Source organism: Gobius niger (assembly GCF_951799975.1).
Source record: "Gobius niger genome assembly, chromosome: 10".
Taxonomy (NCBI): Eukaryota; Metazoa; Chordata; class Actinopteri; order Gobiiformes; family Gobiidae; genus Gobius; species Gobius niger.
Window position 1 is genome coordinate 19,864,286 of NC_136861.1, and position 458,919 is coordinate 20,323,204.

At 40.6% G+C, this 458,919-nt stretch overlaps 17 protein-coding genes and 3 long non-coding RNA genes across 24 annotated transcripts; 7 read left to right on the plus strand and 13 right to left on the minus strand.

Moving 5' to 3' along the window:
* Positions 1-2,158: 2,158 nt before the first annotated feature.
* On the plus strand, positions 2,159-6,855 carry lpar2a (lysophosphatidic acid receptor 2a). Its single transcript, XM_079564190.1, has 4 exons — positions 2,159-2,296; positions 2,553-3,299; positions 3,606-3,868; positions 6,638-6,855. Exons 2-4 carry the CDS (start codon positions 2,555-2,557, stop codon positions 6,722-6,724), a joined length of 1,095 nt encoding a protein of 364 aa, XP_079420316.1. The 5' UTR covers positions 2,159-2,296; positions 2,553-2,554; the 3' UTR covers positions 6,725-6,855.
* A 168-nt stretch (positions 6,856-7,023) lies between these two features.
* pbx4 (pre-B-cell leukemia transcription factor 4) lies at positions 7,024-32,777 on the minus strand. 2 transcript variants are annotated; one of them, XM_079564192.1, is made up of 9 exons: positions 32,053-32,777; positions 26,621-26,694; positions 13,599-13,843; positions 13,289-13,479; positions 13,034-13,169; positions 12,675-12,831; positions 11,770-11,873; positions 10,996-11,082; positions 7,024-9,689 (listed from the first exon to the last, which is right to left on the minus strand). In XM_079564192.1, exons 1-9 carry the CDS (start codon positions 32,232-32,234, stop codon positions 9,600-9,602), a joined length of 1,266 nt encoding a protein of 421 aa, XP_079420318.1. In that variant the 5' UTR covers positions 32,235-32,777; the 3' UTR covers positions 7,024-9,599. The 2 variants fall into 2 exon arrangements, with proteins under 2 accessions (XP_079420318.1, XP_079420317.1); XM_079564191.1 differs by lacking the exon at positions 11,770-11,873 and having other exon boundaries at positions 7,053-9,689; positions 32,053-32,775.
* Positions 32,778-35,481: 2,704 nt separating this feature from the next.
* On the minus strand, positions 35,482-37,461 carry dsn1 (DSN1 component of MIS12 kinetochore complex; the record flags this gene model as incomplete). The annotated part of the gene is made up of 10 exons (XM_079564810.1): positions 35,482-35,653; positions 35,753-35,840; positions 35,941-36,088; positions 36,164-36,292; positions 36,367-36,454; positions 36,519-36,591; positions 36,767-36,840; positions 36,958-37,204; positions 37,285-37,321; positions 37,427-37,461. The coding sequence occupies 10 exons, from the start codon at positions 37,459-37,461 to the stop codon at positions 35,571-35,573; spliced, it is 1,002 nt and encodes a 333-aa protein (XP_079420936.1). The 3' UTR covers positions 35,482-35,570.
* A 358-nt stretch (positions 37,462-37,819) lies between these two features.
* On the minus strand, positions 37,820-45,702 carry atp13a1 (ATPase 13A1). Its single transcript, XM_079564066.1, has 25 exons — positions 45,201-45,702; positions 44,416-44,505; positions 44,028-44,291; positions 43,789-43,944; positions 43,634-43,703; positions 43,435-43,541; positions 43,123-43,252; positions 42,655-42,710; positions 42,404-42,530; positions 42,182-42,319; positions 41,976-42,096; positions 41,733-41,890; positions 41,469-41,644; positions 41,287-41,397; positions 41,090-41,215; positions 40,890-40,998; positions 40,607-40,800; positions 40,426-40,522; positions 40,154-40,338; positions 39,696-39,810; positions 39,415-39,611; positions 39,194-39,336; positions 39,009-39,120; positions 38,793-38,936; positions 37,820-38,688 (listed from the first exon to the last, which is right to left on the minus strand). The coding sequence occupies exons 1-25, from the start codon at positions 45,555-45,557 to the stop codon at positions 38,578-38,580; spliced, it is 3,594 nt and encodes a 1,197-aa protein (XP_079420192.1). The 5' UTR covers positions 45,558-45,702; the 3' UTR covers positions 37,820-38,577.
* A 1,637-nt stretch (positions 45,703-47,339) lies between these two features.
* lmx1al (LIM homeobox transcription factor 1, alpha-like) lies at positions 47,340-68,826 on the minus strand. Its single transcript, XM_079563982.1, has 9 exons — positions 68,573-68,826; positions 67,211-67,299; positions 66,556-66,739; positions 52,190-52,422; positions 51,191-51,354; positions 50,717-50,794; positions 50,509-50,629; positions 50,282-50,431; positions 47,340-49,142 (listed from the first exon to the last, which is right to left on the minus strand). The coding sequence occupies exons 1-9, from the start codon at positions 68,692-68,694 to the stop codon at positions 48,985-48,987; spliced, it is 1,299 nt and encodes a 432-aa protein (XP_079420108.1). The 5' UTR covers positions 68,695-68,826; the 3' UTR covers positions 47,340-48,984.
* Positions 68,827-69,505: 679 nt separating this feature from the next.
* Positions 69,506-82,964, minus strand: gmip (GEM interacting protein). The gene is given in 22 exon segments (XM_079564217.1): positions 69,506-70,359; positions 70,925-71,027; positions 72,272-72,596; positions 72,836-73,035; positions 73,897-74,034; positions 74,823-74,999; positions 75,091-75,211; positions 75,213-75,227; positions 75,302-75,386; positions 75,894-75,956; positions 76,069-76,160; positions 76,239-76,429; positions 77,370-77,507; positions 77,591-77,752; positions 77,869-77,949; positions 78,032-78,139; positions 78,236-78,300; positions 79,376-79,501; positions 81,027-81,084; positions 81,178-81,256; positions 81,851-81,941; positions 82,758-82,964. Coding segments are annotated over 22 exon segments (2,997 nt in total). The 5' UTR covers positions 82,804-82,964; the 3' UTR covers positions 69,506-69,826.
* Positions 82,965-83,734: 770 nt separating this feature from the next.
* On the plus strand, positions 83,735-89,020 carry LOC306969212 (NACHT, LRR and PYD domains-containing protein 3-like; the record flags this gene model as incomplete). The annotated part of the gene is made up of 7 exons (XM_079564811.1): positions 83,735-83,816; positions 84,910-86,647; positions 86,755-86,922; positions 87,072-87,239; positions 87,564-87,734; positions 87,866-87,918; positions 88,229-89,020. The coding sequence occupies 7 exons, from the start codon at positions 83,735-83,737 to the stop codon at positions 88,876-88,878; spliced, it is 3,030 nt and encodes a 1,009-aa protein (XP_079420937.1). The 3' UTR covers positions 88,879-89,020.
* Positions 89,021-89,763: 743 nt separating this feature from the next.
* Positions 89,764-95,452, minus strand: colgalt1a (collagen beta(1-O)galactosyltransferase 1a). Its single transcript, XM_079564945.1, has 12 exons — positions 95,088-95,452; positions 93,817-93,927; positions 93,607-93,727; positions 92,821-92,955; positions 92,541-92,745; positions 92,329-92,448; positions 91,844-91,920; positions 91,600-91,706; positions 91,166-91,298; positions 90,963-91,090; positions 90,336-90,542; positions 89,764-90,258 (listed from the first exon to the last, which is right to left on the minus strand). Exons 1-12 carry the CDS (start codon positions 95,399-95,401, stop codon positions 89,991-89,993), a joined length of 1,926 nt encoding a protein of 641 aa, XP_079421071.1. The 5' UTR covers positions 95,402-95,452; the 3' UTR covers positions 89,764-89,990.
* A 2,724-nt stretch (positions 95,453-98,176) lies between these two features.
* Positions 98,177-100,497, minus strand: pgls (6-phosphogluconolactonase). The gene is made up of 6 exons (XM_079564687.1): positions 100,396-100,497; positions 99,838-100,113; positions 99,616-99,723; positions 99,429-99,530; positions 98,435-98,575; positions 98,177-98,330 (listed from the first exon to the last, which is right to left on the minus strand). Exons 2-6 carry the CDS (start codon positions 100,099-100,101, stop codon positions 98,184-98,186), a joined length of 762 nt encoding a protein of 253 aa, XP_079420813.1. The 5' UTR covers positions 100,102-100,113; positions 100,396-100,497; the 3' UTR covers positions 98,177-98,183.
* Positions 100,498-100,686: 189 nt separating this feature from the next.
* LOC306969213 (uncharacterized protein) lies at positions 100,687-373,904 on the plus strand. Its single transcript, XM_079564812.1, has 5 exons — positions 100,687-101,140; positions 101,200-101,291; positions 101,375-101,464; positions 101,759-102,453; positions 373,890-373,904. Exons 1-4 carry the CDS (start codon positions 100,851-100,853, stop codon positions 102,436-102,438), a joined length of 1,152 nt encoding a protein of 383 aa, XP_079420938.1. The 5' UTR covers positions 100,687-100,850; the 3' UTR covers positions 102,439-102,453; positions 373,890-373,904.
* ogfod2 (2-oxoglutarate and iron-dependent oxygenase domain containing 2) lies at positions 102,917-104,896 on the plus strand (the record flags this gene model as incomplete). 2 transcript variants are annotated; one of them, XM_079564286.1, is made up of 7 exons in its annotated part: positions 102,917-103,110; positions 103,193-103,249; positions 103,657-103,767; positions 103,841-103,937; positions 104,108-104,232; positions 104,303-104,560; positions 104,630-104,896. In XM_079564286.1, the coding sequence occupies exons 1-7, from the start codon at positions 102,976-102,978 to the stop codon at positions 104,894-104,896; spliced, it is 1,050 nt and encodes a 349-aa protein (XP_079420412.1). In that variant the 5' UTR covers positions 102,917-102,975. The 2 variants fall into 2 exon arrangements, with proteins under 2 accessions (XP_079420412.1, XP_079420413.1); XM_079564287.1 differs by having other exon boundaries at positions 103,868-103,937.
* On the plus strand, positions 109,949-113,642 carry vac14 (vac14 homolog). The gene has a single exon (XM_079564277.1). The coding sequence runs from the start codon at positions 110,764-110,766 to the stop codon at positions 113,101-113,103; it is 2,340 nt and encodes a 779-aa protein (XP_079420403.1). The 5' UTR covers positions 109,949-110,763; the 3' UTR covers positions 113,104-113,642.
* Positions 117,199-120,745, plus strand: trim35-13 (tripartite motif containing 35-13; the record flags this gene model as incomplete). The annotated part of the gene is made up of 6 exons (XM_079564813.1): positions 117,199-117,697; positions 118,595-118,690; positions 118,760-118,990; positions 119,074-119,096; positions 119,163-119,281; positions 120,207-120,745. The coding sequence occupies exons 1-6, from the start codon at positions 117,296-117,298 to the stop codon at positions 120,743-120,745; spliced, it is 1,410 nt and encodes a 469-aa protein (XP_079420939.1). The 5' UTR covers positions 117,199-117,295.
* Positions 120,862-125,020, minus strand: slc27a1a (solute carrier family 27 member 1a). The gene is made up of 12 exons (XM_079564101.1): positions 124,828-125,020; positions 123,926-124,320; positions 123,584-123,751; positions 123,346-123,415; positions 123,177-123,268; positions 122,995-123,104; positions 122,701-122,910; positions 122,503-122,629; positions 122,291-122,428; positions 122,048-122,212; positions 121,823-121,969; positions 120,862-121,761 (listed from the first exon to the last, which is right to left on the minus strand). Exons 1-12 carry the CDS (start codon positions 124,992-124,994, stop codon positions 121,604-121,606), a joined length of 1,947 nt encoding a protein of 648 aa, XP_079420227.1. The 5' UTR covers positions 124,995-125,020; the 3' UTR covers positions 120,862-121,603.
* ptger1c (prostaglandin E receptor 1c (subtype EP1)) lies at positions 125,872-128,154 on the minus strand (the record flags this gene model as incomplete). The annotated part of the gene is made up of 2 exons (XM_079564814.1): positions 125,872-126,090; positions 127,285-128,154. Coding segments are annotated over 2 exons (1,089 nt in total), but the record flags the coding sequence as incomplete, so codon positions are not given.
* On the minus strand, positions 130,250-139,020 carry adgre5a (adhesion G protein-coupled receptor E5a). Its single transcript, XM_079564974.1, has 16 exons — positions 138,826-139,020; positions 136,490-136,642; positions 135,691-135,813; positions 135,577-135,620; positions 135,398-135,502; positions 133,881-134,034; positions 133,644-133,766; positions 133,383-133,573; positions 133,142-133,303; positions 132,865-133,059; positions 131,605-131,822; positions 131,439-131,499; positions 131,270-131,361; positions 130,992-131,160; positions 130,815-130,910; positions 130,250-130,745 (listed from the first exon to the last, which is right to left on the minus strand). Exons 1-16 carry the CDS (start codon positions 138,854-138,856, stop codon positions 130,704-130,706), a joined length of 1,959 nt encoding a protein of 652 aa, XP_079421100.1. The 5' UTR covers positions 138,857-139,020; the 3' UTR covers positions 130,250-130,703.
* Positions 289,308-431,493, plus strand: adgrl1a (adhesion G protein-coupled receptor L1a). Of its 3 annotated transcripts, none has more exons than XM_079564273.1 (26): positions 289,308-290,156; positions 349,532-349,707; positions 369,406-369,619; positions 371,452-371,561; positions 383,082-383,096; positions 395,704-395,911; positions 396,751-397,015; positions 399,115-399,442; positions 401,288-401,581; positions 406,384-406,487; positions 408,747-408,932; positions 409,126-409,164; positions 411,831-412,011; positions 412,670-412,792; positions 413,565-413,770; positions 414,377-414,550; positions 415,410-415,619; positions 417,794-418,014; positions 418,277-418,343; positions 418,842-418,933; positions 419,547-419,715; positions 420,825-420,980; positions 423,545-423,641; positions 427,944-428,066; positions 429,397-429,445; positions 429,536-429,732. In XM_079564273.1, the coding sequence occupies exons 2-26, from the start codon at positions 349,638-349,640 to the stop codon at positions 429,594-429,596; spliced, it is 3,762 nt and encodes a 1,253-aa protein (XP_079420399.1). In that variant the 5' UTR covers positions 289,308-290,156; positions 349,532-349,637; the 3' UTR covers positions 429,597-429,732. The 3 variants fall into 3 exon arrangements, with proteins under 3 accessions (XP_079420399.1, XP_079420397.1, XP_079420398.1); XM_079564271.1 differs by having other exon boundaries at positions 289,309-290,156; positions 429,397-429,414; positions 429,536-431,493; XM_079564272.1 differs by lacking the exon at positions 383,082-383,096 and having other exon boundaries at positions 289,309-290,156; positions 429,397-429,414; positions 429,536-431,493.
* Positions 431,494-438,528: 7,035 nt separating this feature from the next.
* LOC306968793 lies at positions 438,529-441,446 on the minus strand. Its single transcript, XR_013793282.1, has 4 exons — positions 441,392-441,446; positions 440,545-440,634; positions 440,182-440,269; positions 438,529-438,708 (listed from the first exon to the last, which is right to left on the minus strand). It is a non-coding gene; the product is annotated as an uncharacterized lncRNA (long non-coding RNA).
* A 188-nt stretch (positions 441,447-441,634) lies between these two features.
* On the minus strand, positions 441,635-442,554 carry LOC306969091. Its single transcript, XR_013793302.1, has 3 exons — positions 442,464-442,554; positions 442,296-442,403; positions 441,635-441,734 (listed from the first exon to the last, which is right to left on the minus strand). It is a non-coding gene; the product is annotated as an uncharacterized lncRNA (long non-coding RNA).
* Positions 442,555-442,649: 95 nt separating this feature from the next.
* Positions 442,650-443,453, minus strand: LOC306969090. Its single transcript, XR_013793301.1, has 4 exons — positions 443,357-443,453; positions 443,112-443,227; positions 442,902-443,027; positions 442,650-442,817 (listed from the first exon to the last, which is right to left on the minus strand). It is a non-coding gene; the product is annotated as an uncharacterized lncRNA (long non-coding RNA).
* Between the last annotated feature and the right edge of the window lie 15,466 nt (positions 443,454-458,919).

The window sequence follows — 458,919 nt, forward strand, 5'->3', positions numbered from 1 at the left end:
CAGTTCAGCCTGGAGTTTGCTTTATTCAGGTATTTTATTTTGTGTTACATTTGTTCTGTTTTGGGGTTTTGTTCAAACATTTCCTCGATTTATTATTTGGTATGTGAGTGGTCTTTCGAGGTCTCTGATTCAGTCTGTTATGATTATTGATTAAACTCATCTCTTTTATAGAAAATAAAAAAATAAACTCAATTATGTGTTTTGTCTCTTTTGGGGGGCTGAAGTATCGATAATCTCAAGCTAAATTTAAAGATGATCAACTGTAGACTTGTATATCGTGGGACTATTAAGGTTTATGTGCTCAAATACAGTAAGAGCACATCGCTTTAACATTCAGTGTTTCTGTCCTATATTATCCCAGGGACTGTGTGTAATGGTAATGGTCAATTTTCTAGCAACTATGGGCTTTTGGGGGATACACAGTTTGTAGGTGGATCACAACACTTCACTCTCCATATTCTGGCCATATTCGTGGTCATACCGTCTTTGCTATGCCCAATCCTGTCAGACCTTGGAAGCTAAGCAAGGAAGGGCCTGGCAGGACTGGTTGCCTCAGAGGGGCCGATGGCGCAGACTGGTTGCCTCGCTACCGTCAGTCTACCCCAGGGCAGCTGTGGCTGCAATAGTAGCATACCACAATCGAGTATGGAGTGAACGAATATTGCAATGTAAAGCGTCTTTGAGTGTCCTGAAAAGCGCTATATAAAACCAATGTATTATATTCCCCAAAAATGTGTCCCTGAGAGGTTAATTGAATTATCAAGGCGTGATGGCATTTCAGTGTATTTAAGTAAAGATTATATACTTATATCTATAAGGACATTTTGACAAAAGTAGCATTTTTCTTTTTAATATTGATTAACCTTACACATGATGTTGGAGACACTCAAGTAATTTCAAGTGTGTTTAGTAGGTAAAGGTAATTACTAAATGTTTGCCTATTTTACTTTGAAAAATAATATTGGATGATGATGATGATTATTATTATTATCATCATTATTATTATTATGTAAGCAGAGTTGTCACCATAAACGTCTTAATTGTACAGTCTGTGATTGTCAATGAGTAGAAAGTGGTTTGATATCCCTGGATTAAGTCTTTGCCGCCTCCCAGTGGGTATATTGGAAAAGTACAACTATTTTTAATTCCAGAAATGCGGCGATCGCTACGTGACTACAGGTCCTACTGTATGAGGCAAATGACCCATTTGTACAAGCAAAGTATTAGTTTAACCTCTTAACCCCCACCTGAACCGGCTTTTCCCAAATCTAAAAGCTTCTTGAAAAAAGCGTCAAAATAGCGATGAAAAAGAGGATGAAAATGCAAAAAGAAAAAAAAAGTGACAAAAATGTGACAATGTGTAAAAGCAGCAGCGAAAGAGCGACAAAAATGTGCCAGATTTGCATTGATTGAAGCCACTGTCTCTTAACCTCTTAACCCCAGTTCGGCTTTACCCAAATCTTTAAGAAGATTACAATTGGACGAAGACGGGGATGAAAATTCATCAAAACAGCAACAAAAACGTGGCAAGAAAGCAACAGAAAAGTGACAAAAATGTGTAACGAAAAAGTGAAGAAGAAAAAAAAGCGATGACAATGTGGCAATAATGTGATGACAACCCAACCAAAGCAACGACAAAGCGAGGAAAAAGATCCATTTAGATGAGTTTTGTAGGTCTTAGCTTTCAAATGAGGCGTTACTCTGGTCTATAGGCTGTGATCATATGGATTTGGGTAAAGCTGAACTGGAGAAAATGTGGTTGGTTCAGGTGGGGGTATAGTCCTTACCCCTTCGTCCAGAGCCTCAGCCTGAGAGTCTTTATATGGTGGACACATAACCACACATAAAGGCCACAATAACGGACTTTAGTCCTACAATAAAGGACAATAAAGGCCTTTATTGTCCTGTTCAACGATAAAGGACTTTTACCTCAGATATTACATTTTTCTCCTACTTAATATCTTAATATTTTTAATGCTTTGAATAATTTTAACTGTTCGTAATATAGATATAATATAATGGTGAGACCAGATTGCAATCCGCGCTGCTTGAAAGCCGCTCCAGACCCGAGGCTGTGGTTTCCTGATTTTCCGGCGCGCCCCTGGAGGCAGCAGGAGAAGTGCAGCTGATGAGGTGAAACACTTTACTGTCTATGGGTGAGACTGTGGGTGAAACCACTCGGACCAGCGCCACGTAACTCAGCGCGCGTAATAAAGAAAGTTAAGATACTACGAGGAAAATAGCTGTGCTGGTTTTCTCACCGACCCGTGTGGATGGAGCAAGACTTTCAAACCCGGTAATATTCATTTTAAACACATTTAAGGCTCTTTGAGTTTGTGTATCTCAGTACAGAGGGCGACACCCAGTCAGGTGCACATGTTTTTTTGTTTTTCCTCCTAATGGGCATTTTGACCGTGTTGTTGATACAAGTTTGGTTGGTTTCTAAGGTGAGCTAAACTAATTATATAGTATACAAGAGAAACAACAGGTCTTTTCAAGTCACCTCTGGATAGCTTTACCCTTTTGTAAATGGATATTTGGGTGTGTTTTAGGTATGGCCTCAGAGACCAGTGACTGGCCCATCTGCAACACCAGCCATAACGTGACCTTCTTCTACAACTTGGTGGGAAAGAAGATCAGCGCAGGATGGACCCCTCGAGACTCTGTGGTGCTTGGACTCGGACTCACAGTTTGTCTCATCGTTGTATTGGCCAACCTCATGGTGATGATAGCCATCTTCATGAACCGCCGCTTTCACTTTCCCATATACTACCTGCTGAGTAACATGGCAGCTGCAGACACGTTTGCTGGTATAGCCTATGCCAACCTGATGCTGAACACTGGCCCCTGGACCAGCCGGCTCACTAAAGAGCAGTGGTACATCCGGGGAGCTCTGATAGACATCAGCCTCACTGCCTCTGTGGCTAACCTCCTGGCTGTGGCAGTGGAGCGGCATCAGACCATCATGACCATGCAGCTGCACAGTAAAATGTCCAAGCGCAGGGTGCTCCTGCTCATCGTGGGCATCTGGGTAGTGAGCATTTTTATGGGACTGGTCCCTTCTACATTTTGGAACTGTGAGTGTGACTTGAATGACTGCTCCACTGTGGCGCCACTCTACAGTCGGCGGTTCCTCATTTTTTGGGCAGTTCTCAACTTGCTCACCTTCTTCATCATGGTGGCTATGTACGCACGTATCCTCTATTACGTCCGAAGCAGATACTCATCTCCACACACCTCTGAGATGCATCATAGCCAGGCAGTTATCAACCTGATGAAAACCATCTTAATGGTCCTGGGTAACTATTTGATCTGAAATGATGCCGCGCACTAACAATTTATATTCAAATGGGTGTCATATTTTCTATATTTGTCACTGGGACATTTGTCACAATGAAACCTCCCACTTCCTCTACAAACCAGTTTTTCAGCATACGTGTGCTCTTGTGAACTTGCCTGAGTGACGTCTGATTTTGAATTTTACATAATCACAACAGGTTACTAACATGACTAAAGCTGTATTTTTCCACCCACATAAACTGGTTGTGTTTGCTGTTGTCCTAAATGCTCAGAGCTCTCCTATTTACCAGCGTCTGTTTGTGCAGGTGCTTTTGTGATCTGTTGGACTCCCGGACTTGTGACCCTGCTGCTGGATGGGCTTCTGGGTAAAGACAGTAATGCCAACATCTACGAGAAATTCTGCCTAGTCATAGCCGAGTGCAACTCACTGGTCAATCCAATCATTTATACCTTGCGAGATGAAGAGATGAGGAGGACTTTTAAATCCATCCTGTGCTGTCGGTGTCGTGGATATCCCGGCCAGCAGAGGGCGCTCTCTCCTGTTGCAGTAGACTCGCCGATTGCAGAGGTAGTTTGAATCAGGACAAACCACACAAAAGCTTCACTTCATTGTATTGTTTCCTACAATTTCTCACATTTCCTGTTCCCATGTCACGCATTGCCACAATTTTACAGAAGTTGGAGGCTTAACTTTGCTATATAGATGTCTACAGAGGCTTTGTGGTCGTGAGGGTCTGAATACTTTTTATTATTATTTTTAGTTCACTTGGCCAGGACAGTGTGTGCTAATATTAATACGCTTCTCCTGCCTTCAAGTGCATATGACAGGTTTTATTTAGATGGATGACATTAGTTGCATAATTATCAATTTATTTCAGTGAAGCAGCAATTTTAATGAAGAAATGTTGGGCAGAAAAGTTGTTTTTATCTGAATTTTTAAGCTGCTGACAGGAAGTGACATATATAGAGGTAAAGTTTGATAGCAGTTTGGCTCATTCATTTCCCATCGACTTAACATGGTCGCCACGGCAACAGTTTGTGATAAACATCACAAAAAATGGCCAAAGTAAAGAAAGTTGGGTACAATCTTTAGCAAAATCTTAAATATAATTGTGTTAACTATGTTTTAATAAAAATGGCGTCTAATGTGTCATATGCACTTTAATTCCTGTACTCTAGTAGTTGCATTGGTCATAGCTGGATTCGAACCACCGACCTTAAAACTAAATGTGGAGGGCAGATGATTATTCTCTATTACTGAGCCTATTCACATGAAACGAAAGTATAACACCTTCGCAGACAACAGTGAGATTCATCATGGTTCAATCTCACTGATGATTGCTGTCAGTTAAAGGGACTATACGGAGTTTAAAAATGTTAAAATTTAGTATTTTCCTCCACCTACATGTTCCAGCCGTGTCCTAATGTGTAGAATGAGCACCTGTTCACCATAACCGCCTCTAAAATCCTGCACTGTCACTCAAAAAGTTTTTAATTTGGGTCCGAAGTGTCGTCATGCACAAGCTTAATATAGAAGGTGCAGTTACACGCAAGACCTGAGGTGGCAGTAGTGAGTATAAAATTACCAACTTGCATCTAGTCACTTTAATCTCTTAGCACAGCACATTTTTTCCCAGTCTGGCATTACCCAAATCTAAAAGCTTCTCGACTGGAGTTTACAGACTATAGGTGATTGTGACTTTTTGTCGCGTTGTCGCCGTGTTTATGTCACATTTTTGTTGCGTTTTTCTCTTTTTTTGTTGTGCTTAGTTTAATTAGAGATCATTTCATTTATGCTTTAGTAATGCATTTGAGTGACATGTTGTTTTTCTGCCATGTGCGATTATCGCGTCCAGTGGTTCTCAACGGGTTTGGCGTCAGGACCTAGCATCATCCTGCCATGACCCAAATAAGGCTGGAACTTGTAAACTATACAAAATACATACATATATAAAATATAAAATAATTTTCCTCACAATTTGTTGTTGAAAAAACTCGGGGAGTGATTCTATACCTTCTGTTCATACATTTCAAAATAAATGGGAAAGGCTCAAGACTCACTGAAAAGTTGCGCGACCCACCTGTTGAAAACCACTAGTCCAATTTAGGTCTATTTTACAATCGCTAAAAACTTCAATAGATCTAAGTCTGGCGTTACTTGGAACGTCTAATAAGCTGGTACTTGGCGAAATTTGAGAACAGATGACCCTTATTAAACGTATAGAACTGTGGTCTTTTCTAAGTTAACAGAGTTTAGTCAGGATTTAGTATTTAGCACTAAACATCATTGGTGCAGTTAAAGGCGCTTTACCTGATTTTACTTCTAGAAATGGAATGACAATTATTTAGTATATTGTAAACTCAAAACAGCGTGTGCCAAATTATAAAAAATGTGTACTAATTTCATGAACTTTCAGGCCAATTTTTCTAGCATTTTTGTGAACGTGACCCTGCAAGTTGTGAAATGTGCCGATAAATTTGTCCCTGTAAAGAATTTGGATGCTACAAATATATTAGGAAAGTAATAAATGAGTTTGGACCACAACTAATATTTTAATGTGGCTTCCCCTTTCATTGTTTGCAATGAAAAAAAAATCAGGTGTAGGGCCTTTAATTCTTTTAAAGGGATATTTTCAGGAAGTTTGACATTGGTCCTAATTTCCTAGTTATCCAGAGTGTTGTTGATTTCTGGAGATATATTTTTTTAAATCATGCAGTCCTTATATTTGAAGAGTAACTAGTAGCCTGCATTAAAAACCTCTTCATAATCATCGGGTAGTCCTCCAAACATTGCCATATCTGATTTGTAGAAAGCTCCTTTGTGAATTCCACGTGTAGTAATGCCGGCCACAGGTAAACAAACTGGTAACCAACAGATCACTCCACTGCTGCGTAGCCTACAACCAGGAAGCTGATGCTGCTGATATATAAGCTTTTTTAAATGCAAAATGGTTATATTTAAAAAGTTAAATCAGTCAACACAGATATTTCTCGGTTGTCTGGTGTTAAGTGATTTGCCTCAGGTGCACTGTGCTTGGGTCAGACTGTTTTTAATGCAGGCTACTAGTTACCATAGACATGCACTAGCCTAGCACCACTAAACTCTTCAAATATAAGGACTGCATGAATTAAAAAAAAGAAAAATCTCCAGAAATCAACAACACTCAGGATAACTAGGAAACGAGGCCCTGTAATATCCTTTTAAAGCAGACGTCAAGTCCTGTTTAAGCATGAGATAAACCGTCCTGAACCCCAGGATGAGAAACACTGTACAAGATTATCACAACTTTTTATACGTCAAATGTGTTTATCCAAATGCACTTTTCTCTCATTGCAGGAAATCCTTGGCTGTCTGCACAAGACAGAAGAGGCTCGCCATGCGCCTCAGAATACAAATAACTATACGGCAATGCTCGAGGCATAACTGCTGCCGTCAAGTTAAGCAACACTTGAGTATGTCCTGTCTGACTTCCACTTAAAACTGGTGTGTGTGTGTGTGTGTGTGTATAAGTTAACCTATAAAAACTCCTCAAAAAGAGAATCTGTGATGAGGTTTTTGTAAGATGGACATTATTCATCAATTGGTGCAGTGTCTCCTTTTATTACATTTGACTATCACAAGAGCATTTGTGACAACTTATAAAACACTCCTAAATTTCGAACTCAAATACTGAAAAAACACACTAAATCATTTATTAATTTTCTAATAAGAACACTACAATTTGTCATATTCTTCCTTTTGTTTTACTCTTTCTAGAACAATTCTAAAGTTGAGGTATAAAAGGAGCTCGTACAGACGCACAGGTCTGAAAAAAGTGGGGTTATATACAAGAAAAATGACTGACAGAGGTAGACAGAGGGATAAATACAAGGAAAAGAGGGGAGATACAAAGATACTAAAACAAAAAATCAAAAAAGGTTTTAACGCCTTGGTGCTGGGGAAAAGCCAGATCAGACTTGGGGAAATTTGTTGCATAAACTCTATATGCTACATTGACGCTTGTTTTTGCCCCAAGTGACGGCGGCCGTTACAAAGTGGTATCGTAAAGTCAGCCTTCAAAACGGGAGGTGGCCACTTTTGAAGTATTAAACAATGTCAGTGAGTCGGCGTTAACCCCTCGATGAAAAGCGGCGCTTCCTTTTCCGCAGCACCAAACAGTAAACCCCACTTTGCACCCAGTTATGTAACAAAATACCTAAATAAAATGATAGTTATTGTGAGTGTTACACAAAGCCAAATAAAACTGGCATTTTAACCAAACAAACATTTATAAAAGAAAATAAAAAATACTGAAACCTTACACAAACTGTACAGTGACATCCATTATAACAGGTAGAAAAGGGGGAGCATAATTTGGTGCGGTGAAAAGATTAAGATAAATGAACTGTGTTGAGTAAAACATACCAACGTACGGCCTCGAGATCTGCTCTGTAACACAAACGTCTCAAGTAAAATCTTCATAAGGCTTTCCCTTAACTATCAAAATCTTATTATTGACTTTAACGATGTATAAAATAGTTCCTAAGAATTGAAGTGTTGCAGGTTTGTCTTAAACATGAGTTAGAGCGACACCCGCTCAGCACTGCCTGTTTTTGGTAAAGAGGGGGAGAGAGAGAGGAGCCCTTTCCCAAATCGGCCATTCAAACGAAAAAACTTTATTTTTCTCCATAAACGTATTGGATAAAGAAGGGGGAAACGAGTTATCTTATGGAGTAGGTGCCCCGCTGACAATCAAATTACATGTGTGTGATATAATGGCACTACTCCGGCCGCCCATAATCCCCAAGAGATCCCACAAAAAACAAAAAAAAACAAAGAAAAAAGCCTTATCAAATCGAGGCGTGAAGACAGCACACAGAAAGACACGATACAAACATAATTGCCCCCTCTCCTCGAACTGAAAAAAGTGACAGCAGAGAGAGAAGCGTTATTACATTGCTGAATGTGGCATTTTTGGTTTACAACAGAAGGTTGTAGTGTGTTGTGGTTCGGATGGGAAGGAGATCGAACCCTGCCCACTTTGTCATTGGTGGAAGCACCCAGTGTTTTTAATGCTTACAAAGATCTGAGGGCACCACCAGTTCGACTATGACGTCCCCCAACACTGTACACATGCCCACGGACACACACACATCGTAGCTATACATGGTTTTTCCATTTTTGGTCTGACTGTAATAATTATACCCTTTTTATTTTTTATTAATAAAAATGAAGCTAAGAACGTAATGAAAAAACGATATCACATCTAGTCCTACATGCATGGAAGACTGTCACTTTCTAAATTCATGTCACATTTGTTCCAACAACACATCAGTGCCCCACAGTCTTCTTCGCGTTCACTCCTCTCCCCACATCACGGAGATGCTTTTTATTGAGCTCATTTTTGGTGGTGGCTGGTGCATTCTTGGTGAAACAGCATTAGAAAATCGCCTACAATCAAATAAACTAGTGGACAGAAAAGCATGAATCTACCGACACCCTCTATTTGTTAGAAACGAATAGCGCTATTACTGTAGTTACATCCACTCAAGCCGCTCGTGTCCTAATCCCTCCAAGTTTGGTTTGCACTGATCACCTGCTGTAGTTTGGAACCGTGATCCCCCCCCCCCTTCGACTACCCCTTTATATACTCTGGGACACACCCGTTTACGAGGATGCTAACTTTTGTGCTTGACACACTTCGCCCGCTACTAAAAACCATAGCAAATAATCTGTGTTTGTGTCACGTGGAAAGCAGTTTGCGCAAAGGTAGAAAGGTATACAGCAGTGTCTTGTGTCGCGATGGCAGAGGTGACGTCGGAAAGGAATGCGCTTTTGTTGACAACTACCGGGGTAGCACTTTGGTACGAGCAAGGTGAGCAGAGCCCCCTGGTGGTGGCGAGCTGTATCAAGAGTTTGGCTGTCAAACGCCAAGGCTTGGAGAGATACAGGCAGTCACACAGTTTTCCAAAGCAAAAGTGGAGAGGTCCCGTTGGAGAAGCTCTTTGTTCAAAAGGTTAACGTGCACATACGGATAATGTACAGACGTCTCAGGTTTGAAATTCCAAAAAGAAGTCCTTGAAAAGAAGAAATGACGGTTCGGCTTCAGCGTCCCGTTTTTGCTCCATACCACACTTATGTTTGAGCGTCTCACAGCACATTTCAGCACCACGATCCCACGCCGACCGCTTCGCTTTGTCCTGTCTTTACGTACGTCGTTGATGAGCGGAGTTTGAGAGTTCAGGCGGATGTGAAGTGAAGACGTTTGGAAGTCGGGCGGACCACAGTTGGAATGGAGAAATGGCGAACAGAGCCACAGTCAGTTGGAGGTGTCCGAGTGGTCGCTGCTGGGGGGACCAGGAGGAGAGGGGACTAAGGGAGTATTGGTGGTGTCCTGCCAGCTGTTAGCCTGCACCCAAACAGAGCAGAATGCACGTTTACAACATCATTATTTATATTGCAGATATACATAAATGAGTCTCCTATTAATCTCCAGGCTGGGTTAGGAATAGGGAAACATCTTGATCTGAAAATACTAAATTGTCAGTAAAGTCTCACCCAATTGTAGCCAGTATTTCCAATGTGAGGACTGAACCGGTGCTCACTAAATCAGATCTACATAATGACTGACTTATTAGACTATGACTAAAGCTTTACAAAGACATTCTTCAGAGAGATTACACTTCACTGTTTGGTTAAATGTGTAACTCAATCACAGCATGCCCGAAGCTAACCAAACTAATGCTTTGGTTGGTAAAAGTAGACGTCTGTGGTACAGGTACTTACCTGGTTAAATAAAGGTCAGTGTTGATTTAGTTAATTTCATCAAACAAAATATTAGGAAGGTCATAATTTTAGTCAAAGTCATATTTTGGCTGACTACAATCGGACTATAACTAAATAAAACATTTTTTATGAGACTAAAACTATGACTAAAATATCCAGATATTTTTGTCAACTAAATTCTGACTAAATAAAAGTGAAAAGTAGAGACTAAAATCATCCAAACTTCTGAAAGAGCCTCATATCATTCACTGACCAAACAGCAGCTATGTGCTCCTAAGTTATAAGTTAAGTTACACTTTATTCATCTCAGTAGAGAAATTTGTCTATTTGTTTTCTCCATCCTCAATGTCACTGGGCGACCTGTAGGAGCAGTGAGCTGCCAGCGTGGGCTGGTGCTCAGGGACCCGTCTCCATGATGTGGAGCCAGGCTGGTGGTCAAACACCTGCCTGGATAATTAACCTATTACACACATTTTTACCACTAACCTATGCAGACACGGGGAGAACATGCAAACTCCCACAGAAAGGCCCCGTCCAGGTGGGAATCAAACCCGGGACGTTCTAGCTGTGAGGCACGAGCACTAACTGCTGCGCCGCCGTGCTGTTCATGTGGGAGAAGCTCCATGAAGCTGAGGACCTTGATTAAATAGGATTATAAAAAATATTATCAATGCAAAGTTGACTAAATTTGTCTTAAATTAAACTAAAAATAGACTTAAATTGAGGAAAAATATTTGACTAAATCTCGACATTTTTCTCAAAAGCCTAAAGACTATAATATGTTGACAAAATGAACACTGAAGTCCACCACTAATTCATATTTTACGTTACCAACCACTAAACCACAGTGCTCCCCCGTTCAACATCAACCGTAACTAGATATAAATATAATGCATGTAAAGATATGCACATAAAAGGTCACAACTTACATCCAGGCGATGAGGGGTATAGAGGGCACTTCCTGACAGCTCTTCATAACCGGCCGTCAGGTGTGTAGCAGGGTGCAGGGTATCCACCTACCACAGGCCAAAATGAAAAGAATCATCATCAGAACAGTGTGATTAAAACGTTTTTCCTCACTGTAAATGACAAAAATAAACAGATTTATGTTGATTCACTAAAATCACACCAACACTTCAGCTACGTCTGATTCTACAGGATGACTATTAGGGACTGCGGGAGCTACGGCTGCACAATATACGTTTAGCACAATGCAAGAGCCACATCAGAGCTAGATCCCAAAACGCATAGGAACTTAAAGATGTGGAGCTTTATGCACGGGTTTCCAAATTTAGTTACATTTAAGCCTTGCTGTGGGCCTGAATTAGTAGATTTTAAAGTCTTTACAATATTATTTGAAAAAAAGATGTTTATTGCAGCAAAAGATTCAAGGCAGTTATCGATTATGTATTTCCTCATACGGTGCAGTCTTAGCAGGAACATAAGGGGAGCTAATCTCTAAATACAAATTGTGGATTTCAAGTGTTATTTCTTCGCAGTTTCAGACATATTCCAAAGTACAAAAACACAAGACAAGTGCACGTAAACATGGGTGGTCTTTGGGATCGAGGGGGTCGTAGGGGTCAAATGTAAAACGGGCTGGAACTAGGAAGGATTGAGTCTACGGGTGGGTGTCCGGGAGGCTGGGTGGCTTTGGGTTAGAGGCATTGAGGTCAACTGTGCAGCTGTTCCTCAGTGCATACTTGCGGCTGTAGAGAGGGGGCGATGTTGAGGGCCTCCCCATTGAGGGATCGCAGGCCAAGGTAGGTGTCCCCTGTGTGGGACAAACTGAACGACCCCGGTGACCCTGCGGGCAATATATAGCAAAGGAGGCGATCAGCTGCGAAAACCAAGCGCCGGGGTCAGACAATAACGTCACTTGTGGTCGTGAGAGTCACCGCTGGACATGAAGACAAACCAAAAAAGAACTAACAAATAGGACACGCATTTAAGAGTGAGAGAAAAAGATGCTTTACAGGCTTGTCCTGGTGAGATACTACTTTGCATTTAAACCTATAATAAAAAGTGACAAAAAAGGATGTTATTCACAGGTGACAAATCTTGAATTTATGACCGTGCCATTGTCTGCTCGTAATCGTGTCAGGGTACACTGGGCAGAACAGTCTGGCTGCAGCGGAGGACATGAGGTTACCCTTGTTGGAAGAGTAAAAGGCGGTACAAACCAAGGACAAGATCATTGGCGCACTTTTGTCAGTCAGCGCGCAATGCCGGACATGATTTGAAATTGTAACAGCGGTGAAATAACAGACATTACATCCAAACCAGTTCTGTTATGAGTCGGGCTGCACGATACAGGGGTTTGCCACATTATTGTTATCTTTAACAATATATAATCTATATATATACCATGGTTGGTATATATAGAATCTTTGAGGTCTTCCATGTGACTTAAAAAATGCATTGCTAAATCCTAACCCAATCACAATTTTCCTTGCGTACTTCCATTTGAGCCTGGTTAAGTATGATATCATTATCACATTAGTCAAGACCATTATCAACAATCTAAATGTCACTCCTTTTATTGTGCAGCCCTCGTTAGCAGCCTGAGTTATTCAACAACACTGCACATCGATAAAGGGGAACTGACCTGAGTTGGGTGTTGCAGGAGAGTTGGCCTGGCTGGCTTGTGCTGACACATTGGCAGCGTCTACTGCCGTTTTAACTGCGTAAAGGTTTGCTTCCTCCTGGAATTTACCAATGTTCTTCTTGTAGCGTATTCTCTTGTTGCCAAACCAATTAGAGACCTTAGGGGCAAATACAAGTCAGATTTTCAATAAAGCCTGATTTATGCATTCATCACCTCATATTTAGTTTCGTTCTGCACAGCTTTTTATGGTTTAGAGATTTAGAACAGCCGTAAAACTCAATTGGTGCGATGCACATTAGTGATTGTTACATAACAGCCAGAATTGTAATACATCCGGCATAGATCTGATGGTACCTCACCTGAGACACAGTGATTCCACACTTTTTGGCCAGTTCCTCCTTAGCCTCCTCACTGGGGTAAGGATTAGACAAGTGGGAGTAGAAATACTCGTTCAGCACCTCTGTGGCTTGTTTGTTAAAGTTGCGCCGCTTACGCCTGACACAGACACAAGAGATAATGAGTAGCATGCCTCAAATACTTATGTCTGACTCAACAATGGTCAAGAAAACTTCTGTTATCGACAGTAAGTCGTCTCTATCACCATCGGGACAAACCTGGCGTCGAGGAAGCGAGAGCGCAGGATCATGACGGCTTCACAGGTGCTCTGCTTGAGCTGCATCTGGATGGAGCTGAACTTGCGATGGATGATGGCCACCATTCGCTCGATTTCTTTTGGAGAGATGGGTCTTGTGCGAGACTGCTCTCTCAGCAGGTTCATTACATGGTTGGTGAATTCACTGCATGCCTGCAAAAAGCAAGGACGCAAAAAAGTTACAAATAAATGTGCAACGTGCTAATGTTTCCACTCAGTAGGGTCTTGCTTCTGCAGGACGGTACAACAAAGTTGCAAAAGTTCTCTGGCACCTGCTCGTATTTCTCCAGCTCAGAGTGGTAGATCTGGCGGATCTGTGCGAGCTTGGCTCTGTAGTCCGAGTGCTCAATGCTGCTGTCCGTGGGCGAGCCTCCAGCCGCCGCTGCAGCTGCGGCGGCTGCAGCTGAGCCTCCGCCCTTCTCTGGCCCCGACACGCCCTCTGCCAGCAGCATGTTGTCCAGCCTCATGATCTGCGGATCTGGGGGGTCCTCCTCCTGCACGCCTCGTATACTCAGCACTGGAACACAACCAGAAACAACAATTTAGTCATTAAAAACAAAGACGAAACACACTAGTTTGGAAGTAACTAACGGGTAAAGAAACGGATGAAGTGTGTTTTTTGTTATGTTATGTGTGGCAAAGAAAAATGCTTTATCACTGGCCAAATTCGACGATGTGCTGGCCTGTCAAAAGCCAGTCAAGTCGGTCCCCTGAGTCATTGTTTGAGCGGCTGGCTGAATTTTCAATGAGCCTGAACTTCCTCCACATCGACAGCAGAGGGCACTGTGGCCCCTCTGTGGCAGCCTGCCAAAGATAAGGGCATGAGGCATGGGACCAGTAATGGGAGTGCATGTGCTGTCACTATGAGCCCCAGTGGCCATAAGTATAGTTATCAGTGCAGCTCTCCACCACTGTATTATAGCAGAACCTCTGTCAGCCCGCAGCCATGCCCCCATCTCTCTCACACAACCCCGGCCAAAAACTCAGCATCACAAACAGCTGTCTTTTTATGACCGGAGGGGTAACTGAAATTAAATTAAACCGATTTTAAGAAAATAACCCGTGTGCATTAAACTGTGGATTTGCTTTAGAACACACGATTCACCATAATCTGCTATTGTCTATGGAAAAGGAGATCAGCGGTGGAGGTAATGATGTGCTATTACTGAGGCTTGCCTCAAGTTGTATTCCGTTTTTGTTGTGGAAAAAACAAATTGATTGTACAGAATTGAAAGGCTGAGTGAAAGTTTCCAGGCTGGGTCACAGTGGTTATGGCTGTAACAGATGAGCCATCTATAGAGCAGATGCATTTCAAAACCAAAACTAAAATCCTTTGTGTTTGTACTTTATATGTTCGTTTTTCTTGTAACATCTTACTCTTAATGTCTGATTGTGAGGAGAAGTTGGTGTTTTTAGTCCTCACAGATGACTAACCGCACTGTACAGACAACAGATGTGAACTAAATGAGGACAGAAATGTTTCCGAGGACAAAATAGAGTTGTTGTTTTTTTCCTTTTGATAAATGAGTCTGTTCCACCATTTTAAACCTCTTTTAGCAAAGTGTCCAACTTTCCCTCCATTGCCCCCTCCTGTTTTCTTGTTCCTTCTTGCCGTTTCTTTGGCTGTGCTTTGGTCTCCTCTGTCTGCGAGCACATTCCTGCTCTGCTGCTCCCCCATCTCAGGGCTCAGGAATGCAGCAGACCCAGCCGCCTGAACTAATGACCCTGATTCGCCCATCTCTTTCCCTCCTCTTTTTCTTTGCTTTGGGCCATTCACTTCAGCGCACGGGCAGATAACCTATAGCCCGTTCACCGATTCACTGATCACAGATATGATTCCTGTACCTGTTGAATAGAGCTCTCTAAAGCACTGAATGTGGGATCTGCTCATTAACCGAGTATCACAACTGTCTCAATTATTAAGACTCAAGAAATGATCCCCTCAACGCACAAGTCCAAACCTTTGCTCCAGTGGTTACCAAACTTTTCACAAAAGTACCATCAAAAAGACAACCAAGAGGAGGAAAAAGGCGGCCTGAAGAGGAGTCTGGATAATCACCTGAAAGCAGCCCGTACCACAGTTTGAGACACATTGCTTTAGTCTACTTCTTCTAGCCTGTTAGTCATCCACAGCGGTACATTTTAGAGGCGCAACATTAGTCATTTGACAGCATTATGCCTCCACTGTGGCACACCATTTACCTACAACATCTTTTCCGAGTTTAATACACTTGGCTGTGAACAGTAAAGTGGGCAACTGTGGCTCTTAAAGCTCCTCACCTCTCCCCGGCTCCTCCTCCCTTTTGCCCCCGCTGCTCATTATGGCCCCCAGCTGTAGCCTAATGCCCCTACATTCTCCTAATTACTCCAATTAAGCCGTGATTATCCACAATTGCTCTCAGGCACAGTCTAGTGGCCTTGTGGTGGTACAGCAGCTGTTAAAATGAGATCTAATAGCGCGGCGATTATGTTTAGCATCATCCCAGGTCAAATCGAGACTCTGGTTAGAGCGCCGCCATTTTGGAGGAATATTTAATTACGATTTTGGCAATTGCAATTACGTTTGCGGTTTGTATTCAGTTGTTTGGGTCCAGGGCCATAAGCATTTGAGAGAAGACTGAAAAACAAACTGCTCAACTAAGACTTTTCAGAGCATGTTTGTATAGTCTACACTAGTGGTTCCCAAACCACGGATCCGGGAACCCCTGGGGTACTTGAACACTTACCGGGGGTACTTCAGTTTAAACTGAATTTCAATATTACCTAGAATGTTTGACTTTGAGAGGTTTTGGCTACTAAATATGGAATAATCTAAGTTTAGTTAACCACTAAACATTGTGGCAGGATGTTCCAGATAAGGGGTACTCGGAGAATAAACGAACGACTCATGGGGTACGCAAGACAAAGAAGGTTATGGGAACCACATACACAACAGGGTTTGCAAGTTAACACATAAGACATCATACATTTTATATTATGATGCATCTTACAGAACATTGAACCTTCTTTGAGGTGTTGTTCAAGTACATAAAAGGGTGGCGCGTTTATGAGTTTTGTTTATGATTCAGGAAAGAACTTAAAGCAGTACTAAGTAACTAATGCCCCTAGAGGCCATCAGCGCCACTGCAGGTGTTGTAGCATGTTGCGATTTTTTTACTTATTGTCTGTGAGAGTAAATACTACACTGATAAAAAAGACAAAGGGAGAAAGGGATATTGTACATCCAATTACACAATGGACATAATTTTTTCACTCAAACTTGGCTGTAAATACTATTGAAGTGGTGCTAGCCCGCAGTTAGCTTTGCCCGTTAGCCTGTTAGCTTCTTCTTTGTGATTTCATTAGTGCGTATTGGTGGCTGCGACCCAGTGGCAGTTAAGTTGCAATTGTGATTTTCTGGCCTGAGACACCAGAGGGAGATGAAAGACCCCCAAATATTACCACTAAAACTTGTACTACCCATAGAGGGACTACAGAAAGGATTTATTAATCAAGCTACTTAGTACTGCTTTAAATTGCAGTTTCTTATCATTTTTATAAGTTGTATTGTAGCATATTATCCAACATCTGCATACGTGATTGTGAGTCCTAGGAATTCATACATTATTGCGATAACAGGCAATTTACACCCCTAGGTTATACTGTTGTGCGTTAAGGGTTTGTTAATGTCGATTGCCTAATTATTCTGCAGTCTTCACAATATACCAATTGCAACACATTTTTTATTTTTCAATCCCACTACTACTATTAATTGTCCACACCACGATGCAAGCTTCAATTTATCCACAGTAAGAAATCTCCGCCTGTAGATAGCGTTTATCCTGGGGAGTCTCCTCTTGCATTATCAGGAATACTAATGTAAAACAGCAAAGGGCCCTCAGCCTCTTGCTCCTTGGGCCGAAGAAATCACAGGATTTGGCGTGTTAGCACCGGAGCTGGGCCGCGTGGCATTGAGAGACGGAGCAGAGCGAGCAACACATACTATGAAATATTCAGGGTATCCAGCTGGGCTTTCGCTGCATACATAATCATTCTCATTTCAAGCTGAAATAGTGCGCGCGCGGTGCCCAGAGACAACGCAGGCACACACAAAAAAAAAAAAATGAAGCGGTGCAAGTGAGGGCGAGCCATCCTAACCAACAGAGCAGAGCTGTACATTAACTGCAATGCCTTCCGCACATAGGGATAGATAAGACTTAAACGCAGTCAGTATATCATTGCTCAGCTCATAGCACAAGCTTTATCCTTGTCTGTCTTTTTTCGCTCTCTCGCATCCCCCCCTTTTTTTTTTCACCCCCCCTCTCTCCGCTCCCCTCAACGCAGTGCCCCTTCCCCCCTCTCTCTATCCCTCTTCTCCTTCTCCCTCTTTTCAGCGCACCCCCAACGCCGCCACCGCCACCACTCCTCTGTTCTCCATTTCAGTCGAGTTCTCCATGTGAGCGGCAATTTCTCATGCTGTCAGGCCCCCCTCTTCCTCTCCTCTCTGTAGACAGACAGGATTAGCATTTTAATTGCATCAGCTCCCTTGGGTATTCTCAGCCTTTCACTGGGGGGAGAGAGAGAAAGAGGCGGAAAAAGGTAAGGAGAGAAAGAGGGTGGAAGGAGAGCCAAGGAGAATTGGAAAAAAAAAAGGGAAAAAAAAGGGAGTCACAAGAGAAGATATGCAGGAGAGAGAGAGAGAGAGGGGCTACGGGAATATACAGACTTGCCAGAAGAGAGACGCAGCCAAACACTGTAAAGATAGCGCTATGGAAACATCACTTTTTCCCTTTCATTACAGACAGGGAGTTCAGATAAAGAAACTGGGCCCCTGTTAAAAAAAACGGAAAAAAAAAAACCTTTCACAATAAAACATACGCCACATGGAGATGCAAATGGAGTGAACAAAACAAGCAAAAAATTCAAACCCACCTCCTGAGACACAATAGGTAAACCAGTGTGAACACGCTCAAATTATAAATGTTTTTTTTTGTGGTGGAGTGTGCCTTGGCAGCAAAAGCAGAAATTTGCCTGGGCCAGAAACACCTACTTTCATTGTTTTAAATTTAAAAGCTACGAGAAGGAGAACAAGGCGTACGCGACACTGATTAAATATGATTACGTAAGTTGTTTTGAGATTAATTCAGTTTCAATAGAGACAACTTTTTTTTGGGAGCATAATGAAACTCTTTGAGTAACGTCCTTTGAAGATTTTAAGTTGCAACTTTGTGATTGAATTTGGACTGTTTTGAAGATTAGGATCGGGTTCACTGCACATTTTTAAACATATAACATCTGAGTAAAGATTAAAAGTTGATCAGCTGTAGAATTTTTTTTAGAGTGCATTAAGCCAGACAATGTTATTGCTTGAAAAGGATAAATAATTGCAGCCTTTGTGATTGGCCATGTATCAGTTATTAAAACAAACGCGTGTTATAAATAATTGACAATATTGTAAGTTCATAAAAGAGTCAGACTGCCTCTAAACTAGGTCCATATATTTGACATTCATGAAGCCTGTGAGTGACTTTAACATGCTGGTGAAATATGGCAGGCAAAAGGAAGATGAATCAAATGTTGCCTTGGGCGTCCAATATTCAAACTGGACAGCTGGCATTAAAAATGAATAATTTCCCCAATGGGCTTTTAGCCAAATAAATTTCAGAAGGCGGATTCCTTCTGACAATAGCGGATATAAACAGGTTTCCCCATTTCTTTTCTCTCGTGTTTTTTTTTTGGTTTTTTACAAGCCCTATTTTGTGGAGTACAGTCAACTTAATGAGCCCGATCCATATGTTCATTGCTACTTTAAGAAGCTCACGCTAATCAGCATCTGTTTAGGTAGTTGAACGGAGGAGTCCTGTTGCACACACAGCCCCCCCCCCTCTCCCCGCAGAGGGAGAGAGAGAAAGAGAGAGAGAAAAGAGGGGGTAGGAAGAGAGAAAGAGGGATAGGCATTTGGGGTAAGCACTGTGCGCTCGGATTAAAGGTGCAAATTAAAGGAAGAACTCGCACCTTGGGCAAACACAACACATCATTAATCAGGACTTAATTAACTAAAGAGGGGGGGACTCAGGGGCTCGAGTGGAGACAAGGACCCCCCCTTTACCACAGTCCCGCACCAAACATACACCCCGATTTAACGACCGATGAATCAATTTGAGTTGTCACGACGCCTGCTCAAACATGAGACTACACAGGCGAGATATTTTTGACAAGATTATCATTTTCAGCAACAAAATACTGAGCCAGAGGAACTACACATAAAATATTTACTTTTTGATAACGATCTCGCATCTCAAAGCGGTTGGGCTTTTCGTTTCTTACTTTTTCCAAGTGAACAGTGCTTTGTATAGACTTTTTTTGGAGTTGGAATCTCTGCCACATGCACTTCCTGGCACATGATTTGGCATTTATCCAGACTTCTTGGAACCATCACAAAGAAGTAAAGCTTGTAGACTTCCATGATAAGCTTCTGTATGACATTAGTCAAATTCCTTTAATTGTAGTGAGCGCAGAAAGTGGGACTGTTAAAGTAGGTCCCGGAAAACAACTTTGTAAACCAGCTGCTTAAATCGAGACGGCGACGCATTCGTGAAACAACATGCACCTGTGCCCGGACCTATAAAACACACGCCGCGTGTAGTTCCGCAAAACATGGAAAAATTGAAATGTCACAGGAGGAAGACGAGGATGACGAAGAGCACCTAAGCAGGAGGCTTGTTACAGCGCGGCTCGGATCTTCCCCCAGTCAAGTCTCATCAGGCCAGCTGCCTCCTGCGCTCATTAGCACAGACTCTTAAGGAGCTCCTAAAGACTTTGTGAAAAATGAACGCTCATTTGAGAGGTCGTTAATTTGCACTGTTATGCAAATTAGGTGGCAATTAAGCGATAGATCAGAAGAGCAGTGCCCATTTATAACAAGTGAACAAGCATTATGACACAGTCAGATGGTGCCAGAGAAACCAGGGTACACAGAGGGGCACGGTGGTACCTGGTCCTTGGTGGCCAACGTAATCACTGACCTGAAGGGGCTGCTGGTCAGGAAGACATTCGGGAGGTCTCATGATAAAGGATAAAGATCGATTACATAATTGCAGTACATAATAAATGAATAAGCAATAGAATCTTTTAACGTGTTTTGTGACATTTAGCGTGTCATATCATTATTAGAGCATGAAAGGCAGTTTGGCGCTCCAGAGAGTTTTGAGGCTATTTACAGCCACAGCTGATAGCACCAGCATTGATGTTTCAATCTGTGTATTAATGTCACAGGGCGAAAAATACAAACACAGTCTGGGACAACAATGCGCGCCAATGGAGAGGGGTGGAAGGCACCTATCAATTGTAATTAATCCTTAATTAGTCAGGATTAGGCGCGAGGCCCCGGCATTCTCCACCCACCATCAAAATAATGCAATCCAGCTGAGACCGCATTTACATATCTTTAATTAGAAAGACACAGGCCTCCTTTAAGAGCAAAGAATCAAAACATGGCACAGATCGTCCTGCTGAGAGGGAGGGCAGATGAGATGAAAGGTGAGAGTTCGCCCTGTGGGTGATCCTGGGCCTGCACTGATAATAAAAGGTCACTGTGTGTTTGCCGCCGACCTCCATCATGGATACAAAGTCAGCCAAAGACGGTCACAGACGATACTTTAAACCATTTTAACAAACTGACACTTAAATTGGGTGGAGAAATTGTCCCATCTTAAAATATACGCAAGCTTTTCACCTGTCAATATCCACATGTCAGCATCCTTCAGGAATAATACCACATGGGGAAATCAGTTGGCCACACACTATTAGTCCTGTGCTGGAGGTTGGGGTGCACGGCGAGATGGGGGTGGAAGTGGAGAGGGGGTTGTCTGTCAGGGCCAGGGGTCTGTGTGATATTAGCCGTCTGCCAATCTGGCTTGGGGAATGGACACCGAGTAATTACTCCTGCTCTTACTGCCTCATCAATCTCCCTGTATCACTCCTGCACCCCCCAACACACACTCACTATCTCTCCCCCGTCTCTTCTGCAGCGGAGAGGAAAAAAACATTGAGTGGCATGACAGCACAAAACACAGCCCTGAAAAGTCAATGAGATAATCCAGCATCGCAGCCACAAACTGTAATAAACAGATTAGATTAGCATAAAAACCAAGACAAACAAGACAAACAATGCCACTCTATTAATGTATACTAAGTCCTAATATGTGATTTATGACTATGTGAATTTCCATACTTTGCAAATTTGCCTGTGATAAATTACCTTTTTTGGTTTCCTAAAACCCAACAATGGTGAGCATTGTAGCCTTAAGTAAAGAACCATTTTCTGCAAATGCCACTGTTTTACATTATACGTATGTGATCTAGTGGAAGGTTCTGCCAGGAAATAAAATACTGACAGTATTTCCTGTATTTTTAGAGTACATTCAAAAAGGCATTTGATCTCTTATTTACATTATGATATTTCTTGGGGGCCAGAGGTTCTGTGCTGGAGGGCCGGATTTGGCCCCTGGGCCTGACACATTGCTTATCCATGACCTGGTGAGAAGTACCAGGGGCCACAATATATCGGCAAATGATGAACTTCATTAGAAGACAAAATGTACTGTATCTCCAGAAGGCACAATACTAGGGCCCGACCCATATGGATTTCTGGGGTCCGATACACATATGAAGGGAGTTGGCATGGCGATAACCGATATATAGGCTGATATTTTAAGTAATTTAAATTGATGTTTTTACCTTTAAACATTTATTACTATAGTAAAAGGTTTCAATCATACCCACAGTATGTCGTGAATGAATAAAGACTACAGTGTAGCGCTTTGAAAAACTTGGTAATACAGGCGTGTAAAGTCACTATAGGAATATATCTAATGAAGGTCGACAGATGTGGGTTTTTCTGAGGCCGATACTGATTTGCACCGCTGATATTTTTAAAAATGTCTTGTTTATAATCCTGTGTATGAAGCTTCTAAATGTGTCAGTGTTGAACTGTGACAGCAGGGGGCGCTGTATATTCATGTAGGTTCTTCAGAGGGAGCTTGTTTAAGACAAAAATCAGTAGATTCCAAAACAAAAACGTTAAGTTATACGCAAAAGTCTACAACACAAAACACGTAAAATAGGTGAGGAAAACTGGTGAGCGATTTTCACCGCGATATTTCTCCGCTCCCCTGAGGCCGAGGAAGTTGTGGGACGGCCCAAAAAACGGGAAGTTTCTATCACTTTCAGTTCCAGAGATATCGGCTGAAAGCCAATATTGAAAATCCCCAATTATCAGGCCCTACACAATGTCACAAAATCACTGAAGTCTATGATTGACATTTACACATTTAGTCAGAAATGTGCAAAAGTTATTTTTAGTTAAGAGTTTCTTATTTTGTTATATTACTAGCTTTGTCTTGTTAAGTCAAAACTGATTTAGCATCTGTTTTGACACAACTTGATGAAACAACAAATTGCCTCTCACAGCCCAAACCGGAACAGGAGTAATATTTACAAGTTTCCTGGTGGTTCCTGAGACCAAGCTAAAAAGATGTACTTGGCCAATACAAATGAGAGATAAAAACAGCTGGATTTGCTCAAAGAAACTGTCTTTTATAGAAATATATCAACAATTGTGCTACATTCTGAAGGCTAATTGCAGTTGAGGTACCAAACATATTGTAAACCTGGTATTGCATTGGTTAATAACGGTGTACCTGGCCCTGTGTGTTTGCCACTCAACTGTAAATGCTTAGCTGTCAGCGCTAATAAAGCTTATAAAAGTGTAAACAGATAATTGATGTTTGGATAATTCGGAAAGGTTAACTTTGATCTCGGCTGTGAATAAACACGTCACGGATATGCGGGGAAATAACAGTCTTCATTTGGTGTTGTTTATCACACACTATAATTGAGGTAACATGTAACTGATGCCAATTGGTGCCTTTTCTTGTTGTAGTGCAAACACCAGGACGCAGCCAAGAGGTTGTTTGTGTAATTTTTCCCAATTACAGCAACATGAAGGTCGTCTAAAATGGGGAAGATGCCGCTGTATTACTCAATATTAGCTTACTTTGACTAAATGCATTGACCATCGCACAATCCTGTATTAAGTTTACGGAGTTGGGAGCATAATGCTATTCATCCATCTTGTCAGAGCTGTAATAGGACGTGATGATAGCCTGTCAGTGAGATCGTTGCCAACATACAAGCTGTATTGGCGCCTACTCCGGTGCCCATTGTGAGAATCGGTCTAGTTGTTCTGCTGTATTTTTGTTTCATTTAATTTCAAATGCCACGAGCAAAGCATTATCACACTCTATGATAGACTTTTAAAAGAAGTGTAGCACGTACTCTCGCCGCGGTTTGAAAGGAATTGGAATGACAACGCGGCCCAGACTGATTTAAGTATAGCATATTGAGGACAAGAACACAAGTAACTCTCAGCATATGTGGACAAAGGATACTGAATTTTCACTGGCACTAATTAACACTTGATTGGGGACATTGTGGGGCGTTTTTAGGTTTACTGAAGACTGGTTTACCAAAACAAAACAAAAAGTCAGCATACAAAGCTTCTTGGAAATTGTTTTGGTCATTTGCAATTGTTTCCAGCAAAATCATTTATATCTGGGGACAAATAAAGATAATGTTTATGATCTTTTCAGTCCTACATATTCCACATTTCTTTTATTTTTTGACGGCTTTCTTCCTAGTAGTGCAATTTGATTTGTCCTATTTAAGTATATGTGTGGACATCTGTGGGCAAAACACTGTGCATCCAATTATGAAGCATGTACATCAATTTCATGAACTTGTAACCCAGTTTTCTAGTATTTTTGTGATAGTGACCCTGAAAAGTGACCCTGCAAGTTGTGAAACGTGCACATAAACCCGTCCTGTTGAAGAAATGGGACGCTGCAAACATGTGAAGTAAGTTAGGAATTGAGTTTGGACCTAAAGTGACATGCATAAGGGCCTTTAAGACATGTATGACGGAAACGGTGGTCAGCTGTCCGACAAGGTGCTAGCTGTTTAAGGTTAGCCTTTTTACCAACTAATCTGCATAATCCTGTAGTTGTTTATCAGACAGCTTATCAAGATGACTGGCAAGTGACAAGGTGTGAACTCGCTCAGGTTTAACTAAAGGGATAAAGGAGGCGGGGATTTAAACCCCTGTACCGTCTCTGAAAACATACACAAGCTAAAGTTAGGCACTGCTGAAGGTGATAAAAAGCCGCCCGACTGACTGATCTATACTGCTTCTATAAAAAGGCGAGATGACATGTCCGAAAACATGGACAGAACTGTATGAAAAACTTTTTTGTGTGCAGCTGCAAATGACTTGTGGGAGATTTTTTTTTGGCGTAAGCTGTCCCACTGCACCAACCGCTATTTTTACTGCAAATACTCAGGAGACGCGGGGAGAACAGAACTGCCTCTCAACTTTGATCGTCCCTCGTTGCGCTCAAAAGTACTTAAGGTCTGTTTTGGAGTTAATAAAACATTAATGTAATTTCGAGCAGATGGAAATCATGTTTAGCGCCAGCGCTGAGGACAACACAGGCCTTGTTTGTAAAATTGAAGAAGAAGGAGGGAGGGAGGGAGTGAGGGGGGGGTATACTGGCATTTCTGAAGAACATTTCCTTTACAATGAAAACAATCTAACCAACTGCAGCACTCAGAGGAATCTACCTCCCCATCCCCCACACAGCCCTGCTCCTCACCCTCCCTCCCCCCCTCCCAGAACCATTACATTACCATATCAAAGCCCCGAGTTCAGAGCAAGTCTTCTCTTTCAAGAATGGGAGCGAGGCACGGAGCGGAGGGAGAAGGGGGGGGGGGTTTGGAGCGGGGAGAGAGGACACGAAGTAGAGACCCAAGCAAGACTTTGGGCTTTTATCCTTTTTGCAATGTGCAGTGTGTATTTGGGGAACAGTGCAGGCGCTGGTGAATGTTTATTAGTGGAAGATACTACAAGACTACTGATCGGGTCGTGTCGATGCTGCGCTGATTCGCATTCCAGTGGGACAGAAGGGGCCTACAGGGGGTCTGAGGGAGCTCCTCTGAAATGCCTAAGCAGGTACACGCTGCAGATGGCCAGTGCAGTACAATCAGATAGCTCTATATCCCCCACCGGGCTGTACAATATGAAGGGGGGGGGGGGGGGGGGGGGGGATTTTGATTTGTGACTTTGGTTTGGAAATCTAGATTCAGTTCAAAAGACATTTTAAAACATGAGTAAAGTAAAAAAAAAAAAAAAAAAAACACCATGAGGACAAGAAGATATTCACTGTTTGCAAGGAGTACAGTAACTGCCAAATAGTTGCGACCTATAGTATTGCAAATTTTGTTGTGCTTCGTTAACCCAACCTCAAACCGTGCCATTTTTCAAGCGCGCCTCCCCACTGTACAGAGTATGGACATTTTCTCTGGTTTGCTGGGAGACTAAATGTGAAAATCAAAGTGAATGGCATTAGGGTAAATAAGACCACTGGTTGCCTGGGAAACAGTGTACCCTGCCCCACTCACTCAAGCCTAGCCTTTACTTTTCTCCAATCACTGGAGAGCTATAATACATTATTGACAGAGGGCCACAACAACAGGCAGGCAGTGCAGCATTTTCAAATTGTGTTTGAACAAGACGGGCTTGGTATTAGAGGAGATACACAGGGCTGGTGATTGAGAGAACGCGCAATGTACCGACGAACACAAGGCTAAAAGAGAGACTTGCACAAGCGCGAGGACTCAAAAGGCTGCCCCATTCCCACTACCATAACCATCAATCTGCCAACCGTCCCGCGCCTCCTTTGAAATACTCCGCGTTCTGGCAGAAAGCTGACTGGAATAACTAACAAGGAGGCAAATAAGACGCTTGTTTACCCTGAATTATTTAACGAGTGGAGGCAAGCGATTGAATAAAAGAAATGCAGCATGGCTTTTGTTTTTGTCCAATATACTGAAGTGACACCACTACTTTACAACACAAAGCAGCAGCCACTCTGGATCGCAAGGGACGCAGGTAAAGACTGCCTATAGAGCTGCAGCTGCTGTAAATCCAATATGATTTACAGTGTGTAACAACTTGTAGCTTCTGCCTCAAGTTTCAAACGACCAGATCTGCTAAAATTAGTTTCACGTGGACAGTGTAAAATCTGGACAGTGGGCATTCATAGTTTTTTTTGTAGTTTGCCAACAACAACAAGAAACACTTACCATTTCCAGTAATGAAATCTCTTCTTTGGGGCAACAATGCAACCCATTTCTTTGCTAAGTTTCCAATCTGTGTCTAGTGCAAACCACAAAAGGACCAAGTGCAGTGTGAACTCACCAGTCTTCTCTTTGATCTCGCAGAGTACACTGAAGAGGGCTGGCTTCATCCTGTGACAGTTCAAGGCATGCTTCCTGTAAAAGAAATGGAGGAATGAGAAGAGCAGAGACAGAGAAGGATTACAATATAGAAGGCACTTTCTTAAGTCTAAGTCCTCTCATAGAGCAATGTGGTAGTGTGGATGGAAGCAACTCGGGGTGAATGATATGGCAGAACTGTTATGTCACCATTTTCTAAGTCACCACAGGCTTTACAGTCTTAAAGAGATCACTACAGGTATCTGGTAGGGACAGTCCATGCTAATGAACACAGATGAGATGCATGTAATCATCCGCTAATTTCAATTTGTTGTCCTGCATTCGCACTCGCAGTCGCACTCTGCTTTGCAAGTTTACAGCACTAGGTATTCCCACATGATCTCGCATCCTGGCGCGAACCAGGCCCGACACGGTTTCACTTCTTAGAACATACATCACAGGAACAGGGTGGTATTATAGCCTGTAGAGTTCACTCTTCACTGTGATTGGTTGGATGCAAAATGTTTTCAGATGCATTAAAATCATCTTCAAACTGTAAATTTAAAGTAAGTTCCAGATCCTATAAGAGTAGGAAAAGCAGTTTATCCATCGTTAATGAGGAGCGGGGAGAGCAAGACCACCACCACAGAACATCCAGGACTAATATGGACAATTGTTGTGGATTGGACAGGATTAAAATGGATCTTTTTTTGACCGAATGCGAACACATCTGAGCAAGGAGTGTTGAGAAAACTAACTTGTGTTGATGCTACGCTACTTGGGCTTTTTTCTGTTTTGTTGGCTTTCAGCTCCTAAGGCTACACGTAAACAACCTGTCAGTCACTACTGTAACAGGAATATAATGGCAGTATTACGTTTACTGTCCCCTTTTAGGTGATTGGATGCATTTTTTAGCATAATTAGCCGCAGTTGTTCACAATGTTCCTCTGAACAAGCAATAATAGTTGAAAACAATGCCATCCAAAAATATCTGACTAGTTTTTGAAGTTTCATACTTTGAGAAGAGGACCAGCAATGTTTATAAACCCAACTCCAAAATGTTCCGGTTGCCCTAAGTTTAATGTAAATGTTTTACTTATATGAAAAGTTTACATATGATTGAAAAATCGCTATTCACCTTATTCCGCCCCGCCCACTTTTGCCACTTTTTGCGTCGTCTCGGCGCCTCTTTTTCCTGACACTTCCGGTCGGGCGCGAAGCCCGTTCATTTTAACGGAGAACGAGGGAAAATATTCTCTGCTCAAATCTGATGTTTAGTCGATTGATTTGTGTAAAATGTCCGATGTTCATTTGCACCAACATGTCAACACTGCACCGTTTCTCCGTGCGGCCTGAAAACGGCTTTGTTTTCGTGTAGTGACTGATTTTATGCGGACTTCTCCAGCCCCATGTTAACACATAGGAGAAAAGGGGCGGGCACAATTCATGGCGGCGCCCACGCGAACGTCCGGAATAAGGTGAATAGTAATGAATGTTTAGCTATACGTTTGTTAACGTGACGTCACGACTTCCACTTCCAGGTACTAGCAGACCGGCAAATATGTGAGAAAAAAAACATTAAAAACTCTTAAAAAAACAAGCATCAATATTTCTGAAACTCAACGGAGAGTTATTGAACCTACTGATTTCTCAGACTCATTAGCCAAAAAATGCCGCATCTAATATTTACTAAAGTCACAACTTCCGGGGCTAACGTTGCTGCTCGTTAGCATTTATCGCCGCTAACCCGGAAGTACTGATTTTGGTCAACATTACTCTTATAGCAGTAGGTACAGCATTTTTAGCTAATGGGCCTGATAATAAGTATGTTCAGTAACTCTCTGTTGAGTTTCAAAAATATTGATTGTGGTATTAGAGTTTTTTGTAGTGTCTCGGGACCTGGAAGTAGACCTGTGACGTCACCACTTAACAAATGTATAGGCTTTTTTTTTTTTAAGTCCTGGGCAGGAGTTATTTCACTTTTTAATCTGTTTTACCTGAAGCTACTTCCAACTCAATTGTTTAGCGTTACTATGGAAACAGCTGGAGTGGAGTGATACAGAACGTGATTTAACTGTTTTTAACTGTTGCCGGACTAGGTGTACATTATCACTTTTAACGGGACACCCTCCGGCCAATCTGATTAGAGTATTCACCCGGACCATGGTATAACATCGTATAAACAAGTTACTAAACTTTCCAAACCCTTTCAGAGCAGCCAGGCCCGAAACAAAACGTCTTTGCTCAGGCAGTAGCGGCTAGTATCCCTCATTCTCCTGTGATGACCTGCCAAAAGCTGCTGCTGTCATAATGATGCTTTGCACTATGGGACAGGTAATGATGCCAAACCTCAAGGTCATCATTACTGGGCACCACATTCCACAGCTAATACATGCTAATTTAATTTATTCCCCTCTAGTAGAAACATTCTCTCCCCTCAAGTAACTGCTGTGCCTGTTGAGGGGGATTAGGTTGTCATGTTAATTTGATAAGAAACATCCAGTTTATTGCTTTATTCAAATAATGAAAAAATATATCTGGCAACACAGAATAAAAATAGAGTAGGATACTTGAGGGATACTGTCACATGTCATTAGTTATGTTAAGTCATGTTCATATTCACAAAGCATTTGTTTTTTGTTTGAGCGAATGAGCCGGAGCATACGAGATCCGGTGCTGAATTCTTTGCTGAAAGTTGATTAGCAGTTCCTCCTCACAGCAAAGCCCCCCCTCTGTGGGGTTGTCTGATCCACCTCAGTGCAAGTCCAGCTTCAGAGCATATGGTAACAGAGAGACAAGACGGAGCAGAAAGGTGTCCAGGGGTTCCACTCATGTTCTGGAAATGAAGTATCTTACAACATCCCAGTTTATTTTTGTGTGTGTGTGTGTGTGTAGAAGACTCCAGGATCAGAGCGAGGGAGGGTGAACTACAAAACTGCATCTTGTTTTCTGAATTGTCAGCAGTACAGTAGACCTTGAAAGTGTCAAGTGTTTCATAACTCAAAACTCTAGTAACTTTCCAAGGGGCATTAGCCCACTGTTGACAATGACATTAATCTCATTATGTAACGACACATGCACATGGGATTCAGTATAACTTGTTAGTGTAATTGATACGTTAAATCAAGGGTGGGAGAGCTTACTCGGTGAAGTGGCGGGCTGCATTTTTTTCCTAGGTAAAAGGTGGAGGGCCGAGCCTCTTGTCGTGACTCAAAAATCAAGCACCAGCACCATGTACAAAATACCATGGCACTTAACAGAGTCGTGCGTCCCCCCCTATGAAGTAACTGACCGTATTTCGCAATATTTGGAGTAGGACTGAACGATATTGAAGTAACTTGCGATATGGCTGTGCAATTGCAATATTGCGATAACAATATGATTGCGATATTTCACTAAACCATTTCAACACGATACGTTCCATTCTAATTAAACACAAATTGTAACTAGCTTTTCAGCAAATTGTGTCTAAAACAGACCACATCAAGACAAAAAAAGGGTCGATCTCAATCAGGTTTTAAACTTTAATGATGTTGCGATATATTGTGGCTTCTTGCAATATCGCATCGCCCAATATAGATACAGACAGCATCGCGTCATAGAAGGGGGCGTGGCTTTGTCAAGGGGGAAAATAGAATCTCTTGGGAAACACAATTTTTCACTCATTTTAGCCATTTTCTGGTGGAATATAAACTTATTTATCACACATAAAGAAGGTCAAGTGTAAATCGGGCCCATATAGATATTTTCTCACAGCAGATTGTTCAGTAGAAGTGGAAAAAAAGGCAGTCGTAGCTAGCGTTAGCTAACCATTAGCATCAGCTCGATTCTAACATGCATATATGAGATATTTATGGGCTGTTGAACCACTTTGCTCCTCTCCATGTCTTTGTATCTTTATTTAGCAGAAAACTACATTCATATTTCAGCATTTGTTGCAAAGTAGTTTTTGAATAATTAGAGAAAGTTTGGATTGTTTTCCCCTTTAACCGTTTTCAAATATGACCATATATGGGCGATTCCAAAGATGCCGTCTGTATCTATCGCGATACGATATTTCCTACGATATATTGTGCAGCCCTAATTTGGAGTGTGTACCATATGGATTGTGCTTTGATCTATATTATGTGCAGTAATTCTCAAAATCATCTATGCTGGCGGCCCCTGGGTTTGTCGTTGCTTCCCCTGCTGTAAAAGTTGTACAGATTTCCCTGATCACACACACACACATACGCAAGAAAAACAAAAAACTCACGTTAGTTTTGACTGTGGCATAAAATTGTCCAGAAAACGAGTTGGTGCAACATTAAGACATAATTAAGAGATCAAAGTTGGGCTGAGAATGTAATATCCAGTGTTCATAGGCTGCCAGTGTAGCATCATCCCTCCCCCTCACCACCATCTCATTAATAGAAACTCGATTTGCGGACAGCTGCACTCGCGTACACATTATAGGAGAATTGATTGCACCCAGCACACAATGAAAAGGATGAACACCAGGGAGGGAGGGAGTGAAAGAGGAGTGAATTAATTAAGAGAACCAGGTGGTCAAATGTTGGGTGGAAAATCACTAGCTAATGACACATCACACTGTGGCCGCAGTCTTGCGCTGGACAGTTGTCTATTGTTGAAATACTGACGCTTCATCCCAAACTGACCTTATGCTCTGTGAGCCACATGGCAAATGAGTGCAGGTCATTTGCACACCGCGGCGCAAACTACGTAATAATTATTCGCAGAAATGTCCTCTAACGCAAAGGCTGAGGTTCAAGTCATGAGTGATTGTCGTCGTCACAAACACCAGTGATGAAAGTGAACACGAAGCAGGAGTTCACCATAACATCTGAATTCGTACAACTCATGATTTGAATAACAAAGAGCGGCGTTATTGACACTTATGGAAGAATACGCACTGATTTACCTATGGCACTGATGTCAATAAGCTGCACTGGGTTATTCATTTTCTCCACTACTACTACTACTAAACCTATAACATGCAGTCTTAATATTAAAAACATTATTGTGCACAGTCAGAAAGCAAAAAGTTAAAGCACGTTAAATGTTGTGACTTTGGTCTATTTGCACACACTACAAAGTGAAGTGGTTCAATGTTCAAAACTTTTTTTTCTCAAACAAAACAGTTGAAGCTATAATTCAGAAGAACTTTGGCAAATATGAAGCCATGTGAACTAACAAAGAGTCTTTTACAAAGTGCACTGTTATGTTGCACTTCAGGTTGTTCACTCAACATTCTGGTTTCACAAGGAAATGCAAGGATCAAGTATATAATAATAATAATACAAACACAATGAAGCATAACCATGCGTGAACCGAGGATGTAGAAAAATACAACTCGCATAACCATGGCACTTTACCCCTTGCTTTCTGTCGTAAGTAGAAAATGGCTCTTCTTACCTGGCCTGCGCTTCGTCCAGGCTTTCGTCCGTGATAGCCATTATTTGCTGTAGGATATCTCCAATGTCTTGCTGAGGCTGCCCAAGAGCCTGTTTTCTGACCGCGTCAGGGTCGCCGACATCGGCTTGTGCTAGTCCACTGAGTCCGGTCAATCCCGACAGCATTCTGGTCGGGTCATCCATACTTTCAAAGAAAACTCGCCGTTTTCCTCAGTCGAAGAAAAAAAACGCAAATAGCTAGCTTGTGTGCTAGCCAGCAAAGTATTTTGTACCACCAATCATACAAGACTAGCTAATCACGTTTCCTCGCAAATATAGGCGACAAAACGAAGAAAATAGCTATAGTAAAACCAATCGTGTTAAGTCTTTACATTCGCCTGTGATTACCTTATCAGAGCAACCAGGCTAATGCAAGCTAACACCGAGCAGGAGCGGCTAGGCTGGGTGAGTAGCTCTAGCCCAGCAGTAGAAAGGCAGCAGCAGGGACGCACATGCACGGACTGTGAAAGCTCGCCAACAGCGCCGCGCACATTTTCAGAAACAAATTGAAGACAGAAAACGCTGTCGATAAATACACTCCTGTAATAGCACGAGAAGACACGAATCGTGTAAAAAATAACGAGTTTTCGGGCCGCTTAGCCCCAACAAAGACGCTCCTACCAAAACAGACTACGGTTTGCCATTGTTGTTGATGTCGCGGGAGTATGTGGGATGTACTGAGCTGCGTTGACCATTGAACTCATCGCAGCACAGAGCGCAGGTCTGCGGGTGGGTGGACCATCAAGATGACTGGGCCTTTAGTAACAATATTCAGCCTCCTCCTAAATAAAATATAAAGACACTTATAAGACACTTATAGCAGTTAGATATACATAATCCTAGTTTATTTTCCAATATCACCACAACATCAGGTGAGCCCCTCCTGCACTGCTTTTATTGGTAACACCTCCCTGCGTCACCAGTTCTTTCTTTCATAGTAATAGCTACCAGTGGGCTTTTTAATATTGCAATGTTTTAAATTGTTATTGTCAGCTACTTGTTTATGTTTTTGATGTTACACAAATACAAGTTTATAACTAACAGAAGCATACAGTGGCCTGGATTAGTTAACTCTCATTACAGACACTAATGATCTGATGCTTAAACTAACTTGGCCCATGGTATTATAAAGTCATTAGTTTGTAATCCCTTTATGGCACCACTAACATAGATAATGTCATGAGATGGCAATAAAGTTTACCTCATTCATTGACTCATACAAGGTGTGAGACCATGTTTCACAATTTATTTATTATATCAAGCAAGACTGCCATAGCCTTTAAATATTCACTTGTTCAGATGTGATACTGCTACTGGAATTAAAATGTGAAAAGCCTATTCAAATAAATGAATTATCTGGTCTAGAATCCAGATCCCTCTTAAAGGAGAGACGTTTGGCCCTATGTTGTGCTCTCAATCCCTTATGAATGAAACATCCCATCAGTTTTCAGTATGAAAATGTTGACAGCACAGATTGAAAACAAGTGTCCTTGTTTTTTGCAAACTGGGCAATTCTGCAGTAGTTTATCACTCAGATCGGAGAGACAGCTTTCCAAGACGAATGGCTGGATGGATGGATGTGGAGGAGAGCTGCAGCCCAGCGTTCCTGCACTGAGGAGAGATGATGGGTGTGCATGAGGGAGTAGGACCAAACTGGCACTGGTTTATGCTGACTCTCCTCACATCCATCTACAACAATCTGGAGCTAATCAATCTAAAGTTAGGGACAACAGGAATAAAGTGTAGCTACAGTAAACCCAAACAGTAATTGTTCCCTGCATGTCTATAAAAGGGTCTGTAGTTGTTAGCGAGGGTCATATATTTCCCACTCCTACCCTTTTTATTGCTGCAAACACATCAAATAAATAAGCCATTTGCATGACACCAAGCCAAATGCATCAATTTCTGTCAACAGGGCACACTGTGGCACATGTAAAAGCCATTAAAGGCAGCCCTTTCTTATACAATTTAATGCAAACCTGCTTGTTTCCTCAAGGGCATTATAAAGTCAAGAGTTCTTCCTAAAAGTGAAACGGTCTAACATTGGTTTAGAAAACTTCTTAAAAGGCTTCCATTGTCAGTGATTCATTTAAGGCTCATCTCTGTGAAAGTTCTTTTCATTTGGATGCGCGGGCTGCCCTCCTCTCACCTCACGAGCATCAAGCCTCATTTTCATCTAAATAAGAATCGATCTCTCCTGCTGGGCTCCATCCTCCCTTTGCTCACAACTCGCATGGTCATAACCCCACTTGTCTCCCCTTTGCTGGTCCCTGTAGCCTCTAGCCACTGCCTTGAATGAAACAAGAAAAAATATCCAACCTGGAAAGCATGGCGGGACAGTAAATTAACAGTGTATCGCCAACACACACTGATTTGTTAATTAATTTCTTCTCAGGCTAATTCAGGTTTGGTCATTTTCAGTTTGACTTATTACTCTAAAGCTTCTTACAAGAGTCAAATCAATATTTTGTTTCCCCCCCATTTTTACTGCAATCCCCACACGCATGCCTCTCACTTTATATTTACCTGGTTATTAAGTAGCCCTACAAAACTAGAGGTTGTAATGTAATACTGACACTGACATGATCACACGCAGCTGTAAAACACCAGGGGGAACAAATGGTGTCTTAATACATATGAGTGAATGGCTCCACAAAAGAGACAGAAATGATAGCAAACAAAGCTTTTGAGTGACTGGTACAATGTCAAAGCTTCGTTCTGCATCAGTGCCTCAGCCAAACGCGAGATGGGGGTGAGTCACAGTGGGGGGAGGGGCCTGCTCCTCAATGGTCAGGGGACACCGATGGAGTGAAATAGATGAGACGCAAAACAGCGAATGTGAGTGGAGATGAGCGCGCGCGACAGATAATTAAACCAGAGCAAAACACATGCAGAGTACTGTATGTAGCTAGTGGCAAAAATTTACATAAAATCACATCTGACGCCAAGCTGAGTCGCAGGATTGGAATAAAGTGAACGCCGAGATGGTTCCCAATTAACTTTATTATAAAAGCAATGATCAAGGCGTATGAGATCTGGAAATTACATTAAATATATTGTAATAGTCTAATCGTTGGCCTCCCTCCTCACACTTTTACATTTATGATTATATGTCTATACTACAGCTTAAAACCTGATTTAGCAATAAGCATAACTTTGCTACTCGGGTTAATGGATCTATATTTGGAAAGATTTTTTAAAAAAATAGAAGAAAGAAAAACATTACTGCCACTCAGCCTGCCACTGAACACGTGTCATTATTTATATGGCTAACCACCGCCACCTGCTGTTAAAACACTTGTATTACAGCACAAAGCACAGAGCACCATCTATTAAAAAGATATTTTATTCTACCATGTAATCTTATATTTCAGTCGCCTTCAAAAACAAAAGCCAGTGAAGAGATATGGTGAATATATAGAAGGTCGCACTGATATCACTGAAGCATAGAGTTGTGGTCCATTGGTTATCGATAAGTGGCTATTGCGCCGCAGAGGCCAAAGGTTGTGTGAATAGGTTCTTCACCAAGTCAGACGGAAGCTCCGGCAACCCCGACTCTGCAGCTGTAACAACATATTAACAATAATCAATTGCATGGTACAATGTAATTGCATGGTACAATACACATTTACAAACACTATTTAAATGTATATGTTGTTTACCTAGTTGACCACTGGTTTCTTTCACCACTAACTTTGACTGGTCTCGGATAGAAAGAAGATTTTTAACCATTTTGCACTGAGTGTCCATCTACATAAAAACACACACACACACACACATGAATGTAAAGCTGAAATTCAGATGTGCCATCCAATAATTTCTAACACCATCTTAAATCTTAAGTACTTACAATAAGAGCCATTGTCTGAAGCACTGGTTGCTGTCTGCTGAGGACAAGGCGATAGTTGGGTTTGCTCTGGATAACTTGATATTGAGAGGACTGAGCCAGCGCTGTAGAGTCTGGAGTGATACTGCTTTGTTGGCCTTTTTCTACTTCCCTAAAACAATGTACAACAAAAATGCATTTCATTCTTTTAAACTTTTAATGAAAGTCTTGCACCATAGAATTTTACCTGTCCAACTCTTGAGCTTTATCCCTGTGTTTGTTCAGCAATCTTTCCCAAGACTCACTTTCCACCTCAAGTCTGTTAATAGCCGTCTTAATGTTTTCCATTGCCATCTGAACTGACGGATCACCCAAACTAAAAATAAAATAAAATAAACATTATTACAAAGAAGTGTATTGTTATCTAATACATTGAACATGTGAATGTACCTAGCTGCATTGCCATTAGTCTGAGATCCTTGATATTCACTCTGTATACTTTGAGAAAGCTTATCCCATTCTTTGAGCATTTGCTGAACTGCAGACACAACAAATAAATAACTGGCTTCAACAATATTTACAGTAAAAGCATTAATACAAACCTTTAACTTTAAAAGACTCCATGGAGGAGTTCTTTGCTGTTTGAAGAGAAGATTCAGTTCTATCGATTGCCATCTAGATGACAAAAATAAATATTTGCGTCAAAAAGGGCAGAAAAGACAACTAGACACTGTAAGTGATCAGCCAGGTGGAAGACCTTCAGTGATTTTGCATATTGTGTAACCTAATAATGCAATAACAATCATTTGTAAATATTACAGTGCAGCCCAGAGTGTCTCTTTGTACTTACCTTCATTGAAGCCACCATCAACTTTTCCAGTCTTTCTTGCTTTGACAAAGACGTGCTTATGTTTCTGCAAAGAACTGCACAAAAAGACACATTTTCTATTTAACAAGACTGCACATCATGAAGAAATATTGACAGATATAGGTTGAATATTTGTACTATTATCTGGCATAAATCCAAAGGATATTACTTACCCTGATAAGGGTTGAAGAGCGCAGGGAGAGAGCGCCGGCCTAATGTGGCCCTTCTCCAGGATTTGCGTCTGTCTGGGGGACTGCTGGGGCATGTTTGCTGCTCTGTGTCCTCGGAGTCCAGTTCTTGTTTATCCGCCTCTGGTCGTCTGTCGGTCTCTGAGGATGGGATCTCAGTGCGCGGAGATTTGGCAGAAGGAGCTATGTTTTCGGAGGAAAATCTTTTAACTGACCGCGTGGAAGATTTGACCTAAACAAGGAATCCATAGTAAAAGCTATTATCAAAGTATTATTAGCTGCTAACGATCATGATGGATGTTGTGGTCGTACCTCCTCATTTTGCAGTCTTTCAACTACGACACTTTCACTGATGAAAACAGAGACAGACAGTGGAATCTATCGCTTTAGTTGACGGCAGAATGTAATAGTTATCAAAGCGATTCATCAATCGTTTTTTAGCTAAAATACAAACCTGTTCGCTGCAGTTTCCGAGTTTACCTCCGCCATTTCTGTTTTAAATATTGACGTCACAGCGCGCCTAACAGACCAGTTCACAGTGTTGCATCATGGGAAATGTAGTTCCTAGAGATTTAAGTGTATTCCAAGTTATTATGTCTATGGTTTTCCATGATATATATAGGCAAACATGAGCCATTCTCACGGGAAATGAGGCTAATGTCCATCGACATGAGCAAGGTAAAGACATACAGCTAATGAAGTTAATATAAAATGCAAGATTGCGATCAGAATCAGCAAATCCACCGCCAGATGCCGCCAAATACCCACACAGTACGTGTTTAACAAATCCATTTTTTATTTTTATGTAAAAATAAAAATGCAAACATTTAGGGGAAAAGACAGATTCCCCCAATTATTTAGTAACTTCCTTAATTGCTTCCACTATAAGTACACATACACATTTTGGCTCTATGTTGCTTCAGCAAACAAACAACCCAAGTAGTGTTTTTGTAACGAACAATTTAAACATACAGTACAGATTTATAATTTTCAAATATTTATTTTGAATGAACATTCTGTAAAAATGTTCGTTTGAGGTATTATTTGTCAATTTGTCTTAAATTTTTCTTTCTATTACTTTAAAAATTGTTTTACCTGTTTATTAGAAAAGGCAGGCGGTTGCTTCCTGTCTGCACTTTCATGGTTAACTTAATTGTACAAAAAATACCTAAAAGACTAATGTCCAGAGGCCTTTTTACTGTACAAGTCTGTTTAAGAAGTTTTTACATTTTACAAAAAAACAAGGAAGCAGAGAGATCAGTAAAATCAAAAACACTTTGCAGTTCATTTGGAGAACTCCTTTGTGCAACCAGTGTTGTATTCTACCTGGCACCCAACACTCAATACTGCAGTCTTCTTGACCATGTAGAGCAGAAGGTGGACAGAGCAAGAAAGAAATATATAAAATTAAGTTATAATTAACCATTAAACATATGATATACACAGAAATCATAAAGAGGAGCCAGAATATAAGAGATGGAAACGCTGTGCAACGTTGCTGTGAGTGTCACAGCTGTGTGTCATCGTCAGGAAATCCAAAAACAGTATAGGTTTCTCCTCTTACAGTCTAGTTAGTAAGGAGAACAGTTGCTGTTGGCACAAAGTTCAAGAAGGCAGTCTGAGAGTTCCTTTTCCCAAGAGGAACTGAAGCACACGGTCAACCAACAGAGCAGCAACAAAGTCCACAATCAGAACCTGGGCAATGATGAACTTGAACTGCAGTGGGGGGAAAAAAACAAAAAAGATTACTTTATCTTACCATTTATACATAAAGCATAAGGTAAATGCAAAAATGATGGTGAAGAAGCACTGCTACAGACCTCTGTTGGTATATCCACAAGAGCAAACTGTTCATTAAATTCAGGCGAGGATCCAGTCAGAAGTCCCACGATGGCCAAACCCGACAGAGCAATACTCCAAAGCAAAGGTCGGTTCTCACTAAGAGACTCCATGAAAGGATGCCCCTGTCAGAGGAAGGGCATGTTAATCTTGTTATGGGTGATGATAACAAAAAGTATTCAGTACCTAAAACTGACCTTGTAATTTATAGCGAAGGTAGCCATCTGCATGGCCATGGACATTATGTAGACAGTGCTGTTTATTAGACTGGGCTCAAACTCTTTGTAGAGATCAACAAACTGGTCCGCTCTAAAAAGAATAACAGTGATGAGCAATGCACAAAAGTCGTTAATTAAATAGCTTTTTATCTTATTGTTTTTACCTGGGGGGACTCCTGGTCTGTGCTTCTTTGTACAAATAAACAAGACTACAAAAATGAACGGCAAACTGCAGTAACACAGTCAACACTGTGTACAAGTTGAATATGTTGGGCAAAGGACGCTCTCGAGATAATGTCTTCAGAGGCTGTAACGATACAAAATTATATACGCTTAACTATGCACGCTATATAATACAAAACAACTCAAATAATATTTTTTTTACCTTTGATCTTGAAATAAAAAGAAAGCATCCAGCTAACAACAAACCCTGAAGAGTTGCTTGGAAATCACTAAACTTGACCCCTTCAAGGTAGAGCACTGACTGACTGTAAGCCAGCACCAAGGCATTCAGAGCAAGGATCTTGAACATCTGTAGAGTTGTCACTAATGTGCAACGTCCTTGCTTTATAACATGGCAAACTGTAAATTAAAAAATAAAGACGTTGAGCTACACCACCAAATAATCTTATGGTTAGATACTAAGGTATAAAACAGAACACTTACTGCACTGAATAGATGAAAGTTTTGAAGTAAAAGGAGCAGCGATGGAGGCATCTCCTAGTTTCACTACTTGCACCTGATCCTCTTCAAGTTCTCTCAGGACTTGGCTGATTCTCTCCTGTTAAAGGTATAGCAATGAAACATCATTATCATTTTATTACTTCATCAAGACTTAGAAGCCATCCATGTCATGTGAACAAGAAGTATTCACATATTATGTTTAAACAAACCTAAAAGAATTGCTTCTGTATAAGATTAAACTCTACTCTAGAGGCAGTTAGCGCTAGGCAAGGCAAGTCAAGTTTATTGTTTATTTGTCTTTCATATAATATTGTAGGGTAACTAAGTGACTTTTATTTATCACTAAAGAAATGTATATGATTTCAGTATTCATTGGCTACCTTAAAAAATAGAAACAATTAAAGGATGTCTGAAAACTTTATGAAACCACATGCATGTACCTTTTGAGCTGCCAACTGTTCTTCTCTCTGTGCCATGATTCTCTGTCGGGCCGCTCTGGAGCTGACTTTACCTCCTGAACTCACAGAGGGCAAAGGTCTGGTTTCTATTGGTGGTATGTCCTTTTCCCTCACCCTTTTCTTTCTGTCAGGTATGCGCTCTGGTGCATTTGCCAACAGTGCAACACCTAAGATAAAACCCAAACAAATATTGTAAGTGCCACATAATTTATGGAGAGAGGGTTTTGAATAATTTACTCTTTTTGTGATTATACCTATGTGAGCATGTTTTAGTGCTCCAACATCATTAGTGCCATCTCCACACATTAGCGTCACATAGCCAAGTCCCTTAAGGCTAGTAATCACAAATTCCTACCAAACAAAATAGCAAGTGTACACATCAATGTATGAAATTGACAAGAAAAGAAAAGAAAAGGCTTCAATTTAAAAGCATACCTTCTGTTTGGGACTGACACGTGCAAACACTTTTATATGAGGCAAGAGGGTGTGTAGTAAACGAGTCTCGTAGCTCAGTCTGGTCAGACCTTCCCCAGTTACACACAGATCAAACTTTTCCAATAGTGTCGAAACTGAAGGAGGGGGCATTGGTATACATACTGTGCCATCAATGGATTCCCACTGCCAGTTAGCTAAAGAAATAAGATGGTACAAGATGTGAGCTACTACAGTTGTGTTTTGTAATTCAAATAGGAAAGAGGGATAAAAATCAAACTTATACTTTGTTCAGGGATCTGTTGTAGCACGAGGGTGTGTTCTTTCTGAATGAAGTGCAGCTCTCTCGCAACATGACATGCAGTTAAGGGATTATCCCCAGTTATCATCACCACCTGACAAGTTAACAAAAAGGAATTATTTATACGTGTTAATCAGGAACATTCTGGTCGTATCTGGGGAAAAACTACTCAGAAGGTGACTTACATGATGAGAAGCCTCCTGGATTTCTCTAATAACGGCTTTACTGTCAGTCTTGAGTGGACACGACACAACCATAAATCCAGCAAAATGTAGATTACACTCCAGAGCATCACGTCCCATTTCTCGGACCTGTCACACACGTTTACATCATTTCAATGATCTACAAAATAAAAATGGTTGTACGAGGTTAAACTAAAAACCTGCTGATGAGTGAGGTGTCCCATCTCTTTGTATCCCAGGGCAAGGACTCTTGCTCCTTCTCTTGACATTTCTTTGTGGACTTCATCATAGGTTTCTGGACACTGTGAAAACTGCAGTCCCAACATATAAAGATGATTTTATTACTTACAGAAGTAAAGAAATAATGTATAAAAGGCATTACCATTGGTCTGAGGGTCTCTGGAGCTCCTTTGACAGTGGAGATATAGCACAACTCTGTGGAACCCAGTTTCTCATAGGACGCCAGGACTGACATTCTCTTCAGCGCGCTGGCAAAGTGGAAGCGCTGGTGAATCTTCAGTCCTTGTGTTTTAATTCCACGAGCAAATACTTTTTCATCTACAAAAATAAAAAGGAAAGAAAAACATGCATTCATTCATTTGAAAAATCCCCCAAAATTTGAGGATGCACAAATGTATTTTAATACCTTTAGTGAGAGTCCAGTCAGCAGCAGTCAGCATGGCCTTCTCCAGTGGATCTCCAACCAATTGACCATCATCCAGAGTGACCAGCGAATGGCACGTGGCCACCACTCTGTGAGTTTCAACAGGAATCTCTGACACTGGCATCACCTCTTTTCCCTCTCTGTCACAGAGATAAATCATAAGCATTTCTATTACTACAATTAGGTCTATATTGAATGAAAACGTTATGTCGATGTCGAAGTTACCTGAGCCCTGCTACACCTCGTACCACCAGACTGTCACTGGTTAGTGTTCCCGTTTTATCAAAACAGCAAACTTCAACTTTCCCTGCAAATGGTATCCTGAATGGCTCTGTACAAAACACATCTAAAAAGGATGAATAAAACAAAATATTATGGAGAAATATAAACTTAACTTCCAATACAAGTGTTCAGAGCAGAAGTAAACCTACAAAGTTTAGCCAGAGCTATCAGAGACGTGTTCACTGCCAAGGACAGCTCAATGGGGAGTTCAGGTGGAACCACTGAAGTGAGGATCAGTGTGCATTCCAAAAACAGTTTGTAACGGTTCCTGCTGGCATCCTTGGTGCCTAAAACGTAACAGTATCAAACATGTAATACTTCTGGGCTGTTTTGACTATGGCATTGGCTGACGGTGTTTACGTGACTCTTACCTTCAACCCACACATACAGAGCTGCAGCAATGGCAAACACCAGCAGAAAAAGGATGAAGATGAAAGTCTCCAGGTTGTTTGCGGTCACCCTTTTCACCCCAAACAGAATGGTCCGTAAAAGTTTACCCTGAAGGCAAGGCAAGGTATGTTTATTTATAATGCGCATTTCGCACACAAAACAATGGGAGACATGTTCAAAACAAATGCAACTACTAACCCATTGTTAATTAACTGTAAACAACATGTTTCACCTGTGATGTGTAAAATCCAGTTCTCAGCACATAGGCCACACATCCATTGTCAACAGCTGAAAGTAAACAGACACATTTACAATTAATACTCAATCTCAACAACAGAGCTAACTATCAAAAACCCAGCCCCAAACCCTCCCTGGACCCAGATGTAATAATAACATTCAATTTCCCCAAACCTTTTGGTCAAAAAGGACTATAAAAATATTCTAATCATTACGGTGTGTTTTATGTTCATGGCTGACCAATAGCTGAGTAGTTCCCTGCATTATTCTAAAGTCAATTTTATTACAATGAGAGGAAACAGATACTTTAGAAAATACAAACTACTGCTAAGGGTTTATACTTTAATATGCCGGAAACTGCGCATGACACAGGTTGGGATAAAGTATGCAAATTGTGTCCAAGCCTTTAGCTGTATTGAATAGAAAAGACCTTAATCACCACGCAGATCTACTTTATGCTTACGTTTGAGTCCCGCAGTAGCTTTCATAGGTGGGCTATGCTGCACCACTTTTGTTCCTCCAGAGATCACATGAAGCCGAGAGTCCGTTTGAAGATCTATGATTCGCTCCGGGTCCAAGTCCTCCACTGGCTCCTGCAAACACAAAAAGTATAATTTAAGTTCATAAGGGCTGTACACACACAAACCAAACTGCTTTTAAAACAAGAAAGACAAATTGCAATGTGAATATTTGTCAGAAAACATTTGCCGTAACACACATTTTCCAAAATTGTGCAGCCCTACAATACATATTCACTGTATTGAGTGCGTCTTACCTTCATCTGTGGCACTGATTCTCCTGTTAACATAGCCTCATCCACAATGCACCGGCCTCTCAAAAGCAGAACATCACAGGGAACCAAGTTGTCCTGAGGCGACCGTCCTGCATATTACAGAAATATACCGTTTACATAAGTTCAAAGGGCTGACACTCTTTTGGTGTGAAATACAGTATCTCTAATGTTGGACACTGACCTATAGACACTATATCACCAGGGACAAGGTCATCACTGGAAATAGGTCTCCACTTCCTATTACGATAAACCTTTAAGAAATAAAAATGGCTTACTGTGCATACTGAAAACACCACAGTCGCCATTCAATCTCCGCATATACAAATTGGTTAATACCTGGATCATGTAGGGCTTGTTCCCCATCCGTCGTATCTCAGACATATTTCTCATTTGCTGCTGAACCAAAGAAGCCTCAAATGCCACCAACATGAACAAAGTGAAAACGCTGTAGTACCAGTACTCATCCAGACACCAAAGCCCCACACAAAACACCTAAAGATAAGAAGAAAAAAAACATTATCAGAAGTATTTCAATGAAGACATTATTTCACATGGATCAGCTGATAAAGATGTACCTGAAAAACAAAGAACGGGGCAGTTGCTCTTTCTTTAAACAGCTCCAGAAAATCTGGAACCATCATTTCAGCCCTGTTGGTGCCATAACGCTTCTCTGCCGCACGGAGATCAGTCTCTTCTTGGTACCCTCGCCAGGACTGAAAGTAGCCCATAGGATGGTCGATAGGAAATGCTATTGGGAGAAAGCATTTCTTCTCTTTGTGGTCAAATGTGTAGCAGATTTTTTGAAACTCAAATGCAAGAATTTCTTCCCCATTATCATCCTGTAGGAAGAAAGAATTATGGTTTAAATACATATAACTATATGTTTATTGAAAACAGTTTAATGCTTAATGGACTTGTTCAGGTGCTATGTAGACATGAGAAACATTCTAATTTGAAACTGACCTGGTCCCTCTGCAGTGCCACAAGCTCAGCTGAGCCATTGTTGGGAGTGGGTATGACCTTTGCAAGTGTAGCCTTTTTATGGTCTGGTTCCTGTAGTGATAAAACAGGTGGCATAGTTCACACATTCTGGCCAGTCGCTGTAAGTTATGCCAAGCCTTTACACAGCTGGGATCAGATCAAATGAGTTACTGAGACCTCCGTGTACCTGGCCCCTCATCATGCTCAATTTTATATAAAAAATATGTCAATCGTTTGTGATGTTATCGTTTTTCAGACATTCATGATTGTTTTATTGGTCAGATCTGTGGTTACTCTGCCCCTTATACAGCTAAAAAAAAAACTGGTAAACATGGGGTCACCCACTTGACCGGCTACATCTGTGCCGTTTTGTGCTTTTAAGATTCCCGCTGGGCTGGTTCGTTTTTTTAAACTATAACAAACTTTAGAGCCTGGAGCATCAACGCTTGTCCTCCTCTGATGCGCGCGCACGGGTCAGTGGCGCACGGGAACACACAATGCAAAAAAGAATCATGAATATCTCAAAAACGAAAATAGCACCAAGGAAGATTTTTACAGCACACACGTAGCACAAACGATTGACATGTGTTTTTAAATATAAATTTACGTTTAATGGGGGGGGGCAACGTCTCACAGCTGTTACACCGGCATGTGCACAACCTATGATTTCTTAACAGATGTAAAATGTACAACACACTTGGCAATGCAGTGACAGCACTGTTCATTGTTCACAACAATACTGAGATGTTAATTCTATGATGTTTTACCTTTGAACATGTGAGCCAACAGTGCGCGTGCACGGACCAATAACCAGACAGCGCGGTGAGGACGTGCGCAATCCCGATGGCCGCTAACGCAAGGAGGCCTGCCTCCGGATATTCGTTGGCCCCGTACACTCCTAACCACACGTACAGCCAACCGGGATACAGAATCGCCAGAAACGGCAGCACTGTGCCATGCAGGAACCGGGGCCTTCGCGTGTACAGGGTTACCGAGCTGACCAGCTCGTCCCCAACGGTGGCGCTGTCATGCTGGTTGTGGTTCAGAGAGGGGGCCATTTGCACCTCACCCGGTTCCAGGAGCCCATCTGAATCGGATCTTCCGTCTTTCTTAGTGTCGTTCATCGTTCTTCACGCACTCCCCGGCCCCCTCTATCCTCCACCACCGCACCGGCTCCTGTAGGCTTTAAAAACACCACAAAATAAGCGGTGCCAGGTCGAGCTTTCAGATTCCCTTCACTGAATCGCTCTGTCTGTGATGGAGGCTTCCGCATACGTCAGCACGTAATGGACGCAATCCGTGAATCAATCATGTTGACACATTTTGTTCGTTTTGTGTGAACATTTTGTATAAAGTGGACTATTAAACATATTATATATACAAATATGCACTATTTATTGGATACTTGAATAATTATATTGTTGTGCATCCTGTAATACCTCACTGGGTGGGTGCTTGTGAGACCGACACACTGTGAACCAATCATATTGGAAAACGTCTTGTGTCAACCAATCCACGGGAAAAGTGTTTGAGTGGTAGTAAAACATACGGAAACACACCATACCCTCGCATGCTGCTGAAGGACACTACTGTTATATCTTGATGTATCATATTTGTTTGGATTTTCAGAAACGTGGAACATGTAAGCATCAGCAGTATGATAACACATAGCCATCTTTTATCCAGTTATGTGGATTTGCATGAATAATCACTTGAGATGTACTGATACTCTTTTTTTCCCCACAGGCAGGCTGCTTTTGATATCACAGCTAAACATTGCCATAAAGAAATGGAGGCGTTTGGGTCGTGTGTGGCATCAAATCCATCATCTTGGCAGCAAACTTGCCATGAGCTGAAGATGAAGGTTGCACATTGCACATCTTCACAGTAAGACCATGTTTCTTGGACTTGCATAACTAGCACATAACAATCTCATAGTCATGCTGAATTAATATTATTACTATTCTTTTGTCTTCAGCCCAGTAATCCAAAAAATCCGACAAAGCTGCTCACAGGAATTTGTGGATTTTGAAAAGTGTCTCAGTGAAAATCAAGACAGCCCTACCTCTTGCTCTCCTCATATGGCACGATTTGCAGCATGTGCAGAGACAGTGGACCTCAGTCAAATAGGTAAAATGTTCAGTGAGGGCTTTTTTCCCCCGCCATTTATGCTATTAGATTCAGTTCTAGACAAACTTGTGATTGTCGGGCCTAAACGTAACACCAATCAATATCTTAGTGTAAAGAAAAGCTAAGTGATATTAAAGTGCATGTGACAGGTTTTAATGCTTTTGAAAATATTACTTATTTACAAGGATAACATCAGTTGCATAATTATCATTTTATTGCTGCTGACAGGAAGTGACATAGAAGAAGGTAACGTTCCATAACCGTTTGACTCATTTCCCATTGACTTAACATGGTTGGCACGGCAACAGTTTAAAATTGTTTGCCTTCATCTATGCCACTTCCTGTCAGTGTCCAATAAGGAAGTGAAACTATAAACATCACATAAATGGCCGAACTAAAGAAAACTGGGTACAATCTTTAGCTAATATATTAAATATAATTGTGTTATGTTTTAGCAAAAATTGTGTCGAATGTGTCATGCACTTTAAAGGATTGTTAATTTTGCTTTTAGATGTCAAGAAGGGACATAATTTTATTATTTTTATAAATGCTGCTACTTTTACAAGCTTTTTGGTTAAGGTAGCCAAAACGTCAAAAGCTTAGGGGTTTACCTACCCCATTGGAACAGCTCTGACTATAGCAAATAGTTCAAAACAAAGTTATTGTATCTAAAGGCTTTATCACATTATTTGCCATTTCTGATCGAGGCAATGTATAAATATGTGTGTGTGTCTTCTTGATTTCAGATACCAGTGCCATACCCCAGCCGTCATAGTAAACAGCTTCTTGTTTTCGACTCTTTGGCTTCCACACACCACCACTCGGCCTTTTCTTATGGAAGTAAAAAAGGACATTTTTCATCACTGTCAAAAATTTGACTATTTATGGGCAATTCTAACAAGCGAATAATAAATTGTGAGACTCCAGATATTTCTTCAGAGCAGCCTTGGTGAAATGTTAATCTGGAATGTATGGCTCCCACGCACAGGCTCTTGGCAATTCATTGACAAAGAAACAGGGAGTTTGAGAAGAAGAGGGTCAGAGGAGAGGAGGCTGTGGACACCTAATGGGTAGCAGCGCTGTGAGAGACAGAGGGAGGATGGTGAGTCATGTGCCCTGTGACCACTGAGCAGAACAACTCTAGGTTCACTTATCAAAGCAGAGTGCAGTGTGTGATACAGTGAGGTCTGTCAAGGACAAAATGATACAGGCTTGATGTTTAAGGCAAAATAATATGCACACACGCTGAAAAGATGACACCGCACATTGTATTAAGGATACGCCAACATTACATTCAAAGCACATTGTTTGTCGCTGAACAAACTAAGAGGAAATTTAGAGCTCAGAATCACACAAATCACATTCACAGAAATTCACGGTAAAAATATAGCTTAAAAGTTGAACATAACATCAGTTAAAATGTCACAAGCTTTAGCCAGTTACTGATGTCTAAATGAGACAAATATCTTGCTATTCCTATATTACTCTGCACCACGCAGTCCACTGAACAAGGTCCAGCAAAGGTGCAGTTTTTAAGACCTACGCGGTGACACATAAATATCATGCTACTGATTAAATAGCTGTTTATTACAGAAAGTACAAAATATCTAGCTAACAACAGTTAACTACGACAAATAATAGTCATTACACAGTGATACATTTACATTTGTGCACATCCTATGTTTTAGAGATTTAAGATCCATTGGGTCAGTTTCGGTGTCTTTTAAGACTACATAAATAAGAAAGGGAAAGGCTAAAGTAACAACCCTGTTTCCACATAAGGCGTTTTATATAACCCTGTTTGAACATATATGTTTTTCATTGTTTGGCACATATATTTTTCTAAATGTCACACGTAGATGGGTATTTTAATAGTGTATTATGCTGTACTTGTAGTCGGTGGGCAGGCCATCACATTATCCTGAGTGTGGGCTCAGGCAACAACAATACACAAACCTGAGAGCAAAACTGTACACTAGTCCATATACAGCCATGAGTCACCTGCAGTCCTTCACACTCAATAGTAAGTCACCAGTTCTGTGATATTTTAGGAATTGCTAATTTCATCAAGCTATTCACTGTGACTGTGGCCTTTTACTTTTTGCTAGGATTATGAAGCGTAATTCACTTGTATGCCTTGCACTCTATGCACCATGGGTCTATTTTGTCATTTCCTAAAACGGCACAATATTCAAACTGAGGTCTTTACATGTTTATATTTCCAGCATATGATAAATAGGAAAGACAGTGTGAGAGTCTAATGCATGGGTACGTCATGACCATGCAAGTCATTTTGGCCACTGATGTATAGAAATGTCGTTGTGGAGAGTGTTCCCGCAGCCGTGTCAAAGTGGTGGGAAAACCCGATAGCTGCTTCTCTGAGGTGGAGAGTGGAGGTTGGGGGCAGTGAGTTTATAAGGGTCAGGAGGTGAAGTAGGAGTTCTGCATGGAGTAGAGGCGGTCGATGGGGTTTCCCACGCGGCCCGACAGGAGTCCACCGTCGGCCGTCGCTAGGAGGCAGTCGCCGAGGTGACCGAGGCTTCCGTCGCTGTCCAGGTCATGAAACACTGTCTCCGAGTCTGCAGTGAGGAAATGACTGTTGTGAATGTGTTTGATGTTTTTACCTCAGACACGCACAGTAAAAGTAGGGTTTCCACATGGCATTAAAAAGCCTTATAAGTCATTGAATTGATTATGCCAAAATGAAGGCCTTTAAAGTCTTTAAAAGGCACTCAATTGGATTCAAACAGGCATTAAATCTAATGTTCTAACTGTTTCTAAACTATTTTAATGCAGGCATTCGTCAAAAAATACAAAAAACATGGTCTAAAGCAAACTGCTGCAGTTGTGGCTGAAACTGTACACACATCCTTTTCTCAAAAGTTGCCCGTTGTTGGTTTGGTGTTGAACCAACATTTCCCTTCATTCCCCTCTTATTAAATAAAATATGCAGAGATTTATTTATTTTTGCATTTGTGGGCTTAAACATATAGTATGTTGGAATTAAAATGGTATTGAAATGCATTAAATTTGACTTGCTGCCACCTGTAGAAACCCTAAAAAGATTGTTGCAGAAAATGTATTATCAAATGTAGACAACCCTGCAGTGCCTCCAATGCCCTCCAGGGGGCCTCGAACCCTGCTTTGAGACGTTGTGTATGCACATCTACAATGATGTACATTCAATACTCTGCGTTAAGCACTGTTCCAGGGTTTTACTAGTAGTTATATTAAACTTGTTAACATTTACTCCTTCAGTATATTGACTGTGTGATGATTTGGTGAAAAAAGCTCATGTAATTATGAATGATTTGTATATTTTGTGAGCTTGCAGGCTAGTTTTTGGTAGCATTACTGTATCCGTACTCTGAAAAGTGACCCCGAAAGGTTTGAAATGTGCTAAACTCATTCCTATTACAAATTGGGATGCTGTAAATGGAATGTTTGGAATGAGTTTGGACACAAACTTAGTCCATTTACAAGACTTGACTTGATATCAACAATAAGAACAATACACAAGTTTACATGTTTTGTACATAAATAAATAGTTTAAACTTTCATTGCTGTAAACATTAAAAAAAGGTTTTTTTAATGTGAATTATATTATTACTGCAATCATTATTCCTTCATTGTTCCCTCAATGCTTTCAATGCATTATATACACTTTGTCATTTGTGACTAACTGAGTTCCCCGAATAATTAACTTCCCTCGTCTTACCGTAGGAATGGAGCTGCTCGCTGCCCAGCTGAGGGGGTGTAAGACCATGTCGAAAGGACTCCCCTCCATAGATATCCAGTGCAAGTAGCTGTTGACGTGGCAAGGAAGGATACCCCAGGATACCGTCCATCCCGTGGGTACTAGAGCCGTCTTTGTTGAGACAAGAATCCCCTTCAGTCAAACTAAATTAAACAGTATCTTTTTGCTTTGACATTTGAAATTCTTACCCTCGCTGTCATCGTTGCTCTGACGCCCCCCTCGGCTCGGCCCTCTCCTGCTCCCACCCAGCTGCTCCTGCTCTTGCTGCTGCTGCTGCTGTTGCTGCTGTCTACGGGCAATTTTCTTCATCTGTGGCACACAAGCACAAACATAATGACACCAGCCCCTGTGCAGGTGACCTTTAATGTTGTTTGTTAAGAAAGTGTGAAGTCCAACCTTGGCTCTTTGGTTTTGGAACCAGACTTGCACCACACGTACCGTCAGCCCAGTCTCAGCTGCCAGAGTCTCTCTCACCTGAAGGTTTGTGCATCATTAAGTAAGTATATTAAGACACACCATTATGCATATAAACATGACATATATTAGCAACGGTGACATTTAATAATATTATGACCTCCTATGCAGTCTTGTAAATAACAAAATACCACCAGGGCTGGTTCATCTTTCATTCTTAAAACACTTTGAGTTGCTGCCCAATGTATATTGACGGCCAAATAATGTCCTGTGGTTTCAGAGACACTCTGACCTTGTAAATAGCCAATTTGTGCCGTGTCACATTTTTTGAATACTTGCACTTCCTTAAAGTACAATTCACAAGCCAAAATGATCAAGTGTATAATTGTAATTATATGTTATGTCTGATTGTTGGTGAATGTCCTTGTGCATTCAGGATTGTGTAATTGGACCAACCTTGCGACAGGGTTTAGCCGACACCTCGAACGATGCCTTGAAAGCCCGACGCTGCTGTGTGGTCAGGATAGTGCGTGGCCTTTTGGATCGCTTGTGTTCCTTGCCTTCGTCACCTCCTTTCCCTCCGCCAGAGCCGCCTCCTCCATCCTCATCCTCACTCTTCACTGATCAAGGTCAACAGGAAAAACAATGAGCTCTTATGAGATATAGGGGTTTCCATAGAGATCATAGAAAACATTAGAAAAGGCCCAAGGGCTGGGCAGGAGGAGTAAAATGTCCGGTCACAGGGCTGACTATTGCCAAGATCACTCCTGTGTGCGGATTTGGTTCAGTACTCTGAGCTACATCGGCACTGGTCAGCAAAAACATTTTGGAACTAATTCAGGTGTTGACTTTCTAAACAAAAGATTTTGTGAAATGTATTTTTATGATTTTCTATTTTTTTGCACTTTCTTTTTAGATGAGAAACAAAGTCATGTGAAGTTGAGGAAAGTTTCTTTTCAGTATTTATCATTGGTGGTTATGTCCATGCAAAGAAGTTTCTATTTTGATTTTCTACGACTGATACTTGGGAGGAAGCTCTTTCTTTAATATGTATATATACACACTACCACTCAAAAGCACAACAGTTTTCAGCAGTGCTAACATAATTGCACCAGGGTTTTCTAATCATCAATTACCCTTTAACATGATTAGCTAACACAATATACGATTAGAACACTGATGGTTGCTAGAAATCCGCCTCTGCATTCCATTAAAAATCGCCCATTTCACAACATAAACAATGTCAAGACTGAATTTCTAATTAATTTAATGTTATTCTCATTGGACAAAGCAGTGCTTTTCTTTTAAAAAATAAGGATATTTCAAGTAACCCCAAACCTTTGAGCAGTAGTGTATATTTGGTAAACATTGCCTTGTCTCACTTGAGTACAATTTCATGTTATGTTTCATGTTTCCTTCTATCCATCTGAATCTATGTTAATATCCTTGTTGTACCTGATTCAGTCGGAGTGGGACTGATGGCAGCGAGCATCTCTCGCTCCTTCTCGTAGTCCATGCGGCAGAGCAGTTGGCCCTCCTTCAGCACGAACTCGTCGCCCCTCTGAAGCCGCCGCTCGCACTCACAGCAGCTGAAGCATCCCAAGTGGTAAACTTGTCCCAGCACACGCATGATCAGCTCCGAGCGTCCAATCACCTGCAGGCATGCGCTGCACTTCCTCACAAACAACCTGGAGGTGAGCACACAGATAGTCATTAGCAACCATGAAATAATAGGTGTTAACAATAACTCTTGCCAACTAGCCAAATGCTGGTAGATTTCTAAGCTTCCGAGATCAGACGAGAGCAGGCGTGCTCAGGGTAGTATGGCATATGCTTTACTTTATTGTCCCATAGGGAAATTTGTCCGCTGCGGTTTCACCCAATCATTCAGGAGGTGTGTGTAACTGCAGTCTAGCGGGGGGCCGAGGACCCATCTCTAGCGCCAGGTTCATAATAAGGAGCACCTAACTGGAGATACTGTAGTTAGTTAATTTTTTACTCTTTCTAAACATCAGCTCTTGATACATTTTGTCGACATAAATTAATCATGATTCATGATCAGACTAAAAGATGGCATAATTAGCTTGGCTAGTTCCATTTGAAAAAGACAAGCCTTGCAACAGATAGGCATCAATTATTTCTTTTATACTTTTTATTAATATATGATATGTTCCAGCATGACATCCATTAATATCATAAAGAGGGGGGTGACATCCAAAAAATAAACATAAGTAACCAAAACACCCCCATCTATGCTCTTTTCACCTAACAGATAATCACTAACTTTGCCTGACCCGATATTTTAATCTAAACATTTTCAAGATTTTGAGGTGATCATCAAGAAGTGCACTGTAACTGAAGCTTTGATACATTCATTCACTGTCAGCTCTGATCGCTGCACAGAGATTTGCATAGTCTCTTAATTAAAGGTCGTATGAACATTACCCAATCCACAAAGCAACAAGGTGAACATCTGCTAAGAGGGATTAAAATAGATGGCATTTCAGTTTTTATTCTCTTTTCCCACAATAGGGGGCAGTAGTTAGCTGCTGATATTACTGCTGCTGTCTCCTGCTTCTGATTCTTTGTATTTGACCAATCTTTCCCACTAATTTAACATAAAGACCAATTATTATTGGTTCTCAATTCTGTATAGAGCTTTTCCACTTCCTTTATGTACTTAAAAGGCTTTACAGGAAACACTCACCCATTCACACTCTCAGTCATACACAAATGTACACAGACACTGGAGGAAAGGTGCCTCACCTGCGGGAGCCGGGATTCGAACCGCCTGAGAAACCACCTACTGTAGCCCCATAATAACTATATATATAACTATATATAATACCTATTCTTTTGGGATTTTTTTTCTAATCGCAGAATTTCTTTTTTTTCATTGTCAAAAAGCCAATGCTTTGATCCGTTTTATGGATAACATCTCTGTAATTACTGGGCCTATCCACATTCAACAAAACCTGGCATAAAGTTAAATGTTTGCAAAAATGAACATAAACAAGCCAGTGGTTCTCAAACGTTTTACTCCAAGTACCACCCAAAGAAAAACAGCTCTCAGATTACCACCTGTTCTAAACCAATGCCAGGCCAATCAGGTCTAAAATAGGACTAAACCATGAGTAAAGTATTTCTAACAGTGAAGACACCAAAACCTTGAAAATTACTATAGGGTTCAACTTAAGTTATTCTGTATAGAACAAAGAATACAGCCGGTTGCCCAATAGGTGTCCAATATTTAGAAATAGTACACAATGCCATTGGGAATGGGGATCAAAATAGGTTGAAACATGTTGGCTTGTCAATTCGAATGAAGATTTTAATTCACACATTTTTTGTTTTTTTTCGTGTTCTGATAAAAAAAAAGAAAAGAAAAGTGAAGCAGCCATAGAGTTATCCAGGTCCAGAGCCGCCCACAGATTTCTGCGCAGACTGAGGAGGCACAAGCGATTCTATTTTTTCTTTTTTTTTTTGTTGATACAATTTTTGGATTAAAATGTAACTTATCACCTCTGTTAAATCTCTAAACAGTTCTTTTTGGTTGGTATACAATATAGTTTTCAATGTTTGTAATCATTTAAGGAGAGAAGAAAGTATTTCTTGTAATACCACTTTAATCTACATCTTAATTTTGAGATTGTGAAGTAGGAAATTGGACGAAGAGGGCCACCATAGCCAACATTTATGTGCTGTGCTACTTACAAAATCTCTTGTGAAGAATTTGGATGTTAGAAGTGCTGTAGGAAAGCAAGGAACAACTAACATGTGCCCCCTCTTTCATTGTTTGCTATTAAAAAAAAGGATCAAGTATAGTTCTTATAATGGGACCCTTTAGGCCAATACCCTTCATCACTAATTTTGACATCAAATTCTCTCTCCCTATGTTTCCTTTTATTTTTGGTTGCATTCGCCACAGCTGAATTCCTACAAGATCCCGGTTCTTGCGTTTTAGTGCTAACCCCCTCCCTGCTCATGCCGATTCTGCCAGAATTCCCAGTTTCCTTCTTGCCCTCTCAGCCTGCCTCCCCAGTTCACTGAAACTAATAAAGACGGGATTAATTAGATTGTTGTTTAAACAGTGCGATGGCCAGACAGACGCTGTAAACTCATAACCAGGGATTGGGGATAGCATGGGGTTAATCTCTCCCCTCTCACTTATGCACACTAAAACACACATGCACCGGGATATTTGCACACACACCCACCCACAGTGTCGCAGTATATTTCCTACCTACTCTGGCGTTACCTGTAGAGTCCAAAAACAACAAACAATAAATTAATAAAACAAATATTTAAAAGCAGTTTATCATGATTTTTTTGCATGGGTGATGGCAGAAGAAAAGGCTATAAAAATAAACTCTGGATTAGCAGAAGTGTCGATGCTCCCTTACTGGGTGATAGGAAGGTGTAGCTGCCCAAATCTGGAGTGTAAAAAGGAGCCAGGTCTGCACATAAGAGCCCCTAATCTGTGATTCTGTCCCAAACGCAGCTGCTACGGCTAATCTTCCTCAATCCATCTGCCAAACGCTGCCTAAATTCCCCAAATGACAGTGTCGCTAAGTTAAGATCACAGCACAAAAGTCGCCATAAGCAGCCATTCATATATCGACCAGCGATACTGTGGTACATTGTCTTGAGGAGCACAGATCATATCGGAAATGTCCCTTTGAGTTTGGAATGGTTGAAAAGAGATGTTATTTGAAATGGCTGAGATAAATATCCTATTTTACAATAATAATCCACACGATCTGAAGGAATATATTACAATCCATCTTATAATTTTTTTTCTATTCGAAAATTTGGAAACCTTTTTTTTTCTCCTTTTTTGTTTTACAAGAAATACACAGTTTTATTTAGTATTTCTTTCCATGATATTATTTAATTCACTTTTTTTTTTCTTCAAAATAATAGTCATGTTAGATTAATGGGTCATCAAAAATTATATGTTGTGATATTATATGAAAAACCTACTGTACGTTTCGTTAAATTTAAACAAACGGAGTCAAAACAAGATTTAAAAAAAGGGACCAGGACAAGGCAACCAAGGAACTAAATTAGGAAAGTAATGACAAAGAACCTTTGCAGATTGTTTAAGTTACGATGCCTGTTTTATTTGGCTGTGTAAATCTCAATCACATGAAAGATCTCAGTGATTTTCCAATACTGTATTGTGGCCTCTTGTGATATGGATATTGTATCACATAATATTGCAATGTGTTGGGCAAATGACTTTAAAATTGTAATACATTCTATATTAGTAGTTACAGATTTAAAAATGTAATATTTTTGTATCACATATTACTGTTTCAAAAATGTAGCTGAGTTACACTACTTTGAGTTACTTTTGAGTTACTTTTGGCAAAATATAAACTGAAAATAGTAATAAAGCCACTGAGCAAAAGTGCAGTTAAAGATTTCCTTTTCCTTCGCTTTCCCCCATTCTCTCATGTTTTGTTTTGTCCAACTGGATTTGGCATGATGCATTTTACTGGGGGGAGTTTGGCATTTTTACGTTCGTACATTTGTAACTCAAGTTGAAATGTGATGACTAATATGTTCCCGTATTTTGTGTAATATGTTATATTCCTTAGTTACTGAAAAAAGTTATACATTTTTGTAGCTCGTTACTTTTGTAATACGATACCGCCAACATTGGCCGTTGCGCTACTTGTAATGGTTAATTTATGACCGCATTTTGTGTAAGTAATATGTTATATTTCTTAATTATGACAAAAATGTTTTTGTAACTTTTTTGTAACAAAAACTAAGAAAATATATTTTAAAAATACGTGAATACCTTGGTACATAAAGTAACCCTATTTATTTGCTAAATAACCTAAAATACATTGTCAAATTCCTGTGCATTTCCTATAAAATGAAGACAAGCTCCAGACGCAACAGTGTCCTCACAGCGGTGCTTGACATAAGAGCGATGATGTGAGTGGTTAAGTTCAATAGTCTCTGATCATGGTGTACACAGCACGGCAGGAATTTACTCAACACAGCAAATGAAGGCAACTTGGGGCAACTAGCACAGAGGGGGGTCTGTAAGTAGATCAGCCTAATCCCTCTAATAGAAGTATCATTCACACTGGTCTTTACCCCTGCATCACTTCCATTACATCGCTATACGAGGCTTCCGCACAAGTGATTTCACGCCCAATAATGGCTGTTGTTTTTTTAACTTTAAAACATATTCAATGTAATGCATTTATTTTACTTATGGTATACAGAGTTTGCAAGACCCCATTGTGCTCAAAAAGTAATGTTTTCCAAAGTTAAGCTTGGAATTCCCAGAGAATATGAGCTCTAAGAATGACAGACCTTTGCCATGGTATATGCATGAATTAATGGGCTACTCTGGCCTTTTTACCTGCCCCTCTACATCGCTCCCCTCACTTCTTCATTAAGCTGTCTAATAAAACTGAAATGACGAAAAATATCTTGACACTTTGTGCTCAATGCTACCTTTACAGTAAGGCTGCACAATATGAGAGAAATAGGCAACATTCAATATAGTTTTGAATATTGCATTAACAACATCATTGCGACATTTTCAATCATTTCAGTAGAGGATGTTGCATTAAAATTTCATCAATATGTGCATATTTTTTCAAAATAGATAGAAACAAGGCATAAACATCTAACAAAATTAAGAAATCATGTCTAAAACCTGAACTTCAGCGCATTTTACCATGCATTATTATTATTATTATTATTGTTATTTTTATTATTAATATTATCTACCTTGGCTCCTGCAGTATAGATGTTGCATCACCTAATACTGCTAGGACAGCAATTTGCTGATTTTGCCCAAGTGTTTATAACCAACACGGCTCTTGCGTTTGTTTCTGCTGGTTACTCTATATGAATGTTACCAATTATCGTGATAAACTGCGAGAGAGTAGGATTGAGCAGAGCCCTGAGAACTTGTGAACTTGTGCCTGTGGATTTGGAGGGGTTAGGGGGCACACATAATTACAAGCGCTCTGATTATGAGCTCAAATGTGGAGATGGGAGCGAATGGATGTGCGTTATGTATGGTGTGAGCGCTGGGTGTAAAGTATCATCCCTTTCTTTGTGTTTTATTGTAGATTGGAGGCATACAAACAATAACAGAATCTTGATTATCTCCTAAGATGTGTCATGTGGCTTTGTTTTGCTGCAAGCTTTGACAACTACAACGTCGCCTGGACTGCAATACAATCTTTGCATAAATATGTATGCATCTCACAGTGATTGCATTTGTTATGCTCGTTCATAATTGATAAATATTTATACAGAAACCGCTCTGATCAGCCTGAGAGCTGCCTCCTGTTGCAGTGCAAGCAATTCAGCATGAACACATTCAGGTCAGACGGTCCTAAATTAGATGAATTTACAACTTTGTTTACAAGTATACATTTTAAAGTAATTGTCTTCTTCTTGTAGCCTCGATGTACAGAGGAAGAATCATGCCTTGGTAGGAAAAGGACTGAGATAAACTAGTGTTGTTTCAGCTGAATGAAGGCATTTTAATTTTTACTCATAAAATAGGTATATGACTTATGTTGAAACGGGACAGGAGGAGATAGAACCCTCTTTTCAGCGTCTCACAGTCCACGTATGTGGAGTTTGTTTAAAAAGCAGAATCTAGGGTCTTCACTGAAACATCGTTAGTTCATGGCTGATATGAACTGTGTGTTGTTTTTGCTGAGAGGCTGAAGTCCGAAAAAACAAACTTGCTGCAGAGTTAATATTGCTCTAAACAGTGCAGACATACAGCACATGGGCCTATAGTTGGTAAAATTGTGAGATTTTATGTTTTTCCAGAAGCTGCGCATTTGAATTAAACAAGTATCTGTGATCTGTGAAACAAATTCTTAAGACTGACAAAAATGTGGATTCCTTCAGTGGTCCAGAAAGACCAAACCTTTCACGTGAATCTTTCAGAAAATGAAAGTGCATTATAGAGTTTTGTAAAGATTAATTCTAAAAAAAACTAATGATATGCATCACACTTAGGCACTTTTCTGCTAAGTATCAGTTTCTTAGATATATTTGTGCAGACTGCGTGTGCGCGTGAGCACACACTTTTAGGCGGATATTGCATTGTGAAGCAAAATGGCTCAGAGCCAGGGTTCAGTAATCACATCATCTCCTTTTATTAAATCTCCCTGCACTGCTTCTGTGTTATTAAAATCTCCCAGCATTCCCCACGATACTCGCAACCCCTGCCGCCACTCACTCACACTCACACATCTGATAGGTATATTTATGTATATTTATATTTATATAGTATAGTCACGCCGGCTGTATACAGTCACATGTAAACACTGATATTCAGAGTTTGTGTACACACAGATAAGGTGTCTCATGCAAACATCAATAACTCTGGCAGATGCTGTCTGTCATTTGTGCCTCAGATTCATCCATGCATCGATAAACTAATAAAATCAAAGTCCTCTTGTTCGGTGCACACTCTTAAATTTGCAAAGCGCTGCAATCGTGTAATAAGCGCTGGCGTGTGCAGTGAATACTTCAACTCTTACCCTGCAGCCAGTCTCAGAGTTATACAGCAACACAACATGCATCTGTAAACCTCTGTCTCTATACGAACTCACACTTTTGCTGCTGTACCTGTCCAAAATGACTAAAATGACTACAATGCTCAAAGAAACGTATGGCTCTTGTAATGTGGCTGTCAATGCGGGCTATACACCTGATACTAAGAATAAATGCTATGTTTGAGGCGACGGCGGTGTGTGCGCGGGACCTGGTATGTGTGTGTGTTAGTTTAGATAAAACAGTTAATCCCCAGGCCACCAGAACGCAATATCCTGTCTGCGCGTTTCTCATTTCCTGTCTGTCTCTGGCGGAGCGGGGCGCGGAGGGGAGGGGCCGGCGGGGGACAGCGGGACCCGTTGCCCCAGAAACAGCAGATACAGCCGGTCGATTTGAGGAAAAAGTCTCGGCCGATCTCGCTATCTCTCCCTCTCCGGCGCGACCCCCTTTTCTCTCTCACTTTTTCTTTCTGCTTTTATTATCTCAGATTTAATAAAGGCGAGGCGAGCAGCTTGTTCTGCCATGAAACATTTATTAGCTGTCTGTTATAAAATTGTTGTGGGGGTGGTAAGATGATGGGGTCTCATCTCACATTATGCAAATACAGTGGCAACCAATACCCCCCCCCAACACAAAACTATACCCCCTTATAAAAGTCTTAACTCCAGCTTCTTTATCCTCTTCTCAACCAGCTCCGTCCATCACTCGGATCTCACATCGATCTCCTGCCTTTTCTGTCACAAACGCTGTATTATTCCACGGCGCTCGATCAAATACAATATTCCCAATCCGCTGTGGTATCAGACATGTCGAGCCGTCATCAGTGCAGCTACAGGTTTCCGGAGCCTTGAGACAAGTGTCGGCCAATTCGTTTTGTGGAGTTTTACAGCACTGAGTGGAGAAATAAATCACAACCACTATGTAAAGCATCTGACAACTCATTACGTTAAACCGCACAAAGATTAAAGTCTGAAAAGTTTAACGCCTCACTCTTTTAGTTCGGTTCAGTCCTATAAGCTTTATTGTCAATTCTACTACATGTAAAGCTCATGCAGTGAATTGAAATTACACTACTCTCAAACCATTAGTGCAAAACAAACAACACCTGCTACCACGTATCAAAAGTAAGTGAAAGGGGGCAGCAGAGGGAGGAAAAGGGGAATATTTGGCTTCCAGAGAATCGGATTCCTTCAGTGTGTTAGATCTGGTACAGTCTCCTTTTTGGCATTTCTCTAAAATATTTATTTAAGATCAAATAAAGGAAGAGCAAAAATTTTTGCATAGAAATTCAACCATTGATTGACTCTGTGCATAATGTTCAATAAGTAACAATCCTGTTGTCCAGATAGGGATTCTCTTTATGCCACTAGGGATGCACCAATCCAATACTGGTATCGGATATCGGAGCCGATACTGAAAGAAAATACGATATTGGGTATCGGCTAGAAATACCCAATACTTAATCGATACCAGTTTTGGCTGTCAACGGCTTATTTTTATTTTTTTTACCACCTAAATCTAAGTGAATGTGGGCATGCTGCATTTCTGATCACTGTGGTTAGCATCAGTAGGGGTCAGCCCTATGTTCCTCGGTGCCTATGTTCCCCGGTACCTATGTTCCCCGGTACGAATGTTCCCCCACTACTATTGATTAAGATTAGGCACCAGCCCACTATCCTTAAGGTTAGTGGCTAAGGAAGGGTCAGGGTTAAGTTGACTGATACATTGATGACGTTTTACTCATGACTTGTGATCGGTTTATGCAACAACTCCCCTACGAATAAAAAATCGCACCCAGGGAACATAGGACCCGGGGAACATAGGTAAGCACCTCATCAGTATGCTAAATCTAGCATGCTAGGGAAAATTAATCAAGGCTGGGACAGAAACTAGCATAGAAATACCTAAAGTAGCCGAATACATCGACCTTTGCTGAAGCCAAGTGTTTGTATTTTAGTTAAGAAATAACTGATCTAACATAGTAATGACCAAATCATGTGAGTTGTTTACATTGTTCAAGTATAAGCCATTTCATTTGTCTAAGTTTTTGTTAAGCGCTTGGCTTACGCGGAAGAGGACACTCTTTGTTTAATGTTTTTCCGACGTCTGCCTGCATTTTTGTGTCTTATAAGCCCATGCGGGCTGGGCACCTTTGGGTGCAAGACACCAAATAAGAAATAAACTAAACTAAACTACTACTAAACTACATTAATGTAACCTAAAGTCCAGAGATCTTTGTTAAATGTTGATCCAAGAGTTTATCAACAGTTATAATTGATCATGACAATAAAATATGACTTTATTGATCTTAAATTGGAGAAAATAGTCAATTAAATGTTTCACTCAGAAAGCCACTTTTAAGAAAGTCTCTCTGCTTGTAGAAAAAGAATTGTCCTTCTTTGCGTGTGTCTCATTGCGACAGCCCAACTTAATGATAGGGTTTATACATCATGATACACATGAGGTGCACAATAATATTAAAATGGAGGGTAAAAGCTGCTGCAACAGCACACACGGCTACTGTGGGCCAACCGGACCAGCATGTTATCTGTGCGTGGAAAACCAAAGCACCAATAGAAAAGCAAGGGAGAGCACGCAAACTACAGTACACAGAAGCAAGCTTCATAGTTCTGACCTGAGAAGATGCTTCAGCGACATTGAAGGATGGGTTAGACACAGAGGAAAAACTTTCTTGTGGGGACAATAAGGTGTACTTTAACTTAACGTACATTCACTTCTGAAACTCATGCCGAAGCCTCTCGCTGCGAGGCCTATTGCTACCATACCATGGCGTAGTCAACAGAAGGTCACAGAGACAAACACCCACCTCTTTTCTATGAGAGATCTTTATTTGAATCAGACTTGCCCATAGGAGTAAAACCACAATCTCCTTACAAAAAAAAGACAGGAAGGCTAATACAAATGGACCCTAAAACTCGTCATTTTCTCAGCCACAACCACAATAGGTCACCCCATTCTCCTCAAACCGATTACTCTAATTTCGCAAGGGGCATCCCATTCCTCAGTTCTACTTTATCCTGCGTTAGGTGTAAATAATATGTCTCCTGACTATGTTTCTTGCCTTCTACAGACAAACACATGTTCCCCCTTTAAAACGCTGTTACATAATTCTTCTTAATAGTATTTCCCAGTAGCTCCTTTGTCAAAGCTGTCATCACAAGAGCGCAGCGGGGGACTGGATAATTAGCAGGGCGCCCAATCAGCCTGCAGATCCCGACGCCTTCAAGAGACACTGGGAGGCACCGGTGGGCACGAGGGGGTGTGGTGGGAGTGCGATTAAGAGAAAACAAGGGATAAAGAGACCGATAAACTGTTTGGTGTCATCACTGCTATCAATCTCAACAAGAGGGAAATGAGGTTTAGAATAGAGAAATATTATTACAAAGCAGACAGTGATAAACGAGCCACTGGATAGAAGGACAAAGTGGAGAAATGGAAGGGGGGGGGGGCAGAAATATTATACTATAGCCTTTTACATAGAGCCATGAAAAATAATGTACGGTATGTTTGTGGATTCAAAGTATACAGTATTGTATGCAATTATTTACTATTTGTGATTAAAAAAGAAAGGCTCTAGATATTTTTTTTTTCTTTTTGTTTTGTCTGTCAAAATATTGTAAGGACAAAAAGACCTTGGTGCGCTGTGCTTCTAATGCTAAAGCCTTTCTCGCGATTGTGGACCAACAAGCTAATTAACTTATGATTTGTTTGGAGTGCAGGGGCTCAAACGTGGCAAATGGTGGGTGATCAGAATTACACGGTGTGTTTTCTAACCCGCTCACAGAAAGTGTGTAGAAATACTATGTAACTCGAGTATGTTTTTCTCAGGCTAGCCGTGTTGTTATAACTAATATTTAACAGTGGGAGACTCTCAACGTGTACTTTGTCTATCTTCGGAAATGGGGTTTAGGGCCAAGATGTAGTGCTGGTGTCCTCCACCCCACAGAGTCCGCTCCTAAAGCCCAGGTTTACAGCAGATCCAGACCCCAGTGATCTTTTTTTCTCTGGACTGAAGTGGCTCTTTATGGGACTTATGGAGAGATGGCAGTCTCCAGTGCTGTCCGCTCTGCTCAGCTCAGGATTGTTGACTGGGGAGGAACTGGCTTTCGACTGCCAGGTTCAGGGCTTGACACTGGCTTCTTTGCTCACTGGCTGCTGGGGCAAGCACTCGCCACTCAGGATTTTTTCTAGCGATATGTTGTTTTAAAGCAATTCACATAGGGTGACCACCTGTCCCTCTTTTGATTGTACTCCACGTATTCAAATGTTTGCCCTAGGCCCCTTGTGCAATGTTCTTAACTAGCTATAGCTGGTGATTTACACACAGCCCCACACACCATAGGCCTTGCTGAAATGTCCATACAACAAATCAGAATAAACAAGTACTGTATTTTCTGGACTATAAGTCGCACTTTTTTCATAGTTTGGCTGGGGGTGTGACATATATTCAGGTGTGACTTATATATCTAAATATATAATTTCACATGTTTGTTATTTTCACACTGACAGCCGCTAGGGGGGGCTCTTGGCTTGTGTACCAGTATCTGCTACTCCTGAAAATGAAAAAAAAAAAAAAAAAGGTAATCAGGCTGCGGAAAGAAAGTTTGGAGTGAGCCGAGAAACTTGTGAGGGACTGGCGAAAAGTGGGGGTTACTCTTTCTGTAACGGAGAAAACAAACAAAGCTGGATGACCGCAGCTAGAGGAACGAGTTCACAAATGGGTGCTTGAACAACTTGCTGCTGGGAGAGGCTTGTCAACGGTGCACCGGGGTGGCTGGTGCAATTTATACTCCGCAGTGACTTATAGTCCGTAAAATATGGTATGCATTAATAAGGCATATTATTTAGTAGATAAGCAATTCCTAGCTTTGGTTTTACATTGGATTAGTATAAAGTTAGCACTAATTCAGTAGTGATGTGCATATGGGCACCATTCCTGATGCATCTTTATTTATCCAGGCTTGGTATGGTCACTAAACAGACTCTTAATAACATTTTAAGAACATAAGACAATAAGTACCTTTGTCTTGTTAATCCTGCTTTATTTACTTACAAGGTACTGCAAATTTATAAAGTTAAGATTTTGTCTAAAGACAGATTTTGTTCAAAGCAATAACTGGCGAGTTGACGTGCAATTGGCAGTTCTTTCGATAGTCAGTTGTTTCATTGTCATGTTTATTCAAAATGGTAAACTTTTAATTAGTTTTTGCAATGAATAAAGTCGTTTGTGGAGGCTTAATCTGCTAATATCCAGATTATTTACTTTGAAAACTTCCTTCTCTATTTTTATTCAGATTTTCATTAAATGCTATCCTTGCAATCCCTCATGAGGATAGTGAGCGGCGACTTTCACTGTCTATTGTAATAATGCTTTTGTCTTGAACATCTGGTCTACAATCGAACGCACTGTCAGAAAATGTCTTGAGGTTTCAAAACAAAAATAAGTCCTTATGCACTTGAGTTTATTGTGTCTAAATCCCTCATTTCCATAACAGATTGAGACCAGGAGACTGCCATATTGCCATGTTTTCCTTTTTATATATATATATATATTGAAATACTGGTTATTTTAAATGCATCACCTTTTGTTTTTATGATTCTCAGAATCGAAGATGGGAGCAAGCCGCACTGACTTTTTAGCAAGTTCAATTTATTCATTTATGGTAATTTTGCCTAAACTGTTGCCCCAGGCTCACACATATATATGAAATGGGGGATGGGTCAAGTCTGAATCAAAAACAGAGAAGGGGGAGCATTTTATTTTTAGCATCAACAGCTGTTAAGAGTTCATCTGGACCGGATTTTTCCTGATAAATATTACAACTGAGGTTTGTAATATATGTCTTAATTTAAAATGCATATTTTAAAATACATCCAGGAAAGTAAGAAACTGAAATGTAAGTGCTAAACTAAAACAACACACACATCACATTATACATTTTCACATTATACAACAACTCTTTTGACGGTTATCCAGATTATTATTACGTAGGACTGCATGACATTTCCAGACACGCTCTTATATCCAGAGTCATGTACAGGGTTGCCTTCAAATTTCCCATTTAATTGAATAGTTGAGCCGTGTGTCTTTGCAAAAAAAAAGTTAATGCAATTTTTCGTTTCCCACACCTACTGCAAAAGCTATTTGTTGTATTGCAGTTGTCATGTTTTGTTATTGTTTTCTTAGCAATTTCATAGCAACATTTTGCAATGAATATCCTTCCAAAGCACACCGCAACATAAGCGCACCTGGCTGAATAACGCCACACGTTCTCAGGATTCCTTCACATACATTATTGGCCACATGTTACACTGTGCACACCTGCTCTATGGAGGGGTTGACAGGGGCCGATGGAAAACAAGGAGACATTGTTGCTGCTCTGCTGAAGGTCACCAGCGCTGCTCTGTGCCAACAACACTGGCACGGACTTACACAACAAGGCACTTCTCCATGTATGTTAAAACCAAATAAGCATTACTGGGAATGGGTATCCTGCTCTAGAAATGAATCTCTATTTAGATCAGTATGAGAAAATATACTCTTCATGTCAATCACTAAAAATGAGGCCAGCGGTAAGCCATTTGGTTCCCACTCATATTTCTTGATAAACGTCACAATAGCTCTCTCTCCGTGGCCAGCGCTCGCCTCTCTCCTCCAGATGTCAGTACAGTGGGAGAGCCGGAGCCGCTGGAAGCCGTCTGACACATTTCAAAACAAGGATAACAAGCTGTCTTTCCTGCCCCGCCTACTGGCCACAAGTAGCTAATGGGTGGTGGTATTGGGGCCATGTACTGTAATGTGAACATCTTTTTGAATAAATAGTCCACCGATAGACTGGGGAGGTGTAATGGGGGGAGAAAAAAAAACGTGGAGAAAAACTAAATAAAATAGACTAATTCAATTATTAACATGACCATCAGCCGCAACGTGTTGTGTCGTGGGTTCGAGTTTCGGCCACACTGAACTTCTGAATGTTTCTCCAGACTCACAAAAATAAGCCCTAATAAAATGGTATTGTCTAAAAACAGCTGAACATATATTATTTTTGTCTTGGCAACATTAAATGGAACATTTAGTCAACATTCGTTATGACACAAAAATACATGTTGGGGCCTCTGAGTAGCCCACATTCACAGCCTACATATGCGGAACACTTCCACTGCACTATATGTATGGGTATTTCAGTCATAATGTTAACATTATGTCATAATGTCTCAACCTATGTGTATGCGAGGATCCTTACTTCTCATAGTCGTGTTTGCAGTACAGGAGCCGGTCTCTGCAGTAACAGGTGCCGCTGAGCGCGCTCAGACACACGGCGCATTTTACGCACGTCTCGTGCCAGGAGCGCTCGTTTACGCGCAGCAAGAAGCGATCGGCGATGGGTGACTCGCAGCCCGCGCACAGCTCTCCTCCACCTCTGAACTCTGGACCAACACAAAGATCCACATGAGGACAATAATTCACAAAAGTCTTATGACTTTTGTTTGCTTTGCTTGAAAACAATCTTGCCTTGGTAAGAAAACAATTAGCCATACAGTTAGTCACTTTCTCGCTCAATTTTTTTTGTTGCTATTACAAATTGCACACCGATTACATTTTCACGGAACAAATAATATTTCATTGCCTATGAACTAGGCTGTATTTATGTAACCTATTATATTTTGTTTCTTTCTTAAAACGTAATTATTTTTTTTACAGGCCGAGCCGGAGTTGTTTTATTAGGCTAAACTTTTGTCTTGCTTTCTGTATTTGGCGCTTATAGCACACTACTTCCTCTGGGGTTGTCAGTTATAGTAATGGCCTAAATAAATATATGATGGTTTGTATTATTACAGTGGGAAATACTTCTTCAGCATTTGGGTAAATGCTAGGCCTCGCGCCGCGCGCAAACTCACCAAAAGGCGTTGAGGACGGAGGCTGCTGCAAACAGGACTGCTGGCTCTCCTCTGTTTTCATCCCTTCTCTGCGGCCTTCAGTGTGATCGCTACGGCAAGCACCAGTGTTTGATTTAGGCAACATGAAGAAAAATACGTCCCAACCAGACATATGAAATAGAAAGTAGACTGAATTCAAACAGAAACACTCACACACAAACTAAATAGGCTACAGACAATGCTGTGGGGATAACAAATGAACGGCACAACCTTTTCAGGAATTGATATTAATGGCAACATAGGCCTAAATTAAAACAGACCAATTATATAAAAAATATAGCCTAATGTTTATGTGAAAATAGCATAATTAGATCTATGGGGCGAAATCCGACTTAAGGCCTGTAGCTTACCCATTGGTGTACGCAAAATGTATTAATATTTGTTTTTGTTTATTTCACGGAACCCTCGTATCGAGAAACTAGCAAACAGTGACAAGGCTATTAGGCCTATAGCATAATAGTCTAGTTTTGTCTTCTTTCATTAAAATAGGCTGCATTTAGGACAAATAGCCATAGCTCTTCGGGCCATATGGGAAATCCCCTGGAAAATTTCAAAGGATAAAAATAGTTTGCAAAATAGGACTACATGTTTGAACTGTAATTTAAAACGGGCCTAATTAGATTCGGTAAAGATTTAGTGCATGCAAAGACATTATACCAAACAGTGGCCAAATCATTATTTAAGTAATATTTTGCGCCTTCTCAAATTTTGACGAAATTTTGACGAGGCGACATTTTTGTACTCTTTTGGAAATATTGAAAATTACGCTTTTAATGTTGGTTGATTAATAGCAGATACAACGTATAGGCTATCTATTATAGGAAAGTAATGCGATATGTAAATGTGCTTTAATCTGATTTGGCGTTTTCCCTAATTGATGCTTGAATATATTACTGCCAATTGCTGTGTAATTGATCAATAATATGAAGACTGAAACCTGACACTGCGCTAAATGTGTCTTGTCAAAAATAATCTCTGTGAAATGGCCTTGACTAGTCCACGTTAAATAAATGTTTACAAACATTAGCTACAAATAAGCCATAATTCAAGAGTAACGAGCGATACTGAGTCGCACAAAACCTGTTGGCCAGAAAAAGGAAACACTCGCTTATTCGACTGTTTGCCGTGGCAATGGGGCGCAACAGCTGATTTAAATGTTTTTAAATATCTTAGAAGTATCACGAAATTGAGGGAACAGACAGGGAAAATAAACACATGCTATGTTATCTCTTTTTTAAACGTCTGCATTTTTACTCCACAAACTCTCTTTTTACTGCTAACCTAAGCTCAAATGCAGCGCCAACAACAAGCCTCCAGTCCTACCTTGACGTGAAGCACACTCCTGCAGAGATTTCCGTGGGCAGCATGAAAAACTGGAGCAAACTTTGGTCGAGGAAAATTCTTGCTTTGAGCTTGTGCCTCACAGCCCAGAGTGCATGGTTCATGCGCGCAAAAGTCCAAACGGCATGATGACCCGAAATAATGCCGTCCTATTGTCTCTACTGTCTCTCTGTAGCCTTATGTGCGCTCTCACTTGTTCTGTGCGTGAAGGGAGGCTCAGAGGGAGGGAGCGGGAGACGGATGGACATGAAGGGGAGAGAGAGGAAAAGGAGGTGTGGAAGATGACAGAGGAAAATCAGCGAGGATGAAGGCAGCGCATTGATAACGCACATGGACGGTTTGGTGCGTATTGTTTGCGCAGGTTAGACGCGTGACTTCAAAGGGCGAGAGGACTTGACCGTGACTTAAAGAATCACTCAGATCCTTCGAAGTGAAGAAGACATTTTGGAATCGTGTTTCTGTGCAAAGTTGCATAGTACTTGACATTTTTACAGGAAAGAAAATTAAACAAAGAAGCTGATAAGAGCTTCATTAGGCTATTTAATCGGCCACAAATATTAACGGAACACTATCTCGTTGTCTTCTCATTCACAACTAAAGTGTCCTCATTATGATAAAGTGAAAGTTCAAAGTGCATTTTTGCAACATGAATCTGAAATGAGTAATAAAACCTCAATAATTTCAAGGTCTTCTATTTGCCATTCAAGTTGGGAGAAGAGCTCCCTCTTGTGGCAAGACAATCCAACCGCATGTAAATACCAAAAAAAGAACAACAAAACAACGTAATATTCAATAGGTTAAATTTGTATGCACTTTTAGTGCAGAAACAAAAATCCTTAGTTGCAGACATGGTCTTTATGAAACATCACGATGTTTATTTACAGAATGCAACAGTATGAACAATCAATTGCAGCGGTTTTGAGAAGGTTTGACTATGAAAAATGTAACTTGCTATCTCTATGGCCATCACTATTCAAACATATTTGCTGAAATGTATACTGAAACTGACTGTACACTGCGTTGGCTATGATACAGTTGGATCAACCCCAGATCTAATTCAATAAGAGGATTAGTAGCTATAAAGGTGTGACTTCTAGAAAGCATTCAGCCTGAACTTTTCAACTGTGTTCCATTGAAGAGAAAGTACACTAAATGTTTACCACTGGGGAAAGGTCCATGTTTACCCATTTAAACACAAAGAATGAGCTAGTGCAGTTTGTTTACAAGTATGATTATTCATACAAAGAGTTGCTCATCTTTGCTCGAGTGACTGCGCCTTAGCTTGAGTCCTGAGAGGATTTTTTGAGCAGGTGAGGTCACAATGTGCTCCACAGAGGGATGAGATTTTGGTGAGTGACCCATGTCATGCCTTCTATCCATGGGCAGCTTTAAGTTCCTGCTGGGGGCAGGTTTGGGTCCTGAGTCCAAAGCAAGCATGCACTCTACCACTTCTCGAGGGCTTACCAGGGCATCCAGTTTACTCTCTGCTCCTATGACACTCCGCCGTGAGTGACTAGACTTTTCTGTTTTGGGAGGTCTTTGAGTCCATGGATCTGGGGATGAGCTGCGGCTGCTGTCCGCGCTGCCTGGACAGCTCCTGGAAGTAGCCAGTTCTTGTTTCGGGACAGGGTTGGAGCGTCTGGGTGCAGTGTTGTGATGCCGATGGTACTTGACAGGTTGCCTGGTGAAACGATAGTGCGGTTGGCTTGAAAATATTGGCTGTGCCGGGTCTTCTTCTGTGACGTTGGCTCCCTCCTTCAAAGCCAAGACTGGGCAAGAAAATAATATTACAATTAAAGCTGTAGCTATAGTACCATGTGTTTTTTTCCTATTTATTTCCCATGCCCCGAATCTATGTGTTGCAGCTGTTAAAGTAAAGTAGTAGAAAAGGAGTAGAAAGACTTTAATATAATATTACTATAGTAGAAATAAAACGTAGCGTATGATAAAAACTACTCCAAGAAGTACAGTTACTTTCAGTAGGCCAGAGAGAGGTTAACAACTTGTTTGTGACCAGGCACAGCAGGTCTTGGCCTAAAGATCTGAAACTGGCCTCACCTGCTAAAAACAACATACTTAGCCATTGTAGCTCGAGAAGCCAAAGCCAAACATGGAGCAAACCAGGCTACCAGCAAAAGCTAGCCAGGAAGTCGGCTAAACCTGGGTGTGTGAAATGTAGCGAGTGTTAGAAAAAAGAAAGAAGTGCAGGAAGCGCTGGCAAGTGCAAAACGTTTCTGGGGCAAAGAGAAGACTGGCCTACATTTTGTTTAAACCAAACAGCCCATACACATCACTGAGACCAAATCTACTTTCACAGTACAGAGCCCCGCCTACCTGCTCTGTCATTGACTTCAGGGCTGAGCTGGTCCACTGCCTCATTGGATGAAGATTTGTCAGATATATAACCCTCGCTTGACTCTCTCTTGAATTTGCGAGTCTGTTGAAATGACATGGGTTCATTATGTAATTTTCTAAAAGAACTACTTGCCTGCTATAGCCCTGCAGTGGTCTGTGCTAGGATGTCATACACATGTAATACATATGTAATAAACATATAACAGAGATAAAGTACAGTGGGTTCAGGAAGTATTCATTACCTCTGTATTTATTCCTATGTCAAAATGCTTAAATCTGCTACTACAAATATTTGTGCAAGCAGATGTTTCCATTGTAGATAAACTGTACTGGGTCGTTTTAGCATTGTGTTGATGTTTCACCTCCAAAGGCTTTGTCAGCAGTAATGATCCTTGAGCAGCAGACTTTATTCATATACAGTAGATCTCGTAGGGAGGGGTTAACCATGTTGTCTCTATCTTTATTCTGAAAAGCTACTCTCAACTTGTACAATGGCCTTTATTGTCTAGCGACTATCAGTATCAACAACTGCATTTACCTTTTTATTGACCTGGTATCTGCTTGTCAACTGTCTATGTCAATGTGCAATGATGTTTTGCCTTGAAGAGGAGAAGGCTACAGTAAATAGAGGGCAAATGGTTTCAGAGGAGCCCTGAAAGCAGTACTCCAGTTTCCCCGACCTCCAAAAACATGCTGGTCTGGTTGGCCCACAATGGCGGCGCGCTCAGGTGCAGCCGCTCAGGACTAACCTAACACCTGAACGTAATTTCATGAAACTGTACAATGGCAAATAAAACACTTAACACTATCTTGGCCCCTCAGGTCTATAAAATATTCATAAAAATGCTGCTGCTGCTAAAAGATTGTTACTCTCTGAAAAATTCTCTCTTCTTTTTAGTAGCGTTAGTAAACAGTACATGCCTGCAAATATGGAGGGAGGGCCATTTCAACAAGGAGTATAGATCACAGTGATGAGTGTTGATGTACACTATGTCACTGTTGTCCAGGATCGGCATAACTTAAGTTTTGACCAAGAGGTGTGAGATGAGAAGTACACAACACGAAAACACCTCAGTACAGATAACAGCAAGAGAAACCTTTGTCAACAATGATACAAAACAAATTATGTCTGTAATTGTTCTGGGTGTTAGCCAATAGAAAATACATGTATATTATTTTGATATCAGACTGCTACAGAGCAAAATAGAGATATGAAGAAACTTCCTGAACCCATTGTGTATTGAGAAAAGCAGAAGCAGAAAGCAGCGTTAAGGCAAGTTATATTAAAAATTGTAATCCAATCCACATATGAAGATCATTACTCACCTCTAAAGAGTGTTGCCGCTCTCTTGAAGAGGGCTCCAGCTCTGAAGTAAACTCCTCTTGCTCTTCCTCTAAAGGACAAGGGGCTCGAGGGGGAGTTTGCGGCAGTGGAGCGCTGGGGACCGGAGGAAGGGGTGTGCAGGAGCGATCTTGAAGCCCGAAAACCTGGCTGTGATGTGAGATGAGGAACTCGATGAGAAAGGCCTGGTAGCTGGTCTCCTGCAGTGCAAGCATGGTGTCCGTGTCCACTGGGGGGCGCAGTAGTGTAGGCCCAAAAATGATGCCCAAATTACTGGCAATCATTAGGTTTTCCGTGCACTCTGAAACTCTGTGGAGAGAGAGGACAAGTGAGAGAGAGACAAAACATTGAGGTTTGTGCTGTGTGAATAAGAAATGGAAAGCTTAGCATAACCTTACAAGACATAGCCTAATCTAGAGGACCAGGCTAAACCAGGACTAAGCCAGAACTAAACCAGCCATTAACAGACTGAGCAGGAATCTACACTACAGTTTGAGGGTGCTCGTTTTGAATGACTATTATGTGAAAATGCAGGGGAGGGTTCTCACTTTTGCAGGTGGTGCATCAAGTGCTGCAGAGTGCTGTAGCAGTAAGGAGGAAGTTTGCGTAAAATGATCTGCAGGCCATTGATAACGTCCATGATCTCGTTAGTGTCCGGAGGTTGCTGCCGTTCACTCAGATGCTGAATACTCTTCCCCGCATCGATGAAGTCATTGTACAGATCAAAAGTGAGTAGAGGCTCTGGAAGCTGTGACAAACACAGGACGTGAGGACGAGTAATTACATTCAAGGGGAGGCAAAGCACAAAACACAATAACTCAGGACACATGACGCCGACTGTCACGTTTTTTGGCTTATTAGGAAGTAGAAAAGGTTAAGTTGCATTTTGAGAACTTGTTTTTGACTTGATGTTGTTTCTGCCAAAGTGGTCCAAGAAATATTTGTGAGCAGGTGATGCACATGGGAAGTGAATGCAAAACTTACTTATTGTTGCTCAAATAGCTGAAGAATGCTTAGCTCGGGTAAAAATACTAAACAGGCATATTGTCACAAATAAATGGTGTAACTCAAGGGTAGGGCTGAAAGATATATCGTTATCGTATTGATATCGAGATATTAACATTCAAGATATTAATATCGAAAAAGCAAGATATAAACTATATAGATTTTCATTATTAAAACTGCACTCTTTATTATTATGTTTTTTTTTCATTTTTCTGAAAAATGCTTGGTTTTCACCTAACCCATAGTTATAGTTATCGTATCGATATCGAGATATCTGGCATGAAGTTGCATTCTGTTCATATTGAGATATGAAATTTTGTCCATATCGTTCAGCCCTACTCAAGGGGTGCTCAAACTGTGGCTAGTTTCTGTTGACCGTGAACTGATACTATGCAATAAGTCATAGACCAAAATAGCCTCCATAACAAACTATTGGTGTGAGACAGACTATTTAAATTATTATTGCAATGAACTCTGATCCAATAGGAATTTCCAAATTCTTCAACTTCAACCATATCATCAACAAAAGCTCCAGTCTGCTGACTTCGTATAGTCCTCAATGTTAGGACGTGACGTAGATGATAAAATATAAAGTTTGAAGTACCTCTTTGAAAAAGTGTTTTAGGATAGAAGTGATATCGTGTGGCGACGGTTCAGTGAGATCCACCAGCTCCTTCTGCTCCTCAAACGCCTGACACAGCCTCTGAATTCGAGGCTTAGATCCGCTCACACGGTACACCCCCTAAATCACACACACACGAGACAGGCTCAAATGAAAGCAAACAGTCAAGATTAGGTCTGTCAATCGATTACTTTTTTGAATCACGATTAATCACACTTGTGAAAATTGATTAATCGCAATTAGTTTAGTTTTTCTCTAATAATTATATTTATTTTTAATACTTCAAGCATTTGATTATTGATTGCACATTTCATTAACCAAATATTCACAGTTTCATAATTATGGAAAAAGCCCAACAGCTTATAACCAGGATCTCTACAGCCCAAGGCTTGATATTTAAGACACATTTTTTTTGGTGCTGAACATTTTGGACAGAATCTGCAAACTTTTAGGTTCATAAAGGAGAGTATAAGTACAAAATTAAAATATTTTTTGTTGAAATTGCCTTTTTGATGCATAAGTAGCTCTTTGTTGCTTTTGTTTCATAAAAGTACCTCATCGTGTGAAAAGATTGGAGACTCCTGGCTTTCAACATGTAGTCAATAAGTGCTGTGCTTTATCTTTCACGTCATGTGTGTGCTCAGATACAGAAGCGTGTTGGGTCAAAACATATGATGCGATTAATCGTGATTAATTTAATTCATCGCGACCAGCTATGTTTTTTATTAATGCGATTTTGACAGCCCTAGTTGAAATAAGCTTGAACTAGAAAAAAAAAAAGATATCAACTATCCATATTCTAGAAAATTTAAGACTGATGTTCTGACGAAGGACCTTAGTGATCTTATTGTTTTCTACCACTCTTTTTGTCTGTTCATTCTGGGATACAATTTGATCTTGCTTTTTACCTGGACTGTGAGGGCACGGCTCTCAATTTCATGGGTGCAGCGCAGCACCACGAAGGGGATCTCGTCTGGCTTGTCCCGGGGCAGTAGCGACAGGTCTACTCCAAAAATCGAGCCCTTTGCATGCTCACACTCCAGCTGGCACACCTCCATGCACTTTCTATGCAAGGCCAAACCGCACTAAAGAATACAATATGAAATTTGTGAGTTAAAACAGACACTATGCAGTAAAACATTTGTCAGTATCGAACACTGCTTATAACACATGTACCTCTTCACATTCAACTCCATTCACGACAATGTAGTTATCACACTGTTTGCACTTGTTCATTTTGCTTTTCATCTTTCGGAGTCGGTGGGTCAGTGCAGCTCGGGAAAGTGGCCGTGGTTTGTGGTCGTTGGGGCACTCTTTTGAAAATAATTAGGATGAGACACAAAAGTATTTGAGGGATGCCGATTAAAATGCCTAGGAGTGCAAATACAAACCTGGTTCGGACGGCAGGTCCAGATCGTCTGACGAAACTGTTAAAGTAGACGCCGTTTTGGGCAGCCGACGGTTATTGTGAGCTGAAACAAAAATGTTAATTAAATGTTGTATAGCATTTTACGACACTGCGGAACATTCCAGGTGTTGCTACGTCGCGAGAGCATCTAAACTGTCGTAAACTTATAACAAAAAACAAACAATAGCATCTGGAAGAGCAGCTAAAGTGTTGACGCTCATGTATGCAAAGCAATGCAGCAACATCGCCATGGAGACAAGAAGGAAAAAGTATGTGAACCCTTTGGAATTTCTCCTGTGAATGTTTACATGTTATGGCCAATAGAAACATGACAGCATGTTATTGTTTGGGTGGTATTAGTTCAAGCAGACACTGTTTATCATTCTTGTGATTTTAATAAAGACCAGACCAGATTTTATGACCAATTTAGGCAGAAATGTAAGAAATTCCCAAGGGTTCACATACTTTTTTCTCCCACCTGTGAGCTGGGTGAAATGTTACGCATGGCTTTAATTGTATCCCGTAAAATTCATGTATTAGCTAAGCAGTAATTATTTAGAGAGAGGTTTACCAGGGCTGGACAGGGACTCCAAACTCCCTCCAAAACTGTCACAATCACTATAACCCGATCTCCCTATGGCACAGCAAAACAATTCAGAAAGTAAGTTACATTGTCATACGAACCAACTTCAGTGTAATTTAATGTTTCTCTGTAAATTGCTTTCATGCACTGCTGAACAGCTTACTTCCATCACTAAAACGCCTGGACGGACTATCATCTGTGGAAGGGTAGGGGTCCACCACGGTCGAGAGGGGATTGCTGGGTTTCCGTTTGTTCCTTTTTACAAAATACAAACGTTACAAAGCGTATTCATATGGGTTTGATAGAGCATTGCAAGGTTCACGGTAGGTATACCCTTTTCCCAGAGAGACGTATTCCTGAAAGGTGAAGTTATGAGTTGGCTGCTCTTGCCGCGGTTTGCTGAGAATATACAGAAGGTAGGGCTCTCCAGGCTCCAGGGACCGAGATGTTAACTCCAGGTTGTGATAGCCCAGTGGGACCGGCTCTGTCTGCTGGCGCTGGTAGTAAAACATGTTCACTGTGGCCTGCGGGATGGGGCATAAGCATTTTCCACAAATCAATCTCAAATCTAAATATAAAGGCTAAAGGCTCAATATAATGTAATGTAATCTACACTCTGGCTTTTTGTAGGGTACAATTTTTACCAATACATTACTTTCCATCATGTGATCCTTCGTTGTTATGACGGCCGTTTTGTATACCGAAGTAGAATTATGCAGTACTACACCATGTAACAGTCTCGACTTAGGATATCAATGAAAGACAACTGACTGACAGTGGCATTTTAATTTACTCGTAATCATTGCTCAAGAAGATAACAGTAAAAAGCCCCAGAGATGCATGTTTATGTGAAGAAACAAGTTAGTCAGTATTTAAGCTGCTCAAGACGCATGCTACCGGTTAGCATTAAGCTTCAACAGCTCAGCTCTGAACTCTCCAAGAGAAAGCCCTGAACCACACTCCAAACATCTAGCCTTGGATACAACATGTGAAAGAGGTCAGAGCTGAGCTGTGACTGTAGTATTTCCTCAGTGTCCATAGGTGTGAGCCACACATTTGTTTATCGTGTTGAAGCCAGTTGATTGCCAGTTGCTAACTGGTAGCATGCTAACGTCTTGAGCAGCTTAAACAATGACTCAGACTGAGACTGTTGACAAACTAAAAATCACAGAGAAAGGTTTTCTGTTTCCTCTTTGATGTGTTAATTTAGTCTGAGGAGTGAAGCAGTTCTTTAGTAAATCCTGCTGTCAATCAGTTGTCTTTCATTTTCATCAGTAGAGATATTGTTACATGTTGTAGTACTGCATAATACTACTTCGGTATTCAAAATGGAAATATGCGTGATGTAATTGGAAACGCACGTCTACAAGAGAAACTAATATGGTTGTAGTATCTGACTGCAATGTTGTATAATGGTCTGAAAATGTTCTAAACCCACTGTATGATGTAGCTTTATGAATTTACCTCCTTTAGCACAGTGTCGCCCTGACAGATGAGTTTCCTTATGTGTGAAATGATCCTCTCTTTGACCTTCACCAGCTCCTCCTGCTGGATCCTGGCGTCATGCACACACTGACGGTAAAAAATCTCTGCCTCTCCGACCTTACGAAACAGAGCCTTTAAATGACAATTGCACTGCACAATATTGAGAAGTAAAACCTTTCTTTAAAAGAGGCGCGCATTACCTTAGTCTGCGCTTCATCCTTGGATTTCCTCCTCTTGTCCAGTGTTTTAAGGCCAGTGGAGTCGTCTGTGGCTTTAGCACTGACAGCTTTGGCCTTTTCCAGGTCATCGCAGCGCTGGTAGTACTGCTGCCTGGCCTTTTTAAGAGCCGTCAATGCGTCATTCTGATAACGACAAAGTTATATATGAAAAAAATGTGGACAGTGATAATTGTTTTATTTGTTTACTTCTATGTTTAGCTGCGTCAGGCCAAATTATTGCATTTGAATTTGATATTTACCATCTTGCGTTGCTCTCTCGCCCACTGCTCCTTGAACTCCCGACGCCACTTGTCAATCTCATTTCTTTTTGAGGACAAAGCCTGTCGGACAGAAACAAAAATTACCAACTTTAATCTGTGAAGGCTGGCATTTTTGTAGCGTTTTTGTTGAGACTAAGCGTGCCTGGTAACAGCGGTGTTGTATCAAGTCGGACATCTTCCTTGCCGTGAGACTATTTTTGATGTCCTGGTCAAAGGCCATTGTGAAGATGTATTGTAGGGGCATCATCTCCTTCAGCCAGCAATTATATATTAATATCAAATAAAGGCCTTTTGACACACATTATGACTTGAATCTTTCACATTATGAATCTTTTTGTACCTGTACCTGCTGTGCTGCTGTGGCTCTTGCTCCTTCAGCTGCCTTTATAACATTCTTTGCAAATTCTTGTTCTGAAAATGAACAAATAAAATAACCACATTGATAAATGTGCCAATAATTTCTAACCTTTCATGTTCCAACTGAACTTACCTGAAATGTTAGAATTATGCAAATCAATCTAGAGGTGACGGTGATGTCACAATAACACCAATTTCTATTTTCAAACCATATGCAAATGTTCAACCACTGTGAAGATCTCTCATTGCAAATTTACCTCAAACTAGCAAAGTGGAACTATAGTATTTCAAGCACACAAAATGGTTAATATATTGTTAATGCTGTGCAGCCCAAGTAGCTTCTATGTTTGGCATCTTGGTCGAAGCACAGGGCATAAAAAGCCAGTCTTAGCCAGGAGTAAAGCAAACAAATAAAGACAGAAATAATGTAATCAGCATATACACTGCAAATGAGAACTACTGTGCTCCACTTTAAAGATGACATGCTTAAATACTTTGGTGTAATGGAGGTCCTGGTCTGCAAATCTGACTACTCTTCTCACAAATTAGGTTTCCAACTACTACAGGCAATCTAAATACTTTGAGACACTGGCACAGGACAATAGGGGAAAACGTCTTCATTGTAATCAACAAAGGAAGCGCTAATGCATGCCAAACTCCTCCCCTCAGGAGGGTCTTATTATCCCAGTTTTCTGATGAGTGCAATTTAGGAATTGAGAAAGTTTCCTAGATGAGAGGTGAAATGACTACTTCATAAAGCATGACTACTTTATGAAAACCTTTCAAGTACGCTTGGTAATAGAGAGGTTACGCAGCAATTAGCGCAGGGCGATATGGCCTATAATCTATATCATGATATAAAAAAGAAATATCACGCCAACAATATATTTGACGATATAATTGACAACGGACAAATTACTTCAAAATTATATTTTATTCCTTTTTTAACAGCATACTAATTTCCTCACAAATATGATCTACTCAAGCAGTTTACATCCTTCATTTCATTTTACTTTTTAAGCACCTGTCGCGTGTTCTACAGTCAACAATATAAAAAAAAATATATTGGGATATGGCCCACACCTAACAGCAATACACACAAAACCCCTGTCAAAGGCACTTCACTCACCCAGGCTGATCCTCTTCTCCATCCAGTTGAGGAGGTCCTTGGCATAGCGGCACCACATTTTGGCATATTGCAGGGCGGTCTCCACTCCATCCTCGCAGCGACACAGCACCAGGTCTGCCTCCTGGGCTGAGAGAGAGAATATAATATCAGCATCACTGTAGGCTCTGAGCTTTGGGGAACCCAGGGGGGGGTGTAGCCAATTAAATTATTGACCAGTGTCACGAATCAAGCAAGCTACAGACACACACAATTTTGTAGTATATAGTCAATAATGAGGAAAAACGTCAAGAGAAATGTGTCCACAAACCTAAAACAGGAAACAGATCCTTCAAATGGCAAGTCATGGCTGGTCCACAGTTCAAATCCAGTAAATCCCCCAATGTGCCAGTTGCATATCTTCTTGCAAACAAATGTGAAATTCTATCCTTGTCTTCTTATATTCTGTCAAAACCTGGTTGATAGTTGTGATCTATATTACGAGCCGAAAGCTTGTTAACTTCCCGTGTTCCTCTTCCTCCATGGGCCCCTCCCTTTTTCACCTGTTCTCTTGTTTTCAGTAACAAAGAGTCAAACTGTGAGCCGATATGATCTTCACAGGGGATTTTCTTTTATGTGACAGGCTAGTTCAAGCTTCATGTTGTACATATATTAATAGTTCAACACTGCAAGTAGTACTCCCAATCTATCATTTTCTTATCTCTAGTTGTTCTGTACTTCTGCTAACAATCAGTACACTGTCTATGTCCAAGTATAGTTTAGCTGATCAAGCAGGCAGGCAAAGAGGATGTAACAACTTCCCTGTTTAAGTCATCCAGACATGCACATTTTCTCCTCCTTTACCAAAACAGTTTCCACACACACAAAAAAGCAAGTTCATCCACTTCCAAATGAATAGATGACTGAAAGTATAATAATCCTCAAAGTCCATCAGTGCAGATTAGATTCCAGAGTGACCTCCTTTGGTCTTTTCGGATGTCTAAAGTTTCAGAATTCCCTGTATCACGAGAGTCAGTGTCGCCTCGCAGCCATGGGTTCATGCACTGCCATCGGGGATTATCAGACCAGACCAGATTGAGACAGGCAGGCTTTAGCAGCGAGTAAAGGTTTACCCCCTGCTGTGTGACTGCGTGAGGTGAGCTGGGTTTAAGACTGATATACCCAAGCTCACAGAAGGCATGAGACGATGTGTGGATTTGAAGGCACGACTCTATTGTCAACTCACAGAAGACTGAAATGTAGTTTAATCAAAATAATGAGGGATTATTCTGATTTGTTTTGAAATTCCCACTGATCATTGTCCCTAATTATGAATCCTCTCTCTCTCAGACCTGCATAGTCCAGTGGTAAAATGCAACACATTTTGCTGTACAGATTCTTTCAATTTATTTTTTCTTCTTGACTCATGCCTGAGGTAAAAAACGCAGAGCAGCTGTCACCTCTTTAAATCCTTGGCTCTTAGCCTAATCTGGTTATGGCGGGGCAATTACAAATGACAGTAATTATTCTAAAACGTCTCAAAAGGAAGAGAGTAAATTGCAAATTATTCCAAGACGCCATCATGGAGAAGAATTTATGCTAGGTAGGATAGGATGTCAAATAGTACTGATAGTGATAAATAATAATAAAAATCACTTAGCATATTGATGCTTACCTGTGGTATTCTGGTCTGCTTCTGGCTCATCATCGTCATTTTGTGGATCTTCATTTGGCTAAGAGAAAACAGGAAACTCATTCACAAAATGAATAATCAAAACAACACAATGTCTCATTCCCTCTATAATAAAAACAAATTCATTTCTTACAGGCTCCACATTAGACTCTGTTGGCTCAGCACTTTCGACACTTGGTGAATCAATATCAGCCAGAAGATACTCCCCTGCACTGATCGCAGACAGAACACAGTATTACTGTACAGCGGCATAAATGCAAAGAGAGGAAAGTGCTACTTCTGTAAAAAAAAGGTTTTGTCTTTTATTATCTAAGTTTATTTGAATAGTTTCATAAGATCACATTATACAGCAACATTTTGGCCGAAGCTAATTATCAATGTCTGTGGTTGGGCCTTTACACAACAATTCAATATTTCAGAGTTAAAACACACACATCATAATAACAGTGCAACATAATATAAACACTGCAGAAGGTTTAAAATGTAGCTTAGAGTGATAAGTCTACAGTACATTGTGATCTTATGTGTAAAGTTTAATTACATTCTACTATAAAAACAACTTTACTGTCTATCAATACTAATATTTTTACGGCCTAGTACCACACATAAAAAATGACTAGTGTGACCATAACACTCACTTTTACTCATTTGTGTAAAGGTCTAAAATGAGTAGGCCTATTTTTTTTATTTTTTTTTAAATGGACGACTAATAGGGACTTTCCTCCTCTACAATGTCACTATTGATGTAACTGCGCAGTAGGTGAATAATGCATCAACAAAAGTAGGATATAGTTACTTATACTTACGTGCTGAACAGTGATAATTCAAAGTTATCAAAGTCACGGAGAATCTCACTGTATCTCTTGGTGTCAGATTTACGGAACACTTTCTTCACCTCTGAAAATACAAAAGCAAAACATTAAAAGAATATTGCACACGTTTCCATCTTAATCACGTTCCTACAGTACATTGGGGCAGTGGTTGGCGAGAGGTAATGTCAATGGGCTTAACGAGGGGTCAATTTGTCATGGGGCTAACATTTAATATCATAAAATTACATTATTTAGCACAGTTGTTGGCTTGCAGGACCATTTTTAGTGGTAAAAGGCCGTTATATGTAACATCATCAACATATTCACTTAACATCCAACTATTAACTGTCCAGACCTATAACTCTGCCCAAAACATCAATGCTGTGTGGTAACTCAGTAATATAATGTCATACTGTATCAATAAAAAAGTAATTAGCAACCATTGGATTATGTGGTGTTTCAGTGGATCCTGTTACTGTGCTTCTGGTTGAAATGCAAGCGACAAAAGCTAAAAGGCAATCTCACTCCTCTCTCTGCTTCTCTCTATTTGGTAAACCACATCCTGTTCACAGTTTGTGTCACATCCCATAAAGAGCACAAAGCACTTGCCCTGCCATATTTTCACAAGGACTAAATTACACAAAAATAGCAGTACAGTAAATGATTTGCAATATGTATGGAATTATATATGTTGTTATTGAACTACGCTGATGAAATCTGGGATGTACAGGCTATTGCAACACAGCTTTATAAAAGAAGAGTTCACAAACACGAACATTCACAAATGCATAAAAACGTCCAACTTTGATTAAGTAAAAATCAAAGGTATTGAATGTAAAAGACTAATGTGTGCTGAAGGTATAGGCATGAAAGATCACACATTAAAGTTAATGCAGCCTACCTGTTGTTTGTGAGACATCACTGCTTGGCCCTTGATCTTCTTCCATTCCGACAAAGTGAACAGAGGCTCAACCAACTCTACAGACACTCCATTTTCCTTTGGTTCAGTCTTCATGAATCATCAGATGAGGTGACTGCCATCTGCATGGTCCTACATTGCAGATGTGAGGGGGCTGCTGTTGTTTCCCTGTGGCCTACAGCTTTCTGGTGGTTGGCCAATGCTTTGCAGCAACAGAAGAGGAAGTGCATCTTCAAGTGAACTGTGGTGGCCCCACCTATACTCATTCTGAAAATGTGTAATGTGGCCTGTTAGATAGTCTTTTCAAAAGTATAAGTATTTAGGTTGACTCCGTTTTACAGAATCATTGACATGCTTGAGTACTGATATATTGCCTAACTATCACAAAAAGTGTTATTTGTTAATAGCTTCTGGCAAAAGCAGTTCTCCAGTGACATCTTCTGTTGTGAAGTTGTACAGCAGCGAGAGCTACACCTTCAATATCAGAAGAAACTAATTTATTGTGGTGTATTATACAACAAAAATGACAGTAGGCCTATGCGTTAAACAAAATATATGCCTACTTGTGTTACCATGACAGAAGTAGTCTAGCAAAATAGAAAGTATATAGTAACAAAAACAGAAGTGTTTGACTTTGCCATTAATCCAAAGAGAGAACCTATTTTATAATGTAAACACGTCACTCTATCTTGAGATTTGTTAGTTTATTTGTACTAGTGCCAAAAAACAACAGAAAGAAGAGAAAGTGGCCACAGCACATGGACACGCCCACTTTTGGCTCCGTCTCTTCCTCCTTTCCCTGCTCTGCCACAGCAACTGTAAAGCTCGTAACTACTGAGTTTCGAGCAGATGAATTACTGTTATGGACCACGACATTAGTTTATTGACTCCACTTTACCCTTGATGCCTGTCAACTTAAGAATACGTGATATGAGGCAGAGCTAACGCAGGTAACGGGGATGAGTCTGACACACGGGACTGGGGAGGACTCGGCCTCGGACAACAACAGTGCCAGGAACGAAGCTGTTCTTCCCGGAGAGGGTGAGGCCATCAGAACCTGCAGAAATATGGATGGATATGGACTCTCATTGTGTTCGTTTGTTCTCATTTGTGTTAAATGTCTTTCATTGCATCCGTCCGGAGTTCTCTGTTCGATATTCTAACTTTATTAAACAATAAAAAATGGATAAGATGTACTCCTGTCACAGATTTAGTGTCCCAACCCTTCCCTAATAGGAAGCTGCAGGCCCGGAGCCGAGTCAGATCCACGACGGTGAGGCGGATTCACTGTGATAGTGCGCCCTCTGCTGCTAGGAGCTGATCCACGACGGTATTATTTTATGTTGTACAATTAATTTTAGAGTTAATTTAGGGTAATTAGGAAAAGGGTTATGGTTAGGTTATGGTTGTTAGGATTAGGATTAGGATTAGAATTAGGTGAGGATTAGGGTTAGGTTAGGTTAGGGTCGTTTAGGAACAAAAATAACAAGCAATTTCTATGCTGAGGTTATGTTATCTTTATCAATCAACAGAAGCATATAGTTACACTTTCCAAATTTGTTCATAAGATTTTTGTTTTGTTTTAATGAAAACATTGAACTCATTCAGTTACTAGCTGCTCATGTGCGGTAAGTAGATCAACATATCAACATCAATCTTCCTAAATGCTGATTGGGCTGGATCCGTCCTATCCATCAGAGGGCACACTATCACGGTGGATTCGCTTCATGGTAGACCTGTCTTGGGTATGCAGCTTTCCCCTACTCACCCTCGAAGGATTGGGTCAAATCATCACAATGTTAGAATTGGTATTCTGTTTCTTTAAAATATTAAAGCCTCATGAGAGGTATCCAGGACAATATGGCTGTGCATTTTGGCAAAATATTGAGAGACTTGGCAGCAAAGCTAAGAAAGTGACCCTGCCCACCAGGCTCTAACCTACAAAGTTGCAAACAAAATCCTGTTGATTTGAGATTATGGCATATCACAGAATTTTAAATTAACATCAGAGAATTTGTGAGAAAAGAAAGCTTGTGCCTTCAGTTTGCTGTGCTATGGTTTAGAAAAGTAATTTGTTGTATTAAATAGTGTAATAGGCTATATGTAATCCCTATATCTTCTCTTATGATCACAGAAAATGTTGCAGTTTGTCAGGATGGCCTCAAATCCAGGCTTAGGAAGAAGTTTCTCCAGGAGGGAACAGAAGCATCAAGTCAAGAGAATGTTTTTTATGTGCAATCCACCGGGCTGAGCGTGACAGAGGACTCACTGGAGCCTGAACCCAGAAATACAACCATCTCATGTGAAAACATCTTCAAGGGCCAAACCAAGAGAGGAGATCCAATCAGGACAGTGTTGACGAAGGGAGTGGGTGGCATCGGGAAAACTGTGTTGACTCAGAAGTTCAGTCTGGACTGGGCTGAAGGCAGGACCAACCAGGACATTCAGCTGCTGTTCCTCTGCCCTTTCAGAGAGCTCATTGTGCTCAGACAGACTTACAGCTTGGTGGACCTGTTGCACCAGGTCTTCAGCGAATCTGAAGGAATTCTCAACTTGGAACACCTCAGAGTACTCTTCATCTTTGACGGTTTGGACGAGAGAAATTCTCCTTTGGACTTCACCCAAACCAGAGTCTTGACTGATCCCACAGAACCTGCCTCTGTGGATGTGCTTCTGGTAAACCTCATCAGGGGGAGTCTGCTTCCCTCTGCCCGCCTCTGGATAACCACGCGACCTGCAGCAGCCAATCGGATCCCGGCTGAATGTATCTCCATGGTTACAGAGATGCAAGGGTTCACGGACGCACATAAGGAGCAGTACTTCAGGAAGAGATTCAGTGACGTGCAGCAGGCGACAGCTGTCATCTCCCACATCAGGACGTCCTACAGCCTACACAGCATGTCACATATCCCGGCTGTCTGTGAGATCATCTCCACAGTCCTGCACAAAGTGATGGAGACCAGAGGTATGGAGCAGCTGCCTCAGACCCTAACCCAGATCTGCATTCACATACTGTTGGTTCAGATGGACAACCTCAAATACAAAGACCTGTCTGAGAATGCTCCTCCATGGAAAAGAGCCAGACGGGCGGTGGCGTCTGTGGCAGGTCTCGGAAGTCAGGCCTTTGAGCATCTACAGGAGGGACAATGGATCTTCTATAAGTTCGAAATGTCGCCGAATCTGAATCGCGCAATTTTGACAAATCTTAGGTCTGAAATGTTCCCACAGATCTTCAGAGAGGAGCTAGTCCCTGCACCTTTGTCCCGGTTCCCTGACAAAGCCTACTTCTTCATTCAATGTTTCCAGGAGTTTCTTGCTGCTTTTTACATCCATTTGACTTTCCAAAATTATAGATTCAATTTGCTTTCCAGAAGCCAACCAAGTCTCATAAAAATCATATTTAACCGCAAACCTAAACTTAAACATCTTCTCCGGTCTGCTGTTGATCAGATCTTAAATAGCCCAGACCAAAACACAGACCTCTTCCTTTGCTTCGTTCTGGGTCTGTCGCTACCCGCCAATCAGAGTCTATTACAAGGCCTGCAGACTCAAACAGGGAGTAGCTCATTGGTCAATCAGGAGATCATTAAGTACATAAGCAAAAAACTCAACGAATGTCTGCCTTTAGAGAGACGCAAGAGCATGTTTTATTGTCTGAATGAAATTAATGATCAAAGACTGTTGTTGGAGGAGGTGCAGAAGAGCATGGGAGAGGAGCGTCTCTCTAAAAACATGTCTCCTGCTCACTGGTCGACTCTGGCCTTCCTCATACTGACCTCAGACGTGGAAGAGTTTAATCTGAGGAACTACTGTCCATCTGAAGACGCTCTCCTGAATCTGCTGGTGGTCGTCAAATCCTACAACAGAGTCATGTGAGTTCAAACATCGTATAACTCATGGGTTCCCATTTTGTCACCTTTCCATTACCTAAATAAACCCCTGTAATTATGCAATATGAATGATTTTCCTCTCCTTCCAGTCTGTCCCACTGTAACTTGTCCAAAAAGAGCTGTGGTCCTCTGTCTTCAGTCCTCTGCTCCTCCACTCTGAGACACTTGGATCTCAGCAACAACAATCTCCATGATTCAGGAGTGAAAAAACTGTGTTCGGGTCTGAAGAGCGCCCCATGTCGACTGGAAACCCTCATGTGAGTCATAGTGCAGCTGGAGAAAAGTAAATTAGCTTCCGCCATCTTGAAAAGAACTAGTGTTTATGTTTGTTTTGCCAGATTGATGTGTATTGTGATTTGTTAAGTGTCAGATGATGAAGCAGGAAATAACAAAGCTCGCTCTTCAGTTTGTCCTGCTGTAGCCTGTCCCAGGGCAGCTGTGGTCCTCTGTCCTCGGTCCTCTGCTCTTCTGGTCTGAGACACCTGGACCTCAGTAACAACGGCCTCCAAGATTCAGGCTTGAAGCTGATGTGTTCTGGACTGAAGAGCACCCCCTGCATACTCGAGATCCTTAGGTGAGACTGCTCCCATATGGGCTTCTGTCTACCTGACGCTAAGGCTCTGCAATATATAGACAAATTATCATCATCGCATGAAGTCAAGGTACAGTACATGTATAAGATGGTCCGTCTGTTCGAGATTCACAATTTTTTTTCTAACACAGCCTAAAACTAAAACACAAGGTAACTTTAAAGGAACATACTGTGTTGAAATAGTGCAGTAAAATGACGCAATAATGTTATTGTAATATTTAAAATAAAATTATAATTATTGCAATATTTAAAATTAGGATTGAAGTTTTAAGCCTCGTGAAGGATTATGGTCATGTGTGTCTCTAGGCTGTCAGGATGTCAGGTCTCAGTGGAAGGAGGGACTGCTCTTGTTTTAGCTCTAAACTTGAACCTGGTTCATTTGAGAGAGTTAGACTTGCGCTACAATCACCTTGGACCCTCGGTACAGCACCTGACTGCTCTGCGGGATGACCCTCAGTGTCCCCTGGACACTCTCAGGTGAGGACCTCATGCCCCTGGGTAATCTGTTTTTGAAGAGTGATGTCATAGCTAAGTAATACTAGTCTTTCAACATTATATTTTTCAAAGCAGGATTTTTAGAGAAATTTAGAGAAATCTCCTTCTTTCAGGCTGGATCCTGCTGGGCAGCGATGGATGGCACCGGGATCAAGTTTAAGGAAGTGTAAGTCTGCAAATTAGTTTTTTGTTCATGTATTTCAGTTGTTTATTTCACAAAAGCTCAAATATAGATCAAGTATCGCTGTTCTCTTCTATTGGCACTTTCGGTATTGAGCAAAACGCACCAAATTTCATATACATACCAATATAATCTTTTATATTGGACAAATGTATCAAAGTAGTGGAAAAATAAGAAACTGTAATATATAAATAAAAGCTAAAACGAGTTGTTTGCCTTAATGCCCGGCAAAAGTGCATTATGTCACCTCTTAACTAAGTATGCGTGTAGCTCATTAGCGTTTTGTGTCCCTCAGATTCCTGTGAATTCTCTCTTGATCCGAACACACTCCACTGTAAACTCTGTCTGCTCGGGCACAACCGGCGAGTGACCTACGTGTTTGACAAGGATCTGGAGGACCAGGGGTACCCGCAGCATCAAGACAGATTTACAGGGTGGCCCCAGGTCCTGAGCTCCACTGGTCTGACCGGGCGCTGTTACTGGGAGGCGGAGTGGAGCGGGAGGTGTGGGGTTGCTATAGCGATGAGTTACAGAGGAATCGTACGAACAGGAAGCAGAGAGGACTGCGAGTTTGGGTGCAATGATCAGTCCTGGTGCCTAAGGAATATCAACGGACAGTTCTCCGTTTGTCACAACAGAAGAGTGACACCGGTCCAGTCCTCCTTTGACCCAAGAGGAGTGGGGGTGTTCTCCGGGCATGTGGGGGTATACCTGGACTCTGAGTCTGGATCTCTGTCATTCTATGAGGTCCAAGCCGGTAAACTGTACCACCTGTATACCTTTACCTCCACGTTCACTGAGCCTCTGTTCCCGGGGTTTGGTCTGGGCTACGGCCTCTTGTATTACGGGGACTCAGTGTCTCTGGTTCGAATCGCTCCTGCAGTGGACAGTTTTAAGGCTTGTCTTAAAACCCACTCTCGTTATTTTCCTTTTAACACCAAGTGAATTGCAAGTGTGTTTATTGTTTATTGTTTTAATGACTGTTTTTATTGCATTGCTCTTGTTTGACTTTATATAAATGACTGGTGGAGCTTGTTATTTTATAAGATGGTATTTTTGTGCTATACACTGTCCCCTTGTAGATCACTCACTTTATTTTGACACTTTAAAAAGTAAACCTCACTTTTGTTGTCTTGTAAACATAAAAAATACTCAAACAATAAATAAGTGCATGTACGTGGCTGTTTCTTGGAGAGACCGGCATTGTCAGTCCATTGTAGGGTTTAGTGTAATATAAAATTTGGGACTTTGCTAAGTTTAAACTCCGCTGTGGCTGTGGACGGTTTTTGGCGACTGAAATTAACAGCTCAAAATAAACACATTTGGGTGGACTGGATACAATTACAACATGAGATCTAGCCACATGAGAGCAGAGTGACAGTTTCACTGCCAAGCCTCCTACGATTTTCTAAGTGTTCACACTCATCAAGTTGTGGCGTCTGGCGTGTGCAGACTCGTGTGGCCTTATTTTGAAGGGACTTAAAAAGGGATTCACAACCACACTCCCTCCCATCCATACAGTTTTAAACAGTGCACTGTGGTTTATCGCACATGTAATCAGGTCATCAGCTGAATGTTGCCAGCAGACAGTAACATGAACTGGCTACATCAGAAAATCTGAAAGTACTGCTGCAGATACTGACATATTTTTTAATGAATTCCATTTTTCTGGCTTTACAGGACAAAGATCAGTTAAGCAAAAAGGAGGGTGAAAAGTGGGGAGTTAAATAATGATGCCCTAATAACAAAAATGTAGAGGATTTATTCAAGACAGATAAACCAATACATACAGTTGATTGTAAACGATACAAATTAACATTTCAATTGAGCGTTAATCATAAAAGGCTGAAATGTAAATCAGTGAAGCTCATCAAAGTACACGGCCATTTCTGTATGACAGATATAAATTGTGTACTGCAAATGCCATTTAGAATGACAAGTCTAGTATTTTTATAATACTAATAAGTCACATTTAAAATTGATCTGACGTCCATGCTGTGTTGCAATGAAAACTCGTTAAAATTTTGCGTTGGCACCTCTTCACGGTTCACATGCACTCATAGCTCGTCCCGGGCCGTGCTGTCCAAAGATGACTGTAGCACGTCTGAGTTTTGAGCCTCTGTGCTGATCTCCTCCTGTTCCCCTGTCTTTCCTGCGCGGGCCCTGTCCCAGTCTGTCCGAACTTTCTCATTGTCCCAAACGGTGGAGGTTTCGGTGTCGCTGACGTAGCCATCCTCGCCGGTGTAGTGCGTTGGATACACCAAAAGAGGCTCTGCAGAAAAAGCCTGAAGATCTCTGGTCTCGAACTGCTCCATGTAATCAGACCTGCGTGCCACAAATCAAAATGAACGTACATAAACACATCAGTGAAGCTGGCATAAAAATGAGTTAGTTGCACTTACACGGGATGTTTATTAAACATGATAGGTAGAAACTCATCGACAGGCAACATTTTTGAAAGTGGATCTGCTTTTAGAAGTTTCCTAGCTCCTTGTAAAGACATCATGTAGCCCAGCGTCCAATAGGAGTAGTCCGCCTCCACAAGGTTATGTATATTAGGCACCGCTTTCTCCCTGTGATCGATTTGCATCCGCTTCCGGCCAATGTAACTACAAGATGGACAAAACGGAGGATTGTGAAACATTAAAATATTTACAATTAAAAAACATTAAAAGGTTGATTGTATCTCCATCCTTTACTGCATTATGTTGTCACTTGATTTGTTTAAGCCCTTTGTCATGCAGAGGTTTTACATTGTAGCAAAGGTTTTCAAAGTCATCAATTGATTTGGACTAGGTTGTCTTCGCTTATTCTCAGAGGCTTCTTTACCCTCACTTGTTCATTTTTGTCACCGTACTCCACATGTAATACTGAAACCAATGTTGAGTGGATTTGACTTGGAGTGGCTTCACATTTTTATTGCAATGAGATGGAATGATCATTGAAAAACGCAGAGAAGAGAATGCATGTGCCTGTCTGTTTTTGCAAATAAACTCTTCAGTCTATGAGTTCAAACAGCATAAGCTTACATGAGGTCCCAGTCCAGGCCTTCTTTCTCCACTTCACTCATTAGGTTCATGAGTCGCCTTTTAAAGAACACCTCAAAACGCAGGTCATCCTCGATCACCAAAGACGTCTCAAGACCCCGCTCCACAATCTACACAAGTCACACACATCTGTTTTATAAACCGTGGTTACACTCCGAACTGGTGAATGCATCAAGCCCACAGACCTCCTTCCAGATGTTGTAGTGAGAGAGGAAGCACCCGAGCTCTCCCTTTGTCAGCGGGCGCCCATGATAGGGGTCATTGTACCCAGGCATCATGTGGATCCCCAGTGCATGGATTTCACTGGTATTCATTGCCCTAAAAACATATTGGGACATTGTTATAAAACAGCTAATGTTTTTAGAGTTACAGTATATTCCTGGCTTTTCACCGAAGCAAGAATTAGACGTATAATCCCCTGCTTTAAAATATGTGCATGTTTTTTTATCCCTTGTTCAGTAAACCCATCACCAGCCACCAGTCAGGCAATAAATAATTCACAAATTGATTTGAAAACCAAATGTTCATCTTCAAGACATGTCTTTGTTTATTTGGGACCAGGACACATAAAGGTACCCTGGCTTGTAATACTAGTGGCCTTAAAAGTTTAAACACTTACTTTCCATCAACGGCTGCAATGACTTTACAGTCAATCTCTTGAAGCTGCAATGTCCTCAGCATGCGATCTCTGCGATCTGTACGCCTCTTTAAGTTTATCATAAAAACCTACATGGAAGGAATATAGAAGTCAGTATTATTACAATACTTTTCATTGCGAGCTGCAGCACTAAGTACAGATGGAGAAAAAAAAAAAAAAAAAGTGCCATTTTGCAAATTCCATCTTCCCACTTCCCTATACTCACCTCGTCAAAGCCCATTTTATCTCGTCCTTTAGCGGGAGCTGGTAAGTACTTGGACAGCATCACAGGAGGGTTTCGCACTGAGTGAGAGGGAAGATGGATGCAGAAATGGTCTAAATGCACTGAATGACTACGCATAACGTTATCACAGGAAAAAGCAGCAGAAAGAAGATGCACCAATCCTATAATGACCATTGCTATGATGACAAGTTCATGTGTGGATATGCTTTGTTAACAGTGTGTAAATACAACACTGAAAGGAGAAGACCAGTCATTTGTTCAAGTTTGACAAGAGCAAGGGGGTGGTCACAGTGTGCAGAGGTCAGCAGATTTGAAGAATATGACACGTGATGCCCCAGGGTAGCAAAGTCAGGCTAATGTTCATTGCACCAAGCTAGTGATTAACTACATGGTCAAAACGTTACTCCCACATGGTCTACAAAAGCTAGACAGAGATAGAAACAGAATCTTTTATCTGAAATCCTTACCATTTATTTCCAAAACAGTGTGCAGGAAACTGTCGGCTTCATCTTGCAAACTATTGTGGGATCTCAAAGGCACCGGGAAGAAACCATACGTTTCTTTGTTACAGACAAACATCTGAACATCTAAAGGAGGAAAGTAGATCATTTTGAGTAGATTTCACAATTCGCTGATGTAATGTCTTTAGTTGTGAAGTTGCATGGTAGAGAGAGCACACCTGCCATCCGAGCAGAATAGGCAAACACAATTATGTCGTCGAAGGCCCAGCTGTACTCTGGGTGTGGTGGATGAAACACCAGCTGTCTGGATGCTTCTTTCCTCAAGTCTATTAAAAAGGTGGAGTGAACCATTGGCACTGCAAAACAGCCCTTTCGCACCTGCTTCCTCATGGGCAGGTAGGCCGGGGTACGTTTATAATAACCCTGAAAATCCAGTTGATTAACAATCGAGTTTACTATGAATTCACACCAATTCAAGGGCACATGCTGTGATTTTACCTGCGAGGTCATTCCGCACCAGAAGTTTGAGTAGGCCGCACGGGACTCGAGCATTGGAGCCACAATAGTCTTGTTCTCCTTCATGAGCTTCCACAGGACATTGGGATTTGTGAGGAGGTTATCACAGTCCACCAACTTCAAAAATAAATTGTTTTTGTGAGCAGAAGTTTGTCAAGTAAATAAAAAGCGACTATTTTCTCTACATACTTGCTTAAGGTGTGCAATCATGTAAACCTTGAGATTAAAGCAGTACAAAGTAACTTGTTTATCTTAATAAATCCTTTTCGTAGTCCCTCTGGGGTAATACAAGTGTTAATGGGATGATTGGGGGGTCTTTCATATCTCCCTGGTGTCTCTGGCTAGAAAACCACAATTGCAACTTTCCCTGCACCGGGTCGGAGGCCCCAATACACACTATCACAAAGAAGAAGCTAACAGGCTAACGGGCAAAGCTAACTGCGAGTTAGTGCCACTTAAACAGTATTTACAACCAAGTATAATTGAATGTACAATATCCCTCTCTCCCTTTGTCTTTTCTGTCAGCGTAGTATTTACTCTCACGGACAATTAATTAGTAAAAAACCGCAACATGCTACGACACCTGCAGTGGCGCTTATGGCCTCTAGGGGCATGAGTTACTTAGTACTGCTTTAACAACCTTCTATGTGTAAACAACTGAAGAATTTTATGCTAAATTCTCAAAGGTCAGTGAAGAGATTTTTCTTTTATTTGCCAAACTGTATCGACTACACTGTCTTTCGAGTACAATAAGTACTTTTGACTTACTAAAAAGTAGTCGGCCCACATCTCCCGCGCCGACTCCAGTGCCACCTGTCTGAGCTTCATTACATGTTCATACCGCTGGTCTGTCCACTGCTTTGGTCCATCGTCTTCATCTTCATAAAATCTACAGAGACAACATGGATTTTGCATTGAAATTATTGACTTTATACCCCAAGGTTTGTGAAACGAAAGATATGATTAACTGTTACTAACTGGGGCTCTTCTTTGGGTCTCCATTCAACATAATGATACAGGTTTTGAACTTTGGTAAGCCATTCACGTAAAATTTCTGTCGTGTTGTCTTCATTGTGATCCGTCGCCACCCTGGAAAATATTACAGACATCGAATTTTATATTATCATTGTAAATTACATAGAAAGGACTGAGAAGGAAAGTCAGTGCTTCTTGTGAGTTCATGCGGAGTTAAAACCTGATATTGTGGCTTGGACAACAATAGCCCTGTGTGTGCACTTTCTACAAGCTCATTGTCTTTTTCTCTGGGAACTGGAACAAAGTGTTAATGAAACTCCAGTAGAAGAAAAGACCTGTACAGCTACAGCACGTGACTTGACTCTTCAGCACGATCATAAATTATATATAATATGAGCCAACACTGAAACAGCACTGTCTGCACTCAGCACCGTATACTCCAGCCAAGTGAAAGTGTAGTGAAAGATTTTGCATGCCTTTGCGAGAAAACAGCGCCTTCTTGCTAAAACATCCCTGTCCTCTCTCTCCATCTTGTCTGCAGAAATCCACATCCCCTTCTTGTTGATCTCAAATAAATATTAGCATAGAACTTACTTTGGCTTGCTCTGTGCGGGTGTGTATATTTATAGCAACTTAATGAGCATATGCCTCTTCTGCAAGGCCTTCAAAGCTGAAAAAGATGCTTAATTGTGACTGTATAAGATTTAAGTGACAGTTTGTTCATATTTGGATCCAGCGTTTGGTTTACAGGAAAAGCTGCACAGAAACCTCATGTGTACTGTTTATAACATTGCACTGGTGTTTGCATATTCCCAATGGCTGAAACCACAGTAAACACAGGCTTAGAATGGGATTGAATGTAGAACACATTTTTTTCTAGCTCCTAATAAACTACTAGGCCTACCTAACAAATACTATATTCCTCTGTAAAGTGCATTCATTCACAGGGATGTAGAAGATAATGTTAGTGTGGGTTCCCTGGTGGTTGTTGAAGAGGGAATGGGATGGCACTGGGATTTCATGACCTGTTCAGACATGATCCCATTTGTTAATGTTTCCAAGTTGCTGTCACAGACCCTCGTGGGCTCGTCTCCTCCCCTCCTCCACGTATACAGATGAAGACACTACACCTCTGTCTGCTTACTACCCCTTTTCGGACTCAGAAAGTTGCACTCTCTGGCTACACTTTGGACACGCTGTGCGCAACAAACATTATCATCAAGATTTCTTCCCCAGTACAAGAATAGCTTTAAATACATCTTCCACTTACTCACCACATTGCCATTCTGTCTTTGGGATAGTTAAGGCGCTCAATGGTGCCAAGGAAATAGGGCAGTGAGTGCTCGGAGTTCCTGCAGATGAGGGCGACCAGGACCCGGGGAGCCAGCAGCCGAGACTCGGGGCTCCATCGCTCCTCGGAGAAGTATCCACGGGCAGGAGCGCAGCATGACAGGGTCAGGGGGAGCAGCCAGGCGAGACCGTGCATGGCAAAGGAATATAACAAAACAAACCCCTGAAACCGTGAATAAACAAGACAAGCTAGGGCGAAAACGGACCCGCTTCGCAAAACGCGGTCATCACAGCGCATAAAAGCTTTGCCGCACCTCCTTAAAAAGTGACAACAGTGCGCAATGGAGCCTTAAAGGGGCGGGCTGCGGTTAAAGGGGATGGGGCCCCTGGCTTGATTTTTTGATTGATGGGATTTTTTTTAACTTCAGTGATGGAATATGGGCACGTTTTGTTCTTTTAACCACCACATGAACCGACCACATTTTCTCACTTTTTAGGCTTTACCCAAATCTAAAAGCTTCTTGAAAAAAAAAAGCGTCAAAAATGTGACAAAAAGTAATTAAACGTAACAAAAAAGTGACAAAACACAATCAAAAAGTGACAAAAAAAACAGCAATAAAGTAACAAAAAACAAATAAAGACCAACGAAAGAGCAACAAAAATGTGACAAAAATGCAACGGCAACAACACAAGGATAAAGATCAGTTTATATCAATTTTATAGCTTTCAAATAGGGGTGGTAACCTCTGGGAACTACATCATGATTTAAAAAAAAAATGCTACTTTTAAACTTTATTTTACCATACTACATATGGTAAAATATGTACTACATATTATTCATCATCTACAATGCTTTTCATGTGCTTTGTAGACCTTTTCTATAATGATCCCTGATTTACACACTAAAAATGGGTCTATAGATCGGTCATTACATTTAAATAAACAAGAAACTACAGTACTATTGCTAAAGGATATAATCAACCCCAAATCAATCTTATTTATAAATATCCATCCATCCATCCATCCATTTTCTTCCGCTTTATCCGGGGCCGGGTCGCGGGGGCAGCAGTCTCAGCAGAGATGCCCAAACTTCCCGATCCACACACACCTCCTCCAGCTGTTCTGGGGGGACCCCGAGGCGACACCAGGCCAGCTCGGAGACATAGTCCCACCAGCGTGTCCTGGGCCTTCCACGAGGCCTTGTCCCACTAGGACATGCCTGGAACACCTCCCGCGGGAGGCGACCAGGAGGCATCCGGAACAGATGCCCTAGCCACCTCAGCTGGCTCCTTTCGACGTGAAGGAGCAGCGACCCTACTCCGAGCTCCTCCCGGGTAACTGAGGTCCTCACCCGATCTCGGAGGGTGCGCCCAGCCACCCTGCGAAGGAAACTCATTTCGGCCGCTTGTATTCGCGATCTTGTCCTTTCGGTCATTACCCAAATCTCATGACCATAGGTGAGGGTGGGAACGTAGATCGATCGGTAAATCGAGAGCTTTGCCCCCCGACTCAGCTTCCTCTTCACCACGACAGACCGATACAGCGACCGCATCACTGCTGATGCCGCACCGATCCGTCTATCGATCTCACGCTCCATCCATTTATAAATATAAAAACTATTATTAAAATGTATTTGTGTGACAGTGTTTGGTTCAAGTGCTTAAAACTGCATTGTTTCCGCCTGCTGTCCTGAATTCTTGATTATTATTGGGCTCTTGACTGTGAAAACAGTGGAGCACTGCTGCCTCATTATTATGCATGATGTGTCGCTCATTAATGTGAATGACGTCTTCAAAAGTATCGATATCGTCCCGCAAAATATCGCGATATATCAGATAATCAATATAATGTCACACTCTTACTTTCAAATGAGGTGTTACCCTGGCCTATAGGCTATAAGCTCCAGTCGAGAAGCTTTTAGATTTGAGTAAATCTAAACTGGAGAAAATGTGCTCAGTTAAGGCATGTAGTAAGAGATTAATAGAATTAATGGTGCTCATAGCTTACACACATTAACATTAACAACATTTTACTTCTTTTTTATGTATTTACAACTCTATGGTACACATTAAAGTTACTGAAGAACAGAAGTGATAGAATAGCCAAAAATATTTAGTTAAGTAATAGTACTTTTTTTACACACATTAAAGATAGAAAGTGAAATGTAGCGAAATGAAAACAATATTTGTCCTCTTTTAGTGTATTGTAAGCCTATACATTTGTGGGAAGAACACTGTGCATCTAATTATATAGCATTTGTATCAATGTCATTTAGTTGTTGGTGAGCATTTCTGTGAAAATAACCCCAAAAAATGACCCTGCAAATGTGCCTTTAAACTCGTCTCTGTGAAGAATTGGGAGGCAACAAATATGTTAAGAAAGTTAAGAATGAGCTTGGACCGCAACTAACATTTTAAATTAGTGGCTTCCTCTTACTGTTTGTATTCAAATAATCAGGTATAGGGCCTGAAATGAGGTGTATTTGCCGAAAATACTGCTTTTACTTTTTCAACACAGTGGGTGTTTAAAAAGAAGTGCAAGAGCAGAGCACGTTTTAATTGTGGTCACAAAGCTCCCACTTGCGTCAGTTTAACAACCACTTGCACCATGACTGTAAGCCTGCACTGCTAATACTGACATTTTTTATTATAGTATGTTTATTTGATTGTTTATTGTTTTTGCCCCTTACATATTTAGTCACTGTATATAAGACACCTCAATTTACTATTTAATTGTTTGCACATTTCCTGTCCATTCTGCACAACCTGAGTGTTTTTTCTTGAGAGCTGAATGTAACAAGTGAATTTCTCCATTGTGAGATCAATAAAGGCTTGGCTATGTAAACCTTGAGATTGACGCAAGAAAATGTATTTGAATAACTGCCCACTTCTAAAGTATCTGAAAATAACCAAAAGCAATACAGTTTCAGATAATACCAAAAATGTTATATTTCAAGACATTTTAATAATTTTATTTGTGATTATTTTCTCTATGAACAACATTTTAACATTGTAGGAATGTCTATGTCTTAGGTTTTTCTGTTCCCCAGGCTAGAGTCAGGGATTGACTGCTTAGAGGCGCTATAGTTTGGCCCCTGAACCAGGTCTTTCCACTGGTATAGTTAAAGAGGCAGCAGCGGGGTCATCAACAAGCCAGAACAGTTCACCGTTCCGTGGGACGACGCGAGCAGCAGGCAGCGCTGGACCGTCTCTGCCCTCTAGCACTTCCTGCAAGAACATGGAAAGGTTTCAGCCAGAATCGTGTCAGCAAACACCTCCTGTGGCTGTGAGAAAATATCACAGCAGGCAAAATTTACTGTTCAAAGTGTTACCTTTAAAATGGGTGCTTTGCTTCCCCCTGTGGACACAAAAGCCACACATCGCGCCGCGTTCACAGTCGGAAAGGTCATAGTTACTCGCTGTGGTGGTGGTTTGGGAGAGTCGCTGATGGGGGCCACGGTCTTTTCTGTTTCCTAAATTAGGACACAGCCAAACATCATCTGTCACATTTAATGAGAAGAGTCACCGAAAGTGAGAACCGCAAACAAAAACTGCACTGTAACTGCAAACCATGAGAATTACCATGACATGTAACAAGCCTCGGCAGTCACTGACCACAGGATTCAACATGCGCTGGATCTATAAAAACCTATTCATACAAGGAGGGAGTGTCTGGCAGTGTACGGAAAATATACATTTGTGAAATAGGGGACAGAAGACCACATCAAAGGTAAAGCCCGAACCCCCACTTGGCGCTGATTAGTAGGTCAGACCTATAGCTGAACAACATGCTTCATTTTCCTTGACTAAAATCACCATGTTTCTATATTTCATCCCCCAAAATGTACAGATCTGTTCGCAAATTTGAGAGGCTCTGTCATTAAACATGTGTGATGTGTTTGCGGACCAGAACACGGGCCCTAAACAAGAACCAACAAATCCAGTGGGACAATATGCAGCAAAGAAAGGTTAAAAAGCTGAAGTTAAATCACTTCACTTCTAGGGTTTCCAAGTCTACAAAACAATTCACTGAGAAAATGCAAAACACACACATCTAAATGTCTTAAATACATAATAATAATAATAATAATAATAATACATTTTATTTGTATAGCGCTTTTCAAGACACTCAAAGACGCTTTACAGAAAACAAGAATAAAATCACACATAAAATGGAATGTGTGATGTGATACTTGTATTAGTTAGGCAGCCCACCTGCTTTGACTGGGGGTAATTTACAGTATCGTCAACAAAGTAATGCTGAACTGAAGTGTGAAACAAAACTCTTGAAACAGATAAAATATGTGTTTGATAGTAAATAAATACCTCTAAAAGTGGGTGATCTGGGAAGAGGGAGCATGTGTGTCCATCGGGTCCCATGCCAAGCAGTAACAAGTCAAAAACTGGGAAGGGCTCTCCTGGAAAGGCCTGAAGAATGCAATATCACAAACTGTATTAAAGTGTGAAATGCAGAACTTTATTACAATGAAGTGCAGGCTACAGATAACCTTACATTTTTCAGTTTATTGCAGTAATCCTCAGCACATTCGCCAACAGGTAAAGATGGGTCTATAGCCAGGACACCACTGTCTGGGATATTGACCTTAGAAAATAACTGATTCTGAAACAACAACAAAAACATATCAAATGTGAAGCGCTTTGGGTGACTTCCATTAAAAAAAGAGCTTTAATTGTTAACTCCTTTGCATTTCAACACTCTCCAGAACTGGCTTACCTTATACAACCCATAGGTGCTCTCTGAGTCATCAAAGGGGACCAGCCTTTCATCGCAAAACGCAAAAAGCCACTTGCTGCAGTCTACTTGAGGCAGGCCGAGAAGCTCTTTGCTCAGCATGGACACCAAACTCCCTCCAGACAGACCCAGAGTGAACCTGCCACGAGAGGAGATGGCTTTTTCGGCCCGGGACGTCACCAGGAGGGCCAACGCGGGGCCGAGCTCTGCTGAGGACGGGAACGCCACCACCCTTCTACCTGCCATTGTGACTGTGATCTGGAGGATGGAGGTTAGAGGTTAGAGTGAAGATTGAGAAATAAGGAAGTCTGTTACAACAGGTTTCTACACAGTCTTTATGCAAGTCAAATGCCTGAATCCAAAACAATAGTTAAAATAGTACATTTTTAATATGTTCATCTGATCATAAAATTCAAAACAAACACGCGTTGCTTGACAAACACGATGAATCTACTTTATGACACACTAAGACCACCTTTACTCGTGGCTATTATGCAAATGACACCATGTTGGTATGTGGATATTTGGACAGAAAAGTACCTGAATAACTCAAACGTGGGTTTAGAGTTTCAGACTTGGACCCAATGGGATTATTTTATTTGTCGGCTAACTTAATCCAATTCCCCACTTCCTGAAAGAAGCTTGGTCCAACCAATCACAAATAGCGTTTGTCAAGGTGCATGATGGTTGGTAAAAAATATTTAATTTGAGGGTCAATAAGTGCCGTTAAACGAGACTATTAAATGTCTATAGAAAGCAAGTGTTAAAAACTAATGTAATATTTTGGACAATATGGTTTCAAGATTGTCCAAACTCGCGCAGCGCGCTATGCCTCCTCCTGGCCGACATGTGGAAGTCGCGGGTTAAAAATACAGAGACTCATGTCACATGAACTCGCAGTTGCCTCTGCATATATTTTGTATTTTGCTGCTAAAGCCTAGCCTTATTGAGTTTATTAAGATTGGTAGTGTTTCAGTTGTCCTACAACGCAAGCCATGTCGACAGTCTTCTCTTTCCAGAATCAGCTGTCCTCAATCATGGACGCGTTATCCAAGACCGCAGTGTTGGAAATAAGCAAACTGGTGGAGATCGAGTCCAAGATGCTTAAAATAGAAATAAACCGAGGACGGAATGAAATCGCTTCACTCACAGAGAAACTTCAGCTGATGGAGAAACTACTTTACATGGCGCAGGGGAACAGACAGGAGCCCATTTCAGCGATAAGGGACGTTTCAGACAGAGGTCTGGTGATACAGCCTGACAAGAAACGATCAACCATTAACAGGTGGGCTAACCTTTTCATGCATGTGCTACGATAATTATAATATAACTACTTTTGTATAGTTCACATCATCCTGGGGAGAGTCCAAGAGAGACCATCACCTCCTCCACAGACACCAATCTGCAATCAAAGAAAGAGCACGCTCAATCTGCAAGTGATCTTTTTTCACTATACTTCTTAATTGTACTTAATAGAGACTCTGATATTGTATTGCTTTGCTTTAGATTCCTCTCCCAGTGAAGGAGCAGCCTGAATTGATTGTCATCAAGGAGGAGCCATATGATGTGGAGTGTGGAATCTCTGATGATAATAATGGAAGTGAAAACCGTGAGTTCTGGTTTGCATTAGCTCCCAGTCGTTTCTCAGGGAAACCGTATAGAGAAGAAGCTTCGTGGATGAGAGGCGTAATATGCTCAATTCACAATTGAACCTAATTCAGATGAACACTCTTTGAAAACTTGTGAGTAGTTCTTTGTCTGCAGGATACTAGACAGAGTATGGAGTGAATTAATAATGCAAATGAAATTGTAAAGCGACTTTGAGCATCTACACATATGAATAGGATGATTATTATATATGTCAAATTGATTCGAATTATAATCATGTTTCTGCTCTGTTTAGCAAATCCAGTGGTTCCAGACGTACAGGGGAGTTCAGATGTAGCTCAGTGCTCCAGCCAGGACAGACCCGTCGCAGATCGCCAGCCGCCTCGCTTCACTGACAGCTTTATTAACGTGAACAATCAGTCACCTCATGTTGGAAATGAAATTGTGTGGAATTTACAACTTTCCTCTACCCGCACCAACCTGGAAAATGAAAGAACATTGGGCCAGAATGCAGTTCCTTCCAGCAATAATATGTTAAAGAATGTAAAGATCCACAATTTAAGAAACTCATCTACCAAAAAGTTCTGCTGTCTGCAGTGTGGCAAGAGCTTTAGATGTTTCAGCCAGCTCGAAATACACCAGAGGAGTCACACTGGAGAGAAGCCGTTCAGGTGCACACTGTGTGGAAAGAAATATGCTCAAAAGGGCCACCTGTACACCCACCAGCGCACTCACACAGGAGAGAAGCCCTACCGCTGTCCCATCTGTGGGAAAGGCTTCATTCAGAAGTGCACTCTGGACATGCACCAGCGCACGCACACAGGAGAAAAGCCTTTTGTTTGTGTCAAATGTGGAAAAGGTTTTACCAAAAATTGTAATCTGAAAAAACACCTCACAGTTCATTTGGATGCTTCTTTGCACATTTATGACTCCACACCAACATTCAGCGGCTCATTTATCAACAGGACTACTTAGAACCATCTGAGAACAGTATACCTTTTGAAATGTAATTTTGATGTGAATAATAAAGTTTATGTGTTTCCATCCTGTTGACCTATTACCTCTTGGCACCACCATATAAAACTTAAAAGGTAATTGTTGTATGTTGTGCTCGCAGTGGGTTAAAAACAAACATTTTCGTGACATCTTGAGTTGCCATATATGTCATTCATCATTTCAGCTTTATTTTTTTATGTTTACGTAGCCTATTTTGGCCACCAGATGGCAGTGCAGTATTTAAGTGCCGGTGATATCCCGAAAAAATATAATTGTATGACCTTTACTGTATAAACGCATAAACACATATACATGATTTTTAACTCTTACCATGTTTAAAGTGGAAGAGTGTATGTGTAGGTGAGATAAAAAAGAAAGAACCACAAAAAGTGAGAGGGAGAATGTGGTGTAATAAAAACAGACTTATTCTGAAAAGGCCAAACCGGAAGTGGATGAATTGACGTTTGTTGTGTTTGCAGCGAGTTGCTTGTTTTCTTCGCGTTTTGTTGTCAAGTAATGAAGAGTGAAAAGGACGAGTCCCCAAAATATTACTACTGTGCGTGTTTTACCACTGACAACATTTTTCTGGACGAGTACAAGCTCCATGTCCGTTTCGCGTCTGAGCAGCAGTTCAGGAAGGACTTCAGTCCTGTGAGTCTCAGTCTAGTCTCTCATGTTTTATTACTGGGGAAACAAATATTGTGTTAATGGATTGTTTAACTCATTTTGGCAGGTGCTTCAGAACCTCGGATGTGTGACTGAAGAGCAGTTTCAGGATGTCCTAACCAAGGTGTAGGATTTGAAATAACCTGCCCCATAACAAAAATAAACACTATTAACCTATTAAATATTGTAACAACCACTCAATATTTACAGCATCAATCAATTATTTCATGTGATGTGAATTGAGAATTATTTTAACAGCCCTGGAAAAATTGCTGCAAATATTGTGTTAAGCTATCCAAAGGTTGGCGGTTCTATCCCTCTACTCTGACCAGATATCTTTGTGTTCTTGGGGAAGACACTTCCTTGCCTATGCATGAATGTGGCGTGTGAGTGTGAGAAGAGAGAAATACATATTCAGAAATTGTAAATCAACTTCAAGTGGCTGGTTGATCTTAATTAGTCTAATGCATAAGAACAGTAGGAACAATAAAATATTGGGACCAGAGAATTGAAATGTTTTGGTCATTTCAGATTAATCATGAAGTGGACAGACGGAAGTGTTTAGGTCGAACATCTGTTGAACGAGCTGCTGCTATAAGAGACATTTACCAACCGCTACACCCTCATGTATACCACCTTCAGGTAATCACTCCTTCACGCCTTTTGAAGTTATATATTAATGTTGTTTTATTGTTGTGAATTTAATATTTCACAGGAAACTTTTCTTGCACCCACATTTAAGCACATTGTGGAGTACTGCAGTGGCCCTAATGCGAGTAAAGAGGGTCTTCTTCAACTTTTAGATGTGCCAGGTAAAAGCATTTTTTGATGATTCTGTTAAAAAGACAATCATATACCAAAATAGATTTTATTTGTGTGTGTGTGTGTATAATGTATTAGTAAATTAACATCTTGACATTGTGTTCTTATCGTAAACTCTAGTTAAAATTGTTTATTTCTCTCATTATCATTATTGTCAAAGCTCCAGAGGTGTATCGCTTCCCTGTATTTGAGAGATGGTTCTGTGAGGAGCTTCTTCAGGAGCTAGAGCACTTTGAGCAGTCTGCAGCCCCCAAAGGAAGACCCAACACCATGAACCACTATGGGGTAATTCATGTCTTTGTACAAGGCACTTTGCTCATTGGAAGCAAATCTAAACACGATTTCCTTCACACAGATCCTCTTGAATGAACTAAATTTTGACCAGGGTTTCATCACACCTTTTCGCGAGAGATATCTGCACCCAATCACAGCCCTCCTCTACCCAGACTGGGGTGGACACTGTCTGGACACCCAAAAGGCCTTTGTGGTGAAATATGACATGAATGAGGATCTGGACTTGAGTTATCATTATGACAATGCTGAAATCACGATCAATGTCTCTCTGGGTAAAGACTTCACAGAAGGCAACCTTTATTTTGGTGACATGAGACAGGTTTGTTTAATTGTGCATATCTATTACTGTTCTTTTTCATGTCTAATGCATTACTGCTGTCCTCTGCAGGTTCCTCTCAGTGAGTCAGAATGTACAGAGGTTCAGCACAAAGTGACTGAAGGCCTCCTGCACAGGGGCCAGCACATGCATGGAGCTTTGCCCATTGCCTCAGGGCAACGCTGGAACCTCATAATTTGGATGAGAGCTTCTCAAGTGCGCAACCAACTGTGTCCAATGTGCCAACGGAAGCCATCATTGCTAGAAGGAGAGGGATATGCTGATGGTTTCACCTGCCAGAATGACTCCCTTGTTAATGCTTCATGTTCTTTGGCATAAAACCCATCTAATTCATGCTGGTGAGCCCCTTTTCACTTGTTCATTTTTGTAAGAAGCGTTTTCACAGAACTCACAACTTTGGTGACATAAATCCCAGGAGCACTTAATGATGCAGATAATTGTAAATGAAAGTAATGAGTCTCTGTAATGTTGTGTTTACTCGATGTGATATTTTTGATCCATTGAGCGTGATGAAAGAATGTGTCGGCGACTTTCTAATAACTGATTTAATAAAATAAAATGAAAATAAAGAAATTGTTTCTGTTTTTGTTTCTCACTAACATCTGTAAGCTGTCGAGTGTCTACATGTTTATTCAGGCATAAATCAAGTCTTCTGAATGCATTTGGGCCAGTAAACATTAGTTGCGTGGCTGTTATAGACAACGTGGACACGTGGACAACACTGCCCCCTCTGGCCAAATGCGACACAGATTTCCCCACAATCCCTTTCGGCACGGTGAGTGGGCGCATATAATTTATTCAGCTTCGACGTCTATGTGGAGCCAATCTTGCTATAATTTGGGTCTCTTGCCTCGCCGTCGAGATGATGTGCAACAGCACAACTCGAAGTTTTCGTACGCAGTTAGCTGTTATCTGGGAAAAGCTAACAAAAGCGGCATTGGTGGAAATAAGCAACATTGCCGATGAATGTTCCGCCGTCCTTCACACCGAGATATCTCTGCACAAGACTGAAAATGAGGCGCTGAAGAAGAGGTGCTACTCTCTGGAGGTCCAGCTGAGAGCGGCCAGAGAGGCTCATACCTATCCCGTACATGGCAACAGTATCGGCCACCGGCATCTAGGTCAACGTGGGCAGATGTGCGGTCAGTGTCCTGTCAGCTCTCATTTGGACTATTATCATTAACTTAACTCTAGTCCTTAATTTAAGCACTGATGATGGGTCATCAATTAACTGAAAATTATGCAATACCTTTTAGATCAACAACAACACCAGTCTCCAGAGATTGAGGGAGTGTTTGGAAAGGACTGGTGCATGGACCTTTGGAGAGACGATAAAGCTTTACCTCAAGATAAAGGGATGGTTGACGCTGCTGCTATGACCAGCCTTCAGGCACAAGTAAGAAACTTGCTAATTATATACTGTCATTCTAGTGTTGGTAATTTTACTTTTGACTTATTCTTTTACACAGACTATAGACTTAATTGATAGAACCCCAGACCTCATATTTGTCAAAGAGGAGATCTACGATGATCACCCCATTGGACATCAAATGACACTTCCCGAAACTCAAGCTGGTAAGAAATGGGTAAACGTTTAGTTCAGTACCCTTCACTATTTCAACAACCTAACCTTGCTTTGTTTACCTTACAGGTGTTGGGATTTTTGAGAACAACATGCTTCACAGATCTGTTGAGCAGCAGCTCCAATCTGAGATAAATAACTTTCAGTTAATGACTGCTAGTCATAATCCAAGCCAGCAGTGCTCCCAGCAAACACTAACCACAGAGAACCTCATAGAGGAAGCTACAATTGACAGTCTAGTTACCACCTCTAATGTCCCTACAGTGTCTTCTTATGCACATAATGTAGACATGAATTCAGCCAAAGAAGTAACCTTTCCACATAAAGTCATGAAACCTAACAAACGCTTTGAGTGTTTGTTTTGTGGCAAAATATTTAACTACTTGAGCAGTTTAAAAGTTCATATAAGAAGACACTCAGGAGAAAAGCCTTATAACTGCACAGTTTGTGGGAAACGTTTTGCTCAGAAAACATACTTAAAGCTGCATCAGCGTGTGCATTCAGGAGAGAAGCCGTACTGCTGTCCTGACTGTGGCAAAAGTTTTTCCCAGAAAAGTTCTCTGAACATACATCTGCGCACACACACAGGGGAAAAGCCGTACAGCTGTGCGGATTGTGGGAAAAGTTATGCTTACAAGTATGGCCTAAATCACCACCAGTGTTTCAATCTACCTGATAAAGCTTATTAGGCTTCGCCATAATACCAGGTAAACTGAGGACTCATGCATACTGTACAGATACATTTATATTCATGCACGAGTGATGGTGTAGAGACATTTACAAATGTTTAAAAATTGATAAGATGGAAGGGTTTACTCCATGCTTTTTGTTTTGATGAAGACCAGGACAGACCAAATGACACTTGTGCTGTAATGACCTCATCAATGCCGTTCATATATGCCTTTAAGGCCAGTACTGTTTTTGTGTAAAAATATTTTTGGACAGACTCCATTTGCACAAATCTAGCATAAACTACCTCTCACAACATCTTACTACTCACATTGCCTGTACATCATACCTCATTCTTTAACAAAGCAGGAAGTAGCAGCGTAATAGTGACAAATGTTACGTTTATTTTTGACAGATATTCACTCATGTATAAGCAGATCGATAGCATGTGCAAGCAAGCCATGCATATATTTTTGTAAATGTGTTAAAATGGTTGTATTGTCTTCCTTTTTTCTATAATGCAAGTTCCCAAAAGATGCATTCAGTTCAAGTCTTTCACACTGTTTTGATGGCAGGATTGACTCTTTTCCTGCATGTTAATAAAAAAATATTGTACTCTCACATATACCATTTTACATGACAGGAGAAAAGAAACTTGTTATATAAAATGTTTTATTGGCTAATAAAACAAAGACATTTCATAATATTGTACAAACGACATGAACATTGAAAACCAAAACCAATAAAAACTCACAAATGAGCCTTTTGCTACATCTGTAGTTGGTTATTCATGACATACTGTTACAAACAAGACATTTACCATCAACTAATGGGAAGAAATTGACTTGGATTTTATCATTCACTCACTGACAGGTTCTTGATAAGCAATTTGTCATGGGAGCCTTCCTGGAGAGAATTTCTGTGAGACATTAGATGGTGATTGAGGTTTACTTTTTGTGTAAATGTTTTTCCACACCACATGCACTGAAAGGGCCTTTCACCGGTGTGGATGCGCAGGTGACATTTCAGATTCCCTTTCTGCGTGAACCCTTTGCCACATACCCTGCACCTGTAGGGCTTCTCCCCAGTGTGAACCACATAATGGATTCTCAGGGCTGAGGGGTTGGCGAATACTTTCCCACAAAGCTCACAGGACTTACTGACTTTGTGTGACGCCACTGGAGGAACGCATATGTGTGTGTCCAGCTGTCCGTCAGGGAACTCCTGCTTACAGATGTTGCAGAAATTGGACTTGTGCGACTTCATATGATGTGTGAGTGTGCCCTTGTGGAAGAATGATCTATTGCAAATATGACAAGTAAAACTGCCTTGATTTGAATCCATCGCTGTACAAACAATGTCAAAGTCATCAAAGGTATCGAGGGAATACTCGTCCAGATCATTAATATTGTCCGAGTTTGTTGAAAGACTTTGCTGAATGTTTTGGCTTGCTTCCTGTTGACTCACATCTACAAACTGTACATCATCATCGTCGTCATATTCCTCCTCCTCTTCATCATCGTCGTCAATAGGAATGGTATATGTGCTGAAGTCATCAACTGTGTCTTTAGATTCTTCGGAGTGCATGGGAGCGTCTTCCAAAATACTTGAACTATTTTCTTTATCAACTGTATGGTGAGCACTGGCCTCAGTAACGGCAGTATTCTCTGACAGCTGGTTTGTTTCTGCAGCCAAGTCTTCATCTTCATCTACAACTTAAACACAAACAAATTAAAATCTCTACTCCAGCCTCATATGTGAAATGTAAATTACAGAATATTCCCAAATTTTAAACTTGCCTTTTGCTTCAAGAGCATCTATTTGGGAGCTGGTGGATGCCTCTGCATAATCTTCCTTTTTAAACCGTCTTTCTTTATTTATTGAAGTACTCTAAAAACATGGACTACCGGTTAGATGTAATTATTCACAACAGTGTACAAATGTCTAAAAAATATTAAAATACATTGGATGCAGTACTACAGGGGTAGGCAAGTTTGCGTCGTGGAGGGACGATTTTCATCATTGCCAAAACACCCAAGGGCCGAACCTCAACATTGTAGCCCAAAGTAAAGAACTATTTTCTGCAAATGCCAATGTTTTACATCAGTGGTTTTGGGACCCACCATTACCCTCGGATGACAAGCCGAGGACCCAAATAAAGCTGTAATTTGTCATATATCGTGTAAAATATTGTATTTTCCACACAAGTTTTTGTTGAACAAGCAGTAGATTATCAAAACAACCCAATAACATTCATTTCAACGGACACAGTTAGTGTTTCCATGCAGTTTCAGATGGACAATATTGAATAAAAGTTCCCTATAGACTCGCGACCCACTGAAAAATGGTTCAATGACCCACTTTAGGGTCCCGACCCACCAGTAGAGAATCACTGTTTAACATTATATGACCAAGCGGGATGTTCTGACAGGACATTTTTAAAATACTGACACTATTTCTCGCATTTTTGAACTACATTTTTAGACTACAGGTCTTTGATCTTTTATTTGCATAATAATATTTCTCAATCTTGGGGGCCAGAGGTTCTGTGCTGGACGGCCGGATTTGGCCCCTGGGCCTGACGTTGCCTACCCCTGCAGTACTATAACAATTTTACCTGCAAATAACAAAACAAAGCATTGTTCCTTATATGATAAACAAATACTGATGCCAGTTAAATTTTATAAAGGCCTACATTACTTTCATTAAAAAATATATACAGTGTGGAAAAAAAGTATTTGGTCAGTTTCACATAGACATTCTATTGGATTTTGGCCAAATTCTTTTTTCCCCCACTGTCTATATTAATTTTAAAGGTCCATTATGCAACATTTTATGCTAAAACAAAAACGTGTAGATTAGTGTGTATTGGACTTTCCAGTGACCTAGTGTTGGTGGCCTCTCGGATGCTCCAGGATCTCTGGTAGGTTTTCTAGGGGGGAACATATGCGTTACCATGGTGACGGTTCAATAAGCAATGAAAACCTACCTGGAACCCTAAAGAAATTGGTCTTGGAGCGTCTTAGGGGCCACTGGGATGGAAAGTAAAGGCACCACACAACACATAGTTGCATAATGCACCTTTAACGATAGTTTAATAGTTTCAGTTTCACCTCATCAGATGCACCTGTGGAGACAGCCACTTTGCCCAGCGCAGACGGATCCCTGTCTTTCCACAGATCTTTACACCAGTCTTTGCCAAAAATCCTCTCTATGGTTGGTTGGCTATTATCTGCAAATAGTCATAGAAGAGAAACACAAAATAGGGCAAGAAAAAAATAGTAATGCAGATTATTATAGCGACAGCGGTGAAAGTACCATAACGGTCCTCTCCCTTCTTACTACTGCAGTCGGTCTGCACTCCCACAGTCCGATGACTTTGACACGACTTGGTTTTCACAATAGTCAATTCACATTGTAAGTTGTTCACTTTTTCTGACAAAGCAGAGTTGGCAAAAAGAAGTCGAGAGCACTCGAGTCTGAGCTCTGCAGTGTCTTCATCAACGAGTTTGCAGACCTGATTAAGTGCAGTTTTTGCCATTGTTTCCATAATGGAGGAAAGCTGGGCGTGAATCGAGAGACGAATCGCCATTTCAGAAGCAGAGTGCTCTATTTTCTGGGGCACATAAGAGAGGCAAACTGTCAAAAGTCAACGCCTGTCGTTGAAATAAAGACACTCGTGTGCTGTTCTGGTTGCTAACGAGGCTAATTTCAACAAATGCTACAAACAAACTGGGAACCAAATAAATGTAGCAAACGTGACGTATTTCCGGCGGAAGTAACCGGTCAGCTGCGCTGTATTACAGAAAGCTTCCTCTTTTTGCTAGTGCAAGCGGCGTGTTTTCTGCAATTGAAGCTTGTAAATGTAGTCGGTATTATCGCTGATCACTGAAGTGATAATTACTCCTGGCTTGGTTCGCTTTCAGCTTTTAACATGAATACGGAGAAGGACTTTTCGCCTCTCACGCCCAACATCGTCAGAGCTCTGAATGACAAACTGTACGAGAAAAGGAAAGTAGCCGCTTTGGAAATAGAAAAGCTCGTGCGTGAGTTTGTGGCTCAGAACAACTCTACTCAGATAAGACATGTGATACAAATTCTGGCCTCGGAGTTTGCGCTCTCCCAGCACCCTCACAGCCGTAAAGGGGGTCTCATTGGACTGGCAGCTTGCTCCATCGCCCTGGGTAAGGACTCTGGTCTGTATCTGAAGGAGCTAATCGAGCCTGTACTCACGTGCTTTAACGACTCTGACAGCCGCCTACGCTATTATGCATGTGAGGCTCTCTATAACATTGTGAAAGTTGCCCGAGGAGCCGTGCTTCCTCACTTCAACCTGCTTTTTGACGGGCTTAGTAAACTGGCAGCCGACCCAGATCCTAATGTGAAGAGTGGCTCAGAACTACTGGACAGACTGCTGAAAGATATAGTAACTGAGAGTAACAAATTTGACCTTGTGGCATTTGTTCCTCTGCTCAGAGAGAGAATCTACTCAAATAATCAATATGCCAGACAATTTATTATTTCTTGGATTCATGTCCTGGAGTGTGTGCCAGATATTCACCTTCTAGATTATCTTCCTGAAATCCTGGACGGGCTTTTTCAGATTTTGGGAGACAACAGCAAAGAGATTCGTCGGACATGTGAGGTGGTGCTGGGGGAATTTCTGAAGGAGATTAAAAAGACCCCCTCCAGTGTGAAGTTTGCAGAAATGGCCAACATCCTTGTAATCCACTGCCAGGTCGCAGATGAGAGCAAACTCACCAACGATCTCATTCAGCTGACCGCTATGACCTGGATGAGGGAGTTCATCCAGCTGGCAGGCCGGGTGATGCTGCCTTACTCTTCTGGCATTTTGACCGCAGTGCTGCCCTGCCTCTCCTATGATGACAGGAAGAAGAACACAAAAGAAGCAGCCAGTTCTTGCAACCACAGTCTGATGAAACTGGTGACTCCTGAAGATGACAACGATGAGGAAGAGGATGAGAAGAGTGAGAGCACAACTACACCGTCTCGAGAAGAGACCAAAGTGCAGTCCGATGGGAGCGACGTGTTAAATGCCTCACAAGACTCTGTGGGTTTCAGCAACATTAGCTTCTTCACCCCGGCGAGCAATGAGCGACCACAGGTGACCCTTAACCTTGATGGTATTGTTCAAGTGCTTGACCGGCACCTCCATGACTCCTCCACTGGCATGATGACCCGGATAGCCGTCCTGAAATGGCTTTACCACCTCTACATCAAGACGCCTCGCAAAATGTTTCGCCACACGGACAGCCTTTTCCCCATGCTTCTCAAAACTCTCTCCGATGAGTCGGATGAGGTGATTTTGAAAGATCTAGAGGTGCTAGCTGAGATAGCGTCATCTCCCGCGGGGCAAACCGATCTGGTGGGGTCATGTGACATTACCGACAAACTGGAGTTGAAGGTCCCTGATAAGTCCACCAACAAAGCTGTGGATTCGTCGCCCTCTACTCCAAGTATGAACTCCTATTTCTACAAGTTTATGATCAACTTGCTCAAACGCTTCAGCTTAGAGAGGAAACTTCTGGAAAACAGAGGGGCTTTCATCATCAGACAGCTTTGTTTGCTACTCAATGCGGAGAACATCTTTCACTCAATGGCAGACATTTTGCTGAAAGAAGAGGACCTCAAATTTGCCTCCACTATGGTCCAAACTCTGAATACTATCCTGCTCACGTCAGCTGAGCTCTTTCAGTTGAGAAACCAGCTCAAAGACTTGAGAACCCCGGAGAGCTACGCCTTATTCTGCTGCCTGTATCGATCCTGGTGCCACAACCCCGTCGCCACCGTTTCGCTTTGCTTCCTCACGCAAAACTACAAACACGCCTATGATCTCATCCAGAAGTTTGGCGATTTGGAAGTGACTGTAGATTTTCTGATGGAGGTTGATAAACTCGTGCAGCTCATAGAAAGCCCCATTTTCACTTACCTGCGGCTTCAGCTGTTGGACGTGGAGAACAATCCGTATCTAATCAAAGCCCTCTATGGTCTGCTGATGCTGCTGCCTCAGAGCCAGGCCTTCCAGCTCCTGTCCCATCGCTTGAGGTGTGTCCCAAACCCAGAGCTGATGCGGACAGTGGATGAGTCCAAGTACATGGATGCCAAACAGGTCTCATCAAAACGTGCCCCCCATGTTCAGATCGACTACAATGAGCTGCTGCAGCATTTTGATCGCGTCCAGAGCAAACACCTGGAGGTCAGACACCAGCGCTCGGGGCGGGCCCCAGAGCACTCAGACAGGAAGATTATTTAAAATGTTCTGTGTGTGTCAATGTGCATGAAAAAAGAAAAAAAAAAAAAAGAAAAGAAAAGCAGCACACATTGCCATTATGGGACGTAGCCTATATATATTATTATTAATTTCTTATAAAACCAAGTTATAATATTAACATTTAAATGTATCTAATTCATTGTGTGATAGTCTAATTGTTGTGTCAATTTAGTATCAGTAAAATGTGCTGAAATGTATTTAAAGGTCAGGGTGAAACCTGGATAAATCATTTTCCACAATTTTGCAGTATTTTGAGTGGACTGGCCACACACTGAAGTACTCTAGCATATTTCTATCTCTTGAAGTCTGTGATATCTGTTGTAATCGTGTGACCAATCACATGTTTCATATCGCCTTATTTGAAATCAAATGCTGTTTCACTTTAACTAAATGTTACATTTCAGTGTGTGCAGCTACATTCCATATTTACTTTTTCTGGCACTCGGTTCCTTCCTACACATTCTTTAATTAAAGTCACGTTTTTGGTGTAAAAACTGTACATTCTGTATGTTTGGGAGATTTGCACTGTTTTAATTTCTTTAAAAAAGTAATAAATAAATTGGATTATGTGATTTAAATCAAACTTTCGTGTCATTTTTTGAGGAGCTATAAAATGTTTTGTTGTTACACTATTATGCACGGATGCAAAGATGAGGCGAATGACAAAAGAGGTTGACTTAATTTGAATAGGGCTGCACAATCCATCGCAAAAATATATTGTATGGCTATATGTTACAATATTGGGTGATATCCACATGACACGATGCCACTATAGTCTTCCATCTGACTGAGATCGGCACATTTTTTATGAACTCAACCTAAAACCATAAATGCATTGAACTTATAAATGTGCAAAAGTTCAGTTTTAGTTCTTATTCAAAGGTATCAAAGAATGGAAAAAAAAATTGACAGTCGAAAACTTTCCTTAGACCTGAAGGATTTCTCTTGCAAGGAAAGTACTACTGGAAAACCAGTCGTGTTAGTGTAGATTACCATATGTAAATATGACATTTTGTGATGCTTTATCATAGTAATTTTCGCATGATTCTTTGTGGACTGATGGTTGCAATGGGTGAATAAATGAATTAATATTTGTATACGAGTGGCAAAATACATTTTATATTGCACTTTTTGTATTTTAATCACTTGCTCAGGGACTGCAGATGGAAACTAGCTCAAGCGAAATCTCGTGCAAAGCATGTTTTTAATGTTTTTTTGCACATTGTCCCTGTCCCTGAACAAATAAACTAAACTAGTTTATGTTTTCCTTAAATTCTATGTTAACCTTTTTGTTTTGGTTCTGATTTAGTGTGTTTTTAAAGTCATGTTTTAACTCAATTTTTGGAAAAACAAACGACAAAATGGAACACACCATGCTGAAACTGTTAAGTAAAATATCACAATAATGTTATTGCAATATTGGACACCAGTATAATAAATAATAGTAATAATAATAATAATAATAATAATAATAATAATAATAATAATAATAATAATAATAATAATAATGGCTAACACTTGTATTCTGCTTTACAAGCCTGTATTACTAAATTTCTCAAAGCTCTACACTATAGTCATTATTAATTCACTTTCACAGCTAGGCAACCAGTCTGTGCCAATATTGTGCAGCGTTAGTATTGAACAAAAACAATTTATTTTTGTCTTTCACATCCTGAATATAAGTATCAGTTGCAAATATATGTAGCATATCTTAGTACATTTACACTTCTGCCTCCAATTGTGCAGTAGTTTATTAGTTTAACTCTAAAAGGGAATCACTTTGACTTCTCCAGATTACATAAAAAGATGTTTTGTGCATTAGCATTGCACGGTTCGTGTGTTTATAGTGACTTGTCAGACCAGCTGCTGGTGCTCTCCCAGCACTTGAACACTGCACACATGGTACATAGTGTACCTACTGTACAGAAACTGGGAGAGCAACAGAGCTGCATTGAGTTTCACAGATGGACGGCGACATCACATGCGAGGCTGCAGAGGAGTCTTTTTGCGCTGTTTGTGGGGAAATCTTTTTGGCTCCACTGGTCCTAAGCTGCATCTGTTGTGAACGTAGTTTTTGCAACTGTTGTTTGGAGCACTTTTGGATTGAACATGGCACCAAAGAATGTCCCCTCTGCTTCAAAGATAACTATGGACTTCCCTATAAAACCTGCCTGGTCCATGCAGAGAGACTGTCTCTGCTGTGTTTAACTGAGCTGGAGGCTTTGTGCCATGTGTGCCGCTCCACCTGCCTCCACATGGGCCACACAGTGTTCCTTATAAAAGAGGCATTCAAGATCCGCAAGGTAAGCATTACTATACAGGGTCACATTTCAAACATCTTTCATCTCTTTTAGTCCTTTTGTTTCTTAAATTAGACCTAAACATCTCGAGACTGTCGCAACAAATGCACATTTAGACACACACCTAAATGTAACACATTTTTCAGGACTCAAAGGCTCACTGAAGTATGCCCAGAAGCCACTCATCTTTGTATTTGGTCTGTCTGAATGATCTATGGGCATTCATAGACAGGTGCAAACTAGGGCCTCAACCCCCATGCAGACATCAATATCAAACTTCAAACTGTCAAATGGAAATACAGAATACAGCTATTCTAAGTGAATATCTATGTTTGCACTGAAGTTTTAGTCGTGTCAACTCGCTCAATGACTCTGACCTGCAGCCTACATACAGGCATGGATCCAATTCAAATTTACACTGGCCCTTCACCAATATCGGTACTGATTTGGCCATGCAATGCTATTTCGTGGGTGCTTGAAAATAAGATTATGCTACTTTGAGCTTGAGTCGCAGTTATTTTTCTGCACTATTTTGGGTTGTGCAAACATATCTGAAACACCCTTTTGCAAATTATACAATATGTAGTGGTTGTTGAGCAAACCATGTTATATTTAGTAGGAGAGAAATTAAAGTCCCACTGGGTCTAATGCAAACTGCAAATCCAGACGCGTGTGTGATGCAAGTTGAGACTGCAGACAGTATGACATGGAAGGCCTTAAGCAGCAAAGGCCCTTGCAGTGGTTTCTGATTCTGAAGGCAGGATCATATTCCCCCCATGTTTTCTATCTCCGTCTATTTTTGGTGTTACACGAAGTAGAGCAAACACATAGAATGACGAGACTAAGTAAGGTCACCCACAGTAAGTGGGATTAATTCTGTCATTGTTAATATGGCAAACATCAGAAATTACTTTACTGCTTTTTCAATTACAATGCAATTGACAAATACGTATGTATTAAAGTTATGTTCACACTGGCAAAAGTTAAAATTTAAAGTGCATATAGCAGGTTTGACTAGAAGTATTTTGTCCCCCAAGGATGTGACATAACAAGAGTAAACAATGTTTAACTGTCATTATACACAACTGCCATAAGGCCATGAAGCTCACAGATCTAAAATAAATGTGGTTAATACTGTGTGGTAACTACTGTGGTCACCACAAAGCTGATTAGCTGCAATTGTTCTTTTAAACTCATTTAATTAATAGATATGAATCAATATATACATATGTATTCGGAATCCTCCATTCTATCCTCTGAATATGAAATTCTCATTCTTTCTACATCTTATTTTAGATCATAACAACTTCAACTTTTCTTGGCAAATTGACACAATTCTTGATCTAACCTAAAACATGAAAACTTGCATATGCACTTTAAAGTTTTACTCTGAATAAAACAATAGAACTAAAGCATCTATTCCATTACCCTCATAACTTGAGAACAAATGTTCTATTTTTGTCCTGACGCCGGGTATTATCTGGGATATTGTTCTTGTGTAAATGCTTTAATTACACTGTGACAGGTCGTTTCAACACTCTTCTCAAATATCATAGAGGCGACCACGACATAGGGCTGGGACAAAAGAATGTGTCGAGGACAAATGTGTCACCTGCTTCTTTTACTCCTATTGTAACTTTTCAGAGCGGATCTGGATGTGCATCCCCAAAGCCTCTTTTATTCTTATGTAGAAGTGTTTATTTGCGAATGTGCAATGTGCATGATCGCCCCAACACAGCACAACAGGGGGATAGGCCTTTGGGAGCGGCAGCATTAACACTTAAATCTGGGGTTAAGATGAGGTGGCTTGCCAGACGCGTGGGAGGGGCCAGCGGGGGTTGTCACTCTGGAGTCCTGGGGGGAAATACCAAAGAATGGCCAGCAGACGTGGACGCCAGGAGGATGACCTTTGCTGTCCCGTTTGCGGTCTCATTCTCAGTCAGCCTGTGGTGCTCACCTGCAAACACCGATTCTGCAAGGTCTGCCTCAGTGACAGCTTTGAGAGCCAAGGCGGGGGGGATTCGCACTACTGTCCTCTGTGCTGGCGACGCTCCTCTATGGATCAGATGGTGGTGAGCGGCGTGCTAGAGAAGGCATGTGAGAAACTGAAGGAGGACAAGAGACACGGCGACCCATACGCCTGTAAAGAGCATGGGGAGAAGCTCAGTCTCTTTTGTGTGGAGGACCTGCAGCCCATTTGCGCCGTATGTGGAAAGACAGCTGCGCACGCTGGGCACAGGCTCTATCCCACTGAGGAAGGAGCTCACGACTGCAAGGTAGGCCAAAGAAGTTAGAGTTACAGACTTTGGCACAGAGGCATTTCGCACTTTCATTATGGACATATGAGAGTCATGTGCCAGTCATAAAGCAGTCACATTTGCTGGAGTATTGACTTCCCTGAACTGAGAAATCACAAGATTCCTCTGAATTAAAATGCTGGAACAGTTTTCAAAGCATTCAAGGTTGTGTCTTTTGCTCTGGTCACAATGGTATTTGAAATCTGAGAAGTGACAACGCTCTCAATCTATATCACTTAATTTGAAAACATAGACTACGTTCTTAAATGACAGCTTTATCGTTCTTGCCATGCTATAGTCAACTTTACATATAAAACATAGGCTTATCATTATATAATCATAATTTCATTAACATTAACACATTAACATTTATTTTGTAATAGTAAAGTAAAAAAAAGAAAAGAAAATGGACTATGTATGCAGGTAGTGTTTCCTCTTGTTTATGTGAATCTATATGTTATTATGAGAATGTGTGAAGATGTATGCCAATATTTATTACGTCTAAAAATAGATTTATATTTTTGGTTTGTCGTTGCGTGGGTCTCTGGGGGTTGGAAACAAGAGCCCTTCTTGGTTTCACATTCATTTACCTCTGTCATTTTATATGGGGAAACCTTGAAAGCTTAAAAGCTAATATGTCAAGAATCTACTGGTTGCTGCATATTATCCCTGCCTGAACTGCAGTCACAGGCTCAATTTGTTTAGACAACCTAGATCTCGAATCCATGTTCAGTTGCTTGTGCTCCTATTTATCCATAATGCAAACATGCTTTACGGGCCTTTGAAGGGAATGTGGCAGCTGAAAAGGGCCACATTGTACTGACAGCTAGGACACAAGCCACACTGCTCCACTCATAGGTGTTGATTCTTTTGTAGGAGGAACTGAAGACCGCTCTAGTACCTTTAAAAGCGAAGTTGCAAGGGTACAGGAAGGCGAAAAATGTGTGCGAAGAGATGGTTGAGCATGTCAAGGTACACAGGAGATTGGCATTTACCCTGTAGTCAGCCTTGTGGTATTATTCACCCACCTTGTCTTTGCAGAACCAGACCGAACACACTGAAGCACAGATCAAGGAGGAGTTTGAAGCGCTCCACAAGTTTCTCAAAGAACAAGAGGCCGAAAGACTTCAGGCCCTACAAGCAGAGAAGGAGCAAAAAAATCAAACGATAAATCAGAACATTGAGGATATAACCAATGAAATTGCATCACTTTCAAACACTATTAAAGTTGTGGAACAGGAAATGACAGCCAAAGACATCCCATTTCTTCAGGTACTGCATACACTGCTCTAAAGGTATAATATGAAATCTTTATCTGTAAACTGTAATTATGTTTTGTTCCAATGGCGCTTTAGAAATACAAAGAAACCATTAAACGGTAAGTAAGTATGTTAACGCTGATAAAATTTTAATACACTCAGTGGTTTGCACACTCCCTTCACAGGACCTGGCGAGCTACTCTAGATCCACAGGTGATTTCTGGGTCTCTGCTGGATGTGACAAAGCACTTGGGGTCCTTAAAATTCAAAATATGGGAAAAGATGAAGCGCATAGTTAAACATTGTAAGTTCCTGCAGCATATAGTGCATTTCCGTTTATTATTTACACTAAAAAGGGCTACACAACAGCCTCAAATTTAACAGGAGATAGGGGAGAGTGGGGTAAGATGAGTCACTTTTTGCTTTTGTGAAAAAAAAAAAAAAAAAATCCTATTTACATACAATTTGGGATGTTTTCCAATTGTTTGCATCTTCAAAAATCATTTGGAAAAAATGTTTTTTAAAGATGTTGGTCATGTGGCTGATTTTAGCTCAGGAGTAAATTGAACCAGGTCTTGGGGTAAATTGAACCACCAGATTTAAAAGTAAAATTGACACTAATCATAAAGTCTTATTTTGTTTTATAGTTCAACGTTTCCCCATTAGCAATTTTATAAATTATTATGATTTATAAAAATAAATATTTTTTTTTTCATATGCTTCTTCTGCAGACATTTTGTCCCCCAAAAAACCTCAAATAATTTAATGTAATATTAAATTTTAATTTGCTTGTCTCTACTAGACTCAGATCCACCAATAAACAAAGCAAAAACTATACAATTGTACATTCAATTTTCTGTAGTTTGTCATTCATTGTCCCTAGGTCAATTTACCCCATTTTTTTCTTCTTTGAAAACACCAAGATCGTTTATTTAAAAGTAAATCTGCCAAAACTCAATCTGCTTTTATATAACAAAATGACCAGGTTTTTTGTGACGATCGCTTTTGTGATCAGCCCAAAAAGTGAAAAATAAAATAATTATTTATGTAGAGATTCATGTAGAAAATCAAAAATGTTTTATTTTCAAAATGTAAGGGTGGTTCAACTTACCCCACTCTCCCCGACTGATGAAGTAAAACATCTTAATTTCATTAATGCAATATACAAAATTAAGTGCTGCAATATTTCCGTGCAACACGAACACTAACCTTTTCTTTTTGTCTGCAAGATCCTGTGATTCTCGACCCCAACACTGCTGCCAGCTGCTTTGTCCTGTCCGAGGACCTCACAGTTGTCCAAAACTCCACACAGATTTTTAAGCTGCCGGACAATCCCGAGCGCTTTGACATCAGCGCTGAGTTGTTGGGTGCTGAAAGCTTCTCCTCAGGGCGCCACAGCTGGGACGTGGAGGTGAGGGACAATACCTACTGGGTTATAGGTGTTGCCAGTGACTCCATCAACAGAAAGGGTAAGCACGTCCTGACACCGGCAGAGGGATTCTGGGCCATTAGGTTCAGAAACGGAGAGCACAAGGCCTGCACCGCGCCCTGGGAGCCGCTGAACATGACCAAGAAGCCGGAGGTCATTCGAATAGTTGCGGACATGGACCGCAGCAAGGTGACATTCTATGACCCCACAGAGCGAACGCCTCTCTACACCTTTAAAGATATCACCACCTCCAGAGTGTTTCCCTACTTCTGCACTGCCTGCAAAGAGCATCCACTGAAGATACTCCCTTCAAGGATTTTACTGTCTACAGACATCTAATGGGATATCAAGAAATATAAATAAAGTTGATGCTATGTTGTATTTTTGTATGAATGACAAGAAACAAACATAGTTTTAAGTATTTAATTTCAGTTTAGATTGTGCAAAGTTACTCTAAACAATTTAAAAATGTAATGATCCTCACAATTCAACAGTCTATTATACTACATGTAATATGACATAGAATAAGCCACAGTGTGAGTCAGTGCTCAAAGTTTCGGCAATCACATGAGAACTTTCTTGGAAAGTGTTGAAAGAAAAAATGGAAAATGCAAATTTATTGCACGTAAGGCACACATTGTAACAGCGTTTGTGTTTAAAAACCTCCGGAGTGGAAACCTCAAATGGATTTGGTCTATGGTTAGTGTTTGATCAAGTAGGCTCATTGTACGACGTGCTATTTTGGGGCTTTCAGTAACAATAAGCTCATAGCTGCACACAAACATTTCCTGAACCAGCTCAATTGATCTCGTATTATATTCTGTGTTCAGGAAAAACTCCAGTAACGGTAACCCTGTGACTTATATCCCTTACAAAGCAGACCATATTATTGAAAAATGTATCCTATTTTTGACCTATTTTATATGGTAATACTCAATCACAAGTTAATAATTAATCCATTGAAATTATAATAGGCAAAAGGCCCTGGCATGTTCCCCTAGTGTGTTACAGTGTTAAACGTTACAAATGTAACAGCATTCAACTGTGCCTACATAGCTCCCTCTCCTGAATGGTTTTAAACTAGACGAGGGGAACCGCAAAAAGGACTAATGCCAGAGAAAAATTGGATGTTGCATTTCTCTTTTGCAACAACTGTCCAGACAAGGCACTGTGTCTGCCTCCTACCTTTATCTCCTGTTACAAAGAGACTCTTCCTTCTGTTATGTCATTGAACAACTCTTCATCAACAACATCAAAACGTGCAGCTCTGGCGTTTAAAAAGTAGATCCGATCAGTTGTGTGACGTGGATCATACCCTTCTCGTTGAAGTCTTGTTTTCTGGATTTTAAATGTACCTACAAACAGAACAATAAGTATGAATATGACGCTTAAAGCTTCGTCTTAAATCTCAATTACCCGTGGTGTCCACTTGTGGAGAAATGCGCAAGAACACAGGCCGCGAATATGGAGGAAGAGCTTGTTGGACTTTTTGCAGGAAGCTGCTGGGATCAAAACTCCCTGTGGTGTCTGCTATAGACGCCATACCCGCTTTACCTTCAACACCTGAGCACAAAAGTATACTTGAAAAATACTGTTCCTGTACATTTGCAAAGAACTGAGATCATATCGTCGTGTAATGACCTGGCACTGTCACTCCATACACAGCGACATCTGTCTGACTCAGGAGGTTACTCAGGATCCCCTCCACTTCTGTGGTGGACACATTTTCTCCTCTCCAGCGAAATGTGTCCCCACCACGATCCCGAAAGTACATGTAGCCAAAGTCATCCATTACCAGCACGTCACCTGTAGAGGTACATAACTGCGATCAGATCAATACACACAACGTTTTCTGCAATACATAATATTAATAATAAATGTGACCTGATATATAGGCCATGTCATCTTTCCTGAAGACATTATTTGCAATCTTTTTCCTTGTAGCTTCTGGGTTTGCATAGCCATCAAAGCGTCGTAACGGGTCCTTCTGATTGATTCGACCCACCAGAAGACCTGGCTCACCTGTGACATTCAACATCAGGTTTAAAGGTGGAACAAACAAACAAACAAACTAAAGCAGTGACCAGAAGCATTACCAGGCTGACAGGGCACACAGAGGCCCCGGCTGTTCCGCACCAGCTCCATCGTGTCTTCATCTACTTTCACAAGACGAATGGGATACACAAACGGGAGGATGCGACTGTTGAATCCACACGCTCCAACCTAGAAGGACATGACGTATTAAAATCCTTACCTCACACCATTTAATCCACAGTGAAGATGCGATGACTGACCTTTCCGTCCATGTTGGCAATGCTGCAGTTGCACTCGGTGGCGCCGTAGAACTCGCCGATCTGTTTGACCCCAAAGCGCTGAGTGAATGCTTCCCAGACACTGGGGCGAAGGCCGTTCCCGATCGCCAGACGAACCTTGTGCCTCTTCTCAGACGGCTGCACTGGCTGAGACAAGAGGTAGCGGCAGATTTCCCCTATGTACTGGACCACCTGCCGCATATACAGCGCAATAAATACAGTGCAGTTAAGATTGAGTTCAAATAAAACTTCAAATTAAGTCATATTGCAACTTACAGTGCAGTTGTACTTAAGACAGTCATCCCAGAAGCGGCTGGCAGAGAATTTCTTCTTTACAACAACAGTGAGGCCATTGATGAGACACTGCCCGACTCCTACAATGTTACCTGAAATAATAAATTAAGGTTACACAAGGGTAAAAGCTTTTCAAACCGTCTTGGGAGGGTTGGATTACACACCTGCTGAGTGGTAGAGAGGCAGACAGTCATAGATAATATCATCAGAACGCATGCGGAAAGCAAAATACCCAAAGGCAGCAATCCTGTAATAACTGTTGTGGCAGAAGTAATGGTTGGAAATGAAATAGAGCAACATTTTCTATGGGTTATTTAAAAGGAATAAACTTACCGACTGTGAACCACAATGGCGGCCTTGGGCAGTCCTGTGGTGCCGGACGTGTAAATATAAAACAGGCGATCTGTGGGGAAAGTATCCGTGAAGCATTTATCATTACATGGCGAATTTCACTTTAAGCTACACACCATGTAATCTCTACAGACACCGCAGTATTTCCTACACTTCAGTTTGCTTTGTGTACAGATAGATAAATTCTTAAATGAAGGATGAGAGATGCAAGAACACTCACCATTCATGCCTTTTGGAGGATGAAAGGGTGGTGGAGGGTGTCTGGCTGCAGACTGTAAAAGTGGCTCCAGAGATTGGGCCCGAAGACCCGTCAGCTCAGCAGCGCCGATCTCCCCAGAGCAAAACCGTACCATAGATGAGTTCAGAGAAGCACTCACGTCCTGGATGACTGTTTTGCACAAAATAAAACATACATGTGCTCAGTTAAAGGTGCGTGAACCAGCAAAAAATACAAACAAGGACATACATGCATCATAAATGTCAATAATAATAATTTAAGACTGCAGTTATGACTTAAGATTGGAAGCATGGGTAAAACCAACATTGGGAAGCACAAACATACCATCAGCGAGTTCCGCTCCAAAGACAATAGCTCGCGAGCCTGACACCCCGAGGCAGTGCAGGAGGGAGTCTTGTCGAAGGTTAAAATTGATAAGAGCAGCTTCCACTCCGACTTTAGCCAATCCCAGCCACAGAGCGACCTGTAGTGGCCTGCTCTCCATGAACAGGGCCACCACATCCCCGGACACCCAGCCCTGACCCTGAGCCCAGTGGGCGACTGCGTTGGACAGCTCATCCAGTTGCGTGAAGGTCCAGGTTTCCCCAGTGGCTTCGTAAATGAGCGCGGGCTTATTAGGGTACTTTTTAACCGTCTGGGTGAAAACAGAGAGGATGTTGCTTCCGTTTTTCATGTAGCGCCACAACGCCAACTTCACCCTCACCAGCACATAGAGGCCGCTGAGGAAAAAACATATGAAGAGTTTACCATTTCAGGAAACATTCACTCTCAACAATGTGAGCGTGAATTAGAATTATGTTATTGTTAGTTCTAGTTCTGTGTTTTAAATGTGTTGTTTTTTGTCGTCCAGTATATAAAATGAGGACAGAACAGAAAAAAAAAGCCGTATTTCAATTGCTTAGTTTGGATGCCAATGGTTCATGTGTTATCTTGTTTATACGGGTGCCCAACAGCACATGCTTAGACAGGTTAAAAGTAGAGAGTAGTAGAGTGAGATTGTATAAAGTGGAAGAAGAATGTAAAAGAACTTGTCAAATATGTTCTATTCAACTCAAGACATCACACAATTTAAGACCTTTTAGCAGAGCTTATTCCAATAAGTCTTTTATTGTGGATGCATAGGAGCACTTTGTCATCACCCTGTACCTCAGATAACCCTGCTTGGTGATGGGGGGGAAACACTCCCCATTCATTCATATTAACTCATTGAACAACTCGAGGCTTACTTAAGGTCTCTTCGGACTGTGCGTGCTGCGATGTAGAAGTATTTCCAGCTCTTTGTACCCAAGTACACCCCGAGGCCCGCTGCCAGACTCCAGGACCAGGACACCCCGAAGAAACGCAGCAGTCCCAGGGATCCCAGAGAGGCAGAGACACTCGCCGCATTGTGCATTCTGTCAGCATGAGAACAGAGAAAGGCAGGCTTTTAGTAGGGCAGCACTGGCATTAGTTGAACCCACTCAACAGCCTGCTGAATAGGTACAAGCCTTGCTATTATACCAAACGGACCGTTATCCCGCGGTAGATACCATAGCACGACCACAGTGAAGTTGCACGAGCCTGATCTAAGAATGGGCACTCCTTCTGCATACACAACTTACCTCTTGAGCCACAACTTCTCCCCTAAGCGCTGTCACCTTTCACCCGATAACTCGCTGCCAACTTTTACGCACGCTTCCGCCGTCAGCGTCCGAGTCCGAGGATGTTGACAAGAGATGGAAGTGCAGGCGATGGATGAGAGGACTTTTAATCCCCTTTTTCAGAAGTTTTTACAAGTACTTTCACCGTTAACAGCTCGCCCGCGACGTCGTGCAGCGTGCAGACGTGATTTCAAAACATCCCAGGCGCATTAAAGCTTTCCCGGAAGCGAAAGCGCGCGATTCACAGAGAGTTGGCTTAAGAAATGTGTGACAAAAAGGAGAGGATGGTTAAAGTAAGAAGCAGTAAGTCGGCCGCATCTATTTTCTGTACTCCATATTGAAAAGTCTCATTGCAGGAAGAGCACCGCCCCATCCCGGGTGTGACTCGGCCAAAAAGAGACGCGCTATTGGTCCATTTTAGCGCTCATCAAAGTGTGAACTATTTTTCATTGGTCATAATTGCAGCCGCCTAATGGCTGCATCCTGGGACTTGCAGGTGGTTGAGAAGCCGGGTACAGACTAAAAATACATTGACATTTCACTACTTTGAGAAAATAATAATAATAATAACAACACATATATACATAAATACGCATTGACGTTTTAATATAATGCACCAAATCATCAAGTTCACTGCAATGTAAAGGTTTCTCTCCGTGAGTATTTGAAGGTGGTGAAAGTTTTCCCACAGCAGAGTCTGAACAGCACGGTTCTCCTTAGCAGGATGTAAACCCACGGGTCAAGGATTTGATTCCAGGAGGCCATGCGTAATCCCAGCAGAAGGAACTTGTCTGGCCCGTGGGGTGAGTTTGATGAACTCTGGTTGGACTGCAGCACGAGAATATGAATCTAAAGACACAAGAAAAACAAACACAAAAGAGTATGTACAGTAAGTTACGATAATAATCACAATCGAATCGAAATCTAAATTCAGGCTACAAACTGGTCTGTGATGCTTTACTTTGGCTGTTAGTTCATATTTAGGGTTCTCTCTTATTAAGTTAATTCTTCTTATATTATTAAAAATTACCACTGAACTGAGTTATAACCTCTTATAGGAATAGGCCACAGTTTTTACATACTGAGCTGTTGTTCTTACCTTTGCTTAGACGAGTTCATTTGTACCTGTCTGGTCTCCACGTATGCCCTCAGCATTTAGCCTCTCCTCCTCTCCTCTATAGCTCCAAATGAGATGAAGATAGAAGCTACCAAGCTCTTCCTTGTTTTCCCTATTTAAATCTGGTTACGTGAAGTGTTGCACGATAAAGTATAGTTACACAAAATTAAACAATGTGGATTTTCTAAGCGGATAAAAAGGGGAACTATATTGTAATGCGTAATAATACCAGGAGCAGTTCAACATCCGCGCAGTAATATCTTCATTTTATCTTGCGGAATAGGGAAAACGTGGAAGAGCTTGGTCTTCACCTTGTTTGGAGCTATCGAGGAGAGGAGGAGAGGCTAAATGCTAACGCCATCTCTGCTGTGTTAACGTGACTGAGGGCACGTGTGAAGACCAGACAGGTTCAAGTGAACTCGTCTAAGCTCAGGTAAGAACATATCTCAGTATGTAAAAACGGTGGCCTATTCCTTCAACTCCTGCCTGAACCGAGCACATTTTGGTCTCTTTTAATAGCTTGAAAATAAGTGTATGAAATTGTGATGAAAAAGACATGAAAACGGACAAAAAAGCAACAAATAACGTGACAAATATGGAAAAAAAAGTTGACAAAAATGTGACAAAAAGCAAAAAAAACATGACAAAAACGTGACATAAAAGCAACAAAAGATGTGACAAAAATGCAACAAAAAATTTAACAAAAAGCAACAAAAACGTGACAAAAAAGCAACAATATGTGACGACGTGGTAACAGCGCAGTCTTGACTTTTAAATAAGACGAACTTAAATAAGAACCTTTAGATTAAAACAAGTTACAAATCTTGTAACTTCTTCTCAAAATTGTGCAGCCGTACTCGTCACACGTAATTTTGCATTATTAGTTTGTGACATATATTGACATTTCCTGCAGGTGTGAAGCTTACCAGGAAAGGACTCCAGCACACGCATGAGACCACTGTAATGACTGCCAGTTGCACCATCATCTCCACGTCAAGGGAGCAAAATAAAGAAGTAGATGATGCCGTTGATGGCCGCCTTGCACAACGATTATCTGACTTTGGGTTCACGTATTGAGACTTCCTCCTGGCCTGCAGTAACACCAAACCACTCAGGATGTTGCAGAGAAGAGAAAAAGTGAGAGCAGTTATCCCAAGGCATGAAAAGGCCAAAGCCATGTGTATATCCTGCCTTGATGGCGGGCTTTGAATTTGTAAGAAACACCAAGTTCCCGGATGTTGGACGGTGTAAGTCCCAATGTCAAATAAAGGTAAAATAGCAATTAAAAGGGCAATAAAATACAGCAGTAGAACAAGTCTTCGCACGTGAGTTTTAGTTATTGTGGCAGCATGGAAGAATGGGAAGCAAATGGCAACAAAACGTTCCCCTGCCATCGCGCAGCCAAGCAGCAAAGGAGACAGGCCAAAAAACACCATACTAGTCCCAAAAACCTGACAGAAAGTCTTACTGGGCATTTCGGGCGTGGGCCGATACATGTTGTTTATATGAAGGGACATAGCAAAGGACCCTGGGATCAAATGCCCTCCAAGATCGGCGATTAGTAAGGCCACTGTTAATATCAAAAATGGTGTTTTAGATTGGCGGCGAAACCGGACGCGGGACTTGATCAGGATTCCCAGCGCAGTGAGGTTGGAAACGGCTCCAAATGTCATGGTGAAAAAGGACATCCCCAAATTCGAGGGTCGGGCCGGTGTGAAAGTGGTATTGGACACACCACTGGGCGGGACAGAGGAGTTCATCCTGAAGCGGAGGAGGGAGGAAGAGGTCACCAGAGGTCATCAGATCTGTCTTCAGAAAATTACAGGTTAGTCTGTTTCAAAGTTCTCATTGGTATAGCTATAGCAAAGCATCATAACTGACAGGTGAGTGATGCTTCATTGTGCCACCGGTTAGTCGTAGAAAATTTAATGGAGATTCCCCTGAATTGCAAGAGGCAGGAAATCTGGCAAGTGTTTCAAAGCGTTTTAGTTTTGAGAGTGGGAATTAGCAGCGATTACATGACTGGACCATTGCAGCAGGTAGTATGTTTCCCTGAGTGGTTCATAGAAAATGGAGTGCAGTGTGAGTAAAGACTAATCTCCTATATAACAGATGCTGCATAAGTCAATACTGATTGTGTTATAAAAGCACACAAAATTACCCAGCTTTTGTGCCTCACAGTTTGTTGCTTACGGGCCTGCATATCAGGCACAATGTCTGCCGTAAACCATACACACAAATCTATACTGCGTAATCATAATCATACTGTAATGTTTATTACACTGTTAAAAATAGTATTAAGAAGACAGTTTGCAGATCACTGTAATCCAAAGCACTCAGTGTGGATATGTATAGGTTCATCTAGGGTCAAAATCACTGTTGTGGAATCTGTTTATGCAACTAACTTTCTTGATAAACTTGATAAACACAGGACCAAGACCAAATGATAATGTTTAAAATATTGAAAATAAAGTTCTTCTTTTTTTACCTTTTTATATGCTCCACACATCACTGATCTCTCCCTATTTGATTCATCATAATGCATCACTGTTTGGAGAAAAATATAATTTTTTATAGTTTAATACAGCTTTTTGACCACACTTTACTTTACACTAAACTGTTGAACTACTAACTGTGAAACTTGACAATAAGATAAACAACAACACTATATTTTGTAATATTAAAAAAACTGTTGTCAAAGTATGAATGCAAAATGAATGCTCTCAACAATGTAGTGTATTACAGCTTTTGCATGCAGTAATATTTCATGATAGAATCCGTACCTTTAGAGGCATCCTCTCCCGAGCCTTGAGTGCGTGCTGGGTCCAGTTTGAGTTATGTGCTACCTCAGATTAATGCACAAAGTATATTGACCATGCGCACTGCTCGATGGTTATGAATAATAAATGACACTCACCCACTGAGGACTTCATACCACCGCAGGATTGTCTAGATTGGTAGAAAAATGACAGTGTTTTTTGCCGTCTCTTGCTTGAACATGGAAAAACACACCTCTTGCTGTTTATCGTCTGGAGAGCATTCTCTTTGTGTGTGACATGCCTCTATCTCTCCTCCAGTGCTTCCCAGTGTCTCCAGAGGTTTGGGAGTTATTTTACCTCGCCATGTTAGATCTAAGTTTCCCACTCTCCTGTTCCCATCGCTTAGGCGCATCTCACTTTCTCCGTTGTCTTGCAATAATGCCCTAGCTTTAATTTACTTTCTCAATCAATAATCTCCTTCGAAAAGTGTAATCAAATACTCACACATTTGGGCTATGGATGAAAGCAATTGTTATTATTCTGTTTCTGTTTTGTAGTAGCAAGGAAGAAATGCAGTGCAGTCGTTTCGATTGTACAGTATATAAGTCTATGGCTGTTGTTGGATTATATCATGACATGATTGAGGGAAACTCTGTCCTCCCTTTGAGACCATCATGAGGTCTGACATAAACAGGAAGCAAATTGACAAAACGTCCACTTCCCTCAGTCATTGCTGTTCGCTTGTACTTTGGTTTTCAAGTTGTATAGACTTGTCTTCCAAGGTGCGCAGTATCAAAGCACATTTACTTAATTACTGTAGAATTAAGTAGAGGATCTGTACTTTACTTTTATTACTTTTACTCCACTATTTTTGAAAGATCAATATTATGTTTTCTACTCTACATTTCTATAAAGTAAAAAGTAACTTTGTCCATGTGCTTAGTTTATTTTAAAAGCTTAAAAAACACACAATTTGAACAGTAGGTGGCGCTGAGCTGAAAAATATATTTTGGCAGATGTATTTTATGCATCTTTCATAGACATATACAGAGTAAAAAGTTGAGATATGTATAAAAAATAAACATGTACAAACAAACCAAGCAAAAGAAAAACACCTTTGTTGATAAAACAAAGAGTAAAATTATATATTAGAACAGAAGTTAAAAATATTTCTTAACAAAATGCACAACATCTTCTTGTCTGAATTTCATAACATTTACATTCATTCTAGTTATTATGCCCATATATACAAAAAACATGAAACAATTTGTCCCAATATCTCGTTCGTAATATTTAATGGCATTAACCTTTACTGTTAAGTACCTCTATGACATTGCACAAAGTGGCCAGTCAATAAATGCAGCAAAGCAGAACACTGGTCCAGGCTATGATTCAGCAAAACTTGCTTACTATTAATATAGCAAATCTATTTACATTCATTTTTTATCAATTTCTGTTTGACCACTTTTAGATTTGAGAAAATGAAGATAAATAGAGTGAATCTAAGACAATTGCAGTGCCATCAGGGGTGATCAGAAATGTTTAAAGTTGAAGTTAAACTCGTCTTACAGCTGTCGCTCTGCTTCTCACAATTGAGAATTCCCAGTGTCTTGTGTGCTCTTCGATCCCTGTTGAATGCAAATATCGTCATGCTGTTGTTGCATTGCTTGGTAATTACACATTTATTAAGTCCTTACCTGAGCTTTACTGGAGTGTGTGTATCCAAAATCGGAGTATGGCTTCTTCTGTGGTGCACAACATCTAGATAGTATGTTTTTATATTCATCTCGTACCTATAAGATCGCAAAAAGTGGTTGTTATTATAGTTTGTGTGACCAAGTTCAGGTGTAATTGTCATGTGGAGTTTAACCTACCTGCTTGGAACACAGGCAGTGCATAATGAAAAGCAGAACTCCTTGAAAGCTGGCAAAGATGGTGAAAAGGTATGTCATTGCAATAGTTGTTTCTTCAAACTGGAAGCAGCCAAAGATCCACATGGTGCCCAGTACACACAGCTGAGCCACTGCAGTGATGGTGAATGTCCTGTAGAGGGCAACAAAGCCATTCTCATGTGTGAAGTTAATCCAATGCAAAGCAAGGCTCGTGCACACACAAATGGTTTACTCACTATGAAATACTCTTATGTTCTTACTTTATTTTTTGGAGGTTGTCAAGGTCAGGGTTTAGACTTGAAAACTTCTGTGCCAATTTCCACACCGTTATGAGGAAGAAGATAATGTTTACCTTAAGAACAACAAGGGAAATATATCAAAATTCACCCTTGGTCTAATTATAAACTCATCATTATTTTCTCTTCTTACAAAAATGATGACGCAAGCAGGACCGAAAAAACTCCAAATGGAATCCAGGCTTAACCAGCAACTGCAAGGCAAAAATAGAGTGGGACCTGTCAACCTACTGTAGCCCAAAATTGAGGTATAAATTAGGAATAATGCAAGCTGAGCAGTGATACAGGGAGGAACTCACTATCTCTCCGTGCCGTATCCCTTGGCATTAGCGAGGGCCGAGATAGACACAATTACTGCCGGGACTCCGTAGCCGGCTGCCATCAGGTAGAGTCTTCTGAAGGAGGAGTTAAAGACCAGCACAACCATCCTGAAGAGCTGTATGCCCTCCAGACACATCCAGCAAAATGAAGCCAGGAAGAAGAAGTGGAGCAGACCTGCTACCACTGCACAGCCGACCTAATGTGGGGTTGGAGTGACAGTGTTAAAAAAGTAAAACTCTTAGCAAAAATTCTTATGGAAACTTCGGGTTGAATATGCTTTAAAAGTGCTATGTCTGTTTTTGGGACATTTTAGGAGGAAAGTTAGACTGCAAGTCGTGCCTCTTGCCATATAGGTAATATATTTCTTGATATTAATTGCTGCTTTGTTTGTAATGCAACCAAAGACATCCTTTCTTTTTGTTTTGCAAATTGAAGAAATTAACATTTTTGGTGTAGGTCCATCCATCCATCCATCCATTTTCTTCCGCTTTATCCGGGGTCGGGTTGCGGGGGCAGCAGTCTCAGCAGAGATGCCCAGACTTCCCGGTCCACACACACCTCCCCCAGCTGTTCTGGGGGGACCCCGAGTCGACACCAGGCCAGCTCGGAGACATAGTCCCACCAGCGTGTCCTGGGCCTTCCACAAGGCCTTGTCCCACTAGGACATGCCTGGAACACCTCCCGCGGGAGGCGACCAGGAGGCATCCAGAACAGATGCCATAGGTGAGAGTGGGAACGTAGATCGATCGGTAAATCGAGAGCTTTGTCCCCCGACTGGTGTAGGTCACTATCTGAAGCCCAATTTCTAGAGGAGTGCTAGTCCCAGGTGAAGCCCAGTGTACATGTTTTTCGTGTTGTGTTATGTTATGTTCATACTGATATGTTAGTGTTTGTTTTTTTACTCGGCGAGAGGAAGAAATGGTGTTTTTGGTATGGAGCATTTTCATCCCCCTACATGTTCCAGCCATGTCCTAATGTGTAGAATTAGCCCGACCTATTCACCACAACGGCCTCTAAAATCCTGCACTGTCACTCAAAAAGGTGTTGACTTGAGTCCGTCAAGTGCCGTCATGCACAAGCTTAATATAGTAGCTGCAGTTACGTAAAAGACCTGAGGTGGCAGTAGTGAGCACAAAATGACCAACTTTCATCTAGTCTCTTTAAGTTGCATAATAAAAATCAGCAGAATGTGGTCTAGCTGTGGTTTGCCATCTCTTAATTTTTTAGGTTTATTATACCTTGTTTTCTGTGCGAGATATGCCAATCAGGAAGATGAAGTAGGCCAGGAAGAGGCTGATGCAGAGGTGCAGGTGGATCTTGGTCCTTTGACTTTGGATGGAACGAATCAGTCCGAAGGTTAAGATGCAGATGAACAGGCAAACGAGAGACAGGGACAGGCCCACCCACGTGATGAGCTGCAACTCAAACCTGTCCTGTTACGAAGAAAAATATAATTTGTCAAACATATCCGTACAAACTGCTAATTTCCTTGAGATGCACTCTTTCACTCTGTACCTCAACATCATAGAGGGCCATTAACACTGCGAAACTACTCAGATGGTTACAAGAGCACACTGTCTTCTTTTCATTGGTCTCTTTCACTGTGCAGCCGCGACTGGACCATGCCCCTCCGTTCAATGACGAGTCCCAAAACACACAGTGGGATGTTTGATTTAACTGTAAAAGTATACACATGTTATACTCTATATATTTGATATGCTGTTTATATTGTAAAGTATTGTAGAGTAAAGGCTACCTGTTGCAAATGGTTAAATGTTATCAGGACAGGTTCTTTGAGGAAGCTTGTGTCTGTGTTGCTAACGGCGACAGTCACTATTTTGGAGTTGATTTTTAACGTTTCATTATCTTGTTTTTTCAAACTATCAAAAAAGCCTTCTGCTGATTTCTCCAGGTTGCTATAGCTCAGAAGTGACACTGCTGCAAAGTCTAAAATTGGAAAACGTATTACATTCAGTCAAGAATTAACACAATTCATATTGAGACATATACTACAAACCAGGGTACTGGGAGGGCGCCCCTGCAACTGTCTCCATCTGGATGTCCAACATAGCATGCCGAAGTGATAACGTCACATTTCCTTGGGGCAAGGCGCTTCCTTTGTGCAGATGAAGTTGCAGTTCTGAACACAAATATTACAACTTAAAAAAGAGATTTTTCTTTTTGAATATCAATTGTGACCCAGCTTTTTCCAAATTGCAGTTCTGAGAAATGTATAAGCAATTCTATATTCCACCTGTGTGTTCAGAGGGTTCATTCAGTCCAGGGGGTGTGTTGAAGGGCCCGGTGAGCCTCAACATGCCCTCAACCGTGTCCAAAAAGGTGGAGACTTTCCTGTTATCACGGAAAGGCTTGCCGGACAGGAGCTGGTCGATCACGGACAACAGCCGCTGCAGCGGACACACGCGCAGACAGACAGACAGACAGGGAGACAGGAGGGGAGAGGATCAACAAAAGCATTCAGGCCGAGGCAGACCAGTCGACTACATCCATCCCAAGTCAGAATAAACAGACTACAAAACCCGAAAAACAGAGCTCCGGCAGGACACAGCTTCCTGTCTCTGTGTTGCAGCTGTGGGAATGGCATAGCTTCAACTGTAATAAAGTTTTGAGGGTTGAGAACTTAGGAGGCAAGTGTGACATCTACTTTAAAGAAGGAAGAAGGCCTTCAAAAGATAAGCATATCTTGTGAATCTCTTTTAAAAAATAGAATTTAAAATAAAATAAAAAAAGACCTTGGATTTTTGTCTGATTCCTGAATAGTAGCCCAATAAAAAGCAGGCACATTCATGAACCTGTGTTTTAAAGAACTTTTAAATTTTTAATGGGTAAATGTACTATTTTCACAGTGATCCAATAATGATATTTGTGTCACCCAAAAAAGTGACAAAACATACATTAAATAGTACATATTTTACTTAAAGAGGGGGTATATGCTTTTTTTCAATCACATAGCACCAGTCTATAGCACACTATGATGACGAAACCTTCTGTTGGTCTGTAAATGCAGTAAATTAGAATAACTGCTTTGTATAAAATTGGTCTTTCAAAATGGCTGTAGCAAATGTCTTGAAATAGGCCTCTGTCTCTTTAAGAACCTCTGACCCTTTCCGACACGCCCCCTCCACAAGCTGTCTGTGGCATCAGTGGGGAGGGGGTTCTGCTGAGGAGCAGTGGTTGGTTACTCGGCTGGTGACGAAAGCTCGGAGGCATCTCCAGGAGGTGGGGGCGTTCCTAGGAGGACTCAGGCAAACCTATCCCTAAAATGGCTGCCATCAGAGTTTTTACAGATTACTCAAAAATACGTGAATTTGCCAAGGCAACACTTCAGGCATGTTTTTAATGAGGGAATGATATAATAACATGAGGTAAAGCTTGAAAAAGTCGATTTTGCATAATAGGCCCCTTTAAAGGTGCATTATGCAACTAATAAAATTTATATGAGTGTGTATTTGATCTTTCAAATACACATTTTATTTCAGGCTTTTTAGGGTTTCTGGTAGGTTAATGGTGGAATGTATACGTAACTATGGAGACAGATCCATCAGCAGTGAAAACCTACCAATTGGTCCTAGACCATTCCAGTGGCTGCCATGTTAACCACCCATACAGCCGCTGGGTCAGTGAAAGGTCAAACACACATTAATATCAACTGTTTTCCCCCACAAAAAGTTTCATAATGCACCTTTGAATAAATATCAGGTGGCTATACTCTGCAAAGCGCATTTATATTTACACCTTTAGAGTTTATACCTTTAACATGTCCCTCCCGTCCACCTTTGTGCTGTTTTCACTTTCTGCAATCTCTTTACATTGGTTTGTCAGCTGCACCATCAGCTTATAAGCAGGAGCAAAGGTCTGTGACAAAGAAGTTTGATATATTTGATTGACTATTTATAAGCTGTTGTGATTTGTACAATATATGGCTTTACCTCATTCAGGCTGGACATGTCTTTGATAATCCCGCAGTTTAATTCTAAAAGAACAGCACGTGTGGTTATTCATATTGGGATGTCAGCAGTCTATATATTTTTTTCTTGTCATACCAGTGCATCGCGACTGATCATTGCCGTAGTTGGAGAACCCTGAGTGGCACGCACAGCGGTGGCCGTCGGCTCCGTTGTGGCAGGTCCCGTTTCCACAGATTGTCTTATTGATCTCACATATGTCTGAGGGCAGAACAATAGCACAGGAAATGTTGTGTTTCTGTCAGTCCCATAGAAGAGTGCTGATACTTTCAAATGGGCCATTCTGTGGTCCACACAACCACCACAATGCCAAAATATAGTGACATAAGATAAACATAATGAAAGACAAATTATTAACAGTAATATCATTTCAACGTCTGAGATGTTTCATGACTATATGTTTCATAGGAACAGTTTTAATGATTGGATCTCGACACAAGCTTGTGCATTCAAGTTTATTAACTATTCAGGATATGAATGACTTTGTTGATAACTCAATGCGCCTGTAACTCAGTAAACTTACATAAGTTGTGGCTCCATTTTGAAATTGTACAATTATCTTGCCCTTTATCTATGCTATCATCAATTTACCAAATCTGCTACCACACTGTTCTATCTCAGTGGTGAACTCTAATGTGATTAGAAACATTTGATACAATCAGTGCCAGTCAGAACCTACCCTCACATCGCTTGGCATTTCCAGAAAGTACAAATCCTTTATCACAAACACAGGAATAACTGCCGACCGAGTTTTTACAAGTTCCATTTCTACCACAGATGTTCTCTTCGAGACATTCATTAACGTCTGTGCAGGAGGAAACAATCAAGATTTATTTCATGATTTCATCAAATGTGCTTTGATTGATGGCGGACTTACCTAGGCATGGGACATTGACGCCTTTTTTAAACTCTTTTTTACTATCGGATGAGGAAAATCCATTTTTACAGTTGCAGGTGTAATAAGGCACGGCATTATTGCATGTAGCGTTTGGGCCACAGATGGCACTGTTGTCCAAGCACTCATTGAAATCTTCAAGCAAAAAGACATATTTTTTCACTTGTACACTAACTTTAAAAAAAAAAGTTTGTTCTGACTGGTTGTACCTGTACATTCTGCAGGGGGATTATCTGTAAAATTAACAGCATTTGTTAATGTTCTGTAACCGTCCTTGCACTGGCAATAGAAGCTGCCTATAGTGTTGAAACATTTGGAGTTGGGTCCACATGGTCCAACAAAGTCAGGGTCATCATCTTCATTTAGACATTTATCAATATCTAAAAGGAAGAAACTGCAATTAAATTCATTATCATTAACCTAAAGTCTCTGTAGGTCCTCATAATAGTAGTCCCTTACCTGTTTTGTTCCCTGGTCGAACTCTCCCCTTACTTCCTTGCGCCCCCGTGAGGCTGAGCAGTAAAACTACAAAGACAAAGACAGCACAATTTGTGCAACAGCTGCTTCCTTATTTAAATGCCTTTTCACATCATCAATAAGACCTGTGAATGTAGCCCCGGGGAAATTAGCGGCCCTTTTTCAACATGCTAATAAGGCTATAACAGAAAGGTAAATGTCCTCATATTCATTTCCCATTTCCTTACATTGTTAAAGGCCTCTGTGCCAAAATGAACGGCCCATTGGAGTGTGGCTTCCTATGTGTCAGGAAACATAGCGTTATTACATCCTCAGCCAACTGCAGAGTCAGGCTCCTGCGCTGACCCAAATATAACGAAATGAGCCTAATGGATGTGGAAATGTCATGAGCAGAGATGCAGCTGTATATACAACACTCTGTAACTTTATATTGAATACCATTGCGGGAAATAAAAAATATGCCGCAAATACCATTACCACCTAGGCCAGGATTAAACTGAAATAAGCCTCGTCTAGCGTGGACACATTTCAAAGCAATGCCTGCAATCGTAGTTACAGTATTAATGCTGCTACTGCAATGTGCTGTAATGTCTCAACTACAATTTCCACTCAGCTCTTTCCACCACATTGCATCTTTTTTGCAGGGATTAACCAATCACATTGCGATTTGACATATTGAAATGACCGCAGGGAAATGGTGAAATTTTCCCAGGAACACGATGACACTGCCGGCGACCTATAGTGACACTCTTCCTCACATGCTAAACCACTTACAGCAAATAGGCATATAAAAAAAAGTCTTCTTTCCACCTTTAAATGTGGGGTTTATGCTTTCAGTGAAATGTCCAACTTTTTTCATTTGAATGGTTTCCACAGGCGCATTACATTTTTGGCCTGAACTTCGGAAACACCCCGTCAGTGTTTCTCTGAGGCAGCGGCCACTATCAGGAGGCCTGTGTCAGATGACGTCATTGGATATAAATATCTGTTTAAAAGCAGAAGAACAGTGGACCTCTGTCGAGCCCCAAAGGCTGTGGTCTTGTGATGCACTTGTAACTGTGGTTTTGTGTTTCACTTGAAATTAAAGTACTACAATAAAATGTATGTGCAATAGGAGTAGGTGATGTGGCATAAATATTGTTGTGTTTTATATTATATTGATAAATATTGACTTTCAATATTCAATTATATATAAACTGAATTCCTGAACAAATAAAAGGATATACGAGTTAGACCAATACTTCCTCAAACTCCTAGCCAGATGTTGATAGTTCCTGCCACTTAACCTGTCAACTAAAAAGCCTCAATGCGAAGTACAAAGTAAGACTGACTTAAACTGAGATTGTGATTTCAATAAAGATTTGATTTATTACCCCTAATCTGAAGTAAAATGAGAGTTTACAACAGTAGATTTAAAGTATTTCCTATTACTGGTAGTATTGGTTGGAACCTTCTTCCACTTCCATTACCACAGCTGCCTGTGCTGCTAAAGCTCTATATGGCAATTGTGGCTAACCACCAAAAGTAGAAAAAATTAAAGAAACCACCAAAAGTGAAAAGAAACTAAACTTTTACTCATTCTCACGTTAAAACTCTCCTTGTCAAAGTACTTCCACTGCAGGATATTCTTAAAACATACTTTTGCTTTCTAGGTACAGTATAAGTAGTAGTTTCTACAGTGTTCTTAAAGCTTTGTACAAATCTTTACAAAGTAAACACAAGCTCGCAAAATGATCTATTTAACGTGGTGAAGCTTTTATCCACTATAGAGTTTGCCATTGGAAAACCAGCATCAAAAACCCTTGGTGGTTTTGAGCTAAAGGTTTGAGAGAGTGACTTACCCAGTATCAGGAGGCTGCATGTGCGCCTCATGGTGAAGTGGTGAACACAAGCCCAGGTGTGCTGAAGTTACCACGGCTACGTCAAACACATGTTCTGATTATCTGAAGCTTTTCTCTGTAATTCTCACTCATTTGTTTCCGTATCGACTGTGTTGCATAAGAGCAGTGGGTGTACGTCTGTCAGTAGTTGTGAAAATTCTCCCACTGCTGAAATCTCTTGCCGCTGGTGATTTTTGACTTTGGGAGGGGCTGCATCTGTCACTGGATCACGCCCCTTAAACTGATGGTCGAGCCAGTTCCTTTATTAATACTTTCAAGTTGTCAATAGAAGAGATTTACTGCACTCAAATCAAACTTGCAATTAAACTGCTGTGTTAAAGTTCTCCTTGGAGATTTTGAGAACTAAATGTATCCTGTTTGAGTCAACCTGAATATTCTGTCACATCTTTAGTAGGTACTTTATAAATGTGCAATAAACCTATGAGTTCCATTGGAGTTTGTACTCATTGTTTTTGGGACTTGTAAAGGCACACATTTTACTAACTATGATGATGACATATTTATGCATGGACTCTCTTTGGAGCTGTCCTACACAATACAACAATGGTTGCTGCTCTAAGCTTAATTTAGAGTACTGATGCATTCTTTTTTCCTCCGCTGTTGGGTTTCCCCCACATGTGCTCGTGCATATGTGCCTTTTTCTGCTGTGACTGAGCCGTAGAGGTGTTAAGTCAACAATAGTTGTGAAAACATTAAAGCGATGTGTGTCTGTATAAGAAGAAAAATGCAGCGCTTGTTTCTTCATAGCATTTCCAGTAGATTTTTTTTTTGTTAAGTTCAGTTTGTATTTTACGGATATTGAAGTGTAACTCTTGGCAATGTGACCAGAACAACACTGTAAATTGTTCAGGCAGCTACCTCTCATGCACCAAGGTCGTTTTGTGGTCTGAGCACTTAGTCCTTGTGCTCCCTGAAGGGCACAATGAGACAATGAGGCGGGCTGTGAGCTGGCTGGTACGTGGATGACAGATAGGAGGTCTGCAGGGAATGCTGAGATTGAACACTCTGTGAGCTTATGCTAACATTATCTTGAACTCTGAACTATAAAAACCTCAGCAGCGTTAGTATAATAATTGTGGGAAATGCAACAATGAGGGTACAGTTTTTTAATCCAAGGACAGCTGGGAACAGAGGTGCCAGCAAATGAAATTAAAGCAGTACTAAGTAACGTAGTCCCTCTGGGGGTAATACAAGTGTTGATGGGGTGATTGGGGGTCTTTCATGTCCCCCTGGTTTCTCTGGCCAGAAAACCACCTTTGTAACTATGCCTGCACTGGGTCGAAGGCGCAATACACACAGTAGAATCATGAAGAAGCAGCTAACAGGCTAACAGGCAAAGCTAACTGTGGGCTAGAGCCACTTAAACCGTATTTACAACTAAGTTTGAGTGAACAAAAATTATCTCCGTTGTGTAATTGAATGTACAATATCCCTCTCTCCCTTTGTCTTTTCTGTCAGCGTAGTATTTACTCTACCGGACAATTAATGAATAAAGAAACGCAACATGCTACGACACCTGCAGTTGCGCTAATGGCCTCTAGGGGCATGAGTTACTTTGTACTGCTTTAAGAACACCAATTTGTATTATGTAATGATCTTAGAGTTTTCACACTAAGTGCCAGCTAAGAAAATATTTGTTGTTCCTTTTTATTACCAGATATGACTACACCATGAATCTAAACGATGGTTTACCCAAAAGAGAACAAAAACTTGGATACAATTAATGCCTGAACAGAATAGGTCCAGAGTATTAAAGGCAAGCATTTAGCGAGGAGGACATAAATTCAGTCACCGAGCTTTAAAGCATAAGTAAGTAACTCATGCCCCTTTTTTTACTCATTGTTTGTGCGTGAGAGTAAATACTGCACTGACAGAAAAGACAAAGGGAGAGAGGGATATTGTACATCCAATTACACAATGGAGATATTTTTTTTCACTCAAACTTGGCTGTAAATACTGTTTAAGTGGCGCTAGCCCACAGTTTGCTTTGCCCGTTAGCCTGTTTGCTTCTTCTTCGTGATTCCATAAGTGTGTATTGGCAGGAAAGCTGCAAGTGGTTTTCTGGCCAGGGACACCAGGGGGAGATGAAAGACCCCCAATCATCCCATTAACACTTGCATTACCCCCAGAGGGACAACGGCAAGGATTTATTAAGGTAAGCAAGTTACGTAGTACTGCTTTAATTTATCGAAGCCTGCCATAATTAGGACAGGTACTGGGATTGAAGAAATGAGAGATACAGGATCCGGCAACCCAAAGTGTGGGGCTTTCTGAAAGAACCGAAAGGTAAAACCTCTTTTACATCACACCAGTGTAATTTCTACATTTCACTTCCTGCTGTCTTCCTCAAAATAGTCCCATGATGTTGCTGTGACGTCGCATGTTTTGTCCAAATTAACCTTTTTGGACTCCTGTAAATGCAAATGAATCAATATTACAGTAAAACAATAAATAATATAGATAGATAGATGATACTTTATTGATCTCACAGATGAAGAAATTACATATATGTTTATATTTGCCTCTTATCTGGGGACACTGATTGTTAATGTAGGTGCATTATGGAACTTTTATGTGGAAAGAAAAAAGGGTTTACTATTGCGTATTTGACCTTTTACTCAGAAGCTGTAGTGGAGAGCATGGCGCCTTTACTTTCCATCATGGTGGCTCCAGGATCAGTTGTTTTTCGAGTTTCTGGTAGGTTTTCACTGCACGTACCAAACAATTGATCCTGGATTATTTTAGAGGCTACTGTGATCTAAAATATAGGTGCCATGCTAACCAGACGTTGCGTCACAAAAAGGTTTTTGTGTGTGTGTGTGTCTTTTTTTTGCATTAAAAGTTCCATACTGCACCTTTTATATGTGACATTAGTTGAATTTAACAGATTCACATGACTTGTCTGCTGTTGGCGACACATAAGCAAGCCCACTGATTATTTTGAATAGCAGATGCAATCATTTAGATTTTTTCTTTTTTACTTAATACAGCACAAACAACAATTTAGGTGCTTTGTTAACTCTAGTAATGGTATAAAACAAATGAGTTATTGGTTAAAACAAACTACCTCCGGCCTCCACAGTCTCCATAATGGATGGCTGTGTTAAAGCTGCCACAGTGAGTTAGAGTCTCGACGCGGTTCACTGTAATTGTCTTTGGGCCAATAGATGATCATGGCTGAGGTCCAGGGCTTGTCCTGTTATCTCACAGCCTTTTCCTGCACGGGCTAAGATTATGCACATGTAGGTTGGTCAGATTTGTATGAGCTTTGTTTGTGTCTTTCTGAGTCCGTAACAATGAGAAAGGACCCGGTCTGGCCCTGCAGTCTCAACAACGTCCTCCAAATATCTGACGGTTCAGTTTTTACTTGAACAAATTCCATTGCGTCTTTTTAATGCAAAGGGGGGCGACACTGGCTCAGGTGGTCTTTTAACTGGAAGGTTGGTGGTTTGTGGGCAAGACACATTCACCACTTTGCCAATGTTTGAATGTAGCTGGTTGTGTTTAGGGGCTGATTATACAGATTGACAGCCTTGCTTCTGTCAGTTTATGTTTGGAATGAATGCAATGCAAAGCATCTGAGTTCAAAAACATGGTTTCCATGGGGCATTAAAAAGCATTAAAAGTCATTAAATTAATTTGGCCAAAATCAAGTCCTTGAATCAAGGTGTCCCTTGACAATAAAGGATTTTTACTTGAAAGTTGGTTGTGCCTCGGACCTCCTTCTTCCTCTTCAAATTAAGCTTTTTGCATACGGATCCTGGAAGAGCACCTGACTCGTAAATATACCTAACCCACAGCAGCGCTCACTCGCCCTCTTACCTCAAGTCCTTGAATGTTGTTAAAAAACATTCAATTAGATTCTAACTGGCATTAAATCAAAATTATTGGAGAATTATGTCATTGCATTATGTATTATGACATTTTTACTGTAGTTCAAAATACCAAAATGATGCAAACTAAGGCCCGGCAGCCAGATGCGGTCCGCCTAGCCCTTTAATCCAGCCCTCAAAACATGACCAAGCCCGATATGCATTGCCTAATAAGGGAGAAATGCACCAATGTTTTCATTGACCTATGGAAAGATAATGCGTAACTGCTGCTATTTTGTTCCTCTTTTAATGTGTTTAAGCGACTACATTACTATTTGAGACTTGCAGTTGTTTGGTACAACCAAATTTGCAACTGGTCTGGCCCTTGTTTAAAAACCCAATGTGGCCCTTGCATCAAAAACTTGGGCCATATCTGGGCTAAAACATGTTCATCTGCAGTTTTGGTTGAAATTAACCACTTTTGTTTTTGCCTGTTTGCCTGTTTTGTCCAATTATTTTTCCTCTGCTTGAAATCATAAGAAATGAATTATGTGCCAATTTTTTTCTGCGCTTGTGGCATTAAAATATAGTATTTGGGCACTAAAAAAGCAAAAAACCCTAAGGAAAGCAATATATAAAACATGCATTATTATATTTCTTAAACTGAACAGTTGGTCCCACTTTACATAATTACATTCTGTGGAACATTATTTCTCTGTTTTATACAAAATGTTTGAGGCACAGGTCCATCATGTTTAATGCACAACTGAGTATGTGCACTCTGTGCATGGCAGTGTATAAGGTGACCATATTGTGCCCTATTTTGTCCAAGATATTAAAGTAAAAAAAGATATTAAAATCTGTCTTGTCTCAGCTACGTCGATCCATGCCCCACTATCTTTGATATTTTTATTATTCTATTTTACATACCTTTATTCTGCCATTATTGCTTGCTTGCACATTTATCTTATTTTTATTGTGTAACACATTTTCTAACTATCTGCATGCATGCAACACACTGTGTTTTTACAGCCGCTGTAGCAAGTGACTATCTCCACTGTGATCAGCAAAGTCATATCTTATCTTCATGCCAAATTGCACAAATGGTTCCTCTTTATGACATCTGGGCAACTAAAAAAATAAACCTGAACTATGAATTTTAACATGTGCATTTTAGCTTGATGATTTATGAGTGCCCATTTCTACAGGCATTAAGTATAAAAGTGCTAAGTATCCATCACAGTAGGTGGTAAATGCTGAGACTTCAGTTCAGTTGCTGCTTGCGGTGTGGTCACGTCCGGCATATGCTGTTGGTATCGCATAAACCACACAGAAATGACCACAGCTGAACTTTTGCAAATGGTACACTTTGGTTAATTTTGTTTATGTTGCTCTTGTATCTATGGCGCCTCAATGAAGATTCAATTCCTATTTTTCAAAGTTGAAATAAGTTCTCAGTCAGTTCAGTTATTTTACCATTTTTTTCTTTTCGTTGATTCATTCATTGTTTCCTCTATTGGAAAGTGACATATCTACAAAACATTACAATAGGTGTCATTGATATAACCTTTACCACTAGAGTACAGCTATGATATCAAATACAGAGGTGAAAATGTACTGTCTCCTTTGCACCTTTACCCAGAATAATTATGCTTTATGTAAAGTGTCAGCTACTATTAACTTGAATTTCTCTCTACCATAATGTGTCATGATTATACAGTAGCTAATGGTGTAATAGCAATACCAGACTAACGGGAATAGACGGTGTAATTTTGCTACTAATGATTCTCTCAAAAATTTAAGATTATAACAAAACCTAAACTAAAATGTCACTAAACAATGCGTGGTGAATAACCTTTCCTCCTCTGCTGCTTCTGTACACTGCGTTCTTCTTGGATTAGTGTCATAACAAAAGTACTTCTTACTTATAGCTCGACAAAAATAGAAAGGAAGGCGAAAGATGATCTCACAGAAAGTTTGTTTCCTCTTTACATTTGAGTTAAGTGCCGACTTTTAGAGAAGTGGTGACACAATTCACACCTACCAAGAAGTGCCCTCTTTGATACCAGCACCATGTAATAAGTGTTTCATGAATTAGTGTATGTGTTTTTGTTGAGAACGTATTGCAGCATACTATAGTTTGATTAAGTTTTGCTTAACTGTGTTCAGACGTGGTTTGAGCTGCCAAAATACTTCCCTCTAGGTAAGAGTTAATTACTCAAGTAAAACTGCTTTTCAAAAATGTGCATATACGTTTTAGTTTTGCTGTAATACAACAGACAAAAACATAAATTAACTTGAAAATTCGAGAAATTCGAGAAAATATTCCATTAAGTTAGATGAAAGAAAGACATTTCATGAGATAAAAATGATAAAGTAAGGTATTCAAAGGAATTAAACTTTATTCAGTTTTTGCCTGAAGCTTTTCTTATTTACAGAGTTACTGGAAAGTGGAAGTAAGAAGTACTCTGACGAAACTAATCAAAAGAATTACTGAGTACTTCCCACCTTTGAGTGTGGTAACGCATGAGAAATTTTACATGAAAACATTACAAATCTTTTTTAAGACCATGACACTGTACTCGCTGAGGTATAGTGCACTCTCTAGTGGAGAAAAGCACGCACTACGTCAAGATTACAAACAGCCTTGCTTCTCCTCCATTGCATTAAATATTTCCCTTCATCCGCAAATACGATCCTTACATTTAGTGTGCAATATAAAGATATGAACGTATATATTTACCTTAAAATGTCATTTCTGGAACGCTCACAGATTAGAGGGGCTACTTTGGGGACAGCCTGCAATAAGCGCAAGATAATTTCAGCGTTGTGAAATTATTCTTATCAGGTGCGATGTGCAACAACAAATTACCTTGGTGTTATTGGGTTGGAAATTAAGTCTGACCCACTAACTCAGCAAATTCAGCAAGTTTAAGGAAAACTCCCCAAGAAGCTGACTTAAGCATTTCAGGCTCGGTGGTGCTGGTTTACATGTGCAGGGGTAAAGCCACGAGGCTGCTCTGGGCCAATAGATGAGACGCATCAACAAATGTATTATAGCCTTTAATACACAAATCTCAATACTTTGAACTGCAATAGACATAGAGTGAGTTCAAAAATAATCCATACCCCTTTTTTCATTTCTATTTTGTGCAGCTTTCTAATACTGAGGGACTATTTAGACCACCTAAATGGTTTGGGTGAAGGAGGCTGTGTATGAAAGATCTGTATGCCCAGCCTCAATAGGCACTGCCCACCTACGTCTCTGTCCGGTGGGCAGTGCGGTCACCAAAACCATCCATAAAAGCTCCCTGGATGAAGACTGAAACGTTGGCTATTCCTTTAAATGTTGATCCAGCTGTTTCGTTTCGAGATGTGTAATGGGTTTTCTCTAGTAGTTAAAAGGATCTTAATGTACACCTGAAGATTGTTATTTTATTTTTCAAAACTTAAAGCAGTACTAAGTAGCTTGTTTACCTTAATAAATAATTTCCATAGTCCTTCTGGGGGTCGTACAAGTGTTAATGGGATTTCATCTCCCCCTGGTGGCTCCAATACACATCCATAGAATCACGAAGAAGAAGCTAGCAGGATAATGGGCAAAGCTAACTGCGGGCTAGTGCCACTTAAACAGTATTTACAGCCAAGTTTGAGCGAAATTATCTTCATTGTGTAATTGGATGTACAATATCCCTCTCTCCCTTTGTCTTTTCTGTCAGCATAGTATTTACTGTCACGGACAATTAATGAGTAAAAAAAACTTAACATGCTATGACACATGCAGTGGCGCTTATGGCCTCTAGGGGCATGAGTTACCTAGTACTGCTTTATACATTTCAGTTGTTAATTCACTTCTTAACCCCCATTTTTTCCAGTTTGGCTTTACTCAAAATTTAAAGCTTCTTGAAAAAAACATTAAAAAAAAGAAGGCCTATAGGCTGTAAGCTCCAGTCGAGAAGCAAAGAACAAAACACTTCCTTGAATAATTTCAGACTGCTACATAATAGAGTGCAAATAATTAGAATGAGTTTGAATTGTTGCTGAACCTGCAAGGAGAAGTGGATGCACAACTGCTACATTTTACACGGTACATGCCTAAAATAGCTGTACATTTAGTAGGTCACAGTTAAGTACAGACACAGTCCCCAGTGGAAACTTCACTGCGCGAGTTTCAAGGACACCGTGACACACCATACTGCCGTTTGGCACCATATAAAAGGCATGTAATGTAAGCCCTGCAAAGTAACTCAGCGACTTTATTCAGCTTTTCTCCAACTTTAAAAGATAATGAAGTAATGTTTACATGCATTCTTCTCATGTGCGTTCATTAACATTCTCCATCTGGCTCAAATAATTGTAAAGGTGAGTTCAACAGTAGTTAATTTAACAAAAATAATTGTAGTTGTTCCATCTTACACATTAAAGCCAGCTAAAAACAGCTTGACTTGCATTTTAACAAAACGCTTCTGACAGTAGTGCTAGTAGTGGTCGCTGTAGTTGAATATTGTGTTAAAGTTGTAATAATTGACAAGTTAGAGCGTCTTATAATGCTAAAAATATTCCACGAGTTACAAGTGTCTTACCGGTATGTTCTAGTCTGCCAAGTAACTAGACAGGCAGCTCTGTCGGCATAATGTGAATCTGAATGCCCCAGATAGAATTGAGACAGCTTTTGTCAAAATATTTTACTGCTTTGCTGAACCACACAGATAAAGGCATTTTAGCTCATAGTAATTGGACTTTATTGTTCTTCCCTAGACACCCTCGCAGCAATTCTGCAGCTTTAGTTCATATATATAAATGAAAATATTATAACTTTTGATTCTGATTCAACAACAAACTCATGGCAGCACAGTGGCTGAGGGAGTCCAGCTTTTGCGCCTCATGGCAAGAAGGTCATATGTTTGATTTTTGGATCTTTGAGCCTTTCACTGTGGAGTTAACATGTTTTTCCTGTGTCTGGATGGGTTTGGTGTTGGTGCTCTGGTCCCAACCCTTTATAGGGAAAGTGACTAGTTTTGGTAATTTCTGCACACTTTACATATGGCCTCCTTGCTGCACCTCAGTAAGGTAAAGAAGCACGTAGTCCTCACTCAGCCAATCAGAAGAGATCACCCTGCATCACAGATCCCTCTGCTGTGGCATTGACCTATCAGCAGAGACTTCGCGCTCTAAACTTCCTGTTTTCTCTGAAGTCTGAAGAAGACCCAAGTCTGGCTAAATTCATAGTACATTTCTTTACATAACTTGAAAACTAACCATGGTAAGTTGATGACATTGGTGAATAATTGTGCTAAGTGATGATATATGTATTGTTTTTTGGAGGACGGAGTGAAATAAGTGAAATTACGGCATGAAAAAGGTAGGCACCACATTTGATCACTTAAACCTAAAGCTAATGAGTTTTGTTCATATTTGGACATGCCTGTTGCACTTATAATTCATACTTGCAGTATATTCTTGACAAAAGAACCAATAAACCCTAGGAATATGTTTTTATGTTGCCAAAGGTTATTTTTAGTACATTTTTTAGGCTGACAAGGAGGCGACTGACCCCGCCCACTGCAGGTAAAGCACCATCACATTACAAAAACTCTTGCCTATGACAGGAGTGATCCTTTAAACATCAATATCACAAAACACAACAACTCCTGAATACCAGCACCCCCGAGACCTGAAAGTACTTTTTGTATGTTTTATATATAAATATGGTAACTTCGCTCACATTGATTTTGAACATACATTGATAATGAAAAAAAATGTTAAAAGGTTGCAACAAAAATAAACTTGTGTTATGTCCCCCAGTAACACGGTTAAGTTGAAACTATTTATTTCAAAGTATTTCAATGAGTGCCCTGAAAAAAGTAAAGCTTCATCAAGATTTCAATACAGTTTGAGAGAAGACTGAAATGTGAACTGCAAAACTTCTTCAAGGCTCAATACCGGATTTTTTTTGTTAGCTGTGGTCCAAACTCATTCCTAACTCATTCCTAACTTTCCTAACACATTTGTCGTATCCCAATTCTTCATAAGTTTATCGGCACATTTCGAAACTTGCAGGGTCACTTTTCAGGGTGACTGTCACAGAAATGCAAGAAAATTCACCTGTTCATAAAATTGTTCCGAATGCTTTATAATCAGAGGCTCAGTGTTTTCCCCACAAATGCCTGTGTTTACAATATACTAAAGGGGGACAAAACACATCTGGATAATATGCCTGGCCCCCTCCACACCGCCATTGTCCTGTGTCCTCTCCCCCCAGATTGAGAAGCGTTGAACCATACAGCGTTGTCAGGTTTTACATTCAAACTGCATTCTCGATTGTGATTAATTGTGCTGCCCTTCTGTTTGAGGACAATAAAGTAAAACGTTTGGAATCTAATGTTATGAACCAAATCTGCTGTTTTTGTTGTCAGCGGTTGGTAATGTACAAAGATTTACATTTGTGAAATACTGTAATAAAGTAAACAAGAGACCAATTTGCTCTTTGTGCGTCACTGCGAGTGATTATATCTGACATGCTATTGTGTCCTAATGCTTTTATTGTCTGCGATAACTACAGTGTCTTACATTTTAAAATCTCTATTGGTTTGTTAGAGAATGTGCCAGTAATTCCAGAAATCTTAGCGGTTTTGACGACACAATCACAAGCTCTATAGTGAGGCAAAAGTGCACAGACATCGAAGTTGTCTAAAGCGGTGCTTGACTTGAAGTGAACAAAGAAAAAATGTGAATAACTGTCTTCTATCTGACTCTCGATAATGAATTAGTGAAGGGATGCCAGCGCTGTCTTCATGCATTCAGCTACAGCATTAGTCGACGTGGCAAAACAGTCGCCGGTAATTTACGTCATTTGAAGATTAAATAAAGTGAGCGTTCAAAGTGAGATGGGCGACTTGCTGTATTCCCACGGGCCTGTTAGTGTTGTGCACATATTAAAGGTGCCAGCCCATAAGCTCTCTGTGCCGTTTTGTTAACTTCATCACTGACTGGGAGGTCGTGTCCTCAGGCTGCTCAGTTATCCAAGAAAAAAGCAGAATATATAAAAGAAACACAGAGGACGAAGCAAACCAAGGCTTCCTCACTGTGTATGGACAAGGACAAGAAAGGAAACTGCAGTGTTATAGTGTGCTACTATATGTTTTGCATTCTGAAAGTTTGTACAAGGATTTGCAAGTAGTAGGTCACCTTAGCTGTGCAAGAGATTGAAAAGTAATAAAAGTGATTCTGGTGTTGTTAAATGATAATATTTGAAACTTTAAGACTCAGGCTGTGATTGTGATTGTGTGATCCGACTGCGTGCCAAGTTTTTCAGAAAATTCTCGTGATCGGGAGCGGTGCAAAATCTGGCAACCTGTAGTCTGTAATACCCCCCTCCTGTAAACAGAAGTACTGCAAGCTATGTTGTTGGTCATTTCATGATGTAATTGCAATTGGGTGCAGAAGTGGTAGAGTAGCCACAATATTTACTGAAGTAAGAGTACCATTACTTTGAAATAATTTTACTCATGTAGAAGTAAAAAGTAGTAGCCAAAATATATTAACGTTTTTTGTGAAAGGAAGCAACCACTGGAGGAGCTGGTGGTGTGGCAGTGGGTGATGGCAGGGTGGTGACTGGTCGTGTGGCGGTTGTGGCTGGTCCTGGGTGTGGTGGGGGGTGGGGGGTGACGGGGTGGCAGGCCGGTGACGTAGTGAGGTTGTTGTGCAGGGGGCGCTGTATCTTTCTGCCACTATATTGATGTGTTGCCACGTGACGGAAAACAGAAGGAAAATTAAAGTGATTGGCACATTTGGTTGGAGAGCGCAAGTTCAAGTATAGTACCTTTGGATGGTTGAAAACTACAAGTCAATGTGCATTACTGGAATAATGTTGTAAAGAAAGAAGGAAAAAACAACAGAAAAAAGTAAAACTAAACTATAAACAAATCAGACTTCTCAGATTGCGTTGTTGTCCTGCTGCAGCTGGGATTGGCTGGGATCACTGTTGCCATCAGGTTGTTGTGCATTGCCCTGCCACCGGCTCCAACAACATTAATGTAAATATGATATTAACAGGGGTGGGAATTTATAAGTTGTACTTCCTCCCACTCCTTTTCGAGTTTATGTACAGCATTAAGTATATATGTAAGTATATATGTCATGAATGCATGTTAAAATGTTGCAAAAGCTGCACATGTTCATGTAAAAATGGTGCAAAAAAATGTATATATATTGTACATTGAACTCGAAATAAACAATCAATCAAGAAAAAAAAAAATCACTCAAGTAAGAGTGAAAAAGTACCGATACTGATTCATGTTTCAGTTGTGACATAACTTATGAGAAACAAAACATGAAATAAATACCATAAAGCATATACTGTAAAAAATAAATTATTATGAAGAATTAAAGGGACTAGATGCAGGTTGGTCATGTTTATACCCACTATGCTGCCACCTCAGGTCTTATTCATAACTGCAGTTTCTATATTAAGCTTGTGCATGATGGCACTTTGGACCCGAATTAACACCTTTTTGAGTGACAGTGCAGGATTTTAGAGGCAGTTGTGGTGAACAGCTCTGGGCTCATTCTACACATTAGGACATGGCTGGAACATGTAGGGGGACGAAATACTTAATTTTAACATTTCTAAACCCCGTATAGTCTCTTCAAGTAAACAAAACACGAAATACATCTATTTTACGCATGAAAAAAAAAAAACGTTCTAAAGTACAGGTACTTTACAAAGTTACTACTATGACTTAAGTTTTACGCACGTAGCCCATTCCTTTGTTTAGAGGACATTAGTTGGACATTAGGCTACATTAATGAGTAAATTGATGTCAGTTCATACCATTTTCAGTCTTCTAAGAGGCTGATTCAGTCTTCCAAAATTTAAACAAAAGGAGTGAACTGACATTTGGAAAGATGCCATGTAAACGTACGAGTATTTCAGGTCTCATGTAGCCATGAGGAAGCTCCCTGGATGTGGAACGTTGGAACATTTCCAAATTTCAGTCCAGTTCAGCTTTACACAATTTATGATGAGTACTTTAATTAATTCATTTCTTTAGTTTTTATGTCTTAGCACTTCATAGAGTTGACTAACATATCCCAACAATAAACAAACTAATTAAGTTATTATTAGATGAATTTATTAACATTTTGTATATAACATTTATTTATTGAAAAAAATCCAGAAGTCTTTTACTCATCTCTGACATTAAGGGTCATCCAGTAGCGCACTGTGGCCGAAATATCATGGCTGCAATGTTTTAATGGTTCATAAAGATTCACTTGGAAGCGTGGAGTAAATTACAGCAGATTAATTACACTGATGTCATTAATGTAATATTATGGAGATATTAGAGTGAATGAGTGGAGCAATTGAGGGCAGCCCCGGACCGCTAACAGCTCAGCAGTTGCACACCACCAGAGCACAATGCAGCCTAATGTAGATTTAAGCATTCACCACTGTCAGCAACAAACAAAGCAATAGGCCATTTGTCTTTAAGTGAGCCTCCGCAGACCCATTCAACACGGCTAAGTTAATAATCACAGACGGATGCTCCTCATATATGAAACACATTCGAACAATCGTGCCCGCTTCTGATTGAGATAATTTAGACTGTAAATGTAAATAGCTTTTCACTTATGAGCGCATGAATAAGGCAGGAGCTCCCTGGATGGCGCCGTAGGGGAAATGGGGACGCCGTGCAACAACACTGGCATGAGGTATGAGACCTGACTAAGAGTTGAAAATCTATAACGGTCTTATGGCTGTGCGTTCGGGAGCTGGGGATACTGTAAACCTGCAAAAGGCCGAAGGGAGTTGAGTTCCCCTACCCACACCAGATTCTGCTTACTACCTGCTGTAAAAATTGAACTTTTAATGAAATTGCTCTGAACCTATTTATTAGGTTTGATAAAGTATAGCTCCCAGGCAAAGCTAATGATTTGTACTGCGAACCACACTGTTATTAGTTTTAACCAAAGGTAGTTGTGTTCAATTTAAGTAAACATTTTAACATTCTAATTACATAAGGAAAAAGTTTCTTTTAAACAAGCCAAGCGTATTTGTGTAGTGTAGTTGAACTAAATGCTTTGAGTAACAACGATAATAATAGTAGTAGTCGTCATATTTTTTTTGTAAAAGGCAGGTACAGCTACATAGAAGCATTAACCTCTTAAGCCCCGCCTTAACCAAGTACATTTTGTCCAGTTCAGCTTTACCCAAATCTAAAAGGTTACAGCGTATAGGCAAGAGTAACGCCTCATTTGAAAGCTAAGTCATCTAAATGTTTCTCTTTTTCCTTGCATTGCTGCTGCGTTGTCGTCACTTTTTTGACTTCTTTTCATGGCTTTTTTGTCACATTTTTGTCACTTTTTCATCACATTTTCATCTTATTTTTGTCGCTTTTTTGTCATTCTCATCCTCGTTTTCATCTCATTTCTGTTGCTATTTTGACACTTTTCAGATTCAGTTTATTTTCCATTTGCAGCATAAAACCACATTGGAAAAAAGGTGCAAGTAGCTCAAAGTGCGCTGTCAAACATTCATCCATAAAACATAAAAAGACAGTCTTAAAAACAAACAAGCCACACAGTTAAATAAGTTACAAAAGGTTACAATACAGTTTAAAAATTAAATTTGTGAAACGCAATTAAAAGGTAAGAAGTAATGAAGCCTGATCAAAGTGCACCATTCAAAGACATCACAGCTTGTGGAGAAAAGCTTTTACTGTGGCGGCATTTATCACATTTAATAGCACGAAGTTCAAACAATTTCCCTGGCAGAATGCAGCGGGTCCTTAATGATGGCTAGTGCCCGAGACATACATTTTTTTCAATAAGCTTTTTGATTTGGGTAAAGCCAAACTGGAGAAAATGTGCTGAGTTATGAGGTTTAGGCCCTGGTTAAAAGTTCAGTTAAACCTCCCAGCATTAGGTTCCATGTTTGGTAAATATTACTCTTATAGCAGTAGGTACAGCATTTTTGGCTAATGGGCCTGATAAATAAGTATGTTCAGTAACTTTCTGTTGAGTTTCAGAAGTATTGATTGTGGTATTAAAGAGTTTTTTGGAGTTTCTTGCACATCTGCGAACCCGGAAGTAGATCTGTGACGTCACCACTTAACAAACGTATATCTGTTCTCCTAACATTTGAGTTATTTAAAGGGGGGGTATTATGCGAAATCGACTTTTTCAAGCTTCACATCATGTTATGATGTCATTCCCTCATTAAAAACATGCCTGAAGTGTTGCCTTAGCACATTCACGTATTTTCGAGTAATCTGTAGAAACTCTGATGGCAGCCATTTTAGGGATAAAACGCCTGATTCCTTCAAGAAACGCCCTCGACCTCCAGGATACTCCTCCGACCTTTCGTCACCAGCCGAGTAACCAACCACTGCTCCTCAGCAGAACCCCCTCCCCGCAGTGTCTAGCCCTAAGATGTAAACAGAGTCATCATGGAGGATTAGCTTCATGTGTTGTGAACCGGAGCCGCAGCAGACTTTTACAAAGACACACATCAGTGTTTCTGTTACCGAAACACCCAGTATTCAAACCGGTGACAAGAACACTTATTTCAGTGTCTGGTTCTGCGCTGGGCCTTGATGATGCACAGAGCCTCCGGAGAAAGCTAATGCTAAGCTAAACCTCGAGTCATCACGTGAAACGAGAAATATGCACAATTAAAGTCAATAAAACCACCACACACAAAAAGAACCGTTTAACAATGATCACACACGGAGCCGGGCTTGTTGATTTGGAAGTTTATTGCTCACATTTCATCTACAATGGGTCATAGACGAGTGGTTTCTCCCGGAGCTAAGGCACTATTAGCCGCGACAAGCTAACAACCTTCACCTTCACAACATTCATTGAAAACAGGCAGCATATTATGCACAAATAACGTCAATAAAGCAGGCAACTACTCGAAGCAGCCTTTACGATGATCACACAATGAGCCTGGCTTTACACATTTGTGGTTTATTGCAGACCTTTCATCAACAATGAGCTGTAGTCGATTATAACAAGCTAACGGGTAACCTCGAAAAACCATTGTCCACCTGCACAGATAATGTCCGTCTTTTGAATCGTATGGGCTCCTGCAGATCCTGGTGTCGTCCATGGGGGTATAGTTAGAGATCCATAGGACATGGCAGATGCAGTTATTTTTCAGGCAAGAGCCCCTTCCAAGCGTCCGGTGTGGAAGGTTCGTCTCCAAATAATATCCTGTGTGGCCATTGTTCACAAAGTGATAAACAGTAGCTCCTTTCCAACAATAAAAAATAAAATGCACCGATCGTAGTTTCAATACTGTTGAGACAACGAGCGCAGAGTTGTTGTGATGATGCCACAGACAGCGTGTGGAGGGGGCGTGTCGGAAAGGGTCAGAGGTTCTTAAAGAGACAGAGGCCTATTTCAAGTCATTTGCTTCCGCCATTTTGAAAGAGCAATTTTATACAAGGCAGTTATTCTAATTTACTGCATTGACAGACCAACAGAAGGTTTCGTCATCATTGTAGTGTGCTATAGACTGGTGCTATGTGGCTGAAAAAAGCATAATACCCCCTCTTTAAGTTAAGTAATACGGTTTATCAGATTATAAGTTTATGATGACATGAATTGTAATATGTGCTGTGGTATTTGACCAGAAAACCACACTTTCACCAATTATATATCCAATCATAGCTACGCTGTCTCCTGCTCCATCATTATCACACCACCATGCAAGTTGTCCTGGCTTTAAAGGAACAGGCCACCGTTTTCCATTCTGAGATATGTTCTTACCTGAGCCTGCCTGTTCCTTTAATCCTCCGGCCAGGTGTTTCTGACCATTAGCCTGGTTAGAGTAGAATAGCTTTTTATTGTCAATGTCTATCAAGGTAGAAATTCATCTTTGGCTCACCGACACATAAAAACACAAGACTAGGGACAATACAAATATGCTCAGAAGAAAAATACATAGGAAAAAGAAACGTAGAAGCTTTCTCTCTTTAAAGAGGTGTTCTGGCCGACACTGCAGGTTGAAGGCAGGGATAAACACAAATAGTGCCTTAAAGTCAGCGCAAAATCTACATTTAGAGTTTTCTTAGCGTGTCTTTCTATTTTTAGTCTTTGGTTACCGTTCTGTAAAATGTTTTTTATTTTTCTATTGTTGTTTTTTGTTTGTTTTCTGATGTCTGCTGTGATTGTGTGTCTGTGGTGAATGAAAAGAGAGAAAGAAAAAGCTGTGTTTCAACCCACTCAACTTTGAATAATCTTCGAGTAATCTTTGAATCTTCTATAGTGGCTACTCTTAACGCCGTAGCGACAGCTCCCAAACAGCTCCTCCGGAGATGTATCCATGAAATGCGTTCCCTCACCTCTCCGTCCTCTTGCTAAGCTTAATCCTTTCATCACAAATTAAAACCACTCACCTTCGCTTCCCGACAGCCACGCGAGCCGCTCAGAGTCCCCCCCCCCCTCCCCTTCTCTTCATTGAAACAGCTGCTCGAGGAAGGAGAGCAAGAGGAGGAGGGGCGGGAAGGGCTTATGGGAGATAGCGTGAAAACCAGGAAGTGAAACGACTGAATATTTAGTTTCAGCTGCTTTAAGATCATCATCATTTTAGATTTCTAACCAGCTGAGTGTAAGATAGTGATAAAGATGTGTTGTAATAATTGTAATAATACCCTCTCTTTAATAATAGTAGTTTGTGTAGTTTTAGCCGTAGTCGAAGCAGAAGTCTTTGTGGAAAGTACAACTTCACATCTGAAACATTTTTTACAATGTTACAATGCATAGTATATATCTTTTATTTCATACATATATACTTTTTGTGCAACAGATTTTGGTACACCCTCTACCTCCTTTTTGAACAGGCTGCTAGTTTTTGCCCAAATCCCCGTTGGCAGAGCATTCATAATTCCCTCTAATTGCGTTTGCAGATACAGTACGTACATCTGTGGCTCTGTTCCTTGATTCTTTCTGCTCGTCTTTGCGCTGTCCTAGCCTGCTGTATCCGCGCGCGCGTACTTGTCAGAGTGGGAATAATATAGAGAATAATTTATCTTCACATCAGCGCTTGTCTCGGGAGCCGCTCCAGGCATCGCCCCCAGAAATACAATCAAAAACAAGTCTCCTGGCGTCTGCAGTGATACAAGGCTGCCCATGCGGCTGCACGGTGCAAATGTAAAGTCCTCATTTGGTGTCTGAGAAGTCGTGTGATTACAGCGTGAGTGCCCTGATTTAATCACAAGAGGTGAGAATTATCGGCAAATATAGCGCAGTTACTCAAAAATGTAAAAAAAAAATGAAAATACTATTGTGTACTGAGTGACTGAAATTGGAATACTGCTTTAGAAGTCATGTATTCAGGCTGAATAATGTGCCATTTATTTACACATAAAAGGCTGAAAATGATGAAATATCTATAATCCATAAAAGTCCATTAAAATTGTAGTTGAGTACTGTTGTAAAAAGTAGCAGGAATAAATCTTTTAGGAGAGTCATTCAAGTCTCATGAGCAAATGCTACTAAATGTACAAAACAGAGAGAAAAGTATTGTGCTGAAGAGGATGGGGCTTTTAAGTGCTGGTATACATCAGCATGTTTTGAATTGTGTTCAGAGCTCACATTTGTCATAATAAATGATAGAAAATAGTCATGAAAAGACATTCCTACAAGAGTCACTCACCACATTTTATCGTTGCTTTAAAGCAGCATTTTTCAGAAGATCTCACGATTGTATTAGTTGGTAGTGTAATCTGCCATTTCACTTTATTGTTCTGTTGTGTGAGGCTGAATCATAACCATAATGTTTTTTCTATTATAGATTTCAACTGAAAACAATTTCCCGTCTTTGGATATCGCTGTTGTGTTTGTGCTCCACCAGCAGGATGCACTGTAGTCCCACCTCCACAACAGCCCCCTCCACAGCCCCCCCCCCCCTGGCAGCAGCACCATCATGTGCAGCTCTGAGATGAATATTTATACAAGAGAGCAAATGAAGACCATTTCTCACATAAATGAATATGAGCTCCAATGTGAGGTTGGAGAGATGGCGCAGATTATCTTGTTGCTTAATGCTTAATTGAAGCCTTCTTCTAATTTTTTGCTCTGTTATTATCACCCAACCAAGGAACAAAATCCAGATTTGTAGAACTTTTTTGTCCTGTTTTAATGGTTTTTTTTGGTCCTTTTCGGTTTTTGGTAATACATTTAAGGTACGAACAATTTGAATCTATGTTTTTTTCATGACACTCGAGTGTGACCTGCTTTAATTCACATCCTGCTCGACATTAACATCCCCACCAGCAAAATCTATGAATAAATCTCCGCTTGCGTCTCCCTTTTACCAGCTGTGTAATGTCTCCGCGCCTGTGTCTTACCAGGGAATACAGTTTACGCCACAGTATCCGCGACGCATTCCTCCCCCTTCATTGTGAATCGTTGGCCGTTTGAGACAAATGACAGTGCTTTGCCTTGTGCAGAAAGGAGCTGTGTTGGTGCTATGAATGGACTCCCTGTGGTTTTCATAAGGGTATAATTCTTGTGCTTGTGTCTGCGCCTCTGACTAGTGGCAGCTCTTATTGTGGCCGCACTGTGTGGCTGCCAGCGCCAATGACCTGCTCCCAAGTGATGTTCTGAATAAAACGCTCACCTGGGAGTAAAGAGGAGGGAGGACGCCATTGCTTTTTGAGCTGTGAATGTTGTCTCTGGATAAAAGGCCAGCACTGTGTTAGAAAAACATATAATAGACAGACAATAGATTGTGAAAAAATGGTTTGCTCCTGAAGATTTATCGCAGATGAAAATTGCAATTGCAAATTTCAATGGTCACAATAAAAAAAATGGCAAAGGTTACTGCAGTTTTGTGGTTGTGCTTTACTTTACCGCACAGTAACCGTAGCAACGTGGAAACTGCATGGTATTGAGGAATTTCAATAGATAGTGTATTTTGCTGCCCTGTTTCGATGTTATTATATCGGAAATATTTTCAATGTTTCCTGGTAATTGAGCGTCTTTATATTAGGCAAGAGTTTGGGTTAGGATTAGTCATATTAGCTTGAAATAAATGTGTTGTGATCCTGTTTCCTCCTGTTACCATAATTGCCATGTTACTCTGCAGTGTGTGGGCAATAGTGGTTCAGATGGTAGAGCAGGTCAACTCATGACTGGAAGCATGGCTTGGCAGCTTGAATCCCACACTGTTGTTGTGTCCTTGGGCAAGACACTATTAAGTGTCTTTGTGAATGTAGTGTGAGTGAGTGGTTGGTGATAATCAGAGGTAGTTTCCCACCCACTGAGTGAGGTTTACGATAATAGCGTAAAGCGTTTTGAGTGTTACTGAATTGTTGAATTAAAGAAGAACAAAGTAACTTGTTTACCTTGGGACCTTGTTTACTTCTACCTTGTTAATGGGATGATTGGAGGGTCTTTCATCTCCCCTGGTGTCGCCGGGTCGGAGGCACAATGCACACTAATGGAATCACAACAAAGAAGGCTAACGTGCAAAGCTAGGTGCGGGCTAGCGCCACTTTAGCAGTGTTTACAGCCAAGTTTGAGCGAAAAAAATGATCACCTTTGTGTAATTGGATGTACAATATCCCTCTCTCCCTTTGTCCTTTCTGTCACAGGCAATTAATGGGTAAAAAAACGTAACATGCTACGACACCTGCAGTGGCGCTTATGGCCTCTAGAGGCATGAGTTACTTGGTTCTGCTTTAAATTTGATCTAACTATTTTTGTAAGTATTTTTTTGCAAGTAGCGGTATTTGTTTTGTCGGTACATAACTTGACAAGAAGACAACCACATAATTCAGTAGATATGTCTTTACAAATATTGAATTGACCATGCTGTAACATCCAATTTTCTGGATTCTGCGCTGTGCACCACGCTGTACAAGAGATCTCTAAGTCTGTCTAACTCTCACACACAGCTGCCGTGACATGGATTGATCACTTGTGACATTACAGCTACATGCACGCCAACGATTTCTTCTGTTCACACACCGATCGACTGCAGTCCAGCTCCTGCCCCACCTTCCTTTGAATTATTGAACTTTTTTTTTTCCCTCCACAGTGGCGCTCCTCAGATGTGTAGGCCATCAGGCTCTCTTCTCGCTCTCTCACCCGTAGCTGTGACGCCTGCACGTTGGCTTCGTGACATGGAGGAAATCACTCACTCCACCACTCCACTGTTCGCTCAATCCTTCTGCTTCCAGCTCCCCGCCCTCGTAACCTCTCGCTTTTAGATCTTTCTCCCTCGCGTTCGCAATCTTCAGCCCACTGTTCAGGCCCTTTGCTTTTAACAGTTAACACAGCGCTAAGATGGAGTTTTGGAAAGACCAGAAAGTGAAAGGCCTCAACTGTATTCAAAGGGAAATTGTGAATGCCATGTTTCTCAATTTATTTCTAAATTACAAGTACAAATGCTTACAGTGGTGTGACAGTCTATTTCATAACCCACAGCATGATGTTTTTTAAGTGCAAGAAAATATGTACTCAAGAACACTTAAGTAGAATGCATAATGGAAAGGTTTTCGAACATAAATTTTGATATTCTTGACAATACTTGCAGAAAAGTGACTATTAGTTATGGAGATATTAACCACAACCTGTGCTGTGTCTTGTTCTTGTGTTACTGCTGTAGCAATTGTAGCACATTAAAACAACATAGTATGTAGTCAGAATGGTATATTCAATAAAAAATGCCTCACCTAAATGTCTCCCTACCTCCACTTTTGAACCCCCTATACAACCATTCAACTATTTAAGAATTGACAATAAAGGCAGTGCTTCTCACATCTTGAAGAAAATACTGGAAGAATGTCTCCAATAATGTTTTATACAATACTATGCAGGCAATAAGGCTGAATTATCTTATCTTTTCACATTAATATTTGAATTTTCCCTGTGTGCAAGCTCGACCTTCCTTACAGCATATTTAGCCGAGTAATAACTTTCTCTTGCATTTTACAGTCCTTTACTGTTTGATCCTTTAAGCATTCTTCTCCCCTCCCTTCCCTTCTCTCGCCCCTCCGCTGTTTCTTTGTAATGTCACGGCCCACTGCTGGATGTCACTGAATTGATGGAGGGAAAAACTGCAGTACGGTGGCGAGGGAGGGCGATTGACAGGACTGTTTGTGTGCAGCGTGGACATGTTGGTATTAGACAGACAGAGACAGACTTTATGCTTGTGGGCACGTCTTGTTTTTGGTGCTTCAGACAGTGCAAAACAAGGCTGAGTGGCTTTTCTACCTGTTTGCAATACAGCACGCGATCTCTCACCGTCTCGATTATGACAAATACTCATCATCTGTTATGAGCTTATCATAAAAACTTTATTCAATCTCACCGGAGCGGCAATGTTTCAGGTGGGTGAGCAGTTGTCTTATAAGTTGGCAGTTCCAACCCAGCTTCGACAAGACACTTGAGCCACATAAATGGTAAAATGGTGAATGGTCTCAATTTATATAACGCTTTTCCACCTACATGAGGCTCTAAACGCTTTACATCAAGGAACAGCTCGTTCATTCACATTCAAATTCATACACCAATGTACGCAGACACTGGAGGCAAGGTGAGTGGTGTTTTGCCCAAGGACACAATGACAGTGTGCACCTGCAGGATCTGGACATGTCCATCAATCAACTCCAGTGCCCCACAGAGTATATTGAAAGGAGGCATTATTATTAACCCCTTAGCCCCCACCTTAAAGGGCAAAAATGTTTTCCTCCCCCTACATGTTCCAGCCATGTCCTATTGTGTAGAATGACACATTCACCACAACTGCCTCTAAAATCCTGCACTGTCACTCAAAAAGATGTTAATTCGGGTCTGAAGTGCCGTCGTGCAAGAGCTTAATATAGAACCTGCAGTTACGTGCAAGACCTGAGGTGGCAGTAGTGAGTATAAAATGACCAACTTGCATCCAGCCCCTTCAACCGAACACATTTTCTCCAGTTCAGCTTTACCCAAAATCTAAAAGCTTATAGACTGGAGCTTAAACAGCCTACATGCCAGTGTAATGTCTCATTTGAAAGCGAAGACCTACAAAACTGATTTAAGCTCTTTCAATGTTTTTGTTGTCACGTTTTCTTTGCGTTATCGTCATGTTGTTGCGTTTTAAACACGTTTTTGTTTCTTTTGTGTGTTTTGGTCACATTTTGTGGCTTCATCAATGCATCAAAAATTACAAAAAAATAGGAAAAAGCTTAGGTAGGTTTTGCAGGTCTTAGCTGTCAAATGGCTTTTACACTGGCCTATAGGCTGTAAGCTCCACAACAGCACATAGATTTGGGTAAAGCCGAACTGGAGAAAAAGAGCTTGGTTAAAGTGGGAGTTAAGAGGTTAACACTACAGGCCCTTTAGCTGTTTGTGTGTTTTACAATGAACAATGAAAGCTTTGAGACATTTCTAAAATACCAATTCCTGACTGATTTTATAAGCACGTTTTACCACTTTTAGGGAGCTTTACTGACATGGTTATACTAACAACAGCAAGCCTTCAATTTGGGAACAACCTATTTCTGTTTAATTTCTAGTTTTCTAATGTAAACCAGTCCTTCTCAAATGTCTTATTAAGCAACACTGCGCCACACCTGCTGAGTTATACGTGTAACAACAATATATGGCCTGATTAGAAGCATCCTGTTTACTTTGCATATGGCTGCCTCTTTCATCAGCGCGGTAATGACTGTGCTTTGTAGCGGCGAGTTCATTTTCTGTCAGATCGCATTGAGCTAAAGCTAAAGCATCCCCTTTTAAAAGCTATGGCGACGGAGCGTGTGATCTAAAACCTAATCAGCGGGGCTTTTTTCGACTTTGGTGCAATTGCAACATTATGGGAGTCAATATAGTGCTGTGCTGTTTAATACAATGATTTTCACGTGTCATCTCTCTTTATCGCTCGGGTCAACTCAATAGCATTGATTCAATCTGCAGTAACAGGCTCGTAAGCAAACTGATGAAACTAAAGGAAATCGCCAGTTTTTTGTTGTTGAAGTAAGTCCAATTTCGCAGAGACAACAGCATAATGACCAAACAGGGATTTAGGGATTGGAGGGCTGTTTAAATGTGTTTATGCACGCTGTGTTTGGACTGCGACTTTGGGTGTGAAGTCTGTTTGATGAATGGACAGATGTGTGCGCAGCCACCAAAACAGTAAATTCACCGCATTTGGAAAGCATCGACAACTATTTAATAAATGAGACTGACCACTCGCAGTACTACTTGGCACCAGGGAGAGACAATTTTGGACAGAACAGAAATCTCTTTCAGATTTTTCAGAATTTTGTAATTGTAATTCTGATTTGTATGTTTCACACCAAAGCGCAAGCACGGGGCAATCATATTTAAGAGCAGACTGATAGGTGAACTCCTAAACTAATACAAGAATTGTGTGCCTTTTAGAACATTAGGGCTTCAGGGGTCAGTAAGTGTTACACATAATAAGATCCCATGGACTTAGGATAGTTTGTCGTTTGCAAAAGACACAACCGTATTTTCTGGACTATAAGTCGCACTTATTTTTATAGTTTGGCTGGGTGTGCGACTTATACTCAGGTGCGACTTGTAACAAAATGTTTCATTTCACATGTTTGTTATTTTCTTACTGACAGCTGCGAGAGGGCGCTCTAGGCTTGTGTAGTAGCCAGTATCTGCTACTCCTTTACCACCAAAATGTAAAAAACGGAAATCGAGCAACAGAAAGAAAGTGTGGAGTGAGCGAGAAACTTGTGAGGGACTGGTGAAAAGCGGAGGTTGCTTTTACTGCAATGAAGAAAATTTTAAATAAGCTAATCGCGAGCTAAAAGCAAGATGGCCACAGCTAGAGGAACGAGTTTGTAAATGAGAACTTGAACAACGTGCTGCCAGGAGAGGCTTGTCAACGGAACAACGGAACTCCGTGCCAAGGTTGTTGCCAAGGCTGGTGCGACTTATATATGTGTTTTTCATATTCATTATGCATTTTTTGGCTGGTGCGGTGCGACTTATACTCCGGAGTGACTTATACTCGGAAAAATACGGTATACAGTCCTTTACCCCAACCTTAACCCTTGCACTTTCTTTCTTTCTTTCTTTCTTTCTTTCTTTCTTTCTTGCTTTCTTGCTTTATTTCTGTCTGTCTGTCTGTCTGTCTTTCTGTCTGTCTTTAGTTTAGTTAGACCTTGAACAAGATGATATTTATTCAAAATTAATGCCATGTTAATTTACCAGAAAAACATTTTTTTTTTTGATAATGCACTGGTTTTATCTTTATCTCATCTTGGCTGTATCTCGAGACAACCGCAGCTTGAGCAGACTGACAAAGGCCTAATATTTGCACTGGAAAAGTACAATAGTTGAAAGAATTTTGGGACACACAGTACTGTCAATTATAGTTGTACACACTCGCTCGTTAGCCTTACCACATTGACCACAAAAAAGTGAGAAAATAGCAAACCAACACAAGAGTAAGAAGATGTTTGCTTGTTACCTCCCTGAACCTATATTGCGCTGCTCTTGGGGGCAGTCATCCACAGCGCCAGATTGTGTTGTTAAGAGTAGTCTGCTTACTAAGGAAGAAAGTAAAGCTGTCAATTATAAGATCACTTGTGGCTCGTCCGCTCGTCCGTGTGCAGGATCAGGGCTGTGGTTGGTCTTTGGTGTGACTGGGTGGGTGGTAAAAATGCGTCTGCTCCTCTGATGGTCTAAGGAGCAGAGAAGGCAGAGGGAAGTGGCTGAAGCGTCCCCGGTCCATGTTATTAGTCGGGCTCTGATAGACCATGTAATAGCCTCGCGGCGCAACAGGAAGTCTGTGTTCCATGAGCCGACTCTGCCCACTATGACATCCCGATATGGAAGATATTTGCGCAGCGCCGGATGACTGTGTACAGGTGTGTGGGTGTGTGTGTGTGTGCCTGTGCCTATCCTACTCCTTGGAGTCTTTGCATAAGTGCTGATTCCGCTCTTTTACAAAAACCCTTCAACTCTGCATTTTTTTCTACTGACTTTACCCTCCTCCTATCTTCATCGCCACACAGCTTGCCTTTTCGCCCTTTTTGCTACCATTCGTCACACATACCTTTTCATTACCGCGTTCTTTCCAGGGCCAAAAAGACAGAGTTGCTCCCTCTTTCGGGAATGTGTTGTGTAAAAAATATGTGGTTGACTTTTATGAGGCAGCTACAAACCCGGTGGATGGCCAAAGGAATGACTGTATACAAAATGGATGGGTACAGTGAGAGTGTGAAAGTGCAAGCAGTAAGCAATAAATGCAGGCAATTTCACCCTATGAGAAAGAAACGTTTCAATGATGACAGTAATGCTAGTGTGGAGAGGAATAGGCAATATCGTTATCATGAACACGAACCAAGAATGTTTTGTATATCTGTTATCATTACAGCCACAGGAGGGCCTCATGAAGCCATTGTGCCCTCACCAAGCCTGGACAAGAATCTAAATTTAGCAATTAGCTACAATTATTTAGGTAATATACATGTTCTCAAACTACAAAAATATCTGTCTTCATAAGGATTTGATGTGTAAAATGTGCTATCTGTATTTTACACACCTAAAGCATGTTCCTAAATGCATGCTATTCCTGTAATACAGTGTTTTCCAAGTAGGGGTACAGGAACCCTTTATATTATCCACTTAGCAGGGGGCACTAATGACCTCAGAAAAAAAATGGTGAAACAGAGTGTAATTTCTGCATTACTTTCAGAGAAAAGGTATTTTAGCTATTCTGAACATAATACTTTTCCTAATAATGAAAAGCCTATGCTACATTTCTCAAAATGTTGGTAGGTTCTTCAAGTTAGGAGATAAATCAATGCTTCGAGAGGTACGTGGGACAAAAAGGTTGGGAACCACCGCTGTAATACTTTCATTTTTTCAGTCCAAGTGAACTGAATCATGAATATAACATAAATTGTAATTCTAATTGGAATTGCAATAATTGTAGAAACATTAATTTAACCCTAGTTTAGACCTTTACGAGCATTTTCTGAAATGTTTCTGAAATTTGTTCAGCTGCTCATGTTGTTCCATGTTCACTGGGAATTAAAACCTGATTTGACTATAAATCAATTTTCTAGTGTTAATTGTAATGCTGGTCAGAAAAATGGCTATTAGATATGTTTTTTCTAAAATTGTTTGGTCCAAATGTGCAGGTGCGTAATTTTTCCATTTCAGCAGACCAAAGTTGATTTCCTTTTTCTTTGTGTGAAAATCTAAGTGGATTCGATGTTAATTTGTCATTATTCCAGCCGCGAGAGGGCCCCATGCCAGGGTAGCCTTTCCTGGAAAGGAGATTTGTTGTAAATTGTGAAATCAACATACAGAGGTTCTCAGAAAGTTAGATCATTATATGGCTCTGGTAGAAAAAGGTAAAAGACTAAAGGACTGTTTATCTGCTAGACTAGTCGTATCATTCTACTGGTAATCATCACACCTGTTAACTGCCTGTAACAAGTGAGAAGAAAATGTATTTCTGAAAATTGCATCTAAAAGGCTGCAATTTGCATGAGAACAGATTGTAACAGATTGAGAAAATGAAAAACTATTGTCTCCCTACTAACTTTTAGAGCCTGCAGTCTTTGAAATCAAAACCACAGTAGCTTGTCAAATAAAATAGAATCAAATAGAATATTGTAAAATAATAATAGAGAAAATAGCCCGAGCTATACAAATGTAGTTCTACATAACGCCAGCAGGGTGCACACTCTTTATCTTGCTTCAGTGGCCAGCGCGGCTTTGTAAAAATTATGACAGTTTGCAAGGAATTGGTTAGGAAAAGGATCAGAACAGGTATTGCTTAAAGCCGTACTAAGTAACGTGTTTACCTTAATAAACCCTTTTCGTAGTCCCTCTGGGGGTAATACAAGTGTTTATGGGATGATTGGAGGGTCTTTCATCTCCTCCTGGTGTCTCTGGCCAGAAAACCATGTTTGCAACTTGACTGCCACCGGTCCGGAGCAAGCAATACACACTAATGGAATCACGAACAAGAAGCTAACAGGCTAACGGGCAAAGCTAACTGTAGGCTAACGTGACTTTAAAAATTATTAGTAGTAAGTATACAGCCAAGTTTGAGTGAAAAAATGTATTTCCATTGTATAATTGGATGTACAATATCCCTCTCTCCCTTCGCCTTTCCTGTCAGCGTAGTATTTACGCTCCAAGACAATTAATATGTTAAAAAATCATAGCTTGCTACGACACCTGCAGTTGCGCTTATGGCCTCTAGGGGCAAGAGTTACTTAGTACTGCTTTAAGAGGTCTAGACTTATACCGGAGTGTGTGCTGGTGCTTTTTAGGAGGGTGTAATGTTGTAACATGTTCAAAAACCTCCGGAAAGTTGATTTCACATGATATAGGCCTTTTGACATGATGACTAAAGACTGCATTTCACACAGGAGCGGTTCAAGTCTTGTCTGTCGAATTGTCTTTCGTGTTGACATTAATTTAATATTCCTGTGTGCATGTTCAGGCATCCATACAGCATATTTTGTGGAGTAATAAAGCCGCATTGTTTAAAGAGAGAAAATTCATCTAATGAATCAATATACAGCCCACATGCCAGGGCATTTTAGGCGGCATCTGTTTTCCATTCCTCTGCTCGGCACAAAGAACTGGCCTCGTGCCGCAGCGCTGTGCCCAATCTCTCTCAGCCAGGGCCGAGGTACACAATCTGCATTGGACGCCATTTACACTGTGGCTCCCAGCAGCTCCAAAAACCACAACTTCATCTTTCTGACTTGTTTAATGATGAATGTAGAATCATAGGACAATGAGTGTAAAAAAGTGTGAAAAAATGCAGGTTGAGACTGTGACCTCTACTTAGTCATACTTGCTTACGCCGACTCACAGAAACATTTAATTTGCAAATCTAATCTTAATGCTTATTGGGAGATTTTAAACTAAGCATAAATAAAAGCTGAATTGAACTTATAGTGGCATACATAGTTCATCAAAAGATAAGATACTTTCATTCCCTGGAGGAAATTTGAAGCTTCCACTCCACAGATACACATTTAAACAATGAAGAAAGCCACAGAAAACCTTCAGGATATGTAAGCTATAACACTGTTGCTGAAAGGTAAGCACTCCTTTTTTCTTCTTTTTTTTCCAACTTTTTGTCAGGGAGAATAGAAGACATATAATTGCTTTCAGCATGACAACATAAAAAGGTAAGGCATTTGAAGGGCGATGTTATATATTGAATTATCTGTCTGTGTAGCAGTATTAAGGCCAGAACATCTCGGATCCAAAACTTTTCCTCTTTTTTCTTTTCTTCATCCCTCCATTTTTCTCTGGAATCACCCATTATTCACTCTCGTTCGATCCTTCTGCATTCCTTGCTATTGTAATACCACTGGGAACTCATTAAGTAACTAACTTCAAATAAATAAAGCAAACAGCCGATACAAAACGAAGGATCTATAGATATGAAAAAAGAAGTGTTTGTAATGAGTTTTCCCTTCAATTCTCCATTCTGACACCTTATCCCCTTCTCTCCCCAGTCTTTGTCTCGCTGGCTGCGTCTGTCTTTTCAATTAATTTCAAACAGGCTTTACTGGCATAACTGAGGCATTCTGGAAGAAAAAAAAAATTGTGCAGCATGATATCTTGCCTCTTCATGTCTTCGTTGCTTCCAAGCCTTGAGTGTGTCCCCACTTCCATCCCTGCCAACAGGCAATCTCACCAGCCAGCATAACACAAACCATCCCTTTTCCTTTTCAGCACCTCGTCTTTTTTGTGCAATTTTACTACGAAGTCGCACGAGGGATATTTAATTTAACGTTTTGAGAGAACATGTGTGTATTTACCACCATGTCATCAACATTTCTGCCTATTTTTTCTCTTCACCCTGTATCCCCCCTTATCTCGCGCCTTGGCGCTGGTTCCGAGCCTTTTCTTTGTTTATCGAGTGTGTTTGAGAGTATTTTACAATCTTCTCTGGGCCCGATTCCCAGATCATCATTTGTGCAAGGATTCTTTTTTCCTTTGGGCTATATGAGCGCGGAAAAGGAGCCCATCCAGGAGTTGCTTTTAAACACATGCACAGACTGAGCAAGAGAAAGACTTGACCCTATGTTAGCGGGTCCAACTGTCAGCTGTATACAAAGGTGCCAAGGAACTCAAGGCAATCTTTCACCAGACATTGTTGGACATTTTCTTTAGGGGATGGTTTTTTTTCTGTGTACTTGGTAGCAGCTGACCCTCCCCAGTGTCAAGCAATCGTAAAGTCTAGTTTATCCTGTGGTCTGTCTTGGTCTGCTTGAGGGGAGTGTGGAGGAATTTTAAAATGACAACCTGCTCATAGGAAATCATGCTCCATTGTATCTAGCTGGAGATTTGGCATATTATGCACATTTTGGTTGTTGGGAAAGTTGACATACCCTGAGGCAGTGACTTCCAACCAGTGGTATTGGTATTGAGTCAGAGTCCACATCTACTTGATTCCTACAGCAGAACATACGCAAGCAAACAGTCAGCGAAGGGCAGTCAGAGGCGTTAAAAGTGGGTTTTGCGTTAGTATTAAAACAGGATTATGAATCACAAAACTCCCCTCCTGCCAATATGTTTTTGGTCACTTACCGCCGATTAGAAAAAAGCTCTCGGCCCTCCCATGCGTCGCCCGCAGATTGTTATCGAGGGGACTGCAAAATAAACAATTATGATTGCACGGGCTCTTTTGAGTTTAGCAGCAGCGGCAAAAGCGAGCTCCCTGCCCTGACTGATGTCCCCCATGTATAGAATATACAGAGGGGTATCATTCTGGATGCCAGGCTAGCAACTTTGTGCTGCACCCGCATTTAGAAGATGTTACTTGGTAATTCAGATGGTACTTGGTTATTCAGATTAAAAGCGTGAAACCAAATTGTAAAATTTTAAATATGTCTTAAAGAACAAATCCAGTTTACTACAGCTGCACATACTATGTTGCACAGCTGGTTTGCGTTAGGGCTGCTTGCTTATAGAAAAAATAATAATCACGATTATTTTAGTAATAATTGAAATCACAATTATTCAAACTTAGAAATGTTGCTTTAAAAAAAAAAATACATAACATACATATCCATTTTTTTTATTTAGAAAAGAACAATGCAAAAAATGTTCTTTGGACAATCTTTATATATTCTCACAACTAATCCTCCTATTGAGCGATACCTGCCCCCTGCTGGCCAGCCCTCACACCTGTCCAAGCAAAGAGCCACTCGGCCTGATGACATCATCCCACAGAGCTAAGGTTTTTATGTCGGAGCAAAGCATGAAATGCGAAGGGAACAAAACAATCATCACAGTGGCATGAAATAATAAGCGTTTGCTTTAAGCTCCGTTGAGATCTGCTCCTGAAGAAGAGTTTTAGACTTTTCTACTACACTGGGCAAACGATATCAAGGCTTCCAAACAGCTGTTTTCATTTCACTTAACAGTGGAGTTATCTCAAGAGATACGTATAAAAAATATTAGTATTATTAACAGTTCTATCACTCTGTGCTGGTATTTCAGCTGATCAGACACACTCACACAAACCTTCTGCGCTTTGGATGGACAAGCGGGAGGGCATCTTGATTAGGCCATTTTTGTGATAGTGTAGTATTTAGCTCGAATGGGGTTGTTGTATAATAATTAATCAAGTGCTTGTAAGACCTTGACCATGAGTGCCTTTCAGTTTATCTGTGTTATTTAGACCAGTGTTTTTCAACCACTGTGCCGTGGCACACAAGTGTGCCGTGAGATATTGTCTGGTGTGCCTTATCCAATCTCACCTAGTTTTTTTTTTTTTTAAACAAATGCATTATTATCCACAAATAATGTACCATTTTCGAGTGTCTATGCTGTCTAGTGATCGGCAGAGTAACCATATTATACTCTTCCATATCAGGTAGTTAATTTCTTTGAGACAAGAGAATTAGTGATGTATTGAGACATTGTGGCTAGTGAGACTATACGGTGTTCCTAGTCAAGACACTATGAGAACATTTCTGCTGGTGGTGTGCCTCGTGATTATTCCAATGAAAAAAATGTGCCTTGGCTCAACAAAGGTTGAAAAACACTGATTTAAACAAGGCATGTTTATTTATACCGCGCATTTCGTACACAAGGCAACTCAATGCGTCTAGTTTAGTAGGGCAACCCACAGAAACATGGTCAGACATAAGAGTCTTTTTTGGGGAGGGGGGGGGAGAACCTCAAGCCTGACTTACATAATTTATTCATGCCAACATACCATCCTGTAGACGGGCACCTTCCCAGGACCTTCCCAAAAGGCTTTGACAGTCTATGTTCTGAGCGTCTCCATTTGTCCTTATGCCATTATATTGAAATTTGATAGTGATTTATTTTTTTTCTCCTCAAAAATCTCCTCTCTCCTCTTACATTTCGGTATTATGGAATTTACCAAAGAAATCAACTTTTATGAATTTTCAAAACTGTGATTGAAAGGAATGGAATGAACTGAATGGGGTATGAACACTTACTTTTTATATCTATCTGTAATGTATTGTCATATCAGTGCGGATTCCACCTCCGGCTACTACACAATGAAACGATTCACATGGTCTGAATATGAATGCTATCTGATCCCGCTGTGTAATAGAAACAATACAGCTAAGAAAAAAGGTGAATGAAAGGTCCAAAAGGTCAAAAAGGTAGGAAGCCCACCCAGATACTCCACAAAAACCCTTCTCATGACTCTGGGAATTAAGTCAGGTTATGGTGCTAACATAAACTCCTCTGGCTTGTTGGGAGACATGTCTTGCCCTTACAGATATGACACAAGCTCACCCTAAATGCACTGGACTTGTGTTGCACCTGAATCGACAAAGTGAATCAGAATCACCATGGGAAAACTTTTTATTATTTTAATCAATCTGTGTGTTGTGGCTCCGAGGACTTCGCTGAGATCAAGAACTCACGAACAAGCGAAGAGTGTGAGAGCAAGCAAAGGAGGGCTCAGAAATCTTGATTTTTGTCTGAGAGACTATCGATTTTTCCCCTCAGACTCCAGTCATGTGCACAAAGGCTTTTATTAGCTCCGAAACACAGGGTTGTTGGGTGTTTTCGGGCCTCTGTTTGCATGTGTGTGGCGTTGTGTGTAATCATTTATATTGTGTCATCGCCGCGCGCTGGTCTGGGCACCGGACTGTGCTGTGGAGCCCGTGGCTAGTTGGCGATGTCGGGATTAGGGGGAGATTAGAGCTGTGATTACACAATGTCTTCGCTCTAACGATCCCAACTGTTTGCTCATCTTATCAGCCGCACTGCACTGGATTCCACTAGTGGCACTGATGGGAGATAACAGAGATCACTCAGATGCACCAAAGCCGGAGACAGTGGTAACAGTGGATGATTGGATCAGGACACTCAAAGCCCGGCTGTAAAGGAACAAAAAATGGATTTTGGTTCGGCTAGATTTCACCTTGGGGGAAAAAAGAGTCTGATAGTTTAATTGATTTTATAGTTTGTATTATTGCTATTATTATTTGATCATTGTTTCATTGATTATGTTTTGCTTGATTTTTGTTCGTTATGCTATTTGTAGTGAATTGCTCTTTTCTGCTCACGGTGTTGGTGTCGTGGATTGTGAGCCTTTCACCAGGACGGGCATCCAACATATACAATTAGAAATCAAACCTGATATTTTTGTGGTGGCAACCCCACAAGGTAAAAGCCAGAATACCATTTCGTCTACAATTAGTTTGACGTGTATGACCTTTTTGCCACTTCTCTTTGATCTTAAAGTACTTTTCTTCTGCTCCCTTTGATTCGCGGGTCGTAGCCGTGAATCAGTCACAGAGGAAATTGATACAGCTAGATTTATATAGAAGGAAAGCACTTCACTGCATGGAGGACTGACCTGTTGCCATCTGAATACCTATTTCGATTAGCACCAATTTGATGGACAGGGTTTGTCAAGGCTTTCAATGAAAGTATATTTCCTCAGACTTTTGCAAACACCTGTCCCAACTACTGTTGTTGAGAAAGCTTACAAACTAGGGGTGTCTATGGTTAACTGATTGACCATTTAACCGTCAAAAATCGTGTAACTGAGTAAAAGGATTTTGCTCAGCGTCTATAATATAATAAGTGCAAGTATTGCATTGCAGTGCTTAGATATACTTCAAGTACAACTTTGTTGACACCCGACAGCCGACACCCGGGCATCACTTAAGAGGTAGCTTGGTAAGCTCGCCTTTCTCGTTATTATTGTTAAAAAGTGGTGGCGATATTGTTATTGTCGTACACATGAATGACTGTTTCTTTGTACAATGGTTAACTGAGTATTAACCGCTAAGAGCCTCAGTTAACGGCTAATGAAAAACTTGAAAACGCACAGCCCTAGTTTAGTTTAGTTTAGTTTATTTGTTTGTTTGACCCGTAAAGTTCTGCTGAAAAGGAGTGGGCCGAAGCAAAAGCTTATGAGCGTCCATATTGAGATATAGTGTAACCTCATAACATATTTGTCTTTGAATATCATTTCACAGAACCATTGTGTTTACATGCTTGCGATCACAGTCTTTTACTTCTCTATTGTCCGTCCACCTACGACCTCCCCCATGCACTGCACTAACCTCACTCACCTGACCGGAGCAGTCAGAAAGAAAGAGTAGTGATCACGGCGAACTGCCCTTCAGGGACTGAGCGAAATGCCGGGGTGATGACGGACATGTTGTGTGGGAAATTTGTGGGCCGTATAGATGGTGACTCTGCGTGCTGACCTCTAGAGTCCGCAGAAGCATTAGCCGAGTGCTCATTGTTCACCAAGACAATACCACGACCCCAGAGAGTATTCAGTCTACAGTGCAATGTTCCACACAGCTGCAGCATATTACAACAGGAAGCACTGGTCGCAAGCTGTGATAAGGTGTCCAATGTACTCCCCTGCACTATACACCATTGAGTGGGCATTTTCTGGGAAGAACTATGAGGTTATTAGGGTTTCTGTGGGAGAGGGAAAGGGGGGTGCGAGGGTGAGAGAGAAGAGTGCATACTGTGTATAAAAGCAAAAGCATGTAAGCTGAGACAGTGTGGCAGCCTATGAAATAAAGAAAACCATCTTTGGACAAGTGTGTGTTGTAATAAAGTAGGGTTCTGCCTAAATATGACTGTGTGCGTTTCTCGCCTGCACGCCACTCTGATCTCCCCATTACAAGGTCGATTAAGCCACTAATCCCCAAAATACACACGTCTAACAGCTTCACTCCAGGAAAAAAAAAAATCTTATTCCCCAGAAAAAGAAAAAAAAGTGGGTGAATCTTTGCTGTTGCTGGCAGCTTAGGCACACACCGGTGCAGGGTGCTCCAGAGCATGAGCACAGAAATGTGTTTTACCTCCGTAGCCACATGGGATTAACAAGGACCCGAGCGCCGGAAAAGCAGCTTTGGTCACACTTCTATGGACTAAGAAAAAACACAGTAGGATTTAAGGATCCAGCATCATTTGTGATAAAGTGAGATTTCAACAGATTTTTAACCAATTTGCAGCCATCTCCTTTTCAACAGGCTTGGAACTAGCACAATAAGTACATAGAAGAAAATGTTCCCATGTAGATCAATGCAGTTTGTCCAAGTCTATCCTCTTTGCGATGCCCTTTATTAAACGCCACTGTTTTTTTTTTTTTGCATCATGTCAAACCTATAGCTATGTTCTGAACTAGTGGTTCCCAACCTTAAGAGCAGGAGGGCGTTACCGGGGATTGTAATGGAAACAGCTGAGTGACATTGAGTGCATGCTGAACCGTGAACAGTGGCATATTAGTGGACCACAAAAGTTCTGCTTTAACGCATCATTCAGTACTAGTATTAACTTCAGCAGATGAAACAGACTCTTAAGCTTAATTATTATTCAAAAGATATTTTAACACATTTATCTCCAATAGGGATTTATTTATCTTATCTAGAGCAATCTTTAATTATTTAGTCTTCTCTCTTATAAAAATAAATGTTGAATGCCACTCACACCCACTGCACTTTCTTCTTAACACTGTGGTAGCACTCGCTTATCTGCTCGCCTCCTTTTCCCAGAGCATATCCTTGATACCTTTCATATCTTGCCCTCATGGCCACACACTAAATCTCAGTAATTGCCCTGGCTCTTTACTTATGTATCCCTGTTGCCCTGCCCTGCTCCTTGGATTGGAAGAAGAAATCTGCATAACCTTTAATTAGACTGCCGATGTTTGGGGGCCCGGCACCTCCTTGGAGACACATCTTCAGTAAATCATTTCCTTTTACCTTTTTTTTTCTTCCTCTTTTTTACGTTTGTTTGTTCAAACGATCTTGTTTGTGTATGCATTATTTGTTTGTTTGGTCTTTGGTTTGGACAGTGTGTGTTAATGAACACACATGTAGGGCTGGGCACCGGAAAAAAAATAAATCAATACCAGTACCTTAACGATACTTGGTTTTTGATACCGATACCTGAACGACACTTTTTCCGATACGATATACTAAAATATTGGTTGTGTAGAACCAGAAAACAGAACAATAATCTGTGGAAGATCTGCAAATGCACAATATCGGGTTCATCTCCAATGTCAAGAAATGTGTGAAAAAGGGAGAATAATAATTAACAATAATTTGGGGGGATAATTGGGAGAAATTTGGCCAAAAAAAGGAAACATTTAGTAAAAAGGTAAAAAAAATAAGAAATGGGGCAAAAATAAGAAAGAAAAAAAGGGAAATAAATACATGGAAATAATAGGGAACATTTCTTGTAATAAAACAATGAGGGGAAAAACGCTGAGCTAAAAATAAGAGGAATGTGTTTAAAAAATTCAGTAAAATGGGGTAAACATTGGGCAAAACAAAAAAGTTTTTTTTCGGTTCCCATTTTCAATGCTTTCATTTTCTTGATACCAGTAGAATCAAAACCTTTTTTTCTGATGCCAGACTGGTATCGTTTAATGGCCAGCCCTACACACATGGGACTCATGCATGTAAACACGCCACACCGTATTGTAGCCAAGGGCTAATTCCCATCCTTCGACCCCACTCTCACTCAACCTAGGTCAGGGTTATTGTATACGTATTTAGTGGATACACTGGAGCACGCAGAGGAAACCTATGCAGACACGTGGAGAACATGCAAACTCCACACAGAAAAACTGTTATATATTATTATTATGCTTTCTCTAGGTATTTGGTAGCTACTTATAAAGACACCTAGACAAACTCCCGATACCTCAGATTCGGGCTGCAGGCTTGCCCTAGGTTGTCTTTTTCGAACAAATATCATTGTTATGCATCAAAAACTGTCATGGATGAAAGTCAGGGACAGATTGGACTGTAGCTCTGTGTTGTCTTTGCATAAAATCTGGACCTCACACAAACCCTTTAGCCTGTTCTCCAAACTGCAGCCCACTTGTAACAGACACGGCTTTAGCACAAGGCAAGCTTCTAATACTAATGTTACTTTGCCTCGGCCAAGATCTAATGCACTAAAAAGTACATTTATATACCGAGCCATCTCACACCGGAATATGCTGCCTCAGGAAATTAAGAGAATAAAAAATCATCCTTCTTTTAAAATAAATCTAAAGAAATATGTAATCAGTCAAAAATAAATAAATACATAAATAACCTGACTTAATGTTGCTTTGAGAATTGTAATGCACCTGATTTGATGTGTGTTGTATAAATTACCCTTTGACTGTGTAATGTCTTTAGAATGAGAACGGACCCCAGGAAGAGTAGTCTTTGCGTTGGGAAAGACTAAAAGGGATCCTTAAATAAATACATAAATAAATAAATAAATAATTAAAGACGTCTTTATCACTATCTTGCAATATTCATTTAAAACCGCTGAAACAAAATATCCAGGAGTTTCTCTTCCTGCTCTGAGCGAACTGACCCCTCACCCTTCCTCGTGCTCCCCTTCGCTGTGCAGCTGTTTTAATAAAGAGTAAACAAAAGGGGAAAATGTCTCTGCTTGGCGTGTGTGGCTGTAGTGAAGCTATGACGAGTAATTTAGCAAGCAAGAGATCGAGAGGTGAAGAAAGCATTTATATGTACCTCAGGAGGAGCTGTTTGGAAGTTGATGCCGCGGCGCAAAGAATAGCCACCGTTGAAAATCCAAAGATTACTCAAACATGAGCTCGCGACTCAAAACGCAACTCCAGGTATGTTTATGATGAGAGAATATTCTAACGTGATAGCTCTTTATGACACTCCCACTTTAAAGCAGTACTAAGTAACTTGTTTACCTTAATAAATCCTTTTCGTAGTCCCTCTGGGGGTAATACAAGTGTAGGATCAGATTCAATTCGGTGAAGGTGTGTAGACTGTAAAATTAGAAATCTCTGTGTGACATTTACCAGTGGGTGCGCGGAAGAGGGAGACAGACTAATTATTTGCAAATGAATTAAATTAATTACAACACTCCCCGTTTCTTTTTGAGGATATAATATAATACCATGGTTAAAAGCTGATTTAGCATTTTGAGCTGAACAGATCCCAAAGGTTTGACTCCCAAAATAAAGAGGTTTAAATCCCCTCACTGCAGCCCTCTCACTATGCCAGTAACAGCCATTTCCTTTCGCTGCTCCTCAAACGCGTTGCTTGTTTGTGCTTCAGTCTATGATTCATGTTCGGTTCCATGCTGAGGTATAGGGAAAATAAATAGCACTTTGCAACCCTGACAAATGCTTTATTTATATTTATGGGGTATAGTTCATTTCTGTGTACAAAATTCTGCTACTGTTTTCATAACGAGTGCCAGCCCACTAACCCGGTGATCTCAAATATTTGTAAAGCGAGCTCTGTCTGGTTTTGCTCCACGATAAATCCAATTATAAACATTGAAAAATTATTATTAGAATGCATCCAGTCCAAACATGTTCAATGTGGAAAGTGACAACTAAAACTTTTCTGTTTGTTGTCAAGTTTTAATTTGTGTGGTCAGAAAGGTTTTGCTGGCTTTGTCATTGAAGTTTGAGGAGACAAAAACAGATCATTTGACAGTTCATCATTCCTTTACTCGAGTGTTAATTGCTTTTTGGTCATTTGTTAAATGGAGTTTAAAAAAAAAAATCTTCTCTGAGAAACAGATATTGAAATGAATTGTATCATGTGTGACTTCTTACTTACTTTTTTGGGCTCTTTTATGGTGTCATTCAGTGTATTTTGTGTATTATGTGCCTTATACTTTCTTGATGGAAGTGATGGTGCTAACTCCTACGGTGTGATTCAGATTGTCAGGGTGACTGAGGATGTATTGCACCCAATGTCACCCCACAGATTTATCAACATGATTGATTTTACTGAGCCGGTCACGTACAAAATGAAGGATGACACAACCAACAAGTTCTTTCTTTAGGATTTTGGTTTATGGGTACAACAAATGGTGGGTGGCACCGTGGCTGAGCGGTTAACACTCTTACCTCACAGAAGAAGAATATTCCCAGACCAGAAAGAGCTCCTCCTCCCTTCATAGAAAATGGACTGAGGACTTACCTGCCAGACAATTGCATAATAATTAAGCACTTAACCTTTTAATCATTAGCCTCTGTTTATGTATTTAATTGGTGTGTCAAATAGGTATGTGTATTTATGCTACTGTGTGTTCATTGAAACAGCTTACTAACTAGCTAAGTTTTAGTAGGTACGCCTAATCTATAATCACTAGGATATTGCTATCTTAAACTTTGCTAGTTTGGGAAAAATAGTCAAATCAACAGAGTGTATATTTGTCCAGGTTTTCGGTGGGCACAGGGGTGTCCCTGGTTGTGTCCAAATCATGTTAATTTCTTTGACTAAAATATTGCATCATAGTTTTATTTGGTAACGCTTTATACTAAGGTGTGCTTGTAAAGTATTAATAAGGCACTAATAAGCGTTAATAATATGCTTGTAAAGTATTAACACTGCTTATTATACTTTTATCTGTTAACATACTAATAGGCCATTAATAATACGCTTATTCATAGCCAAACCTAAACCTAACTGTAAAATTATTACTCATGCTTATTAAAGGAAGAGGCCACCGTTTTTCCATACTGAAATATGTTCTTGCCTAAGCTTAGATGAGTTGATACGTACCTGTCTGGTCTGTGCGTACCCTCAGTCATGCAAAACGACCAAAGATGTTGTTAGAATTTGGCCTCTTCCATTGTATTCCTATAGCTCCAAACAGGGGTGAAGTTGGAGGCTACCACGCTCTTCCACGGGCACGCACAAAGACCAGACAGGTACGTATCAACTCGTCTAAGCTCAGGTAAGAACATATCTCAGTATGGAAAAACGGTGGCCTGTTCCTTTAATACTTAATGAGCACACCTTAATCTAAAGCAATACCTTTTATTTTAGTCAAAGCAATTTTTGCTGACTAAAACTAAGTCAAAAGTTTGAAAGAGCCTTATACAGGGCTTAATTTGTACATTTCAGTCTTTTTGACTGATATGATGAATTGGGGAAACAGGCCCAAACAGTTGCCAGAACACTCTCATTAAACAGCATTATATCATCGCAAATCTTTGCTGGATCCTCCAAAAAACAGTTCCTGGATCAATTGCCCTGGGAAACTAAAAGGTGGGGGAATGCGTTTGCCCAAACAGGGGATCAAATTAGGCAAGGCATGTTTATTTATACCGCTCATTTCGTAGTGCACCTTATTAAATTAATCATATGTTTTAAATTCACAGTCAAATTTCATGTGTGAGAAGAAACATGAAGCAGAGGACCTTGATTTAATATGATGATAATAAATATTTTAATGCAAAGTTTACTATATTAATCTTACATTTAGTAGACTAAATTTACATGCAATTTTAGTCGAGGAAATTACATTTTTGTCAAAAGACTAAGACTATAACTAAATTAAAATATGTCACAATAACACTGGTCCAAATACCCTGCATAATTGGTCTTATATTGATATTTCATTGTATATTTAGCATATGTTCGAGAATGTGAAATATGAGAATTTCATAATAGTAGTCCTGACTGTGTTTGATCACTGTGCTGCTTAATACTGACCTATGTGGTTTAAAACATGCCATTACAGCCAATAGATCAATACTAAGAGAACCCCAAGTCACGTGCAGCACCTAGGTTTGCATGTTAAATCAGATCCCTTCAGGTCCCTCTGGTGTTCTCAGTAATGCTATCACGGGGGGTCCATATATCCGCCGGAGCTCACTCTTTTCACCTCTATCACGGCAGGTTGGCCTCCTCTGTCTGGAGATGTGTGGCTGCACGACGTTTATTGAGCTGCCTCAGGCCACCCAGGAGAGGCGGTGTCACGACCCCTGTCTAATTAAACTATAATGAATCACAATAGAACCCTCGCTGCCCTCTAATGTGTGGGTGTTGCTAACCATTTTACCTGTTTTAAAATGGCAAATTCTGATATATGATAGCCCACATTATGTAAAATACAGGTGCATATCCTTTAAGAAGAACATTGTGAAAAGGGGAATGTTAGAATGAAGACAATACAGGCGATACGGTATTCATGTTGCCTATGATTTAGAAAGATATTCTTTAAAACATAAGAACTAAATTATAGTTTGATTGTAAAAAGAAAACAGATAAACTGAGCTATGCTTGTACCCTGTGCCGTAAGCAATCTGAAACAGCACAGCTCATGCGTATGAAGTTCATATTGAGACAAAACCATAATCAATATGACAAGATGGCAAAAATAAGCACACATTGTTCTTGCAAGTTTATCTACAAATAGACATATACATATTCTTTGTTGCCATATATTGCAGTGTTTGATTGGAGAAGCAACTGCACTGAAACAAAGCAAAACGCATTGTACTATATTATCACCCTTTGCTTACCTTTTTAACTTCTTGTGAATCTGACTTCATCCTCTGTAAGCATATTACACAGTGAATAGAATTGCTCACTGATTCTAAAATGTCTGGTATCCAATTCATGTCTGATTGAAAGAAAAAAAATCCCGGATGAAGTTTCAAGTCTCATGGTATTGTAAAATATCCAGAGCATACCATACATTTTGACATACGTATAGTATTCATTGTACAAGAGGCTTTCAGCTGCAGACAAATTGAGCTTTTAACAAGAACCAAATTCTCTGTTTTGTTGGTTTTCGTGCCACGTTTGACTGGGGAAGCAGTGATTATTCTGTGATAAACATATGGCCGGTACAGTGTAAAGTCTAATTGGCATCTGGCCTGCTGAAATAATTAGTATGAAACATTGGGAGACAGTCCATTTGTCCTGCTTACTTATCGCCTCTAAATGCGTAATTAGCCCTGTAAGGTCCGCAGGTGACGCATTGTTGCCGTCTTGGCCCAATCGTTAATAATTGATATGCGTCACCTATTGTGAAAAAAAAAAAAAACATAAAAAAGCAATGCACAAAACCACAAGCGGCTTGGACCATTAAATTGAAATTAGGTGTGAATGATCTAATAAACAACGGTATTGTTCTTTATTGTAGAAAACGCTACGTGGCCTGCGAATAAAAAGGATAAACGTAGCTGTATAAGAATATTAATTACACTGATAATATGTTTTAAGTGAAATCCCTTTGGTGCCGACTCTAAGCTAAATGTATTTTTTTTTTCCGTGAGTTTCTTCTAATGAGAAAATAATTAGCCTTCTTTCATAAAAAAAAAAAAAAAAAAACAACACAGCAGTATCTGTCAATTAAAAAAACTCCCAGTGGGCTGCGGCAATCTCGTTGAAAGTATTCTTGTGACAATGTACCTACGCTGTGCAACCCAGAAAGATATAACAAATCACATCTGTCTGCAGTAAAAAATAAATAATAGAGTATACTCCGAGGAGAGCTGTGATAGCAACTCAGTTTGAGTTTTATTCAAAAGCCTTTTTTCTTCTTCTGCGCGGAAATCTGTAGATGTCGCCCGTGGCTTAACGAGCTGTTGTCAGATAAGTCCTTTTTAATTAAAACTATGTCTTATATAGTGGAATTGGCTGCACAATATGAGGAATACCATATTGTTGGACAAAATTACAAGATGGTTGAAGTTGCAGTATATAGACACTGCATTTATATCTTTAGCGCCGCGCCAACTAACGTTTAACAATACATTAATTGGCACTGTTTGACAATGTAATTAGTTGTATATGTGTAAACCATATGGGCAACTTGTTTCGATCCCCAGCTTGGAATAATAGGAAATGTCGCATTGTAAAGGGCACATATTTCACCGACTGACTAAATATAAACTGCTAGAACCTTATTATAAACCATTTTATAAAATATGGATGATTTGTTTAATACTTTCAAAACCACACTGCATAATATTGTTTCTGAATAAAATAAACTCGCAAGAGGTTGCATTCAACATTGTTAAACTGGCAGAGACGGTTGTTTATATAGTGACATGCCTATAAGCTGCCCTGGATTGAAGTATCAGTATTAACCTCTTAACCCCCACCTGAACCGAGCACATTTGATCCAGTTTGGCTTTACCCAAATCTAAAAGCTTCTGGAAAACAGTGTCAAAAATAGTCAAAATATGTGCGGCGAAAACACAACAAAAAGCCACATAAGACCAATAGAAAAGGGATAAAAACGCAAAAAAAAAAATAACCGACAGAAAAGTGAGGAAAAAGTGACAAAAATGTGCGACGTAAACGCCCAAGAAAAGCAACAGAAAAGTGACAAAAAGCGATGAAAATGTGGCAAAAAAAGTGACAAAAGATCAGTTTAGATGAGTTTTGTCTTAGCTTTCCAATGAGGCGTTCAACAGGCCTATAGGCTGTAACCTTTTAGATTTGGGTAAAGCTGAGCTGGAGAACACGCACTCGGTTAAGGCGGGGGGTAAGAGGTTAACAAAAAGCTACATCATGTTTTAGAATAGCCTGTTTTGAATTGGGTAAGAATCGAATAGAAGAGGTCATAAAATTGTAACTGCGTCGTTGATGGATGGGAGAAATAGATTGACGACTCCTTGAATGTGCATTGTTTATGTAGAATGGCATTTTTCCTCGATCGCCCTGCTTTGTTGTCTATTAACGGCCAAGGATAATCGTAAAACCCCACAAACCACTTCTATTTATCTCATTAAGATCTAATCAGAGCTGTCCCTGTGGATTCAGTCCACAGATGCATGCTGGGAAATGTGCAGGTCCGCCCCTCCTCCCGCCCAATCTTGATTCTTTCTCCCATGTCTTGATAGAGGAATAGAATCGGTGCCCTGAGCACTAATACCTGAGGGGCAAAGTGCTTTATAAATGGGGCTCTGTTCCTGAATAGTTTTTTTTTTAACCTCCGGCCAAAGTCTGCAGGTTAAAATGTTCTCTTTGTGACGGGGTCGAACTGCAAACGGCACAATGAAATCCTAATGAAAATCCGTGGTATCCACGGGCAACCTAATTAAGTCAGGGCCACTGCTTAATTACATTTTCAAAAGCCTTATATTTTTTTGATTGGTATAGTTTCATCTTAAAGCGGAGTGAGTGCGGAGCGCAGGAGCTGCCGCGAACACTGATGACAATTTTAATGTTTAACTACTTGTCAGCGCTGCGCTACGTTTAATAATTTCAGCTGCAACGAATGTTTGGCCTTGGTACACCCACATGTCTGAGCGCGGCACTCCATATGATTGTGTGCAGACATGCTATTTCATGAAGCAGTTCAAACCAAAGGGATGTTTTGGTGCTGCATTCATTACAGAAGGATGTCCCAATGTATATTTCTGAGTGTTTGAAGCCTGAATCGAACCCCGGCTCCTGATGTAAACTTAAAAAGTGAATAGGTTTAATTAAAGCAGAACTAAGTAACTCATGCCCCTAGAGACCATAAGCGCCACTGCAGGTGTCATGGAATGGTGCGTTTCTTTTACTCTTAAATTGTCGGTGAGAGTAAATACTACGCTGACAGAAAAGACAAAGGGAGAGAGGGTTATTGTACGTACAATACCACAACCCAATTACACAATGGAGATATTTTTTTTCACTCAACCTTGGCTATAAATACCTGTTGCCTGTTAGCTTCTTCTTTGTGATTATATTAGTGTGTATTGCACCTCTGACCCGGTGCGTCTCTACTGACATTTATGGACTGTTCTTTTTTTGAGAGTGAAATATATATAAATCTGGCGAGAAAAGTATGCTGTTAGTTACATCAGATGGACAGAGAAAAATAGAAAGTATGAAATATTCAACAGTTCAGCGATGAATGCATTCTTTTGAAACAGAACTCCAGCACCTGTGTCGTGAATGGGCTGAAGCGAAAGAGTGATTGAGAGGCTGAGGGCCACTGTGGTGAAGGAGCACATTAAGTGAGCAGTATTTTATTGCGTAGGTGTGTAATGTCCCTTTGTAAAAGCTGTCCTCGCTTCTATAGGAGCATGCCCCATGTGACTCTACTCATATTGACCACTGTCTGTCATTGTCCTGTACTGTTCGGTTTTCATTTGTGGTAATAAAAAGTGCCGACAACAAACTGAGAAAGAAAACACGTCATCTTAACTGTAGATGCCAGAACTCAAAACCACACTGCGTCATATTTTACCCAATAAATAGAATAAGATACAAACATTCATTTCATGAAGCAGTACTAAGTAACTTGTTTACCTTAATAAATAATTTTCATAGTCCTTCTGGGGGTAATACAAGTGTTAATGGGTGATTGGGGGGTCTTCCATCTCCCCCGGTGTCTCTGGCCAGAAAACCATGCTTGCAACTTTCCCTGCACTGGGTCGGAGTCACCAATACACACTAACGGAATCACGAAGAAGACGCTGTAGGCATTTTACGTTATAACAAATGATAATAATAATAAGAAGGTTCATGCCATTCACAGACATAGTCACAAAGCCACCACCATACATTCACTCACACATCATTCATCTTGACCTATTGTACATGTTTTTAGTGGTAGGGGAAACCGGAGTACCCGGAGGAAACCTACGCAGACACGTGGAGAACATGCAAACTCCACACAGAAAGGAACCCTGGACCTTCTAGCTGTGAAGCAAGAGCGCTAACTGCTGCGCTACTATGCTGCCGGATAGGATAAGAATCCTATGATCGGGAAAAGCAATGTTCATAAACAGGACATTGCTTCTCTTGCGCTGTAACAGATCGATCATTTTATAAAACCGTGTTTAGAGGCCTGGATGCATCAGCTGTTGCCTACCATTCACCAAAACAACCGGCGAAAATTGCAGAAGTAAACAAAAACAGCGACTGCTCGTATGGCATCTGATGAAAAAACTGCCTGTCTGCATTAAGATTCTTAGATTATCATTTTATTATGAATTATCTTACAAGAAACTAGAAATAATACATCTGCATGTCAGCAATGGCCATGAATGAACTCCGTGGTGCTCTAGTGGTAGCAGTTGGAACTTCACTTGACTAATAAGGGTATTCCTGCTGATGCTGCCTCCTCTTCACACCTGCTCCGGCTCTTTGATCCTGGTTGGTCTGTAAATGAAACAAAGAACAAAGCCACATATCCTAAAGTGAGATGAATGCGGTGGCTAATTACAGTGGAGATGCAACAGATATAGGCTGTTGAAAAGTAATACATCATTGCGGGAAACACAAAACACTGTTAAGAGTAATCCTGCTGTGTCATTGACTTTTTGGCTGCTGCAGAGAGCTTTTTAGACATTCTTGCTCCGACCATTTAGAGCAATTTGGGTTAAAAGTTGGAGGAAATGGGGCAGTTTAAAGCTGCAAATTAATAGGAAAAAGGCTGAACTGGCAACAGGTGATGCAAGCAGGGAGTACAGGGCTTTTCTACAATAGCTGAAAAAGGATTGAGCCTCTGATAGAAGGTTGCCGTGTGACACTTCAACACTTCCCTTGTGAAAGTCTCGCCAAAGAATCGGAGCTTCAGTGCTGTTTTATTCTGTTTGAGTACTGACAACTTGTGGACAAACTTTGTTACTGCGCCTTTTTCATTACATGACTGAAGAACAAACCCGTGGAAATGTGTGGCGTGTGGTGGTTTGATTATTTGCACAAGCAGTAGTGTGGCTCTGTGCACTCCTCAGACCCCCACGAAAGCTCCAGGAGATGAGGCTCAGTCACCTGCCCGCACTGCTACTTCGAGACAGGTAGGGCACATCTGGGATCAATGTGTTTAGGAATGCGCAATCTTTTTGTAATGATGCAATTGCAGTCTTTGACACTCGAGAAGGGAGGGGCAGAAAGAACAGCTCTTCCAAAAAGAAACTCCACCGAACTCTGTTGCCTCATCTGCGTGTTGCTTGTAGAAAGCATAGAGCTATATGAATGTTTAGAATTGCCGAGTTCACCGCTTAAAGCTGTCAAACCAACGTACTCATACACTCCAGCCAGTGAGACTTACATTATGAGCCAATGAAACGCTAAACCATGACTCACAGAGTGAAGCAGTTTTGGAGACGGCAATGCTTAGTCGTGTGTCCTGTTGTGGTGAGACAAGCTCAGTGCTGTCCATCTAATAATGGTAGCTTATCACTATTGATGGGGGCTATGCCGATACAGACCATTAGGCAACTTTTAGTAAATGGTTCATTGCATGTAAAGAGGCCGAGAGGAGGAGATGGAGAAGAGGGAGGTGACAAGATGGAAGAAGTGTGCATTGTTGGCTTTGAGAGTAGGTGATCAAGGCGTTACCATGGCATCAATAGCACAAGGGCTGGGTGATCCAATCATGATCTGATCCCTGTGATGATCTGTCAATTTAGAGGGATCATCACTTAGGCAGGAGAGACCCAAAAATAGCTCGAGTCAATGTCAAGAGTCATACTTAAATTATGGGTTAATGCAACAGGTGATTCAAGGCATTCACTCACTATAATGTGGCAAAAGGCTATGAAATAAGACCAAGCATCCCCACTAATCCACGGAGTTTGTTTCAGGTATTAATAAAGAAAAAGGTTGTCGCTCACTAGCTGAAGGTATCTAATCGGCTGGGAGCTCTGGAAGTAAGAGAGAGATTGCACAAGGAGCATTGGTTGTTTGAATCCGACTTGTGACAAGAGATGGGAACAAGATAGGGATTAAGTCTTGCTGGTTGACTTTGAGCTTCTGATTCATGACCAGATGTTCATAATGTTATCGTTGAGTTTATGGGGAAGAATAATTTTCCTCCTTAACAAACAGTTGCAGTTTATTGACTTGCAAATCACCTTGGAGATGGTAGGAAGTTTTCAATGATTTATCTCTTTCTTCATACTGAATAACAGCGATATTTACAGTTCGCCCCACACGCATATAGTTGTAGTCAATGCAATGGATTAAAACAGAGGCATAGAAAGAAATTACGGGCAAATGCGCAGATAGTATATGTAAAACTTTCTTCCCCTGTCTCCTGAGCGCACTTTTTTTTGACATACCCACACACGCTTCCTGGAGTTCATTGAGTTATTTTTGCTGCCGTGCATATTTGAATCTCTTCGCTTGAGGCTCGAAAGCGTGTGGGGTGAGAGGATGAGATTTTAAAGCAGCGAAGGCTTGTGATGATAACGCACCTAAAATATTTCCTAAGCTTCGCGTTTAACCCCAAAACATGTCACCGCCGGGATTAAGCCGTAACCTGCTTAATGTCCACATTAGCCGAGGAAGACAAATCAAGTTGTTTTTTTTTTTTTTGGCAAACAGTGATTCTTAAGATCCTCATTTCTGCCCCAACACCTGTTTCTATTCCTAAGTTGCGTTCTTTTACTAAAACATTCAAATGCCTCACAAAGACAGAATATGTTTATGGAAAATAAAGCAGTCTGCAGCATCTGTTCGCAGCCTATTGCCAGAACTGCGTTGCCATTGTCCATATGGTCACTGCCACCCAGAGTCAGAGCGTCCATAACTTAGTTTTCTTAATTAAAATGAATGTTTTAATTTCCCCTATTGTAATTATGAGGAGATTGGCTAAGCATTAGTGGCGAGAGAGCTGATGAGACAGGACAAGCAGAGCGGTAGAAAGAAATGGATCGTAATGAAGAAATTGTGTAAAAGGCTGAGAGAGCACTTATTGTGTGAAGTATCTGAGAAAATGGAATCGGAAAGTGTTGGCAGATATATGAATTAAGGAGGAAATGTTACTTAAAGGCTTAAGATTGATTAATGTCAGAAAGACATTTTTGCTCACTCAAGCTTCAAATTATTATTATATTTTAAATGCCAGTAAATCGTGTTGTCTCCAGATAATGTTTACTTATAGTACTTATATGTCATGTTACTTCTATTGATGTAATGAAGTAGTGCAGTGTTTTCCCAACCAGCAGTGCATGAACTCCACTTGTATGCACATTGTATCATACACATAGAGGGTCATTTACTATTTACTATTGCTTATTTGCACATTATCCTGTCCTTCTTTGCACGTGTTTCTCGGGAGCTGATGCAACAAGTTCATTTCTCCATTGTGAGATCAATAAAGTCCTATCTTGGCTCATCTGCGTTTGCTCATGTGCAAGACGAGCAACACGTGCAAAAGCAGATCAGCAGCACGGATCTTTTACTCAAGTAGCATTTTCTCATTTACACATCAGATTTGGGACCTTAAAGTGTAAAACAAGCAATCTTGAACGGTTAACAAACAGCCATATGCTATTTTTCAGCTTCCACTTGCTATATAGCACCTGTCTTAATAAATGACCCCCATGGTGTATATGCAGTAAATAAAGTCTGTACTTTGGGTGAGAAAAGTCAGACTAATCTCCATTGCTTTCCAGTTTAAGTGTTTTTCTATTCATCCGGTGTTGAAGTTCACAACACGCAAGGACTGAGACAGACATTTTCATCTCTTCTGCTCTCATCACTTTGATTTTAAGACACCGTATACTAAGCTCACCCATCCACCCACAACCAGCTGCACTTTAAAAACACATTTAAAGTGATCAGACATCTTCTTCTTCGACAGGTGACTTTGCAATGAATAGATGGTGCGATCAGGATTTTTCACTCAATTTTGCTGCCTTTCATTATTATTAATTGCTCCCAGGTACTTGATATCTGTCAATTAAGTGCACAAAAATGGATACACGCTCACCTCCGTTGGCCTCTTCTCCTCCTCAGCACAAGAAAGCTTTTTTTTTCCTTCTTCCCACGAATCAATTCTCAATGGTAAACTTGAGTAAGCTCATTAGGCTCTCACAAGGCTGCGTCTCCATTACAAGAGCGTAATTACCATAGCTCTGCCTCCATTCCTTGCTTTAAGAGAAACACCTTTTTCTCAGTGATTATTACCAAATGCATCACTGGGGATCTTAAAGCTCAAAAACAGGCTCTGTGCTGTACTGAAAAGAGCTGCATGAAACCTCGGCTAAGCCGGCACCAAACCAAGACTATCAGGCTGCAAGAAGCTTTTACTAGTTCAAAACTGAGCCTGGACTAAAGCAGGACTAACCCCGACCGAATCATGATTGCAACAATACACCCCCAGAAGTAAATGGATAATGTTACACAATAGACGGCTACACTGTCATATATACTGTTTACTGAGGGTCCCCTAGCTCACAACACACCACAGGTTGTAGGCAAAACTATATTGATTGATGAAGTATTGTACAGAGGACTTACAGATAAAGTTTAAACAAAAGTCTCAACTTGGACAAAACCATGTTTAACCCCGGTCTAAACAAGGACTTAAGTTTTAATGCTGTGATCCATGAACTGAAAGCCAGTCAAGGGCCAGACACGGTAAATCTAAACCAAGACTAACTTGTGTATACCTGGGCAAAACGGACTCAAAAAGGCCTTATGTATGCATGTTCACAAATGTGTGTCATCAGTAACACATTTGTGTTTTATTTTTATTTTGAAGACATAGGTCTAAGAAATGTATTGTTTATTCAGCGTTGCCTCCTGCTTGTTATGACGGGGCTTAGAGACCCTTTCCTATTTTGTTTTTGTGTTGTGCCCCTGTCTGCTGTGGCTTTGTTTTGGCATTCCCATAGTCTCCTAATGAAAATGTAAAATAAAAAGCCTTTTGTAGAACTAAATTAAGGCTAAACCAGGCCAAAGCTAATAGTGAACCAGAAGTAAGAAAGCTGTAATAAACCAACTCTAAGGCTATACTCTAAATTTATCACAACCAAATAGTTTTTGACTAACCCGGCTCGAGGCACTATGATGGAGAACTATTCATTTTGCAACACAGCTGATTCCTTGCAATACATACATTACAATTGCATTTGCTGATACTGCAGTAAGAATGGATTTGAGGGATATTGTGCGTCCCATAGCCCTCTGGCTTCGAATGCTCCTGCAGCAGCATCTGTCCATCATGTGACCACTCGCTCTGTTCGAAAATGATTCTTCATCTGCTTTGTTCATGCATTGCACACACAATTATTCCTATAGTTACAGGAAATGTGTTTGTATCTATTTTAGTAGTTAGTGTCTACACAAGTGCCTTCCGTATGCGGCACTGTGTGAATAAATGCACAGATGGGATCAGGGTGGTTAGAGCAGAGAAAGCAGTGGGAGTAGCAAGCACCTTTTTTTTTTCTCTGTCCCCTTTCTTCCCTCGCACCAGCGCAGCAAAGGAAGTGTAACATGACGTGAAGATAATTAAAAAAGCCAATCCATATATATTAAAAACAGCAAAGCCCCCACGGTGGAGCAGACCTGGCCAGGGATCATTAGGATTGGGCCTATAATGTACACTTAAACTGGGCCTAACCTAACCGCCCGGGGCATGCCAAGGCACCTCTCTGAGAGCCGATATTTCATTACTACGCTCTAAAGGGACCGGGTTTCCCCCCCTGATATACCCCAACACCGCCACCCCCACCACCGCTGCACCTCCACACCCAATCTCACCTCCGCAGCCCTCCTCCAGATTGGTATAGCTGCTTCATACAGTACTGAAAATTACCTATTTCACACATGTAAAAATAAACATCCAATTTGTGCTAACTGTTTTCACTGCCGCAATGCGTATTTCATTGCTCTCCTTGTCGTTGTATATTGTTATGTGACTTGAATTTGTAAACAGTGCATCGATTTATCATGCACTGCTGAAGATGATGATTTAAATCCATATGGGGAAAACATGAATATACAATTACAGCTTAACATAAAGAGAGATGTGCGTTGATGTTAATGTTTAGTATTGAAATGAATGGACTATTTGTCTCATTGGCCTTTATTTCCGTGGGACAGCAGCTTGCAAAAACCTACAGGCATTGCTTTAAAGATGCTTTTATAATAATTCAGGACACTTCTGATTTCCATTTTAAAGAGTATATGTGATGTCCGTAAGGAACCGCCTAAAATGTAATAATAAGTGTTCTGTATATGGTCCGTAGCGAGGAAAAGTTCTAATAGTGATTGGCTGAACGTATCCTGGACCATGAGGCCAGCTGCCCACTTGACTGGAGATGGCTAGACTGGACTTTTTTTTTTTTTTTCCCAAACACACAAACATGTGACTCAAGAATCACTTAGCACTTTACTCCCTCTGATGGTACCTTTTCAGACACTTATTTCAAAATGTTCTTGCGTGTCAGGTAAATAAATAAAAATCCTCCACACCATCTGCCATGAATAGATGCTGCCAGGTAGGCTGCGTTACTTTTAGGGACCGAGATGTGAGATGGTAACAAGGTGTGAAAACCCGCACTACAAAGCGCGGTGTTGTTAGATTAAAGTTGACATGCCAACGCTAATTTGCATAGTGCACGGGAACGTTAAGTATATTGTTCGTCAATATCTCGACTGCTATTGCTGGGTTGCAGGTGAGATCACAGCATTCCAAAGGCCTATACTATTACAGTATATAGAGGAAAAAATATTTTGTTTTTGAGGAAATATTTGGTCTTGTCATGTCAGAGATCATGGACCCAGTGACTGATACTGATTATCATTATTCTAATCCATGCATTTTCTTTTTAGCTACGACTTGTGTAAGTTTTTTTTTGTTTGGTTTTTTCCACATGTAAAGCGTCTTTGAGTGTCCAAAAAAGCGCTATGCAAGTTTGATGTATTATTATTATTATTATTTGTAATGTGTAATGCTGTTAATAGGTAAAACTGGCTCCTGCCCCCCGCTGGGTCCGATGACATCATCATATTCTAGAACCTGCAACCCAGCAATTGGTCACAATGGAGGTCACTTTCAACTATTTGTGAGCCTTTGTGTTGTTGTGTAGAATCTTAAATCTTAAAATCACTTCTCTGTCATTGTAGTAGCCAGGAGGAGAAACAGAAGCCCCGCCTCTTAAGCCACGCCTTTGCCGAGCACATTTTCTCCAGTTCAGCTTTACCCAAATCTAAAAGCTTCTCCACTTACAGCCTATAGGCCAAAGGAAAGCTTAGAAAGCTAAGACCTCCAAAACTGACATAAGATTTTTCATCACTTTTTTGTTGTCTGTTTTGCCACATTTTTGTTGCTTTTTTGTTGTTTTTTCATCACTTTTTGTTGCCTCTTTTGTCACGTTTTTTTGTCGCTTTTTTGTCGCTTTGTTGTTTGTTTTGTTTCCTGTTTGGCTTTGTTTTTGTTGCTTTTTCTTCACTTTTTTGTTGTCTGTTTTGTCATATTTTTGTCACTTTTTTGTTGCATTTATATGCTTTTTTTTGCCTCGTTTTCATCCTAATTTACATCTCATTTTTGATTAGATTTTTTCAAGAAGCTTTTAGATTTGGTCGATTAAATACAATTATATGAATTGTTGTTATTATTTGGACTTCAGTTATGTTTTATTGTTGTCAGATACACTGACAAATCACAGCCAATACTAGAGAGCCTAGACAAAAGCCTATGTGTGGCATTTTTATTATAAGGAAATGTTGGATATTTGGATTTAATTTCATAAATGCTATTTTTGTATAATACTAATACGTTATTTACTTTTATTGCATATTAGCCCCATAGCAATTACTTGTTGTATGTTTTTCCTAGCATTATACAGTCCTTCTAGTTAGTTGAGAGTTTCCTCTGTTTGAACGCAGTAATGTATAAGATTGAAAGTTGACACGCTCACTCTAATTTGCATATGGATCACCACACCTCCACACATTGTTTATCAATTGTCAGTATTGCCCTCTAAAAGGTCCTTATTTGCCTTTTTCTGCGTTTCCTGAAGTGAGCTGTTTAGAGCCCTCAGCCTGCCCCAAGAGCACAGGCTACATCTGTAACAACAACATATATAAAAGCAGCGCGGTTATTTGCAGTGGAATATATTTCTTGAGGGGATGATTAAATGAGAACATTGCAGAGGAGGTGATAGATGAGAGATAGGAGGAAAGAAGGAGTGGGCCGGAGGTATGTACTACTGTGGAAAAAGGAGGGAAAGAAGCGAAAATGATCAGGTGGGAGTGGATGAGAGCGAATGAAAAAGCAGTGAGGTGGTGTCGCGGTAATGGAGAGATCACGAGGGAGTGCGAGCGATGGACGAGGGGAGCCTGATTGTGGAGCGGGTGGAAGATGATTAACTTTCATCATTGCATAGATTTCAGAAAGCGCCCGTTGTCAGCGGCAAAGTCTAGTTTAGAAACACGAAGCCTTGTTTAGAAGCAGGAAAGATTCAGCTGACAATGAAGCTTAAGATGTTAGCTTAAGATGGGGAGATCTGAACTAGAGGTCGACAGTTATTTGTTTTTCTAAGGCCAATGCTGATTATTTTGGATTTTAATTGGCCGATTTGCCAAGCCGATATTTTTGACTGATATTTTTGGCAGATTTTTCCAAATGTCTGGCCTATAATCCTGTAAAAACATATATACTTGGCCACTTCAGCAGTGACCAATTTTAGTCATAGTTTCTGTCCCAGCTTTGATTAGCTGCCGTTGGCATTAGCATGCTGTTGCTAGCCGCGACATTTTGTGTGGTGATCCAAAATACAATTGTGAATATTAAAACTAATTTGGCAATTTAATTCTCTAATTCTGTCCTAATCAATTTTCATTGCGATGTTTCTCTGTTCCCCTAAGGCTGTTTGTTTTAAAGCCCTGTGACTTCGCTCTATTCATTGCGACAAACCGGAAGTCTCTATCACTTTCGTTCCCAGAGATATCGGCCGTTATCGGCGCTAGATCAGCCGATAGCCGATATTGTAAAAACCCCAAATATCGGCCCGATATATCGGTCGACCTCTAGCCTGAACTTCCGAGTAAGCCGCTTGTTGATTGCAAAATGAACTCATTTTATCCATTTAATGCCCATCTTTTGAAGAGCCACTCCGAACTTATACAATTATTATTAAAACATGTATTTATGAATATTTCCGAAAAGGCTGCGTGAAAGTGAAGGTCGGCTGTAAAAAAGTACGAGATGTATTATTTACTCTGCTGAGACCCAAAGGATAAGACAGGAAGGTCAGGCTTATAGTGCATCCTATACTGCACACATATACGAGCACATTTGGGAGTGATCTGGGAAACGGCTCCGAATTCCACAGCCTGCCTCATGTAGCACTTTCTGTGATGAGAAATTGCTTTGAAGGAGAAAGTGGAAGAAGCTTTTCAAAACTAATAAAAGAACAGTAGTAATTATGGGGCTCTTTTTCTTTGTTATGCTAATTTTTTCTTTGTTATGCTAATTATGGGTAAACAATCACACCTCCCTAACCCACGTGGTGTCTAGACACAATGGCGCCACTACAGGTGCATGGGGCACCTGCATGCATGTGTATGGGCAACCGGTTCACACCACAGCAGACCCCCCTCCTCTCACCCTTCCCCTGATGCAAAAGCATGTGACCCAATAGCTGTAACGACAATTGGTTGACGATGTTGTGTGTGACAAACTGTTTTTAAAAGTTTACTTTTTAAGTAACATTAAACAGCTATGCTTTAAGAGCTAAGCTGCAATGTTTTATTTTTATTAGTCTTAACTTAGTTATACTATCTAGTTTTGACTATTCCAAAGTCATTTTGATTGTTAGTTTGTATTTACTTCTGTAATGTTTCTATAGTGGAATAATACAATACTAATAAGAATAGTGATAATAATATATTTTGTTGTTTTCATTATTTTATTTTAGAGAAATGTGTGCGGGCGTAAATACGGGATTCTGTAAACAAAACAACATAAAAATAAAACGTTTTTGTTTACCGTTTTCCATAGGAAAACAAACACTGAATTAAAGTTACAGATACAGCAGTATATTGTGTATGACTTGTGGGTCTTTGAGCTAAATTAGTAGTAGTTTATTCGGTCAGTTCATTGCTTTAAACGTAAAAACATTTCCAATTCTTTGTGTACAACATGACCGAAAGGGTTTAGAATGGAAGTAACGACAATTTGGCTGACGGTGTTGTGTGTGACAAACTGTTTTTAAATGTTTACTTTTTAAAGTAACATTAAACAGCTATGCATTAAGAGCTAAGCTGCAATGTTTTATTGTTATTAGTCTTAACTTAATTATACTATTGATTTTGACTATTCCAAAGTCATTTTGATTGCTAGTTTGTAAGCATTTACTTCTGTAATGTTTCTATAGTGGAATAATAATAGTGATAATAATAATAATAATATATTTTGTTGTTTTCATTATTTTATTTTAGTGAAATGTGTGTGGGCGTAAATACGGGATTCTGTAAACAAAAACAGCATAAAAATAAAATGTTTTTTGTTTACCGTTTTTCCATCGGAAAACAAACACTGAATTAAAAGTTAGAGATAGAGCAGTATTTTCGTGAATGACTTGGTTGCCGTTGAGCTAATGCAGTAGCAGTAGTAGTTCATTCCTTTAAACGTAAAAACATTTCCAATTCTTTGTGTACAACATGACCGAAAGGGTTTAGAATGGAATTAACGACAATTTGGCTGACGGTGTTGTGTGTGACAAACTGTTTTTAAATGTTTAGTTTTTAAAGTAACATTAAACAGCTATGCTTTAAGAGCTAAGCTGCAATGTTTTATTTTTATTAGTCTTAACTTAATTATACTATCGATTTTGGCTATTCCAAAGTCATTTTGATTGCTAGTTTGTAAGCTTTACTTCTGTAATGTTTCTATAGTGGAATAATACTACTACTACTAATAATAGTGATAATAATGATAATATATTTTGTTGTTTTCATTATTTTATTTTAGAGAAATGTGTGCGGGCGTAAATACGGGATTCTGTAAACAAAACAACATAAAAATAAAACGGTTTTGTTTACCGTTTTCCATAGGAAAACAAACACTGAATTAACGTTACAGATAGAGCAGTGTTTTTGTGTCTGACTTGGGTGTCTTTGAGCTAATGCAGTAGTAGTAGTTCATTCCTTTAAATGTAAAAACATTTCCAATTCTTTGTGTACAACACGACCGAAAGGGTTTAGGCTGAAGTGAAAACTTATTACGTCTAACCCAGTTTACCCAGACTTCCACCAGAGAAAAACAAAACACAAACATTAATAATGAACAATATCAAGTGTCAAACAGAAGAGAAATGAGCATGTATCTGGAGTTAGTAACATACATTTCTGTATTCCAACAAATATGTGTACATACATTTGTTTTATGTTAATCTAGTTGAAACTAAATCATGTCATCATTATTATTTTTTATTTATTTTCTTTTATTTTTTCTTACTTTATTCATCCTAAGCTTATATATTCTTGAATTTTAGAAGCTTTAAACAACTTTTTGAATGTTTTGACTGTTTGGGACAGTTTAAACTGATCTTCCAGGTCGTTCCACAGATTAACACCTCTTACAGAAATACATCCACTCTTTTCATTCTTTTTTGCTTTTGCTTTTTTGAAAATAGCAGTTCCTCGGAGGTTATACTGACTTTGCTCCTGTGTTCAAAAAGCTCCTGGATGGGGGGGAGGGAGAAGATCATTACATGCTTTGTGCACTATTACTAATGTATTTAGATCAACAAGATCATGGATTTTCAGTAGGCTCAGCTCTACAAAGATAGGGTTTCGTTGGTGCATAGAAATCTGCTTTAGTGATAGTTCTTATTGTCTTTTTTTTTTGAGTAGGAAAATAGGATGTGTATTGGATTTATAATTTTTTCCCCATATTTCCAGGACATAATTTAGGTAAGGAAGTATGAGGGAGTTATACAGTAATAGAAGAGATTTTTTATCGAGTACAGTTTTCAATTTGCCAATTACAGCAATGTTTTTTCTAATTTTGTTTTTAATATACTTATATGCGATTTCCATTCAAGTTTACCATCAATGGTAACTCCTAGATACATGCATTGTTTTGGCATGGCTGTAGTGATGCCTTTATCACTGTGTCTGTCTTCTCAGACCACTTAACTCGCTTAGCTGATGAATATGCATGTGGGCTCACGTTGCTAAAGCTAGGGGTCAAGAAATCTGTTGTTTGAAGCCTCTTCAGAGGGTTCATGTCCCAACATAGATCTGAAGTGATTTTAATCTGTCTGTAAATAAAAACCCATTTTTAAAAGTTTACTTTTAAGTAACATTAAACAGCTATGCTTAATATCCAACGTTTTATTTCTATTAGGGTGCTATTGTTTCTAACTTTAATCGCACAAACATGCTGATGTAAGAACTTTTTTCAAAGTATGCTGCACTTTGGTTGTTTTTATAAGTTATATTGTATTTTGCTTCAAACTGTGTTCCTTTTGTGGTGAGAATGGGGACATAATGGCTTTTACAATAATTATAACATTTTGTTTTTTTATTTTAGTGAAATGTGTGCGGGCGTAAATACGGGATTCTGTAAACAAAAGCAACATAAAAATAAAAACGGTTTTGTTTACCGTTTGAACCAGCTGAAGAGTCCTGACCACACAGGTGTCTAGACAAGGCTGACACCTGACATTAACATACAGTATGCGCATGATCCTCACCCCCCTCGCCACCTGCCCGGTGATAAGGAGTTTGCTCAAGGTTCTATCTGATTCTGAAAAAAAGAAAAGAATGAACTATGGATCAAAGCAAAGCTTTTGCATGTCAAAGACTGACAAAAGTCATGCAAACTGCAACCACTCTTAACATAATGGAAAGTACACAAACCAAAGAAGCACTCCAAACATCCAACCTGCGATCAATGCAGCAGACCTTCACCACCAAAATTTGACAGAGATCACAGTTTACTGGTACATTTTTCTGTAAAAGCAAAATGAAATATCAGACCTGCTCATCAAACGACAAAAACAACTCAACTACCACACCTAAATGAGCTCAATTTGTCAACCAAGACCATAATTACAAAGCTGCCAAACAAACTGAAAGAACAGTTCAGATATGTTGCATGTGTCGTTCAAGAAGCACAGAATCGCAAGACAAATTTCACTGACATTATCATTTTTGTTGAGTGTCAGTTAAAAATCATCACTGATCCCTTATTTGGTGAACTTCAAACTCAACGTGTCGACTAAGAAACTGTGAAACCAAAAAAACAAGACATGAACCAAACTAATATCAGATCTGTAAAAGTTAATAATCCCAACTCTACGTTTTTGTTCACAATCTGAATCTCATTATTTAAGTTGTTGTCCCAAGTTCACAACCCTGCAACATAATTTTGTATAGGAAAAGAGACTTTGCTTTAAATGTTTTCAGTATGGACATTTTACTGTTTCAGTGGATAAATCTATCAAACAGTGATCTGTCTGAGCTCAGTCCTGATGTCCATAGTACTTTCTCAACGCTGAACCACAGCAAGCCCAAACGGGGACCAGTGGAGTTGGTAAATTTTCAATCATTCCAGTTGATGTGAAATCAAACAAAGACAATAAAATTGTTCAAAACATATGCATTTTCAATAACATCAACATCAAGTTTCTGCACAGAATCACTTCTGCAAAACTCAACTTGAAAGGACAGAAAACAATTAGCAAACAATGTCACCTCAACAAACACAATCTACTTAACCTGACAATTGATCTTTCAGTTTCCAGTTGTGATGGTAATGACTTCTATTCCGGGGTGTCAAAAGACAATACCAGTGACTAAAGTGAGTTTGCTTAAGTCATGTGGATCTTCCAGAAATTGAGTCAAATGTTGAATTGCTAATCAGATTGAATGCTCCAAAGTTGCACTAGCCACAAAAACAGTAAAAATGATGGACCTTTTGCTGTTGACATAAACATGTAAACTTCACATGCACATCTGTGAATACACACACGCTGTTGTTCTATGTCGAATTGTTGTCTTTATCATAGTTTCTTATAATACATGCCCGTATAGTTTTAAGTTTTTATAGTTCATGTGTATATGTTTTATGTTTCATGTTGCACGATCGACCGAAAATAATTCCTAATTGTGAACCTGCTCAGAACCATGACATTAAAAACGATTCTGTTTCTGATTCAAGCAAAAAGGATTATCAAAACTGGAAAGGAATGAGAAACTATGAAAATGAACACAGACAAACCAAATCACGTCACCCAACAGATAAAATCAGAGTCTCACACACTCAATCAAAAGTGTCCAAATAAATATCTTTGTGTTGTACAAGAGAAACAAAAGTGGCAAATAATGTATAGTGGAAAAACGACAATGCTATTAGCAAATTGAGTTGTTCATGGTATTCTAAAGGTTTTGAAAAACAAAGATGATAAAATAGCAAAGTATGAAAGTTAGTTTAGGGAAAATCTAAACTAAATGTCCTAAAGTTAAATATGGTTGCCGATGCACACAGTCTACTTAACCTGACAGATGATCTTTCAGTTTCCAGATGTAAAGACAGTGAGCGTGTTGTAAACTCAAAAGACAAAACAGTGTCCAAATCCAGTGTTAAACCTGGACCGAAACACATGTCAGCAGCAAGCTGAATAATCCAACGTACTGAGAACAAATCTTAACCATTTTCACCATAATTGCATAATGTTGCCTGAGGAAGAGTCCCAAAATAACTATATTGTAACTAGAGTAAATTCATGAGTCACAAATCAGAGGGAATATCTTATTATAAAAGATTATTCACACCAGTTTGTTTTTCATTTGATACAGCTAATAATATTCTATTACCTATTTCTTTTACATAAGATGAAAGTCACAATGATAACAGGCTGATTGTTCAAAAGGTTTTCTTTTAAAACTAAATAAACTTATAATCATATAATCTCTTGTTTCTTTGTTGTGAGCAACACGGTAAAGGATTTGAGAAATTCTCTCTATTTTCTTCCTTAATTTCACGAATAATCACAAAGGTGCAACATTTTTCTTCACAATAATCGTAATTTAAAATTTTAGGATTGTGTAATGCATCGTTAAAAAATGATTCAAAATGGAAAGGTTGTGTTTCTACCATGGACCCCATTGATTGACTCTTGTTTATTTTCCATAAGTTGGCAAACCTTCTTGGATTTATAAATGTGTTTGTCTTCAAGGGGACGTCTGTGTCACTTAGACAGTATCATGAAAACAAAAAATTGGAACTTGAATATTTACAGTATAGCGCGGTTCATTACAGCACTATTTTAATCAAGCTGCACAACAGTCAGAATATTAAGTAATACTTACTAGTCACAAATATAAAGAAACCACTTTTCTGTGTTTTTTTTTTATCATGTATCAGAAGATGATGTTTACTGTCCATTGGACATGTATTTGTTTATCCAACTCACAAAAAGCAGAAACTTCAACGTGATTGAGCATTTAGCTCAGATTACACTTTTATACACTTTTATACACTAGTACATGAGGTAAAGGCAAATCTTACATTAGAAAAAAGCTGTTCTTTTTAATATGCTTATATATATGTTGTGATTTATATTTTTGCTTAATTTAAAAGTTTTGGTTATATGTACACAGGATACCAATGTCATTATTTTTTGTTTCATTGGAAAGTAACAATAAAAACAGCTCCCCAAAGTCTGAATGAAAAAGAGCAGAAAACAAGAACATGAATCTGTTACTTTACAGTCCCTTTACATCTGTCTGTTATTTTGTTCACGTCAAACTTTCTAAATATTTGCAGTTTTACAGATGTCGTGTGCATTTTATGTACAGTATATACAATATACAAATAAACATTTTTGTTCAAAGTAAATATCTCACATTATCTATGTTCAAGTCTAATTTACATCCTTCTTTAACATTGCAGCTTATGCATTCTTGAATGCCAGGAGAGTTCCTGACTCTTTTACTTCTTTCTGAAGTTCATACCATAAACTAATTCCTTTCACAGTTTGTTCCATTGTTTTGGAATTGATCCTGTGTGTGAACGTTTTGAAGACTATCTAGTCAAATAGTTTTTATTTTTTTTAAAGAAAAGGTTTAGTGTGCAATGTGCATAAAGGTCAATTATTTTATCTTTATAAACTTACTAACTAAATTACTTTTGAATCAAGTTATAGGATTAGTAAGACAACGTGAAACTATACATGTTTTACTAAGACAAACAATTTAATTGGTATTGTAAAATTTAGTTCTGTGGTAATAAAGAAGATTGATTTGCGAGAAATTGACTTTATGTAACAGAGTGATGGATTAGGCTATTTTTACAGTGTGTTATTTATACAAAATACTTTACTTATACTTGTTTGTGCACATTACCTAGTTCTTTGATTGCATCGTTGTCTTATATGCACCTCACAGTGTAGGAGCAGCTAGCAAGAGAGTCTCTCCAATTTGAGATCAATTCAGTTTTATCTTATATGAAGTGGAAAGTCTCGCTCTTCATTTTGTTTTAGATTCATTTTGGTCCAATCACTTTATGGAACCGGATAGTGGAATGTAGGGAGACACAACAAACAAGTTGTCAGAGGTTGACTACTCATAATAATAAGTCAAGTTTCAAAGTAACAAACAGTGTTTGGTTTTGATTATTTGTAAATTGTTATGGCAATTGAGAGATTTATGAGGAAAAACACATAACATTCTTTGTGAAGTGAATTTATATAGCTGGAAGTTAGCTCGGGATAACCGGTAGCTTCGGGATGTTTGGATCTATGATGGGCCCAGTGCACATTATTGTCTTTGCCCCATGTACTGTAAGTCATAAAAGTATTTGCTTGTGGCTCGTGCAAGGTAGTAAATCTCAACCGTTTTTAGGTTAGACGTTTTGGTCTTTTATTTAACCTCCAGCTACTGCCTATCTTAAAGATACTGCTGATTATTTACAAAGCAATTTTTGTGGTTCTGTTGGAGGTCATGGTACTCAAATACATCTTAGTTGTATAGAAAATATAATGTCAACATCTTCCTTTAAAAAGACAAAAACAAAAATGTTTTAGTTTACCTCCCTGTACTGTCTGTTTTAAATACCAATTTTTAGCAATTAGCCTACTCATTGTACAATAGTTTGGAAAATCGGCATCCCAAACAACATATAACGATAGCAGAAAGCTAGTGATGGCCTGAACAAATACAAAATAATATTTTTTAACGCCATAATACCGTGTCTGTACACAGTTTACCCTGATAATTCAGCAGAAATGTAAAACTTAAGGCAGTCGTTTACCACAGAACTAAATTTTACAATACCAATTAAATTGTTTGTCTTAGTAAAACATGTATAGTTTCACGTTGTCTTACTAATCCTATAACTTGATTCAAAAGTAATTTAGTTAGTAAGTTTATAAAGATAAAATAATTGACCTTTATGCACATTGCACACTAAACCTTTTCTTTAAAAAAAAAAAAAACTATTTGACTAGATAGTCTTCAAAACGTTCACACACAGGATCAATTCCAAAACAATGGAACAAACTGTGAAAGGAATTAGTTTATGGTATGAACTTCAGAAAGAAGTAAAAGAGTCAGGAACTCTCCTGGCATTCAAGAATGCATAAGCTGCAATGTTAAAGAAGGATGTAAATTAGACTTGAACATAGATAATGTGAGATATTTACTTTGAACAAAAATGTTTATTTGTATATTGTATATACTGTACATAAAATGCACACGACATCTGTAAAACTGCAAATATTTAGAAAGTTTGACGTGAACAAAATAACAGACAGATGTAAAGGGACTGTAAAGTAACAGATTCATGTTCTTGTTTTCTGCTCTTTTTCATTCAGACTTTGGGGAGCTGTTTTTATTGTTACTTTCCAATGAAACAAAAAATAATGACATTGGTATCCTGTGTACATATAACCAAAACTTTTAAATTAAGCAAAAATATAAATCACAACATATATATAAGCATATTAAAAAGAACAGCTTTTTTCTAATGTAAGATTTGCCTTTACCTCATGTACTAGTGTATAAAAGTGTATAAAAGTGTAATCTGAGCTAAATGCTCAATCACGTTGAAGTTTCTGCTTTTTGTGAGTTGGATAAACAAATACATGTCCAATGGACAGTAAACATCATCTTCTGATACATGATAAAAAAAAAACACAGAAAAGTGGTTTCTTTATATTTGTGACTAGTAAGTATTACTTAATATTCTGACTGTTGTGCAGCTTGATTAAAATAGTGCTGTAATGAACCGCGCTATACTGTAAATATTCAAGTTCCAATTTTTTGTTTTCATGATACTGTCTAAGTGACACAGACGTCCCCTTGAAGACAAACACATTTATAAATCCAAGAAGGTTTGCCAACTTATGGAAAATAAACAAGAGTCAATCAATGGGGTCCATGGTAGAAACACAACCTTTCCATTTTGAATCATTTTTTAACGATGCATTACACAATCCTAAAATTTTAAATTACGATTATTGTGAAGAAAAATGTTGCACCTTTGTGATTATTCGTGAAATTAAGGAAGAAAATAGAGAGAATTTCTCAAATCCTTTACCGTGTTGCTCACAACAAAGAAACAAGAGATTATATGATTATAAGTTTATTTAGTTTTAAAAGAAAACCTTTTGAACAATCAGCCTGTTATCATTGTGACTTTCATCTTATGTAAAAGAAATAGGTAATAGAATATTATTAGCTGTATCAAATGAAAAACAAACTGGTGTGAATAATCTTTTATAATAAGATATTCCCTCTGATTTGTGACTCATGAATTTACTCTAGTTACAATATAGTTATTTTGGGACTCTTCCTCAGGCAACATTATGCAATTATGGTGAAAATGGTTAAGATTTGTTCTCAGTACGTTGGATTATTCAGCTTGCTGCTGACATGTGTTTCGGTCCAGGTTTAACACTGGATTTGGACACTGTTTTGTCTTTTGAGTTTACAACAAGCTCACTGTCTTTACATCTGGAAACTGAAAGATCATCTGTCAGGTTAAGTAGACTGTGTGCATCGGCAACCATATTTAACTTTAGGACATTTAGTTTAGATTTTCCCTAAACTAACTTTCATACTTTGCTATTTTATCATCTTTGTTTTTCAAAACCTTTAGAATACCATGAACAACTCAATTTGCTAATAGCATTGTCGTTTTTCCACTATACATTATTTGCCACTTTTGTTTCTCTTGTACAACACAAAGATATTTATTTGGACACTTTTGATTGAGTGTGTGAGACTCTGATTTTATCTGTTGGGTGACGTGATTTGGTTTGTCTGTGTTCATTTTCATAGTTTCTCATTCCTTTCCAGTTTTGATAATCCTTTTTGCTTGAATCAGAAACAGAATCGTTTTTAATGTCATGGTTCTGAGCAGGTTCACAATTAGGAATTATTTTCGGTCGATCGTGCAACATGAAACATAAAACATATACACATGAACTATAAAAACTTAAAACTATACGGGCATGTATTATAAGAAACTATGATAAAGACAACAATTCGACATAGAACAACAGCGTGTGTGTATTCACAGATGTGCATGTGAAGTTTACATGTTTATGTCAACAGCAAAAGGTCCATCATTTTTACTGTTTTTGTGGCTAGTGCAACTTTGGAGCATTCAATCTGATTAGCAATTCAACATTTGACTCAATTTCTGGAAGATCCACATGACTTAAGCAAACTCACTTTAGTCACTGGTATTGTCTTTTGACACCCCGGAATAGAAGTCATTACCATCACAACTGGAAACTGAAAGATCAATTGTCAGGTTAAGTAGATTGTGTTTGTTGAGGTGACATTGTTTGCTAATTGTTTTCTGTCCTTTCAAGTTGAGTTTTGCAGAAGTGATTCTGTGCAGAAACTTGATGTTGATGTTATTGAAAATGCATATGTTTTGAACAATTTTATTGTCTTTGTTTGATTTCACATCAACTGGAATGATTGAAAATTTACCAACTCCACTGGTCCCCGTTTGGGCTTGCTGTGGTTCAGCGTTGAGAAAGTACTATGGACATCAGGACTGAGCTCAGACAGATCACTGTTTGATAGATTTATCCACTGAAACAGTAAAATGTCCATACTGAAAACATTTAAAGCAAAGTCTCTTTTCCTATACAAAATTATGTTGCAGGGTTGTGAACTTGGGACAACAACTTAAATAATGAGATTCAGATTGTGAACAAAAACGTAGAGTTGGGATTATTAACTTTTACAGATCTGATATTAGTTTGGTTCATGTCTTGTTTTTTTGGTTTCACAGTTTCTTAGTCGACACGTTGAGTTTGAAGTTCACCAAATAAGGGATCAGTGATGATTTTTAACTGACACTCAACAAAAATGATAATGTCAGTGAAATTTGTCTTGCGATTCTGTGCTTCTTGAACGACACATGCAACATATCTGAACTGTTCTTTCAGTTTGTTTGGCAGCTTTGTAATTATGGTCTTGGTTGACAAATTGAGCTCATTTAGGTGTGGTAGTTGAGTTGTTTTTGTCGTTTGATGAGCAGGTCTGATATTTCATTTTGCTTTTACAGAAAAATGTACCAGTAAACTGTGATCTCTGTCAAATTTTGGTGGTGAAGGTCTGCTGCATTGATCGCAGGTTGGATGTTTGGAGTGCTTCTTTGGTTTGTGTACTTTCCATTATGTTAAGAGTGGTTGCAGTTTGCATGACTTTTGTCAGTCTTTGACATGCAAAAGCTTTGCTTTGATCCATAGTTCATTCTTTTCTTTTTTTCAGAATCAGATAGAACCTTGAGCAAACTCCTTATCACCGGGCAGGTGGCGAGGGGGGTGAGGATCATGCGCATACTGTATGTTAATGTCAGGTGTCAGCCTTGTCTAGACACCTGTGTGGTCAGGACTCTTCAGCTGGTTCAAACGGTAAACAAAACCGTTTTTATTTTTATGTTGCTTTTGTTTACAGAATCCCGTATTTACGCCCGCACACATTTCACTAAAATAAAAAAACAAAATGTTATAATTATTGTAAAAGCCATTATGTCCCCATTCTCACCACAAAAGGAACACAGTTTGAAGCAAAATACAATATAACTTATAAAAACAACCAAAGTGCAGCATACTTTGAAAAAAGTTCTTACATCAGCATGTTTGTGCGATTAAAGTTAGAAACAATAGCACCCTAATAGAAATAAAACGTTGGATATTAAGCATAGCTGTTTAATGTTACTTAAAAGTAAACTTTTAAAAATGGGTTTTTATTTACAGACAGATTAAAATCACTTCAGATCTATGTTGGGACATGAACCCTCTGAAGAGGCTTCAAACAACAGATTTCTTGACCCCTAGCTTTAGCAACGTGAGCCCACATGCATATTCATCAGCTAAGCGAGTTAAGTGGTCTGAGAAGACAGACACAGTGATAAAGGCATCACTACAGCCATGCCAAAACAATGCATGTATCTAGGAGTTACCATTGATGGTAAACTTGAATGGAAATCGCATATAAGTATATTAAAAACAAAATTAGAAAAAACATTGCTGTAATTGGCAAATTGAAAACTGTACTCGATAAAAAATCTCTTCTATTACTGTATAACTCCCTCATACTTCCTTACCTAAATTATGTCCTGGAAATATGGGGAAAAAATTATAAATCCAATACACATCCTATTTTCCTACTCAAAAAAAAAAGACAATAAGAACTATCACTAAAGCAGATTTCTATGCACCAACGAAACCCTATCTTTGTAGAGCTGAGCCTACTGAAAATCCATGATCTTGTTGATCTAAATACATTAGTAATAGTGCACAAAGCATGTAATGATCTTCTCCCTCCCCCCCATCCAGGAGCTTTTTGAACACAGGAGCAAAGTCAGTATAACCTCCGAGGAACTGCTATTTTCAAAAAAGCAAAAGCAAAAAAGAATGAAAAGAGTGGATGTATTTCTGTAAGAGGTGTTAATCTGTGGAACGACCTGGAAGATCAGTTTAAACTGTCCCAAACAGTCAAAACATTCAAAAAGTTGTTTAAAGCTTCTAAAATTCAAGAATATATAAGCTTAGGATGAATAAAGTAAGAAAAAATAAAAGAAAATAAATAAAAAATAATAATGATGACATGATTTAGTTTCAACTAGATTAACATAAAACAAATGTATGTACACATATTTGTTGGAATACAGAAATGTATGTTACTAACTCCAGATACATGCTCATTTCTCTTCTGTTTGACACTTGATATTGTTCATTATTAATGTTTGTGTTTTGTTTTTCTCTGGTGGAAGTCTGGGTAAACTGGGTTAGACGTAATAAGTTTTCACTTCAGCCTAAACCCTTTCGGTCGTGTTGTACACAAAGAATTGGAAATGTTTTTACATTTAAAGGAATGAACTACTACTACTGCATTAGCTCAAAGACACCCAAGTCAGACACAAAAACACTGCTCTATCTGTAACGTTAATTCAGTGTTTGTTTTCCTATGGAAAACGGTAAACAAAACCGTTTTATTTTTATGTTGTTTTGTTTACAGAATCCCGTATTTACGCCCGCACACATTTCTCTAAAATAAAATAATGAAAACAACAAAATATATTATCATTATTATCACTATTATTAGTAGTAGTAGTATTATTCCACTATAGAAACATTACAGAAGTAAAGCTTACAAACTAGCAATCAAAATGACTTTGGAATAGCCAAAATCGATAGTATAATTAAGTTAAGACTAATAAAAATAAAACATTGCAGCTTAGCTCTTAAAGCATAGCTGTTTAATGTTACTTTAAAAACTAAACATTTAAAAACAGTTTGTCACACACAACACCGTCAGCCAAATTGTCGTTAATTCCATTCTAAACCCTTTCGGTCATGTTGTACACAAAGAATTGGAAATGTTTTTACGTTTAAAGGAATGAACTACTACTGCTACTGCATTAGCTCAACGGCAACCAAGTCATTCACGAAAATACTGCTCTATCTCTAACTTTTAATTCAGTGTTTGTTTTCCGATGGAAAAACGGTAAACAAAAAACATTTTATTTTTATGCTGTTTTTGTTTACAGAATCCCGTATTTACGCCCACACACATTTCACTAAAATAAAATAATGAAAACAACAAAATATATTATTATTATTATTATCACTATTATTATTCCACTATAGAAACATTACAGAAGTAAATGCTTACAAACTAGCAATCAAAATGACTTTGGAATAGTCAAAATCAATAGTATAATTAAGTTAAGACTAATAACAATAAAACATTGCAGCTTAGCTCTTAATGCATAGCTGTTTAATGTTACTTTAAAAAGTAAACATTTAAAAACAGTTTGTCACACACAACACCGTCAGCCAAATTGTCGTTACTTCCATTCTAAACCCTTTCGGTCATGTTGTACACAAAGAATTGGAAATGTTTTTACGTTTAAAGCAATGAACTGACCGAATAAACTACTACTAATTTAGCTCAAAGACCCACAAGTCATACACAATATACTGCTGTATCTGTAACTTTAATTCAGTGTTTGTTTTCCTATGGAAAACGGTAAACAAAAACGTTTTATTTTTATGTTGTTTTGTTTACAGAATCCCGTATTTACGCCCGCACACATTTCTCTAAAATAAAATAATGAAAACAACAAAATATATTATTATCACTATTCTTATTAGTATTGTATTATTCCACTATAGAAACATTACAGAAGTAAATACAAACTAACAATCAAAATGACTTTGGAATAGTCAAAACTAGATAGTATAACTAAGTTAAGACTAATAAAAATAAAACATTGCAGCTTAGCTCTTAAAGCATAGCTGTTTAATGTTACTTAAAAAGTAAACTTTTAAAAACAGTTTGTCACACACAACATCGTCAACCAATTGTCGTTACAGCTATTGGGTCACATGCTTTTGCATCAGGGGAAGGGTGAGAGGAGGGGGGTCTGCTGTGGTGTGAACCGGTTGCCCATACACATGCATGCAGGTGCCCCATGCACCTGTAGTGGCGCCATTGTGTCTAGACACCACGTGGGTTAGGGAGGTGTGATTGTTTACCCATAATTAGCATAACAAAGAAAAAATTAGCATAACAAAGAAAAAGAGCCCCATAATTACTACTAAGAACACTTACTGCAAAATACTGAAAAAAAATTACAGTTTTCAGGTTGACAATAAAAAGCGAGCGTTAAAAGATTAAAAATGTAAAAGGCATTGAATATGTGAACAAAATAAGACATTTCTGGAGTTGCTCATAAAACCATTACTTTCATAATTTTACCAATAATAACCTTTCTTTTCCAAAAAATCATGACTTTTGTGCTGCTGCTGCGGCTGCGGCTGCTGCTACTTCTACTCTTTCTATCACTAATGTATTCTAATGTTAAAGGAACAGGCTGCGTTTTTTTCACACTGAGATACAGTATGTTCTTGCCTGAGCTTAGACAAGTTGATGTAATATCTTAAGAATTCTTTAGGAGTGAAGATATTACTGCACAGACGTCGAAGTGCTCCTAAAGTGTTATTACGCCTTACAATATAGTTCCCTTTTTATTCGCTTAGAAAATTGACATGTTTCATTTTGTGTGACTATACTTTGATTGTGTAACTAGTCACGGAGCCATATTTAAAAGGGAAAACGTGGTCTTTTTGCGTGACTGAGCGCCCGCACAAAGACCAGACAGGTACGCATCAACTCGTCTAAAGTCAGGTAAGAACATATCTCAGTATGCAAAAACGGTGGCCTGTTCCTTTTATAACTCAGTGTACAATCAACTTCCATGTTGTTTCTATAAATACTGGTCTAGTGTAGTCGGTGTAGCTGATATTTGTATGTTCGTATTTGAGAGCGGAGACAGTGGTGAAGGAGCCTCAGGTGAGTCCATCCGTCAGAGTGGGGCTGGGCTCCGTCTCTGTGTCTGCCTCATATTAAACACATTAAACACTGATGCAGCTCTCATTAATCAGCCCGCAGCCATGACAACCCGCGTGCTATCGCCCCAATACATCCACACTTGCCCGCGGCCATCCACACCCCCCAGGCATGTATCTCCACCCCAGATAGCAACATGATAGATCAGCTGGGATTGTCCTGAGCGGGCCACTGTAGTTTTGGTGTTATCATCCCGAAGGCAGTCACAGTAGACCTTCTTTACTATAGGTATCACTCTTTTAAGTGTTTGGTGAAAATAAGGTACTGTTGAAGTCAAATAAACTAAAGTAATATTACTCAACTGTGAGAAAAGGAAAGTGCAAGGGGATTTATTCGTATTTCGCGTTTCATAGATATTGTCACGAAGCGCTTTTACTGGTGTCAAGCTACCATGATGGAACCCACCGGCAACCACCTGCATACATACATAGAAACGGCGGGCTCTCAAGGACACATAATATGCTGGATCCAAACTGCAGACAAATGAACCTTTGGAGGACATCTTCAGCATTTAGCAAAAGGGAGCATTATAGCCAGCATCATAACAAAGTAAAGCAAGTAAACTGTGAAATAACTGTTTAGCACATTACACACTGTAGTGTCACAATACGTAAGTGTGAACACTACCTCCGGTTTCTCAGAATGTCCTTTATCGTTCTGAGCCAGTTTTCCAAGAAATGGCACATTAACTGAAATGCATTTCTAAAGCCTAAATTAAATGAACTCTAATTAAAGAAGCCCAAGTACCACCAATAGTGCATCACAGTTTGAGAATGACTCTGGTAATAGTCCTCTCTTTATAATCCTAGTTCAGATCTTACACAGAATGTCAAATGTGGTTTTAGGTGGTAAACCTGACTTTACCCAATTTCACACATGCGACCTCCAGTTTTTTTATACTGAAATCCGGAGAATGTCCTGCTGAGGCCACTCCCATGTGTGAATTTGTCTTTTGTTAATGATGGTTTTCTACCCTCCAGTGCCTAAATGAGGGAGTGGGCACTGGGATGGAGCGATGTGTATTTTAGGCTATTGTCCAATCATAATTGTCAAATTGGGCAGCTCTTGTCAGAATTATGACACCCAATAATTTTTTTGAGGATTAACCCTTTGTGTTCCTGTGCAGCTGTGATGTACTTCCGTCACTGTCACTTTATCAAGCCTCAAAGTAACTTAGTTTTTGAAATTTTACCCAGAATAAAACAACAGCAAAGTTAAGTGTGCTAACTTTTGATTGCGTCCACTACCCCACTCTCCAGGAGCAATCTTTGGCTTTTTGAATATAATTTCTCCTAATTACACTGCCTACCTGAAGGGTAGCTTTTAATCACTCTCAGTAATATGAGTCATTTTGCTGTCTTTTATTGCTTCAAACATGAGCTGATGGGCCAAGGCTGCTGGCACCTCATCCATAACTATATTTCCTCCTGCTCTCAGTGGGGAACGCCTCTGTCAAAATAGAGTACTTGCATCTGGGGCTATAAGCTCAATGCTGAGTAAATGGCACCATTGATAGTCACAGCCAGTAGGTCTTTGGGATTAATTACTGTGGTTTGGCTAAATGAGGAGTGAAGACTTGCATGGGCGGACTACCATCGGGGTCACTACGTACACTTTCACATATTTTTTAGACTTTTGTCCTTGTGTAGACCTGGTTTGGCACTGGTTAATCCTGCACTGAGTTTTGCTTTAGCCCTTGCCTAAATTTTGTAATACTCATAGATCACACGAAAGATCCACTTCATACTTAACTTTGTTTTTAAACTCTGAATTCAATATTAACAACAACAAGACCTTTTCACATTTATTTTTTGACATGAGTTTAAGTTTGAACTGTCAAAAACATCGAAGAACTTCCCTCTCATTTTAAGATGTGGAATATTCTCCATCTGTCCAAACTGTAAATCAAACCTCTATTTTCAATGTACTCATTTAACCAACAAGTCATTTGTATTCGTTATCTTTATTTCCTCCTCCAGAGGCTCTCTTCTTTCTGCCAAATACACATTCTCGCCTCCTCTGGCCTTTTCGAGATAAAGTGCTCTGCATTTCCAATGCGTGCCCCCCCACCCCTTCAGCAGATCTAATACGTTTCCTTCTGCTCTTTTATGTGCTCTCTTCTATTCCCCTGTATCCACTGCACAACCAAGGGCACATCGTTTTGTATTGAAGGGTCAGAAGAACAACTGTATGTCCGCCCACGGCCAGCCTATCTCGTTTAAAGTCCTACTCAGAGCAAGTTACACGTGTTTATGCCTATAAAATAAAAAGTACAATTCAATAATTAATTCAGCTCAGTTCTTTAAGTTCATAATGTTTATTCAGAGTGTAGAGGTTTTTGACAAAGTTTAAGTCAGCTTTTGTTGTTGTTGATGTTTTATAGTATCAAGCACGCCTTTCGATTTGAAGCATCACAGAACATCTAGCATAATATAAACGACAGAGAAGAGTGTGTTCGGCCAATTAACATATCTCCTGCCTTTCATTGTGTTACACTAAACTGCTGTTTAACTGCTCCATCGAACTTTTGCCTCTCTTGTTATTCAGTAAAACAATGTTGACTGACTCCATGTTAGTCCCCTGTGTTGCAGCCTGTTTTGGAGCCTTGATTTTTCAGGGGCTGAAGATGCATCCAGGCAGCAGGCATCCCAGTGCCACAGCTGGCCCGCTCCTCTGCTGCTGAGCCTGGGAACAGACATGGAGCTACCGTAATTACTTCCATTATCACTGGCACACAACACACAGAGACAGACACAACCTGCACCGGCGCTTAAGAGATCACAATGGGATGTATTGTATTTACTCCGCAAGTCAGGTGGAAAAAGACAGGTTGAGAGGTAGGGTAAGAAATGTTATTTATTTCAGTATGTTAATATTTCTCTATCGATTTGTCCGGTCCCGAGCCGGAGACCCACCAGAGCCCGGTCATGCTCTGTCTGAACCATTGCCATTGCATGTATCCGACCCGAAAAGAGAATGTCCCACTGTAGATCAAAGGGCTGCACTCCATGCTTCCTAAACGTGACCCAAAGTCTACGGTGTTCATAATAAGTGCACATCCACAAATCCTAAAGCAGTGTGCTGGATCGAAAACAAGTGCGGTGAAAAGGAAAAGTCCGCACAACTCACTTTGCTCACTGACTTTGTTGTTTGCTTCACCAGCGTTAACTATTTCATAAAGTTGACTTGATTTGTTGTTGGTGTATCTATGATTGAAAGCTCAGGCTATAGAGGCCCCAACAACACATTCTGTCAGGCGGTTCAAGTCAGTCTCTAGAAGAACACGCTTTTTAGATGTGAATCAGCGCTTTACAACAGCCACAGCTGGTCAACCTGTGGTACAATGATAAAAAAGAAAAAAATAACATTACAAATATAGTTTGATTATTGATTTGCAACAAAGTGCCATAGGATTTAAGGGGAAAAGCCATTCAGAATGAGTGAGTCTTGTGAGTTTGGCTTAGAAAACAGAGAGATGAAAACACATTGTACTTTAATGGATGCCCCTGGTATAAATTTACGCTTTGAAACGTGCGTTAAATGAGCTACTGCTGTTAAGTTCCTCTAGAGCTCTTAGTAAAAAAAGAAAAAAAACTAAAATATACTTTTTCCAGTTCGGCACTACCCAGATTAAAGAGCTTCTCGACTGGAGAGTTTATATTGGCCAGTGTAGCAACTCATTTGACAGCTAAGACCAACAAAACTTTTGAAAAAGAGATTCTTAAGCTCAATGAGCAGTGTCCTGGATAAATAAAAGTCAAATAAAACCAAAACTGATCATAACTTTTTGTGTTTTGTCATGTTTTTGTCTCTTTTTGTAGTTTTTTTGTTGCTTTTTTGACATTTTTTCTTCACGTTTTTGTCTGTTTTCTGGTGCATTTTCGTTACGTTTTTATCACTTTTTTGTTGTGTTTTTGTCACTTTATTTTCTTGCTCTTTTTTAATTTACTTGTGGCTTTTTCATCACCTTTTAGCTGTGTTTTTGTCGTTCTTTTTTCGTGTTATTGTTGCTTGTCTAGCACATTTTTGTCGCTCTTCAGTCACTTTTTTGTTGCGTGTTCATCCTTGGTTTTGTCGCCATTTTGACGCTTTTTTTTTTTTCCAAGAAGCTTTTATACTTGGGTAACGCCAAACTGGACAAAATGTGCTTGGTTCAGGCGGGGGTTAAGAGGTTAACTGTGGTGGTGTGGCTGCTCCTCATGGACTGGAGCATTCCTATTATGACAAAAGTAAGTCTGTAATATATCGTTCAGCCCTATTGTGAGCTCTTCTGAGTTGTACTTTCTACTTGCAAAGCGATGGGCGCTATGCTGTCTCTCTAGCTTATAATCAGCCAGCATGTCAGTAAACATTGGTAATGGGGGTGGACAGTCTCCGCGTCTCACCCTGGACCCCTGTAGTAGCTAATTGGGATAAACACAACTCCACGCTTCATTTAACTGCAGCCTCTCTCTTTATTCCTGTCCTGCTCCTCCTATAGTGTCTCTGTCTCCCTCTCGCTCATGCTTGTTAATGGCTTCCCGGCTCATTGATACCCCAGATGTTTTTATAATCAAAAAACATGAAAGACACAGTGGACACAGTGTTTTTTATTTTCCCCCTCACCCTGTTCCATGCGCCTGTGTAATTGAAATGAACTGATTTCTTTTAACAGTGGATGCAGGACTGATTGGCGTGTGATGAATCAAACATGAGAAATGGTGAACCATGCTTCCATTAGCGCCAGTAGGACTCGCATTGTATGCTTGACTGAGCATACTGTGGTAATTTACTACGTACTACTCTGTTTGATAGTACAACCATTAATACCAGTCCAAATTTGTGTCTTTCTGAACTCTCACTTTGCAAAATGAGTCTGCTAAATGTTAAGGGGCAGACCCCCCCGAGTTAAGTTGGGTCTAAGCTAAGTGTTTTGTTCAGGACACAAAGGCACAGCAGTAGGTGATAAAAGATCACTTAATGAATCAACTTTACCTCCGAGGTTTTACTGAAAAATAAGTCTAAATTTATCACAACAATATTTACAACCATACTTTACTTACTTACTGCTTACTATACTGTGTAGCCTCTCACCTGATAAAGAGAATAACATGTCTCCATAGCATGTGTCTCTACATGAGGTCAGCTCTCCTCATCCATGACTCGTAGCTTTGCTGCAACTTCACCTTCTCGTTTCCATGGATGTATTGCAGCTTTGCTTGAGCTATACAGTAGGTGACAGACATTAGGTGGAATGCATTAGATCATATATTCCTCCTGGAACTGCCACCTTAACGTGGTGGAGGGTTTTGAGCACCTGAATGATCCGGGGGCTCTGTTGTCCCTGGTTTCGTGCCCCTGGTAGGGTCTCCCATGGCAAACAGGTCCTAGAAGCCCCTTATGAGAGACCGTCCTCCAGTGGACCCCCCCACCTACAGGAGGAACCATAAAGGAGCTACAACAGCAGCCCCCAAGACCCGGAAACGGAAGAGTGGAAGAAAATGGATGAATGGATGGCACTAGATCAGTGGTTCTCCACTGGTATGACATCAGCACCCACAATCACCATGAGATGCCAAACCATTAACCAAATATTACTTAGACTTACGTAAAGTATAACGTAAAATATTGTCTTTTACTCAAAAAATGTAGTTGAATTAGCATTAAAAAAAGCAAAAAAAAACAAGAAGCTGAAACTATGAAAAAAACAACCCAATAACAGACATTTTAACAGACTCAAGTATGTGATTCTATACGTATTTTTTCTGTACATAACTTATACCATACCAAGTTTATTTATAAAGCACTTTAAAAACGCTACAGCTTGGCCAAAGTGCTGTACACAAAAACACACATATATAGGGGAAAAACAAATTTAGCCCTATGCTCCCTCGAGAGGGAGCATAGGGCTAAATCCAATCACAGAGGTAGGAGTGGGTGAGGCTGTAAACATTTAAAGGTAAATTAAAGAATTTGCAGGGATTTTAAAACTGGTGTGACGCTCTTACATTGACGCGCTCCAGTAAAAAGTCGAGCTGCAGAATTTTGGTAAAGCTGCAGCTGAGAAAGTGCACGTTGCTGGCTCACCCCACAATAAAGTGCATTGCAATAATCCAGCCGGGTTGTCACAAAAGCATGCACGAGAGTCTCAAAGTGCTGCTGCATTAAAATAGGTTTCATTTTTGCGAACTGTCTTAACTGGAAAAAGCTTGATTTTACAACTTCAGAAATTTGCTGGTCAAATTTCAAGTTGGAATCCATTTTGACACCCAAACTAGTCACAACTGGCTTTATAAAATCAAATAAAGCAACATTTACCCTTGAATTAGCGCACCCCGGTTTGAGTCCTCGTCCTGTTTTTGCCATAGCAATGCCTTGGTGGAGGTGTTGGAATACGAGTGCTGCTTGAGTACATTACAGTACAAGTACATTCCCCATTAGCAGCCATTACAACGCCGTGTTTATGTTAATGTAATATGGACTCATTATGATTTATTGGTCTGAGCCTTCTATACTGCCTGCTATACCTCTCACTAATACAATACGTTTGTAGCTGTTGCAGCACCATCATTGCCTTTGTGATGTAATCTGCTTTCCCTTGGCTTGGGACGCACCTGTGGGAGAAGGGGGGGAGCGGGGAGGGAGATGTGTGATGTAAAACGCCTAATTTGGACGATGATTGATGGTTTAATATTGCAGCCCGCAACCCCTCTGCCCCCACCCACCCAATGAAGCTGCAGGCGTCCACGAAACTGTACCGGCGAGTGCCTATAATGTCACATCCTATTCTCACATTCACAGGCGGCTGCTGGAATTAAACCAATTCAGAGTTTGTTTGTTTCTTAAGCCGGTGTATTGTGTGGGCTAAACTCGAGCATTTCCTCCTTTGTGGCAGCACCGAAATCACTTAAATATATTGACTTTTGTCTAGAGTCAGTGGTCAGTTATTGCGGCCATTTTAACCAATCTGGCCTAATCTCCCCTGTCTCCTCTGTTTCCCCGCGATTGAGCTCTCATATAACTCATTATGGGCTTTATATTTACCCTGCACTTATTGCTTCTTTCAGTTTGACGCGGGCTTCTGTCTGTTGTTTGCCGCACCATACGCTCGGAAAAAGAGGAAAGTGAAATAACCGGTAAATTGCGTTAAGGATATTTTCAGCTTTTTATTTCGTGGACTTCATTTGATTATGGAAAGATGGTAAATAAGATGCATCCGTCTGGTCAGGGCTATGTGTGAGTCAGCGATAAAGGCTTTAGCGCAGAGATGTTTCAGTCTCAAGGTAATGTTAAAGGTATAAAGAATCTGTATTGGACTTACAAGTGTTAAGTGCTTTCCATGGTACGACTCTAGATGGGGATTTCTGTGATTATCTGTGCACATGCCTATTCTAAGATGAGCTAAAGATCAGGTTAAGATGAAAGACGTTCTGCTAAAACAGGGAAGTTTAGTTCATAAGAATACATTTGTGCTCATTTTACATTACAGGTGTTTTAAATATAGCATAAGTCACATTCTCTGGAATATTTTTGCTTTCAACTGACTCCTAAAGCAGTGTGTTGCGAAGAAGATTGAGTCCAATCTGCCTCGCAGTAGTTCGAGTCTAATTGTACTGAAGACTGTCATTCGGGGATTCAATATTTCAATTTAATTTTGAAAAGAAAATATGTACATTCCTGAAGGCATACGACCAAACATCTGCTGTATGCTCTAACTAGCGGGAATGTAATGAATTTTTCAGCTGGGCTTAGGAAAATCTACCCGAAAAAATATCATCAAATTTGTTGGATTTGTCTTTTGTACATTCAGACACAATATGAAGTATTTCCTTTTCCACTGCCTAATGCAAATGTGTGGAGAAAGTGGGCTGCTTATTTACTCGATGTTTTCTAACAAGCAAAGTTTGTTGAAGCTGAGAGTACGACACGCCTACAGCAGCGAGCGGCAGGTGCCAGAGGTGCTCCAGCGCATCTGAATTCTCTCAAAAATGCAAATGATACAAGTGTATTGTAAGTGGAGGATTTTTGCGCCAGCTGTTGATGCAGTTTCATTGTTTGTTTTGGCATCAAACGTCTTCCTTCAGGTTGAACTGTGTACAGACCTTTCCATCAATCTGATCAATGACAAAATGATTGATTGATACTTTTTCTTGTGGTTGTTTTTGTACCTGTACGATAATTTTCATAAAAAACACTGATGATGTCAAGCAAATCTTTACTTCTTGTAAGCGATATTAGTGCTATTTCTGAGGGATGATAGTTGTAACAGATGCCATTTGTGGGTTGTACCATTGATAGAGCTGCTTTAGTAAAAGTAGTAGTAATTTTCACTCTGCATGCCCTTTTACCCATTCCTGTAGCTGTTTTAGTACTGGTTCCCTTTTACACACTTTTGCAGATGGGAGTACTGGGGTTTTATGGCCTCTGCTGGATGGATCATTTCAACACCTTTGCTCCGGGGCTGTTGGTGACGTGGTTGCCTTTGTCAGAGATGTATAGCAAGTATATGTCACGTTTTTTTGTTAAGCTTGATGCTAACGTTACACAGGAAACTGGGGGGATAGGCAAAAAAATCCTAAAGATACAGTATTTGTTAAAGGGGCTAGACGCAAGTTAGCCATTTTATACTCACTACTGCCACCTCAGGTCATATGTGTAACTGCACCTTCTATATTAAGCTCGTGCATGACGGCACTTCGGGCCGAAGTAACACCGTTTTTAGTGACAGTGCAGGATTTTAGAGGCAGTTGTGGTGAACAGGTCTGGGCTCATTCATAGGACATTGTTGGAACAAGTTTAACATTTTTAAACTCCGTATAGTCCCTTTAAAGGGATATTTCTGGATTTTTGACATTGGGCCTCATTTCCTGCTTATCCAGAGTGGCTGGATAGCTAGGAAATTCTCCAGAAATCAGAAGTGTTGTTGATTTCTGGAGAATTATTATTTTTTAATTCATGTAGTCAGCATATTTGAAGAGTGGCGCTAGGCTAGTGCTAGGCTAGTGCATGTCTATGGTAACTAGTAGCCTGCATCTTTGACTTCTCCAGTGCCTTCAACACCATCAGGCCGGCGCTGCTGCGGGGGAAGCTGGAGGACGCGGGAGTGGATGAACATCTCACTGCATGGACCATCGACTACCTCACGGAACGACCACAGTATGTGCGGCTGCGCAGCTGTGAGTCTGAGGTGGTCGTCTGCAGCACCGGGGCCCCTCAGGGCACCGTCCTCTCACCGTTTCTCTTCACCATCTTCACATTGGACTTCACATACAACACGGACAGCTGTCATCTCCAGAAGTTCTCCGACGACTCCGCCATCATGGGCTGTGTGTCTAAGGGGAATGACCTGGAGTACCGGTCAGTCATCATTGACTTTGTGGACTGGTGTGAGCGCAACCACCTGTGCTTGAACATCAGTAAGACGAAGGAGATGGTGATCGACTTCACGAGGAAGCCACTACCGCACACACCGCTGAACATCCAGGGGGAGGACATTGAGGAGGTGGACAGTTTCAAGTACCTGGGTGTTCACCTCAACAATAAACTGGACTGGTCCGACAACACCAACTCCCTGTACAAGAAGGGCCAAAGTCGCCTTCACCTTCTGAGGAGACTGAGGTCGTTCAGAGTGAGCAGGCCTCTGCTCAGGACTTTTTATGACTCTGTGGTAGCCTCTGCTCTCCACTACGCTGCCGTGTGCTGGGCCCTGGGCAGCACAGAGCGGGACAAGAACAGACTGAACAAGCTGGTCAGGAGGGCCAGCTCCGTCCTGGGCTGCCCCCTGGACTCTGTGGAGGAGGTGAGGGACAGGAGGGTGTTAGCCAAGCTCACCTCCATCATGGACAACACCTCCCACCCACTGCACGGGACTGTAGAAGAGCTGTGCGGCTCTCTCAGTGGGAGACTGAGACACCCTCAGTGCAGGACGGAGCGCTACCACAAAGCCTTCATCCCCACTCCTGTCAGACTGTACAATAAGACTGTAAAGTAACGCCGTCTGTAACAAGTGAATTTCTCCTTTGTGAGATCAATAAAGGTTTATCTTATCTTATCTTATCTTATCTTAAAACAGTCTGACCCAAGCACAGTGCATTTGAGGCAAACCACTTATAACACCAGACTACTGATATAAATGTCTGTGTTCACTGAATGATTTTTGAAATATGACCATTATGTATTTAAAAGAACTTATATTTGAGCAACATCAGCTTCCTGGTTGTAAGCTATGCAGCGGCGGAGTGACCTGCTAGGCTACCAGATCTACAGTAGTTTGTTTACCTGTGGCCGGCATTACTACACCTGGAATTCACAAAGGAGCTTTCTACAAATCAGATATGGCAACATTTGGAGGACTACCTGATGATTTTGAAGAGGTTTTTAATGCAGGCTACTAGTTACCATAGACATGCGCTAGCCTAGTACCACTAAACTCTTCGAATATAAGGACTGCATGAATAAAAAATAAATAAAAACTCTCCGGAAATCAATAACAATAACTAGGAAATGAGGCCCTATGTCAAAAATCCTGAAATAACCCTTTAAGTACCTGTACCTTAAAGGCACACTGCGTAACATTTTGGACAATACTGTTGCCATCAACACGAAACATGCTCCCAATGACCATCTCGACATAGAAAAGCTAATTCTACTGACTTTAGTCACATCTCCATGGAGACGAGCTGGAGACGTACCCAGTCCCGGTAAAGTTACTGTTAAGGTTTCAATTAGGACCCCAAAGCAGAGACGGAGGCAGGAAAAAGTTCATGAATTCATTCTTTACAAAAATGAAAAGGCTGAGGTGACGGAGGCTGGCTGGGAGCAGATGAAACCAGGACGCAGCAGAGGCACCGAGGATTTCCTGAGCACAGGAGTTAACAGGTAAATATCAAAAAGGCTTATAGATCAAAAAACAGCTCTAGTGTGCCGAACATGAATTTCGAATTTTCTGGCAGCGTGGAGAGGACTGAGCAGAGCTTTTGAATCCATGCTCCTCTTCATGGACCTGGTGTGCCTTGTTGCTGCAGGTCCCAGCCACGCCCTCGTCACCCACCGGCACTGCAGAGAAAAAACACAAAGGGGGAGGAGGAACAGAACACAGACAGTTACAGTCATGTCTTAGGAGAGCTGAGCTGTTCACAGCAAAAGCAAATGTTTGTTTGTACATTTATGAGGTATTTTTCAATGATGAAAATATCTGTTATAAAATGAATGCTTGTATTTTAACATTATTTATTGGGTAAAATGTTACGCGGTGTGGCTTAGATAGATAGATAGATAGATAGATAGATAGATAGATAGATAGATAGATAGATAGATAGATAGATAGATAGATAGATAGATAGATAGATAGATAGATAGATAGATAGATAGATAGATAGATTGATAGTTTATTCGTCACATACAATGTCAGTAAACATAATATGTAGTGAAATTATAAGAACACACACCTTTACGCTTTAAGTACCTTGTAACTGCAAATGTAGAGGGTCGATGCTTCTGCTTCGGATTTTGAGGTGGCACTTGCGCAGATGGTTGAGCGGATCGTCTTGACTGGAGGGTCAGTTGGTAACTTTGGGCAAGACACTTTACGCACCTTGCCACCTGTCTGCGTACATTGGTGTGTGAATGAAAGTGTGAATGGGTGCTGTAAATATATATATATATATATATATATATATGTATAAGCGCTATATAAAAAGAGTCCATTTACCTTCAGTACTTTAATACTTTAATTCTTATTGTAGTATGTATTAGTTGTACATAGCGATATTAATGACAGTAGTTTGAAAATATATGCGTGACATCTGTTTGAAAAGTTCTCCAAAGTCCCACTCGTGTTTATTCGAGTTAATCAGTATTCTGTAGCGCACTCAAAGGGAAATGAATCATGATGGTTTGCCTCTGAGTTATCTATCCAAGCAGAAACTATAGCATCATTATGTGGATATTGTGTCTACTGTTAGCCATAAGGAACAAGTGCTCACAGTCATATGCGCTGCGTGGACAAGTGCTTTGATACACATCTCACTTTTTCAGACTTTTGTTGAATTTAAAGTTGGTCTGCGGCGCACACACGCAGTAACGTTTGCATATCCGTGTGGCCGCGGCGGTCTCCGATGGTTGTTGTGCTAATATGTTTTTAATGTCTTTGGGATGCAGTCGACATCTCTAATTTGTTTTTGTCTAAGCTGTGTGCTTATGTGGATGGGGCACATCAAAGCAGTAAAAATAGCATTTCTCATTAGCCAGTCTTTCCCTCTCATTTATTTTCCTCATCTGTACTTGCCAGTTTGTCCACAAAAGTGATTTTTTTTTTTTTTGAGAGTGGAGGCAGCGTGTGAAGTTGCAAAGAGCAGTTGTTGTGAAATAAATAAACATCCTGATGCCTGGTGTCCATTTGCAGTTACATCTGATTTTCTTGGAGCACATTACCATATGTCTTATCAACAACAGCACATCTCACAAATTGTATGGAATAATGTGTATATAATGGCCTCTATCTTTGTTCAAACAGATATCCTTTGGACAAGGCATTTCCTTTCAGAGCGAGACAAAGTTGATTTTATGATGACGTGGTAAGAATACATTTTGTTTGTACAGTTTGTTGTTTTTTTATATATATGTTGGACAGTGAATTAAACTATCTATTTGTATTCCTATATTAAGTACTTGTGACAGCTAAACTACTATTGTCGTCACTATAATGTTCAATTAAATAAACACTTTGGGTTAAAGGGGTTAACCAATAGAATTTTGAGAAATTGAGGACAGAAACATCCAGGACTACAAGCAGAAAACTAAAATGCAAATCTCTGTTCTCATCTGACAGTGAGCTTATTATAATACAGAGGATCAGAATAATCACTAATGCATTGTAACATTAGTATAGATGGGCTTAATAAGTCACAAGACAGGCTATTAGAACATCACACTCACTGTTAGAATAGGCAATTTAAGCCTAACTGGAAAATTGCCATTCTCTGAATGGAAATGGATTTGGTTTCCATAGTAATGACCGCAGACCAGTCCATTCAGCGAGCAGTGTCCATGGACATGCATTTTCATCAGCATTTAGTCCGTCCTATAGCTCTACCTTTGCTGCTCCTCATTTCTCCACAAACTGCCCCCTGTCTCTGTGTTTCATCTGTCTGTGTGTGATTACATGTGACAACAGTGTGAAACAGACCGGGATAATGCTAATGATCAGCAGCCATAACAGCGTGAATTATTCTTAGCCACTTCATGTTGCTGTGGAAACTGTTTAAGAGTCAGGTTTGCCACCGCGGTGCAAATAAACATGTCATTGTGTGTCTGTCTGTGTCCGTTTGAGCGCGTGGAGGGGCTGCTGTGTTTATCAAGACAAGCACTGCTCGACTGGTGACAGGGCGACTCGAGAAAGAGAAGCACTGAGAGCTGAAGCAAGAGGACCAATGAGGAGAAGCCAAGTGAGAATAAATGAATTACAAATGAAATCATGGCTGTTTTCACAGTTTTAGATAATACTGACCGCTACATTTTTCTTATCAAAATCATTATTTGACTTTTCATACACTGCTGGAAACCCTTCTCTATGCAATGACTTCTATTACCAACCCCTTCTCTTAACCAAGGCTTAAAACTAAGTCTGACAATATCCCAGTCCCTCTTTTCTGTAAAAAAAAAACATCTTGTAAAAAATGTTAAGCAATAATATTTCTTTACTTTTATGTGGCTTTAAAATCTCTCCTGTGCTAAGACTCAGCGGCATTAGCTTTGGTTTTTCCCACATCCAGTCCCTCAACGCAACCCTTTTCCACAAAATCTTTCAAATCTAATATTAAGCTCAGCCTGTATTTGTCCATTAGAAACATAAAACAAGGGGCTGAATTTGCACCAACAATTTAGACGGTTTGTATTGTTCGCTGACAGGTCGAAGCCTCTCTAAAGATGCGATGAATTAGCTGTATGAATGAGAGGTTATGTGTGGTCACCGTTTGGCACATAGACACAGCGCGTTCCCCTCGGCAGGCTCATATCATTACCTATCATTACACCCCCCATTTGGCATCAGGCGTCCCGATCAATAACTCTGACTCTATCTCTCTCCCTCCCCCAGCGTTTTATCATTACCTCCTCGAATCTCTATTTATCACTTCATATCTGCTCTCTCTCCTGCCTACAAACGGTATCACCTTAAAAAAAGGCCTAAAATCTCCCGCCCACTCCCTGTGTTTTTTACTATCTCTCTATCTGCCATGCTGCTCTCTCAATACTTCATTCATATCTCGTGTTCATGCCTTTTTTTCCAGTCACCTTGCATTTCAATTTGATTGCCAACCCGAAGAGGTGGGTAGAGTAAGAGTAACGTTACTTTAAAATGAGTATAAGTAAAAAGTAAGAGTAAGTACTCTGAGAAGATACGTACTTGAGTTTTGTGAGTACAGAGTATTGGTTTATGTTTATGTGGTGATGGAAATTCTGAGAAATAAAACATAAAATTAAGTGAAAATCCTAATAAAACAAAGACCAAATATACACAAATTAATGATTTTGAAGAATCAGGTGCATGGAACACACACTACATCAAATTTTAATGTCAATGGCTTTTGCCACTTAGATTTACTCACAGTGGAACGAGTAACATTATTATTTTTTACTTAAAGGGACTATACAGAGTTTAAATCCCCCCGTTGTCCCATTGCTGGGACCTGCTGAACTAACCAATGAGACGAGCTGCGTGCTTTAATTTTGGTGTGCTGGATCGAAGCAGGAAGTAACTTCTTGTGCGGCGTTGTTATGATTTGAAGTTATGCACAGAGTCAATTACTGAGATATTAACCAAAAACAAAGACAAAAACATCTGCAGTTCACCAGTTACCACAGTTATCATAGTTATCGCCATGGAATTTTCAGTGGCCCTCCACCTTAAAGTTAAACTATTCACCTTATTCCGGAGGTTCGTGTGGGCGCCGCCATGAATTGTGCCCGCCCATTTTCTCCTATCTGTTAACATGGGTCTGGAGAAGTCCAGATAAAGTCAGATACTCCACGAAGCCGTTTTCAGGCCGCGCAGAGAAACGGTGCAGTGTTGACATGTTGGTGCAAATGAACATTAGACATTTTACACAAATCAATCGACTAAACAAATTTGAGCGATGAACTTTTCCTCTCGTTCTCCACTGAATGAACGGGCTTCGCGCTCGACCGGAAGTGTCAGGACAACGGAAGTGCCGAGACAAAGCAATAAGAGGCAAAAGTGGGCGGGGCGGAATAAGGTGAAAAGGCTCTTTAGAATGCAACCTATTGATCCGGGATGAGGACCTAACCTGCTTAAATCTCAAATTCTACTGAATTTAGTCACATCTCCATGTAGACGAGCTGGAGACGTACCCACTCACGATAAAGTTACAGTCATGTCTTTGGAGAGGTGAGCCACTCGCAGCAAAGGCACATGTTTGTTTGTACATTTATGAGGTATTTTTCAATGATGAAAATATCTGTCATTATAGTATAAGCTTCCACTGGCTTTTCATCTTGCGCTCTCTGTCTCACCACCTGTGTTTCTGAGCACCATTCGACAAACTTCCTGGATTTTTTGTTGTTGTTGTTCTTAAAGAGAGCTTACAAAAAAGGAAGTATTGTTTGTTTGTTTTTAAATGAAGAATGAAGATGTGAAGAGAAGCAAAAAAGGCCTCATAATTAAAACTAGCGTTCCTTTTAAATTAATATTGAAATCCTCCTCAGTTTCACTTTCTTTTTAAATCTGAAATAATTCCAAGTACCCCTGGCTGGGAAACACTGGTTTAGTGGTTAAAGCCACTGTTGTGGGCTTGAGTTCTGGCACAGCATGAAGCCTCTTATAAAAATGATCTTTTCTTTGACACATGCATTGGTTTAGTATTTTGTGGTTATTTTCTTTATAGCAATTGTGCACTATACTTTTTCGCTATAATAATCTCCTCTTCTGTTGTGCATGTTACAGTAGTGTAGTTGTCTTTTTTGTGAGTTACAATCATCAAGTGTTTCCCTGAATCAATCAATAAAGTCTAAGCCAATCTCCTCCCATTTATCCATGCTTAGAGCTGACAGAAAGAAGACTTCCATAGCTTGTTATGGCTGCTTTTGTACTTCAATGTGTACTTATATTATAATACCAGTTTGTTTTATATTTGTATCTTTTACCTTATCCTCCTCTGCACTTTCCATCATAATTTAACAGCATACAAATTCTATGCTGTAGCTAATGGCTTTAAAAAAAACAAGAGTGGATTTGTATTTGGTTGGTAATTACGTGGTGTTTACCGAAACATCTATTAGAGATAATTGTTTTCGGTTGCACGTATGTGAGATTAACGTGATGGTAATATTTTCTTTGGCAGCTCTGGGCCCAGATGGAGTCACCGCGGAGCAGCAGCAGACACCTCGTCTCCTTGTCTCCTCGACTCAACCAAAGTGCTGCTTACATCAGGACTGCACCGCTACTGATGGACATGTGGTAAAGTAGTATTTTTTTTTTTTTTCATGCACTCACCGCCTCCCCATGTAAAAGCAATCAACGGGGCCAATACCGAGATGAACACTTGAGAAATAGATAAAAGAAAACCAAATTTCACTCGTGCTGATCTCATTTGGGGGGCTTGATAACATGGTCTGAAAAGCAAGGGTGGGTGGGGGGGTGATTTGCCGCTTATCGTCGTAACCGTCCCTCTGTAGTTACTGCTCCTGATCTAATGACGCTGCTACTTGTGCATGTACCGCATTGATCCTAATTCAATTAGTATGGAGCGGTCCTGTCAGACGACTGTCTACAGTGAAGGCCACATGGATTCTGAGCTCCTTTTGTCACGTTGAAGATGAAGGAGAGGAGGACAGATAGCGCGGCAATCAATTTTCTCAATAAAACCATAGAAATCTTGATAGCAAATGTAGTAACGGTGGGGGGAACTACAGTGGTGAGTGCTTTGAAATGGTAATGCAGTACTTAATACAGTTCAGAAACATAGCAAATGATCAGTTTCACAATATGGCTAACGTACCACTTTGACATTCTACAATTCTAATACTACTATTATTACTGGTTGCAGCTGTAATAATGGAGTAATCTGGATGAAATAAACAAAAATACCATGCTGTTTTCCAGCATTGCAGCTATCTTGTATTCGTAAAGTAAGTACTTGTGATTTTCCAACCCAACCAATCGCTGCCATTGGTCTGAAATGCATTTGGATTCAGGCAAACATCTGAATGAGAGCCTTTCAAGACGGATTTTGATATTTGTTGATTAATTTCAAGGTCAATCATACAAGGGGGTTATATTTTACTAAATAGTTACCGTATTTTGCAAATAGCTCTATATGGATTATAAATCGCTTCGGAGTATAAGTCACACCTTGGCAAGTGCCTGGGCATGGAGACGTAACTGCACCGTTTACAAGCCTCTCCCGGCAGCACGTTGTTCAAGCTCTCATTTGCGAACTCGTTCTTCTAGCTGTGGCCATCTAGCTTTTAGCCCGTGATTAGCTTTTTTTTGTTTTCTTCATTGCAGTAAGAGTAACCTCCACTTTCGGCACTCCCTCACAAGTTTCTCTCTCAGTCCAAACTCTCTTTCTGCGCTCAATTCCTGTTTTTGTTTTGTTTTTTTGATCTTCAGTGGTACTGAAGTGGTAGTGGTACACAAGCCTAGAATGCCCTCTGGCGACCATCAGTGTGAAAATTACATGGGAAATTATATATATTTATACATAAGTCGCATCTGAGTATAAGTAGCACCCAACCAAACTATGAAAAAAAGTGTGATTTATAGTCTGGAAAGTCAATGTTCCATCATTGTAGAGCTTTAAATGTACTGGACTAGGTTGATAAAAGTGTGAATGTCTCAATATTGCCCCAATTTGACTACTTCTCGGTCTTGTTGTCAAATTGTGAGACTGGTTCAACACACAAGCTAGCGATCTACTTAAACTCTGGACAACTGAATTGATACACCACTAGATGGCCTAAGAAGTAACCCAAACATTCCATTGACAATAAATAAACCTAAAAAAGAAAGTTCTTCTCCCCACACAGCAGAGTGTCCTGAAGTTTTTGGCGAGTGTCTGGCAGCCCTCCGCTCTGTGCTGGATCAGCTGTAAGTGGATCCGTGCCTCCGATCCCGCTGTTCCTCTCACACTCGCTGATGTATTCTGATCTGCTGTCAGCGAGACGGCCTGTGGGGAGCCAGCACAGAGCTCACTGCGCACAGCCTCCGGAGACCGGCCCAGCCACACGCTCAAAGAAGCCAACAAACAACAGACATGGATGACAGAGGAGAGAGGGGGGGTGCAGAGCAGGTCCTGGGACGGTGCACTTTAAATGATGTCTCCTCAGCGCACTTTGGGCCGTTCCCAGTGTTCTGATGTGAGAGAAGAGAGCGGCGCAGTGAAATGCCACCGCACACACAAACACACACATCTACGAGCGGTAACAAAGGCACAGTTGTGCAGGATGTCCCCGCGGCATTGGGGCTACACAGCACTGAGCTCAAAAACAGTGTGCCCCAGTGAATGTCACGCAAAATAGCTGCACTTCTCACACATCACATCACTTTAAAAAAAACTCACCATATGTGCAGGAATTCTGACATTTAATGGTTTAAATAAGCACACATTACTGTGTTTGAAAGAGTTGAATACTAAGAGTTGCCCAGGGGCATTGTCTCCAAAATGTAGTGAACTAATGTGGTGCTTTATGTCAGTGACAGGGCAACTTATGATATGCAAAGTAATGCAGTCCTGGTTAGACCTGCTACATATGTTTTAAAATCCAGATTCAGATCAAAGTGCTCATATGAAGCCTGAGTGTTTTTGAGACGACTCAAGTATTAACGTCTGTAGAATTTGTTTTGGTTTATTGTTCTATAGGATTCCCATTTGCTGCCCTTTTAATTGTCTTCCTGGAGTCCTTTGTACATTTTCAGTTATTGAATGTACAATGTAAAGATGGACAGTAAAATTAACTATTCACCTTGTTCTGCCCCGCCCACTTTTGCCTCTTATTGCCACGGTTTGGCACTTCCGTTGTATTGACACTTCCGGTAGAGCGCAAAGTGGAGAATGAGGGAAAAGATTTGCCACTAAAATATGACGCAGGGTAGATTGATTTATGTAAAATGTCAAATGTTCATTTGCACCAACAAGTTAACACTGCACTGTTTCTGTGGGCGGCCTGAAAACGTCTTTGTGCGCGTGTAGTAATTGATTTTATCTTGCCGTCTGCAGGCCTATGTAAAATAATACGAGTGAAGGGCGGGCACAATGAATGGCGGCGCCCACGGGGACTTCCAGAATAAGGTGAAAACGAAGCTAACAATATGGGTTAACTTTACTGTATTAGAGTTGTAACATGGCAAATAAAAAGTGTATCATAGCTCCTTCAGTAATTCTTGTTTGAGTCTCTTCTTTGGTTTGTTTATTCTCTACGTGTCGTGATGAGTGATTCCAGCTAAATATGCTCTACATGTCCAGCACTGTGGACTAAAGAGAGTTTGTCCTGGGGCGAGGAAGCTCTAAATAAGATATATTTTTGTTTTATGAAATGCATGCATTTTATAGAGGTATTCTTTAAATTATAAAAGAGGATTTCTCTGCAGAGGACTTGATACTGAATTATAATAGCTAAATAACTGCAGCGATTTGCAACCTTTGAAGTTACTGTTTCGATTTTTTTGCAGTCAATCTTTCGGCCTTTATCCAAAGAAAAGGCAACAAAATGTTTATGAGGGAGCACAGATGAAGTAATTAAATATGGGCCTTAAGAGAATAGTTTTGTTGGGGAGATGGCCAGACAACATCAATTTTCGGTCAGTGGACACACCTACAACTCCTTCCACAGCCATTCACAGTCAAGGTCTAGTGTGAACAAGCAAGAAAGTGTGCTCTAGGCGGATCTATAGTATAATGGCTATTTGTGGTGGATTCCTCTATTTTCCAGTAATAAGCCACTATAGCCGTGCAAGTCACATTTTGTAATACAGGATTATTTTGCCAACAAATTCAGAAAATTCATTTGTCAAACGTTTGCTACCATTTTTGGAAATATCCGAAATATTCAAGTTCTACAAACATTTTTTCACCTCCATATTGCAACCTGGAAAACTGATCAGTGGTCTTTTATTATTTCCATCTCTGAGTCGGCGAAGGTAAATAAGAAGACAGTTGTGCGTGTGTGTGTGTGTGTGTGTTTGTAAGTGTGTGCGTGTGTGTGTTTGTATGTGTGTATGTGTGTGCGTGCATGTGTGTGTGCGCGTGTGTGTGCGCGTGCATGCGAGAGAGAGAGAGAGAATATGCTTGCCCTGTTCACACCGATCTGTTTGTGTGGGAGTGCATTAACATGTACGTGGGCTGGAAGGGAGCCTGAATATGCAAAACAGTTTGAACAAAGGCTAATAACACGGGAGCTGCCGAGTAAAAAAGATGCTACATTTCCTTGACTTTAGCTGGAGCCAAACGTGTTTTTACCGCATTGTGAAGAGAAGAAACAATTTGTTCTTGGAGGAGTTGAGCGTCTTAAACTTTATACAGTAGACCCACCATTCAACATTATTTAATGTAGCACTATTCAGGCCTGAAAATAATGTGTCTGAAAAGCTTGTTTCTATTGCCCTCTGTCACTATTTAACTCAGGGGAGCATGTAGAAATGTGCGAACAAGGACGGACTAGAATGAATGAAAAAGCTGTGCATGGTTTTGTGTATATCATTCATAATGCGACGTACTTTGCACAACATTTTCAATAAAGAATACAGCTATGAAATTACGAAATACAAGATAAACGTGAATCAAACAATGAGCCCAGACCTATTCACCACAACTGCCTCTAAAATCCTGCACTGTCACTGAAAAAGGTGTTAATTCGGGTCCGAAGTGCCGTCATGCACGAGCTTAATATTGCAATGGGTGCAGTTACCCGTAAGACCTACAGTTGATCGACTACAGTTGATCAAACCAGCTGGATTTTCTTGACATAAATGCAGACGTTTTGGTCAGTGTCCCAAAAGATTCAAACGGTGGGTGGGTGCACATGACCGTGCACAGGTCTTCGAGGTTTTCACAGGCACAAAGTGATCTCAGCTAAATTCTGATTCAATCAAGCAGCTTGTGGGACACAATCACTGACCCAGCCTTTGGAGAACCTACAAGTTTTGTTGTGAAATGTCAGCATTTGTGTCAAGAAAATCTAGCTGATTTGATTAATTGGATTTATATATGTGGATGTGTACTGTTTGCAATACATCTAGTTTCAAATTCACAGTTACTTTAAGTGAAATTGCACATTAGGCTTACAGTTGTAGTTAGGAGACATTTTCTCCAGAACATTAACACAATTATATCAAAGATTTCTCCCTTTATTTAACATAGTTTTCACTGTTTGACATTTGACAGAGAGATATAATTTCCATAACTGGTGGCGTGCGACTTTATTATACTAATGAGAAATTAATGGATTCTATGTAACTTTCCCTCTTCCGTTTGGGAACATACCAATTTAAATTTTGCTTTCAAGTTTTTCATAAAATCCCCCACATTGTGTAAAAGCATAATTAATACTTATCGCAAGCATTATCCCATGAAATGTAATAAGTAGAAAAGTATGAATGTTTCATGCACTTTAAGCATGAGATCAGGACATATAGAACATAACTATATACAATGACTCTATGACAACCTCTCTTTGAAATACAGTACTTTGATAACAATGAAATGTCATTGTCATTATGAAACAATGACGTGTTGAAGATCTATATATTGAGAGGGTCAAGGGAACAAGGACGCAAAGAATGGATGTGATAATGATTGAGCCTGAGTGTGCGATCGAGAAATTTTAATTCAACAAAAGCCATAAAAAATATCGAGTGTGCACTTAAGTAATGTTGGACTGTGATTTATTATTGGAGAACACGCTGTGCTAAAAAGAACAGTCTCACCTAGCACACACCCTCACAGATAGCAAAGCTTCTATCAATGTAATTTTTTTTCCATCCTACTTTTTGGTATTTTCTCATTTTCTCTTACTTCTGTCTCTGCAAAGGGCGACGGCACCGGTTTTGTAAAAAAAAATGCCGCCGATCCTGTTGCCTCTTGTATATGATCATGTCTCAAGGAAATGTACACAGCAGGTGCAATAAAGCGCAGTGGTGAGTGCGATTTTGGACTTGTTCATGTTCGAAGTCAGTTTGATCAATGTCTGCTACTGCGCTGTCTGGCTGCGGGGCACTGTGAACCACTGATAGATGAATTCCTTCGTGTGAGAGCGTGGACTGATGTGTAGGTGGAGAGAGAGGAGAGCTAAACAAAAGTGAATCTGCGGTTCGAAGGGTGTGGGTATATGTGCATGGTAAAACGTATCTACATGAGAGGTGTGGGCGTCCGGCTGCATCTCCAGGCCCCGTTTACTCATTCAAATATTCAGAGCTTGATATTGTGTTGCATTATGGTGAAAAAGGCAAGAAGAGTTTGTGGTATTTTCTGCATATGCCATCAATCTGCTGGTTAATCTTTGTGAGGTGGATGAGACTGACGTCTTCATTTGCAGGGATGCGTGTGTGGAGGGTCGTAGTTGCTGTATGAGCCATCGCACAGTGCAAGAAGCAAAAAGTGTTGCAAGATCACTGATGTCCTCCGTTTGACTGAGATAAAATAGAAATTAATGCTAAGTTTACTTACATGTTTGAAAAGTTAGATTGCTGTCATAAGCCTTTATTAATCTCACAATGGACAAATTCACTTGTTACATCAGCTCTCAAGAAACACGCAGGGTGTGCAAAATAGAGACATATCTTATATACCATGAGTAAAAATGTTCATAATTGAGTCCTTAGCCTTGTTTTGTGTCTTGTGTAGACTTTAAGTTTTACATTGCTACAGTTTGATAAGAGACCTATACTGTACAATAGGTTGTGTTCACGATCTAGAATATGATCATGTCATGATCTCAATAGGAGGACAGTGGACAACACAACTCTGCGGAAAAGACACAGGATTGTGTTGAAATAGAGGTTGACGACAGAGGCCCACGACAATACAAATCTCACGAAACGAGACATGAGATTGAATCCACAAGAACAAGATGAGACGAGATTTTGACATTTTTTCTTTTGTTTCCTTTGTATGGAACCATTGTATTGTATTGTTTACAACAAGATTAAAAAAACTAACAGAATGATAATTGAAGATTTTTATCAAAATCATGCAGGCTCTATTTGTGTGCGTTTATGTATTAGAACAAGGCTAATTGAATTAAATTATTCTGTTGTAATAATGAATAATTAAACATAATTAAAAGTTGATTTCAGGAGGAGGAAACAGGTGTCAGACACGGACGCACAGGAGGCTTTAAACAGAGAGTGATTCTTTGACTGACCTCTTTCTTCCTCAAATGGCCCACTGTTAACTTTCCTTCATATTATCTGTCCATATCATGCTGTCCGCACGAGCGTGACATCCACAGTGTGTTGCTTCTTCCATGCGCGAGTGCACATGTACAATTGCAAAATAGAAGACAGATAAACCCGGACTCGGAGCCTGGTGTGCAGTGGTAAATTGTAAGTTCTGCCAGCGGAGCCTTTAGTTCATTAATGAAAGAGAAAGTAACGACTCCAGTCTGCAGGTTTAGCGCCTGAACATGAAAACTTATTAGTTTTCTTTATTTTTTTAAGTGCCAATCAATATATTAAGTACACAAAGTTAGATTAATTTGATCTTGGCCCATCCCTAATTAATTTCTATTATGGGGGCCCATGTGAAACCCTCTTGCCTTGGGCCAGGTCTGTCGACGGCCCTGCCTTAGTTAGGTTTATAGGTTTCTTTGCTGCCCACCACCTTTAAAGTACTGGCTCTTAAGAATGTAGTGATGTCATGAGACTGCAACCTATGGACCTTTTAGATCTGCACGTCATAATCCTGCCTCTGTTATATAGGCTGAACGTCTCACCTCTATTTTAACCTTCTTTCACACTATACATCATACGTTAAATAAAGCTTTCAAGGCAAAATAAAAGACATTTCTCCTCCCTTTCCTCCTGTGTTTCTGTGGTTTGACTAAGTGCCCATAAAGGTAGATAAGAACAAAACCTTTTTATAAATAAATTAGCTACTGTACGCCTCTTGTCTATTCCCCTGTGAAAGAAGTGGGCAGTCTTTTTGTGTTGATGTTTCACCCCTTAAGCAAAAAGGAAGCATTGTCTTTTTTTTTTGTACTAATATTGTTGAATATAAAGTAAAAACATCAGTGTCCCTCAAGGCATCATTATTGTATTGTGCATTGCCTGTCAAACTGCACCACTGATGCGCCTGATAATCATTCATTCAATAGCCATAAAGCCTGTCATAGAGAGACAATGAAGAGGAAAAAGGAGAGGTAATATTTTTGTGCAAATCATCATATCGACAGAAGAGGTGTGGCCACTGTCTCTTCACTGATTTAATCACATTATTCAAGCCTGATGTTAGCTTATAATCTCGCTCATACATGCTTAATAAAGACACCCATTTCTCGACAGCAGAGGAGAAAAACTAAATGAAAAACCAAGGGTGGGTTATGGGTCAACTGGACATATTAGTATTTAAAGTGCAGTGGTGCTTTTCACCAAATTAAAGGAGAGATGGAGAGAATGAACCAAAATCAGTAAAAACAAATGTTTGGCTCCTATTATAAGTTATAGTTAAAGGAACAGGCCACTGTTTTTACATACTGAGATATGTTCTTACCTGAACTTAGACAAGTTGATGCATACCTGTCTGGTCTTTATGCGTGCGCTTAGTCACGCAAAAAGACAAAAGATGTTGTTAGCATTTGGCCTCTCCCAGCATATTCCTGTAGCTCCAAACAGGGGTGAAGTTGGAAAGTACCACACTCTTCCATGGGCACGCACAAACGCCAGATAGGTACGCATCAACTTGTCTAAGCTCAGGTAAGAACATATCTCAATATGGAAAAACGGCAGCCTGTTCCTTTAAAGACTGGCTGTGGAGGGCGTATCTAATGATACCATAAAGGTGCAGTAGTGATTAGAGTGTTGTATGAAACCAAAGTCTCAATTTGGCCATAGCATTGGAAAATAAATTTAAATTTTTTTGATCTAGAGATGCTTAAAGGCCTTTAATGTGCGAGATTTACAACTTTAAGACTTTCACACACACAAAATCCTAGTACATAAAAACACTTTTGCTTTGGCAATCAATGAAATGTGTTTATAATATAATCCACACAGTCTCATATGGAATGGAATGGAGGCTTATTTGTATAGTTATTTTCACATAACACAAGTCACACAAAGCGCTTCACACAGTGTAGGGGATTTCTACTTCATTCACTCCACACACGGTGCTGGTAAGCTGCGTACAGTATATAGATACAGATTCCCCTGGGACTGCGCACATCTGCTCCAACGGTCCCTCTGACCACCACCATTCATTCATGCACACACATTTTTCATCCAGGGAAACGAGAGTACCCGGAGGAAACCTACGAGAGAGCCGTGGGAAGATATTTTAGTTAGGGGGTGCTGAGGCAAATTTTACCCCAAAAACACCTTTTCTGTGTGCATATTTCCTATTTATTAATATTGTCTGCAGTTTGCAAACTAGCCACCAGGTGTGCTGCAGCACCCTCAGCACCCTGGGTTCCCACGGCCGTCGCAGACACTTATTATTTCTTCTTTTTCAAAGAAATAATATAGTAATGCATGATTAGACTTAGTAGATAGCACTTTTTTCCGGATACTCAAAGACACTTTACAACCCAGAGTTACGCATAGTGCTGAAATAAATATTCTAAAAATGTTCCATAAAATTGGTTTATCATTGCATCATGGAAAGTCACATATTTTCTTAAAGTGATAAATTTGATAACTGCTGCTCCACAGTCCTGCTAGTGGTCAATCCCCAGTGGACTTTCTCAGCCCTGGGGCCCAGCGGTCTGCTGAGCACCCCCATGTGCACGAAAACCTTTTAGTCCCACCCAAATCCGATTAACAGAGCGTTTTCCCACTGCTGATGCCGAGATTAGTCTAGTAGTACATTTTACCCCCACCCCAATCTCGACTCAAACACACGATTTCATTAAACCAAGAACTCATATTTTCAGACTTTGGAGTTTTCTATCAGTTCTGAGGAGGGCCTAAACGCCTTGACGCACGGTGTCAGCCATCAAGATGTGAAATAATGATGCGAGATAAAAGCTGCAGAGACGCCAGCGAGGAGAGTGATGGTTGATGAATAGGCACCAGTGCTTTTTTTTTTTTTTTCTACACTTTTGATTTGCAGGAATAGAGAGAAATTATGAAGTGGTGGTTGCTTGTGTGTGTGTGTGTGTGTGTGTGTGTGTGTGTGTGTGTGTTTGTCTTTAGCACCTTGTGTGGACCAGCACCTGAAATTTCACCCGCGGTGTGGGGACCAAAATCTTTGTGGGGACCAAAAACCCGGTCCCCACAAAGTTAGCTATATATTTGATGTAAGTAGGCTCTAAACATGGCCCTGGCAAATTTTCAGCTTGGGCTCCATAAGTGACAAAAACCAGTTTGAAGTGTGTAAAGTGTGTATAACAGAATTTACTCAGTATCGGCCTCTAGTGGTCAGGGAGGTACTGCACCTACACACACTTCATACACACTTTGCTAAATGCGCATGCGCACACTGTGCCGGTCCCCACAAGTTGATAAAAACAAACATTAATACACTTTTTTTTTCGTTGTTGTTTTTTTACTTAAGTCTTCAAACAATACAGTGACTATAGACAGGGGACTCAGGCATGGACAAAGGACATTTTTAATTCCACTGAAGGACAGAAGTGGCAAGACATTTATTTGAAGACCAACATAAAAAAAAACAGAAACAACAAAACAGGAAGCTGTCGACGCAGTGCTAAGGCTAGCCCCTGGAGAAGAACACTCAAAGATATGCTTGTGGATCAAAACACGACTCCAGGTATGTATTTCATGAGGGAACAACTTTATAACATGGTAAAAAGCTCTAAACTGTTGATTTTGCATAAGGCAGCATCTTTAAGCAAGTGCGAGTTAGCTAATGAGCTTTGCAATTTTGCTAACTGGCTAGTTAGCCTAGCTGCTACAAGCACATGTATGTGGATGGGAAAGACCCATCTTCAAGGTAAACGTTATCATATTGTATGTTTTGATTGCTCAAGTCAACAGTGTACTACCCATATATTTAGTATTGAGATGTCCAGTTTATTTTATAAATTTTAGCATTTTTTCTTGTTTATTACAATGCTTTCGGATGGGACTTCACATGTTTAATAATGACATATTTTTAACTGGTAAGGTTAAGGTCAGGAGTTGGAAAACGCAGACTTTTAGAAATAGGGAATAACAATTATGGGTAGGTTTAGGAAAATGGTTTTAGTTTTTTAGTTTATTTTTCAATATTGAATAACTTGACAGTTTTAACCATTACAAAGTGCATACAATTAACCAAAAATAACATGTTAAGCTGTTTAAGCGGTTTTCAATAGACACTGCCTTCTATTAAAACATGTTTAAAGTACTTATTATTGATCATTCCAGCAACATGAAGAGGATAACATCTGAAAGGAAACTATATCTATGTCTTTTTGCCTTGAGGGACATAAATGCAAGAGAGGACTATGGAGGATCTGATTGGCCATGGAAGAAAAAGGTACATAACATATAGATATTTTCAGAATGTAATAGCAATGGAGGTTATGCAGATTCTCTAATCTAAATAGTAATGGAGCCTCAAATGAATGGACGTAATAAACAGTAACATAAGATGGAACTTCAAATTGCCCCTTACCAAGCAAAAACTCTTTAAATATGCTTAGCCAGGCATATTTTCTCGACACTTCTCCACTGACCTTTATAGCCTATAGTCGAGAGGAACGCCTAATTTGAAAGCTAAGCCAAAACTGATCTGACTTAATTTTATTTCACAGTGGGTCATATAATTGTCAACTGAAATGCTTGTGTTAGCATTTTAGCTGCCTCATTTTACAGAGGTCACAGTAAACACATGTAACGACCACAATTCTTGTGGAAAACGCAGCATTTACTCTGAACAGTGTTCACTGATATGAACTCTAGTGTACACAACAGTCAGGTTTTCCTCCATTTTTGAGGACCACAGTATACACAAGTCAAGACCACTGTTGTGGGAACCGCAGCATGTACTCTGAACTCTCTACACTTAACAGCATTTACTGATATAAACTCTTCTACACAAAAGCCAGGTTTTACTCTACTGTTGAGGACCGCAGTGTACACAAGTCAGGACCACTGTTGTGGGGACGCCAGCATTAACTCTGAACTATATTTACTGATATGAACACCAGTGTACACAACAGTCAGGTTTTACTCCACTATTGAGGACCACCATTTACACCGCAGTATGTACTCTGAACTCTATGCTCTAAACCCTATTTACTGATATGAACTCCAGTGTACACAACAGTCAGGTTTTACTCCACTATTGAGGACCACAGTATAAAAGTCAGGACCACTATAGGCTTTCAGTCGTACAGGAGTTGTCCATCTTAGATGAAGGTTCTTGGGTCATCCTCTGTACTCTGTAGCTGTCCTACACTACTACAGAGTACAGAACATGATTCAAGAAACTTCATTAAGGGTACTGTTACCGTCACGTTGCATTTGTTTTAATTACACCTGTGACCAGAGTTAGATAATGGTAAAGTTAACTCCTTTGTGTGATATCTATAGGATGCATTGGAGCCCCAGCTTTCCACCGACTTTCTTGAGACCGCCATGTCCACAAACCAAGACAAAGACTCACCAGGCTCCTAAGGCATTTCTCAGGTAACTTTATTTTATTTCACAGTGGGTCACATAATTGTCAACTGAAATACTTGCGTTAGCATTTTAGCTGCCTCATTTTACAGAGGTCACTGTAAACACATGTCATGACCACTCTTCTTCTGGAAACCGCAGCATTTACTCTGAATAGTGTTTACTGATATGAACTGTAGTGTGTACGACAGTCAGGTTTTACTCCACTAGTGAGGACCAACGTTTACACAAGTCAGGACCACTGTTGTGGGAACCGCAGCATGTACTCTGAACTCTATACTCTTAACAGCACTCACTGATATAAAGTCTTGTACACAAAAGCTAGGTTTTACTCTACTATTGAGGACCACAGTGTATACAAGTCAGGACCACTGTTGTGGGGACACGAGCATTTACTTTGAACTATATTTACTGATTTGAACTCTAGTGTACACAACAGTCAGGTTTCACTGAGGCCCACCGTTTACACCTGTCAGGGACACTGTTGTGGGAACCGCAGCATTTACTACGAACTGTATTCACTGATGTGAACTCTAGTGTGTATGACAGTCAGGTTTTACTCCATTCTTGAGGACCACAGTGTACACAAGTCAGGACCACTGTTGTGGGAACCACAGCATGTACTCTGAACCCCATTTACTGATATGAACTCTAGTGTACGACAGTCAGGTTTTACTTCACTATTGAGGACCACCATTTACACAAGTCCGGACCACTGTTGTGGGAACCGCAGCATTTACTATGAACTCTATACTCTTAACAGCATTCACTGATATAATCTCTTGTACACAAAAGCCAGGTTTTACTCTACTATTGAGGACCACAGTGTACACAAGTCAGGACCATTGTTGTGGGGACGCCAGCATCTACTCTGAACTATATTTACCTATATGAACACTAGTGTACACAACAGTCAGGTTTTACTCCACTATTGAGCACCACCGTTTACACCAGTCAGGACCACTGTTGTGGGAACCGCAGCATGTACTCTGAACTCTATACTCTGAACCCTATTTACTGATATGAACTCCAGTGTACACAACAGTCAGGTTTTACTCCACTATTGAGGACCACCATTTACACCGCAGTATGTACTCTGAACTCTATGCTCTAAACCCAATTTACTGATATGAACTCCAGTGTACACAACAGTCAGGTTTTACTCCACTATTGAGGACCACCGTTTACACCAGTCAGGGCCACTGTTGTGGGAACCGCAGCATTTACTACAAACTGTATTCACTGATATGAACTGTACTGTGTACGACAGTCAGGTTTTACTCCACTATTGAGGACCACAGTGTACACAAGTCAGGACCACTGTTGTGGGGACGCCAGCATGTACTCTGAACCCCATTTACTGATATGAACTCTAGTGTACACAACAGTCAGGTTTTACTCCACTATTGAGGACCACCGTTTACACCAGTCAGGGCCACTGTTGTGGGAACCGCAGCATTTACTACGAACTGTATTCACTGATATGAACTCTAATTTAAACAACAGACAGGTTTTACTCCACTATTGAGGACCACAGTTTACACAAGTCAGGACCACTGTTATGGGAACCGCAGTGCTTTGTACAAACTGTATGCAATTGCATATATCAGTGTAAAGCACATTCTTGTTTCACTAAAGATCTTCATAGCACACATCAGAGCTACTGTTTTCATGATGAAAGCAAAAGTTTCTGTCAATTACTGTCTTTAATATAAAGTCTAGTATGAAATGTAATCTAGTTTTACTGCTCTTAAGAAGTTCATAGCACACGTGTCATGACCATGTTTGTGGGGTCCGTGGTTGACCAAATGAAATGCAAACATTGCTTTTACTATCCTTCCTTCACTGAGGGTACTGTTACCTTCACGTTGCATTTTTTTAATTACACCTGTGACCAGAGTTAGGTAATGGTAAAGTTAACTCCTTTGTGTGATTTCTTTAGGATGCATTAGGGCCCCAGCTTTCCACCGACTTTCTTGAGACCGCCATGTCCACAAACCACGACAAAGACTCACCAGGCTCCAAAAGCAATTCCCAGGTAACTTTATTTTATTTCACAGTGGGTGATATAATTGTCAACTGAAATACTTGCGTTAGCATTTTAGCTGCCTCATTTTACAGAGGTCACAGTAAACACATGTCACGACCACTGTTCTTGTGGAAACCGCAGCATTTACTCTGAACAGTATTCACTGATATGAACTGCAGTGTGTACGACAGTCAGGTTTTACTCCACTAGTGAGGACCACTATTTAAACAAGTCAGGACCACTGTTGTGGGAACCGCAGCATGTACTCTGAACTCTCTACTCTTAACAGCATTCACTGATATAAAGTCTTGTACACAAACGCTAGGTTTTACTCTACTATTGAGGACCACAGTGTATACAAGTCAGGACCACTGTTGTGGGGACGTCAGCATTTACTTTGAACTATATTTACTGATATGAATACCAGTGTACACAACAGTCAGGTTTTACTCCACTATTGAGGACCACCGTTTACACCAGTCAGGACCACTGTTGTGGGAACCGCAGCATGTACTCTGAACTCTATACTCTTAACAGCATTCACTGATATAAACTCTTGTACACAAAAGCCGGGTTTTACTCTACTATTGAGGACCACAGTGTACACAAGTCAGGACCATTGTTGTGGGGACACCAGCATTTACTTTGAACTATATTTACTGATTTGAACTCTAGTGTACACAACAGTCAGGTTTCACTGAGGTCCACCGTTTACACCTGTCAGGGACACTGTTGTGGGAACCGCAGCATTTACTACGAACTGTATTCACTGATGTGAACTCTAGTGTGTACGACAGTCAGGTTTTACTCCATTCTTGAGGACCACAGTGTACACAAGTCAGGACCACTGTTGTGGGAACCACAGCATGTACTCTGAACCCCATTTACTGATATGAACTCTAGTGTACGACAGTCGGGTTTTACTTCACTAGTGAGGACCACCGTTTACACAAGTCCGGACCACTGTTGTGGGAACCGCAGCATTTACTATGAACTCTATACTCTTAACAGCATTCACTGATATAATCTCTTGTACACAAAAGCCAGGTTTTACTCTACTATTGAGGACCACAGTGTACACAAGTCAGGACCATTGTTGTGGGGACGCCAGCATTTACTCTGAACTACATTTACCTATATGAACACTAGTGTACACAACAGTCAGGTTTTACTCCACTATTGAGCACCACCGTTTACACCAGTCAGGACCACTGTTGTGGGAACCGCAGCATGTACTCTGAACTCTATACTCTAAACCCTATTTACTGATATGAACTCCAGTGTACACAACAGTCAGGTTTTACTCCACTATTGAGGACCACCATTTACACCGCAGTATGTACTCTGAACTCTATGCTCTAAACCCAATTTACTGATATGAACTCCAGTGTACACAACAGTCAGGTTTTACTCCACTATTGAGGACCACCGTTTACACCAGTCAGGGCCACTGTTGTGGGAACCGCAGCATTTACTACAAACTGTATTCACTGATATGAACTGTACTGTGTACGAAAGTCAGGTTTTACTCCACTACTGAGGACCACAGTGTACACAAGTCAGGACCACTGTTGTGGGGACGCCAGCCTGTACTCTGAACCCCATTTACTGATATGAACTCTAGTGTACACAACAGACAGGTTGTACTCCACTATTGAGGACCACAGTAAACACAAGTCAGGACCCCTGTTATGGGAACCGCAGTGCTTTGTACAAACTGTATGCAATTGCATATATCAGTGTAAAGCACATTCTTGTTTCACTAAAGATCTTCATAGCACACATCAGAGCTACTGTTTTCATGATGAAAGCAAAAGTTTCTGTCAATTACTGTCTTTAATATAAAGTCTAGTATGAAATGTAATCTAGTTTTACTGCTCGTAAGAAGTTCATAGCACACGTGTCATGACCATGTTTGTGGGGTCCGTGGTTGACCAAATGAAATGCAAACATTGCTTTTACTATCCTTCCTACACTGAGGGTACTGTTACCTTCACGTTGCATTTTTTTAATTACACCTGTGACCAGAGTTAGGTAATGGTAAAGTTAACTCCTTTGTGTGATTTCTTTAGGATGCATTAGGGCCCCAGCTTTCCACCGACTTTCTTGAGACCGCCATGTCCACAAACCACGACAAAGACTCACCAGGCTCCAAAAGCATTTCCCAGGTAACTTTATTTTATTTCACAGTGGGTGATATAATTGTCAACTGAAATACTTGCGTTAGCATTTTAGCTGCCTCATTTTACAGAGGTCACAGTAAACACATGTCACGACCACTGTTCTTGTGGAAACCGCAGCATTTACTCTGAACAGTATTCACTGATATGAACTGCAGTGTGTACGACAGTCAGGTTTTACTCCACTAGTGAGGACCACTGTTTACACAAGTCAGGACCACTGTTGTGGGAACCGCAGCATGTACTCTGAACTCTATACTCTTAACAGCATTCACTGATATAAAGTCTTGTACACAAACGCTAGGTTTTACTCTACTATTGAGGACCACAGTGTATACAAGTCAGGACCACTGTTGTGGGGACGTCAGCATTTACTTTGAACTATATTTACTGATATGAATACCAGTGTACACAACAGTCAGGTTTTACTCCACTATTGAGGACCACCGTTTACACCAGTCAGGGCCACTGTTGTGGGAACCGCAGCATTTGCTACAAACTGTATTCACCGATATGAACTTTAGTGTGTACGACAGTCAGGTTTTACTCCACTATTGAGGACCACAGTAAACACAAGTCACAACCACTGTTATGGGAACCGCAGTGCTTTGTACAAACTGTATGCAATTGCATATATCAGTGTAAAGCACATTCTTGTTTCACTAAAGATCTTCATAGCACACATCAGAGCTACTGTTTTCATGATGAAAGCAAAAGTTTCTGTCAATTACTGTCTTTAATATAAAGTCTAGTATGAATTGTAATCTAGTTTTACTGCTCTTAAGAAGTTTATAGCACACGTGTCATGACCATGTTTGTGGAGTCCGTGGTTGACCAAATGAAATGCAAACATTGCTTTTACTATCCTTCCTTCACTGAGGGTACTGTTACCTTCATGTTGCATTTCTTAATTACACCTGTTACCAGACTTAGGTAATGGTAAAGTTAACTCCTATGTGTTATTTCTTTAGGATGCATTAGAGCCCCAGCTTTCCACCGACTTTCTTGAGACCGCCATGTCCACAAACCACGACAAAGACTCACCAGGCTCCAAAAGCATTTCCCAGGTAACTTTATTTTATTTCACAGTGGGTGATATAATTGTCAACTGAAATACTTGCGTTAGCATTTTAGCTGCCTCATTTTACAGAGGTCACAGTAAACACATGTCACGACCACTCTTCTTGTGGAAACCGCAGCATTTACTCTGAACAGTATTCACTGATATGAACTGTAGTGTGTACGACAGTCAGGTTTTACTCCACTAGTGAGGACCAACGTTTACACAAGTCAGGACCACTGTTGTGGGAACCGCAGCATGTACTCTGAACTCTATACTCTTAACAGCATTCACGGATATAAAGTCTTGTACACAAAAGCCAGGTTTTACTCTACTATTGAGGACCACAGTGTATACAAGTCAGGACCACTGTTGTGGGGACGTCAGCATTTACTTTGTACTATATTTGCTGATATGAACACCAGTGTACACAACAGTCAGGTTTTACTCCATTATTGAGGACCACCGTTTACACCAGTCAGGACCACTGTTGTGGGAACCGCAGCATGTACTCTGAACTCTATACTCTAAACCCTATTTACTGATATGAACTCCAGTGTACACAACAGTCAGGTTTTACTCCACTATTGAGGACCACAGTATACAAGTCAGGACCACAATAGCCTTTCAGTTGTACAGGAGTTGTCCATCTTAGATGAAGGTTCTTGAGTCATCCTCTGTACTCTGTAGTTGTCCTACACTTTAACTACAGAGTACAGAACATGACTCAAGAATCTTAATTGAGGGTACTGTTACCTTCACGTTGCATTTTTTTAATTACACCTGTGACCAGAGTTAGGTAATGGTAAAGTTAACTCCTTTGTGTGATTTCTTTAGGATGCATTAGGGCCCCAGCTTTCCACCAACTTTCTTGAGACCGCCATGTCCACAAACCAAGACAAAGACTCACCAGGCTCCAAAGGCATTTCTCAGGTAACTTTATTTTATTTCACAGTGGGTCAAATAATTGTCAACTGAAATACTTGCGCTAGCATTTTCGCTGCCTCATTTCACAGAGGTCACAGTAAACACATGTCATGACCACTCTTCTTGTGGAAACCGCAGCATTTACTCTGAATAGTGTTCACTGATATGAACTGCAGTGTGTACGACAGTCAGGTTTTACTCCACTAGTGAGGACCACTGTTTACACAAGTCATGACCACTGTTGTGGGAACCGCAGCATGTACTCTGAACTCTCTACTCTTAACAGCATTCACTGATATAAAGTCTTGTACACAAAAGCCAGGTTTTACTCTACTATTGAGGACCACAGTGTATACAAGTCAGGACCACTGTTGTGGGGACACCAGCATTTACTCTGAAATATATTTACTGATCTGAACTCTAGTGTACACAACAATCAGGTTTCACTGATTTCCACCGTTTACACCAGTCAGGGCCACTGTTGTGGGAACCGCAGCATGTACTCTCAACTCTATACTCTAAACCCTATTTACTGATATGAACTCCAGTGTAGACAAAAGTCAGATTTTACTCCACTAGTGAGGACCACCGTTTACACCAGTCAGGGCCACTGTTGTGGGAACCGCAGCATTTGCTACAAACCTAATTCACTGATATGAACTGTAGTGTGTACGACAGTCAGGTTTTACTCCACTAGTGAGGACCACCGTTTACCCAAGTCCGGACCACTGTTGTGGGAACCGCAGCATGTACTCTGAACTCTATACTCTTAACAGCATTCACTGATATAAACTCTTGTACACAAAAGCCGGGTTTTACTCTACTATTGAGGACCAAAGTGTACACAAGTCAGGACCATTGTTGTGGGGACGCCAGCATTTATTCTGAACTATATTTACCTATATGAACACTAGTGTACACAACAGTCAGGTTTTACTCCACTATTGAGCACCACCATTTACACCAGTCAGGACCACTGTTGTGGGAACTGCAGCATGTACTCTCAACTCTATACTCTAAACCACATATGTCAAAGTCAAGGCCCGCGGGCCAAATCCGGCCCGCGAGAGGGTTTTTTCTGGCCCCTGGGATTATATAATTTTATTATTAGAACTAGCCCGCAGGTCAGCATCCAGGTACTTTACACGCACCAACGCACTACATTTCCCACAATGCAACGGTGGCGCTCCGAGTGGGAGGCCACTTCCTTTCATTATTCATCAGCGGGCATTAGCATCACTTCAAAAGTCAACTTTCAGATGGTCTACCCTTAAAAATGGCAAAACGGAAGGTGGACACTGAGAACTGGACTTTTCTGTGTGACATCACGACTCATCTGAATAGTAGTATATTTTTAGGTTTTCAGTCTGTTTAATGGGGATCACTAGACTATATGCGGTCATTACATTTTTTTCAATGAACATTCGATCAGTCCGGCCCTCGGCTTGTTCCTAAATTTTTCATTTGGCCCCCCATCCATTTGACTTTGACACCCCTGCTCTAAACCCTATTTACTGATATGAACTCCAGTGTACACAACAGTCAGATTTTACTCCACTAGTGAGGACCACCGTTTACACCAGTCAGGGCCACTGTTGTGGGAACTGCAGCATTTGCTACAAACTGTATTCACTGATATGAACTTTAGTGTGTACGACAGTCAGGTTTTAGTCCACTATTGAGGACCACCGTTTACACCAGTCAGGGCCACTGTTGTGGGAACCGCAGCATTTACTACGAACTGTATTCACTGATATGAACTCTAATTTATACAACAGACAGGTTTTACTCCACTATTGAGGACCACAGTAAACACAAGTCACAACCACTGTTATGGGAACCGCAGTGCTTTGTACAAACTGTATGCAATTGCATATATCAGTGTAAAGCACATTCTTGTTTCACTAAAGATCTTTATAGCACACATCAGAGCTACTGTTTTCATGATGAAAGCAAAAGTTTCTGTCAATTACTGTCTTTAATATAAAGTCTAGTATGAAATGTAATCTAGTTTTACTGCTCTTAAGAAGTTAATAGCACACGTGTCATGACCATGTTTGTGGGGTCCGTGGTTGACCAAATGCAAACATTGCTTTTACTATCCTTCCTTCATTGAGGGTACTGTTACCTTCACGTTGCATTTCTTAATTACACCTGTTACCAGAGTTAGGTAATGGTAAAGTTAACTCCTATGTGTTATTTCTTTAGGATGCATTAGAGCCCCAGCTTTCCACCGACTTTCTTGAGACCGGCATGTCCACAAACCACGACAAGAACTCACCAGGCTCCAAAAGCATTACCCAGGCAACTTTATTTTATTTCACAGTGGGTCTTATAATTGTCAACTGAAATACTTTTTTTAGCTGCCTCATTTTACAGAGGTCACAGTAAACACATGTCACGACCACTCTTCTTGTGGAAACCGCAGCATTTACTCTGAACAGTATTCACTGATATGAACTGTAGTGTGTACGACAGTCAGGTTTTACTCCACTAGTGAGGACCAACGTTTACACAAGTCAGGACCACTGTTGTGGGAACCGCAGCATGTACTCTGAACTCTATACTCTTAACAGCATTCACGGATATAAAGTCTTGTACACAAAAGCCAGGTTTTACTCTACTATTGAGGACCACAGTGTATACAAGTCAGGACCACTGTTGTGGGGACGTCAGCATTTACTTTGTACTATATTTGCTGATATGAACACCAGTGTACACAACAGTCAGGTTTTACTCCACTATTGAGGACCACAGTATACACAAGTCAGGACCACTGTTGCGGGGACGCCAGCATTTACTCTGAACTATATTTACTGATATGAACTCTAGTGTATACAACAGTATGGTTTTACTCCACTATTGAGGACCACAGTACACACAAGTCAGGATCACTGTTGTGGTTGCCGCAGCATTTACTACGAACTGTATTCATCTACTGTACTCTGTAGTTGTCCTACACTTTATCAGAGTACAGGTTCCTTTAGATTGCGCTTTATATATTCGCAACATACAATTATACCATTGAGGGTGCTGTTAGCTTCTCATTGCATTTTGGTGAAGTACATCTGTAACCAGAGTCATGGAATGGTAAAGTTAACCCCTGTATTTTATTTCTTTAGGATGCAGCGGAGCCCCAGCTTTCCACTGAGATTGTCTTGACCGCCATGTCCACAAAGCAAGACAAAGACTCAACGTACTCCATAAGCATTTCACAGGTCATTTTATTTTTTATTTCATAGTGGATCATGTAATTGTCAACTGAAATACTTACAAAACACCCTTGTCAGGACCATTGTTGTTTTTGGTGCCATTGGTGACTGAGATGATAACAATTTATCTTGGTACTTTTTTCCAAAAGAGAGAGTATACATGCAAATCTGTCGCCTTTTGGCAAAATTCGCCATTTTACCTCAGAAAATGCCATTCATGTGAATCGTGTAGATCTGTAGTACAACAAAATGGGGGTGGAGGGGTATATGGCGTGTGAATAAACTACACACTGGCTGAGGCTTGTAAAAGTTCACCGGAGCTTTTACAGTAAACATGCTATTTCCCCGATCCATCTCCAGGCGGTGTGCATTCGCTCACTTAACCAGGGCTGTGGAACAGCAGCCCACACCCACCGGTTGTCTGTCTACTGGCTAATCCCACTCAAACAGACACACCACCAAGAGCGATGAACCACATGAGACATGGCACTAATGGTGAGGTGAAAGTTATACCACTGTATATTACGCCACGTGAACTTTTGCTGCTTTTAATTAGTAGCTAGCAGCAATGCGCTTATACATCTGTTTTCTGCACATTTCTTGCTGTGCAAACTAATACAAGTTTTGTGACGACTACATCTACAAGCTAACTTATAAAGCTAGTATGATAGCTATCATTTAATTCACTGTGAGGCTAACCTGACAGGGCAGGTGCCAAGCGCTCGTTTGATGCGTGTTCGCGGTCAGTGAGGAGAGTGATGACCACTCCATGTGGGCCGTGTGGTCATTGGGCGCTCATAGATATGAGCGATTCTGACGTGGTTTCAGCTGATCAGAGATGTTAACGTTGGCAAGTTTACACTTTGGACTTGCAACTATTCAAATTGCGTTCACGTGACATCACCACATTCTAAATAGCCTATATTTCAAAATGGAGGTGGAGGGCAACTGAAAATTCACAAACTGTAGTAAGTGGCGAACTGCTAGATATTTTCTGTCCTAGTTTTTGACAAATATCTCAGTCATTAATAAGACAATCAACATGAAACAAAAACTGTCTCAAAGTTCATTGTCTCCTCTGTCAGCACATATAAAGTATAGCGGGAGAGGTATAGACACAAATGTTTGTTTGTTTCCCCTACTTTTCTTAGGACTTTGAGCCATCGTTGATCCACAGATCCAGGAACCTAAATAACACGGACTATAAAAATACTACACTGTAAACTATAAATAAAGATTAAAGACAAACTTTTTTTTGAGCCATATGATCAAAGCACCTCTACAATTTTTTTGGGCAATTTTTGAAACAAGGTTTTCAGCTGTCAACATATTACAAAACGGTAATCAATTGCTACTTGAGTGTAATGTAATTACCACTTTTGCAAATGTAATCCTGACACACTGGGATGTTTTGTTAGGAAAAAAACAAAACAAATAAAACACAAAGCAAACCATTCAAAAGTTATAGTGTGATTTTTTTCTCTTCAATTCAAATCAAACCTGAATAGTGATTACCTTCTTTGTCAATGACGAAGTTTTTTTTTTGTGTGTGTGTGAGAAAAAGACATTTTAAGACAGGATTATTATAATTTTATTATATATATATATTTATATATATATATATATATATATATATATATATATATATATATATATATATATATATATATATATATATACCCTCAAGCTCCCAGGCTTGAGGACCCGAGCAGGAGGAAAAAGAGAGAGACCGCCCGCGGAGGGTGAGGATGAGGTTTTATATATATATATATGTATATATGTATATATATATATATATATGTATATTTTACAATAATACAGACCCAGCATTTGTGTTTTGTAGAGTTGAATACTTATTAACTCCTGAAACTGTATGATTGGGCTTAAAAGTATTTAAAAACCTGAAACTGTGTATGATTGGGCCCAAAAGTATTTAAACTCCTGGAACTGTGTATGATTGGGCACAAAAGTATTTTAACTCCTGAAACTGTGTATGATTGGGCCCAAAAGTATTTAAACTCCTGAAACTGTGTATGATTGGGCTTAAAAGTATATAAAAACCTGAAACTGTGTATGAGTGGGCCTCACAAATATTGAAATACCTGGAAAGTCCCCACAAATATAGTAAATTTCAGGTGTGGATTTTTTTTTTCCGTGTATTGACATTTTGAGGTGATATTACTGTTTCTGAACTCTAGGGGGCTTTACCTGATTTTTTTGGATGCTGTAGACCCAATAGAAAGGGTGGTTCCCACAAGTGACGATTTTGTCAGGTGTCCCCACAATTGACTCCAGACCAGTCTAGGTGTGTGTGTGTGTGTGTGTGTGTGTGTGTGTGTGTGTGTGTGTGTGTGTGTGTGTGTATGTGTTGTTCAAAGACAGGTAGTATGTGAAAAAAAAAAAAAAACCTCCATATTTATCTGGTGGTGTTCTGGCTCGGCGTCAGCAGGAGATGATGGATGATGTCTTCATCGGTGGCCAATGCTCTGAAGTTGTGGTTTGAGCGTTGTGCTATAAACAAGATTACATTTAATAGATATTCACTCCCATCGAGAATAAACTGCACAACACCTACAGCGGCTGTTTATAAGGAGTTCTACGACTTGAATTCGACAATAATCATTTTGATTTGACTCTTGTAATTATTTACTTGATGAACCTAGATTCCTTGAAGGTATCTCTGATTTGTTTGTGTAAACTCTAGAGATTTTATTGGGTAAAAAGTTTTTGACAATATGGTCTCTCATCCTGACGACTTTCCCATCAGAATGTTCGCAAACCTTATTGAAAGATTTTGTTGTTGTTTTGAAACTAATCCGAAACTGAATCTACTCGAGGCAAAGTTAATATTTTTCATGCAGTTTTTTTTTTTTTTTGATGTGTGGAAAGGGTAACGCAATGATTAAAATAGGCTTTTACAATCAGAACTATTGACTAAAGAGGAACTGACCTTTACGTGTTCACCTCAGCTAAACCAATACAAGGCAACTTCATCAATCTGCCTTTGTCACAATACACAGCCTCTGTTTACTAGCTCTTACCAATATGCAAGCAATGAGCCAAATTCATGTCCAATTTATACAGTACTTTGACCTTGTGTTGATCTGTGCTGGAAACATTAGCTTTAATATTAATGTGGTGACCTTTACATGTTGTGGAACATTTGCATCCATAATCATCATGTTCCTGATTTAATGAGCATTTGCACCCATAGAATATAATAAATATATGATTTGAAAATGATGTGTATAGTGCAAGTAATGTGTAGGTTTTCATACAGTAAGATGGGCATTTTGCAGATAAAGGGAAAACTTTAAGCCACATTTGTCACAGGTTTAAATACTACGAATCGACACTTTTCTAAACCTAAAGATTACAGTGGATCGTGCAGCCCTACAACATAGGGAACACATGTAAACTCTACCCTGAAATCCCTTATTTGTGGTCTTGTAATAGAATTTTTTTTTATGAAGAGGAGTCTTCTATTTGTTTTTATGCTCAGCACCGACCAAGGGCGTGAATTTAAAAAACACACAGGCTTCTAAACCCTTGTGGTTAAGTCAAAAATACAACAATCAAGTCAATATTACTAAAACAAGGAGTCAAGAGTGTAATAATAATAGTGGTTTTATACTGAATAAAAATATTCGTTGTACACCTTGTTCTTTTCCGTAGAAACTGAAGTGTGTGAGAAACCTTGCTGTGGGCATTGTCCGTGGAGGTAACACTTAATAGATATGCAGCTCGTCTCTGTGCTCGAAGCTGACCTTTAGTGAGGCCTGCTCCTTTAGCCTGTTCCTCGGGGCCCAGGCTGAGACCGGAGCATGGATAAATACAGTAGGACTCCTCACAGGATCAATAGAGATCTCGAAGAACCGTTCCCAGACTCACCTGCACAAATCACTGTGGCCTCGCTGACACAGGGATAAAGATGGACCATTGCAATGTTCTGATCTGCCTCTGCTACCTTTTCTCAGAACAAAGGAGTATAAACTAAGTACTGCTAAGTATGCTGTATTTTTAAAGTGCATTTTCTGAATCGTGTTTTCAGTGATTTTTCTTGATCTTCATTTGTCAAATACATTTAAATAATTTTCTCTTTCTCTTAGAATGTCCGAATGCAGCAATTGTTCGTAACTGTGATCAAATGTGTCAGAGTCCACAAATGTCATTGGGTAGAAACCCGGCACCGCCTGGTGCAGACTGTCATTGGGTCTATGGTCAAGACACTTCTCCCTCCTCCTATGATTGTGTTGTGTGTGATTGAATGGCGTGTGGTGGCAGGGGCTTGGGTGCAGACTGCAGCTTCACATCTCTCAGTCTACCCCAGGGCAGCTGTGGTTGCAATAGGAGCTTACCACCATATGTGAAGTGAATAATGACCACAGCAGGTTTTCCCAAACTTTTCAGGCCGCAACCCCCAACATCACTTAACAAACACCTCGGGACCAGCTTCTGTGAAATGTTATTAGCATTTATAATAATTTAAGGTGCAAACCATTTAAAATATCTGGCTTAATGATGTTAGTTTGGATACATTATTCTGATATTTTGGCTTAATTTCACTAAAATATGCTGCTTTCAATAAATAATACATCAAAATCAAGGGGTGATCAAAGCTCTTCTCTTTGGCCCTCATGGCGGGGAGCTGACATTGCTGTTATACCATCCCCTGGGGGCCAGGGGCAACTCCAAAAGACACTTGGTAGACAGGATTCTAATGTAGCTTTGGGCCTCATTAATAATGCTTAAAAGCCTGGCTCCAAATAGTTTTTCTTTTTCTAAAAATTACTATGGACAGTGTGATTGACAGGCTCTGGAGCACTGTTGTAGCCGGTCCGAAGATGCACACTGTTGTTGTGTCCTTGAGCAAATCACTTCACCCACCTTGCCTCCAGTGCCTGCACACATTGGTGTATGAATGAGAGAGTGAGTTGGTGACTGGTTCCTAAAGCGCTTTGGGCCTGATAAAGGTAGAAAAGCGCTGTATAAGCTGAGACCATTTATCTTTTTACCAGTTGTTAAGTAGCCAATAAATACTTTCAGACAATACTTTATACGTCTAGAGTAATATTACAATTGACTTGATTGCTGATCGTGAATACTTCTTCCAACAATATTCAACCTCCAGCAGCCCTCAGGAATATGACTAACTATATCAAACCTACACAACAGATCGGGGAATAAAGCTAATACTTTCATCGTCTGATGCAATATTGTTGAGGCTTAACCTTTTCTTTAAGGCAGATGCGGCCGCTGTGCTGAGACAGCTCAAAAGAGCCGGAGGGTGGGGTCCATGTATATTTACTAAATCTCTGCACCATCTATCAAAACACGCAGCACCTGCCTGTCAGTGTCCCCTCCCATCGGTCGGCCACTTCCTCTCGCTGTCCTCACTCTGCTCCCAACACTTGATATGTGCATCTTAAAGCACTACACTCTCCTCCTTATTATTCTTTTGTACCTGAGGGCTGCACAGTATTAAATAAAGGGAATATATGATAACTGTGCGGCTCTAATACAGAATGGTGGGACTTTCTACTAACACAAAAAAAGGTTTAACCCAGTGCTTTTTCTTTTTCAGTTCCGCATAAATTAAATAATAAATTAAATAATAAATTAAATAATAAATTAAATAAATAGACCACCCATGCTCCAAAGTGTGCATCCCTTCTCCAAACCATTCCTCTTTCTTCATCCTTCAGTTCCATGTTGGACCTGCATGTATCCCCTTGATGCAGGAGGAGCGGTGGTACGGCTGCGTTAGTGTGCTGTCCAAGCAGGTTACAGAGGGTAATTTGAGCCTGTGAGGGTGCCGCGGGGCCTGGCTCTGCTTTGGGAAAGTGTGCTGACAGTCAGCAATCCAGCGCTGATCACACCAAAGTCACACACAGCGCCAAGACGAGTCACACCCTGGCGGGACGAGGGGAAGTGTAAATGAGTTGGGAGCCTAGAGTGATTGTAGTTTCATCCACACAGACAGAGTCGACAAAGATGTCACTCTTAACCAAGGGTCATGGAGCGCCTGAACTTGAGACCATTTGCACCTGGCACAATGGGACTATTAGGGTCTATAAAAGGCGTTTACAACATGTCCCTAAGTGATACCGTTATGTACTGATGTTCTGTAACTTTATAAGCATTTTACGTGCTCTTCAGGTTGTAGTGTGTGTCGAAACTTAGACAGAGAGGTTGTAGAAGTGCTAACAGTGATGCCACAAAGGGCCACAAGCCAGTACTAAACCCGATAAAAGGAAGTGAAAAGGAAAAGGAAAGTGAGTCTGGAAGGACACCTGACATAAAACCATTTCAAATCAATTGTCGTCATAGCGCACTGGGAGAAAGATGGTTGTTTTAATTATCACTCCAATTGCCAGATTGTGAGGCTGCTGTACAGTATGGTGGATAGTTTGAGTCCCAGGACCGAATATCTCTCCCTGCCCTTCACCGCCTCTCACTCTATACAAAAAGTCACTCTAATGTTGTTTGTTTGCTATTTTGGCCTGTAGGTTTTATTGGATACGACAGAGTGAAAGGGAGTGAAGAGTCGGGACAGACTTTCAGCGACTTTAACCCACAACACAGAACCTGGAACATGCGCAAAAGCCTTACCCACTGCGCAAAGTTATGATAATTAGTTATCATACGACAATATAGCATGTAGATTTGTATTTTATTTAAGTAAAACAAGTTTGCACTGAAGGCCATGGCTAATTTGGACGGCACATAATACAAAGGGCGTTGTCAGGGCCCAAAAGTGCCACTACTGAAGTCTATGTGTACAGAGGCCGAGTGGGCGTATCAAAATAAGATTATCCGAAAGAATAGTATTTCTCAGCTAACAGCCTAAATTCAATTCACAATTGACACATACTTAATTGACATAGACGCAAATACACTCTGAGACTGCAAGGGAGTTGGGAGCCGGAGTCGGACTTTGAGTGGAGTAGACAAGCGTCTGGTATGGAAGCAGTTTTAATATGTTAGCCTGTCTCCCTGCTGGCCACCCCTCCCCCTCCCTGGGACGCCACTAATGCCATTAAGTGTGGGACAGATCTGCCTGGTGTCTGCAGCGCTGCCCGTCTACTGGTCTGCCCCGAGACCACTCACTCCATCTAATCCTATCCTCGCTCCGCTGTCCTCCCGCCTGCCCGCCCGCCCGCCCGCGCTCCCTCCCCAACGCAGAGACAGGAAGAGGCGGCTGGGAGAAAAATCTAATAAATAAATGAGAGGATGCAAGAGGAAAAAAATATATAAATTAAGTTCTCCGTTCTCGTAAATCATGTTGCCAACTTCCAGTAGACAGGAGGGCGGGGCTTAGCGTGATGGAGAGCTCAGAGGAGGGAAGGGGTGAGCGAGGAACAGGAGGAATGGGGGGGGGGAGAGTGAGCGGGAAGCTTTTCTGTTCCAGCCTCAATCCCAGCCCGACTCAGGAGACGCGGCGGCGAGGTGTTTTTAATTGATTTTTGATTAGATAGACACGAGGGGGGAGGAGGGGGTCCATTAGCATGAGGGGAAAGGAAGCGAGAGAGGTTGGGAAGAAAGGTACAGAGGCGAGGGACAGAACGGGAGACATTGGGAGACGGATGAAGGATTGTCAAAGACGGGCGCAAATGACAGGCAAAGAAATGTACATTCGATATGCACCAATGGGATGGAACGTTTTTTTTTCTGTAATTCAAAGCACTTTGCAGCTTAATTGACTAAATTATTTACTTTAATTACAGACTAATCCCCAGGGGTCTCCTGTACGGAAATATCAGTACTCTGCATAAAACTACAGCTTTAACATCTCCAAACCATTCCCATTTGAAAAAAAAAAAAAAAAAAATCACACTTTTAGCTGTGATTAATCATTTTTTTCCTCTGCCGTCACGGAAACTAGACTTTCGAGCAGTATTTGTCGCGATCATGAGTAAGGCTTCACATGAGTAATGTGAGGTCTGAAATAATGACCGTTTTAAGAATTGATTTGAGAATTTGCCAGAGATCTTTTTTTTTAATTCACATCTTTAACGTTGTTGCTTTTTAAACGAACCACTCTCTTTTTGGTGATCTTCGTCTGTATTTGGGGATTGCGTTGTTAGTTCTCTGGTTGTTTTATCACACATTCTCCTGCCAACTGCAAGACAAATGCAAGTATTATAACACAATAGGCCTGATGTACCACTTCCTACTGAAAAGGTGTCGTAACAATGTTTAATGTTTACAGTAAGTTTGGAAACCATTCAAAGGTGTTTTGAATGTTTTCTTATTAGCGGTGTAGATTTAAACTACCCAAATGTTATCACTAAATTTGTGAACTTCTACATTGCATTAAACTTTTTTCTTTATTTTGAACCTTTTGATAACTTTTACTTCAAGCTCAACTCGAGGGGAGAATGACGTTTTGAAACAGAATTAAACTGATTTTAAAGCAGAACTAAGTAACTTATGCCCCAAGAGGCCATAAGCGCCACTGCAGGTGTCGTATCATGTTGAGGTTTTTTTTACTCATTAATTGTCCGTGAGAGTAAATACTAAACTGACAGAAAAGACAAAGGGAGAGAGGGATATTGTACATTCAATTACACAATGGAGATATTTTTTTCACTCAAACTTTGCTGTAAATACTGTTTAAGTGGCGCTAGCCCGCAGTTAGCTTTGCCCGTTAGCCTGTTAGCTTCTTTATCGTGATTCCATGCAGCGAAGTTGCAATTGTGGTTTTCTGGCCAGAGACACCAGGGGGAGCTGAAAAACCCCCCAATCATCCCATCAACATTACGAAAAGGATTTATTAAGGTAAACAAGTTACTTAGTTCTGCTTTAAGATAAGTTATAAATGATTCAGTGCTTTTCTGTTTTAAGCTTTATTGCATTGTATATTCTACCACATGCAAATCACATATATCGTGAATTGAAATAGCGTTACTCACATGGCCATGGAACAAAAAGACATTTGTTAAATACGGAGCAACATCCTATAGAAATGTAGAGGATGACAACGCTTTAAAAGTTCTTGACAGTCATGGCGAAGAAAACGCTGACGATGCGCTTTAACAAAACAGAGAAAAGTGAAGCACGAACAAATGGCGGGGTGCACGTTTTACGAGGAGCTAATTCCCCTTGAAGGAGTGAGAGAAACACGGTGTGCTCGTCATCAGCTGTGCCGCGGATCATTGCTTTTTTGAGGGGACAAAAAAACCTGCACTCAGATCTGGGGCCAGGGTATTATCTCCTGGAAATATCAAAATTATGGCGTAGGCTGTAACTGAATTGGGATGCGATTTTGTGTGACAATTATTTCAAAACTAGATCTAGGTACTCCTAATTTAGGCCACATATAGAAATTACACCCTTAGTAAATTTTATGGATACAGTATAGCGTGTAGTCTCAAGGCTCTGTAAAGGGAAGGGGAAGACTGGTCTAAACTAGGCTGCCAAAGCATGCCATCGGGCCACCATTACCCACTCACCAATACACCCAGTGGAGGAACAGTAGTAATGTTTTTTTGGAGAATACAGTGAATGTAACCTCTCTCATATTGATTTCTACACTCAAAATCTCCCTTGCAGAAGTCGCTGTGTTTCCCCCATTTGTCCCCAGGTTGGGTTTTAATGGCTGAACAAACTGAAGCGCACAGAAACACAACACAGCATTCCCCCACAATAAATTAGATTTCAACCTCTACAAACTTTCTCTGTACCAACTTATCCTCTCCAGACTCTCCCTCCGCTCTTCCCTCCCCCCACCCCCTCCCCACCTCCTCCCTCCCAAAGCCCAGAGCTGCAGACTAGACACATCGACTAACTCCTACTCCCCGCCTTATGCCCTCTGAGCATACAGCAATATCCAAAGTGCAGGTGGGACCTTCCTTTCAAACTCCACAAAGAAAGTAATGGAGCGATGATCACTGGTGAGACTCCACAATCAAAAGTGGAGGAGGCCGGTGCTGCTGCTGCTGCTGCTGCTGGTGGTGGAGGGGGTATCTCCTGGACTTGGCAACGGGCTCACTAATTGTATCTTATGACTAATTGGTAAATTAGTAAAACCTATTTCAAGGCGTCGGGTTTAGCTTCGGGGGACACCCACAGCTCATTACAGACTCATATTGCGGGCAGAGGAGGAGAAAAATAAAGGAAATTATACAATTGCTCAGGTGAGGATGGCAATTAGGCAAGTGCTTAAGAAGTGCAAGGAAATGAAGCCTCATGCTCGCATAATGTACTGCGGTCTCCTGTGTGTGCCTTTAAATCACCGCTCAGGCAGGACAGTTACACTGGCCTTTAAGGGATCTGGATCTCATTGTGTTTACATGATTTGATAAGTTTCGTAACTAATATGAAACCATAATTAGCATGTATTATGTCGGTAAACACAGGCAATGAGTGGACAACTAAGTGTGTGCACTGGTCAGCTTCTTCTTCTCAAACTGAGTCTTCACTTTTCAAAGATAGGTATTAAATAAATTAGTGTCCCGACCCTAATTTGGCCACATTGTGTTTATGCTTGTCTAAGGATCTGTCAGAGCCAATCTTGCACTTTCCTGAAGGATGGACACAACTTATAAATGCAGCAGTGTTCAAGTTCAAGTAAAATGTTTTGGGAGTTGACAGATTTTACGTGATTATATTTTCAGCTTATGCTGTACCACTTGAACCAAGAATCTCTCAACATTCCTTCAGGGAAAAATAACTGGTTTGTGTCTTTCGAGTACAACCTAATGCTCTGTTGACTATTCTCCCGGCCATGAAAATTGACTAGTGCCCTGACCATATTTTTAGCTCGGTTAGCTTTACAGGAAATACTAATTTAGTCTCATATCTCAAATGAACATTTCAAGTCCATAAAGATAGATGGCTGCAGAGATGGGAACTCAGCTTCTCTGGTTTCTCATCTTTGAGAGACGCTGTTTGCTTTTTCCAAATATTGATTCGCCAGTCAAGGATCACACAAATTACACAGCAAATTCTGTTTGAGGGCAGATTTTCCACTGCTTAAGAATGTACCCCTCATGAGAAGACTGAACCGAATCATTTCTAAAAATACAGAGAAAATGCAAGCCCCGGGAAATGCAGAAAAACAGTGTCCTCTGTACAACCAGTTAGAAAATGATAAGACACAAATGTAATATTAGAAATACTTCCAGAGCGTTGTGTCCTGTGGGCCCTGAGTAACATGTACAAGCTGAAAGTGCAGTGGTTGCCTTTCCAGCATGAAGTTACCGTACATACAGTATAGTCTGCTAAATTCAATTATGGTCTAATCAAGATTTCTTAAAGCCACACCGTGTAGAATTTTACCAAATAAATGAATTTGAAATACAAGCATTTATTTTGACAAATATTTTCATCATTGAAAAATACCTCTTAAATATACAAACAAAAATGTGCTTTTGCTGTGAGTGGCTCAGCTCTCCTAAGACATGACTGTAACTTTACTGGGAGTGGGTACGTCTCCAGCTCGTCTCCATGGAGACGTTGACTAAAGGCAGGAAAATTCAGCAGAATTTCAGATTTAAACAGGTTAGGTTCTCATCCAAATCCATTCTTCGATTACCCACTACAGTAATAGCATTTTCTGTGTTGGGCTGGTCATTAAGAGCATGTGGTATTTGAAATCACTTGGCATTTTTTTAATGGTGCATTTAAATGACAGCATTGATCCTTTGTGGAGCACTCCTCCTCCCCAACAATTTGCTTGGAGTAAAACTAATATTGTCTTTAATCAGATGCAATTAGATCAGCAAGTTAAGATCTCCCCCCAATTAAAACTCATTAGAGCTGTAATGTCATTAGGGGAGACTTAGGCAACCAGTGCTTGAGAAGAAAGCCCACTCGTCACAAACAACAGCACCGAGATCTTACTTGGTTTCCTCGAAAAACACGTCTATATGCTATTAGGCTTTTGCTGTAGATCGGGGTAACTTTTTTGAATGTTGTGATATCATATTCTCAGTTTGAAACTAGGAGTTTGTATTTTTCAATGGCCAATTTTCAGTAACAAAGAAATCTCCAAACTGGAAATTCATTCATAAATATTGAACTCGATCATTGTTATTGTTAGCAATTCGATTCAAGACAATAAATATATATAGAGTTTTTGAATTGTTTTGACGTCACATGATTCTACCTTTCACTGTTCACCTGTGCTAATCACTTCCTCAAACATTCTCTTTATAAAAGTAAGAACCATGCAACTGTCCAAATGTAGTGTTTTGCTGCCAATAAACTTGGATGAGTAACTATGAAATGTGCGCATGGCATTCTTTCCAAATAAAAGCTTTAAAAGTTTTTTTTTTGTATTGTGGTGTGAAAATGTGGTCGAAGTAACACCAAATCCAACTTACCAGACTAGTCAAACACATTACTTTTTCACCAAATAAGGACGTCAATTTTGTCGAGGCGCAGCTTGTCATGAGTAATGATGAACAAAAGGAGCTGTGACAAAAAGGAATTCAACTTGTCATGAAATGGGTTGTGTTCATGTTTTACATCAAAACTTCATACACAGCCCATTTAACGTTCCATTAGGATAAGTTCTAGAATTGAGCTTTTCCTAACAGAATGCAGCTGTGTAGACCTGATTGAATAATGTCTAATATCTCTGTAATTAAAGGGTCTATCCACATAAAACAAAATATGGAATAAAGTTCAATGTCTTCTCTGGCAGCTTGGGATGGTATGATATCTGGTTTTATGATATCCAAGTTAACACATTGAAACAGAATATCAGTGCTCTCTAGGGTCCTGCAGCAACAGCAAAACAGTCATTGTCCAAATGGGACATTGCAAATAGGAGCCAGAGAAGCTTCTGCACTGTTGTGTGCAGCCATTTTGGTTTGATATTTGATGAGATATTAGAATGCCACAGTTCAATACTGAGTGGGTTGGTTTTCTGGCAGGAAGATGCTTGATTTTTTTAAAGTTTTTTTGTCCGTGAAAAAAAGGCACCTAACACGCTGCCAATCTTCCATTTGAAAATGCATTATAGTTTCATGCGTATTTTGTTTTTAAGCATTATAATTAATTTCATGGTATACCGTCGTATTTTTGGTCACGGATCATCATTGGAAAGCATCATCATTGGGATCATGCTACAAGAATATGCAAAAGGAAGTTTTGTGAGGGATTGCCAATAATGTCATTCATTCTTGTGTGATGCAGCCTCATCTGTCACTCTTATTGGAATCTAATTTGTATAGCGCTTTTGACATGACACAAGCCACCCAACGCGCTTCTTCGTGGCTTAGGACTGGCACTGTAGGCTGACCCTAATTTAACAAGACATGCTCAAGGGGGGCTGAATGTGATTCAAACTTTATACTGTATAAATTGTATCTTATTGATCATGTAGAATATGTGTGTTTTTAAGATTGACCCTAAATAATAAACTTGTTAGACATTTGTAATACCTGTCTTCTCACCCCAACATTCAGCCTGCAGTAGACTATAAACCCGCGCAGACAGAAAACTGCTGCGGCTATATTGAATTTAGTGGATCTGTGTCGTGCTCAAAAGCAGCGCGTCATTGATTCTTGCACAGACTTTTTTTCCTTTGGTTTTTCCCCCCAAAACCTTGAGAAAGCGGCACCTTGATGTTTATGCACGAAAGCCAGCAACAGACATGGTGCCCTTGCTGGATGGAAATTCATACCATCTACAGTGCACTCCCCTTTGAAAGCTCCTGGCGTATAAGCTTTTTCCTTGGGGCACGTAAAGAACACTTGAATATATCATTAGACAATTTCAGATGCAGGAATCCATTTTTGAAGGTGCAGTGGAGTGCCTTGTACATTAAAGTGAACATTTATCCATACAAGCCGCAGAGTTTGGCGGATGGCAGGCCCTGTTAAATGCTTGCGTGACACCAATCAGCCGTAATTACCTCCGAGGCTTGAGTTTTTCCTCCCTCCTAATTGGCCTTTGCTGTCAATCAACAAGTGATTTCTGCTCCAAATTGAACTAAAGGGAATGATAGAACCAGCAATGGCGGGATAATTGAAAATAATTGAGCAAATTGCAGACTTGAGAAAGTTGGCCTCATCAGCACTGTGGGGGTGGACTGTACGAGCGTGCGGAGAGCGAGGGATCTTAATGATAATGAACAAATACAGCGGCGTCCATTTTGGCTCAAACCCTAGAGGATCGATGGGTTCATCAGAGTATAATGCGCAGCTTAGGAACACACTTCACTTGACTACCGGACATGAGACGCAATAATCTATAATCCACACTCGCTTGTTGCCCCCAGGCGGTCATGTTTTCAATTCACAAGAGGTAGGGCATCAGGCGAAAAATAAAAAAACCTTACGCAATTTGGGGCGTGGTTATGCAGCACAGTGGCATGGTGATTGAAATGAAGCGTTATTGTTAACTGTCAGTCATTAAATACACATTATGTCACACTCTAACACACAGCAATATCAAATACATTGGCGACAGGGGGCAGCCGAGGAAGGGAAGGAGTGAGTTCAGCTTCCTGATAGCCCAATGAATGAACCTCTCCTTCAGTCAGCGGGATGTAGCGCGGATCGAGACACTGAAGTGTTCTCCCTGACAGCCCTGTGTGCATGGTAACTCCCTCTGAGATAACCCTGTCCGTTCTGATGTGGGTTTTGCTGTAGTTATTGTTCTTCTCAGAAAGACGTTTTTTGATTCCCAGACTGTGTCAGGCCTTTCTGTGTTGCAAGGTTTCCTCAGGGTGCTCCGGTTTACCATACCACTAAAAGACACTGTACTGTGGAGTCCTTTCTTGAGCCAGGACTCCGCTGAAAGGAATACATTTTAAATCCCCATGTGGCCAACCAGGTTAAATAAAGGTCAACTAAATAAACTAAAATCCAAAGGTCAACAACAAATCCATTGTGTAGCTTTCTAGCCTTAGTTGTTTGTTATTATCAAAATGTTACATATTGCTGAATATCTCGGCCAGCTATTCCCAAAGTTAAAGCAGCACTAAGTAACGTGTTTACCATAAAGGGATTATACGGAATTTAAAAATGTTAAAACTAAGTATTTTCATCCCCCTGCATGTTCCAGCCATGTCCTAGTGTGTAGAATGAGCCCAGACCTGTTCACCACAGCTGCCTCTAAAATCTTGCACTGTCACTCAAAAAGTTGTTACTTCGGGTCCTGAATGCCGTCATGCTCAAGCCGAATATAAAGACTGCAGTTACACATAAGACCTGAGGTGGCAGTAGTGAGCATAAAATGACCAACTTGCATCTAGTCTCTTTAATAAATCCTTTTCGTAGTCCCTCTGGGGGTAACACAAGTGTTAATGGGACGATTGGGGGGTATTTCATCTCCCCCTGGTGTCTCTGGACAGAAAACCACCCTTGCAACTTTCCCTGCCACCGGGTCGGAGGCGGAATCCACACTAATGGAATCACAAAGAAGAAGCTAACAGGCTAACGGGCAAAGCTAACTGCGGGCTAGCGCCACTTACAGCCAAATATCTCCATTATGTAATTGAGTTGTGGCACAATGTACATATCCCTCTCTCTCTCTCATTGTCTTTTCTGTCAGCGTAGTATTTTATTCTCACGGACAATTAATGAGAAAAAAAAACACAACATGAAATGACACTCATGGCCTGTAGGGGCACCTCTGTGTAAATAATCTTACAAAAGTCAGTGGCTGTGAACTAAATGGTTAACTTAACTTAAAACTCATTGTGAATAAATATATTGAGGGGAAAAAAGACCTCATTATATATTGTGCAATATGCAAACAAATAGTTTCCTGTCATGCGTCTAATAAGTAGACAAAATTTGGTGGCTTCCCGCTCTGCCTCACTTTGAGAATCCCTGTTCATGAGGAATAATTTCTTGTGTATTCTTGTGTAACTCTGTATTCGCCCCGTCCTTCTGTGATGCTTGTGGTGCAGTTTTTTGCGTTCATGTGAGGTGACTGAGGCACACTGTAAAACAACAGACCAGGAGCCAGAAAGGTGCAAGTCCTCCCTGCATTTCTCCCCCAAAAAACAGGAACAACAGTTAGTCCTCTTCTGTGCATCGCAAAACAAACATGTTTACACACTAAGGAAATAAAGGTCAACCGAATCCATACTGCGTTACAGTCATGGAGGCATCTGATGGTTACAGCGGCATATACTCAATGGTATGGGTACTTCCAGCAATGCATGTGAAAAGCAGATTTTTTTTGGTCTGTTTTGTGCCACAGATCAACAGATTGTGTGGGGAAAATATAATGAAGATAAATGCCGGGACAATGCAGAGTTGATCTACATTAGTTTCAAGTATTTTAGAAATCTCAAACTTTTCTTTTCTTGAAATGACAAATTTTGGAACACAAACTAAATCAGCAAAAAAAACATGTTTATTAACAAAGCACATGACATAAGATCTAATCCTCTAATACCCACCTAAAAAGAACCGATATCTAACTGCAAATGACTAAGCACGAGCCGTACCAGTGCTACAATGCAAGAACCCCTGTAGCTGTTACGACATTGTGTAAAAACTACAGGTTAGTTTAGATGAAAGCTTGCGCAAAACATCCCAGTGTGTGTGAGAGAGACAAATGTTTGCATCCGTCAGCCGAACATTCTATACATACTTTTACACAAAGCATTTGATCGCTGCGAGCCAGATGTGAGCCGCATAAATCATCCGAAAGCCTGCTAAATTTCCCCGCTGTGGGTGGATTTGTATATCAGATAGAGAAGCAATACTGACAAGCTCGGGGACTTAAGGTGGCCCCTCACTTTCTGTTGTTTGCCATCTCACTTTTTCTCTTCCCCCCCCCCCCATCGTCAAGAGCTGCTTACCTTCCAACCGCTTAAAAAAAAAGATCTCTGCAATTTACATTTCCATATGCTGCCAGTGGCGCCAGGGAGAGTGGATAATTGGGTTGAAAGTGGTGACGGTGAGAGTGGGATAGAAAAAGGATACAGAGGGAAAAAAACACACACAAGCCATAATAGCGTGGTTTTCTCCCCCCCCCCCACAACACTTTCTCTCGTCATTTTGCTGCGCTGCTCTTAACCACTTGTGTAGCTGAAAAGATTTACCTTGGCCTCCTATTCTGTGTCTCTTTTAGCAGAATGAGTGGAGCGGCCTCCCCCAGAGCTCCCTTCATCCATATTCATTTGCTCTCTTTCTATCTCTCTCCTCTCTCTCTTGCTATCCTTATTTTCTCACCATGTCACACGCAGCATGGTGTTAATACGCCAATTAGTACTAAGAGCAGATAATGGACTATGTCATATTGCAAAAAAGCCAAAGAGACACTGTGCAGCTGAAACGGAGAGCGGGATGGACCTGGAGGTGGTAGCACTGGATGTGGCTTGCTGTGATGTTGTTGTGTTAGCCGTTTGCGGTTAGCCTCAGTCCGGTACGGGCGTCGTCCACATATTATACTTGAGTTGGTATCATTAAAGAGTGGGTGTTAAGCCAGTGATTTGCTGCCTCGTGCCTACAAATAGTATTTAGCCTTATTGGATTCCTGCACTGGGTTATCTTGTTTCACACAGTCTGATGTCTGTTTATTTAAACTGCCTCTCAGCTTGCACACAAAAGGCACGCATAAAAGTGTTACCTTGATAGTGGATCGATATGCTTGAAAGAATATACATGTTTCTATTAATATGCCAGAGAAAGCAGAAAAAAAGTAAAAAGTCACAAAAGTGAGTTTGTAAAATAATGTTAATTTGCTTTTTGTTTTAAGACACAGATTCAGTTTTCAGTGCACTATGGGAGCATTTAGATTTAAGAGCAGACTGAAATAGGCTTAAAGGGACTATACAGAGTTAAAAGATGTTAAAACTAAGTATTTTCATCCCAGTACATGTTCCAGCCATGTCCTAATGTGTAGAATGAGCTCAGACCTGTTCACCACAACTGACTCTAAAATCCTGCACTGTTACTCAAAAAGGTGTTAATTCGGGTCCGAAGTGCCGTCATGCACGAGCTTAATATAGAGACTGCAGTTACGCGTAAGACCTGAGGTGGCAGTAGTGAGCATAAAATGACCAACTTGCATCTAGTCTCTTTAAGGAGTACAAGAATCATGCATTGCATATGTATATTTAATAATTACAGATTAGTGGGTCCCATTCAGCCCCATTCATTTTAATGGTCCCGAGTCGAGTCAGCAGCCATGTCCCCTCCTACGCAGCCTGTTCCTTAAATGGGCAATAAGCGGAAAGCCCAGGCAGAGCCTCCACAGAGCTCGCAAGTCAATTCACTGAAAAGGCTTTCACTTTTTAGTGCTGAAAACAAACAGTGAAAAAAAACAGTGTGCTTAATAATATGTCACCCAGCCCAGCGTTGTCACATGGGTCACAGCGATTTTTAGAAAAAGTTTAAAAAAATTGGGATCCAGGCTTTTAAACAGTGCTAGGGAAGGTTAAAGTCTTCACTGAATCACTGTCAGTAGTAGTAATAATGGGACTGCTTTTTTTGTTATGCTAATTTTTTCTTTGTTATGCTAATTATGTGTAAACAAAATTATCGTAATTAAATTATTTCACACCTCCCCAACCCACGTGGTGGCCTAGACATGATGACGCCACTGCTGGTGCATGGGCAAACCGGTTCACACCTCTGCAGACCCCTCTCCCCTCTCACCTGTCCTCCCCTGCTGCAAAAAGCCTGTGTCCCAATGGATGTAACGACAATTGGTTGACGGTGTTGTGTGTGACAAACTGTTTTTAAAAGTTTACTTTTTAAGTAATATTAAACAGCTATGCTTTAAGAGCTAAGCTGCAATGTTTTATTTTTATTAGTCTTAGCTTAGTTATACTATCTAGTTTTGGCTATTCCCAAGTCATTTTGATTGTTAGTTTGTATTTACTTCTGTAATGTTTCTTTAGTGGAATAATACTACTACTAATAATAATAGTGATAATAATATATTTTGTTGTTTTCATTATTTTATTTTAGAGAAATGTGTGTGGGCGTAAATACGGGGATTCTGTAGACAAAACAACATGAAAATAAAACGTTTTTGTTTACCGTTTTCCATTGGAAAACAAACACTGAATTAAAGTTACAGATAGAGCAGTATTTTCGTGTCTGACTTGGTTGTCGTTGAGCTAATGCAGTAGTAGTAGTAGTTCATTCCTTTAAACGTAAAAACATTTCCAATTCTTTGTGTACAACATGACCGAAAGGGTTTAGAATGGAAGTAACGACAATTTGGCTGACGGTGTTGTGTGTGACAAACTGTTTTTAAATGTTTCGTTTTTAAAGTAACATCAAACAGCTATGCTTTAAGAGCTAAGCTGCAATGTTTTATTTTTATTAGTCTTAACTTAATTATACTATCGATTTTGGCTATTCCAAAGTCATTTTGATTGCTAGTTTGTAAGCTTTACTTCTGTAATGTTTCTATAATGGAATAATACTACTACTAATAATAATAGTGATAATAATAATAATATATTTTGTTGTTTTCATTATTTTATTTTAGAGAAATGTGTGCGGGCGTAAATACGGGATTCTGTAAACAAAACAACATACAAATAAAACGGTTTTGTTTACCGTTTTCCATAGGAAAACAAACACTGAATTAACGTTACAGATAGAGCAGTGTTTTTGTGTCTGACTTGGGTGTCTTTGAGCTGATGCAGTAGTAGTAGTTCATTCCTTTAAATGTAAAAACATTTCCAATTCTTTGTGTACAACACGACCGAAAGGGTTTAGGCTGAAGTGAAAACTTATTACGTCTAACCCAGTTTACCCAGACTTCCACCAGAGAAAAACAAAACACAAACATTAATAATGAACAATATCAAGTGTCAAACAGAAGAGAAATGAGCATGTATCTGGAGTTAGTAACATAAATTTCTGTATTCCAACAAATATGTATACATACATTTGTTTTATGTTAATTTAGTTGAAACTAAATCATATCATCATTATTTTTTTTTATTTATTTTCTTTTATTTTTTCTTACTTTATTCATCCTAAGCTTATATATTCTTGAATTTTAGAAGCTTTAAACAACTTTTTGAAAGCTTTGACTGTTTGGGACAGTTTCAACTGATCTTCCAGGTCGTTCCACAGATTAACTCCTCTTACAGAAATACATCCACTCTTTTCATTCTTTTTCGCTTTTGCTTTTTTGAAAATAGCAGTTCCTCGGAGGTTATACTGACTTTTCCTGTGTTCAAAAAGCTCCTGGAGGAGGGAGAAGATCATTACATGCTTTGTACACAATTACTAATGTATTTAGATCAACAAGATCATGGATTTTCAGTAGGCTTAGCTCTACAAAGACAGGGTTCGTTGGTGCATAGAAATCTGCTTTAGTGATAGTTCTTATTGTCTTTTTTTTGAGTAGGGAAATAGGATGTGTATTGGATTTATAATTTTCCCCCCCATATTTCCAGGCCATAATTTAGGTAAGGAAGTATGAGGGAGTTATACAGTAATAGAAGAGATTTTTTATCGAGTACAGTTTTCAATTTGCCAATTACAGCAATGTTTTTTTCTAATTTTGTTTTTTAATATACTTATATGCGATTTCCATTCAAGTTTACCATCAATGGTAACTCCTAGATACATGCATTGTTTTGGCATGGCTGTAGTGATGCCTTTATCACTGTGTCTGCCTTCACAGACCACCTAACTCGCTTAGCTGATGAATATGCATGTGGGCTCACGTTGCTAAAGCTAGGGGTCAAGAAATCTGTTGTTTGAAGCCTCTTCAGAGGGATCATGTCCCAACATAGATCTGAAGTGATTTTAATCTGTCTGTAAATAAAAACCCGTTTTTAAAAGTTTACTTTTAAGTAACATTAAACAGCTATGCTTAATATACAACGTTTTATTTCTGTTAGGGTGCTATTGTTTCTAACTTTAATCGCACAAACATGCTGATGTAAGAACTTTTTTCAAAGTATGCTGCACTTTGGTTGTTTTTATAAGTTATATTGTATTTTGCTTCAAACTGTGTTCCTTTTGTGGTGAGAATGGGGACATAATGGCTTTTACAATAATTATAACATTTTGTTTTTTTATTTTAGTGAAATGTGTGCGGGCGTAAATACGGGATTCTGTAAACAAAAACAACATAAAAATAAAAACGGTTTTGTTTACAGTTTTTTTCCTTAGAAAAAACAAACATTGAATCGAAGTTACAGATACAGCAGTATATTGTGTATGACTTGTTTGTCGTTGAGTTGGTGCAGTCGTAGCACAGAGGAAACTGAACCAGCTGAAGAGTCCTGACCACCTAGGTGTCTAGACAAGGCTGACACCTGACATTAACATAAAGTATGCACATGATCCTCACCCCCCTCGCCACCTGCCCGGTGATAAGGAGTTTGCTCAAGGTTCTATCTGATTCTGAAAAAAAGAAAAGAATGAACTATGGATCAAAGCAAAGCTTTTGCATGTCAAAGACTGACAAAAGTCATGCAAACTGCAACCACTCTTAACATAATGGAAAGTACACAAACCAAAGAAAGCACTCCAAACATCCAACCTGCGATCAACGCAGCAGACCTTCACCACCAAAATTTGACAGAGATCACAGTTTACTGGTACATTTTTCTGTAAAAGCAAAATGAAATATCAGACCTGCTCATCAAACGACAAAAACAACTCAACTACCACACCTAAATGAGCTCAATTTGTCAACCAAAACCATAATCACAAAGCTGCCAAACAAACTGAAAGAACAGTTCAGATATGTTGCATGAGTCGTTCAAGAAGCACAGAATCGCAAGACAAATTTCACTGACATTATCATCTTTGTTGAGTGTCAGTTAAAAATCATCACTGATCCCTTATTTGGTGAACTTCAAACTCAACGTGTCGACTAAGAAACTGTGAAACCAAAAAAACAAGACATGAACCAAACTAATATCAGATCTGTAAAAGTTAATAATCCCAACTCTACGTTTTTGTTCACAATCTGAATCTCATTATCTAAGTTGTTGTCCCAAGTTCACAACCCTGCAACATAATGGGGAGATTAGTTTTGTTTAGGAAAAGAGACTTTGCTTTAAATGTTTTGAGTATGTACATTTTACTGTTTTATGTAAATGTTTCAGTGGATAAGTCTATCAAACACTGATCTGTCTGAGCTCAATCCTGATGTCCATAGTACTTTCTCAACGCTGAATCACAGCAAGCCCAAACGGGGACCAGTGGAGTTGGTAAATTTTCAATCATTCCAGTTGATGTGAAATCAAACAAAGACAATAAAATTGTTCAAACATATGCATTTTCAATAACATCAGCATCAAGTTTCTGCACAGAATCACTTCTGCAAAACTCAACTTGAAAGGACAGAAAACAATTAGCAAACAATGTCACCTCATCAAACACAATCTACTTAACCTGACAATTGAGCTTTCAGTTTCCAGTTGTGATGGTAATGACTTCTATTCCGGGGTGTCAAAAGACAATACCAGTGACAAAAGTGAGGTCATAAAGAAATGGTCCTGCTTAAGTCATGTGGATCTTCCAGAAATCGAGTCAAATGTTGAATTGCTAATCAGATTGAATGCTCCAAAGCTGCACTAGCCACAAAAACAGTAAAAAATGATGGACCTTTTGCTGTTAAAACGTCATTAGGATGGATTGTAAATGGTACTTGTACGTGACATAAACATGTAAACTTTGGTCAAACTGTTCAATAATCTGCTCTATGTCACTCTGTGGTCTGTCCACACTCGTATTTGCTGCTAACACTTACTTCTCATGCACATCTGTGAATACACTCACACTGTTGTTCTATGTCGAATTGTTGTCTTTATCATAGTTTCTTCTTATACATGCCCTTATAGTTTTAAGTTTTTATAGTTCATGTGTTATATGTTTTACTGTTTCATGTTGCATGATCGACCGAAAATAATTCCTAGTTGTGAACCTGCTCAGAACCATGACATTAAAAACGATTCTGTTTCTGATTCAAGCAAAAAAGATTGACAAAACTGGAAAGGAATGAGAAACTATGAAAATGAGCACAGACAAACCAAATGACGTCACCCAACAGATAAAATCAGAGTCTCACACACTCAATCAAAAGTGTTCAAATAAATATCTTTGTGTTGTACAAGAGAAACAAAAGTGGCAAACAATGTATAGTGGAAAAACGACAATGCTATTAGCAAATTGAGTTGTTTATGGTATTGTAAAGGTTTTGAAAAACAAAGATGATAAAATAGCAAAGTATGAAAGTTAGTTTAGGGAAAATCTAAACTAAATGTCCTAAAGTTAAATATGGTTGCCGATGCACACAATCTACTTAACCTGACAGATGATCTTTCAGTTTCCAGTTGTAAAGGCAATGAGTGTGTTATATACTCAAAGGACAAAACAGTGTCCAAACCCAGTGTTAAACCTGGACCGAAACACATGTCAGCAGCAAGCTGAATAATCCAACGTACTGAGAACAAATCTTAACCATTTTCACCATAATTGCATAATGTTGCCTGAGGAAGAGTCCCAAAAGAACTATATTGTAATTAGAGTAAATTCATGAGTCACAAATCAGAGGGAATATCTTATTATAAAAGATTATTCACACCAGTTTGTTTTTCATTTGATACAGCTAATAATATTCTATTACCTATTTCTTTTACATAAGATGAAAGTCATAATGATAACAGGCTGATTGTTCAAAAGGTTTTCTTTTAAAACTAAATAAACTTATAATCATATAATCTCTTGTTTCTTTGTTGTGAGCAACACGGTAAAGGATTTGAGAAATTCTCTGTATTTTCTTCCTTAATTTCACCAATAATCACAAAAGTGCAACATTTTTTCTTCACAATAATCGTAATTTAAACTTTTAGGATTGTGTAATTCACTGTTAAAAATGACTCAAAATGGAAAGGTTGTGTTTCTACTATGGACCCCTTGATTGCCTCTTGTTTATTTTCCATAATTTGGCAAACCTTCTTGGATTTATAAATGTGTTTGTCTTCAAGGGGACGTCTGTGTCACTTAGACAGTATCATGAAAACAAAAAAATTAGAACTTGAATATTTACAGTATAGTTAGGTTCATTACAGCACTATATTAATCAAGCTGCACAACAGTCAGAATATTAAGTAATACTTACTATTCACAAATATAAAGAAACCACTTTTCTGTGTTTTTTTTATCATGTACACATCATAAGACGATGTTTACTGTCCATTGGACATGTATTTGTTTATCCAACTCACAAAAAGCAGAAACTTCAACGTGATTCAGCATTTAGCTCAGATTACACTTTTTACGCTAGTACAGGAGGTAAAGGCAAATCTTACATTAGAAAAAGCTGTACTTTTTAATATGCTTATATATGTTGTGATTTATATTTTTGCTTAATTTAAAAGTTTTTGTTAAATGTTCACAGGATACCAATGTTATTATATTTTGTTTCATTGTAAAGTAACAAAAACAGCTCCCCCAAAGTCTGAATGAAAAAGAGCAGAAAACAAGAATATGAATCTGTTACTTACAGTCCCTTTACATCTGTCTGTTATTTTGTTCACGTCCAACTTTCTAAATATTTGCAGTTTTACAGATGTCGTGTGCATTTTATGTATATACAATATACAAATAAACATGTTTGTTTAAAGTAAATATCTCACATTATGTATGTTCAAGTCTAATTTACATCCTTCTTTAACATTGCAGCGTATGCATTCTTGAATGCCAGGAGAGTTCCTGACTCCTTTACTTCTTTCTGAAGTTCATACCATAAACTAATTCCTTTCACAGTTTGTTCCATTGTTTTGGAATTGATCCTGTGTGTGAAACTTTTGAAGACTATCTAGTCAAATAGTTTTTATTTGTAAAAAGAAAAGGTTTAGTGTGCCATGTGCATAAAGGTCAATTATTTTACCTTTATAAACTTAATAACATTTTAATTACTTTTGAATCAAGTTATAGGATTAGTAAGACAACGTGAAACTATACATGTTTTACTAAGACAAAACATTTTATTGATATTGTTAAATTTAGTTCTGTGGTAAACGACTGCTGAATTATCAGGGTAAACTGTGTACAGACACGGTATTATGGCGTTAAAAAATATTATTTTGTATTTCTTCAGGGCCATCACTAGCTTTCTGCTATCGTTATATGTTATATGCCTATTTGCCAAACTATTGCACAATTGCTAAAAATGCTATTTCAAACAGACAGTACAGGGAGGTAAACTAAAACGTTTTTGTCTTTTTAAAGGAAGATGTTGAAATTATATTTTCCATACAACTAAGATGTATTTGAGTACCATGACCTCCAACAGAACCACAAACATTGCTTTGTAAATAATCAGCAGTATCTTTAAGATTATAATATAATAATTATAACTTGATCAGTAAAACAACGTGAAACGTGTTTTTAAGATAGGCAGTAGCTGGAGGTTAAATAAAAGCCAAAAGGTCTAACCTAAAAAACGGTTGAGATTCACTACCTTGCACGAGCCACAAGCAAATACTTTTATGACCTATAGTACATTGGGCAAAGACAATAATGTGCACTGGGGTCCCTTATAGATCCAAATATCCCGAAGCTACCGGTTATCCCGAAGCTAACTTCCAACTATATAAATTCACTTCACAAAGAATGTTATGTGTTTTTCCTCATAAATCTCTCAATTGCCATAACAATTTACAAATAATCAAAACCAAACACCGTTTGTTCCTTTGAAACTTCACTTATTATTATGAGTAGTCAACCTCTAACAACTTGTTTGGTTGTGTCTCCCTACATTTCACTATCCGGTTCCATAAAGTGATTGGACCAAAATGAATCTAAAAACAAAATGAAAACTTTCCACTTCATATAAGATAAAACTGAATCGATCTCAAATTGGAGAGACTCCCTTGTTAGCTGCTCCTACACTGTGAGGTGCATATAAGAAAACGATGCAATCAAAGAACTAGGTAACGTGCACAAACAAGTATAAGTATTTTGTATAAATCACACTCTGTAAAAAAAATAGCCTAATCCATCACTCTGTTACATAAAGTCAATTTCTCGCAAATCAATCTTTTTGATTAGCTCAGAACTAAATTTTACAATATCAATTTATTACATTTTTTGTCTCAGTAAAACATGTATGGTTTCACGTTGTTTTACTGATCAAGTTATAATTATTATATTATAATCTTAAAGATACTGCTGATTATTTACAAAGCAATGTTTGTGGTTCTGTTGGAGGTCATGGTACTCAAATACATCTTAGTTGTATGGAAAATATAATTTCAACATCTTCCTTTAAAAAGACAAAAACGTTTTAGTTTACCTCCCTGTACTGTCTGTTTGAAATAGCATTTTTAGCAATTGTGCAATAGTTTGGCAAATAGGCATATAACATATAACGATAGCAGAAAGCTAGTGATGGCCCTGAAGAAATACAAAATAATATTTTTTAACGCCATAATACCGTGTCTGTACACAGTTTACCCTGATAATTCAGCAGTCGTTTACCACAGAACTAAATTTTACAATATCAATAAAATGTTTTGTCTTAGTAAAACATGTATAGTTTCACGTTGTCTTACTAATCCTATAACTTGATTCAAAAGTAATTAAAATGTTATTAAGTTTATAAAGGTAAAATAATTGACCTTTATGCACATGGCACACTAAACCTTTTCTTTTTACAAATAAAAACTATTTGACTAGATAGTCTTCAAAAGTTTCACACACAGGATCAATTCCAAAACAATGGAACAAACTGTGAAAGGAATTAGTTTATGGTATGAACTTCAGAAAGAAGTAAAGGAGTCAGGAACTCTCCTGGCATTCAAGAATGCATACGCTGCAATGTTAAAGAAGGATGTAAATTAGACTTGAACATACATAATGTGAGATATTTACTTTAAACAAACATGTTTATTTGTATATTGTATATACATAAAATGCACACGACATCTGTAAAACTGCAAATATTTAGAAAGTTGGACGTGAACAAAATAACAGACAGATGTAAAGGGACTGTAAGTAACAGATTCATATTCTTGTTTTCTGCTCTTTTTCATTCAGACTTTGGGGGAGCTGTTTTTGTTACTTTACAATGAAACAAAATATAATAACATTGGTATCCTGTGAACATTTAACAAAAACTTTTAAATTAAGCAAAAATATAAATCACAACATATATAAGCATATTAAAAAGTACAGCTTTTTCTAATGTAAGATTTGCCTTTACCTCCTGTACTAGCGTAAAAAGTGTAATCTGAGCTAAATGCTGAATCACGTTGAAGTTTCTGCTTTTTGTGAGTTGGATAAACAAATACATGTCCAATGGACAGTAAACATCGTCTTATGATGTGTACATGATAAAAAAAACACAGAAAAGTGGTTTCTTTATATTTGTGAATAGTAAGTATTACTTAATATTCTGACTGTTGTGCAGCTTGATTAATATAGTGCTGTAATGAACCTAACTATACTGTAAATATTCAAGTTCTAATTTTTTTGTTTTCATGATACTGTCTAAGTGACACAGACGTCCCCTTGAAGACAAACACATTTATAAATCCAAGAAGGTTTGCCAAATTATGGAAAATAAACAAGAGGCAATCAAGGGGTCCATAGTAGAAACACAACCTTTCCATTTTGAGTCATTTTTAACAGTAATGTACATACTCAAAACATTTAAAGCAAAGTCTCTTTTCCTAAACAAAACTAATCTCCCCATTATGTTGCAGGGTTGTGAACTTGGGACAACAACTTAGATAATGAGATTCAGATTGTGAACAAAAACGTAGAGTTGGGATTATTAACTTTTACAGATCTGATATTAGTTTGGTTCATGTCTTGTTTTTTTGGTTTCACAGTTTCTTAGTCGACACGTTGAGTTTGAAGTTCACCAAATAAGGGATCAGTGATGATTTTTAACTGACACTCAACAAAGATGATAATGTCAGTGAAATTTGTCTTGCGATTCTGTGCTTCTTGAACGACTCATGCAACATATCTGAACTGTTCTTTCAGTTTGTTTGGCAGCTTTGTGATTATGGTTTTGGTTGACAAATTGAGCTCATTTAGGTGTGGTAGTTGAGTTGTTTTTGTCGTTTGATGAGCAGGTCTGATATTTCATTTTGCTTTTACAGAAAAATGTACCAGTAAACTGTGATCTCTGTCAAATTTTGGTGGTGAAGGTCTGCTGCGTTGATCGCAGGTTGGATGTTTGGAGTGCTTTCTTTGGTTTGTGTACTTTCCATTATGTTAAGAGTGGTTGCAGTTTGCATGACTTTTGTCAGTCTTTGACATGCAAAAGCTTTGCTTTGATCCATAGTTCATTCTTTTCTTTTTTTCAGAATCAGATAGAACCTTGAGCAAACTCCTTATCACCGGGCAGGTGGCGAGGGGGGTGAGGATCATGTGCATACTTTATGTTAATGTCAGGTGTCAGCCTTGTCTAGACACCTAGGTGGTCAGGACTCTTCAGCTGGTTCAGTTTCCTCTGTGCTACGACTGCACCAACTCAACGACAAACAAGTCATACACAATATACTGCTGTATCTGTAACTTCGATTCAATGTTTGTTTTTTCTAAGGAAAAAAACTGTAAACAAAACCGTTTTTATTTTTATGTTGTTTTTGTTTACAGAATCCCGTATTTACGCCCGCACACATTTCACTAAAATAAAAAAACAAAATGTTATAATTATTGTAAAAGCCATTATGTCCCCATTCTCACCACAAAAGGAACACAGTTTGAAGCAAAATACAATATAACTTATAAAAACAACCAAAGTGCAGCATACTTTGAAAAAAGTTCTTACATCAGCATGTTTGTGCGATTAAAGTTAGAAACAATAGCACCCTAACAGAAATAAAACGTTGTATATTAAGCATAGCTGTTTAATGTTACTTAAAAGTAAACTTTTAAAAACGGGTTTTTATTTACAGACAGATTAAAATCACTTCAGATCTATGTTGGGACATGATCCCTCTGAAGAGGCTTCAAACAACAGATTTCTTGACCCCTAGCTTTAGCAACGTGAGCCCACATGCATATTCATCAGCTAAGCGAGTTAGGTGGTCTGTGAAGGCAGACACAGTGATAAAGGCATCACTACAGCCATGCCAAAACAATGCATGTATCTAGGAGTTACCATTGATGGTAAACTTGAATGGAAATCGCATATAAGTATATTAAAAAACAAAATTAGAAAAAAACATTGCTGTAATTGGCAAATTGAAAACTGTACTCGATAAAAAATCTCTTCTATTACTGTATAACTCCCTCATACTTCCTTACCTAAATTATGGCCTGGAAATATGGGGGGGGAAATTATAAATCCAATACACATCCTATTTCCCTACTCAAAAAAAAGACAATAAGAACTATCACTAAAGCAGATTTCTATGCACCAACGAACCCTGTCTTTGTAGAGCTAAGCCTACTGAAAATCCATGATCTTGTTGATCTAAATACATTAGTAATTGTGTACAAAGCATGTAATGATCTTCTCCCTCCTCCAGGAGCTTTTTGAACACAGGAAAAGTCAGTATAACCTCCGAGGAACTGCTATTTTCAAAAAAGCAAAAGCGAAAAAGAATGAAAAGAGTGGATGTATTTCTGTAAGAGGAGTTAATCTGTGGAACGACCTGGAAGATCAGTTGAAACTGTCCCAAACAGTCAAAGCTTTCAAAAAGTTGTTTAAAGCTTCTAAAATTCAAGAATATATAAGCTTAGGATGAATAAAGTAAGAAAAAATAAAAGAAAAAAAATAAAAAAAAATAATGATGATATGATTTAGTTTCAACTAAATTAACATAAAACAAATGTATGTATACATATTTGTTGGAATACAGAAATTTATGTTACTAACTCCAGATACATGCTCATTTCTCTTCTGTTTGACACTTGATATTGTTCATTATTAATGTTTGTGTTTTGTTTTTCTCTGGTGGAAGTCTGGGTAAACTGGGTTAGACGTAATAAGTTTTCACTTCAGCCTAAACCCTTTCGGTCGTGTTGTACACAAAGAATTGGAAATGTTTTTACATTTAAAGGAATGAACTACTACTACTGCATCAGCTCAAAGACACCCAAGTCAGACACAAAAACACTGCTCTATCTGTAACGTTAATTCAGTGTTTGTTTTCCTATGGAAAACGGTAAACAAAACCGTTTTATTTGTATGTTGTTTTGTTTACAGAATCCCGTATTTACGCCCGCACACATTTCTCTAAAATAAAATAATGAAAACAACAAAATATATTATTATTATTATCACTATTATTATTAGTAGTAGTATTATTCCATTATAGAAACATTACAGAAGTAAAGCTTACAAACTAGCAATCAAAATGACTTTGGAATAGCCAAAATCGATAGTATAATTAAGTTAAGACTAATAAAAATAAAACATTGCAGCTTAGCTCTTAAAGCATAGCTGTTTGATGTTACTTTAAAAACGAAACATTTAAAAACAGTTTGTCACACACAACACCGTCAGCCAAATTGTCGTTACTTCCATTCTAAACCCTTTCGGTCATGTTGTACACAAAGAATTGGAAATGTTTTTACGTTTAAAGGAATGAACTACTACTACTACTGCATTAGCTCAACGACAACCAAGTCAGACACGAAAATACTGCTCTATCTGTAACTTTAATTCAGTGTTTGTTTTCCAATGGAAAACGGTAAACAAAAACGTTTTATTTTCATGTTGTTTTGTCTACAGAATCCCCGTATTTACGCCCACACACATTTCTCTAAAATAAAATAATGAAAACAACAAAATATATTATTATCACTATTATTATTAGTAGTAGTATTATTCCACTAAAGAAACATTACAGAAGTAAATACAAACTAACAATCAAAATGACTTGGGAATAGCCAAAACTAGATAGTATAACTAAGCTAAGACTAATAAAAATAAAACATTGCAGCTTAGCTCTTAAAGCATAGCTGTTTAATATTACTTAAAAAGTAAACTTTTAAAAACAGTTTGTCACACACAACACCGTCAACCAATTGTCGTTACATCCATTGGGACACAGGCTTTTTGCAGCAGGGGAGGACAGGTGAGAGGGGAGAGGGGTCTGCAGAGGTGTGAACTTTAGGACATTTAGTTTAGATTTTCCCTAAACTAACTTTCATACTTTGCTATTTTATCATCTTTGTTTTTCAAAACCTTTACAATACCATAAACAACTCAATTTGCTAATAGCATTGTCGTTTTTCCACTATACATTGTTTGCCACTTTTGTTTCTCTTGTACAACACAAAGATATTTATTTGAACACTTTTGATTGAGTGTGTGAGACTCTGATTTTATCTGTTGGGTGACGTCATTTGGTTTGTCTGTGCTCATTTTCATAGTTTCTCATTCCTTTCCAGTTTTGTCAATCTTTTTTGCTTGAATCAGAAACAGAATCGTTTTTAATGTCATGGTTCTGAGCAGGTTCACAACTAGGAATTATTTTCGGTCGATCATGCAACATGAAACAGTAAAACATATAACACATGAACTATAAAAACTTAAAACTATAAGGGCATGTATAAGAAGAAACTATGATAAAGACAACAATTCGACATAGAACAACAGTGTGAGTGTATTCACAGATGTGCATGAGAAGTAAGTGTTAGCAGCAAATACGAGTGTGGACAGACCACAGAGTGACATAGAGCAGATTATTGAACAGTTTGACCAAAGTTTACATGTTTATGTCACGTACAAGTACCATTTACAATCCATCCTAATGACGTTTTAACAGCAAAAGGTCCATCATTTTTTACTGTTTTTGTGGCTAGTGCAGCTTTGGAGCATTCAATCTGATTAGCAATTCAACATTTGACTCGATTTCTGGAAGATCCACATGACTTAAGCAGGACCATTTCTTTATGACCTCACTTTTGTCACTGGTATTGTCTTTTGACACCCCGGAATAGAAGTCATTACCATCACAACTGGAAACTGAAAGCTCAATTGTCAGGTTAAGTAGATTGTGTTTGATGAGGTGACATTGTTTGCTAATTGTTTTCTGTCCTTTCAAGTTGAGTTTTGCAGAAGTGATTCTGTGCAGAAACTTGATGCTGATGTTATTGAAAATGCATATGTTTGAACAATTTTATTGTCTTTGTTTGATTTCACATCAACTGGAATGATTGAAAATTTACCAACTCCACTGGTCCCCGTTTGGGCTTGCTGTGATTCAGCGTTGAGAAAGTACTATGGACATCAGGATTGAGCTCAGACAGATCAGTGTTTGATAGACTTATCCACTGAAACATTTACATAAAACAGTAAAATGTACATACTCAAAACATTTAAAGCAAAGTCTCTTTTCCTAAACAAAACTAATCTCCCCATTATGTTGCAGGGTTGTGAACTTGGGACAACAACTTAGATAATGAGATTCAGATTGTGAACAAAAACGTAGAGTTGGGATTATTAACTTTTACAGATCTGATATTAGTTTGGTTCATGTCTTGTTTTTTTGGTTTCACAGTTTCTTAGTCGACACGTTGAGTTTGAAGTTCACCAAATAAGGGATCAGTGATGATTTTTAACTGACACTCAACAAAGATGATAATGTCAGTGAAATTTGTCTTGCGATTCTGTGCTTCTTGAACGACTCATGCAACATATCTGAACTGTTCTTTCAGTTTGTTTGGCAGCTTTGTGATTATGGTTTTGGTTGACAAATTGAGCTCATTTAGGTGTGGTAGTTGAGTTGTTTTTGTCGTTTGATGAGCAGGTCTGATATTTCATTTTGCTTTTACAGAAAAATGTACCAGTAAACTGTGATCTCTGTCAAATTTTGGTGGTGAAGGTCTGCTGCGTTGATCGCAGGTTGGATGTTTGGAGTGCTTTCTTTGGTTTGTGTACTTTCCATTATGTTAAGAGTGGTTGCAGTTTGCATGACTTTTGTCAGTCTTTGACATGCAAAAGCTTTGCTTTGATCCATAGTTCATTCTTTTCTTTTTTTCAGAATCAGATAGAACCTTGAGCAAACTCCTTATCACCGGGCAGGTGGCGAGGGGGGTGAGGATCATGTGCATACTTTATGTTAATGTCAGGTGTCAGCCTTGTCTAGACACCTAGGTGGTCAGGACTCTTCAGCTGGTTCAGTTTCCTCTGTGCTACGACTGCACCAACTCAACGACAAACAAGTCATACACAATATACTGCTGTATCTGTAACTTCGATTCAATGTTTGTTTTTTCTAAGGAAAAAAACTGTAAACAAAACCGTTTTTATTTTTATGTTGTTTTTGTTTACAGAATCCCGTATTTACGCCCGCACACATTTCACTAAAATAAAAAAACAAAATGTTATAATTATTGTAAAAGCCATTATGTCCCCATTCTCACCACAAAAGGAACACAGTTTGAAGCAAAATACAATATAACTTATAAAAACAACCAAAGTGCAGCATACTTTGAAAAAAGTTCTTACATCAGCATGTTTGTGCGATTAAAGTTAGAAACAATAGCACCCTAACAGAAATAAAACGTTGTATATTAAGCATAGCTGTTTAATGTTACTTAAAAGTAAACTTTTAAAAACGGGTTTTTATTTACAGACAGATTAAAATCACTTCAGATCTATGTTGGGACATGATCCCTCTGAAGAGGCTTCAAACAACAGATTTCTTGACCCCTAGCTTTAGCAACGTGAGCCCACATGCATATTCATCAGCTAAGCGAGTTAGGTGGTCTGTGAAGGCAGACACAGTGATAAAGGCATCACTACAGCCATGCCAAAACAATGCATGTATCTAGGAGTTACCATTGATGGTAAACTTGAATGGAAATCGCATATAAGTATATTAAAAAACAAAATTAGAAAAAAACATTGCTGTAATTGGCAAATTGAAAACTGTACTCGATAAAAAATCTCTTCTATTACTGTATAACTCCCTCATACTTCCTTACCTAAATTATGGCCTGGAAATATGGGGGGGGAAATTATAAATCCAATACACATCCTATTTCCCTACTCAAAAAAAAGACAATAAGAACTATCACTAAAGCAGATTTCTATGCACCAACGAACCCTGTCTTTGTAGAGCTAAGCCTACTGAAAATCCATGATCTTGTTGATCTAAATACATTAGTAATTGTGTACAAAGCATGTAATGATCTTCTCCCTCCTCCAGGAGCTTTTTGAACACAGGAAAAGTCAGTATAACCTCCGAGGAACTGCTATTTTCAAAAAAGCAAAAGCGAAAAAGAATGAAAAGAGTGGATGTATTTCTGTAAGAGGAGTTAATCTGTGGAACGACCTGGAAGATCAGTTGAAACTGTCCCAAACAGTCAAAGCTTTCAAAAAGTTGTTTAAAGCTTCTAAAATTCAAGAATATATAAGCTTAGGATGAATAAAGTAAGAAAAAATAAAAGAAAATAAATAAAAAAAAATAATGATGATATGATTTAGTTTCAACTAAATTAACATAAAACAAATGTATGTATACATATTTGTTGGAATACAGAAATTTATGTTACTAACTCCAGATACATGCTCATTTCTCTTCTGTTTGACACTTGATATTGTTCATTATTAATGTTTGTGTTTTGTTTTTCTCTGGTGGAAGTCTGGGTAAACTGGGTTAGACGTAATAAGTTTTCACTTCAGCCTAAACCCTTTCGGTCGTGTTGTACACAAAGAATTGGAAATGTTTTTACATTTAAAGGAATGAACTACTACTACTGCATCAGCTCAAAGACACCCAAGTCAGACACAAAAACACTGCTCTATCTGTAACGTTAATTCAGTGTTTGTTTTCCTATGGAAAACGGTAAACAAAACCGTTTTATTTGTATGTTGTTTTGTTTACAGAATCCCGTATTTACGCCCGCACACATTTCTCTAAAATAAAATAATGAAAACAACAAAATATATTATTATTATTATCACTATTATTATTAGTAGTAGTATTATTCCATTATAGAAACATTACAGAAGTAAAGCTTACAAACTAGCAATCAAAATGACTTTGGAATAGCCAAAATCGATAGTATAATTAAGTTAAGACTAATAAAAATAAAACATTGCAGCTTAGCTCTTAAAGCATAGCTGTTTGATGTTACTTTAAAAACGAAACATTTAAAAACAGTTTGTCACACACAACACCGTCAGCCAAATTGTCGTTACTTCCATTCTAAACCCTTTCGGTCATGTTGTACACAAAGAATTGGAAATGTTTTTACGTTTAAAGGAATGAACTACTACTACTACTGCATTAGCTCAACGACAACCAAGTCAGACACGAAAATACTGCTCTATCTGTAACTTTAATTCAGTGTTTGTTTTCCAATGGAAAACGGTAAACAAAAACGTTTTATTTTCATGTTGTTTTGTCTACAGAATCCCCGTATTTACGCCCACACACATTTCTCTAAAATAAAATAATGAAAACAACAAAATATATTATTATCACTATTATTATTAGTAGTAGTATTATTCCACTAAAGAAACATTACAGAAGTAAATACAAACTAACAATCAAAATGACTTGGGAATAGCCAAAACTAGATAGTATAACTAAGCTAAGACTAATAAAAATAAAACATTGCAGCTTAGCTCTTAAAGCATAGCTGTTTAATATTACTTAAAAAGTAAACTTTTAAAAACAGTTTGTCACACACAACACCGTCAACCAATTGTCGTTACATCCATTGGGACACAGGCTTTTTGCAGCAGGGGAGGACAGGTGAGAGGGGAGAGGGGTCTGCAGAGGTGTGAACCGGTTTGCCCATGCACCAGCAGTGGCGTCATCATGTCTAGGCCACCACGTGGGTTGGGGAGGTGTGAAATAATTTAATTACGATAATTTTGTTTACACATAATTAGCATAACAAAGAAAAAATTAGCATAACAAAAAAAGCAGTCCCATTATTACTACTACTGTCTACCAAGTGTCTTTTGGAGTCGCCCTGGCCACCAGGGGGTGGTACTACAGCAATGTCAGCTCCCCGCCATGAGGGCCATAGAGAAGCGCGTTCCTCGCCCATTGATTGCAGAGCATGTTTGTAGAGGTCTAAATCACGTCATTACCTAAATAATTGCAACCCTTGCAATTTGCTAATTGCGAACATTAAGATAGTGATTTAGACTCGTGAGTAATTGTGCAGCCTTAGTGTTGACAGTGTTTCCCGTCTACAGCATTGGCCACAGGGGGTGAAAAGTGGATAAAGAGATTCAGCAAATTGCGGAAGCCAAGACTGGATCTCATGCTGCTGAGGCTGGAACAGTGTCCAGTGTTAGCAGGGCCGGCCGAGGCAAGAATGGGCGATCGCCTGGTTAAATTATGCCCCATGTGCACGAGCAATACCAGCTAGGCCTGAGGTCTCAAACCTTCCCCCTGTGTGCGCCTATCATGCAAACGAAAACGTCCAAGATCTACTTGTTGCTGCTTGGTATTGCCTGGAGAGCTTATCTTCTGGTTGGATGGTTGGAGATCCCCCTGCTCTGTGCTGCATGGTACTTCCAAACATTCAACATTTATTGACCGCATGATTAATAAAGTAAAATATGGTCTTGAAATCATGTTTTGTGTTTTCTAAAGGGAGAAGCCTATATTAGCACTTCAACACAACACCGTGGATAATTATATGAAACGCTTGATCATAGAAACTGTGTGATCAGTGGAAATTTAATATAATTATAATTCTCTATTGTAATAAGCCATTTTTAAAAGCTTTTAATCACCCACTGCTAATTATTGCGACAAAACATGGTCCCCAATGTGTTTTTATTTTTCACAACAAAAACATTCCTCCAAATATGCTGTTATTCGTTTCAACTGTAAAAAAAAAAGAAAAAAAAAGGAAAGAAAAAGAAAGATGGGGCGCTTTCCTCCTGATTCTGAAGATAATTTGTCAATCACTGCTAAATACAACACTGCACGCCTCACTGTGAAAATAGGGAGGTATTTTGCAAATAGGGCAAGGCAATATGTAAATAATAGCACTGCATAAACAAGAAAACTGACTTGGAAGAATTGCCATTAATCAAACATGAGCTGCAACAAATTAAAATGTGCCAGCTGCGTGAGTCCGTTTCTCAGGCTTTTCAAAAAGAAAACAAGAAATCTTCGGGCTGATGCTCCGCTGATAGAGCCTTATCGGAGAAAGCATCGCCGTATTGAGAAAATAAATGCAACTCGCAACAGAAAATAGATTTATTATTAACAATGATTCAAATTTTCACAGTCATGGTGGAGGCAGAATGAATTTATTCAGTGATAAAACATACCCATGGCACAAAAGACGACGATACTACACAATACGAGGCGCAGTGGCGGGATTTATCTAAGATTTTCTCTCATTTTTTTCCTACTTCCCTGTGTATTTTAACCAACGCCTTTATCAACACTTATCTGGGGCTTTTATGTGAGGGAAAAGCAGGAAGGTAATTAGGATGTTGTGTTCTTAAATTGAAGTTTGAAAGAGCCGACTTCTCATGTTGTGTCCTATCTGCACATCCTGTGTTTTTTCATTGAGGGATGTGGAAAAATAGATCAACTTTGTGAAACATTGTTAAAAACTGTAGAAGTGGTATCAACTGAATGCATAATAGGTATCCACAGTTAGCTTAGTAGAAACTGCAGGAAAGTTATTAAAATTAATGATCACTGTGGGCCCATTTAACCCCCATTTTAATCTTTGACCCAAAAACGTAGGTTGCTCATACAAATATTGATTTCTCCAAATTTGCACATTGACTAACAAAATATTTGTTTGGATTTCCAGCAGGGGTCAAGGAAGAAGTTACTTTTTGCATAACTATTTGAGACTGAATTTTCTTCGTCTCCACCTTTGCAATGGAAATAATACACATTCTGACCACATGGGGTCAGAAAAGAAAAATTACACCCATTTATTTTCTCCAATATAGATTGCACGACCATGGATAATACAATTTACAATAAAGAGGGAGGGGCGTCTTGTGCAAGAATTATGTAAGACTTGCATGCCATTGCTAATCAATGTAGTCCAGAGAATGTTTGTCATAAACTGTATCTATCCATCCATCCATTTTCTTCCACTTGTCCGTTGCCAAATCTCATTGCACCAGCCCCTTATGGCTCCTCCTGCAGGCGGTGGGTCCACAAAAGGACGGCCTCACGATTCTCAGGCCTGTTGGTCTCTCATAAGGGGCTTCTGAACCGCTCTTTGTCTGACCCGTCACTTAGGACCAGTTTGCCCTGGGAGACCCTACCAGGGGCACGAAGCCCCTGACAACAGAGCTCCTAGGATCATTCGGGTGCTCAAACCCCTCCACCACGTTGAGGTGGCAGTTCCAGGGGGGGTAAACTGATATGCCAGGACAAAAAGTGAGTGTATGTGGATAAGTAAAGTGCATATATGTTAAGGATTTGTGTTGAGTGTCACTAAGCAAATAAGTAAACACTTTATTTTTTTATTGTACAATTGTACAATGAAATTGCATTCAGGTGTTGGGTTAGTCCTGAGCCGCTGCGACTGAGCGCGCCGCCATTGTGGGCCAACCTGACGACCAACCTGAAGCATGTTTTTGGAGGTAGGGGAAACCGTAGCACCAGGAGGAACCTCACTGGCTGCCTTCAGTGCTCCTCTGATCCTCTGAAACGGTGCATCGCCTCCTGGGTTTGTTCCTGTTTCACAGTGTGGTGTCCTGCACTGGTCAGCTCCTCTACCTCCTCCTTTCTCTTCCTTCTGCAAAGCTCCCAGATCGAAAAATATGATCTTTATTAAATCGATGCTGTGGCATGTGCTGATCCTTACAAAATACTTGAGTAGCAGAGCCGTGGGTTCATAGTTTGCTTAGGGAATGCTGAGAGATAAGATTGCTTTCAAAAATGCTTTATCAGTGCTTATTTCCAGTGTATTAATATTGCCTGCAATACGGAAACTATCCACAAGGCGGGCTGTGGCACCCTCAGCACCCTGGGTTCTCTCATGTTTCTCAAGGGGTTTATCTTGAGTCACACTTAAGTGATAACCGTAAGACTGATATCTATGCTTTTGAAGTGCAACACAGCACCGTACAGTACTGCGTAGATAAAAACACACACAGAACTTCATTGTGAATTCTTACAAGTGATGTCCTTGGCTGTCATCTTGAAGACTAAGCTATACAAATCTGCAAGCGACTGTGACTGAAACCCATGAATACATCAGTCAAATATCATAGTTAGCAATGTTACATTGCGGTTGATTGTGTTGAGTTTAGTATGTCAGTGTGCATTTAATCACAGTGCAGTCAGTGTTGTTGTTGCTAAGAGACAGGGGTGTGTTGCACAACTGCTCGGGCCGCGCCAAGCGTCAGTAACTGCTGCAAATCCACCAAACCTTTATTCCTTTATTTCAGAGCATGCTGCCCGTCCATTGTGCACTTAGAGTCGGTTTGCATATAAGACTCATGATTATACCAATCACTGCGACCTTGTGGAATAACATTACGACCAAAATAGCATAGAAACTTGTGTGTATGCGGTACACAGCTCAAAGTACATTATGCCTGCTGTTTATTGGCACATTGAGTCAGACAGCCCATGAAGGTCAATTGAGTGGATTGGAGAGCGGTATACGGCAGAGTGTGTGACAAAGGCCTAAGTGGTAAAGGCACTGTAGACTACTCAGTGCAATAGTCGTATTAAGAATGTAATACGAAGAGACATCAGTGTTTTCTCAAAAGAGCCTGAGAATACAACATTACGCTGATGCAATTACAGCATAATACTTGATTGATTTCATTTGGCAAAAATGGCAATTGGAATGATGCTGCCTTTTGGATACTTTTGAAAGAACAATAAATGACGCAGCCTATTTGGTAGCCTATGCATGGGGATGTATTTTTGTTCATGAAAAATTATTATGAAGCGTGCTTGGGTACCTTTCATTTGTTCACCACCAGTGCTTTTAAGTAACTAGTTTAACAGACCCATTTCTCTCTCTGTAACTTTGCTACATTATTTATTATCTATAGGCTGTAATACCTTTCTTAAAGCTTTCTTAGAGCAGTGGTGCTGTTTGCCCTTTTTAGCCAATGCATAACAATTGGTTTAGTCGCAGTTATTCTACTTTCTGGGCTGGATTAAAGGGGCTAGATGCAAGTTAAACATTTTATACTCACTACTGCCACCTCAGGTCATACGTGTGACTGTACCTTCTATATCATGGGCGTGCATGAAGGCATTTCGGACCCGAAGTGACACCTTTTTGAGTGACAGTGCAGGATTGTAGAGGCAGTCGTGGTGAACAGGTCTGGGCTCATTCTACACCTTAGGACATTGTTGGCACATGTAGGGGGAGGAAATTAGATAATTTTACCATTTTTAAACTCGCTATAGTCCTTTTAAGTGCTTTTTGCTTCCTGGACCATATTTTCCTCACTCCTTACTGATATTTCTCTGTTTTTCTTTACAAATATCTATACCAATACCTACCAATTTTGGTGCTATTCATTATTCATATTTAGTACCATTTGTATCTTATTTTTGTTTTTGATGTCACATTATCTTCAATTGGGGCCCTGCTCTGTTTATGAGAGAGTGAATATTGTCTGCTTGTGTCATTTTGTGCACTGAGGACCATGTTGGTTGTGGCACCTAATCACATGTAATTCACAAACACTGAAGTGAATATCTTGGTTGTAAAAACAGAAGCATGGTCACTGACTGGGGAAGAAAGCAACAAGGATCCAATCACTGAGGTATTAACTTCGGAAGCAAGTGAACCTTTTGCTTTCAGACTTGACGTCTTTGTGGCAAGAGCTTGACAATGACGAGGTATGGATTTGAGGTGGTTTGACAATCGATAAATTGAGATGCCCGGGTTTGGACATCTCAAAAACGGCAGCAGATGCTCCCAGTCTGCTGTGGTCAGTAAAGGTTCACGGAAGGAACAGATGAATGGGACTGCATGTTGGAGTGCTTCTGAGAAAATGCAAACCTCTTAAACCATTCTTTAACATGTTAAAAGAAAAGTGATGTTTGGGTAATTTCCCATGTTGTCTCTAAGTACAGTGTTTAACTACATACATTACACCATAGGCTTACATTTATTTCTACGTGACAAATCATCACTATTGTGTAAAACAAAATGGAAGGAACCTGTCAGCATTATAGGGCATTTGTTGCCATTGGTTATTTTTCTTTCTACCTGTAAAAAAGAGTGCGTGCCTGTCTTCGTGCTGAACTTCTCCTCAGGCATCTAGCACGCTCTCCTCAAATTCGTTCTCACCTGTAAGACTCCCTAAGACTTTGTGGCAAAACTGGGATCAAATCTGCTCCACTTTTCGATGTTGCTCCGGGTTTGGTCGCACTTTCTCATTATCTAAAGTTACCCAGGAGAATCTTTGCTCACTTAAAACTAATGAAAAAACATTACGCTGCCCTTTGAGATGCATTTAAATTCACCCCGGTGCCGTTAGATCTCAGATGCTTCTTAATAAACTTAAGCTTATTTCCTTTAGGTGGTTATTGCATTTAATCTGCACAATGCATTATGAAAAGTCCAAAATAAGACGTAAAATGAATCCTTTATAGTATATCAGTTCATCCAGTCATAGATTTCCCATGTTAAGCTTATTTACTAATTCATTTGTTTGTTTTGCGCAAATTAAAATATATTGTTATCATTTTAAAGACTAATGCTGGCCGTGTTGTCTATGTTTTTGAACCTACCCCACCTTGCACGATCACGTGATACGTCCACCTGAAAAAAAAGAAAAAAAAGAAAGAAGACCAGCTGTGGGCGGCCGTGAAGCGATACATCTGTCCTCTCTGAGGCCGAGTGGCGCTTTCTAAGCCCCTTTAATGTGTTCGCGGCGATCAGAGACTGTGTGTGCGCACGAGGGGCGATGATGATGGAGGCGCGCGGACGTGACAGGCCCACTGCACGCAGGGCTGCTGCTGCTGCATGCGCGCGCGGTTAGTGAGTGAGTGGTCCTGATGAGAGTGTGTGTGCGCTGCCTGCCGACGAGGAGGGGAAACTGGACGGAGAAGGCTGTGGCGCCAGGACGCACGGGGACCACGGCGGATCAGCTGCGGAGAAAAAGGGTCCGCAACCGACGCTGTAATGGACACTTCCCAATTTAGAGCTGCTTGTGTGAGAAGATGAGGACTTTATAGGTTTGCGCTGCACCTGAAAGAAGATCGCGTATCGGACCGGTTTGTTTGACGCAAGCGTTTTTTTGATAAAGTGGTGTCTCGGACGAGTCTCTACGAGCGACAGACGAAAAACAACCGCTCCAAGTTCAAATTAGTTCCGCATTTTCTTTTCCAAGACATATCATGTTGTCGCTTTTGTTTATTCTGATGCCCGTTGGGGCGCCTTTTTCCGAGACTCTACCGTGAGGATCTTGTGTCGCAACTTGCTTCACCCCCACCTCCCCCCCTTTTATGTTTTTTTTTAGTTCACTCAAGAGGATTTTGTCCAATTTGCCAGCTCTAGCTTAGTTTGTCCGTAAGATATGCGCCACATAAATTTTTAATTCTTATGCATCTGCACGAAGACAGGAGAGGAGAGACGCGAAGGGGACGCGAGGAGCAGTGGAGAGAATGAAGGAGGCACACTGAGCGAGAAGAGACGAGGAATCAAGGTAGGAGCCGTGCCGAGAGTGTTTATGATCCCGTGTCATATGCCCCCACGTTCCTTCTCGGGCTGCGTGAGGTGTCCACGCGTGTAAGCCGATTTATCGACTGATATTTTCATGCTTTGACAGATGCAGAGCTCATGTTTACCCCGCGTCTACGGCAGTCACTACGGATTTAAATCGCGTGCTGGAAGCTCTAAATTACTCCGACTGAGTGCGTCCATTTATTGGCTTGCGCGTAACACGGTGAATCCGAAGAATACACGAGCAGGTACACGCGCAGTAAAGTGTGGATGTTGAGAAATTGATTGAGATTGTGTCATTTTGTCCAGTGTCCGAATCGCCCTCTTTAAAGACAATGCGTCCCGAGATACTTTTGCCGTTTACATTACCAAAACCCACATTGCTCAAGTCCATCTGGCCTGGACTACACCATTAATCTTTATGTCCTCACATCATCACCTCCAGCCTGTGTGGGACCCGAGGGCTTTGTGGTGGTGCGTTGACACTGTGCAATGTGCGGAGTGTCCCACAAAATCGCATGCAGTTTCGTCACAATGCAAGTTATTATTACGCGCGAAGTGTTAGTGTAGTTTAGGGCGTAAAGACAGAGGATGTCCTCCCCATACTGCACCCACTAATGTGCAGGGCCTCATGAATATAAATGTGGTAAGCCCCTGTTTCGAATTAAGTCCCACTTTAATAACACAAACTGCAATATAAAACACATGCATATTGTTGTTTTGATAAAAGAAATTAAGTCCTCTGTTGCGGGTTATTTTAATAAAGTCGTCCAGAGGAAAAATCCAGTGAAGAAAGCATCACTTTGTGCTGTATAAGCCTTTTCCTCGTTTCAGCGGGTGCATTGTGTTTGTTCTGCCAATTCTGGGGTCTGAATGAAATTCAAATTCTTCAGGTGGTAAAACAGCAATATTGCAACTGTCTGATTGCGTTATCTGGGCATTCAAGAAGTCCGACTTGGAATTGGTTTACTGCCAAGCACTCTCCCTGGGAAGACAGAAGGATTTATTTCCCCCTTGTCTGTGTGTCACATCACCATCAGAAAAATTATTCTCGCCTTTCACTGGCTGAATAATAGTCATACATTAGCATGGCATTAATGCGCGTCATACTTTTTAATAACTCGCTAATCATAATGAGATTTATTTCAGAGTGCAGGCTTGGCAATTGAAAGGCGCCACAGTTGTTGGATTCAACAACTGAATTGTTCGGTGAAGGTGCAAGCTGTGAGGAAAATAATCTCGGTGGAAGGCTGTTGGAAAGCTTTGCACAAATAAAATTACTTCCATTCATTGAAGTGTTTTCGTGTTGCTTTTCTTAGGCTATGGCTATGTTCTTCAAGTGGAGGATGTATGATTAACATGCTGGTACAGGATTTTACATTTCCAATTTTCACCTCTGTATGAAAGTCTGCGTATGGTGTTAAAAATTGCTGTCAAGAGAGTGTGCGTTAATTAGTATGTAAAAAATATCTCTTGTAATCTATACAAATATATCAATTAAGTTTGATATAGTGATACCGTCTGAGCAGATTTTTGTGTCATCTTAATGGCATATTGTTTGAATCTGGTCTGGGCTTGGCATGTTTCATAAAACGAAGTAGACAAGTGCCTGGGCTAACGTCTTGATTCTCACATCGCTTCTTGCTTCAGCAATTTTTTTTGTGCTTATACAAAAGTACCGCTGTTCACTGATACATCCGCCTATTTTTTATTGTTATGGAAAATCATATAGCTTTTGCACAATACACTTAGCTGTTCCCGTCTCCCGATTCCTTTAATTAATTTATTCCGATCCAACCAGGGCAACTTAATGAATATGTAAGTTAATCAGCAGATAAGATAAAGCAGTGATATGAATTTCAGAATGTGACCTATGATACTTCACGCCCCGAGGACAGCAAACACGTTGCTTATGCCACTTCAAGGAAAGCAACACACATCGATTCAATTTTCCCAATGTTTCCCTTCCGCTCACAACACAGATTTAATTACAGGCTGTGTGTTAACTGCTGCTGTCGGTAAATGTTGCTGATTCTGACCTTTGCATTGAAACGTGTCCTTAACCTGTGAAGGAGGTCATTGACAAACTGTTCACCCAAAAAAAGTGGCTGAGGGCTACCGGCAAGACGTGACAAGAGAGTTGTATCCATAATAGTAGTACAGGCGTTGAAATAAAGATTGGAAAGTCAATAGCAAGCTGCCTTATGGCAAAAGTGTCAAGAATGTACTTACAAATAATGGTACTCCGCAGATTCGTCAAGCTCCAGTGCATACAACAATACATGTCTAGATGGATGGAGGGATGGTCCCCGGTTTCTGCTTGGAAACTATGTTCCAACCACTGGTACCCATCCTGCCTCGCAACATGCTTTACATTTGCAGGTATTTGCAAAAAAAAAAAAGTAGTGTAGATATTGTTTGTTGAATTATTACAGTCAAAAATACAGTACACTAGTTTTACATAGTCAATAAAATGCAGTAAATTTCCCCCTTTGAAATATTGTCTAGCTGCTGTTTTAATGTAAACTATTTTGTTTTAACTGACACACATTTTAAAAGGAATGTTAAACACATTATTTTTGTATTTTTTTATGAGCGTTAAAGTATGTCTGTTTATCTAACCAGCACTATTTTTAGCATAGTAAAGCTGGTGAAACGTGAGGCAAGTTATATATCTACGTATACATGATCGCACTTGTACTGCCACTGAATAAATGTATAGTTTATACTTGCACCCTGCACTGCAATGTTCTCATCTTCACATAACTCCCTTGTTAATGTGTTAAGATAAATGTCGCCTTAGTGTGTATGGCTTCAGCTGCTGCAGCAGCACCATATCATATTCTAATTATGGCTTTAACCTCATCAGTGCATTTTGACGATGAAGATTTACTGATATGATCTCTGATTACTACTCTGACTATCACTTTGCCTCCACTCCGGGTTTCTCATGGTTCAGTGAACAGTGTAAGATATATTTTGAATAATCACGTCCAACTCCCGAATTAGTTTACAGTCTATCTGCAGATTATTTGCAATTATAACCATAACATTTGCTCTGACGCTATGCTTACAAACGACATACATAGCTTTAATCATCATTAGTGTGTTGATTTGAGAAGAGCTATAATGCTAATGGTCAAATTAGCTGCAGTTTATTTGAATGATATCAGTGGATTTAATTATGATTTATATAAGCATGCATTTGTCATGTTATGCTGGCCTCATGGTTGTTTGGAATCTAACCCTGCATCTATGGGCCTTGAGCGAGGCACACACTGGACAATTGGATGATGGCTGGTTTGTTTTCATGCAGACCCATGCTGGCATGTTTTGTTTGTAATTACGGATATATTTATATTTATTTATTTATTTGACCTTTTTTTAACCTGGAAAGTCTGAGTCTTTGGTGGTAGAGGAAAGCATGGGAACCTGGAGGAAATCGATGCAGACATTGAGAGAACCTGAAATCTCCACACAGTCCCAGCCTGGAATCAAACCTGGAATCTTCTGGTTGTGAGGCGAGAGCATTAACCGCTGTGCCACGGTGCACTCCTGTTCTAACCTCCAACCTCCAAGCGCAACCATTTTGCCTCTGGGCATGAGTCTTCCTCTTCTGCTTTACTGCGATAGATATAAGGTATGGGGCATTTGGGGATCGGCAATGTCTCCTGTGCCCATGCGCCTACGCACTGAATCTCTTGGGCTCAGGAAAAGGCTAATCTTTTGTAGCCTTTTCAGTTTTGTCGAAGTGATCTGTCTCCGAGGGCCACTTTTTCACTCAGCTGACCCAGAAACGTTTGGTGCATCGCTCCTATGTCCTTAAAATCTTGTCTTTGTAGCAGCAGCTCTGTTTACCTGTATCTGTTGGTTGTCAACAGCTGATAAGAGTTGTCCTGACAGGAAAGCCATTATGATCATAATGACAGTCATTGTGGTCTGCTGTTTCACCACAGCGGACAAAGCCCCGGAGAAGTGGTTTTAAGCAGTTACTGCAAATGCAATTGGAAATACCTAATGTGTTTTGTCTTTTAATTTGATGGCAGTTTTCTTCTTCAGTGCAAGACAATAAAACAATGCACTGTACGGTTCGGACAGGGCGGACAATGTGTCTGAATAATTGTGGAAAATAGAGCAGAGCGAGGTCTTTACAGAGGTTTCATGTCCAGTTTACACAGTTACAACACTATTGAGTAATATTTGTAAAAATTACCTATTATTAAATCACCGAAATTATTGCCGTGAATTACTAATTTTTTCAAAAACAATAGCAAAGACGTCAAGCATTGCGTTTTTAAGAAGATCAATGTGTTTGCGATGTCATCAAGAATTACTTGTATACAGACACCTAATATGTATATCTCCAATGTATCATTTCTTTGCTATTCAATTTCGACATCTTGCAGTCCAGCCGTAAATGATCTCAATCTGTTCATTGTGCCAGTTCTAAGCTCTAATTAATTAATAAGGCTGCATGAGTGCTCGTCTGTTGTAGAATATGGCAAAATATATATCGTCTTTATTGGCAATCAGATCATTTACAGCGCTGACCTGAAATATGAAAAGGCTAAAGAGGTTGTGAATTATCAACAGTATCTGTGCTACTATAATGTGGAGGCTATAAAACCTTTGGCAGGATAGGCTTTCCGGTACAAAAGGAGGTTGAACATGTAGACCACGAGTAGCCAATCTTACAAGAACCCCACTATAGTCTAATCCAATTCCTCGGCTGCCAGCCCTGAGCCTGCACAGTGTAGGCGCCAGCATGTCGAAAACCAAACGGGCAGCAACCAGAGCGCATGAACCGGGAAAAATCAATGAGGACTCTTTTTCATAAATGGAGTGGGTGTTAAATTAGCTGGATGGGCCCATGTAGCAACACATTGCCTCTGAGTGGCTGCTGTATTTGGGCCTGTGTCTATTGACGGAAAGACGTCTTGATGTGTACAACAGTGAAAAGACTCACTCGTACTCAATCAATGTGACCAATCAGCCCCACCAGCGTTCACTTCTTTCAGCCATTTGCAGAAACCACGTCACATGCAGCAGCAGCAGCAGCAGCTACCTCCAGAATGTAACTGCGGTTCATAATGGCCACACTTGATTGCCATTTGAGCCGCTCTGATTTCTCTATTCATGTTGTCAAAGCTATTACAAATACATTTTATCTAGCTTGTTTGCATCATGATTTTTTTTTTTTTTTTTACATGTATTTAAAAGGTTTTAAACGGATCATATTTTTTAAAGCTCCCGAGAGTAATGATCATAAATCCATAAAGTCGTGGCTTACTGGTGTGTGGCATTTGAAGAAATCAGTCATGGCAGCTCCTAGCCAAAGGTGTATAATGATAGCAGGTCTCTTAATACTTAAATCGATTTGGATCCTTTGGCGGCGAAAGCACAGTCACCCCAAAAGTATTAATGCTGCTTTTTCTCTGCACACTCAAGGAGGAGGCACGCTTTTTCAGATTAGATTTTACACATGATTTTACAGAGCATGAAAAAGAATAAAAAAAACTGTGACCATGAACTATTTCACTTCATGCCTCTAGGAACATCCTTTTTTTTTGTAAACTGAAGCTACATTTAATCGTGTAAGCAGCATTATGTACAAAATTTATAAACAATATTTTAATTTTAGGATTTGATACTAGGGCATAGACTTGATTTTTGTTCTCGTAGTGGGACGTTTGGACCGTCAGTGTGTTGTGAAAGTAGACGTTTGTGAAAAAAGACCTATGCATATAAATGTAAAGCCTTTATATCAGTAAACTAGCAGTCTTGTTGTTTACAGCACCGTGACAGTATTGTGAAATGTGCGATTATGTGTGGACCACAGGGTGCCCACTAAAATCACAAGTGATATTTAGTCTGGGGACCACCAATTCATTTTCTCGTAGGAGAGGTGTGGTTTACGATCGTCCATAGTCGTATATTGGGCGAAAACGAAAAAAAAAAAAAAAAGTCTATCATGCGTCTGCACGTAGCCATGGCCAATCGTATCATCGTATGAGATGACGTATGACGTACCCGCTGTAAACTTTTGAGCTAAATTATTTAGAACAAGGTCTAAAGCTTGATCGAAAAATAGCGTCACGTCTGCTGCTGTCACGTTGGATCCGTAAATAAACTTTTTATTTATTTATCCGTAAATAAACTACAAGCTTCCGTATATCGAATAGCGCGTCATCGTCTTGCATCCCTCCTCGTTCTGTGATTGGTTCCCAAATCCACCGGAAAATTTGGGCCATGGTCCCCAGGCTGTTGTGCAGTTCGAAATAATTCGAGCGCACACAGCAGCATGGCGTTAGCCAGGTTAATCAAGAAGGGCACCTGGGTCCAAATCCAACTATCTACAGACAAGGAGTCAATAAATTATCTTTGCATGTTGTATTGCTTTATTTGACCTGACAGCTTTATTAATTTTTTCTCATTTTAGAAATAATAACACAACAAATCGAGAAAGTTCGATACAAACTCAAAGTCCTCGTTTCCACAGTTCTTCCCTTCAGCATATTCGGACAGTGTTATTTTTTTTTTTACCCTCGTAAGATCTGCTGCTATTTCACCTCTCAGTCCACGGTGTTGCTTGTTAATGCCTCTCCATTCTCTTTCCTTTACAAAGCTGGCAGAAAGATGTAAGGAAGCAGGGATCCATTGACCTAATAGCTTCTCAGATCAATCCTTATGTTTTTTTTTTCTTGATGGCCTGACGTTGCTGTTGGGGCCGGGTGTGCGGCGAGATGAGCTGGCCCCTAATTGGGTCGCCTCGACTGACTGAGAGTGGTAATGGTAGCAAAAGTCAAAGCTTTTCTTTACACCTGGCCTTCTGTCTGAGTCCTCGTCATTACCGACACCTTTGTCCTCATTATCTTTAGCTCAGTCTGATCCATCAAAGTCTCTTTAGTGCATGTTCATTTTTACCGTGTCCGGTTTGGTGTCTGTGCACTCGCTGCCACAGGTGTTACTCTTTGTTTAACCAAGCCCACTAAAACATATGAGCGCCAGGCTGTTGTGTGTAGGCAGACACGAACAGTGACTTGATGATTTGCTATTGAAGTTGATGATGTCATGATTACTGAGGGAGGGCAGGGTCCAATACAACTCTAAGACATCTCCAAACAGGATATATACAAATGTTTGAACCTGACTATCATATGTTTGGGATTTGGTCCCTAAAACTGCCATATCACTAGTCCACACCAAGACCATGTTTTTGAATTTTTACATGATGTTGAACTTTGTGCCAGTTTCCATTTCAGGTGAATAGGCCCAGTATTACCCAATAACAAAATGACCAGTTACCACCATAGAGTAGCTGCGAAAGAAGATGGGTCTGGAAATACACGGTAAACAAGTGACTGATTGGCAGCTAAGGCCGAACCTAGGCCTGTCACGATAACACATTTTAAGTTTGATATATTGAGGCAGTAAAGTATCACGATAAATGATATTATTGACTAACGATACTAGATACTGTCAACTCTCTGCCATGAAAATGACTGTAAAACTTTGTTCTAAAAGTGCATAATCATATCCTAAAATACCACAAGCTGCAATAAACATGAAAATAGGGGGGGGAATGCTTATAAATGTGTAGACAATAACTATCGAGCCCAAAAATATATTGTTTATCTGTTATTATTGAACGATAAGTCAGTATAGTAATTATCGTGACAGCCCTAGCTGAACCAATCATGACCGTCACAGAGAAGTGAAGGTTACGTCACTCGCTGCGCCGCTATGTTGTAGTTCAATCAACAGTGACACGTTATTACCCTATTGCCTAGCTGCCCCCTAGCACAATCTATGCTTTTTAACCTATCCTCAGGAGATGTTTTTTTTTTATATTAACCTCATGAAAAAAGGGTTGTATTGCACAATGACAAAGAGCTCTGTGGCTCTGTGGATGTAGCATGGTGTCAGGGGCCCCTTTCTAACCCGCCTGACACTTTTGCTTAATGCCTGCTATGCATCTACAGTATACACTTGTGTGTTTGAGCGAGTATCTCCGTGTCTAACCCCCTCAAGGGCCGGCAATTTTCACCTGAGATTCACCGGAGTCACTCCACAGAGGGGCGGCACGGCGGGCGTTTGTATTTGTGTCAGCAGCTAGGGCCCTAGGGTGCTCCAGCGTTGGACGTCCAGCCTGTGTGTGTGCGTGTGTGTGTGTGTGCGTATGCGTGTGCGTGTATGTGCATGCGTGCGTGTGTGAGTTCATGCTGTGAAGGGAGGCAGCACCAAAACATCATGGGACCAATGAGAGGTGTGTTTGTTTTGCCTCTCTGTTGAGCTGGAAGTAAAGGGGAGGAGACATGGAAAGTTATTAAAAAGCCATGTATATTCAGAAAAAAAAATGAATTAGACAGGTGTTAAGTGTGGCATGACGGTAAACAAAAATACCTACCATCCTAATCCATATCATTGCTTTATCTTTAAGCCAAAGAAACCAGTGTATAATATTGTGTTTTTTATGTGATACATTATTAGTTTTACAACATTTGAGAGTAAGCATTTCAGAACATGCTTATAGTACACATGTTTTCAAGCCGCTTCAGTCCTGCTGGAGCCCAAGCCTGGAATAAATGACGAGAGTTCTTCAGTTCACTCTGCTGAGCGAGAAACCTGCAGCAAGGCATACATTTATATGGCCTATTATTATCATTTCATGAGATAGAGAAATTATGTATTCTCATTAAACGCCAAAGGAAGCCAGTAAAGCGGAAGAGGCGCGGGTGTTAAAGGGCATGTATATTCATAAACAGCTGCAAAACACCTGGAGCATAATGCATACAGAACCGATGAGATTTGCAGGGGCCAAGTGTAGCACGATGGAAAAACTCCCTGAGCAATGAACTATAAGGGGAGAGAGAGAGGCGCATCCGGAGTGGATTAATTAAGGATTATAATTATGTTGGGACCATGCACATGTCACCTGAGACTGGCCTAGGCTCCCGTTCCTCTGCCTGGACACAGAGTAGAGGAAAATACCCCTCACGCGTGCGACTCACCTCTACAACACAGCAACAAAGCGTCATGTAGTACAATAATGGTTAATGACGGTATAGCACAATCGTGAATGTAGGGCTGTGCAATTTATCGAAATTCAAAAAACGATCATTAAGGATGCCCTCTTGCTTGTCCAGCCAAAGCGCAGAAAGTCCCTCCTGCGCGGTTTGTGTGAGCGCGGCTCATCGGCTGAACTACCAGTGCTGCGTGATGAACTGTTGTATTTGTTGCGGAAATAATAATAATATTTTTTATGTGCAGCTCTTGACATAACGCTACTGACAGTGCTCACCTTTTGCTGAAAGGAGAACCAAAGTTTAGACGCCTCTATGTCCTTTGCCCAGGGCTGGTTGTTGCAGAAAAATCTAAAACCCTCACAAAGATCTCACAAACGCAGCGCAAAGCAAACTCATATTATTTCATGCCGCTGGGATGATTGTTGTTTTTTTCGCCTTCGCATTTCACGTGCTAATGGAAGATGCTTTGGTCCGACAAAAACAAATAGTGAGGTGTGGTGATGTCATCAGGCCGCACAGCTTGGTTTGCTTGGGTAGGTGTGAGGGCTGGCCAGCAGGGGGCAGGTGAGCCAGGGATGTCTCTAATAATGGATTAGTGTAATATAATTTGGACTTTTTTAACTGTCCAAAGAAAACAGTATAGTTGCATAGTTTATTTATTGAGAAGAAATAGAGACTTTTTACAGGCAACAAATAATCGCTTGAATAATCGGGATTTCAATTATTACTAAAATGATGATTATTTTTTCTATAATCAAGCAGCCCTACGTGAATGCTGTATTCATGGTACTAGTTCTGGATTTTATTGTTGATGCTCATGTGTGAATGTTTTTATTTTAATTTTATTATTTCACAATGTTTAAAGGGGCTGGATGCAAGTTCGCCACTTTATACTCACTACTGCCACCTCAGGCCCTATGTGTAACTGCACCTTCTATATTAAGCTCGTGCATGACGGCAATTCGGGCCGAAGTGACACATTTTTGAGTGACCGTACAGGATTTTAGAGGCAGTTGTGGTGAACAGGTCTGAGCTCATTCTACACATTAGGACATGGCTGGAACATGTAGGGGGAGGAAAATACATAATTTTAACATTTTTAAACTCCCTATAGTCCCTTTAAAGACACATGTTTAAAGGGACTATATCATTATTAAAATTAGTAAAAAGTATTTCCATCCCCCTGTAGTATGAGCCCAGACCTATTCACCACAACTGCCTCTAAAATCCTGCACTGTCACTTAAAAGGTTGTTACTTCGGGTCCGAATTGTCGTCATGCACAAGCTTAATATACAACCTGCAGTTACACATAAGACCTGAGGTGGCAGTAGTGAGCATAAAAATGACCAACTTGCATCTTGTCTCTTTAAGGTTAGCACTTGGCTGTCAATGGTGGGCCGTTCTCTGCTAATGGTAAATGCCCCTAATGCTGCTTTTACTGTGTATGGACCACAGAAGGTAACACTGTTGTGTCACTGCACCTTGACTGTTTATATGGTGAAGACGCTTAAAATTTCCACACACATTTTGCTTTTCCTAATGTGCTGTATATTTTACTCAGCATAAATCGTTTTTTTGTGTGTGTGTCTTAACTAGTCGCTAATTTATGGCTTATTCCGTGGCAAGTAAGAGGAGTTGTTTTTCAGAGCTCCTTGCATCAGCCTAAAGCCTAGCAGATAAAAAGAGGGAGAAGTGAAAGTAAAACAGCAAAGTTTGTGGTTGTATATAAAATGAGCTGGAGGCTGCTAAAACACTCTCAGCTCAGGGGAGGTGCAGAGCAGGTGATTAAATTGTGTGGCTTCGTCATTAGGAGAGCTATCTTTCACATTACCTACAAGCCACACTGTGTTATGAGGGTTTCAATGGTGCGCCGCGCGAAATGCTAATGTGCTAAAGTTGCTGAAATTAATATGTGGGTGATTAGCGATCGTAATGGCTGCCAGGTTTAAAATCTCAGTTCAGCCGGTTTGCTCTGACAAATCTCAAATTTGAGTGAGGGTGCAAAGTGGTTAGCGGCCCTTCTTCTGAGAAAGAACATTGTTATTTCAGTCAGCAGTCCATCTTTGATCTTTTCATGACATGTCCCTTATGGATTCTTTACAGCTATTAACAATTCAGTGCCATTTTGTATTGGAAATTGGGGTCCAATAGCTTATGGTCCAATAGCTGACGAAACAGACAAGAATAGCACCGCAAAAAGTGCAGCAATTGATTTTTTTCTAAAGGGCTTTTTGTCCCGCTCTAACATAAAGGTAGGACTGACTTTGTAACGTCCTGGGCCGGTGTTTTCCTGTGTTCTTGCAAAATGGCCAGCACCGTGCGGCCCAGGTGTGGATTTAAATATATCAATGTGAGGAAAGGTGCTTCTAAAAATGACCATGCAGTCTCAGCAAACCTTCCCTCGGCGTGCTCTTTTTCTCCGCGTGTGTGTGTGTGTGTGTGTGCGCGCCATGATTTTAGAGAGGGAGCGCTTTGCTATAGCTTCATTAAAAAAACTGCCAGAGAGAATGGGGTACAGCGCGCCACAAATGACGAGCTTCTTGCGCGGATCGGCAGGTGTAGGGTGAGATGCAGGCGATTAGGGCTGCACTCCATATTGCAATGTTATCGCAAAATGTGGAATCATTTGCATTGTGAGGATGTTATTATGTAAGTGCTTGTATTTGTCATGGTACAAGCATGCAACAAAATGGCATTCAATCTAAAAACACACTTTGATAAGAATAAAATAAAAAGGAATAGATAATCGTAGTTCTGCGGTACAATTTGGATGAAGTATCTAATTGTGAAGCTTTAAAGTAAAATAAAAAATGCAGATTTTACAAATAACAAAGGACACACAGACATGGTCACAAAATGCTTTACATTCGACAATTTTGCATTCAACTTTAGATTCTCTAAAAAAAAAAAAAATTAAATATTCATTATAGTCATATTTGATCAAGGTTTTCTGCTTCATGGAGCTTCTCCCACATGAACAAGGCTCAGACCTGGTCCTTTGGCAGAGAATTTAAATTATCTGAGGCTCTTTCAGACTGTCAATGGAAGTTTGGATGATTTTAGTCTCTTCTTTTCATTTTTATTTTGTATTTTAGTTGGACATTTTAGTCATAGTTTTAGTCTCATGAAAAACGTAAATTTTTTGCTCAATTTTGTCGGCAAAAATATGCCTTTGACTAAAACAATGCCGAAATATTATAGTCGACGAAATTAACACTGATTCACTCATATACATGCTCGGTGGTGGTAAGCTATGTAAGAAGCTTCAGTTTCCCCTGGGGGAGACTGACAGAAACGCCGGCACGACTGCACACATCTGCACACATCTGCGCCAACGGTCCCTCACCATCATTCATTCACGCACACACATCGCTCATCCTGACCTATTGTGCATGTTTTCCGTGGTAGGAGAAACCGCAGTACACGGAGGAAACCTACGCAGACATGGGGAGAACATGCAAACTCCACACAGAAAGGCGTTAAAGGTGAAGTATGAGCGCTAGCCACTACGCTACCGTGCCGCCCAAAGACCCCATAGAGACAGAATGTTTTTGCTGCAATAGATATCGTAGCGACTATTGCCAATTAATCCAAAAATACATCAAATGTCATCAGTGTTTATGCAACGCTAATTTTTCCTTATATTGTGCCGCTTCTTGTTTACGAATATATTCCTATCACTTTACAATTACCCTGGAGATGCCGCGCTTGTATTCCACTGGTGATTACTCCCACTGCCCCATTACGCCTCTATTGTATATGTTAAGTTATTAAAACGAACTGCATAGTCGTACGTCACCTGACCGCTGAAGACACTTGCCAGACCACAACTTGACCTCTGGTAACCCCCCACACGGCACCACTCCGAACAAGCAGACCCGCTCACTCAGCGCTCACCTATTCACACCGGCACTCGGGGCACACCGCATTTGGAGACATTTAGGCCACAAAATGAAGCCTTAATTGACTCTTTGCTCATTATAGCATTACACGGGGCCTTCTTGGCACCCTGGTTATTGTTTCATGGATTAATCATTTCTATTCCACAAATTGTCGCCTGCACATACTAAATCAACCGGTCTGCCTGCTCCGCACAGATATGCAGTTGGAGAAAAGGGGAGCTTTAAATGCCTTCTCGCCGTCCAATTGGGCGCCGGAGTTTCCACGATTTATTCGAAAGATTGGTTTTATTGATTCTGTGAATTAATGTGGTGCCAGTTTAATCAGTGGACTGTAGGGCCATGCAGAATCTGACATCTCTGTGAACTCGAAATGAATTGAGTATACAATATTGATCGGGTTATCCACACTGTTTATTCCGCCATTTGTCTAAGAGCTAATTAATTCAGTTTGTACCAAATAATGTAGGTATGTGTCCGCGCCGCTGCCCCATTGTTTGTGCTTCTGCTCCCGGTGAGATTGTGCCTGGTGGTAATAGGGTCTGTTATAGGCTGCAGGCTGCACTAGTTTATTGGAAAAGTGTGTTTCTTTTTTCACTAGCTGTACCCATATGTGCATACAGTAATGTTATATGGATGTTTTTATGCACATTCAGCAATAATGCAAGAGCTCAGACACAGCCAATAAAACACGGTGGTATTGTGTGTGCAGAGATAGGAATGTGGGAATGTCAAAGCTGGTCTGAAATGAAGTTTGTGTCTAAAGGAGGAATTTATCTCATGCCGTTTAGCACCTCTCAGCTATTTTTGTGGAGTAAAATGTTGTTGCGGAAAATGGAATTGTTTGTAATCGAGCCCGGATTAAGGAGCGTGTCGCATCACGGCGTTCAGTTTGAAATATGACGAGTCGACATGCAAAATTATTGTTTGCGTGTTTGTTTGTTTGTTTGCTTAATTTTTTACTGAAAACATGCGCCTAAAGCTAATCCCCGAGATTGATATTGCTGACCAAACCTTGCTCAAGAAAGATATGTCAAGATCTGGATTCTGCATCACTGTTTTTTTGTTCTAATTACTAATACTAATACTTCTAATTGTATATCATTAAACTGAAACAATTGCACAATAAAGCGTCAATTGCATTACAGTTATTACGGTGTTTCCCCCTCAATGATTTAAGTTATGATGTTAAAATAGTTAAAACTTGCTGCCCTACGATCTATCACCACGACAACCCAGACAAACCATCTGGGCCTATTTTAAAAGTGCAGTGGCCCCTTTGCTTCCTGCGGGCTAAAGCGATTCGTAATGAAGTAGAGTCGAAAATTAAAAGTCCCCTTCATATTTATTTAATCACGTCACACGGAGCATGGTCTGGGTCGTAATTACCATATCAACTTTGAACATACATGCAAAGGGCAGCACTTTGTATTCGTCTGACATTTCAGCCTGGGATGTATAGAGGACAAAAACACTCACAGTTCAACGGCTTTTCACTTAGGGATACAATATGGATACAATTGATCCAAACCGGATCAATTAGTACGGTGGCCATTAACGCATTAACGGATTACGGGACGAAATGGATTGTGGAGTGTCACATATTCGCATAGGGCTAATACCAAAAGAAGTTGAAATTCCTTAATGTCTATAGTTGTTTGACAGTATACCTTCATCCCTTGCTTATTGAGCTAATATGGCTAAGAACTCTATCCAATGGCGTTCTGGGTAATCAGGCGTTGTTGGACAGCCAGGAAAAAATAAATAAATAAATAGACTGTCACAGTGAAGCTATTGCAGGCCCATAGGCTTTAATGGCGCTGCTGTTTATATCGTTGCATTGCATTTCTTTTTCATTGGTTTAGAATAGAGAGATACCATTTGACGTGGAACACCCCTCTACACTAGGTCAAGTTGGTCCAATTTAGCGGCTTCACAAAACAGAATGCGTGAGTAATGAAAAAATGGTTAGAAAAGGTCTAGGTGGGGGTAGCAAAGCGGGTGAAAAGTGGATGAATAAGATGTATTTCATTTGTATTACATGGTCTGCTGACTCTAGATGCATCAGACCCAGATTGCATGTGTGTGTGTGTGTGTGTGTGTGTGTGTAGTAGAAGCAATCCTACTTCCTCTGTATATATTAAAATCCCATTGGCTTTCTAGATGAGCTAAATAGGGATGCACCGATCCGATACTGGTATTGGATGAAAAAAAATACTATATCGGGTATCGGCTACAAATATCTGATACTGAACCGATAACAGTTTTGTCTCTCAATGCCTTAAAAACACAAGTTTTACCACCTAAATCTAAGTGAATACGGGCATGCTGTATATCATTGAAAAGCTAAGAACCAGTAGAATTCGATCGCTGAGTCTCGCTAGTCTCAACATCCACGTAGTTCTGATCGCTGCGCAACATGCCAAGGTTAGCATCAGTATGCTAAAGCTAGTGTTAGCATGCTAACGGAAACTAATCAAGGCTCGGACAGAAACTAACATAGAAATACCTAAAGTAGCCTAATAAAATAAAACCGACCACTGCTAAAGCCAAGTGTTTGTATTTTAGTTTAAGAAACAACTGATCAAACATATTTGTAATGATCAAATCACTTCATGTGAGTTGTTTGCGTTAATGTAACCTAAAGCCTGTCAAATACCCAAGGATATTTAGTGTAGAAAAGTCCAGTGATCCTTGTTAAATGTTTATCCAAGAGTTTATCAATAGATATTATTCATAATTGATCTGTATCCTCATGACAAAAAAATATGGCTAAGAGAAAGCCACTTTCAAGAAAGTGGTATTGGTAAATATTGGGTATCAACAGATACTCAAAACCCAGTATCGGCATCGGTATCGGTAGCAAAACAGCTGGATTGGTGCATCTCTAGAGCTAAAGCTCCGACTGTGAAAGGGCCGATTAAATGTATGAAACGCCACTGACTCTGTCTTTGTGATCTCCTTAAGTGGTAGGTCTTTAAATGTTAGCTTGAGAGTAGGTTTTAAATGAAATATATGTAATAATGATAATTGTCTCAAAACAAACAGTTTACAAGTACACATATCCACACATATTCAATATGAGGCATTGTGTGATTCAAACAAAGAAAATAAAAAAAACTATTGTGAAGACTCAGACACTTTGCATTTGTTGAAATCGTGTAAACATCAGTTAGTGTGCAAATTAAGTTACGGCCGCTCTCATTGCTCAGTTGCCTCGAGGTGTTCTGAGTAAACAGCTTATGATGTGTATCCATAAACATCTATTTGGCGTGACTCTGGTTTCACTAAAATACCCATTTTTATAGCATCTTTTTTTTTTGTAAAGAAAGAGCTGGATGCTCAATAATAATAGCTGCCTGAGTGTTATGCATTAAGCTCTTTTGAGTCGCCCTCGAGACAATTTGTTCTGCCCTCTTTGTCTGGTCTAAATAATTACACCGCTTCAGCATACATCCAGTACCTGTGTGCTCAAGAATGCAATTTAGACAACCAAATATCCATATACAAATCCCTGTCTGTTTAGAAGGTGAGAAAGAAACAACTTTATCTGAGGTGAAAGTACAGCCAAATTGCTACTCGCTGTGATGCAACTTTGAGACCTATTGCTTTCCATGCTATTATAACTGCAATTTGCACTCTTAGTACTGTCATTGTCACTTCTGAGCAGCTGCTACTATTGCAAATACTACTACCTCTACCATATCTATCTCAGTAATTGCAATGTTAATGATTAATGCATTAAGCAGATCACAATTCATGTATGTAGTGTCTCACTGAGGATATACTGTATGTGTAAAACCCGCTAACTCTTGTTTAGACCCCAACAAACATGTTCTCAAATGCATGGGACTCTTAGTTTAGCAGTTCATAGTCAAGTATTATCTCAATGTTAATGCTTTCAAACAGCTTCATCATTGAAATCACTAGTAAGCAAATAATAATAAAAATCACCATTGGGTTTGTTTCCAACATTGTGCTGCCCAACCACTGACCTTTTTTTGAGATCGAAAGTTAGCTTCTTACTACACTACAGTGCGCTGTTTTTTTTCCACTCAGAAAGTTCTTGGGGAAATTATAAAGTAGGATCTCGTTGCGCCATTTTCCACCTCTGCTGTTTACTCCACGGCCCCTGCCCTGCACCGCGCCTCCTCCCCTGTGCACTAACACTTGCCCTACAGCTTCACCTCTCCCTCGCTCCCCCCCACACCTGTCCCTCTTGCGCTCACCTCCTGATGCTAGCAGATGTGGATGGAAATACAAATGACCCCTGATGAACTCTGATATTGAGCTGCTTCGGAGCTGCGGGCTTTAGACAATATCCCTTCCTTGTTTCGACACGGCGGAGAGAGGGAGGGGCACCCGGGATTCTCTCTACAACGGGGCTTTGTGGGATTTATGACCCCGGCCGTGCTCTCAAGTACGCTGGCACCTCTCCCACCGGCCCGGAATTAGCGGGTGAAGGAAACAAACAAATTAGAAGGAAGCCAACATAACAGGGAAAAAAATGGCGGCAATAATGTGTGGCGTTCCGAGGATAAGATTGTTTTTTTCTCTGAATTTGTTATGCTTATATCTCGGGAAGTCAGATTATTGACCCTGCTGGATACAGTTATTGGGCATATTTTCTACATCTCTTATGTGAGGTGAGTTTATCAAGCCTCAATGTATTCCCCAAGTATTCCATAATCACTTATAGATGCAGCCAAAGACGCAGAGAGGAAGAGCATAATCTTCTCTTTGGTGCTTTCGTGTTGGTGCGTTTGTCGCCAGTGGGGGCCCTGAGCGGAGACGCCCGGGCAGAGCGAGAGACAGCTGGGCGGATGATGGATCTGACGTGAAAGACAGCGGGCTGATGGATGGCCGGTCAGCTGATAGGGGATTAATGCAGTGCTGAGGCCGGGCGCAGCACAGCCAATGGCTTAGTGATAGATAGATAAAACTGACGAGCAGATAAACAAGAGAGCGCTAATCCACGCCCCCTTGATGGACAGGAAATCAAAGGCAGGGACAGGAGGCGCGCAGGGAGAGTTGGACCTTTGTGCTGCCGTCGCACGCTGCGGAGCTTTCCCCCCGGAGTCCACAGAAGAAGAGGCTGCGTAGTGGACACAGTTGATCAAAGCGGAGGCGTTGTATGTCTGATGTATGCATCAGTGGAAATAAATAGGCTCTGAACTCGGGATTTCTTCTGTTGATTGAAAATGTTGTATTATACGCATACCCTCATAGCAGGAGTAGGCAATGTTAGACACAAAATTAACACAGCTATTCCACTTATTCCGTAACACATATACAGAACATGACAAACAGTACACACAGAAACAGTACACAGTAACAGTACAGCATGTACAACAAGACACCCCATCAATAAACTACTAAAATTGCTCACACTCACGCACACAGACCTACTCATGGTAAAATCATGTCCCTGTGAACGTAATTTCCTCCTAGTGGTCACAAGTTTGCTGACCAAGAAGCCATTCGATGGAAGTGCTGATCCGTGGCAATAAGTGGGCGGGGCGGAATCAGGTGAATAGAGATATGTTTAAGTAAAATGGTAAATGGAAAAATACGATAAATGTCCTTAAAAGACCCTCAACACTAGCATTTGTAGAAAAGTGGTGTTTTACTTTTGGCCATAATTGGGAGGTTGGGCCCCTGGTCTTTTGAAAATTGGCCCACCATTAACAAAACATACCTTCCCCTGCTCTACATAGCTGCCAAAGACACAGCTATGAAGAGAGGCTCTGTCCGCTCCCATATTATATATTATATTATTAGTGGATTGCTCCATTGTGCGATCAATAAAATATTATCTTATGTATCTTATATTACCTTCTACTCCATCCGAAAAATGACTTGTTAGGTTAATTTGGTCACTTTATACTTAGATTCTGACTCCAGCCTATAAAATTTGGGCAACCCCGAACGATAATAATCAGGATGAATCCAAAAGCCAATACAAACTATCTAATATGCAAATGACCTTTGTCAGTTTTGTTGCTCGTTCAATATGTGGCTAAATAAAGAACTTTGAAACTGGTTATTTTGTATGTAGCTTGTTACCTATAGAAACAAACAACACAATGCATTTTGGCTATCAGGGGGTGTAAATAGATAATGGTTGTGCGGCAGAGAGAGTGCGTTGGCCGCTGCTTAAAGCCAGTGATTGTTTGTTGATATTTTAATTCACTCCTCTCCGTGAACAGCTTAACCTTGTTTGTAATATAGGAAATAATGGTCCTGGGACACAGTGTTTATGTCACTGGGCCAACTGGCACGTCCTGAAGGCCCAATGCAATCGCAGGAAGAGCGCATAAAGAGCTGGGGGAGCGGAGGACAGGCCCGAGGAGAGATTCAGTGAATATAAGGGAGCGCGCTGTCCCTATCCCGCGTTATTATCGAGTGCTAAAGCTTTGTCTCTCCTCGCCGTTTCAGTGGACCCCAGGGGTTCTGGCATCGATCCGCTGTACTCAGAATGCACTCCGGTGTCACCTATTTAAACACAGCCAGTCGCCGGCCAACAAACACAGGCCTTTATTTATCAAGCCTCTGATTTTGGCTGCACGGATGACAACCTGATTAGCACTTAAAGCAGCTCCTAAATCTGTTATCGGAAAGGGCGGCAGGCGGGGGCACGTCGAGGTGGAGACAGAAGGTCTGGCTGAAGTAGAGAGCTATGGAGGGTGAGGGTTCAGGCGAGTGGCAGAGAGGGGAGAAAGTGGTACGGGACAGGGTAATGGAAGGACAATCAATGGATACTACAAAAGAAACATGTGGAGTAAAAGAGATTTGACATTTTAGTTGGTTATCAGACAAGACTGTGTCAGGTTTAATGACAACAGTCTGCAGATGGGGAAAGATAGCCTGAACTTGACCTCTATTTTTCCTTTGTATTGGAGAAAACCATTGACATTTAATAAAAGTGTAAGAATTTTGACCTATGGACAAAAAGAGTTGTAACAGTAGCAAGTAGAAGCAGTGTTTATAATAGTGCCCGCTTTATTTTATAGTACCCTTGATACATTGTACCAAACTAAATTTAATACAATGTAATGGGCTTGGTAACAATGTGTAATAACTTGTACCTTTGTGTTACATACACAATGGAATAACATGTATTTGCGGTTTGTAGATACATAATGTAATAAGACATTTCTAACCCTAATCTTATATGGAGTTTAAAAATTAAAAAAATATGTATTTTTCTCCCCAACATGTTCCAGCAATGTCCTAATGTGTACAGTAGAATGAGCCCAGACCTATTCACCACAACTGCCTCTAAAATCCTGCACTGTCACTCAAAAAGTTGTTACGTCCGAAATGCCGTCATGCACGAGCTTATAGAAGGTACAGTTACACGTATGACCTGAGGTGACAGTAGTGAGTATAAAATGGCTAACTTGCATCTAGCCCCTTTAAGCCCTGACCCTAAGGGTTGTGTGTCCTTTTACATTATGTACCTACAAAGTACTAATGCAAGTTGTTCCATTGTGTTTCTAACCCATAGGGTTACACGGTGTAAGATTTTATCCTACTTAATTTCACTGCATGTGTATATTAAGGAGTGAAAAATCTCTAAAAACTTGTGTTTTTTTTACTGCAAGTATGGTCGCTTCTTCTCAGACCTGACTCGCTGAGAGCTGGAGGCCACCAGCTCGGCTCCATGGAGATGTTGCTGCTTTTGTTTGACTACAGGTTGCCCAACATCAGGTTAAATGGTCCAAATGCTTTATTTTGATAACCCACTGCAAAAAATGTTTATTCATTTGATACTATTTCGCTGATATGTTTACGTTTTCAGCATTAGTTCAGTTTAGTTTCCCTTGTGACTTAGTAACACATACTTTGTAACCTGAATGTTCGCTGTGTGGTTTTAAGAAACATTGTTGCCATCCATGTCCTGGTGATACAGTCGGTCATTATTGAAAGTAAAGAACTTCCAAAGTGCTTCTCTAAATAACAAACAGAACCCACAGCAGAGTAGACTGTGACAAAGTGAACGCCTGATGCCATAGTACCACATTATTACAGCCGGGGTTTGTGCGGCCGCATGCTCGTCGGCCAAATGAATGAGTGAGAGACGCTGGCGGGGGCCTAAGCGAGCGCGTAATGGGGGTTAGTGATGGCTGTGTTGACAGAAAGTGTCAGCTTTAACCACACTGACCCGGCCGATCCGGGTGGCATGCACAAGTGGCTCAATCTCGGTGCCAGCCTGGACGTGTTCACACTGCAGAAACTGGATGTGAATTTCACTGTTGGACGTGAAGCGCGTGCAAACAGGAAACAGTAGGTGGAGGGTGTCTCAGCGCGCCGATCTGCATGTGTCAGTCGCCTGTCATCTCTGCTTCGGGCCTGGAAGATGAGCAGCAGAGCCTCATCTTTGGCTCTCAAATGTAGATACAGCTCAAAGTCTCATTTCATCTTCAGGGTAATTACAGTGAATTGGATCGCTCTGTGTTTGGTGGAGGGTGGACGGTCGATTGGGATTCTCCGTTTAGATTTGTACTTTAGTTTCTTAAGATTAAACAGTATTAAGTAATTATCCCACTGGCCTTTGCACGTTGTAACTGGAAACCATTTTGTTTCTTGTGTTAGACGAGTGCGTTTAGTCTCGTAGGAAGGAAAAGGGATGCCAGTGCTGGATTACGCAGAAACTCTCACCACACAGAAACCTAGGTTATTTTTGCCAGCAGAAGTTTTCATTAATTTGACAAGGAGACTTCAACTCTAAATAGCTCGTAAAGTTGTACTCACTTTTTGTTAGGCATAAGTAAGAGCCACTTTCTGACCCCATGTGTAACCTTCCCTGAACTAATGTGCCAAGTTCCAAAGGAGAAGATGCTATTTAAAGACACTGCATTGTTGTATGAGAAAAAAACAAGGACAAAGGAACAGAGCTGCTGTCTGTCTTGTGGCCTCTGGTACAATGAAATCCTCAGCCTCTCACCTCGCCTCTGTCACTAAACAATGTTGTTTGAATACGCTCATGATTTCATCTGTCCCACTTGTCCCCTTTGCTTGTCTTCATCACCTGCTCGTCTGGGCCTCCAGTCCCTTCCCCTGTCCCGCTGTAGCATGCCTGTCTGACCCTGTCCAACTCTCCTTCAGGACTCATGTCTTGGTGATCAGGCTACATTATTTATGCTGTATCGTCTTCCTGCATCGCTCCCCACAATGGAACAATCGAGGGAGATTTTCTCGACTGCCACAATGGCAGCAGCAGCGAGACTCAGGCAGAGGTTGGAAATGGGATTAGCCTTAAATGGAATTTAATTTTCACCGTTGTTGTCTCTGAAGCCTGACTGCCACCCAGACAGCGTGACGTGCTCCGTTCAGTGCCCGCAGCGCTCTGTGTTGTGTGTGAGGGAGATTACCGCAGCTGTACAATAGACAGAGAAGCATTTGTAAAATATGATGAACATGTGAGGCTGCGCTTTGTTGCTCTGCTCCACACTAGCCTGAAGAAGACCTAATACTAACATTTTACTCCAGAAGCTCATGAAGAGGAGTTTTGTCTGAAAAGTGTGAATTCACTTGCTTTTTATTTTTGGCTATTTGAATAATGATGCATTGAATGGGGGTCTCTTGAATGAACAGCTTGTTTGCCTGCCACCATGTTTTATTTATAACTATAATTATCACAGACTTTGACCCAATGTGTCTTACAAGAGTCGTATTTTTCCATTATCACACTTGATGGAAAGCTGCTTCTGTAGCCTTGTTGTCCTGGGGCTTCCAATGGGCTTCACCTCATGTGACTCTGTGATGGTGTGAGTGAATATCAGAACCTTCAAAGTTTAGATTTACCCTTTACCAGATCATAAAACGTAGTCTCTTGTTCTTGAGTGAGGTTAGTTTGAGTCCAGCGGTTGACCAGTCGGCACATTGTTCATCGCTTTTGTTATGAACAGTCGCAGAAGAGACTGCCTTGAGTCCTAATTTATGTGTCACAAACAACATCTCAAGATTGAAGCAGCTACAGAGACATTTAGACTCGTGAAAATACATTGACATTTTCATATTTAATGTTCCTTTATAGAGGAGGCTGCTGTAAAGTGTGGCATTTCTCCACTTCTTCTTTTGCTGCGTCCTAGTCTGTCAATGATGACTTTATAGTTTGCCTTGAATAAGAAAAAAAGCTCCTCAATTTTACATCCTTTTAGTAAGCAGTCCGTTCCCAGGCTTGAGCTCCATCGCCTGCTGTGCATTCGCCATAAAATATCGAAACGAGCGTATGTGTAAGTAGATAAATGAGCGAGTATGGTTGAAAAGTAAATCAATGCGTATAGATCTGGAGACTGCACACTGCAGATGAAATAAACATGATGGCAGCGTGTCAGCATGTGTCCGTCAGTGGCGCGCTGTGGGAGACTTCTGCTGTGGACCTCTGTATGCTATGGCTGCATAAATGGATGTGTTACTGCTTCGTCCTTGGGCTGACAGGTGCCAACATGGAGCCTGTTCTCTCCTTACACTTTTCGAGTTATATGCATATTCTTCTTAATTCATAATCGGGCACTGACTATACATGTCGGGAACAAAGAAACTCACAGTGGGATCACACATAGGCCTTGACACGCCCTTGCTCTATGTCCCGCCCCCATCCTGGACCACACCCTCAAACCGGGCTCAGTGAAGACAGCACAGGGCACCAGTGACTGTAACGTTGGGGCTTCTAACTTGTTTCACTTGGCTTTCCTTACTATATAAAGTAAGGAAATGTCATTATTAGTTATTAGAAATGGAAAGTTGTAAGTTGGTGGCCAGAATTATCAAATATGCAGAATTTGTTGTACATTTTGTCTTCCAGAATGTCCATAAATCAAAGAAAAAATAGTTCAAAGTAGAGTTTCAAGATATGATAATGTGACCAGGGCCCGACCGATATAGATTTTTGATTTTTTAGATTTTTTTTCATCTTTCAAACAGTCTATAGTCATTCATTATTATAGTAAAGGTTTCTATATTTAATAGAGGTCGACCGATGTGGGTTTTTCTGATGCCAGTGTTGATTTTTGGCACATATTTAAAAAAAAATGTCTGGTCTATAATCCTGTGTATGAAGCTTATGAACGTGTCAGTGTTCAACTGTGACAGGAGGGTGCGCTGTATGAGAAAGACAAAAATCAGCAGATTCCAAAACAAAAAACAGTAAGACTCTGTCTCCTATGGTCCTGAAATTATTATAAGCAAAGGTCTACAACATAAAATACGCATAAAATAGGTGAACAAACTGATGACCGATTTTCACCGCGATGTTTCTCTGCTCCCCTGAGGCCTAGGACGTTGAGGGAGGGCGTTTTAAAGCCCAGACTGAGCCCTTCCCAGTGTAGAAAACGGGAAGTCTCTATCACCTTTGGTTCTGGAGATACTGTCCGATAAAGGTCTGATATCGGCTAATGGCCAATATTGAAAATGCCCAAATATCGGCCCGATATATCAGCCGGCCGGTTTATCGGTCAGGCCCTAAATATGATATATATTAAATATTATAGCAATAATTTACAAAACCATTTCAACAAAGTAATTTTCTTGACATTTATTTAAACATAGAACGTCCAATTTGTGTTTTCATAACTGCCAGCTGAGGTGGCTCGGGCATCTGTTCCGGATGCCTGCTGGTCGCCTCCCGTGGAAGGTGTTCCAGGCATGTCCTAGTGGGACAAGGCCTCGTGGAAGACCCAGGACACGGTGGTGGGACTATGTCTCCGAGCTGGCCTGGTGTCGCCTCGGGGTCCCCCCCAGAACAGCTGGAGGAGGTGTGTGTGGACCGGGAAGTTTGGCCATCTCTGCTGAGACTGCTGCCCCCGCGACCCGGCCCCGGATAAAGCGGAAGAAAATGGATGGATGGATGGATGGATGGTTTTAAAAGTTGGGACAAACTGAACTTTTGCACGTTGAAGTTTATTATATAAAAGTTGGTAGCCTTGAATTTACATTCCTACAAACATGATCTGAAAAACTTGTGGCTCAAGGAATATTTAGGTGTTCTCTCAAATGTTAATGCTTCTGGAATTATGAGTAGTCTTAGAAAATATAAATAGTAGCTATGATAATAATTGCCATAAAAGGACACATTCAAATGCACATAGAGCTATGGCGATAGCAACAGAGTCTTCACAAACCAAGGAGCTGCGAGCAGTAAACCAAGGCAGCTCCGGCCAGAGGGCTCCTGGTGTCGCCTGATACGGGATCAAACAGGCCTCTCCCTCCTGTTGACACTCACAGCACACAGGCGCACTGGCCATGAGCGTTGGAGTTTGTTTTTGGCCGCGCGGTGCAGGGTGGCGCTTGGCAGAAGAAATTAAGCCTAACAACCGTGGCATCTGTCTCAGCAGCAGGAGAGTCCCGCCTCCCCACCCACTCATGACCTGCCCTGCTTTCATTCACTGAGCCGCCTGCTGCCCGCCACATACGCCCCCCCACACACCCTTACCCCCCTCTGCCCGAGCCTCTGCGCCACACTGCCAGCCATTCTGTGCCCGCAAACCGTGTTCCCGCCTCAAGCGACAACCAGGAGACCACTGATATCGCTGCTTTCAAATATTCATAACGGCCACACGGCAACATGGGCCATTCTGCTCCCCCTCCATTTTGAGATGTAAGCTTCAGCTGCGGTTAGCGATCTTATGTGGTCTTTATACAACTGTACAGTACGTTTTTTCTTTTTTCTTTTTCTGCAGCTGCTATTGTCAGTCTTCATGCTATTATATTGATAACCTTACTCATGGCTACACATTTTATATCGCCATGGGCTACTATTAGCGTTCATGTTGTCGCAATAAAGCGGCACTTCATTGGAATATATTTGCTCTATATTTGTTGCAGCTAACTGGAGCAGATGGCGCAGCCTTTTTACTAATAGCAGTGAGTATTATGTTGCCTGGCTTGATTTGTCATGGCCATGTCTTTGTTCTCGACCCTGATTAAAAAACAAATAAAAAAGGGACCTTGCATTATCTGTGTTATCTGTAATCAGCAATTGTTTGGGACAACTATGATTCATTTGAGTTGAAATTCTGGACACGTTTGGGCAGCAAAGGTCGAAATTCTCTATTTTATAACTTGAGTAAAAGAACAACATTTCAGCCATGTCACGACTCACATTCCTCAAAGGCTGGTGATGTTTTTTCTACGCGCTCAGACCTTATTGGAATAAACTAATAATGCTTGATGAATGACTAATGTGAGATCAAAACACAGGTCTATGTATTGGAATGGCTGCTTTGTGAATAAACGGACCCGTGCTTCAAACGAAAGCATAGTTTACCCTTTACAAAGCATCCAGTTCATTGTTTGTGAAGCATCCCCTTAACTCAGTAATCAACTACACTTCACTGCAGACCAAAAAACAACCGGGAAGTCTAAACCAGCACAGATGCAAAGTAGCCAATGATCCTACACTTAGACATGGGCTGGCACACCACAGGCGCTCGTAGTGGACCGGCGCTTAATACATGCAAAAACTAAACCCTGTAATTTATCCCTTCTCCAGCCCGCGCACCAATAAGCAGGTCTGAAGGGTGCATGAAAAGGCAACTACAGTGGCCTCCTTGAAGCTCATGCACACTTTTTTCCTTCTAATAACTCATTCTCCTATGTCCTTTATAACACAACAATACAAGTTCCCTGTTTCTTCCATAGGTTTATCTTTAGCGTTTTGTTACCTACTATCCTACTCCCTTCGTCATAGCATCTAGATTTACGTTGCTTTTTTTCCCCTTCCCATATCTCCAGATAATTTCTCTGGGGGACCACCCGTGTGTGCTCATCGCTATAGTGTGCTATCACTCTCATCAGGACCTGAGTGGTTTGCAATGGGTGGGAGCATTTTGAGCAATAAGTGCAAAGGCATGGAAGGGCAAGGGGGAGGGATATCTTGGATTGTGATTTGAGAAGCTGAAGGGTATAAAAGGTTGTGTCCTGGGCTTTTGGTTTGGTGGAAGACTAATGGGTATAATATAACATACTGTACACCTAATGCTAAAAGTCCCCCGTGAATTAATGTGACAGTGTTTGTCGCGTGCAGCCCTGGCAACTCCTGATTGGTGTCATGAATCCATGTTTGTGTGCACCTGACGACGTGGCCAGAGATCGAATGTATTTCATATTGTAGCAACTGTAAGAATAATATAAACTGTCAGGAGCCACAGGTTTACTATTCCTATCCGTTGGAATTACACAAACATAACATTCCTCTTTGGCTATGATTTGATCTAGCATATAGCACTGGATTGGTGAATCTGAATAGACCACTGTGAAACGGTTGGAGTGCAGGAAAAGAAGATTGATATTCATCCCTCTATCTCCAAGTACACAACATCAGACCCTCTGCTGCTGTCTCCAGTCTGATCATTTCTAGGTGGCTTTAGCTTTTAACAGCCAGGCCACTGCTTAATGTGCCAGTCAGTGAAAGGTTATCATCTAACCTGTTACTTCTGTCTGCTGTCCCTGCTGCCTGCTAAGTGCCGCTCCAACTTCCTCTGAGCGAAGGAGAGAAAAGAGAGCGGTGCACATGAAGCCCCTTATTAAAGCTGTCCTTTATACCCTCTGACTGAGTCTCCTGTAAATCTCCTCTTAAACTGTGGAGGGCACCCAGACGAGCGGTACAGTCGCAAAGGTGAATTTTTAGGACATGTTAAGAGAACCAAGAAAAAATGGCCAGCAATAAAGTGGCAGTGTTTTGTTAACTAAACCTGATGAAGACGTGTTGTTGTCACTGATATGTAGGTGTTATTAGCAGCACTCAACAACCTTTATCAAATCATTTCCCCCAAGCTTCCAAGTTTAGGGATGCTCCTTTAAAAAGGGACGCGTTGTTTGTGCCGAAAAAAATATTTTTAATGTAGCCCAAGTGAAAATGTGTTTTCCAAAATATGAATAAACAGCGTAATGTCTCAATTAAAATTGATCTTTATCCAAAACTTCTCAAAAAACAAACTTGCAACACTGTTACCATAACGATTTTCAGTACACTGCAAAAATTTATTATTTTGCTAAGATCTCATTACTGACCATTACACAACCTATGCTATACAATTTCATACATTTCTATACAATTTTATACGTTGCTATAAGATTTCACACATTCCATACATTATATATTTTTTTCCACATTTAAAGTTGCTGTACAATTTCATACATTGTCCATTCACTTCACCTCAGGCACTCACACGGTCACTCACACACACCTTTGCAAGCAAGTGTCCTGCTCAAGCACACAACAATAGTCAGAGTCAAGTCACAAGTCAGAGCCTCGACATCTGCATCCATCGCTGAAAGCTGTAACCACTGAGCCACTGCTTTTAAGTGCATTTACACTAATATAAGACGTGTTTGCTTTATGTGCAATATGTATGTATGTTCCTGCCAGCACTCTGCCGTTTAATAAGTTTCCATAAGTATGTGGGCGGAGGCAAGCAAAAGTCAAAGACATAAACCCCTCTGTAGATGCTTTAGGACCTGATCTGACATATTTACATTTAACCTGAAAGTGGGGAGGCGATAAGATGAAAAAGATTGCGTGGTAATGGTTTGAGACGGCCGGTGAGGTGTGCCAAGGGTGATGCAAGGAGAGGAGGAGGAGGACAATGGGCGAGCAGAGCAAAGTAATGGAGAGAGACAAATAGAAACGGTCGGCAGTGAGAGAGATCAGAGCCTGCGTGTACTGTGGGGGTATGTGTGTGTGTGCGTTTGTTAAGGCGGCGCAATTTTGGAAAGAGATCTAACTGCAATTTTTTTCCCCTCAGGTATTGCCATTGCGATTCAGTTTTGGATTCACGGATTCAGCTCTTCCTGTGCATGCTTCAAACATGTCCAAGAGCATTCATTTTTACTAGTTTTTTTGTCCTTCATTGCAGGAAAGCCCCACACTTTTAGAGAGAACATTTGATAGAAGACTGAAACATGGTAAACTGGTAGAGGAATCACATGTATTGGTTAGCAGGTTTATACTGTACACGGGGTGCCACCCAAACATCTAATCTTCTGCAGGGCGTCGACATTATATCGACAGAAAAACTGCAGCCTGTGCACTCTGATGATTGCGACCATTCAACTTTTTCGATTGTGATTAATATTGTAGCACGCGGTAGCTTTGTGTGTGTAAGAGGTAACGGAGAGCTCGCGCTGATTTCTCCACAGTCGCAAGCCCGAGTGTCCTCCCTTAATGGGGTTGCCATGACGACGGCGTATAAGGGAAAGAGAGGCAGGCTCCGTCAGAGTGTGCAGTATGCGCTGGTGTGAATCGGCTAGTGTGCGCCATAAGTGATTGATTGTCTGCCGCGCCAGCCGCAGATATCAAAAGGCCGCTGCTATTACTACTGCTGCTACTACTACTACCACGCTCAGTGCATGGACCCGAGAGTGACTCCTATTTAGAGTGGTCAAAAAGAGTGGAAGTGAATGTACGTTTTCCATAAAAGCTAATTATGGGCATTCATTGATCATATGTTTTGTATCTGGTCTTTGCTTTAGGGCTAGAAGGGGATGTTGCCTCATGTCCAGAGATGTGGGGCATACTGTACAGCTTTGGTCTGTGCACACCTGCCACAGACTGGGAATTGCAGGCCACCAAATCAGTGAGGCGGCCTGCACATAGAGAACAGACTGCACGAGTGGTCAAGAATGATAAAATGCAAACATAAAGCTGGAAACACCATTGAAATAGTGTGTTGTTTAGAGACAATAATCATGATAATGCATAGAGAATGAGTTGTACTGTATCTAATCTATGTAGCACCCAATGTACACGGACATAAAACTTCCAAAATCCAGTGCACAGTATTATATCTGGTTACTTTGGGCTGTTGATTTACCAATATCATTGCCTTTTAAGCCTCTCCACTCAAAAAGCCACAAAAAAAAAAAAAGAATTATTTTGCACTGTCTGCTCACTTCTCTTAACTACCTGAGCTGCTATCATGCACTGGCCCTTGTGGTGACGGCCATGCTGGATGAGGTTAGGTGATGCCATGCTGGTCAGGTGACATTCGAGAGCCCAGCTGTCAGTGGGCAGCACAAGTCCCACAGGAGCGCCGATCTGTCATCATTATATTAATGATAAGCACAGCACTGCGGCAGTGTCATCTCTTGTGTGTGTCAGAGCTAACGAGCGGCACCCTAATTGCGAAATTAATTTAAAAAAAACAACATTTTGATTAAAGACCACCCTCCCCACCTTGCTCCTCCTCCGTCTTCATCAGCCGCCATGTTTCCATATGCCTCCCCTATTCGCCAGTGTTGAATATTCCTATAGCACACATTTTTCCTCTAATGAGTGCGCTAACATTTGTGTTTCTGACTCTTCCCTGTCGTATCCTGACTGCTTTTTTAAACCAAGCTCTCAGGTCCATCTTTCTTCAACATACCCATTTTCTCCTATCTGTCACACTTTTCTTTCGTTAGGCAAATTACAACTCTTTTATGCGCTGGATCTTCCCTCTCGCTGTCCTCTTTGTCTTCCCCCATCAGGCTCCCCTCTGTGCTGCTGTCTCCCGCACCTTCTCCCACATGTCTTGGTTTCATGGTTTCATATTTTTTAGATTGGAGGGTGGTTAGTTATATGGTGTTTTTTTCAGATCCCCTGCTGCTGCTGTGAGCTCCTCTGTAGTCTCAGAGGCTGGTCAGTTTGTCTGACTGCTATTCACTCGCTCCTCTTCCCTTTCCACCAACAAAGCTCAGAGCCAGAGGGGAGAGATACAGCCGCGTACATCTTTTATGCTCCTGCCTCATCTTTTTCTCCTGTTTGATGCTCACACTGGCTATACTCTTCTGTGGACACATCCAGTTTACAGTCATGCCACAGCCTTTTGCTTTTTGCCATTTTGATTTGCCCAAAAAATGCCGTTTCTTGGAAAGGATATTTTCTTTTAACCCTGAGATGATACAAGTTGTGGTGGAGTAATCTGGCAAAGACAGTTTGTTGCCACGGTGCTTATATTATATGATAGCATTTTCGATTTGGAAAGATCCCCATTGACAACATTTCCAAAGAAAAATAGCGGTGAGCTGATTGGATAAAGTATAGGTAACTTTATCCAAACATTGTGACAGTGTTATAACTAGGATTCATCTCTCTCATTGAGTAATTTTGGCTCTGTCCTGCAACTGTGCTTCTCAAACATTTTTCTTTACTGGCCCCTTGTGGTTGGAGTTAGTATCTACCCTATCATCGCTATTATCATGTTATTTAACTAAGGGGATGCCAAAGGCAGCACAAGCCACCCTTGATTCAGGATTTGCCACTCACTCTCAGGGACTTGAGCAATATTCAATTCTTTGTCAAATTTAAAATCTATTAACATGTATAATGCATATGGGGAAATACCGCACATATATGCAAGCAAATGTATAAAGTACTTAAAAGAAGAAGTAACTTGTTTACCATAATAAATTATTTTCATAGTCGCTCTTGGGGTAATACAAGCGTTAATGATTTAAGGGAAAAACTACTGAAAAAGGGTGTTCCACTTTATTATGCAGATCATCATTTTCAAGCAATATGGGAAAGAAAAAGGGTCTGTCTGCTGATGAAAAGCGTGAAATAGTTGAATGCCTTGGTCTAGGTATGAAAACCTTTGATATTTCATGAAAGATTAAGCGTAATCATCGTACAGATAAGAGATTTGTGGATGATTCAGAGCACACTCTGGTTTGTGCAGATAAAGGCACAATATGGACGGTTTCCGCCAGACAAACACATCAGATTAAGAGAACAGATGCTACAAAGCAGCATACAGGTATTTGAAGCTGCTGGTGCCTCTGGAGTCTCCCGAACATCAAGGTGTAGGACCCTCCAGAGGGTGCAGTTGTGCATAAACCTTCTATCCGGGCCTCCTCTAAACTGTTCATTGAAGGTGATGAACAGAAACGGCTGCAACGGGCTCAGAAATACATGAAGACTCATTTTCAAACAGTCTTGTTCACTGATGAGCGCCGTGTAACCCTGGATGGTCAAATCAATGGAGTAGTTGGTGAATGGCCACAATGTCCCAACAAGGCTGCGACGTCAGTAAGGAGGGGGCGGAGTCATGTTTTGGGCCAGAATCATGAGGAGAGAGCTGGTCGGCCCCTTTAGGCCCTTTTAGGCTCCCTGAAGGTGTGAAAATGACCTTTGAAAAATATGTGGAGTTTCTGACTGACAACTGTCTTTTATGCTACAAAAAGAAGAGCCGTGCTTTCCCTAACAAAATCCTCTTCATGCATGACAACGCACCATGTGCTGCTGTAAAGAATACCTCTGCATCACTGGCTGCTATGAGCATAAAAGGAGAGAAACTCATGATGTGGACCCCCTCCTCCCCTGACCTCAACCCTATTGAGAACCTTTGGAGCCTCAACAAAAAATACTTCTATGAGGGTGAGAGGCAGTTTTCATCCAAACAGCAGCTCTGGGAGGCTATTCTAACATCCTGCAAAGAAATCCAAGCAGAAACTGTCCAAAAACTCACAAGTTTAATGGATTTAAGAATTTTGAAGCTGCTATCACACAAGGGCTCCTATGGTAAAATATAACTTCACCTGTTAATATTTTTTTGATTGAAATAGCTTTTGATTTCAGTAAATATGACCTCCTAATGCTACAAATACAACAAATGACCATTTTCAGTTAATTACAAGCTTTAAAATGTATTGAAACGATGAGTTACATAATAATTTGGAACAGTGGATTTTGAGGTTTTTACTATATTTATTTTTGAAAAAAAATACTGTTATCACTGGGAGATTTTTTCCACCACATTTAAATGATCCTCTACCAGTTAAAGACTTGAAAAATATGCTGACTCTCATTTAAGTTGACAATTTAGAAAATCTTAGAAAAATGTCATTTGCATAATAATTTGGAACGCAGTGTAAGTGAAAAAAATGGTCTCCATTGTGTAATTGGATGTACAATATCCCTCTCTCCCTTTGTCTTTTCTGTCAGCGTAGTATTTACTCTCACGGACAATTATTGAGTAAAAACCCGCAACATGCTATGACACCTGCAGTGGTGCTAATGGCCTCTAGGGGCATGAGTGACTTAGTTCTACTTTAAGCATAAACTTCTCAACAAAAACTTTTGCTTTAAGGCTTATAGATGTGGCCTGGTCCAGGTCCTGCCCTACAACGACATAGTGCTACCCCACTGAACCCTGCATGATAAGCTAAAAACCTTTGCAAACGTTTGCTTTTGTGCACCATAGTTTATTCTTCTCCCGCTGTGTTAATCCCATACTTGGAATGACTTGGTTGCTTATCCCTCTTCCGTTTGTGTCTACAATATACAGTTGTCATATTGAAATGAAGTAAATGATACATTAGGTACTTAGCCCCCCTGAGTGTGTCTGGGAACACCTCGAGCATAAGAACTAGCCGTGTGAGAGTTTAAGTGTATATAAGCAGGGATAATAGCAGCAGCCGGCCTCATTAATGTCACTCATGGCTATAGTGATACGGACAGGGGCAGACATTGATCATCAGCGGGGATCGATATGGGGCCATATCGTATTGATTAGAACAACAGTTTGTCACAGTGCGGAGCCATGTCGCCACAGGACACCGTATCCAGGGGGGGCCCATGGCTTCACCACAGGCTACATTTATTCACACGGAAACAGCAAATGCCAATGTCTGTTTTGTGCATAATTAGCAGGCCAATAGTCATTAGCAAACAGGCCCTAGAACAAAATATTTCCATGCAGGTAACAGTAAGAGGATCTTCCCATATTTTCATAATCTGAAGTCAAGAGTAAATGTCTAAACTCAAAGGTAAACATCTATTTTTGGAAAAACTTACAAATACACGGAATCTGATCTGATAATGTAGACAATTTATTTTACTTGGCCAAGGGAACAAAGTTTGCAGTCTAAAAATGTTCAAGGATATAATAGTGATCTGAAGTTGGACATGGATTACATTTCAGTCTTTCTTTCTTTAAGCTTAAGTCTCACTTATTATTATTATTATAACTTGTGGCACAAATAATTCATTTTCATAGGGATATGCATGGCTAAATTCGAAACGAATTGTCATTGGGATATTCAATGAAATCATTTTAATTAGACCTGCCATGAATAAAGTAAAATCAAAGCTGCATTTGCAATAATTAATACGGCTTTGACTTAATTCCACTTTTCTCGCACCTTCTAAATCATTAATGCACACATCTTGGGCGACTTTATCAAAACCCTCTCTCGTTTCCTTACCACTCTTGGAGATCGTATCAAAGCCTGTAGCTGGCAGCCAAAGAAAATACAGTGTTCGTCTCGGTAAAGCTGGGTGGAGCGTTGCCACGGAAACACGGTGTCGCAGCTCCAGAGCACATCGCACTTTTGATGCTATTCCACTTCATTGTCATTCCCACGTTCGCGGTGCGCGGAACGGGAACAGGTGTGATCAACAGCTTTCTTAAATATCAAAGTGGCGGGGTCTGGCGAAAAAAAAAAAAAAAAAAAAACTATTCTGGTGTAATTAATACTATGGGGAGCGAACAGGAGGCTTGAGACAGCAGACTTAAGCCTCACCAGGGGAGTGAGAAAACACAAGGCTTAAAGTTAGGCACTGTAATATCAAAGGATTCATCTAACAACGCTTTTCTTATCATCTTTTTTTTTCTCTTTTCTTCATGTTTTTCCCCTCTGGGCTTGCCGCAGCAAATCGTATGCCTCGAGTGCAATGATTCATGTATGGATTACACAGTAATTTATTTATTTATTTATCTATTCATGCTACAAACATTCTCTGAAGCAACAAGTTCATGTCAATTATGCGTGGGATAAGGATACCACTGGCCCCTGTACTGGATTATATTAGGCGTATGACTCTTTTGGCCACGCAGTTAGTTGACCTGATATACAGTGGGAGGAAAAAAATTGGTCATAAAATGTGGTCTGATTTTAATTAAAACCACAAGAATGAGTAAACAGTGTCTGCTTAAACTAATACCACTCACACATTTACATTTTATCATATTTTTATTGGCCATAACATGTAAATATTCACAGGAGAGGGAGGAATAAGTAAACACACCGCCTGTTTTGAATGATGTTTGAATGAATCTTGGACCATTCCTCTTTACTAAACTGCTGCAGTTCAGCGAGATTCAGGGGGTGTACTTACTTATTCCTCCCTGTCCTGTGAAGATTTACATGTTATGGCCAATAAAAATATGATAAAATGAAAATGTTTGGGTGCCGTTAGTTTAAGCAGACACTGTTTCTTCATTCTTATAATTCTGTTGAAGATCAGACCACATTTTATGACCAGTTTAGGCAGAATTGTATTCCAAATGGTGTACTCACTTTGTATACTTTTGTCCAGTGGTTCCCATAAGAGGGTCAGTGGTGTCATGGGACGCTTCACCAAGGTTGTCTATGCATCCAGCACATGAAAAGAAACTGATTTTGAAATGTAACTCGCGTATTTAATGCTTAATATAAATATTTACACTACAAGACAGACTACAAACTTGACTACCAGATTAGATGACATTCTTACAAAGAAAAATGAGAGGCCAAGAACATGCATTTTCTGAGAAGAATGCACAAAAAAATAGTCACTGCTCTGTGCAGAACTGCTGCTCATATAATGAAAGCCACTTGGTATGACACGCAGTTGGTAGAAACATGGCTTTTATAAGAAACAGAAAATATTCAGTGCTGGAAGGACGCTGGATATGTGTCTCTTTTGTAAAACTGGCCCAAAGGCAGATCATCAAACAGCTGTGTGTTACTGCCAGTCACCACACATTCTCTCCACTCGACCCGTAACGCTGGCACACAAGACGTGAGATTGTGTCCAAGTCCTCCTCTCCAATCCACCCATCCAACCACCCCCTGTCAGTGTCCCTGGGGCAGCGGGACGCCCAGGCTAACTACTGATCTGCCTGAGCGGGCACAGGTGCAGCAGGGGGTCTGTCCCACTGCCAAATGGTGTGCTTGTGTTTCCTTTGGGCTTATACAAAGGTTCACTTAAGCTGTGGACACTGCTGTTTGATCAATCTGGCAGTAAAAAGGGGGATCTGATGATGGTGCAAATGGCAGAATGTCACCCAAAGACCAAAAGGTTGATGGTTTGATCTCCTTCTTCTACCAATTCTTTGCTGCAGTTATGTCCACAGGCAAGACACTAATAGAGAATATTGTTGAACGAGTAATTAGAAACTCATTGTGAAAGTACATTTGGATTCAGGCATTAACATGATAAAAGGAAATTGCCATTTGTAATATGCAATATCTCATTATTTAACGGAGTAAGGATTTTTTTTTCTTTGGAACTTTTGCTTCCGCTTATTAGATCCTTACTATCTGCACAGAAAACCCTGCTTAACTTTATTTTTGGAGTGAAATAATAATAAAAAATCTACTAGAAACATTACTTCAACATGTTTTTGTTGTATGATAGCCAAGAGAAAAGTATGTTTTTCATTGGTTTATTTTATTTTTTAAATAATTCAAGCATATAAAACTCAGAAAAGACTATCGTCAGCTATTGCCGGGACTGGTGTGTGCCCAAAGCGTCCTATGGGACCTGTGCTCGCTGTGTGCCAGGGGCAGTTGTGGGAGCTCCTCAGGGAACACACACGGCCTTGCTCCAGTTTCATGTCTTAATCAGAGGAGGCTTCAGGAGTGCCTCTCCAGGCTCAAGTAGAAGCAAATGTCCATTTGTAGTGTATTTAAAAGAGAATAGCTGCACTTAAGGGCTACTTATTGCTTCACATAAGCGAACATAGACAGTGAGTGAAAGCAGATACACGTGTAAAAGCCTTGGTACGCTCAGAGACTGACATGTAGCACAGAGGAGCTCTCCCTCGCTCCACCACTCTCCTCTCTCTCAATGCCCTTGCTTTCTCATTCACTTTATGTCTCCCAGGACAGTGCTCAGAAATGTTGAAATGGGGCCTAACCCATGAAGCAGAGAGAGAGAGTCATTTAAGCTAAGTTAAACAAGGGCACTTAGATTTTAAAGGGCCATAATCTTCAAAAAGAACAGCTTTAAAATCAATTGACAATACATATAAATGGTAAAGACAGATTGAGTGGATATGGTGTGGTTGTTGGCGGTTAACAGATGTGTTTTATGAATGGGCTTGTTTAATTAAGTGTCTTTGATATTTGTGTGGTGCGTGCGCCATTGTTCATGTGGCCTGTGCAGGTGGGCGGGATCACGATTCAAGGCAGTGCCAGTGATTCAGCGGCCCAGCCAATCAGGACACAGACCATCTTATGAGGGTAGTGATGATGTCAACACAGCTATGAGTATTAGGGAGTCGGTTTTTTTTAAATGATGATGGGACTGACCTGACCATGAAGTGAACTGCCAGGTCAGAATGATCTTTTTGAAAAATTGAGTGATGAGTTGGAATCTGACTGTGCACAAGGTTAACCATAAATACATAATCCCTCAAAATATATTTGGACAAGCTGATGTGATTGTTGAGTATTTGTTGAACTGGCTTGGCAGTGGGCAGGTTTAACTTCTAAAACTAATGCACATGGGGTGTACAAATATATTGTTTCTGTATTTGATGATCACTAGTTGAAATTGCATTACATTTTCACTTCCTTCCTTTCCATCATTTCAACTGTTTGTGTGCATTGCCTAGATGTCAGAAATTATATTGGATTTTTACATTCATTTCACAGCGTTAAACCTGACGACCAGTGCAACAGCTCCTTTTGTACCAGTGAATAATCTTGGCTGGCGTGATACTCCCAGTACTCAGCCGTGGTCATAGGGCTGAAGGGGGGAGCCAACAGCAGCATGACACAGAAGAAAGGCAGGCCGCTGGGGTGTATCTGTCAACGTCCAGAGGTCCACTGCAGGGCATCACAGGGGGACCAGCACAAGCAGAGGCTGTGTGAATGATGACCTTAAAAAGCTTCACAGTGCGAGATATTTCGGTAACACTCAGCTCTGTAAATTTTTCATTAGCCCCGAAGCCAATGGAGTATTGTGAGTCTCAGACAGTGGCACAGCTAAAGTAGTATCAATTACAGTCAAGTCTTAAAGTGGACAAACTGCATCAAACATAGTCCTCGCTTATAAACCTGCTTTTGGGCACCTCGGCATAGATATTTCATGTTTTGTCATTTAAATGAATGTGTTTGCTTGGATAATACACTTGATGAGAAAAGACTGCTCTTGTAGTGATCCCATATGTTGCTTGGAGCGCCTTCACTGGCAGCAGGGAGAATTACACTTGATACAAGCCACCATGTTTAGCAAAATAACAACATTATAATGTAGTTTAAAGCTCAAAATGTAGATTTTTGCTTTGATATTTATCTATTAAAAAGTCTTCCATATAATTATTCAATTAAACATATTTAAGGAACAGTGGCCATTCAGGGCTGGACTAATGGGGATTGTAGTTGTAGTGACTTTTCAATAGTTTTGCGTTCACGTTTTAGAAAGTAATGATGTCATAATGTCAGGTGGAGGGCAGGGGCCAATACAATTCTATGGGAGAAATAGAGTTTTTGTATTTGATAGTGATGATATTCACAAATCTTCCATATTAATTTTATGGAAGATGTTTTCCATCTTTCTTTTGGACAACATCACACTCATGTTTTCGAATATTGTCACCATTTTTGAACGCTTTTCAGAGAAAAAAATCGGACATTAGTTTATATGTGCGGTCAGAGAAGGCAATGAACTTTGAGACAGTTTTTGTTTCATGTGGATTCTTAAGTAATGACTGAGCTATAGAAAATAGAAAATAAGAATGACGAATGAATACAGAATTCAACTAAATGTATAGAAAAGATTATTAAAGAATAAACACTTCGGTATGAATAGCACAGTGAAAAATTGCACTCAGAAGTATCTCTGTATATGATGATATAAATTACTTTCGAAACAGCAGATAATTAAAGTTACTAATAGTGAATCTAGCCCTCCACCAGTCATCTCTGATTGGAGCCCATTGCATAGTAAGTGACTGTGATGGGTTTATCCTAATTCTCTCGGTGGGGAAGTACAGTGGCACGCCTCAACCGGGGGGATAGAGTGTTGTGATTGCTAAAACCAGTTAAATCCAGCCTCCTTCCCTCTGGTGCTTATCTGATCAGTGGAGCAGTCAGCCACCCCTCAGCATGGGATTTCATATCAAACACACAACGTAAGCCCTGTTCAATAGGCACCACAACATCAGTGCTACTTATTCATAGCCCGGGACATGCGCCGGGGCAGCGGGGGTCATACCAGCGCTGTGTCCTGGCATCAGCTAAGATGCCATCACTCACTGGGGAGCCCCAAAACCAAACATGAGATAAAGAGTTATGCCGGCTAATTCCAAAAAAATAGAAAGGCGATTCTTGCAGCATTGGTAGGAGTAGAGCTTAATGGGAGGCTTAAATAACCCAATCTTGATACTCATTTGGTTTCTGTTGCCATACTGTGACACCATATGCATACCCTCTATTGTTTAATCTAACCATAAGCACCTCATAAAGCAGTGGTATATGTACAGTAATAATACAGTAATAGAGTAAACAGGAAGAAATATATTCATTCATTCATTCATTCATTCATTCATTCATTCATTCATTCATTCATTCCATGAGTGTTTATGGAGAATACAACTATAAATATGGTCAATGTACCATAGACTTACTGTATTTATTTCTTATTTATCTTAATGTTTTTGCACGAGATGCCCTCCTATCTATTTCTATTTATCAGTGTCTGGACTGCCACAAAGACTACACCGTCTTGCCATTTTTAATTTCTGAATTATACAATATAAATATCTGAAAATTATCTATCTAAATTAGTGAGTGTATTTCTCCCGGGCAAGTATCTCTTCCACAGACAGCTACATTTGACAGCACTTGTGTTCCTGAAGTAGAACGGGGTATGAGGGGGCAAAGGGGGTGTGTGCCCGCTCCGCTGCCCCGCTGCTCCAGGTGTTATCGTCTTAGCCTCCAGACGTGACAGTGAGATAATTAGAAACGTTAACACTTGCTGGAGCCTGTACTTGATGAATTCTCGGTTTCTCCTCTTGCTCTCGTGTAAATTTGCCCCCTCTGCTATTGGCCAATTCTAGACTATTATGTCCCTCAGTCCGGGTAATGAGCAAAGCACTTCAAGAGAATTTGGATTGTGTATCACTTAAGTATCATAACTACGTAAAAAAAAAGAAAAAAACAGTTCTTCCTTTTTTATAGGATATTACTTATAATGCTGTTGCTGGTACTGGTGCTCCTTACAACACCACATCATTTAATTAATCAGCACAATGTGCAATTACACAATAGTCAAGAGCAAAGATGTTTTATTTGGATTCTTTGGAAGTTGATGTTTATCTGCAGTCCTTAAAGCAGAATTAAGTACCTCTTGCCCCTAGAGACCATAAGCACCACTGCAGGTGTCGTAGCATGTTGCGTTTTTGTTACTCATTAATTGTCAGTGAGAGTAAATACTACACTGACAGAAAAGACAAAGGGAGAGAGGGATATTGTACATTGTGCCACACAATGGAGATAATCTTTTGCAATCAAACTTGGCTATAAATACTGCTTAAGTGGTGCTAGCCCGCAGTTAGCCTGTTAGCTTCTTCTTTGTGATTCCATTAGTGTGTATTGCGCCTCCGACAAGGAGGCAGAAAAGTTGTAAGCATGGTTTTCTGGCCAGAGACACCAGGGGAGATGAAACCCCCCCAATCAAACCATCAACACTTGTATTACCTCCAGAGGGACTACGAAAAGGATTTAGGTAAAGAAGTTACTTAGTTCTTCTTTAAAAGGAAGGGTTGAAGGTAATATCAAAACTTCCACTTTCCTACTTCTATTTTTACTATTTTTTTATGATTTACTTTTACGTCATTACATTTTAGAGCATGTATCGGAAATAAAAAATAAAAGAACGCATATCAAAGTCTTTCAATAGTTTAAAAAAATATGTGTGAAATACTTTTACTTTTTACACATTTTAAAGTGGATACTTGTATACGTTTAAATAGAAATTTAGTCTGATACATTTACTTACCTGTTGTACAGTCAATTTGTGCTTGCTACCACATAATGTACACACAGCAAATAACCTTGTTACATTGTCTTCACCTAAATATGAAGTTCTTCCATACACAAAAGAAAAGACAATAAAGATCTTCTACTTCTATAAAGATTTAATGAGCGATGGAAGATAGAAGTAGAAAAGTAAATTAGTGCAATTTACTTTTAGGGTCCCCCCACTTCACTTTTCCATTGCTCAAAGCTGTACCTGGGCGTGAAACGTGCATTAAATTAATTTCCTTGAACAATATGGATGTGAAACGAGTTTGGACCAAAACTAAAAATGTCACTCTTTGAACACGAAATAATTATGTACCCCAGGTTTTAGTATCCTGCATCAACTACATCAACTAATACTGTACTACAGGACAGTATGGGGTGAAATGTGGTAAATAATGGGGAGAGTCGGGACTTAAACCGACTGCACTGAAGAACAGCAACAACATATTTTTACTCAGTCTTGCATGCGCTGATGTCCTCTATTTCACTGTTAACTTTAAGTAATTCCCTTTTCAATGATACGATGCCACTTAACAGCCAATGTATCACAAAACACAGTGTAGGCGAGAAATTGCGCTCATCATTTAATCAAAATGGCCACATTCAACATTAAGACTAGAAAACAGCTGTTACTGCACATTTCTCATCGAGTGACAACAATAGTATTTTTTTTTTTTACACAAACAAAAGCCAGGCCCAGCCGAGCGGTGGGAGGACACTCTTGGTATTCTGACAAGCGCCTGGGCTCAACCAAAAGGAAAGAGATACAGAGAGAGACATGCTCACTCGAGTGTTGCACATGGACGAACCAGAAGTGACAGGGAGCTGACAGGGGGATGACAACCTTGTTTGTCCTGCGCTGGATGATCAACATGTGTTACGCCAATATGGGTCCCCTAGGAGGTGGACACGGAGCAGCGGAGACAGAGGGTTCCTTCGCTCCGCCGAAACGCCTTTAAATTAGCATGCGCTCAGCCGGTAGAGCAGCGGACCGGCGTGAACTACCAGCGATAATGAGAACGCATACATCATTAAAGATTAGGCCGTTTTGTACTGTGACATGTCAAGCAAGGAATATTGTGTTAAAACAAGAAGGATCCATTCCACCATAGCTGTAACATTATGACCACTAACAGGAAAAGTGACTGGTTATTTAAAGTGGACACATCAACATGCATCATTGTGGCGTATAAACCTGCTTTTGGGTCCCTTTGCATTGAAATGAACATAATGTTGATACTTTTCCCTCAAAGGTAACAGCCAGATCCTGACACGTCTTTTCAATGATTGTTGTGTTGTGCCTAATTAGTGCATTTAAAGCAGCGTGAATGTATAGTTGGCCTGTGCAGAGCAGATCCCAGGTCAGTTCTGCGTCTTGTTTCCAGCGTGTGTCTAATTGAGCACTGTGTAGTTAATTGTTGGTGCGTGGGAGGGGAGAAATCAATCTGCTTTCTGTGCTGCTGTGACTTTGAGGCCTCGGGGTGAGAGACAAGAGTTGGCAAACACACGCAAACACAAGATCACTGTTGGAAAAATAACATAAAGTCAACATAGTCAATTTCAATACCACACATGCTTTCTCTTTAGCTCAGGCTGAATTTTACAATCTCTGAATCTGCTGCGGTTTTCTGCCAAGTACAGTTAGATTTTTGTAAAGGCTTGAGAATCCCATGCATTTTAGAACATACAGCAGGTTTTATACAGCACATAATAAGACCTCATGGAGAATATTTAGTTCCTTGCAGTTGAGTTTATACCATTGTGATTGTGTTTATCTCAATCCCAGCCATAGAAAAATAGAGACCCGATCTTGTGTAAATAAACGTAGACTATAGGAGGGAACTTTCATATCTTGCCACTCCAGACTTAACGCTTTTAAGTGGGAAGTATGAGGTGGAGAAACACCCATGACCAATGGCGATATTATGTATCAGCAGCCTTTTCCTCCAACCAGACTCTGCGGCGAAGGGGAGGGAGAGGGGTTGTGGGGGTGAACATGTATTTTTGGGTTAATAAAGTTTTTAGTTTGACCTGTGAGAGCCTATAATGCTTAAAGGAGCTATACCTGATTCTTTTTCTAGTCATGGAATGACATTTGTTTTGTCTTCTTTTAGTACTAGGTGAGACCCGGCCTTCGGCCGGGCCTCGCTAGTCTCCACATTTGATATTCTGAGATTATGAGTGATTACAAAGAAAAGTCCAACCCGTCACACAGTTCAGCTGTAGACCAGTGGTTCCCAACCCATTCCAAAAACTATGGCCACTACAAATGTGTAAAAGAATGAATGCTAAAACTAATTTCAAACAAACTGCAATTGGAGTATTTGATGCCCCCGTGCTCCTGTCTTATAAACTACAACAACAATATGTTCACTAAACTCAGGGAACAGAATTCAAGAGAGAGTGGAATAATTATGGATAAATATTAGGGGTTCAGCTCTAACGGTTTGGTTCACGGTGCAGGACCCGTGGTTTGGTGCATCACGGTCGTGTACAATCAAAAAAATAAGAAGGGGGTTTTGAAATGACATAGCCTAATGATCGTTGTTAGACAGTATTTAAAACCTTACAATAAAGTTGGCAATGCTTTCAAAGCTGCTTTAGAATAAAATGTAGCTCTGGGCTAACAATACGTGAAAGCAAAATAGAAAAGAAATGGTAAAGCAGCAAAGAAAAAAAAAAGAAAAGAAAAAAACTACGCAGTGCAGGCCATGCGCTCGTTAAGTGTTACTTTCATTTTCGCTTTGACTCACACAGAGGATAAATCAGTCGGAGCAGCGCGTTTGATTAGAGGCTCGTGTTTGAGCAGGTTTTGGGCAATGTTTTGCGTGTTTTTTTTTTCGGAGACAAAGCTTTGGAGACGGAATACGGTCAGGATTGGATCTTACGCATGTACCTGTGCGGAGCGTCTACAGCTGCAGGTTAGCGGTGAGTGAGATGACACACATCGCCCTGTGTGGATGCGCGCGCACACATACACGCGCACACACGCGCGCACGCACACACACACACACACACACACACATACGCACACACCGCCCGGTTTGGATGCGCGCACACGCACGGCAGCACGAACCACGCACACACTCAGTACTGTCGCCAGGCTTCCTGGTGTTCCCAAACGGTCTCCCATCCCAGTCCTAACCAGGCCCGTCCCTGCTTAGCTTCAAAGTCGGTATGGGAAATAAACATGGCGGCGCCCAGGCGGCGGCCATTGAGATAGCGTTTTCTATAATAGATATTGTAAACTCAGACATTTGTGGGGAAAAGAATGTAGATCTTATTACAAAGCATTTGTGTCGATTTCATGAACTCTCAGGATAGTTTTCTAGCATTTTTGTGAAATGTGCCTATAAACATGGCCCTGTGAAGAAGCTACAAATATGTGAGGAAGATCAGGGATGAGTTTGTACCTCATCAAACATTATAATTTAGTGGTTTCCTCTTTCATTGTTTGAAATGAAACAATCAGGTATTCACCTTATTCCGGAGGTTTGCGTGGGCGCTGCCATGAATTGTGCCCGCCCCTTTTCTCCTATCTGTTTACATGGGACTGGAGAAGTCCACATAAAATCAGCTACTACACGAAAACAAAGCCATTTTTAGGCCGCGCAGAGAAACAGTGCAGAGTTGACTTGTTGGTGCAAATGAACATTGGCCATTTTACACAAATCAATCTACTAAACATCAGATTTAAGCAGAGAATATTTTCCCTCGTTCTCCATTTGTGTCAGGACAACGGAAGTGCCGAGACAAAGCAAAAAGTGGCAAAAGTGGGCTGAGTGGAATAAGGTGAAAAGGGCCTTTAAGGAAGAACACAAGGCAGAACGATGTAAACGAGGAAATGAATGTGAGGCAGCCATCAGAGCACCGCTCTCTGTGCCGCTTGCAACAAACCACGCCTCAGTCCTCTCTGTGGAAGATAGCGCGTGAAGCTTACGCTGTCTTTGCACCAGGCACAAGATCTGGCCCTAGCTCCCTAACACAGCCCCACGCATTCAGAGCCATAACCCGCTCTTTACTATCACAGACACATAGACACAGGGCATCTCCGGGAGAAGGAAGCACGCAGAGGTGAAGGCAGATCCATCTATCGATCGACCGCTTGCTGCGAGGAGAGTTAAGAACATGAGATCTGCCCAGGTCAAAGGGCCAACAGACACAGGCAGCAAACAAGATGGAGGAACCCCAGAGATTATACCTCACAGTGCACCCCCACGGATGGCTTTTCTAAATCGCGTACAATTATTATGGAATAAAACGATCCAGTATTTGTAAGTAGAAATATAGGAAAAAAATTACTTTGCTCTCTTCTCTGCTTTTACTACAGCATCAATCAATTCTGTCGCTCACCCTCAAAGATTGAGTTCACTATATACAAATGTACTGAGGGGTAGATATTGAGTGAACTTGAGTGAAATTAGTTAATTTTTTTCCAAAACCTACACATACGACGTCATGAGACAAAATGAATCTACAGCGTTGTACAGTGCCGTATGAATTAACATAAATGCAGCTTGATCTAAAGAATGCATTGACACACTGGGCTAATTAGCTCATTTGCATGTGTTTGGTTATCTGTAACGGCGGCTGAAATAGGCTGTTTTAATTTACGATGAAGCGCTACTGTCACTGAACCTTTTCAAACCAGAAGCGCTGATTGTATTTTGAAATCAGTCATATTAGAAACACACGTATGCGGGAATGGAAATAGTCCTGTTGCGGATTTAATGACTGATTTCATTTTGTCTTTTCCACGTATTTGATTTTCCCCAGTTGAGTTGCATTAATGTGCTGATAATTTTTTGTGATTACTTAACGCTTTAGTCATTATTGAAATAATAAAGGCATAAAAACAAATAGTACTGAGTTTGTTGGAAGCAATAGGGATGCAATAAAATCTCAGCTGAATCGAAATAGTAAGTTTAATTAACACAATTAGTGAATTGTCTACAAAGGACCACAAAAAACGACCACAAAAACAAGAACATCATTTATCTAGACAGGCACTTAAGTGTGAATGCAAAATAGCATATAGATGTTTGTGGGTATTTTACACCTAATTTTACAGTTTGCCTGTACTGCAGTTTTAGGACCCTGATATTCATTGTATCGTCTTCCCCAATGTTGTAAAATATATAGATTTTGAATGATGACATATTGTGGTATTTCCCTGACTTGTTTGTTTTTCTCCTGCTAATGAAAAGCAATGATTCCTGCATAGCGCTGACGACAAAACAAGGCCGTTGGTGACTCATAGCGTTGAGGGTCAAGCCTCCGGGCTGGGCGGGGGGGAACTGAGGTGGCTGAGCACAAACAGTGCTTCAGCTGGAGCGCAGCAGCAGGCGCCACAGCATCTCTGTTGATTCATCTCCTTTTATGCGCCCAGGTCTCCTTTCTTTCTCCCAGCCCTTTTTAATGGAACAAAGGCAGACACAGAGTGATTCAGGGTGACCAGACGCATGGGAGCGGATGGACAGCGAGACAGAAAGGTCAGAGTAGACGGGCCGCTCCGTGGAGACACCAGAGCACAGAGACATGTCCATGAACCAATGTACTGTGACCTCAGGGGACTGGAGAGATGAGGGAGAAATGAGGGTTCAGGAGAATGTGAAATGGACTGTGCGAGTGTCTCGGGGCATAATAGCAAAACACATTATCTAAGCACGAAACTGTTTGCATTTATCATAAGTGATGTTGACAGTGCAAAAATAGACACTTTTACTTGTTGAAGTTATACTTTTGAAGTGCGAAATCCATTACGCTTGTCAAATTTTATGAAACCACGAAAAGATAATGGAATTACTTGATGAAGAATTGGCTATAGTAGGAGTTGTAGAAGATGTATGGGGTGGTATCGTGGTCCACGTCCATTTGAAGACATTTTTAGTCCTGGGGCTGGAGCTTTGACGCTCCATGCACTGATAGGCGTTCATCTTGTGTGGGTGCCACTAAGGCGTTCTGGTAATTAGCAGAGGCAGACAGTGGAAAGGCCCACCTGTTCCAGACGGACCGAAGGGGCCTGAGGCGGGGCCGTGTCTCCCCCTGGTTCTGTCTATGGGGCATCGCAGTATGAGACATCATGTCCACTGTGGTATTCAAAACTAGACCGATATGTTTTTTTCTAAAGCCGATGCCAATATTTTAGGATGTTAATTGGCCGATCCCGATATGCTCTGCCGATATTTTTGACCGATTTTTCAAAATGTCTGGTCTATAATCCTGTAAAAACAAATACTTGGCCGCTCCAGCACTGGACGATTTTATTTTTATTACTTTAGGTGATCCAATCATAGTTTCTGTCCCAGCTTTGATTAGTTGTCATTAGAATTAGCGATCAAATACAAAAGTGGAGGTTAAAACTAGCTCAGCAATTGAATTCTGCAGATTCTGCACTTCAAAATGACATGCAGCATGTTCATATTGACGGAGGTTTAGTGAACAAACTTGAAGCTAACTAATAGGCCTATGGAGTTATGGGAGGACTCGTTTTAATGCCCTGACTTTGCTCTTTGCAAAAATCGGGAAGGCTCTATCATTTTCGGTACCGGAAATATCGGCTTTTTTCGAGTCTATTTGAACACTTACCCTGTCAGTAAAATAGCTGCCATTTCCCTGCCATGCCATCGCTCCAGATTATGAATGAAAATTAGAGGGGATTTCAGTTATTGGGCTGAGGTTTATCCAAATAAAGTCCCGTGAGAATAACAGAATAACATGTGAAAGTTGCCGTGCTGTGTAAATGAAGCAGGTAAAAAAATAGGATGCTACCGTAGAAAAAAGAGGAATGAAATGACAGCCATGTTATACAGACAGGCCGTGCCAACCAGGCTTGCCCACCCGCTTGGCCCATATGAAAACTGGATAACCTTTGCAGACAGATTAGGGTCAGTACTATCAAACGAAATACATCAGTCACATGCAAACCGCCGCACACATGTCTAGTGTATACTTCTGCTAGACACTGAGCTTTGAGCAGTGTGGACATTTCTGCCTTCTCACAAACAAAACTTGCTGTTTCTGCAATGTACAACGAAACCCCCGATTGGAGATTGATACAATTCAACGTTGGAGTGTTTTTTTTCCCTCTAAATTTGCAGTAAATGCGATACCCATCTGGCCATCTGTCGCAATGAAAGAAAGGCTTGTCCACATGGATTTATTTGATGCTGATGTAGTGCTATGGCTATCTGTCTACATTTGTACTTTTGATGCTCAGACATTTGGACTGCAGCAAAGAAGAAAAAAAAAAGAAAAGGAAAGAAAAAAACAAACAACAATCATCAATTTGTCACGGAGAATTTCTAGGAAGCTGACAGCGATGATCTTCAGCCAGAGATACTAAAATGTTTTGAATCCTCCCTGTATTGCTCACTTTTTTTCCTTACCAAAAGTTATGCCACATGTGAACGTAAAGGAGCTTACTTTCTATGTCGGAGCACGTTGTAGCTTATTGTATTATTGATACAAGAACTGAATACTACCTTTAAGCACGCCTTCGCATTGAGATGAAAAGAATGTCAACCTATTTTTAAATGTCACTGTCTCTTTTTGTTCCGGATCCCTGCTCTACTTTGTGCTACACATCTAAAGTGGGTCACCATCACCATCACATGTGGCGCCCCAGTGGGCTCCTCTGTGCGCCTCCCAGTGAATGTGTAGCACTGCTTCAAGCCATAAGACAGCACCAACAATGCACAAGAGAGTTTGTATCAGTTTAATGGAAATCCCATAGGAGCTAATTGATTGTAAATGACTTATTTTTTTAAGTAATTATGATCAGAAGTAGGGGACATAATCAAGCTGTCTGTTGATGTACTTATTATTGAGATGAAAATAGAGTCCTGAAATGTATAATATATCATTTCTCTGGGGTAACTTTGTTTTCCAAAAGCTTCTGCAATGATGTTTAAAGCATGATTAAAGCTGAGTGGTTAACACTTGATTCCCAAATTTGCATATGCGTTCTATGTCTGGGTGAGTTTCCTCCAGGCGTTCTGGTTTTCCCCATCAGATGAGACAAGAAGACTGCTGCATCTAATCCCTGTTTCTAACACTAAACCTAATCCTCGATCAATTCCAAACCCTAACTTTAACTCGACGATTAAGCTCATAATGATTAGAATAACCAGAAAAGAAATATCGCCAAAGTATTCATGGAACTCTTTCCTATTTTGACATGAGAGTTTAGTTTGTTGCTAATGACAGTTTTACATGACCACGTCCACATCAGCACACAGCCCCGTTATTAAAGCGCTTCAGACGGATGCCGGCATGTGTGAAGTGAACAGGCCCGCAGCACGCCCTCTTGACTGTATACATAGCCCTCTCGCTCTGTGTACATATCGTAGCTTATTCTTGGCTGGAGTGTGTAACGCGTAACACTGTGTTGCTCTGCTGCAGCTCAGATTAATAGACACTGATAATAACACAACTCAGAGCCATTGTGGCCTAATGAAGATGGATCTGGAGGGCTCGGCGGTGCACAGACACTCGGGGTGGCAGTCTGCCAGTCACAGCCAAATGACATCTGGGAACGACTCAATACCGAGGGCGGCGGGGGCAAGAGTCAGCGCACAGCTCTCGTTCATAACATTATCAGGTTATATCACTGTAATCCATTGTTGGTGGCTTTCATGGATTAATGCCGGGAGCAGCAGTTATCACTCTTGTTGTTAAGACCTAATGGCAGCAGTAAATTATTCATTTCCCTGTATTGATTTGCAACAGCACTCACACTGACAGAGTTGACAGCGCAGGTTGACTGATATGAAGTACTGTATATCTAATTTGACGATTAAGGCAGGCCGCGGAAATGGAAGAAAGCGCGAGAAAAACAATGTAACAATGTGGCGTGTCACAGTGCGGGCACGTGGCCCAGACTCTGCAGCAGCCTCACAAACAATGGCTTTAGTAGATACAGTATACAGTGTTCAGCAAGCTCTCTTTACTTTACAATTATACATATTCTGTGTTCTTTTGAAAGCTACCACACAAGCCTAAAGCTCTAATGGAATTAACATTTTTGAAACAATGTCCCGCCTCTATATCATCACTACGGTTAAGATACAGGCTTGGTTACATAATGCATGAATAGTTTTCACTGGATTATTCATCATTATTCCCTACGATTGTAATTACCTTTGCCGGTGTCTGCTCGAGGCCAATGCTTGGTAATATCTCTGCTGCTGTTGGAGGTAGACCTGCAGCATGTGTGTGAGGAGATGGAGGTGGAAGCTGAGGTCTCTTGCTCTGGCAGCTGTGGCGCCTTAACAGGGCAGGCATTGATGGGTAGGGCTGTTGCCCCCTGTTGCATCAGCGGTAATGAACAGTGACAAGTCTTGTGCCACTATAATAAATCACAGACAGTGGCAGTGACCCTTGTTCTCGGAGGGAGCGGGGATTTCTGCGAGAAAGATGCACAAACTCAAACGAGATGGATTGTGCTCACCATTGTTTTGTGAGATTAAGCGATTAAACAAAGATTACTCGGTAAAACTGAAGTACACTAGACATTCAGTATCCTTTGGCTTTTATTATGTACGAACCTTCATAAACATGAACACTGAAATGCATGAGATTCTTGCATTAGTTTAGCAAGGCCCTGATTCCTAGTAGTGGAATAATATTTGTTTTGTCCTTCAGTATATTGTAAAAGCACATGTTTATGAAAAAGACATTTGCGCTTTGTGCATCTAAATGTAAATATATGTATTATAAGCCTTTCAATAGATCTAGTTGTTGTCTTCAGTACTGTGACAGTGTTAGTCCCTGAAGGTTGTGGAACATTCTTATAAACTCATCCCAGTGAAGGGAAATAGGACCTTGCAAATGTGACAGGAAAGTTGAGTTTGGACAACAACTAACAGTTTCAAAGTAACATGCATTCTTGGTAAGGCCTTTAAATATTTCACTCTTCCCTCAGACATGAATGCATCTGAACCACGGTTTAATATTACTGTAGACTTGATTATCCACACAATGACGTCCTCCTCATGAGAATTTTGAAGTAACGGAGTACTCTCACCTCTTTTGCCTTCTCTCTGCCCTGCACAGTTCCTTGCCTCAGCCTGTCACTCAGCAGTGCAATTGTCTCCCTTACAGGCACTGAGGATTTTAAGTAAACACTGGTATTCCTGGAGCATATTATATTTAAGTGTAGAGTGTGCAGATGAGGGGCTGTGTGGGTAGATGCTGAAGCAGGAAAAGTGTCTATTGAATAAAGTGAGAGAGCTCTTCTTTTCTCTCTCTCTATGCCTCTTGCCTTTACCTCTCTGACAGCCACACTAGCCCTGTTTGATACCGCCGCATCGCGTTCTCGCGCTCTGCACACTCTGCACACTCTGCACACTCCCCTGTCTCATTTGCATTCCCTTAAAGAACACTTCCATTAAAGTATTTCCCTTCTGTTTCTTCAAATAGGTCTTTTTTTGTCCCCAGGCTGGCTGTTTTTTTTTTGAGGGGAGCCGTATTCCCCGTTGAATACACAGCCTATCTCTGCTTTGCCGTGCCGTGAGTCAGTAATCAAACGCACTGGCCTTAATACATTGGCCATTACAAGAGCTGCGACGCTGCACAGCCCCTGCACATTGGTTTCATTATTGAAACAGCCCTCTTTCCACAGCAGCAAGAGAGGAGCTAACGCGACTGACCTAACACAGTGAATGGAGAGGTGTTGGAGAGGATCTGACCTGAATGTGTAGCCTAACAACATTATCCACCCTGTGTTAAGTTCACTGTAGGCTGTTGTAGCAATTAGCTGTGACTTCATGACCACTGTTGTCTTGGTTGTCATGCTATGTAGGGCTGCAACATTAACCGCAATCAAACTGATAGCAATTATGTTGGTAGTGTAATACAAAGGGCTTAATATTGTGTCTCTATGATGCCCTAGACCTGTGTAAACACATAATGGAATGCATGTTATTGTTCTAATTAATTAAGACATGATATTTCAGTCGACTCCAGAACATGTGGACAATGTGCACTGTAAACTAGAATTGTATTATAGGAATTAAACATATATACCATACTTTACTTGACTCTGACAACTGTGTGAACACTGCAGACAGAAGCGCTGATAGTCAAATCCTCATAAACAGGCAACACAACACAGACGGAGAACAGGCATAAAAATCCTCCCCTCATTTGCTCAATTGCTGATGCCTCAACAGTGGCCATAATATTACAACATCTAAACTAGGATCCCTGCTGTGAGAATCAATGCAAATGTAATAACCTCAGATTGTTTTGAAACAATAATACCTAATGCCGTTATGTGTCTTTTCTTGCAATAGTCCAGACAAAACAGATTACAGGGGCTTAGTCATTGGCCAACTGGAGTACAAGATTGAAGGGATATGGAAGTGAAGCGGAATCCTTTTGTGTTTTATTTTCGTGGGGAAAAATGTTCCTAACATCTGGACCCATGTTGTTTTGTTTGCCCCTGAACATTAAAAGCACTTCAGTATGAGTGAAGCCTATGTATAGATTTAATGCAGAATGCGACGATGATTTTGCCGTGAGACAGTTTATATTTTCTCTAGGATGAGCATTTTTGTTGTCATTGTCACATTTTTTCACTGCTCTCTTTAGAAATGTCTCAGATGAAGGTTCTTGAGTTTTAGAGTAAACCTCCTTGTCTAAGAATATAAGATTACTCATAAGTTTTATATTGAAACAAAACAGTTTTTTGATAGAAAATTAGAACCAGAAGAGAGCTTGACAAAGGGCAAGTGAGGTCCTTTTCATATTCATTGACTTCTTGGCTAAACATATTTCAAATCAAATGCAGCCGTTTGCCCTTGAAGTACTTTCCAGCACACTCAGTTACTAAAAGAACATCAAATGCATGTCCAACTTGAATAATCACATGAACGTTGCTTGACTGCAAAAACGCAGCTATTAACTCCACTTTGACACATGATAATTTCCTCCTATGTCTGACATTTCAAAAGCAAAGGTGTGGGATGACTTTAATGGAAGTGCCATCTAATTCATATGTTTGAGTCATTTGCATTTTCCGGAATCAGTTAGTATACCATATGCATTTGCAGTTCTTAGAAACATACTCTTGAGAGGTTGTTTTGACATTGTTCTAGTTTTGTTTCAAGCTGGACGGTCTCAAGCAGACAAAAGCGCTGATTAGAAAGATTTATTGACATATGTATATATCAGACCCCGGCATTAGACATCAGATATATGAATTGAATTTAGAAATGGATGGGCAGGTTAGAGTTGGATGGAGATGTCTTCCCCCGGAGCCTGGGCACTGGTGAAGGAATGGGAGGCCTGACAAGGATGTGGGGTGGAGGTGGGTCGCAGCACAGCTGGGAAGCGAATGAGCCATGAGCAGAGCAGAACCGAGTGCGATGATTGGCCGCTACGAAGGTGTGGCTCTGCGCTGATAGGCTGAGGTGAAGGTGCGACCCTCGCAGACACTATCATTGGCTGGAGGCAGGTGATGATAAATTGGTCTCCCAGGTATAATTCACGCCTAGGCTTGTGTTTGGTAATGATAATATTGACCATTATCATTTTCTATATAAATAAAGATCTTCTTCTTCTACACTGTCTGGTCAAAGGCAGGGATCAAAATCATGAAAATTCAAATGAATAGAGACCAGCTTCAGATTGTCTGAGGGCCAGATTGGAGTTTTGCCGGGCCTGATTTCGCCCGCGGGCCACCTATTGATCTTTTCTGTATAATGCTATGATGTCACAAGAGCATCACCTACTCATGACCAGGAAACGCTTTGCTTCATAAAAAAAAAGTTTTTTTTAACCTTTTATGAATATACTTAAGGCGTATTTAAATGATTTGTCCTGATTACAAATATTTAACACTGCGATTTGACTCTCTTTTCTGATTTGTAAGTAAGATGTGATTGCCATTCAGATTTGTATGCTTGACTGTGCCAGGAGCAGGGATCATTTCCGTCGTAGCGGGAGCCGTGCCACTGAACCAACTATTTGCTGTTGGAGCATCTGAGGCATAAACATCAATCTTAATAGCAAGGGGAAAAGCGCTGGGGAGTCGTGTGAGGATGCAAAGGCTCCTTCCCCATGCAAAAGAGACACGAAACGCTGTGATTTATAATGCGCCGGCTTAAAATCAATCACAAGTTTTCTTAACAGGGTAAATTAGTGTGTAGCTTTTTGCCTCCACAATTGCCCCCTGTGAGTTTCTCTTATTCCTAGTGAGCATCGCATCTTGGAACACATTGAAATGCAAATGATGACATTAGTTGCCAAAGAACCCGATGTTGACGATTCACAAAAAATATTTCTTCAGTGTTTTTACCCCATGAATTCCTAAACACAGACTCGAAAGCACGCGTTTACTGTAAATGACTTGTACTCCTCTCTACCTTGCTATCTGATTGCTCCAATTTGAAACGACGGAGAGATGCCCGGAGCTGTAGCCGTGTTGAGATTTGCGCCAGCGCTTTCTAATTATGCAGCACAACACTGTCGATAAAGTCTTTGTTCCCCGTGCCGTTGATCAGTAGCTGCATCGCGTCCCCAAATTCCTACACTTTTCTGTGCACAAACAAATGACAGCCACGGCAGCATCTGTCTGGAATCAAAAGGGGACTTGTGACACCCAGTTTCTCTGTTAACGTCTACCACAGCAATCTATAATAAGTCTGGTGATTATCCTAATGATCCAACGCATGTATATAATGAGGTGATTTGCTCTGGATAAAGGAAGCTTGTGATTTCAGTGAGTGAAACCACATCTGAAACGGGATGATCTAGCTCTGTTTATTGTTTGAACTCCAGATTTATTGCTCATTTCAAGGTATCTACAGCAAATGCCATTATTAAACGTGATTATGTTGAAGGGTTCTTAGGCAAGCTTCAATCTCCGTCACCAAGAGGTTGCTTAGCCTGCCTCCGTGTTGTGATAATAATAAGAATAACAACGTTCAAGTTTACACTGTGTGTTTATTAACATGCAAACCGAATGAAATAAATAAATAAAAGCAACAATCTTTAGTTGACAGGTTGCTACAATGCCGTTATTATTCATTCACTCCAACCATCACGCAGTCTGCACCAGTGGGTTAAAAGACAACCCTTTTTTACCATTATGAGCTATTGTCACTCGCACAGACTGTCGTGAGTTTGAAGCCCAGCTCAAACTATTTGCTGAATGTCTTTCCTTGCTCTTTCAGCCCATTTCCCCCTCATTCTCTTCTGTCCAGTTGAATAAAGTCTTTGGGGCAAAAACAATCTTGTCACCCCATGTCAAGATTTGGGTTTTTTTCTTAAGCATAAATCAGAGGATTGTGATCCCATTGGATGTTTAAAGAGGAAGGAGTGACTGAGATACTTTGGGGCATGTACCGAGGAGGGCTGGTGAATTAGATTCAGTGTCGGTACAGTATAAGTACACTGAGAATAGCTTAAAGGAACAGGCCACCGTTTTTCCATGCTGAGATTTGTTCTTACCTGAGCTTAGACGAGTTGTTACGTATCTGTCTGGTCTTTGTGCGTGCTCGTGGAAGAGCTTGGTCGCTTCTAACTTCACCCCATTTGGAGCTATAGGAATATACAGTACTTGGAGAGGCCAAATGCTAACAACATCTTTGGTCTTTTTGTGTGGCTGAGGGCACACAGCTCTTCCACACTGTGATATGTTCTTACCTGAGCTTAGACGAGTTGATACGTACCTGTCCGGTCTTTGTGCGTGCCCGTGGAAGAGCATGGTAGCTTCGAACTTAACTTACATTAGGACATTGCTGGAACATGTTTGGGGATGAAAATACTTAATTCTAACATTTTTTTAGTCCCTTTAAATGACGGTGTACACGGTGTAATGTGGGTAGGAATGAATATTTTTCAAAAAAGAGATTTTTGCAGCTAGATTCACAATATTTTTTTATAATGACAATTTAAGTCATAGAGCACATTTTATTGTTCACTTGCAGCATTTTCTCTTCTCGGAAAAGAAGCAGATAACAATGCCAAAACGGAGCAGATTAACTATTTCCAAAATCTACACTCACTGTTTTCTATGTGAAATTTAAGTCCTTATGTCCGGAAAAGGTGCTCATTCCATGCCATCTGTGTTGCTTTTTTTTTTCCTTCTCTTCTATTGTTCTGACAATGATGGGTCCCTTCTATTACTTTAGATACACTAGAGGATAATAATGGTAGATGCGATCAGTGTAAGGGGTCGACCTCAGGCCTTGGGGCAGTTTGTACTGAGGATCCCAATCTCGCCGCCATCGTTACCGGCCCGCCCCCTTAGGCCAGCTTGCCTCACTCAAACGCTCAAGCAAAGCTATTACGACGAGCAATGTGATGAGTTTTATGACTCGCTATTCATTTATGCATCTATTGGAGCTATTTTCAACAAACTCCAAACTTCTCTCTGCACTCTGAGTCAACTTCCTTCTCTCCAACCCCGTCTTCCGATGTGGCGTCTGTTCTTTGTTTTGGAAGTTACTTGAGCTGCATCATAATTTCATGTCTTTTTATAGTTTCTTTCATCCTTTCTTTGTCAGATCTACACTTTTTTTTTCTACATCCTGGCCTTGCACCCATCCTCCATCTAATTCGTATTCCGTCGTGACAACAAATTATGCCTGTTTTATGTTTGTCTGAAAATAAAAATCCATTTGCCCACATTTATGTTCTGTTGTGTTTTGGACCACTGGAGAGATGCTGCTGCTGCTGCCGCCGCCGCTGCAAAGTCTAAACAATGAAAAGGGATGGGAGGAAAGTCATGTTTGTTTTGTTCAAAAAAAAAGTTTGGTTTAAAATGTCTGTCCCTACACACCGTGGAGTCACCTTTTGATTGTCAATGGAGAGTGTGGCGGGTGGGAACATGGCAGTAGCCGTAAAGCTAAAACACTCAACACGGGCCATTGCTATTAGCTGTAAGCTTTTTGTCCAGCTTCCAATCCCTCACGGTGCGTTTTTATCTGATCATCGAGGGTGGTCACAAACAAATTTAAACTCCAACTGTGCCTTTGTGTCAAGTACACCTCTAATATATTTTGGGGGGGAGAAAAAACAGCAGACCTCCATGTGTTTTTTTGGCACACTTGCATTCAGTCTCTGTCCTCCTCACTGTTTGCGTGTTCAAACTCGACTCCCGACATACTAATGCACATACTGTATTAACAGGCTGAGGGTGGCGGTCGGGAGCCGGCTCGTGCCACAGGGGAACTGGGTAAATATCAAAGAAGGTCAGAGGGAGGAGGGGCCGGGGAGCGGAAAGTAAAAGCTAAATCAGTTTGGAGGCGAGAGAACCAAGAAGTCTCTTATTTATTACAAAATTTTCTCCGAGACATTTTGATGGCAACATTTTTCAAGGAAGTTTGACAGCTTGATCTAAGACTGACGCTGTTGTATATTATTTTACTGAAAATTTTACTGAGCTTATAATGGATGTCCCTCTGTTCTATATTGTTTGGTGTCACGTTGGGCCTGCAGCGTTTCACCTCATAGCAAGAAGGGTGGGGCTCGTGTGTGAGTTCACGCAATCTTTATTCGTCTGCATAGGTTTGGGTATAGATACACACGGCAAAGGGGGGAACAACGGGTGAAAGAACAATTCTGTCAAAACACTTATATGACTTGACTTTGTTTGTGTGTGCTAAATATGTTTATAGTCTATGAGGAAAAATCTAAAAAGAGTAAAAAAGTATGATTTCCATAACTGACAACTGTCAAAACATGACTCTTATGACTTTTGTTATTATGCTGTTGTCGTGCTGGAACGTCATCTGCATAACCTCTATGAGCCACCTGAAAAGTTATTCTAAAGTAAAGACATAAAAGTCAAATAAAATGGTAGCGGTTTATATAAAGGTGTGCTCATTAAGTATTAACAAGGTACTAATAAGCATTAATAATATGCTTGTAAAGTTTTAGCAGTCGTTGTAGCCGGCGCTAGCTAGCATTAGCGCGATGCTAACATGAAGCATGAAGCATGAAGCAAATCATGTTAGCATTCTCATCACGTTATTATATGTATTTATGGGTTGTTAAAGCACTTTGCTCCTCTCCATGGCGTTGTATCTTTATTGAGTAGAAAAGTATATTCATAATTAAGTAGTTTTTGAATGATCAGAGAAAGTTTAGATTTTTCTCCAAATTGCTTTCCCCCTTAACTGTTTTCAAACATGACCATCAATGGGCGATTCTATACCAATAAAATTAAATTCTTTTGACGTGTTTTTTCAATTATATAACACACACAAAAAAAAACAAAGGTTAAATGAAACATTGACGAGTGAATCATATGTCTATTTTATGTTTTCTTATTTTTATTTCCACTGAGACTGAAAGTATAAAGTGTGTATTGGTGCCTCTTTAAAGCGAATCTGATTTACAACAACAGCTGTACAAAAAAAAAAAAAACGACAGTCGTGTCTCTTAAAACTCAAAGGCACAGATGTGGTCAATCCACCAGTGCACTGTCAAGCACCAGCTCCAAAGCACCACCTCAGCAGTCTCTCCTTGTGTGCTGGGGCCTGAAGGGGGGAAGACCATGCTCCCTGTCAGAGTATCACAGCAAAGTTCCAGATTGTGATTTATTTCATGAGGCAAATGAAATGTGTGAGGCCTGCGGCGCCGCTCACTGACTCACCACTTTTCACTGTCTTGCTGCCTGTGCATATACCCATACGCACGCATAAACAAGCGCGCGCACACACAGCTGACATGGATTTTTCACATGTTGAGTATTGCTCCAGCTCCAGCCCCAAAACATATGTAGCGCGTCTTATTCAATCAACCGTTCAAACAGTGGAGAGAGTGATGGCAGTGCGAACAGCTGTTGCCATGCCAGCCTGCACAAAATGGCCTCAAATTTGTGCATGTGTTCACTCTGCCCGGCTGTAAATGGGGCTTCTTCTTTTCACAGCCCTGGGAATGCAATCATTATTTCTTTCTTCCTCTGAATCCATAGAAGAGCAAATGTTACGATACTAGTCTTTTCATGCTTCGGCGGGTTTCAGATTTGTACTTAACTTTCTCCCAAAGCAGTGCGGAACAATTTGCAAAGAACAAAAAAAAAAAAAAAGAACACAATTTCATGTTCCAGAGTAACAGATGAAGTCATTTTAACATGCGAACGCTGTGATGTGTTTTGCAAGCAAACTCATTATTTTCTTAAGCGAATTATGTAGCTGCAATTACCAACAGGGATGTTCTGTGTCAGTTTATACATTTTACTCTGCTACTAATTTTATTGACTAATGAATTTTGACTCCAGCCAAATGACGCCTTCCCCATTGCCTTGATACACTGTTCAGTATTCCTCACAGTTATTAGCACATATTTGAGTGCTGAATGTAAAATAAATGAGTTTGCACTGTCAAATGTGAAAATTATGAAGTTGCGAATAAGGACCGACAGCTCTTTCTTTCTACCATTTTGAAATCGTTGCCTCTCTTTCTCTGTGCAGGATCAGCCGTGGGGAGGGTGTGAGCTGGAGAGGTGTACCCCGCTCACCAGTGCCTGCTGTCAGCTGTATTCCCACCCCTCTCGCGCCTCCTTCATCAGCCTCAAACATGGCCCTTACAATCTGCTTAATCTTCGTCGCCGCTGTGGCTTTCAGCAACGTCAGCCCCTCATCCCAAGGTATGTCAGAGCAAAATGTAAAGACCAGTGTTTGGTAGAGTTACTTTTTAAAGTCGTTTGGTTTCCTGGTTACTCCTCGGGAAAACTAATTTCTTATGTTGCCAATTATGTTTTCCGACTCTGAAATATACATTTTACCGTAGAAGCAACTCAAACCCCACAAACATCAGCTTGATATCAGCAAATGCATTAATGAGCAAGTAAATAAGTAAGTGCTTTATTTGTCATTGCGACTGAGCCTTGACGCCACTGTGGGTCAACCTGACCAGCATGTTTTTGAAGGTAGGGGAAACTGTAGCACCTGGAGGAACCCGGCTGGCTGCCTTCAGTGCTCCTCTGATCCTCTGAAACGGTGCACCACCTCCTGGATCTGTCCCTGTTTCAGAGCGGGGTGTCCTGCACTGGTCAGCTCCTCCACCTCCTCCTTCCTCTTCTTCCTGCGCAGCTCGCTCCGCTCCACAACAGTTTTTCACCATCTTCTGGGAAGACCTTAGCAGTTCATCTGTTCTTATTCTCCAGTGAACGTCCATTAGCCAGAACAATAGAAGGCATGTGTGTCTTAGCTGTGAGTCTTTCCCGGTTAGCTTCTCGTTTGTCCCTTTTTTGTTTCCTGTAGCTCCTTGTGAAGCCTCCACTGTGCTGCAGGTATGGGGGGCTCTTGGTGCCTCTTCAGTGTCTCAGAAGAAGACATTTCTAGGTCTCAAATGGGCTTAGCTGATAAGCTATCTGTTTACTTTTAAAAAGCTGCTTTCTTCAGGACCATTATGGAATCTTTGCAGTAAAAAAAAAATCCACCTATCCCCACAAAAACACAGCAAGACGTACAAAATAATCCAGTAAGATAATGTGGAACACAGAAAGCACAAATGCAGTTTGCAGAAAAAAAGCTAAAAAATGCAGCTGTACCAAGAGAGAGGGAGGTTGCTGCCTGTTTACACATCGCCATGACGCCATGATGAATAGGATGATACATCCGATAGACCTGGTCCATCCTCTGCATGTTCTCCATGTGTCTGCGTAGGATATTGGGACCCATAACCTTTTACCTATTTGCCTCTTTGCTAGAACTTAAACTAAAGCACCGTTATGTACAGTAAACAGTAGCACAATAAACTGCAGAGCTGTAAATCCCTGTAGCCTTTCCATATAAATGCTATGCAATATTTGTATAATTACTGAGCATGGCTGATGTTGCATGAATCCTACTGTGTTCTGGAACTGCACTGACCATGTTATTGCAAATGAAGCCCTGATATTTATACCTTTGCTGCGAGCACTTGAGGCTGTAAACATATTGACGTGCTGACCAGGCTGGAAACACCTCACTTGATTAACCAAACGGTCCGCGTATAGCGGCTAATACAGATCCATGGAGAAGAACGAGAGAGAGTGAGTTTGTGGACGTCAATAAAATCTCTTGTCATCTCGATGTGACTTGGAGCGTGGAGACACTATGAGGGGGAATCCGTGCATGTAATGACACCATATGTGTGACCTGCTTGAATGTGCATGTACCGTAAGATTCTTTCATTTGCTCCTTGGGTGGGACTGTACATGCACTAGTGGCTGTACGACTCGAGGGTAGAAGACCTGCTTGGTTTAAAATAATACCAGCGGGTGATTGGTTGAAGATGGGCAGAGAAAGTAGATGGGACAGCAGGAGAAGGAGGTCCTGCTGGTGGCCACCATCTGCTCTGTGCCCCCAATGATGTGCATGGGCCAATAGGACACTGAGTGATGGGCAGTGAGGTCGACAAGACACTTTCTCAGTGTTGTGTGTATGTGGCTATAACATATTACTGACCTGGAAGGATTCTTGTTAGCTTGTATGTAATATTACAAAACAGGGAATTTTGATCAGTGTTTCTCTTTTTAAGTTACTTCCTTTTTACCTGTGTCGCACTGCAAGCCTGTTACATGGTCTTGCAGCAAAGTTTCAACTGTTTGTTTTTTATGGTTTCACAACAATACATGAACCAACGGTTCAATGGAAAAATGTCCAGTGCCAGGTTTTTGCCTAAATTCTATTTTACATCTGTGGTCACAGGATAGGTTGATGGTTTTAACCTTTTAACCCCCACCTGAACCAAGCACATTTTCTCCAGTTTGGCTTTGCCCAAATCTAAACGCTTCTTGAAAAAATGTGTCAAAATAGCGACAAGTACAAAGATGAAAACCCAATGAAAATGTGACCCAAAAACCAATGAAACCAACAACTAAAGCAGCAACAAAAGAGCGACAAAAATATGACACAAATGCAACACAAAAGGTGTGCAAGTGCACCCCGTCCTTGAGCAAGACACTTCACCCGCCTTGCCTCCTCTCTGGAATCGCCCATATATGATCATGTTTGAAAACAGTTAAGGGGGAAAACAATTTGGAGAAAAATTGAAACTCGAAAAAAGATTCTGTTTTCCCGCTCCGCGAGGCCACGCCCCCTTCTATGACGCGATGCCGTCTACTCTGTATCTATTGTCTGCTTACATTGGAGTGTGAATGGGTGAGTGGTTCCTTGATGTAAAAGGCAAAAGCACTATATAAGTTGAGACTATTTAGCAAAGCATTGAGCCTCCTTTGACTGTCAGTACCAACAATTAATCATCTTCAAAATGTGTAACACACTCTGCCATGTGCCCGACCACTAAGCAGCCTTGGCATCTAGAGTTACAGCGCATTTACTTTGGGGGCGGCTTGATCTTATCCTGGCAACTATGGCTTGGGCACACCACGATGGCGCACAACATGGCCTGTTAGTTGCAAAACTGACCGAGACAAATGCACAGACAGACTTATGCAGTCTCGAATTGGCACAACTCTCAAGTCACATTTTCACCTTCTCCCTGTGCATTGCTTTGGACTGTAGGAGGGAGCTGGACTTGTAAATAACCCAGGAAGGACATGCGGACTCCACTCAGAAATAGAACGTACAGAATGTTAAAAGTACGCGAGGGTTAACGAAAATGAGACACGGCCAAAGTATTAGAGAGCCGTCCTTCTGTGTTGGCTGCGTCCGACCATGTGCTTCCAATTCGAGTAGGTGCTTGTTTTCTGTTTTTCCGCATCTTAATTTGGCCGCTTTGTGCAAACGCTGAATTTGGTAGCGTGCGTTCCGTTCCATCTGACACTTTTGGCCCCTGGCATTGTGTCCCTCCGTGTTGCCGTGCGCTTGTGGGAGTGCCTGTGTGCGTGTTTTTTTGGTGCCCAATTCTGCCTCCAACTCCCTGTGTGTGCCCTGGCGCTCGGGGAGTATTAAGAATGTATTAATAATCAATTGACTGTTATCTGCATTCAGCCCCAAAGCGACGCGCACCATTTGGTTAAGATGAAATTAAGAAATCACTTTTCCACACTTTATTTAGCTCCTGGGCACATTCAGTATACAACAACCCGGGCTTAACCACCAGTCGAATCAAAATCAGCATTTGATTAGCCACAATTACAAAAACAAAAAGCCTACAGTATTATTTTTTTATGGTAATAAATTGTTCTTGGTCGTAGAATTTGCCAAAAAAAACATTTAGTCCTCATAATTCACACTAATTTTAGTTCCCATTAATTTTGCCTGGTGAAAATTTGGCTCTGATCTGGTGTGGCCTGGAGCATGAGAATTTTTTTATTATAATATTTTTTTTCAGAGAATAGATGGGGACAAGAGCAGCTGAAATCAGTCCTGGCTTAATCAGAACTCATTTTGGAAAGCTGCAGGATCATCACACATGGCCTCACAGTGTAATGTAGGCCCTGGGTACTCTGCTTTGTCCCGATTAATCTGCTCTGCTTTAACCTCCCCTCTCCTCTTGGCTGCACACTCTAATATTTACCCCAATTCTCACACATTGGTTCCGCTCCGGAGATGGCTCTTTAACTAAAATACTCCTAAGCAGCATGACTTAAGTACACATCCTCCACACACAGTATTTAAACCCCCTAAACTGGTGATTTTCCTATTAAAAATACTCCCTCCATGACGCAACCATCAAATTGACCTATCCCAATCGCAGATATGTTTCTATTAGCAGTGCTTCTCAAGCTGTGGGATAGGGACAGGCAGATTAAATTCAAACCGTACAGTGTCCTGGTTTAATCCTGATGTTTATACACATCCCTCTATATTCTCCTTGATCCTACCGTGCTGTACTAATACAACCCAGCTTCTATTAACCACTCAATCCTGCCTCACAAACTCACACTTATTTAAATATAATGTGCTTCTGGCTCCGCGCGGCAGACTGTCCAGCAAGTCCATTAGGGCGGCAGCTGTGCCATACGTGATGAAGTCCTGACGTAGAGCTTTCATTATGCGGCTGCGTGTGTGCCAATGCATTATCAGGCCATTTGTGTTGCCTTTTATTCCTAATGCAGAAGTATAGGTCTACATGTGTGTTTGCAGAACTTAGTGGAAGGATTGCACTTATCTGTCAGAGGTTGGCGTGTGGAGCGTGTTTGTCTTTCTTAGAGACGCATGATTTATTGCAGTAAAATCAGAATTGCACTTTGGATGGTAAAGGCAATCACGGAGGATGTAATTATGTAAAATAATTACATTTTCAACTGCAGTCTTGTGTTTCCAAAGGCTCTTAATGAGTATAAAACAAGCTCTGTGGATTAAACCTACCCAAACATGAAATGCATGGGATGTTTTCTTCGATTAGTTTAGTCATTTATCATTCAAATGGCTTGTATTAGATGTGTACTGACAATCTCAATTGTAAAACGCTATTGAAACAGCACAATTAGGTATTCGTCCAAACTCTGCATCTTGAAAATATCATCATCATCAAGGTTTGAAAGCGCTGCAGTTTCAATTCTCTGCAGGTGCTTTACATTTGGTAGAATTGACAGTAAAGTTAACTGAAAGTGAAATAGCCTCAGCCCATATAGCTGGTGTCTTGCCCTCAGATCAGCTACGCAGAAAAGTCTGCTTGTCTCTCGTCCACATCCCTACCTCCTGCACTGTCCTGTGTACCGCAGCTGATAATTAAGGAGGCTGTTACTGAAAGAGAGTGATGGAGAAAGAGTTTTTTCCGACTCATCTGCTCCACAAAGGCCCAGACTGTCCTTGTGATGTTGTTGAATGGGACGGATTTGTCTGTTTAAGTGGCATATTCTTTTAAAGACAATCTTTTCACTAGCCAGACGTCAGGCCTAACCTCTTCAGTTTAGAAGTGATGTTGTATTTTTAGTCAGCAGTGCGCCTTTTGAAACCTGAAACAGTGTCAGAACTTTACTGGCGTACCAACTTTTTAGTGGAGTAAGTTGTTAGAGGTTAACCAAAAGGCATGCATTTATATAGGTATGAGAATTAGTGACTGACTGCCATGGTGCAAAACAGGGATTTTCTACTACTGTGCACACCTTTCAAAGTAACGTCCCAAAGGCTAAATACATTTACACCTGGTCTTGATGAATCTAATTTTAAATAGATTTTATTTTTGTTCTGAATACAGTTCACAAACATTTGGGTAAATTGGGTGAATATATAAAGAAATCTGAAGTAATTTTAAGAAATTATGGCAAAGCATGGCTAGTTTATTTATATTGCACATTTCATGTCCAAGACAACTCAGTGTGCCTCAACACCAAACACACAAACACAATAAAAATGCAATCAAAAGCAATCGATGTATATCATATATGTATATATTAAAATTTGATCAAATACAATCAATTGCCACAGGCAGCAGTAAATAAGTGTGCTTTCCCGACTCTGACGAGACTTGTAAAGCAGAGATATTTTGAAGCCTATTCTCTGAGTGACAGGAAGCCTGTGCAGAGACCAAAGCACTGGACTAATATGGTTGTAATTCTGCTGTCCCGAGTGCACTTCATCTAAGGCCCATAGTTTCTCAAGTATCCTCAAAGAAAGAAGAAGAAGCACTCTGCCATTTGAATAAAATAAAATAAAATAAAAATAAAAAAAATTAAGTAAGAAAAATGGGGTAATGGGGTAAATGAGGTTTTGTATCAAACTCCAAGTACCCCCTAACTCTATCATCTGTTTATTTGTAGAATTTTGACCATTTATTTCTTATTCTTGTTATATTTTCCTATTTTAATTATGTTTAATGTCTAAATAATACATATCGATGCTAAATAGTACTTTCATCCATCATATGCAAAGTATTCGACCCATTTGTTGGGAGTGGATTGTCGACTGCCACCACCAACCAAAATGCTGGAAGATGGCGTGTGTTATTACAGTGTTTTTTCCACTGACACCACCACAATAGCAATGTCTTTTGACTATAGCAATTTGCACTATCTCTATATTTTTTATCTATTGCCATCCTATAGCCAACGCAATACACCTGACAACAAAAGAACGTTCATGTTTTGATATTTCTGTACTTTCATCCATCATATTATGCCCCTTAATTGGTAGATCTGACAAAAGCGCACTGTTTTCTACGTTATTAAATGTCACAAAACATCTTTCCTTAAGCCCTAATTTTGCTCTATGAATCTTCCCCAAAGCTCAGAGCGGGCTACGCCCAAAGCCTTTACATTTTGTTTACGCTAAGCCCCCAGTTCAGAAATCTCATCGAAAACACCCTTAAAGCTCCAGTAGGCAGTAGGCATTTCTTTTGCACCACTGAGCAATAATTCCATAATAACCTTTTAGCATATTGCGGTGGAAACAGAGACTTGTGTGCACACATACTCTTGGCTCCCCTTCAGACTCGACAAAACCAGGGCGTGTGACGGGAGACCTCAGCCAATCACGGGCCTTTTTCTGAAAGGTATGGGGGGGGGAAGAAGGAAGAAGGCATTGGGGGTAGCTCAGGAAACAGATGATTGACAGCTGTAATGACCGAGCGCGGTGGAAAAAAAATCTGCAGCCTGTTATGCACCGATATGCACGATCCTGTATAAGTTCAGATTGCATAATTATTGGCGTGAGGGTAAAGGTATTCAGGGCTCGCGTTGAGCCACTGGGGAGCCATATGAAGCGATCACATTTTAATGTAAAGATCTTTAGGATTCCTCATCCCTGACCAGGCCAAGATAACCACTCATACAGTATATAGGCTCAAAATTGAATCACATCTGGTTGTTAGGTTCACATTCGCCATTGAATCTAATTGTTAGTTTTGTAAGCGCTCGGTTTGCGGGAAATTTCCGCTCATCATGTGTGTTTTGCTGTAAAAAAAAGAAAAAGAAAAAAAAAATGCCTCTAAAGCCCTTTGTGCCTCCTTGATTTGCTCCGTTCCTGGTTCTTTTGTTGCGTCTTGTTATTAGCCTCAGTCAATACTCCACACTTGTCGTTCATTTTCCTCCGGTGATTGTGCTTTTGCTCTCTAAACACTTACACCGTGATGACTTGGCTTCCAGCAAATTGAATTTCTCTATTTACTACCCCTATTTTCCGTGCTTTGCTCCGGACCAAATATCAAGAAGAAAATCGGTTATACAGATAAATGCGTGTCAAACCGATGTCAGAGTTCAAGGTTTAGACGCTGTACTGGGGAGAAAGAAAAAAAACACATCTCTAAAGCGTCTTTTATGAACAACATTTTAAGTGGGGAAGGTGATATGAAAACTGAAACATTTGATAAAAGTTTCCGCGGAACATTTTTCCACCAATTGTATCTTTTTGACAGGTTATTCTGGCATGTACTCAAACGGGACACTTTTTATGAAATATACTGAGGAGTATGAGTTCTTTTTGACACCGCTCAATATGAAGTTGAATAGATTTGAACATCTTTGAACATCTTTCTTTTATAAACAAACTTTTATTCATTATCAAATATGTAAACGCCAATATAATGTGCTTTTATACTTTAGTCTATTACATTAGTTCTATGGAAGCAACACGTCTCTCAAAAGTACAGCCTGTCAATAACTACAACAGCAAATCGCTTGTATTGATGAATTATAGCTCAGAAAAGCCGGAACCCTTCTTGTTTTGCTCACTCACTCACTCACTCACTCACTCCACCCTCCCTCCCGTCCCGGTGGTTTGGTGATGGCTCTTCAAAGCGCCGAGCTGAGAGCAGTAGATCACAGCGCGGGCCCGTCGTGTGAGGGAAAGGTTAACGCTCGCCCTTTGAACATATATTGGGACACGGGAAGGCGGCTTGCTTTCGGGACGTCTGTTTTTGAAGATGCTACTCTGTCTCCCTACTAGACCTCGCCTTTCTTTTTTCTGTTTGCTCATCACTTCACAGGGATACAGACGGGGGCCCTTTCTGTCTGCGTATTTACCGAGTCTGCGTCCGAGTTTGTTTCGCTTGTGTGTACATTGATTGGTGCAACATAAACACGCATCTCCTTGCATAAATGGGGTTAGGCAGAGTGGTGCTGTCGGTGTGCCGCCGCCGCCGCTGCTTCTTCTTCTTCTTCTTCTCTCGCTGGGATAAACTATGGGGGCTTTTGTGGACAAGCGGAACCCGACTGAATATGTCGGTAGAGTTTACTATAAATGATTGACAGCCCCGTAAGAGTAGGACTCGAGAAAGTTTGGAATATGTTTACTAAAAACAAACAAGAGAAGTTTAATCGGAATAACAGATGACACAGGATTAGGGAGAAACCACAAAATACATTTTCATTTTGTATGATGTTTTCTGATTGGCTTAGGATTACGCAACATGATTATACAACATTATATTGACCCCTTAGAGATTACAAGGCGCTGTTTTGCAGTCCAATTCTGGGTAAACAGAGAGGGTTGCAACAGCATGAACACCTAAATTCTTCCTCCCACTAATTTATTCATGCAAATAGTCATACTGAAAACCTTCTAGCTGCTACGTTGTGTTTGACATAATGGAGGAAATATATTGCTTGGCTTATGACGGTCGTTATGCAACCTACTAAATTAAATGCTTAGTGCGAGTGCTTTGGATAGAGGAGACAAAGGTGGCTCAGGGTATAGAACATGCCGGGTCACAGTGGAGTTCAGCATAAATACCTGTACATCTTATGCTTTACGAGCAAATAATAGGCACATTATTGAGTAATAGGCTGTATGTGTAACAATGAGCCGAGCTGGAGAACACCTTTTGTCCCCGTCCTTGTTGCTTGCACATTCTGACAGTCCCTTACTTCAGCTGCAAAATACATACTGTTTGCTGTCTGCTTATTGCGCCCTGATTAAGCCAGGCCAAATATCGCTGCTTTGCTCTTGTAAGCCAAATTGCGCTAATATCACTTCTCGCTGCAAACCCATTGATCTTGCAGTAACTCCCTTGTACACTACACTTTCTGCCCTTTTTGCTTTTGGCTGAGTAAGGAGGTTAATTAAGTGTCTAATGCAGTGCTCGGGCTCTTCACTGTGACACTCAGTAGTCTGGATGTTATTTTTCTAAAACACGCCCATCTCCTAGACACAGCCATACAGCTATAGTGTCTCTCTAGTATTTTCCAATCTCTCTGCTTTCATCCCTCTGGTGTTTTCCCCCAGCGGCAGCAGCAGCAGCACCCACACTACCCACACTTTTTTTTTTTTTTTTTTTTACACCACAACACTGTTTATATGAATCTAGGTCTTACTCAGGCTCCTGGCTTGCCTCTTGTAATATGCGTTGTGTTGGGCCTGGATCTTTTACACCAGGTGGATCTCCCGTTTTACTCGGGTTTTATTTTTGGGCTGAGCGACTCCCCCCCTCCGCCCCCGCTCAGGTGCTTTTATTGCCTAATTAGACGGCGGGGCCGGTGATGAGGCGATTCACAGTATAGGCACGTCCCGTCTTGCCTTCTCCCAGTTTATGTGTGTTTGGAGCTTCGAGACGGAATGTCTTTACGCTGTGACGGCTTCTCCCCGAAGGAAAGTTGGACAAACTTAGAGAACCCAAAGTATATTGTGACAATGAAGTGGTGAATAAAGTACAGTAAATCCTTAATTAAGATGGGCCTCGGAGTCGGTGAAGATGGCTGCTACATACATACATTTCGTAAGTGAACCTCTTTACCTTTACAACCGAACTGGGGCACATTTACTCATGTTTGGCATTACCCAAATCTAAAAGCTTAAAGAAAAAAAGTGTCAAGATAGCCACAAAAACAAAGATGAAAACGCAACAAAAAAGTGATCAAAACACAATGAAAAAGCAGCAAAAGAGACACAAAAAGTGACACAAAAAGTGACACAAAAAGCGACGAAAACACAACAAAAAGTTTGACAAATCAAAAGACAAAAACACAATGGAAAAGCGATGAAAGCCATAAAAGTGACCAAAAAAAGTGACACAAATTAGACGAAGTCATGAGAAAAATAGTTGACAAAAAAGTTCCGATCACTTTTGTCGGCCTTAGCTTTCAAATGAGGCATTGCACTGTTGCTCTCCAGTTGAGAAGCTTTTAGATTTGGGTAAATGAGAAAATGCCTTTGTTTCAGGCAGGGGGGTAAGAATTATAATAATAATTTTGGGCTGCATGTTTTGATAAAAAGTTGCATTATTTAGTAGCTCTCTGTAGATGCCATGCTATTCAATATTTCATAAATGAATATCGGAAGCTACAGTAAATAAACAATGTTTATGTCTATATCCAGATCAAGATACAAATATAAACAACAATCTCTAACAAGTGCACAAAACTAGATGTTATACAAATATAAAATGATAAGCTAGACAGGGCAAAAAGTGAACAAATTCAATGTGTTTGTAATTGGGAGAATTCAGAATGAGTTACGTCATTCCCATTTAAAAGATAACACAATCTTTGGCTACTTCTTGCGACTGGGTGTGTGTTGAGCGAAGCAGAGCGAGTATCCCATTTCCAGTGAGGGCACGTTTAATTCTCTTATGAATGATGTAATGTTACGGGCCGCGTTGTAATTGGGTTCAGCGTTGGGGCTCGGCTGCTTTTGAGAAGGGTTAGCTTGTAACAATGGGAGGTCCTTTGTCTTTCTTCTCCTCCGCCTGTCTCGCTGACCTCCACACTGAGCCATGTCAGCTTCGCCATCCATTTTGAAGTCTTTCTATGTTTTTTCCCCCTCCTTCTATTGTTATCCCGCCTGATTTGCGCTGCCATCTCATTTTTCCTTCTTCTAGCATTTTTCTCCACGGGGCAAGTAGATATATGTCATTTTGGTGCTGCTTTGTGTTTCGACCTTATAGTGCGACTGGTGACTCGCCAAACAGTCAGTCCTCATCTCATCTCCTCGCTTGTCTCCTTGGGGCAAAGTAGACGGGAGGAGACGAGATAGTATCCCGGCCCATCCCTAACCAGCACCGCTATTAGCATCCACTGTCAGCATCCACTGTCCCACTCGACCCCCCCCCCCCATGCCCCTGCACACTCATGTCTGGCCCGTTAGGTTGGTCTCAGGATGTCACATTGTCACAACTCTTCATTTTGAAAAGCTGTCCGGACGTGACAGCGATGGCCTCCGCGAATCAACGTAGCAGGCCATGCTCCAGCGATTCATTACGCCAACTCGTGGCGCTAAGTGAGTCGCTAAAATTCAATGCTATGGAGACCTAAGGGGGGAGACCCCATCAGCCCTCAGTCCTGCCCAGCGCATAAGGCTTCACTACATTGGTCTGGCCTGCTGCCTTAGTGTAAGAACAGCCAGACCTGGCTCAGACAGTTTGCTGAATGTCTCTACCCGCTCTTCACCCCTTTCGAGCAATACTGTCCTATTCAATAAAGCCAAGAAGTAACTTAACCGTTCCAGACACTTAATGTCTTTTTGTCTATCATGGTGTTTTTAACTTGGCCACAAGAAGTTAAGGGGAAATTGCTGTAATCTTTCGGATATTAACTTCAAACTCTTAATCTGCATCTTAATTCGATGAGGTGATAAAGAGAAATTCAAATTTACACCAATCTTCTACATTATTAGCAATTATTTCAGTGACAAGCGAATATCTATATCAAGGCATTGCAGCAACACATTACATTTAGACTTTAGACTATAGAATCTGAGTTGCATGCAACAATTGGTGGAGTTTACATGCCCAAAACAGAGAACATATCTCAATGAGTAGGGATGGTCCGATATTTGCCAATATTTATTTCGACGTTAAAAATCAATAGAAAGGCTCAAATGTGGTAAAGTTTGCAAATTGCTCCATTATTGGAATGTCTTATGAAACAAACAATCCCTTTTATTAGAAAAATATTAAAAAGACCAAATGCAATGTTGGAGTGAAATGTCATTTGGATTTTGGCTAAACATTTACTCAGACCTACTTATTATTATACTTTCACCCATGTCCCCTATTAATGGGAAACAGTGACACTGGGAATATGCTAGGCTACTATTGATTGTATTTTTTACTTAAACATGTAGCCTACCATGTTATTTAAGATACATGTTTTAACTTTAAACAAATCTGATGAACTTGTCTGTGGACACACTGCTCTGTATGAAGCTTTGGAATTGCAAAAAATAGTCACTTTAACAGCACCTTATACTGAACTAATGAGGCCAGACTGAAGATATAGAGTTGGTTTAGAGCTGGCAAAAGGCAAACAGTAGATTTACAAGATTAACATGAGCTTTGAACTGCATTGTTTTCAATGATAAATACGCTAACGATGCAAATGCATCTGATTAAATATGCGTGAAAATGCGACATAACACCTCGTTTTCAGGGTCATTAACATGACAGAAGTGAGCAGAGTAAATGTGAATACTGACATTATCATCATTGTAGTTAGACCTACATGACAGAAAGTTTACGTCATGTTTACGTGTTGTAGCCTTTAGCCTGTTAGCAGCTATGCTAGCGCTAACAAACAAAGTTATAAATCTGGCGTCAGGATGGAGAAACTTTTGCAACACTCACCACTCAGATGTAGCGACAAATAATCCATCAGAGAATGATTCCTGTTAATCCTGACTCAGAATAATGTCCATGGAGGCAGTTTTAGTCCGGTTTGTTGCAGCAGCAACTTGTGGCTCTGTATCTCTGCGGTGTCCAAGTGTCCGCTCCACTTTGTTTAAACTTAGTAAAAACTTATTTTCTTTTGTTGACGTGTGAATTTATGCTGGAGGTTCTTTATTTTTAGGAGCCACTGTTTATTTTGGATAATTTTAATAAACTGTTGCCCCAGTCAGGTCAGTTTAGCCCGTCTACACTGCTGCTGCATTCAGGTGCGCTACGACATTACGGTGCAGTAAATAATTAAAAGAAAAAATATATATATTGGCCGATATTTCCCAATATCGGACCGATACCGATATGTGGGGAAAAAAGACAAATATCGGCCGATAATATCGGCGGCGCCGATATATCGGCCATCCCTATCAATGAGTGAAATGTCTGTGGACATATCCAGGCTTTGCAGTGGGCCAAATACTGGTCCAATTGCCTCTGATCCTTTTTTCTTTTATTTTTTCCAAATGCTGTACAATGCCAATGCTGTGTACTCCATATTTCACTTGGATTAAGTTTCCAAGTTTCTTTTTCAACAATACTTAATGAGTAAAAGCTCTCAGAACACTGCCTGGCTCTCCGCTTCAGTACACTGCTAATGAGAATCAACAGAGAGCTTAAAAGGGGACCGAAAGACCATCATGGAGCCAACTAACCAGTCAGCCTAAGGGCCTCCGAGCTCCGCAAGTATAATCTCTTACTGTCGAGTCGATTGCACAGTCCCTATCAACATTTTCTGGCTACCTGCAAGGCCAGCTCCCCGTCTATTTCCTGGCACAAACACGTGCCGAATGGAAAGGCAGCGATAACACAGTCCAAGGTCAAAGCGTTGAAGACTTGGAAATCAAAGTGCTTTTCTGTTTCAAAGAGCAACGCTGTATCTCCGAGCTTGTTTGCTTTTATCCTGTGAACCTTGCAAGGTTTCGGCAGGTTTGTTCAGATTGCTGTAATGTAAATAGGTCGCTCTTGTCTCTTGCATAACTTGCCTTCTCTTGCTATTGACCATATTTTGTGTTTGTCGGGAGTGTTAGCCAATCGCCGCAGTATCGCTGCTCATCAAAGGAAGCATGAATGAAAAAGTTGATGTCGTCAAAAGCCCCTGTAAAGTGTCCCAAGCATCTCTCCCGCCCCAGGCTTTAATTACTGTGTGCGGATAATGAGTCAAATCCAATCAGGTTCTCTCTCTCCTCCTCTTAATTTGTATAGAGCTCTTTATAATGAAGCCAGGCACTTCAGCCCTCAACAGCAGCGGTCTGACAGAGAGACTCCAGCCCACGTTCACATTCAAACAACTCAGTCTGTGAAAAACAGATGATACAATTGTATAGGTACTTGCTGCCGGAAAGAATCAAGGTTTTCGCTTCTAAAGGAAAGAATTTGAATGTAGCTTTACTAAATATTGAGCCTGAGACAACTCTTAAAGTACTCAGAAAAGGCTAATCTTTTGCTCCATTATAATAAATGCATTATACTATTGCGTGATGTTAAAATTAAGTTTCTCTGTAAACTGATTATGACGCTGGAACATGAGCAACAAAGTTGTAACATATGGTTATCGACTTACTCTATGTTGCAATACTTCAGAATAGGGCGGCAAAACTAGCTTAGAATTTAACAAAGCATCCATGTTGTGTACATAAACTTTTCTTTAAAGAATGGTAGTTTTGCATTTGTTTCGCAGTTCATATTTTGTGCACAAGGGAATGCTCCGATACAAGTTTACAATAAACATTTGTGAACGGAATTTTCTTGTTCAAACAAATTGCAACTGCAATCACCAAAACTAAAAAAAAACACATTAAGATAGTATTCAAAAATAATTCAGATCTTATAGTCAATTCAAAGATTCAAACGTCATTCACTAAAACAATAAAAGGCTTTATACCACAGTCAGTGAGAATTCCAAGGCTAAGAGCCGTGCATTAAAACTGTTGTGAATACTCAATTCTGATTGGCTAACTTATGTGCGTTAAAACTGTTTATACCATGGTCTGGGTGAATACTCGATTCTGATTGGCTGGTGGGTGCTAACAAACGTTGAGCTAGCTAGATGGCTAGCTTCAGGTTAAACAGCGTAAAAGTGAAATAACTCCTGCCCACGAGTGCCGTATATCGGTGTTTACTTCCACAGAAAAGTGCCGGGTTAGTCCTATTGTGTTGTGATTTTGGCGATGCAGCGTGTGCTGATGCTGTTTCGTTGCGCCTGACTGAGATCCTCGTACTAGCAGCGGAGAATGGCTCGCTCTGAGATGGGCCTTCAGACAATAACCCACATAAAATAGTCCCCGTAGTCTGGCATATTTAGTGGGTTTAGGAAAATTAAACATTTGTTTTAAATACGTTACGTTTGTGGGACCATGGTATAAACGGATTAAACAACTCGGAGCCGTGCATTAGACGGTTATAACGCACTTCGCGGAGTAACACCTTCTTGACTCCGTGTCGTGCATTATAACCGTCTAATGCACGGCTCCTCGATGTTTAAAGGGACTATACAGAGTTTAGAAATGTTAAAACTAAGTATTTTCATCCCCCTATATGTTCCAGCCATGTCCTAATGTGTAGAATGAGCCCAGACCTATTCACCACAACTGCCTCTAAAATCCTGCACTGTCACTCAAAAAGGTGTTAATTCGTGTCCAAAGTCATGCACGTCATGCACGAGCTTAATATAGAAGGTGCAGTTACACATAAGACCTGAGGTGGCAGTAGTGAGTATAAAATGACTAACTTGCATCTAGCCCCTTTTATCCTTACATAACGCACAGTTATGGTGCGTTCCACTTATGTCGGAAAATCTGACCAGGATAAAATGTTATCTCAGAGTTGTAGTGTTCCAGTTGTCCAGGTCGGAAACATCGGAGGTAGACGCGTCCGCAAAAGTTACAACTTTGTTGCTCATGTTCGAGCGTCATAATCAGTTTACAGAGAAACTTCATTGTAACATTACACAATAGCATAGCATAATATATTTATTGTTGTAAATACAGTATCACTCCACTGCAGCTGTTTCCATAGTAAAGACAAACCGTAACTATATGTTACGTCAAATTTAATGTTTTGTTTACATTGACATATTTGCTCTTGTTATTGGGGTTTATTGACACAATGCTTTGTTCGTCTTATCTATTTATCATCTGTAGAGCACAGAACCTAACATAGTCCTTGTATCAATGTGTGGTAATTAGTTTTCCCGCAGTTATATCGCGTTGTGTAGCACGATGAGTCATAGCCACACTCCAAGACATCAGATCCACCTATACATATGTCTGCCGCTGAGAAAGGCATCTGTCATCCAGCTATTACAGCGCGAGAGTGACAGTCCCGTCCTAAATGGCCACATGGGTACAGTGGTGTCTTTTGGCCGGACAGACCCTGAAACCTTAATGGATTCCTGCAGAGTGAAGGACAGTCGTAGCCCATGGCCAGTCCAAGCTTATCCCCCGCTCATCTCATCTAAGCCCCGCTCAGAGCCAGCCGCAGCCCCAGCTAGGCCCCGGGCCATCTGGCTCCTCTCACAACCGCATTCGCAGAGAGCAGCGTAGCCAGTCTCTCAAAATTGACTTCTGCACTTGTTTGCTTGAAAATACCATTCAAAAAATCCCTGCCTAAATGACTCTGAGAGGTGCATTCTGCAGCGTTTACAGTGTGAAATGTGCCTTAAACCTGGGACTTGTCAAACAGTGGGCTGTAAGTGTGAACTGTGTAGGTGTGAAACATGATAGTGTGTGGCAGTGAAGGGATTTGCAGTGCCACCAGATAGGCTTGTTATCATGGTTTCTGCTGCAGCCCTGTAGTGGACTGGCTATACTCTGGCTCATACGCTATGCTTCCTATCTCTTCGGTGTAATTGTTGATACATCTTCAGTTCTTTCATCTGCAAATCTATAAAAAACTGACAACCAAAGACAGAGGCACAGCCAGACACTCCGTACTGAAGCATCGAGTCGTCTGAGAGCAAGAACAATTCAATTTCTTCAATGGGTGGAGTGAAAACATGTGGACTAAAGCAATCAGACGAGCAAAGAGCAGACATGGCTCGAGCAACGCCTAAGAAATAGGTTAAATTCTGTAAGTAAGTCAGAGAACAGAAGTTACCGAACATCCGGGTGCCATCTTGATTAAGGTGCTTTATTTGTCATTATGCAAAAACTGTACTACGAAATTTGTCCTCTGCGTTTGACCCATCCTTTGACACCGCTGAGACGACCCGTAAGGAGGAGTGGGCGGCGGCAGTGCACCTATTGCACATGATTTTATTGGTAGGGTAAAGTAGCAGTGGTAGTATCCGGAGGAAGCCTACGCAGACACAGGGGTGATCACGCAAACTCCACACAGAAAGGCACCGTCCAGGTGGGAATCAAACCTGGGGCCGGACTAACCACTGCGCTACCGTGCCGCTCTATAAATTGCCCGGTGATTGTTTTGAATGCCAATGACAAACATGATTAGCTTCGTAGAATCTTGTTCGGTGGGGAACAGAATGACCAGACTAAGTTGCTCTGATAGAAACTCTGAGGCTAATCTAATCCAAGTGTTTTCTGCAAAGTGAACCCCATTCTTACCCCCGATCTCCGTGTCAGTTTGCAGCTATAAAGAGCTTAATTTAGCATTTATTTCACCCCCAGATGCTCTATGTGTCACAGCTTATCACAGTTTATAATGGTTTCAAAAATATGCTTGATAACTGGATGAAAAGCATTCGAAAACTAAACATACACTTTCTTTAGCAGCCTTATTTCCGGTCTGCCCCATAATGGATGTTTGTGGTTGGGTTTAGTCGCATTGCAGGGAATAGCCCCCCAAATCCCAGACTGTTTATCGTGTTGTATACAAAGTGTGTATAACTTGTAATCTACCTCCTGCAGTGGGGGCTAATGCTCCTGTTGTGTTGATCCACAGTGTTAGTGAACCGAGTGCCATTGCTCCTTGTGGCCTCTTTCAGTTTTACATTCCTCTCGGCTCACTATGGGTCTAATGGCTGTCCAGCTGTATGCCGCAGTGTTCGCAGTCTGCAGGAGAGTTAAAAGAACATGGCTTCACACTGACACCAGGTCCGCTGCCCCACTGTGACTACGGAGGGGGAGAGTGGCGGGGCATCTGTGGCAGTGTTTGTGTACAGTACATGTTCACTTGCGTTTGTCGGAGGAGGTTTGGGTCTAGCCTCGCCTGCTGTTTGCGTGCCTCTGTGTTTAATTAGTATGCATGTTTGTATCTAGGCCTTTGTGATTTGGCTCACTGCGTGCTGGCGAGGCATAAAAGATGTGGTGTCGGTCTGTGTGAGCCGTTCAGCCTTAATGGCATTAGTTACACAACAGAATTCCAGTCCGCGCTGTATAAAAGAGTGGCATTTGGAAATGTGAGCTACTCGTATGGCAGTGACTCGTGTAGCTGCTCCGGAGCATGTCTGGGATGACTGACACTGACATTGAGGCAGATGGGCAGTGCTCCTGAATGGACACGGCTGAAACCTAAGCAGTGCTAGCTCAGTATCAGGACAGAAAACAGCTCTGCTCTGCACGTCTCAGCGCTAACAGAGAGGCTGAGTCAGAGCCTGTCTGTCAGGAGGAAGTTACTGTGCTCATGAAGAGCTCTCTGCTGTGTTTAAGTTTAACTGCAGTGTTTGGGACAGACAGTATGGCCACCTTCAGCCACATCTGCCATGTGCTCTGAGTGGAAGAAAGCCTCTGCTGTTCCAGGACCGCGGATAGCTCCTCTCTAAGTTTACCTTTTGTTTCATGTCACTCCAGCACTATGTATATCCAAAGTTCAGCACCATGGACAGCAGCATTGTGCTCACATAGAAGCTGGCAGGAGCTGAACACAAAGCTATACTGGCCACTCTTCAACAAGGACTTCACAGCCAGATCACTCACCCGTCTAGACTGTGGGCTCAACCGGCCTCCACCTGGGCTGTGAAGGAAACCGGTAGACTGAAGTGTTTGTGTGTGTGGGCATGTTGCTCTCTTCGATAAACTGAAAGCTTCTGTTGGTTTTATGTTCCACCTTTAAAACTTTTAATGTGGCTAAATGCCCAGGATCACACCAGGACCATGTGCAATTCTAGTGGAGAGGGGTGTTTTTAAAGACAGTAAGTGCTTCACCTCTGTGCCTCCTCTCTCATGCCTGTGTGCTTGGCTCCGTGATTAACCCTGAATGCTCCATTGTCCCCGTTGACCCCTCCACACAGAGCGTACATCTGGCCACAGTCCATCAGCTGCCTCTCAGACAGCTAATTAACAGTAAAAGGTGTGGACACAGAGGTCAACCTGTGCTCTGCCTTTATTCTCCTGGTTGTTTGCCGTGTTTTAGCAGTAATTCTTTATGCAGGCTAGGCCCTAAAACATGGTGTGCCGACACCTTGCTGAGGTGCAGGAGACTAAGGAAGCCTGCAAGGGACACACAGTTCTGGTGTGAGATTGGCTATACGCTGAAGCCTGCCGTCTGTGTGGAGGAGTTTGTTAACATTCAAAAATCGCAGTTTGTTTCACAAGTCATGCTGTATCTTTGTGGAGAAGCTGGTATGGCGGCAAATTCCTCACGCCACTATGCAATCTGTGAGGTTCAAACATAAAGTGAACTGCGAGTCAGTGCTGTTTCTTCTTTGTTCTTTATTTTGGGTCCCCATTAGTTATTACCACAGCGATAACGACCTGAGGTCCACAAAGTCAGTGTAGTGTTTGTGTAGTCGATAATAGCTCATTTGTGTTTTACACCGGAACAATGAGAACCATTTTTATTTTGACTCTTGTCGAATACAACACACCATGTTTACAATGTGGTCTAATAATAAAGTGCCTCCTGAAAGTATCAAGGTATATTGAATGATCAATAACTGTGTCTCCCTCCCTTCTCTCCACTCTAGCTTTGAGCCGGTCAATGATGCCCTTCGGCCTAATGCGACGAGAGCTGGCATGTGAAGGCTACCCCATCGAGCTGCGCTGCCCTGGAAGTGATGTCATCATGATCGAAACGGCCAACTACGGACGCACAGACGACAAAATCTGTGACGCCGACCCTTTCCAGATGGAGAACACGCAGTGCTATCTGCCCGATGCCTTTAAGATCATGTCCCAGAGGTAAGCGCAATGTGGTTTGGAATAGGGCTCTACGATATGAGAGTGAACGGGTGATGTTTGTAATAGTACTGCGATATTTGACCTCACTTATCCTCAGTTAGAGCACTTCACCCAGGGAAAAATATTCTGGCCTCGCTGCTGAAATTTCCTCGCCTAATAATGCGATAATTTGACAATACAGTATCTTGTGAAGCCCTGGTTTTGATACAGACCCTGATGATATTATTTCCCAACGCTATTTGCCATGTGGTGATAAATGAAGGCAGAAATCTACTGCAACCGGTTTGGCTGCATGAGCATTGGTAAGGGCCCCCTCTTTGTGTTTGCACCCGGCATCTGCTTCCTCAGATCAATGACAGCCTTCTCCTGGCTATCCATCACGTGTGTAATGGAGGCAGGTTGCTAGCTTAGGCAGAATGGATGCATGAGACAGGAGAGGAGTAGTGGGTGGTGTTTAGTGAATTGAAAGGGTAAAGGAAGAGGAGCGGAGAGATTGCTAGAAATGATTCAATGATGGAGTTGAGAGCGGCGGAGATTTGCGAGGAGAGAGGAGCGGCGGTGGCGGCGCACGGGGAGACGCCATGAGTTGGATACAGGGGGCTTTGTATGTGAAGAGAATGACAGAGTGCACGCGTGTGTATCTATGCCTAGGCGTGAGCGGGCATGCAGGATTGTGATGTCGGTGTATTGCGTGCATACAAATGTTTTTTTTTCTTTTTTCCTGATAAGTATTTTGCCTCTGTCCTTCCCTGTTCTCTCACCTCTAATTGCTCCCACTCACTCTTCCCCCTGAGAGGAGCCAATGACGTCACACACCCTCCCCCCTGCCCCTCCCCTACAGCGCACCCCCTCCCTCCCTCCCTCCCTCCCCCCGCCCTCTTCTCCATCTCCCTCTCCACCTCCCCACGGGTGCATCTGTCACATGATCTAGTCTAGTGTGAAATTACTCCCTTCCGCAACCGTTCTTTTTGTCTTTCAGAGCCTGGAGATGTTTTTTTGCACCCCACTTCATCTTTCTTACACTGCAAAAATGTTTCTTTTCCCTTCGGAAGTTTTACTGTCATCTTATATGTTTTTTTTGTTTTTTTCTTTTCTAAAGTTAAGCATACTCTCTCGAACGTTAAATGCCTTGTGTTGAACGGTTGATATGTCATGGGCGAAGGGGGATATTTGTTAATACTGGTTCTCAAACAGTGATATGTCATGTATCAATGGTGGTACTTTGATTTCTTCAGGTGGTATCAGGGTTATTTGCCATTTTAGTGTTTATTCATTTTGCTGTAAGTTTGTTCTCGTTTAGTCTCGACATGATTTTGTCCAATATAGGTCAATTCAGAGCATTCATAAACCCGGTTTAGTGCTGATTTGAGCTTGATCTAGGCCTGGGGACAGTTAAGATCACATTTTATGAGGTGGTACTTGTGAAAACATTGACAACCACTGGTGTACAGCATTGCCAGTGCCATTGCCAGAAAAGCAAACACACAAATGACGTACAACTAGTTTTCAATTTTTTATTCCCTTTTGGGGCATTGTCAGTAAGTTCAATAGATCACACGTTTGGACCTTTGTGACGTAAGAAATCTTGAAATCCGTACTGTTTTTGTTGTATTTTACTGCCATTGGGAGATATGGCCAATACTTTTATGGACGATTATTCACCCTTCAAGTTGCTATGGAATGTTTACTATTATTTACTGTAATTAATGCAACGTTGAATTGCCTTGCGTATGAATAGTGCTCTACAAATAAACTTGCCTTGCCCATTTCCATTACTTTACACTTTTTCTGAACACATAACTACCATCTCTTTTTTTTTTTTTTTGCCGTAGATGTAACAACCGTACCCAGTGCGTGGTGGTTGCGGGCTCGGACGTCTTCCCGGACCCCTGCCCCGGAACCTACAAGTATTTGGAGATCCAGTACGAATGTGTCCCATACAGTGAGTACTGCCCCCCCCCCCCCCCCCCGTTTCAACCACCAGGCCCCCCCTCCCCCCTGCCTGCCCCCCCCGCCCCACTCCATCCACACCCCGGCCCCGTCAGCTCCCCCTAACCCTCACCCTCTCCCTCCTCTACTAAAAATACAACTGCGAGAGCGGAGCGTCCTATAGCCGAGCAAACATACACTCATATCCTTCTTCTGCTCTTTCTGCCTTCTGTCTGTGATGTTTGCACTACTCTCACAACAGAGACCTTTTTTCTTTCTTTTTTTTCCCCTCCTCATCGGCAGAGCGACGCACCAGTGGCTGTGGAGATTTTCACATGACGAAACGGCGGGGCTAAGATAAGCACTTGAACGCCCACCTCCGCTGCAAACAGGAGGTCAGCCCCTTATTGGCGGGCCCACTGCAGTGTTACGCCGCCCCGGGACATATTGTGCCTTTATCTGTCTCCAAACACCTTCGCCGTCCCTGCGATTTCCAATGAAAATTAAAATTTGCCGCGGAGAGATTGTTAAGAGGCGTGGGGGCACATTGTGGGCACTGCGGAGCGCACAATAGGAATATTAACAATGACAGGCCAAGAGCTGATTTTAAGGTCACGTGACCCGGAGCCCCGCACATTTTGATTGTCACTATGGAAACGGCGGACTTCATTCACTCGGAATTGCTTTGACATTAATAACAGATAGTGGGAATATGGCAGACAATATTTGGTATCAAGAAGGTTATCGGAAAAAGCTAGTTCAGATAAATTAATCTCATAGTTGGGGAAAAGTGTTTGTGTGCATGTGATGTAACAGCATTTGGAATACGAGCAATTGCATTTTTGTATGCTGAAGCGACAGAGTCCACCCACATGTTCAGTATTTTAGTACAACAAAATGTACTCTTTGGCCTGTGATTTAACGCTGTAGTGAATCAGATTTTTACTGTTTTCAAACTATAAAAGGAGGAGGTAGGGGAGTATAACTAGGATAGACCACTGATAAGCGATAAACGGGATTACTGCGTTTACAAAATAGGCCTATGGTGGCAAAAGTGCTTCTACAGTACAATAAAAAGAAAAAATCTATAACCCAGCTTTATGAAGGAATAAAAACTAAAAAAAACAAAACTGTATGGCATATTTAATTTGGATGATTGGCCCAGACATTTATAACATCCCTTGGTTGTTACAGCTCATGTGAAAATCTCCACTCACACCCTTAAACCCCTCTCCCCTCTTCTGCATTTTAACTTCAGCATCGATCCAATCACTGTGGCTTCACATGGACAGAGGGGGGCGGGGCCACGGCCACTCTCCCCCTTTGATTGATTGGGACGATACCAATGGTTTGATACGACACGATCTGCATGCGGGGCGGCGCCGGGGGGCTCTGCTTCTCTCCCCACAGGTGCTGATGTGAGGATTTCGCATAACTAATATTCTTCTGTCATAACATCCTTCGCATTCGCTTATCTCTCACCGCGAATAGCCACCTCACAATCTTCGCTTCAATCTGTTCAAGGCTTTAGAGTCATAATTCACGCTCGATTATGGTTACAGTGTCCTTCAGTCGGCCTGTTACCATTGTACCACCCTCTCGCTCTATCTCTTTCCTTTGTTTTTTTTGCAGACGCAGCAGTAATTTTCATGTTGGAGTCATCGACAAACTACGACGACTACTACTACTGCTACTTCTAACACTGCTGTCAATCTATCTCTTCTTTCCTAACCTGCTCCTTTCCATTCCCGATGCTGCTATCTTGGTTTACTTTTACAGGTGCAGCAGTAATACTTAGGCATTATTACTACTACTCACAACTACTCAAAGGCCCCCATACCTGATTTGTGTTTTACTTTGCTTACTTTCATTGTTATAAATTGTTTATTGTGTCTGAGCACATTTCTAACATCGCATCGTAGAGTTTATGAGAAAGTTTTACAACTTTCAGGGTACATTTTCAGGGTCACTGTCACAATAATGCTAATAATGCTAGTTATTGAGTAAATAGATGCACAGCTTGAGTAAATAGATGCACAGCGTCTTTTTACAAATGCCTACTTTTATAAATGTCTACTTTTACAAGAGGAGGAGAGATCAAATTTCATTCCACTGTCAGGAAAAATATCAGGTACAGGGCCTTTAATATGGTTAAAATATGAATCATTTTTTTCATATCTTGCTCCATACTTTTCGTAAAAAGTTATATTTTCAGTTAAAAATTCTAAACGCAGTAAAAGTCTTCTGAATGGTGTCCATGACAGGGGAAAAATACACATGATTGAAATACATATATACCGATTTGGTCTTGTCAGCAAATTTAAATTGTATGTATACCCAGTAGTGTAATTTTGATTTACTTTACAGGTGCAGCTGTAACACTGAGAACCTCGTTGAAGTATTTGATAAACTACCATTACTTCTACTCCGATTCCTACTACCCCTATTACTTCAACAAAAAAAATACAAGTAATATTTTTTTGTTTTTTTTCCTGTGTGCCTTCAAGAAATAAGAAAAACAAAATCTGTTGGGGTATTGGGCAAATTCAAGGACTACTACCTCCACCAGCCCCTCTTTCAGATTCAGCTGCTCGCTCTGCTCGGCGCTGTGCCCTCGGTTTACCTTTTTGTGTTGAGTCAGTGCAGTCACTGTCACAGATAAGAAAGGAGTTGGCTTTCTTGCCGTTGGGGGTTATTTTCTAGTGTGCGACATTTTCTCCTCAGCCTTTCAAAAGTGCCAACAAGTGTTCTTTGGAAGTCTCCTCCTCTGCCAGCCCCTGTCCAGTCGCTGCCTTTCATTTTGATCTGCACTCTTCAAAGGTCTGGCTCTGTGCAAGAGTTCACTGGATGCTGTTGAATACGGCCAGGCTTTCTGTTATTGGTTCTTATGCAAATAAGAAATTAAATGTTTTGTATCAGAGTCCAGCCAGTATACAATTAAATGATTGATGTTGGCAATACCAATCATTGATATGCATCAGTGGGGCTGTCTTGGTTAAATTAGGCTTGACGCTGTATAGTATAATTGCTTAGATTCCTTAGATATTGTTTGATTTTTTTTCATCAAAGAACTTGATTATTATTCTAATGCTCTAACTCATTCGAATAATTTGCAGTTTTACCTGATTTTTGCACATTTTAATTACTGGGTATAACTTGCTACATACTTTTTTAATGCAACTTTTCCTTTGAACTTGGGTATTAAATTTTGATAGTCTGTCCTTTTCTCCTTTTTGTGCATTCCAACCTTGTGTTTTTTGCTGCTCCTGGGAGCTTGTTCACTCAGCACAAAGCAATCAAAAGGATGATTAAATAGCTGCTGACTTGCATTTTCCACCCCTCTCACATTGTTTGGGGGAAAAAAAAAAACTTTGTTGATTGTCTCCAAAGTGTGGCGCGGGTTTAGAATATTGGAACTTGATCCCTATGGTTGTGTGAGGTGACAGAGAAGAGCTCATTACTTCTGTCCTCTGTCACTCTCCTGAAAACTGGAAGTAGAAACTAGTTTAGGACTTCACATTCCCACAAACTGAACACAAGCTGACACTCGGAGCCGGGAGACGGAGCCGATCATCCCTAAAGTTAGTCACCGTCGTTGCGCCTAACGCCACTCAGCGTGCCCACTTTTAATTACCAGGAGAGTGGGAGTGGGCGCGTCACTCTCCTCCGTTCTGCCTCTGTGGAGATTTGTCAAGATTAATTGAATTTGGTACTGCTAATCGCTTCGGTAATGCCCCATCGTTCATGCCTGGCTGGGGCTGCTGGGCATCGTGGCGCTGTTTTTCTTTTCTTTTTTTTCTTCATCCTAAGTAAGTTTATTGAGGGAGTTCAGAGGAGATGTCAGCTACCACCACACTATATGTCCTCATGGTTGTTATTAGAGTTACCAAATATATCGCTTATCTCAGCAACACACACATAATTCAGGCTTATTTAAAAGTGCTGGCGTGGCTTGGCTTGACTCGTATTGTACTTTGCACTAGATAGGCCTGTTTCCCTTTTTTTTCCTGTGATGCAATCCACAGAGAAGGTGAGCTGTGCCGAGGTGAAATGTAGATCTGTGTTTAATATCAGTGGTAGAGCGTCTGGACTGTCGCGGTGCGTGTCTCAGTGCCATGTTTGCAGTCACCTGTAACGGAGAGGCGACAGCAGCCCTCCTCAGACTCCCACACACACACGCACTGTCCACTGTCCTGCCTCTTGTTCGTGCTTGCCACTGTATGATCTTGGCAGAATAAACATCCGCCAACAAGTCAAATCATATCTCATCAAGCCCAAAAGGAGCAGGCCGGAGGAGAGGATAACTTGTTTTGGCCAAGTGAACGCAGCAAGACAAAATGGCTCAAGTGGACTCTCATTTCACACTGTCACAAGCTGCTGTCGACTGCTGCGTTCCATTAAGACATCACAGACCCATGCGCACAGCGCTGCAGCGGGGCTACTGCCGCCTCAAAACACATGCGGTCAAAGTCAATCTGAACTACTACCACATCTGAAACACCAGTACTGTATTGTCCGGACTATAAGTCGCACTTTTTTGTCATAGTTTGGCTGCGGGTGCGACTAATACTCAGGTGCGACTTATATATCAAAACATATAATTTCCTGTTCGCTTGTACAGTGACAAAGTGCTTACTTACTTATTTACTGTACCACTAAAAATAAAATAAAAAAACAGTAAAGTTTGGAGTGAGTGAGAAACTTGTGAGGGACTGGCGAAAAGCTGATGTTACTCCAAAAAAAGCTAAAAGCTAGATGGGCACAGCTAGAGGAACGAGTTTGCAAATGGGTGCTTGAACAACGTGCTGCCGGGAGAGACTTGTCAACGGTGCAGTTACGCCTCCATGTCCTAGTAGTTGTCAAGGCGACTTGTACTTCGGAGCATCTTCTATATGTTTTTTTCTTCTTCCTTATGCATTTTTTGGGTGGTGCAACTTATAGTCTGGAAAATATGGTGCTCAAATTCTACCAATACATTTCTTTCATCCATTGTTTTGTTATTCGATTTAATATTGTTCACCTGTAACAAACTGGTGGCTTAAGTTCTAAAATATCAAACGTGACAATTATCAGAATGAATACTCTTACCCTAACCCTGCCCTGAAATGATAGAGCACTTGGACACCCCAAGGACAAGACTCACAAAGCTTCTAACCACACGCTTGACAGTGAGGTCAATTTTTAGCCAAGGAGAAGTGATGGTTTGAGACAGGTGTGAAGGAGGCTATCTTTGTGAGAAAACGGGATCCTTCGCTCAACTGAAACAGAGGGTACAATCGTCCTCCCATTTTCCCCCGGCTGTGAACAATAGTCAGGTTAACAAGTAGGGTCATGGCTATGGCAGATCTAACCTTTCCCTTAAGGAGGTGTTCTTAAATCCAATGCGCAGAGCAGTGGAAGCCCATAGGCTGAGGAAATTCAGATGACTACTGTTTGAAAACCGTTGCTACGTTGGTATTGTGATGTGAACGCTCGACAGCAGCCTCAACACAGATGTACTGTACACACTGAAGTAAATCTATCGTGGGAGGGTCTTCACCTGCCCCCTCCCTCTCCTTGACACTGTACTACATCATTATCGATTCCTAATGCTTTGTATCCACTCTGGCCATTAGACCCAGGTTCAGCAGCCATGATTTATCTTGTTAATATGCATCGGGCAAGGAGATTTAAAACATTGCGCAGTGCTGCTCCCACGCGAGGTATCTCCATATTCTTGACTTTCAGTTCATATTTCCTCCCCATGCCTTCTGTTTCACTTTATAAAATTGATTCCTCACCACAAATGTATTCAGCGCGGCCTATTCATTACGACACATCGCGTTTTCGGACACAAAGCCGCTGGAAATGATCGTTGACTTGTCGGGAAGAGTTTGTCAGTCCAAGGAATAATGGCATTGTAATGTGGCAAGTTTTCAGGGGAGGAGAGGCAACACTTTGATGTAGCTGAAAATGAAGAGTCTATTAATATGTATAGGGGGCCGCCATTAGACGTGGGGCTCATAAATGTTGGGGGAATGAGAAGAAGGAGGCTTGGCTCAGGACGTAGGGAGAAGGATGACTTCTGAGAAAAATGTAAAGATAAATCAAGAGAGACGTCATACAGCTGTAGTTCTCAAACTGTGGGGCGATGCTGCTGCTGGTGCGGAGCCTTTAATGTCGGGCTTTCTGCAGTCAAAATGTTGAGTTTGTTTCATTTTGAAAACAAAATGAAATATGACATGTATGTCATATTTCATGACATACATGTCATATGTATGACATGTCCATACATGTCATTTAGTATGGACATGCTTTAGACTTCAGTTTGTGTAAAACTTGTTGAGCAGTTTTAAACTCTTAACCCCTGGCTTAACCAAGCGCATTTTCAAAGCAAAGACCGATAACATTAATCGTCACTTTTTAGTCATATTTTTGATGTTTGTTTAAAATTTATTTTTATGTGTTTTTTTTTGCTTTTTGGAGTTTGTGTTGCTTTTTTGTAACTAAAAAAAAATGCATTTTTGTTACTTTTTTTTAAGTTTTTTTCTTTGGGTTTTTTTGCGCCTTTTTTGCGTTTTTTTTTGTTGAGTTTTAGTTGGGTTTTTGTAACTTTTTTGTTGATTTTTGTCGCTGTTTTGTTGAGTTCTTGTTGTGTTTTTGTTGAGTTTTGGTTGCGTTTGTTTTTGTTGCATTTTCATCCTCATTTACGTCTCGTTTTCGGACACTCTTTTGACGCTTTCTTTCAAGAGACTTTTAGGGTTTTGGTAAAGCCAAACTGGAGAAAATGTCCTCAGTTCGGGCGGGGGTTAAAAGGTTAAAACTAAAGTGCACAAATTCTCCAACAAAATGACACGCATCAGTTGTAGCAGTGCTGAGCTGTTGTTCACGGCTATAACTTTCCACACAGAATAATTTCACTTACTTATACGTTCACATGTGACTACCATTCTGAACACACTTGCTATTGCAGCCTTAGTTTTGCCCTAGTTTATGACATAATCGAGACCCGGCTTAGTCTTGGTATAAACCTCGTTTAGTCCTGATTTAAGCCCCACTTTTTAAAGATTTATGGTTATTTAGTCCATTAAAATTTTTAGTAGGAAATCCAATTATTTTGTGAGGTGGTACTTAAAAGCATTAGTGTGAAGCGTTTAGAAACGGCTATCATGGAGGATCCACTATCTGGTCTCCCAGTGTGTAAAATTGAGTTGTCCCGCTCCCCTCTAATACAGTGTGTGTGCGGTGGGCAGTGCGCGTCTCCAGCCTGCACTCATTAGTGTGGTAGTAATTGATAGGGTTGTGGAGAGCACCGAGCAGAGTGATTAAAGCGAAATAGGGCACAAGCTTATTTCTCAAAAGAGCCCTGAAAGGAGAAAATGCTGAATGAATTCGACAAACAACCACTGTGGCCTCGCGGTAACCCCCCCTTGCTCTCCGTGCGGACACTTTGATGAGTTTGTGTTGTGGCCGTTTTGTCGTGCTATTGTGTTCTCAAGGGTGCACCGGTGATCTGCTATGAGTGTATGTGCTTTTTTTTTTTTTTTTTTACAGGAGTACCAGCAGAGAAGGATATGGACTGAAAAGAGGTCCAATTCATCGTTCTATTTCTCTATACCTGTTTTGTTCTGTCCTCTGATCCCTTAATGTTGTGGATTCGTGTTATCTGTATCATTGATTTAACTTCTTTCTTTTCTTTTTTTTTTAACCCTCTTGCCTTAATTCTAAAGAAGAGACTTGAAATGTGGAGACGCTGTTATCCAGATTGAGATGTGGCGGTCATATAAAACCACTTTCAAACATAAAATCAATCGCGCACAAAAGAGACCGAGAGATAGACTGAAAGATGGTAAGAAAGTTGTGTATCGCTCAAGAACCCAAAGGAAATATGCGCTCTGTTTGTAGTCTGGATTGATTCACCAACCTTCCGCATAATTAGTCACTAACGTCCAATTGAAACAGCTTATTAGCCCCCCAAAATTGTTTCAGGGGTGAGTGACTGTTGAATATGTATAAGCTGAGTACAAAGTCAAGCTTTTTAACTCCCCCAAAAACTTGCTTGCTTTGCTCTGTGATGCACAAAAGAGTCCACCTTTCCCTCTGGTGGTGTCTACTCAGACGCACTGGTCAATAAATCCTTTGCTTTGTAATCTGGAACAAAGAGCAAGCAAGCGTCCAGCCTTAACATAACTGTTCTTGCAGCTGTACCGACTGAAGCTCCCAATAAACTCCTATTATGGGGGCTGGGTGTTTGGTGTCCTCCCTCACCACCTCTCCACACTGCAGTTGTTCCAGCCTGGATAAAAGCTACTCTCGCTCCCCTAACCTTGGAGCTAACGACCGCTCACACAGTCGGTGGCAGGGTTGTGATGCTTTCTTGCCCTCCCCCTTCACCACCACCACCACCACCCTGCACCCCCCGCCCCGGCTTCACGCAGATCACATCCATAGCTTTTGCCATGTTGTTTACCCCTCTGGGCAAAAAAACGGCTTTCCATTCCCCAGGTCTTGGTGGAGGTTGTTTGTCCAGTTTGATCTTGGCGTATGATGATAAATGGTCTGATACTGATGCTGGCTCGGCTGTATGCTGCGGCCAGAGATGCAACACAACGCAGCCATCCCCCCCCCCAACACACACACACACACACACAGGGATCAAACTACGGACTCCCGACTGGCCTTTCCAGTTTTAAATTCACTCAATATTTGTCTTTTTCACATCACTTTTTAAGCTCCGGCGTGTAAGGTGTCATGACAATTTCGCAGACCTCCCCCGGGGGGCACACTGAACTTGCCGCAACCCACACGACTATCTCACTCGCAGCGGGGGATTCGCCGGCGCCACGTGGCTTTTTGACACATCTCTGCTCCCCGGAGAGACGGGGAAATGGTGATCCGTCCTTAACGCAGCGAAAGGGTGCGCGAGCGATGTGATATATCGCGGACTGCGAAAAGGATACAGGCGCTTCATGTACAAAACAAGGCAGAGGAGAGGACATACTTTTTTTTCCTCCCCCTTGCTTGTTTTGCAGAAGTTTCCCTTTGAGCTACGCCAATAACTGTGATCAAAAGTAAAGCAGTAACATCAATTTTCTTTTTTACAGGATGTCGAGAGACGTGGGATTGGCGCCGTTCTGCTGCTAGACTGTTTGCACACTCATTATTTAAATGTGATAATGTTGTCCTTGCATACAGGTAAAAGAGAATTATAGATGCAGTGGAAAAAGTCTATTGGTAGCACTTTGGAATAACACATACATATTAGTAAACCTGTCACTGACAATATATACTGTACAGAGCTCTCAAGAAATATAGGCACCCTCGGCAGAGAAGAGAGAAAAAACCTTTGCACTTCTCAACTCAAAATATATAAAAGAAAGTGTTTTTCATACCACACAAAAAATGTCAAATACAAACAAAAAAAACAGATATTGTACTGTGTCACAATTATTGGCCTCCCTTTACTTCTTTGTGTTGACTTCTTCAGCCAAGGTAACAGCTCTGAATCGTCCCCTGTAACTGCGAATGAAGCTAATCGTGAACCATGTGTCCTTGTGTCCATATAGATGAATTAGTTTCTATTGGTACCGTGATATTTTCCATACTATACAAATCAGGGGCCATGTCAAGATCTTGATTTTGAGAAAGAAAGTCCTTGGTTAAGAAAACGACAACAAACAACTTCTCTCTTCAGCTGTTTGTTGACAGAAAGTAACATTTTCTCTCACCTGACCACGGCGCATCATCTTTCCCATTTGAAATGTCAGGATTTTGGGATACGCACGTCCGTCTGTGTTTGGGTGAGAGAAGTGTCTGGTTGTACTTATGGAAACTCGCTTATGCAATTGTTCAAGCAGTTATTCTCAGAGAGTTTAGAACCACTGGAAAAGTTTTCTCGACATTTTATTTCCCTTTTCATTGAGAATCTGGCCCATGTTCCATGTCAAGCCAGTCAGGTGGTTATGAGGTTATGAGAACACATACATATTTTTCTCATATAAATTGACTGTGGGGCCAATAATTGTGACCAAAATCCTTTCCGTAGTCCCTCTGGGGGGTAATACAAGTGTTAATGGGATGATTGGGGCCAGAAAACCGCACTTGCAACTTTCCCTGCCACTGAGGCGGAGGCGCAATACACACTAATAGAATCAGGAAGAAGAAGCTAACAGGCTAACGGGCAAAGCTAACTGCAGGCTAGCCGCACTTAAACTGTATTTACAGCCAAGTTTGAGTGAAAAAAAAAATCTCCATTGTATCAGTAGGTACAGTATGTACAATATCCCTCTCTCCCTTTGTCTTTTCCGTCAGCGTAGTATTTACTCTCACGGACAATTACCTGCAGTAGCGCTTATGGCCTCAAGGGGCATGAGTTACTTGGTCCTGCTTTAAATGAGCATTGTTATCTTATTTTCTCATTTACCAGGAGTGCCAGTATCTCTTGAAAGCACTGTAAATATTGTATATACATACAGTATATAAATATTGTTGTATGAATACTACAAATACTAACTAAATAACTGTAGCCTTTGCGATTTGTTTAATTGCAACCATTGAAATTGTGAATGTGCAGCCTTAGTTTCAAGTTCCTAACATCATGCAATCATGCACCAAATTGGATTGCAATCCGCAACTGAGACGTTTCTAATTTGTTCATTTATTGCTGCTGCTGTCTTATTAGTCGCCTCGTGTTGTTATTCCGAAGTGTTACCAAATGCGTGTTACAACAGCGTAATGACAACATTTATCTTCTACCTGTTTTTTTGTTGTTGTTGTTTTTTTCCACCGCTTTCGACCAAAGCGTTGTTATGTTTGTTTGTTATTCCTGTCAATCTCGCCCTTCTCTTCCCTTTCTCTCACTTTGTATTTTGTTCTTTATTCCTTTCCCTTTGATGAGTTAGCCGCAGCCGACGCTATAGCCTACTCCCCACTCCTCCTCACATTGATTGCCCGGTCGATGTGTTGAGTGTTTTTACTTGGCTTCTTACACCGGGGCGTCCTGACTCTGTAAATTGAGTAAAGGCTGAATTAAAAAAGAAAAAGAGACGTTGCTTTGTGTAATGTTAACTGCATCTCCGCATCCATCCAATTATCTGTGTCTCCATCTTTCTATTCCAGGAAGAAGAGGACTGTATCTTTTTTTTTTTCTCCCCCCCCTCCCCGACAGGTTTTCCGAGAGGGGTGCGGGGGTCAAGAGAGCGAGGTTGGGGGGGTGAATTGTGTTGTGTGTTGTTGTTGTTGTTCTGCGGGATTATCGATAAAGGGAAAATTGAATGGATTTAAACCTAGGTCAGGCCATTTTTTTTTCTCTCCTCTCCCCCCAACCTCTTCATTCTCCACCCGGGCCCATCCTTTTCTCTGAGTACCCAACCATAACGCAGACAGATAACTTTGAGTCAGAGAGAGGGAGAGCGAGCGAGAGAGAGGACAGCGTTTTATTTAATCTCAATTTTCTCTTTTTTTTCCCGCACCTGTCTTTTTCTTTCGTTTTTATTTCTTTCCTCTTCCTGTCTTTCTCTACTCTTTCCCTCTTTTTTTTCCGATGCTTGAATAGAAGTGGATCAAAAAGGTAAAGACCACAATGAACATAACAACCACAGCTCGCCCCTTCCCTCCTCCCTCCTTATTCCCTTGTCTCCTCTCTCCTTCCATGCCCCCCTACCTCCTAACCCAGCACCTTGTGTAGTGCTCATGTTTGATGTCGAAAAATCCCCCTTCCCCTGTTTAAAAACGCTCTTCTGCTATACCTTTTCTTCTTTGACGTGTAACCATAACTCTTTCTAGATTCACGGTTTTGACGACACCAGCCTGACCTGCACGCATGCACCGCAAAAATGACACACACGAGAAAAAAAAAAAAAGCAAGCACAGTCAAGAGAGATAAACTGAAAACAAGACAAAAAAAAAATAACTTCATTCTTCTCCTGTAGCAGATCACTCGCAGACAATCATTTCATAGACGTGTTTACACATCTCATCGAGCCCCTCTCATCCTCTGCCCTTTCCCTTTTTAATTTTCCAGGACCACTTCAGCGTTTGTTGTCGTCTTCATAGCACAAACATTGTGTTTAGCTAACACCGCTCGGATACTATTTACAGCATCCCATTTCCAGGTGCTTCAGTGTCTCTCTCTCTTCTCTCTCTTTGTGCTGTCACTGCCCGCCCTATACCTTTTCAGTGTAGCATTTGCTGTAATGTGGTCCATCAAAGCCCTCTGTGAATCATGAATGTATCCAGACATGTACAGGGAAATCCCGTCACAAGTTCAATCTTCAACACGACACACACTTGTCATTTTAGTAATAGGATTTGTGATTTGAAAATATGCTGACTATATTACTTCTATAAAACCACATTTTGATGGTAGTAATAATGACGTACACATGCAAATGCACAGACTAGATGATTCAGACAAATATAAATAACAAACATCTGCCATTTTAAGAAAGATTTGTGGCACACACAAGACAACCAACAGAGTCACATGATAGACAGTGATTTCAGGGTCAAAACAAACATGGCAGATAGAATACGGAGCTAGCTGGCTGTTCTCGTGTGTGCTCTTATCTGCAGCATAAGCTAAACAAACTAGGGCTGGGTGATAAATCAAATTAATTCATGCTTTTAAAAACCGACGATTTGGAAAATGGCTGAATTGTAAAATCAAGTCTGCCGCTCCATGTCCACCCAACGTGCGGCGTGCGGCCAATTTAGCAGTGTTTTAGATGCTCCGTAGTGAAATGACACCATGAAATGACCAGAAGCCTAAGACTTTCTGACGATGTTTGTTGCTTCACAAAGGCCGCGTGTTGTGTTTTAAGAGTACGTGGTGCAAGTTTTAAAACAGAGTTTCCCATTTTGATCCGGTCTGCTTCTGTGCCTTTTCTCTCACTCTGCCCTGAGCGGACCATTTAACTCCGCCCCTTTCCCTTGAGTCTCCATGGAGACGGTTGTCCATCACAGCAGAAGAATGAAGACGATAAAACTAAAACACTTTTGAAAACTCCATAGCTTATTAAGAAGTTTTACTTTTGAGAGCAGACAAGGAATATCTAAAACAGAAATAACAATTTTTAATTAAAGGGTTATGTTATCTTGATGGGCAAATTGTAGGCTACATTATGAAATATTAAAGGGACTATACAGAGTTAAAAAATAATGAAATAATAAATAATGAAATTTTTTTTAAATATGTAATTTCCTCCCCCGACATGTTCCAGCCATGTCCTAATGTGTAGAATGAGCCCAGACCTGTTCACCACAACTACCTATAAAATCCTGCACTGTCACTCAAAAAGGCATTACTTCGGGTCCGAAGTGCCATCATGCATGAGTTTAATATAGAAGGTGCAGTTACACGTATGACCTGAGGTGGCAGTAGTGAGTATAAAATGGCTAACTTGCATCTAGCCCCTTTAATGAGCCGGACTCTGAGCAGTTTTCTTCATATGAAAGACCAGGAGACTTTTTATAGTGTATTTAAAATAAAATCAATTAAAAACGTTATTGTCCAAACTGGCCATATCGCCCAGCCCTATTAGAAGCACCTGAGAAGAAGCAAATACAGGTGAAACTCGGAAAATTAGAACACCATCCAAAAGTTCATTTATTTCTTAAAATGTGAAACTAATATATGACATAGACTCATTACATGCTTGCAGTCCATTTTCAAAATATTCACATTTTCTGAGATATTTAATTTGGGGTTTTCACAAGCTGAGCCATAATAATCAAAATTATAACAAATAAAGGCTACATATCTCACTTTGCATGTAATGAGTCTATCATATATTACCTTCACAGTTTAAGTTGAATAACAGAAATGAATGCCCTTTTTAATGATATTCTTATTTTCCGAGTTTCACCTGTAGCAAATGACCAATAGTTACACAATCACGCTGACAATCCTCGCACATGAAGAGTTTTAGAATTGGGTCACACCCCCTCAAACCCGTGCGAGGCAAATCGGCCCCAAAATGAGGCTATAATTCCTATGGAGAGTTCCTGCTTTAGCCAAATAACACCTCAAACCTTAGTGCTATCTTAAAATGCATGATGTTTCATAATGTTCTGGCAAGCACACTCTTCGTTAGGGCGAACTACTGTCATTAAAGTCATGTTGTATGGCCCTTATCAGTTTACTAGCCTTACACACACATCAAAGTGTTGCTTTCCCACTTCCTCTCTATTGGATGTGATCACACATACCTTCCCCTGCAGTAACTATTATGCCATTGTAAAACCCTGCCTTTTTTACAGGTGAAAAATAAACAATTGTACAAGGGGCTCCTCTATCCATTCTCCTCACACTTCTCTCTGTACTGTGCCTCATCCTCCATTCTTCCTTTTGGCTCCGTCTGATTGGTTTATCTCTCTGATCACATCTGGCCATTACAAGCCGCCTCGGGCCATTCTGAGCTCCTCTCACACTTTTCCCCCCTCGGTCTAATTCTTCTGCTCCTCACTGGCGCTTTACTTGATACTATTTCCTACACACTTTGTGCTCGACTGCATTAGGGCTGCACGATTTTGGAATTGCATTTATTTATTTTTTCCCTGACAAGTGCTGTGATTACGATTGGATTTGCCGTCTTAAAATCCAGCTCCAGGTCACATTTTAAACACGTCGGAGGAGTTTTAAAATTTGAGGTAAGACTGAGATATGACCTGCTGAACTAAACACAAGAATCACATGCCTTTCAGAACATGTTAGTGGAAGCCAAAACTACTTTATTCGCTGATTTTAAGAAGATGTATTGTTGTTTTTGCAAAGGGTATTGTACTGTCTAAATACTTGCAATCTTTATACACTTGCAATCAATTGTGCAGCCCTACTTGTCGCCCCATTTCCTCACCCCCTTCCTTGTTCTTTTAGCAGGATTCTGTGTCTTAGCCGAGACTGCAGAGGGGGTGATGTAGTACAAAAAAGAAAGGAAGAAAAGAGTGCTCCGGCTTGTGGTAATGGTTTTGGCACAGGCACTCACCAATCAGTGGCTGGTCATACTGGCGTCCCCAATCAGACGCATCTCAAAGAGCACAAAGAGGCACAAAAAAAAGGCATGACCTACAAAACAAGGTCACAGCCGGGGTATAGTGGCCATTACTGCCGCGCGGTGCCCCCTCTCCGGTCTCCATCACCTCTCCCTGAACCTCTTTCTCCGCTTCGTCCCGGGCTATTTCTGTCCAGCCCTATTCGCTGACCCCACATGTTAGTCCAATTAACTACTTTATCGGTCGCTGGCTTTTCAGTAAAATAGATCCTTGGCATTTTCCTCCTTCAAGTGGTGTGTCTGCGCTCGTGCAATCTAAACCCTTTCTTTCTGTTTAGGAGCTTAGCGGAGTATTGTGACAGACACATCTAGTCAGATAGTGTCATTGAAATGTACTTTCACATGATGGAACAGAATACCATTTTCCAAAGCTCCCTTCACTAAAAAACACTATTTTGTATTCCCGAACAATACCGGTGCTATCAGAGTGTTGCAGCCAGTTTTTATCATTGTCAGAGTGTCATAGTTTTCTCTCTAAAACAATAAGGCTTTTAGGATTGGAACACAATGAACCAAAGTTTTCCTTAGTTGCATAGTTTCGTCTTAAATGTCATGATTACTTCTCCCTGATTAGCATTACTTAACACAATACATTATTTACAGTAGGTTTATATCAGTTGAAATATAGATTATGATACTGTTCAACAGATCCTATCCTTTGAAGTGTTACGTTTGTCTCTTAAACCCAAGGGTGCAACAATAACTGTCAATGCCTTTGGGTCAACCCTGGAACCAGAATGCCCACCCTTCAAGAACCCGAGGCAATATTCTGTTAATCCATGACAAGTTTAACACAATTTTACATCGGCAAACTATCATCTAGACATATATTATGAATAATTTTACATATACTGTAATTCTGAAATTGAAGTGTTTGAAATTTAGAGCCATAAAAACAATAAACAGAGACCTAGACAAGGGTCCTTGGCTCAAGTTATTTAGCACTAGGTTTGGCATTTGGCATTTTTAGAGAATAAAATACTGTCAATATTACAATAAATGCCCTATCATGAGGTGATTGCCATGACAACATACTTGACTTCAGTTAGCTTTATCATCAAATGACATAACTGCAAAACATCAAATCATAACGCTGCCAAAGAGGTGACTTCCTGTTTTGAACCAGCACACAAAAATAAAAGCACCATCTTATTCATTAGTTCAACTTTCTTTCTGCCTGACTATTAACAGACAAAACACTTAAGATGTATGTATTTAATTATATTCTTGTAACGTTGCAAGTACCCGCTGAACTAATCAATGAGACGAGCTGCATGCTTTTATTTTGGCATGCTGGATCAAAACAGGAAGTCACTTCTTGGGCAGCGTTGAAGTTATGCACAGAGTCAATTCTCTTTTAAGAAAAACAATGTTTCCATTTGCTCTGATATGTAAAAAAAAAAAGTGCGATATTAAATTGAACGAACATTTAAATGGGGAGAAAAAAATCTTTGTTTTGGCGGAAATTTACCAAATTTGGCAGAAAATTTCATCTGGTTGTTCCAATCAAAAAAGTCAATCAAACCCTTGTCATATGTTTCATGGCGTTACCGTAGCGATGACAGAACGCCCCATTTAGTGTAATGGAAAAATTGCATTATTGCACAATCTTGCCAAATGGCAAGGGCAAATGTAAACATTGTTTTTCTCATTACTTATAACATAAGGTTTCCAAAAATATATAGCTTTCATACTCTCTGAAAATTAAAATCCCACAATAGTGGAAATCTAAACATAGTGACCTGGACTCATACTGAGTATAGAAATTACTCTACACCCAATGCCTTTATGTAAAAAAAACGTTAACTTTATATAATTCAGTACATGTCAGTGACAGAATTATCTGACTGTAGCAAGCAAAAGACAAAGATTTCACTTTATTTTTAAATCTTCTGAATCCAGAGCAGTCAGCTGCTTTTATTATTCACTTTGTCCCCTGTAATAGCCTTATTTTACAAGTCTGTGTGAGTGCGCTCCCCATGTCATTACTGATGTTTTACCACTGCTGACAGGACTAAACAAGTACCAAGCAATTTCCGTCACCTCCCGCTTGTTCGCCCTGAAAAGATGAAGGGAAAAAAAGCACATTCTTAGACCTCCCAAACATGCCTTGTAATTTTCAAAGGCGGTCATTGCTGGGGTGCACATGAGGACAGCCCAATCCGTCACACGGGCACCTCGCTATAAGTGCGATTTGGGAAGGGAGTGAGGTACCGCTGCTTTCTATGTGACAAGAAAACAGAGGAGAGAGAGAGCGAGGTTGGGAATGGTGGATGGGAGGAGGCGCGCGGTCGCTATAGAGACGATGAGTCAGGCAGCTCATTAGGAATGACCCACCACACGCCACCGAAGTCACATGACCAGGGCTAAGGCGGAGACAGGCCTATTCAGTGCGGGGGGAGAGGTAATAGTGTGGGGATTGACTGTACATGCTGGAGTCATTGCATTGTTAGAGGAGAGGAACAGAAAGGTGAGTGTGTGAGGCGGCTGGCCCTGAATATAAATCATTGCGTTTCCAGGACCTTTATAGAGAGACTGCACCTATAAAAGGGCTTATTTAGACCGTGCAGGGAGGGAGCATGGATACTGTCATACAAAGGCAAACGGAAGGCGCTTCAGATGTGTGCACCTTGAATCATAATACAGACTGCATCTGCTAGTTTGTCTCAAACTATTAAGTATTAGCATCGCAATTTGGACAAATGCAATGAACCATCTGCAGGAAGTATAGGAGTGATCAATGAACTAACTAGGTCTGCTACGTGTCCAGTTTCTATATGCACGTGAGACGATGTTGCATTGGTCAATTCTTTAAGTTCTTGTTTGTTACTATACTGAACACTGAATACTCTATATCTCTAAAACATTCACTGAGTAATTTCATATACAGTAATTGATGGCAAGTGTTTCCAGAAAGCATAACTGCAGCTTTTTATTTGGAGAAAGCAATAAATTCACTTTTTCTCACCACAGTGGTTATGCTCCTTTGTAAAAGCAATGCTAAAGCTAAGAGTAAACAGAGCTCCTGTCAGTGATCAGTGCTTGGTCCTGTACAGTATCTGCAGGCCTTTCCCCCCAGAGCTCTGTCAGTCAGTGTCATAGATAAGCCGCTCCTTTCACACACAGTATCTGGACTCGGCCAGCATTTGGTCTGGGTGAATGGGACTCTCGTGGTGAATGTTTGGGCTGATAAAGGTGTGACACCTGCCTCTTCACTGTCTGCTCACTGTGTCTGTGTGCTTTGTCTGAGCGCCTGTATGTGTCTGTGTTATTATTACTCCATGACTTGAAGTCTTTTGAAAGGAAGCCGCCACACAATGGGACCTCCTCCCTCGTCTTCTCATCTTGTCTGCTTTCGTCTCCTCCGTCCCCGCTCTGCAGCAGATTAACTTACTTCTAATTTTCATTTCACAGGAAATAACCTATTTACTCTCTTACTCCATGGCTCTTCTCCTCTTCACACAGCCTGACTCTGGCACATTCTCCTGCTATTTCCACACGCACACACATTGGAAATACAATCAGCAAGGCCTTCAGACAATCACTGGCTCACAGATAAACAGTGTACATTACCTCCAGCCTATTAAATGTTCAGTGTGGACTCTGCTCCATGCTACAGTCTGCCCCCTGCTGCCTGCTCGCTGCACCTGCCAGTGACAGGTGTGGGATTCAATTATAGCAGCATGCTCCCAGCAGTGGCTCCTGTGTGCAGCCCATGTGTGGACAGGGGCCCGAGGCCAGCTCAGCCCTCAGATCCATGTATTCACAAACAAAAACAGACACAGTACTGAGCCTCTTCAGCTGCCAGGCTTTGGCAGGGGCTGTTTAGATCATCAAAGTCATATATTAACCACCACCATGACGCTGTCACATCAAACATAAAAACACTCTGGATTGCTCCGGACAACCAAAATGAAAGGGCTAAATTTAGCCTGAAGCTGTCAGCTCTCAGTTTTAATTGCGTCACCAGTCGATCACAAGCTGCTGCCGGACACTAATGGGGCATATTTACTGTCATTCCCCCCAAAGTTGTGGCATTCACACCACTTTATGGCCCTCATATTGACAAGTAACAGCTGACCTGTGACAGCATAAGGGATTATGGAGATAAATAGTCAATTATTATAGGGACTTTTCCTGTCTATATGGCAGTAATTGGCATACTAGAGTATAAAAGCTCCAGCCTGGGCTTTAATCCCTGATAAGGTAAGTTTCATTAGCCATCTGGCTAGTTTGTAGCATAAAGAAGTGTCTCTGTGCTGCCTGTGACTTCACTATAGGCTCATTGTGACAGCACAAGGTTTCCATCTGCACCTAAACCGGAATTAATCTATTAATCCAACTATCACATATAATCCCAGATGGCTCTTACTCCTGCTAACCTGCTCTCGCCAGACTAGGATAATACCTAATCTTAAGACTTACGCCTAATGCATAATGCTTAATACCTCATTCATACTGCAGCCATAATAGCCTCTTGTAGTGGAGACTGCTCCCAGGGTTTAGCGGCTCAGGCTTCCCACTGTTACAATCGCCCTTCACAGTGAGCCAGAGAGAGACCGAGGCGCTGAGGAGGAGAGGCTGTAAACATGAGGCCGACCAGGAGCAGTCAGAGCAGGTCAGAGTTAATGAAGCCCCTCTGGCCAGGGTCTGCGGGGTGGGGTGCGTGGATGCATGTGTTCGGTATATACAGCCGTGGGGGGCACTGATGAGCACCCTATGACCCCCTATCCCGCCCAGAGCTACGTTTTTTTTTTTTTTTGAAAACTTTATTTATACATTTTTGTTTAATAATACAACATAATCCACACAAAACTTCAAATCAAGCCCTCCCCTTAAAACAAAATAAGCTGAACACACAAACAAACCAAACAGTAACAAAAAACATACAATAATACTCACAAAATGCCACAAGTAAAAATCACAAAACCAAATCAACTTTTTCTTCAGCATATTTCAAAAAGGGTTGCCAGATTTCTGAAAAAGATGCATCACTGCCTTTAAGGGAGAGCTACGTTTTATTAGCATGAGGCAGGGTGCATTGGCTGTGGGATGGGCAAAGATTGCAGAGCTGGAACTTGACTGGGGAAACTAGTATAACAGCAGTGTGGTGTTATAGTCATGATGAGCCTAAAGGGGCACACACTGATACCAATTTAATCCCGAGCTGGAGGTTAGGCCCATAATGACACTGTGGCATGATCACTTCGCAGACATCTATGTTATTTTGGAGGTACGATTTATCTGTTATAACGGATCATATCTTCTTTTGTGCCACAGATGCTGCCCTATATGAGCTCCTAATTTTAGAGCAGTGCTTAAAATGAGGACAAACACTGTGGCTTTACAATTGCGAGCTTTGTTTGCGCTAATAGAACAGCAGAATTGAGATCCCAGTGTAGCTAAGCAGGCACATGAATAGGCCTGACACATCCTGAGCACAGGCAGGTAACAAAATGTTGTCTGCTTGATGCTGTACATCAACATAGTTTTTCATTATGTCTGTGTAAGTACTTGACTGTGAGGTCATCTTTTTGTGATGGTCAACAATAGGCTCCGGCATGTTTCTGCGTCTGTGTCCTTTATTTTACCTTGAGGCGCGATTTATAGGTCACTTAGATGTCGAGTGGCTGCAAAGCTTATAACATGCTGTTTACTTCTCTATTTACTGAAGCATTGTACTTTAGAGGCTGTGTCCTACTTTTATACGTTGTACGCTTCACTCTGTATGCTGTGTGTTACCTCAGAAATCCCCTTACCCTGGTTATCATTTTGTACAGAGGTTGTTGAGTAGGTAAAGATTGAAGCAAGAGGGGAAAAAGCCTGTTGTTTGAGCATACATTTGAACATTTACTAAGAGAGGCTGTTTTTCCTCGTCGCAGAGTGAAATCCATTTGAAAAATTAGCAGTGTAATGTCTTTACAGCAATTTGGTGAAAAAATAGACCTCTGCATGCTATCAGCATTTCATTATGAACTACTTTTAGCTGAGGAATCGCTGCTGCACTGTATCCAGGCTAGTTATCAAGTACTGTAACGCTCTGTTTCCTGAAAGTTGTGAAACCTGCTAATTACTGAATCCGAGTAAAGAGCTGGGAAATTAGCAGCACCAAACCATTTCTGTCAGTGACAGATAAAGTTACTTAAAGATTTACTCACAGTGGCTATTGGTTACTTTTACTTAAGTAAGTGTACAAATACTTCATTTTAATATTACTCAAGTAGAAGTATGGTATGGTGTCGCTTTAGATTAAGGTGTGCTCATTCAGTATTAGTAAGTATTAGTAATTATTTCAGGGTTAAGTTAAGGGTTGGCTATGAATAAGTCAATTATTAAAGGAGCTATAGCTGATTGTACAAAGAAACAGGGTTACTCAAATTTCAAATTGCTATTTTCTGGTCCAAGCTCATCTGGACTGTTTAAAAGGCTTTAAAACCAGTATTTTTTAGATGAATGTCTGCTTTTACCATATACTAAAGGACAAAACAAATTTTATTCCAATAACAGAAAATTAAAAAATCAAGGATGGCTTCTTTAATGGCCTATTAGTATGTTCAGAGATAAAAGTATAATAGGCAGTATGCTAATACTTATTATTAATGCTTATTAATACCTTACTAATACTTATTAATACTTAACGAGCACACCTTAATATAAAGCATTACCAAAAATAATGTATGAATTAAGTCCTTGCAAAAGTACAATTACCTAAAAAAGTAGCTTTAGTACATGTACTGTACTTGAGTAACTGTAACTGAGTACTACTCACCTCATTTGAAAATGGGAAAAATCGTGCCCGAAAACTGTCAATACCCATAAATATAGAGAATTTGTGTTTGCCTGCAACCAAGACTTAAACTAACAGATACATTACGTGCAAAAAAAAAAAAGTTCAAGTGTAGTGTAGTGCGTGGCTGCAGCTCCCACCCAAATCTTTGGGCACTCAGGCAAAGTTGCCCTGATTACAAAGTGATTCAAGAGATATAACCTGTAAATCATGAGAGCTCTTTTTTCTTCTCCTCACATTCGAGCATGGGCACGTTCAATACATTAATATAGATGTGGCGGCAACGTAGCTCTTTAAGGAGAGCGGCTGTCACATGAGCATGGGTTTGAGAGATTGAGCTGTTTTACATTTCCAATTTTTTTTGGTGGTTCGTTCGTTTGACTGGGCAGTGGGAACTCATTGATTAAAGCATAAATCGGCACCTATAGTTGTTAGTTCAGGTCCAGACGCATTCCTAACTTTCCAAATGAATTTCTAGCCATTTCTCAATTATTCACTGGGATGAGTTCATGAGCAGATTTCACAACCTTCAGGGCGCAATACAGTTTCGAAAAATATCTGCTTTTACAAAATACTGCAGGACAGAACAAATATTATTCCACAACTAAATTTGGCGAAAATAAGAAAAAGGTTTAGGACCTTTAAAGAATTCTGGGTCAATGCAAATAATGCAAAAAGCTAAAACTACAATAAGATCACAAAAATTGTAATCATTACTTTTTACAGTGAATCTTTCCCGATGATCTCATGGGCCATAGTTAGTTTGATTCCAGGTCTTGGTAATCAATCTACATACACTGTACTGTATAAATTGATTATAGCGGGATAGGGCAAGATTATTAACTGCACATTAGGGCAGGAAAATTGTGCTGAACAGTTTAGTTATATTGTTTGTGTTGCCTGACAGATCCATGCTTTCTGCACAGTTGGATGACAAGGTGAGCTAAAATGATCAGGGAATTACAGAATTTAGTTCACCCTTTGATCAATAATTCATGCCCACAGCTTCAATACTTTCACATTAAAATACTACTCTGTTCTCCTTGTGAAATACGGTCAGTATTCTCCCTTTTCCAATTGGTTTTAGTTTCCACATAAATTTACTTCACCCACGTCCCGACTGTAGCAAAGCAAGCACCTCAGGCGCCCCTTGTTTCAAACATTTTGGTTCGACAATGGAGCATGACAGGCCTCCCCCCTGTGAGAACTCTGTCTTTTGAGTGTTTGTTTATGCCTTGCCTTGATTAGATTCCGGTTTGGCTTGGAGTCCCAGTCCCTGTCGCACCCCCTCAGTCAGAACAGGCTAATTCCTAAGTGGCCCGGCAGCGCCACAGATCACCGCACACTATAAAAAACAGCACGACAGCAAAAAGGAGAGCAGCAGATTCGAGAAAGGAAAAAAAAAAAAAGAAGCCTTGAGTAACTACTCTATCTTCCTATTATGATTCACCTCCTGCACCAGACTTCATGCAATATTCAGTGGAAGCTGGAGCCGAGACTGATGCATCACTCTCAATAGTGACAGTGGGTGTATGTGCGTGCTTTGGGGACAGTGTTTTCCATAGCACATGCCTCTTGTCATCTGTGTCCAAAAGCCCCCACTGTGTCCAATTAGTTCAGAGATGCATGCACTCATGAGGTGACCAGCAGGTAATGGTTGTGTCACAAGCCAATGCCAGAGAAGCATCATAAAAAGAGCTGGCACATAGGCACATTTCTTCATGTGTTCTGTGTTGCGTTTCGTCCTGCGTTTCTTGTCCCTGTGTGTCGAAAGTGGAAGCAGCTGGGCCAGACGTCACATCTTTACCCCAGAACGCGTCTCGACTTTGAGGCATTATTCTTGACTAAGAGCCAAATCGGAGTCCTAATAAAACAAGCCGCGCAATTACTGTTTTCCCACCCAGTGGTAGAGCAGCGAGGGGGAGAGGGAGGGCGGCACGCAGGCCTTTGAAAGAGAAAATGCACAATCAAATAAAAGTAGGCCAAGATGAATTAGATTAGGGGCTACATCTAAAGCTGTGGTGGCAGCCAGAAATCTCTCATTTATCTTATTCAGACGCTTCCCAACCACAACAGCGATGTTCTACAAATGAGCTTTTAGAAGTTCCCCCAGTTTTAAATCTGATACAGTGCACCACAGCTCACCCCCGCCTCTTACTGTTCACCCTTTTCTATCCCAAACTTTTATCCCACATCTTCCATATCTCATTTATCCCACAGTCTTTGGCCTTGTCCTGTTCCTTAATTTCTACCCCCGTCATCTCCACCATCTCTGCCTCCTGTACAATGCCTTTGTTTTCATTTGCGTGTGCGTTCCTTCCTCTTTCCTCTCGCTGCAGTCTTCGTGTGTCCCGGGACGCTGCTGCGTGTCCAGGCTGCCAGCTCCCAGCAGGAGGCGGAGCACCAGGCGGGGGCGTGGTGCAAAGACCCTCTCCAATCCGGGGACCGCTTGTACGTCATGCCCTGGACCCCGTACCGCACCGACGTGCTGTACGAATACGCCTCGTGGGAAGACTTCAAGCAGACGCGAGCCACCACCACCTACAAGTGAGTGCGCCCCCCACCGTCGGCACGATCAAACAGAAGCTGCTCCCGTATTGATTTATTGGCGTGTGACGGAGGATGGGAATGGCGACGGCGGAGCGATCCCCTCTGTGGTGTCAGCCGGCGCTCCACGAGACCATCTTGTAGCAATGTGTCATGCAGCGTCGCAGGAAATCACTCTTTCACTGCAACATGTGGTGTTCTAACGGATCATATCTTCTTTTGTGCCTTGGTTATTGGCTTGTAGTACACTGTTTTTGTTACAAAGGATAGAGGAGGGTTTCAGCTAAAATGAAGGTCAGGGTGGAGGCTGAGAATCTCCAAACCTTTAGTCCCAGAAAGCTACTTGAACTAAATGAAAAATGCCCTTTCCTTTATTCCGTTTACACCTATTGCAAGGTCACTGATGTATGGAACTATTTGTCTGCATAAGCGTGTACAAGTTGTGAAAGAAAACTCCCATTGCAACTTATTGTTGAATCATGAGCAGCAGGAATTAAGACAGCTCTAGATTTCACTGGACGCATTACTTCACATTAATATAACTATCTTTGGGGAACTACTTGGAAAGAGCTGAAGAGCTATTACCGCCCAAACTGCAGGTAGGAGACCCCTGATGTGGAGGCTGTAGCTTCGTAATTGCATTGTTTTGCTTGTACTAACAGAAATAAGGCCCAAATTAGAAAAGCATACTGTAAGTGTGTGCATACAAACGCCTGCCCCATCTTGAGCACACTATTAAACGCAGATAAGAATATGTTTGTTCCATAACAGTTTCTCTTCATGCACTGAAGAGTGTTTGAGCATGAAGTCCTCTTTTTTTTTTGTTCTTTGTGTGACAGGTTGCCCAACAGAGTGGATGGCACCGGCTTCGTGGTGTACGACGGAGCGGTGTTTTACAACAAGGAGCGGACGAGGAACATCGTCAAGTACGACCTCCGGACTCGCATCAAGAGTGGCGAGGCCATCATCTCCAATGCCAACTACCATGACACCTCTCCGTACCGCTGGGGAGGGAAGTCCGACATCGACCTGGCCGTGGATGAGAACGGGCTGTGGGTCATCTACGCCACGGAGTCGAACAACGGCAGATTGGTGGTTAGCCAGGTGAGCCCCGAGGATTAGACATGCACGAAGAGATTACAGACATATCTCGTTGGAGTCAGCAGAGGGGTCATATGGCACACGATAAAACAGCACCGACGAATGAAGCGGAACCAGGAGAGTCACGTCAACATAATCTACCCAAAGGTTAAACCATGTCCAAATCCCATCAAGTCCAAACTCAAAAATATTTGCGTCTTTTTGTTGCACAGATGGGTTTTCAATTGGACTACTCTCCAACTGCATTTCTCTTGATAAATAATTTATATAGAGCCTCCTGAACAGATTGTGAACACATCACACTGTTTGTCTGTCTAATCCAAAGTCACTTTTGAGTCGCTTTTGCCAAACTTTAAGTGCAATCCATCACTGAAGTTTTGGAACATTCGTGTTGTTGTTTTCTTTATTTTCTTGACGTACATAACCTTCCCCACATAAACAGTCAAAATTAATGTGTTGTTCTCATAAATGGGCCATATTTATTATGTTTGACCTTAGAGCAAAAGCTGTTTTTCAAGCAGCATAAGTTTAACTATCAATCCAACATATCAAATCCCCATAAGCTTTGAGAGCGTTGAATAATGGAAGAAGTGGGTAATAAATAAGAAAGTGATCACTTCCATCATCAAGGACTGTTTTCCTGGGAATTTCATTAGTTTCCCTATAGCGTCCTCTCAGTGCTGCAGAATGGGAGTTTCAATTATGGTTGGTGTGCAGCTTTATTAGAAAGCAGCAGAAACATATGAGTTCTCCGCAGCTCGAGGCTTAATTAGTTTTTGATTTGATTACCAGTGCTTATATGTTCATCTTTACATTTTGCATCTCTATGCTACTGCAGACTTATGAAAGCTTTACATCATTGTGCCACAATGGAGTTTATTTTTGGTTTATTCTCATGCAAACAATAGTTCCTTTGAAAGTAGGAACTATTTACACATGTTTAGATAAGTATAATAGCAGAGTTTTTCTTTCCTTAATGGGGGGACAAAACTTATTAGTATTATTTTAAGATATGCATTTTCACCAGGTAACAAACAATTGGCCTAATCTTTACAATTACACTACCTTGATACATTGTACCTAAAATTAAACTAAACTAAAATTAATAATAATAATAACTTGTACCTATGGGTTAGATACACAATGGAATAATTTGTATTAGCACTATGTAGGTACATAATTTAATAGGTTAGGGTTAGAGTTACGTCTTATTACATTATGTACCTCCAAACTACTAATAAATATTATTCATATTACAGTAGCGCAGTTGGTAGAGCCAGTCGTCTTGTAGTCGGAAGGTCGCGGGTGCGCAAATGCACACTGTCTCCAGTGTCTGCATGCATTGGTATATGAATGAGAGTGTGAATACATGAGTTATGTACAATATATCAACGGTAGTGTGAAATAAAGTGTATATCAATTATTGTACTGATTCAACGTTTCTCCATAGAGTAATGTCATTTTAACTTCAACAGCCTTTCTCTCAAAATATTTTTTTCTCACATTATTAAAGTTGCACCTATAAACTCAAAATGTGTATAGTAGTAAATGTATAGTAGTTGTATTACACAGTTTTAGTGTGTTACTCCTTGCCTGAGTATTGAGCTTTGAACCCCAAGCGACAAGGCACATACTAACCCTAATGTTTCAAACTGAGCGTCAAAACATCACTCAAATACAAAAGACTCTCAAATCCTGTTGGATTCAGAACAGTGAATAACTTCTCTTACCTGTACATTAATTAGTTGTCCACTTGTTGATTTGGCGCTGCTTCTCTTCTTTGTGATTTAAGATAAGATAAACCTTTATTAATCTCACAATAATTATTGTGAGATGTGTATTAATAATTATTATTAATATGTGCTTTTTCACATCTTTGTTCTCTGGTGAGCTCATAGGGGTGTTTCTCCAATTTCTTTCTGTCTTTTTACTTTACATGTCCAAAAGGTAATGTCAAAGACCATTTTGTCTGGCTCAGTGTTGGAGATTTTTTCCCGCTTTGTAACAATAACATAGTATATGCTGTCCACCTTTACACTGTTTTCCTGCCTCTGAATCCCAGGGCAATAACGTTTCTAAATTGACCATTGTTTCTCCGACAGGTCAATCCCTACACCTTGCGTTTCGAGGGAACCTGGGAGACGAGCTTCGACAAAAGGATGGCGTCGAATGCGTTCATGGCGTGTGGAGTTCTTTACGCGGTGCGCTCCGTGTACCAGGATGACGACAGCGAGGCGGGAGGAGATCTCATCCTTTACGCCTACAACACCAACCGCGCCCGAGAGGAGCCGGTCAGCATCCCCTTCCCAAACCCCTACCAGTACATCTCGTCTGTGGACTACAACCCGCGGGACAACCAGCTGTATGTGTGGAACAACTACAACGTGCTGAGATACCCGCTGGAGTTCGGACCCCCGGACCCCACGACTGGTGAGAACAATGGGGAGGGTCAGGGCTTCGAGGCACAATTCAACTCTGACAGCGGTCTGGGCAGAGGCACTGGTTAGAAAGAGAAGTTGCCATGTTATATCGTTAAATCTGGGCACACAGAAGCATGTACCATATGTGCATTACGCTAAATATAAATCACATGTGTGTGTTTAAAAAAGGAAGTATGTTGTTGTTAGTACTTCCTGTTGTTCTTTGTCCCTACATTCTAAGGCTGAAAGGCTCCTTATTCACCTTATTCCGCCCCGCCCACTTTTGCCTCTTTTTGCTTTGTCTCGGCACTCCCGTTGTACAGACACTTCCGGTTGAGCCCGAAGCCTGTTCATTAAGAGGGAAAATGTTCACCGCTCAAATCTGATGTTTAGTCGATTGATTTATGTAAAATGTCCAATGTTCATTTGCACCAACATGTCAACACTGCACCGTTTCTGAAACCGGCTTTGATTTCGTGTAGTGACTGATTTTATTTGGACTTCTCCAGACCCATGTTAACAGATAGGAGAAAAGGGGCGGGCATAATGCATGGTGGCGCCCACGAGAGCCTCCGGAATAAGGTGAATACCATACAGCTAATGTTACAGACAATTTCAAATAAATAAATAATACATTTTAACCTCTTCACCCCGGCCTTATCCGAGCAGATTTTCTTTGGCATTACCCAAATGCAAGTGTATTGAAAAAAGCATCAAAATGGCGACAAAAACGAGATGAAAACAAAGATGAAATCGTGACAAAAGAGCAACAAGAAAGTCATAAAAACGAGATAAAAATGACAAACAAAAACTGACTAAAACATGATCAAAAAAGGCGACAATAATGTGACGAAAACACGTTAAAACCGCCACAAAAAAGTGACCAACAAGGAGGAAATAGATCTGTTTAGATCTGTTTTGTGGGTCTTAACTTTCATGTGAGGCACTGGCGTATAGGCTGTATGTAGCTTTTAGATTTGGCTAAAGCCGAACAGGAGAAAATGCGCTTGGTTTAGAGGTTTTAAAGCAATAGGCAAGGCAGGTTTATTTGTAGAGCACAATTCATACACAAGGCAATTCAAAGTGCTTCACAGTTGCATAAATACAAGAAAAAAGCACAAAAAAAAGCAGACCAGCGCTTGTTGTGCTGGTCACAAGGAGATGGTTGATTATCAGTAACTCTCAAAATGAAGTGGTTGTAACAATTAATTAGTTGCATTTGTTGCTACTTCAGCTGCAGTTTAGAGTGTCTCCTTTCAATAGCCGTGGTCAGGAACTTCAGATCAACTTGTCCATGTCATGTAGACCAAAAACAGTCATTGTGAAAAAAACGAGGATGAAATGGGAATACTTCTGTGCAATTTGTCAGTCTATGAATAGGACAGGAGGGTTTGGGTGTACAGTACTGCGAGAGAGAGAGGGGAAGGGGAGAGATGCAGCTCGTTTGATCATCGGGATTTTGTAGTTTGTGATGTGTTCTTTTATCTCCGCATTAGGTTTCGGTTGTTACTGATGGTGACTTCTGTGATACATTTGATCAATTATTTACTTCGCTCTGACTTGTGATGATGCCTCTTTCTCGTGTCTTCTCTTTTCTCTGGTGAGCGGAGCTTTGAGGGGGACAAAAAAAGTGCATGTCACCCCAATTATTGTCGGGGGGGGTTCTTTTTTGAACTCGGCTTCTGAGAGACGCCATATATTCATATTTCTGTGGCCTTCCTGCTCCTTTTCTCTCTTTTAGGCTCTTGGCATCAGCTATTCCAACAAAATCCCCTTGCATCCACGCATAAATCCCCGGCGCCTTTGAAAATGTTCAATGTCCCTAACTACTTTTCGTGTTTCTGGGTTATCTTAGGTCCACTAACTACCACGCAAGTCACCACGACTCTTCCAGCCAGGCCGTCTTCCTCCAGCGCCAGCCCCTCCACGGCCCGCCCCATCGCCCCGACCTCTCGGCCAATCGGGTCCATCAACAAGCACCCCGACTCGAGACCCATCACAGCCACTGTCCCGGTCACGCGCCGCCCATCCTACCCTCCGCTGGGCCCTGAGATGCACCTCTGCGAGCCCAAGATGGTGCGAGGCGTCCAGTGGCCCGCCACGCTGAGAGGGGAGACCGTGGATCGACCCTGTCCCAAAGGATCTCTAGGTGAGGGTTTTATTTACAATCAAATGCATATACTAGTCTAACCAAACACAGGCAAGTGTATCAAAGGTCCTAAATCATGCTTTCTATCCATGTTATTATTACGTCTGCGTTCAAAATGTGCGTGTTTCTGTAAGTAACTTGTTTACCTTAATAAATCCTTTTCGTAGTCCCTCTGGGTGTAATACAAGTGTTAATGGGATGATTGGGGGGTCTTTCATCTCCCCCTGGTGTCTCTGGCCAGAAAACCACAATTGCAACTTTCTGCCACCGGACCGGAGCCACCAATACAGACTATTGGAATCACAAAAAAGAAGCTAACAGGCTAACGAGCAAAGCTAACAGCGGGCTAGCGCCACTTAAAGAGGGGGTATTATGCTTTTTTCAATCACATAGCACTGGTCTATAGCACACTACAATGACACGACGCCCTCCACACGCTGTCTGTGGCATCAGTGGGGGGGATGGGGTTCTGCTGAGGAGCAGTGATTACTCGGCTGGTGACGAAAGCTCGTAGGTGTCTCCAGGAGGTGGGGGCGTTCCTAGGAGGACTCAGGCAAACCTGATCTAAAATGGCTGCCATCAGAGTTTTTACAGATTACTCAAAAATACGTGAATTTGCCAAGGCAAGACTTCAGGCATGTTTTTAATGAGGGAATATAATAATAACATGATGTAAAGCTTGAAAAAGTCGATTTTGCATAATACCCCCCCTTTTAACAGTATTTACAACCAAGTTTGAGTGACAAAAAATATCTCCATTGTGTAATTGGATGTACAATATCCCTCTCTCCCTTTGTCTTTTCTGTCAGCGTAGTATTTACTCTCACGGACAATTAATGAGTAAAAAACGCAACATGCTATGACACCTGCAGTGGCGCTTATGGCCTCTAGGGGCATGAGTTACTTAGTACTGCTTTAACCTGCCACTTCTTAAGCACTCAGAACGCGAGTTAAATCTTTTTTTTCCACTGTTGTGCTGTTTTGCAATGAAACCTAGGATTATTCTCGAGACCCACCATTTAAAGTAATATTACAAACAATACCAAGGCTAAAGGGTAAAAAGTAGTCGTAAAAGCTCAAATAAAGCATGATATTGGACCTTTCACATCTTGATATGCGGCTTCAAACATCGAACAAATATGGATAACCTTTTGAAGATTATTTGAAAGTATAAAATACCTTCAGGCTTTATTCCAACAAGGGCTTTTCCATTTTAGTAACATAATTATGATCTTATGTTTTGTTTTCCAGACAGTGAAAAAGTGCATCAGTATAGTAAGTTTTTGTCCTCACGAAAACTACAAAGAAAGTTACCTACATATATTACCATAGACTTTATCAGTTCTAATATTGTTGGGTGGCGGGCGCAGTATTTATCCTTATGAAATCAAACAGTGACGACATGGGAAAAGTCGTATCTCACCTGGTCTCATCTTTGCTGCATATTACTCGATTTGCTGTGTGATTGTAAGACGGACTTGTGTCGATAATGTTTTGTTTCTGGCCTTGGATTTTTCAAAGTTATAAAACTACTATTTGACAGCATATGACAGTAAAAAACCCCTTTTTAAGCCATTCCTTGCAGCCATAAAAAGCTGTCAATTTCCAAAGCACAAGACATGTTTGCTCGGTCAATGTGAATGACACTAACTATTTTGAGTTCCCATCCTAAAGACAGAAAAAGTCCCCAAAGGAATTGAGCGCCGAGTAATGTATGTGCATGTGGTTGACACCGGCCCACTGTTGACCTTTGAGTGGTAATTCTGCCGGTCAAGAATGTCAAAAAGCAAAACATTACAGTTCAACAGCAGCTTCAACAGCATAAAATAGTGATACAAAAATAGTTTATACAACCATAATATGTGGTGTCCTTTGATTAGCTTGTAAGCAAAACATAAACGTACATCACTGAGTACTATGTAATTGAAGTAAGTGCACGTTTGCTTCTATGTGTTTTTTTTTCCCCACTGTTGATGTCTCCTGTCCCTGCTCTGTTCCCACCAGCTGGCACATCCCCCCCTCCCCCCCCTCGTGGGACATCTGGATGAAAGCCTGTCCTCTATAAATACAAGCCTCGCCCATAGAAACAGAGCTGATTGAACATAGTGAATAATAAAATGAAGGGACAAGGCTTTACCTCGTGCTTTATCTGCGGGCGCGAACATGTGGCCGTCAGAGAGCTCGTGCGGGTTCTTCCCGAAACTCCGCGTTAACAACTGGACTAATTGCGGCGTCCTGGCAACGCTTTAATCGCGCTCTGAAGTCGAGTAGAGTAGTAGGGAGAAGAAAGTGGAGGCTTTGTCTTAACACGGGCCAAAACTTTTATCCAATCGGCCCCTTTTATCTGCCGTAATGCAGCAAACTTTAAATGCTACGAAGTGGATTCAGCATAAACTCGTTACCATTTCAATGATCGCCGTCTGCACGTTTCGCTCAAAGAGCAGTGTTTTAGTTAGTCCAAGCAAGCACCATTCAAAATATGCAATGTGATTATTGAATGGCAAAAAAAGAAAGGATAAACTGAATCAGGCAGGCATTTTCATTCAGCAGATTTGTAATAAAGTGTGGTATTTCTTGCTTCCTTGTTAAAAATCAATAGAAAATGTTCAAAATCTCCAATAGCTCCCTATTATGGAATATCCCAGGAATCCCAGAAATCTTAGTGGTTTTAGCAACACAAACCCAAGCTCTGTATCTAATCATGTACTGACGTGACATCGACAAATGGAATTGTTCATTAAGGGTTGTTGCGGTTGTCAGTATACAACAATTATGGCAAATAATATGTATTTTATTTGCTGAGTGAAATTCCTGACATACCCTTGGCCTCCTTTTACTGCTGTTTCGCCCACGTCGTATTGATCTGCCACACTCCTCTGAAGCCTCGTCTTGTATTACTTATTACAGTCCCGATCAGCTGAGTAACTGTGCTCTTGAGGAAGAATGTGATGCACTATTAGAAGTATAAGCTCCTATTGACTACAGTGCAGTGCTGCTGTCTGCTCTGCTGTGGATTCCCATATCTCCTCTCTCCTTTCCTTGTTGGTGTAAGTGGATGCCTGTTATTTGCGTTAGTGGCTGCAGCAGACTGTTTTTTTTTTCTCCTCCTGCTGGTGTCCTCTGTCTGAACCCTGTATCTAAACAGAGAAGCCCCATAAGAGAGAGCAGGCTGGTAAAAGGTGCTTCCCTTCAGGTGTGTTTTTATTCTTCAGTGGGGAATCAGAGCTGATGGTAATGTCTTTTCTACTGCGTGTGTGTGTGTAAAAAAAGAAAAAAGAAAAAACGGCAGCTCCACTCTCACTTCCTGCGTCTCGCACTCTTTTACTTAACCTTTCCCATTTCCGACCCATTTTTTCGGCTTCCTCCCTCCGTTCTTCTCACATCGAAAACACTTTGCATTTTTAAAACTCAGTTTTGTTCAAGTGCAAAAATCACACTTGCTTCCTACTCACTGCTTCTTGCCACACACATCCCACCTTAATTGCAAGCACCTACAGTCCTGCACCCAAAAAAATTAGACTTAATAATGTGTTTGTGAAACTGTATTTCTTAGGATTAGAAAGGCTGGAAGAAAGTTGCACCATCCTGTAAGGAAGTATAGCTTTATTTATGTTACGCTTTTCACAGACAATAGGGGCTTCACAGTAATTGATGGTGTTGGGGAGAATACTTTGAAATTGTTTTTAGTTACTGTATTTTGTAACATATTCTGTTAATTTGTTTAATCAGAGTTACTGTATTCTGAATACTTTGAATACTTTTCCAATACTTTGACATTGACAGCATATACAGCGTATAATAATAAAAATGAAGGAAGTCTTTAACTCTTTTGGCAAATGGAGCAGTAGATCACAGTGCATCATGTGACACATGTGAAGTGTTTTTTGAACTGTGACATAATGCGTTTAAATCTTTATTTTATTTTAGGAGCAGAAACAGGTCAGTTTAGTTTAGTGTTCTTTCTTAATATTGTGCAATATGTAGCTAACATTTAATGATTGATACTGGGATGTTTTCCCTTGATATTTGGAAAGTAACTGTATCTAAATACTCTCAAATGAAAGTGTTACTTTACCAGAATACAGTTACTCAAAATTAGTGAGAGTTACTTCCCAACACCGGTAATTGAATGCATTTAACCCCTTAACCCTCACCTTAACCAAGTGTGTTTTCTCCAGTTCTGCTTTACCCAAATCTAAAAGGTCACAGCCTATAGGCCAATGTAAGGCCTCATTTGAAAACTAACCCTAACCTACAAAACTCATCTAAACGGATCTTTTTCCTTGCGTTGTTGTCACTTTTTAATTTTTTTTTTTTTTTATTGCTTTTGTCACTTTGCTTTGTGGCTTTTTTGTTGCGTTTTTGTCACACTTTTTTTGTCAGGCTGTTGTCGCTCTTTGGTTGCATTTTTACCCTTGATTTTGTCTCATTTTTGACATTTTTTTCAAGAAGCTTTCAGATTTGGGTAATGCCAAATGTGCTCAGTTCAGTTGGGGGTTAAGAGGTTAGATAATACAATGCAGTCCATCACACCATTGCTGAACCAGTTGAGGCTCGTTGGGGCCTGAAAAACGTTACTTTATCAAACCGTAAACTGAGTCCTGCCGATTGTATGCCTCAGCTTTAGGGGCTATGTGAGTTTGCTGAATGACTTTCCCGATCCTGACGATTAAAGTCTGTCGAGCCTAAAAAAACACAATCTGTTCTCTTTGGTAATAAATAATGTAATGAAACAAACTGCTTTCCTGCCAAATCTCATGTATTAATCTTCGCTAATCTTTTTCCCTCCTTTGTCTCCATAGGCATTGCTTCATACCAGTGCTTGTCCGATCAAGTCATCTGGAACCCGCGGGGTCCTGACCTGAGCAACTGCACCTCCCCGTGGGTCAACCAGGTGGCCCAGAAGGTAAGACCCTGCACTTCCTCCAAAACACCATTACCATATCTCCAAGGCTGACCTCATTTAAATGCATTTAAATTGGCTTTTCATTACCGCTCAACCTTTCATACTTAATTAACTTCCATTTCCAACAATATTCTTGAATTAACTGCAAACATTTCTTTTTTCTTTTTTTTCTTTTTTTTTTTTTTTTACAATTCCATCACTTCAATGGCTTATAACTTGAAATGACTGACATCGATCCACAATATGAATCACCAAAGCGTGTGATTACATATTCTGTATTGAACACATCTCGCCTCATTTTTGCAAGTAATTAGATTTCCCTAAAATTCACGTAGAGTCTGAAAGCGTTAGCCAGCTCAATTTATGCCCGAGAATACACTGATTATTTAGTCATGCATAGCTTTGAAAAGATTTTTTTTTCTTTTTTTTTGACGGGAAGGCTAACATCCGTGCTCGAATCCATTATATGTTCGCCTTTTGGCTAAAATCAATTGCAATTCGTTGGGGTTGCTAAAGGTGTAATTTACAAATGAAACAGCACCAGGGGGAATGAGAAAACTTCACGGTGTGTTCTACATAGACCGACTTATTTGCAATTATATGTAAGGGACTTGTAATAAAGGAAAAACTTTAAGATGCAGAGACTAAGAATTGATTACTACATTAATACAAAGTAGTTATTTAGAATCAACACACGCTGAAGATATTGAGGTTCTCTATTGTGGAAACATGGATTGTCAAAGTTAAAGCAGAACAAAGTAACTCATGCACCTAGAGGCCATAAGGGCCACTGCAGGTGTTGTAGCATGTTGCGTCTTTTTACTCATTAATTGTCCGTTAGAGTAAATACTATGGATAGAGAGGGATATTGTACATCTAATTACACAATTGAGATAATTTTTTTCTCTCAAACTTGGCTGTAAATACTGATTAAGTGGCGCTAACCCACAGTTAGCTTTACCCGTTAGCCTGTTAGCTTCTTCTTCTTCGTGATTCCAACAGTGTGTATTGTGCCTCCGACCCGGTGGCAGAGAAAGTTGCAATTGTGGTTTTCTGGCCAGAGACACCAGGGGGACATCAGAGACCCCCCAATCATCCCATTAACACTTGAATTGTGCCCAGATGGACTATGGAAAGGATTTATTTAGGTAAACAAGTTGCTTAGTTCTTCTTTAAAAGGACAGGCCATTTTATATCAGGGGTCTCTGACTTTTTATGCACACAAGTATTTATTTTTTTCTTGTGTGCAGCATTACATAACATTTACAATAGGGGTGCGTACCAATGTTCCCCGAGTGCGATTTTTTTTTGTATGTGAGTAGGTACATCAACCAATTGCAAGTCATGAGCATGAAACGTCAATCAGCTTAACTCTGACACTGCCCGAGCCACTAACACGAAGGATAGTGGGCTGGTGCCTTATTTTAATACATCTACGTTCCACTTCTACTCACGAGGGAACATAGGTACCGGGGAACTTAGGTGCCGGGGAACATTGGGCTGACCCCAGGCCAGGATAAATGATGTGTGTGCATGAATGAATGGTGGTGCCAGTCGCGGGTAAATGTAGATTACCACCACCGCGTGTGAAGTGAATGAAGTACAAATCCCCTAAACTGTTTGAAGCGCTTTGGGTGACTTGTGTAAAGTGCTACACAAATAAGCTTCCATACCATTCCATAACAAAAATGGTGGAGAGCCACTTATGCTTCAAAGACGCTTGTGTAACTACCCAACTATCCAAAGTTTGTAGCAAAGTTTGTATTCCAACAAGAATAAAGAAAGTGACCTGATGTACCAAATGTTTGCAAAATCAAGTCTATGTCGAAATGTGGAAAACCTCTGAGAAGCTGGAGACAATGTCAAAAAGGGCAGATGATATGATAATTTGTACAGGGGAGTGAATATTATCTCTTCACTGTGTCTCCTGTCAGTGGTATCCAGTGAAGATGTTGTCTTCCGCAAAGCCCTCTGTCAGTCAAAAATTGTTCAACGAAAATCAGTGGTGAGCCAGTAGACGACCTCTGACCTCCTATATATGAGTATTTGCATATATGGATGCCACTTTGAGGATAGCGCCCATAAGGGGAATTGTCCCATGGGCCATTTCCAATATTTTTGCATTGAGTTTTCATTTGTCACTTTCCAACCCATGCAGTTTCCTATATGAACTATTCCATGAACATGACAGAAAAGATTTATGTGTTTAGCTGAATCATTTTTTTTAAACTAGAGTCCTGTGTATTCAATTTTAAATAGATAAAAAGTGGTGAGAACGCTGCCAACATCGCCGGTGAGCTGGTCAACCACACGCGGGGCAGGATCCAGGCAGGAGACGTCAGCTCCTCTGTGCGCCTCATCGAGCAACTCCTGGACATTCTGGATGCACAGCTCCAAGCCCTCAGGCCAGGCAACAAAGACCTGGCCACACGCAACTACAACAAGGTAAGACAAGCTACTTATTATTATTTTGTCACTAGTTTAGACACTGTTCTTGGCACATGCTAAACACTGCATACCACTTAACAAAGCACTGCACTCTTAGGTCAAAAGTGTCCACTGTTGTAAAAACATGGCAACAAAAAGTGACATTTTATTGTTGTCTTTCTTAAGTCCTCACTTTTGTTCTCTTTTTCAGCTCCAGAAGCGAGAGAGGACGTGTCGGGCCTACATCCAGGTATCTGCTCTCTTTACATGCCGTGTGGTATGGGACAGCAGCGTGACTTGGAATAACCGAGGGGAGATAAATTCAGCGGTAGACTAGTGGAATACTGTGGATGAGATTTCCTTGGCTCGTTGCTCCGTTATTTGATTTATACTGCCTTTCGAATCATCACTTATAGGATTTCTGGTTTGCGCTGAAGAGTAGTGGGTTATGTTTGGCTATAGCTCCTCGCAGACAGTATTAAAATGTGGCTGTGGCGTTTCCCCATAGCAGATGTGTTGTTCCCCCCCCCATGCCGTCATTGAATTTATATAAATCTTACTTTTGTACCTTTTTTCAGCGTCAAATTTACAGCAATAGTCCTACACCGGGTAATGGTAGTAGTAGTAGTTTGAATAGCGAGGGACTTTGTTGTACGCTTAGGATTGCCCGACATATCTGTGTGTTTCGCTGCAGTTCTTATGTTTACTCAAACATTGCAGTAGCAGAGTAGATTTGTCCTGCGCTCACATTCAACATATAGAATCTTTGAGTTAACATGGCAACAAAATGTCAGCGTAACACCCCCCCTAATCTCCCTTCCTCACTGTTCGCCCACGATGGAGCCCGACTGTGTAATATTGGCCCTATTTGCCATGCAACAAAACGGCACAATATCTCCGGCTCTGAGAAAACGCAATTTTCCGACAGTATGGAGGGCAACAGTTTGTGCTTGCGACGCCCCCTTCTTGCCTCTGCTCTTTCAATATTGTTGCAATATCTGCGGTTCTGAGAAAGCGGTAATATAATATGATGAAAAAGGCCTTGTGTATGCTCGCGCGTGAGGAGGGGGATGCGGTATTCTGCGCCACACTGTTTTTTCCCCGTGTGTCTTGACCTGTCTGCAGCATAAGCCGTAATACGACGCCGCATCTTCAGATCTCGGCGCAAAACGAACGCAAAGGCAGCTGCGTCGTAAGCATCCCTGCCATTTGTTTTGTCACTGACTGCAACATAAGCACAAAGATAAGAAGATATAGGTGAAGGAAAAAAAAATATCCCCCATCTCATCCCCCTTCCATGAGATGGAGTATATTGTTATGCTAAATTCATTTTAAAGATATGCTCTTTTACTTTACACAACAATCAATCCTTCATGTTGAGGGGCCCGAGCAGGAGTATTACGCGATTCATCAAGCCGGCTACTCTGACAAATTGGATAGCGGATGCAAGCGTCCAAATGGCCATTAAATGAATTGTAAGTGTGAAATAGAATAGCAGATATCTGACCTGGGGGAAAAAAAGGAAAAAGTTGCAAAAGTTATGGTCAGGGATTGTGAGTTTGATCGACGTGTCCATGCAAGAGTCAGTGAAATGTACTTTTACATGTGAAAGTAAAACTGGACATAGTAGCAGTAGTAGTTGGAGTACGTCTGTATAGCAGGGTGACATGATTGCAGTACAAATATTTACAATAAGTGTGTCATTTTGTTACAGTTATCCCCTAATTGTAGCATGAATAGTAGAAGCATTGATAGCAGTGAGCGTTGCCATTGCAGCATTATAAAGAGCTGCACAAATCTCAGTTAAATCGTAATTTAAATGTTTCCAATTAGCATAGCTGCAAAGAATGCCATTATGTAATGCTTTGAAAACAACTACATTTTCCATCTCCATCTTATTATTGGTATAATTTCGCTAAAAACGTACAAATCTTGCAGTTTAGATCCATAAGAACATTTTCTCAAATGCATGTGAATCATGTATTTGTTTAGAAGCTCATATTTCAGCTCAACTATCTCAACTATGAATCACCCTGGACCGGCTTAAAATGTACAGAGTGAACTGAATGTTTATTTTAAAACACCATTTGATTTACATGCTGTAATATAGCATTTTCACCAAATTGTCCAAACCCTATATTGTTCCCATCCATGTTCCAGCTGCAATACTGTGGAATTTACAGTCGAAAAGTATTTTGTTTCTCACCTAGAGGCTTCCTATAGGGACTGTGATATGTACAATGGCTAATTACACAGGAGTATGACACGAATGGAAACATTAGCTGATAATTGCTAACTTGCTAATGCTAATAGCAGTCCCCGAAACAGTGTTAATGAAGCAGAGTCTCATGATTAGTTATCACTTATCTGTGAACTGCATACAAAGCACTTTCTTAATGAATTGTTCTTGATTAAGTCAGAATAAGTCATTAACGGCGCAAAACTAATCACGATTTTGAGTCCAATCCTGTGGGCTTTTAGTTGGCGACAAAAGCAAGCTGTGGTCTGTTTTTGTACATTCAGAGATTCAGCACAGGGCAATGATGTGGAGATCTAGCTACTTCGGTTTGGGGTAAGGAATGTTTTGAGAACTCTTGTGCCTTTTCAAATCAAGTTTTTGCTCTAGCTACAACATGTTTTTGGCCTTGAAAGAGTACGGGTTTTACAGGTTATGGATTAAAGATTCAAGCTTTTGTCAAGGCTGTAGACTTACATTTCAAACTACAATTTTCTATTTGGGTTAAAGCTTTATCCAAAATGTCTGACAATGTCTGAATTTCAGTACCAATTATTATCAAAATCTTCTTGTCCCAAATCATCACAAATCATTTCCTTTTTGTCATATTTTTTTTCTGCTTTTTGAGTTTGTTATGTCGCTTCCTGCTCCATAATCCTGAATCCTTACCTTTTCACCAGGCCGTGGTGCAGATCGTGGATAACCTCTTGCGTCGCGAGGCCTTGGAGTCGTGGCAGGACATGAACAGCACGGAGCAGGCGCACACTGCCACCATGTTACTGGATGTCCTGGAGAAAGGCGCCTTCCTATTAGCCAACAACATGTACGCTAACTACTTCACTGACCACGCACCCAGCATCGGTAAGTCCTCCCCATACTGCTACCTGATAGACTTGAAAGTCATGGACGACAGTAGTGCAGGTGGTAGAGCACACTGTCGTTGAGTCCTTGGGCAAGACACTTGACCCACAGAAATGTAACAAGCAAAACCGACTTTTTTTTCGCTGCTTGTACTGTTGAAGTGCTCTGTTCTGTATTTCTTGGATTTCATAGAGAGCATAAAACTTCAGCTCTCAAAGTGCATTCCTCATAGCCCCATTGATTTGATAGAATGCTGTTAGCTGAACGTGAAAGTTTGTTTTCACTGTTTTTTAACATTCACTTTAATGCCTACAGAGGGTGCTCCTGGCCAATAGGAAATACTGACAAGCCCAGTCGCTCACTTGTTGCGGTCTTTTCTTTTTATAGACATAGTTTCATTTGTCCACTTTAAAGTCATTTCACCTGACAAGGGGTAAAAACAAATGTCGCCTTTGTTGGTGTTAATAGAGATGCCAGCTTTCGTTTTAAGTGTAATTACAGAAATGTGGTCAAAACATCTGCATTTTGACAGTTAAAAGGCCATTTCTAGAATTCATGCTTCCACCTCAACAACTATAGTCTTGTATGAAGTCACGTCAACTCAACCGCTTCTGCACGCATGCATTTCCTTGTGTGACAACTTGTATTGCATTTACAGATTTAGAGGTCCACGTTCTCAACACCGAGACGGAGCTCCAGGATTTATCTTTCCCTCAAAACTACGCCAGCGACAGCGCCATCCAGCTCTCCGCCTCCACTATCAAGCAGTACAGCCGCAACGGTCAGTGCTGCACCCCCCTCTGTGGGCCCGAAGAAGAATCACCCTGCCCCGTGCACTCCATTCTCTTATACGTCGACATTTGCATTTTCATGAAAGCTTGAAACAATCTGCATGCAGTTGACTAAGTTATTGGTTCATAATAATAGGCTAATCAGATTAACAAAAGCGCTGAGACTATTCCTTTTCCTGATGGTTTCTTAACAGCGGTCTTAATAGAATAGCTCGAGAGGCGTGTAGATTACAATCGGGGCCCAGAGTCTGACAGAGCAATCTCAGCACTCTCTCTCTCTCTCTCCGCCATCTTATCCCCCGTACATCAGCCCCTCCCCTTTCACTATCCTCACGTTTTCCCCCCCTGTCTCCGCTCGGCTCTATGGCGGGAACGAGATTAGAATGATTGAAACAATGCACATGAAATATTCATATGGAATAATAGGAGATCTGTGAATGCTTGAGGGATGACTGTAGCGTTGCCCTCCACATTAAATGGCGCTCTCTTGCACCAGTCAAAATGAAACGCTCTTTACCATCACTCCAACCTTCACTAAGTCCCCCTCTCCGTCTTCCCTCTCCCCGAGTCATGTCACTTCCCACCGTCTGTCCCTGTCACTCGCCGCTGCCATTACCATATTTAGCCGTCATGCACATACATTTGCCCTTTTATCCCGCCACCGCGATGTATCGATCCCACCGCATCTACACTTTCATTTAAAAAAAAAAAAAGACCCTCTCTCTTTCTTATCTTACATGCCGTCTTTTTATTCACATCCAGGGCAAGTGAAGGTGGTGTTTCTGCTCTATAAAAACCTGGGCGCGTTTCTGTCAACCGAGAACGCGACGGTGAAAATGGAAATGGAGTCGAGTCACGATCGGAGGCGGCTGGCGGTCAATTCTCATGTGATCGCAGCGTCTATTAACAAAGAGTCCAGCAGAGTGTTCCTCACGGAGCCAGTGGTGTTCACTCTACGGCACTTACAGGTGACATACGACACTATACAAATGTCTTTGTTTTCACGAGAACACAGGCAACGCAATTATACTTATTAATCGTGTCTCATCATTTTGATACTCGGCTTGTTTTGGTGATTCAAATCATTTAATGGACAAATTTATCTACACATAATTTTCAAAGTCTGCATCAAATAATTTTATATCTTGATGTACGTTTTTGAAGAAAATAAATATGCTTTTGTTGATAGAAACGTTTGCTGATAAGGCCTAAACCGTCAACATGAAATATTCACAAAATGCATTTACTGATTGATACTGATTGACAGGTACATCTTCTACTTGCTGTTTGTTAATTTAAAATGTCCTCATGAAATCTGAGGTAGTTTAACAATTGTATAAAACAAATATATAATTAACTGATTTTGGTAGGTGTAATACTAGTTGTTAAGTTTGCTTAATTGGCTACTACCTTTATGAAATTAATAAATCAATCAAAAATAGAGCACATCTTTATACCTCAGGTGACAATAAAGAATCCGACATCACCAGTAATGGTCAATTTACCTCGTCATTTCTATAGTCAATGTGAAACTGCCCTTAAGCCTCTCACTAAACACGTATGTGGCTTCACAGATGGACAACTACCACACCCCGAACTGCTCCTTCTGGAACTACTCAGAGCGCTCCATGACGGGACAGTGGTCGTCCCAGGGCTGCAGGCTGCTGAGCTCCAACAGCACCCACACCAGCTGCTCCTGCAGTCATCTCACTAACTTCGCTGTCCTCATGGCCCATCATGAACCTGACGTTAGTTAAACATTTGATTACATTTCTAACCGTACAATCGCCTTTATAGATTTAAGGTAAGACAGAGCAGGTGAAGAGGGGATTTATGCTTAAAATGGATACATTTGGATTTTTGGAAATATATTGATGGCAAGTCCAACTAGGATTTTACCATTCCCAGTAAAGGCTAGAGACAAGTGCAACATCATAAATAAATATAATACATTTCTAAAAATCATGCTATAGAATAATCTGTACTCTACAGTTGAAGAAGCTTCATCAACAATACTAAAGATTTCAATAAGGATCCTAGGGGTGTGACTAGGACAAGTTAAACCCCCCCAGTACTCTTTATTAAACCTGCCTGTGGTCACAGATCTCGGGTGTTGCTGACGAAGCTTCTTGGATGATAAGTGTAAGATCCTAGACTTCAACTATGGAGTGCAGAGAGCTTGCACAAACATTGACAAATGATTAATAATCTCCCTTATATATGAATTATAGCAAGTTGATCACCATTTTCAATAAAAGGCTGGTGGGCTTAGAGAGGTAATGTATGCAGGCTTTCACACACAGTATCACAGATTCTTCATTTGACATGGTTTTTGTTTTGATGTCCCCATTGATGCTGTTCAGGAAAGCGTACAAATGCATGTCGCAGCACCAGCATCTGACAACAACATAAATTTAAATATCTCGTCTCTTGTCTACACTCTTTAGCTCTTTGCATATATTTACAAATATTAAATAAATCAACTTTTTTTTCCTCCCCTCCTCATTGTTCTGCCTGTCCTGCTGCATATTCCGCCCACATTGGACTTGTCATCTCCTGTGTCATTTATTTGTATTTTTCCCCCTCTTCTCCGCCCGGTCTGCTCAGTACCAGGGGCGGATGAACGAGCTCATCCTGTTCGTCATCACCTGGGTGGGGATTGTCATCTCACTGGTGTGCCTGGCCATCTGTATCTCCACCTTCTGCTTCCTGCGCGGGCTCCAGACCGATCGCAACACCATCCACAAGAACCTGTGCATCAACCTGTTCATCGCCGAGCTGCTCTTTCTCATCGGCATCGACAAAACAGACTATCAGGTGGGCATGCAGTTTATTCATGCGCTGGTTATTTATTACAAAATAATACATATGGTTTTCTAGCCTATATACAGCAACAGCCAGGTCACACACCATGGTATTTCTCTGCTGGCCCAAGCCTGAATGTGTGGATATTCATAGTATAGTAGTCAGTAGTAGTCAGATGTTTTGCTGTGGCATCCATAAAGTAATAATCTTGGCAATCTGCTTCTGTGCACTTCATCATAGATTTATCACTTATTCAAAATAGAAAATGGGCATGCAACACAATGATGACGCTAGGATGAATGCAATTTGGGTGCAAAACGAGCTGCTTTAGAAATGCAGAGGATGCTTAAAGCAGTACAAAGTAACTTGTTTACCTTAATAAATCCTTTCCGAAGTCCTTCTGGGGGAAATACAAGTGTTAATGGGATGATTGGGGGGGTCTTTCATCTCCCTCTGGTGTCTCTGGCCAGAGAACCACAATTGCAACTTTACCTGCACCAGGTTGGAGTCACCAATGCACACTAATGAAATCACAAGAAGCTAACAGGCTAACAGGCAAAGCTAACTGCGGGCTAGCTCTACTTAAACAGTATTTACAGCCAAGTTTGAATAAAAAAAAAAAAAATCTCCATTGTGTAATTGGATGTATAATCTCCCTCTCTCCCTTTGTCTTTTCTGTCAGGGTAGTATTTACTCTCACGGACAATCAATGAGTAAAAACCCGCAACATGCTATAACACCTGTAGTGGCGCTTATGACCTCTAGGGGCGTGAGTTACTTAGTACTGCTTTAAATGTTGAAGAAACTACTAAAGTAAACAGTTTTACTGGAAACGCTAAATATGTCTCCAAGACTGGTAAGATTTTGAGGGGGGGAGACAATATTAGAGCATGGTTAAGCTCAAAACAGTAGATTATGCATGTTTGTATGTCTCCTTTAAGGGAAAAGTGAAAGAAAAAGCTGTTGTGTTTAATTATAAATTTAATTAACTAAAATTCTTATTAAATTTAAGGTTACATTATTTCAGTTTTTTTTCTGTGTGGTTTGATTGAATATATATTTTAATGTAATACCTCCCATGGTCTGTATTTATGCTATTTTTGTCTTTAGTTGGGACGGTATGTTTGCGCCAGATTGTAGCCTAGGGCCAATTTTCACACTCACAAACACACACATAGTCAGACACCAGGGCACGCAGACAGTAGTGGAAAGGCGGGTGAAGTGTCTCGCCTAATTTTCACAAAATGAAATCTAGTCTTCTGTGGACCAGAAACTGCTGCCCTGGATATAGTACTATTTCACTGTTTCCTGACACTCTGCAAATTCTCCTTCTTTGAAAATGTCCCTTTTGAGAGTCGAATGCAATATGAACTTGTTGGTGACGGAAGGAGTTTCATTTCATCATATTGTAATAAAAACTGCCATGCCATAATAAATGATCTCTCTGAAGATATTCACAGGAGTCGTAGTTTTACCCAGTGTAGGAGTCTTTTCTTCTTTTATTTGACCTTTATTTAACTAGGAAAGTCCCAGTGAGATTAGTTATCTCTTTTCCAAGGGAGTCCTTTCCCATTTGGTCATGTTCTTTAAAAAAGTGCCTTGACAAAATTTAGTGGGATGTGATCTGCTCCAAATCCCTACAAACCCGTCCCTACTTATGAATATGATATGAAACGGGATGACCCTACACTGTAGTTGTGACTAAACAATGATCTGGACAGGGCCTGCTGACCGGCTTGCCTACGGCAGAGGAGACGGGGTTATCTCTGCAGGGAGAGTCTTCAGTCTTGATCCATGTCAGGTCAAACCACAGACTGTAAAATTAAGAATGGACTTGTTGTGGCCTTCTTCTTCCTGTAAGCATAAGGAAATGGCGGCTGGCTCCAGAAGTTCTTGGCTCCTAGGACTTCCAATTGAAGTCATTATTGAACACAGGCTTGTCATTCTGACCTCCACATGTTTGTCTTAACATGTGCAACATCGTCCTAATTTTATTCTTATACAATTTTTATTTTCTCCCTATTCTAAATAATTGAGCTGGCTCCAAAAACCCGGTCCAATGGCTAGCATGTAGCGCTTCAGCTAGCCCGCGCTCAACACTATGGTCCATTCTTAGTTTTACATTTACAACTCCAGCCTTAACCCGCTCATTTCTCCCCCTTCTATCTTTTATTTCCTGTCTTCAGATCGCCTGTCCCATCTTTGCCGGTCTTCTTCATTTCTTCTTCCTGGCTGCGTTCTGCTGGATGTGTCTGGAGGGGGTGCAGCTCTACCTAATGCTCGTGGAGGTCTTTGAGAGCGAGTACTCACGCAAAAAGTACTACTACCTTTGCGGATACTGCTTCCCGGCACTTGTGGTGGGCATCTCCGCGGCCATAGACCACGAGAGCTATGGGACCAAGAAAGCGTACGTGTGAAGATGGGCCTTTTTGCACCTTTGCAGATTGAGAGGAGTAGGATTAGGCTATTCCCGCGGTTCGGAGATGTAATATGCAGAAGTGTGTGTGAACGGCTCTTGCACGCTCCCCTGTGGAAGGATTTTTTTTCTGAACACACTTAGCCAAAGCCCTATGATTAGCTTTCATGAGATAATCCGCAGAGACAGGAAAGTGGTGTGAGCAGTGAGATGTGTGTGTAAAACTGCCTTCTTCTCCACTGTGCTGCTGCAGATGCTGGCTCCGAGTGGATAACTACTTCATCTGGAGCTTCATTGGGCCCGTTTCATTTGTTATTATGGTATTAGCCTCTCTCTTTCTGTCTTACTTTCATATCACAGTCCAAGAGAAATCTTTATCGCCACTGTACAGTACTGTGTAAAAGTATTAGACGGCATGAAGCAATAATGGTCAAAGAACGAGCGCTGTTGGAAACATAAATCTGTTTTCCAAGCACTGGTGGTTACTGAAATATATATCCATTTTATTTCTCATAAAACAACCTATTAATCAGGACATTAATATCCATTGTTTTCATTATGGTACAATAATGCACCACTTTTTATTTTATTTTATTGAACTGATAATACAGTATCTTTGTAACCACTACTGTCTTTTTTATGATAAAAAAAAAAACATTGACATTTTCTGTTTAAAACAAAAAGTGTTGTTGATTTGATCACTTCATTATACCAAATCATTATGCAGTACTATATCTGGAAAGGGTTATATATGTGAATAGTATTGTCGTGCAACACTCATGCGAATATAATGTGCTGAGTGTGTTTCTCTCTTCCAGCTCAACCTCATGTTCCTGATGGTGACGTTGCATAAGATGATCCGAAACTCCTCGGCTCTAAAACCTGACTCCAGTCGTCTGGATAACATTAAGTAAGCCCTGCTCCTTTACCCACTCTGATGCAATATTTATCATGTTATTTTATTATGTATATGCACTATACATATAATAAATTATGCTGAATACGTTTTCGCTGAAGCCTTTAAGTTCAACAATTTTTAATATTTATATGCCTATCAAGAGATATTGTAATGTCAAGTATTCTTCCCAATGGCAAGACCTTATAGCGCGTGTAGGAAATGTATATTAAATATATATATATAAAAAAATGTTTCCTGGACTTTATTCATGAACTAATTGCTCTATTTGATGTAGCAACGGTTTTGTAGATGGATAATAAATTATACATTACTATTTTTCTGCTTCCAAAAGGACCCATTTTAAACCACAATGGTTTATATCTAAACCTGGTCTAAAACAGCTTTTCGTGCTCTCTTCACATTGTTTTGGGTTGTTCCGCTGTGCCAGTTTATGTATTAGCAGTCATTAGTTCAATATTGACAAGTGGATTTACCAAAAACAAATGGAGCTTAATACTTAATACTACAATGTGCTTTTAGCAAAACCGAAATCCCAGTTTGCAAGAAGGTAGCATATTGAGGTGGTTGTTCGCAAGATGTTGATGATCACTTTTTTTTATTCCAGATCTTGGGCTCTTGGCGCCATCACGCTGCTCTTCCTCCTGGGTCTGACCTGGGCATTCGGACTCCTCTTTATCAATGAGAACACAGTGATCATGGCCTATCTCTTCACCACCTTCAACGCCTTCCAGGGCATGTTCATCTTCATCTTCCACTGTGCCCTGCAGAAGAAGGTACAGCTTTAGCTTTGTGGGGTCACCAAATAATATGGGGGAGGAAACGTGCCCTGTGGGGGATACGTGTGCGTTTTTTTTTTTTATATATTGAGGGTCACAACTAAAAATGTTGAGAATGACTGTCCAAGAGAGTAGGTTTAAAAAAATGTTTGTAGTCGTGACTGGTACGGCATCTGGGCATGTAAGAAAAATAGAAAAAAGATGTGAAACTGGTTTGCACTGAGTATTGGCATTTTCCAGAGCAAATATAAAAAATAGTTTCACCTGGCTGCAAAATATGAGACACATATTCTCAGATTTGTTAAATTGTCGGAGAAAATCACGGGAATGTTCACTTCTCTGACCTCCTTGCAGGACATTTTTGAGCCGTCTACATTGATACAAGCTCGAAAAATAATAGCTTTTATATGCTCAGCCCTCAGTGTGAGCAGCTGCAGCCTGGGAGAAGGTTTAGGATTCCCTTCTGTAAGAACAACCGCCACAAAAACTCCTTTGTACTACACTCCATCAAATTAATTAGCAACAACTGAATGTGCAGACTGTGTAAAGCCTCGTCACTGTGGGTGCTTTTTTTTGGTAATGTCCTTTTTGTATTGTTAAGTTTGCAACTGACTTTCCGTAAATTTCTCCCCTGGGAGGCAAAATAATAAATAAACTCTGAAAAGTATAGGACACTAGGGCTGCACAATATATCCTCCCCATAGTAAATCCATTATGTAAGAAGCCAGTTGAAGCCATTTGTTGTCTTAAAATAAAACGCATGCACATGTTTAGTCACTTTTCCTCATTTTATAACACGTTACCCTTGTTTTGGCCGGGATTTTTATTATATCTTGTTTTGACTACAAGAAGAAAGAAACATTAATTTTTTTTCTTATGATGTGCAGCCCCACAGAGTGCTCAGTGCAATATTGCTGAAAGAAAGCATTCGTACCTCAGTGTGGGATTGCGTGTCTAAATGCATGTCTTATTCATACAGTAGCAATTGCATTAAGTACACTTCGCTGTAGCTAAGTGTTAAAAGCCTCTCCTTCTTCTGTTGGAGAGTGTTTGTGTTTACGAGTATAGCTCTGAAACTCAGCGCTGTGTTGTTATTTTTTGCCCAGGTCCATAAGGAGTACAGTAAGTGTCTGCGTCACTCGTACTGCTGCAGCCGCACTTCCACCAGCAGCTCCCACGGCTCGCTCAAGAACTCCGGCCTCCGCACCAACAACCGCTACTACAGTGGCAGCCAGGCGCGCCACGCTGCAGCGCACAGACAGGTAAACACACTTCGAGTCCCAGCCTGTGAGAAGTCCTATGGGAAACTTACTGCTGGATTTGAATAAAGAAAAAAAATGCCTCAAAACTTTGAATTGTAATGCCACTTAGAGCAGTGGTTCACAACTTTTTTTTTCCTTGAAGCCCTCCCTGCGCAAAAAAAAGGCTCCTATAGCTGTGCTCTTTTTACGTTTTAGCAAGTATTCCTTTTTTCGTATCCAGCATGCAACTTCATCTGCTTTCAGCGTACGTGTCTTTATTTAATTTGCTAGAATAAATGGAAAGCTGCACTATCTGTATTGTTATACAGGTAGTGCAGTATACAGGTTATTATGTATATATGCACATTACAGCTGGAGCCTAGAGTGAAGACACTGCACTGATTTAGACTCGCATTAGTGATTAGTAAATATGCTATCCAGATACTAACAGCACATTCGATCCATTTTCCTCTCATAAATGCTAGATATACAATGTAGCCTATATAGAGGCAAAGGAAATGTTTTCTACTACAAGAAAATGAATGGATTTCAGCAGCTTTATAGCAGCGTATGAAGCAAAAAATATCTGGCATCGTACATCAGCAACTCTTAGCTTAAATATTGCCAGCTTTAATCGCCAAAATGATGGCACTCTTCCGCGATCATTGGTCATGTTGTTATGCCTCATCCAACTAATAAAATACAATATTGACTTGTGTGAGACAGGTGGCGGTATCTGTTTCTTGGCCATTCGCATCTGCACAGAGATTGTTTATTCCTCTTTCTGAGAGTGTACAAAAGGCAAATCTGTGTGTGTGTCAAAATAATTTCTTTGCAGGAAATGGAGTTGCCGCGGTACAATGAGATGAAAAATCTCTTGATGCTATCTTAACTTATTTCCAAGCTTCGGCAAAATGAATAGCCATATAAAAAACAAAGAAATATCCTGCTGATATATGCGACACAGATTTCTTTTTTTCCAAGTATCACAAATAATATCAATGACTGATTACACTTACTGTGATGTGAAAGCAATACAAAATCTTCCTTTGAAATCTTCAATCCCTTTTGTTTACCAGCAAGTTTCAGCAATTATTTATCTGTGGATTAGAGCTGCACAATATATTGCTAAATTATTGTTATGGTAATATTAGTGCAAATCACTCTTTCATCTGACTGAGATTGACACAGCCGACTCATTTAAGGCAGAACTAAGCAACTCGTGCACCTAGAGGCCATAAGCACCACTGCAGGTGTCGTAGCATGTTGCGTTTTTTTTTACTAATTAATTATCCGTCAGAGTAAATACTACGCTGACAGAAAAGACAAAGGGAGAGAGGGATATTGTACATCCAATTAACCATAAATTAATATTATTATATACATAATTTCTCACTCAAACTTGGCTGTAAATACTGCTAAAGTGGCTCTAGCCCTCAGTTAGCTTTGCCCGTTAGCCTGTTAGCTTCTTTTTCGTGATTCTATTCAGAAACACTAGGGGGAGATGAAAGACCCCCCAATCATCCCATTAACACATGCATTGTGATTTATTACTATCATGAATCTTGCTTCTTGTCTTGTCTGCATTTTTGTTGTTGTTGCATATTCGGCAACCCCCTGTTATATGTTTGAAACTTAAAACATCACCACGCAACATTTCACCCAATAAATAGAATAAGATACAAGCATTTATCTTATAACAGATATTTGTGTTGCTCACCTTTCCCAAGACCTTATTGCAACCTTACTGGGAGAGGGGACGTCTCGTATCCATGGAGATGTGGACTAAAGGAAGCCAAATAATGAGCTTTAAGTAGGTTAGGTCCTCATCCAAATCTATTCTTAAAGCTGGTCAATAGGAGCATGTTTATATTGCCTGCAATAATATAGTCAAAAATGTTACACGGTGCGCCTTTAAGTGTTTCCCTTTATGCACTTTTGACGATGCAACAGTGGCGCACCCAGAGGAAGCTCCGGTTTCCCTAAAGCACAAAAAACAATAGACCAGGATGAATGCGTGGCAATGGATGGAAATTAGCCCATGGCCACAGCCTGCATGCATGAGTCACATGTGTGCCCATTTACATGTACTGTCTTTACCAAAAAAATAAAATACGAGAGAAACAAATCGTCGGCACTTGATGACTCATTAGCACAAATATCCTTGAAGTCGCTGTGCTATAGATAGAGACTGGCACCAAAGGAAGGGAATGTGGAAGTACTGTACAACACATGGTGCGCCCCACACACACTCTGCTCATTCTGACAAACAAACAAAGGCATCCCATAACAAGCCACGACCCAACTACAAATGTATCTGCTGCTACAATCGTGTCAGACATCTCCCGATTATTAGCGTCCTCTTGATAAGGTGACATAACACGGAGCCTCGCCGCCGCTCCCTCTCTGCCCTTGTGTTTGCCATTGTTCTTGGTGGATTAGAGCGATCCCCGCAGCTCTGATTACAGCAGCCCCACTGAGTTACAAAGTCTGGCGGCCAACTTCCTACTGTACTGATAACTTGTTGTTTCTCCCTGCCTCCCACTCTATCTCCTTCTTCTCTCTCTCCGTGCTCACTCTTCCAGAGCCGGATCCGTCGGATGTGGAACGACACGGTCCGGAAGCAGTCGGAGTCTTCGTTCATGGCGGGGGATATCAACAGCACCCCGACGCTGAACCGCGGTGAGCCCTTGTTCTGTCAGTGCTCTCTGCTTCTGCTTGGATGACTTTTCCACTCCACAATAATTCCCAAGGACTCGCAGGAAGACATGCATTGGCAGTCCACATATAAACATTTAACGAAAGTTTCAATTTTTTATTTTAATCTATCGTGTTATATATTTGTGGATGAACTTATTTATACATCGCAGGTGTTTTCATGTAAACCCTTGCCAATCGAAAGAGCCAAGACTGGAATCTGCAGATATGTTCCAGCTCATCTGTTACATTTATATTCTTGATCGACTCAAAGCTCAACAAGTTTACACATGGTTGGTTACAGAGCTTGACACTAACACTAGCAAAACACTTTGGCCAGTGGAGTGTGTGAGGCCAAATACTTAGATCAAATTTTATATATGAAAAGAAAATTGCATTTATTACACCTTTCCTAGGCCAAATTATTGTAATATTATATGGATTAGTCTACAAGTATCCATCAATACTCTTTAATTATACCACAAATAAACACATTTTTCTATGTGTTTCTATGTGTTCTAAGTGTTAAATGGCTGGTAACATTTGAAAAGAACAAAAAAATACAAGAGAAAACAACTGTCGACTCTCTGTGAGCTAAACCTTGGTAACAGTAGCAAGCGTTCAGAACTGCCTTCGACTTGGTTCTCAAACCTTTTCTCTACGTGAACCTTATTTCACCAGGGAACCATCAAACAAACAGACAAACTACTAAATCCCAGTTGTTTATATCAATGTGCATATTAATAAACCCAAAACATGCACAGTAGGTTAATCTTCCAGCCAGGCGATCCTGAATATTAATCTTTTTTTTTTTTTTTGTTTACAGACAAGAAAAGAGAGAGCGCGTTCATTTAAGTTTGTTAGTTGTGGTTAAACTCAGTGCTATCACCCTAACTCTTCACAGCAATGCATTGAGAAACACGTAGCATAATTTTCTGAAAGCAATATCCTGTCACGGTTTTGTGAGCATCACAATCAGTATAAAAGGCTTTAGATCTTTTTTCACAAATGTCTTCCTTTACAATACATACATCTGAAGGACAAAACTAATCCTTGCCATTCATAAAATTACATCCTGTCAACCCAGTTTCAAGCTCTTTTTTCCAGAAGCTTTTCCCCTGAAAATCACTGTCTTAGAAAGCAGTACATTTTGCATACAAGATGTGTATCACAAACCGTACATGTTCAAATGGATGACCTGTATATGTCGCCTTTAATGCTCAAGATGAATGCAGTTAAAGGATCACTGGATTGGAGCAGAGTAGATTAATAATATAATTGATAACATAATTACCTCAAATTGATTTCAAATGTTCAATCTCTTGTAACACGGACTTGAAATTGTGTTGCGCAGCCCCTGTGGCAACTCAACCCCCTTTGCACCAATCTCATCCATGTACAGTGATGAGCCGCCCGCCACCCCTGACCTCCACTCAGCCTGCTACACTGGTATTTGGGAGCTGGAGACGGGCTAAAATGCCACTCCTGAAGCCTGCTATCACCTCTGGATAGATAGACAATCAAGGTTCGGTTGTCGAGAAACGGGAGAAGGGTCGAGAAAAGGGTTACCTCCTCCGCTGGTGATGACACGCGCGCTAAAGTCGCTAAATACGCCGTCACTCTGTATGCTAATTCCATCCATTTTGTTTTTAATGAACTGATTAGCGCGTGAGCGAACGGGGGGTAATTATTCTAATTGAGGAGAGTGACAGGAGCGAGGCAGGGGGCGATGAAGATGGGCGAGGAAGAGGAGTTGCGTGTTGGGATAAGAATGGATGAGAGAGTTGGACGCGTGCGGTTTGTGGGAGGTCGTCACGATACAGCAATCAGCAGACACACAACCCCGGGAGCGGCCTGTGTTGTGCTGTCAAACAAGTGCACCGTGAAGCCTCACGTTCACCCGGAGAAGTTTGTCAGTTGGCAGTGAGAGGAGAGACACAGAGGTCGGAAAGTGAGAGGTCCAACATCATGGATTAGTCATTAAAGAAGCCCAGTGCTGTCATTACTGGCATCGCGCTTTGATTTTTTTTTCCACACGACTTGAGTTTGAACTGCAGTTTCTTTCTGACAATAGTAATATGTCCAATAAGACGAGATGCGCAAACAGCTCCTTTCAAATTCCCCTGTGGGAGTTGTTCTCTGTATAAAAATGACAAAAAAATTTATACATAGTGAAAAATGCTAAAGATATCCCCCTGTGTTCAGAAGCACTCATTTTGTTATATTAAGGAGGTTACTTGTCTGGGCTGCTTTGCGCAAATGGAAGTCGATAAAAAATTTACCAAAATCCTTTGAGTTAATTTTACTGTCAAGCTAAAGGCATGTGCAAACATTTAGGCAAATATACGTAATAAAGTAAAAGAACACTCAAGTTTTATTATGTTGAAAAATTGTACCAGCTACTAACACTCAAGGTGAGCTCATATTTATACTTCGAAGCAAAACTGCTGTACAGTATACCGTATTTTCCAGACTATAATTCACACTTTTTTTCATAGTTTGGCTGGGGGTGCGACTTATACTCAGGTGGGACTTATATATCAAAATTTATAATTTCACATGTTTGTTATTATCACACTGACAGCCACTAGAGGGTGGTCTAGGCTTGTGTACCAGTATCTGCTACTCCTGTACCACTGGGGGAAAAAAAGGTAATCGAGTAGTAGAAAAAAAGTTGAGTTGAGTGAGCGAGAAACTTGTGAGGGACTGACGAAAAGCGAAGGTTACTTTTACTGCAATGAAGAAAACATAAATGGCTAATTGTGGGCTAAAGCTCGATGGCCACAGCTAGAGGTACGAGTTTGCAAATGGGTGCTTACACATCGTGTTGCCGGGAGAGGCTTGTCAATGGTGCAGTTATGCCTCCGTGCCCAGGTAGTTGCCAGGGCTGGTGCGACTTATACTCCGGAGTGACTTATAGTCCGGAAAAAAAGGTATGTGGAGATTATTAGAAAGTGTTGTATTTATTTGAATCATTTAAATCATCATTTTCCATTTGATGATTATTAAAATAGTTGTCTTGCAGGAACAGTAGTATAGTTCGCTTGAGTCGTGAGTAGTGGCAATCAGTAAAATGTATATGCAATACTTTTTGTTTTGCTCGGCCTTTCAAACATATTTGCGGTGAAGTTTTCTTTTCATCAGACTTTTGACAAAATGACAGTAACTCCGGAGCGATACTATTTTGAAGTAAACATGAATTCTGAGTGCTTCTTCCATCCCATTTGTTTCATGAGCCGTTCTCCTGAGTTTAGCCATAGTGCGGCGAATACAACGGGACATAATGCACTGACTCTGAAGGACCCACACATTTGCATAAAAGCTTCATATTTTATGCATTTAGCCACGGTCCTTGTTCTGATGCTTTCATGGTATTCTATCCGACTACCCCCTGCTGCCTTTATTCTTCCCTGCGAATCAAATCGAATCCGCATATAGCCCCTGTAGAGACTTCATGTTCATCATGTACACATACTCCTGTTAGGTACACAACACGGCGCAAATCCCAGCCCGATCTCTGTAGTGGATAAATTAAAAATCTGGCTTGAGAACACAGCTAATTGAAGACACAGTTGAACGAGCCAGAAGATGAACGATTGTGCCAAAAAACGACGGGCCGGGAGTGGAAATGACAAATAAATATCTGAGTGCCAGCACATTTTTCTGCTTTTTGTTAGATTTGCCGCCGTCTCTTTGTGTGATGAACGGCGCACACTAGACCTGAAGGTTGCCTCTGAATACTCTCCGTCATGCTGTCCTATTTTTAATTTCATGCCATTTCTGTTCCAGTTGCCGCGGGCGGCCGCCATACATGGACATTATACAACACTGTGCCATTTCTTTGAATTATATTTGTCTTGTGTTGTTGGCATTCACATTTCCACTGTGAAATTAACTGTGTTTCAATGGCTGCGCCCCTAGACTACATAATGGCATGCATTACAGGTTTTGCCCCCATCTGGCTACATTGTCGCGAGTAAAAAGAAGGGAAAAAATAAAAATGAATGCCGATGCTTTTAAACATTACCTGTCGGCGGCAATTTTATTTGTTACTCAAAGGTTACAATCAGCAGGCGTAAACATTCAGGGCTACACGGTGAAATGCATTACTCTATAAAGGCGCGACATAATAAAAAATAACCCCAGTACGTATAAACAGTAAATATTTTTATGATAGCGGATGTTATTACTGACTCTGTGAATTTGTTACACCTATTGAGTGCACAGACTGTATTTGCATATATTTGATGAACACTCATGGATATGGTTTGTGTTTCTTTTGCGCAGCGACTATGGGCAACCACCTCCTGACGAACCCGGTGCTGCAGACGCGCTCCGGCACATCTCCATACAACACGCTTTTGGCCGAGAGCTTCACCCCTCCCTCTCCCGGCGTCTTCAATTCCACCGGTTAGCACCCCCGTCTCGCTCTTGTGTGTGTCTATACGTGTCCATGTATGTCGGAGTGAGACGTGTACATTCACACAGCTGTGGTCCCTCGCCGTGCCTCGTGTGCCGTTGTCTTTCCTGAAATGATGTAGCTGTCAGACGTACGCACTAGACCAAACACAACAGAGCCAAACGCTGCCAGAATCAGTCGCCATCTGCCCATATCAGGAGTCTCGGTAGAAACAGGCACAAACTGATTGGAACTTTAGCTACAGCTGCGCCTGCCAGAAAACGCCACACTTTTTTCTCTTCCGCTCGTTGTCCAAGTGAAGTCGTCGTAATGACAGTGGCTGTGCAAAACCTGGAGAGTGCAGCAGTCTGGTGCACCAGCCAAAACACACATTAGTTCTCTATATAAAATTGGCTGATCATGGTTTAATAAAATTGAAATATTCCAATTCCTGGTTGCCCTTTAAAAATATATATTCCCCTGCAGTTCAGTGCAAAGTCACTGGTGTGTAGTTTGTAGCGACCAAATTACAACTGACTGTGTCTAAAAACAATATGTGCACAAAAAAGCAAAAACTATTTGGGAATATGTTAATTGAATTTTAGCTCACTCGAACACCACCCTTGGGATGCAGTGCCTATGCATTGTAACCACACAGAAGATAGTAAACCCACAGCCCGCGCAGCTGCCTGAACAGTACAACCCTGACTCATGGATATAGCAGGAGTTTTCAGCCACAAAGTATGGGGAGAAGAATTAAGGCTGCATTTGTATTTAATATTTTAGCGGTTCTCTGCACAATACGTCTGGCCTGATGGCCACAGGCATGGCAGCCAGGACATTTTTAGAAGTGAGTGGGAGAGGAAGTGTGGGGCATGCTTCATTACAATGTCTAATTACCCACCGCACTGCAGAAGAAGAACGTTGATTAAAGTCAAACTCCGCATTAAATTTTAACAATAGACATGATCCTCTCGGTCTGAAGGAGAGAGGCTGCTGCTCTGTGTTAATTTAACAGATAGGGTTTGGTGTAGAGATAGGGTAAACACTTCTGTGACTTCCTCGGCATATGAATTATTTATCCATTCAGGCATATCTGAATATCCAACATATCCAAATTAATTTAGTAAATGTGTGGTTCTGACGCTAAGACAGGGTGAGGCTGTGTGGGACAACAGCAGGTGAATGTGTCTGACAGTGAAGCGTGGATGATGTTAATGGTGCTCTTCTGAAACGCTATAAAGTGAATGCATTACATCAATGTGCTCTCACGACATTCTCTGAAACACACTAAGGCTGTACTTTCTAATTGTTTTGCATGACTTTCCCTTTGATGCACAGGAACCTTTCGCGACCCAAGTAAGTGTACCTCACCACAGTTCACTCTGCTGTAAGCGCCTTGTCTTATATTTACAATCCCGTTATTGTTCTGTCCTACTGGGGAATAATGAACCTCTGTGCTGTGTGTGTTTGGGTCCAGAGAGCACGCTGTCCAAAGGTCGCGACCCCTGTGGGATGGAGACCCTACCTCTCAATGGTAACTTCAACAACAGCTACTCCCTGCGCACGGGGCCCGGGGCGGGGGCCGGGGGCAGCTGTGACTTTCTGAGTGCGGACAGGGACAGCCCACCTCTGATAAACCCTCGTGGGGCGGAGACTCTGGGGGGCGGAGTCAGGAGAAACCTGTCGGACGCTGCGGCCTTTGAGAAGATGATCATCTCAGAACTGGTGCACAACAACCTGAGAGGAGGGGGAGACCAGGGGGACAGAATGTGTGCTAACATGTCGCGCCCTCATCCTGGAGTGAGCCGGGGCGCAGTGGACCAGTCTCTGAGCCTGGATGATGATGAGGACTACCTGAGAGAGGGGCATCAGCGCACCCCACAGGACGTGGAGCTGTTGTACAAGGCGCTGGAGGAGCCTCTGTTGCTGCAGCGCGCCCAGTCTGTGCTGTACCAGAGCGATGCAGAGGAGTCAGAGAGCTACACGGCCGATCTGACAGAGAGTCTGGGACACAGTGGAAACAGTGGCCAGAGCGGCAGGGGTGCAGACTCTCCAGCTCGAGACTCCCTGTACACCAGCATCACCAACCTGCGAGACTCGCCCTACCCCGACAGCAGCCCCGAGCCCCTTGAGGTGGTCCCCCGCTCCGCACAGCCCCCTGAGGAGCTCTATTACAGCTCGGGACGTCCCGCAATGGGCTCCCGTGGGGCGCCAATGCAGACCTTCTATCAGGCCCCGCCCCGAAGGCCAAGCGGGGAGGGTCCCCTTGCTCCAGAACCCCCCCACAGTGAAGGGGACGGACAGATGCAGCTGGTCACCAGCCTGTGACTGCGGCCCGACAGGAAGCTGGGGACTACTGCGATGGGCCCGCCTCCTGACGCCTGGCCTCGACCATGTTTGGATGCCTTTTTCTCTGACTGATTTACCTAAAGGTGACCTTTAGGGGGCGTTTTTGACCCCTGTCCTGTTGGAGAGGTGTCCCCTCTCCAGTATGCCCCACTTTCCTGTTGCTCCCTAAGGCCAAGTCCAGCAATCTGAATGTACCTGTTGCCCCTTTTACCTTCAGATATGTGTTTGTTAAGGTTTTTATGTAATTTATCTTCAAATCTGCCTCCAGAGATGAAAATATCATTTTGTATTTTCTCCTTTCCTTTTCTTACCGTCCATAGTTCATCATTTGATAAGAGTAGTCAGCTGTGGAGAGAGGCCGTGTAGTACACAATTATAACCTTCTGAATCATGTCACTCAAAAATGTCTTTATTGTTGCCAAAAATAACGTATCTTGTATTGAGCCAGAACAGAAAGTAGAACTGTCTCGAGGCAAATGCGCACACAGCCACTCATCAGAAGTGCTCATTATGAAGATCTAAAGAGTGGAACGGTGCTGGGTCTCAGGGAGGGACACCTGCCGTGGAGTTGCCTTGATGTTTTTGCTGTGAATGGATGTGAAGGCGGGACTCTGTACAAAGTGGAGGTAAACATGGACATTAATCTGAGAGGCTGAAGCGACCCTCCAGACTGGCCTGTCTTCTCCTCTCTTCTCTCTGGTCATTTGCTTTAGGCATTTAAAAAGTTCAATGACTGCATTGCTATTGTTTTCTAAGAGAGTATTCCATTTGTTGACTATTGTGCGGGTGGTGAGAGCCCTATTGAGAGGACTTCTGTGTTCAGCCTAGCCAGTTCGAAGTGGACTTGTTCCGTGTGTGGTTGTGACAAACCAAATAGTGAAATGCCACAAATGCACTGGTCATTGGTACAGTATAGCAGTGTACATAGGAGCTACACAAGAATCTACTTTATTCCTATCATGTAAATAGACACACCAGATGATCAAAAGCAACAAAAGCAGCATAACTTGGGAAATGACTTCTTGTATTTGCAACAAACTGAAGAACGAAAAATAAAATGTTTTGGAGTTTGTGACTGAAGTATATTACTGTCTCTCTCTCTCTCTCTCTCTCTCTCTCTCACACTCTCTTGGTTCCCTGCTCTTTTGCCCTGCGCCATGACACTAAGTGAGTATCTCTAAAGCACATTTCCACTGGAGAGCTGCAGTCAGCTGGGTCACTAAAGCATGCTTTTAGAGCTCTGACTGTGTGGTCAGGTTAGTGAAAGTGGGTTATAAAAGTAAAAGATGACAAAAGAAGAGGGAAATAGAAACACAGTCATAAAAAGTTAGTTGTGATTACTTTTATGTCCAGAAAAAATATAACTATTCACTCTAAAGAAAATACAATACAGATGATTGATGGTTTCATATTTATGCATCTCAATTATTAAGTTATTTTGCCTTGTTAACGGTGCATTATGGAACTTTTTATGTAAAAAAGAAAAAAGTTTTCTCTTATGCATATTTGACCTTTCTGTGACCCAGAGGCTGTATAAGTGGTCAGCATGGTGTCTTTACATTCCATCACAGATCAATTGTTTTTAGAGTTTCTGGTAGGTTTTCACTGCTGACGGACCCTCTCACCAGAAAACCTACAAAACAATTGATTCTGGACCACAATAAGGTCAATCTTCACTCTACATTATGTTTCCTCAGCTGCCATGGGGCTGTGACCACCCGATCACGCACATACTTACACACACACACACACACACACACACACACACACACACACACACACACACACACACACACACACACACACACACACACACACACACACACACACTATATTTGTGCTAAGGCAAGGTGGGTGAAGTGTCTTGCCCAAGCACTGATTAAGGTTGCACCTGAGCAACTGTTGCATGCCCTTTTGTCTTTTTGTATTTGTACGCGCTATTATTAACCCAGGGAAATACGAGATGTAATTATGCAAAGCCCTAAAACAATACTTTTGACTTTAATCTGTTTTGAGAACCCTGACAGAACAGGTAAGGCTTTGTTACCTTGAGTTTTACTGTAGTATATTTCTACTCTAACTCAGGAGCCTCTGTACAGTTGCCTCAACAGCTTTGTGCGCTCACAGTGGTTCTGCAGTTTATTGTCATATAATGCTCGACATGCTTTTTGTGTTCGACCTTTCAACTTTCCTGGGTTGATTGGCTGGAGGCGTCCGGGGAGATGGAGGTGTTTGAACAGAGAGAGAGAGATGTAGCCAAATGTCAGACTGTGCCTCAGAGGTGCAGAACGGCATTATGGGTAACAACAGCATCCATGAAGCAATTATGTACAGGCTTGTACCATTTGTAACACACACAAAGATGTATTTCCAACAACATGGATTCTACATGTAGTGGCGCCTTTAACAATTCAGGTGCAAACTAGTATAGTAAAATTGGGTGTGTGAGTATTAAATATAAACACACAGCTATGCTATGTCATTTACAATTGGTAGTTGGTGCAATAAAAAGAACATCATTTTGAATAACACACTTCAATTTCAAAAGCCTATTTCTGCTAGAACACAAAAACCCTATCCCAAATGGAAGTGGTGTCCAGGTGTGTGTATGGAGAAGACTGCCCCGGGACGCACATGATTTCATTGCACAGAGCATGAAAATAACAAAAGAGGCTTTGAATGGTTGAGACGAACATTTCCAGCATGTAAGCAATAGTACATTGGCCTATTTGAGAAATGACATGCCAAAAGCAAACCCAATGGTAAGGCTAATTTCACCCCGTCTGGCCTTTAGAAGCCACCCGGCCTTGTATTTATAGACATTTGTCACGGTTTATTTATCCGTTTTTATTTTAATATTTACGTGCTCTGATTTATTCATGCCATTGTTTGTTTCGTTGCGTCGTCCGTAAAAACTCGGGCCCCGTGCAGAAGTGTGATAGTATTTGGACGGAACGTGAGGGGAAAGTAAATGCAGCCACTTGTATGTGACATTTAGCTGTAGCTGAGAGTGTCCCACTTCAGAGGGGCCGTAAAGGACACATTTTAGCCAATGCTCCTGGGGCCACGCAGGAGGATGGATAATGGGTTAAACACTAATAATAATGGAGGCTTTATGAGACTTGACGGGTTATTTTTTTAAAAGCATATGGCGCTAAGGCTTGGTTTTCCCGCCTTAAGAATGCCATATTCTTGCGTATAATGCTGTATACATACAAACATATATATAAGCCAAAAAAACAAATTGCTTACAAATAGTTTAGATTTAATAGATTGCACTGAGTTGAAATTGTTCAGTTAGAATATATTCAAGCCATATTCAAGTTTTGCATTGTTTTATATTTATTATTTTGTGCAGCCCTCACATATTGTCGCCTAATATGACAGAAACAGAGGAATCTTGTTTCTGTCAAGATTAACAGTGCAAAACCCTAGTATCACAAAGAAAATCTGGGGACACACAAGTAGCTCATGTTCATATATACAATAAAGAAAAATCTTATACTCTACCTTTTACACTTCAAGTCTGGAGTAAACATTGCTCACCTCTGGCTTGCCAGTCGACCGAGGACAAGCATATTTCGTCAAAGATTCAACCGTTCACTTGGGGCTGCAAGTGTTAATAGCTCCACCAGAGAGGCCTCATCATAATCATCATTCTCCCCTTCACAGCCATCACCATTACGCCTGCTCCTATTCCATCTCCTGCGTTTGACATAATGTGCTGATACCGATCTTTTAGTGTTCTTGCGGGACCTGCCCTGGGGAAGCAACAACCCACAAGAGGGGGAATATAATACGCCACTATTATTTTTTCCTTGTACAAATTTTAATATCAATCTCGGCGGACTCCATTAGCGCCGTGTTGTTAGTGTTAATTTGTTTTGTCAAAGGCTTTGTTTATCCCTGGATTAATATCTCAATAAACAGCGGTGTACAGTACTGTGGTAGATGATGGTGATTATACGTTAGAAATGTCCGGGGCCTACGCGGCCCATTTGTAGGGGTAGCAGGATGGGAGTTCCAGCAGCATTCAAAGCCTTCCGAAACCTTTCATTACGATCACACAGTGGGCACTAATTTACTGCAGTGAACTCTTAACACTCTCACTGACTGTTTTCAAGGCTTTGTTTGCAAATACAGGCCTCAGATTTGTTTGTGAGGACGTTGCCGTTTTTTATGAATCGAAAGCTGAACATCTGACCAAAACATGACCAGTTGAAGTCAATATCTTTGACCCTATCATTACTACAGTACACGCGAGTGTTGAGATGAATGGATAATGCTGTTGCGCTTTGAGGGGCTTGCCATGCTTGTAAAGTGCAATACAAATCCTATCCATTATTATTGTTATTTACAGGAGTATGAGTTGAGTTGTGATATACAGTGGGAGGAAAAAGTTGGGTGAGGTTATCGCTGCCAAAGGAGGGTCAACCAGCGATTGAATCCAATGGTGTACTCACTTGTTCCACACTGTCCTGTCAGTGTTTACATGCTATACCCTGTAAAAACATGATAAAATGTAAATGTTTGGGAGGTATTAGTTTAAGCAGACACTGTTTACTCATTCTTGTGATTTTAATAAAGATCAGACCACATTTTAAGACCACATTTTAAGACCAATTTAGACGGTGGACTCACTTTTTCCTCCCACTGTATCCATGAATAACAACAATTATGACAACATTTGGACCACAAGACCACAATGGTGAGTGAGCAAAAAATGTTTTTCAAAATTATATCAAGCCCCGCAGACAGTGACACGTTTTCAGTCCGCCCACCCAAATTCAGCGGAAGAACTGGGCCTGCACTGTCATTTGACTAATGATTGAGTCACCGGCCCAAACTGACATTGATGTTGAGAATTTTGCAGGTGGGTATAATTTGGCCTTTGAACCCTCAGCCATCTCCGAGACTCACCGAACCATGGCAGTCTATCATTTACACAGCAGAGGCCCCCGTCTGTCCACACACACTTGACCCTATCCTCACGCGGGACCGTTTTAACCAGTTATTTGTCTGGACTACATCATATCAGCATGAGATGGGGGTTATTGTGTGAACCATCGAGCCAGCAGAGAGGTCCAAGGTCACGAGCTCCGCAGGGGGAACCGAGCTGGAGCGGCGTCGATGTCAGAAATGTCACAAAATCATTGAGGTGAGTCCATGGTGAGATCTCTATAGGGTTGGAAGATGGATGGGTGGGATTTGAAACTGTATTTTATCAAGAGGTTGCCACAAATTGATCGAACTTATGCTTGATAGCTTGTTAAGGAAACAAACAACACCCTCTCTGCATTTATAAACTCATGCCACCAATTGATCATTTCAGGTTTATTAGCAAAAACAAGGTGAATGATGTGCATTTGATCACAAAAATGAATAACAATGGCTTATGCTTGCCTTGCGCATTTACAAGCCTGAGTTGACAAGCTTCTCAAAACCAGGCTGCCAACATTATGTGAAGCGATGGGTAAAAAGCAAATAAGATTCCATTCCAACCTGTGCCACCATCCACTCACACACAACATTTATAAGGACACTCTGCACCTGAGGGAGCTCCCTACCACATATGATTTATAATATATAAGTATTTTAAGATGAGTACCTCTTCTTTTCCAGATTGAAAAAGCTGGTACAGTTTTGAGTTTTGTTTCTCTTCCTCTGTTTGGACAGCTGCCTTCGCCAAATGGGGTTGTTTCTGTGAGCGTTTGCGTCGCTGCAGATCACAGCAGCCTTGTATCTGCACATATCATTAAAAACCTATTGAAAATATGTATACGGTTGTTGCTTGGGGCTCGCTGAGAAAACATAGTAAAGGCAAGGCTGTGGCGTTACTGTATGTGTGAATGCTGAATTAATACATGTGCAACACAGTAATTACCATTGTAGATGCACATCGGTGTAGGGAGCTCATATTTCAAAATGGAAATGAAAAGATGTCTTTAAGCACTTGGGCGATAATGTTTTATTCATGGCGTGGCCTGCAGGTTAGAGCTGTGCTGCTCTGCTGTGGACTGTAGGAGGCAGGGGACTGAAATGAGCGGGCCCTCCTGACTCAGCTCCCCCTTTGAACCAGATGCATATGCAGATCTGCTGCATTTGGGACCATCCTTCTGGGTCTGAGAGGAGAAAATCAAGGCAAGAGGCCATGTTTGAATCTTCTTTCTTTTTGCTATTTCTCTGCTGGGGTCACCATTACTTGCCCCGCTCTGTGCTGTGTTTAACAAACATATCATAATAGGTTTTATGCCACAATCCCTACATATCCGACTCATTTCTCAGGACTATTGAACTAGCTCAAAGAGTAAACTTCAGGATTCTCCAACCTGTTGCTCTCCAGCCTGTTCCAAGAAGCTCCCCAAAGGCTTTCTACATTATTAGATAAGCATGATGAAACATTTTATTTTATGTCTTGACAAAACAACTCATATTTCTTCCATTTTTAATGGTTTATAGATGCATTTTCCATTTTAGCATAAAATGATTGTGCTATGAACCTGCCCCATACAATCTAGACACACTTAGGTAAATAAAGTAATTTAAAAAAGTAATTTTGTTGAAACATAATCTTGCCTACAAACTAGTTTGGGTCTTCTAAACCCAAGCCCTACACCAAAGTATCTTCAAAGCTTTGCTGTTTTTAGCTCACAAAGGAGGGAAAACTTTGGAGATAGTATGTCATCCCACCAAAAAATGAACTCCTGACTTGATTATGATGCTTTCTTTGGTTTATCTACATCGATAGGGTCTAATATGTTGTTAAAACATACAGGTCATCATTACAAATATACTCTGAATCACCGCAGTTACACCAGTCAAGGACCTCTGGATTAGACACCACAAAAATGATAATGTGGTGTGGGCATGGACACACGAAAGAGATGGCTAGTTAGAGTTCTGTGTAATTACTTAACATGTGCTGCTCCTGGATGTACAGTAAGCAATTGCCATCATGCAGTTCCCAGGTGTCCTTGCGCAGTGCACATGCGCTCATACAGTACGGTGCATTACAGGACAGTGTTTCTGTATACATTACAGATAGCAAGTCTTTTCGAGTAAAACACACTTGAAGTGTTTTTAATTGCACTTGTTTTCCAAATATTTTATTCATTTGCCTATTTCAATCACTTATATTAATACCCTTGGCTTTTTTCCTCCAAGTCTGCATTGTGACCAGCCAAGCTGACCAGAGACCTCCTTACACGAGCCAATCCTCCAGCCGGCTGCAGCAGTGCCAGTGTTTGGCCACGGCCTTAGTCTGAGCTGTCCACACAAGAGGGATGAGCAGCCTGGTCCCATACTAATCTAGCGAGCAGAGGAGCTTTGTCTCACTACAGTAACCAGAGCGCGTATTAGAAGGGCCAGCTCTTAGGAAACTCATACTGTAAGTGTGTGTGCAGCAGTATTAGTAGTGCCTGTTTTTTCCAAAGCATCACTCAAGTTTAATTAATCATACTGTGAGGGTGATCCCTGATGTAATCTTTTAATGACACCTTTCAGTGTGCATGAGGGTCACGCTGGTATTTGTTTGTGCACTGTATGTGGAGTCACAATAAACAGGCCAATGAGCATGGGGATCACTCAGAGGGATAACAACGTAAATGTCCAGGATATTAGACCCATCTAAGGCCAGCGTGAGCCATCACTCGTGTCCCCATAATGCCGCAGTCACAGTTGAAGCCTTACAGGAGACTAATTGACTCATATGAGGTGCATCGGAGCATAGCATTGGCACCTAATTATGCCATAACTGTGGCTTTTCCATGTTGTAGCAGGGTACTTTGACTGCACATGTGACAGGGTGTGGACAGTAATGATTTTTACTGTGCCACTGACCTTACATTGAAGAACCAGTCACCTCATTAAGCTCATGAGAAGGTTCTGGGTCAAAGAATTCCAAATATGTTGCAAATGACATAGGCCTATCTCATACGTCAAGCAAATGTGCACCGTCCTGGTAACATCACGTGAAAAAATAACTAAAGTCTAGTAGGATAACTGATAAAGATAAAGGTAGGGTAAGCCAGTATGCAAAATAAGTAGGCCTATGCAGTAAACCCTCCATCTCATCCATTCCGGGTAAACGTGCCTCTTTGTACAGCGCTGTAGCCACGCCCCTGGACGCACCGTGAACTGTGGATGACTCTCCCGGAGGAAGGCACCGTCTCGGGCCTTGACCGGTGTCGTCCCGCTCTTCATGTGCGCTGCTGCAACACCTTCACACTGTGCCATCCCGACAGCAGCCGGCAACAGAGCTCCTCACCCCTGACTCACGCGCCTCCCCGGCTCTCAGCCCATCTGAGAGGTAAAAGAGGGTCATTTCAAGGTCACTGCACATAACGGGGAGACCAAAATAGAAGCAGCCATCGACAAAACCGAGCAGCACCGTGACCGTCTCTGCTGGTCCCGCAAGTCAACCCTGGCAATGCGCACTGGTAACTAATGCCTTTTAGAAAAGAAAAGGGGGGGAAAAAAGAGGAAGGGGGAAAAAAAACACCAGCCATGAGCTTGACATTTATTTATTTATTGACAAATCAACGGAAAAAAAGTACATTTGTGCTCACAAATAATGATTGAAAAGTAAGTGTTCATGTTACAGTTTGTTAATAATCACATGTGCAAATACAAATTAATTATGACGATTAATTAATGTTAGTATAATTGTGCTACAATAAAATCACCGTTTTGATCAAATAGTAAAATCTAAAGTGTTCCATTAATGTTTCCTGCCCCCTAGTGGCGCGAGGAAGATATATGACAGTGATTAAACAAACTGTTGTTACAGTTAAATAAAGATAAAGCAAAAATAATAAGCAAGTAAGTAAGAAAGTTGTACCAAACATGCCCTGGTACTAAACTGAGCATGTTTGGTCTTTCATCAGAAGACCACATCACTGTGCCACATATGCCACGTAATGCACTTCATAAATGGGACTCTTTCTTCACAAAAGGAAACCCCATTGTTATTTTTACAATAGTCGTGTATGTTTGTCTATCGCATGTATGCTTCAATAATATTCACACAGCTCTGGTACAGTTGCTGACCCTCTGGTGCACCCAATGGGCCAATTTAAATGAATTCCCCTGGACCTAATACAGTTACCGTCAGATTGTCCTTCGGCATCAAACAAAGAAAGGTATAGATGAGGTTTTAGATGAGAACAATTGGTATTGACCTTAGACAACACCAACAACATTCTTCAGTAAATAATGATACGGACTGCACACAGCACAAATTACTGCTATGCTGCAATTTACTGTAGTAATATCAAAATATCCCCAAATTAAAATATCTTTTGTTATATCATTTGATGATGTTGCCAGAAAATGTACCAAGCTGTGAGAGTGCTATGCATATTATTATCAGTGCTTAATTTGCGCATTCCTCCAATTTTCAGTTTTTCAGGGTAAAGGATCCGGGAAATATTTAGGAGGATCCGGCAAAGAATATATCTGATATAATGGGTTTTAATGAGAGTGTTCTGGCAACTGTTTTGGCCTGTTCCCCGAATCCATCACATCGAATCAAAAGTGTTCCTGATACTACTAATTTACAAATTAAGCACTGATTGGTATATTGTATTATGCTATATTATATTATATTATGTTATATTGTATTATGTTATATTATTATTGTCTATCATACATCATCTTCGTTTGCTTCTTTTTTTTCACCCTGTTGCAAAAAAACAAAACATAAAAACAACAATTGGGATAAGTGGCATTATTGATGACAGTTCCATCATTATTCTTATGAAGTTTAGTTCTTACAGGTGAAGTAGATTCGTCGCTGCCCGAACCACGGCTGTGCACCAGCTCTCCACCCTCTCCTCCTGCAAAATACCCCGGTCCGCCAGATCTAGCAGCAGAAACAAGCAGAAATTAAGACAATGCCTCGCCAAACATCGACCCACGCTCTTTTTTGGCTGGACGGCAGCTGGATGTGTTCTGATGTCCACACAAACGCCTGGAGACACTGCTGTAGACAGAGGCAGCGCATGTCATGAAGCTGACAGCTGTCCAAAACAACGGGAGCGCGCTGAACGAAGCGGTAAGCGAGTAGACTCCCCGGTGACAAATGTTTCTGTCTTTATAAACTTAGAGAGAAAGAATCATTTTTTAAAGATGCTTTACCCCTGACTGCGAGGTGAATGTTGTTCTTCGTCCTTGTCACGGTTGGGACTTTGTGCACCAAGAGTCCCTCCTTTCAGACATTTGTTGTTGCTGAAAGAACAGAGGGTTAGACATTTAGCCACCGGGTTAGGTTATTGTTGATCTGAGCTAGTGTTATGCCCATTTTAAGATAGAAAATGCACACACACCGGAAATAACAGACTACGACACCTGAACACCTTTTATTAGTTGTTACGCCTTGGCTTTGATCTCAGTTCTCCCTGTGCAGGTGATACTAACTAATCACTCCTTTTTAATAAGACGATTTCCTGCTATTATCTGCCCATGCTAATTCTCTCTCTCCCTGTCTTTCTCTCAAATCTTATGATGTCTTACCTTATTTTTATTTTATATTGACATAATTACACATAAGTAGCATTGGACAAACCAGAAGCATTGTTTTAAATGTTATAGTAAACTGCTCATTTTAACACTTGTCCATAGGACACTTTTAGTGAAAATAACCATCCATAGTTAGTTGCCCAATGCTTAGTGCTTGCATTTCCCTAGTGTTCCCCATACCCCTGGTTGGAAAACACTACCCTGTTATATTTTACATAAGTAACACAAGAAAATGACAGTGACTTTTACTACATGAAACCCATTGATTTATGCACCTTCAGGTGTTTTGTTAATGTGCAAAAACGTACCCATGCAGTTTTGTGTCTGCTTTCCGACTTCCAGGGTCCTGCCACATGTCTCTAGACAGATGAATGATTATACACAAGTTCATTAATATTAGTTCATAAAGATAACTTGTCATCAATATACTGTATGATAGGGACTACAGTAGCTACCAAGCACTTACCCATTCTGACCCACATGTGGAAAATCTCCAGAGATCGGAGGTACATCCTTGTTGTTACTACAAAAGATATATTTAGACAAAATTCTAAAAAACAGTTCTTGACATTGAAAGAGAAAAAAACATTCTAATCCTTACTTAGTTCCAGTGATCTCGTCCATAATGATGAATTTGTTCACATCATTAACATCATTGGAATCACTGCGAAGACATGTCAATTACAATGCGCATACATTGTTTGTTGTTCCAGGGTAGAACTTGAATTATGACAAAAGCAAAACAAAACCTTTTCACATTCAGCAACTGTTCTTGTTGAGTATTGAGTCCATTTTCCATCTCTGCAACTCTGTAAAGTAGTGAAAATAGTGAAAATAAATGGATTGAAGTTGCTACTTTCACTTGCTGCTCTTCTTTGATGTCTGTTATTGCTGGTTTCCCGTTTGAAAAAAATCAGCAATATTTGGGAAGCTCTGTGAATCAACTGCTGTTGTGATATTAGGCTGTACAAAATTGATTCAACTACTAATTTGATTCAACTACTAATACTATTGCTACTGCAACTACTTTCAGTTCAGACCGTATTGGTAAATAGTTTTTTGGCTAAGCTACTGCCCGCCATAAACATTGCTTTATATTGTACTTTGGACGGCCTCAAAATATGCAAGGAGTGATCATACTTTACCAACATTACAATCAATTTTAATTAATTCATAATAATAATAATAATAATAATAATAATAATAATAACAATAACAATAATAATAATAATAATAATAATAATAATAATAATAATAATAACAACAACAATAATAATAATAATAATAGTAATAATAATAATAATTAATTGGTCTAATTTCACTGACTAAGCTCCTGAATAGCTCATAAGAGTATGAGTATTTTTTCACACCTTTGATCTGCGTGCCCTCCATTGTGTGCAACATTAGTCCTTCCTCTGCAAGGGCAGCGCCCACGGAGTTTCGTCAGATAAACAGGAAAGCTGGCATCCAGCCTTTTCCTGTAAATCAAAGGTCTTTAATATAAGGCATCACAATCAGAAGCAAATAACAGCACTCACCTCTGACGTTTTCTTCTCCATAAAATGTATTTCACAAATAACAATACACAAATTGGAGTGATCAAGAATAATAATGTAACAGGCACACCAACTGGACAAAAGAGAAAGAAGAAGAGAAGAAGAGAAACGTAAATGCATTTTCTTTTAATCACATAAACATGATGCAATAATTTAACTCACTCAGTGTCTTTTTCCCGATGTTCATAGATGTCAAAGCTTTAGGACTGTCATCTTTATAACAGAGAAAATGTATGTACGTGTCAACTGTTTAGCTAGTTTTAAAAAGCAATGCAATTCAAAATTAGTCCTACCCAAAACAATGAAATCTTCACATGTGTCGTAAATCGTATCTCCCTAAAAAAATGGCAAATTCAAGTTTTTACCAGCTTGAAATGGATGTAAACAATCACTTCCTCACTGCTGTACTTGGTCTATTACCTTCTTGTTAACACGTTTGATTTGTAGATTGCGGCATTCGTGAGTAGTTACTGAAACATTATCCATTTCTGACACCACTCCTTTTAAAAGTTGGAATTTCTTCTTCTCCATCAGACTGATTATGGTCTGCAAATACAAAAACATCGGTTCTTGTAGCTAATGCGGAAATGAACCCTTCACATAAAAACGAAAGTAAATCAGAGGACCTACCCTACTTTGTACTTCTCTAACTTCAATCGCTTGGGCCTCCACTGTTGCGTTTGTAACATATCTATATCCACCAGCGGTTTTGATGTCAGAACATAAAAGGTGTATACTTGTACACGCTGTGAAGACATGGCAACAGAGATAACGTTTAGTTATGAAATCTTCACATTCCAGCGCATACATTTCATCCAACATCTAAACTGACAGACTTTATATTGACAATAAGGTCAATAAGTAGCTTTACATACCTTCATTGTACGGCAACAATAGGCTAAGAGCAAAAAGGGAGAGCCATACGTTCACAGACATCTTGTTTTTGCAAAGGGCTGAAGGGTAATGAGTAACTTCCTGAAAAGACAAAACATGACATCAATATCTGGGCATGCGCAAATCATAATAAGAATATTAATAAGGTTTAAGTATGATGCTCATTCCTTCATTTCAGAACACTGTCACAGGAGTTGTCTCATTCATAGCAGCACACATACAATGTTTTTGAGGCACTCTTTGTTAAATACGTGTGTCAGAATCTCTTCCTGCTGATTCATTTGTGTTGTGCACTTGTAGACACAAGGGGTGGCTCTTGTGCTACTGGAGTTCATAGTGTGTAGATGTGTGAAGTGTGTATGGTCTGGAAGGTTTAAATGTGCCATTATTTTATCACCACAGTGAAATAATCAGTGGGCATAGAGGCAATTGAAGCATTGAACGCAGAAGCAATAGGATAGATATAGTGTAGCAGTAGTAGTTTTGGTTTTAGTAGGCTATTAATCAGCAGTGTTTTGATAAATTACACAAGTATGCTCAAGAAACAAATCTGCTTAGTACTGGTCCCTCTACATGAAAATATTTTGAGGTAGCAAAACTTGAGTACAGATTTTGATTCCTTCTTACTGAAATAACTTGAAGCTAATAACTTTGCATTTTGCACTGAATCATGAGTGAATAGAGCTCTTATTGTTGCCCGCTCCTCTGTCATGTTGGCTGTACCCCTCTCTCTCACAGATAACACTGGTCATGCACGCTTCATTTGCGGTGCATCTTCTCTGGTCCAGTGACAAAACACAGAGCACATGTGTGTCGCTCAATACGGGCCCCTCGCTATCTCCTCTCCTGGCCAAGAGCATCTCACTCCTCTGTCTTTTAGCTCTGTAAACAATTAGAGAATGTGTTGCAATTCTATACCAATATTTATTATTAGTGAAGAGTTTGAAAGGGCAAATTTTATTCACATGTGTCTTGTTTTGGCTTTCTTAGTTGAGTATTCTTATTATGACACGCCACACTATTATTTTCTGGCTTTTATTTGAGATTTTAACCTCATTATACCTCCTGCATTCTGTCTCCCTCTCAAAAGCTGAAATTTCTCCCCCACCACCTTTTAATATCATGAGTTGGTGACCCTCTATTTTATTACTGTCCAGACAGCTTCTCCAGGCAGGTTATTTGAAGTACTCAAATTGCTGCCACTACAAACCATGTAGTGCTAATTGCTAGGAGCTGTTGTTTTTACAGGATTTTAAGCAACTTCTCTCCCCTTTGTGCCAAAAGAGGAGGAATCCTGGTGTTTTCATGTATGAAGAAACCAGGGTTGAATTACTTTTGAATCTATGTCATTTTTGTACGTAAAATGTAAAATCCCAGTGCTTAGTTCTCCAAAAGTGTGTAATATGATATCTTATAAAGCTTTTTGCTCAATACCGCACATATTCACTGTATCCCAGATCAACAAAGCCTAAAAACGACTAACTTGAGCGCTCTCTGCGGAGGGGAGTGCTGTCGAAATGGGCCAATGGTCTTATCCATTTTCCATGGAGATCAGGTGACAGTGGGAGGCTTCTCCAGCACAGGCCCAGTGTAAACAGACCAGAGAAGTTACGAGGCTCAGAAACACAAGACTGATGGACGACTTCTGTCCCATACTCCCACCGCCACAACAGTTTCACCGCACCATTCAGTCAATATACAATAAAACACGCAACAGGATTGAAATTCACAATCCTGCACAGATCCATGCAATTCTTTTATTTCTTGCCTTGTGACATATGGATATTTGCTTGTCCGTGTGTAAACATATATGTTTAGATGTATATGTATGTATGTATGTATGTATGTATGTATGTATGTATGTATGTATGTATGTATGTATGCATGTATGCATGTATGTATGTATGTATGTATGTATGTATGTATGTATGTATGTATGTATGTATGTCAGTATGTATGTATGTATGTATGTTTGTATGTCGGTATGCATACATGTATGTATGCGAGTATGCATGTATGTAGGTATGCATATAATTCCTATTTTTATTTTATTTATTTATTAATATTTTTGTAATTATATTTTTGTAATTAATTTCTTCTTATTATAATTTTTTTCTTTTTTACTTTGTCTTCTTAATTTATCATAAACAGTTCAGATTTTTATGTGATTATTTTTATTTTTTCATTATTATGATTATTACTATTATTTATTTATTTATTTATTGTTACTTATTATTTTTCATCTCACTGGGTGTTAAAAAAAGAAAAGAACATTTGTGTAAATTCTGACATGCTCATTGTGTAATTGCAACATGAAATGTATGACACACACACACAAAAAATCACTATACTGATTGATGAGTATTAGTGTATTTTAGCACTATACTTAAAGTACACGTTTCCGTACTACTACTACTAGTGCACTGATTTATCAATATGTCGTACTCAAGATATTTATGGCAATATTGGTTTATTTGTGATCTTAATTGAGCTAAAAGTGTTCAAAGTCTCAATAAAGGGACAGGTTATTTCTGCAAGTGAGTCACTGTTTGAGAATTTAAATTCAGAGTTCATGTCCACTTTTCTGTGACTGAATTGAAACTGTAAGAACCAAATCACAAAGACTGCAGAGACATAGCGAGTGCTTTGCAAACAACAACAGACATTGATCATTTACTAAGTGTTTGCCCATATGTGTAACAGGTAGTGCGTGCAAAAGGTGGTCAGTAGCAGAGTTATTTGAGCTTTTTTTTTTACTCTTGCAACATTCTCTCCTTTACATATCTGATTAAAGGGCTGTGATACAGGCAATTTCAAAAGGCTAAATAGGTACAACATGCCGACAATATGCAATTTTCCAACTTGTTCTTGCTATAGTCTGTCTCCATTGTCTTGTGTTGTTTAAACCTGTGAATCCTGTCGTTTAAACTTCTACAATCATTTTCTAAAGTTTGTCTCTTTCTTCTATTAGTTTAGCTGTATGTTTTTCAGTCTTCTCTCAGACGTTCATGCACTTTAAATAAAACAATTTGCAGTGTAGTGTCACAGCAAAGACTACCAAGTGTAAAAAACGCCTGCTACAGTTTAGCCTGTTTAGTTTTGTTTAGTTTTCCAACTTATACGGTCCACCGCAGTGCCCACAATAAGAACACCACTGCGCGAATCTAGAGCAACTACACTACATTTTAAAGCCTAACGTATCATGAGGCTACACGTTTGAATCCAAATACACAACAGCAGCAAGAAAACCAAAACAATATGCACAGGCTAGAAGTGGTTCCTTCATGACAACAGCCCTGCGCTCGTGCTGTGATGTGGTGCAGTAGATGGAGAGCGTCTGTTCCCAGAGCGGACACGATTCACAGTGATATTATTCAAGCAGAAAGTGTTCTTTGTCAGCCACAGACACAAAGCGAGTGTAGGGGAACAGCTCAGAGTCACTGGGGGCACGTTCAAATAAAATGGTAATAAGTGTAAACCCTCTGTGGCTTGAAGGCTGCGTCTGGTCTGTCCAGTATCACAGGCGACTGTGTATGTCTCAATAAATTATATAAAAAAGATGTCTACACACAGGAAAAACTGGCACTATATAAAACATACAATTTTGTATGTTTTTTCGTGTTAAGTCTGTATACTTTCCATAGGAGTTGGCACAATATTGTGTATCTATCATGGCAAATATGTTTTCTTGTCATCAGGGCTGGACATGAACACTAGTCAACCAGCCAAACTCTGCTCCATGTCTGCACTGGCTATAACTCATTTCACTCTCAGTGCATGCAGGGTTGAGGGTGTTTGAAATTCCTGTTTTTTTGAGGGTACACCATATTTTCTACACAATACATGTTATTTTTTGGTTGGGTAGACACATTTAAGTGGTTTGTAACATGGATTCAAGTTCCCGTGTCTCCTAACGCTATTGCTTTAACACCGAACAAAACCCTTTATACAGGGAGAGAAAGTCTGGAAATTCAGCCCACAACCATTTACTTCTTGTTTGTTTGTGGACTAATCTCCCCGTGTACTATTTGTGCTCTGCATTTGACCCATCTAATGCTACTGGGGCAACTTGTCAGGAAGGAGCAGCCTGTTATAAATATTTTGGATTGAGGGAGGAAACCGGTGCACCCAGATGAAGCCCACCCAGACAGGGAGAGAACATGCAAACTCCACACAGTGCGACCCCAGCTTCCACAAGGAGACAAAAAATGTCACTACCCCCATGCGTGATAAAACATGCAGCAAGTATTTTATTATGCAGCATATAGAAGTAACATTAGCAATATGATGAGCCTGAAGCTCCGCCCACATCCTGCCAACAAACCTGCAGAAGTTCAACTTTTCACTGAGCTCGCTGGGGCACCGCAACCTGATCCCGCTGAGAAAGTCTTATAAAAGGAAGCAAATCAAACAATCCAATCCAAAAAGACAAATGTGTGTTACTGCGTGAGATCTGTCCTCAGCAAATGCAGTGATAATCTTGAGTTATATAATAAAACAAAAAAAGGGGCAGAAAAATGGGTTGCACAACGTGGACAGCTCGTATTAATGTGTTTTCCATGTTGTTCTCCGGAGAGAGATCTCTGTCAGAAAACAAAACGCTCTGTTTGAAACCTGGTTTAAGTTCAGCTAAATCCACTTCAGGTGGCCCTCGTGTTTCTCAACTTTATAGTTGCTACTATTTGATTATCTGTTCTCTCTGAGGCTTGAGAAAGTACTGAAAATGTGTTAAAGTGATAAAGGTTCATAATAAAAGTTTGGGTGTCTGTGAAAGTGATCAAGTTGACATTTTTTCAAATTAATTTGTACAGCTGTACAATGACACTGTTACCACAACTTCATCACTGCGATTGGTACAACTACAACAGCATTGTTATGGGTAAAATGTATAATTATACATCACCAAGAAATTTCCACAATTTACCAGATTATTTGACACACTACAGGGGTAGGGCACCACTATCTCAAGAGCCAGATGTGGCTCTTTAAAGCCTCTGGAGCAGCTCTTTTGAGATTTTTGATGGAAAATATCAAGTGTTTTTGAGTTTAATTAAGGTTTTAAATTTTGCTCTCCATTTGAGCCAGAATGAAGGCAGTGAAAAATGGTTGGTTAAAATGTTGAAATAAGTAACGTAAGTAAGTAAGTAAGTAAGTAAGTAAGCAAGTAAGTAAGTAAGTAAGTAAGTAAGTAAGTGCTTTATTTGTCATTGTAACAACGAAATTGTGTTTAGGTGTTAGTCCTGCGCCACTGCGACTGAGCCACGATGCCACTGGGGTCAACCTGACCAGCATGTCCCTGGAGGTCAGGGAAACCGGAGTAATGCCTTCAGTCTCCTAATCCTCTGAAACAGTGCACCGCCTACTTGGTTTGTCCCTGTTTCAGAGCGTAGTGTCCTGCACTGGTCAGTTCCTCCACTTCCTCCTTCCTCTTCCTCCTGCGCAGCTCCCTCCACTCCACAACAGTTCTTCACATCTTCTGGGAAGAGTTTAGCAGTTAATCTGTTTTATTCTCTAGTGAACATCCATTAGACAGAAAAATAGAAGGCATGCGTGACTTGGCTGTGAGTCTCGCCCGGATGCCTCCTTGTTTGTCCCTTTTTTGTTTCCTGTGGCTCCTCTTGTGAAGCCTCCACTGTGCTGCAGGTGTGGTTCCTCTTCAGTGTCTCAGAAGAAGAAATTTGTAGGTCTCAAATGAGTTTAGCTGATACGCTAGCTGTTTCCTTAAAAAAAATGGGGGGGAAAATGCTTTCTTCAGGACAATTAAGGACTCTCTGCAGTACCCCACAAAAACACGACAAGACGTACAAAAGTATCCAGTAAAACAATGTGGAACACAGAAAGCACAAATGCAGTTCAAAGATAAAGGCAAAAAATGCAGCTGTACCAAGAGAGAGGGAGGTTGCTGCCTGTTTACATGTCCCCATGACGTCACCAAAAAGAATACAATTTCTCATTAAATTGTACATTTCAAGTTGATCAATAAAAAATACCACTATACTACTGCTTCATGGTACTAGTACTTCTGAAACCACTCCTCTTACTACATCTTAAATCAGTGTCCTCAGATTATCGGTTTGAACGGGTTACTGCTCTGCCAGTGTGTTAAAATCAAAACTTAAAGGTAATGTTAGTAGGATGCACTTTCATTATTTGCGCCATTCCTCATTTGAAAGCTAAGGACCTAAAGAATTCACTCACTAAGCTTTAACAACTGGAGGCCTGCACTAGCACTCTTTATGACCAGATTGGGGCCAGGGGCTGGAATTGTGAGAGAACAACATTTTGATTTGACCATACGTCATATTCGTGGACACTAGAAAAAAAACATACAAAACTCATGTTAAAGTTCTGTATCCATTAAAAATATACTTTTCAGTATAGCTTCCTGTCTCCCTCAAAGCAGTTCTTGGCACTCAGGCGGAGCGTGTCTTGTTACAGAAGTACAAGCCGCCTGATAAAGCCCTGCATTGTGACCCGTAATCCCTCCAAAACAATGAGCATTTATGCACCTCGCCCGCTTTTATTTCTGTGTCCTGAATAAAAACATGCGCCCAAACTGAACACATCGTCCCACTGTGTTACTAAAACAACTCAGGCACCAACATGCTTTATAGACTGATGAGAAACAACCCACCCTCGTCACGTCTTATTTTCCAAATTCGTGTGAAATTTGGTTGTATCGCTGATTAACCGTGGGCAATGCGTGACGTGACAGGAAAGGGCTGAGAGTCATGGCCGGGAGCAGTGAAATGTCAGCTAAAATCAGTCTATTATGAGCTGAAAATTAAGACTTCATTGTTAATTTGTCCAGGAGCATTAACAGTTCAGAGAAAAATTAAATGCTAAAGAAGCACATGCAATTCAGAATAGGGCTGCAATTTGCAAATCGCATTCGGATTGAAATGGCTCATTGTTACTGTATTTCTTATCGCCTATTCTGTTTGCAGAGTCATTTTATTGCCTAAATAAATTGCCTCCTTTGCGATTTGGTAATTGCACCCACTTAAAGTTTGATTTCAGATGCGACGAATCTTGCAGTGCTGGTATTTGTCTGTGTCATGTTTTAGTTCAGGCAGGTCTTCTGTAGCTTTTCACACTCCGTTGATCCCCATTGTTAAATAAACAAAGCCGTGATCGCTGAGGCGTTACGCGCTCACCTGAAAGACAACCCGAGTTCTACAAGCTCCGACACATCGAGGTACACATGCACAAATGTCTAAAACTGAGTGAAATAGTTTGATACTCGACGCCAGACTGAAGTTAATAGATGGTGATTGCTCTTGAGTGTCTGGGGGCCGTCCTCACAGTGATGTGTTCCACCTGTTGTTGCCCCGCTGCAGCACTGGCAAAACCATCCGTCATATTTCGACATGTTTGATTTATGCAGCGATGAAAGGCGATGTAAAAGAAGTGCTCAGGCGCAATAACTTAATAGTTTATTTTGTGTTTTTGTGTTTTTACTTCACACAGCCCAGGAAGTGACATTAGTAAGAAAGAAAGGAAGTTTTTGGGTGATTAAGCCGGGATCTGAATTTACTGAGTCGAAATAGTAACTTGAGGGCTGATTTGATTAAAGGTGCATTAGGCAACTTTTTATGCGGGGTAAAAAAAAATGTTTTATGTATATTCGACAATGTACTAACCCAGCGGCTGTATGAGTGGTCAGCATGGCGCCTTTACTTTCACGGTGGCCTTTACAGTGCTCTACAATTGGTAGGTTTTCTGGTGAGAGGGACCAACAGTAGTGAAAACCTTCCAAACAATTGATCCTGGAGCGTCCTGACCACAGAGATGGAAAGCAAAGGCGCCATGCTGACCACTCATGCAGCTGCTGGGTCACTACAAGGTCAAATATAAAAAAATATCACCTTTTTTTTTCACAAAAAGTTGCATAATGCACCTTTATGCCGATGTGCCCTTTCTCCTTCAGAAAAAGCATAGATTCTTCCAATCTGCATAGATAGGGGGATGAGGCTATATCCTTCCGATCTACATTAGGGCGAATGCATGAGAGTGCACTCTAAAGCATAAGGCCTGACTTTTATTACCTCTATGATTAAGCATAAACCAAAGCTGGAGTTTTATCCGCCGCAGGATTGTCAGCCCGTGACCCTAACAAGCTCATGGCGCATCACTGTAAAGAAAAGAGAGAAATCTAATTCCAAAACTGCACATTTATCTACAGCTTAAGTATTGTTATGGAGACTGTAGCCTAGGTGTGTCCAAACTTTTTTCATGGAGGGTCACATAAGCGTACATGGGGTGAAGGGCCACAGATTGGTGGTCAGTGCTTTAAACAGTGCTCCACACCTTTATTTATGCTTAAAACCTTATAAAGCAGAACTAAGTAACTCATGCCCCTAGAGGCCATAAGCGCCACTGCAGGTGTCGTAGCATGTTGCGTTATTAATTGTACCACAACCCAATTACACAATGGAGATCATTTTTTTCACTCGAACTTGGCTGTAAATACTGCTAAAGTGGCGCTAGCCCGCAGTTAGCTTTGACCGTTAGCCTGTTAGCTTCTTCTTCGGGATTCTATTAGTTTGCAATGGGGACTCCGACTCGGAGCAGGTGAAGTTGCAATTGTAGTTTTCGGGCCAGAGACACCAGGGGGAGATGAAGGACCCCCTAATCATCCCATTAACACTTGTATTACCCCAGAGGGACCATGAAAAGGATTTATAATGGTAAACAAGTTACTAAGAACTTCTGTAATGCCAGCTCTGTCTCACAATAAAATGTTTGTGGTTGAGGTTATACCTGTGTAGAATTATTAAACTGGACATAAAAAGACCATCTCTCGTTCCGATCCCCTGCTGTAGCCTGTTCCTGCAGCTGAGAGCTGTTGGCAGTACTTCCATAGTAGTCGAGTAGTGGCAAGTCTGATTCCCTCTTTTAATCATTCACTCGATCAGGATACTTTGTTTTATGACTCTATATTGACTTATTATGAGACGGCAACTTTTTTCTTTTAACTCATTGATGATGTGTTTGACTACGCTGCATATCAAAGTAGTGCAGAGGATGAATGTTGCTCCTGGGGATGTAAAAGTGCTTTGTGCTCCAGACAGCTGTTGTCTAGACAGGCAGTTTCATGTCCTGAAGTTTTTGTGTGTGTGTCTTTTACAGCCTGATACACCTCTTGTTCCAACAGGAGATTTCCTTCACCAAGTTTTCTGCTGCCGTCATGATCTGTCACCATGACCAGGAAGAGGAGCTCCTTAATTATAGGACTGAGAGGAGGCATCGCTTGCCTCCCAAGGTTAGAGCTAATAACACAAATAATGCTTATGCTAAAGAAAGACAATGTAGTTACGTATGTTGTGTGGTCAGAAGCAAGTGTAAAAATACTCAAATACTGAGTGATACGATTAAGTAAAAGTAGCCATCAAAAATGATGATTGTGTGTCACAAAATAATGGGGATATAATGAATACAGGGTAAGTATCAATAAAATGTTTAAGAATCTTAATCAACAGATCAAATTCAAATATTCGCAAATCTAAATCTCAATTTAAATACTTACTAGAGAAATGTTTGATTTCTGTGTGGGCATGATATTGTGTTCTTGCTCTAATCAACTAATCAAAATACAAAATATGTTTCTGCTCCTTTGGAACATAAAATGAAGTGAATGTAACAGAGCAAATACCATGACCGACCTCTGTGTCGATCCTTTTTATTTTAGGAAGTACCAAATACAGTCTGTTAACACCAATCAGCTCCTCCGCGCTGCACTTACCAATTACACTGAATCAGTTCTGCACAAAGACATGAATTACTCACCTGTTCAGCTCATTTACAACCAGGAATTACAGGAATACTGCCGGCTGTGCGCGCCCATTAAACTATCGGCACAGGCTATCATCACACTTACGCTCACAAAGGCCCAGGGAAAGCACTCAGCCACAGATAGGCCGCTATTGTGTTCACTCTCTTTTAGTGAGCCTGACTCAGTTCACCTTATGTGCGAAAAAAATGTTTGTGCTCGTTATCAAAGTAACTTTCCAGTACAGTGTGTGAATTATGGCTGATAACAAAGCCATTGCCCGTATATGACATTTTTTATAACTGATGTGGAAGTAGCACTTCTGCTACTTATTCATACTGTGTGTGTAGTTCTGCAACAACACTGACTACTACACCCTGCCAGTTATTACTTTTGCAAATAATAACGGATTTAATAACTTAAAATTGACACTCATTCATTTATCTGCATACCCTTGACTGTAAATTGATTCTAAAATTAACGATAGGTTGGAGATGTATCTCTCTGGTGTCCTATATCGACTTTAACCACATTATAATGTTACATCCTCATTAAAAACATATCTGTAGTTTTATTTCATTCAGGTATGTTTCAGTAATTCTGCATATTCAGGCTGTCTTCCTCTTCTGCACTCAAAATGCAACCCACACTCAAAGACTAATTATACTACAAAGTGCCCAGAAGTAGTTTAGGCATAATATAGGACCTTTCAAGTCCCTTATGCCCATTTTCTAAGATAGTTTTGCAGTGTTAACCTTGTATGACAGCAAGACGGCCATGTTTGAGACCATGCAGATCCTTGCAAGTGTGTTTCCTCCCAACATCTTGTTTTTACATTCCTGCAGCCCTCAGCTGCCCATAAGTTATAGCACAAACAGACACATCCTTCAGACCGCACACTATAAACAAAACACTCTCCTATCTCCATAGGCCACATGTCTTGTCTAAGGCGTGAGATAAAACCGGTTTATTGGACAATTTAAGTCTGAAATGTAATTGTTCACATCCATGGTCAAATATTTACTTCATTATATGCAAAGGCGGGAACAATCTGACCTCCTGTATATTAGAATCGGCTCATGTCATCCTACCTGACGACATTTAGCTAAAGTAAACTTGCCACACGTCATGGCGCCAGGCCTTATCAGGTAAATGTTTTCATTATGCAAAAGGAAAAACAACAGATGACCTCCAAATCATGTAAATATGGGTATTTTAGTGATCCATAACTTTGCTCTTTGATAAACCACTACCAAACATAACTATGCCACACTCCTTAACGCTATTTGTTTGTTATAATTGACACAGTAATTTTCCTTTTGTTGAAAAGTACTCCTTAAATGACTAGTTTTACTTAATTTTTTAATGTTCATTCCATATATATCACAGCAGTAATAGCGAGAGATGAGCCAATCCACCTTTTTCAATCCAAAATTGATACTTGGATTTGTGAACATATTGTAAAACTTTTTCAAATATGCAAAGATTTTATTTATTTTTTATCAGTAACTCCACGAGAACACTGAGACGTCAACCATAGTATTGTTTTGTCTTAATTGTTATCTTGAAACAATAGTCAACCCACTTTTGGACCTGATATCAGCAATGCTACATCCCTAGCCATAGCATTAGCAAGTGGTAAAATTGTAGTCATAGTTAATAGCCCTTTTCAATTATGGAGTCAATGCATTTCACTTCTAATCATTAACTTTGTGGATTTCTTTGTTTTAGACATTTTGACATTTCTAAGCAGACCTTCTTAAACAACCTACTGTTTGCGTAGGGTAATCTGGTTTTGTAAATAAGTGCTTTATTTGTCATTGTACTGTTAAGTTGTTAGTCCTGAGCCGCTGCAACTGAGCCGCGCCACCACTATGGGCCAACCTGGCTGGCTGTCCTCCGTCTCCTCTGATCCTCCGAAACTGTGCAGCGCCTCCTGGGTTTGTCCCTGTTTCAGAGCGGGGTGTCCTGCACTGGTCGGCTCTTCATCCTGCGCAGCTCCCTCCGCTCCACAACAGTCTTTCACCATCTTCGGGGAAGAACTTAACAATAAATCTGTTTTATTCTCTGGTGAATGTCCATTAGCCAGAACAATAGAAGGCATGTGTGGTTTAGCTGTGAGTCTTGCCCGCATACCTCCTCATTTGTCCCTTCCTTGTTACCTCTTGTAAAGCCTCAACTGTTCTGCAGGTGTGAGGGGCTCTTGGTGCCTCTTCAGTGTTTCAGAAGAAGAAATGTGTGGGTCTCAAATGTCTTTAGCTCCTAAGTTTGTTTATTTTAATAAGCTGCTTTCTTCAGGACCATTATGGACTCTCTGCAGTAAAAAAAAAATCCGTTGAACCCCCCAAAAACCCGGCAATGACGTTCAAAAGTATCCAGTAAAACAATGTGGAACAGAAACTACAAATGCAGTTTGCAGAAAATGGGAAAATACAGCTGTACCAAGAGAGAGGGAGGTTACTGCTTGTTTACACGCCGCCACGACATGTACCAAAAATAGATATATCTTTCAAACATTCAAACTTTGTCATTACAAAACTGTCCCAGTCCGATAGAGAAAACATAACAGTGTACTCTGCACATCACCAACTATCTAGGTGTATAGACATGCTTTGTGGTCCGATAAATATAGATTGCCGGCGTTTTGACGTTGCATATTCAAATCGAACGAGCAGATAAACTCACTGGGAATTTCCTTTTTTGGCAAACAGTCACCAACCGTGGTGCACCCCCCACTTTCTTTTTTTTCCTTTTCTTTAGGCTTTTCTGCTTTGCCTACTCAAACACCCATCTTGGCACGGGATATTTGAATCTTAAAGAGGCGAGGGAAGACTGGGAGATTTAGCCAGGAACATGCAAATGGACTTATAAGGGAGACCTACTGTGTGCCCTTTACAAAGTGACTGTTGGAGCTCGCCCATTCATTGGTTGTCATTGGTAGTTTAAAAAAAAATATGCAAAGTAGGCAGCGTGCTTGAGCTGGAGAATACTAAAGAGCCTATTAATTCCTTTTAATTCTATTAGAAAGTGGTGTACAGCTGGATAAGAGGCCCAGTTGCAGAGTAGAGACTGGGTTGGTAATGCTTTGGGAGATGCACAGTGCGATTTCTAAAAGTAAATGCATTTCACACTTTTTGAAGCAGTCAATTGAAATGACAAAAGCTATGATTCAGGAAAAGTGCTTTATATTTTCATTGCGATGATTTTGGTATGTGATTACTGGGAAGCGTGAGTTAAGTAAAAGGAATTTGTCAAGGCTGCAACTGTCCTGATGTTATCTTTGGTGAAAAAAAAAAAACAGATGAAGGCACGTACAGGTGAATACGTGCTTTGCGACGCACACAAATCTAATCTGCATTTTCACATCCGCTGAGCTATTTTTGCAGCTTAATTTTACAAAGAAAATCTTATCAACGAATTCCTTCGGGTCTGATGAAAAAAAGTTTTTTTTTATGTTGAAGAAAGGCGGTACTTCTAAAACTACTGCTTGTACTTTTCAACATCCACTGCTGCTTTGTACACACCGGCACTGTCACAAATATTTGTTCTGCAAACAACTTTGTCTCTCTAGATACAGCATGATGTACTATGACTATTATCTCTAATACATCTACTGCTATTACTGTGAACACTACAACAACTACAACAGCTCCTACTACTCTGTGCCCATTCTGAATGATCCCCCTTCTGTTTCTGCCACTACACAACTACCCCGACCTTAACCAGTCTGTCACACGGGCTAATGATTCATGGCATTTTGACTCATTTTCAGGTTTCTAACAATACAATTCATTCAAATGTGTCCACTAATAAGAGACACTGCGTTATTACCTGATGAACTATGGACAGTGATTTAGTCCATTATGACAATAAAATATGCTTATTTGCATTTTGGGTCGGGGCACCAGACAGACTTGAAATCTTGCAATTAGAAAATCACACAGACTGAACTTCTTAAAGGAATAGGCCACTGCTTTTACATACTGAGATATGTAAAAGCATATCTCAGTATGTAACTGAGACAGTTACGCATCTTACCTGATGCGTAACTGTCAATTACATTGTTAGCATTTAGCCGCTCCAGACTGGGGTGAAGTTAGAAGCTACCAAGCTCTTCCACGTTTTCCCTATTTGAATAAAAATCCAAGTCTAGTTCCACAAAATTAAACATGTCGATTTTCTAAGCCGATTAAAAGGGAAACTATATTGTAAGGAGATGCTAAATGCTAACATCGTCTTTGGTCTATTGGTCTAGTGACTAAGCGCACGCACAAAGACCAGACAGGTTCGCATCAACTCATCTAAGCTAAGGTAAGAACGTATCTCAGTATGTAAAAACGGTGGCCTTTTTCCTTTAAGGCAATCCCTTTCAAATAACGAAATATTCTGTCCCTATTCTGCATAAAACCTGCCGACCTCCTTGTCTTGACCTCGACATGTTCAGAAATGCTTTTGAGTCTTGTTAATATTTTTCATTATTCTTCTGTTAAATGTTAAAACTAGATGTTTTTATGTGTTGTCCAAATCATGCAACCGTAATTATCACTTGCACTGCTACTTCTGCTTCTGCAACGTCTACCATTTATTGTACTTCAAAATTAAAAAGAAAACCTCTTATGTTTTCCTTTCTTCATGTCGAAGAGTGGCTGTAATGGCTTTCACCCGGTTAGGACAGGAGTTCAAATGTGTCTGCCTCTGCCTGGCCTTGCTCTGCTCCTTGTGTGTGCTCTGTGTAAATAATGAGACTCGTCTGCTTAGCCTTGTGTAATGTGAACATACAGGAGTGTGGTCCGACCCCTGAGCACTTCCTCGGAGGGCAGGGGGTGAGAGAGGACTGCAGGCCCAGAGTAAATGAGATGTCAGGTTTGACGCTGTCTGTGTAAGCCTAGAGCAGAGCAGACACACGCACGCAGTCAGTGACGGCAACTCCAGACAATACAATAATAAGACATGGAGCAGGGCAGAACATGGTGGAAAAGCATGGATCTAATTGAAATGTGTCTGACAAGTACAAAAAGTACCATTAGATGTTTTGAAATCAAGATTATCAAGACATTATTTTAAATATGACGTGTGACAGTAATATTTAAGGAAAAACATGTAAACCTCTAATACAAGATTTAGGTTAAAAACAAACCCTCAATGTCCCAGACTGAGGGCCTGATTTACATATCCGCCAAGTGGTGCTTAAAGCAAGTGCCATTCAGATTTTTGTCTCACAGAAATGCTAAAAGGCCACAATTTGCGGCACTGATCATATAAATAGTTTAAAAAGCAATCTGAGTTGAATTACAGAAATAACATTTTCTCCAAATCGGCTTTACCCAAATCTAAAAGCTTAAACACTGGTTAAACACTGTCCGTCCTGGTATTGAAGAGGCTGTGGAAACGTAATCACAACACCAGAATGTGGCCCCCCACCCGGCTCTCCACGATTTGTCCAGCCCATGACCTGCCCACTTTCTGCATCAAGTCTGAAGCTGAAGATTTCACAGAGTGCCCCCGTCAGCGTGAAAGTCTAGTCTACAGCCTATAGGTTCAGAAACACAAGATCGGATCCTATAAGTGCAGCTTTTGTGATTTGTGACTGTTCAAAGTGCAATTCAAACATTGACAGTATACTATGGCTTTGTGTCACATCAGTGGGAGCATGAAAATCTGATTCTTAGTGACATAACAGTTCACCTAACACATTAGAACTTGATACCGTGTCTATACCACTGAAACACACCTTCTACTGCGATTACAATACCAACCTTATCTTAATACTTA

Excerpts from the sequence above, each read along its gene's own strand:
- lpar2a (XM_079564190.1), top strand. The coding sequence starts at position 2,555 with ATGGCCTCAGAGACCAGTGACTGGCCCATCTGCAACACCAGCCATAAC. Across the intron at positions 3,300-3,605 it reads AACCATCTTAATGGTCCTGG|GTGCTTTTGTGATCTGTTGG; the intron begins GTAACTATTTGA and ends CTGTTTGTGCAG. Across the intron at positions 3,869-6,637 it reads TAGACTCGCCGATTGCAGAG|GAAATCCTTGGCTGTCTGCA; the intron begins GTAGTTTGAATC and ends CTCTCATTGCAG.
- pbx4 (XM_079564192.1), bottom strand. The coding sequence starts at position 32,234 with ATGGATGACCCGACCAGAATGCTGTCGGGATTGACCGGACTCAGTGGA. Across the intron at positions 13,480-13,598 it reads AGCTGGAGAAATACGAGCAG|GCATGCAGTGAATTCACCAA; the intron begins GTGCCAGAGAAC and ends TGCTTTTTGCAG. Across the intron at positions 11,874-12,674 it reads TCCTGCAACACCCAACTCAG|GGTCACCGGGGTCGTTCAGT; the intron begins GTCAGTTCCCCT and ends TATTGCCCGCAG.
- atp13a1 (XM_079564066.1), bottom strand. The coding sequence starts at position 45,557 with ATGAACGACACTAAGAAAGACGGAAGATCCGATTCAGATGGGCTCCTG. Across the intron at positions 41,398-41,468 it reads CAGAGACCCTCAGACCAATG|TTTTCACAGTGTCCAGAAAC; the intron begins GTAATGCCTTTT and ends TTGGGACTGCAG. Across the intron at positions 38,689-38,792 it reads TTGTGGATATACCAACAGAG|TTCAAGTTCATCATTGCCCA; the intron begins GTCTGTAGCAGT and ends CCCCCACTGCAG.
- lmx1al (XM_079563982.1), bottom strand. The coding sequence starts at position 68,694 with ATGAACCATGCACTCTGGGCTGTGAGGCACAAGCTCAAAGCAAGAATT. Across the intron at positions 66,740-67,210 it reads TCCGTCCTCAACGCCTTTTG|AGTTCAGAGGTGGAGGAGAG; the intron begins GTGAGTTTGCGC and ends GTGTTGGTCCAG. Across the intron at positions 50,432-50,508 it reads GAGCAACGATGACAGCGAGG|ACGGCTCTAGTACCCACGGG; the intron begins GTAAGAATTTCA and ends GTCTCAACAAAG.
- colgalt1a (XM_079564945.1), bottom strand. The coding sequence starts at position 95,401 with ATGCGCTGTGATGACCGCGTTTTGCGAAGCGGGTCCGTTTTCGCCCTA. Across the intron at positions 91,299-91,599 it reads ATTGCAGCCGTTGATGGAAA|GGCAATGAATACCAGTGAAA; the intron begins GTAAGTGTTTAA and ends ATATGTTTTTAG. Across the intron at positions 90,543-90,962 it reads GGCCTGGACTGGGACCTCAT|TTACATTGGCCGGAAGCGGA; the intron begins GTAAGCTTATGC and ends TCCATCTTGTAG.
- pgls (XM_079564687.1), bottom strand. The coding sequence starts at position 100,101 with ATGGCAGGTAGAAGGGTGGTGGCGTTCCCGTCCTCAGCAGAGCTCGGC. Across the intron at positions 99,531-99,615 it reads ACTGCAATAAACTGAAAAAT|GCCTTTCCAGGAGAGCCCTT; the intron begins GTAAGGTTATCT and ends TGCATTCTTCAG. Across the intron at positions 98,331-98,434 it reads GCAAAGCACCCATTTTAAAG|GAAGTGCTAGAGGGCAGAGA; the intron begins GTAACACTTTGA and ends ATGTTCTTGCAG.
- LOC306969213 (XM_079564812.1), top strand. The coding sequence starts at position 100,851 with ATGTCGACAGTCTTCTCTTTCCAGAATCAGCTGTCCTCAATCATGGAC. Across the intron at positions 101,141-101,199 it reads AAACGATCAACCATTAACAG|TTCACATCATCCTGGGGAGA; the intron begins GTGGGCTAACCT and ends ACTTTTGTATAG. Across the intron at positions 101,465-101,758 it reads TAATAATGGAAGTGAAAACC|CAAATCCAGTGGTTCCAGAC; the intron begins GTGAGTTCTGGT and ends TGCTCTGTTTAG.
- vac14 (XM_079564277.1), top strand. The coding sequence starts at position 110,764 with ATGAATACGGAGAAGGACTTTTCGCCTCTCACGCCCAACATCGTCAGA.
- slc27a1a (XM_079564101.1), bottom strand. The coding sequence starts at position 124,994 with ATGCACAATGCGGCGAGTGTCTCTGCCTCTCTGGGATCCCTGGGACTG. Across the intron at positions 123,416-123,583 it reads TCCTCCAAAAGGCATGAATG|ATCGCCTGTTTTATATTTAC; the intron begins GTGAGTGTTCTT and ends CTTTCCCCACAG. Across the intron at positions 122,213-122,290 it reads TGACATGGCCTATATATCAG|GTGACGTGCTGGTAATGGAT; the intron begins GTCACATTTATT and ends GTACCTCTACAG.
- adgre5a (XM_079564974.1), bottom strand. The coding sequence starts at position 138,856 with ATGAGGCGCACATGCAGCCTCCTGATACTGG. Across the intron at positions 133,574-133,643 it reads GGCGCCCTCCCAGTACCCTG|ACTTTGCAGCAGTGTCACTT; the intron begins GTTTGTAGTATA and ends TTCCAATTTTAG. Across the intron at positions 130,746-130,814 it reads CACACTCCAGTAAAGCTCAG|GGATCGAAGAGCACACAAGA; the intron begins GTAAGGACTTAA and ends TGCATTCAACAG.
- adgrl1a (XM_079564271.1), top strand. The coding sequence starts at position 349,638 with ATGGCCCTTACAATCTGCTTAATCTTCGTCGCCGCTGTGGCTTTCAGC. Across the intron at positions 412,012-412,669 it reads TGACCACGCACCCAGCATCG|ATTTAGAGGTCCACGTTCTC; the intron begins GTAAGTCCTCCC and ends TTGCATTTACAG. Across the intron at positions 413,771-414,376 it reads TCACTCTACGGCACTTACAG|ATGGACAACTACCACACCCC; the intron begins GTGACATACGAC and ends GTGGCTTCACAG.